The 576,716-nt window shown below is 40.7% G+C and overlaps 10 protein-coding genes, 1 long non-coding RNA gene and 1 other non-coding gene across 21 annotated transcripts; 11 read left to right on the top strand and 1 right to left on the bottom strand.

Annotated features, from left to right (window-relative positions):
• The first annotated feature begins 38,016 nt into the window (after nt 1-38,016).
• Nucleotides 38,017-92,369, top strand: BICD2 (BICD cargo adaptor 2). 2 transcript variants are annotated; one of them, XM_012747161.2, is made up of 8 exons: nt 38,018-38,400; nt 75,744-75,956; nt 81,360-81,512; nt 83,249-83,704; nt 84,392-85,435; nt 85,912-86,063; nt 88,241-88,451; nt 90,269-92,369. In XM_012747161.2, exons 1-8 carry the CDS (start codon nt 38,161-38,163, stop codon nt 90,272-90,274), a joined length of 2,475 nt encoding a protein of 824 aa, XP_012602615.1. In that variant the 5' UTR covers nt 38,018-38,160; the 3' UTR covers nt 90,275-92,369. The 2 variants fall into 2 exon arrangements, with proteins under 2 accessions (XP_012602614.1, XP_012602615.1); XM_012747160.3 differs by having other exon boundaries at nt 38,017-38,400; nt 88,241-92,369.
• A 60,252-nt stretch (nt 92,370-152,621) lies between these two features.
• IPPK (inositol-pentakisphosphate 2-kinase) lies at nt 152,622-217,848 on the top strand. Its single transcript, XM_012747131.2, has 13 exons — nt 152,622-152,848; nt 163,230-163,277; nt 165,283-165,378; nt 168,550-168,616; nt 170,308-170,429; nt 171,730-171,819; nt 179,659-179,717; nt 180,251-180,323; nt 183,704-183,983; nt 186,046-186,196; nt 186,870-186,972; nt 210,179-210,258; nt 215,074-217,848. The coding sequence occupies exons 1-13, from the start codon at nt 152,768-152,770 to the stop codon at nt 215,297-215,299; spliced, it is 1,476 nt and encodes a 491-aa protein (XP_012602585.2). The 5' UTR covers nt 152,622-152,767; the 3' UTR covers nt 215,300-217,848.
• A 38-nt stretch (nt 217,849-217,886) lies between these two features.
• On the bottom strand, nt 217,887-450,175 carry CENPP (centromere protein P). Of its 2 annotated transcripts, none has more exons than XM_012747144.3 (8): nt 449,990-450,175; nt 445,462-445,643; nt 439,839-439,927; nt 433,988-434,076; nt 405,438-405,534; nt 219,656-219,735; nt 218,414-218,505; nt 217,887-218,008 (listed from the first exon to the last, which is right to left on the bottom strand). In XM_012747144.3, the coding sequence occupies exons 1-8, from the start codon at nt 450,004-450,006 to the stop codon at nt 217,887-217,889; spliced, it is 768 nt and encodes a 255-aa protein (XP_012602598.1). In that variant the 5' UTR covers nt 450,007-450,175. The 2 variants fall into 2 exon arrangements, with proteins under 2 accessions (XP_012602598.1, XP_012602596.1); XM_012747142.3 differs by having other exon boundaries at nt 449,904-450,168.
• On the top strand, nt 258,956-263,939 carry LOC142874260 (uncharacterized). Its single transcript, XR_012922065.1, has 2 exons — nt 258,956-259,380; nt 262,560-263,939. It is a non-coding gene; the product is annotated as an uncharacterized LOC142874260 (long non-coding RNA).
• On the top strand, nt 268,028-300,714 carry ECM2 (extracellular matrix protein 2). 2 transcript variants are annotated; one of them, XM_012747130.3, is made up of 10 exons: nt 268,028-268,159; nt 278,633-278,945; nt 283,054-283,242; nt 285,715-286,227; nt 288,688-288,803; nt 290,265-290,400; nt 293,715-293,872; nt 296,181-296,320; nt 297,705-298,031; nt 299,257-300,714. In XM_012747130.3, exons 2-10 carry the CDS (start codon nt 278,657-278,659, stop codon nt 299,423-299,425), a joined length of 2,037 nt encoding a protein of 678 aa, XP_012602584.1. In that variant the 5' UTR covers nt 268,028-268,159; nt 278,633-278,656; the 3' UTR covers nt 299,426-300,714. The 2 variants fall into 2 exon arrangements, with proteins under 2 accessions (XP_012602584.1, XP_012602583.1); XM_012747129.3 differs by having other exon boundaries at nt 285,649-286,227.
• ASPN (asporin) lies at nt 320,850-343,066 on the top strand. The gene is made up of 8 exons (XM_012747136.3): nt 320,850-321,132; nt 328,277-328,553; nt 332,161-332,273; nt 333,326-333,539; nt 334,336-334,446; nt 338,503-338,596; nt 339,372-339,510; nt 341,508-343,066. Exons 2-8 carry the CDS (start codon nt 328,301-328,303, stop codon nt 341,703-341,705), a joined length of 1,122 nt encoding a protein of 373 aa, XP_012602590.2. The 5' UTR covers nt 320,850-321,132; nt 328,277-328,300; the 3' UTR covers nt 341,706-343,066.
• On the top strand, nt 366,092-382,354 carry OMD (osteomodulin). 3 transcript variants are annotated; one of them, XM_076008497.1, is made up of 4 exons: nt 366,092-366,378; nt 371,334-371,755; nt 372,203-372,292; nt 373,156-374,708. In XM_076008497.1, the coding sequence occupies exons 2-4, from the start codon at nt 371,353-371,355 to the stop codon at nt 373,467-373,469; spliced, it is 807 nt and encodes a 268-aa protein (XP_075864612.1). In that variant the 5' UTR covers nt 366,092-366,378; nt 371,334-371,352; the 3' UTR covers nt 373,470-374,708. The 3 variants fall into 3 exon arrangements, with proteins under 3 accessions (XP_075864612.1, XP_012602588.1, XP_012602586.1); XM_012747134.3 differs by adding an exon at nt 381,029-382,354 and having other exon boundaries at nt 366,093-366,378; nt 371,334-372,292; nt 373,156-373,496; XM_012747132.3 differs by having other exon boundaries at nt 366,093-366,378; nt 371,334-372,292.
• Nucleotides 383,720-401,143, top strand: OGN (osteoglycin). Of its 2 annotated transcripts, none has more exons than XM_076008501.1 (7): nt 383,720-383,952; nt 385,058-385,225; nt 387,271-387,364; nt 393,686-393,844; nt 395,860-396,062; nt 398,739-398,834; nt 399,644-401,143. In XM_076008501.1, exons 1-7 carry the CDS (start codon nt 383,773-383,775, stop codon nt 399,812-399,814), a joined length of 1,071 nt encoding a protein of 356 aa, XP_075864616.1. In that variant the 5' UTR covers nt 383,720-383,772; the 3' UTR covers nt 399,815-401,143. The 2 variants fall into 2 exon arrangements, with proteins under 2 accessions (XP_075864616.1, XP_012602595.1); XM_012747141.3 differs by having other exon boundaries at nt 383,821-383,952; nt 384,977-385,225.
• On the top strand, nt 428,592-429,037 carry MRPL20 (mitochondrial ribosomal protein L20). Its single transcript, XM_076009209.1, is given in 2 exon segments — nt 428,592-428,859; nt 428,862-429,037. Coding segments are annotated over 2 exon segments (444 nt in total).
• A 188-nt stretch (nt 450,176-450,363) lies between the features above and the next one.
• On the top strand, nt 450,364-481,195 carry NOL8 (nucleolar protein 8). Of its 3 annotated transcripts, none has more exons than XM_076008499.1 (17): nt 450,364-450,692; nt 452,151-452,322; nt 453,139-453,201; nt 454,782-454,860; nt 457,222-457,357; nt 457,899-457,969; nt 460,503-462,381; nt 463,683-463,799; nt 464,446-464,568; nt 464,784-464,874; nt 468,070-468,208; nt 468,902-468,979; nt 474,482-474,753; nt 477,333-477,459; nt 478,030-478,100; nt 479,524-479,603; nt 480,095-481,195. In XM_076008499.1, exons 2-17 carry the CDS (start codon nt 452,184-452,186, stop codon nt 480,143-480,145), a joined length of 3,516 nt encoding a protein of 1,171 aa, XP_075864614.1. In that variant the 5' UTR covers nt 450,364-450,692; nt 452,151-452,183; the 3' UTR covers nt 480,146-481,195. The 3 variants fall into 3 exon arrangements, with proteins under 3 accessions (XP_075864614.1, XP_075864613.1, XP_075864615.1); XM_076008498.1 differs by having other exon boundaries at nt 479,521-479,603; XM_076008500.1 differs by lacking the exons at nt 450,364-450,692; nt 454,782-454,860 and having other exon boundaries at nt 452,256-452,322; nt 479,521-479,603.
• A 3,071-nt stretch (nt 481,196-484,266) lies between these two features.
• IARS1 (isoleucyl-tRNA synthetase 1) lies at nt 484,267-559,330 on the top strand. Of its 2 annotated transcripts, none has more exons than XM_012747148.2 (34): nt 484,267-484,397; nt 490,661-490,786; nt 491,850-492,006; nt 492,304-492,423; nt 494,757-494,839; nt 498,203-498,320; nt 502,977-503,124; nt 505,723-505,810; nt 506,048-506,108; nt 509,235-509,330; nt 512,390-512,512; nt 513,161-513,252; nt 513,909-514,007; nt 515,679-515,805; nt 518,287-518,360; nt 518,724-518,918; nt 520,900-520,986; nt 522,077-522,160; nt 523,168-523,312; nt 525,430-525,550; nt 528,376-528,467; nt 529,642-529,719; nt 530,657-530,778; nt 531,224-531,326; nt 531,916-531,999; nt 533,061-533,235; nt 536,612-536,724; nt 537,756-537,851; nt 538,765-538,941; nt 540,138-540,243; nt 548,545-548,670; nt 554,041-554,184; nt 554,854-555,006; nt 558,634-559,330. In XM_012747148.2, the coding sequence occupies exons 2-34, from the start codon at nt 490,668-490,670 to the stop codon at nt 558,714-558,716; spliced, it is 3,789 nt and encodes a 1,262-aa protein (XP_012602602.2). In that variant the 5' UTR covers nt 484,267-484,397; nt 490,661-490,667; the 3' UTR covers nt 558,717-559,330. The 2 variants fall into 2 exon arrangements, with proteins under 2 accessions (XP_012602602.2, XP_012602600.2); XM_012747146.2 differs by having other exon boundaries at nt 484,284-484,379.
• LOC142874762 (small nucleolar RNA SNORA84) lies at nt 486,610-486,741 on the top strand. The gene has a single exon (XR_012922392.1). It is a non-coding gene; the product is annotated as a small nucleolar RNA SNORA84 (small nucleolar RNA).
• Nucleotides 559,331-576,716: the final 17,386 nt, after the last annotated feature.

The following is a 576,716-nucleotide window of genomic DNA, read 5'->3' as shown; positions in this document are numbered from 1 at the left end:
TGGAGAATGCCTCAAGCCAGACAGAAGAGGCAGATGCAAGCTGGATTCAGCAAGGTTGGAAGGAGAAGAGGTTCCCCCAGTTTTTCTGGGCATGAGGTGCTCACAGTGAGCGTAGACCTTCATGGGCACCCAGCCACCCTGTGCCCTGGGCTCCACGGCTGCTGGACACCCTCCTGCCAGCATGGTGGGCTCTGAGGAAGTTGAGCCAGAGTCTCCTCTTCCCATAGCTGTCACTCTGACCTGTGGCACACAGGTGACCCCCAAGCCTCAGAGTCTGCCTGTCACCTGCTGCCAGATGCCCCAGGTGTGCACATCTGACCTGACCCTCTGGTGCCCACACCTGGCCTCCCTTGGCCCAACTGGACCTGGTTGCTGTACCAGGCAGAGGGGGCAAGGGTTGCAGTCTGGGAAGGGCGGCTGGGCAGTGCCTGGACTCCAGGGATAATGGATAAGAGCCACCAAGAAATCATCCTAGGAAGGCAGGAAGATGGCTGGTGTCAGGACCAATGGGCACCCCTTGCACATGCTCATCGCCCCATCACACCTCACTTATAAAACACAAGTTCAAAGATAAAAGTATTAAGAATCACAAGATGGTGTCAGTAGAACATTAAGCCAAGTGCAGGGCCCTGCTAAGCCTGAGGCCCTGAGACTGCACATGTCACACACCCAGGGAGCCACCCTGACTAGGGAATGGGGAGAGAGAAGGGACCCCTCCCGCCAATACCTCCGTCTAACAGAGTAGGTAATAATGCAACCTGACCATTGTAAAACAGTGGGAAAACAGGTGCAGTGGAAGTGAGTGTGGGCACTATGTGAGCCCAACAAGTGTCAGATTTGGATGGGGCAGTGAAGGCCTCCTAGATAGAGGCTCCTGAGTCTTGAAGGATGAGTAGGAATCAGCTAGAGAGAGGCTGGAACAAGCATTCTAGGAGTGGGAACAGAATGTCCAAAGACAGGAAGTTCAGGTGAACATAGTCGTGAGCCATATTGCAGGTGGGGATCATTTTGAAGACAAGCTTGACCAGTACTGGCTGCTCTGATGGCTGCTTCAGGGACTCTGCAGCCTGTGCAAGTATCAGCTAGCAATGTCTGCCACAGGAACAGGAGCAGGAAGTAGTGGTGAGAGCACTTCCTGAACATGACTCTGGCGCCAGAGCAGGGGGCTCGGGGATTAGTGGTGTGAGAATGCTGGTGAGCCAGTTCTGGATCATGATGGAGTGTGGGTACCAGCCGTTCCACTCAGTTCCAATGTTGATGTTCTGTCCAGCCCTTCCAAATCCACCTGGTTGGGTCCTGGGCATCTACTTTATGTTTTCCAGCCCATTGGCTGGGACTGAACTGTGCCCCATGAACCCAACTGATGCTGGAAGCTGGTGTTTATCCTGTACTTCTAAACACAGACCCTTGGCCAAATTGCTCATTTTCCTCCTGCCTTAGTTTCCTCATCTATATCATACCTACCCGACTTGAGCCTAAATAGGGATCCTCTGCCCCCAACATTGCTTCTAGCCTGCCGGCCCGATGTTCATGCTGAGGCAAGGCAACCTGCCCAAGGCAATGCCCTGCGGGACCCAAGCTGATGTCCTGTCGATTTCTCAGCCTAGGGTCTCCTGCTCTTCTCTTTTCCCCCAGGCTACCACAAGTTCCCACATACCTTGGTATTTGGCCCCTGAAAGATGCAGGCCCATGCAAAACCCAGCAAAAGTGCCTAGAGGGCACATACTTCCTCCCAATATCACTTTCAAAGACCAGGAAGATGTCAGGCTAGACAAGGGACCTCCTTCCCCAGCACCCTAGTGAATCAACAATACTCGATGCTTAGTGCTCTCTCCAACAGGTGAGAGCAGATCATAACCCAGATAATGCCAAATGACCAAACCTAGATAGCACTTAGGCTGCACCTGCCCTGGACTTTGGGCTTTAATACAGGAACTTAGCCACCTTCCCCAGAGCCAGATTGGTTCTATTCTTAGACAGGGAAGTGGGGCTCAGAGAAGCAAAGCAGAGTGCCCAGGGTCACACAGCATGGAAGAGGTAGACCAAGATAGTTGGCCTTCCCTCTTTGTGCCTCAGCCACTAAGCTATAATGCCTCTTGGAAGCCTTTCTTCCCTTACTAGGGGAGAAAACAAACATCCTCTTTTCAAAGTGGGGAAGTCTCATCTCTTACAGAAAGTCGCGCTGTCATTGGACAAGAGTGATCACAGCTAATGGGTACTGAGCACCAACTCTGAGCACATACTCCATATCTGCACCATCTCATTGGAACCTCATGACAAATCTGTGAGATGGGTTCCATTATCAACCAATTTTGCAGATGGGGAAACTGCTTAAAGAGCTTAAATAACTGCCCTTGTCCACCTAGCTAGGAAATACTGCTTGTGACTTGTAGGACCTTTCAGCATTAACCACAAGATGAGCTCCTGGGATGGGTTCTTAAGAAGACATTAATTAGCTAGACATCAGAATCTGCCCCCAGTAGAAGTGCTGATTATACTTGAATGACAAAGTCACCCTTAGACATAAGCCTGAGGCCCTGGCTTAATATTTAATATCTTAATCCTCCCTCCCTGGAGAGTTCCCCAGCATTTGACACTTGTGGCACTTCGAATACAATAAACAGAATTTTCCAAACACCAAACAGTTACAGAAGCATAAGAGGCCTGAGTTATGTAGGATTAATACATTAATGTCTCCAGGAGGAAAAAGCACCAGGAAACTGTTTGCAAATTTTTATGACCCCCATCCCTTTTCCCTAAAAGCATCTCAGGGAATTAACACTACACGGAACAAGATCATTTCCAGTGATGAAAGAAAAGAACTTTTGTCCGAGAATTCTATAACCAGTAGAAAATATCCTTCAGGAATTATGATAAATAAAGATATTCTCTCATGAAGAAAAACTTGGAAAATTTATAGCCAGTGCAATTGCTTTAAAAAATTGCTAAAAAAAAGATCTTCAGACAAGGGATATGATACCCAAAAGAACCTTGGAGTATCAGGATGAGAGGAAGAGCATCAGAGATGGCAAATACATGGATGACTAAAACAAGCTATTCTTATCCTATTGAATTCATTAAAACATGTTTGGTAAATGGGAGAAAAAGGGGGTTTGAATGTATGTAGATGTAATATATAAGACAACTATAACATAAAGAGTGGTGAGTAAAGGTATCAATATGGTGATAAAATTTCTATATTCTACTTGAAGTGGTAAAATACTGAGTCTAAATAGATTGAAAAGTTAGGTATGCATATTATTATCCCTATATCAACTGCTTAAAAAACTATAAAAATAAATAAAATCACAACAGATAAGTTAGGATGTAAAGCTAAAGAATGCTAAAATTACCCACAAGAAAGCAGGAAAGAAGAAATAGAGAAATAAAAATAGATATAATAAATAGAAAACAAATAATATAATGGTAGACCTAAATACAAACATATCAATAATTATATTAAATGTGAATAGTATAAACACATCACTTAAATCACAGAGGTTTTCAGAATGGACTTTTTAAAACAGCCCAACTATATGCTGTCCCCAAGAAACTCTCTTTAAGTACATGACATACAAAGCTTAAGAGTAAGATATGGCAAAAGACATACCATATAAAGAGAAATGGAGTGGCCATATTGATATAAGACAAAGTAGACTTCAGAGTGACAAAATTACCAGGATAAAGAAAGATATTACATAATGGTAAAAGGGTCAATTCATCAATACATAACAATCGTAAATGTGTGTACAATTAATAACAGAACTTCAAAATATAGAAGCAAGATTTAATAAAACTGAAAGGAGAAATTGAAAAATCCAGGATTATAGTTTGAGAATTCAGCATTCCTTACTTTGTAATACATAGATCTAATAGACAGAAAATCAGCAAGCATATAGAGGAACTGAACAGTATCCACAAATTGGCACAAATTGACATTTACTGAACAATCCTCCTGACAACAGTAAAATGCACATTCTTTTAAGTGAGCATAGAACATTCATCAAGATAAACTTTATCCCGTCATAAAACACATCTCTAAAAATTTAAAAGATTTGAAATAACACAAACTATGTTTTCAGATCATGATGAAATTAAACTAGAAATCAATAACGGAAAAATAAAAGGAAAATCTCCAAACAGTTGAAAATGAAACAATACACATCTAAATAATTTTGGGGTGAATGAAGAAATCTCAATGGAAATTGGAAAACACTTTCAAATGAAAGGAAATAAAAATATGCCTCAAAATTTATTGGCTGTAGGTTAAGCAGTGCTTATGTGAAAATTTGGAGCACTGAGTGCTTGTATCTGGAAAGAAGAAACGTCTGAAGCAACAGTCTAAGATCCTGCCTTGAAAAACTAAAGAAAAACAAAATAATTCTAACACAAATAGAAGGAAGGAAATAATAGCTAACAGCAGAATTCAGTGAAATTGAAAACAAAAAAAAAATGAGAGAAAACCAATAAAACCAATAGCTGATGCTTTGAACAGATTAATAAAATTGGTAAACCTATATCAAGATTAACAGGGGGGTGGGAGATACCAATCACCCATATTGGTAATAAAAGAGGGAACATCACTATAGACCCCACAGACCTTAAAAGGAGAGTTGGACAAATATTATCTTGCAGACCGACAGCAATAGAGAACCTGAAAAGACTGGCCCAGGGGAATCCTGTCCACCCTGCAAAGTCAGGGCAAATGCTTCCTCCCCTCTGAAGCTTGACTTCTAGCCAACACACAGCAATTCCTTCCCCTGAATTCCCATAAACGTATATTGTCTGTCCTGCTTCTCTCCTGCTGGCACTGCTGTTAGCAGGCCAGTCTTCTGCTCCCAACTTGGCTGTAAATTCTGTGAAGTGAGGGACTGGACTTCTCGGCTCTTGAATCTCTGTCAGAACTTTAATCCCTTCATCCCCCATTGTCTAAAGCAAGGTTTCTCAGAGTTTGGACAACAGGAGTGATTTTAGGCGAGTAGAAGTAGGTGGCAAGTAATAACATCAAATCATGTTTCATTTATCCTTCTAATTAAATTAAAGATGAAAACCTCAGGTTAGTGAGAGTTTTTAGCACCTAATTCTTGTCAATCACCCCTTTTTTGTTTCATCAGTGAGCCTGAGACTCAGCCTTTACAGACAATATAACTAGCAGGAATCAGATCATTATTTTCCTCATTTATATTTTTTTCTCACTTCTGTTTGCGAAAGTGATACAAATTATTTTTTTTTAATTTTTTTTTATTTTGGCATATTATGGGGGTACAGATTTTAAGGTTTCAATAAATGCCCATTTCCCTCCCTCCCCCCAAAAGTCTGAGTCTCCATCATGACCATCCCCCAGATGGTGCACATCTCACTCATTATGTATGTATATACCCACCCCCCTCCTCCCTCCCACCTGCCCAATACCCTATTACTGTAGCACCTATGTGTCCACTTAGGTGCTACTCAGTTAATACCAGTTTGCTGGAGAATATATCTGGTGCTTGTTTTTCCATTCTTGGGATACTTATTTCATTGGCAGTATACTGTTTCTTTTCTTTTCTTTTTTTCTTTTTTATTTTATTTTTTTTTGAAACAGAGTCTCGCTTTGTTGCCCAGGCTAGAGTGAGTGCCATGGCATCAGCCTAGCTCACAGCAACCTCAAACTCCTTGGCTCAAGCAATCCTTCTGCCTCAGCCTCCCGAGTAGCTGGGACTACAGGCATGCACCACCATGTCCGGCTAATTTTTTCTATATATATTAGTTGGCCAATTAATTTCTTTCTATTTATAGTAGAGTCGCGGGTCTCGCTCTTGCTCAGACTGGTTTCAAACTCCTGACCTCAAGCAATCCGCCCGCCTCAGCCTCCCAGAGTGCTAGGATTACAGGTGTGAGCCACCGTGCTGGGTCTGTTTCTTTTAAAGTAAAGTAAAAAACAGAGAACCATTTAAAGAAAACCATCAAATTTCAGTACAAATAGTATTTGGGTATGGCAAAAATTATGAAGGTTGAAGAAAAGGTGGCATAAGAAAATGATAGAAGTTTGGGGGAAATTTAATTAAAGAATGCTATCAATACATCAGTTTTACTATTACAGGTATGTCAGGTCAATTAAAAATAATATCTAATTTTAGTAGGGCTTTTTTTTTTTCTTTCTTCTCCTATTAAGTTGAATTAGAAATCAAACTTACTCACAAAGTATTTAGGGTTTTGCCAAAAGACACTGGAGCCATAGTGCATATAATAAGTGTTTTTGAATGTTCTTCCAAGGAATTGTGGAAAATTCTGGGAAATCTATATTCATTTTCTATCTCAATAACTTATGAAGCCACTTGGCAAGAAATGGGCTTGGGAAGAGAAATGTTAAGAAGTCTTATAAGTTATCATATAAAACTTCAATTTGTACAAAATAAATTCTATAACAACGGTGGTTAAGGCCTATCTCTTTTAAATTAGCTGTTTCATAGCTTTGTGGTATATTTTTGAGTCAAGTAGTGTGATGCCTCCAGCTTTACTCTTTTTGCTCAGGATTGCTTTGGCTATTCGCTGTCTTTTGTGGTCCCATATAAATTTTAGGACTGTTTTTTTCTATTTGTGTGAAGAATGTCTTTGGTATTTTGATGGGGATTGCATTGAATCTGTAAGTTGCTTTGAGTAGTAATCCATGAGCATAGAGTATCTTTCAAGTTTTTTGTGTACTCTTGAATTTCTTTCATTAATGTTTTATAGTTTGCCTTGTATAGATTCTTAACTTCTTTGATTAAATTGATTCCTAAATATTTTATATTTCTTGTAGCCATTGTAAACAGGATTGCTTTCTTGATTTCTTTTTCAGATTGTTCACTGTTGGTGTATATAGATGTCACTGATTTTTGTATGTTGATCCGTATCCTGCAACTACTGAATGCGTTTATCAATTCTAATAGTTTTTGATGGAGTCTTTAGGTTTTTCTAAGTATAAGATTATGTTGTCTGTGAGCAAGTCTAATTTGACTTCTTCCTTTCCAACTTCGATGCCCTTTCTTTCTTTCTCTTGCATAATTGCTCTGGCCAGCACATCCAGTATTATGTTGAATGAAAGTGGTAAAAGTGGGCACCCTTGTCTTGTTCCAGATCTTAGAGGCTTTCGATTCTTCCGTGTTCAGTATGATGTTAGCTGTGTGTTTCTCATCTATGGCTTTTATTATTTCAAAGTATATATGTTCCTTCTATAGCCAGTTTGTTGAGGATTTTTGTCATAAAGAATTTTAAAGAATGCTTTAAAGAATTTTATCAAATGCTTTTTCAGCATCTACTGAAATAATCCTCCAGCTTTTGCTTTTGATTCTATTAATGTGATGTATCATGTTTATTATTTATTGATTTATGTATGTTGAATCATCCTTGCAACCCTGGGATGAATCCCACTTGATCATGGTGAATGATCTTTTTAATGTGTCCTTAAATTCAATTTGCTAGTATTTTGTTCAAGATTTTTACATCTATGTTCATCAGTGATATTGGCCTGTTTTTGTTGTGTCCTTATCTGGTTTTGGTATCAGGGTAATGCTGGCCTCATAGAATGAGTTTGGAAATATTCCCTCTGCTTCAGTTTTTTAAAAGAGTTTGAGTAGAATTAGTATTAGTTTTTTAAATGCTCAGTAGAATTCAGCAGTGAAGTCATCAGGTCCTGGGCTTTTGTTTGATGAGACTTTCTATTATGGCTTCAATCTCATTATTTTTTATTTGTTTGTTGAAGTTTTCTATTTCTTCATGGCTTCATCTTGGCAGGCTGTATGTGTCCAGGAATTAATCCAACTCTTCTAGGTTTTCCAATTTGCTGGTATATAGTTATTCATAATAATCTCTAATGATTCTTTGTTTTCTGTGGCCTCAGTTGTTATGTCTTCTTTTTCATTTTTTATTTTATTTATTTGGGTTTCCTCTCTTTTTTCCTTAGTCTAGCTAAAGGTTTGTCATTGTGTTTATTTTTTTAAAACCAACTTTTGATTTTGTTGATCTTTATATTGTTTTTAGTCTCAATTTCATTTATTTCTGCTCTGATCTTTATTATTTTTTTCCTTCTACTAATTTTGGGCTTAATTTATTCTTGCTTTTCTAGTTCCTTGAAGTGCATCATTAGGTGGCTTATTTGAAGTCTCTCTACTTTTTTGAAAGAGGTTTTTATTGCTATAAACTACCCTCTTAGTACTGCTTTTGCTGTGTCCCATATATATTGGTGTGTTGTATTTTCATTTTCGTTTGTTTCAAGAAATTTTTAAATTTCCTTCTTAATTTCTTCATTGACCCAGTGGTCATTCAGGAGCATGCTGTTTAATATCCATGTGTTTGTGTAGTTTCTGAGATCCCCTTTGTTATTGATTTCTAGTTTTATAGTATGTGGTCAAAAAAGATACATTTTAATTAGTTGAGACTTGTTTTGTGGCCTAAGAAATGGTCTATTCTGGAGAATGTTCCATGTGCTGATGAAAAGAATGTGCATTCTGCAGCAGTTGGGTAAAATGTTCTGTAAGTGTTAATTGGGCCTATTTGGTTTAGTGTGGAGTTTAACTCTGATGTTTCGTTGTCAATTTTCTGTCTGCATGATGTGTCCATTACTGAGAGTAAGGTGCTGAAGTTTCCTCCTATTACTGTATTGGCAGTCTATCTCTCTCTTTAGATTATTAATATTTGCTTTATATACTTGAGTATAGCAGCATTGGGTGCATAGATATTTATAACTGTTATATCCTCTTGGTGAAATGACCCCTTTATCATCATATAGTGACCTTCTTTGTCTCTTTTTTACAGTCTTTGACTTGTAATCTGTTTTATCAGATATAAGTATAGCTACTCCTGTTCTTTTTTTGTTTCCACTTGCATGAAATATCTTTTCCATCCTTTCACTTTCAGTGTATGTGTCTTTGTAGGTGAAGTGGATTTCTTGTGGGCAGCATATATTTGGGTCTTGTTTCTTTATCCATTCAGCCAGTCTGTGTCTTTTAATTGGAAAATTGAGTCTATTTACATTCAATGTTATTAATGATAAGTAAGAACTTACTGCTGTCATTTTTTGCTGACTTTCTGGTTGTTTTGTAAATCCTCTCTTCTCTTCTTCCTTTCTTACTATCTTCCTTTGTGGTTAAATGAATTTCTCTGATAGTATGTTTTAATTCATTGCTTTTCATTTTTAGTGTATCTAGTATAGGTTTTTGCATTGTGGTTACCATGAGGCTTACAAAAAACATCTTATTTTAAAGAGATGACAACTTATCCTAGATCACATGAAAAAGAATAGAAACAAAGAAAAAATGTTTTAAACTCTACACTTTAACTCCAACCCCACTATTTTGATTTTTTGTTGTCTCAATTTACATATTTTTATATTACCTGTGTCTTAACAGGTTGGTGTAGCTATTATTGTTTCTAATAGATTTGTCTTTTAGACTTGATACTAGAGTTATAAATGGATTGCACACAGTTATAGTATTAGAGTATTCTGGGGTTGTCTGTCTACTTAATTTTACAGTAGGTTTTATACCTTCAGATGTTTTATGTTGGCACATTAGTGTTATCTTCTTTCAGATTGAAGAACTATCTTTAGCGTTTCTTGTAAGATAGGTCTGGTGGTGGTGAATTCTCTCAGGAAAGAATTTATCTTTCCTTCATATTTGAAGGATAGCTTTGTTGGATGCAGTATTCTAGAATGGTAGCTTTTTTCCCCAGCACTTTGAAAATGTCATCTCACTCTCTTTTGGCCTATATGGTTTCCACTGAGAAGTCTGTTGCCAGATAAATTGGAGCACCTTTTTATGTTATTTGCTTCTTTTCTTTTGCTAATTTTAGGATCTTCTTATTGTCCTTGATTATTATATGCCTTGAGGTAGTCTTATTTCCGGTCAAATCTGCTTAGTGTTCTCCACCCTTCCTGTACCTGGATATTCATATCTTCCTCAAGTTTTGGAAAGTTTTCTGTTACTATTTCTTTGAATAAGCTTTCTACTTCTTATTCTTGCTCAACTCCCTCTTGAACAACAATAACTCTTAGGGTTGGTTTTCTGAGGTAATTTTCTATATCTTTGTTCCTTTTCATTCTTATTTTCTCCTCTGATTTTCAAATAACTTATCATCAAATATCTTATCTCACTGATTCTTTCCTCTGCTTTATTCATTCTGCTTTTGAAAGCCACTAGTGAATTTTTCAAGCAAATGTGTTTCTCAGTTCCAAGATGTCTGTTTGTTTTCATGGTTATTTTAATCTCTGATAAATTTCTCTGATAAATTTCTGAATTGCTTTCCTGTGTTAAACTGGAAATCACTGAGTTTCCTTAAAACTATTATTTTGAATTCTTGATCAGAAATCTCACATATTGCCATCTTGTCAGAGTCAGTTACTGGTTCCTTGCTTTTTCCATTTGAGGATGTCATGGTTCCTTATTTGCTAATGTTTCTTGTGGATGTACATCTCTATGTCCTTGCATTAAAGGATTAGTTATTTATTCCAGTATTGTCTTTCTGGCTTGTTTGGGTTTTTATGAGATATGTTTACTTAGCGATTCTTTGAAATTTTTATATTTCTTTCTCCTCCCCGCCCCCTCAAAGTGGCTGGCTCCTTTTTGGCACTAGATGGCACCTTAAGGTCCAGGTTTGCCTCAGTTCAAGTAATGGATCCGAATGTTGCCTGTCCTAAATGGGGGAGGTCCCAAAGGGGATATCCCAGCAGTGTGGAAAGGCTGGCTAGGTGTTCCTGCCCAGGGCGCCTGTGGAATGTACCTCCTACAGCATGGTGCTGCTGAATAGCCACTTAGATTTGTCATATTTTTTGGTCAAGTTACAGAGCACAGTTTCCAGGGCTGGAGAAGCTAGGACTTTGTCTCCTTTCAGGCACTCCCAATGCTCCCCATGCATTGAGCCAGGGACAGGTCTCCTACTAGGGAACCCAAGATAGCGGGAAAGGTGGTTGTCCACCTTGATGTCACTTTTTCCGGTGCAGAAACTGTGACCTGGGGGAAATTTTTCCAAGCTCTTGGCACAGAGCAGATTGGGGGGAGGGGCATCTTGGATATGGAAGTCTGATTGTCTTACTGTCTGCTTGGAATTTTTTCTCTTCTCTGTGGCCCCAGGGACTATCTCATCCTCATATTTGGGTTCTGGAATATTGCTGGTGATAATCTCTGTGCTGTCTATTTATTTTTGGTTTTCTGAGGTGGAGAGTGAGGCCAGCTTGCTTCTATGTTGCTATTTTTTAAATGGAAGTCATCTAAATTAGCCAGTTTTAAAAATCAATTCTCTGTAGTATCTCTCTCACATCAAAAACCTAACAAAAAAATTTAAAAATGTCAAGTAAAGGCATTAGTAGGTCAGATACGTGTATAAGAAGCTGCGCATGCTGAAAATTCATATAGGCTTTCCACAATAAATGGAAGAAATTAGGACTTTTATTGAGCCTCCCTGAAAATTACAATTTGCAATCCAATGAAAAATTTAAATCTTAAAAGGTTAAGTGGAAATGAAACACTAAGTTTGTTTTCACTAAGTTTCTTGATCAGTTCTCTCAAATCAACACAGCTTGATTCATGTTACAAGATCCCAACAAGTTGCACACCAGAATCTGTTGAACAGACACTCATTAAAACTAGAGTTATTTGTAGGTGGAGTTTGCAAAATTAATCTGCTAGTTGATAAACTCATTTATCAGTAAATTATGAGATAAACTAAAAGGCCAGATGCTAACCCCTATGCCAGGCCTCCTGCCCGAGCCCACCTTCCATATCATTGGTAGAAGCAACCCCCCTTCCTCCCACATAGTAAGTACAGCAAAAAGGTGATCAGCTGAGAGAAAAAAAACAGTGTAAAAAAGAAAAATATGACTAGAAGAGAGTGATAACAGGAAAGAAAAGTTTGTTTCCTAAAAGGGCTTCCCTAACTCCTCAGCTCAAATCCCTCTGTCTTGAAACCCCTAAATATAGGGGACTGTGAACCTTTAGCTAAATAAGATCCTAACTTCTGACTCTTAGTGGTAGATCACAGAAAACAAAAACAAAAAATACTTCTTACTTTAAAAAATTACATATTAACTTTTACTGTTTTACACCATTAGTACAATCACACCCTTCGAATGTCATTTTTTAATTTTAAAATTAATTAAATTCCACTCTGGGTGTTTACCCAAGAAAATCAAAGGCAAAGTCTTGAAATGATATTTGCACAGCCACATTCTTCATAGCATTGCTCACCGTAGCCAAAAGGCAGAAGCAAAGCAAGCGCCCACTAACGGATGAATGGATAAGCAAAATGTGGTCTATACAGTACAATGGAATATTTATTCAACCTTAAAAAAGAAGGAAATTCTGACACATGCTACTACATGGGTAAACTTTGAAAACATTATGCTAAGTGAAATAAGCTAGTCACAAAAGAACAAATACTGTATGATTCCACTTATATGAGGTACCTAAAGTAGTCAAATTCAGAGAGAAGAAAGAATAGTGATTGCCAGGGGCTTGGAGGAAGGGGAATGAGAACTTGTTGTTTGATGGGGACAGAGTTTCAGTTTTGCAAGATGAAAAGTGTTCTGGAGATGGATGGTTGCACGACTATGTAAATGTACTTAAAGCTATTGTACTATACAGTTAGTTATTAAAATAGTAAATTTTTTCAAGTTTTTGAAATAACCTTTTTTAAAAAGTTAACATATGCAGTATAGGAAACTGAAAACACAAGAGACAAAGAACAAAGTCATTCACAATCACCAGCAGTTTACAGTCTGACGTGTCCTTCTAGATCCTGACACATACACAGCGTCCAGTTTTATGGGACTGAGAGTGCACAGTATGCATCGTGCTTTTTCACACGTCATGAATATTTATCAATCCAAAATCCCAAAGCTATGTGCATATTTTGATAACCAAGAATACACTACACCAACTCAATCTGTTAGGAAAAAATGTAATCCTGCCTTTCTTTTTTTTTTTTTTTTTTTTTTTTTGAGACAGAGTCTCGCTTTGTTGCCCAGGCTAGAGTGAGTGCCATGGCGTCAGCCTAGCTCACAGCAACCTCAAACTCCTGGGCTCGAGTGATCCTTCTGCCTCAGCCTCCCGAGTAGCTGGGACTACAGGCATGCGCCACCATGCCCGGCTAATTTTTTTATATATATATCAGTTGGCCAATTAATTTCTTTCTATTTATAGTAGAGACGGGGTCTCGCTCTTGCTCAGGCTGGTTTTGAACTCCTGACCTTGAGCAATCCGCCCGCCTCGGCCTCCCAAGAGCTAGGATTACAGGCGTGAGCCACAGCGCCCGGCCCCTGCCTTTCTTGAGATGAAAATTTCAGAGAAGACAAAAACGGCAACAAGCCTCTAGATAAAAGTCCTGGCAGAGTTCTGATTAAAATACTGCATTCTCACATATACCAATAACATTCGTCGGGTGTCAGGCAGATGGGAGGGAGAGGGGGAGATGGGTATATACATACATAATGGGTGCAGTGTGCACCATCTGGGGGATGGACACGCTTGAAGTTCTGACTCGGGTGGGGCAAGGGCAATATATGCAACCCAAACATTTGTACCCCCATAATATGCTGAAATAAAAAAGAAAAAAAAGGAAATGAAAAAAAAGATGATGAAATATGGGCTGAATGTTATTTTTTAGGATATTCATAGCAGATTAATTCATTAAACATTTTGTATACCTATAAAAATAAAAATAATAAAATACTGCATTCTCTTAATGCTCAATTTAAAATCAGACATAAAGCAAGAGTATATTAAGTGTAATATTTCTAAGAGAATTAATAATCAGATCTAGACTAAAATGCTAAATTTTATGTTATGATATTTTACCACAATAAAATACTTTTGTAAAAAGCATATTTCTTTTCCCTGGCTCTTTTCTTTTCTTTTCTTTTCTTTTCTTTTCTTTTCTTTTCTTTTCTTTTCTTTTCTTTTCTTTTCTTTTCTTTTCTTTTCTTTTCTTTTCTTTTCTTTTCTTTTCTTTTCTTTCTTTCTTTCTTTCTTTCTTTCTTTCTTTCTTTCTTTCTTTCTTTCTTTCTTTTCTTTCGTGTTTTTAGAGACAAGGTCTTGCTCTGTCACCCAAGCTGGGATGCAGTGGCCTGATCATAGATCACTATAACTTTGAACTCCTGGGCTCAAACAATCCTCCTACCTCAGCCTTGCAAGTAGCTGGGACTACAGGTGCACAACACCACCGCTGGCTAACTTCTTTAAATTTTTTTGTAGAGACAAGGTCTTGCTATGTTGCCCAGGCTGGTCTCAAACTCCTGGCCTCGGCAATCCTCCAACCCCAGCCTCTCAATGTGCTGGAATTACAAGCATGAGCCACTACACCCATCCCCCTTTCATTTTTATTTTTTCTCCTAACTTGCTGGTAAGCAAATTCATCAGTTAGCAGATTACTTTTCTAAACTTTACTTTCAAATTTCTCTAGTTTTAATATCCTCCCATATCCCCCCTTCACCCAGCTCCTTCCTATCCCTCCATCACAGAAAAGTTATTATTTTCTTTTTTCAGAGACCTTTTTTTTAGGCCAATATAGACTTTTAGACCTTATTTTTAAAGTCAACATAATTATTTTGTTTCCCTCCTTCCTTTTTTACACAAATAGTAGCATCCTGTAGACCCTGCTTTCCTTTTTCTACTTGGCAAATACCTTGGAGAACTTTCCATATCAGTAAACACAAAGCTTCTTTATTCCTTTTCCTTGCATAGAAATCCATTCTGTGGATAGGTCATAATTTGTTTACCTATCACTTCTTGGTGTACTTTAGGTTTTCTATCTTTTGCTTTTACAAAAATAATTCTGCAGTGAATACTCTTGTAATCTGTTACTTCACAGGTTTAGTAATCAGATATTTTTGTGGTGTTCCTGATTACCATGCCATTTTTCACTCACAGGTCTGAGAGTCAACTGTGGTTTAGTGGACATAGTTTATCCTCAGCTGAGTAGCTCTCATTTGAGCTGTAAGACACAGTTTGAGCTGTAAGATTGAGTCCCAGTTCTATAATAGGTTCACGTTTATTTCACAAATCTTTCATTCTCCTTAGACAAGGGGCCGCCTGAAAAAGATTATGGCAAATGGCAGGAGTGCAATCAGAGCCAAGCCACTCAAGCATCAAAAATATATTCTTTGCACAGTTCAGTATTGGGTATTACTCTTTATTGATTTATAGAAACTCTTTATATATTAAGGATATAGCCCCTTAATTTTAAAATAAGTTGCACATTTTCCAATTGATCATTTGTCTTTTGACTTGGCTTATGAGACCTTTACCAACTAGAAGTTTTTCTTTTTAATGTATCCAAATATATCAAGCTTTTCTTTTCAGGGTTTCTGGGCTTTGTATCATAGTTAGAAAAGTCTTACCCATACCAAGTCATATTCCCAAACTCATAATTTTTATGAGTTTCCTTTTACATTTAAATCTTTGACTCTCTGTACATAGTGTGGAGTATAGATTCACTTATTTTTCTTTCTTCTTTTTTTTTTCACAAAAGAGATATTTAATTTTCCCAGCAACACATATATTTGAAATACCACCTTAATCAAACTACAAATTCTGTACGTATTGCGGACTTCTTTGGGGCCTTCTATTTTGTTCCATTTGGCTATGAATTCATATATAAATTCCACATTGTTTTAAGTACTAAGTATTGTACTATATTTTAATATGTTAGGTCCCAATTTGCTGTTCCTTTTCAAAATTTTCTTGGCTATCTTGCTTTCCCTTTCCCAATACCTCATATAAATTTTACAATCACCTTAACTAGTTAAAAATATCCTAATGGCATTTTTATTAAGGTTGATTTTAGTCTAGGAAATAACTCAGAGAGGTTTGGAATGTTATTATTTTGAATTATTCCCATCCTTTTTCCATTTGTTTAATTATTTGTTCATTTTTCTGTTTAAGAGGTTTTTTAAAAAAAATAGATCTTTGTATTTGGAGTCCCCATGAGCACACTCAAGTTCAATTATTCACTAGAATGACTCAGAGGATCCAGAAAAGCTATTGTGTGCCTGGTTAATGTTTATTAGAGCAAAGGAATACAGATAAAGTCAACGAAGTAGCACAAAATAAATCTTAATATATTTTTAACGGTTTGAAATCAAAGTATCATTTCTATTCAAAATGGAATGAAACAAAAATCAATAACATGAGGAAAACTTGAAGTCTCACTACTAGGCAGAAATTTAAATAATCAGTGGATCAAAGAAGAAATCACAAAGGAAGTCAGAAAATACCTTGAGACAAATGAAACCAAAAACACAGCAATCCATAAGTATGGGATGCAACAAAAGCAGTACTAAGAAGGAAATATATAGTTGTAAATGCATAATACATTAACAAAGAAAGAGAGTCTCAAAAAATTAATAAACTAACTGTATACCTTATGGAACTAGAAAAAGAAGAGCAAATTAAACTCATAGCTAACAAAGAAATAAAATACTCAACATTACAATGGAAATAAAGTAGAGAATAGGAAAACAATAGAGAAAATTAATGAAATCAAAAGTTTGTTCCTTAGAAGATCAAGAAAAGTGATGAAACTTTAGCTGGACGAACAAAGAGAAAAAGAGAAGACTCAAATAACTAAAATAAGAACTGAAAAGTGGCGACATTACTACTGATCTAACAGAAATAAAAAGGATTATAAGGGAATACTATGAACAATTTTACACCAAGAAAGTAGACAGCCTAGATGAAATGGATAGATTCCTAGAAAGGCACCAACTACAAAAACTGACTCAAGAAGAAATAGAAAATATGAATAGATCTACAACTAGTAAGGAGATTGAATTGATCATTTAAAACCTCCCAACAAAGAAAAGCACAGCACCAGATGACTTCACTGGTGAATTCTACCAAACATTTAAAGAAGAATTGCAGCAAGAGAGCCTAGGCTAAGTGTCAGTGCCAATCCTTCTCAAATTCTTCAAAAAATAGAAGAAAGGGGAGCACTTCTTAACTTGTTCTATGAAGCCAGCTTTACCCTGACGCTAAAACCAGACAAAAACATTACAAAACAAGAAAATTACAGGCCAGTGAATACAGCTGCAAAAATCTTTTTAAAAAATACCAACAAACCAAATTTAGCAGCATATTAAAAGGATTATACACCATGACTGAGTGGGATTTATCCCAGGAATGCAAGGATGGCTCAACACATGAACATCAATGTGATACTCCCTATGAATACGATGAAGGGGGAAACCCGCATATCACCTCAAAAGACACAGAAAAATCACTTAACAAAAATCCACCACTTTCTCATGATAAAAACGCTCTATAAATTAGGAAAAGAGAGGAACTTCCTCCACCTGATAAAGACCATATATAAAATTTCACAGCAAACCTCATACACACTGGTGAAAGATTAAAAGCTTTTCCCTTAGGATCAGAAATAAGACAAGGATGCCCACTTTTGCCACTTCCATTCAACATAGTACTGGAAGTTCTAACCAGAGCAATTAGGCAGGAAAAAGAAATAAAATGCATCCAAAATGGAAAGGAAGAAGTAAAATTATCTCTGTTGGCAGGTAACATGATCTTATGTGCGCAAATCCTAAAGATCCCACAAAGAAACTGTTAGAACTAATGAACAAATCCAACGAAGGTGCAAGATACAAAATTAGGAACCAGTCAGGGCCACTCCTTTCTTTGGAATGTGCAGTTTGAGTCCCCCAAGCCTGCCGAGTTAACCCTCGTCTACACAGGACACTCCCGGACACTTCGCCTAGGCTCTCTTACTGCAAAGCAACCACATTTGTTTGAGCATCTACATTTAGCAGAGAATTGATATAGAGACGTATTAGTGTCCACAGGAATATGCCTACCATTTGGCTGACCCAGTGTGAGGTAGGGATAAATTGAAAGAAACAACTTATCTGTCCTATAAGGCCATTACATACATTTTCAAATTTCTGTACTAATTGGATTACTCAGTTCCCCCTTGCTCTATGGCTATTTGTACCTTATGAAATCTTGTACAAGCTATTTAGCACAGAAATTAGCTGATGATTAACCAAATCCAGGTCTGCCTGAGGCCAGTCACTCTCCAGTGTTACTACATCCTGAGGACGCTTTAACTGGACCTCTCAGGACATGTGGTCATCAAAGTCAGTATTCTCATATGTCTTATTTACACAGGACAGTTGAATCTTACCAGCAATGCCAGTGTTATACCACACTGTACATGTCATGTACATGTCATGGTACAATCCAGTTTCATTACAAAACAAATCAGTAAAATGAAGGGATATTTGCTATGCCTTCCCAACAGAATGAGCCCATGTTCATATACCAGCTATTATTATTGACAGACATTATTACAGTTGGCCATGACTTGGTTATTTCTGGGTTCTACATCAGTTTGGGACAAAGGCGGTCAACCTGTCTCAGTTCACAGTCCCGCGCTGACACTGGCTTCCATTGCGTGCCATGTAGTGGGGCCTACATACCCCTTACAGGGATGTGGGTGGTATTCAGACTAGTTCCCTTCCCTGCTAATTAGACTGCAGGACATGTCTTTTTCTGATCTCTTCTGGGGGCAAGGGCTACCTGGGTGTGTTGGTATAAATTGCAAGTGGCTCCAGAGAAGTTCCATAGGTTTAGAGGCCATGAGGTTCCCATAGATATGCCCCTTGAGCCTCAGTAGCCAGGAGGAAAGGCCATTGCCATGGCCACTTTGGCCCCCATCTGTAGTAAAACAGTCCAGGGCTCCTGCTGGGTCTGGGGACAAGCCCTTTCTCAGCTCTGGGGCCCAGCTTCATCTCACATGATTTGTTGATCTGCCTGACCCCCTTCTCCAAAGTCTCACCATCTTTCCAGGCTTACTGCCCTCTGCTGCCTTCCTCCTGGAGGAGAATTCCCTCTAACCTGCTAAATCTTTAAAAAAAATCTGCCCCCCTCAGTGCTGTTCTTCATTTTCAGTTTGCCCCATGAGGCCCAGACTGCACCTGTCTCCCTTAAGGCACTTTCTGTCTGGCGCACCAGTGTTCAATCTGCCATCATGTTGCTGCCACTGTGCACTCATGGCTGAGTGCAGTTAGGGTACGTGTTTTGTTACCCGAAAGTGTTGGGCCCCCCATACTTGCATTATATAACGGTGGTCACACCTAGGTGTAATTTAATCTGAAGATGCCATAGGGGGTCCCATAGTCTTCCTTGTTCTCTGCTCCCCAGAGAAATATGGACCCACCATGTGATGCCTATTGCTTTCATCCCATCAGAATCCCTTTGGTTTTTCCCAGTCTGCGTAATGGCTTTCTGTCCAGAGGAAAGGGTGATGTGTTCATGCACAGCATGCTGTGGCAGGTTAGGCCTGCCATGGCTCTATTTTGTCCATGATAACCAGGACCTCCTAAGCAGTAGGTCATCAGGGTTTAGAGTTACACAGTGATCAGCCTGCCAGAAGCATATGCCATACAGTCTGATGCCCCTGTATGAGTAGTTCCTAAAAGCCCTTCCCAAATTATATCCTTTGTCATAGATACAACCTGACAAGTGAGAGCCGAAAGATACTAGAGTTCCACTTGGTCATCATCATATCGCACGACCAGAGTATCCCTCAGAGTGATGTCACTAGGTTTACAGATGGTCGTTGGACCTTGTCAGGCTCCTGAAACAGGGATGGTTTTGGCAAACATGTAAGTCTACCTACCCTTTTGGGCATCTGGTATACTTGTGCCAAGACAGTATCATTCCCTTGCTCTGGGCTTACCTCAAGGCACCAATGTAACTTGGGTTTCCCTCAATGCATGACCCATTTATTCAGTTACTATTTCTCCTCCTCTCCATTTGTCATTAATTTTAACCCAAAATTTTCCACCACTAGAAGGGACGTTAGGTTTGGCCACAGGTCCAGATTGCCAGCAACAATACTAGTCTGGCAAGTGCCTCTCCTCAGGCCACTCCCAGTCACATAAGGTAGGGCGACACAGATACTGAACTGGAGGGCTCTGCTGCCCACGAGGGGGCACAGCTGCATTCCCTGTCCACCTCTGTTTTGCCAGACAGGGTGGAGGCCCAGCCAACACAGGCCCTCAGGATTCTGACGCAAATGTTAAAAGTTCTAGCAAAGTTTCTTGCTTAAGGGCCATCCCTGCTTCCAACACCTGCAGTTGTGAGCCTGGTCTTAGGACCTCTCATCAGGTAGGAAAAAAAGAAGCTGAGGTGATATGGGGAAGAGCTGCATAGTCATACCACCCCTTTTCCCATGACCCCCCAAAGAATGGAGGAATATATCTAGTGGGAACACTCCTTGGCCACTGTATGTTGAGTGTGAGCACACACTCATGAAGGTGTGTAAGCCTTCATGCTTTTATCTCTCGCCATTTAAGATAACAAATATTTCCATTGCCCATTTTAATTCTCTAACAAACTACTCTGAGGATGATGTGCAACATGATATCCATTTAATGTGATATTTCCTTGCTCCATGTGGGCTGCAAAGTGTGTTCCTTCGTCTGAAGAAATGAAACTTGGCAGTACAGACTGGCACGGTATCTTCTGTTCAGTAGTCTTACAGTATTTTTAGTGTTTGCATCTCAAACTAGGTTTGTAAAGCCCAGTTCAGAGAAAGTGCCTATGCTTGCCAGATCCCATTTATAGGCCCCCCTTGGGCTACCAGCAGGGGTCCCATGTAGTCCAGTAACCAGCTGCATGTGGGGTCTTCCCTCCCGGGGAATCTGCCCCACAGCCCCCTGCAGCTTCTGTCTTTCTGCTCTCAGACAGGACAGTTCTTGTTGGCCTTTTGTGCCTTGGAGGGTGCAAGAGGGATACGTCGATGAGCAGCCCATCCTGCATGGCTGCAGCTCCTCTGTGTCTGCTCATTTGTTGGGCCCAGGTGGCCACCTCGAGTGAGTGCACCAGGATATCCACCTACCGGATCCAATCACTGGTTTTAGAAGGGGCTCTTCAGATCGGCATTGACATGTCCTACTATAATGTGGCCCGTATGGGAATCCCTTTAATATCCCACTTTGCCACCAAGCCTCTGCCAGATCACATGGCCAGGCCATTGGCCACCACCCACAAGTCAGCAGGAACTGAAACACAAGGGCTCCTGTCATCATTCAATTCTTCCATGACAGCAAGGAACACAATGTGCAACTCATCTCACTGAGCTGACTTGTTCTTACCTTTCCAATCGGTTTTCCCATTCATTGGTTAGAGTGTGGTGGCCTTCGGATCTGGATTTCATCCATCCACCTGAGAGTTACTATTCATAAGCTAAGCAGCTCTTTGTGGGTCAGTCAAGAACTGTTCATAGGACACCGTCCATGTGGCCATAGATCTTGCAGATCCCCAGGTGGTTCCAAAGTCAGCCCTAGCGGAGGAGAGACTACCTGCAAGCAAACACAAACAGCACCTTGCATTCTCCTAGTCTCACGCTCCTGTGGAAACCGTTTCCATGTCATTATGGAACTCTTCTGGGTGCTGCCTTCCTTATTGGAGTGTGTTTCTGCCATCGTCCAAGACATCACGGGTGTTTCAGGCTTCAGGATCATTGTATGTCCTTCAGTCTTAGCAGCAGTTTCAATTAACGCCCAATAGCAAGCTAGTGGTTGTGCCTTGAACGATGTGCATCTTACCACCACATGAGGGAAGTTCCTGGTCCCAAATCCCAGCAGTCACCACTGGGTGGCACTAATGGGCTTTTGCCATAAGCCTCATTTGCATAAGCACTCCTTGAGCCTTCTTTCTTTTTCATGGGCTACCCAGTGCTGTTGTACAGAGAACTTCTTGGTACCAGGATTCCAGCTTCTAGCATGTCAGTAATTAAAGTGAAACTCTCTTTGCCCACCAGGTATTTTATACTGTTTCAAATTAACCTGTATGGACTCAGGCCCGCGGGTTCCCATTTAGTGTGTTCAATTAATAATGGCTAAAGAGCAACCGTACATACCCTCTGTTTCTCAATACTACATAGGGAAGCATTCCCCAGTCAGACATAGTATCCATCCTATTAGTACATTTGGGGAAAGAATTCTTCTCCACATTTTTACCTCGATAGCATCAATCTGTCAGCCATTGCTTCACTCTATCTTCCCAATCTAACTGCAGCCCCCATCAGACCTCCACAACAGGTATGGGGATCATAGTGCACTGGGGTCCCATGCCCGGAGTCCCAGAAAAGTTTCTTCTCCAACCCTGGCCATTCCATCCATTCATGTGATGGTGCCTGGAGATGAGGCGTTAGGGTCAGATGAGGTCATGAAGGTGGGGCCCTGGTGATGAGATTAGACCCTTATAAGAAGAGAAAAAGACACCTGAGAGCTGCACGTATGTGCTGTCTCTCCATGTGAGGGCACAGCCAGAAAGCTGCCACTACAAGCCAGGCAAAGAGCCCTCCCAGAACCCAACCTTGCTGGCAGCGTGATCTCGAACTTCCAGCCTCCAGAACTGTGAGGTAATAAATTTCTGTTGTTTATCCCAGGATGTGGTGTTTTGCTATGGCACCCCAAATTGAAAAGACACATGTTTACAACTGGGTTGTGTGTCTGTTTTTTGAGACAGGGTCTCGCTCCGTAGCCCAGGCTAGAGTGCAGTGGCATCACCATAACTCCTGGGCTCAAGCAATCCTCCTGCCTCAGCCTCCCAAGTAATGGGGACTACAGGCACTTGCCACCATGCCAAACTAATTTTTCTGTTTTTTGTACAGACAAGGGTCTCACTCTTGCTCAGGCTAGTCTTGAACTCCTGGCCTCAAGCAATCCTTCCTCCTTAGCTTCCCAAATTGCTAGGATTACAGGTGTGAGCCACCTGGCCTGGCCCATACGTAGGTTTCTGTTGACTCCATAAGACAAAATTCTACTGTTTGGGACTCAGGTGGGGGTGGGATGACTAAGATGACTAACTCTTAACAGTGTATCTTAAAAAATCCTACTTCATTACTTGTTAGGAAAACCCTGAACTCCTGAAGTGCTTACAAGTGAACATTGGGAGATGGCATGACAGGTAGCAGGGAGTAAGGGACCAGGTCCTCCAGGTTCTACTCAAAACAGTTTGGCCATTCAGATGGTACTGACAAGACTGGGTAAGTGACCAATTTAAAGACTGTTTTTCTGGTAAGTTGTGTTAACAGTTCTTATTAAACAATCTACTTAGCATCTGAGTTAAATTTCGTTTTAGCCATTGGTGCATTGTCATTGTTATCAGTATTCAGCAAGGGGGACACTTGGACAGCTCTTTTCCAACTAGATACGTCTCTCTATTTTTCAAAACCTAGGCAGAAAAGATTACTCATAAACTCTAAAAACTAAGTGGAATCCTTGTAAGAGAGAGAGAGCTACCTACCATCCTAAAATGGTATGACAATTGCTCATTTTATTTTTTCTTTTAAAATGTTTTCAAAGCTAGATCATGTTTCAGCTGCACATATTAAAATACACAGAAAATTACATTTTGTATTAGCTTAAAAATAAACATATTTTATGGAGTTTTAAAAGTAATAAAACACGAAGTTACTTTCTCCCCTCATGACCCACTTCAAAGCCATTTGTAACGTGTCAGCCACTTCTGCAGGGTCAGCCATATATGCATTACCTGAAACATGTCTAACTGTGGGAATATTGAAAAACAGAAGTCAGTTAAAAGTGTGCATCTCAGGCCAGGCATGGTGGCTCACACCTAGTAATCCTAGCACTCTGGGAGGCTAAGGTGGAAGTATTGATTGAGGTCAGGAGTTCAAGACCAGCGTGAGCAAGAGCAAGACCCTGTCTACTAAAAATAGGAAACAATTAGCCAGGTGTGGCGGTGCATGCCTGTAGTCCCAGCTACTCAGGAGGCTGAGGCAGGAGGATCACTTAAGCCCAGGAGTTTGAGGTTGCAGTGAGTTGTGCTCATGCCACTGCATTCCAGCCTGGGTGACAGAATGAAAGTCTGTCTCAAAAAGAAGTGTGCATCTCAGAAAGAAAGCACACACTATTACAGAATGCATTTATAATTATCTTATGAGCTTTAGATGGTGAAGATGAGATATATAAATCTGTAGAAAGATCATCCAACCTGTGAATACATACAATTTATTTCCTATGCCAACATACATCAAATCCTAATTAGATACTCCCTTCTGGCTGTTTTTAAACATTTAAACAAAAATACTAAAGCTGTCAGATTTTTAAAACATAATTTTAAAACTGTGCTTAGATGTTAGATCTCTATAAACACTTTTAAATATAGAAACAGGAAATGCTTTTTAAAAGTGATATAGAAATATAAAGTTAATGTTAAAATTAAGCATTTAGAGAACGATTTCTGCTTCCAGGATGGAATAACAGGGGCCAGATTTGCCTTCCTGTCTGAAACAAACAAGAAAACAAAAACTGATGAAGTTTATGAAACAATTGTTTTCCAACATTGACCTTCACGGGGTGAAGGTTGGTGACCCCTCAGAGAGGAGAGATCTACAATTTCCTGCAGCCCAGGGCCTGGAAACAGCCTCCAGGGGCAGCTCCAGGAAGAGTCTGGGGGAGCTGGTGGTCTACCTGCGTGGAGAAAAGGGAGCTGGGAGTCCGGGGAGGCCGAGTAGCCGGAGTTCCCAGGGCAGAGCACCTGAGAGGAGAAGGCTGTGCAAATGGAGAGAACGTTCTGAACAATCCCAGAGGTTCCTCTTTGAGTCCTCAGCTGAGTCCTGAGCAGTGCATTAGGGTGAGAAAACCACCTGACACTGGGGAAAGAACCACCAGAAAGAAGCCAAGAGAACAATCACTAGAGATCCACAGGGCCAGGAATGGTTCCTGCAGGGAGAAAACAGTGTAACTCATGGACATCAGATAGGGCAACCAGAAGGGCATGCCCTCAGTAACATGGTGGAATTAGAGCCCTTATAAAGCCCCAAGAGGGCTATTATAGCTTCCTTAGGCAAAGTAGGATTAATATCCTCAGATAAGGGTAGAATAGCTGCTTCTAGTGACAAAGAAAACTCATCAGGATTTAGGAATTTAATGTCCCCAGCACCATCAGGATCTTCCCATATGTCTCCCTCTGTCCTAGTCCATTTGGTGTTGTTCTAAAGGCATACCTGAGGCTGGATAATTTATAAAGGAGAAAGGTTTATTTGACTAACAATTCTGATGGTTGGAAAGTTCAAGATTTGGCATCAGCATCTGGTGAGGGCTCAGGCTGCTTCCACTCACGGCAGAAGGCAAAGGGAAGCTGGTGTATGCAGAGATCGCATGGCTAGTGAGGAGAAAAGAGACAAGGAGGAGGTGCCAGGCACTTTTTAATAAATGGCTCTCACAGGAACGAATAAAATGAGAACTCATTCAGTCTCCCCACCCCCAACAAGGGCATTAATCTGTTCATGAGGGACCCATCCCGTGACCTAAGAACTTCTCATTAAGCCACACTTCCAACATTGGGATCAAATTTCAACATGGGGTTTGGAAGGGACAAACATCCAAGCCATAGTGCCATCTTAATTTTCAGAATCCTACTCCTTCCTAATCAATGCTCTCACTTTAGCATCAGATACCCTGCAGGGTTGGGAATTCAGTTTGCTTTGTAACTCAGCCACTTGTAGGATGAGAGTCTGGCTTTGAGTTTTATCAATCTCATCTCTGTGGCTACTGGAGACAAAGGGTTTTTTCAGGGCAGACATAGAAGCTTTAGGGTCATTTATATAGAGCATGAGCTGGGAATTCAAATCCCTGAGCTCATTCTTGTCTTTCTGCACTTTTTCCTATGCAGTTAGGAGCAATCAGCCAATCTCATTATATTTGTGTCTTAGTTTGTTTTGTGCTGTTATAATAGAATACCTGAGGCTAGGTAATTTATAATGAACAGAAACTTACTGGATCATGATTTTTGGTGCTAGGAAATCCAAGATCAAGGGACCAGCATATAACAAGGGCCTTCTTGCTGCATTGTCTCATGGCAGAAGGCAGAAAGGCAAGAGAGGGAGACAGCAAGAGAGGAAAAGGGGGGTGAACTCCCTGTCTTATAATAAACCTACTCCTATGAAAACAATATTCATCCATTCACTCTGCTCTCATAGCCCAATCACCTCTCATTAGATGCCACCTCCCAGCTCTGCCAGATTGGGGATCAAGTTTCCAACACATGAACTTTGGGAGATACATTCAAATCATAGCAGTTAGTTTGACTGAAATGTCCTAAGATATCAAATACAAGATCACTCAGAACCTTGCCTCTTATAAGTATTTGATTAGGAGTATCCAAGGGTGATATTTTGTGTATCTCTATTGCCAGATCATGCCATAGACTATCAGAGCCCTCATGATAGGAGTGTTACCCTATAACAAGAGACCTCAAAGGGCTTGCATGCATGCAGTCTGTCTCTTGCACTCTCTCCCTCTCACTCTCTCCCCTGTGAGAATACGGCAAGAAGGCAACCATCTGTTAACTGAGAATCCAACCATACTGGCACCCTGATCTTGGACTTCCAGGCTTCAGAACTGTTAGAAGTAGACATTTGTTGTTTAAGCCACCCAATTTATGGTATTCTGTTATAGCTTCCCAAACTGAGGCAATATCATTTTCTTCTTGCTTTCACGATTTTCATTTTATATTTGGCTTTAAATAGTTTGGCTATAAAGTGTCTAGGTGAGAATCTCTGTGTTTACACTTGGATATGTAGATTAATATTTTTTCACTCAAATTTCTGAAGTTTGGCCCATTATATCTTCAAATGCTGTTTTGTCCTTCTTTCTTTCTTTCTTTCTCCTTTCCTCTGGGACTTCCATTATACTTACGTTGTTACACTTGATGTTGTCTCATAGGGGCCTGATACTGCTTCATTTTCCTTCAATCTTTTTTTCTCTTTGTTTTCAGACTGAACAATTTTTATTGATCTATCTTTATGTCTGCTGTTTGTTTAATCTGCCATCTGAATTCTGCCTTAATCAGTGTAGTGTTGCTATAACAGAATCTGAGGCTGGGTAATTTACAAAGAAAAGAGGTTTATTTGGCTCATGGTTCTGGTGTCTGGAAAGTCTTAGACTGAGCAGCCAATCTGATGATGGTCTCATGCTGCTTCAACTCATGGCAGAAAACGGAAGGGGAAGCAGGCGTGTGCAAAGAGACCAACACAAGAAGGAACAGCTCACTCTCACGGTAACAAATCCAGTCCTGCAACAGGAACAACTCACTCCCGGGAGACAACATTAATCTATTCATGAGGATCCGCCCCCTTGACCCAGGCATCTCCTACTAGCACCCCCCCCACCAACACTGCCACACTGGGAATCAAATTTCAGCATGAGTTTTGGTGGAGATGAACCACATCCAACCCAGAGTGGATACATTTAGTAAATGCTTCATTTCTGCTATAGTACTTTTCCATTCCAGAATTGGAATTTCCATTTAATTATTTTGTGTAACTTCTGTCCTTAATTGAAGTTCTCTATTTGTTGAGCCATTACTGTAATGCATTATTTTAGTTTTAAATATGGCTTCCTTTAGTTCTTTGAACTTATTTATATAATAGCTGCTTTGAACGTTTTGTCTGATACATCCAATATCTGGGGACAATCAAACACAATTTCTATTGAATTCCTTTTTTCCTGAGTATCAGTCTTTGCATGTCCTGTAATGTTTTCTTGAATACTTGACATTTGAGATAACGATTTGTAGCAACTCTGGATTCTCTTGTGTATTACTGTTGTTTTTGGTTTGTTTGTTTATTTGTGAACTCTGTCTCTCCAGTAATGTGTGACTGCTTTGTTTTTATTTTTTGTCCTGCTTCCCAGGTTTTGTCCCTATGACTTTGTAGTTTAGCATTTGGCGAAAGACTAGTCAGATTATGCTGAGAACCAATTAGGTTTCTGCCCTCTGCTAATGATCAGCGTTTGTACAGAGGAACGCATTCTAACCACAAGCCACTTGCAGGTATACTCTGGATTTTACATTCTGCTGAGATCTCTTGCACTCTCTGCATATACAATCATACTGTTGGCCAGAGGTGTGTGAATGGCTTCAGCCCACTCTAGTCTTTGTACATCTATGCACTTCCTCTGGCCAACCTGGGATATGTGAGAATTTATCAAGCCCCTTGTTGCTGTCTCACCTCCTGGGCCTCCCTAGTAAATCCCCATCTAGCCTTCTGGTCTATTTCTTGTTCAAAACAAGGTCTGACTCAGGTTAGCAGAGCTGCTGGCCTTCTTTGACCATTGCCAGTGATAATATTTCAAATTGAAGATGACAGTTTTCTTGACCTGCCACCACATTCATCGAACTACTCAGTGTTGGGAGGTTCTGGCAGTTTCACCAGGCAAGAACATCACAGGCTTTTGCTGTTTGTACCTTAATTTCAGTAATTTTCATGAATAAGCACATCTCAGTTTGATGTACACATTTGGTGAATTTTCAGGGCACTGAAACAGTTTTTCCTTTTTTAATTGCATTGACGGTTTTCTACAGATTTGTAGGTGTTTTGGGGGGAGATGATTTGCGGACCTGCTCACTTCATCATGTCAAAACTCCACTGGGCAGGGTTTATATGTATTTTATGTAGGTATGGACATTATTTAAAGCATGTATATTGGAAAGGGGTTCTGAGAAGAGGCTCTTTGTTGTTGAAAACTCAAACATTTTAGCTCAGTTGCCCATACCCCACCTGTGAAGGTACTGGGAGCTGATCCTTTCCTTGGGCTGCAATACTGAGAGGTCAGCTTGTCTTCCAGCAAGATTCATAGGATGTGAATCATAGGACTCATAGGATGTGAAACCTTTCCAACACTAGGAAAGGTTTTAGATGCTGGAGCCAAGGTATACCACAAATCTGCACCGCTCTCATTTAGGTAAGAGTCTGGAAAAGCTGCAGCATCCACATGGACCGAGCTCTGTTTAATGCAGACCCAGGAAGTCAGAGTGGAAGTGCCATGTGCACTGGAGACCCAGAAGGATCAGGTTCGGGGGCCGACATGAAGAACAAGGTTGGGTGAAAGTGGGAGGTGATGAGGAGTTGAAGTGTGGACTCCTCTTCCCACCTGCCACAGCTCATGGATTCAAATCCTTGGCTGTATCATTCTAACTCTACCTGTTTCCTCTTCTGTAAAGTGGGAATAATACCTTGTTTCCCCCAAAATAAGACCTACCCATAAAATAAACCCTAGCAGGATTTCTAAGCATTTGCGCAATAGAAGCCCAACCCCGAAAATAAGCCCTAGTGACGGGCGTGGCTACACAGCGCATCTGCACAACCCATGCATTTCTTCGTGGAGCAGTAAAGAAGATGAGCAGCCCTTCCCATCTGCTCCATCATGACAGCTACTATCCCAGAGGTGACTGGAAAGGTGCGGGCAGCCCCACCAACAAGGTCGGCTCCCTCTGTCAGGTCCCAGCCATCCTGTGCGTGCTGCAAGCTGAGGCTTTGAGGGGAAAATAACACATCCCCTGAAAATAAGCCCTAGGGTGTTTTCTTGAGGAAAAAGAAATATAAGACCCTGTCTTATTTTCAGGGAAACACGGTAGCTAACTCATAAGGTCTTTGTAATAATTAACTAAGATAAATGCTTATGGTTTTAAAATAACCTAGAACAAAATAGGTACCCAACAAACAGTAGCAACTTATTATAAAAATAATAATAGTAATAAAGCATCTGGTGTGTGTGCCCCAAACCACAGATTCAGTGTGTGCTGGAGCTGGACCACACTGGCTGTGAGAGAGAACCCACCATTGAATTTGCAAGAATTTGGAGCCTGCTGCTAAACTCAGTTAAAGGATAGACATTCACTGGGTGCTCGTGGTGGGTGGAAGAAGAATTTCATACACAGTGACTACGCGATACAGAAGTAAAGGGTATTAATTGCTCTGAGAAAGAAAGAGAAAGCATGAAAGAGACAGGGAGAGAGAGTGGCCATGGCACATGAATGAAGGCGTGGAAAGGCCGGCCCCGGGGGAGAAGCAGCTCCGTGGTTTTAGAGGGTAAAAATGGCTTTTCCCTCTGCTTCAGCAGACTGATAACAGAAGCAGCAGTGAAGCTGTTGCAGGTGTTCCGTATTTTTCTTTTCTCTGTGAGGCCGGCTCATCAGAGTCCTTGGAATCTGTCCTAGGAACTGAGGCAGAGCGTTCGCACCCCTGTTGTCCACTCAGGGCTCTTCAAGGCTGAGAAAACAAAACTCTTGGAGATAATGAGTTAGGCCACAGATGTCTTAATTAAAACAAAGGCAATTTAGTTCTCTTGCTTTGTGTTTGATAGTTTATTTTCCTCTGTCATGTGGGTTATCAGTAAGGCCACCTCTCACTCAGCCTCCATGAAATGTTCCATTGTATACACTTATAATTACATTATATTAAAAGCACAATAAATGCACAAAAGACATTACTTCCTAATTACCGTGTTACATTTTACTGTAATCTGTGCTCTCGTGGTGGTTCATGTCTATGTGTCGGCACGGAGAGTCCTGTACAATACTTGCTACTGCGCGTCTCCTCCCAACACACGCAGTATAGTTCACACTGGTCACCCGGAATTGGCTGTGAGGGGAGTATTTAGAGCATGGTAGTCACAAAACCCTATAAATCAAGGCTCTAATTTTTAATAGGAGAGCAAGTTGTTAAATACCTACCAGCACATCACCTGATATCTGTTACTCCAGTCCTACGGACTTAACTGTTTGCCCCCGAATCTCAGCTGTGGAAGCCTCAACACCTAATGTGACTGTCTTTGGAGGCGGGGCCTGTGAGGAGGTGATAAAGGTTAAGTGAAGTCAAAAGGGTGGGCCCTGATCTAATAGGCCCGGTGCCCTTGTAAGAAGGGGAGAGACACCAGAAAGCTCTCTCCACTATGTGAGCACACAGTGAGAGTGTGGCCATCTGCAAGCCGGGAAGAGGGCCCTCGCCAGGAACCAGGCCATGCCGGCACCTTGCTCTTGGACTCTAGCCTCCAGGACTGTGAGAAAATAAGTTTGGGTGGTTTCAAGCCTCCCAGTCTATGGTATTTTGTTATGGCAGCCCAAGAAAATTAGTTCACTTGCTATTGGTGGTGTCATTATTAGAGCACAGTGTTAGGACCCTCCCGCCCCCATCATCTCATGCCTCCTCATTCCAGGTGAAAGCCCTTCACTCCCAGCCCTGCTTCACTCCCAGGTGGAGTCCTTGAGCTGCACGTGGCCAGATGAGGAGCTGGGATACTCTTTGCAGGGCCCTGGGGTCGAAGCTCTGGGTCCGTGCCCCTGTGTTCAGGGAGTGCTGGTTGCTAGACCCTCATCAGATATATGATCTGAAAGATTTTGTCCTATTCTGTTTTAAAATTGTTCCTTTTTTCTTCTTTTTCTGCTTGTGGTTTTGGTGTCATATCTAAGAAATCATTGCTTAATCCAGAGTCATAAAGATTTATACATATATTTTCTTCTAAGAGTTTTAGCTCTTACAATTAGGTCTTTGATCCATGTTAAGTTAATTTTGCATCTTGTGTGAAGTGGGGCTCCAACTTCATCCTTCTGTATGTGGATAGCCCATTGTCCCTGGAGCATTTGTTGAAAATCAATTCACCACAAAGATATGGGTTAATTTCTGAATGCTCAATTTTGTTACATCGATCTGTTTCTGCAAAGAAAAATAAAAAGCCAGCTGGGATTTTGACAGGGTCTGTGTTGAATCTAGATCAATTGAGGGAGTATGTCAGAGCTTTATAGGACAAAAGGAGCCCCATGGAGGACAGCAGACTCTGGTAGACAATCTGACTGTTGGATGATAATCCCAATTGGACACCCCCTCCTGAGCTGTCCTGGCCCAAGCAAGGACCCTCAGTCACCAGGCACCTGAGGACAGCTGTGGGGGTCCTGGCAGTAATGGCCAAGGGAGATAGGTGTCCACTCCTAAGTCAGGGGCTATACAGGGAATGGCACCCATGCCAGTTCCCATCCAGCAGTTCTGCATGGAATGGCCATCATTATATTAAATCAATCACTTTACCAACTGAAAATGTCCCCCTCCCAGGAGAAAGAGAATTGCTCAGGGCTCAAAGATGATGAACAAGGACATTTATTGCTGCACTGTTGTGTTTTCAAAAGGACTAAACACCACCTAAATGTTCATCAGTGGGGTTAAAGTATGACACACCTACACCACAGAGGATTGTGTAGCCATAAAAATATATGCTGGGAGGGAACTGTCTCAGATATGATCATGTTTTGAAAATGAGAAGAAAGGTATGCATATATATACCTTTTTGAGGGGATTACTCTTCTTTGTATATTTTTTCATGTACAAACATATGTAATTTTAATATTAGTTTGTTTTGTCATTGATAAAAATGAGCCCTGTTGGGTTAGGACCCTGCCCATCAAGTTAAAAGTCTTATTTTCTTAGTTTATTAAGCTAAATAAAATAGGTATGCACTGGAAAACGTAAAACTCTAAATCATATTAATTTTCGTTGACACATAGCCAATTAAGTAATCCACTAAGATATGTACTTTTCACTTTATTATTATCATTTTTTTTATTCTGAGATTATCATAGATTCACATGTGGTTGTAAGAAATAAAACAAAGAGGTCTGGTGTACCCTTCATCTCGTTTCCCCATGTTTTCTTCAAAGAAGATAAACAAGTGGCCAGTAAGCACATGAAAAGATGCTCAACGCCAGTAGCCATTAGGGAAATGTGACCATTCACCACCACATAAATCGAAACCACAATGAAATACCACTTCACACCTATTAGGATGGTTAATATTTTGAAATATTTTGAAAACTGACAGTGTTGACAAGAATGTGGAGAAATCTGAACACGTGTGCATTGTTGATGGAAATGTAAGATGATGCAGCTGCTGTGGAAAACATGGAGATTCCCCAAAAAGTCAACATAGGATTACCACATGTCCCAGCAATTTCTCTTCTAGGTATATCTCCAAAAGATTTGAAAGCAGAGACTCAGACAGATACTCGTACAGCCATGTTCATAGCAGCATCATTCACATTAGCTGAAAGAGTGGAAACAACCTGTGTACACCAACAGATAAAGAAAATGTGCTTTATTCATACAGTGGAATAGCATTCAACCATAAAACACAGTGCAGTTCTCACACATGCTACAATGTGATTGTATCTTGAAAACACTAAACCTGCTCGTGCTAAGCTGACTGCAGCCCCAAGGCATGGGGCTCTCTGCAGGGCCACAAGGCTCCACCAAGCCTGCAGCCAGTTCAGCTTCTTCCATTCCCCATTGTGCTGTTTCCTCTTGCTTCCACAGGACTTGATCCCTAATAAACATCTTTTACCCCAAACTGTCCTGGAGAACTCAACCAGTAACAAACCCCAAGTGACTCTGGTCAACACCAGCATGGAAATTGGTGATGCAAATTATTTTTCTGAAACAGAATGCCAGCTGCCTTCTCTTCTCACCTCTCCACATGCGCACACCTGTGTGTGCACATGCACACTCACACACACACTCCATCATGCCTGGCGGCTCTGAATTCTCCCCTCCCCTGGACCACCTTCATACATGATTCCACATCTTTGAGTCTCTAAGGTCTTCTCTCTGGGTTGCATTTTCTGTGACTGGCAAACACCTGCTCACCCTTGGAGTCCCAGCCCACTCACACCCATTCTGTTGTCTTCTAGTCCTCCAGATTCAGCACTGCCCCCCTCAGGCTCCCAAGTACCCTACATTCACCCTGGCAGTGGAGTTAGCCATTGAAGTGTGTCCCTTCTGCAACATGAGCCCAAGAGCAGGGCTGTGTCCTGCTCATCCCAGGGAAGGACTAGGGGGCGGGAAGCTGGGATCTGAAGTCACAGAGACCTAGGTTCAGATCCTGGGCTTTTCCAGTTATGTGGTATGTGACCTCGGGCAAGTCATTTACCTCATTGTGCCTGAGTTTCCTGATCTATAAAATGAGAACAGTGGTACTTGCCTTGTAACATGTGTGTGAGGCTTAAGAGAGATAGTGAACATTCATAAAGTGCTTAGCATAGGGCTTGGAGCAGCTTAAATTCTCAAGAAGAATTTTGGGGTCTTTACTACTATCATCATTACCGTGTCTGAACTCCCAAGACCTAGCACAGAGGAGAGGTTTATAGAATGAATGACATTTGGGCCAAAGATCCTTCGATGTCATACAGCATGGACTCGTGGGGAATGCCACGTGATTTACCGCGCATGCAGCTGATGGGGAGATAGTTGTGCCCTTCAGCCAGTCAGGGGCAGAGAGGAAACAGGATTCCAGGAGGAGCAGGGAATCATGTGGGCAGGCAGAGCTCTCCAGGGAACAGCAAGGAAGGAGAGGCTGAGCTGCCAAAGCGACCACATGAAGGTCAGATTTGAGCCTGGGCATTGTGTGCACCAGGACCCTGCCAGCCTTCACCTGGGATCTGGGGAGCCTTTGCTTACAAAAACAGAGCATGTTGCCTGGGAGGACGTCACTTGCCTTTGTCCCGGGTCCCTAGTTAAATCCATTTCTTCTAGATGGGGCCACTGTGCTCATTCACTGACATCCCCAAGGCCTTGTTCCTGCCACCTCTGCCAAGACTGCCTCCATTCTCCTGTGCATTCCCTCCTCCTCGTGTGCGGGGGCACACATCCAGAGAGTGGTGCATGGTGGGGCCAGCCTGGTCTGCAGCACCTGAGCCCTGACCCCTGTGGGACCTTGGCTGGAGTCCCTGATGTAGGCCAGGAGACTCTCTAGGCCTTGTCAAAGTGCCTGTCATCCTGGAGCTGACATTCTAGGGGGAGACAAACAGCATGAAGAGGACAGGGAGGGGCCACTCTTAAGAGTGTGGGGCCTTGGAGGTGGCTGGATGATTTAGCTTTGACTCTGGGAGGGTTTTGAGCAGAGGGGGAATGTGACCTGACTTGGGCCTAAGGGACCCCTTGGCTGCCCTGCCATGAGAAAACAGACTGGGGGGACAGGGAGGCAGGGAGAGTAGTGAGGAGGTGACTACAACAGTCCAGGCAGAGTTGACAGGGCTCTGGCCAGGGAGGGGATGTGGGGAAGGCTGGAGGCTCTCATGCCAGCTGTGTGTGGAAGCAAGGCAGACAGCCTTTGCCGACAGATCAGATGGGTGACAGGGCGGGAAGTCAAGAGTGATGCCAAGGGTTTGGCCCTGACCCTGTTTCCTCATCTGTAAAACACAATTACAGATAGCACAATTTCTACCCCTCAGGGTTTTGTGAGGGTACCTGGCAATGTTGGGAACCCAGACAGAGCTCAACAAGGGGTGACCCATCATCTGCTGCCAGGAAGGATCAACCTGCTTCTCTTATCCTTGCAAGTCCTCTATTCCCTTGCCTTGGCCTAGCCAATTCCTGTGCATTCTCTGAGTCTCCTTCAGGTGTGACCTCCTCAGCAAAACCCTTCTTGATCCTCCCACCCCCCACCTGTCAGATATCATGGCTCCCATACTCCTCCTTCATGCCTCTAACCTTGATGGCCAGAGCTGTCCCTCCTGCCAGAAGGAAGCCCCAATGGTAGTGACAGACTGTCTGTTGCCAGCACTTAGGAGAGTACCTATCTGTCACTGAGTATGCCTAAGCCTTCCCTGTACCCTCCTACCTTCTCTCTGTCTCCAAGTTCAAAGCTCTGTGGTCAGTCTCTGCACCAGATTCCCGTGGCCTTTCCTCGTATGCCACAGGAAGGTGCAGGTGGGGCTGGGAGGTAAGTCAGGCCAGCCTAGGGCAGGTATGCGTGTTGCCCCTCAGGTTGTGTAATCTTGGGTAAGTCACCATGCAGCATCAGTCCCTCCCATGCCAAGTACTCACTCAAACCGGGCTTGCTCCTTTTTCTCCTTTTCCCTAGGACCTCTCCCATTGAGTGTGAACAATTTGCCCAGGGCTGATATGTTTTCTGAGAATGTGACTTTCAGTGCTAAAAGCAAGGACAGTCCCAGGCAAACCAGGACAGTTGATCATCCTACTCCTCCTACAGCTGAACTTATTAAAAATGAGTTTTTAATTTCACAAGCCAAAATATGACAGATTCTCCTCATACAAATAAAACATCAAACCACTGAAAGAATCAGGGCTCCCTGGGGCACTGGCCAATCCCAGGTCTGGGACATGGAGAGTACAAGATGATTTTGGAACAACTTGAGCCAGAAATCAAGGAAGTTCTAAAAAATTATGATGTTTTGAAAGGACATGGAGCCACTCTGGAGGAGCTCCCACTGGCCAAATCTGGTACCACGTGGGCATCAAAGCAAGTAAAGAGAGTAATGGATTGTAACCCACTGAGTAAAATAAGAATCCATGTATCCATAATGCTAATGAATGAATGAGAAGGGATAGCTTCCTTACAGCACAAAGACAACTCACAAATGAAGAACTAATGGAAACAGAAAAGCAACTAGTGTAGTAATAATTCATTCAGGCCACTAGTATCAATTGACGCTAAAACTAGTGGGTCAAAATTTGAGGATTAACAGGATATTTGCATGGTCGTAGTGTCTCCACCTACAACACTAGTTACAAAGAAAAACCCCAGCATTGATGAGAGGGATGCAAATCGACATCATGTGCTGCCCAAAGGGGTGCTTTGAGAACACAGTAACACCTCAATGACAGTACTGCCAAAAACACATGACCTAATCTACCCATGAGCATTCATCAGTGTGCATATCACTAGCCTGCACTCCTCAGAAAGGTCCAACCGAAGGAGACTAAGAATATCTACAACTTAATGTAACTAAATCCTGGATCCTGTAGCTCTCTCTACAGGACAGTGTTGGGTCCTAATGCAACTGGAATGTGGACTGTGCATTGGATAATAGTATCAGCACTCCGAGTGTTGTGATTTCTGTTGTTACAGTTTCTTCTAATTTGGTGTTGAGGTCTCTTTCTTCACAGTGGCCATAAGCCAAGATAGCCACTCTCTAAGAGAACCCTGACTGGGTGTGGGGGTAGTTACATTCTGACGTGTTTGTCAGATGAGATACAACCAGCATGTAAACTCAAAATATGTGAAATAAATTTATTATTCATAGGTCCCAGAGAGGTTAGGGGTGCCTAAGGGAGAGGAGACCAGCAGGTAGAGAGGGACAGGAGGGAGCAGGGGAAGAAGGGAAGGGAAGCAGCTGAGGAACGTGGGACTATGCCTGTATTAAGGTCTATGAATGTCATCTCTTTGTGGATTGGCTAGTTTAAAGAAAACAAGAGAGAAAGATGAATTTATTTACATGACAATTAGATGTCATCATGGTGGTCAGCAGCTGTGGGGTGTGTTGGATTTTGGGTCAACGAGATAAGGAACAATTGGGTTATATTGCAAACAACCACATAAGGAGGGGAAGTTTTTGTTTTGTTTTATCTAGGACAAAGGCGAAGGTACGCCTGGATTTCAAACACCTTAAGTCTGGACTAAAAATGGATGCCAAAGCAGCAACTGTATTAAACACATCCATGACACTGTACTTACAGAAATGCCTTTATTCTTAGGACATACACGCCGAAGCACTGAAGGGTCCCAAGAGAAACTGGGCTAAAGTTCCCTTTGAACCCTGGGCGCCCTTCGCTGGCCTGTTACTCTTTCGGTGTCTCCTGCAGCCCGTCTCATTTCCACCCACAGACGTTCACACAGTCCACGCATGACATCGTCTAGGTGTTTTTATCAGAAGTCATACACCGACACTTTAGGATGCGCTTCTCGCTCGCGGCGTCCTGGGTTCTCTTCGCCTCGCTCGTCTCACAGGCAGGAACTCAGTCCCGCCGCCGCCGCCTGGGGTGGGGGATGTTATCCCGGCAGTCGCGGGCCCACCTAGCTGCCCGGCTGCGGTACACACAGGAAGTGCGGGGCGCGGCGGCCGAGCAGTCCCCGGACTCGGTGCACGCAAGGTACCCGGACCGCGGTCACTCCACTGTCGCCCGGAGCACTGGAAGGCGCCAGTGCATCCGGCTGTAACGCTGGCGGCGCGGACCAATCACGGCCGGCAAGGGTGGGCGCGGGGCTCGACGGGCCTCGTAGTCAGCGCTACTCCCACAACTCCCCGGGCGGTGTCGGCGACGGCGAAGGCAAAGGCGGCTGAAGGCCCGCCCCCCGCGAAGCGCGGACCAATCGCGACCGGAGGCTGGGCGGGCGCGGGGCACGACGGGCTGTGTAGTCGGTGCGCGGGCTGGGACTCCAGCCCCCAGCGTGCCTCGCGCGCCCAGCGGGGAGGAGCAGTGCGGCGGCGCGGGCGGCCGTCGGGGCTGGGTAGCGGCGGTGGAGGCGGCGGTGGCTGAGGAGGGCCAGGCCTGCGGGAGCCTCGGTGGGAGCCGGCCCGGCGCTCGGCCACCATGTCGGCGCCGTCGGAGGAGGAGGAGTACGCGCGGCTGGTGATGGAGGCACAGCCCGAGTGGCTGCGCGCTGAGGTGAAGCGGCTCTCGCATGAGCTGGCGGAGACCACGCGCGAGAAGATCCAGGCGGCCGAGTACGGGCTGGCGGTGCTCGAGGAGAAGCACCAGCTCAAGCTGCAGTTCGAGGAGCTCGAAGTGGACTATGAAGCTATCCGCAGCGAGATGGAGCAGCTCAAGGAGGTGAGCCGTCGCGGCCCCGCGACCCCCGCCCGGCGCCGGGCCTGTGGGCGGTGTCCCTGGCACGGGGGGCGGCTAAGGTCAGCCCGCCCAGCTGGGGATGCCAGAGGTTGGGCCGCAGGGGCGGCGGGGGCGCGGACCGAGAGCTGGGGGCCCCGGGCAGGATGTGGGGGTGGGTCCTACCTCGGCTGACGGGCTGGTGCTTGGCCGCTGCTGTGGCTGCCCGCTTGCTTCTCTGTGGGCCTCAGCGGCCCGGGCAGGGCTGGGCTTCGTGAGAGCTGATGCTCTGCGGTGGTCGCTGCCCAGTGTGGGGCTAGAGTTGAGGCCTTGGATGCGGGTGACCCGCTGGGACAGACCGAGCATGGGCTTGGGTGCCCGCTGCTCTGTCATCTTCAGGCAAATCACTTCCCCTCTCTGGGCGCAGCTGCTTTCGACTTGTTTCTGCTTCCGTGAGTGCCTCTGAGGTGGGAAAAGGGCAGGGACAGAGGGCCTGAGGGAGTTGGAGCTCAGGGTTGCCGCTGGCTGAGGTCTCCCAGTATCCCCTCTCCAGGCCCAGTGCTCTGCCCTGATCGCCGTATTGCTCTCCCACCGGCTGGGATGAGTGGCTTTCTTGCCCACTTCCTGTTCTGCCCTCCCTTCCGGGCCTTTCTCCTAGCTGTGGTGGTCTGTGTTCCTCTTGGATGGCGACCTCAGTGGCCTGTGTCATTCCCATTGTGGGGAGAAGAGGTTAGACCAGGCTGGCGGAGAGCCTCTGGGAGGTGGGACGGCAGACAGTGGGAGACCTGGGTTGTCCTTCTTCTGGGATCATTTAAATACTAGTTTGTTTCTAGTTTGTTTGTCCCTAACTCCCCAGCCCTGTTGTGGAGGTTACACCCAGGTTTGGACCCTGGCCCTGCTGCTTGGTAGTGATGTAACTCTAGGTAGAAAAGGCCCTCCCTGAACCTTAATTCCCCCCTCTGCAAAATGGGGGTGCAGTATAGCCTGCCCAGAAAGGGTTGTTGTGGGGGTCATATATTTGGAAAGGCCTGGCATGGAGTCAACCATGTAGCTTGTCAGTTTCTGACAGGGTGCCTTCTTCCCCACCTTACTCTGTCCGACTATGTGGTCATTTGCCTCCCTGGGGAGAGCAGTAGGACCCCACTCCGTGATAGTGAAGAGGAAAGAATGAATCAACCCAAGCAGGTGCTTAAATCAATGCCTAGGCAGAGCAGGTGCTCAGTCAGCACCAGTAAATGGCTGACCATGCAAGCGGTAGCTAGGTCCTCCCATATCGCCTTCAGGACCTTGAGTCAGTTGTCTGTCAGCAGATGTTGGCACCTTCTCCAAGCCGAGTTCCACTGGTACTGCACAAGGGAGCTACAGTAGGGGTGAGATGTGGACCCTCCTGCAAAAGCTCCCCAAATTGGGTTTGGAGGGATGTGACAGAGAGGCTGGGGGCTGTGAGAATATGGAGCAGGAGTGCTGTCAGCCCTGTTTCTGACCACCCATGGTGGGCCTCACTCACTCCCTGCAGGCAGGCAGCACTATCTGTTAGAGTGCTGTTCCCTCTGTGCACAGAGAGGCAGCTCTCCTCCTCCCACGGAGTGCATCTTGAGCCCCGCCTGCACAGCCCCCACGGTCCCCTTCAGTGTTCACATTTTGGGTTTGGCAGTGTCTACTGTGAGAAGAGACTGTTGCTGACCTAAGTTTTCCCTACTCTGGGGCCTTTTGGTTGTCAGCTCTTTGCTATTGCAACACAAACGTTTTGGCACAATGAAGAGTCTTGGCTCAATTTTGTGGTGTGTATCTAGAGGGCAAGTCCCTAGCAGAATCGGGAAGAGGGTGTATCTGTAGGTGCTCTTTAGGCATCTGCTTGCTTGTTTATTGTCACCTTCTGGCTTCCCCATGTACTGGCCACATGGCCTTGGACAAATGGGTGCTCTGTTGCTGTTGAAACTAAAGTTTCCCCTTTATAAGATGGAATGAGAACATTTCTGCTCAAAGTTCCTAGCAAAGTCTAGAGCAGGGGTCTTCAAACTTTTTAAACAGGGGGCCAGTTCACTGTCCCTCAGACTGTTGGAGAGTGCGCACTGTGGGCCCGGGACGAGTTGGCTGCTAAGCAGGACTGGCAGTGGCTTCAAAAACACCCTGAGGGCCGGATAAATGTGCTAGGTGGCCCGCATGTGACCCATGGGCCGTAGTTTGAGGACGCCTAGTCTAAGAGGAACATGCATCAGAGTTTAAGTAGATGTTGCCAAAAATGTTGTACCAATTCACCCCCCCCAACAATATGCCTGTTCCTCACACCCATGCCAGCACAGGTGTTGTTAACCTATTTAATTTTGGCCAGTATTATAGTTGAAAATATTAACATTTAATTTAAAAAACCAAGACTTAAGAAGACAATAATTGTGGAGTTTTTTTCCTTATGTAGAAAGGTGAACCACCTTAACTGTTTTTAAAGTTTTCTTGAATTAAAGTGGGTTAAGTTACTAACAAATCATGCCGCAAATGGAGTTGCTTGTATTCTTACCCAGCGTTTATAGAATAGAGTTGTTGAGGGGAGGAAGCTGGCTGGCTGACCAAAGCTGAGAAAGGTCCCATGGTGGATTAGTGAGAGTCAGTGCTGGCCCTGCTGCCTTTCTCACTAGAGTAGGAGAGTCAGGAGGTCTTATCTGTGTCCTGCTGAGCTGTGGTGTCAGCTAAGGTCAGGACTTGGGAGGGTGCTCACTGGTCCATTTTGCCTAATCACTCTGCTGGTGATTTCGTGAGCCACATCTGTCCGAAGGCTCACTGTGCCATCTCCCTTTGCTCCCTGGCATGGTGGAAAAGAGAATTAGATGTATTCTGGTCAGCTGCGTGGTGTTCCTGGTCCTGAGTCGCTGTAGGACATCTTACTCTGTGCCTCAGCTGCAGTTACAAGGAGACAGGTATGCTGGGGTATGCACAGGCAGGGACTGTGAATGAGTGGGCTGAGCCTGCCACCCATGTGGTCCTTGTGGTCACGGGATGGTGAGGAGGGAGGTCTGGGAACAGTCTCTGCTCCACCTAAGCTCAGGCTCAGAGAACAGACCTGGTTGTCCTCACTGCCTTGCTGTGCCACCTTGGTGCCAAACTCTGGAGCGGCAATCATCCTTGTCTGTGAGGTGCACATGGGTGGAACTGGGTGTCAGGCTGGGCACAGCATCTGGCACATGGCAGGTGCTTCATGAGTGTTCTACGGACTGAGCCTTGGCAGCTCTCTCCCACCTCACTCAGACCTCTGTCTCCTCACTGCTGCACCTGCAGCCCCTCCCTGTCCCCATCCTTGTCCTTGTTCTCTCTCAAATGGCTCCTGTTGTTGCCTCCTGAGAGCTGCCCTGAGCATCATGCCCAGGCCCCCACAGCCTGACTGGGACTGCCCTTCCTTCTGGAGGTCCCACCCGCCCTTCATGCTTGAATGCTCCTCTCCAGGGAATTCCCCTGCCCCAACACCTTCTGGACTTGCCTGAGCCCCTGCGCACAGCACTTAGCAGCGGAGGAGGTAGAGGAGCTAGGAGGATTGGTAGAGGACCCTCCTCAAGGTCCATTGCTCAGACTCCTCTCTACAGAGTTACAGGGAGTAAGACCCATCCTCCTAGAGTGTTTGCTTCCAGAGCAGGAAAAGCTCTTGTCTCCATTAAAGTGTGTAGTAGATTCTCCTGCTCCTCTGATAACTCCTGAGAACATCCTTGTGTCCGTTTCGTGAGCAGAGAGCTGTTGGGGGCTGGGAGGCTCTGAGAAACCCAAGGGCCTTTTGAGGGGCTGAGGGTGGTGATATTCTGCTGTTGGCATGAAGAAGCCTGGCTAGGGTTGGAAGCGGGGGTCGTGTGAATCTATGGAGCACTGAAGGTGTTCCTAACCCCAGGGTCTGACAGTCAGGTGGGAGACTGAGGCAGCTATAGTCAGAGGCAGCTATAGTCAGAGGCAGCTATAGGCATCCAAAGATGATGAAATTGCACTCTTATTGTTTGGCAACTCCCTCTTCTCCTGGGCCTCCCTTTCCCACCTACAGAATGTAGAGCAGAAAGACATGAAGGAATTTGAGGGACTCTTCCACTTTTAAAAATGTCCAAAACTTCCACCCAATGCCTGGTGCTGTTTCCTCCAGCGGGGCCTGGATACTGGGCACCTGTATATCTCAATGATCCTGGAATTCAGCCAGGGAATCTGCCTGGCCTCAGGCATGCGGCTGGTATGCTCCAGGCCAGCCCTGCCAGCATGTGGAGGCGTGGCCCTAGCCACCTTCCACTGGATTGGAGGCAGGCACAGCTGTGATGGAGCAGCTTGTCTTTGGGGACACCAAGCGTGCTTAGAGGCTTAGCAGGTGGGGCCAGAAGAAGGCCATTCCCAGTGCACAGAGCCTCTGGGCCCTGGAAGAGCCTGGTGCCACCTGAGTGGGAGAGGAAGCTGACTGCATGTGGTGTCTGGCCCCATAGTTTCCATACTCTGACTCCACAGGGGGAGTGTGGACCCTGCCTGGGCCCTTAGAAGCAGTATGGCCCTGAACAAGCCATTCTGCCTGTTTGAGTCACAGTGGGTTAATAATGGTACCTGTCACCTCCTCCCAGTGCTGAGCACTCTGTGGGGTCTGGGAGAGTCATTGTCTTTCCCTTGGATCTGAGCATCTGGCCTTGGTAAGAGCCCTGGCCCAGATCCATGTGGGATTCCTGCTGGGCCTCCTCTGTCACTCAGAGACCCCTGCCCCTTTGATGGAGGAGATTGATTTCCTCCTTGTCTGTTGGGGGCAGCCCCCCTCAGCCAGACCTGCCTTTCCATGTATGTGGGCCAGATAAAGGGTATCATACACATCGGGGGAAAATAAAGATTTGGTTTCTTCTTAGACAATGCACGGCGTGTTTGAGGTGGTGGCGGCTGGTGGGCAGGGCTGGTCAGGACTGTGTAGGCTGGCTCTTATGGGCGAAGTGTCGGCCATAGTCCCCGTGTTGTCTAGTGTTCAGAGTGTGGTCCCCTAAGCCGACCCCTTAGAGCAAGAGAGGTCCCAGTTGGTGGTCTACCTGCCACCTAGGGATTAAACCCTGCCATCTCAGGCCAGGTTTGGCTCTGCTGTGGGAGGTAGACGGAGAGGTGGAGGCTGAGAGGCAGGCAGGTACCCCTTTGCACCCTAGAGCTTTGTGGGCTATCCAGGCTCAGGCAGATGATGGGATCTTCGGGGAGGACTGGAGAAATTATTATGTTTTAAAAATCATCAGATTCCTGCCAGAAGAAAAAAAAAAGAGAAAATTTAAAATATTAAAAAAAAAAATCATACATTCATTTCAGGCGGGAATATCAGAAAGTAGAGAGTACACTGTTGGCAGGACATAATGCATGGGGAGCCCTGGGTATTTCTGCCTGCCGGATGTTCTTCCTATGTGACTGTGTGAGATACCCAAGACAGGGTAAAGGGAAAAGACAGGGAAAAGGCATTGTTCATCTGTAACTTTTTTTAAAAGATAGTTTGTTACTACTCTTTGGGTTACAGAAAAGTAGGTTAGTGAATAAAGACACAAAGTTTTCTGTAGATCCAAAGGTTCTGTGGCACTTCCAACTCTTTTACTATCGTGTTAGCATATGAAGTAATTGTCACTGTTTGCTTTTTATAGTTTGCCTTTTTTAAAGGCAGGTTTTTGCATGGTTCCTCTAAAGGGCTTTACTAATTTTTAAAAGCTACCTTCTTTGTTGTAAGTTTTGGACATAACAAAAATTAGGAAGAGTGACAGGGTGAGCCTACATGGATGCATCCACAGTTTGTGGCTGTGGCCAGTCTTGTTTCTGTTCCTCAGTTCATCTTGTGCAAGTTATTTCTGTAAGTACAGCATTTGTTTTGCTGAGAAAATAAGGACTCTTAATCACAGTTGAATTTTCATGCCTAAAAAACTAACAGTAATTCTTTAATGTCATCTGTTGTCCAGTCAGTGTTTGGATTGCCCCAATTTGGCTCATAAATTTCATTTTACATTTGCTTTGTTCACATCAGGAGCTAAGCAGGGTCTGCATGTTGCATTTGGTTGAAGGCTGTGTCGTTTTAAAGATAGGGCCACAGGTGGCCTGTCCTGTAACCTCTTTCCCACCATGCTGGGATTAGCCCCTCCTGTCCCCCCATTCCCATGCTGTGGAGGGTGCTGGTTGGCAGAGATTCCCACTTTATCTTCCCCTGGTAGGCACCCAACTCTTTCCTTTTCTTTTTAAAAAACCTAACCAGGATGCCTCCTTCAGCTGATACATGCTTGGCTCTTGGATTGCAGCCGCATTGACACCTATTCCAGTTCATCCATTACGCCAGCCTTCACTGTATAACTCAGCACTCAGGTGCTACCTGAGGTAATGTTGTCATCTAGTGAATGTGTTCTGACTGACTTGTGTTCACACTCTCTAAACCAGAAGGGAGGAGCTATTACTGTCCCCATCCCACAGTGAGGTGTGCCAAGGTCAAAGTGAGGACTGCCCATACTATTACTAGCTGGGCAGCTGGCTCCACCATTCTTGGCTTGATTTCTGTGACCTAGAACTGGTCCCTCCCCTCTCTGGGCCTCAGTTTCCTTGTTAGGCCAGTGCATCACTGACACCCTGGTGGGTGGACCAGCTTCTCCCTCTAGCGACAACATCATGGTGGGCTTAGGACGCAGCTACTTGGGGGACATGTGTTGCTTTTTTCCAGGTCTCCCCTGGCCACTTTGCACTGTCCTTTCTCACAGCCCTGTGCCTCTCAGTACCACCCTCACACCTGCAACTGCAGGGTCCTGAGGCTGGTTAATGACCAGCTTGTCCATGAGCCTGAGGGATTCCCCAGGCGTCCTACAAATGTGACCTTGTAACATAATGGCATCTTATCATGGTTTAATTTGCATTTCCTTGTTCACCATCAAGACCAGGCCAGTTTTACTTCTCTTATAGTTCTGCTATCATAATTCTTTTTAAAATGTGAATCTGTTCCAGAATGATTGATATACGAGAGAACAATTTGAGCATAATGAGAATTTTGGATTTGCCTCTGTGCAATTTCATCCTCAAAAAACACTAGTAAACACAGAGCCCTGCCCCTAGCTGACCTGAGCCATGTGAGGAATACACAGGACACACACACCCACATCTGGTGGTACAGCTTCCCATCCTGTTTCAGAAAACCCACCTTCTGCCATCTCACTACAGTTTGCCAGCGGCCAGCCTTTGACTGCACACCCACTAGCAAACCTCAGCGCTTTGTTAAGATAAAGTGTCATGTGTATTGTAGTATTTATATGTTTTTAAACCATTTAACATGTAAAACTGTGCTGCCTTTTTGCCATTAATTTTTTTTTTTTTTTTTTGAGACAGAATCTCACTCTGTTGCCCTGGCTAGAGTGCAGTGGCACCATCACAGCTTACTGTAGCCTCAAACTCCTGGGGTCAAGGGATCCATCTACCTCAGCTGTTCAAATAGCAGGGACTACAGGCGCATGCCACCACATCCAACTAATTTATCATTATATTTTGAAAATAAACTACTTTAGAACAGTTTTAGAGTTACAGAAAATTTTCAAAGATAGCACACAGAGTTCCTAAATATCCCACACCTAGTTGCCCCTATTTTTTTTTTTGAGACACAGTCTTGCTTTGTTGCCCAGGCTAGAATGAGTGCTATGGCATCAGCCTAGCTCACAGCAACCTCAAACTCCTGGGCTCAAGCAATCCTACTGCCTCAGCCTCCTGAGTAGCTGGGACTACAGGCATGCACCACCATGCCCGGCTAATTTTTTCTATATATATTAGTTGGCCAATTAATTTCTTTCTATTTATAGTAGAGACAGGGTCTCACTCTTGCTCAGGCTGGTTTCAAACTCCTGACCTTGAGCAGTCCACCTGCCTTGGCCTCCCAGAGTGCTAGGATTACAGGTGTGAGCCACTGCGCCCGGCCTGCCCATATTATTAATATCATACATTAGTGTGGTACATTTGTTACAACTGATGAACCAATATCAAGGTATTATTATTAATATTTTACTCAGATTGCCTTAGTTTTTACCTAATGTCCTTTTTCATCCCAAGATCTCATCCAGAATATCATGTTACATTTAGTTGTCAATGTGTTCTTAGGCTCCTCCTGGCTGTGACGATTTCTCAAACTTCCCTTATTTTTGGTAACCTTAACAGTTTAAGAAAGATTGATCAGGTGTATTTTAGAATGTCCTTAATTGGACTTTGCTTGATGTTTTTCTCATGATTAGATTGGGGTTATCGGTTTTAGGGAGGAAGATCATAGAAATAAGATGCCGTTCTCATTGCATATTGGGGTACATACTGTCAACATGACATCGCTGTTACTGTTGACCTTAATCACCTGACTGAGGTAGTGTTTGTTATCAGGTTTCTCCACCTCAAGTTACTCTTTTCCCTCCTGTGCAAACTGTATCTTGGGAAGCAAGTCACTATGTGCAGCCCACACTTGAGTGGGGAGTTTGTTCCTTGAGGGCAGGGTATCTGTATAAATTATTTAGATTTTTTCTGCATGGGAGACTTATCCCTCCCCCCTTCCTTTAGTATATTGATTGATATAGATTCGTGAAAATTTATTTTATACATAGGGTTATAGTCCAAAACCTTATTTTCTTGTTTAAATTGTTCCAGCTTCAGCTCTTGAGAGGTCTTTCAGATGGCTTTCATGCCCCTTTGACATATCTTACCATTGTGACTTTTCATTTTCCTTTTTTTTTTCAAGCAATTTCCTACTTTCTGGCACTATAAGATGTTCCAGGATCATCTTGTATATTTTCTGCCCCAGCCCTAAAAATCAGCCATCCTGCCCAAGAAGCCCTGGTTCTTTTAATTGAGAAAGGTGTTAGAAAGCAAAATCTGGTTGCTAGGTGTGCTAGTTGCTTTTGAGGTATCTTGGATTCTAGGCTCTTTCATCTACAGAGCAAGGAGATATATGTGTTACTAACCCATGTACATACACACCTATAACTAAACCTGTATGTATATTCAGCCAAACATGAATTCATACTTGTGTCCAACTTTAACCCATTACCATGTGGATCATTCTTACCAGTCCCCTTATCTGTAACTCCCACACCAACAGTGCAGCACTTGGCTCCCACCATTTGCCATACAGTAACTTAATTGTCTTATTCCAGTCCACATGTACAGCAGTAACAGAATTGTTACCCTGGATCCCCATGGGAAACAACTTTATCAGCTAGAGGACAGTCCTTTTGTGTAGTTCCTTTTGCCTCTAGCCTTATAGACTTATTTCCAAAGTTATTTAAGTTAGTGCCTTATTACCCCATCCCCTTTAGTAAGGCTGTTTCATAAATTTGTAATACAGTTATATTTTGTCTGCATTCCATCCTGGATCTCCTGATTTCCTGAGTGATTCCTTAAAAATTCATATACATTAAGGTTGACTTTTTGCTCTGTGAGGTTATCTGAGTTTTGATAAGTGCGGTGTCATTTATCAACCATTACAATTACAGAATTGTTACAAATACAGAATTGTTTCATTGCCTTAAAAAAAAATCTCCTGTGCTTTACCTATTCAAACCCCATTCCCCATGAACCTCTGGCAAGCACTGATCTTCTAACCATCTCTATAGTTTTGCCTTTTCCAGAATGCTACGTAATTGGAATCATACAGTGTGTAGCCTTTTCAGACTGGCTTCTTTCACTTAGCATTATGCATTTGGGATTCACCCGTGGCTTAATAGCTCTTTTCTTTTTTTTTTTTTCAATCACAATAATACTGTATGGATATACCACAGTTTGTTTATCTATTCACCTATTAAAAGACATCTTGCTAACTCAGTTTTTGGCAATTATGAATAAAGCTGCAATAAACATTCATCAAGTTTTTGTGTAGACCTAAGTTTTCAAATCATTTGAGTAAATACCTAATAGTTTAATTGCCCAGTCATATGGTAAGACTGTTTAGCTTTGTAAGAAATTGCCAACTCTTCCAAAGTAGCTGTGTCATTTTGTATTCCTGCCAGCAACTAACAAGTATTCCTTTTGCTCCATATTCTTGCTAGTATTTGATTGTGTGGGTGTTCTAGATTTTGGCCATTTTAATAGGTGTTTAGTGTAATCTTATTTTGTTTAATTTGCAATGCCCAGATAATATATGATGTTGACCATCTTTTCATATTGCCATTTGTATGTCTTCTTTAATGAGATATCTGTTCTGATCTTTTGCTCATTTTTAAATTGGGTTGTTTATTTTCTTATTGTTGAGTTTTAAGAATCTTTGTATATTTTGGTTACAAGTCCTATTTTGCAAGAATTTCTCGTAGTCTGTGGCTTGTTTTTTTTTTGTTTTTTTTTGAGACAGAGTCTCACTTTGTTGCCCAGGCTAGAGTGAGTGCCGTGGCATCAGCCTGGCTCACAGCAACCTCAATCTCCGGGGCTCAACGATCCTACTGCCTCAGCCTCCCGAGTAGCTGGGACTACAGGCATGAGCCACCATGCCCGGCTAATTTTTTGTATATATATTTTTAGTTGGTCAATTAATTTATTTCTATTTTTGGTAGAGACGGGGTCTCGCTCAGGCTAGTTTCGAACTTCTGACCTTGAGCAATCCGCCCGCCTCAGCCTCCCAAAGTGCTAGGATTACAGGCGTGAGCCACCGCCGCGCCCGGCCTTGTGGCTTGTTTTTTCATTCTCTCAGCAGTGTCTTTGACAGAGCAGAAGTTTTTTATTTTGATGCCATTTTTGCTTTCATGGGTCATGCTTTTTGGTATTTATAACCTCTGTCACCAAACCCAAGGTCACATAGATTTTTTTTTTCTCCTATTTTTTTTCTAGTTTTCCAATTTTGATTTTTCCATTGAGTCTAAGGTCTATATCTAGATTCATTATTTTGCTTATGTCCAGTTGTTCTATCTCCATTTGTTGAAAAGACTATCTTGCTTAAATTGCCTTTGCTCCTTTATCAAAGATCAGTTGACTATATTTGTATAAATCTCTCTGGTCTCCCTATTCTGTTCCATTGAGCTTTGTGGTTATTCTTTTGCCAATACCCTGCTGTCTTGATTATGTGTTACAGTTTTTTATTAGGTTTCTATCTCTTTTTATGTATTACTGATGAATTTGTGTCTCTAAGTCATCTTTCCCTTAAGGTTTTGTTGTATGATTTTGCACTGCACATTGATTTTTAGAAATGCACATGTCATAGGAACCAGGGACTAAGTCTCCCTCTGCCTTCCCGACTAGGATTTGCTGGAGGCTCAGGTCATTAGCCCTGGACTGGCAGGCATGGTCTTGGTCACTGCTGACCAGTGATAGTCCTTCTTTTCTGTTTTTAATTTTAAGAAGAAGTAATAGAATATACATGGTTTTTGGAAAAAAACAAAACAAAACTCATCCAGTACAGTTGGTTAGATTCTTGATAAAGGATGACTATGATATTTCTCTTCTTCCAGTGTGTCTTTTTGTCGTTGTTTTTTAAGTCAGTCTACAGGACAAAGACTTCATGTAATTAACCGTCTATTTGAACTCAGCTCAGGGTTGACTCACTCCTGTAAACCAGCTGGGTGAGCTGCTTAACTTAACCATGTGTATTTTGACTGAGGCAGCAATTAAGGGAAGGGTCTTGAGGCAGCTACTGGTCAGATCTGGGTTTGAGTCCAACCCAGGCATTCACACAGGCAGGAGCTGGTGCTGGATCACTCCTGAAGTGTGACATACGGTCCTCCTTTGGGGTTTCAGATGCCTCCTCTCTGTCAGTGCCATTTCTACCCTTGCCAGGCTTCTGGGTAGCTGCTGCTACCACGACATCTGAAGCCCTTCCCTAGCCTGCTGGACCCCTTGGTCTAGCTCCTCATCCTCCAGCCCTTCCACTGGTCCTGAGGCTCCACTATACTCTGAGATAACCACCCTGACCTCTCTCCCCACACTTGCTTCTCTTCTTTGCTGGCTTTGGGACAGTTTTGCAGGAACGCACACATGGAGGCCATGCTGCATTAGGGTCTTCCGAGGCATGGTATCCCGTCCCACGTCTGAGCCTCCCTGATCAGGGTTACGGCTGTCATCTACCCAAACTCTCCTCTCCCTGTCCTCTGGCTGTGCCTCAGTTTCTAGTGTGGGCTGCTGTGTCTCCACCTGCACTGGCTAGAATGTAAAATGCCATCCTATTCTCAGGACTCACGAGGAAGTGAGGCTCAGAAAGGACATGCGTGGGCCCCCTCCTCACTCTCCTCAGGGCTGCTGCCCTCTGAGAAGTTACCTTTGTTTATAGTGACCTCAGCTTGTTTGCCACCTTCCTCACATGCTCCTTTTGGGACCCCATACAGCCCCACACTGTAGGATTTTGGGGGGGATTTGTGATGAAAATTTTTCCTTCTCCCTCCACCCTGAGGCACAGTCATTGCCTGTGGTTTGCATGGTGGCTGCTGCCACTGGAATCAGTGTTGCTACTGTTGTGGTTAGACTGGGATGTGGCCCAGGCATTCTCTACAAGAGGGTGTCGTGTATGAGTGTCACGTGACAGCATAGGAGGGAACTGCAGTCCCCCCTTTAGGCAGCCTGTCTGGGCCATGCATGCCAGGACCGGACACCGGGCTTGGACTGCCTCTTGGGACACAGTAAGTCCCAATATCCTTCAATCTGAGCACTAGGCTCTCACCTTGGAGTGTTGCAAGCCCTTTGCAGCAGGTGACTTGCAGGAGACTTTAGGCTAGACGTGTACCCAGGATGCCTATCACTCATCAGGCTTTCAGATGAGTGTCAAGACATTCTGAAGGGCACTGGCTCCTGCTCTTTCTTGCATCCTGGCTGCAGCACTGCCAACAAGCCTGTCCATCTTTTAGAACTTCTCTGGACAGATTGAGCATTTGTGTTGTCACAACCTGTGACTATCTTTCTCCTCCAGCTCCACTGTCTTAGTGCGTCCTGCAGCGGGAAGAACCCTGGGGATTGTAGAGAGACAGGCTAAGCTTGAGCTTCTCCTGCCACTTATCGACTGCAAGCCTTTCTGGCCCTTCCAAAACAGCTCTAATAAGGTGAAGAAATGTGTTGAGGGTTAGAGATGAAGTGAAAAGAAAACCTGGGCTGCTGCTGGCTCTCATAGTTTCCAGCCCAGCCTGGCCCAGGCTACTCTGCCTGCCGAGCTATCCTCCTATGGCCTGGAACAGATGTGAGCTGGACAGCTTCCCATCAGGGTCTCCAGGCTGCCTCCTCATGCCCTGGTGACAAGTGACAAGCTGTTAAATGGAGGTTTGTGTTGGGTCAGCTACTGTGAAACACAAGGCCTGGTCCCCATGCCCCAGGACTGGCTTCTGAGTGCTTGGGTTGGGGAGCCAGGGTCTGTGGGGACCTCTGCCAGCCCTGGACGCAGCTGGCCAGAAGCCTGTCTGCTGACACTAGGGCAATTAGGGTGTAATCTTCTCTAAATGGTACCCAATTCTGACTAAATCCCTCCTGGCCAGGGATGAATTCCTAGTTTTCTAAAAGCAGCTTAGCATTTGGACACTGCCCAGGGCAGCTGGGGTTCATGGTTGGTGGTGGGACAGCCACTGCAGATTGACGTGGACCTCACAGAGGAGGGGCCATGGGTGACCAGGGGCTGGTAACAACCAGCGCAGCCCCACACTGTTCCCTGTGCGGGCACCTCTGGGGCCCTCGGTCCTAGTGATCCCCATATCTACAAGTGTAGGTGCTCCTAGGGAAACAAGCCCAAAGCCACATGGTGGGAAGGGTGAGCTGGCTCCCCTCAACCTCCTGCCATGTGAGGGACAGATGGGCCTGCAGAGGAGCAGGGGCCGAGCATGTCTGATGACAAGTGACATCTGCTGGGCAGGGTGTGGGCATAGGTGGGGGGCGCACACTGGTCCTTGCCTGGCCCCTGATTCCTGGGAGGCCCCACCCTCTCTTGCAGGGACTTGTGCAGCCTTTCCTGGCTCCTGCTTAACTAGTCCTGAGCCTCCTCACTGCTCACCTGCCAAGTGAGGCTATCTTGGCTCCTTGGGCCTCAGCTCCACCTCCTGCCCTCTTCCCAGTACCCCTCTGCCCTTCCCTGGTCATCCCCTCCTCTGGGAACCACTCTGCTGCAAAGAAGAAAAATGAATTTTGGAGTGAGAAGCCCTATGGTGCCACTCAGGTAAATCATCTGACTTTGCCGAGCCTCAGTTTACTCACCTATGAAATAGGCTGATAAAAATTTCTGCTTTGCAGGACTGCTGTTAAGATCACATGAAATCTTTCTACCTCTCTTCCTTCCTGGGGGTCCTGGAGCCCACATTCTGTGCTCCCCATGTCTACTCAGGAAATGCCCTTTGAACAAAGGGAGAAGGGAATTGGTTTGGGGAAGCTCCTTCTTGGAGCCTCCCCATCCAGCTGGGGGTGGATGGGAAGAGCTGGCTGAGGAGGTGGTGAGGTGAGGTCTCCTGTGAAATGCCCGTGGGGTCCCTTTGGGTGGCTCATTGGGTCTTTGAGAAGGCCCAGGTAGAAACAGGTCTATTTCTGGCTTCTTAGCTGACTTGGATTCAAGTAGAATTGTGCGTGTGGAGCTGGCCAGTTTGCCTGCACGCCAGGATCACTGGAGGGTTTTCAAAAATTCTAAAGCCCAGGCCACACCCAGACCTATTAAATCAGCAGTGTTTATGCTTCCAGAATGATCCCTGTCGGAAAACAAGTGTGGGAAAACAAGTGTCGGAATGCTATCCTGTCATTGCAGTTTACACTTGGGAGTCTGAACCCTCCTTACTCTGCTTGTTGTGATTTGGCCCATGAGTGGGTCCAGTCTCCTAAGCTGAGAACCCAGGGTGCTTGCATGCCCCTCTGGAGTATGTGTGAGCTGAAGGAAGGCCCAGGAGAGGGGCATACCTGGGAGCATTCCTGCCGCTGAGTCACTAGGGGTGTGTTCCCTCCACTGGCTGGTGAGAGAAGGATAAAAGAGGAGATGCCTCAAAGGAACCTACAAAGCCAGCCCACACTATACACTCTGTAGCCCCTGAGCTCCCTGCAACCCCAGCCACACTCAGCCTCACTTAGCCCCACCCTGCAGCCCTAGCACCTGTCCACCCCCAGGAACTGCCTTGCCATCTACCCACTTCTGGCGTGAGACCCATCACCTCCCAGCTATGTCAACATGCCCTCTGTCTGTCCTCCATTCATTCCACAGATACTTCCCGAACACTGCCACTTGCACACTCAATGCTGGGCATAGGGGGTACGCTAGGACAAGCCTTAGCCCTTCCCATGCGAGTCAGTACCACCCTGCCCACATTGTGTGTGTATCTGGGTTGTTGACACTGCCTTCTGCCCAACCCTTCTCTCAGTACCTGTGATCTGAAGTGCTGGCCAAGGGTGGCATGATGTTGGATTAGAGGGAATTCTGTCCTAAACTGGTTGTTGGACTTTTCCTTCCTGTCCAGTGGGTCTAGCCCTCCCTGCTGACCCAGGGACTGACCCCAGGCTCCTGGGCTGTGTCCCTGGAGCTCTGCCCACACAGTGCTGGCCATGAGGGAGATGGAGGTTAGGACCTGGTATAGGAGCCTGGCAGGGGGTGTGAAGGGGCACACCAGCATGCAGATCCACTTCCCCAGCATAGTCAGGGACCTGGCGCAAAGTGCTTTTCCACAGAGCTGCCCAGCTCCTGCCCTGGGCCATGATGCTCTGAGATCAGCACATAGGAGGTAGTCTTGGCAGGGTGGGTAGAGGGCAATTTCCATTTCATCCTCTGGATCCCTGGTGACGTCCTGGCTCTGAGATGTAGTCTGATAGAGACAGTGGGGAAGTCACAGGGCTCTGTCCAGCCCTCCAGAAGGTTTTGTCTTTGTATAAGAGCTTGGCAAGCCACCATCTTGGTGGCCTATCCCTAGAGCTGCCGGAGACCCCCTCCACCGTCTTCCATATTGGTGTGAGGCCCCATTTTCAGTCTAGGCTGCATTTTTCAGTGCGGCCTCTGACATGTTTGGAGCAACTCTGGCTGCTGACCAGGTGATTGTTTTATACAACTCTCATTTTTAAAATTGAAGTACAATTTGCCTATAAGATGCACAATTGTGTACACTCATGTGGCTACCTGCGGTGAAGGTTGCCCTGAAGTGCTCATGCCCTTTCAGTCCACCCACCAGTGCACTGTCTGCCTTCGGCTTGGTGATTAGGTTTCTTCGTCCTTGGTGTGCAGCCTTTGGAGGAACTCACAGACATGCGGGTCAGGAGTTTTCTTGCTTCTGAGCAGTGTCCACTGTGTTATCATACCAGAGTTAGTGGACTCTGGGCATTGGCTTTATTAGCTCTCAGAGTGCAGCCACTGTACACCGTGCACCAGGCTTGGTGTAGACATCTGGCATGTCCTTCTACCTATCTCAAGTGATGTGTGCAGCAAGGCCCTCGTCCCCTCGTGTCCACACGGATGTGGCCCCAGCAGGGAGGCCAGCCAGCCCCTTCATCCAAGCTTTGTTCCCTCAGTAACCTGTGTCTGGGGAGGGAGGGGGACCATGTGTCAGAAGGTAAATGATCCCCACAAATTGTGATAAATGGGGCTCGGGGACCACCATGACTGGCTTCAGCCAGATCTGAATTAATAGGCATTCCACTGTAAGCCCAAGCATTCTAGATTCCAGGTTAAGACCCTGAGACTCACAAGGGTTGAGTCACAGATGTTTACGCCCCTGGGAATGGAAGTTTACAGTTCTCTAGGTGCTTCTGAGGAGCAGGGTGGGTTAGGGCACTGGTCAGATAATCAAGCGCCATGAGTCCAAGTCCAGTCACTACTGGCTTGTCCAACCTCCTCTTTCTTGCTTTTTCTGTTAGCCCACTTGGGGAAGTCTTTATGGAGATGCATGTTCTTAGAGTTCAGTTTCTCGCCTGTGAAAAGAGCTAATGCTTTCCATGAGAGAAGCTGATGAACTTATTTGGGGCAAACTGTGATTTGCAGTGACCGACACCTTGGGATTATTGCCCTCCCTCCCCTAAGCACCCCAAGTTCTCTGGCTTTTCTTTTAATAGCTATGTCACCCTCCATCTTCTGCCCCCTGGGCCTTCATCAGAGCTAGAGAGGTGATCATGGCAGCTCAAGGCTGGAGGGACCTGCAAGGGTAGGGAGGGGACATCTAGACAGAGCAGGCCCAGCAAAGATGGAGACCACGCCCCTCCATTAGGTGGGTCCCAACCCTTGCCACACTGCCTTTGCCTGTCCTTCTCACACACCTTGAGGGCTTTCTGTCTTGGATCCGGGCCCTTACTGGGCTAAGCAATAGGCAGCGATTCCAGCTCACCTTCCACTCATCCCCTGAATCTATCCCTCCCTCCTGGCCCCCCGAGTCCTCCTATCCCTCCCTCCCAGGTTTGGGTTCACTTTCTGCTGATGCTTTGTAGCTACTCTAACTTGTTTTTTCTTGAATTGCTAGCAATGTTGTATGTCTGATTGTGGGATGACTGGAAGTATTTGGCCCTGTGTTAAGCCTTTTTCTTTCCATTTCTTTTCACCATTTCCTGACCAGGCTGTGTTCTTATATCAGGTTTTTCTGACATGCATTTATGGAAGTTTGATCTTTTATCTTACCTCTGATACCATCCATTTCATCAATACCATGTAATTAAATTCCCTGTGGTACATTTGGTTTGGGATTTTATTAATCTTTTCAACTATAATTACATATAGTAAAGTGCACAGACTTTAAGTGTATGTGTGTATGTTGGCAATTGCACGTATCATCCTGGAGTACATCGGTAGGTAGTTAGCACTCATTGCTGCATGGGGTTCGTTTGTATGGATATGCCACACCTCTCTCACTCATTGTCAGATATACAAGCAGCATTAGGGTCATTTTTCACCTTGGGGCTGTTAGACTGTTCCTGTGGATGGATGGTGCCCATTTCTGTTAAATGGAATGGCTAGGGCAGTGTAGGGTGGGCTGTCTTCCAAAGTAGCACAGGGGTGTGTGACAGCTCCTATCCTCACCATCCTCACCCCTGGCCCTTGGTGTCGTCGTTGGTGTAAATACTAGCCATTCTGGGCAGTGTGTAGCAGTAGCTCATTCCCATAGTAATTTGTATTTCCCATAGACCATTTCTTGTGTTTACTGGCCAGAGAGCCTATTTTGTGAAGAGCCTGTTAAAGACCTTTGCCCAGTGCTCCTGTTGGGTGTCTGCCTTTTTCTTATTGAAGTATAGGAGCTCTTTATATATTCAGGATACAGATCCCTTTGCCATCAGGCAGAAGTTCTGACACAGTGGTACAGCAAAAAGAACTGGTGTGAAGAGGGCAAGGGACAGCTCTGTTCCAGCTATGCTTCTGCCCTGTTATGGCCTTGGCCTCCTGAGCCTTAGGTTCTTCCTCCATAAAATGGGAATGTGAATTCTCTTGAGAACTTTGGGATAGGCATCAAGTGAAATAATATGCTCAAAGAGCCATGTAGGTAGTAGCTGTTATTGGTACTATTTAATAAAATTTTTTTTTATAAACCAGGGAGAGACTTCATACCCACTAAAATGGTTCTAATCAAAAGATAGACAATAACAAGTCCTGGCAAGGATGTGCCAGAATTAGAACCCTCCTACATTGCTGGTGGGAATGTAAAATGAGGTGGTCATTATGGAAACAGTTTGGCAGTTCCTCAAAAAAAGGTTAAAGAGATACTACATGACATAATGTTTCTGTTCCTAGGCATATACTTGATAATTGAAAGGATACATCCAGGTGAAATTTTGTAGATGTTTATAGTATCATTATTCATGATAACCCCAAAGTGGAAATAAATCCAAATGCCCATCAAATGATGGATAAACATGCGATCTGTTCATACAATGGAATATTATAATATTTGGTCATAAAAAAGAATTAAATTCTGATACATACTACAACATGGATGAACCTGGAAAACATTATGCTAAATGAAAGAAGCCCGTTACAAAAGGTGACATATTTATTGTATGATTCCATTTATATGAAATGTCCAGAACAGATAAATTTATAGAGACCTAAAATAGATTGGTTGTTTTCAGAATCTTGGAAAGGGAACTGGGGAGTGACTGCTAATAGGGCTGGGGTTTCTTTGGGCAGTGATGGAAATGCAGAATTAATGGTGATGATCATTCTGTGAATGTGCTAAAACCACTGAATGGTATACTTTAAAGGGTGAATATTATGCTATATGGATTATATCTTTAAACTTTTTTTAATGGAGGTAAGGGGGAGAATCTTTTTGCTTAGATAAAAAAGATTTATCTAAATCTTTTAGATAAATTTCACTATTATTCTGAAGTAATCCCCAAAAGATTTGAGGCAGCTTCCCTCTAGGTCTATAGCTGTGGTGCCCACATTGCATGAACTCCACATGACAACTTGAGGAATAATCTTACATTCAACTTATGTTTAGCCCTTCTCATTAGTGTATTTATTAATAAATTAATAAATCTCATGCTTCTAGTTAAATTAATATCTGGGGGTTAATTATTTCTTTTTAGGTCAAGATTATAAATGTAACTTCTCTTTTTTATTATGTATTCCTAACCTGATAATTTAATTTAGAGGATTTTATGGGTGTCTTGGTGTATTTGAGATCACTAAATGACCTTTTGGGCCTATTTCTTAGCACATTTCTAGACAAAATCATCATCTGCAAAAAATTATGGAATTAATTTATCCTTTCTTATGTTTCTTTTTTTTCCTGCTCTTTTTTAAATGTGATGAGAGGGTACTCTGGCCTCATCCTTTTAAGGGGGATAACCCAAATGCATCTTCATTTACTAATGTTTCTCCATTATTTATTAATGCAGTCTATTATTTGTTATCTTTGCTCTTATTTTAAATCTAGGTAGATTTACTATAGCTATAGATGCTCTTTTTATGACATTAAGAAAGAGGATTACCACATCCATTTTTCCAGAGCTTCAGCTGAGAAGAGCTTTAGGACAAATTATAGGGAAAGTATCTTAGCATAGATGGCATTTTCACTTCCTTTTTTTTTTTTTTTTTTTTTTTGAGACAGAGTCTCACTCTGTTGCCTGGGCTAGAGTGCGGTGGCTCAGCCTAGCTCACAGCAACCTCAAACTTCTGGGCTCAAGCGATTCTTCTGCCTCAGCCTCCCAAATAGCTAGCTGGGGCTACAGGCATGTGCCACCATGCCTGGCTAATTTTTTTCTATTTTTGATAGAGACAGGATCTTGCTCTTGCTCAGGCTGGTCTCGAACTCCTGAGCTCAAACAGTCCGCCCACCTTGGTCTGCCAGAGTGCTAGGGCAGGCGTGAGTCACCGTGCCCGGCCTTTACTTCCTTTTTAAACATTAGTTTGTCTGTGACAGAAATGGTAGTTCACCTTCTGACATACTAAATGATTTACTTGTTATGCTTGTAGGCCTACCTGTTTCATAGCAGATGCTGGATATAGATTTTTACAATTGAATTGGTTTACTGCAGTCTTGTGTTCCTGGGTAAGGTCTTATGATCACAGTGAATAATTTTTAAGGTGAATCGTTGCCCTCGTTGGCTGAGTTTTTGCATTCACATTAAGCATGAGATTGATTCATGAGTCCCTCCCCTTTAGAAGGGGAAGATCTGTTGAGATCAGTGAAGGAGTTCATGACATATCTGTTGAACATTCCCATTGAGTTTGCAATGCCCTCCCTTCTCCCTTCTCATTCTTTTTTTGAGTGGATATGGTAGTGGACAGAGATCATTTAGTCCTGGGCCTGGGTTCAAGTCCTGTTCTGCCACACAGCACCTGAACTACCTCTTAGACATGCACTTCTGCCTTGGCTCTGCAGTGAGATGGGCTTGCTGATGCCAATGTCCGTCTTGCCAAGGGCTGCGGAATGTAACCAGCGATGTGGTAGCTCAGTCCTCACATTGCCCACAGGAACTGGAGGGGTCAGTAAGTGCTTAGTTCCCTGGTTTAGGGGTATGTGTTCTGCACAAACCTACAAGCCTAAGTACAATCGTTAGTTAGCAGGTTAAAAAAAATACACTAACATAGTTGCTTTGCTTTTTTTCTTCTGCTTCTGGATTTTTATTGTGTCACTTTCCCTTTGTGAGACTTTTGCCTTGTTACTTTGTTCAGTTTCTAAAATCCTGAGTAGAGAAGCTGTTCGTTTTTATCATTAATGTTTATTTTTAGTGCAGACATCCCGGACCCTTCCCGAGCACAACACTGCTTTGGCAGTGATCCTGAAATTTTGATATGATACTTCTATTTTTTGTTTATTCAGTTTCCTGTTGTTTTGTTCTGTGTGTGCTCTCTGATACAGACATTATTTAAGATCATTTTTTAATTTTCACATGTTTGGGTGCATGCTAACATTTTCTCATAGCTTATTTTTTAGAAGAATTTTAGGTTTACAGAGAATTTTGTAAAATACTGTTTTTATTTTTCTCCCATGGTACACAGACACATAAATGGAATTTATTCCTTTTTTAAGATTGCTTTGATATCATTCCTCATCCCCTTGTAATATCATTTCCTTACAAAAAAGATCTATCTTTAAGAGGTTATGCCTTAGGTCCTGCTGTTGAGTTTTCTGTTCGTGCCAATCCTGATTTGCTTGCTATTGCTGAGCCCTCGATCTCTTGCTCTTTGCCTAGTTGACACTTTCATGTATTTCACACTAGGCTGTTTGGGTCACAATCAGTTTAATCAGCCTTTGATAGTAAGTTTAATCTCTTAATGCTATAAATTCTTTATCTCATATTGTCAAGCTTGTATTTATATCAGCTTAATAGGCCTGAGTCCACTCTTTAATTTAATAAGGCTTGATGCCATTTGGTCTCTTGTGGAGTCCTGGTTACTCAGGACTCTGAACAGCACATAGGGACATCCAGAGTGGAGCAAGTCCCAGTGTGTGTGTGGCCTCCAGTATCTCCCATGTCCTGCAGACCACCTCAGCTCATTTCCAGGTGTTGGAAACACCAGATTCCTGTTTGACTCCATCAAGTGTTCAAGCCCTGTGGCTTTTATGTGGCAGATTTTTAGGGGGCAAATCCATCATTCAGTCAGTATTTACTGAGCATATGACTGGGAAGGCAATGAACATTGGACCTGAGCTGCTGTTTCCTGGCTATGCTGATTTCTCTTCCTCCTTACAAGGAGTAAAATTGCAGGAGAAGAGGAGGGCCTTGCCCCCAAAGGTCACGCCCCTCCCTCAGGGACAGAAGCTAGCAACTACCCTTTATGGACACCCTTGTCCTCCAAATGTGAGGTTTTGGCAGGGATACCACTTCCAAACGGAAGAGGGGATGGACACTTCAGGGGCTTCTCATTGTGGTTGGGGGGAATAGAGAGGCTGGGATGCCGACCATCAGTGAGCAAGTGAGTCTGGTCATTCCGTGATTCCCCAGGATGTGAGGCTTTGGGGTCTTGGCTGACTGACCAGGCTGCAGGCCTGCAGACTTTGGTTCTGGGAGCCCTGATAGTGTCTGCTGTCCCTGTATCACTGACACCCACCAGCGGGCAGTCATACAGTGAGTGCTAATAAGTGCTGTTGGTAAAGGTTTAGGATATGCTGAAGCCAGCCCCTGGTGTTTTCCGACAAGATGAATGCTGAGCAAGGGACATCCCGAGGACACTGCCTTCCTCCCCTCCAGTTCCAGGAGTGGATGAGGATCAGACCTTTCCCCTCCTCAGCTGTGACAAGGAGCCAGCAGCGTTTTTACCTTAGCAGGCAGTGGGAGCGCCTGGCGAGAGTGGGTAGGCCAGGGCAGATGGGCAACTGATGGGATTCCTGGGATGCCTGGCTTGGTTGTTCCCAGGAGGCTGGGCCCACCCTTGTACGCCATGGTAACTGATGAGGGATGAATGTGGGACCAGTGTGAGACCAGCTGGCTGCGGTGGGTGGTGCTGGATCAGCTTAGACAAAGGAGTGGAGGATCTCAGCTTTGTTGTGGAAACTGCGTCCTGGAACTAGTCTGCCTCATTGGAATGCTGAAGCTGGCTCTCCTGGCTTAGCAAGTGTTGTGCCTGCTGTGTCAGATGGCCAAACTGGTTTAGGAAGAAAGAGAATTCCCGGGGACTGCCCTGCCTGGAGGCCTGGTGCCCCGCCCTGCTAGTGTAGGCCTTCTCCATGGAGCCAGGCCCAGTGGAATGTCTGGGGTGAGGGGGTTCTCAGTTCTCAGTTCTTCAATGCAGACCTGTTTCCAGGCCCTACATCAGTTTGTCCAGAAACTGAAGGGTCAGCTTCCAAGAGCTGACTCATGGCCAGCCACATGGCTCTCTTGAGAGGGGAGAGGTGGGTGGGGCAACTTTCCTTTGTAGGTGAATAAACTTATTTCATTAGGCAGTTGTAACAGAGCTAGGTAGCCCCACTGGCTGACTCCAGAGCAGGGATATCTCCTATGTGTGTCCTATGTGTGAATGGAGAGTGAGCTGCCCCTTGGGCATGGGGGCGATGGGGTGGAGGTGGCAGTGGCAGCAGGGACTGACCAACTGATTAGCAGGTGGAGGGGGCAGGCACTGGCCTGGGGCCACTCTTCAAACCCTGTCAGTCCTCATAAATGGGCTGGCAGTAGGTGACTTTGACCTGGTGCCCACGCTGCCTTAGCACATGTAGGGCATAGGAAGGCCTCGCCTGGAGTCATAGCTGGCCAGTGGCAGAGCCAGGATTTGGGCCCAGGTGGCTCCAGATGTGCACATACCTGTTGGCTTTTCTGTTTTGACACTGTGAAGTGCTCAGGGCAGCAGGTGCCTCCTGCACAGTGGGTATCTCTAGGAAGGCTGGGGGGGGTGTCTGTGTGACTGAGGGAGGGCGGAGAAGGGATTCTTGTCTAGGAGTTTGGAGGTCCTGATATGAGAAACTAAGTCTTCTTCTCACCTCACCTTGTCTTGCCTATGTGCTTTGCTCACACTGTTCCTTCTAACTGGAGCACCTCACCCTCCTCCCAGGCTCTGATTAGCTGCTACCATTTCCTCCTCTGCACCAGGCATAGGTCAGGAAGGCAGCCATTCCAGCATATACTTATAGATTTTCTATAATGAACCATAGAAAGTAGCACTTGAAGAGTTGTTCCAGGGTAGTGGGGGTACCCAGGTGATAACAGGAAGCTTTGCTGGTGCCTGTGTCATGAGAGGATAAGAACTGCTGCCACATGGACTACATCTGGCCCACAACCTGGTTTGGCAAATAAACTTATTTTGGGACACAACCGTCAGATAGTCAGTCAGTAGTGTCCTGAAATCAAACTGCAGGAGGCATCTTGGCATTAGAGTCTCAAAGCCAGAAAGACCCTGCTTTTAAACCCAGGAAGACCATTGTTGGTTGTAATCTTTTCCTCTACTTCATTGGCCCGCTTGTTTCTGTATCTCACCCTCTCTTCGGGGTGATAGGGTCCTGAATGTCCAGTGTGGGATCGTTCTAGAGCTACCCAGCTTCCTGTGCACCATGTCTACCCTGGGGTCCATCATGTTGATGCTGGACCAGTGACAATTGTGGATATGCTGACTCTGGAGGAGGTGCTCTCTGTTGGGGATCCAGAAGGCAGTGGGTGCCCTAGAGAGGATAGCAGGGAGTGACTCTCTGAATTTATAATTTAAGGCTCCTGTTGTTGGGGGCTGGGTGGGTGGCCACACAGGTTCTGGAAAGTGAATTCTGTTAACTCACTAAATCCTTACAGCAATGACCTCAGGTTGGTGGTGTTATTAACCCAGGTTATGAGGAAATAGAGATACATCATGATTTGTGCCCGCCACAGTCACCCAGCTGTGCTGTCACAGCTTATTTCAGAGGTGGACCAACTGAGGCAGCAGGGCTTGTTGGCTGCACTTCCCTGAGACGTGGTGGTGGGAATGGGCTCATGCTCGCAGGTGTGCCCAAGGCCTGGCCTGCCCTAACTGTCCATATCCTGGGGGTGAAGTCACTGAGCTCATCTCTTAGATGGGACCCTTGCCATCCTATCTTTCATCCCAAGGCCTTGTCCTGGGCACTACATCATTCCACACTGTGGCCAGACTGTGCTGCCTTGCAAGGCACTGAACTCTTTTTGTGCCTCAGTTTCTCTGTGTGCAAAGTGATAGCTTGTGCAGAGTCCTCCTTATGGAGTGGCTAGAACAGTCTAGCATACAGGGTGTCCTTGATTGAAGGCAGCTGCAGTCACATGATTGGTCCCACAGGTCATGGGTGCTGCTGTCATTTAGGGATGAAGTCACTTGGCTGATACATGGGTGATTCAACCAACTCTTTAGGGCAAGTGAGGAGGGGCTGCCCAAAGGCTGGACCACCCTAACAAGGACTTACTGCCTCCCATCCCTTCTGGGCTCCTGTCCCATGGGGTCTTAAAGTGAGACTCAGGGCCTGAGTAATCAAGGATTGCAGTGAGTCCAGATTCAGTTTGCTGTGTGCTAATGACTAGCAGGCCATCACTGTTTCTGCCCTGCTCCACGAGTGTGGACGGCGAGGTCACAGAATTGAGGTGCTTGCAGAGGTCAGTTGCTGCTTCATTCATAGCCCATCAGGCCTCCCCACCTCTGCCCCCACCCTCCTCCGACTCCTCCTTTCATGCTCTGTTTGATGTGGGGTGGGGTCTGATTGTAGCAACCCTTCCTGCCCAAATCCTCTTCGTTCTCTTCAAATTCCCCATTGCTCACACTGTTCCCTCAGCTGAGGCCACGCTTCCCACCAGGTTTGATTTTGAAATCCTGCCCCTGAGCCATTTCTCCCTCCTGGCCTGGAGCCCCTGCTCCCCTACATTTGACAGACGCAGCCTCCTGTTCAGCCTGTCCTGAGGCCATGCCACTGAGGGAGAACCTAGCCTTCCCAGCCACATCTGGCTCCCCATAGGCACAGATGATTGTGCCATGTCCATATTAGTGTGGCTGAACTTGAAGCCAGTATTCCTGGGGACAGAATAACTTAGGCCAGCAAACAGGCCAGCATCCTTCCCCTAGGCACCTGGCTGGTTGTGACCTCATCCTTGGGCTCACCCAGCCATGTTGGATCTTGCCTGGCCGAGGCAGCTTCAGAGCAGTGGGCAGGGTGTGGGCCTGGAGCCTATATCAAGCACAGAATCCACCATAGCCAGGACGGCCCTTGGGGGACATCACCAAGCCACTGCCTCCCCCCCCCCCCCAAGCCCAGGTGAGCATAGTCCTGTGGTCCAGGAGCATGGGAGCTCAGGCCTTCCTCCTCCCTGTCCCTTTTCTTCCCTAGAGCAGCCAGGGAAGTTTATGGGCAGGTATGGGATAGAGATCACATCTGGGGTCCCTTTCCCAGGCTGGATCTTGATGGCAAGGTGGGCAGAGAGCCCTCCTGTGGGCAGGCAGGGCTCGCACTCCTTAGGGCACTGGCCTGGAGGTGCATAGTGAGGCAGGGGAAGCTGCAAGGACAACAAGCCCACAGCTGGTGACCCCCATGTCAGATGATAAACACCACTTCTTTGAGTGCTTTCTCAGGAGGGGACTAGAGGAGACAAATGGCCTGTGGGAGTGATTCCAGGTATCCTAGTGGTAGGCAAGTTTTGGAATGGACTTGAAAAGCTGCATAGGATTGTGTGAGGTGGCGTTGAGGGCGTTTTGGTCAGAAGTTCAGGCAGATGGTCTGAGTGACCAGGGCACTGTCTCACCTCTCTGACCCTCCGCCTCCTGGCCTATAACATGGAGACAGCAGCCACAGGAATTGACTCTCTGTCTGGTAGGTTTATACTTTCCAGGTTTAGGGGTATGATGCTTCAGAAACATTTGCGTTATTTTTTTAAACAGCTTTATAGTAAACTATATATATTTATTCAGTGTAAGTTTTCATATAAGTATATGCTCACAAGACCCTCAGTGTAACCAAGATAAGGGACATGTCCCTCACCTCACATGTGTCCTCATTTTTTTTTTTTTGAGACAGAGTCTCTCTCTGTTGCCCCAGCTAGAGTGCTGTGGCATCAGCCTAGCTCACAGCAACCTCAAACTCCTGGGCTCAAGCGATCCTCCTTCCTCAGCCTCCCGAGTAGCTGGAACTACAGGCATGTGACACCATGCCCAGCTAATATATATATATATACACACACACACACACATATATATATATATATATATTTTTTTTTAGTTGTCCAGTTAATTTCTTTCTATTTTTTTTTAGTAGAGACAGGGTCTCACTCTTGCTCAGGTTGGTCTCGAACTCCTGAGCTCAAATGATCTTCCTGCCTCAGCCTCCCAGAGTGCTAGGATTACAGGTGTGAGCCACCACGCTTGGCCCTCGTTTCTATTTTTAATCCCTCCCCATTCCTCCACCCTCAGGGGAACACAGTATAGATTTAGTTTCATTGTATAGTTTTACATAAATGGACTTATACAGTATGTATTGCTTTTTGGTCTGGCTTTCTATTAGATGATTTTGAGATGTATCTGTTAACATTGTGTATCAATAGTTGATTCCTTTGCTTACTGAGAAGTATTCCATCATAGGGATGCAGCACACTTTTTAAAAAATCCTTTTTCCTGATGGTTATTCAGTTTCCAGTTGGGTTTGTTTTCCCTATTACAAATATACACATTCCTGTGCAGGTCTTTGTATGGACACATGGTTTTATTTCTCTTGGATAAGTACCTAGGAGTGGTTGACTATGCTGTGCATTAGGTATATACTTAACGTTTTAATTTAAGAATCTGCCAAATTCTTTTCTAAAGTTATTGTACTGTTTCACCTTCCCCATCAGCATCATATAAGAGTTTCGGTTGCTCCACACCTGTGCCAACACTTGGTAGGATCAATCATTTTGATTTTAAACACTCTAACAAATATGTACTAGTATCTCATTGTAATTGTAATTTGCATTTTCCTAGTGACTAATGATTTTAAGCATCTTTTAATGTGATTCTTTCCCTTACATATATCTTCTCAGTGACGTATCCGTTCAGTTCTTTTGCCCATTTTTTACTGGGTTGTTTTCTTATTATTGTGTTTTGAGAGTTCTTTAGATATTCTGGAAACAAGTAGTTTATCAGATATATGATTTGCTAAGTTTCTGTCTCATTTTATGACTTGTCTTTTCATTCTCTTTTAACATATATTTCAAATAGCATATGTCCTTAATTTCAAAGGCCAATTTTCTGATTTACAGATCTTGTCCAAGTTCACAAACTTTTTCTCCTATGTTTTCTTCTGGAAATTTTATACTTTTAATATTTCAGCCTGTGGTCCATTTTGAATTAATTTTCATATATGGCATGAAGTATAGCTTGAAATTCATTTTTCTAATATGAACATTCATTTTATTCAATTATCATTTGCTAAAAGATTATCCTTTTGCCACCAAATTGCTTTGTCAAATCAGTTGACCATTCTCGTGAATTTATTTCTGGATTCTCTATTCTTTCAGTAGATCTGTTTCTCTACCTTTATGCCAATACCTATATCTCTTGATTACTGTAGGTGTATAATAAGTATTGAAATCAGGTAGGGTCAGTCCTCCTAACTTTTTCTTTTTCAAAACTTTGGTTATTCTAGATTTTTTGAATTTCTATATGAATTTTAGAAACAGCTGGTCAGTTTCTACAGAAAATCTGAGATTTTGATTTGACATTGTGATGAATTGATAGAATAATCTGTGGAGAACTGATGTTTTAACAGTATTTAGGCCCATGAACAAAGTGTAGCTCTCCCTTTGTTTTGTTGGTTAATTTCTCTCAGCAATATTTTGTGAGTTTTAGTGTGTAGGTCTTGTGCCTATTCTGTCAAATTTAAGCATTAAAGCATTTAATATTTTTGATGCTATTATAAATAGCATTTGTTTAAAATTACACTTTCTGAAATAAATTTGACTTTTATATATTGATCTTGTATCTTGTGACCTAACTAAATTCACTCATTAGTTCTAGTAGCTTTTTTGTAAATTCCTTCAGATTTTCTGCGTAGGCTGTCATGTAGTTTATGAAAAGAAATTTTTACTTCTTCCTTTCAAATTGGATGCCTTTGTTTTGTTTTTGTTTTGCTTCATTGCACTGCAGGCTGGAAATTCAAGTACAATGCAGAAGTGACGTGATTAGATTCCATTCTTCACCGTTAAGTAATGTTAGCTGTGAGGTTTTTGGAAAATGCCCTTTATCAAGTTGAGGAAGTTCCTTTGTGTTTTGCTAAGAATATGTATCAGGGGTGGATGTTGAATTTTGTAAGATCATTTTCCTGAATCTTTTAACATGATAATATGGTTTCTCTTGTTTGTTAATATACTGAATTACATTGATTTTTTTCTAATGTTAGTTAACCCTATATTCTTTGAGTAAGTTCCATGTTACCACGATGCCTGATTGTTTTTATAAATTGGTAGATTCTGTTTGACAAAATTTTACAAAGATATTTTTTGCATCCATGTTCATGAGGGGTATTGGTTTATAGTTTATTTTTTTTTTTTGTACTGCCTTTGATTTTGGTTACAGGGTAATGCAGGGCTCATAAAATTAGTGGAAAGTATTTCTTCCTTTTCAGCTTTCTGGAAGAGTTTGTGTAGAATTGGACTTATTTCTTTTTTTAAATGTTTCATCTATTCATCAGTTTAAACTACCTGGACCCATAATTGCTTCAATAGATATAGGACTTTTCAAGATATCTGTTTGTTTTTGTTTTTGTTTTTGAGACAGAGTCTCACTCTGTTGCCTGGGCTAGAGTACCATGGCGTCAGCCTAGCTCACAGCAACCTCAAACTTCTGGGCTCAAGCGATTCTCCTGTCTCAGTTTTGTGGGTAGCTGGGACTACAGGCATGCGCCACCACCAAGCCTGGCTGATTTATTTACATATATATAGAAATATATGTAATTATTATTTATATATTATTATAATATTATTTATATATTATTATATATAAATATATATATATATTTTTTAAGATGTCCAGCTAATTTCTTTCTATTTTTTTTTTTAGTAGAGACAGGGTCTTGCTCTTCCTCAGGCTGGTCTCAAACTCCTGAGCTCAAATGATCTGCCCACCTTGGCCTGCCAGAGTGCTAGGATTACAGGGGTGAGCCACCACGCCCGGCCTATTTCTTTTTGAGTGGGCTTTGATAGTTTGTGTCTTTCAAGGTATTTATCCATTTCATCTAAGTTGTCAAATTTATTGGCATAAAGCTATTCATGACATTCCCTTATTATTCTTTTAGTATCTGTATAGTGTTAATATCTATATTTATAGTGTTCTCACCTGTTATTCCTGATAATGGTAATTTGTGTCTTCTGGTTTTTTACCCCCTGATTAATGTGGTTAGAGGTTTATCAATTTGATCTTTTCAAAGAGCTTGCATTTGGTTTCATAAGGTCTTGTCTATACTTTTTCTTATTTCATTGATTCCCACTATGCTCATTATTTCCTTTTTTCTTACTTTGGGTTTCATTTACTCTTTTTCTAGGTTTTTGTTTCTTAACTTTTTATTGAGGAAAAGCATATAGAGCATAAATCATAAATGTGAATTTTTACAGGCTAACCACCCCTATAACAACCACCCAGATAAAAAATCAGGATATCACAGCCCCAAAATCCATCCTCAAGTGCCTTTCCAGGTACTAGCTCTCCCTCATTCCAAGGGTCACCACTATCCTGACTTCTAACAGCATAGATTAGCTTCAGTTACCCTTGGAACTTTATTTGTATGTGGAATCACACAATGTATATTCTCTTTTTGTGTCTGGCTTCTTTCACTCAGCATTATGTGCGATTCATCTCTGTTGTCTATATGATAAAAGTTTATGCATGTTTCATTTCTGTATAGTATTCTATTGTGTGAATATATCACAATTTATTTATCCTTTTCCTGATGATAGATACTTGGGGACTCTGGTTTGGTTTTTGTAAATAATGCTTCTATAAATGTGTCTTTTCATGCATTCATGTAAGTGTCCTGCTCAGTATATGCCTAGGAGTGAAAGTGCCAAGACCTAGAACAGGAAGGTGCGTGTTTAGCTTTAGTAGATACTATTTTCCTGAGTGGTGGTACCAGTTACACTCCTGCACCAGAGTATGAAAGGTCATGGGGTTTTAGGCAAGGAGTGGCAGGCTATCTCCTAGTTCACTATTGATACTATGAAATGTTTATTGAGCAACTAAATGAATGAATATATAAGCACGTGTGAAAAGGGAGACAATTCTAACTGAGCTAGCTGAACTCTTCTGAGCAACACTCTGTTGTCAAACACCATCCTGGGCCTATCTATAGTACCTGGTCTGTTTTTTAAGATGGAAACTGAGGTTATTGGTTAGACTGCTCTTTTTAACTAAAATAGGCATTTGGTGCAATAAATATCCTCCTAAGTACTTGCTTATTGACGTGCCATAAATTCTTACATACATTTCATTTTCATTCAGTCAAAAATACTTTCTAGTTTCCCTTTTGACTTCTTCTTTGACATATAGGCTACTTAAAAGTGTTATTTAGTTGCCAAATACTTGTGGATTTTCCAGAGATCTTTTTGTTAATTCTTATTTAATTCCATTGTAGTCAGAGAACATACTTTGTATGACCTAAATCCTTTTAAATTTGAGACCTGTGTAATGACCCAGAACCTGATCTATCTGGGTGATTGTTCCATGTATACCTGGAAAGAATATTGTATGCCATTGTTGTTGGGCTGGAGGGTTCTATAAATGCCAATTAGGTCAAGTTAGTTAATAGTATTACTCGTATCTTTTATATCCTTACTGATTTTCTGTCTACTTAGTCTGTCAATTATTGAAAGATGGTTTATCAAATTCCCTAACTATAATTTTGGATTTGTCTGTTTCTCCTTGCAGTTCTATCAGATTTTGTTTCATGTATTTTAAAGCTTTGTTATTTGGTACATAAACATTTAGGATTATATTCTCTTTGTGAATTGATCCCTCATTATACTGAAAAGACCTTCTTTATCCCTGATAATATTCTTTGCTGTGAAATCTACTTTATCTGATATTAATAGAGCCAGCCTAGCTTTCTCTTGATTAGCATTAGCATGATTTATCATTTTCCATCCTTTTAACTATTGTAACAACTTTTAACAGCTTTATTTATTTATATAATATACTTAGCATGTAATTTACCAATTTAAAATACACAATTCAGTAGCATTTAGTTTTTTCACAGAGTTGTACATCTATCACCACAACAATTTTAGAACATTTTTATTAGCCTATAAAGATACCCCACACCCCTAGTTGTTACCCCCTCCCAACTCTACCCCCAGCCCCTGGCAACCACCAATTTATTTTCTGTCTCCATAGATTTGCCTGTTCTGGACACCTCATGTAAATGGAATCATACGGTATGTGGTCCTTTGCGACTGCCTTTTTTCATTTAGCATAATGTTTTCAAGGTTACTCTGTGTTTTGCTATGTATCAGTAATTCATTTCTTTTTATTGCCAAGTAATACTCCTTTGAGTGGATGACCTTTTATTTACCCATTCATCAGTTGGTGAACATTTGGGTTTTTATACTTTGGGGCTATTATGAGGAATGCTGCTGTGAACATTTGTGTACAAGTTTTTGTGTGGATGTATGTTTTCATTTCTCTTGCATTTATACCTAGGAGTGGGATTGCAGGGTCATATTAATATAATTCTATGTTTCACCATTTGAGGATCTGCCATACTATTTTTTTTAACAATAACTGTGTTATTTTACACTCCCAGCAGCAGTATATGAGGATTCTTGGTTTTCCATATCCTTGCCAACACTTATTTTCCATTTTTTAAATTATAGCTATCCTAGTGGATGTGAAGTGCCATCTCATTGTGATTTTAATTGCATTTTCCTAATGGCTAATGATGTTGAGCATCTTTTTTTTGTGCTTGTTGACCATTTGTATGTCTTCTTTGGAGAGATGTCTATTCAAGTCCTTTGTTCATTTTTAAATTGGGTTGTTTATCTTTTTATTATTGAGTTGTAAGAGTTATTTATATGTTCTGGATACTATACTCTTATTAGATGTATGGTCTGAAAAATTCTCCTATTGTATAGGTTGTATTTTCACTTGATAATGTCCTTTGATATATGAAGTTTTAAATTTTGATGAAGTCTAATTTATCTATTTTTTTGTTGGTTGGTGGTCATGCTCTTGCTGTCTTATCTAAGAATCCATTGCCAAATTCAAGGTCATGAAGATTAATCCCTATGTTTTCTTCTGAGAGTTCTATAGCCTTAACTCTTATATTTAGGTCTCTGATCCATTATGAGTTAATTTTTGTATATGGTGTAAGATAGGAGTTCAATTTCATTATTTTGCATGTGGATATCTACTTGTCCCAGTATCATTTGGTGAAAAACTATTCTTTTATAATAGAATTATTTTTGTACCTTCATCAAAAATCAATTGAAAAAAAATATATATATATATATATAAATGGGTTTATTTTTGGTCTCTATTCTGTTCCATCAGTCTCTATGTCTATCCTTATATCAGTACCACATTGTTGGTCACTGTAGCTTTGTGTTAAGTTTTGAAATTAGAAATTGTGAGTCCTCTCACTTTGTTATTCTTTCTCAATATTATTTTAGCTATTCTCAGCCCTTTGCAATTCCATATGACTTTGCAAATTGGCTTTTGCATTTCTGCAAAAAAGGCGTTTGGAATTTTGATAGGGGTTGCATTGACTCTCAAGTTAATTATCTTTTAAAGAGACTTAAATAAATAAGAAAAGTCTTTTATATTTGCCCATATAGTTGCCATTTCTTCCTTGTAGATCTAGATTTACATGTGGTATCATTTTTCTTCTACCTGAAAGATTTTAATTAAAATATCTTTATTTAAAACACAGATCTGCTGTTAATAAATTCTTTCATCTTTTATATGTCTGAAGTCTTTATTTCACCCTTATTTGAGAACAGTTTTCACCGGGTAGAGCATTCTAGTTAACAGGTTTTATTTTGTTTTTGTTAACAGTTGTTTTTAAGATGTTGCCCCACTCTGTCTTGGCTTATCAGAGAAATCTGCTGTCATTCTTATCTTTTCTCTTTTTCTACAAGTCATGTATCCTTTTTTCTCTGGCTGATTTTAATTTTTCTCCATATCATTGGTTTTAAACAATTTTATGGGGGGGAGGGGGGCATGGGCAATATATGTAACTTTAATACTTATACCCCCATAATACGTAAAAATAAAAAAAATTAAAAAAAAAACAATTTTATGTTAGGCCTTAGAGTAATTTTCTTCATATTTCTTATGGTTGGGGTTGATAAGCTGGTAGTATTTGTGGGTTTATAGTTTTCATCAAATTTGGAAGATTTATAACCATTATTTCCTCAGATATTGTTTCTATTCCCCTCTCTTTCTCTCCTTTGGGGATTCTAGTTACCCATGTACTAGGCTCCTTGAAATTGTTCACACTTAACTGATGCTCCATTCAGTTTTTTTGTTTGTTCATTTGTTTGTAGACTTTTTTGTTTTCATTTTGGGTAATTTACTGTGTTTTTACGTTGACTAATCTTTTCTTCTGCATTGTGTATCTGTTGTTAATCCCATTGAGGGTACTTTTCATCTTTAGAAGTTCGATTTGGATCTTTTTGTATTTCCTTTTCCCTGCTTAGTGTATTCAGTCTAACCTCTGGTCCCAAACTTGTGAGATTCAGTTCTGCTACCTGCTTTCACGGCCCTGTCTACTGCCCTGTGCCCGGGTCAGGTCTGAGTGCTGTTGATTGATGTTTTACGCCTCATCTTGGATCTCCCCTCCTCCAGCCCCCCCTTTTCCTTTGCCTGCTCAGTGATTGGTAATTGGATGCCGGACTATGGATCTCACCTGTTGAGAGATGGATGTTTTTGTATGCCTGCATGAGCTTTGTCTTGGAATGTAATTAAGTGACTTGGAAACAGATTGATCTTTTCAGGTTTTGTGTTTAAGCTTTGCTCTGTGGATCAGAGCAGCATTTAATCCAGTCTAATTTTGTCAGACCCTGGGAGTGTTCCACCTGCTGCCTGTGAACCAGGAGGGCTCTCCTCTGGCTGTGAGGAACAGGTACTGATTTTAGCTTGCGTGAATAGTGGGGATTGTTCCCTCCATCTCTCTGGGTGGGTCTTTCCCCACCTTGGTGGTTTCCTCACCCCATACTGACTGGTCCTTAGTGAAGACTCTGTCCCTCTGTCTGCAGTTCTGCCCGTCTTTGCTGCCTTGCTGCCATCTTTCGGTCCCTTTTCCTTGACGGGTTCTGCCAGGCCCTGCCTCAGTCTCCCTTTCTGTGCTGTGTCCAGGAAGTTCTTTCAGGGGGTGAGAGCGTTCATGTAGCTCCCTCATCCTGTCTCTCACCACCTGGCACCCATAACTTGAAAACTGCTTATTACTTATTCATAGTCTTTAATTTTCAAAGGTGGGTTTTTTTTTTTTTTTTTTTTCATTTTTCATGCTGGAGGTAGAAATCTCAATTTCATGTTTTTGAAAAGCCACCCAAGCTGTTTGTGGGCTGTAAGCTGGGAGTGTTGGTGGATAAAAAGATTCAGGGCCCAGGCTGGGAGGCCTGGACTTGAATGATGTGTCATAGCATTTAGCTGTCGCACCATACGAAAGACACTGAGACAATGTCTGTGTCCCCAACTCCAGGTTCATGGACTTATTCTGAGCAGCCACATGCATCAGAAGGCCTAGCTGGTCTGGCACTGCATTGGCCTGCAGCCTACAGCCTCCATTACCCAATGAGGGACTTGGGGCCTGGCTGCCACTCAGGCAGGGAGCCCTGGATTGGGGCCAGCTCTGTGTCTGGCCTCCCTTGTGGTCTCGGGTGGTTGGCCAGGATGGGATAGGTACTGTGTAGATGTAGCAACGTGTGATTTGGTCTTTCTCTGCGACCAGAATGGAGAACAGAACAGAAATCACAGAGCTGAGTTGATTTCTCTTGAAAAGAAACTGGTGTCAGAGTTTCTTTGGAGTACCCAACAGAGTGGGCTCTGTGTCAGTGGATGTGGGACAGATGAGGAAGACCTGGCCTCCTAGGGAGGGAGCGTGGGTGATGCAGGCCTTGGCATGGGTCCCAAGTCCCTGCATGTGGTCCCAGTGTCAGTATTGGTCTTCCTGCTGGGCCGTGTCATCCTGTTGGCCTTATTTAGGGGACTTCCCCACAACACCATAAAGCATGCACGTTATAGCACTTGTCGCCACGTGCCACAGAATGCATGTCACTGAACAGGTACCACAACACATGTGTCACTGCACATGTTACCACACATGCTATTGCACATGTGTCAGCACACATGTCTCTTCCAGGCAAATCTGTGTGTGGTCGTCGCAGTGCTGTAAGGTCAGACTGTCTTCCCCTTGGTTCCCCTCTTGGCCCGGATCCCTTTACTCGACCAGATCCTGGTTTCTCTTTCAGTCCTGTTAGGAGGGAAATGAGTTACTTGCTATGTTTTGATTTATTAATATTAGAAACTGTCCTCAGTAACATATGTGGCTTTGCACATTTCCCCAATGTTTTCTTGTACTGAATTCCCAGATTTAATATTAAGTAGTGAAATGAGTGAAAATGTTCCTTTTTCTGTCTTAAGAAAAAAAAAAAAAACATCCTTTTTCTTGCTCTTCAGTAGCCCCTCTCTTGATCTTGTTTCCTGCCATGAGCCAGGAGTCCTCTAAAGAGATAGGTCCCCCCTGAGAGTTCTGCTGTGGGGTAGCCAGTGGGAAGGGGGCCATTGGAGGTGACACACACTGCAGGCCCCTAAGAGCCCCATCCTGCCGTATTGGCTACGTGGGGTGGTGGGCTATGGGATGGGAGGGGAGGGGACGGCATCTGCTGAGGGACTGGCTTCTTGCCAGGAGCATACGATGGGAAGCCAGGCTGGCCTGGGTCCAGAGAAAGAATGTGGCATAGCTGCTGACCCTCGGGTGTGGGGGCAGGCAGGCATCCTGGACTAGGCCAGCACCCCCCTTTTTTTAATGTTGCTTTCACCCGTAAGATGTCCCTGAGCCCCAGGGTCTTGTATCCCATTGCCACATGCAGCCCAAGGCCCTTGCTTCTCATCTGTCTATCTGGAACATGCTCGTGTGTTCCCTCTGGGCCCAGGCACCGGCTGGACAGAGGGTGGCACACCTTGCTGGCCTCTCTGGCTGACTCTTACCATCGCTGCCTTCGTCAGGCCTGGGCTCTGACCACCCAGCCCAGATTTCTCCCAGAACAGTGAAGGATGGGCTGGCATCAAGCAGCAGGATGGCAGACTCCCTCTGCCACTTACATGTGGTAGCTTGTACACCTACCTGAGCCTTCATTTCACCACCTGGAGTGGGGAGGAGGTGGGAGTTATGCCCCCTCTGCTAGCCTCCAGCTGCTGTCACACGTGCCCACTGCAGCACCTTGACCCCACACTCATTGCTGCCATCACACACAGTAAAGTGCGCTAGCCTCAGGTGCTCTTTGATGTGTGTTTGCATAAGTACATGCCACAGACCCACTTCCCACATTGAGGGAGCTCCCTCCCAACCTGCTCTTACCACGTTTGTCACTGTGCTTGCTGTTAGCTTGGGTCTCCATTGCTTGGTGGCCCTGGTAAGCCCATCTCATGAGTGTCTTAACTCCTGATGCAGGCCTTCGGACAGGCACACACAAACCACAAGAAGGTAGCTGCGGACGGGGAGAGCCGGGAGGAGACCCTGATCCAGGAGTCGGCCTCCAAGGAGCAGTACTACGTGCGGAAAGTGTTGGAGCTGCAGACGGAGCTGAAGCAGTTGCGCAATGTCCTCACCAACACGCAGTCAGAGAATGAGCGCCTCGCCTCGGTGGCCCAGGAGCTGAAGGAGGTGAGGGGGTGAGGAGGGACCTCGTCTGTCACTGCAGTGGTGCTGCATAGCACATGTGGAGGCTGCAGCCGGGCGGTCTGTCTTGTTCTTGCTCCCCTGGTCTCATCCTCCACAGCCCATGTGGTGGAAGGGGCAGAGACAGACACGTGAGCTCCACCATAACTGGGTTGCTTCTGTCTTGTTGGTGAAGCAAGTCCCATGAGTAAGCCTAGAGCAAGGAGGTGGTCAGCTGGGGAGAGGTGTGGTCATCCCCTTGTGCAGGCACAGGACTGGTATCCACAGGGACGATCCTTGACATTGGAGTCCTCCCTGCCTAGGAAATGTTCTGTGTCACTCAGGACCTGCACTGTGCCAGCTGTGGATAAGGAAGCAAACCCAAATGTTCTATGGGGACTTGAGGTAGGATGTGTATGTCTGAGGATTAGGGGTGGGGGCCACCACCAGTCATCCCAGTGGCTTCACCCTTGCCTCATGTATACAGCAGGATGCTTTAAGGGAGGGGCTAGGCAAGTAGTCCCCAACTCTACACTAGAGCTGGTGTGAGCCACAGGTCCCCATGGGCAGCTGTGACTATGCACAGGCCCTGCATGTAGAAATGGACTGTGGTGTAGGATCATGAGCTTGTGAGTGCAAAGTCAAAGGGACCAGCTCAGTTCTTGGACCCTGACAGGGACAAAGGGCAAAGGATCAGCTGCTCATAGCCTCAGAAGCCCAGGGCCTAGAGTCATGGAAGGTTGGGCAATCCAGGGAAACAGTGTGGCCAGAGCAGGATTTGGAGAGGTGGTGGTGGGGCAGGGAGTCTGTGCAGGGCAAGTCTAGCAGGAGGAAAACTTGGAGTGCCATCCTTCAGGTGGACAGGTTGAGCATCATTGGCTCCAAGCTAGAGGCCAAGGGAAGGTCGAGCGGGTACCTAAGTGTCCTTCCTCATTGACTCTCATGTGCTTACTTGGGCCCCACAGGGGAACTGATATGTACAGGTCCTGAAGACATGGCATGAGCAGGCCTTATTGCACAGGGGTGGGGGTATGTCCACAGTGACTAAGGGCAGAGATGGGTGTCAAGGTAGAGTTCTGCAGGTCTCAGTCAGGGCCCTGAAGGAACATGGTCCAGTTTGGGTTTGGTGGCTATATAGAGAGTAGGCGGTGGGAACAAAGGTGAGGCCAGGAGCCAGTGAGAGGCCTGGCAGTGAGGGAGAGGCCAGTGTCCTCTGAGGAAGGATGGGGCCCCATCACTAAGCCAGGGGTGGTACAGCCCTGAGGGGCAGCAGCCAGAGCCAGAAGTAGAAGTCTACACATGAGGTACAGTCCTCGCTGGGGTTGTTTTGGCCATGGCCTTGAGGGTCAGCCCTTAGGTTCTCATGGCTTTGCCCCTCACTGAGTCTTGAGGCCTGATTGTCTTCATTCCTGGTTTCAGTTTCCCCATCTGTAAACCATTAGTCTCCAAAGTCCCTGGCTACTCCTTTACCCTACATCCTCAAGCATCTATGGGACCTTAATTCTAGCCATGGGAGCCCCACTGTCTGCCGTAGATGTTCTTACAGGGAGGTCAGCAGGGCATAGGCCATGAGAATATGGGGCTGTCAGGGCCCTGCAGGGCTGGCAGCTGTTGGCCCAGCATGCCAGGACTGACGGATGCTACTCCAGGGGCTGGCAGCAGTGAAGAGCAGTCACATTCCCTGGTTTGGGGGCAGTCAGGGGTCACTGAGGCTCTGGGGACCTGGGAGGAGCTTGGCTTGGACTAAAGGTGGGCAGCTTCAGATCCTAGAGTGGCAGTGTGTGATCTTTCCTCCCACAAGGATCGCTCTGGCCAAGGTGGGAGGAGGAGTAGTCACCAAGGGAGAGATGTAGCCTCTGCTGCCCTGACTGCCATCTGTCTGGCCCTTCTTTTCCTGAAAAGCCAGTGCAGTGCTCTCCCATCAGCCTGGCACATTCCACCCCTTCTCTCTTCCAAAGAGCCGTCTCTGGCAGCAGAGGCTAGAAGAGGGCTGGGTGACTCTAGTGGCCGGAAATGAGCACAGCAAACTCAAGATGCCACAGATCTAGGCGGGAAGAGAGGGAGTATTCCTACTGTTCCTGTTTGTGCTTCAGGAGGAAATCCTGACGCTCCCTACACACCCCTCAGCCCTCTTCTTTCTCCTGAGGGTCACCATGCTCCCCTTGCCTGTGTGCCTTTCCCGGGTTGCTGTGGAGCCATAGGAACCATTGGCTCTTGGCCTCGTGTACCTGGTTGGTATTAGGACTCCACCACCCACGTCTCTAGAACTAACCTTTGTTACCTGCTGCCCATCTCAGCCTCACACGGCTCCTGTCTCTGCTGCCTACTGTTCTGCCCAGCTGTTGCTTCCTGGTCTGAGCCACTGTGCCCAGCTCCTCCCTGGCCCCCGGCTGTTCCCCCTTACCTCATGAGGCTTTTGCCCCATGGGTAGAAGAGGGCATTTGGTCATGCAGTGTGCCTTTTGACCCACCACCCCTTTGTCCCTGACAGCCCCTTCCTGTTTTTCCTCCACTGTGATGACTAATGAAGGTGTCTGTCACCTTCCACACCTCAGTGCATTATGAGGTCTCCTAAAGCTTTATGGTAATAAATGTGCTTGGCATGTATTGGGCAGTTTTGACTGCCTGAGACCTGGTCTTCTTGGTGACCCTGCTGGTATCTTGTCACACATGAGGAAGCAGAGGTTTGGGAAGTTCTATTATGTGCCTGAGGTCACCCAGCTTGCAGGCAGTAGAGTGGCTCCAAGGTTCTGATCTCTGTGCTATGTATGGGACCCACATGTAGACGGGCTCTGCCAGCTTCTGTCCTGCTGATATTCTTCTGGGGGCTCCAAGGTCCCTAGCTGGGTGACCTTCCGAGTACTGGCCTAGACAGAGCCTTGGTGGGGATGTTTCCCAGATGGAGAATCAGAGGCCCAGAGAACCATAGGCATTCTGGGGCACAGATGAGAGTGTCCTGGGTGGGTGGGGTTGGGGACTGCAAGGGGGAAGGAAAGAAGGCTGTCAATCCCCCTGCATGCTGGCCCCTTGAGTCAGGCAGTTGTCACACCCTTCTTGCTGATGGGTAATTTGAGGCTTCGGGAAGAGGAGCTGGGATGGCACCTTAGGTGGTTGGCTCTGAGCCTGTGTGCCCACCTCTTCCATGTGGGCTGCCTGTCCACACATAGCAGAGCTTGTCCCCTGCACACTTTTAAGCTGACGTCAAGCTCACTGGGAGAAGGTGCTTACTTGAAGGAAAACTAAACCCATGGTGACCAGTCAGGGCCTGTTTGAGCCCTCGGCAACTGGGTGTGTGCTGGATGGAGGTGCCGGGCGGCAGACCAGCAATCCTGGCTGCCCACGCCTGGTGGTGCAGGGGTGCAGGCACAGTCACATGGGAATGAAAGTGCAGGTGTTTGGGTTCTACAGCATCAGCAGAGATGGTGCCCTCACTTGTGGTGTGGGTGGCTGGGCCAGCATTTGACCTGGGTGTGCTTCTCTGTGTTCTGGGCCTGGCAATGGTACAAGGACAAAACTCCTAGTGCCCCTTGCCGGGGCCAGGCTGGTGAAGAGCCCGCAGGACTCACACAGACGGCACAGGAACTGTCGAGGGAACAGAAGTCTGTGTGCCTCTGGGGGGACCCTAGTGCTGTCAGGCATCCAGCCTGGTCTTCATTAGGGCCTTCTCCACGTGGTGTGTCTGCCTCTTCTGGAGTCAGCTCTCTGTCACCTTCTTGGGTCACTTAATGAGAGAGGGCTGTGTCTGTGTCCATTTGCTGTAGATTTTAAATACAATCTTCATTTTAAATAGCATTTGTCAGTAGTGCTTGCTATATATTTTGACTCTCTTCCCCTTTCTGTTGCTTTCCTTTTTTCCTTTTTTATTTATGTCCTTTTTCATTTTACCCATCCAATATGACTGTTTTCTGTGTGCTTGCATGGAATCTTGTCTATAAAGTGTGTTCCATTTAGATGAACACATGAATGTGACTATGAAACACGCCCCCCCCCCAGCATAAGCTGAAAGGACAGTGCAAGAGGATGGAGCTGTGGGGCCCAGAGAGTGGACAGAGCTTCTAGCCAAGGGTCTGAGGGGGCTTTGGAGTAGGGATGGTGTTAGCCTAGGAGCCACACCTTTGCAGGTATTCAGGGAGGCTGCTCAGGCAGTGGGAATGAGACCAGAAGGGAACAGAGTGCTGAGAGAGAATTGAGAGTTTATCTAGGGAATGATTTTGCCCTCAGGAGGACATTTTCAGTTGTCACAGTAGGGGTCAGGGCTGCATTTGCTGGGCAGAGGTCATGGAGCTGCTAAGCAAAATGATATACAGGGTGGCACCCACCACAAAGAATGATCTGACCCCAAATGTCTGTCGCTAGGGCTGCGGCTGAGGGGCGCGAGTCCCTGGCACACTGGGGCGGCAGCAGGTTGGGAATTCCCAGCAGTCTTGATTGCTTCATGTTTGTCCCAGCCCTGCACTAGCCTCTCCCGTGGTAACATCTCTGATCCTTACAGATGACTTAGATGCAGAAACTAACTTGTAACAGGTTTATTGAGATTATTAACATCTTATACAACTCACCCACTTAAAGTGTACAATTCAGTGGTTTTTTAGTATATTCACATAAGTGGGTACCATCTCACAACCAGTGTTTTTAGAATATTTCATTACTTCAAAAAGAAACCTCATTAGCAGTCACTCCTCATCCCCCCTTTTCCAGCCCTTGGCAACCACTAACCTACTTTCGTCTCTATGAATTTTCCTATTCTGGGCATTTCATATAAATGGAATCATACATTGCATGGCTACTTGTGACTGGCTTCTTTCACTCAGCAGGAATGCTTGCAAGGCTTGTTCATGTCATAGCAAGTGTCAGTATGTCATTCATTATTATGGCTGAATAATATTCCATTGTATGAATAGACTGCATTTTGTTTATCCATTCATTCGACAATGGACACTTAGGCTGCTTCTACTTTTTGGCCATTGTGAACACTACTGCTGTGAACTTTCATGTACAGGTTTCTTTGTGGACTTGTGGTCATTTCCCCAGGGTAGATGCTCTATGTTTAACTGTTTGAGTATCTGCAGGCTGTTTGCCATAGCACTGTACCATTTATGTGCCCCCAGCAGGGTGGGAAGGAGGAACTACTTTTAACCCTGTTTTACAGGTGAAGAAACGAGGGTCAGAGCAGGCCGAGTCATTTGATAGGGGTTCCAAAGCTGAGAAGGGCTGAGGGGATCTGATTCCAGACCCCTCTGGTGTGCCCCACATGCCATGCTGCTCTGGACTCACATCTCCCCTCTAGGCAGCTACACTGGCACCTGCAGGCCTGGGCTCCTGAGTCCTGGCTGTGTGGCCTGCCACAGCATGCCTGGGTCACACTGAGAAGGAGGCTCCTCACAGTCACCTTTTTCTTTTCCCTTGGCAGATCAACCAGAACGTGGAGATCCAACGTGGCCGCCTGCGCGATGACATCAAGGAATACAAATTCCGGGAGGCCCGCCTGCTGCAAGACTACTCAGAACTGGAGGAGGAGAACATCAGCCTGCAGAAGCAAGTATCTGTGCTCAGGCAGAACCAGGTGAGTCTTGGGCCTGTGTGCTTACAGCCCTCTCAACAGTCTTGTCTTCTGTCTCCCTGTAAGAAGGCTCATTCCACACACCCAAGGCGCAGGACCAGCTCCACCACTTTTAGTATGGCCTGTGGCTGGTAGGGTCAAGGACCTCCAAGACCATGAAACACGTTCTCTGGCTGCAGTGTTTGCCGTTGGCCAGGCTGAGGTGTCCTAGTCAAAAAAGGTGAAAAAAAATCCAAGAGCTGATGAGATTACACCAAAAAACCCCAGGACTGGATATCCAGACTCTGTCCCACCTCAGGTGCCGACCACAAGCTCTGAAACCTCTCAATGACTCTGCTTGTGATGGGATGAGCAGGGTCCCCTCTGTCACAGGGACTAGGTGATCCTAGGCTTTTGGGGCGACTCAAGGCGTAAATTTACTTCCTCTTCTCCAAGAGCTACAGCGCTGCAGGGTATGGGAATGGGAACCTTTTCTCTCTGGAAATCTCAAACCTTCCCCCAAAATGCCATTGACATTGTCCTTGCTTTCCTCAGAAATCCTCTACCACCAAAATCCTATCAGAGCAGAAAAGTTAGGGAACTTGGTATTTATATCCCACACCAAAGCAAGCATGGAGCAGGGCTCCCCAGAAAACCACAAGATCAGAGCTCCTAGCTCTGGTCCTGCTATGACGGCTCATGCTTATTAACAGTCACAGCAATTGTCTACATTATAAATACTCTTTGATGATTGGCATTACTAACAGAGCCTGTTCCACAGCATCCTGAGGAAAGGGGACACCAAGGCTCAGGGGAGACCTTGGCCTCCCTCCCTCTCTGGCATTCCTCCCTCCCCATGTGTGGTCTGAGACTGGGGCTCCACATTCACCTCGCATGAGCACACCTTGGATGCAGTACTGGGTGTCCTTCCCTCCCAAGACCCACAGAGATCTCCTCGGCCCTTTGTGTTAGTGATTTGTTTCTTATTTTTTGCACAAGTATTACAGAATGAAAGGAATGTTTTTACGAATTGTCCACAAACCCTGACCCCTCTTCCTCACCTCAAGCGCCAGTTGCCATCTGCTCTTTCCTTGTCCACCTGCAAATACAATTTCACGTAGATAAGACTTTGATTTTGCTTTTCCCAGGTCTGGGTGTTATATGTGTGCTAAGGGTTTAATGGCTGGCACGTTCTGCCTCAGGGTGAATTTTTCTTCCTTTGTTTTGAAATACAGTTAGAAGTAATGATCATAGCATAATCAGAGTTATACATTTTATGTACTTTAAGATATTTAGTTAATCGTTAGTGTTAGTTAAGTAATTTTATAGAATTTTAAATCAGTATGCACTGGGTAATATGTTTAAGTGACTTAATAGAAATTTGGCAGCATAGATGTGTGTTGTTCTCGGTGGACCTCCACACAGAGAGTCTCAGCTCAGGGCCATGGCATCACTGGGTCCACATACCTCAAACGTTGCATTGCTCTCCCCTCACATGCACACTTGTCCCAGTGGTGGGTGGGCTGGCCGAGTACCTCCATGCATTTGCACCTCATGCCCCGGGACCCTCCTAGTGCCCTCTGCCCTCAGCGAGGGAAGCAGCCTTGGCCTGATTAGGCTGCTGCCCTTTTGCAGGATGGCACTTTGCCTTGCACTTCATGGCCAGGGGAGTGGCATGTGGGTGCATTTTCCTCATTTATCAGGCCTGAAAGAAGCCTCCGCATTGCCTTGACATGGGAGTGTTTGACTTCTCTTCCTAGGTGGAATTTGAGGGCCTTAAGCATGAGATCAAGCGTCTAGAGGAGGAGACTGAGTACCTCAACAGCCAGCTGGAGGATGCCATCCGGCTCAAGGAGATTTCGGAGCGGCAGCTGGAGGAGGCTCTAGAGACACTGAAGACAGAGCGGGAGCAGAAGAACAGCCTGCGGAAGGAGCTGTCCCACTACATGAGCATCAACGACTCCTTCTACACCAGCCACCTGCACGTCTCACTGGACGGCCTCAAGTTCAGTGATGATACTGCGGAGCCCAACAATGATGCCGAAGCCCTGGTCAATGGCTTTGAGCATGGCAGCCTGGCCAAGCTACCGCTGGACAACAAGAGCTCCACACCCAAGAAGGATGGCCTCACGCCGCCCTCTCCCAGCCTTGTCTCTGACCTACTCAGCGAGCTCAACATCTCTGAGATCCAGAAGTTGAAGCAGCAGCTGATGCAGGTGAGCGGGCAACAGGGCCCTTGGGGTGCCGTCCCTACCCCAGATCTGCATGCAGCCCCAGCAGTGCTTACCTGACAGTTTGTTGATGTTAATTTACTGTCTCTTACATATGTTGATTTTAAATCCTATATCGTTAAGGTAAATTAAACTCCAGTACACAGACAAAAGAGTCTCAGAGGAGTGGGCTCCTGGCACCACGGTACCCACATTGCTCCCCTGTTAACCACATAGTGCCAAGGTGAATTGATGAGACACTGGCCCCACATGTGACCCCTGCACCCAGAGTCATGCATGGGCTCATCTTCTGGAGATGGATTGCTATCAATCCAGCAAATGGTTGGTTTAGTGCCCTCCGAGGTGTGGGGAAGGAAGGTGGCAGATCCACATCCTCCAGAGCAGAGGGCTGGGGCACTGAGAGTTCTTGCCAGCTCCCTCTAGCAGGGGTGGGTAGAGGGCCTGCCTCAGTAACTACCATTACTGGTGAATAGGCAGTGTTCTGTTCTGAGAGTCCAGTGTGAATTCTCCTCTCTTCACACCCTGCATGTCACTGTCCTGCCTCACTGGCGGCATGGCCAAGTAACTCTCAGGGCTTACTGCCCACCCTGACATGGGGTAGGAAGTTACTGAGCTATCCAGGGTCGTTTATGCCCGAAGGGCCCACAGCCGCTGACATGCTGTCCTTTGCAGATGGAGCGGGAGAAGACCGGCCTGCTGGCGACGCTTCAGGACACACAGAAGCAGCTGGAACATGCACGGGCCTCCCTATCAGAGCAGCATGAGAAGGTGAGCCGCCTCACAGAGAACGTAAGTGCCCTGCGGCGCCTGCAGGCCGGCAAGGAGCGGCAAACGGCCCTGGACAATGAGAAGGACCGTGACAGCCATGAGGATGGTGACTACTATGAGGTGGACATCAATGGGCCTGAGATCCTAGCCTGCAAGTATCATGTGGCTGTGGCTGAAGCTGGTGAGCTCCGGGAGCAGCTCAAGGCGCTACGCAGCACTCACGAGGCCCACGAGGCCCTGCATGCAGAGGAGAAGGGCCGCTATGAGGCTGAGGGCCAGGCGCTCACTGAAAAGGTCTCCCTGCTGGAGAAGGCCAGCCGCCAAGACCGGGAGCTGCTGGCCCGGCTGGAGAAAGAGCTGAAGAAGGTGAGCGACGTCGCCGGTGAGACACAGGGCAGCCTGAGCGTGGCCCAGGATGAGCTGGTGACCTTCAGCGAGGAGCTGGCCAACCTCTACCACCACGTGTGCATGTGCAACAACGAGACACCCAACCGCGTCATGCTGGACTACTACCGTGAGGGCCAGGGTGGGGCTGGCCGCACTAGTCCTGGGGGCCTCACCAGCCCTGAAGGCCGTGGGCGCCGTTCGCCTGTCCTCTTGCCCAAGGGGCTGCTGGCTGCAGAGACTGGCCGAGCAGATGGCGGGGCCGGGGACAGCAGCCCCTTGCCTAGCTCTTCATTGCCATCACCCATGAGTGATCCACGTCGGGAGCCCATGAACATCTACAACCTGATCGCTATCATCCGGGACCAGATCAAGCACCTGCAGGCAGCTGTCGACCGCACAACAGAGCTGTCTCGGCAGCGCATCACCTCACAGGAGCTGGGCCCCGCGGTGGACAAGGACAAGGAGGCGCTCATGGAGGAGATCCTTAAGCTGAAATCACTGCTCAGCACCAAGCGGGAACAGATCACCACCCTGCGCACTGTGCTCAAGGCCAACAAACAGGTGAGGCAGGCAACTGGGAGTGGGGAGCTACCAGCTGGCCACAGCTGGCCAACAGGGTGTTTCCCACTCTTGGCTCCATCTTCCACCCACCGCAGGGCTCCCCAGGCCTGTGTCATCACGAGGCAGAGCTGGTCCTATGTCAGGCTGGGCGTCTGCCCTTCTCCTGCCCAGGACCCTCAGCCAGGAGGGCAGAGCGAGGAGAGTGATGTGTAGAGAGAGTCGCAGACAGGTTTGGGGCACGCAATCCTTCTCTGCCAATTGGGATCAGAGAGTGGGACTCACTGAGGCAGGCTGACCCCCACAGCACAGCTGCCAGAGTCTGTCCTCAGGCTGTGTCGGAGGGAGGGTTCTCTTAGGGAGTTTTCTTTGTGGGTAGCGGCACCTCATCAGACCTAAGGTCCTCACCATCCATCAGAGGGTCTCTAGGCTAATTCCACCCCTTTCACCTGTCCGTTATGCACATGTCTATCCCCCAGACAGCTGAGGTGGCCCTCGCCAACCTAAAGAGCAAGTATGAGAATGAGAAGGCCATGGTGACCGAGACCATGATGAAGCTGCGCAATGAGCTCAAGGCCCTCAAGGAGGACGCAGCCACCTTTTCCTCGCTGCGTGCCATGTTCGCCACAAGGTAACCATGCTGCCCTCAGCCCTTCCCCTCCCGCATGGCCCCAGCACCTGCAGCCCCTCGCAGCCTCGCTCTGAGGCCTACAGACCTGCCAGGTCCGCGCCTGTGTCCAGCATTACTGGGAGCTGTACCCCTGCTTCCCCACAGTCAGGTGAGCAGGTGCCTGAGCATGGAGCATGCCTGACAGGCGCCCGCATGTGACCAGGGTAGAAAGAGGGCATAGGCCCCCAGGAGCTAGTCCTATGGGGCCATTTCCATTTCGCTGTTAATGAAGCTCCAGCAGGCCCAGTTTTGTCCACTTTATGTATAAGGAGGCTGAGAGGCAGAAGGGCTGAGGAGAGAGGCTTCTGGAGCGGAGAGGCCGGAAGTGTAAAGCTGTAGAGGGTAAGTGGGGGTGCCTAACCTCCCTTCCCCTAGGATCCTATAGTTGTAGGGGCTGACTTGGGGCTGACAGGTGACAAACAAGCTCTGGCCTATTCTCTGAGTTTGCTCTCCAAGAACTTGACCATAAAACAAGAGTGTGCAGTTAGGTTTGTAGATTCAGAAGAAACGTTCCCTTCTTGATGTGAACAGGTCACAGCCAGGGTCCCCTCTTGAGGTCCCACCTCCTTGTGCTGCTCTGTACCTCTGTGTCATCGTGACCACCTGGCACTTGACTCTCATCCTCCACCCTGCCAGTCAGGGGAGGACGAGAAGGAGGCCTCAGGGCTAGGAAAGAACCAGCTTGCTTTCTTGGAGGGGCTCTTAGTGATAGGCTTTGGGTTGGGCTGGGGGTGGCCTCTGTGTGTACACACCCCTCCCGGGGTGGGGAAGTCAGACCCCGAGGCTGGGAAGTGAGGCTTCCTCCATGTTCAGAGGCCTCCATGGGATAGGTCCTGGTTCCAGTGTCTCCCCAGATATCCCCAATAGGTGCCCCTGCCTTTTACCCTCCAAGGATGGGCAGTGCCACCTGCTGGCCAGTGTTGGGATGGCACTGAAGGGCCCTCCCCCATGTGCAGAGGGGATGGGGTAAGATCAAGCCCCACCATGAGCCCAGCAGATGTACTTTTAATGGGTGAGAAAGCTGAGGCTCCAAGGTGGACAAGATGGGAACTAACTACAGGGCCTGGTTCTCTCAAGCCTGGTCCCGGGCACTCCCAGTTTCTCTATTCCCTGGTGGGAGGCCCTCCCAGGGCAGGGCACACAGACAAGGAAGAGTTCCAGAATTTCTCTGGAAGCTATCTCTCTTCCTAGAGCTTGGGAAAAGATTCCACATTTTCTCAACATCTGGCATGTAAACCCTAGCTTTGTAAAGTTGCTTTAATTCAGATGGAACCAAGATTTCAAACCTGCGAGGATCATAGCTCAGTGTTCATCCCTGTGCGTCCATGTTGGCAGCACAGTCCCTGGAAGGGTGCTGTTGAAGGGCCAACTGCTGGCAGGTGGGCGCAGCAGGCCAGGGCACAGTATGGGCAGCTGGAGCTGTGCTCAGCACCTACATGGCCCCTACCACCTCCGGAGCCCCAAGGTTTAACCCACTCAGTGTCTCAGCATCTCTGCCAGGCCCTACTCAGCCCCTGGATGGGACAGGTGGGAGAGGCATGCCCAAGGACAGACCAAACCCTCCCCCAGAAGACGTGTCCAAGTTAAGCAGAGGCCTAGGTTTCAGGATGGGGCTGTTTTGGGCCTCCACATGCACCATTCCCTGGGTCTGGTTGGTTGCTCGGCACAGACTGACTAATCACTGACCTTGGGAACAAGCCTGGTCCTGCTCGGATTTATGTCTATACCCTAGAAGCCAGTGATGTTTTGGTATCTCTGCCCTCAGCCACCTCAAGGCCTTGAAGTGGAAAGACCACTCCCCTTGAGAAAGCTGAATCATTTAGGGACATAACCTCTTTATAGGAACCACATCCAGCCAAACGAGCAAAGCAGCCCCCTCCCCGATAACACAAAACTCAAACCAGCCTCATAGGGCTTCCCTGCCTTGGCCTGAGCTGCCTCTGACCCTTGTCAGGGGCTTATCTGAACAAAGCCTTTGCTCTAAAAACCAGCACAGGTCTCCCTCAGCCTGCCCCTTCAGCCCAGGGGCCACACTGAGGAGTGGCTCTCGTGTGGGGCTATCAGAGGGCTGCCCAGCCCAGGCTTGCCTTCCCCGCCTAGCTCTGCCTGCCCTTCAGCTGCGCTTTCGATCCTCACAGGTGTGACGAGTACATCACACAGTTGGACGAGATGCAGCGGCAGCTGGCAGCCGCTGAGGATGAGAAGAAGACACTGAACTCGCTGCTGCGCATGGCCATCCAGCAGAAGCTAGCACTGACCCAGCGGCTGGAGCTGCTCGAGCTGGACCACGAGCAGACCCGGCGTGGCCGTGCCAAAGCTGCCCCCAAGGCCAAGCCGGCCACCCCGAGCGTAAGTCACACATGCGCCTGCGCCAGTGACAGAGCTGAGGGCTCTGTCAACCAGGTGTTCTGCAGCGAGAAGCACAGCATTTACTGTGACTAGGGGCTGCGGGGCACCACATGCTGCAGCTAACGCCCGCTTCACCTCAACTAACCCAGCAGCAGCGGGCGGCGGCGCTAGGTCGGTCTTAACGTGACTAATGCACAGAGGGCAGGATTCTAGTCGAGGCGGCGTGGGGCGCGTGAATCACCAGGACACTCCTGTGAGTTTTGTGTCGCTTCTCACTCCTCAAAGCCTCCTAAGGAGCACCCCATCTTCAGCTACTCTCTTGGGGGCGGTGGTCTGAGGTAGGGATGGAGCTGCACGTGCTTGTCCTGCTTGTAGAAGACAGACATGTGAAAGTGTCTTCCAGGGGCCCTAGGCACCCTTGGGAAAACCCAAGGGAAACTGATCCTGTTCCCTTGGCACCCGAAAGGGGCAGAACCTGAGTTCAAACTTGCATGTTTCTTGAATGTGTCTAATGTCAGCACCAGGAAGCAGTTTTAGGAGGTTCCAGCCTATATCAAAGGTTTGGCCTCAGAGGACGGCTCTGCATTTGGCATAGTTTTATGGAAAGAATTACATCGTAGTTTGTGCACATCTCACTGCAAATCACATTCAGGACAAAGGTGCAGAATTTATTTCCCCAAACCCAGAGAGAAGCAGCCCTGAGCCCCTGTATTCTGCTGGCCAGACATGCTTGTCATAGACACAGCTGACTGTGACCTAGGAGCCCAGAGCTGAGTTTCTCATTTCTGAGATCTGCATGCTTGTCTAGAGGCCTTTGAGGTGACAAATTGCCAGGGCCCAAGGCCTAGGTTTTCTTTTTTAACGAGAAAAGCTTTCCAAGTGCCTGGTCAGACCTTGATCCTCAGCACACAGCCCGTCCTTTTGTACTTGGGGTGATCTCGGTAACCCATAATCAGGCCTTCGTCCAGGGCGCTTCAGACCTGAAGAAGCAGGGCTTTGGAAACCCCAGCCTGGAGTCTGAGCTGCAGCAGGCTCAGCTGAATTGAGGGACACTCAGAGTCATAACCAGAGCCCAGCCTGGTGCTGGGAAAGCTTTGCATGTACCCAGGGCCAGTTCCCAGGATTCACAGGTAGGAGGTGTTTGGTTCTCTTTATTTAGTGCAATTTTGGGGGGTGGTGACAGAGAAAGGGGAAGGGCAGCTGTAAGGCTCTCCCATTGGCAGAGGCTCCATCCACACCAGAGCTTTGGCATTAGGCCATCTGTGTTCCCACATTCTGAAGCAGAACTTTTCTCAGTATTTCTTTCCAGTCACCCTATGGGGAGATCCGGACCTGAAACTGCAATCTCTTCTCATACCAGCTGCTTGCCTCGTCTCTTGTATGGAAAGCGGATTCCCGTTATCTGGCAAGAGACCATGTTGCCCTCTGCCACAGCTGTCTGCCCTCGCCCACTCTTCCCCTTGGTGCTCAGTGTGTCTTGGTCCCCTCCAGACTCCAGGACGGGCCTGCGTGTCTCTCCTGCGCGTCTGTCCTGAGCTTGGATTCCCCGGCCTCTGCAGGTCTTGTGGTGGGTTGGCCGCCTGCATGCCTGCCCTGCACTCCGCTTCACCTTCTCCTTGAGAGCCTGGCACGCAGCTTCTCTCCATACTCCTAAGGGGCTTTGTGGGCACTAAGAGCCCCCTAACACACACAGGTCTTCTCTTCTGCCAACTAACGTGCTCATGCCCTCCCAGCACGTGGAGAGCTTTAGTTGTAAGACGAACAGGAAGGGACGGGTGACCTGTTTCTAATGCTGTCTTGTTTTCTCCCATTTTCAGCTGTAGAGTAGCTGCCGGGAGGACTCGGCCCCCCGGCCCTGTCACACCGCAGCTCCCTCACCTTCCCTCCCATGGCCCATGTGGAGGAAGGAAGGGCAACTTAAAAGTCCACTTAGAAACATTTTTGGATATACCACTGCAATTCTTTTCAAAATAGTATTCCCCACGTTTTTAATGGGAGGAGAAAAGCTTTTATATAGAGCATGCCGCGCGCTGCTGCATGGAAAGGCCTCTGTATGGGCCGAAGACCCTGCCAGGTTCTCCAGGAGCCCACTGGATACGCCCACCACAGGGGCTCCTCATTACACGTGTTCCTTTTTTATCCGATCGACCTGTGCACTTTTGATATTTTGATATTATATTTGCTTCTTTAATTCCTCGCGTAGAGACCGTCTCAGATGCCGTGGTCTGTCCTTATGGTCCTGTAGCTGTCTGCCTCAGCTCCCCTGTGGTGGTCTGGCGTCAGCACCAGGCAGAGCTGTGTGCTCCGTAGGCTGCAGCTCTAGACTGTGGAGATGAGGGCTTCGCCCGGCGAGGAGCTTGGCTAAGTGTATCCACGCTGTGGTTCAGCAGCTTTTTAGATTATACGGCATTATGGTTCATGTTTGAAATTACAGATTTTAAATGCCATGTTCATTAAGAAATCCAGGGTATTCCAATTCTGGGGTTTTTCATATTGTATTATTATTATTCTTAGGAATAGTTCAATGTAACAAGAAGAAAACTTGACCTTTGCTCTGGTTAAAACAGTAATAGGCACTTGAAAAAAAAGATAAATTATTGAATGAGTAGTATTACCTACAAATTCCAGAATTTTCTGGGTTTTAGGACATTGTGAAGCATGACTGATTAACAGAATTTTATACAACTGTACCAGTAAAATTCCAAATTGGAATTGTTTTGTTATTCTGGTTGTTGTGCCAAATTGTGGTACACTTAGGAAATTCTACAGTTGTCGATTTTTAGGGTGTTCTCTTTCAACGCCTTTTGTTAGTAATCATTGCCAGTAGTGCCTTCATCAGTTAAGGGAGGTGTCCCAGTGTAGCTCATTCTCCAAAGCAGGCAGGGAAGAGCTGTTGGGCATGCTGAAGGCCAGTGTGGACCAGCAGGTGGGGGCAGGTGCATGCTCACACCTGAACCTGGGCATCTTCATTGTGGGAAAGAAAACAGTCATTGTGCAAAATTCTGTTAGTCAGTGATTCTTTACTAGCAAATTCAGGGGCTTAGAAAATGAAAGCAAACACAAAACCATGAGTGTGCTCTGGGAACCAAATGGACTTTCTGGGACAAGCTGAGCAAGCTGTATGAACGCCACGTTTGTGAAGAGCCGAAGGTGTCAGGAGGGCCGGCGCTCTGTCGGCATGCGCAGTGGGGCATGAGGGTTAGCCATAGTATTCTTTGCAAATGTGAAAGCGAGACATTATATCCTCTCTTGCTTGGTGTAACTAATCACTGTTAATTTCAGGAAACAGAATTCATTAAAGCTCCTTAGCAAACCAGGTCTACATCCTGTTCTGTTTGCTGAGTGAGATTTATATATATGAGTGGTCAAATTGGTACTCCTGGAGGAAGAAAAACTGTCCCCCTCCTTCAATAAAAAAAGGACAAATTATAATAATATACATAACAAGAATAAAAAATTCTGTTTCCTGGAATAAGCATTTCTTATTCCTAGTTGTAGGGATTCCTATTTTTACCTTCTGTTACAGTGTTGATTCATAAGAAATATTGTTACATTTGAGATAACTGCACCTGTATGGGGTATTTATTTGCAATGATGTCTGAGTACTGTATTTTTTCTGTGCATTACCTTAGTGTCCAAATGTTGGTCTTTATTTTAAAGTCATATGCATGTTTTCTTGCCAGGGAACCTTTACACAGACCCAAACAAACAAATAATAATAAGCAAATGCCTTCAATTTCTGAGAAAATGAGGCAGAGCATGGAAAAGAAATAGGAAGGAAAAATTAATCGAGACTCTTGGGGAGCAGACATGATGTGAATGTCTACAAAGCCAGTGCGCATAGGAACAGTGGGCCTGGGTAAAGGGTCCCATTGGTAGGACCAATAAATAAAGAATAATAAAAAGACAAAGCACACACTTGTTCCGTGTACTTGCTTGACTCCCTGTTCCAGATGACTGCGGTTCCAGCAATGCATAGTAATTCTGGTGACTCAAACAACAGAGCCAGCCTATCAGGTAACTGTGGTGTGTGAGCTGGAAGCAGCTGAGGTCTGTCCTCAGGAGCACAGAGAGGGGTTGTGTGGGATGCACCCTCAGGGTCCCCCACAGCATCACATGTGAATACCCAGCAGCGTGGTGGTAAGAACACATTATGTTTATGTAGGCCAAAACTAGGAATAGCCCACACTATCCTGGCTAGGAAGCAGGGATTTAGATAATGTAGAATCCTTTGCTGTCCAAACTCTTGCTCTCTGAACCCAGGAATGAATAGATTCAGACAACAGGGGTTATCTGTTTTTCAACACAAAACTGTATTTATCTGTAGGATATGTGCAAAGATATACTGGGCACATTTGAATGATTGGGGACAGGAAGTGCTGGGGCATGCTCCTGCCACCTCCTCATCTGACAGCCTCAGTCAGGCCTGTGTGGCTTCACTTGTCTAGCATTTCCCTCTGGAAGACCATCTCAGGCCAAGGTCTCACTGCCCTGCCACTTACCCAGGATCCCCACTCTTGCCAGTAATGTCATTGCCACACCCCCGTCCTGGCCTCACCGTTGCCACGATGCTTCCTCCCTTCTATGATCCCTTCCATCTAGTAGTGGCTGCCATGACCCGTTTTCAGTCTGAACCTTTCTTTCCAGTGGAGTAAAAGAGGCTGTTGTCCCAACAGACCCCTAGGAAAGGTTGAAAAAGAGCCCTCAACTGATCTGAATGATGACCCCTGAGGAGGAGGGAGGCATAAGGTGGCAGGACCCTGCAAGGCAGGCCCCTTTCCAGGACACTGCCTGTGCCTTCTGCTCCCACGCATGTGTGTAAACTGGTCACTTCTGCCCGTTGGTGTGTTTGATTCATACAAACATCCAGACCCTGAGTCTGCCCTCCCACAGTACCCCTCCTAGGTCCTTGAATATGTTTTTTAATTTTAAATTTTTTTTTTTTTTTTTTTTGAGACAAGAGTCTCACTTTGTTGCCCAGGCTAGAGTGAGTGCCGTGGCATCAGCCTAGCTCACAGCAACCTCAAACTCCTGGGCTCAAGCGATCCTCCTGCCTTAGCCTCCCAAGTAGCTGGGACTACAGGCATGCGCCACTGTGCCTAGCTAATTTTTTCTATATATATTAGTTGGCCAATTAATTTCTTTCTATTTATAGTAGAGACAGGGTCTCGCTCTTGCTCAGGCTGGTTTCAAACTCCTGACCTCGAGCAATCCGCCCACCTTGGCCTCCCAGAGTGCTAGGATTACAGGCGTGAGCCACCGCACCCAGCCTGTTTTTTTAGTTTCAGGAGTGGAGTGACAGCTTCCCAAGTGGGTAGGGTCCCAGCAGCCTGCAGGAGGGGACAATCCATGCTGAAAAGCCCCTTGCTCAGCCTTCCCTTTGTGGAGGGGATGGTCTCCATTCCCTCCTCATCTTCTATCTCCCTGCAGTGGATTCACCCCCACCCCCTTACAGGTTACTAGAGCTTGAAGCAACAGCACAGGCTTGGGAGCTGGATCCATGGTCAAATCACCATCATTTGGTAGTTGGCTGCCTTAGCCTCTCTGAGCCTCAACTTCCCCATCTGTCAATTGAGATTAATAGTTCCTCTCTCAGAGGTGGCTGTGAAGCTTCGTCAAGCACTTGATACTCAGCACACAGAAGGTACTCAATGAGTGATTGTAGCTAATATGGTTCTTACTGTCATCATCATCATCACAAATGCCTGTGGACACCAGGCCATAGAGCTGGGCCTTTGACATGGGGAATATAATTTTAAGTCAACTTTTTATCAAAGTATGATCTTCATCCAGGAAAATGTGCACATCCTACTATACAGGCCATATTTGTACCCCGTGAGCACAGCTGTGTAGCTATTAATAGTAACTGTGAAGCTCCCTAAGGGCCCCCCATCCCCCAGAGTGCTTTTTAGGGAGTTTTTTATCCTTTATCAGCAAACGTTAACAGGGTGTCTGTCTGCCAGCCCTGGTGAGTCACTGGGCCACCTTCTGCCCACACAGAGGCCCTTCCCACGAACAGATGTCCCATATCAGGTTTGCCTCTACATGTGCTCACCTTTCAGCTGTGTCCACATAGTGGAGCTGGGAAAGGCTGTGTGTTATTAGTGGAAATTTCTCGTGGGCAGGCTTACTGGCTCTTGTGAGTTCACCTCATTCATCCAAGAACCTACCTTCTTGAACCCAGTCCCTGGGGTGAAGGGGTCTCCCCAACATGGAGTTTCTCTTCCTAAAAGAGGCAATGCCAAGTGTCACTGTGCCTCACCCACAGAAAAGACCTCCCTTCATCCAGGACATGGACTTTCTGGGATGAGAGAACAATAAGAATCAATAATTCCATCCCCACTTCCCCCAGGATCCCTTGTGTTCATCTCATTAGCAAGTAAGGAATCTCAAGATTTATTTTCTTTGAAGTTTTTGTGAAGTGTAGCACACATACGTAAGAGTGCAAAAAAAGTGTCCACTAACTAACTGGGTTTTTGCAAACTGAACCCACTCTTCCCAGGGATAACATCCTAACTTTCAGTGTAGGTCATTTTTGCCTATTTTTATGCTTAAATAATGATGAAATAGTCAAGTCACCAAGAAGTTATAACAGCCATAAACAAGCATGTATCAAACAAAAGAGCTCCAAGATACATGAAGCAAAAACTGCCAGAATTGAAGGGAAAAATAGGCAGTTCAACAATCGTAGATGGGATTTTCAATACCTCACTTCAGTAATGGATAGCAAACAAGACAGAAGATCAGAAAGGAAATGGAATACTTGAACAGTACTATAAGCCAGCTAGACCTAACATATGTCTATGGAACACTCCAGCCAATAACAGAGTACACATCCTTTAGTGCATATGTAACATTCCCCAGGATAGAATATATGTTTAACCATGATACAAGTCTCAAATATAAAAAGATTGGCATCATACAAATTATATTCTGCAATGACAGTGAAATAAAATTAGAAATAATGAAATGTAGAAAATTCATAAATATGAGGAAACGAAACAACATACTTCCTAATAATGTGTCAAAGAAGGTATCACATAAAAGGAAAAGAGACCTGAAATCAATAATGTATATCTTGTTAAATCAATACTTAAAAAACCATCAGAACATAAAGCAGCAGTCTCAGATGGGTTTACCGGTGAATTATACCAAACATTTAAGGAAGAAATTATAGCAAGCTTCTATAATCTCTTCCAGAACATAGAAATGGAGGGAAGCTATCCTAACTCATTCTATGAATTCAGCATTATCCTGATGTTAAAACCAAAGAAAGACATTATGAGAAAAGAATGACAAACCAGTGTCTCTCATGAACAAAGAGGCAAAAATCCTCAACAAAATATTAACAAATCCAAAAATGTTTTAAAAAGAATTGTATAGTATGACTAAGGGGAATTTATCTCAATTATGCAAGACTAGTTCACTATTGGAAAATCAGTTCATGTAATCCAGTGCATAAACAGGCTAAAGAAGAAAAATCACCTGATCATATCAATAGATACAGGAAAAGCACTTGACAAAATCCAACACCCATTCATGATTAAAAAGTAAAACTCTCAGCAAACTATAATAGAAATAGAGGGGGAGCTTCCTCCGTTTCATAGAGAACATCTACAAAAAACAAGTCATCATAACTAGCAATGAGGGGCCTGAAGTTTTCCTGCTAAGATCAGGAACAAAGCAAGGATGTCCCCTCTCGCCACTCCTTTTCAATATTGTCCTGGAAGTTGTAGCTAGTGCAGTAAGGAAAAAAGAGAAGGGGGGGGGAAGGGAGGGAGGGAGGGCAGGAAGGAAAGAAAGAAAGGGAAAGGGAAGGAAAGGAAGAAATGACAGGTATACACATTGGGAAGGAAGAAATAAAACTGTCCTTGCAGATGACATAATTGTCTATGTAGAAAATCTGAAAGAATCAATAAGGAAACTCCTGGAACTAGTAAGCAATTATAGCAAGATTGTAAAATATAAGATTAATATATAAAAGTTAATTGTTTTTTTATATAGTGGCAATGAATAAGTGGAGTTTGAAATTAAAAACAGTACAGTTTACATTAGAATCCTCAAAAATGAAATACTCAGTATAAATCTAACAAAATATATACAAGATCTATATGAGGAAAACTACTAAAATTGATGCAAGAAATCAAAGAACTAAATAAATGCAGATATACTCCATGTTCGTGGATAAGAAAACTCAATGTTGTCAAATGTCAGTTCTGTTGACTTGATTTATAGATTCAGTGTAATTCCAATCAAAATCACAGCAAGTTATTTTATAGATACTGACAAACTGATTCTAAAATTTATATGGAGAAAATAACCAACTCAATATTGAAGGAGATGAACAAGGCCAGAGGCCTAACTGCATGACTTCAAGATTTACGATAAAGCTGCAGTAATCAAGACAATGTGATATTGGCAGAAGAATAGACAGATAGAATAGAGAGACCAGAAATAGATACACATGATTATAGTTAATTGATCTTTGACAAGGAGCAAAAGCAATACCATGGAGAAAAGACCATTTTTTTCCAATGAATGGTACTGGAACGACTGGACTTTCACTTGCAGAAATGTGAATTTAGACAAGATCTTAAACTCTTCAGAGAAATTTACTCAAAATGGATTACAGACCTAAATGTAAAACTCAAAACTGTACAACTCATAGAAGATAATAGAGGAGAAAATCTAGATAACCTAGGGAATGGCAATGACTTTTTAAATAAAACACCAAAGGCACAGTCCTTGAAAGAAATAATTGATAAGCTGCACTTCATTAAAATTGAAAACTTCTTCTCTGCAGAAGACCTCAAGAAAACAAGAAGACAGACACAGACTGGGAGAAAATATTTGCTAAAGCCATGTCTGATAAAGGATTATTATTCAAAATATACAAAGAACTCTTAACTAAAATAGGAAAACTAATAACCTGATTTTAAAAATGGCAAAGGACCTGAAAAGACACCTCACCGAAGAAAATATACAGATGGCAAATAATTATTTGGAAGATGCTCAACATCATGTCATCAGGGATTTGTAAATTAAATCAGTGAGATGCCATTACTCACCTACACACCTATGAAATTGGCAAAACTTCAGAACACTAACACTACCAATTTCTTTCAAGGATGTGGAACAACAGGAATTCTCAGTCATGGTTGGTGGTTTAAAATGGTGAATTTTTACATGAGTCAGAACGTCATTAAAAAAATAAATAAATAAATAAATAAAATAAAAAAAATAAAATGGTGAATTTTATTAATATGTTGTCTGTTTTATCTCAATAAAAAGGAATGAAGTACAGAAATATGATGCAGCATGGATGAACCTTGCAAACATGCTCAGTGAAAAAAAAGCCAGTCATAAAAGGCCACATTATATGATTTCATTTTATGAAATATCCAAAATAGATTCACAAGGACAACATAGATTATTAGTTTCCAGAGGCTGGAGGAAGGGATGTGAAGAGTGTTGGGTAATGGTCACAGGTTTCTTTTGGGGTGATGAAAATATTTTAGAATTGACAGTGGTAATGGTTGCACAACCTTGTGAATATACTATTAATAAAACCCACTAAATTGTTTAAAGGAGTATGTGAATTAATCTCAATAAAAATAAGTTTTGGTGTACTTTAGAGACAAACATCATTCTCTGATATCCCTTTCCAGCTGACCTCTTCAAGGGCTTGCCAAACACCCAAAAAAAGAGCAAGAAAGGTAAGAGCCCGTGAAGCCAAAGAAGTGAGAGTCAGGTGTGCAGAACTCTAGTGCCCTAATGCCAACATCATTACCTGGCATCCAGATCCTATTCTATGTCCTTGTCCTGGGGCCTCATTATGTCATTTGCAACCTGAGGCACTTTTGCCTTCGTAGACCCCTTTCTACATACAAAAAAATAAATTTTAAGACTATGCTGATGTAAAGATGAACATAATGTGGGCTGATTCATTATTATGTATTTAGTATTACATTTATTTTTTTCCTATGTTTAAAAGAAATTAGTCCAGGCATGGTGGCTCACGCCTGTAATCCTAGCACTCTGGGAAGCCAAGGCGGGTAGATCGCTCAAGGTCAGTAGTTTGAAACCAGCCTGAGCAAGAGCGAGACCCCCGTCTCTACTAAAAATAGAAATTAATTGGCCAACCAAAAATATATAGAAAATATTAGCCGGGCATGGTGGTGCATGCCTGTAGTCCCAGCTATTCGGGAGGCTGAGGCAGGAGGATCGCTTGAACCCATTTTGAGGTTGCTGTGAGCTAGACTGACACCATGGCATTCTAGCCTGGGCAACAGAGTGAGACTCTGTCTCAAAAAAAAAAAGAAAAAAATTAAAGCATTTTCAGAGGCTGCTAGGCATGGTCCACCAGTACTTTCTGGAGACCTGCTTTATGTATTTCTAGGCTCCTTCCTGATATTGCCCAGGGTTGTCCAGGGTACAGGTGCCAGTTCTTCCCATATGCTGCGAGTGGGGGTCCATGCTTCCAGAAGAAACATCAGCAATGCTCAAGGGGACTCCGAGGGCCCTGAAGTGCTGCTGGAGACATTAAGGAAGTAGTCATCTGTGTGCAAAATTCATGTGTTGAAGCTCTAACCTTCAGTACTTCAAAATATGACTGTATTTGGAGGTGGGGCCTTTAAAAGGTAATTAAATCGGGCCAGGCGAGGTGGCTCACGCCTGTAATCCTAGCACTCTGGGAGGCCGAGGCGGGTGGATCACTCAAGGTTAGGAGTTCGAAACCAGCCTGAGCATGAGCGAGACCCCGTCTCTACTAAAAATAGAAAGAAATTAATTGGACAACTAAAATATATAGAAAAAATTAGCCGGGCATAGTGGTGCATGCCTGTAGTCCCAACTACTTGGGAGGCTGAGGCAGGAGGATCGCTTGAGCCCAGGAGATTGAGGTTGCTGTGAGCTAGGCTGACGCCATGGCACTCACTCTAGCCTGGACAGCAAAGTGAGACTCTGTCTCAAAAAAAAAAAGAAAAAAAAAAAAAAAAAAAAAGGTAATTAAATCAAAATGAGGTCATAGGAGGTGGGCCCTAATCCAATCTGACTGGTGTTCTACAAGAAGGGTATATTTAGACATAGACACATACAGAGAAAACCAGTGAAGACACAGGGAGAAGATGGCCAAGGAAAGAGGCCTCAAAAGAAACCAACCCTGCTAACAACTTGATCTCACACTTCCAGCCCCCAGGACTGTGAGAAAATAAATTTCTATTGTTTAACACTTTAACTGCCATGTGAGTTGTATTTAAGTCACGCTAGTTTTGAGCCCGGGGCCTCATGAAGCATATGTAACTCATATGTCTCTTTCCCTTGGGACTCTCATGAACTATTTTTCAGGTTGCATATAACTCATGCACAGAAAACAATAAAAACTAACAAATTTTTCATTAAATTAGAAGGAATCATTTTGTTTTTTAAGTTTTTATTTTATTTTCATAATAAAGCACTGTGACGCCAAAGAAAAAAATATTTTTTTTCTTGTGTGGTGAGAAAAAAATTTTTTTCCACTGTGTTAAGTTACCCATACTGTAGTGCTTTATGTCAGTCCTAGAAAGCTAATCTAGGTTTTGGTACTAAGAAGTGAGGTGCTGCTGTAACAAATACCTGAAAATGTGGAAGTGGCTTTTGAACTAAGTAATGGACAGAGAATGGAAGAGCTTTGAGGTGTGTGATAGAAAAAACCTAGGTTGCCTTGAATTGACTGTTGATAAAAATGAGGGACATGTTATTGGAAACTGGAGGGAAGGTAGTCATTGTTATAGTGGCAAAGAACATGGTCAAGCTGTGTTCTAATGTTTTATGGAAAGTAGAGCATTTTAAGTGATAAGCTTGGATATTTAGCTGATGAGATTTCTAAGTAACACGTCAAAGCCAAGGCCTAATTTTTCTCTGCTGCTTATAGTATAGTGTGAGAGGAGAAAGATAAATTGAAGAAGGAATTTTTAAGCAAAAAGAAACCAGAACTGAAAGATTTGGAAAATTCTTAGCCTGTGCATATTGCAAAACATGAGAAAGCATGTTCCGGAGAGAACACCAAGGGTGTGGCTGGACAGTCACTCTGTACATAGATTACCCATGATTTTAGTTAGCCATCTCAGCAGAAACCAGGTATAGAGAGGGAGTTAAACCAGCAGAGAAACTGCCAGCTGAAAGAGACAGATGATGTAGGACAAAATTAAGGAAGGCTGTCAGACTTCTGAGATTCTACAGAATGGGAGAGTAGAGCTGCCCAACTATGAACATACATTATCCTTCAAGAAAAGGAAAAAATGTACCTTAAGGCAATTCAGAGATCAGCAGAGCTTCAGCTTCTACCAAAAGTTCCGAAGGCCCAGGCCCAAGGGGTGAGTTACCTTTCTTCTGAATTGTTGCCCCAAAATTCAGATGATGAGTCCCAGAATCCCCTGAACCAGATAAATTGAACTCCATAAGAATTTTAAACTTTTGTACATCAAAGGAGATTATCAAGAAAGTAAAAACACAGCCTACAGGATGGGAGAAAATGTGTGCAAGTCATATGTCTGGTAAAGCTCTAGTTTATCCAGAATATATTAAGAACTTGTACAGCTCAATAACAAAAATTCAAATAACCCATTTTAAAAAATAAAATTATATTAGATATGTCACCGAAGAATATATGCAAATGGCCAATAAGCACATGAAAAGATGCTGAACATCATTCTTCATTAGAGAAATGCAAATTCAAAGCATTGTGAGGTTCTACTTCACACATACAAGGATTGCTATAATAATAATAAAAAAAAAAATTTAAGCCAGGCACAGTGGCTTATGCCTGTAATCCTAGCACTCCGGGAGGCCGAGGCGGGCGGGTTGCTCAAGGTCAGGCATTCGAAACCATCCTGAGCAAAAGCAAGACCTCGTCTCTACTAAAAATAGAAAGAAATTAATTGGCAAACTAAAAATATATGTAGAAAAAATTAGCTGGTCATGGTGGGACATGCCTATAGTCCCAGCTACTTGAGAGGCTAAGGCAGGAGGACTGCTTGAGCCCAGGAGTTTTAGGTTGCCATGAGCTAGGCTGACACTACAGCACTCTAGCCCAGGCAACAGAGTGAGACTCTATCTCCAAAAAAAAAAATTTTAAACCAGGAAAATTACAAATGTTGATGATATGGAGAAATTAACCCTCACACGTTGCTGGTGGGAATATAATATTGTTCACCTGCTGTGGAAAACAGTTTGATAGTTCCTGAAAAAGTTTAACATAGAGTTACCATATGATCCAACAGTTCCTATCATAGGTATATACACAAAAGTATTGAAAACAGGTACTTAAATCCATATACACACTTGTGCATATAGACTTTCTTTATAATAGTCAAAAGTTTGGAAACAACCCAAATACCATTAACAGGTGAATGGAAACACAAAATGTAGTATGAATACAATGGGATATTATTCACCCATAAACAGGAATGACATGTTGATACATGCTATCAAGTGGATGAACTTTGAAAACATTATGCTCAGTGAAAGAAGCTAGACATAAAAAGTCAAATATTATATGATTCCATAGAGAAAGAAAGAAAAAAGATTGGTGGCTGCCAAAGGCTAGGGGAGGGAGAAATGGGGAGAAAATGCTTAAGGGATATGGGGTTTTCTTTTGGGATTATGAAAACATTTTAGGAGCAGATAGAGGTGGTGGTTGCACAATACTGTGAATGTGTTAAATGCCAATGAATTATTTACTTTAAAATGGTTAATTTTATTTTGTACAACTTTCACCTTAAAAAAACTAACACAAAGTGGAATGTAATGTGTAAAATTCTAAAACTTTTGGAATAAAACATAAGAGAAAGTTCAGGACCTAGGAATTGGTAAAGAGTTCTTAGACATGACACCAAAAGCATGACCCTTAAGAGAAAAAATAATAATAGATTGGAATTCAAAATATAAAACTTTTGCTCTGCATAAGACTGCTAAGAGGCTAAAAAACGGTAAAGGCTGGAAGAAAATATTTGCAAAATACAAATCTGACAATTCATATCTAGAATATATAAAGAGGTCTCAAAACAAAAAAGCAAACCAGTTTGACAGTGGGCAAAAGACATGAAGAGATATTTCACTGATGTAAATACACAGGTGGCAGATAATCACATGACAAGATGTTCTACATCAGTGGCCTTTGGGAAAATGCAAATTAAGACTAGAAACAATATCAGTACACACGTATTAGACCAGCTTAAGAAAAAACTGTTTAAAAAACTGACAAGTATAGGATGTGATTTTTTTTTTTTATTTCAGCATACTGTGGGGGAACAAATATTGTTAAGGTTAAATATATTGCCCTTGCCACCCCTCCCCCCTCTGCCGAGTCAGAGCTTCAAGTGCATCCATCCCCCAGGTGGTGCGCATTGCACTCATTATGTAAGTATACGCCCATCCCCTCCCCCTCCCACCTGCCCGACACCCAATAAATGTTTGTGGGTTTTTTTGACATATTGGTTACATTTTATATCTTTGCCTCTCCCTAGCAAGGGTTAGAGGTATGCCCTTCCCCTCCACAATGCTCACCACATCCCTCAGATGTGGGTCTACCCCCCTCCCAATCCCCGGTGAACACTGCCACCATTTGAGCACCATAGCTTTAATCAGTCAGTACCAATTTGATGGCGAGTACATGTGGAGCCCATTTTCCTGATCTTGTGTAGCCTCACTTTGGATAATTGGTTTAAGCTTAATCTAGGATAGTATAAGCAATGCTAGCTCGCTGTCCTTTCTTAGAATTGAGTAATATAGAATGTGAATCTTTCACCCATTGTTGGTGGGAATGTAAAATGGAATAGCCACTCGGGTTTGACACTTTCTTTTTAAAAACTAAGTATACACTTACCATAGGACCCAGCAATTGCACTCCTGGGCATTTATCCCAGAGAAATGAAAATTTATCTCCACATAAAAACCTGTATAGTAGTGCCCCCTTATCCAAAGGGGACAGGTTCCAGGATGCCCGAAACTGTTTATAGTACTGAACCCTATACATACAATGTTTTTTCCTATATGTACATAGCTATGATGAAGTTTAACTTATAAAGTAGGCACAGTAAGAAATCAACAATAACTGCTGATTTTAGCAACCTCAGCATATAATTCTTTTTCTTTTCCTATGAAGTCAAGAATGTTCACCTTTTCGCTTAAAGGAAGCACTTTATGGCTTCTTTTTTTTTTTTTTTTTTTTTTTTTTTTGAGACAGAGTCTCGCTTTATTGCCCTGGCTAGAGTGAGTGCCGTGGCATCAGCCTAGCTCACAGCAACCTCAATCTGCTGGGCTCAAGCAATCCTCCTGGCTCAGCCTCTCAAGTAGCTATGGCTTCTTTTTGACAAATCAAAATTGTCAACATCACTACTCTTGCACTTTGGGGCCATTATTAAGTTAAATACATGTTACTTGAATGCAAACACTGCAATACCATGGTAAACAGTTGATCTGATAACCAGTGCAGCTACTAAGTGACTATCAGGCAGATAGCATATACAGCATGGATATAGTGGACAAAGGGATGATTCACTTCCTGGCTGGGACAAAAACAGCATGAGATTTCAACACACTACTCAGAATGGCCACAGTTTAAAACTTATGAATTGCTTATAGGCATACCTTATTTTATTGTCCTTTGCTTTATTGTTACTTGCAAATACTGCATTTTTTTACAAATTGAAGGTTTGTGGCAACCCTGCATTGAGCGAATCTATCCACACAGTATTTCCAACAGCATGTACTCACTTTGTGTCTCTGTGTTAGCATTTTTTAGCAATAAAGTTTGGGGGTTTTTTTAGGGGTAAGGCCTGGCTATGTTGCCCAGGCTGGAGTGCAGTGCCTCTTAGCAGGTACGATCACAGCACTGAAGAGCCATTGCACTCCAGCCTCGAATCCCTGGGCTCAAGCACACTCCTGTTTCAACCTCCCAAGTAGGTTGAGCCTCCAGGTAACATGCCACCACACCAGGCTGCAATGAAGTATTTTTAATTAAGATATGTACATCGTTTTAGATACAATGCTATTGTACACTTAATAGACTACAGCATAGTGTAAGCATAACTTTTTATGCACTGGGAAACAAAAAATTTGTGTGTGTCATTTTATTGTACTATTTGCTTTATAGTGGTGGGCTGGAACCAAACCCACAATATCTCCAAAGTATGCCTGCATTTCTGTTTAATATTTTCAGACTGCAGTTGATTCTGGATAACTGAAACTGCAGAAAGTGAAACCATGGACAAGGTGGGACTACTGTACACACCTGTTTATTGCAGCTTTATTTTTAATAACCCTAAACTAGAAACAACCTAAATAGATGAATGGTTAAACAAATTATGGTATATTTATACCGTGGAACATGATTCAGTAATAAAAAAGAAATGAATTGGTGATATATGCAACACCTCAGATGGATCTCAAGAACATTATGCTGAGGGAGGGAAAAGCCATTTTCTAAAGGTTAAATACAATTTGATTAAATTTTTATAATCTCAAAATGACAAAATTATAAAGATGAAGACTTAGTATATTTGCAGGCTTTGAGATAGAAGTCAGGGTTGGGAGAAGAATGGGTATTAATACAAAGGAGCACCACAATGGTCAGGTGATGAAATAATTTTATCTTGAGTAAGGTGGTAGTTTCACTAATCTATACATATGATAAAATGACATAGGATTATTGACATATAACCAATATCAATTTTCTGCTTTTGACATTGTACCATAGTTAAATAAGATGTAACTACCGGAGGAAATGAGTTAAGGATACAGAGAACTTCTCTGCAGTGTCTTTGCAACTTCCCATAAAATCTATAATTGTTTCAAAATCAATTAAATTAAAAATCAATTTTATTTCTGTATACTAACAGCCAACAATACAAGAGTGAGATTGAGAAAACAATTCCATTTATGACTGCATGAAAAAGAATAAAATCCATAGGAATAAATTTAACAAAGGAAGTGTGAGATTTGTGCACTACAAACAAGAAAACATTTCTGAGAGAAAGAAAGTAAAGATCTAAATAAATGGAGAGAAATTTGTATTCACGAATCTGAAGACAATATTATTAAGATGACAGTACTTTTCAAAGTGGTGGATAGATTGAACATAATCCCTATAAAAATCCCAGCAGGTATTTTTACAGAAATTGCTTATCTGATCTTGAAATTTTATGTAATCTAAGAGACCTAGAATAGCCAAAATAATTATGAAAAAGAACAAAGTTGGAGATTTTTTAAATTTACTATAAAGCTGTGACAGTCATCAAGATACTATGGTGTTGGCATGAAAATAGGCATAGAGATCAACAGAACTAAGAGTCCAGAAATAAACTTTTACATTTATTGCCTGTTGGTTTTTTACCAAAATGCCAAGAAAAATTGACGGACAAGAGATAGTCTTTTCAGCAAATGATGCTGGGACAATTTGAGATCCATATTTTTGAAATATCCATACCTTGTACCATACACAAAAATTAACTCATAGATGTTAATTTTTACATAGATGTAAATGTTAGAGCTATAACTTCCAGTCTCTAGTCAGACATTCTCACAAGAAAAAAAGCTGGACAAACTGAAAATCAACAACTCTTTTTAGATACATCAGAGAATTGAAGCCACCACTCCAAAATCAGAGAGAAATGTGAATACATGGAATCACAGCTTACCAGGAGCAAAGCTCACTCCTGGAGGAATTATTGGTAGGAATACTTAGGCTTTAACTGACAAACTGGTGGGGGCTCAGTGTGGACAAGCTTAAGAATGAAAATCTCCCGGCCAAGCACACTGGCTCATGCCTGTAATCCCAGCACTTTAAGAAACCGAGGCAGAAGGATCACTTGAGGCCAGAAATTCAAGACCAGCCTGGACAATATAGTGAGACTCCATCTCCACAAAAAATTGTAAATACTAGCCAAGTGTGGTGGCACACACCTGTAGTCCCAACTACTTGGGAAACTTTCCTCAAGAGGGAGGATCCCTTAAGCCTGGGAGTTCAAGGTTACAGTGAGCTATTACCATGCCATGGCACTCCAGCTTGGGCACCAGAGCAAGATCCTGTCTCTAAAAAAAAACCTCCAAGAGACCCAGTCTTTAATGGGGTCCCCATAGTTTCTCGTGAGCTTTATCTCCAGGAGCCCCTCCAAGTTCTCAGAATTAAGATCAAAGAAAAGAGTCCTGGCAAGGCAAGGGGAAAGTAGCCATTTTGAGATGTGCCAGAGCGCTTTGTTCTTCCTAACAAAGGCCTGTCCTCAGGGAAACTGTTTTACCAGAGCCTCACTAACTTGAAGAAAGGGAAATTCCCAACATTAGCCCTATCTAGCCTTCCTGTCCCATCTCAGAAAGGAAAAATGCCAAGCACTTGTGAAGGTAACAGGCCAGTGTTCCCAGGCCCACTAAAAGACTGACATAATCATGCAGTTATATATCGCTCACCATCCCCTGACACCTTACCACCACCTCAACTGGCTCCTGTATAATAACAAAGGATTATAATGGAAAGAACTGTGAGGATCAGACCCTATCTAAGAAGTCTCTAGAAAAATTCAAAAAACAACAGAGGAGACAAAAAAAAGAACATGAGAGGAAATTCAGCCTCCAACACCTATTGCTACTCCAAATAGTAAACACAGCTAAGTCCTAACCAGATAAATATTAAACCTTACACCTAAAGGCCTATTCACCTCAGTTTCTTTGACTTAATATATCATGTCTGGCTTTCAAAAAAAAAAAAAATTCCAAGGCATGCTAAAAGGCAAAAAACACAGTCTGAACAGACAAAGCAAGCAGCAGAACCAGACTCAGATATGGCAGAGACTTTGGAATTATTATACTGGGAATTTAAAACAACTATAATTGATATGTTAAAGGATCTCATGGAAAAAGTGGACAACATGCGAAAACAGTTGGGTAATGTAAGCAGAGAGGTGGAGACTCTAAGAATCAAAAGGAAATGGTGGAAATCAAAAACACTATAACAGAATAAGGCATGCTTTTGATGGGCTTGTTAGTAGACTGGATACGGTGAAGGAAAGAGGCAGTGAGCATCAAGATGTGTCAATAGAAACTTCCCAAACTGAAAAGCAAAGAAAGGAATAAACAAAATGAAACAGAATGAGAACTTTGGTGCAATTGCAAAAGGTGTGGCTTACTTTAATGGGAATACCAGAAGGAGAAGAAAGAGTAAAGATAACAGAAGAAATACTTCATGTAATAACTGAGCATTTTCAAAAATTAATGACAGACTCCTAACCACAGTTCTAGAAAGCTTAGACAACACCAAGAAGAATAAATGCCAAAAAATTTACACCTAGGCATATCGTATTCAAACTGCAGAAAACCAAAGACAAAGAGAAAATTTTGAAAAAAGCCAGAGGAAGAAAACATCTTGCCTATAGAGGAGCAGAGATAAGAATCACACCAGACTTCTCTTCAGAAGCCATGCAAACAGGAAGAGAGTGGAGCAGAGTGAAATATTTGAAGTTTCCAAAGGAAAACAAACCACTAGCTAGAATTTTGTATCCAGTGAAACTCTCCTTCAAAAGTGAAAAATAAGGCTGGGTGCAGTGGCTCATGCTTGTAATCCTAGCACTCTGGGAGGCCAAGGCAGGAGAATTGCTTGAGGTCAGGAGTTCGAGACCAGCCTGAGCAAGAGCAAGACCCCGTCTCTACAAAAAATAGGAATATTAGCCAAGAGTGGTGGCACGTACCTGTAGTTCCAGGTACTTGGGAAGCTGAGGCAGGAGGGTTGCTTGAGCCCAGGAGTTTGAGGTTGCAGGGAGCTAGGATGATACCACTGCCCTCTAGCCTGGGCAACAGAGCAAGACCCTGTCTCAAAAAAAAAAAAAAAAAAAAAAAGAAAGAAAGAAAAAGAAAAAGAAAGAAAGAAAGAAAAAAGAAAATTGGCAAAGAATCTGAATAGACATTTCTCAAAAGAAGACATACTAATGGCCAATAGGTATATGAAAAAATGCTCAACATCATTAGTCATCAGAGAAGTGCAAATCAAAACTACAATGAGATATCATCTCACCCCAGTTAAAATGGCTTTTATCAAAAAGGCAATAACAAATGCTGGTGAGGATGTGGAGAAAGGGGAACACTGTGCACTGTTTGTGTGAGTGTAAATAAGTGCAACTACTATGAAGAACAGTATGGAGGCTCATCAAAAAACTGAAACTAGAACTATCATCTGACCCAGCAATACTACTGGTGGGTATATATCCAAAGAAGAGGAAATCAGTATATTGGAAAGATATCTGCACTCCCATGTTTACTGAAGCACTATTCACAATAGCCAAGATTTGGAATCAACCTCAGTGTCCACCAGTGGATGAATGGATAAAGAAATTCTGGTACATATACACAATGGAATATTTTATAGCCACAAAAAAAGGATGAAATGTTACCATTGGCAACAACATGGATGGAACTGAAGAACATTATGTTTAGTGAAATAAGCCAAGCACAAAAAGACACATCTCACATGTTCTCACTCATATGTGGGAGCTAAATGTTAAAAACAATTGATCTCCTAGAGACAGAGAATAGAATGACGGTTACCAGAGGCTGGGAAAGGTAGTGGGGAGGGAGGGATAAAATGGGATGATTAATAGGTGCAAAAATGTAGTTAGATAGATAGAATGAACAATATTCAATAGCACAACAAAGTGACTATAATCAACAATAACTTAGGGTATACTTTAAAATAGCTAAAAGAATAGAATTGGAATGTTCCTAACACGAAGAAATGATAAATACCTGAGGTGATGGATACCATTATTACCCTGTTTTGATTAATTCACATTGTATGCCTGTATCAAAACATCACATATACCTATGTATTTTTTCTTTTTTTTTATGACATTGTTAATACTGCAGAAAAAACATCACATATACCTATAAAGATACACAACTATTATGTACTCATAATTTTTTTTTTAAAAAAAGTTGAATAGAGGTTACCAGAGGCTGGGAGGAGAGAGGAAATGGGGAGTTAGTGTTTAATGGGTATAGAGTTTCTGTTTGGGATGATGAAAAGTTCTGGATATTGATGGTGGTGATGGTTGCACAACATTGTGAATTACTTAGGGTCACTGAATTGTACACCTAAAATGGTTCAAATGGTAAATTTTATGTTATATATATTTTACCATATATAAAAAAGTGGAAAGGAAGAAGAATAAAGGGATAGAGAAAAGATGCACCATGCTAACACTAATCAAAAGAAAGCAGGAGTGGCTATATTACTTTCAGACAGCCAACTTCAGAGCAAGGAAAGTTATCAGGAATAAAGAGGGGCATCACATAATTCTCCAAGAAGACATAACAGTCCTTAGTGTGTATGCATTTAACAGCAGAGCACCAAAATATGTGAGCAAAAGATTGACAGGACTGCAAGGAGAAATAGATGAATCAACTATTATGGTGGAAGATTTCAACACCCCTCTAATTGTGATTGAAAGCAGTTGACAGATTGGGCAGGCTAAAATCCATAAGGACATTGTATTAGGGTTCTCCAGAGAAGCAGAACCAATAGGATGTCATGTACCTAGGGAGAGAGATTTATTCTAAGGAGTTGGCCATGGGGTTGTAGAGCTGACAAGTCCAATATCTGCACAGACGACCAACAGGCTGGAGTCCTGTGGGTGATGCAGTGTCACTCTTCGGGTCTAAGGGCTGTCTGCTGCAGAATTCACTCCTGCTCTGGGGAGGTCAGCCTTTTTGTTCTACTCATGCCTTCAACTGATTGCTCTCCATATAGTGGGTGGTCCTTGTCCAATCTACTCACAGTAAACCAATTTAAATGTCAGTCTCATCCAAAACACCCTCACAAAAACAGCCAGAATAATGTTTGACCACATATCTGGGCACCGTGACTCAGCCAATTTGACACATAAAATTAACCATAACAGACATAGTTGTAGTAAACAACACCATCAGTCAACTGGATCTCATTAACAAAAAGAGAACACTTCATCTAACAATAGCAGAATACATATTCTTCTCATGCTTATTATATAGAACATTCATCACATTCTGGTATCAACTTCACAAATTTAAAAGAACCAAAATCACATGTAATGTGCTTTCACATCACAATGGAATTAAATTAAATGCAAGAGCTAAAGTTATTAAAGTTCTAGAAGAAAACCTAGGAGAAAATCTTTACAACCTTGGGTTAGGCAAAGACTTTTTAGATATGGTACCAAAAAGATAAGCCATGAAGGAAGACTAATAAATACTTCATAAAAATTAAAACCTTTGTGATTCAAAAGAAGTCACTGAGACGATGAAGACAAACCACGTCGTGGGAAAAAATATTTGCAAATTATACATCTAATAAATGACCTACATCCAAAATGTATGCAGAACTCTCATCTCTCAATAAGAAGACAAATGCTGAAATAAATGAAGCCCAACCCAATGAGAAAAGCAAAGCTATTTATTCAGAACTTGCTATAGCAAAGGACTCAGGCACTGTCACTTGTGTCCAGCAGAGACCCAAAGGCAGATGGAGGAGTGGGGAAGCTGTGTAGCAGGAGCAAAGGAAGAGTCGAGTGAGCCCTGGTGGTGGCGACTGACCAGTTCCGGGACTTCCTATGGGATTGGGTACAAGAGTGCGGCTGGCTTTCTTTGGTTGGTTCTAAGTTGGAAGCGGTGACAAAAATTAGGGAAGCTGTCAGTTATGAATCAGGTCTTTGCCATTTGGGGCCAATTGTTACAAAGATAAAGCTTCGTTTCCTGGATTGTCACTAGAGACAGTCACCTGGCTGCCTTCAAGTCTGACTTGTAGCAAGCTGGCTTCCAGGGCTGGGGACTGCAGATAAGGGGGTTGGTTTCATGGGCTGGCTGCTGCGGGTGGTGAGTCAGAGTTCTCTTTTTATAGATGGCCTAGCCATCGTCCATTTGCATATTAGTCTCCCACAGGCAACCCAATTTAAAACTGGGAAAAGACTTGGACAGATGATTCAGCAAAGAAAACATGAATGGCTAATAAACACCTGACATCATTAGTTATTAGGAAAAGCAAATTCAAGTCACAACACAATACCACTACACACACATCACAACATCATAATAGCTAAAATTAAAGACTGAATACCATGATCTTGCAAAGATACCAGCAACTGAAACCCTCATAAATGACTGGCCAGACTGTAAAATTGTAGTTTGGCAGTTTCTGAAAGGGAGAAACATAAATTATCATAAGACCCAGAAATTCCACTTATAGGATTCTACCCAAGAGAAATGAAAATATACATCCGGCCAGGCACAGTGGATCATGCCTGTAATCCTAGCACTTCGGGAGGCTGAGGTGGGAGGATCACTTTTGGCCAAGTGTTTGAGTCCAGCCTGGGCAACACAGCAAGACAGTCTCTACAAAAATTTTATAAATTAGCCAGCCTTGGTGGCTCATGCCTATAGTCCCAGCTACGTGGGAGAGTGAGGTGAGAGGATTGCTCGAGCCCAGGAGTTTGAGGCTGCAGTGAGCTATGATGAGCTATGCAGTCTAGCTCAGGCAACAGAGTGAGACTCTGTCTTGGTGCGTGTATCTGCACATTCAGAAGGCAACAGGCTCCAAGTGCAGCTTGTTCGGAGTTCTGGCCCTATCTACTGCAGTTCTCTGCCCTCCTCCACGCGTGGCTTCATCCTGAGGAGGGGCCAGTTGCAGGCCACTTCGGTAGTCTTTCCAGGCGGCCCGTCGGCACATCACACCATCCAGGAAGACAACGCTTCTTTCTCTCCACCCATAAAACAAAATTCTAGCCTCGCTCAGGGACCTTCTTGGGTCGCTGTCTGCCAGGATCAGGGAATGCCATGTCCAGAGTAGCCCATGGGGAGGGGAAGGAGGACCCTGATTTTTCTGAGACTAACGAGGGCCTCCCCAGCAGCTGGGGTGGCACCATTGCCCCCAACTTCTTTGGCCGCCCTCTCGTGGCTTCAGGGGGAAGAGATGCTGGGGACATGAGCACCATGCCCCCTCCCTCGATCCTGCAAACCTCCAGATTATGGGATCCCCCACCACCTGGGATTGCAGGCCACAGGCAGAAAGGGCCTCCCCTCCCCGCTGCCTTTAGACAGGCGAGCTTCGGTGTGCGGGCGTCGCTTTCCTCGGGCCTTTCCGCAGCCCATGTGGAAGGCGCTCACACTCTCTAAGGTTTCCTCTAAGTGGCCTAATCTTGCAGTTGGCAGGCATGGGGACTGCGTCCCGGTGTACCATAGGCAACGGTTCAATAAGAATCACAATTTCCCAGCCCAACATAGAGGGGTCCTCGTGGAAAATGCCCACTGCTGCTTGAGATCATATGTTTTCTCAGTTCTTGATAGTTCAAAGGAGAGTCCCAGAATTGAGTCAGTGGAAATACCCCCTGGTCCTCAGTTCCTCGAGCAATAGGGAATGGTGCCATCTCCCTCACTGGGATGTCAGGGAAACCAAGAGCACAGATTCCAAAAGCTGGAAAAATCCAGGTTCTAATTCCAGCTGGTCACTCTGAGCCTCAGTTTCCTCCTCTGGAGAATGGGGAGTCTTGCCACATGAGTCTGCAGTATGAGAGCACACCCCCTGCAGAGCCAGGCTTCTGGGCTTGGAACCTTTGCTCTGTCACTCACCTGTCTGTGGGAATGTGGGCAAATGACTCCATCTCTCTCTGCCTTGCTTTCCTTGCCTGTAAAATGGGCGTGAATCATGGTACCTACTCACAGGGTTGCTGTAAGAACTAAACAATTAGTATAGATGACTTGCTTCAAAGAGCAGCTGCCTCAGACGTGCACGGTGCAAGTCACATTGCTGCTGTTACTGTGAGAGTGAGGGAACACCTCACAGTGTGTTCCCTGTAGCAAAACCTACTGCACTTAATGCCGCCCACATAGGTGGTCACTGGATGGTAGTGACATATGAAAGGCAATGGTTCTCAAAGTCGGGTTCCCAGCAGCACCACCTTGGAACTTGTTATTGCACAAATGCACATTCGCAGGCCTGCCAGACCTACGGAGTCCAGAACTCTGGGGTGGAGCCAAGGAGTCGGGTTTTAACCAGCCCCCCAAAGGATTCTGCTGCTTGCTCTCAGGTTTGAGAACCACTCTTATTGCTGCTAGTGTGTGACACTGGATAAGTGTGAGGATTTTAAAATATCTCCATGAATTATTTGAGACTCCTCCCTCCAAAAGATGGAGCCTAATTCACCTCCCACTGGGTGTGGGCTGGGCCCACCGACTCCCTGGGAGTGAACAGAATGCAGCAGAAGTGCCTTGCAGGAGGACACGCATGTGCACAGCGCTTCCTCTGCGCCCTGTCTGGCCCACACAGGGAGGCAGCTGCCACGCTGTGGGGGTGCTTGGGCAGCCTGGCAGGAGCTGCCTGCCCGGGCATTGCAGCTCCTCTGGGGGCAGATTCCCTGGCCCCAGCTGGGCGTCCAGGTAACCGCAGCCTGGGCGACACTCCATGCCAGGCTCATGGGCTGAGCTGCCCTGAACTCCTGCCACAGAAACTGTGAGATGGCAAGTGTTGTTGCTTTGAGATACTAAGTGTTGGAGTAATTTGTTACACGGCCATAAAAATAAATAAGCAACACCCCAAGTTACTTAGCCTCTCAGTGCCTCAGTTTTCTTAAATAAAAATAGGATAGGTTTCCTTATAAGGTTGTGAGGATCATGTCCAGTCATTCATTTATTTAGTAACTACTATCTGCAGCCAGTCCATCGGCTACTGCAGCTGTTAATTGTGTTGTGGTGACTGTTCTCCCAAAGGCAAGGCCCCCATCCCCACCTCCCGTCTCTACCCAGCTCTGCCAGTCCCCATGGAAGGTGGCCCCATCTAGGCCAGGCAGGAGGGGGCATCTTGCCTGCATCTCAGACCACCCCTCACACACTGCAGACCACCACCCACACCACAGACCACCCACACCCCAGACCACCACCCACACCCGAGACCACCACCCACGCCCGAGACCACCACCCACACCTGAGACCACCACCCACACCCCAGACCACCACCCACACCCCAGACCACCCACACCCCAGACCACCACCCACACCCCAGACCACCACCCACACCCCAGACCACCACCCACACCCCAGACCACCACCCACACCCGAGACCACCACCCACGCCCGAGACCACCACCCACACCTGAGACCACCACCCACACCCCAGACCACCACCCACACCCCAGACCACCCACACCCCAGACCACCACCCACACCCCAGACCACCACCCACACCCGAGACCACCACCCACACCCCAGACCACCACCCACACCCCAGACCACCCACACCCCAGACCACCACCCACACCCCAGACCACCACCCACACCCCAGACCACCACCCACACCCCAGACCACCACCCACACCCCAGACCACCACCCACACCCGAGACCACCACCCACACCCCAGACCACCACCCACACCCCAGACCACCACCCACACCCCAGACCACCACCCACACCCCAGGCCACCACCCACACCCCAGGCCACCACCCACACCCCAGACCACCACCCACACCCCAGACCACCACCCACACCCCAGGCCACCACCCACACCCCAGGCCACCACCCACACCCCAGACCACCACCCACACCCCAGACCACCACCCACACCACAGACCACCACCCACACCGAGACTACCACCTGTGCTGCTGGGGCCTCGAGCTCAGAGCCACCTTCTCCTGGGTCAGCAAGGCTGCTGAACTCTGGCAGGGTCCATGCCAGGACAGCCAGTGCATTTGCAGGGCGAGCTATGAGAGGGGAGCTATGAGAGGGGGAGCTATGAGAGGGGGAGTTATGAGAGGGGGAGCTATGAGAGGGGGAGCTATGAGAGTGGGGGCTATGAGAGGGGAGCTATGAGAGGGGGAGCTATGAGAGGGGGAGCTATGAGAGGGGCAGCTATGAGAGGGGAGCTATGAGAGGGGGAGCTATGAGAGGGGGAGCTATGAGAGGGGGAGCTGTGAGAGGGGAGCTGTGAGAGGGGGAGCTGTGAGAGGGGCAGCTGTGAGAGGGGCAGCTGTGAGAGGGGCAGCTGTGAGAGGGGGAGCTGTGAGAGGGGCAGCTGTGAGAGGGGCAGCTGTGAGAGGGGGAGCTGTGAGAGGGGCAGCTGTGAGAGGGGCAGCTGTGAGAGGGGGAGCTGTGAGAGGGGCAGCTGTGAGAGGGGGAGCTGTGAGAGGGGGAGCTGTGAGAGGGGCAGCTATGAGAGGGGGAGCTGTGAGAGGGGAGCTGTGAGAGGGGAGCTGTGAGAGGGGAGCTGTGAGAGGGGAGCTGTGAGAGGGGGAGCTGTGAGAGGGGGAGCTGTGAGAGGGGAGCTGTGAGAGGGGGAGCTGTGAGAGGGGGAGCTGTGAGAGGGGCAGCTGTGAGAGGGGCAGCTGTGAGAGGGGAGCTGTGAGAGGGGAGCTGTGAGAGGGGGAGCTGTGAGAGGGGGAGCTGTGAGAGGGGCAGCTATGAGAGGGGGAGCTATGAGAGGGGAGCTATGAGAGGGGGAGCTGTGAGAGGGGAGCTGTGAGAGGGGAGCTGTGAGAGGGGGAGCTGTGAGAGGGGGAGCTGTGAGAGGGGAGCTGTGAGAGGGGCAGCTATGAGAGTGGGGGCTATGAGAGGGGGAGCTGTGAGAGGGGAGCTGTGAGAGGGGAGCTGTGAGAGGGGGAGCTGTGAGAGGGGGAGCTGTGAGAGGGGAGCTGTGAGAGGGGGAGCTGTGAGAGGGGCAGCTGTGAGAGGGGGAGCTGTGAGAGGGGCAGCTGTGAGAGGGGAGCTGTGAGAGGGGGAGCTGTGAGAGGGGCAGCTGTGAGAGGGGGAGCTGTGAGAGGGGGAGCTGTGAGAGGGGCAGCTATGAGAGGGGGAGCTGTGAGAGGGGAGCTGTGAGAGGGGGAGCTGTGAGAGGGGGAGCTGTGAGAGGGGAGCTGTGAGAGGGGGAGCTGTGAGAGGGGGAGCTGTGAGAGGGGAGCTGTGAGAGGGGGAGCTGTGAGAGGGGGAGCTGTGAGAGGGGGAGCTGTGAGAGGGGGAGCTGTGAGAGGGGCAGCTGTGAGAGGGGAGCTGTGAGAGGGGAGCTGTGAGAGGGGGAGCTGTGAGAGGGGGAGCTGTGAGAGGGGCAGCTGTGAGAGGGGCAGCTGTGAGAGGGGAGCTGTGAGAGGGGAGCTGTGAGAGGGGGAGCTGTGAGAGGGGGAGCTGTGAGAGGGGGACCTGTGAGAGGGGGAGCTGTGAGAGGGGCAGCTATGAGAGGGGGAGCTATGAGAGGGGAGCTATGAGAGGGGCAGCTATGAGAGTGGGGGCTATGAGAGGGGGAGCTATGAGAGGGGAGCTATGAGAGGGGCAGCTGTGAGAGTGGGGGCTATGAGAGGGGCAGCTGTGATAGGAGGAGCTATGAGAGGGGCAGCTGTGAGAGGCAGAGCCTGCACCAGAGCACAGGAAAGCACCCTGGGCCCTGACTCGGCCTTGTCCAAAGTCAGATGCTCCAGAGAGAAATCAGCTGGGGGCCTGGTCGGTGTGGCAGCTCCTCCGAGGCCCTGTTGGCTATTTAGAATATGTATGATTAGACAATAAATCAAACGTTTATTGAAGCAGAAATTGTGGCACAGAAATACATTTCAACTGGCTGAAGTCCAGCAGCGTGACAGGAGACGCCATTCACCCTCACTGCCCCTCGCCCACCGGGCTTGCAGCACCGTGCATTATCGCTTCATCCAAGGGTGTCTGGCTTTCGGAGCCCTCCCCGGCCCTGGCTGTGGGCCCTGGTAGCCGGAGCACAGGTGATGGTGTGAATTCTGGCTCTCCCATGGCTGCAGCTAGAGTTCCGGGGGCTGTTTGGGTCGCCCCCAGGTTAGTTGGTCTGTTAGCTGGAGCTTGCAGCTTGTATGAACAGCGGACTCCCACTTTTCCCTCCTTTCAGGGGCGTCTGCACGTGTGTTTGTTGGGAGGGCGTTGGCGGCTTGGTTTAAGGACAGCCTCCTGCAACAGCGCTGAGGTGAAGTGCCTTAAGGTGGATTTTGCTATGGGACATCTGAGCTCATTCCAAGGCGTCCTGAAGGTAATAGGAGACAGCTGGGGTCCAAACACAAACCAGACCCCCGAGGGGTGTCCCTGGGGCGCAGGGAGGTCTGTGAGCTCCTGCTGCTGCCCATGTGTGCCATGGCTCAGGGCACTGCCAGCGTCATGGGTTTAAGGGGCCATCTGAGACCTCTACTTTCTTTTAGCCCCTCTTTATTGATAACACACATATACCATATGCACAATAGCATGGATGAGGACTACAGAGTAGTGAAACAAACAGCCAATGCTCAGCTTAGGAAACAGCACCCCCAGCCTCCAGTTCCACCTGCTGCTTCCCCTTCTGTGTGGACTGTGGTCGCTTGTTTCCTCACTTTATGTTGGTTACTACCCATGTGTGATGCCCGAACAGTCTTGTTTAGTTTTACAGGTTTTGAACTTTGTGTAAATGCTATCACCCCGAGAGCACTCTATTCCAATTTGATTTTTTATTCAGCATTATATCTGCGAGTTTGATTCACGTGGGCATCTGCAGCTGTCGCCTGTTTTCACAGCTGTATAGTATTGTGTTGTTAGTGTCTCTGTTAACGATCATCTGAGTCATTTCCGTGCTTTGCTGTCACAAATGAGGCTGCCACGAGCACCGTGCTCCAGCCACGGGCCCCCACCTGCAGCAGGCAGCCCTCCTTGTGGAGGATGTGTCCTCTCAGAGTGGCTATGTGGGTTCCCACTGCCACCAGAGGGGGAGTCCCCTTTGTTCCGTATCCCCACTGACAGCTGGTCTTTTCAGATTGTTAAATGCTTGCCAACTTGGATTTTTTAAAGTTAGCTTTCTCAAGATATAACATACATACAAGAAAATACATCCATGTAAGTGCAGTTTGATGTCTTTTGATAAGTGTAACCACCACCTCAATAAAGATGCAGAACATTTCCGTTACCCAAAAGCCCAACAGTACCTTTTGTGCTCGATCTCCAGCCCGGGCCCAGGTAACCACAGATCTACCTTTGCAGGGCGATGAATTTTGCTTTGGGGAATGTTTGTGAGATTCATGGGTGTTGTCTGTGCCAGTGGTCTGTGCCTCTCTATTGCAGAGCAGCGTTTCAAGGGCGGATATAGTGCACTTTATCGACTCAGAGGGACAGTTGGATGGTTCCCAGTTTGAGACTATCAAACGTAAAGCTGTTGTGAACATTCAGGGACAGATATTTGTCGGGACGCAGGTTTCATTTCCCTTGGGGAAACACCTAGGAGTGGAATTGCAGGGTTGTGACATAAGTGTGTGTCGAGCTTTGTCAGAAACTGCCTAGTGACCCTCTGCCTGGCTGGGCAGCTTCCGTTGTCCCACCACTACGCGAGGGCTCCGCGGTGGCTCAGGATCTCCCCTGCCCTGGCATTGTCAGCCTCTTTATTGTGAGCTCCTCCAGTGGGTGTGCTTCTGCTGGTTTTGATTTGCATTTCTCTGCTAACTCACACTTTAAGTGTGATTTGACGTGCGTAATTTCTAGTCGTGGAGTGGCAGACCCTTGACTTCGATGGGCATATTGTGTGTGTGTGTTTCTGTGTGTGTACTTTTTTCTTGTTATTGTGAGAGTTTATTGGTTACTCTGGATTCAAGTGCTTGTTGTGATATATTAATATGTAGAGTATTTTCTCCCAGTCTATGGCAGGCCTTTTCATTTTTTAGTTGTATTGAACATTTTTAATTTTGATGAAGTCCAGCGTATCCAGTTCTTCTTTTATGAGCCGTGTCTTTTATTTTCTAAGCTATCTTTGCCTGCCCTCAGATCATGCATAAGTTCTCCTGGGCACTCTCCTAGAAGATTTGTGGTTTCAGCGTTTACATTCCAGTCTGTGATCCGTCCCAAATGCGTGCATGGTGTGAGGTGGGGGATGAGATACCCGGTTGTTCTAGCGGCGCTTATTGAAATGACTTTCCTTTCTGCCATTCAGTCATCTTAATGCCTTTATCAAAATCCTTTGGTCCTGTATGTGTGAGTCTGTGTCTCGACTCTGTCCCGCTGATCTATCTGCCTGTATACTAAACCCACATTATCTTGATCACCAAAGTTTTGTGGTACGTTCTATTCACTCCTGTAAACCGATTAATGAGCCCCACCCACCTGAGGGAGGACCGTTGGCTTTATTCATTGCTATGGTCTGAATGTTTGTGTCCCCTCAAAATTCATGTTAAAAGCTAATCCCCAGGTGATGACATTGGGACGTGGGGGCTTGGGGATACGACTAGGTCCTGGGGCAGGAGCCCGTGAGTGGGATCCGTGCCCTCACACAGAGAGCGAGCCCTGGCCACCGCGTGAGGACCCGGAGAGAAGGCACGGTCCGCGTGGAGCGGGCCCTCAGCAGAGGCCGCGTCTGCTGGCTCCTGGATCTCGGAGGACCGTGAGAAATACGTTCCTGTTGTTTGCGAGCCGCCCAGCCTGTGGTGTTTTGTTACGGCAGCCGAATGGACTAAGACAACCAGTCTGCCAACTCAAATGTTAATCTCAGCCAGAAACACCCCAGACACACCCGGCCAGGCCGATGCGTGGAATTCCCCGCCACACCACCCTGCGACGCCCAGAGCAGCTCTGCACAACCTGGAATTCTCCAGCTCAAACGTCAGCCGTGCTGAGGTTAAGAAGCCCTAGCATAGACGAAGGAACTAATTTATCTCGAGACAAAGGTGTCTCTAGGATAAATTCCTATGAAAGGGCTTTTGCATACTTTATGGGAAAAAATAGATATTGCCAAATTGTCCCCCAGAAGGATTGCACCAGCTGAGATGACACTTTACGACACAGGAGAAGAATGTGTGTTTTCTCACAGCCTCACCAGCGGTCATTATTCCACGTGTTTATGCTTCGAACATTTTTTCCCATCAGAGAGCCATAGAACTGAGTCTTTGATCAGCGAATCCAGGGACTCTGCAGCTGCTAGGTGTAGCTGTTTTCTAGTAACAATTATCTTGATAACACAGTTCGCCCACTGCAGATGTGGTGAAGCAGGTTAATATCCCCAAGAGGAGTGAATCATGCGGGCATGTTGGGGCTGATCAGAATCAGTTTGGCTGGGTCTGCACGTCGCTGACCTGTGTTGGGTCCTCTTGGAGAGGCTGAGGACAGAACTCACCTGGGCTGTCCACAGGGTGGGAGAGGACATCTTCCCCTGGAGTAGGGGCCTGTCAGAGGGAGGGGGAGCAAGGGTGGGGAGGGGCCAGGTTCCAGGCATCCCACAGAGGGTGCCCTGGGCAGGGAGGCCTCCCTGGGAGCAGCCTTAAGCCAGGCGCCACCTTCCTTCCCTATTGCTCAGGGACTCTGCGTCCCTCTCTTGGTCATGCAAATTAGGAGCATCTTCCTGGAGCCAGGTGGGGCCAGGGAAGGTCTGGTCAGTCCTGGTTCCCCGGCAGCGCTGCCTGCTAACTGGCCCCACAGTTCCTTCCATGGAAGTATCCCGCAGGCTCAGGGCACCTGGGCGTAGGCTGCCCTGCCCCTTCCTCCACCCTTGGGCTCCCAGCCCTTTCCTGGCAAGTCCTCCCCAACCCAGTGCCTGGAAACCACACCCAGGTGCCCAGAGGCTTTGGGGCTCAGCATTGGCTTTGTACGCAGGGATGGTGACACATTCCTGCACTGTCTCTCTCAGCACGGACAGGGCCATGTGTCCTGCTTGCTGAGCCTGCCATGCCATCACCAGGCTCCCTGTCGCTGCTGCCTACAGCACTTACATAACCCAATGAAGGACTCAGGGAGTTTCCTTCTGCCTGGGGCCTGTCATCACCGGTCCCACCAGTCCTCCCAGGGGTTCTTGGGGGCTCCTCCCTGCCCCACCACAGCAGGCGGCTGGCCTGCGCCTGCTTCTCTGATGGGGTTCCCAGCCAGGCTCTGCGTGGCCTCTCCGGGCCTCCTGCCGTCCTCCCACCCATCCCCTCGGAGCTTCACTCGGTACCTGCCCTTCCTGCACCACTAGGCTGTGCCCAAAGTCTGGGAGCTGGGTTCTACAAAGCTTCAGCGGTGCATATGCCCTGAAACCTGGGTGGGGTGGGATAGCGATGCATCCTCACTGCTTTGCTGGCGGGTCTAGCCCCGGCCTTGCCAGCAAGGCAAGTGTGGCCACAGCAAGGCTGTGTGGCCAGCGCCAAGCCTGTCGAACTCCAGGCTTGCTGTGATGGTTCCTAATCTTTCTGTCAGCTGCAGAGTTGCCCACCTGCAGCGGCACCGCCCAGGGAAGGGCGCCCTGCCAGGCACACGTGAGGGGTGGCTGTGTCCTTGGTCTCCTCCACTCCAGCCAAGCCAAGGGAATAAGCCATGAAAGCCAAGGGCTACAAATTCTCCCTCCTCATCACTTCTTCGTCACGTACTGTGCTTTGAAGCTGAGCACAAGGATTTCTTTAAAAGTTCTGCTGGCAACTCCCTAGGCAGGGCTAGAATACCCAGTGCGAACACCTGCACATACTCCGGGCATCAGCAAAGCCAGGGCACAGACTCACGGGCCCCAAAGAGTTTAGTTTCATTCGTTTATTCATTCATTCAGCAAACATTTGCTGGGCTCTTACTGGGCAGGGCACTGTCTGGGTTGCAGCAAGAACCTGGGACCCAGGCTGTGCTGTTGCTCCAGTTTACGTTCCAGCTGGGGAGTGAGGGAGGCACGGAAAACATGCAAACAAAAAAGATGGATTTGAATGGCTGTAGAACATAAAGTCTTCTACAAAGACATGAGGAAGAGGATGCTGAAGTGAAAGGGCAGAGAGAGGAGCCTGTAGGCTGGGAGGTCAAGGCCCTGAAAGCCTAAAACCCCGTTTGGAGTTCTGCAGCCAGACAATCGCGAGAAGACAGGGCCAACTACACCTTTTAATCGCAATTTGTGACATCTGAACAGTCACATTTGCTGTTGAAATGCATATCTGGGACCATAGCCTCCAAATTCCAGGGGCAGCCTGTTGTCACCTTAGCAAGGGAGGAGGAGTGGAATGGAGTACCCGAGTACTCTTTTAAAGGGAGCAAAAGGGACTTCATTTTCGTTAGCAGGTGGTGGTGCAAACCACATGCTGGTTTGGGGCTGGTACCTGAGAAGTAGGGTCAGCATAAAGCAAACCCATGCTTCCAGCCCTCTGGCCTCAGGCGTGAGCAAGGCTGCAAGCAGCGAACCCCACACCCTGCTTCTGAAGGCCACCGAGGCAAGACCCCACTCTTGTCCAAGCAGACTTGCATGGCGGCCCCAGCCTGCCCGTGGGTGCCACACCAGAGACCCCGTCCACCCAGGACAGCAGCTGCTGCCTGTCCTGCACAGGTGCTGCTTCCACACCTTGGAGTGGGGTGCCAGGGGCTGGCAGCTGGTGTCACTGCTCCCCTCTTGCACTGCACCCTGACACAGGCCTTGGTGGAGCGTGCTCGGCTCCTGGGCATGAATGGGGGAGGACCAGCACCCGCTATTTTACTGAAATGGAAGCTGATAGGAGGTGGGCAGCGCAACGGTTTCTGCACTTCCTGGCACTTGCCTATAGTCTTTTTTTGTCTTCTATTTTTCATCATCTGTCCAGTTTTATCAGGTGTTATGACTTGGCCATACTTGCTTCACATCTTTTTGACACTGGAGAAGTAAAACACTACAAATGCCACTGAGTTCCTTGTGCACCCCGAGCCCAGCCTCCGCACTACTTCTGTCCTGAATTCAAGGTTCACCAATGCTTCACAGATTGTTGTTCCCTGGCTACGTGTCCTTAGACATGATTTGGGGTTCATTCACAGGGTTCGACCTTTTATATGAATGGGGTCATGCCACATGTACCCTTGTGCAACTCTTTTTTCTTAGCCTTCTTGTGATTCATCCACATTGATAAATAAGGACCAAATGCATTTATGTGAACTGTTGGATGAGTAACATTTCTGTGAATTCATTGTAACTTATTCATCCATTTCTACTGCTGATGGGCATTTAGATTGTTTGTAACCTTTGTTATTATTAAGAAGGTGCTGCTATACTGGTTCCCTTTCACACATGTGGGAAAGGCTCCTTAGGAGGAGGTCACAGGCAGCCTCGGGTTGCTACATACTGGGTTGCTACATACTGCCCGTTGCTCTGAGTGTCATTGTACCAATTTATAGCCCCACCCAGGAGAGATCTTGTAGCTCAGGCTGGAGAGTAAAACCCCAGCAAAATTAAAAGAGATACTGTCTCATGTATCAGAGAAATACTATTCCATGCCTACCAGATTGGCAATCCTTGTAGGATTTCTTTTATTTATTTATTTATTTTGAAATATTATGGGGGTATAAATGTTTTGTTTACATGGATTGCTTTTGCACTGCTTGACTCAAAGTGTACCCATCACCCAGATAATGTACATTGTATCCATTAGGTATGATTTCAGCCATCCTCCTCCTCCCCCCACCCACCCACATGATTTCCATTGAATTTTACTTCCATATGTACACAGGAGTGCCAATTGGTTAGTTCCCATTTAATACTGAGTACATCTGGTGTTTGTTTTTTCATTCTTTCGATACTTCACTTAGGAGGATGGTCTCCATTTCCTTCCATATTGTTGCAAAAGGTATTAATTCATTTTTTATAGCTGAGTAGTACTCCATAGTGTACATATATACCACATATTATACCACTGATGAGCTGATAGGCACTTGGGTTGATTCCACATCTTTGTGACTTTAGGAGTTCTTTATATACTTTGTCTACTTACAAAATTATTTTATTTACCTATTCATAGACTTTATTTTTAGAGCAGTTTTAGGTTCACAGCAAGTAGCAGTGGAGAGCACAGAAAGTTCCCAACTATTCTCTGCCCCCCATACACAGCCTCCCCAACTACCAACGTCAACATCCACACGGACACTGTCAGCCAGAGTGCTGTGTCTGTTACAGTCGATGAACCTACATTGACCTGTCATTACCACCCAGAGTCCATAGTTTATATTAGCGCTCACTCTTGGTGTTGTACATTCCATGGGTTTAGACAAATGTATAATGACATGTATCCACCTTATAGTAGCATTCGGAGTAGTTTCACTGCCCTCAAAGTCCTCTGTGCTCTATCTGTTCATCCTTCCCTCCCACCAACCCCTGGCAACCATTGATATTTTTACTGAGGCCATAATTTTGCCTTTTCCAGAATGTTCTATAGTTGGAATAATACAGTACATAGCATTTCCAGATTGTCTTCTTTCACTTAGTAATATGCATTTAAGGTTCTTCCATGTCTTTCCATGGCTCAATAGGTCATTTCTTTTTAGTGCTGAATAATATTCCATTGTCTGGATGTACCACAGTTTATTCACCTACCAAAGAACATCTAGGTTTCTTCCAAGTTTTGGCAATCACAAATAAAGCTTCTATCAACATCTCTGTGCAGGTTTTGGTATGGACATAGGTTTTCAACTCATTTGAGTAAATACCGCTATAGTGGCCCGATTGCAGAATGGGGGATGACACAGAAAGAAACAGACAAAAACACACAGACACAAAAGAGTGTACAAGACTGCAGTGCTTAAAGCGCCAGTCGTTTTATTTTTATACTGGTCAATTTGGCAAGCGCCCCACAGCTACTTTCCCAGCTACTTTCTGGTACATGACTTCCCACAGGTCAACAGCACCTGTTCCTCTAGACATAGCACAAGAGATGCCCTTCAACGTCTGATACTGTTTGTGGATAACAAGACGCCTGGCTTGGTTGCATAGCACAAGAGAGGAAGGTGTTTGCATTCTATCCTTGACCGTCTGGTACTGTGTGCAGATAACAGACAACCTTGGCTCGCGTGTGAAACCACAGGTCCTTGGCTGTCTGCGACATCTGGTCCCGTGTGTAGGACAACAGACAACCTTGGCTGGCATGCAAAACCACAGGTCCTTGGCCATTTGCCCTGAGGAACAGTTCTCTCTGCTGGTCAACAAGTCACGTCCTGCTAATTGTGGGAACAAGCAATGTGTTCCCGTTCTGCTAACTTTGAGTCTTGGCTAATCTGACCCAGGGACGTCTCCTTCACCACGGAGCATGTTTTCTGGATCATATGGTAAGAATATATTCACTTTGTAAGGAACTGCCAGACTGTCTTCAAAAGTGGCTATACCATTTTGCATTCCCATCAGCCTGAGTTTCTATTGTTCCACATCCTCAACAGCATTTGATGTTGTTAGTGTTTTGGATTTTTGCCATTTTCATAGATGTGTAGTGGTATCTCATTGTCTTAATTTGCAGTTCCTTAATGACATTATGTGAACATCTTTTCTTATGCTTATTTGCCATTTGTACATTTTCTTTGGTGCAGTGTTTTGTCAAATCCTCTGTCCATTTATTTAACTTGTGTTGTTAGTTTTCTTATTGTTGAGTTATAAAAATTCTTTGTGTACATTGAATGACAGTATTTTATCAGATATGTCATTGGATAATTTCTCCTAGTCTGTGGCTTGTCTTCTCCTTCTCTTGACTGTATCTTTTGGAGAGCAAAAGTTTTTTTATTTTAATGAAGTCCAGCTTATCAATTATTATTATTTTTTTTTCGAGACAGAGTCTCGCTTTGTTGCCCAGGCTAGAGTGAGTGCCATAGCATCAGCCTAGCTCACAGCAACCTCAAACTCCTGCCTCAAACTCCTGGGCTCAAGCAATCCTACTGCCTCAGCCTCCCGAGTAGCTGGGACTACAGGCATGTGCCACCATGCCCGGCTAAATTTTTTCTGTACATATTAGTTGGCCAATTAATTTCTTTCTATTTATAGTAGAGACGGGGTCTCACTCTTGCTCAGATTGGTTTCGAACTCCTGAACTCAAACGATCCGCCCGGCTCGGCCTCCCAGAGAGCTAGGATTACAGGCGTGAGCCACCGCGCCTGGCCAATTATTTTTGATGGATTGTGCCTTTCGTGTTGTATCTAAAATGTCATCATACCTTAGGTCATCTAGATGTTCTCCTATATCTTCTTGGAGTTTTATGGTTTTTGTGTTTTACACATTTAGGTCTATGATACATTCTGGGCTATTATTTGTGAAGGGTGTAGGGTCTGTATCTAGATTATTTTTTTCTTCTCTTTCTTTTATTTTTTTTACATGTAGATGTATAATTGTTCCTGCACCATTTTTTGAAAATTTGGGTATTCCTTCTGCTTCTATCTTCTGGAAGAGATTGTAGATTTCTTCCTTAAATGTTTGGTACAATTCACCAGTGAACCCATCTGGGCCTGGAGTTTTCTGGTTTTGAAAGGTTTTAATTACTGATTCAATTTATTTAACAGATATAGACCTATTCAGATAGTCTATTTCTTCCTGTTTGAGTTTTGGCAGGAATTTTCAAGGAATTGGTCTATTTCACTTAGGTTATCAAATTTGTAGGTATAGAGTTGTTCATAATATTCCTTTATTAACCTTTTAATGTCTATGGGATCTGTAGCCATGTCTCTTCTTCTGATATTAGTAATTTATGTCTTCTCTCCTTTTCTTCTTAGCCTACCTAGAGGGTTGTCAATTTTATTGATCATTTCAAAGAATAAGCTTTTGGTTTAATTGATTTCTCTACTGATTTGTTTCCAAATTCATTAATTTCTGCTCTAATTTGTATTATTTCCTTTCTTCTGCTTACATTGGATTTAATGTGCTTTTCTTTTTTTAGTTTCCTAAATTGGAAGTGTAGATTATTGATTATAGATTTTTCTTCCTTTCTAATATATGCATTCAATGCTATAAGTGTCTAAACATTGCTTTTGCTGTATCACACAAATTTTCATAAGTTGTATTTTAATTTTTATTTAGTCCTAAATATTTTTAAATTTCTCTTGAGATTTCTTTCTTAACCCATGTATTATTTAGAAGTTTGTTGTTTAATCGCCATGTTTTTAAAGATTCTCCAGCTCTCCTTCTGTTATTGATTTCTAGTTTAATATCATTGTTACCTGAGAGAAGATACTGCATGATTTCTGTTCTTTTAAATTTGTTAATGTGTGTTTTATGGCTCAGAATGTGGTATATCTTGATGAATGTTTAATGTGAACTTGATAAGAATGTGTATTTTGTATTGTTCTTGGATGAAGTGGTCTGTAGATGTCTGTTATATTGAGTTGATTGATATTGTTGTTGAGTTCAACTATGTCCCTACTGATTTTCTGCCTGCTGTTATCTGTCTGTTGCTGATACAGAGTGTTCAAATCTGTAACAATGATAGTAGATTCTTCTATTTTTCCTTGCAGTTCTATCAGTTATTGTCTTGCACATTTTGACTCTCTGTTGTTAGGCATGTAGACAACAAATAGTTGAGTCTTGATTTTTGATCTATTCTGACAATCTCTGTCTTTTAATTGATATATTTAGACCACGTACATTTTTTTTTTTTTTTTTTTTGAGACAGAGTCTCGCTTGTTGCCTAGGCTAGAGTGAGTGCCGTGACGTCAGCCTAGCTCACAGCAACTTCAAACTCCTGGGCTCAAGCAATCCTTCTGCCTCAGCCTCCCAAGAAGCTGGGACTACAGGCATGCACCACCATGCCCGGCTAATTTTATATATATATATATGCCAATTAATTTCTTTCTATTTATAGTAGAGACGGGGTCTCGCTCTTGCTCAGGCTGGTTTCGAACTCCTGACCTTGAGCAATCCGCCCGCCTCGGCCTCCCAGAGAGCTAGGATTACAGGCGTGAGCCACCGCGCCCGGCCTAGACCATGTACATTAAAGTGATTATGAATATAGTTGGATTGATATCTACCATATTTAGTACTGTTTTCTATTTGTTGCCCTTATTCTTTTTTCATCTTTTTGTCTTCCACTCTTTTTATGACTTTTGTGGTTTCAGTTGAGCATTGTATATGATTCTATTTTTTGTTCCCTTCTGAGCATATCAATTACATATTTTAAAAAGCTGTTTTAGTGATTGCCCTTGAGTTTGCAATATACATTTGCAACTAATTCAAGTCCACTTTCAAATAACACTATCCCAGTTCACAGGTAGTGCAAGTACCTTATAATAACTAAATATTCCTAATTCCCCCCTCCTGTTCCTTCCATGGTTGCTGTCATTCATTTTATTTTTGCATTAGGTGTAATCATTGAATACATTGTTGCTATTTTTATTATTGAACAGTCATCTATTAGATCAATTAGGAATAAGAAAAATAAAAATTTTTATTTTGCTTTCACTTATTCCTTCTCTGACACTCTGCCTTTCTTTATGTAGATCCAAGTTTCCGACCTGTACCATTTTCCTTCTCTGTGAGGAATTTTTAAAAACATTTCTGGTAAGACAGGTATACTGACAATGAATCCCTTCAATTTTTGTTACTCTGAGAAGGTTGTATTTGTCTTTCACTTTTTTCAAATTGTTTTATTGTGATAAAATGCACATTACATAAAACTTAGTATTTTGAATATTTAAATGAACAGTTCAGTGATATTCATATTGTTGTTCAATCATTACCACTCCAGAATTCTTTTTATCTTGCAAAAGTAAACTCTATACTCATTAAACAATAAGTCATCATTCCCCCTCCCCCACTGTCAGCCTCTGGCAACCACTATTCTACTTTGTCTCTGTCATTTTGACTACCCAATACAGGTGGCTTTTGTATTTAGTTATTTTTTCATAGCAAAATATTTTAATTCCCTTCTCATTTATTTTTCTGTATATTTTATCATCGCTATTTTCTTGGTTGTCACAGGGATTACATTAAATATTCTAAAGTTATACCACTCTAATTTGAATTTTTGCCAGCTAAACTCCAATAACATACAAAATTTCTGCTCCAGCAGGCACAGTGGCTCATGCCTATAATCTTAGAATTTTGGGAGGCCAAGGTAGGAGAATTGCTTGAGGCCAGGAGTTCAAGACCAGCCTGGGCAATAGCAAAACCCCATCTCTACAAAAAATTTAAAAATTAGCCAGGTGTAGTGGTGTGCACCTGTAGTCCCAGCTACTCAGGAGGCTGAAGTGGGAGGATTTCTTGAGCCCAGGAGTTTGAGGTTGCAGTGAGCTATGATGACACCACTGTACTCTAGCCAGGGTGACAGAGTGAGACCCTGTCTCAAAAAATAAACACACACAAAACCCTCTGCTCCTTTACAGCCACCTTTTTCAGTTATTTATGTACAAAAATTATATCTCTGTACATTATGTACAAAAACATAAGCCAATAATTGTTTTTTAATGCATTATTCTCTTAAATTATGTAGAAAACAAAATGTGGAGTTATAAACCAAAGTTAAAATAACACTAGCTTTGAACTAATAACTTTTTAAAAATGTATTCATCCTTTAAGTGCTGTAGAAAATAGAAAGTGGAATTACACACTGTTTCAGTCCATTTAGTATTGCTATAAAAGAATACCTGAGACTGGGTAATTAATAAAGAAAAAAGGTTTATTTGGCCCACAATTGTGGTGGCTGAAAAGTTCAAGACTGGGTAGGTGCATCTGGTGATGGCCTCAGGCTGCTTCAACTCAGGGCAGAAAACAGTAGGGAAGAAGCACACAAAAGAGATTCCATGGCAGGGGAGGGCAAGAGAGGGAAACCTGGGAAGCCAGACTTGTTAAAACTGGCTCTTGTGGGAACTATTCCATTCCTGAGAGAACAAGAATTCACATTGGCAGGAGAGCATTCATTAATCTATTCATGATGGATCCCCCGCCCCCAGACTCCAACACCTGGAAGTACTAGGCCTGACCTCCCAACACTGCCACGTTGGGGACCAAATTTCAACATGAGTTTTGGTGGGGACAAACCACATTCACCATAGCACACACCAATGCTGCAGTAATACTAGCTTTTATAATTGCCCATATATTTACCTTTACTGAATTCATTCTTTCTTTTTTTGTTGTTGTTTTGTTTTTTATATACTTTTTATTTCAAAATCTAATACAGGTGTTACATGGATGAATTATATAATGCTAAAGTCATGGCTTTTAGGGTGGCTTTCACCAGACTAGTATATATTGTACCCAATAGGTAAGTTTTTATCCCTCACCACTTTCCACACTCCCCTCTTCTTAGTTTCTAATGTCCTTTACACCACTTTATGACTATATGTACCTATACTTTAGCTCTTGCTTATTAGTAAGAACATGTGGTATTTGTTTTTCCATTTCTGAGATAATTCACTTAGGATAATGGTCTCCAGTTCCACCTGAGTTGCTGCAAATGACATTATTTCATTCCTTATTGTGGCTGAATAGTACTCCATGGTATATATTAGTATATGTACCAAATTTCTTTATACATTCATCAGTTGATGGGCATTTAGATTGGTTCCACATCTTTGCAATTGTGAATCATGCTGAGATAAACATCCCAATCCATCGGGTACAGGTGTCTTTTTGATAGAATGATTTCTTTTCCTTTGGGTAAGATACCCAGTAGTGCGATTGCTGGATCAAATGGTAGGTCTACTTTTAGTTCCTTGAGGAACTTCCATACTGTTTTCCATAAAGGTTGTACTAGTTTACAGCCTCACCAACAGTGTTTAAGCATTTGTTTTTCACTACATCCATGTCAATATCTATTGTTTTATGATTTTTTAAATAATGGCCATTCTAATAGGGGTAAAGTGGTATCTCATTGTGGTTTTAATTAGCATTTCCCTGATAATTAGTGATATTGAGCATTTTTTCATATGTATGCTGGCCATTTGTATATCTTCTTTTGAAAAAACTCTACTCATGCCTTTTACCCACTTTTAATGGTGGTGTTAGTTTTTTTCTTGCTGACTTGTTAGAGTTTTTGGTAGATTAGCCCTTTGCTGGATGTATAGTTGAAAAATATTTTCTCCTATTCTGCAGGTTGTCTATTGACTGTTGATTATTTCTTTTGCTGTGCAGAAACTTTAATTAAGCCCCATTTATTTATTTTTGTTTTTGCTGTATTTGCCTTTGGGGTCTTAGTCATAAATTCTTTGCCTAGGCTGATGTCTAGAAGGGTTTTTCCTATGGTTTCTTCCAGAATTTTTATGGTTTCAGGTCTTAGATGTAGGTCTTTAATCCATCTTGAGTTAATTTTTGTATACGGCAAGGGATAGGAATCCTGTTTCATTCTTCTGCATGTGGTTATCTAATTTTCCCTGCACCATTTGTTGAATAGGGCATCCTATCCCCAGTGTATGTTTTTGTCTGCTTTGTCAAAAATCAGTTGGTCATAGCTATATGGCTTTGTTTCAGGGTTTTCTATTCTGTGCCATTGGTGTATGTGTCTAAAGTCATACCAATGACATGCTGTTTTAGTTACTATAGCCTTGTAGTATAATTTGAAGTCAAGTAATGTGATACCTCCAGATTTGTTCTTTTTGCTTAAGATTACTTTGGTTATTTGGGCTATTTTTTGGTTCAATGTGAAGTTTAAGATTATATTTCTGTATCTGTGAAAAATGACATTGATGTTTCGCTGGGAATTGCATTGAATCTATAAATCACTTTGGGCAGTATAGACATTTTAACAAAGTTGATTCTTCCAATCCATGAATATGGTATGTTTTTCCATTTGTTTGTGTCATCTATGATTTCTTTCATCAGTGTTTTGTAATTCTCTTTGTAGAGATCTTTCACCTCCTTGGTTAAGTATATTCCTAGGTATTTTATTTACTTTGCAGCTATTGTAAATGATATTGCATTCTTCATTTTACTCTCAGCTTGACTGTTATTAGTATATAGAAATGCTACTGATGTGTGTATATTGATTTTGTAACCTGAGACTTTGCTGAATTTATTTATCAATTCTAGGAGTCTTTTGGTGGAGCAACTAGGGTTTTGTAGATAGAAGGTCATATTGTAAGCAAACAAGGATAATTGGATATCCTTTTTCCTTATTTGGATACCTTTATTCCTTTCTCTTGCTTGATTGCTCTAACTAGGACTTCCAATATTATGTTGAATAGATGTGGTGACAGTGGGCATCCTTGTCTTGTTCTAGTTCTTAGGGGGGATGCTTTCAACTCTTCCCCATTCAGTATGGTGTTGGCTATGGGTTTGTTATATATAGCTTTTATTATTTTTAGGTGTTTCTTCTATGTCTAGTTTGTTGAGGGTTTTCATCATGATGTGGGGCTGGATTTTATTGAATGCTCTTTCTGCATCTATTAAGATGATCATATGGTCTTTGTTTTTATTTCTGTTTATGTGGTGAAAAACATTTATTGATTTGCATATGTCGAATAATCCTTGCATCCCTGGGATGAAACCCATTTGATCATAGTGCATTATCTTTTTGATGTGCTATTGAATTTGGTTTGATTGTTAAGGATTTTTGCATCTGTGTTTATCAGGGATATTGGTCTGTAGTTTTCATATTTTCTTATGTCCTTTCTGGCTTTGGTATCAAGGTGATACTAGCTTTACAGAATGAGTTAGGGAGGGTTCCCTTCTTCTCCATGTTCTGCAACAGTTTCAGTAGAATGGGTGTCAGGTTTTCTTTGTAAGTCTTAGAATTTGTCTGTGAATCCATCTGGGCCAGGGCTTTGTTGTTGTTGTTGGGAGATTTTTTTTTTTTATTACTGTTTCAATCTTGCTACTTTTTATTGGTTTGTTTAGGATTTCTGTTTTTTCCTGATTAAAGCCTGGGAGTCTGTGGGTTTTTAAGAATTTGTCCGTTTCCTCTAGTTTTCTAGTTTGTGTGCATAGAGGTTTTCATAGTAGTCACAGGTGATATTTTGTATTACTGTGGTATCAGTTGTAATATCTCCTTTTTAAATTTATTTATTTATTTATTTATGTATGTATGTATGTGTGTGTTTGAGACAGAGTCTCACTCTGTTGCCCAAGCTAGATTGCCATGGCATCAGCCTAGCTCACAGCAAACTCAAACTGCTGGGCTCGAGCAATCCTTCTGCCTCAGCCTCCCAAGTAGCTGGGACTACAGGCATGTACCACCAGGCCTGGATAATTTTTTCTAGATATTTTTAGTTGGCCAATTAATTTCTTTCTATTTTTAGTAGAGACAGGGTCTAGCTCTTGCTCAGGCTAGTTTCAAACTCCTGCCCTTGAGCAATCCTCCCGCCTTGGCCTCCCAGAGTGCTAGGATTACAGGCGGCGAGCCACCGCGCCTGGCCTCATTTTTAAGTTTTTGATTGAGCTTGAATCCTTTCTCTTCTGTTTCTGCTTACCCTAGCTAGTGCTCTACCAATTTTATTTCAGTGATCCTTTATATCTTTTCTTCTTTTTCCTTTTCTGTCTTTTTTCTTCAGTTCTATTTCATTTAGTTCTACTTTAAGCTTTGTTATTTTTTTCCTTCTGTTAGCTTTGGATTTGGTTTGATCTTCTTTTCCCAGTTCCTTGAGGACATTAGGTTGTTAATTTGTGATCTTTCTGTATTTTTGATGTAAGCACCTAAGACTATGAATTTTCCCCTTAGCATTGCTTTCCCTGTATCCCATAGATTTTGAAGCTTGTGTTGCCTTTGTTAATCAATTTGAAAATTTTTTTGATTTATCTTGATTTTGTTAATAACCCAAGGATCATTCAGCAGCAGGTTGTTTAATTTCCATATATTTGTGTAGTTTTGAGAATTCTTCTTGGAATTGATTTGTAGTTTTATTCCACTGTGGTGTGAGAAGATACATGGTATGATTTCAGTTTTTCTCAATGTGCTGAGATTTGTTTTGTGGCCTAACATATGATATATCTTGGGAAATGTCCCATGTGATAGTAAAAAGAATTAATATGCTGCAGTTTTGGGGTAGAATGTTCAGTAAATGTCTGTTAGGTCCATTTGTTATAGAGTCTCATTTAAGTCCAGTGTTTCTTTTTAATCTTTTTGCCTCGATGATCTGTCTAGCTGTATCAGTGGAGTTTTGAAGTCCCTGGCTATTATGATGTTACTGTTTATTTCTTTCCTTAGATCTAGTAGAATTTGCTTTATAAATCTTGGAGATTCTGTGTTTGGTGCGTATATGTTTAGGATTATTATATCTTCTTGTTGAATTGATTCATTTATCATTAGATAATGATCATCTTTGTCTTTTTCTTTTTTAAAACATTATTGATTTAAAGTCTTTTTTATCTGATATAAGAATAGCTATTCCTGCTCACTATTGGTTTCCATTTGAATGGAAAATTTTTCCTACCTCTTTACCTTGAGTCTGTGACAATCTTTGAGAATTAAATGGGTTTCTTGGAGACAACATATTTAGGTTGCATTTTTCACTCCATTCAGCCAATCTACATCTTTTTTTCTTAAAATTTTTTTTTTTTTTTACTTTACATTCTGGGAGGCATCTATATCTTTTAAGGGGGAATTAAGACTGTTCACATTTTATTTTATTGATACATATACAATTAATTTAATTTAATTTATTTATTATTATTATTTTTTATTTCAGTGTATTATGGGGGTACAAATGTTAAGGTTATGTATATTGCCATGCCACCCTGCCCGACACCCGATAGATGTTATTCCTATATATCCACTTAAGTGTGGATCCGTTAATACCAATTTGCTCATGAGTACAAGTGGTGCTTGTTTTTCCATTCTTGAGATACATCACTTAGTAGAATAGGTTCCAGCTCTATCCAGGAAAATACAAGAGATGCTATATCACCATTGTTTCTTAAAGCTAGTATACATATACCTCATTTTATTAATCCGCTCATGTATTGATGGGCACCTGGGTTGTTTCCGCACCTTTGCGATTGTGAACTGTGCTGCTATAAACATTCCAGTGGAGGTGTCCCATTTGTAGAGTGTCATTTGATCTTTTGGGTAGATGCCCAGTAGTGGAATTGCTAGATCAAATGGTAGATCTACTTGTATCACTTAAGGTATCTCCATATTGCTTTCCACAGAGGCTGAACCAGTTTGCAGTCCCACCAGCAGTATAGGAGTGTTCCTATCTCTCTGATCCATGCCAACATTTCTTGTTTGGGGAATGTTTGATACAGGCCATTCTTACTGGAGATAAGTGATATCTCATTGCAGTTTTGATTTGCATTTCCCTGATGATTAGAGATGTTGAGCATTTTTTCATATACTTGTTGCCCTTTATTCTGTCTTCTTTTGAAAAATTTCTGTTCATGTCCTTTGCCCATTTTTTGATGGGGTAGTTTGATTTTTTCTTGCTGGTTTTCCTGAGTTCTAAATAAATTCTAGTTATCAGCCTGTTATTGGATGTGTAGCTTGCGAAAATTTTCTCCCATTCTGTGAGTTGTCTATTTGCTCTCTTGACAGTTTTTTTGGCTGTGTAGAAGCTTTTTAATTTGATCAGGTCCCATTTATTTATTTTTGTTGCTGCTGTGATTGCCTTGGGGTCTTCTTCATACATTCTTTGCCTAGGCCAATGTCTAGAAGAGTATTCCCAACGTTTTTCTCTAGAATTCTAATAGTTTCACACCTAATGTTCAAGTCTGTTACTCAGTGTGAGTTTATTTTTGTGAGAGGTGAAAGGTGTGGGTCCCGTTTCAGTCTTCTACATGTGGCTATCCAGTTTTCCCAGCACTATTTATTAAAAAATATTCTTTTCTCCAGTGTATGTTTTTGTCTGCTTTGTTGAAGATTAGTTGGCTATATGAGGATGGTTTTATATCTGGGTTCTTTGTTCTGTCCCACTGGTCAATGTCCCTGTTCTTGTGCCAGTCAGAAGCTGTTTTAATTACTATAGCCTTATAGTATAGTTTAAAATCTGGTAAATTGATACCTCCTATTTTGTTTTTATTGCCTAGGATTGATTTTGCTATGCGGGGTCTTCTCTGATTCTATACAAAGTGTAAAATTATTTTTTCTATATCTGTGAAAAATCATGATGGTATTTTAATAGGGATTGCGTTGACTCTGTAGGTCACTTTGGGTAGTATAGACATTTTAACAATGTTGATTCTGCTGACCCATGAGCATGGTATTTTCTTCCACCTGTTTACATCCTCTGCTATTTCTTTCTTCAGTGTTTCATAGTTCTCCCTGTAGAGATCTTTTACATCCTTAGTTAAATATATTCCTAGGTACTTTATTTTCTTTGTTGCTATTTTGAAGGGAATTGAGTCTTTGATTTGGTTCTCACTTGTACTGTTGTTGGCGTATATGAATGCCTCTGATTTCTGTGTATTGATTTTGTGTCCTGAGACTTTACCAAATTCATTTATTAGTTCAAGGAGTCTCTTGGTTGAATCCTTGGGGTTTTCTAGGTATAGTATCATGTCATCTGCAAAGAATGAGAGTTTGATCTCTTCTGCTCCCATTTGGATGCCCTTAATTCTGTTCTCTTGTCTGATTGCTGTAGCAAGGACTTCCAGCACTATGTTGAACAGAAGTGGAGATAGTGGGCAACCTTGTCTAGTTCCAGTTCTAAGTGGGAATGCTTTCAATTTATCCTCATTCAGTATGATATTGGCTGTGGGTTTGTCATATATGGCTTGTATCATTTTTAGATAAGCCCCATCTGTGCCGATTTTGTTGAGGGTTCTTACCATAAAAGGGTGTTGAATTTTGTCAAATGCTTTTTCTGCATCTATTGAGAGGATCATATGGTATTTATTTTTGCTTCTGTTTATATGGTGAATTACATTTATAGATTTGCATATGTTGAACCATTCCTGCATCCCTGGGATGAAGCCCACTCAGTTGTGATGGATTATTTTCTTGACAAGCACCTGGATTCCATTGTCTAGGATTTTGTTGAGAATGTTTGCATCTCTATTTATAAGGGATATTGGTCTGTAGTTTTCTTTTTTTCTTGCATCCTTTCCTGGTTTTGGTTTCAGTGTTATGTTCACTTCATAAAATGTGTTGGGGAGGATTCCATCCTTCTCAATGTTGTGGATAATTTCTGCAGGATAGGCACCAGTTCTTCTTTGTAGGTGTGGTAAAATTCGGGTATGAAACCACCTGTTCCAGGACTTTTCTTTTTAGGAAGGTTTTTTATTGCTGTTTCAATTTCAGTACTTGATATTGGTCTGTTCAGGAATTCTATTTCTTCCTGGTTGAGCCTAGGGAGGCTGTGTGTTTCTAAGAAATTGTCCATTTCCTCTACATTTTCCAGTTTGTGTGCATAGAGGTTTTTGTAGTATTCATAAATTATATCTTGTATCTCCATGGCATCAGTTATAATTTCTCCTTTATTGTTCTTGATGGAGCTTATTAGAGATTTTTCTTTTCTGCTTTTCATTAGTCTAGCCAATGGTGTGTCAATTTTGTTTGTTTTTTCAAAGAACCAACTTTTTGTTTTATTAATCTTTGGTATAGTTTCCCTGTTGTCAATTTCGTTTAGTTCTGATTTGATCTTAATAATTTCACTTCTTCTGCTGGTTTTGGGGTCCGTCTGTTCTTCTTTTTCCAGCTCTTTGAGACAATTCATTGGGTTGTTTATTTGTGATCTTTTCGACTTTTAGATATAGGCATTTATGGAAATAAACTTTCCTCTTAGGAATGTTTTAGCTTTGTACCACAGGTTTTGGTAATTTCTGTCTCCTTTGTCATTTAGTTCAAAGAATCTTTTGATTTCCATCTTGATTTCCTCGTTTATGAAGTGATCATTCAGCAGAAGGTTGTTTAGTTTCCATGACTCTGTGTAGAAATAAGAACTCCTGTTAGAATTGATTTCTACATTTATTCCATTGTGCTCTGAAAAGATACATGGTATAATTTCTATTTTTTTAAATTGTTTGAGACTTTCTTTGTGTCCTAAGATATGGTCAATCTTAGAGAATGACCCATGAGTTGATTAGAAGAACGTATTTTCAGTGGTTTTGGGGTAGAATGTCCTGTAAAAGTCAGTCAGGCCCATTTGTTTTAGAGTTCTGTTTAAGTCCATTATATCTTTGTTGATTTTGTGTTTGGAGGATTTGTCCTGTGCTGTCAGTGGGATGTTAAAGTCTCCAACTATTATGGTGTTGTTGTTTATCCATTTGTTTAGATCAAGTAGAGTTTGCTTTATGAATCTGGGTGCACCAAGGTTGGGTGCATATATATTTAGAATTGTTATGTCTTCTTGTTGAACTGTACCCTTCACTATTATATAGTGACCTTCTTTGTCTTTTATTACTTTTGTTGATTTAAAAACTAAGTTATCTGTAATCAGCACCGCCATGCCAGCTTTCTTTTGGCTTCCATTTGCTTGAAATATTGTTCTCTACCCCTTTTCCTTTAGCCTAACTGCATTCTTGCAGATTACATGTTTTTCCTGAAGGCAGCAGATACTTGGCTTGTGCTTTTTTTTATCCATTCGTCCAGCCTATGTCTCTTGAGTGGGGAGTTCAAGCCATTCATATTTATTGAGATAACTGATAGGTGGGGCAGATTTCTGTTCATTATGTTGGGTTGAACTTTGTTGCTTTGTTTTCTCTCTTGAGCCATTGTGGTATCTGGGCTTTGATCTTTAGCTTTCAGTAGATTTACATTTGTGAGTGTTTATTGTGCTGATCCATGGGTAACACTCTTTTGAGTACTTCTTGGAGGGCTGGTCTTGTCTTGGTGCATTCCATCAGTCTTTGCTTATCTGAGAATGTCTTGGTTTCTACTTCATATACCAAACTTAGTTTTGCAGGGAATAAGATTCTAGGCTGGGCATTGTTCTGTTTCAGAAGAGTGAGAATGAGGCCCCGCTCTCTCCTTGCTTATAAAGTCTCAGTAGACAAGTCTGGTGTTATTTGAATTGGCTTTCCTTTGTATGTTACTTGCTTCTTTTGCCTTAGAATTCATAGAAGGGCCTCTTTAGTTGATATTTTTGTCAGTCTGATGACTGCATGTTGTGATGTCTTCCTGTTTTCATTGAATCTCCCAGGGGCCCTTTGAGCTTCTTGAACTTGTATATCAAGATTTTTATCAAAGCCTGGGAAATTTTCCTCTATTATATCTTCAAATAGCTTGTCCAACCCTTGAGTGTTTTCTTCTTCCTCTTCTGGTAACCCTATGACCCTCACATTAGGTTTATTCACATAATCCCACATCTTTTATAGGCTTTGCTCTTTTCTCTTGTTTCTCTGATCTTTCTCTCTGACTGATTTATTTAATTGGAAGGTGTTATCTTCAATCTCTGAGATTCTTTCTTCTTTTTGATCTACCTTGTTCTTGAGGCTTTCCACTGAGTTTTGTAGTTCCCTGAATTGATCCTTCATTTCCAGGAGTTCGGTTAGACTTTTCTTCATTGTTTCAATTTCTTTAGTGAATTTTTGTTCCAGGTCCTGGAGTCATTTGTGTTTTCTTTGTGTTTGTTATCCAGTTGTTCTTGCAAGTCATTGAATTTTCTTATGATCCACATTCAAAATTCCTCTTCTGTCATTTTAGTGGCCTGATTTTGGTTGGTGTCCATTTCTAAGAGGCTGGTGCTCCTCTTTGGGGTGTGCTTTTCATTTGGTTCTTCATATTTCCAGAGTTCCTTTGCTGATTTCTTCCCATCTGGATCAGTTGTTGCTTATTGCCTTTAGGTTTTCGTTTGGGTATTGACATGTCCTGTTTAGTTTCTGAGCCAGTAGGTGGTGTTTGTGGGTGAGAGTCGACCACACTCTGTATGATGAGTCAGTATGTGCTCTGAAAAGGGTATGCTGAATGTCCTCCCTGTCAGTAGGTGGCACTTGCTCAGAGGAGCAGGCTACAGTGTTGCTTTTGGGTCTTGTATCCAGCTCTTGTTCCTCTGGAGATACACTCTAGTGCCTCAGGTGGTCGGTGGGGCCCTTAGACTTCCAGGGTTGTCCTTTTCTCCCCCTCAGTGAGGGCTGCTCTGGGAGTGAGTCTGGGTGGAGCTGAATTGGGTAGGCCTGCCCTCAGGCACCACCAATGCTGTTAACATGGTGTCAAATTTCTATTCTCTGCTTCAGGGAAAAGCTGTCTGGGAGGGGCTGGAATGGCCCCCGCTCAGTCAGAAAGTCTGCGTGTTGGGGTGGGGCTGTCTGAGACCCGCAGTCTGGAGTGGACCTTGCTCCTTTCCACCCTCCCCAACTCGGTGGCTATTCCTAGGCCTCTGACAGCAGGCTAGACCTCACGCCACCAGGCCTCCCCTGGTTGTGATGGTGGCCGGGAGGTTCCCTGTGCAGGAACGCCACCTTGGCTGGGTACATGGCCCCCCCTTTGGGAGGAGGGTTGCCCTCAAGCACGCTAATCTGCCCCTGAAGGCACACACACCTCAGTAGGCTGTTCACGTATATCCATTCTGTGCCCCGGGCAACGCGAGACCTGGGTGCACGGGATCTGGGCTGTAGGCCTGACCTCTGGGCCCTGGAGTTCAATCCCTAACCCCAGCAGGGAGAGGAGTGCCAGTCCTATTTCACCCATGGGGAGCCCAAGCTGGATCAATGTCTCTCAGCCTCAGGGTCTGCTCCATTCTCCTGGGGTCACCAGGCCAGCAGCACCTGGGAGGGCTGGCGGGTAGGGAGCTCACCGTCTGCATTTCCCTCAGTCAGCTGTAGGGCCCCAAAAGTGAAGGTCCCGTTCCCTGGAGGTGCCTCCAGCTGGTGGCTATATTGTCTCTCTTGGCAGCCGTGGATAGGGATGGGGGAGGGGAGAATGAGGCAATATGGCACTTGCTGTGGGGCTCAGGTCTGTGCACAGGGAGGTGCCCTGAGGGAGTTGGGAGCCTGGTGCCATGTCCGCTACTGGCTTACTGTTCACTGGCAGTGGCCGTCTCTCGGCTAGTGTCTGCAGGTCTTTCCAACTGCTGGGGAGCCCACCAGCAGTCTGAGATGCAAGGGAGGGAAAGTTAGCCGCTTCACCTACCCTTGCCGCTGGTCTCCAGGCTACTTGGGAGGTCTCGGCTTCTGGTTCTCCTCTGCAACCTCCTCCCGGGGAGTCTCCCATGGTCTCAGGTACCCCTCCTTCTGACCCTCCTCTGATGTATGTTCCTCTGCTTGCCTCTTTCTTCTAATTTCTCCTAGAATCTGTCTTTTCTGCAGAGATACTCTGTCTGGCACTGTTTCTCGTCCGCCATCTTGCTCCACCCCTCTGTTCACATTTAACATTGGTATTGATATGTGAGGTACAGTTCTGGTAATCATTTTGATTGTTACCTAGTTGCTTTGTTCTCTCCCTTGTGTTACTGTTTCATAAGAGCTGTGAGTTTTAACTTTGGAGTGTTTTTACACTGGTGGGTATTTGTTCTGTTCCGTGTATAGAACACTTTTAAGCATTACTTGTAAGGAAGTCTAGTGGTGACAAATTCCCTTAGTGTTTGCCTGTCTGTTTCTCCTTCATGTATAAAACTTAGTTTTTCAGGATACAAATTATTTGGCTGGCAGTTATTCTGTTTTTGGAAACTAAAGCTAGAAACCTATTCCTTTTTGGCTTATAAGGTTTCTGTTGAGAAGTCTGCTGTAAGTTTGATGGCTTTTCCTATGTAAGGTACCTGATAGTTTCACCTCACAGCTCATAGGAGTTCTTCCTTCTCATTGGCTTTGGCTACTCTGATGACTATATGCCTTGGTGATACCCTTTTTGTAATGAATCTGCCAGGTGTTCTTTGAGCTTCTTGTATCTGGATGTCTAAATCTCTAGCAAGACCAGGGAATTTTTCCTTAATTATTCCCTCAGCTAGTTTTTCTAGGCCTTTTGCTTTATATTTTTCACCCACAAGGACCTCTATAATTCTTATATTTGGCTGTTTTATATAATCCCATAGTTCTTGTAGACTTTGTTTCTCTTGATTCTTTTGTTCTTTATTTTTGACTGACTTGGTTAACTCAAAAGTGTTGTCTTCAAGCTCTGAAATTCTTTCTTCTGCTTGGTCTAGTCTGTTCTTAAAACTTTTCGCGTGTTTTGTATTTCCCTAAATAAAATTTTCATTTCCAGACATTTTATTTGTATGGGTTTTTTTTTTTTTTAGTATATCTGTTTTTTTAGTAAATTTTTCATTCATTTCTTGAATTTTGTTTGTTTGTTTCTTTGAGTTGGTTTTCTATTTTCTCTTAGCTCTCATTGAGCTTCCTTATAATCCATATTTGGAATTCTCTATCTGTCATTTCAGTATTTTCATTTTGGTTGGGATCCATTGCTACAGAGCTGGTGTTTTCCTTGGGGGAGTCCTTTCACTCTGATTTTTCATGCTTCTGGAGTTCTTCTGTTTCCTTCTCATCTGGAGCAGGTGTCACTTCTTGTTTTGGGATTTTTTTTTTAATGGAATTTTTCTTCCCCCTTACTCTTAAGGGTATGTCTGTAGCATATGTTGGGTAAGGACCTTTGGCTTTGCTTATGAGTACTTTAATGGGGGTCTAGGTTCTGGATGGATACTTTGGTTATAGATATTCTTAGTGTGGTGGTTTTCTCTATTGCTAGTTATTTGTAGGCTGTAGCAGTGGTGTACTATGTGCAAGAGCAAATTCCCTGCCTTTTGTTGACAAGGGGAGATGGAAGTCTTTGAAGTTCTTTCTCTTTCCCCAGTCTTATGTGAAACAGTATGAATTATATTGGGACACCCAGTTTAATCTCAAAGTCAGTAGGTGGTGACTGTGGGTAAGAATCAGCCATGCCCTATTTGAATGAATCAGTAAATGCCATACAAGTTGTCCTCTATGCCAGTAGGCGACACTTGCAGGAGACAGCCAGCTGCAGTGATGTTTTCTTGGGACCTGTGACCAGCTCTAGTAAATTAGGAGAAGCACTTGGATTTCCCGGATGGTGGGTGGGGCCATGGAGCTCCTAGGTCACTCCTTATGCTCCACTACAGCTAAGGCAGGTGGAGGAATGAGGCTAGGGACGGCTGTGGTGGGTGAGCCTGCATTCTGGTGCCACAAAGGTGAGCACAAAAGCTATCTCAGCAGGGTTGAGGGGCAGCTCCCAGGCTGCTGGAGAAAGCCACCAGGGAGGGGCTGAAGTGGCCCCACCAAGCCAAAAAGTCTGCTTGCAGGGGAGGGGCAATCTGAAATTCACAGTCTGGCAGACAGGAGTGGGTTTTACTCTTTTCCCTTTTCCCTTGCCTCATTGATCACCTTCCAGCATTTGTCTGAAAGCACAGCCCAAAGTGGCTGAGCTCACCAGCAAAGGCGCCCAGGCTGGGAGCTTCCCTGCCCAGGATTGTCTTGCACAGAAAGTGTGGCTTTCCTGTGGGAGACGGGGTGCTCTGCAAGTGCACTCTGGCTCACACTCTCCTTTTAGTTCTGCTTGCATGGGCTCCTTTGTCTCCCAAGATTAGTTCACAAATCTCCACTCCATGCCTCTAAGCAATATGATTGAGTCCTGGGGGTATAGGATCCAGCATGCAGGCATGTCCTCTGATTCCCAAGTTCAATCCCTGAACATGCTAGGGAGAAGCATGCTGGTCCCTAGCTGCCTGTGGTGTGCTCAAGTAGGGTTAATTTCTCTCCACGATGAGGTGTGCCCTACTCTGTTGGAGCAGCCAGACAGGTAGCACTGAGGAGGGCTGGCAGGCAGGGAGCTCACAGTCTGAGTACCCCTTGGTCTTCTGCAGGTCTTTAAGGGGAAAGGGGCGATTCCCACTGTCTGTGCTCAGAGTGGTGGGCGTGCCAACAGAGAGGAAGCAGCTACTCCTCAGAGCTCCAGCTCTGTCATTCTTTGGGGCATCCATGCCAACTCAAGTGGGAACTGCCATGGCTGCCTTGACAGCTTTGGGTGGGGGAAGGGAGAAGGAGAAGATTCTGAATGGAGGAGAGCTGGCACTCCGTTCTCCTTTTCTGAGGGGCTCTCCTGGCTTGCTGCACTCTCTTCTCCCCCGAAGGCAGCCCTTCAGGGATTGAGTGTTCCAAGTCTGGGATCACACAGTTCCCCCAGGACCCACCAGCCTCCTGTGGCCACCACAGTCTGGGCAGGGGTTGGGAAATGTTTGTGTGGGGACCAGTGACAAGAAAACGGAAGGGCTGAAGCTCCCTGGGGAGGACAATGGGTGGAAAAGCAATGTGGCACCCGCTGCCTCGGCTCAGGTCTGTTGTGAGGGGAGCAACCCCGAGGGAGCTGGCAGCCCAGTGCTTTTATCTCAAGAAGCTCCCAGTTCACTGGCAGCAGCAGCCTCTGGGCTCGTGAAGGTAGAGAAGCTCTCCAGCAGTTAAGGAGTTTGCAGTCTGCCAGAGGTGTGAGGGGAGGAAAAACAAATACTTCCGCCTACCCTTTCCATGGGGCTCCAAATTCCTTGGGGGTTGATCTCAGCCAAACTCTTGCTCCTTCTTGTTCTGCTCTGCAACTTCTTCTCATGGAATCTCCAGTAGGTTCTAGCACTTTTCCCTCTGACTTATACCTGGCCTGTATTCTTTTCATCTAAAACTTTTCCTTCTTTCTGAGACAATCTGGTGACTGATGTCTGTAGTCAGCCATATTACCTCCTCCTCCTCTCTTTATTTCCTCATATGGCTTCAAGTTCCTGGTTACTGTCTAGTTCCATTTCATTTCACCCTGCTGGACTCCCTTGAGTGTTTCTTGTAGGGAAGGTCCAGTAGTAATGAACTACTTCACCTTTTTCTTTTTTTAATGTGATAATGTTTTAATTTCCTCCTTGTTTTTGAAGGACAGTTTTGCTGCATATTGGGTTCTTGGGTTTCTTTTAGCACTTTGAAAGCATCAGCCTCTGCCTTCTGGCCTCCAAAGTTTCTTTTTTTTTTTTTTTTCTTTCAACATTTTTGGCACCAGGGACAAAGTTTCTGATGAGGAATCTGCTGACAATTTTATTGTGTGTCCCTTGTATGTAGTGAGTTATTTCTCCTTTGCTGCTTTCAAGATTTTCTTTGTCATTGGCTTTTGATAGTTTGATAATAATGTCTCTGTAGGTCTCTGATTTCACCCTACTTGGAGCTTCTTGGATGTTTATATTCATGTCTTTCATCAAATTTTTGAAGTTTTCAGCTAAACAAGCTATTCTTGGAATAAATTCTTGGCTCCCTGCCATGAGGTTGCAGGGTGGGAAATGAGTAGCTGCTGTTGTGCTAAGAGCTGAAATTGACCAAAATTAACTGCAATTTACCATCTAAGCCTTCCCCTAGATGTTTCAAGCCTTCAATAGAGTCTAGAGTTCCAAAATAGTTACATCAGACAGACTCTGACAGAGCAATTGTTGTCTATGTGGAGAGACAGATTCCTGGTACTTCATACTCTACCATCTTTCCAGAATCCTCTAGGTCTCCTTCACTGGTGAAGGATAATTTCACAGGATACAGAATTCTTTGTTGGTGTTTTTTTTCTCTCAACACATTATGTATTTCACTACACTCTCTACTTGGTTGCATGGTTTGTGAGGAGTGGTTAGATGTAATTCTTTTTTTTACTCATCTCTAGGCAAAGGGTTTTTTTTGTTTGTTTTTACAGTCTTTTTTCAAGGTTCTTTCTTTATCTTATCTTTTATTTTTGGCAGTTTGAATATGATATGCCTAGATGTATTTTTGTTGTTGTTAGTTTGGAGATATATATACATATTGCATTTATCCTGCTTGGTGTTCTCTCAAGTTCCTGGATCTCTGGTTGGGTGTGTGACATTAATTTGGAGAAATTCAGGCATTATTGCTTCCAATATTTCTCCTGTCTTGTCTTTCTGCTCCTTCTACTATTTTCATTATGCATATGTTACACTTTTTGTAGTTGTCCCATAGTCTGGGGCATTCTGTTCTTTTTTGTCCAGTCTTTATTCTCTTTGCTCTTCAGTTTTGGAAGTTTCTATTCTCAAGTCAGAGATTCTTTGTTCAGCCCTGTCCAGCCTACTAATGAGCCCATTAAAGGTATTCTTTATGTCTGTTACAGTATTTTTGATTTCTAGCATTTAAAAATTAATTTTTAGATTTTCCATCTCTCTGCTTACATTGCCCATATAGTCTTACATGTTGTCTACTTTTTCCTTTATAGACATTAGCATAATAATTATAGTTATTTTTAATTCCCAGTCTGACGATTGCAACATTCCTGACATATCTGAGTCTTGTTCTCATGTTTGCTCTGCCTCTTCAAACTGGGTTTTTGCCTTTTAGCATGCTTTGTGATTTTTTGTTGAAATCCAGACATCATGTACTGGATAAAAAGAACTCCAGTAAGTAGGATTTTAGCAGTGTGGTGGTAAGGGGGAGGGGACCTATAGCTAGGTCTCAGTCCTAGTGAGCCTGTGCTCCTGGACTGTGAACTTCACAAATGCATCTCAGTTTTTTCCCCACCTTAGGTGGGACAGGATGGCTATAGTGGGCTGGAGTTGGGTATTTCCCTTCCCCCAGGTCAGTTAGGCTCTGATAAAACCCCAGCAAGTTAGGCTTTTGTGAAAATAACTTATCCTGAGGGCAGGCCTTGTTAAGAACAGAGTACTCTGGTGTATTTCAAAATGGCTACTTTCCCCCTCCTCCTCCTCGTCTCTAATAGTCAATATGAGAACCTGGTTGAGCTCTTGGAAATGAAACTCAGAAAAGTGTCAGACACTTCTCTTATGACTAGGTAAACATGATTAGAGTGCTTAACTCTTGGACTTGTCCACACTGAGCTTCTTGCAATTTGTTAGTTACAGTTCAGGTTTTCCTACCCTGACACTGCTTCTCATGGAAGTTTCTGCTCATGGGTTTCTGGTAAGTAATGATTCTCTGTATATGCCTCTCTGTATCTGTCTATTCAATTTTGGGGGCAGAAGTTTGCCCTGTGACCTCACTTCTCTGAAGGATCTAAGAAGACTCATTGATTTGCAGTTTGTTTAGCTGTTTACTTATTATTAGGACAGAGTGGCCACTTCTAAGCTTTTTACACACTGGACTGGAAACCAGATGTCCTCTTATATTGATAATTAATAGGTAAAATATGTACATGTGTACGTATAAAATTCAAAAAGGAAAAAAGGTATAGAGGCCGGGCGCTGTGGCTCACGCCTGTAATCCTAGCTCTTGGGAGGCCGAGGCGGGCGGATTGCTCAAGGTCAGGAGTTCGAAACCAGCCTGAGCAAGAGCGAGACCCCGTCTCTACTATAAATAGAAAGAAATTAATTGGCCAACTGATATATATATATAAAATTAGCCGGGCATGGTGGCACATGCCTGTAGTCCCAGCTACCCGGGAGGCTGAGGCAGAAGGATCACTCGAGCCCAGGAGTTTGAGGTTGCTGTGAGCTAGGCTGACGCCACGGCACTCACTCTAGCCTGGGCAACAAAGCGAGACTCTGTCTCAAAAAAAAAAAAAAAAAAAAAAAAAAAAAAAAAAAAAAGTATAGAGAACAGCAAAAAAAATTTTTCTTTTTGCACTGCCTCATTCTACTCGTGGTGTGTAACTGTTACCAATTTCTTGTGTATCCTTCCAAAGATATTCTATGCAAATAGAAACATTTGTCTGCTTATGTATGTATGTTGTATATTTTTATACATATGGTAACATAATAGTCATAGTGTCCTACACTTTACCTTGTTCACTTAATAATGTATCTTGAAGATCATTCTGTTCTTTGTAGTGGCTGCACACTATACCTTTGATGGATAATTTAGGTATCAACTTGTTATCTTTTTCTGTCAATTATGTGCATTGTGGTTATGTGGATTTGTTGTGCAGAGATTTAAATTTTTTATTGTGATAAAATATTCATAATATAAAATTTATCATTTTAACCAGTTTTAAGTGTACTATTTGGTACCACTGTGTACATTCACAGTATTGTGCAACCATCACCACCATCCATCTCCAGAACTTTTGTTTCCTTGCAAGACAGAAACTCTGAATCCATTAAACACTAACTCTCCATTCCTCCCTCCCCCAAGTCTCTGGCAACCATTATTCTGCTATGAATTTGACTATTCTGGCTACCTCAAGATTTTAATTTTAATGTAAACAAAGGTATCAATCTTTCCTCTGATATATTATACATTTTTTGTTTTATCTTAGTCAAAGATGATGATGATGCTCTGGGACCCCCTTATTTGGAGGGGAGTTGGGTATCCTCAGTCATGCTGTGGCCCTGTCACCCTTTAGCCCTGGATTTCCCTGGAGTGTAAAAGACAGAGAAGAGAGCTGGGTGGAGGGTGGGTGCTATGGTTTGAATGTTTGTCCCCTCCCAAACCTATGGTGAAATTTAGTTGCCACGGTAACAGAATTAAAGAGGTGGGACATTTAAAAGGTAATTAGGCCTTAAGGGCTGTGCCCTTATGGGTGGGATTACTGCAGTTGTAAAAGGGCAAGTTTGGCCTCTCTTTGCCCTTTTGCCACATGATGCCTTAAGTGTGATGACACAGCAAGAAGGCCCTAACAAGATGCCAGTACCTTAATATTGGACTTCTCAACCTCCAGAACTGTGAACCAATACATTTCTGTTCATTATAAAGTACCCGGTCTGTGGTATTCTGTTACAGCAGCATAAAATGGACTAAGACAGTGGGCGGGGCATAGATACTCTGGACAGCAGACCCTAGGAAAGTGACCGCTAATCTAGGTAACAGCCATCATTATATTCCTGTGTGGGAAGGGGCTGTGTGATCTCTGAGACCCCCTGACTCACCATGCCAGGAGGACTCCTCAGAGTTGGTGGATTGCCTCAGTACAGCAGGGTCTTACCCTATGGTAGGTTCAGGTGACCTTAATATCCTAGATTCCACCCTCAGGGAAAGCTGCCCCAGTTCCATCTAGCTGGGCACACCAAGGCTGTTGCATCAGGGCTTCTTTGTTGTTGTTTTTTCTAATTACAAAGGTAAATTCGGTCTTTTATGCAAAATTCAAATGTTACAAAAACACTGATAATGATGTGCACATTACAGGTGATGTGCATTATCAGTGCACATCACCTGTAGTCCCACCTCTGAAGAAAATTTCAGTTAACTGTAAGGCACATATTCCTTGACTGTTTTTCTTTTCTATTCAAACACAAACATTTGTTCCTGTATTTAACAACACATCATGGCCATCTTTCCATATCAAAACATACAGGTAGATCTACCTCATTTATGAAATAAGTGTGAGAATTTATTCATTTAGTGAAATTTTATTACAGAATTGGTACATGGATATATTCTCTGAGTCAACAATATATAAACGTAAGAGAACAGTGAATTTTTTTTTTTAGTACCAATAAGTCTTTATTTATTCATTGTATTTTCCCAGGGAAGGAAGAAAGGAAGGGGAAAGAGTCAGCAAAGCCCAAGGGGGCTCAGTCTCCTGCAGTTCAGGAATGAGGGACAGTGAATTTTGTTCTGTAGTTTTTCCCACTCTCTCTCTCCTCTTCTCAGATGGAATAATTTCTATTCCTTTTTCTTTGCATTTACACACACACATACTCTCTCCCCTCACATTTGTTTTACTTAACCATAGTCCTTGAACATCTTTCAGGTCAGTATAGACCTGGTCTAGTTTACATATTTCTGTTGACTATACTTTTTCTGAATATGTGATAATTCAGTGATTCTGAGATTCATCTGGAAACTTGTTAGAACATGAGCTGCTGAGTCCCCTTCCAGGTCTCATCTCACACCGTGGTGGGTTGATGTAGCCTGCAGCTGTCCTGAGGTGTCACAAGTTAAGAACCAAGTCCTGTCCTCACTCCTCCTGTGTTTGTATGAACCCCTGCACATATCTCTGAGCACTTAAGGAGAGTTTTTAGGATAAACTTCTAGGTGTGGAAATGATGAGTTAAGTGAGATTAGCTGTATTAATTTTAATGGTATAGCCAAAATGAACTCCAACATTGCAGTACTCTTGCACCCCCACCAACAGTGTATAAGTGTGCTGCCTGTCCCCTCCATACCACCCATGGCAAACGCTGCATAAGATTGTTTTTTATTTTGCCACTTTGATGTATAAGAGATACTTCATTATTGTAATTTTAATTATTTAATTATGAAAGGAGTTGAACAATGAATGCCTTCTTTTTCTGTAAATGAACTTTTCATTTTGGGATTACTTTAGATTTACAGTACTGTTGTAAAGATAGCACAGAGAGTTCTCATATAAATTTTACCAGCTTCCCTAAAGCACAGACACATAACTATGGTATTAATACATGTGCCCACACTAAAAAACTTATATTAGAACATTACTATTAACTAAACTTTAGATTTTATTTTTATTTTACCAGTTTTCCCATCAATGCCCCTTTTGGTTCCAGGATCCAATCCAGGATCCAACATTGCATTGGGCCATTATGTTTCCTTAGGGTCCTCAGTCTGTCCTTGTCTTCCATGACCTTGATAGTTTGAAGTCCTAGGTAGATATCTGTAATGTCCCTTGATTTGGGTTTGTCTCATGTCTTTTCTAATAATTAGATAGGGCTTATGGGTTTGAAGGGAAACATCACAGAGGTGAAATGCCCTTCTCACCATGCCATGTCATATGAGGTAATACACAGTATCACATGCTTCCTTAGTAAAGAAAATTCCTAACATACATAAAATAGCAAGAATAGAATAAATACTTATTACTTGGCTTCCACAATTATTAATATTTTGCCACCTTGTTTCTGGATGGCTTTTCAATATGGTTGGGAGAAATTTGCATTATTCTTTTCTTCTTTTACTCTTCTCTATCCTTCCTTTTTTCTTCCCTCCTTTCCTTCTAAATCAAAAGGAGAAAACACTGATTAACAGTGTTGGAAATCCAGATGGGGCCTAGATGGAAGAACCTAACACATCTAGTCAAATTGCTCCTTTAGTTAGCTCTGACTGCCATGACAAAATATCATAAGCTGGCTGGTAGTTCTTTTCCAACCTTTCCTTCTCTTCTTCTAACATCTTCTGATGGGATCACACTCTCCCTCTGTGCCCTACGGTTAGCCCTCCATATTTCTTTTGAAGCACCTGAGTGCCTTCCCCTATATCCAGTGGTGTACCAAGTTGGGGGTAGGTGTGGTTGGCTGGTCTGCACCAGATGTGTTGTGTGGAGAATTTAAAAACAATCATGAAACCAAAATTTGATCTGCTTCTTATCATCATCATACATTGGCAATTCTAAAATGATAAAATACTCCTCCTTGGAAAAGAAAATTAAGATATAGAATGTTTACAGCACCACAGAGGCTTCCTCAAGGAAATATTTTAATACTTATTATTTAATCTGACCCCAATTCTCCTTTTACAGGGTGCTGAGAAACTCAACTGCAGTCATGTTTAGGGTCCTCTGGCCTTGTGGGAGTGTGGGAAGATCTGGACTTTATGAACCCTAATATCTCCTCCTTTCTCTTGGGGCACTACTTACTCTTGAGTAGCTGTTTCTAACTCCCATTTCTCAACCATCCCTGTGGGGGGTACTAAGCAATCTCCCACCTAACCTCCCTTTTGGGTTTCAGAATGCAGAAAAAGATGCTCAAATCTGTCAGCTAATTTTCCTGAGTCACTGGCCTCATTTCACTACTATTCTCAAGGCCTGGCCAGGTGTCCAGTGGTGCTTTAAGTCAGCCATTCTCAAAGTTGGGTATGCAGGTCCTTCCTTCGTGAACGTTATGTAACTGCATGAGGCCAGATATTGTTCACAGTATATGTGTCAATCAGGCAACAGACTGCAGCAGAGGAATGCAGAATGAGATCTAAGAATCCAGCTATCTTCTGTCAAGCCAGGCTTTAGAGTTACAAAAGCGTAAAACAACATCACTCTTCTTTATTTGGGGGTGGGGAAGACATAGCTATTTTAAAAAAATATGCAATGTGTTCATTTTTAAGTGAAAAAATACTTTTAAACATTTTAATTTATAATGTGGTAACATCTGTAGCTACAACTCACATTAGCAAAGCACGAGGCCCTCAACCATATTTAAGAGTATAAAGTGATCCTTAGGCTAAGAGTCTGGGAACCACGGACTCAATTTAATCTTCACAGCAGCTCTTACGAAGTGGAGCCATCTCTCCCCTCATACGTGAATAAACTAAGGCCTGGAAAAGGCAGGCCGTCAGCCCTCCGCCTCACCGCCAAGCAGAAGCCTCGCGTTCCAGTTGCGTCCCTCGAGGTCCTCGGGCAAAAGCGGCACTGGGGAGTCGCTCGCCTAGTCCACTCGCCTAGCCGAGCCACATTTTCTCGTGTGGGAAGTGTGGACAATGCTTTCTACCTCTCGGGACTCTGAGTCAGGAAACCCTGTGAGTATACGATGAGTCACATCCCCTTCCATAGAAGCGAAAGCCCAGGCTCAGAGACGTCAAACGCTTTGCTCGGGTCCTACGACTTAGCGTCCAGAGTACAGGGCACCCCGGAGGCCCAGACGCCCAGGGTCACTACTGGGCGCCAAACCGCCTCCTGCTCCTCCCGCCAGCTTCATATCCGGCACCCATGCCGGAAGCCTCTTTTCCTGTTCCCAAAACCGCGCTCCGGAAATGACTCATCCGCCAGCATCTAAGATGGCCGCCGACCCATCCGCCAACGCATGAAGTGGATGGAAAGTAGGCGCGAACCCGGAAGTTGCCCGGGTCGGCCATGGCAGCGCCGGGGGCGTGGCTTCCGGCGGTCCGCGCCTGCGAGTCGCAGCGGCCGGGTCTAGCGGGGGCAGCAGCTGACAGGCGCTCCTCCCACGACCGGCACGGTTGGTGCCCAGCAAGACGGGCGGCCCCCAGCTCTCCTCCCCACGTCCCGGCCCGCGAGGCTCCAGGGCCGCGCTGGGGCATGGACGAGGGGAAGATGGACGAGAATGAATGGGGGTACCACGGCGAAGGCAACAAGAGCCTGGTGGTGGCCCACGCGCAGGTGAGCGGCGGACGGGCAGCACGGGTCCCGGACCTCACCCCGACGACGGGGGCTCCCAGTTCTTCCCAGTATTCCCCCCGGGGTCGGTTCCGCGTCTTTCCCAGTACCTACCTCCTCGCTGGTCGGTCTCTTTCCGGCACCCTCCAGCAGCCCCCGAGTCGGTTCCCTATTCCCCCAGTATTCCCCTTCTCTCTCGGGTCGGTTCCCCGTTTCCCCAGTACTCCCTTTCCCCTCGGTGGGTCCCTTGGCCCTCCAGTGCCTCCTTCCCCGCCCCGTCGGTGCCACGCGCAGCCTCACGCGGTGCCGGCCCGACAGCCAGGCCGCAGTGGGGCGGAGATTTAGCTGGGACGAAGGGCTTGGGCAGGCACTGGAGGAAGAAGCAAAGCGCCCAGAGTGCAGTTGCTCCCAGCACGGAGGGAATTCAGCCTCGTGAGACCAGGGAATTGCTGTTCTTCATGCTGCTGCTGTTCATAATGGGGCATTGCCTACAGGTTCTCCCCCTAAGTTTGTTAGAATTTGAAGGATTTTCCTTTCTCAATTCAGTGAAGGTGAGAGTTTCAGGAACTGCACTAAGGACTCCCAAGGTGAATCCAGGAAGAGAAGTGTGTGGATTTGTGTGAGGGCCCAGATCTTTGACATTTTGCAACCACGCAGGAATGTGGTGTGCTCGAGGAGGGAATGAGGGAGGCAGGGATAGGTGTCATGTAGGGAGGGCTTTAGAGCATGCTTAAGATCTTTAGATGAATTAGTAATGGACAGGCTAACCTGAAGCTATCCTTCTCTTTTCTTTTTTTGAGACAGAGTCTCATTTTGTTGATCTGACTAGCTCAGAGCAACCTCAAACTCTTGGGCTCAAGTGATCCTTTTGCCTCAGCCTCTTGAGTAGCTGGGACTACACTACAGGCATGGGCCACCATGCCCGGCTAATTTCTTTTTCTACATATATTTTTAGTTGGTCAATTAATTTCTTTCTATTTTTAGTAGAGATGAGGTCTTGCTCTTGCTCAGGCTGGTTTTGGACTCCTGACCTTGAGCAATCCACCCCCCTCGGCCTCACTGAGTGCTAGGATTATAGGCGTGAGCCACTGCACCCTGCCTGTCCTTCTCTTGTGTAGGCTGAGGTTGGGCAAAGTGAGGGATAGTCCAGCATGAGCCTCCTTTGTTTTCAGGTTACTATGCTGTTCCCCTGAATGCTGTTCTAAAACAAGTACTCATCTTCCAATTCCTTAGTAAGATTGGATGTTGTATCTCTGCATTTTAGGCTTCTTTTCATGGGGGCTGACATATTAATTTCAAAAGTAGTTGCAGATGTAGGAGCATTTTCCAGACTGGAAGCAAAAGGACACGGTTTGAAGAGCAGAGACTTTGGTGCAGTCACCTCTGGCACTTGGATCCCTTCTCTGCTTTCCCGGACATACCTATGTCCATTGCCTTCCCTGAGCAGGCATCTCCAGGGCAGCCTGGCCCTGCCCTGTTGCAAAGATCCCATTGTGAGGACTGCATCACAGTCATTAGACTTTCGTGGGCCTATGCTATTTGTTTTCTATTTTAAATCTAAATTTGCTTTACTATGCTTATTTCTACTTGGTGGTTGTTTTTAGCTCATCATTTGAAATTGAAGATTATCACTGTAAATAGTCTCATAAAAAAACATTTCCCACCAAGTTAAGGTTGGACAGCACCTGTGCCTGATGTAGATAAACTGAACCGTGCTAGGTATTGAGCAGCGGAGAGAAGTCCTTGTGCTTGGCCTGGGCCTTGGACTTGAGCTTGGCCTGCCTGCTGTGTCCTGTGGTGTGTTAGCTCTGTCTGTGGACCAAGGAGGAGAGAGTGAGCCCTGGAAGGCAGGTTTTCAGGGCCTGCTCTGCCTGAGGAGAGGGTGTGTGTCAGTGGGGTGGAGAGAAGGCAAATTAGGGAGAACAGGAGGGAGTCCCTGCTCCCGTGGATGCTGAGCATATGCATAGCCTCCCTCCCCTCTGGAGCCAGTTGCGGGAGCAGGTCCACCCTGCTTCTCTGCTCAGTTCCTTAGATCCTCTTCATTCAGTTCAAGAGAGAGGGAGGTCTTTGCCAAGTTTTTCCAGATAGGGAAGGGTCACTTTCCATGAGAAGGAATCAGCTGCCCCTTGAATTGAATGGTCCTGTGTCTGTCCTTTCTCCTCTCCAGTGTGAGAACACAGTGCATGTTCAGACAGCTGCCCCGAAACCCATCTTGCAGGTGCTGGGGGTCTAGATGAGGAGAGCTGAAGGATCTTTGGATATCAGCAGTAGAAGAAACATGGTGATGCTCCTTTTGCGGTGTGCAAACATGGAATGAGAGTTTCATGCCTTCTGTAGAGTGCAGGACTCATAGAATATGGGGCCTTGGGGTGGAGGAGCTAGGTGTGGGCTGCAAGGGGATGGGAGTGTGTGTTCAGTGTAGGCAGAAAGGTTAATGGCAGGCCATCCCATAGAGAGGCATTTTAACTATGTTCCTGATAAATCATGGTCAGCCCCTTCACTCAAAGGCTGCCCCATGTGGCCCTGGACGATTCAGATTTTGCCCGTCAGGCCCCATTCTGTTATTGTTTGGGACAGCTGTGCACTTGACCATTTCCCAGGCGCCAGTGCCCACTGTGTTCTCTGCCCTGCATGGTGCAGACCCTCTGCCTGGCACATCTCCCACTGGGCGTTGAGCCCCAGATGTCGGATTTTCTCCCGTGTGGCATCTGCACTTGCCTTCTTCACCTTTGGCTTGTTGGTTTTGGCTCAGCGTCCTGTCCCGTGAAGGTCACTTTAAGTCTTGTTTGTCGTTCCATGTCTTAGGTGTATTCAGATCTGAGTCGTGCCCTTGCCCAGGTCACTGAGTCCCCTAAGGATCACCTCGGCCTTTGGGTGTAGGGACAGTGGCTCACTCCTGTCATGACCCTAAGCTGTTGTGACATTTTCCTTCCTATTGACAGAAGTAACATGAAAGACTTTGCCATTTAACTTATCTGCCAACAAAATACATTTTATCTAAAGTATGAAGAAAGCTGCTCATTTCTAGTCATTCTGGTTTTGTAACCTTTCTGAGAGTCTGAGAGCTTCAGATCATTTCTGTAAATTGTTTTGGTGCCTGTTTGGTGTCTGGGGTATTTTGGTGTCTGTCTGGTATCTGTTTGGTGCCTAGGGTATTTGTCTGGGCCTTGGAGGTGTGAAGGTTAAGCATTCAGGAGTCACCATGCCAGGCCATCTCACTGTTTCTCTTCTCATCTTGTATTTTAGGATTTCTGGTTTGTAGATCATCTTTTTTTTTCTTTTTTTAAAATACAGCATTACTTTATATATCAACATTTTAATAATTTGCTGATTATTTCATAGTGGATGGATTAAGTAAATCCCATTAATAAGTAAATCCCATTAATTAATCCAACTGATTAAATTATATCCCATTTAATATGGAGAAATATTTGCAATGTTAAATGGAAAAAACAGCTTATAAAAGAAGATGGGTAGTATGAGTGTAATTACAAATTGATTGGGAGAAAATACATCAAAATGTTATAAGTGGTTATGACTGTGATAGTATCATGAATTATTTTTACCTTTTTTTGTTTTTAGTATTTTCTAAACTTCCTTCAATGAATTACAGTGTTATAATCAGGAAAAAGCATTACTTTTTTAAAAGTTCATACTCTTTGATCTAATTTCTGTTCTAGTATTCTATTCTAAGAAGTTAATTAGAAATGTAAATGAAGGTCTTACAGACACAAATATCCATTGTAGAATTACTTACAGTAGTTCAAGTGGAAAGCAACTGTCCTGTCCTGTAGGACTGTCAGCGTCAGTTACACTTCCAACTGCAGGTGCTGGCCACACGTGAGAATTTCTGTTCTCTGCTTTTTTCTAACCGTATGGCATATGCCTAAGCCCTGGGCCACGCCCTTCTTTAATTTTTACCTGGACCTAGTTGAAATAGTCTTAACTTTCTGTTGCTGCTAGCGTTTTTAAAAGACCAGTGACCTATTCTGCATGTGAGATGTTTAATGGTATTTTTACAGGCTGCGATAGCTGATGTGGCTTCTTTCTTGGTGAGTTTCTTTCTGGTCACACTTGAGCTCATTGGAGAGCCCTGCATGTTGATCCCACTTTATTGATTTCTTTATATCTGCAGTTGCATGGCTAGGATTTGTTTATTTCCAAACTGTATGCCCTTTGGTGATTGCAGCCTTGTGATGGTGCCTGCCTAACATGTGCGGGTGTTTGCTGGTTTGGGTCTAGCTCACCTCCCTCTGCTTCAGTGTCTTCTGAGGTGACATGGCCACTTTCCCCCTGCCCGATGCTTCCTCCTCCTTGGTCACAATTCAGGCAGAACAACACCTTCCCACTGACTTCCTCTGTCTCCTGAGAGCTATGATCCAGGAGGGTGAGGAAAGTGTTTCTGTGTTAGCAGAGAGCAAGGCTGCACTTGGGGCCTGGCCACTAGTGCCTTGAGGGTGTCATGCAGCCAGGACAACCTGAAGGCCCCAGGTTTGCACGTGCTTCCCTGTGGCTCTCACTGTGGATTTCCATGTAGGCCTGCTTCCTCTTTACACGTGGTCAGGCTTTTCATGCCTGTAGGGATCACAGAGCTATCCCAGCCGTGCTGCAGTGTGCCTGGCCCCCCAGACCTTCCCCCAACTTCAGTCCTGTGACAGATGCTGTGAGATTGAGATAGAGCCACAGAAGCTTGGGAAAGATGTGACTTGTTCAGGTTGGACAAGGACTGGTGCCTGCTGTGCCCCTGTCTGGCCTCCTTGTTTTGTTTTTGCCTGTAGTGTACTGGACTCCCTTCTTCCATAGGCATCTTCCAATGTAACATCTTCATCCTCCATTGAGTCGGCTTTGGAGTCTGTCTGAGGCTGTAAGTTCCCCTTGAAGCCAGGCTACACCATTTGGAATGCCTCCTGCCAGAGCCCAGCAGGACAGCCCTGCTTGTCCTGTCTTCAGTCCTGCAGGTCCTGGAGATGCATTTCTGTTTGTGCCACCAGAGGTCAGCGACTTGGTTACCTCATGCCCCTGGTGACTGACAGAGCCCAGATGGCCTCCTTGTCTGGTTAGGGCAGAGCAGGGTGATGATGAGGAGGGTCTGTAGCGAGGGTGACCTAATGAGACAGGACATTTGGGATTCCCTACAGCTCCTGCCTGGGAGTCCTCTTCACCATTCCCGAGAAGCCAGAGTTGAGTGCAGCTTCTAGAAGGCTGGGCAGCATCCTGAGGGGTGATACCTGCTGCTGTTCTGTTTTTCTGTCTTCCCTTCCCATGAAAGTTGCCTGATCTCACTTTTTAGGGGTCTTTAGGGAGCCCCTTTCCTGGTTAGTCTCCTTACCCTGATGGAAAAATTGACCTCGGTCCCTGTCCTTTGACAGGGGTCTCTGGGACAACTGATTTAGTGGGTGACATCCCCTCCTCCCCAACATGAGTGCCCTGTGCGTGGCAGGAAAGTCCTCCTCATCTTTCCTGATAGGTTCTCTACTTGGTAGCCTTAATTGCACCCATAAGGTCCCTCCCTCAGGCTTCACATTGGCAGGTGTCCTTTTAAGGTCTTGTATTTTTGTGGCTTTTTATTTAATATCAATTATTGCTTCCTCCCTCTGTCCAGAAAATATACAGTATTAGAAGGAAGGAAGTTAAAAACACCAAATGTTTCCCATTAAGAAAATAAGTTTTGTTAACACTTTGGTGCACTTTCTTCTAGTATTTTTCTAATTATAGTCAAGTATCACTTAACAAGGGGGACGCATTTTGAGAAGTGTGTCTTTAGGTGATTTCATGTTGTGCAAACATCAAATCTAGATGGTAGAGCCTACTACATACTTAGGCTGTATTGTGTAGCCTATTGCTCCTAGGCTACAAACCTGTATCGCATGTTATTGTACTGAATACTGTAGGCAATTGCAACACAATGGGAAGTATTTGTGTATCTAAACATAGAAAAGGTACAGTAAAAATGCATGTATGACTACTGTCATATATGCAGCCCATCTTTGAGTGAAACATCGTTATGTGGCACATGATTATATGTGCTTTCATTGGGTAGTTAAGAATACTATGTGTTTCTGTTTTGGGCTTTTTTCACTTAACCTTACAGCACAAACATGTAGAAAATCCTTCACACACATGTAGGTAGGGTGGTCAGGGTCTTTCCAGTCTTGTATTGTTGGGTGTCCATGTGGTTGGGCTTTGCTGAATGTTTTTGTACCTGAGTCTTTGCACTTCTGGCTGGGTTCTTGGGCGGATCGGGCCCCTTGGCACATATCACAAACTGCTTTCCACATGGCCATGCCATCTACTCTCCTGCTGCAGCCCAGGACCCTCTCAAGCCCTGAGCAATTTTTACTGAAATGTTTTTTGCCACTTTTATAAGTGACGAGTTGTGTCTCTTCACTTTTTACATTTTGAAGTTATTTAGTGCGTGTGTGTGTCATGCCTCTTGTTCTTCCTGTTGGTTGGCTTTTTCACCTTTTTAAAATCCTTGATTCTCAACTAGTTTTCCAAGGTGTGAGCTTCCCTGTTACGGAGACAGAAAGGTGTGTCTTGGGCCTTGCTTAAGTGAGTGTCTGCTCTCATTAACAAACGCCCCAGCCCTCAGACTACAGAAATGTCAAGTTCCTCCCTTCTTTTTATTTTTAATTTAATTAAAAAAAAAGAAAACAGATTTTAATCTTAGCCACTAGATTACCAAGGAAGATTCTTCTCTTCTAAACTTATCCCTTTTTCTTCACTTTTAGCATTTTATCCTAGACATTAAGAAGAAGGTAAATTTTAAACATCTGGTTTGTGATACTTGGTTTAAAAGGAAGAATCATTTCCTCCAGAACTGGTTAAGACCTGATGTGATGGCAGGAGCTTGGAACCTATGGGGTGGGCTCTTTTGTTGAATTCCCCTGGGTGGCTGTGTCCATCCTGCTCCTCCAACCTGGGTGCCTCTCGGACTCATTGTGTCTTTCCGCTAATGAGAACTGGTACACTGTTGATTTTTTTAGCTGTTCTCTACCATCCACCTGCATGGGTCTTGTGGGGCCCTGTGGCCTGCGTGTCTCTGAAGCCCTCTGGCTGGCACTCCTGGGGACTACCCACCTCAGCCAGCCCAGCCTGGTCGGGCCCCTCACATGGAGCAGTTGGCACTGGTTGTACAGGGTAGGTGAGCTGTCTGAGCATTGGTATTGATTAAAATTGGCCTTTAAAGCTGAGACTTCAGTTCCCTGGGGGTAGGTTGGTGGGTTTCTGGTGATAGTTTTTGGATGGCAAATGAGTGGGTGGAGAAAGCACAGTTTACCTTGAAATGGACATATCACAACATTCAGACTTTCTCAGTTGGTCGAGGTTCTAGGTCTCTAATGGGAAGGGAAAGCAGATTTGCTGTGGGTGACAGTAGGGAGACCGAGCCACAGTGCATGGAGGTGGTGGCTAAGCCACTGTGATGGACATGAGAGGGTAGGGCTGGGAGGGCAGAGCGGCTCAGGCCTAGCAAGGTTGTGCCCACACCCTCTGGGGGCAGCTCTCCAGCCAGCGCCCCCAGCCCCTGATGGGCGACTCAGCAACAGCAAGGAGACTAACACTTGGAAAGATGTGGAACCTCCCTAGGACCCACAGCAGCTCTGACCTTTAGGGTCAAAGCCTTGATCTCAGGCTTGTCTCCAGGCCGAGGCTTGGCTGGCCAGCAAGGCAGGACCTGGTTCTCTGAGACTTGATCTGTCCTCATACAATCTCATTTTCTTCATTCTATAAACTGGGACTTGAGTTGCCCACCTTGGAGGGAGAGGTGAGTGGAGATGATGAAACTTAGGAGTGTAGCCTGGGTCCTGACATGCCGGTGCTCAGCACCTGCTGGTTATTGTTATTACCTGCAATAATTATTATTATTATTATTGATCTTAATAAGTGCTAATGGGAACAGTTATGTTATTTATTATTGGCAAGAAGGAGTGAGGACTAAGCCCTGCAGTTATTTTGGCTCTGATGTTTTTTTCTCCTGGGACCTGCATACAATTTTTCTTTGTATAGTGCCCTGTACAATTTGGTTTTGAAAAATTTTCTTTTAGATAGACCAGACAATAGCTTTCTGAATTAACTAATACTTGATGTTAATGGGTTTTTTATGTGTAATAATCGAAGGAAATCTGTAATTTCCATTTGTAAATAAAAAGAAAAGTCCAGTTTTTCCTGCCTTTACTAGGAACGCAGGGGCGTGGAACTTTGGAAATCTGAGAATGTATCAGTAGGGAACACTGCCAGGTGAGAGGGTTCCTATGTTCCTATGGTTGGTATTTCTTTTCACGGGCCCACAGAACTCCTTCCTCTGAGGCTACAGTGGGGAATTCTTGCTACGGGAAAGCTCGTGAGTATTGTCCTGACATCACCCTGTTAGGCCTGCGTAACCACAAAGGTCTGTTGTGCAGCTTATTAGTTAGTTCCTTGGAAAATCAAGAGAGACCTTGCTTTCCTCTGTATGCCGTAGGAGCCCGTACGAGAAGCTGGTGGTGAGTTAGCACGGCTCCTGTGGAGGGGGATTTCCCTGCATGGGGGACGGAGCGAGAGCTTGTTCCATGGCAGCACGGGTCGGTCTGTGCTGATCGGGGATTTAGTATGTTTTCTCGTTGCGCTTATTTCATTTTTTTTCAAACATCATGACAGAAATCATTGTGCTTATTTCTAACATGACCAGACTTACCCTGGTAAACTAATTAATTTCCCTCAGTCACACACATTGTCAGTAGCAAGTTGCTGACAGCCCGCCAGCTGTCAGAGGAGAGGTGCACCGCATTTGGTGCCTCACTGTTGGTGGAACCGGTGGGCACGCTCTTGAGCAGAATAGCACCATCAGGTCCAGGTGAGGAGTGGATGTACTTTTAGGAGGGTAAGTTTCTGGGAAATTGTTTAGAATTAGGATTTCTGCAGATCAGCTTCTGTCTTTCCTTGAATGTTGATGGAATTATAATTCTGTTATAATGGACCTTACCCAGTTGATTCCCATGAGCGATTGTCAATGCCCACCTTGGACTTGGGGAGGGGACGGCAGCAGCATGCTTGGCAATGACCATGGCTTCTGCAAGTCTAGGCTTGGGGTTGAAGGAGGGGACAGCTATCCAGCAGATGAGCAGTGAACCAGGTGCATCACACCAACTGGAAACTAGAACTCAGAAAGAGGGTGCCAGGGACCTGGCGGCCCATACTGGAACAACTGGGTTTTAAGAGGAGTAGTATGCATTGTCTGAGGGTGGGGCGGGGGCGTGTGGATTTGGCAGAGGAGACTGATTTGGTTTCTGTAGGGCCTTTGTTGCTCCTTAGGCATCTTTTGGTCTAGCACATTCTAAGCCCTCGCCAATGTGTCCTGCTTCCTCCCACCCCTGCTGAGATTTTGTCCTGTGGCCCCGTGGCTCCTGACAGCATCTGACCTCCCACCCTTGTAAGGGATAGAGCCCCTCCCAGGCACATTCTCCTTCCCACGTATAATATGTGTTATTACAATGTATTTTTTTGACCATTAAAAAATTGGAATACTCAAAATAAGCAGAAATTTAAAAATTATTATAATTGTTGCTACCTGGAGATGTTGATAAACTTGTGCCGAATGTCTTTTCAGACTTTTTTATATAAACAGATCATACACTTTAAAATTTTTATTTCAAAACTTGAAGTGTAACATACCTACAGAAAAGTGTTCAGATAATATGAGTATAGCTTAATTCTCACAATGTAAGTGGATCCATAATCCCAAGATCAGTGTCTTTTAGAACCTTCCTCAGGACTGTACCTGCATGTCCTGGGATGGGCACAAGGGCTCAGTCTTACCTGTTTGGGACTTTATGTAAATGGAAGTATACATATATGTACATATATGTGTGTGTATTTTGTCTTTTTATGAAAATGGGCTCATTCTATAAGCCCTATTCAGTAATCTTTATCATTCAGCAATATATGGTGACTGTACATCTGTGTCTATAAATACTGATCTTCCTTATTTTCTTGTAAATGACTGCATGGTTGGTATTCCATGGTTTGAAATGTGTCCTGCTGTATTTAGCCATCTCACTATTATTGGACATTTGGGTTTCCATTTTGTTTGAAATTTAAACTGTGCTTTTATACAAAGTAGCTACAGTGTTTTATGCTTCCTTAATTATTTCCTTAAGATAAATTCCTGGGAGTGGCCCTCCCAGTGTGTCAAAGGCTGCAGATTTTCCTTGTGCACAGCCTCCCAGCATACCGCGATGTGGGCCAGCCTTGGCCTCATCTCCCCAGAGGCTTCCGAGCCTCCTTGCTGTGGGCTTTGTCTGCTGAGGGCGGGACTCCTCAAGCTGTCCCAGCTCCTCCATGGCCACAGACCCCCGTGCCCAAGCTTGGACCAGTACTAATCAGACGTTGTTTTGTCTTCCAATAGCGCCGTGTTGTGCTGCGTTTTCTGAAGTTTCCTCCAAATAGGAAGAAGGTAAGATTGGTGGGTTTGCCACCTGGTCATCACAACATTTATTTAAGAAAACTTAGATTTTTTTTCTGATGCAGAAGTATTAATGCTAATTGTAGAAATTTAAATATGACACAAGCATTTAGTGCAGAAAGTTGTGTGTCCATCATTCCTGACATAAAACCTGCTGGGCCTCAGTAGTTTGGCCCAAGGTGTCACTGTGTATCATTGTGTCAGGTCCATTTAGTGCTGAGCCAGAAGCCACCCTGGCCCAGCGTGCAGGTCCTGTTCTGAGGGCCCCACTTGTTCAGAGGACCCCAGGACCAGGTCTCAGCTTTGCCTTGCCAAGGCACCTGCTGCCTCAGTTTCCCCATCTGTGCAGTTGAATCTGTGAAAATAGCATCTGCAATGTGATAGACAATCTGTGTTAAAAGTTGCAGCGGGAGAGGTGAGATGGCTCAGTAGGCTTCTATTCACTGTCATCCCAGCAAGTACTGTGGACTGACTACCTGCAGGAAACCGTTGCAGCCATGTCTCGTCTCCCAGGTTATGGCTTTCTGTAGAAGTCTCCCTTGGTCACAGAGGCAAATGGCTAGTCGTGGAGGCTTCCTGTGTCCACAGCCCTTCTTTTATCACCATTTCATGTGTGCAGATCCTGTGAGGAGGCACACGTGGCCAAGTTGGGGGTTCCTCTGGGAGGGTGGCTGCCTCACAGTGGGGGGCAGACAGATCAAGTTTGAGGTGGCTGTGACGAGGGACAACAGGAGCTGGGCTTAGGACGAGGGTATGGGATTGATAAGTCACCGTCTTGTGAGGTGTGTGAGGGCAGAGGTGAGAGAAAGGAAAGGGGACATTTGCTGGGGGACAGTGGCAGGTGGTGATGGCAGGCCACCCTGATGGTGCATGTGGGCACAGCACAGGGTTTGTTTCAGAGAGGGGAGGGGGCCTGGGACAGAGCTGGGGTGCTGCTGTTGGGTGGGGATGGAGCAGGCAGGCAAAAGAAGACAGAGGGCCCAGCATCCTGCAGTTCCTGCCTCAGCTGTGGACGAGACATGGGCGTGGGTGGCTGTTTCTGGGGAGCGCGACCCGTGGAAACAGTGTCCCTGTGGCTGCCACCAGCCTCTTCTGTCCCCTTCTTTTCCCCATTCAGTGACCACAGAACCCAGCCCACACCGGGCTCAGATCCCCAGAGGCCTGGCATCTGTGGAATTCCTGCTAGATCCTCCTGTGTGGACTGAAGGGGCTGTCCACCCAGGCAGCAGCTTGCTCTATTTCTCCTGTATGTCGCAGAATGTGACACACTACATTATCAGTGGAGACATATGTGGTCATTCTTTTGTTGCATGTGGGGTGTTTTTGTCAGAAGCTGTGACCACAGTTGTCCTGGTCTACTGGGTATGTTCTGGAGTTTTCTGTCGGGCTTAGTTCTGACCGGATCCTGTTGCACAAGCCATAGGACATTTGCACATGCTGCAGCTGTGCAGGGCAAGGCTGGATGTGGGTGGTGAGTTCTCCAGGGGCTATGAGCTTGGGATGGCTCCTCAGTCTTAGGACCTTCCTGAGTGTGAGTCAGGTGCTGGGCATCTCCAGGCCTGCCCTGGATGAGACCCCACGAACGAGGCAGACCCACAGGGCACAGCGACACCCCACCAGTCCAGCCTTTTTGGACATCTCTTCTCACCCTTGGGACAGTTTTAGGGACATGGGCGTGATTTCCTGTCTCACCCAGTTTCACCAGCTTTTTGACTGTTCAGGAACTGCTGACTGGGAAGAGAATATTTTATGCTGCATTTAGAGACTAAAGAGTAAAATCTAAGCACCCGATAACTTTTGGATGTGAGATTCTTCAGAAGGTGCATGTGGGGCTGTGGGAGGAGGAGGGCAGGGAGGAGCGTGGGCCTCAGACTGTGACCTGCCAAAGTCACGTGGCATCTGGGAGTGCAGCAGAAGAAAGACCTTCTTCTGAGTCCCAGGGGGACTCTGCTGGGAGATCTTGCAACTCTGGCTGTCCTGTTCTTGTCTCTTACAGACCTCAGAAGAGATATTTCAGCACCTGCAGAACATAGTGGATTTTGGCCAAAATGTCATGAAAGAATTTTTGGGGGAGAACTATGTTCATTGTGGGGTAAGTGCTTTTTATTCATGTTATCTGAATTCATGGCCCCGTTTTGTATTAATAATACCAACTTCCTGGTGATTTCTTGGACTTTGTGCTTAACAATAACCCTGGTACACTTAGAGTCTCCAAGTGCTTTTCTCCTTCACTGCAACAGAGCAGATACTGCAATTTCCCTTTCCTAGCTGAGAAGCATGAGGTTCAGAGAGTCCACGTGTGCTGCTGCCCCTCCCCCACCCCCACTGGATCCCATCTCCCCCCATCCCTCCTGGAGGCCCCTGCTTGGGGAGGGCTCTCTGGTAGCATCCAGCAGCACTGAGCCTGAGGGATGGCTTTGCTCTTTGCCCTCAGGGGCACGTTTGGATGAGTAGGGGGGTGCTGCTTACCACACTAAGGGGGGGGGGTCCTAGCTGCTCAGCGGGATTTTAAAAGCTGGGGTTTAGAAGAAAAGCTGTGCAAGCCCTTGGCATTGCTGTCTGTGCCGGGCTCTGCTGCTTCTTAGTCCAGGTCTGTGGGAGGACCGGGGTGCCAGCCCAGGCCCACCTGTTGCCTGGATTGTTCTTTGAGCAGATCTGCAGTCCTAAAGCCTGGACAGGCCCCTCGGTCCTGCTTGGCTGCTGAGGGTGCAAGATTTGCTTCTGGCTGGTTTTTGGCACTGTTGTGGTATTTGTGGAGGTGACGTTTTCCCTTTTAGGAGGATTCATGCAGTTCTTATACAGGACATGTCCCTTGGACGGTGTCTGTGCCGATGTCCAGTTTCCCCCTCAAGGAAAGACTGTTCTTTGTGGTGTGATCTGCTGGAATGCTGCCACCCTAGCAGCCTGGGCTCGTCTTGTCCAAGTGGGAGTGTCTCTGGTCTTGTAGATTTTAGACCTCTCTCTGGAAGGGAGGGCTCAGTGGCCATGGCACTTTTTGGCCATGGTAGATGCGGGAATCCTAGTGGTGGTGTCCCAGTGGAAAGGGCATTGCTTTGCGCGTGGGGACAGGATCAGGAGCATCTTGAGCAGAGAGCACTCTGGCTCTGGCTTAGGCTCTGTTTTATCCTCAGCTCGAAGGGTCACAGTAAATGAACCCACAGTGAACAGTGCTCAACCCACAGGGTCACCTATTAGCCTATCTTCTCTGCATCAAGACACCTGCCAGAGTGAAACAGAGCTTCCTTTTGCTCCAGGTGACCATGCCCTGACAGGACAGTCGCTGGACTCTGGTGCAGTGGGAAAATGGGCACAGAGCACATTGCAGGCAGATCTGTGCCCCTCAGGTGGCCACATTGGCAGGGCTGTGCAAGACCATGTGAGAGAGAAGAACGGATGTGTCAGCGAGTTAGGCAAAGCAGAGTGTTTCCATCCTGTTTGTCCTGGGACAAGACTCAACCAGCCCTCTTGATGAGATCTCAAGACAGAGACAGCACAGACACACCCCGGCTCCTGGCCTTGCCTAGTGGGTGTGAGGTCGGTCTAGACCCATCTGCACAGGAGCTGGAGCATTTAGGAGACAGGGAGTAAGGTAGAGGCTGCTCTCCTCGTTCCTCCAGATATTGCTCCTTAAGTACTGGAAAGTTTAGAAGGTCCACCTTGCTTCTGTGGACCAAATCCTCCTGTTACCGGCCACCACCAGGGGCCAGCCTCTACTCCCTGTTTGAACTTCACATGCTGACATGTTGGCTGGGCTGGGCCCTTGAGGGGTGAGGGGACAGCCAGATTGGTGGCTCTTTGTCCTTCTGAGCACCATCCCTCCATCCCTTTGAGGGCAGTGCCACGCCTGCCTCCCTCAGCTCCGCGCTCAGGTTGCAACGCCAGGAGGGGAATTCTGTGGGCTTTACCTCTGGTTCTTTTTAAGTGAATGCTTCGTGCAGGAGCTGGTTGTCACTGTCCTTGCCTGGTTGGACAGATGGTATCGTCCACTCTCAGCAACATCAAACTTTTAAGAGGATGGCTACTGTAAGCAGTTTATTTTGACTTAAAACACAGATATACTCATAAAATCAGTAATGTAAAGTTGTCTGGAAGAAACTTAGGTCTTTCCCCCTGGTTCCTGTGCACTCAGGCTGGGGCTGTGGGCAGACAGCAATGCAGAGGTCTGTCGCTGCGTGTGGACCCGAGATCTGTGTGGCTCTGTGTCTCCAGCCATGTGTGCCCTGGGGTGGGGGCAAAGGCATTTCTAGAATGAGGAGCTCAATGTAGTTCCTGGTGACCCTTCTCATATGGTGTCTGTGCCTTTCGTATTTTTGCTTTCTTTGAAACGAAGCAAGAACTTGGACTTTTGTGAGATGATCTATGTTTTGCACTTTTGAATTTTTACATTTCCTACTCTTTTGTTTCACTTCACCTAATTCAGTACTAAGTTTTTTTAGTAAGTCACCTTTCGGTACTTTATAGCATGTTTAGGTAAATGACAAAATCACAAGTGACACTGGCGCCACAGGCTGGGAGCAGACCATTGACTGGAGCGGGGTGGGTGACGGAAGGGCGTGGGTCTGGCGAGGAAGGCATGGTTTCTCCACGGGCAGGATCCCAGCATTCTTGTTCTAGCTGGTCTCCTCTGCTCTGTCCCTTTGGGATTTTTTCAGAAGTCACAATTCTGCCACCTTGGAAATATAAGAAGACAGGGAAGATGATGAGCAACAGGGCTTAAATAAAAACCCTTTCATTTGGGAAGTTGCAAAGAAAAACCAAGTGGGGGGACATGCTGGGTATTGGCCACACTGAGGCAGAGGCTGTCTCACTGAGATCAGTGGCTTGATCGGATGCTGAGCTGCATCCTTTGGTGGGAACTTGAGGCCTTCAAGGTCTGTCTGAGGAGTCAGTGAGGATCTTCCATGTGGTCTGAGAACTGCCTCAGGCGCCTGCTCTGTGTCTGTAGGTGCTGTAAGGCCCAGAAGGGATGCTCTGTGGTGGGAGACATTGGCTGTGAGGCTGGTCACCATGACTGGACCCGGCTGCTGTGAGGAGAGCCATCTGCACTAAGCGCATTGAAATGTTGGCATCTTTGTTTAGCCTGGACATGTTGTGAAAATGATACAGTAGCTTTTATTCCCAAAACCCACACATGGAATTTTTTTTAGCTGTAAACTTTTTGTTTATTGTGATAAAATACATGTAAAATACAGTTCTGTGGCAGTAAGGGTGTCTGCATCACATATTGCAATCCACATTGAGTATTTCATGTTTTTCCTTACAGGAAGTTGTTCAGCTGCCTTTAGAGTTTGTGAAACAGCTTTGTTTAAAGATACAGGCCGAAAGACCAGGTAAGGGTGCTTTAATTTAGGAATATTGTTTGTGATTTAAAATATTCCATTTGAGAAGTATTTGAAATGATCACCTGTGTTAGGCACACGCAGTATTCAACAATTCTGTTGCCAGAAATTTCATTATCATGTAGAAATCCTGGGAGCACGTAGGTATAATTCTGTGCATCAGAAAACTAGAGCACTGCACAGAATATGCGACACTAAGAGCTAATTAATACAAGACCATAAGACAGCAGGTGGGAGAAGAGGGAGGTGAAGGAGCTGGGGGAGTCCCAGGGCAGGAGAGGGTCTAGGGGGCTGGAAGAAAGTCAAAAGGAAACCGAGGTGACCTGAGCCTCAGGAGGGAGGGCCAGACCCAGGAGGGGCTGCAGGCTGGGAGCTGCCCCAGCCAGAGTCTAGGCCAGGTGCTTGTCCTCCTGGGGAAGAGGGAAACAAGGGGAGTTCCGTAGTCATTACCCCCACTCCCACCTTTCCCACACTTGCTGGTGGCCTTGTGGGCAGGAACCATGTCAAAGCTTTTTTCCACAGTTACTGATCAAAGAGGTAAAGTTCAGTCAGTATTGAGGGTGGAGATGCCTCTTCTTAGAGCACATTGAGGCAATGAGGGTGTGGAATTGGCTACTATAGTTTTTTCCTGATTTGATTTGGAAATGATTTATTCCTGATTCGAAAGCAAACGATTCTCTGTGTCTGAAGTCTCTGGCTGGGGCAGGGGGAACAGGCTGCATGCTGGGAAAGGTCAGGGAGGTGGGAAACCGCAGGACAGCATCTCGGCTCGGTTCCTCATCTCCTGGAGGGCAGACTGAGGCTGGCCAGGGTGCTGCCTTCAGCTGCTTGGCCGCTCAGCTTCCCCCTTGTATTTTTTAACAGTCAAAGGTTTACCATTTCACAGTAATAAGAACCATGCTGCCCTTCCTTATAGTGATCAGGAATAAGGCTCATATGTAAAAGGAGGGAAGCCCATCTCGGGTGCCTGGAGCCTAGGCTCTGTCCGCACAAGTTTCCAGTGTAGTGGATGCTGCGGTCATATTGATGCCCCGGGGATTGGGAAGGGCCAGCTCTGATAAGAGCATAGAGGCTGCAGTCTCCTTCCTTTCCCAGTTCCTGGGCTAAAGGAGTCATGGAATTAGGGGACCATCCCTCAGACCACCCTCACTTTTGACAACTGCACATTTGAGGATTCCTAAGACCACTGTCAGGGTTGGTAATTTGCTAGAAAGACCCACGTAACTCACTGTTTTACTCATGGATATGGTTTATTACGGCAAAAGGATAAAGGTAGAACCAGCCGAGGGGAGAGGCACAGGGGAGGGGTCCGAGAGAGCCCTGGCACAAGCTCCTGGGTGTCCTCTCCCTGGGGGCTGTGCGGGCAGCACTTAATCTCCCAGCGATGATGTGTGATAGCACACGTGGGATGTTGCCAATCAGGAAACTCACCTAGCCTCAGTGTCCAGTGTTTTTAGTGGGGCTCAGACACATAGACACAGCTAACTGCCCATGTGGTCCAAAGGACTCCCCCATGAACCGCTCTGCTACTGTGTGTCCTCAAGTTCCCAGGTAAACACAAAGCTCTCATCAGCCTCAGAGATGACTCCCAAAAGCCAGGGATAAGGTGGGATCTGTCTTGGGCAGGGCTCTTCTCATCTCTTGTACTGATGCTCGAATGTGACTCTTGCTGTGTTTTCCAGAGTCTCGCTGTGACAAGGACCTGGATACTCTCAGTGGTTATGCTATGTGCCTTCCCAATTTAACCAGACTTCAGACCTACCACTTTGCAGAGCACTGGCCGATTCTGTGTGTAGAGATAAAGGTGATCTTTTGTTGAGGGGGAAATGATGTGGGTAAAAGGGGAAAGGTCAGTCCTGGGTTGTAAGTCTGAGAGTCATCTGCCCGCTATATGTGTTCCCACAGAAACATGTTCTTTGGGGCCTGTGGCCCCTTCTGAGGTCCTGGCACCCTTGGGTCCTGGAGCCCTGCTTGCTTCCCTTTCCTTCCAGAACTGTCACTGCATCCCAATGCTCCGGTTCCTCCCACAGACTCCCAGACCCCAGGTTTAGGCTCATTCCTGGGAGCTGATGACAGGAGAGCCTGTCCTGCATGCGGGAACTAGGACAATCCCTGGTTCAGGATTGCCAGAGGGAAGTGCATTGGGCCCGAGCCCCAGCCCCGTCGTCCTCAGAGAGTGCAGCTGGCCAGGGTCTTGGCCTGCCTTTGTGCCTCTCTGGTTGCGCCCCTTGGTGCTTGGCTGCTGCTCACTGTGTTGCAGGAGCCCCGTGTGTGGGCTGCCCTATAGACTGCGGTACTCTCCTTGTCCTTCTCGGAAAGGATTTTCCTGGAGGCACAAAGGCCAGTGTGACCCTCAGAGGTGCCAAAGTCCTGAATTTCTTGCCTGGTGCAGGGCAGAGGGGCTGGATAAGGCCAGGGGACCCCTTGCTTCAGCTCTCCGCTGCCCACGTTGGGAGTGGTCACTGGGGCGCCTCAGGAAGCTGCCCCACATGTCCTCGCCATTATCTGTCTCCTTCCTCCAAACCTCTCGGGCAGTGATTCTGGGTCATGCCTTTGGCCTGAACACTTGTGCCTCGTGGTCCTTGTGGGTGGCTGTTCTGCTTCTCCAGCGCATTCTCAGCACCCGAGGCTGAGCGCTGGTCTTATTGTGTGTGCCGAGAGGCAGTAGCTGGGGTTCCCTGCCATTCTGGGAGCCTAGCAACTATCAGATGGGCCCCTGCCACACCACACGCTAGTATCAGCGGGAACAATGGTTGTGTTTCTTGGAGCTGTGAGCCCTGGGCCCATCTCCAGTCCTGAGAATCTTCTAGTTACATTCTTTAATGGAAGCACAAAGCTGCTCTGTGTCGTGCTTGTGTCAAGCCAGCACAGAGGCACCCCCTATCTCCCCCAGTGAGAGTTCTGGCCGTGGGTGCTGTAGAGGCAGAAATGTTTGTATGATGTGATGAGGGAAGTGGTGTTCCAACCGGGAGCTAAAAATGAAAACAGCTTTTGGGGACCTGTACACCTGACACTGGCTGTACTTTTCTTGAAGTTAGTGATATGTCTATTTAAAGGTACGTGATTTCTTCCTAAGCATTTTTTCCTCTTTGTTTATTTTACAGCCAAAATGTGGGTTTATTCCTTTCTCGAGTGATGTCACACATGAGATGAAGCATAAAGTCTGTCGTTACTGCATGCACCAGCACCTCAAGGTGAGAAGACTGACGTGTGGGCTCTGCTGCTCTGGGTAGGGTACAGGGGTGTCATTGCAGCTCACTGCAACCTCAAATTCCTGGGCTCATGCGATCCTCCTGTCTCAGCCTCCTTAGCAGCTGGGACTACAGCCGTGTCCACCATACCTGGCTAACTTTTTAATTTTTTTGTAGAGACCTACAGGATCTCTCTGTTGCCCTGGCTGGTCTCGAACTCCTGGCCTTGAGCAATCCTCCCATCTTGGCCTCCCAGAGTGCTAGGATTACAGGAATGGGCCACTGTGCCTGGCCCTCCAGAAATTTTTATTACCTTAAAAAAGAAACTCTGTCCCTATTAGCAGTCACTTTCCACTTTTCCTTCCTGCTAGCTCCTGGCAACCAACAATCTATTTTCTCTCTGTGCATTTCCCTATTCTGAGGATTTCATATAAATTGAATCGTATAATCTGTAGCCTTTGTGATTCTTTCACTTTGCATAATGTTTTGAGGTTCATCCATGTTGTGGCTTGTGTCAGCACTTCATTCCTTTTATGGCTGAATAATATTCCATTGTGTGAAGGTAGCATATTATTTATCCATTCATCTATTGATTGGAATTCCAACATGTCCGCTTTTTGGCTATTGTGAATAGCACTGCTGTGAACATTGATATACCTATACTTGTTTGAGTCATCAATTTCATTTCTCTTGGATAGATTCCTGGGAGTAGAATTGCTGAGTCTTAAGGTAATCTTATGTTTAGCTTTTGGAGGAACCACCAGACTGTTTTGGGCAGCAGCTGGACCATTTTACATTCCTATCTGCAGTGTGCAAAGGTTCCAATTTCTCAGTATCCTTGCCAATGTTTAGTATTGTCCATTTTTGTAGTTCCAGGCATCCTAATGGTTGTGGGGTAGTATCTCATTATGGCTCTTTTGCTCATTTTATTTATTTTTAATTTAATTTTATGTTTTTTGAGATGGAGTCTCACTCTATTGCCAGGCTAGAGTGCCGTGGCATCAGCCTAGCTCACAGCAACCTCAAACTCATGGGATCAAGCAAACCTTCTGCCTCAGCCTCCCAAGTAGCTGAGAATGCAGGCATACTCCACCATGCCCAGCTAATTTTTCTATATATTTTTAGTTGGCCAATTAATTTCTTTTTATTTTTAGTAGAGACAGGGTCTTGCTCTTGCTCAGGCTGGTTTCAAATTCCTGACCTTGATTGATCCTCCCGTCTCGGCCTTCCAGAGTGCTAGGATTATAGGCATGAGCCACTGAGCCCAGCCTCTTTTGCTCATTTTAAAATTGAGTTTTTGTTGTTGTTGAGTTGTAGGTGTTCTTTATATATTCCAAAGTATTTTGTAATCAGGAAATGTCATGCTTCCAGCTTTTCTTCTTTTTTAATATTATTTTGGCTGTTTGGGGCCCCTTACAATTACATATGAATTTGAAGATCAGTTTTTCATTTCTGCAAAAAAAAGGCTGTTGGAATTTTGACAGATTATGTGACTCTAGATCACTTGGGTAGTATTGCTATCTTAATAATATTCATGAACATAGGATATTTTTCCATTTATTTAGTCTTCTTCAATTTCTTCAGCCATGCAGTTTTCAGTGTACAAGTCTTTGAGTACTTTTGTTAAGTTTATTTCTAGGTATTTTATTCTTTTGGAATATTATAAATGTCATTGTAAATGGAATTGCTTCCTTAATTTCCTTTCAGATTGTTCATTGCTGGTGTATAGAAATGACTGATTTTTGTGTGTTGATCTTATACCTTGCAACTTTGCTTGGTTTTTTAAATTCTAGTAGCATTTTTGTGGATTATTTGGATTTTTCTCTATATAGGATCAAGCCATTTATGAATAAAGAGTTTCACTTTTTCCTTTATAATTTGGATGCCTTTAGTTTGTCAATTTCTACAAAGAAATCAGTTAAGATTTTGATAGGGATTCCATTGAATCTATACATCAATTTGGAAAGTATTGCCACCTTAACAGTATGAATACTTTAGTTGTGAACACAGGATGTCTTTTCATTTATTTAAGTCTTTAATTTTTTTCAATGATGTTTTATAGTTTTCTGTATTTAAGTCTTATACTTCTTTTGTTAAATTTATTCCTAAGTATTTTATTTTTTTGGATGCTATTGTCAGTGGAAATTTTTTTATTTCACTTTCAGATTGCACATTGGTAATATATAAAATACAATTGATTTTTAAAGTATGTATATTTTTAATTGTGCTGAAATACACATGACATAAAATTTGCCATCTTAACTAAGTATACAGTTCATTGGCATTAAGTACATTCACATTTTTGTGCAACCATCACCACCATCCATCTTCAGGACTCTTTTCATCTTTCAAAACTGAAACCTTTTCCCTATTAAACCATAACTGCCCATTTCCTCCTAAAACCTGCCCCCTGGCAACCACCATTCTACTTTCTGCCTCTATGAATGTGACTATTCTAGTTACCTCACATAAGTGGAATCATATAGTACTTGCCTTTTTGTGACTGGCTTATTTCACTTAGTATAATATCCTCCTAGTTCAACCATGTTATAGCATGTGTCAGAATTTCCTTTTTAAGGCTGAATAATATTTCACTATATATACAACACATTTTGTTTATCCATTCATCAGTCAGCGGAAACTTGGTTTGTTTCCACTTTTTGATTGTTGTGAATAGTGCTGCTCTCCCTGCTCTCAATTTTTTTTGTGTATATACTCGGAAGTGGAATTCCTGATTATGTGGTAATTCTGGGTTTAATTATGAGGAGCCATCATACTGTTTTCCATTTTATAGCTGTATCATTTTATATTCCCATCAGCAATGTATGAGGGTTCCAGTTTCCCTACAACTTTGCCAGCACTTGTTATTTATGGTTTTTTGATAGTAGTCATTTTAATGGGTGAAGGTGAGAAATACAATTGATCGACGGTGGTTGATCTTGTATACTGTCACCTTGCTGAACTTGTTCATTTGCTATAATTTTTTTTTTAATGTGTGGATTCTTAGAATTGTCTGTATACATGATTAGATCATTTGCAAATAGAAATAGTTTTACTTCTTTCTTTCCTAACTGTATGCCCATTATATGTTTATCTTCCCTAATTGCCCTGGCCATAACTTGCTTAGTATGATGTTATACGAAATACTGAGACATTGTCATTTTGTTCTTGATCTTAGGGAGAAAGCTTTCAGGCTTTCACCATCGAGTTTGTAATGTTTGTTGTTTGTTTTTCATAGATGTTCTTTTGAGTGTTTTTGTTTTTGTTTAATACTGCAAGGATGCTGGATTTTCTGAAATGCTTGTCGTATATCTATTGAGATGATTCTGAGATCATGAGGTGCGTTCCTCTATTAATTTGGCATATTACATTGGTTGATTTTTATATGTTTGACCGCTCTTGCATTTGTGGGTTAAATCCCACTTCATCATGATCTCTAATCCATTTAATATGCTGCTGAATTTGGTTTACTAGGGTTTTTTTTTTGAGGATTTTTGAATCATAAGGGATATTGGTCTGTAGTTTTCTAGTGGTATCTTTGGCTTTGTTAACTAGTGTAATAACAGGCTTCACAGAATGAGTTAGCAAGTGTTTCCTTCTCTTCGCTCTTCAATTTTTTGGAAGAGTTTGAGTATTGGTGTTGATTCTTTTTTAAATGTTTGGTAGAATTCACTAGTGAAGCCATCTGGTCCTGGGCTTTTCTTCTATGGTAGATTTTTGCTTATGGATTTAGTCTGTTATTATCAGTCTGTTGTGATTTTCTATCTTTTGAGTCAGTTATTGGTAGTTGTGTGTTACTAGTAATTTGTCCATTTCATCTAATTTGTTGGCATGCAGTTGTTCATTACATTCCTTTATAATCTTTTTACTTCTGCAATGTCGGTGGTAGTGTCCCTTCTTTTGTTCCTGATTTTAGTAATTTGAGTTCTCTCTTTTTTCTGTCTAGACAAAGGATTGTGTCATATTTGTTGATCTTTCAAAGAAACAACTTTTGCTTTTGTTCATTTTCTGTTTTCTCTCCTACTTAGTATTTCATTTAACTCTACTCTAACTTTACTGTTTCCTTTCCTCTGCTTGCTTTAGGTTTAGTTTGTTACCTTTTTCTGGTTTCTTAAGGTCGAAAGTTAGGTTATTGATTTGAGAATGTTCCTCTTTTTAATATAGATGTTTACAACTATGAATTTTCCTCTAACTGCTTTCTCTTCATCCCATAAGCTTTGATAGGTTGTGTTTTCAATTTATTTACCTTAATTTATTTTTTGATAAATACATTTTTATTTACCTTTATTTTTATTTATTTTATTTTTTCTCCTTTGATTTCTTCTTTGACCCATTGATGATTTGGAGTGTTTAATTTTCACATATTTTTGAGTTTCTCAAATTTTCCTTCGATACAGATTTCTAATTTCATTCCACTGTGTTTAGAGAAAATTGATTGCATGATTTCACTCTTTTTACATTTATTGAGACTTGTTTTGTGACTTAACATAAGGTTTGTCTTTAAGAATGTTCCATGTTCACTTGAGAAGAATGTGTAATCTGCTGTTTTTGGCTGGAGTGTTCTATAGATATGTTAGGACTAGTTGGTTTTAAATAGTGTTCAAGTCTTCTTCCTTGTTGACTTTTTGTGTAGTTCTATGTATTAATTTAACATCTTAACCTAAGTGGTCTAGTTCAGATAATACCAACTTAACTTCAGTAAAATACAAAAATTTTACTGCCTTCCCCCTCCTTTGTGTTGGTATTGTGATACAAATGACATCTTTCCACATCGTGTGCGTGTCAGTACAGATTTGTAATTGTTGGCCTTTGCAGTGTCCTTTAAATTAGATAAGAGGGAAAAAAACCCCAAAATATATTTGTATCTTCTTTTATGCTTACCTATGTATTAATAGTTACTTTTATTGGTGCTGTTAATTTCTTCTTGTGGATTTGAGTTTCTGTCTAGTAGCTTTCAGCCTACAGGACTCCTTTCAGTAAGTATTTCTTATAGGGCAGGTTTGCTAACAACAGATTCTTTATAGTCTTTGTTTATCTGGCAGTGTCTTATTTTTTCCTTCATTTTCTAAGGATAGTTTGGTTAGATCTAGAATTTTTGGATGACAGTCTTTTTCTTTTAGCACTGGGGAAATGTCATATTCCTGCCTTCTGGCTTTATGGTTTCTGATGAGAAATCAGCTGTTAATCTTAGGAGGGTTCTTTGTGCCTGACACGAGTCACTTCTCCCTTGCTGCTTTTTAAGATGTCTTTGTCCTTTGATAATTTGATTATGCTGTGTCTAGGTGTGGATCTCTTGGGCTTTATTCTGAAATTCACTGATTATCTCTTTTGCCTGCTCAATCTGCTGTTGGGCCGCTCTAGTTACTTTTTCATTTGGGTTATTGTATGTTTCAACTACAGAATTTCTATTTGGTTTCTTTTTATGGTTTCTATCTCTTTATTGATGGACTCTATTTGTTGAGATATTACTCTCTTTGTTCCTTTCAGTTCTTTGTCCCTGATTTCCTATAACTCTAAGCGTATTTACCATAGTTGACTTAAGTCTGAATAAGTCCAGCGCTCAGGGACAGTCTGTTGATTGCTTTTGTCCTTGTATATGGGTCATACTTTTTTGTTTCTTTTCATGTTTTGTGAAACAGATTTCTTGCTTCTTTGCATTATATTGTTGAAAATGGACATTTTCAACAATATAATGTAGCCACCCTGGAAAGTAAGTTCTACCAGCTCCTGAGGATTTGTTATTGCTGCTTGTGATAGTTGTTATTGCTTCTTTAGAGACTTTTCTCTGCTAATTTTGTGAAATCTGTATTCTTGGTCATGTATGGCCACTGAAGTCTCTGCTCATTTGGTTTAGTGGGTAGCTAATACTTTGATAGATATTTTCTTAAATACTTGGAACCAGTAAGTCTCCTAGGCTTTGCTAAGGTGCTCTGTGTGCCCTTGTGGCCCACTCAACACTCAGCAGTATGACTGATGCTCTGCCTTGGCTTCCACTTCCACAGAGCCTCAGATCCGTTCAGAGCTAAGGGCCTTCTAGGTCTTTCCTGAGCCTGTGCATGGCTTTCTAGATTCCCAGTAATAAGTTGGAGCTTTTCAAAGCCTCTGTGTACATCTCGTTACTCAGCTTTTTGCTTTTAGCTTTAGTTTAGCCTGTTGCTTCCACTGTTTCAGGAAGCCATGAAGTTAAACTCTACATATTTTTGACAAATGCTCCTGGGAAAAAGGCCTTCTGCATTGGGTGAGCTGAGTCAGGTCACTGAAGGGTACCTGGCAGACGGGGATCTTCCTGGGAACGAAGAGATAGGTTGAATGATGGCAGTCCCCTGAGAATGAGGCTTAGGAGATGCTCGTGCCCTGCTCTGCGTGCTCTGTGCCAGCCAGGCTGCCGGTTTCCACTCTGACTGCAGCTGCTGGTTTTGAGAGTTCCCTTGGAGCTAGAGACGGGGTGGGAATAGGGCATTTATAGTGCCAAAAAGCTTACTCTTACTACAGTAAGTGCTTCCTGGATTGTTGCAAGTCTTTGGCCAATTTTCTCAGAAAACTGGCAAAAATGGTCAGAATCAAAAATTTTGGTGAACTTTGGAAATTGACCAACATTACCTTCTTTTCTTTGTAGAGTTATAACTTTCTAGGCTCTTGGGAAAAGAAAGCATGTGAGCCATTCCCTTTTGCTGTCAACATATATGATAGATTTTTAAGAAATATTTTTTGCTGTGAAGCAATAGCTGCTCATATAACTGGTAAAATATGACATTATCTGAATTAGGTCACCTGCCTTCCCACTTAACTCATAGTTTCAGTTTGTATATCTTTCTAAACTTCTTCCTGTGCCAACAAAAATATGCATATGATATGGGTAGAAATGATATGGAGATGCCTTTCTCTCCAGTGTTCTAATGTTTGCATGCCTGTGTGTGCATGAACATACTCTTATAAGACAAAAAATGGGATCATGCTGTATGTACTTTGTCTGCTAATTGCTTTTTTTCACTTAAATAATCCTTGAGGATTGTTTGTTGTAAATCCTTTAAGACCTTTTCAGTGCATATTTGGATGTATGCATGTACATTTGCACATATACTTTTTTTGTTAAGCAAAAATGACATCATACTACATGCATTGTTTTGCCATTTGTTTTTTTCCTTGACTAAATCTTGGTGGTTCTTAGTTCTGCCCCTTTCTGGTAGTGGCTCTATATCATGTATTCACTCCTTCACTCAACAGGCTGCTAGTGGTGCTGGCCCCACTGAGTGGATGGGCTGTGATTGAGTCATCCTTGGTGGTGACTGTCTCCCTTGGCTCCAGGGTGTTGCTGTTATCATCATGACTGCAGTGGACATCTTATCTCTGTACTTTTTGACGTTATGCTAGTTTTTTTAGATTCCTTGTAGATTTGCCACGTTGGGGGCATGCGCATTTTAAATTTTGATGTGTACCAGCAAGTTGCCTTTCAAAAGATTATGCCAGTTTATCTTCCCACTGGCAACGTGAAATCATTTGTTAACCACATCCTCCCTGTTACTGGATATTATAACTTTAAAGATTTGTTAATCTCATTATCAAAATCTAGCTATGTAATTTTAAGGTGACTGCTGCTTTCTTCCTTGCTTGTGTGAAGGGCTGGGTCTCAGAGCCGGGCCGAGGTTTCCTGGGGTGCTGGGCTTGGTGGCCCCCTCCCCTCCTTAGTGACATGCATCTGCAAAGGTGGTGGCGCCTTTTCAGGGCAGGGCTGCAGTCCGTCTTAATCGTCTTCCATCATTTACGCTGTTCTGTGTATTCTTGTTGGCACAGTGCAGTCACAACAGCCAGGCATCTGATACCCTCCTGTTGGTGTTTTCACAGGTAGCAACTGGGAAGTGGAAGCAGATCAGTAAATACTGTCCCCTCGATCTCTACTCAGGGTAAGGGAACACTTGCCCCATCCCGCATTCCCTGGCGGTGGGGTGGTGTCCTGCGGGAGGTGTCCTGTGAGGTGGGGGGATCGTTTATTAGGTAGGGCCGGGCTGGGGTGGGGAGTTCCTCCCCTTTGCCATGAGCACCTGAATTCCCCAGGGCTTCGTGCTCACGGCTTGATGTGGTTGCTGACTTACTGGTTTTTCCGTCATCCAAATTGTGACCAGATTTGAAAAACCCTTGACTCCCACCCATGTGGACCCTCACAATTTATAGTTTAAGTCTTCGCCCTCTTGCTACTCTGCAGATAGTGAAAAGTGTGTGACTCTGGTGGCTGCTTCTGCGAGGGTGAGGCCGCCTGCAGCCGTTGGTTGGACTCTTGGGTCTCTGCTGGCCACCTGGGCCTGCCCCTCACTCTTTGGCCTGGCAGCTTTGCTGTGCGCCCCGTGCACTGCTTACCTGTGAGCCACAAGCAGGTGTGTGTGTGGAGATAGGTCAATTCCAACTGCGTTTAAACCTTGTCAACCCTTTCCCCTTCTAGAAACAAACAGAGAATGCACTTTGCCTTGAAGAGTTTGCTGCAGGAGGCACAGAACAACTTGAAGATATTTAAGGTAAGCTGCTTCCATTTTATGGTGGTTTTGGGGTGGAGTTGCAGGTGAACCCATGCGCTCTGTCTCTAGTGACGGGATTTGGGTGACCACACAGATGAAGGCGAGAGGCTGGGCTGCCTCAGGCACAATCCTGCATGTCTGACATCCCCTTTGGGGGTCCTCACGCCCCATTGTCCACACAGTTGTCCACACGCACCTTTCGGCTTACACCTTCCAGCCGCAGACCTTTGCCCGTCTTTTTTCTGAGACCGTCCATAAGCACAACATCTGTGTGATACCAGGTTGTCTGTAGCCCTGGGGTACACGATGTCAAAGCCTTGGCCACTGCTAGGTTGGCCTCAGTCTCCCCTGATGTGTAGATAGGTGAACCTTGGACGAGGGTGGCTCTGGCATTGTCCAACTGTTGTCCTGACCTGGGGGTTACTGAAGCCCCGAAGCTGCCTGGCCTGCTGCTGGGAGTGGGGCCTAAGGGGACAGGAGGAGAAGGTAGAGCCAGGTAGGGTTGGGGCATCAGCAGAGGAGAGGCTGTGGGAGGAAGGGGACAAGGTGGGGGGCAGGGCTGGCCTGGGTGGCAGTTGGGGGATGTGCCTTTTGCCTGTGTTGGAGACATGTTCTCTGTGGCCCCCTTGTCATCGCCCCAGTCCTTGTCCTAGCCTCATGAACCGTAACACGTGACAGCTGGGGACAAAATCCTGGGCTTCCTACAGGAGCTGGGCCTCTGGCAGCCCTCATAGGCGTCGGATCTGAGTACAGAGGCAGGGTCACTGGGTGCCGTGGTCTGGAGGAGGGAACTTACGGACTGAAGCCCTGTCCTCTCTTGCTGCTCTGTGTGGCCTGTGCCCTGATGCCCACTGGACACCCCTCAGCAGTGAGCCAGATGGGCCTATTCTTGACCAGCCTGGCTGGATCTGGCTCAAAAATCCTGTCGTCTTGGCCACTGGCCAGAGTGAGTGACTTTATTCTTTGTCCGCCTCTACCTTCCCAAATCTAAGAAAAGAAGACATATTTTAAAGGCAGTTTTAAATTTTTAACTCTTTTTTTAAGGACTTAAGGAATAGATTCCCATTCATTGATTCATTGGGGGATTTGTTGGAAGCCTGTGGCGAGGCTGACATTTTGTCCTAAGTGGACCCTTTTATGACCTTGTCAGACCCTCACCTAAGATCCCCAGGGCCCAGGAGCCTGCTGCCTGCCACTTCTGTTAAAGTCAGCATGGAAAAATCCTGAGATTAATGAATACTTTCAAAAGAAATGGATTAAGAGAAGTGACGTGGAATGGGTTGTTAAGATAACAGGACAGCACCGTGACATGTTATCCATCCTGCATTCCCGTCAGCTTTCCTGAGCAGCCCAGGCTGCCAACCTTGTTCAGCTTAGTGCTCAAACCCAGCAAGGCAGAAAACTCCTAAAGCTCTGCAGTTCCGGGTATTGAGAAGCTGCCTGGGTCATGGTTAGTGACCCCACACTGGACACTTGTAATGAGAGGCATTGGGGGCTTGTGGGGTGTTGGACATGGAGCTGCTGCTCTGCTGCCCAAGTTCATGGAGACCACACGAGGTCCTCGAGTGCCTGTATTTGTACATATTAGATGCCACCCACCTGCCCCAGACAGCCTGTGCCCCCAGCCCATCTCCTGCTTGCCTCCTGTGCTGGCATGCCTCCTAGCCCCCGCCAGCTTGGCCAGCAGTGGTCTCAGTTGTGTCCCCATCACAGTGAGGGCTCCGATAGTGCCCAGAACAGGAGACTCCCAGGGAAGGTGCCACAGGACCCAGTGAGGGAGGAGAGCCCATCCACGCCTCTTGAGAGCTGGGATTATCCCCATCTATGGCAGTTAATTATTGCAAAACTTAGCTTGGAACAACCATTTGTCCCCTCACAGTTTCTGGGGCTGGGAGGTGAGAAGCAGCTCAGCTGGTTCTGGCCTGATGTCCTTGGAGGCTTGGCTCACCTGAAGACTTGACTGGGGCCAGCAGTCTCAGTGCCCAGCCTGTGGGACTCCCCAGGGCTGCCCAGTGTGGCCTCTGTGATCCTGGGAGAGCCACCAAGATGGAGGCCATGGGATCTTTTGTAAATTAATCTTGCAGGTGGTGTGCCCTTGTTTCTACCCGTGTTCTGTTGGTCACACTGATCAAACCCAGCATGGAGAAGACTCTAGAGTGTGGGAGGAAGAGGCAGGGGCTATGCGGGCCTGTCTTGCAGGTGCCGATCACACCGTCTTAGGGATAAAGGAATGAGGTTCAGACAGGTTCTCTCTGAACCTGTCTCTCCTGGGAGAGACAGACTCTCCTGGGGTCAGCTGCTACTCCAGGGCCTTTTCCCCGGATAGCACACAGACCCTCATAGAAGTTGGCGTCGGGCCCCCTGGGTACGGCAGCAAACGTCCCTGCCTACACCCTGGGAACATCTGAATCTGAACGTTAGTGCCGTAAAGAGTTTCTTTGCTAGGCTTGGTTTAAGAAGGCAGGATGTTCTCAAACATGAAGTTTCCACACTGGTGATAACAGCAGCTTCTCTCACTGTAGGCCCTCACTTAGGCTGTACCACCCAGCACCGGGGCTACCCTGGGGCCTGTCCCCGAGCCCAGGTCATACTCTTCCGTGGTGCTGGCGCTGACTACAGATCGCTGCCCTCACAGTTGCCTGCTCCTGGCCAGAGCTGAGTCCCTTAACTTTGAAGTAGCTGGGCTGGTGTCTTTGGGAGTTTGTTGTTTTGTGCTGAAAGCATTTACTCATGGCTTCCAAATGTGCTGTGGCTCACCGAGGGTGCTTGTCAGGCCAGAGCACTGGCCTTCAGAGATTTTTGTTTTGTTTTGTTTCCTTTTTTTTTTTTTTTTCCTTTTTTTGAGACAAGGTCTCACTCTGTCACTTGGGCTAGCATGCAGTAGTGTCATCATCATAGCTCACTGGAGCCTCAACCTTCTGGTTTCACGCGATCCTCCTGCCTCAGCCTCTGGGTAGCTGGGACTACAGGCAAGCATGCCACCATGCCTGGCTAAGTTTTGTATTTTTTGTAGAGATGGGTCTCGCTGTTGCCCAGCCAGGCTGGTCTTGGACTCTTGGCTTTAAGCGATCTTTCCACCTAGGCCTCCCAAAGTGCTAGGATTATAGGTGTGAGCCAGTGTACCCAGCCTGGTCTTCAGTTTTTGAAAACTTTTTCTCCTTTTCATTCTCAATAGGCTTTGCCTTTCGATTGATGGCACAGCATGTGCAGATGGGTTTCCCTTTAGGAGCTAGTGCATGTGCCGACCCCAGATGGCGCAGTCTACACAGTGGGGCTCTTTGCTCGGACCTGCACACGCACCCTGTGTGTGGCGGGCACTAAGGTATTGTCCCATACATTTGTTGGATTGATGTTTCCCTCTGTTACTTCTCCACCTAAAGAACGGTGAGCTGATTTACGGCTGCAAAGACGCCCGGAGCCCTGTGGCTGACTGGAGTGAGCTTGCGCGCCACCTGAAGCCATTCTTCTTCCCTTCCAATGGCCTGGCCAGTGGGCCCCACTGCACAAGTGCGGTGATCCGGGAGCTGGTGCACGTCATCACACGGGTACTGCTTAGCAGCTCGGACAAAGGCCGGGTGGGCGCCCTGAGACTGGGGCCGGGGCCCCGGGGCCCACGTGTCTGTGAAGCCAGCCGTTTCAGCAGGAGCCTGCACTGCCAAGGTAGGGCCCGGCCTTCCGTGGGGCCTCAGGACTGTCCAGTCCCCATGGGTGGCCAGGTAGAGTTGGCAAAGTGACCTGGCCTCATGGTGTGTTCATGGGTGCCACCTGCGCTTCCCAGCGTGGGGCTTTGCTGCCTCTCACACCTGGGTGGAGACTCCCTCTCCCGCCTTTTATCTGGGTTCATAAATTACAGGACACCCTTGGGCTGTAGGATATTCCCAACAGTATTGTTTGTTTGTCTGTGCATTCTCTCAGCCGTTTGCATAATGTTTTTAGCTGTGTTTGGTTCTTATTGCAACCCTGGGGGCAGGTTTCCTTCAGCCTGTTACTTCAACAAGGAGAACTGAGGCATAAGTCTTTTGCAGGAAGGCCTGACTGCCATGGGGTGTCTTCACTAGCTTAGGGTGAAGACATAGGCTCTTGGGGCCACAGACAAGCAAGAGCTGAGCGAGACCTGGCTGCTGCTGCGTGTCCCAATGGCTCATGAGCTGAGGCCACTCGAGACTTTGGGTGGGAACCTAAGGACAGTTTGAAGACAGCAGCTCTGCTTACGGGCAACCAGAAGCTCACCTGTGCCCCAGGCCCCACCTTTCTCTCTTCCCCCTATGCCAATATTTTCTTTCTTTCTTTTTTTTTTTCTTATTTTTATAAATTCTTTCTTTATTCTTTTTTTTTTTCTTCTTCTTTTTCTGGTTGTTTCTGGTTGGAATCATCACTAAAAACATGCCGATGTTTTCTTACGACAGGTAAATTCTGTGGGATTTTTTTTTCCCTGTTACAAAAGTGATTCCTGATAATTTCAGAAAATTTTGGTAAAATTATGACCATAACCTGGGCGATATAACTGCTTTATGGCGCCGGTTGCTGAGGTGCTCTGGGGCACTAAGAGGAGGCACCACAGCAGCTGCACGGCCCTAGGTTTTCCCAGATGCATACCCAGGAATGAGCACAACCCATGGGAATTTTAACTTTTAAAACAATAAGCTCATACTCCACATTATTCATAACCTAATTTTTTAACTTAATTAACTATAAATCTATATCAATATCAGCAAATGTATGCATTCAGCTGTTCAACTTTTATTGGCCATGTGTCCGTATCCTACCACGTGGATATCCTGTAACTATAACACATCCTTTCCAGTTGGGCCTATAAACTTTTATTCCTGTTTTCCTCTGTGCCCAGTGTGGCTGGGACTGTCCCACTGGCAGTGGAGCCCAGCGAGTGCATGCTGGTGTCTGAGTGTAGGGCCCTGGCGGACGTGCAGGGGGCCATGGTGGTTCTCCTGCATAGACTTGCTCCTCACTGCCTTTGCCTGTAGTTTGGTCTTCATGGGAGATGGTCTCTCCCGTTAGAGGTAGGAGATGGTTTGGAGTTTGGTGTCTCCCAAGCTCACTTGGCACCTTGTCTACAGCAGGTGTCAGAGAACCATGAGTTTTGAACGGAGTTTTCTTTCTGCATCTGTCCATATAGAACAGGTCTTTGTTGGTGGCTTTGACTACTGCCTGCTGTTCGCATGGCCAGCCCAGGCCTCACCTGTGTCTCAGCGCGGGCTCGTGGCTCTACATACAGGGTCCCAGGGTTGTCCTCTCTTAGTGATCTTATAGATTTGGGGATGTCAACACGATCTTTTGAAGTTGTGTGCCTTGCCTTATTTAGAATAAAGATTTTCTTTCTAAACTTAAACCATAAAGTGACTTCTGTGACTGTGGTGGAATTTAAGGATGTTCTGAGAAGGGGAGTAGTTTGGAGAGGCAAGGCACAAAGGGAGATGCTTGCCCTTCCTTTGTACGTGGCCCTTCCTTTGTTTCTTGCCCTTCCTTTGTACGTGGCCTGGTGTGTCCAGCGTGGTCCAAGCTCGTGCCAGCCCTGGCAGCTCTGTGAGGCTGGCACGTTATCTTCCCTTAGTGCCAGGCCAGGGTCTAGTCCTTGCCTGTGGTGACGCCCGTGTGGCTGAGCCCAGGGTGAGCCCTGTGGTCTGCGCTGGCCTATGTCTCCCCCCCACATTCTTTGATCTTTGATAATCAACCTGCTCTCGTTTTCCCCTGATGTTCTTGGTAGGAAAAAACACCCCAGAGCGCTCGGGGTTACCGAAGGGCTGTCTTCTGTACAAAACCCTCCAGGTGCAGATGTTGGACCTGCTGGACATCGAAGGCCTCTACCCTCTGTACAGCCGGGTTGAGCGGTACCTGGAAGAGTTTCCCGAGGAGAGGTGAGGCCGGCAGTCCCCTTCCTGGGCAGCCCTGAGGAGAGACCATGGGGCTGGACAGAGTCAGAACAAAACTCCCAGGGCCTGGCTTCCCAGAGGACAACACAGGCCAGCCACACCCTGCCCCGGGGCCATGGCTCGGGAATTCAGTGCTTTGTAAGGCAGGACGTCTGTGTGAGATTAGTGCTCACTTTCTGGTTTCTAGAAAAGAAAGCACATCTGTGCACCTGACAATTCCAAAATCCCGAGTCAGGGCTGAGCCTGTAGAGGGCAGTGTTGCTCCACCAGCTGGGCGGCTGCTCCAGCTGCTGCATCAGCTGAGCTGTGACCCTGGGCTTGCACTGGAGGTCACTAGGGTCCACGCCTGCAGTGTCTGGTGGGGCCTGGATCCTGTCCCTTCTCACGAGCCTTCACTTGCATCTCTGACCCAGGACGCCACTTGTCAGGAATAGAAGAGGTCTCAGCTTCAGAGCTCCCTAGTTCTGGTCTTGCAAGGTTCTATTTAAACCTTGGTGCTTCAGAACCAAGTTTAACATGAGGAAGCGATGGATCCATTAGGTGCCTTTCAATGTGTGATTGTTAAATGGTGCTACAGGATGGTAGACTGTGTAAACACTTTAAGAAACAATCTCCAGGTGACTTTGCCATCTTGTTTTTATTGTGTTTTCTTCTTCAGAAAAACGTTGCAAATAGATGGGCCTTATGATGAAGCATTTTACCAGAAGCTGCTTGATCTTTCCACTGAGGATGACGGGACCGTGGCCTTTGCGTTAACGAAGGTGGGCAGACCCATCTGGAAACATGCGGTGTGCTCCTTAGGCTCTTTCCACTAACTTCCACTACCTGCCCCTGAGGGTTAAAGCAGAAAAACGAGGATCTAAAACAAAAAGTAGCCGATGTTTCCCCTAGATTGACCAGGGTAGGGAATGGTACGTTTAGCTTTTAAGGAGGGTTTCCCTCCATTCAGTTCTTTCCCAGCCCGTCCTGTCCTGAAGGGGCTGTATTCCCAGGTGGGGCCAGGCCCCAGGGCGGCCCATCTTCATTTCTTCTCAACAGCCTGGAACAGGCTCTGTACCAATCTTGCTAGAGTCTCCTAGGGAAGACGCCGGGTCCCGTACTTTCTGGTGCTGTGAAATTCAGGGCTCTGTGAATGTGGATAGGAAAAAAATTGCATCTTTGTTTTCATTAACTTTTACCTGAAATTTAGCATTTGCTTCCACTGTGAATGTGGCAGGACCCAGGACTCTGCCCCTAAGAGAAGTCACCTTTCAGCTCTCACACTGTAGTAGCAGACCCCTCCAGATGTCGTTATACTTGTCACTGCCTGAGATGTGATGTATTACTATGGAATACATTTGTTTTAAAAAATATTTTGGTAGTTTACATTGTCACCCTCTATATTTTGTGCACTTAAAAATGTTACTCTGAAAGGGGTCCATAGGCTTTACTAGGCTACCAAAGGTTTACGAGACACCAAAACAGGGAAGAAACTCCGTTCCTGAGGGAGCCAGGTGGCGCTCCTCGTGCGTGTGTGCTCAGGTGCGCGGGAGCCCTGGGTCTCATCTGTCCTGTCCTGTCCACATATCTGTGGTTCCCACTTGAGAAAGACCCTTCAGTATTTCTCTGGCCGAGGCTGTAGCTGTTGGTGTTTTGAGGAGGACTGAGGGTGTCCTGTAGAGCCTAAAGTGAGCCCCTGAAGCCGGGGCCGGGGCGGAGTTAGCGGAGGCTAAGGGCAGTGCTGTCCTCGGTGGAGAAGGTTCCAGGTGGAGCCTCTGGGTCAGGATAAAGCAATGGAGTCTGCTATGTGCTGTCACAACCTGAGTACACTGATTTAGAAATAAACACGGGCACTGCTTTTTTTTTTATTTTCAAGAGAAAAAATAGGACTTTATGTTCTTTTTTTTATACATTTCTATATTTTCAGTTTCTTGCAAAATAAGAATGGATTACTCTTTAATTTTATTTCAGTCTTCAAATGGCATATGTAAATGCAATGTTGTTGTAAATGGCTAGAGTAGGCATACACACCTATCAGATGGCTAAGATAAAGACAATAGGACAACTGTCTGCAGTGCTGGTGCAGAGAAATGGGATGTGTCTGCCATTGCTGATGGGGATGGAGATGGCACAGCCACCCTGGGGAACACCTTGGCATGTTCTTATAAACTAAATGTCAGCTACCATGCCACGCAGTACTTGCGCTCCCGGGTATTTATCTGAGAGACACGAAGACTTAACACTCACCCCATAACCTGTATGGGAATGTTCACAGCAGCTTTGTGTAATAGCTAAAACTGGAAATGACCCACGCCTTTTCACAGATGACCTGTAAGAGGTCAGACAGATTGTGGTGCATCTACATCACAGAATCTGCTCAGCAACAAAGAGGAATGGACTCCGACACACACAGCATCCCGAATGGGTTGCCAGGGGACTCTGCTGAGGGACAAAGGCCAATCCCCAAAGGTTACACATTGTTATGATTTCTGTTTACATAAAATTCTTGAAATGACGAAGATTAGTGGTTGCCGTGTGTTGGGGGGAGGAGAGAGGCAGGTAAGTGTGGTTATAAAGGGCCAAGCTGAGGGATCCTTGTGGTGTTTGAACAGTGCCACACACATACACTAGCGTGTGTAAAACCTGGGCGATCGGAATTAAGGGCATGGATTGTATCAATGTCACCCACCTTGCTGTGATATTGTAGTGTAGTTTTGCAAGGTGTTACCATTGGGGATAACTAGGTGGCTAACATGGTTTGAGGTCTTTCCGTGTTGGAATAGAAGGATCTGCCCTTTCTTTTAAGAACTCAGGTTCTGCTAATTGCATCTGAAGAGGGTGGTTATGAAGCTGAAGCTGGGAAGTGGGTTGAGAACATACCTGCACAAAAGTTCATTCACGCATGTTGTTTATCTGGTTGAACCGTATACCTGTGAAGAGAGGAGGGAATACTGTCTTCATTTTAGTGCTCAGGACACTGAGCCTGCAACAACGCTTGCATTCATCTGCTGTGTGGTGTTCCATAGCAGGGGTTAGCAGACTTTCTGTAAACAGCCAGAAAGTAAGGCCTTGTGGGCTGTCTGGTCCCTGTTGTAGCTACTCACTTCTGCCTTTGTAGCTCAAAAGCAGGCACAGACAAAACGAAACAAGCAAGGCTGTATCCCAGGAAAGCTTTGTGTACAAAAAGAAGTGGTGTGGGCTGGACTTGGCCCCTGGCCCGTAGTTTGCTAACTTCTGTGCACTTCTGCTTGTTATTTTGTTTATTCCATTCTTTGCTCTACTGGTTTGGAAGTTGTACCTTCTGTTTCTCCCCCTTCAGTAGTTTCTTGTCCAATTTGACCCTGCATATTTAAAGTCTAAAGTTAATCAGTTATTTAACACCCCCACACCCACACAATATAAGGACTTGGGACACTTAATCCCAGTTGTCCTTCCCAGCTTATGTGCAGTTATTGTCTGACATCCTATTGGTCTTATTATTTTTTCAAAGTCCCAATTTAGAGTACTATTTTATACAGATGTTTGTTTAGATTTATCCAGGAGTCCATTGCCTAAGGCTCTTGCACCTCAGATCTTTCTCCTTTTTCTTTTTTCTATAATAGCCTTATTGAGATATGATTTACACACCATACCATTTACCTATTTAAAATGTACAATGCAATGGTTTTTACTGTATTTACTGTATCTGCTGCACAGATATGTGAAACCATCACCATAGTTAATTTTAGAAGATTTCTATCACTTCAATAAAAACCCACACCCTTTGCTATATCATCCCATTCTCTCCCCATCCCCCAGCCCTAAGCAGCCACTTATCCACTTTCTATCTCTGTAGACTTGTCTATTCTGGATATTGCATATAAATGGAATCATTTAACGTGTAGTCCTTTGTGGTTGGCTTCCTTTGCTTAGCATAATGTTTTCAAGGTAGGTTCATCCATGTTATAGCATGTATCAGTACTTCATTCCTTTTCCTGGCTCAGTAATACTCTGTTGTGTGGACATACCCTTTCATCAGTGAATGGACATTTGGTTGGTTCCACTTTTTGGCTATTCTGATCAATGCTGCTACGAATATTTGTGTAAAAGTATTTGCATGTTTTCACTTTTCTGGGCTATATACCTATGAGTGGAATTGTTGGGTCCAATGGCAACTTTACGTTTAATTTTTGAGGACCTGTCAGACTGTTCTCCAAAACCACTGTACCTTTACTTTCCCACCAGCAGTGTATGAAGTTTCCTATTTGTCCATGTCCTCACCAACACTTCTTTATACCTGTCATTTTGATTTTTGCTGTCCTAGAGGGTGTGCAGTGGCATATTGTTGTGATTTTAATTTGCATATATCTGAAGACTAAGAACATCTTTTTGTATATTTGTTGTCCATTTATATATCTTCTTTGGAGAAATTTCAGATCCTTTGCCCACTTTTTAATTGTCTTCATGTTGAGCTAAGAATTCTTTGTATATTCTGGGTACTAGCAAATATATGATTAGCAAACATTTTCTTCCATTCTGTCAGTTGTCTTTTTTTTTTTTTTTTTTTGAGACAGAGTCTCACTTTTGTTGCCCTGGCTAGAGTGAGTGCCGTGGCGTCAGCCTAGCTCACAGCAACCTCAAACTCCTGGGCTCAAGCGATCCTCCTGCCTCAGCCTCCCGAGTAGCTGGGACTACAGGCATGCACCACCACGCCCGGCTAATTTTTTGTATATATATATTTTTAGTTGGTCAATTAATTTCTTTCTATTTTTTTAGTAGAGACGGGGTCTCGCTCAGGATGGTTTCGAACTCCCAACCTCGAGCAATCCGCCCGCTTCGGCCTCCCAGAGTGCTAGGATTACAGGCGTGAGCCACCACGCCCGGCCTGTCAGTTGTCTTTTTATATTCTTGATAACGTCTTTGCACATTGTTAATTTTGATGAAGTCTAGTTTATCTATTTTTTTTTAAAGTTGTTTATACTTTTGGTATCATTCCAAAGAATTCATTGCCAAAAAAATCTAAGGTCATGAAGATTTTCCCCTATGTTTCCTTCTAAGAGTTTTATAATGTTAGCTCTTACATTTAGGTCTCAGATCCAGTTTGAGTTAATTTTTATATATGATTTGAGGTAGGAGGCCCAATGTCATTTTTTTGTATATAGATATCCACTTGTTCCAGCACCATTTGTTGAAGAGACTATTCTTTTCCCATTGAATGGTTGTAATGTCCTTGAAAATCAATTGAGTATAGATATACAGGTTTATTTCTAGACACTCAATTATGTTTCTTTGATCTATATGTCTATACTTATGTCAGTACCCTGTGTTGATTACTGTAGCTTTTTAGTAGGTTTTGAAATGGGAAAGTGTGAGTCTACCAACTTTGTTGTTCTTTTTCAAGATTGTTTTGGCTATTTGAAGGTCTTTGTAATTCCCTATGAATTTTAGAATCAGCTTGCCAATTTCTACAGAGAAGCTAGCTAGCTTATAATAGGGATTATGGGGAATTGAGATCACTTTGGGTAGTAATTCTGATCTATGAACTGGGTATTTTTCCATTTATTTAGATCTTTGTTTACTTAGTTTTCAGACCATAAGCTAAGGTTTTATGCTTCTTTTGTTATATTTATTCCTTTTAATAATTTTTTCTTTTTTGAGACAGGGTCTTACTCTGTCACTCAGGCTAGGGTGCAGTGGCATCATCATAGTTCACTGCAACCTCAAACTCCTGGGCTTAAGCGATCCTCCTACCTTAGCCTCCCAAGTAGTTGGGACTACAAGTGCATATCACCATGCCCATCAAATTTTTCTATTTTTTGTAGAGATGAGCTCTTGCTCTTGGTCAGACTGGTGTCAAACTCCTGGCTTCAAGTGGTCCTCCCAAAGTGCTAGGATTATAGGCATGAGCCACTGTGTCCAGCCTAAATATTTTATCCTTTTTAATGCTATTATAAATGGGATTGTTTTCTTAATTCTGTTTTCAGATTGCTCATTGCAAATGTATAGAAATATAATTTGCTTTTGTATATTGATCTTATAACCTGCAGCCTTGCTGAATTTATTTATTAGTTCTAATAGTTTTTTAGTCAATTCCTTAGGATTCTCTCTATTTAAGATCATCTGTGAATAGAGATAGTTTTACTTCTTCCTTTCCAATTTAGATGTCTTTGATTTATTTTTCTTGTGTGATTGCCCTGATTAGAACCGCCAGTACAGGGTTGAATAGAAGCCGACATCCCTGATTTGTTCTTGGCCTTATGGGAACAGTATTTAGTCTTGCATCATCATGTGTGATGTCAGTGGTGGGCGTTTTGTAGATACCTTTTATCAGGTTGAAGAAGTTCTCTTCTCTTCCTGATTTGTTGAGTGTCTTTATTATGAAAAGGTGTTGGATTTTGTCAGATGCCTTTTTTCCATCACTTGCTTGAGATTATCATGTGGTTTTTGTCCTGTATTTTGTTAATGTGGTATATTATATACATTTATTTTAAGATGTTAAAACCAACCTTGCATACTTGGGATAAATCCCACTTACTTGATAGTGGTGTATGGTGCTTCTTATATATTGTGGAATTCACTTTGCAATTATTTTATTGAGGATTTTTGGGTAATACTTATAAATTAATGGTCTGTAGTTTTATTTTCTTATGATATCTTTGTTTTTGATATCAGGGGAACACTGGTCTCATACAATGAGTTGGGAAGTGTTCCAGCTTCTATTTTTGGGAAGAGTTTCACAGGAATTGGTGTTAATTCTTTAAATATTTGATAGAATTCACTTGTGAAGCCATGTGAGTCTGGGCTTTTCCTTGTGGGTAATTTTTTGACTTTTTATTCAGTCTCTTGTTACAGGTCTAATTATATTGTCTGTTTCTTTTCAGATTAGTTTTGGTAGTTTGTTTTAGGAAATCATTCATTTTATATAAGTTGTCTAATTTATTGGCTTACAATTATTTATAGTTTTTTTTCTCTTCTTCAAGAATATCCTGTAGAACACATATTAGAGAAGGATTTTTGGTAAATTTTTTTTTTTATTTCAGTGTATTATAGGGGTACAAATTTTAAGGTTTCAAATAATGCCCTTGCCCCGCCTCCCCCCCACAAGTCTGAGCTTCAAGCGTGAACATTCCTCAGATGGTGCATGTCTCACTCATTATGTGTGTATATACTTGCCCCTTCCCCCCCCACCCGCCCAATACCCAGTTAATGTAGTTCCTATGTGTCCAATTAGGTGCTGCTCAGTTAATACCAGTTTGCTGGTGAGTATATGTGGTGCTTGTTTTTCCATTCTTGGGATACTTCACTTAGTAATATGGGTTCCAGCTCTTTCCAGGAAAATATAAGATGTGCTATATCACTGTTGTTTCTTAGAGCTGCATAGTACTCCATGGTATACATATACCACATTTTATTGATCCACTCATGAATTCACAGGCACTTGGGTTGTTTCCACAGCTTTGCAATTGTGAATTGTGCTGCTATAAACATTCGAGTGCAGGTGTCTTTTTTGTAGAGTGTCATTTGATCTTTTGGGTAGATGCCCAGTAATGGGATTGCTGGATCGAATGGTAAATCCACTTGTATCGCTTTAAGGTATCTCCATATTGCTTTCCATAGAGAATGAACTAATTTGCAGGAGTGTTCCTGTCTCTCCGCATCCATGCCAATATCTATTGTTTTGGGACTTTTTGATAAAGGCCATTCTTACTGGAAATAAGTGATATCTCATTGTAGTTTTGATTTGCATTTCCCTGATGATTAGAGATGTTGAACAGTTTTTCATGTTTGTTAGCCATTATTCTGTCTTCTTGAGAAAAGTTTCTGTTCACGTCTTTTGCCCACTTTTTGATAGGATTGTTTGATTTTTTTCTTGCTGGTTTTCCTGAATTCTAAGAAGATTCAAGTTATCAGCCTCTTCTCAGATATATAGGTTGTGAAAATTTTCTCCCATTCTGTAGATTGTCTGTTTACTTTCATGACTATATCTTTGGCTGTGCAGAAGCTTTTTAGTTTGATCACGTCCCATTTATTTATTTTTGTTGCTGCTGTGATTGCCTTTGGGGTCTTCTTCATAAATTCTTTGCCTAGGCCTATGTCTAGGAGAGTGTTTCCAACATTTTCCTCTAGAATTCTAATAGTTTCATACCTTAGGTTTAAGTCTGTTATCCAGTGTGAGTTGATTTTTGTGAGAGGTGAAAGGTGTGGATCCTGCTTCAGCCTTCTACAAGTGGCTATCCAGTTTTCCCAGCACCATTTATTGAAAAGGGATTCTTTTCCCTAGTGTATGTTTTTGTCTGCTTTGTCAAAGATTAGATGGCTATAGGAGGATGGTTTTATATCATGATTCTCAGATCTGTTCCACTGGTCAATATTCCTATTTTTATGCCAATACCAAATTGATTTAATTACTATAGCTTTGTAGTATAGTTTGATATCTGGCAAATTAATACCTCCCATTTTGTTTTTATTGTCTAGAATTGCTTTTGATATGTGGGGTCTTCTCTGGTTCCAAACAAAGCATAAAATTATTTTTCCCATATCTGTGAAGAATGATGTTGGGATTTTAATAGGGATTATATTGAATCTGTAGATCAGTTTGGGTAGTATAGACATTTTAACAATGTTGAGTCTGCCGACCCACGAGCATGGTATGTGGATTTCTATCTGTTTACATTTTCTGCTATTTCCTTCCTCAGTGTTTCATAGTTCTCCCTGTAGAGGTCTTTTACCTCCTTGGTTAAGTATTTTCCTAGGTACTTTATTTTCTTTGTTCCTATTGTGAAAGGTATTGAGTCTTTGATTTGGTTGTCAATTTGATTGTTGTTGGCATATATGAATGCCTCTGATTTCTGTGTATTGATTTTATATCCTGAGACTTTACTAAATTCATTTATCAATTCCAGGAGTTTCTTGGTTGAGTCCTTGGAGTTTTTTAAATGTAATATCATATCATCAGCAAACAGTAAAAGTCTCTTCTGGCCCAAATTGAATATCTTTAATTCCACTTTCCTGTCTGATTGCTATAGCCAGGACTTCCAGCACTATGTTGAACAGAAGTGGAGATAGTAGGCAGCCTTGCCTGGTTCCAGTTCTAAGTGGAAATGCTTTCAAATTTTTCCGATTCAGTATGATGTTGACTGTGGGTCTGCTGTATATGGCTTGTATCATTTTTAGGTATGTCCCTTCTATGCCTATTTTATTAAGTGTTCTTATCATGAAAGGGTGTTGAATTTTGTCAGAAGCTTTTTCTGCATCTATTGAAAGAATCATATGGTCTTTGTTTTTGCTTCTGTTTATGTGGTGAATTACATTTATAGATTTACATATGTTGAACTATTCTTGAATCCCTGGGATGAAGCCTGCTTGGTTATGATGGATTATTTTCTTGATAAGCATCTGGATTCAGTTAGCTAGGATGTTGTTGTTAATTTTTGCATCTATATTCATAAGGGATATTGGTCTGTAGTTTTCTTTTTTTGTTGCATCCTTTCCTGGTTTTGGTATCAGGGTTATGTTCACTTCATAAAAGATGTTGGGGAGGTTCCCATTCTTCTTGATGTTGTGGAATAATTTCTACAAGATAGGCACCAGTTCTTCTTTGTAAGTGTGGTAAAATTCGGGTGTGAAACCATCTGGGCCGGGACTTTTCTTTTTAGGAAGATTTTTAATTGCTATTTCTAGTTTGGCTCTTGATATTGGTCTGTTCAGGAATTCTATTTCTTCCTGGTTGAGCCTAGGGAGGCTGTGTGTTTCTAGAAAATTGTCCATTTCCTCCACATTTTCCAGTTTGTGTGCATAAAGGTTTTTGTAGTATTCGTAAATTACATCTTGTATCTCCTTGGGATCAGTTGTAATATCTCCTTTTCTGTTCTTGATGGAGCTTATTAGAGATTTCTCTTTTCTGCTTTTCATTAGCCTAGCCAAAGGTGTGTCAGTTTTGTTTATTTTTTCTAAGAACCAACATTTTGTTTTATTAATCTTCTGTATTGCTTCCCTGTTGTCAATTTTGTTTAGTTCTGATTTTATCTTGTTAATTTCACTTCTTCTGCTTAGTTTGGGGTTGGTCTGTTCTTCTTTTTCCAGCTCTTTGAGTCAATTCATTAGATTGTCTATTTGTGATCTTTTTGACTTTTGGTTATAGGCATTTATGGAAATAAACTTTCCTCTCAGAATTGCTTTAGCTGTGTCCCAGAGGATTTGATAACTTGTCTCTCCATTGTCGTTTTGTTCAAAGAATTTTTTTATTTCCATCTTGATTTCTTCATTTATGAAGTAATCATTTAGTAGAAGGTTGTTTAATTTCCACATTTTTGTGTAGAAATTTGAGTTTCTGTTAGGGTTGATTTCTAGTTTTATTCTACTGTGATCTGAGAAGATACATGTTATGATTTCTGTTTTTTAAAATTTTTTGAGATACTTTGTGTCCTGGGATATGGTCAGTCTTAGAGAATGTCCCGTGAGCTGATGAGAAGAACGTATATTTAGTGGATTTTGGGTAGAATGTCCTGTAAATGTCAGTCAGACCCAATTGTTCTAGAGTTTTGTTTAAGTCCATTATTTTTTTATTAATTTTCTGTTTGGAGGATCTGTCTTGTGCCATCAGTGGGGTGATGAAATCTCCGGTGATTATGGAGTTGCTGTTAATCCATTTGCTTAGATCCAGTAAGGTTTGCTTTATGAATCTGGGTGTACCTAAGATGGGAGCATATATATTTAAAATTGTGATATCATCTTGTTCAACTGTACCCTTCACCATTATATAATGACCATCTGTGTCTTTCACTACTTTTGTTGATTTAAAAACTAAATTATGTGAGATCAGAACTGCCACACCAGCCTTCTTTTGGCTTCCACTTGCTTGAAATACTGATCTCCACCCCTTTACTTTTAGTCTATATGCATCCTTGTAGGTTAGATGTGTTTCCTGAACAGCAGATACTTGGCTTGTATTTTGTTATCCATTCAGCCAGCCTATGTCTCTTGAGTGGAGAGTTTAAGCCATTCACATTTATTGAAAGAACTGATAGGTGAGGCAGATTACTGTTCATTCTGTTGTTTTGGATGTTGTTACTTTGTTTTCTCTCTTGAGCCATTGTAACATCTGGCCTTTAATCTTTAGGTTTTGGGTGTTGTTTGTTCGTGAGTATTTATTATGCTGTTCCGTGTGTAACACTGTTTTGAGTACTTCTTGAAAGGCTGTTCTTGTCTTGGTGAATTCCCTCAGACTTTGCTTATATGAGAATGTCTTAATTTCTCCTTCATATATAAAACTTAGTTTTGCAGGGTACTAGATTCTAGACTGGGCATTATTTTGTTTCAAAAGAGTGAGAATGGAGGCCCAGTTTCTCCTTGCTTGTAATGTTTCAGTTGAGAAATCTGGCATTATTCAGATCAGTTTCTCTTTGTGTGTAACTTGTTTCTTTCGCCTTACAGCTTGTAGGAGGGTCTTTTTTATTGATATTTTGGTCAGTCTGATTACTACGTGTTGTGGTGTTTTCCTGTTTGCATTGTATTTCCCAGAAGTCCTTTGGGCCTCTTATATTTCTAAGTTATTGGCCAGACCTGGGAAATTCTCAATTATTTCTTCAAATAGCTTATCCAACCTTTGGGTTTTTTTCTTCCTCCTTCTCCGGATTCCAGTGGAGCTGCAGGTTATTTTTCTTTGTATAATCCCACAATTCTTGTAAGCCTTGCTCATGTCTCTTATTTTTCTGCTCTATCTCTGCGATTAACTTATTTGATTTGAAGGCGTTATCTTCAGTCTCTGAGATTCTTTCTTCTGTTTGGTCCACCCTATTTTTGAGGCTTTCCACTGTGTTTTGTATTTCCCTGAATAAATTCTTCATTTCCAGGAGGTCGGATTGATTTTTCTTTAAGATCTCGATTTCCTTAGTGAATTTTTGTTCGAAGTCCTGAATTTTCTTTGTGATTTCTTTGTGTTGGTTATCTATTTTTTCTTGCATATCATTGAGCTTTCTTACAATCCAATTTTGGAATTCTTCTTCTGTCATTTTAGTGTTTTGGGTTTGGTCAATCTCCATTTCTTGAGAACTGATGTATCTCTTTGGGGGAGTGTTTTTGGTTTGATATTTCAAAGTTCCAGAATTCTTTTGCTGAGCTCTCCCCATCTGGATCAGCTGATGTATTTTTGGTATGATGCCCAGGGGTCCTCTCTTTTGTGGTTTCTTGATCTGCCACTGGGGGGAGTTCTTCCACCACACTTGGAAGGTACCCCTGATGGGAGGGGTTACTTGTGGAACCTATTGTGGCCTCTTGTGGGGATTTGTACCTTGACCATGATCCTGACTGTTGGCCACTGACCTGGGGAGGAGATCCAGCCCCAGCGTTTTGATCAACTGGGTGACCTAAACTGTTCTGCGAAGCAAAGTCATTTATATTGCCCGATTTTGAACTGCACACAGGCCCAGCAGATTCTCAGTGGAACAGATTAGTGGAACAGATCGGGTTAGAGTGGCTTTTCTTGTTTCACCCCACCTCCAGGGGGGAGCCTATCACTTTCAGCATGAGAGATGCAGGCTAGGGGGAGGAGGTAGCTCCCCAGTCTGCCTTGCACCCCAGCGCCCCAGTGGCTGTAACTGAGTCTTCTCAGTAGCCAGGCCTGGCCAGCCCATCGCAGATTGTGTAAGGGCAGAATTTGTCAGGAGAGTCTCTAGGCTGGGGGAGGGGATCTGCCCGCCGCACCATATCGCACCACGGTGGCTGGGCGACCTCAGTGGCTACCACTTACCCGCAGGGTACCAGCACTGGGGGCGACTGGTTAGGAGGTGGCAGGTGCTGGGTTGGGGGTCTGGGTCATCAGGACACCCTGTTGCTTCCTCTGTGCCACCTTCCCGCAGATCACGCCTGTTCAGCCATAGTTCTCGCTCTTACTGACCCACCCTGTGCAGTCTTATTTGCCCGGGGCAGTTCCAGCTAGAGTCCCCGACTTAGTGAACAGCTCTGTAGGGCTGGCCCCGCTCACAAGATATCTAACTGCCTCCCCTATTAGCTCAGTTCAGTTTCCTCCCCTCTTGGAGCTGTCCTAGCTTGGGACTCCAGGGAGTTCACGGTGCTTTCCACTATTGACCACACTCTACAGCACTCTCTTCTCCTGCTGTGATTTCGCACCAACTTCAGACAGGTCTCTGGATGGGTGGGTGTGGAGGTCAATGAGGAAGCAAGGAGTTCTCCTGTGGGTCTGATCCCACTTCACCCCCTGGCCCAGCAGGTCGGCGCCCTTCCACGCTCTATGCCCTATTGTTTGTTTTGCACTCTCCAGAGAACTCAACTGTATCTCCCCATCACCTTGTTTTTTCCTTTTTTGAGAGTCCCGCGCTGAACCTGTGTGGATTCTTGATGCTGTCCTTGTAGGGGGAGATCCACTTACATGTAGGAGACCAAGAACTGTGTCTCCTTCTTTGGGAGCAGGAATCTGGGGGGTTACCTTACTCCACCAATTTTTTTTCCTTGGTAAATTCTTTATTATATATCTGGATATGTTTCTATTTCATCCACAGTCTTGAAAAGTAATTTTTTCCAGATACAAAGAAGAATGATTTTTTTTTCTTATAACATTTAAATATTTCATTCAATATCTTCTGACTGTGTTTTTTGACTGTGGTTATTCTGACTCTGGTTATTGCTGTTGAAGTATCTTCTGTTAGTCCATCCTTCCTCCAGAGGTGATCTGTCTTTGTTTTCTGGCTGTCTTCTGTCCCTTTCTCTTGTTATTTGACTTATTAATACAGTGTGATCAGCTGTATTCTTTTTATTTGTCATACTTGGTGTATGTTGTGTTTTCTCTATTTGTGGCTTTATGTCTTATTAGTTCTGGAAAATTCTCAATCGTTTTCTCCTCAAATATTTTCTCTTCTCTATTATATTCTCTTCTTCTGGGACTTTAATAAGACATATGTCAGACCTTATTGTATCTTCCGCATGTCTTAACTGTTCCATTATCTCTGTTTCTTTGTGCTACATTCTGAGAATTTTTCTTGGCTCTGTCTTCCAGTTCACCATTTCTTTCTTCAGCCACGTCTAATCTGCTATTTCATTTGTTCTTGAGTTTTCCATTTTAATAGTTAATATTTTAATTTCTAAAAGTTCTATTTGGTTCATTTTCATATCTGCTTGGTATTTTTTGCTAGAGCCTTGTGGTTTGCCTATTTTTAAATCCCATCTTATATTTCCTTAAGCAATTTATGAAGTTATTTTATATTCTGTATTTGATATATCAGATAACAATAAAACCTTGGTGGTAGTCTCTTGTTATTGTGTCTGTCCCATCCATGTTGCCTTGTTTGATTTTGTTTGCCTTGTTGATTTGTTTGATCTTAATCTGTAGGAATCCTGGAGACTCAAATAGAGAATGGGAATGCTTTCATCTAGATAGGGTGGGGATCCTTAGCTTAAGGGAGGAGTCTGTGGTTTAGATCCTCTACCCTGTGGCTTATCCTAGGAGCAGTGCTTACAGTGGCACTTGCCCATCAGGTAGTTTGGTCTTCCCAGTTGCTCAAAACTCTAATTTAAGCTCTTTTGGGGGTGGGTGGTGAAAAGATGGGGTTGGGTTGGGGATTTTCCTTACTTTTTGCAAGCCCAATAGTACATCAAAGGGAATGTTATCAGGGATCTAGTTGTTTTGTAGGAGGGCTCCTGGAAATCCTCCATAACCTGTCTCTTTAGTGTGTTCACACTATTGTTACTTATTTGGGTATTTTTTAATGTGTTACTATTAAATATAATGTTGGCTTTTACGTTTTTGTACTTTCACCCCTGTGTACATAGCCTAAACATTTCTGTAAGATAGATTCTTAGAAATAAAGTAGCAGGGCTTATTTTTGATACATTCTGTCACAGTGTCCTCCCCAAAAGATTTTACTAATGTTCCTTCTTTCAACAATTAAGGAAACAGTTTCCCATGCCCTCACAAACATTAGATATTACTAGCATTTAAAATGTTTGAATTAATTTTCTAAGCTTTTGTTTCAGTTAACCATTTGCATTGTCAAATAATAGCACATACAGAAAAGTACACAGAAAAAAATGTGTAACCCAGTGATTGTCATGAAGCAAACTCTTGTGGAATCACCACTGAGGTCCAGACATGGAACACTACTGGCAGTTTCCAGAATTCCTGTTGGTGTCTTGTCCATGCATTCTTCTTTTCTTTCTCCCCAAGTTAGCTATTGTACTGACTTGTACCTCTATAGAGTCTGTCCTATATGGAATTATGCTGTATATGTTTGTATCTTCTTTATTTTTAGCTCTATATAACATTTATGAGATTCACCTTTGTTATTGCATACATTTCCACATTTTCAATGCTTTACAGTTTTCTGTGAATGGATATACAGTGAAGTCCTAGCTTAATGTCATTGATAGGTTCTTGGAAACTACAACTTGAAGTGAAATCACCTATACAGCAGGTTCTCAAATAACATTGTTGTGTTCAAGGTTATTTTGTTATAACATTGATGAGAAAAATTAAAAATGTTTTGTTAGATGTCATTTCACTTAGAGTCCCAGTTTCCAGTAATCTGTCTATGATGTTAAGTGAGAAGTTACTGTACCACAGTTTATCTGTTCTGTTCATGGACATTTAGGTTGTTCCCAGTTTTGGACTGTTATGAATTAAGCTACTGTGAACATCCTTATACTTGTATATGTGCACACATTTCTGTTGGGTACATGCCTAGGAGTAGAATTTCTGGGCCAGAGGGATGAGCGTATTTAGCTTCAGTAGATATCGCAGAACAGTTTCACCTGTTTATATTCTTTACAACAGGTTTGGAGTAACTTTTGCTCCACACTCTCTCCAACTCTTATATTTATGAGTCTTTTTAATTGTAGCCACTTTAGTGAGTGTGTAGTGGCATCTTGTTGTGGTAGTGAAATTAAGCACCTTATTGTACATTCACTGGATTCTTTCTTTTGTGAAGTATTTCAGTTACAATTTAAGTCTCTTGCCTAGTTTTCTTGTAGAAATGTCTTTTTCTTATTGAAATTCTTTATATATTCCGATAGACGCCCTTTGTCAGTTATACATGCTGCAGATTTCTTCTTCTACTCTGCACCTTGTCTTTTCACTCTTAATTGAGAACTTATAAGTTCATAATTTTAAAGTAGCCTAATTTACCAGTCTTTTTTCTATTTAAGAAGTCTTTTTCTACCTTAAGGTCCTAACAATATTTTCCTGTTCTATCTTTAGAAACTTTATTGTTTTACCTTTCACATCTTGGTGGATAACCATCTGCAATTGATTTTGGAGATGGCATGAAGAAGGGTTTTATTTTCTCTTTTAATGCAATTGTCCCAGTATCATAGGAATTGTCCTGAGCAATATAGAGTCACAAGTCTTGATATCCAGTAGAGCAAATCCTTCTACTTTTCAAGAATGTCTTGGCTTTAAAAGATGCCGTGGCTAATCTTGACCTTTTGCATGTTTCCATAAATTTTAGAATCACCTTGTTCAGTTCTACAAAGAAAAGCACGAACAAAACTGCTGGGATTTTAATTGATGTGACATCAAAATGTTGACAAGTATTGACATCTATACAATATTCAGTCTGCCAATGTGGACACTTTTTATTTTTTTAAATGATATTTAATTTCTTATTAAAATATTTTATAATTTTCTTCAGAGAGGTCTCATATTTTATTAGAGTTATCTTAATATATTTGATGGTTTTAGATGTAAATGGTATCTTTATTTTTAAGGTGTTTATTCTGGTTATATAAGAATGCAATTGATTTTTCTATTTTGACCTTACATCCAGCAACTTTGGCAACTTTTTAAAAGACAGAGTCTCACTCTGTCGACACAGCTTGAGGGCATTGGTATCATCATAGCTCACTGCAACCTCAAACTTCTGGGCTCAAGTGATCCTCTTGCCTCAGACTCCTGAGTAGCTGGAACTACAGGCACATGCCACCATGCCTGGCTAATTTTTTTATTTCTTGTAGAGATGGGGTCTCACTGTTACTCAGGCTGGTCTTGAACTCCTGAGCTCAAGCAATTCTCCCGCCTCTACCTCCCAGAGTGTTAGGATTACAGGCGTGAGCCACCATGCCGGGTCCTTTGCTAACTTATTAATTCCAACTATTACAGCTTCTTTCGGATTTTCCTTGTATATAATCATATTGTCTGTGAATTTGATTTTTTTCCCTTTCCAATCCTTGTACCTTTTACTTACTTTGCTTTACTTTATAGAGTTAATTTGTGATAGTGGGAATTTAAGTCTTGTTCCAAATCTCAAAGAGAAAGCATTTTATCATTAAGTAAATTGTTTAGTGTAGGTCTTTTTAAATAAATAGATGACTGTTATTAGATTAAAGAAGTTTCTATTACTGATTTAAGAGTTTTTCAAAAAATCAGAGGCAATATTTAATTTTATCAATGCTTCTATTTCTATTGAGATAATCATATGAATTGTTTTCAATTTTATGTTAATGTGGTTAATTGCACAATTTGTTGTGATGTATTATTCTCTTTATATATTATGATACTGGATTTGCTATATTTTGGGTTCTTTTGCATATGTTTTGAATGATTAGAGGTATACTTTCCCTTTTTGTAATGTGTGTATTAGATCTTGGTATCAAGGCATGTGCCTGCCTTATAAAATACTTGAAATTTGTTTGCTTTTTTCTATTCTCTGGAATAGGTGGATTAGACTGGTGTTATTTCTTCCTTAAATATTTTATAGAATGCCAGATGAAAGCATCTGGGCCCATAGTTGTCTTTGTAGGAAAGTTTTAAATTATGAACTCAGTTTCAGATTTTCTATTTCTTTCACTAGTTTTGGTAAGTTGTATTTTTCTAGAAATTTGTCCATTTTATCTACATTTTCAAGATTTTGGCATATAAGCTGGGCATAGTAGCCCATGCCTATAAATAATCCTAGCTCTTTGGGAGGTTGAGGTGAGAGGACCGCTTAAGGCCAGGAGTTTAAGACCAGCCTGGACAACAGCGAGACCCTATCTCTACAAAAAAAGAAAAAGAAAAAATTAGCCAGGTGTGGTGGTGCACACCTATAGTCCCAGGAACTCGGGAGGCTAAGGCAGGAGGATCACTTGAGCCCAGCAGTTTGAGGTTATAGTGAGCTATGATAACACCGCTTTACTCTAGCCTAGGCAACAGAGTGAGACCCTGTCTCAATCAATCAATCAATAAGCAGAATAAGTTAATAGGGTTATAAAAAAAAACTTGCCATATGATTTTTTGGGGTGATATGCTGTTATCTTTCATGTTTTGTAGGATATGAAGAATGCTATCTTATTCTTGACATCTGGTATTTGTTTTCTGTCTCTGTCTCTGCTATGGTCTGAATGTTTACATTGCCCCAAATTCATATGTTGAAATCCTAACTCCCAAGGGGATAGTATTAGAAACTGGGGCCTTTGGGAGGTGATTAGGTCATGAGAGCAGAACCCTCATGGTTTGGATTAATGCCCTTATATAAGAGATCCCAGAGAGCTAGCTATTCTCTTCCACCATGTGAGGTTACAGTAAGAAGATGGCTATCTGGAACAGGCCCTCAGCAGATACCAAATCTGCCAGTTCCTTGATCTTGGACATTGCAAGAACTGAATAATAAAATTTGAACTGAACAATAAAATTTGAACTGAACAATAAAACACTCCAGAACTGAAAAATAAAATTTGGTTGTTTTTAAGCTACCAGTTTCTGTTATTTTGTTATAGCAGCCTGAATGAAGTAAGACACTTTCTTGATCATTCCTACCAAGAGTTTATCAATTTTGTTAGTTTCATAAAAATTAACTTTTGATCCATTTGTACTGTATGATTCTTTTCCATTTCATTAATTTCTTACCTTGACTATTTCCTTTTTTCTATTTACTTTGGATAATTTGTTCTTTCTGTAGCTTCTTCCTAATATGAATGCTTATCTAAATTTTGGCACTCCTTTTTTTTCTAAAATATATATTTAAAGTCATATATTTTCTTCTAAAATGAGTTTAGCTATATTCCCACAAACTATATTTTCAATATTATTCAATTTAAATATACTCTATTATTAGAATTTCTCCTTTGACCTATAGAAGTACTTACAAGGGAATTGATTACCAAACACATGGGGATTCTCATTATCTTTTTTGTATCAATTACTGGCAAACTGCATTGTGGTCAGAGAGTATACTCTATATGATCCTGTGAAATTTGTTGAGATTGACATTTAATCCTTTAAAAAGTTTCTTGTGTCTTGCTTTATAGATTAACTTTTAAAAATAATGCTTCTGTTTGTACTTAAGAAGGTGGTGTCTTCTGAAATTGTTGGGTGCATTGTTCTGTATTTGCCTATTAAATCAAATGAATTGGGGTGGTCATATCTTCTACAGTTGTTAATGATTTTACTATCTGTTCCATAAGAAAGATGGTTTGAAAATTTCCACAATTATGGATTTGTCTATTTCGTTTTGTTTATTTTGAGGCTATTTTGTTAGGTGCCTCCACTGTAGAATTGTTACATCTTTCTTGTGAATTGAATTTTTCATTTTGAAGTGTCATTTATCATTTTCAATTGTCTTTTATCTCAGGTCATATTTTTTACCTTCAGGTTTCCTTCATCTAATATTAGTGTAACTTCTCTAGTTCTTTTGCTTAATATTTGCACTGTATATCTCTTTCCATCATTTCATTTTTAACCTGGGTCTTTGTATTTAAAATGTGGCATATAATTGGGTTTGGTTTTTTTTATCCATTCTGATGTTTTCTCTTTGTCATTTAATTAGACTTAAACTTGGGCTTCAACTTTAAAATTTTTCTTAACTATTTTAGATTTCTTTTCCTCTCCTCTCATAATCTGTTGGATTATTATTTTTTATTATCATTCTCTGTCTCAACTCTGCCTGAAGGTTGTAGAGCCTTTTGCTTTTCATTTAGTGGTTATCCTAGCTAGTACAGCAAGCAGTTGACTTAGAGTCTAATATTATTTAGTACTTTTACCTTCTTGGACAAGGCAAGGTTCTTAGAATCCATTTTACTGCTGCTCTTCACTTACATTGTTACTGCTGCTGTGTATTCTATTATTTTAAACTCAAGAAGACATTATTATTATTGTTATATACAGTCATTATTCATTTACCCACATATTTATCTTTTGCATTGCCCTTCATTCCGCTCTGTGTCTCTGAGCTTATACACGGGATCATTTCGTTGTGTGAAGAACACTCTTTAATGTTTCCTTTAGTGTGGGTCTGCTGGTGATGAATTCTTAGTTTTTGTTTAATGATACACATAAGTGATTTTTTTTGGAGGCTTTCTTGAATCTGTGGCTTGATGTCTTTCTTCAGTTTAGGAAAATTTTGGCCTTAACTTTTTAAAGTTTTGTTTTTGTCCACTTCCTCTGTTTTTTTTGGACTCCACTTAACATGTATATTAGACACATTCTCTTTTATTTTCTATGTCTTGTACCCTTTCCTCTATATTTTCCAGCTGGTTTCCTTTCCATGCTTCATTCTAGATGTTTTCTTTTGATCTATCTTTGTTTAGCAATTCTCTTTAGCTTTTTCCTTTTCTTACCATTCTGCATTTGTTCACTGACCCCAGATTATTACCTTTCTTTGTCTAACCCATAACTTCATAGATAACTCAGTTTAAAAAACTAGTTTATGTGGCAGTGTTTATATTTCCTAAATAATATTTGCATTTTAACTCAAAAGAGTAAATGATGTGGAAATTATAGGAGCATTAGAAGAAACAGTGAAAGATACTTCAATATCTTCAAACCACAATAGTCAGCTGCCTCCTCAGCTTATGCCAAAGGCTTTGCATTTTCCCATAGGACTACACCCAAGACAACAATTCTTTCCCTGTAACCCTAGCTATGATACTGCAAGAAGAACCACAATTAGGAGAAAGGCTAGTTGGTCTTAATTGTTACATTTGTTGAAATTATCCCCATCTACCTAGATGTCACAGTCTTTCTTTAGTTTTTTTTTCTAGTTTGCTGTTTAAACTATCTATTGAATTATTTATTTATTTTTAAGAGACAGGGTCTTACTCTCTGTTGCCCAGGCTGGAGAGTGCAGTGATACAATTGTAGTTCGCTGCACATTTGAACTAGGCTCAAGTGATCTCCTGCTTGAGTCTCCTAAGTAGCTGGGGATACAGGTCCACACTACCATGTCTGGCTAATTGTTAAATTTTTATAGAGACAGGGCCTCACTGTGTTGCCCAGGCTGGTCTTGAACTCCTAGCCTCAATAATCTTCCAACCTCAGCCTCCCAAAGTGCTGGGATTATAAGTGTGAGCCCTGCACCCAGCCTTATTAAATTCTTAATATTTATTTTTGTGTTTTTTAGTTCTAGAATTTCTACATGATTCATTTTTATGGCTTCCAGTTCTCTCAAGTTCTGTTTTGTTCTTTTATTCTTTGAGCAGTGCAGCATATGTGTCTGGTACCTCCAATAACTGGAGTCCATATATGTGTGCAACTGTTTCTATTGTGGGTTTTTTCTTTTTTCAGTTGCAGCTTCTTTTTTAATAGACTTTATATTTTAGGACAATTTTAGGTTCTCAGCAAAACTGAGTGGAAGGTATAGAGATTCTCACATACCTCTTGCCCACTGTGAGGTTTTCTTGTTTGTTTCTTTGCTGGTTTTCGCTCATGTCATCTTGTCTTCTTGTGTCTGAATAATTTTGCTTGTGTGCCAGAAATAGTATTTGCAAAATTATTTTAGAAATAACTTGAGGCCTAGGATCATATCTTCTTCTAGGGAGAATTTTAGGTTGCTTCTGTCCGAGACCTTTGGAAAACACTAGCAGCTGGAGTCATTTTAATCCTGTTCTGACGATTGATGTCTTTGAAGTAAAGCTGCAGCTCCTGCTAGAGCCTGCCAACTTTGGCTCACTTTTAATCTTAAAAGTGCAGTGTTTTGAGCACTAACCCAACGAGGGGGTTCATCGTAGTTACTGTCTCTGCAGCCCTAGAGTTTTGTTAAAAGTGCCCCTTGGCCGATCCTCCAGAAGTGTCAACATCTCTCTTGGATAAGCAGACCTAATGCCTTTGTCCTCCTCTGTTCCAGCAGTTCTTCCCTGTCTTGTTATTTCTGCCTCCAAGCAGACATTTTTGATATTTTGTCCAGCTCTTTTAGTTGGCCTCAGCAGTTGGGTTGGCCCCAGTTACCTTTTCCTGCATTACTTAAAGTAAAAGTCCCGTTCATTTTGTGTCTGTTGTGCACACATGCACACAGCTGTCCAACAGTATCCTTGGGGAATTGGTTCCAGGATTCCCTGTGGATACCAAGATCTGTGGATGCTTGAGTCAACCTTGGCGCTCTGTGTCTGTGTTTTCTGCATCGGAATTTGTCAGTATGGAGGGCCAACTCTGAGTATGTGTCTATAGTTTTTCCCATCTGATGAGTGGAAAATATTTAATTTTTATAATTTGCATTTCCTTGATTTATAATTTTCATATAAATATATATTTTTTTCTTTTGTCAGTTTATTTGGTTCACTTTTTGGGGTACTGTTCTTTTTCTGTATTGATTTCTAGCACTTCATATATTTTTGATGTTGATAATCTGTTATATGTTGTAAATAATTTCTCCTAGTCTTTCATTTGTCTTTTATCATTGAATTATGACTGTATCATATAAAAGCTTTTATTTTTTAAGTTTATTTTCATTTTTTAGAGATTGAGTCGTGCTCTGTTGCCCAGGCTGGACTCCTGCCTCAGCCTCCTGAGTAGCTGGGACTATATAGTGCATGTGTGTGTGCCCTACACCCAGTTACAGCTGTTTAATTTTTAGGTTTTCAAATCTGTGAGTCTTTTACGGCTTCTAGGTTTTGTGTCTTGGTTAGAAAGGCTTGCAGTGCACTAAGGACATAATATTTTATATTTCTTTAATTCTTTTGAACTGGGTTTTGTGTGTGTGTGTGTGTGTGTGTGTATTATGTGAAATAACTGATTTTTTAGCTACATGAATAGAGTGTAAGGATAGGAGCTGTGTGTTTCCTCCCACTGGCCTGGGGTAAATCTGTGCTTTGAGGTTCTCCTTCTCACCCAGGCCTGCCTTTTGGAAGGCACAACTTGTATGTTTTCTAAAGGCAGATCCTTCTGGTTGTATGAAAGCAAGAGAAATGGGTAAAAGGAAGACAAGAGATTACGGTCTGTCATCAACATAAATGTTGAGGCCAGTGATAATGTAGAAGGCTAAATTCCTTTTTTTTGTAACTAGTTTATTTTTGTAAAAGGTATAGCTATTCAATCTTAAAAAATTCAAACAATATATCAAAGTCCAAAGAGGGAAAGGGAAAAAAATGCCTCAAATTCTGCTCTGCAGAGGTGTCACATTTTGGTGACTGTCCTTTTGGCTGTCATCCTGAGTGTCTGACACACACAGGAGCACAAGCACAGCTTTATGTGAGTCGGATCCTTCAAAGCATGCTGCGAGTTGAGTATGGGAACAAGTTATTCTCTGTGTCTGTCTCCTCATCTATAAAGCGGGACGGAGTCAGGCTGTTGTAAGAGTGAAGTAAGTTATCACACATACAGCCCATGGGATGGCAGCCGTCTGTAGAGTCATCCCTGGTGACTGTCACTTTATGGTGATGAGCAATGCCTTGCTGAACACCCTGGGTGCCCGTCTTCTCAAAGGTGTCCTGTGATGCTTGCGCAGTGTTGTCCCAGTGGCCAACGTACAGGAGCTGAGGCATCTTACTGCTTTTCCTTCCCAAGGCAGACTGTGGTGACTTTGCTAAAAACAAGTCTTAAGTTTCAGGGTTTGGAATTAGGGTCCCACATGCTGCTTGCAGTGAGAGGTTGGAGGGCAGGGGTGGCCTCCGAGCAGCCCTTTGGGGCTGGCGCTGGCTCAGGTACTCTCACAGCGGGGACCTCCTGATTGTCTTACTCAGCGTCACCCACACCCTCACCCTGCCCTCATGTGCTATGACAGGAGCCAGTTCCCGTGCCTGGTGGGTGGGAGGGTTGTGTTGGCGTGGCGAAGCTTGCTGTGTGACGTGGAGCTGGCCTCTCCCTCCCCGCAGGTGCAGCAGTACAGAGTGGCCATGACCGCCAAGGACTGCTCCATCATGATCGCGCTCTCCCCTTGTCTGCAGGATGCCAGGTGAGGCAGCGTGTCGCATGGTCTTGGTCTGACAGGGCTTTGTGGGTTAATAGGATAGTGGGGTTCTCCATATTTACAGACTCCCTGACAGGACCAAGACCTTCTTGGCCTACTTGTGATATCATTGGGCTTTTTAACTCTTGCTCTCTAGAAACTTATAATTCAGTCAAACATATTTATGGAGAATAACTAAAAAATATTGTTCTATTTTACTGTTAATTTTCTAAGAAAATACTCCAAGGGCTCGAAGGCAGCGTGGGTAGTGTGTTGCACGTCCCTTTCTCTCAAAGCCCAAGCACCTGCCAAGGCTCCAAGGTCTGAGATGTGGCGCAGGCTCCCCTGGGCCTCGTTCCCCCGGTCTGCTGCCATGTCAGCACATGTGCCAACTTTGCAACCCAGTCATTTCAAAGCCTTTAAAACAACACATTCCTTCTTCTCTTTCCTCTTCGAATATTCAGCATGTGTGTAGCCTTTCCCCGAACGCCATTATTTTTGTCCAGTCCATCTCTCACCTGTATTAGAAATTCAGGCTGAACTTGATAATCTTCTTACAGTAATATTAGCATCTTCAGCATTGATCTTCAGGGGTGCCAAAGCCTACATATAGTATTTGTAGAATGTTCCAATTCTTCTTACATGTGTTCCTGGGGCAAGATGACCTTGGGTGCTGGCTGCCAGCCACACATTTTTCTGATACTTTTGAACTAAACAGTTCCCAGGATTCCTATCCCCTGGCAGGCACAGAATTGCCCACTTTTCGATATGAAATACTGAGGAACATTATAGGGTGTAACTGAAGTACAAAAAAAAAGTTGTTCTTTTCTGCTGAAAATACTTTTATCCCCTTAGAAAATGTTGCCAGTGCCTAGTTATAAGGAATCCCTTAGCTGGGTTAAGCTGGTGGTATAAGATGAGAGTAAACCCAGAAAGATACTGTTATTCATCACCCTTTCTTACCGAGGGTGCAGCTGGGAAATGGAAATGTGCTTGAATGCAGGGTGCTTGAGTAAAGTTGCAAAAAAGCTTGGTTCATAGACTGACAGGTGGGATGTGAAAGCCACTGAAGAGCAGACATGTTTACCTCTTCAGCACAGGACACAATGGTGTCAAAATGGAAATGGAGCACAAGGGGAGGGCTGAGGGCCGGAGTCCTTACTACACCCCTGATCCACTGCTCAGCAGAGACCGACTCACTGGGAGGGGCAGGAGGGTGTGTCCAGAAGGTTCTAAGCCTCTGGCATCTCAGACTTGGGGTGCAGGTGCAGGGATCATCATGCGTGAGGTGCTACATCTGGACCTTTCTTGACAGAGAGGAGAGAATGTTTCAGGGGAGAATGTTTCAGGTTTCTTAAAAAAATTAAGGACAGACTGTTAGTGGCTTGAAAGTGACAAACAGTGAACACAGTACATGGCAGGATCTCAGGGATGTGAACAGCTAGGCAGAGTGGAAGGGTCAGTTCTCCTTTTGCCTTTGTCTAGTTAGCAAAGACTGGAGGGAAAAAGGGACACCCACTGGGCAGAGGATGAAGTAAAACAGACACTCCACTTGTGCAGTGTGCCTCTGTACAGAGCTGTTGTGTAAGATTTCACGTCAGGAACTCATCCGAGGAGCCCTCGGAGGTCCGGCACTGTTGGGCATGTGCCCTGTAGCATGATTTTGATTTGCAATTTGAAACAGTCTTAAAGTGTGAAGTATGGAAATGATTGAATTACGGTACAGCCACCTGCTTATTAAACTTGTAATTTGTGTCCTTTTTTTTGGTCTTTTAACATCCTGAGCACTTTCCCAGGTTCGGGAGCTTATTTCATGATACAGTAAGAAGTGCACGGATAGATGGGAACTGCAGGCTGCGGCAGGAGGGTCGCTTGAGCCCAGGAGTTCAGAGTTACAGTGAGCTATGATTGTGCCATTGCACTCCAGCCTGGGTGGCAAGGAGATCCTGTCTCTATAAATAATAAAAATGTGAATTACATTTAAAGATGGGAGGTAAAACAAATTAAGGACAAAGGAAAGATGGATAATGGAAAGCATTCCCAGTCTTAAGTGTTTCATCAACACTGATTTAAGCTTAATCTTAAAATGTGAAATGTTTAAAATGTGCATATGTAAGCTTAGTGTTTGAAAAACTTTGCCAGTTAGACATGAACCTTAGACTTTGGGGACATTCAACATAAAAAGGTTAAGCATTCTGTGATCAAGTTGAAGAGGAATGGAGACCTTAACCACTTCGGTACGAGCGTCGACTCTAGTCGACAGCCACAGATGAACGTGCACAGCGACTTTAGACGACAGCTGTGATATGACTTTTCTAATTTTTCATTTATCAAAATGAAATTGTGAACATTTAAAAATAACGTAATGAAAACATATATGTATGTGTTACCTATTCTGATTTACATTACAAGTAAAGCTGCCTGTGAAGTAAAATAAGCTTTCAGTGCTTTCAAGCTTTCCTCGTCACACAAGAGCAAAACGGAGTCGTCGTCAGCGCACGGCACAGACTACCGTGCAGACTGTGAGTGCCGGCTGCGGGCAAGGTTTCGTGGCCGGTGAGCGCCGTACCGTAGTGGTTAAAATTCTCAGTGCATTTGTGGAGAATTCTGAAGTGGAAGAAAAGTGGGCCCTGCCTGCGGAGGTTGGTTCTCAAGGTGGTGAGAGCAGGGGCCAAGGGGCCTGAGCAGCCCAGACCCCACCGGGCAGAGTGTAAGGAGACAGATGTGGCTTGAGGTGGCAGCAGGAAGAAAGTGGACAGATGCTTGCAGGCACAGCCACTGTGGCATTTGCCTTGGAGAAGGGTCCTCAGAGGACAGTGGACACCAGAGAGCGAGCTACTCCTTGGAGAACAGCCCCAGGGCGCAGGGGCCGTTGAGCACCCTGGTACATGCCCCGGTGGCTTGGACTGCTTTGAGGCATGTGTGAGTAGAGGCTGTACCTGTGACATTCCAGTGAGTGGGGGCCCTGGCCTGGGGTGTGGTGCTCTAGAATCCCAGAGACAAACTCAGACTGGGATATGCCACTAGTCATCTTTGCATCTTTGAGATGCACAGTACACCTGAGACTAAATTTAGGTCCATGAACTTTCATTTACAGCTCATAGAGAGGTCAGCTGCAGTAGAACTTCTCATGCCACCTGAAGCAGAGGCTTGTCCAGCTCTGCTCTGCTGTGTCTTCCCTGTCATAAGAGAAAAAGCCTTAAGTTGATTCCGCCTTCCTGTTGTTGCAAATGTTTGACCTCTTTGGGGATTTTGGAACTGCAGGGAAAGCTGCCCACAACCTCCCATCCCTAAACCCCGCTGCTCCTTTTGATTTCCTGTTCCAAATACAGCGCGGGCAGCGACTGCTGCCTTGGCTTCTCCATCTCGTTCCCCGGTGTCCATGGAGGCCACTGGTCCTCCTGGCCACCCTCCCAGCTGGTCGGCTGTCTGGGCGAGGGCAGCTCCTCTGCAGCCAGCAGGTCATCCTAGCCCCATTCTCCAAGACTGCCAGAGAGCACGCTAATGGCATTGAGGGACAATTGTGTCCCTGGGAGCCTCCCACCTGGTGTCAGCCTCAGGGCTGCTGAGCGTCTGAAAAGCATTTCAGTGTCAGGAGCTGGTACCACTGGCTGCTGCCCAGATAGTCAGACCTCCTCCAGGAGCTGCTTAAAAGACCCTCCTGTCTTTATACATGTCATTTTGACACAAGAAATTTGAGATGTCATGGGCCAGAGGTGTAGATTGTCCTAGCCTGGCTGCGCCGAGCTCAGGTTTCAGGCCTCAGCACTGAGTGGTGCCTTGGGCTTGAGTGGTTCTCCGTAAAATACGGCCAGTGAGGACAAGCTGGCCCTTCCAGCTTCCAGCGCGAGGCACAAGACCTTAATTTGTAACAAGTTACTTGGTGTTGTCTACCGTTCAGGAGAGAGTAGTTTATTACCCCAGAAACTGAGTCAGCATTCCTTTTTCCTATGAACAGGATTCTGGAGCAGGAAGTCAGTAAGTCTGGGCCTTGACAGCATCATTAGAACAGGAACATGTTTGTCGGCATTTCCTTTCCCATGCCGGCGGCTTCTGAAATTGGTGTTTTGTTTATTGATTTCTAAATCTAGAACAGTAGTAAGCATGGAGAAACCAGAGCCTCAGAATACTTCTCTTGGGCTAACCTGAGCTATACATGTAATTCGTGTAGCTAGTCATTTGCTATATGCTGAGTACTGCAAGAACAAAGTGGGGTACACAGCAATCTTAGTGCAAGATTCAGAGTTATTCTGAAAGTGTTCCTAAGTACAATTGTTCGTATTTTGTTGTAAGCACATGGACTACTCTGATGTTTATAAAAACCACAAAACTAAGCCCTGAGAAACAAAATACAAGGCACTGAAGATGCAATTTGGGAATGAAAACATGAAATTTGATCTCTCTCCAAATGTGAAGAGCATAAAGGAGCATGAGTTTCTCACCAGACACAGGAAAGACACATAAAGAGAAGTCTGTTCTCAACACTTCATCCATTTGGCTGTTGAATGGCCAGATTGACTTTTTACTTTTTCTTATGTTTTGTAATACTTGGCTCACGATAAAGTGACTTTTTCAGCGTCATTTGTACCACTGGGATAGGGAAGTATCACTCACATATTCTCCATAATCGCTTTTCCAGCTTTCAGTCCTTTAAACCTCTCTCGCGCCTGGTATGCTGTGCCCGGCCCGCGTCACAGCAGCCGCCTCCCGGCCGGGGTGGACGACGGGCTAACGCGCACAGATGCACGGACGGGCGCCCCCGCGAGCTGGGAGGAGGACGTGGGAGGTTTGTGTGTTCTGAAATTGCTCTTTTACTTGCAGTTCTGATCAAAGGCCTGTCGTCCTTTCATCGAGGTCCAGATTTGCCTTCTCCGTGTCCGTGCTGGACCTCGACCTCAAGCCCTACGAGAGCATTCCTCATCAGTACAAACTGGACAGCAAGATAGTCAACTATTATTCAAAGACTGTACACGCCAAAGACAGCGCTGTGATGTCGACTCGGTTCACGGAAAGTGAAGATTGCACATTAGTTCTCCACAAGGTCTAACTTTTTCCCTGCAGTGTCTTTGAAACTTGAACATAGAATGTGAAGGTTGAATGATAGAGCTATTTTCTGTTGTGTTGGGTGACTTTGGTTGTGAATGTTTTTGCTTTTAACCCCTGTTGAGGTGGGATTGCCTCTTGGAGACATGAATTGAAGAGCACTAGAAACATCTTCCAGGACAAGGGGAATGTAGGACGTGAATGCTGTGTCCCAGGAAGCTCCTCACGTTCTTAAAATGGAAGTGTCCGTTAAGCCCTGGGAAGACATTCTGGGGAGTTCTTCCTTCCCAGCCAGGGCTTGTGTCTAATTCTCTAAAACAAAAAGCCTTATTAAAAGACCCAAGGTTTGGATCTGCCACCACCAGACTCCTAACATAGAAAACTTGAATGTCACATACATTTTACAGTTTGGACTTTTAAGAAACCATGGATACTACTGGAACTTACCCAGCGGAGTTACTTGGTCACTTTTTCAGTGCAAGCCACACATCAACACAGGTTTTTAGATGGTTCCCTGCTGCAGAGCATGATCTCCTGCTTAGTGTGGATGTTGGTTCTGAGCGGTCTAGACTCAGGGTCCCCATGGAGGTGCCGAAACCCATGGCTTTGCGGAGGGTCAGCAGGGAGCGCGAGACTCAGGTCAGGATGGACACCACTCATGCAAGCATTGACATTATTTTTTGCTTTACAATTTTATCTTTAGGGGGAGAAAAGGTGTTCTTTCCCACTTGAAATTGCTGCTGTAGGAGCTGGAAGCAGAGCTGTCACGTGCTGAGCTGCTCTGGCCGGGCTAGGGCAGGTGTGTCCGACAGCTCAGTGCCTTCCTGGCACTCCCGTGTCTCAGGTGGCCAAGGAATGAGTTCTCCCTTCCTCCCAGACTGAACTCCCTCGGGTTTGCCTTGAGACCTGTTGGGTTTGAGGGCCCCCTGGCCTTGCCTGTCCCCCCGTTGGGCCCAAAGGCCCTGTTTCCGGAAGATGAACAACTCCTGGCTGGTGCTGAGAGGGTTCTTGTTGGGGTCACCAAAGTGTACCCGGCTGCTATGAAAACTGTTGGGAATTTTGGCTTCAGTTTTTTTATTCTATGGTAGGTTGTACAGACTGATTATTTATATCATCATTTTGAGGGACTAATGAAGGCTTACTGTAACATATATTAGCAAAACCATGGAATTGTATAAAAATACTACATGAAAAATAAGGAAAATATTTTGCTGATTGTAAATTTTTGTGGGAAATTTTGTGATAACTCGAGAATTACACTTGTTTGAATTAAGCCAACTCTTCTAGAATTTATTGTTCAATGCTGTCCTAATATTTACTTCTAATTTTATTCCCACTCAGAGGTGCAAAAAAAATAACTTACGCATTTGGACACTTTTACTGTTCTCTTCCGATTTCAAATGAGATCTCATGCATATGTGTTGTGTGTGCTGGGATGGTGGCTTTGGAGACTCCACCTGATGTGTGTGGAGTTCATGTGCTCGTGGACAAGTTGTAGGCTCTGGAAAGCGTGGAGGGAAGTGGCTGTGAGTATTGTTTTGACCAAGGTAGTGTGTTGTGGCTGGGCTGGGCAGCGTCACTCAGGAAGGCTTTGCTGGCAGTCACGGCCTGTGGAAGACTTCGGGTCCTGGGCTCATGGGTACACATGAGGGCGCGTCCCTGTGGGAGGTGCTCTGGAACCTGGCCCCTCAGGGAGGTGGGCTGGGTGCCGTGTCCTCCAGGGGTGCAAGAGTTACTGCCCAGCATGGGACCCAAACCTGGCTGGACTAGACGGGATGAAAACAGTCTCTATTTAGGGGAGAAAGCAGTTGGAGCACCCCATTCTAGATAGTCTTGAGGAGCCCTTGAACCCAGCAGGTGTGTGGATGCATCTCTAGCCCCTGCCTTGAACCTGCCACTGCTGCTTTGCTCAGCCTTCACGGTGGCCCTGACTGGTTTGAAACAATGTGCTTTCACTGAACATTATAGTGGGCGACTCCTGTGTTCACCAAGGTCACAGTTCTTCAGTGAAGGACCCCATTTCCTTTGTGCCGTGGCTCCATGCGAAGGGAACAATGCCGTCTTACGGCATTTCTTTTTTTAAGCTAATGGCTCCACGTTTTTGTGGAGGACCAAGAAAAGTGTGAGGACTTGCTGAGCGATGCTGTGATTGCCCCACAGTGCTACTTTGCAGACCAGGAGGAGGAATGAGGCTCCACAGGCAACTGCCTTGAGAGCCCCTCGGTGGCAGGAGCCAGGAGGGGTTCTCCCAGCGCGACTGAGCAGCAGCCATCTGCCGCAGCAGACTCCGTGTGGGGACACAGCTCCTCGCCGCACACCCAAGGATGGACGACCACGCTTAGTACATTTTCTCAAATGTTAAGTTTATTTTAAAAAAACACACTATACATATTACTTTTATTTGGCATTTTATACTTAAATTGCTGTATTTATTTTTCATGTCATGAGAGTATATATAATGTGCCATAACTGCATAGACAGCATGTTTTAAGGGTGTGGTTTCTAAGTGGAAAATAGCAAATGTTTATATTCAATAAAATTGTGTGCTTTTAAGTGCAGCATCTTATTCCTACATGTTCACTGTTTTGGAACTAGTTATTGCAAAACAATTTTATCAGGCTTTCTAGAGCAGCTTCTATGCCAAGCACTCCTAGCAGGGTTCGGAAGCTGAGAGGAGCAGTTTCTATGACTCTGTTCTTGTCCAGTTCTAGGGCTGCAAAGAAAACATAAAACTGGGTAAGAAACTTCAAGTTGGTGGTTTCTTGTTTACTCTTGGTGTTGTTCTCCCCAAGCCCCTTCCCTGCTCTCGACTGGCCACCTGGAACGGGACGTGCTGGAGACGGTGCGGGGAGGGATGCGTGGAGCCTTCACCCACAGCTGGGGCAGGGAGAGGATGTCCCTTGTGCGTTTAGTCTGGAAGGCCTTGGGGTGGGGGGAATCAGCTTTCATATGATTTTTTAGTGATTATTGATAAAAATATTTTCAAAACTGATGTACAAAATACACTACTAAGATTTTCAACTTTTGATTCTTGCCATGTGAAACCAGATGAAATAAGCAGGTTGCTGTGCCAGGCACGCTGGGAAGTCACTCAGAACACCCACACCCAGAGCCCTACCTCGCCGTGGGACTTTGGTGAGAAGATCTAGCTTTGGCGAAACCTTCCCTTCTTCATCTATTTTTATCTTCCAAATAATTAATAATTCAAACCTGAAAAAGAGGTAAAATACATCATTAAGTGTTTTTTTAAAATTTGATTGAAAAATTAAGAAACTAGGTGCTTGTAACAGTTTATCTGTCTATGCTGGGTTCCCTTGCTCCTAAAGACATCTACGCACAGAGGAAGAAAAAGTATAGTCAGTTACACAGGAAAAGGGAAATTAGAACCACAGTAAGATAATGCTTTGTTTCCACTACATTGGCAAAAATCAGTACGACGATCCAAGTGAAGTACAGCATGCAGAGCAACAGGAATTTATAAATTACCAGTGGAAATATAAATTGATAAACAACTTTGAAAATAATCTGGCATTGAGAGAAAGCTGAACACACACCTGCCCTAGAAATTTCATTTCTAGGTATATGAGCCCAAGAGAAGCCTGTGTGCTGTGCCAGGAGGCAGGGGCCAGTATGAAGAACCCAAATGCTCAAGACCTGAAGAACGAAGACAGACATTTTGGTGTATTCACTAGGAGATGAGCAGTGAAAATGAACTACTGCTACGTGTGACACCAGAGGGGGCTGATGTTGACGAAGGCTACTCCCCGAAGCCTGCTTAACAACCACACTATTTTAAGGCTTGAAAACTGAAGTTTTTAGGCATTCATACACGAGTCATAAAAGTACATTCTGATAGATGTATACACATGCACAAAAGCAAGTGGATGACAAATAGTACAAGTTGATAGTGGCTCTGGGACAGGGAGGTGCTGGGGCCAGCAGAGGAACTGACTGTGAAGCTGGAGCCCTGAACCTGGTCTCCCCAGTTCTTCCGATTGCTTGGCTTCTCGGGGGCTCTCCAGTCACCCCTGGCTTATCCCCTTCCATTTCTGAAATCACAGTGGATTCACCCACATCTCCACCCGTGAAACTGTCACCCGCTGACCCTGGGACAGATGAGCATTTTCCTCCTGCAGCCCAGCACTTTCTCCCACGCTCCGTGTAGATGTTTCCTCTCTGAGGTAACGTTTACGGAGCATGGTCCACCCCACTCTCTTCCAGTGGGGCACATATCTGGTGTGACTCCACTGATTCCTCCAACTGATGATCTTTAGTTCTTGGTTGGTGGTTTACATTTATCTTCTATTTATACTCTGTTTTATGAGGAAATGGGGGTCCCACGGCATCTATGCACACTCACCCCGGCCGGCTGGCACTCCGGATCCCCATGGAGTGGGAGGAGGCCCCTTCCGAGAGGTGCACGGTATCCGGGTACTTTTCCTGTGTAGGGAGAAGAAATGGTTAGGGACAGATCCGCGGGGAGGAGCAAGGGGCTACGGGATGGGTGCAGGGACACTGTTCCAGGTGATTGCCTGAAAGAGGCCGAGTATCACACGCACCACCTGACGGCGTGAACTGCCTCCTGCCCCTGCTGGGCCCGCCCCATTGTAGGGCTTTCCGCGGCCACACAGCCTTCAGGCTCCCGGTTACCACCTGCCCCAACATTGACATTTTACACAACCACCATACAACTTTATTTCAGTTTTGCCAGTTTGTCCATGTTCCTCCCACCTGGGACAGTTCCTTGGTCTGTGGATGACTGGTCAGGTGACTCCCCTAGCTAAAGGACTGTTTTACTCAGACAGTGTTAGCATCTGACCTTCACAGCCTTTTGAACTGAGGCTCTGAAGGCTGTGGCCGGCCCCTGTCACGGTGGACACTCCTAGTCTGTCCTCGGGACGCATGCGAATGGCCCCCAGCCCACACATCCTTCCTGGCATGGGCAGGACCCCGCCCAGGTACCCAGATTGTGCCAGGTGGAGGCACCTGGCTCCCACTGCAATAAGGGAAAGTGCATGTTTTGGTAAAAGCTTTATGATGAGATCATATACCATCTTAGAGTCAAAGACATTCTCTAAAACAGGGAAATAATGCAGAATTTCACTAATTTCTAGGCTTGCAACTCTAAAATAGGTTTGTTTCCCCCCACATAATGTGATAATTGTGGGCATATTTGCTTGTTTCTGTGGGAGCCTCTGGCATACCAGAACTGACACATTAATTTGGATCATTACAACAACAACGACGACAAACAAACAACAAAGCTTGCTTTACAGGAACCTGAACAGAAGGTACAGATTCACAACTGGTAAGGTAATAGTGGCCTCATCTTCTCAGTTTTTAAAAACTGTCTTTCTGTCTGCTCTTATGAGAACAGATTGCAGGGGTGATGTGACATACTTTTACCATAGGCTCCACTATGAGATGTCGGGTTCCCAGGGCCAGTCTTTGAAAGACACTGGGTCCTTTCTGCCCTCTCAGAGCACCTGACGTAGAAATGGAAGCCTGAGGATGATGCTGAGGCAGATGCAGCCCCACTGTGACCAAAACCACCGTGGCCTCCCCACGCCTCGTGGAAAGGGAGTGAGGTGAGTGAGGTTTCACCTGAGAAATGTCGGCCTGACACCCTGTCAGAACAAGAGACGAGGGAACACGGCTGAGTTTGTGAGTGGCAGAGCCTCTTAGGCTGCAGATACTTGCCAGACTGAACCAGAGTAGCTCTGTCAAATGAGGTTGTATGGGGATAAAGACATGTCACATGTTGATGTAAACATCAGCCAGCCCCCGTATCGTGAGCTGTCGCCAGCGTGGGAGGCCGCGCCTCGCGCACGCAGCCCCGGCAGTGGAGGACATGCCTAGACGCCAAGCCGAGCCGAGCCAGCCCGAGGCGGGGGTGGGGGGGCTGGTTTAAACTTACAGACAATTACTCATTTCAGCAAAACAGTTTTGATGAGAAAATATATACCTAAGTGGAAAGTGCTGGTTGATCTTTAAACCACAGGCTCTTCTAAATGAATCACAACCATATGAGGAACTTAAAGGGGAGCATGTGAACGTGGCAGTTTGGCTTCCAGGCCGTGCTCAGCACAGCACTCAGGACTCGCTGTGACGGCTGGGCCCAGGCCAGCTCCAGAGCGGGGCCCGAGGCTCAGCCTCTGAGCGCAAGGGAGCAGATGGAGCAGATCTCTGCCTCCAAGCCTCTCCTTGTGAACAACAGGAGAGTTTAAATTGGATGCCTTCACTAAAAAATTAAAGTGTACTTTACTCCCTTTAGTTTTTTACATAAAGTCAAAGGTAGAAATGCTGACATTAGGAAGAGGTCAGGCATTCAGTATGTGTTCATACTGAATGAACACAGAACTTCATACAAGTTAATAATGTTGCTCCATTTATCCAGCTTCATCCACTTGTGTGGTAACCCCGACCATTCAGAGCACAACTGAGAAGGTAGCAATTAAAGGCTGATGAACAGCCCAGACGGGCATCAGAAAGAAAGGCAGCCTGGTTAACGATCACTAGAAATACAAAGGGCGGGGCTCACTGACACAGGTATACAGGCGCTTTGAAGGAGAAGAATGAAAGGCTACGAGAAATGATACACCTAAATACAAAGTAGGCTTGAGGTCATTTGGCATGAAATCAGCACATTTCACAAAGATTCAACGATTCACATGTACTATAATTGACACTGATAAAAGAAAAGCAAGAAAGATTTAAGATGGCTATAACTCTGATAAGGCAGAGATACATACAATATATTTTCAAATACTTTACACACACAGAGTTAACTGGGAAAATATAACATGATCTGGAAAGCACCTTAGATACGTCATGTTTTGCCACAGTATAACTAAAGCCCAGAGAAGGAGCACCTGGCCGGGCTCCCATGGGATCAGTCTTGGGCCCGGGCTCTTCCTAGCGCCTGAGTGGTCTGCACAGCCCTGAGAGTGCTAGTATGCAAAGGACGACGCAGGGAAGCCTGTGCTTCCAGGATGTTATCAGGAAGGCTGGGGCGGGCAGAGGCCGGGAGGGGCTCGCAGGGCACACTGACTGCTGGCCAGCACCGCGCTTCCCTTCTGGAGGCCCCAGCCTGCCGCAGCAAAGCCCCCCAGCGGCTGAGGAATGCTGAGGCAGGGATTCAAATGTGTTTGTTCAGCTGCTCGCCACATGCAGGGAGTCTGCATTCAAGAAGCCCCTGGAGTTCACGATGAAGACGGGTGGCTGTGAGATGCTGGCAATTTGCTATCCGCCCGACTTTTACACCTGAGGCCCGCTGTGCTGCTGCGATGGCTGCTGGGAGCCAGTCCAAGAGGAGTGCAGTTTTTAACCAAGCTTTACAGAAAGCCACCCTCGTGTTCCGTTCCAGTGCAATGCCACAGAGAAACGACTAGGTCACTTTCCCACTTAAACACACGAGAAGCCTTGCTTCCTCCCTGCCCTCTCCCACCGCTCCCGACACTCCCAACTGCATCCTTGCGTCCTCCCGACAACGGCCACCTGCTGCTTTGTGGCAGTTCCAGCAGGGGCGAAGGGACTTGATGTTCAGTACATCTTGAAAGAATCATCACTGTTCCCAGTTTGGGGGCTTCTATTAATGAACATTTACAAGTAATTTTTGTGTCGACATATGAGAGGTGGGTAGGGCCAGGACACACAGGCTCGTCCCCAGAGCCTAGTCTGATGTCTATTTGGAAAGGATCACACCAACCGGGCTGAGGTGGGCCAGGTTAGGGAGAAAGGAGGGAGACCCTGTGGCCAGAGTGACGGTGGGGTGGCCTCAGTGTGCTCTGGGGCAGGGGCAGCAGTGCTTGCTGGATGTGGGGGATGGAGCGCTCCTGACCCTGGGGCAGTATGGATGAGGTATATACAATATATTGGATATATATTGGATGAGGTGCTCTTTGCCCAGTGAGCAAGGCGGGACAGGTGGGTTGGGATGATCAGGGCTGGGGGTGCAGCCAAGAGGGGTTGGCACAGCTGTGGGGAAGTGTGCAGAAACGACTGTGGAAGGGGCAGACAGCAAGGGCGGGCTCGGGAGCGGGTTGGCCAGGGCATCTGCTATTGTATGCTGAAATCAGCAGAGACATGTCTGTTGGGACTGTTAGACTTGGCAACGTAGGGTCTTGGTGGGTGGCTTCACACACAACACTTCTGAGACAAGTGCACCAAACTTTAGAAAGGTCTAGAAATGCCTACAGCATGAGCACTTGGAAAAACAATGACTTGCCTCGCTTCAAACAGAAAACTAACAGATGTGTTTTCTGTGCAGACACTGGTCCAGGTTCTTCACACACATTATTATGCGTATGTTGTCACACGTTAGATAATCATATTATCACAAGTGAGCAGGTACTGCTGGGGCTCTGGGGCCAGCGCAGCAGCTCAGCCGCAGACCACACAGTCTGGGTCTAAGGCCATGTGTCCAGGCCAAGGTGAGGCCGGGTCAGGAGCTCCATGGAAATGATACCACGTGCGACTCAGTGAGACGCAACCCCACCACCGTGCTCTGAGGGGACACCACCCACCCCCCTCGCCTGAGCCCCCATGACGGTTTGAGGCTGCACCAACCATAGTGAGGGTCGCCAAAGGGGGTTCTCTGTTTCCAGCATTCCTTCTGCATCTGTGGTTGGCTTTCTAGTAGCAGAAAGAGCTCTTCATTTCTTATTTGTCTGTATCATTACTGACTCACAGTTAGTCATGTGTCCCACAGGCTGTAACCTGTGAAGATCACTGTTGATTGCGATGCACAACATGCAACACGTGCAACCCCGTGCCCCCAGGTACAAGCCCCTGCAGGCTGCTTCTGACACATTCCCATCATTCTTTGAGGCCTTTACATGCTTTGGCAGCACGAGCTGTTCTGGGCTCATTTTGTATTTGCCCGGCTCTGGATTCAAAGAAGCCAACAATATTTACAAACCACGGCCTGGGCTGGTAGCTCCTGGTGTTTCATTACTTCTAGAACCTCTTTGCAGAAAGAGCCAGGAAAGACGCACTGGAGTGCGCACACACACACACAAGCACACCTATAGCCATTCCACACCCACATTAAAAACAAACAAGCACGAGCTTCCCCTGACACCTAGGTCCACCTCCTTTCCATGTCTGTGAACTGCTTTGCCATCCGTGAAAGACCTGCCTCCTTCTGTCCTCAGTGTATTTACTTGTTTGATCAGTCAGTTTACAATCTCCGGAGCGCACCTGCCAGCCGCGTCGCGGCCTTCCTCTGCGGGCACACAGGCGCCTCTGCAGAGGGAGGAAAGGAAGAGGGCAGGGAAGAGCATTCTCTTAAAAATCTAAAAATACGTACGACACAGAGCTGACACAATGCAGCCATCCATTTGACACTAAGAGATTTTTCTGGGCCGAATACTGGGCTAGGTACCTTGGTCCTTTTGGTCAGAGTGTGTGTGGCGGGTACATGAGGACTCGCAGCCCTGTGGGGGAGGTGAGACAGGGTTTTCAGACTGTTGCCAGCTATAACAAGGGAAGGAGTAGCTATTCTAGGGCAATTCTGGAGAAGAAACACTCTGTATCATCACAATCATTAAGTAACAGAACCAACCACTGGCAGCACCAGAAGCCCCTTTAGAAATTTCCTGACTAGCATGACCACCAGAAGAGACAGTACACTCGCTAACACTCCATCCAATTGAAAGTTTAACAAAACCCACAGACCACAAAGCTGGACGAAAGGTGCCTGACTTGTAATAATCTTTTGATTACACAAAGGATGGAAAGACTGCAATTCCAAGTCTAATTATGTGGACATTTAACCAGTTATTCTAGACTATTTATGTTTTTGAAGGGAACATTTCCATGAAGTGATACAAACAGAACTGAATGAAGTCGCTATGTTGCTGAATTACCTCCCATAAACCGCATTACCCTAATTTTCCTGGACGTGGTCCTGAGGATCAGAGACACGCACACGGACCTGGCTACGTTCGTGTCTGCACCAAGGTCATTCGCTTGATTAAAAAACAAGGGAGCGCAGCAGTTCTCTGGTCTTACCCTGTGTGGGGCGCAGAAATCAGAGATCAGTTGCCACTAGTGGATGAATGTGAGTGTCCAGGAAAGACTCCTCAGGGGACCAGCACTGTAGGAACATCTCAAAAATAACTGGGAATAGCTAAAATATTGCTTGTCCGGAGGGAGTTAAAAAATGTGTCCTAAATGTTGCTTAGTAAAACCAACAACCAGAAAAACTTCTATTCCAAGCCCACGGTGGGTCATAAACCTGGGAAAGTTGGAATGTCATCACAGCACATTGCTACAGGAGCAAAAACACAAACCTCCCCAGAGGGAGGGTGGCCTGGCCCAGTCCGGGTGTGACTTGTGGTCATCCTTCTGGTACTGACATCCCAGAGCCCTCTCAGGGCCTTGTGCCAAGTGTTCTCCATGTACCCCAGCCCCTGTGGGGCAGCCCTGCCCTCAGCACTTAGCTCATCTCCGGATCTTTGCAGAACAGACCCAGCTGGGAGCTCTGCTTGGCTTGTCTTCCCTTCACCCAGCCTTCCTTGTTTGTACAGACTTGGGAAGAATCAGGGAACCTCAAGAGCTGAAAGAGACCTACCTTATTGGAAGTATATTCCAACAGCATTCTTAAACAAAGACTTGGGGAATTTTAATAAACAAACAGCAACGCAAGCATGAATAATTGGCTTGCATCACCAGAAAGAGAGAACCAGAGCAGGAGACAGCAAATGACAGGCTGCAGGCCAAATCCCACACCCCCTTCTTTTTATATGGAAGCTCAAACTAAAAATGGTTGGAAAAATTCAGAAGATTTCATGACATCAAAATTATATGAAATTCAAACTTCAGTGTCCATGATAAAGTACACTCACGCATTAGGCACATACAGTCCATGGCTGCGTTTGTGCTAGGACACAGAGCTTAGCGGCTGCACAGAGATCACACAGCTGCAAAGCTTAACACAGTTACTCTCTGGCCCTTTGCTGAAGTCACGGACCCTGGCAGACTAGGGGAGGTGGGTCCCACTAGTCCCTGGGGGGAGACTGTGGAGCTCCAGGTGGTTGGGATGTTCACGAGACACAGACAAACCAAGAGAGAGGCTGGAGGCAGGTTTGGGGGGAAATCAGCCCATGTTTTATGTGTGAAGAAAAGTCTGGTGGGAACGAACACATCATATTTTCAATAGTGTTTTTTCTTGGGAAGTGACCCTGGGAAACAGAAGTAGAGCAAATTAATAAACAACCACAGAGACCACACAGTCAGTCCCGATGGCAAAGTGATAGTTTAGCCATGGGCTGTCTTTTGAGGGGGTGGTCTGTCCTATGTGGCCTTAGCTCCCAAGCCTGAGATGGACTTTTTTTCTCCTCTTTTCACCCTTCTTGTTTCCAGGACTTTCCTTTAGGGCCCAGTTCAGGTGCCATTTCTGCACGTCTGGATAGTTATAAAATGGCTCTCAAACCTCTGGGGTTAAAATTCCAACAGAAATTCCCTTATTCCTGTAACCATATTTCTTTCTACTTCCTTTTGGTTTTTATTTTGTTTTTTCATAGTTCATTTAAATTCCATTAACTTAGATAAATTCCTCAAAAAAGCCCTCAGTTATTTTATAATTGAATATTTAAATTTCATTTAACTGTTGTTTGTAATCTTCGATCATCAGAAGATTTCTGTCTTGGGAGACAGGAAACATGTTCCGAGCTGGCCGTGGGGGCAGGAGGATGGGATGTCATGTCTCCTGATCTTGTTCCAACTGACCCTTGTGCACATGGTGTGGGGTGACACCCAGTACTGCCTTTTCCCACGTCATACATCACATCACACCCTCAAAGAAAACCAAGACAAGTTATTTCTGCAGTTAATTCCTCCCTCATGGCACATCTGCATTCCCAACCTACTCCCAGACACTCAACAGAAATTGCTCTCCCTTTGCTTGGGTGATTATAGAAAGAGGCTCCAAGGAGCAGGGACACTGTGCTGGGTGTGGGGATGAGGCCGACTCACCCTTGCATGCCCACATCTCCCCTTCTCAATCAGAGGGACCTATGGGGTTGGGGTTTGGTGGTGTAAGAGTTGGCCCCTGCCCTCAGCCAGACAGAAGCCCTGGGACTCCACAAAACCCACACACCCAAAGAGCTCCATCTCAAACCAGTGTGAAAACAATCCTTAGCACTTTTTAGGAAATCAAGGATGGAGAGATTATAATGTGAAAATATGACTATAAACACCTTGTCTAGAAAATGGAACTAAAAGAAGGAACAAAGGGATGCAGAAATCCTAAAAATGAATAATAAAAGTTATAAATGTAATTCTTCTTCACATTCCAATTTTAGAATGGAAAAAGGAGAATTATGCAAGCAAAATTAGTAATATATATAGCCTAGAAACATGTACCCTGGAATCAAATCTAAATGCAAATGTACACTTAAAAAACCAACTTCCCCTTAAGATTACTAGAGAAAACAAATATCACTTCAGATGGGAATATAAGTGTAGCAGTTTTTTTTTTTAAGATTGTCATTTGAAGCTAATCATGTAGCAACTGTATGATTTGAAAAGTAATTGAGTTTCTTCCTAGACCACTACTGTGAAAAGGTGAGCCAAGCTGGTTTATTTTTAAATAATCAGAAATGATAATCAAGAAGCTAAATATATACACACATACAAATGTAATGATAAATACTAGAAACTCTTTAGAGATAATTCCACAATTTTCTTTATGTAATTATTAATATTTACTTATAACTGATAGTGAAAGTAATATTTCACATATACACTGGAAATTTTGTCATTACTAAGGTTTAAACTCTCTCATTATTTCATAAATCTTGAAGTAATGCTGTCCAAAAACATTGAAACTGGTTATAATTTAAAGTTATGGTCTGATTTAATTTTTTTTCATGGAATAACAGATATTTTAAGATTGGTAAAGTCTTCAGGTTCTTTTTCACAAGACAAGTCACTTCTACTCCCATCCCACCCCCTTTACCTTTGCAGGCCCCACACACCTGACAAGAACCAGCTCAGTCAACCCCCACAGCAGTCCTATGACATCGTTGATTATAATGCTCATTTTAATGAAACTAAGGCTCAGAAAAATTAAGATACTTGCTCAAGATTACACAACTAGTAAATTGATTCACATCTAAGGCCAACAGATTCCAAATCTTGAGTCATAAACATTCTACTACATAACATCTCTAAGTTCAGATATAGTTGTAATGTTAAGGTCAAGTTTTATTACAATCAATCTGTAATAACATATTTCAGTACTGGTGACTGACTATGGAAGTAGCAGCAAAAACATTTTTGTTGGGTAACAAGTGCCACTGAAAAGTTTGCTCATCCATTCCCAATCTAGTGCCAGGTATGAATAAGCCAAGTCTCAACTTTAAAGAGCCCTGATCTAGTAGAGGAAACTTCCTGAGACTTATTTTTTTTTAACTAAAACTCCTTAGTTTTCTTTCTAGACGAAGGTTATTAAAAAGCTATGGTGGGGCTCAGAGTCCAGAACCTCTCTGGCTCTTTCTTTTTTCAGATAGGCCTGCTATCACAGAGAACAGAAGTGGGGGTGGAGGAGAGCCTTTCTGCCTCTTGTATAGATTTCCAACAAAATTTCCAAGAATGGAAAAATAAGCACCACATGTACTCACCATCAAATTGGTATTAACTGATAAACACTTAAGTACATATATAGTAATAACATTCATCGGGTGTCCGGGCAGATGGGGACGGGGAGGGGGATGGGTATATACACACCTAATGGGTGCGATGCACACCGTCTAGGGGATGGACACACTTGAAGCTCTGACTCGGGTGGGGCAAGGACAATATATGTAACCTAAACATTTGTACCCCTGTAATATGCTGAAATATAAAAAATTAAGGTCCAAATAATATTTAAATTATATTTTATAAATAAAGCCAATGATGTATGTCCAAACTTGTACTTTAGAGTTCTATGTGAAATGCTTTCAGTTTTTAAAAATGGGAGAAAAGAAACGAACCATAAAGTCAACACATCCTTAGGAAAAGAGCAACCTTGCCCCACTTCTAGGACAAAGAAAAACAGGGCATAAATAATTTACACAAATGAAAGTTTAAATGGTTGAAACTGTGTATTATAGCAAGAGCTGATGGTTAAAGAAAAATAAAATGAATACTGGGCAAGAGAATTAAAACCTGAGGGCGGATGAAAAGCCACAGAGAAATAGTCCAAAGGACAATAATAATTTATTCTATTTTCACAGTTCTAGTTTTGAAAGAACTTTAAAATATTGAATCATAGAATACCTTTATGAGGCAGGAATAAAAAATTATGCCTGTTTTAAAAACTAAGAAAAACATGGCTCCAACGTCCCAGAGCCAGTAGTAGAAGGAATTGAGCTGGGCCACCTGCTCACAATGTCTTTCTCGAGGCAGATTTTTGGTTACCTGTGATCCAGGTAAGTGCTGATTAGAATGGAAAGAGATCAGAGGTGAATTTACCCTGAAACTAATAAAGTTGAAGCTTCAGGGACCCTCCTTGCATGGGCTTCCTCCAAGGCATTTACCTCTTTTTTTCTTAAATAAACTTTATTTTTTAAAACAGTTTCAGATTGACAGAAAAATTGCAAAGGCAGAATCCCTACATATCCCACACCTAGTCTCCCCTATTATTAAAGTATTAGTTTGGTACATTTGTTACAATTAATGAACCAATGTTTCTGCATCATCATTATAACTGAAGGCTATACTTTATTCAGATTTCCTTAGTTTTTACTTAATGTTCTTTTTCTCTCCAGGATACCACATTATATTTGAGATTAGTGAGAAAGTTAGCCAAGTTTACCTGGATTCTTGCTTCTCCACATTTTCCCTTTAGTATTATGCTTGGTTATTTTAATAAGTGGCTCCCATTTAAAGAATCTTAAGAAAAAATATGTAGTTTTATTTGGGTCCCAAAATAACACTCGCCTTATAGTCTGGCCACAGACCACATAATCCAGCTCTACCAAGCACTAATCACTGCTCATCTTTATTATTGGCCCAGGCAACAATAAAGAGGAAGGAACCAGCTTATTATGGGCTTGACTTAAAACTCAAAACAGATAACAGGAGAGCAGTAAATACTGCTCTTTCATTTATTCATTTCTCTACAGATCATCCATGAATGAGCAAAACAGATCTTATAACTATATATCAACACAGAATAGTTCTTTTTTTTTTTTTTTTTTTTTTTTGAGACAGAGTCTCGCTTTGTTGCCCAGGCTAGAGTGAGTGCCATGGTGTCAGTCTAGCTCACAGCAACCTCAAACTCCTGGGCTCAAGCAATCCTCCTGCCTCAGCCTCCCAAGTAGCTGGGACTACAGGCATGAGCCACCATGCCCGGCTAATTTTTTCTATATATATTAGTTGGCTAATTAATTTCTTTCTATTTATAGTAGAGACAGGGTCTCGCTCTTGCTCAGACTGGTTTCGAACTCCTGACCTTGAGCAATCCTCCCGCCTCGGCCTCCCAGAGTGCTAGGCAGAATAGTTCTTAAATGGGGAGAAATAAGGGCAGAAGAAAATCCTTTGCTGTCCTAAAAGGGCTTTATTTTCCTAGATTGAGTAACCCTTAGAAAGAGTATTTCAGGTTCACCCTATCCATGGCTTGCACAACATGGTAAGTTTGGATTGACTCATTCATTCATTCAAAACGATTTTATGAAAGTTCTCCTGTATGTGAAGCCATGGTAGACCATCAGAGGCCTGTTTTCCTTTGCCCAGTAAGCACAGGTGATACCTCCCCTCTTCTGATGAAAAATCCTGCTCACCTTTCCCCAGGACCCAGCTCAGCACAACACAGCACTACCACACCTTCCACATGTGCGTGGCCCCCTTGGCCAGCCCTCGTGCTGCCTGGGATTGAGAAGTGGACACTGGGAGGTGATGCAGGCGCTGCTGAGAGGTTCACAGCAGGAGAGAGAAGCCTCCATCCCAAGGGCCAGCAACTTTTGATTGTTTGAACTACTCCAGCCCTCCTACTGTCTACAGGAGCCACTGAAATTCCTTTTTTTGTTTAAGCCAATTTAAGTTGGGTTTCTGTCCCATTCTTTATCACTTGTATTGAAAGAGCCCTAATAGAAAACACAGGCACAACATTAAACACTGGCATATACTGATGAACAAAATAAACATTGTGTATTAGGGAAATGCAAACTGAAACCACAATGGAATGTCACGACATTTAGATTCAAATGGCTAAAAGCAATTGACAAACCCAGTGTTGAAACAGGAGTGAGCAAGTGGAACTGCTGGTGAGAATGTAAACTGGCATAGTTATTTTGGAAAACTGTTGGCAACATATACCAAAGCTGAACGTTGGCAAACCCTGTGTTTCAGCAATTCCACCCAACAAAGCTGTACATGTGTTGACGTGCTAATAGTGTTACTGTTTATAATGCCAGAACCAAGAAATGCACAGGAACAAGGGTGAATACTTTGTGGTATCCACACAATGGAATACTATTCACTAATGAGATGAATGATATAAAGTTGCACACAGCATGGATGAACCTCACAAACACAATGTGGAGCAAAAAAACAGCGACACAGAATGCCACATACGGCCCAATTCCATCCACGTCAGGTTACTGGAGCTGGCTGGCAGACCCTTGCTGTTAGAAGCCAGCAGAGTGCTTGCCCTTGGTAGGGAATGAGTGGAAGGGAGCAAAGGGGCTTCCAGGGGCTGCTCATGCTGTTTCTTGATCCAGGTGGTAGTTTTATAAGTAGTATTTTTTGTGAAAAATCATCAAACTGTATATTTATGATATATGCCCTTTTCTGTATGTCTATATTTCAACAAAAGGCTAAACAATAAAGACTGTATCCCTGGCCCATGAAAAGACAGATAATAAATTAGTAAATAAACCAAATAAACTAAATTTTTCGTAAAAAAGTTGTGATAAATGTCAACATGCCTCTTCTTTGCTGTTACTGTTCCAGGTTGGAGAATGCTTTTTCTTTTTCTCATCAGGAAGCTCTGTAGCCATCTTGGTGACTTTACTTCTTGTCTCTGGATCTTTTCTAGCTTCATCTTATGTATCCTTAAGGACAGTCGCCATAAATGCATGAAATATTATGCGCAGATTCTCCAGGATTTGGTAAAAAGAACATGCCATCTATTTCATTTCCCATGGTGTTCTTGGATTAAGACTAGCAATCTGCAAGCCTTTCTTAATGTGTGGCACCTGGAATGCTGTCCTGGGAAGCACTCAGTATGTCTTTTCTTGGATCAGGATTGACATGCAAGGGCATATCTTTCAATAAGTATGCTTTGTATTTTTTTCCCCAAAGGTCTTATCTATGCACAATGATTTTTTATTACTTTTCAGTGTGCTCCGAATAATGCTTTCCATGTGTTCCCATTCTCTTGATATTTCAGTGTGTGGAAATGCTTAGTTATCTGAAAATATGGAGATTCTGACTCCCTTTTGGCTAAATTCTTCAAAACTTCAATTGCTTAATACTTCTCTATCCTGAAACTGTGGTCCACATCATGATTTTGTTCAACGAGAATTAGTTGTATCACATTGAAAAATAAGGGCCAAAAGCTGCAGCTTAGAAATCTTTGTTACATGAAGATATTAGTTGTAGATGTTTATTTTAATGTTTGTGAGCTTTTTACTTATCTTTCAAAATCTGCTTCTATTAATAATTCAACTGACTTGTAAGTTTAATAACACTTGAAGAAACATATTAATTTCCAGAAGCCATGGCTGACCAAAGAAAGAGAAAAGGATTGTACAGTTCTTAGATTTAGTTGGAAATAGAGAGATGTTGTGTTTAAGGGATGGCCAGGGACGAGGGCCCCCCCAGCCCTGGGCTTGCATAACAACTGTCTAACTGTGATCATGCAGCCCTGGCCAACAGCAGGAAATGGAAACAGAGTGTGTGGGCCAAAATAGTCAAGCTGCTCGTTTTTTTTTCTTAAAGACAAAACAGCCAAAGGACAGATTCCAATTTCCTAAAAGTTATATTTTAGCCTCAGACAAATATAAATTCTATGCTACTTTTCCAATCAAATATCTTTAAGCTTAGCATTTATTTACACATTTGTAACAGAAAGAGGATTCTTTATTTACAAGTGCCATAAGCACTGAATACTAACCAGATGTGTTTTATGGTGTCTTATAAAGTAAGAAAATGCACAGAAAAGAAACTAGAGTTTGAAAAAAATCTTAGAACAAGTAGTTAATTTATGTCAACAGAACTAAAGGAGCTGAAAGCCCTTTGTTGAAATGTGCCTCACCACTGACACAGCTTTAGAGAATTTGTTCAATAAGTGCCTGCCCTTGCCTTCCAACAGCATTTGCAAATATCTTTGGGTCTTTTATGTTCTACATATTTTGTCTCTGAATGGGATAATCATGTTCTCATAAAATACTCCTAAATGACTGGCTTATGCTAACATGTTATGGGCCTGTGAAATCATTTAACTAATTATAGCTTACAGGGAAGAAGGTGCTTAACTGAAAAATGCTCCTCCTGAACAGCAGCCCTCACATTCTTAGCAAGAAGAAATAATCAGACCTTTTTTGGGGAGGTGGGGAGGAGCAGGGATGATACCGTGTGTGTAGTTTGTGTTTATCAGATAAATACATTATTTTCAACATATTAAAAATATCATAGTTAAAGGTTGGATAAAAACTGATAAAGAGTCAGGAAATGTGAATGAATGTATGTTTATATTCAATTTAAATTACTAGACCTTGTGAGATAAGGTAGTTTAGAAAGGCACTTGACAACAATTTGAACTATCATAAAAAGCTCAAAATAAAACAGTTCTAAATAAAAAATAGATCTATTGGATGTTTAGTTTGAAATCTTCCTTAAAAGCATAAAGAATCACTTCACGTCCATTTGAATAACTATAATAAAAAGGACAGACAACAATAAGTGCTGGTGAGAATGTGGAGAAAGCACAAAAGCACTACTGGCAGAGCCAACATGTATGAGAATGTCAAAGTAATTTTAAGAATGTGAAATGGTACAGTCATTTTGTAAAACACTTTGGTAGTTTCCTTTTTTTTTTTTTTTAAATGTCCTTTATAAATTCTGAAATGGTACATTCACATATGAAGCAGAGTTATAATTGTTCCTTTAAATTTCTTACTAATGCAGGTATTTTATTTGTTCATAACCGACATATATTCACTTCTCATGAGAGCCTCAAACCAGGGGTTTACTATCGATCTCTCCTCTTCCTATATTCCTAATGCTGGGGACCAATATGGGAATTTCTTCCAGGAAAGCATGGCTGGAGAGACACAACCTCTCCTGAGGTTATCTGATCCTTTTTTCAACCTAACCTAGTCCCCCTTTTCACACAGAATCCTGTCATTTGAATCTTTCTAGACTGGGACAAAGCAACTGAGAGCATGAGACAAGGTAACATTCTTCTTTCCTTAAGAAAATGGTTCCCTGAGCCCATATCCTGGGGGTTGGGGGATGGAGAGGGAGAAGGTACAATATAGAGTGACTTTTTAAAACTCACAGCTGCTCTCTCTCTCTTTTAATTTTTATTTTTATACTTAGGTGAAATTCAAATAAACATAAAATTAATCATTTTTAAGTGATCAATTTGGTGACATTTAGTACATTTTCAGTGTTGTGCAACCACCACCAATATCTACTTCCAAAACACTTTTGTCATGCCAAAATAAAAGTGGTACCCATTAAGCAGTTAATTCCAATTCCTGCTTCCTCTGGCCCTGGAAAGCACCACCCATCGATTTGATTTCTGCTTCTATGAATTTATTTATTGTGGATATTTCATATAAATGAAATCACATAATATGTGACCTTTTGTGTCTGGCTCCTTTAATTTAACAAAGTTTTCAAAGTTCATCATTCCATTTTCAAGGTGCTTCATTTCTTTTTATGCCTGAATAATATTCCATTGTATGCAAATACCACAATTTGTTTGGCTCCTTTTATAATTTCTGTTTCCTTACTGATATTCTCATTTTGTTCATATATTGTCTTCCGGGTTTCCTTTAGCTCTTTAAGCATATTTAAGACAGTTCATTTAAAGTCTCTGTGTAATAAGTCCAATGTCTGGGTTTCCTCCAAGATGGTTTCTGAATATTTATTTATTTTCCCTGTGAATGGGCCATTCTTTTCTGTTTCTTTCTATGTCCTGTATTTTTGATGCTGAAAACTGGGCATTTTTTTCTTTTGAGACAGAGTTTCACTTTGTTGCCCAGGCTAGAGTGAGTGCCATGGCATCAGCCTAGCTCACAGCAACCTCAATTTCCTGGGCTCAAGTGATCCTACTGCCTCAGCCTCCCGAGTAGCTGGGACTACAGGCATGCACCACCATGCCTGGATAATTTTTTGTATATATATTTTCAGTTGGTCAATTAATTTCTTTCTATTGTTAGTAGAGACGGAGTCTCACTCAGGCTGGTTTTGAACTCCTGACCTGGAGCGATCCGGCCACCTGGCCTCCCAGAGTCCTAGGATTATAGGCATGAGCCACCGCGCCCGGCCAGAAAACTGGGCATTTTGAGTATTAGAATGTGGTGAGTCTGGGAATCAATATCTCTTCTATTCTCAGGGTTTGCTGTTGTTGATTACTGAGGACTGCAGTTTTTGCAAAGACTGTATTCCTGCTTGTGTGTGGTCACTGAAGTCTCTGTTCTGTTATCTCATCCATCAGCCAGTGGCCTGACAGAGATTTCCTTAAATGCCTGGAGCCCAAAGGGAAAGAAAAAAATTCTACTCTCCTGGCCTTTGAAGTTTGGCTCTGAGGTGGACACTCCTTCAATGCTAAGGCATTTTGCCTACAACTTGGCCTTAACTTTCACTCCCTACTTGCTCCATCAGAGGTGGAAGCCTAGCTTCCTCTCAGGTCTTTCCTGAGCATGCATCCAGTTCTGGGCATGCATGTTGCACTCTCTGTTTTCCCTGGTATATGTGGTGGCCTCTCTAAGCCCTTTATTCCCCCCAAGAAACTTCCCCTACAGCCTCTTCTTTCCAGAGTTTTTGGATCTGTTGGCTGCTTGCTCTGTCCTCCATCCCTTGCTGCTGGCAGGCATGCATAGTATATAACTTTAAATCTTTCTAGAAATGCTGCCAATTCCTAGGAATCTACTCCAGCCCAAGGGGTGGTAATGACACAGGTCAGCTTCAGTACTGGTCCCTTCAGAACCACCAGACAGGTCAGAATACACAACCATAATATTTTTAAAAGGTTTGTATTCACTCTCTGGCAATAGCCGCAAGAAGAACATGGGCTACCATTGACATAGCTGCCACTGCCTCTCTGGGGAATGACAGATGATAGGCAAGTGAAGACATCACAATACTTTTCACTGGAAATCAGCTGCATCTTCTTCGCCAAGTACTCCCTCAGTTGTTTCAAGTGTCTGATTAGATTCCAGAGTTCCAATAATGTTTATTCTGTCAATTTTTGACAGTTTATGGTGGTTTCAGTGGTGGTACTGATTTCTTTGAGTGCCCTACTCTGCCATTTTCTGTGACATCACCTTGGTTTGGCAGTTTCTTAAACTGTAAACACAACCTTGCCATACAACTGGCAATCCCAGTCCTAGGAATCTAACCAAAAGAAACGAAAACATGTCCATACAAAGACTTGCACATGAATGCTCACAGAAGCTTCATTTGTTATAGACAAGTTCATACAACCCAAACTCCCACCAACTGCTGAATGGATAGTCAACTATCAAAAATAGAGTCAGACTCTTGACTTTCTATCATTCACGAATCTCCAAAATTATCTTCCTAAAAATGAGTGATTTCATGTTACTATCCCCCTCAAAAATATAAAGTGATTTTGTTAGAGCCTAGAATAAATACTAAATTTCTAAAATGTGGAACTCGAGGTTCTCTGTGAAATTTCCCTACACTTACTTTCTAGCCTGTGCTTCTAACTTTATCCCAGTCCCAGTGAACAGTCTTCCTTCTAGCACCTGTAAAAATTTTTGTCATTCTACTCAAATGCCCTTCGTCAGGAAATCTCCCCGCTTCTTCTTATATGTCCTCGTATAATTTGTGTATTATAGCAATCACTTGTGATTACAGCAGGTATATACATTTGTTGCTTCAACTAAATACTTATGCAACTATGTAACATCTAATTTGGTAAGAGTATCTTACTCACTTTGAACTGCTAGCATAGCCTAGGTGTATGATAGGTACTTGATAAACATTTGTTGACTTCATGAATGTGCACAACCTACAAATAAAAAAGCTAAAGAATATTAGAAGAGATTTAGTAAAACTAGGAAGTATGGGAGAATCATCCAGAAATAAATTTAAACAAATTAAAAATAGGGAAATTTTATATAGATGTTTTGTAATAGGATAAAAGCTCTGGAGCTTTCGGACAGACACTTGGCCCAAAGCAGAAGCAACTACCGCAGTTCCTCACACATAAGTGCCTGCTGAATGAACAATATGACTAATTCGTAGAAACAAACAATGAAAAAAAGAAAACACTGAGCTCCTACACTGTGCTGACAATGCATGAAACTCGTACTTTGGTGAAACCCTCATGGACTTTGGGAAGCAAAGAGTAAATGGAACAATGCCAACACATGCCGGGAGTCACTGCCAGGGGCTTGTGTGGAAAGAATTTGTATTGCTGCAGATGGGAATCATTTGAATGGTGCCTCATGAAATGGGCCAGGCTGGGCCTAGGGGAAGGTAGTGGTGAAGCGAGGCTGGGTTCCTGAGAAAATATAAGGAAGTGGAACTAATCACAGCGGTTTGACTCAGTCTTTGATTCATATTTGACACAGAGCACAATGCCTGCATAGGGCTTGAGAAGGTTTAAGAAACTGAACTGAGGAGAGTCATCAAATCATAGACAGAAAGCTTGGTTACCGCTATGTACAAAGCCATTGCTAACCCTCCCCTCCAAAGGCATAAGTAAGCCATTTTCAGCATGTAAACATTCAGACTTGACTTTTGCTGTTCTGAGTTACAGACATGGAATGGCATACCACTATAAACAGATGATGGCCCAGCTCCTCCAGTTAGCATGCTGGTGATTTCATAGTGAAAATATTGTTTGTTTCACTAAAATCTGATTGAAATTACTCAATTTAAAAGCAAAACAACTTTTAGCCACTGAGGACTGTAAGTATGTTAGGACTAATAGTTTTAAACTACCCTCCAAATAAAGAAGGAAAAAACCCACAACTCTGTAATTTGAGTATATATTCAGAAGAAATGCTAAGAATGAAATAAGGCACTACGGTCTTTGAATCCTGTATATAATTAAAGAACAATTCTCATGAGACAGAAATATTTTGTAAATGAATCAAACTAAAAGAAAATAATAAATACTGATAGATTAATAGGTACAAGGCTTGCACTAGGTTATACAGCAAAGCAATATAAAGATGTTTTCTTCAGGGAATAAAGATAAATACATGTTGATTGATGGAAGTTATATTAAACATTAATAACTTTTTGATGCAATGGCATCACATGGGATAGTCTACACACTTTTTTTTTTTTTGCTGAACTACCCTATATGGTCACCACCCAGCCATGTTTGTACAAGCCGCACTTGATGAACCCATGGATCATAACTGATAGGATCAAGGATGGACACATGACTCAAGCTGATCCAGTATGTCTGTCTTAGAGAAACCTGAAATTGAGAGCCAGACCATCAGTCTGAGAAATTTCTTGAACTGAGGATATACAGGTGGGTTGTTTGGCCATGTGACTGTCAAGACAGTGAAAACTGTTCTGCAGAAGACAACATCTTGTGAGAGGGGAGAATGAAGCAGACTTAGAGAAAGTAAATGGGATAAGGCAACACAAGATCCCAGAAAAAGAAAACACAACAGAGAGCCTGAGACTGTGTGGACCAGCATCCTCAAACTATAGCCCATGGGCCACATGTGGGTGTTTTTGCCCCTTTGTTTTTTTACTTCAAAATAAGATATGTGCAGTGTGCACAGGAATTTGTTCATAGGTTTTTTTAAACTATAGTCCAGCCCTCCAATGGTCTGAGGGACAGTGAACTGGCCCCTGAGGACCCCTGGCGTGGACCATGAGGGCATCCCCATTCCTGGTCCTAGATCCTAAAGAGTTTTTCTACCTTTCCTGCCCTTTGAGACGAGGATATTCTTCAGGTCCTTCCAATACATCCTGTTGTATAACTGGGTTTATTTGAAGTGGGTTTCTGTTACTTGCCACCAAAAAGCCTTAACAACCACAATGATCATTCGATTCCATTATGCAGTGACAATGAGGAAGATGGAATGGGGATGGGAGATTTTTTTTTTCCAGAAAGACAGATAGGATATCATGATTGAATATAGATAATAAAAGAGAGGGCAGAATCAGGTTCTAAATTATTTGTTGTTTGCTTTTGGTCAATCTCCAGAGTGCTAAGCAGTTATTTTTTAAAAATAATTTTTCCAGTTTCATACTTGTTATCTCAGAAAGAGGATCACCAGACTCTTTATTCTGCCACAGATGGAAGTCCCATCACAACTGACTTTTGTAATTGTCTTTAAACTTTTTTCTTCTTTGCCTTTATTAATTTTTTAAAAATTTGTTTTTCTCTATATTAGTGGAAAAGTTACATATACTATTTCTCTTAAGTGGGTACCTAAGATATTTTATCATGCATACTCATCAAAGTCCATATCTCAGTCCTCCTCATGAACACAGGAATTTAGAACATTTTAATTTCAATCAACCTTGTATTATGTACTTCAAAATTCTAACTTTAAAAAAACCCTCATGTGACATTATTATGCTTTTATTATATAGTCACTGTTTGATATATTTACCATATTCTTTGTTTGCTCTTTATTCCTTGCATCTCAAAACTTCCTTCTTGGATCATTTTCCTTCTACCTGAAGATTATACTTTCATTCTACAATGTGTATCTATTGGAAGTAAACTCCTTCTATTTATCTGACATTGAGACAAAGATTATTTGCTGGGCATAGGAAGTTTGATATTATTTTCTCTGAGCATATTGAGGCTATCAGTTGATTGCTTTCTGGTTTCCATTGCTGCTGTTGAACAGTCAGAGTTTGCCAGTATATCCAATCCATTCCCTCTGGCTGCTTTAAAAATCTTCTCATCCTTGGTAACTGCAGTTCCATTATAATGTGTTCAGGTATGAATTTCTTTATATTTTTATTTGGATTTTATTGGGTTTCTTGAAACTAGATTTTAAAAAATGCATAAAATACATCTTACAGAATGCAAAAAAAAGCACAAAACGTAATATGGCTTAACCGAATTTTGCCAGCACCCCAGGAGCCCCCTGGCATTCCTCCTCCCCATTATGCACCTTTCATGTTCCTTTTTTCCTCAAAAAGTAACAACTATCTTGATTTTTATACAAATTCCTTCTTTTTCTTTTCTTTACATTTTTTCCACTTAATCATGCAACCCTAAACATGATAGTTTAGTTTTTGCCTGTTTGTAAGCTTCACAGATTCATAAAACATAATTTTGTTTGGCTTCTATTATTTAGTATCTTGTTTGGGAGATTTATCCATGATGTTGTATGTAGCTCTATATTGTTTGTGCCCTTCAATTCTAAATGGTATTTCATAATAAGAATATATCACAATTTGGTATTTTTCTATTCTGGTAACAAACACTTGGGTTATTTCAAGTTTGGGGCTATTACAGATAATGCTGTGGTGACATTCTTGTGCATGTTTCATGTTAGACATGTGTACATGTTTCTTTGGGACATAAACCTAGGGATGTGTGTATCTTCAAATTTTATAGATAATATCAAAGTGTTTGTATCAATTACTGTCCCACCAGCAATATATGAGAATACCTATTGTTCCATATCCTAATAATTGATACAGTTAGTCTTTTTAATATTTGCCATTCTGGTGGGTATGCTGTAGAATCTCATAATGATTTAAAATTGCTTTTCCTTTATTTTACTAATGGACTTGACTTGTTTACTGGCCATTTAAGTTTTGGGTTTTTTTTGGTGAATGGTCTGATCAAATTGCTTGCCTACTTTCCTAATGGATTTTCTGTCTTTACCTGCCAGACATACTATTTATGATTGCTTTTGCCATTTAATGTATCTAAGATATATTCTGTATCAATAAATAAAAATTGAATTTGTTTTTCAAGGCAATAAGGTAAGCCATTGCATAGACATACAATGCATTGTAGTTTAAAAATGTTATTGTGGTTAAATACAGATAATATAAAATTAATCATCTTAACTACCTTTAAATGTACAGTTCAGTGGTACTAAATACATTTATAATGCTATGGAACCATTCTCACCACCCATCTCTGTAACTCTTTTCATCTTGTAAAATTGAAACGTTATACCTATTAAACACTAACTCCCTACTTCTCCCTCCTGCCACCCCTGGTAACCATCCTTCTTTCCAGTTTAGACTACTCTTAATATCTCATATAAGTGCTTTATGTGACTCACTTATTTCACTTAGTATAATGTCCACAAGGTCCATCCATTTTGTAGCATATGTCAGAATTCTCTCCTTTTTAAGACTAAGTAATATTTCATTGTATGGAATATCACATTTTGCTTATCCATTCATCCTTTGATGAATACTTGGATTGCTTAGAATACTAGCTATTGTCAATAATGCTATTCTTTTTTTTTTTTTTTTTTTTTTTTTTTTGAGACATAGTCTCACTTTGTTGCCCAGGCTAGAGTGAGTGCCATGGCGTCAGCCTAGCTCACAGCAACCTCAAACTCCTGGGCTCAGGCGATCCTCCTGTCTCAGCCTCCCAAGTAGCTGGGACTACAGGCATGTGCCACCATGCCCGGCTAATTTTTTGTATATATATTTTTAGTTGTCCAATTAATTTCTTTCTATTTTTAGTAGAGACGGGGTCTTGCTCAGGCTGGTTTTGAACTCCTGACCTTGAGCAATCCGCCCGCCTCGGCCTCCCAGAGTGCTAGGATTACAGGCGTGAGCCACCGCGCCCGGCCAATAATGCTATTCTTAACATCGATGTACTATCTCTTCAAGACCCTGCTTTCAGTTTTTCTGGGCATGTAGCCAGGAGTGAAATCACTGATAATATGGTAATTTTATTTTTAATTTTTTGAAGAACCACCATACTCTTTTGTGGCTGTACCAGTTTACATTCCTACCTACAGTGCCCAAGGGTTCTAATTTTTCCACTTCCTCACCAATGCTTGTTATTTCTGTTTTTTGGATAGTAGCCATTCTAATGGGTCTGAGGTGGTATCTCATTGGTTTTTGTTTTTTGGTTTTTTTTTGAGACAAGGTCTTACTCTGTCTCTCAGGCTGCAGTGGCATGATCATATCACTGCAACCTTCAACGCTGGGGCTCAAATGATCCTCCTGCCTCAGCCTCCCATTTAGCGGGGGCGACAGGTGCACGCCACTATGTCTAGCTAATTTTTCTATTTTTAGTAGAGATGGGGGACTTACTCTTGCTCAGGCTGGTCTCAAACTCCTGACCTCAAGCAATCCTCCTATCTCAGCCTCCTAGAATGCTAGGATTATAGGTGTGAGCCACCGTACCCAGCCTGTAGTAAGTTTTGAAATCAAGAACTGTGAGTCCTCCAGCTTTGTTCTTTTTGCAAGATTATTTTGGCTATTCAGGGTCCTGTAAGATTTCATATGAATTTTATTTATTTATTTATTTTTGAGACAGGGTCTCATTTTGCTGCCCTGGCTAGAGAGCAGTGATGTCATCATAGAGTACTGCAACCTCAATCTCCTGGGCTCAAGAGATTCCTCCTGCCTTAGCCTCCCGAGTAGCTGGGACTACAGGCGCACGCCACCATGCCCAGCTAGTTTTTCTATTTTTAGTAGAGACAGGGTCTTGCTCTTACTCAGGCTGGTCTCGAATTCCTGACTTTAAGCAATCCTACTACCTTGGCCTCCCAGAGTGCTAGGATTACAGGCATGAGCCACCACCCTAGCCTAGGATCTTTATTTCTTCACGTGGCTTTGAGTTGTTGTTTAGGGTCCTTTCATTTCATCCTGTAGGACTCTCATAAACATTTCTTGCAGGCAGATAGAGTGGTAACAAACTCCCTCAGCTTTTATTTCTCTGAGAATGTCTTAATTTCTCCCTCACTTTTGAAAGACAGTTTTATCAGATATTGCATTCTTTTTTTTTTCTTTTAGCGCTTTGAAAATGTCATCCCACTGCCTTCTGCCCTCCAAAGTTTCTAATGAGAGATCTTATTAACGATGCCTTATATGTGACAAGTTGCTTCTCTGTTGGTGCTTTCAAGTTTTTCTCTTTGTTTATGGCTTTTGAAAGTTTGATTATAAAGTGTTTCAGTGTGGGTCTCTGAATTCTTCTCATTTGAAGTTCACTGAACTTCTTGGATGCTTATATTCATGCTTTTCATCAAATTTGGGAAGTTTTTAGCCATTAATTGCTCAGATATTCTTTTGCCCCTTTCTTCTGAGACTCCCTCAATGTATAAGTTTGTCTTTTTTATAGTGTCACACAGTTCTTTTATGCTCTGTTCACTTTTCTTCAGTTTTTTTCTTTCTATTCCTAAGACTTGATCATTTCCATTGCCCTACCTTCAAGTTTGCTGATTATTTCTTCTCCTGCTCAAATCTATATTTGAATCTCTCTAGTGAATATTTCATTTCAATTATTGTAGCTTTCAGCTCCAAAATTTCTTTTTGGTTTCCTTTTAGCTTTCCTATCCCTTTATTGATATTTCCATTTTGTGTATACATAGTTTACTTGACTTTCTCTACATCTTACTTTAGTTATCTTAGCATCTTTAATACAGTTTGTAAAAATCTTTGTCTAGTAGATCTGCCATCAGGTTGTTTTCATGGACAGTTTCTGGTGACTTTTTTTTCCTTTGAATAGGCCATACTTTCCTATTTCTTGGTATGCTTTATGATTTTATTGTTGAAAACTGGATATTTGAATCCAATAACGTGGTAACATTGGAAATTTGGTTCTCTTCCTTCCCTAGGGTTTGCTGTTTTTATTTTTTAAAATTATTTTTGTTTTACTAATTATTGTAGACTGTCTCTGTGCCAAGGATAAGCCTAAGGTATACCAGGTCTGTCTGGAAAATATCCAGCCATTGTTAATATAACGAGAATGGTTTGCGCAACATTGATGTAACCTGGCAGCCAAGTAGAGTCGACTGTAATGGGTATGTGTGAACAATGACAACTTTACCATACTAGTCAGGGGGTGCTAGACACCACTGAATGAGCATGTGTACTGTGTGGCTGTCACATTCAAAACAACAAATCTTCATCAAATTTTGCATTAAGCTTGAACAATCCTCCACAGAAACTATTTGGATGATTCAGAAGGCTTTCAGGGACAATGCAATGAGTGCAGCGCAAATAAAAGTGTGGCACAAATGCTTCAAAGATGGTGGAGAATCTGTTGAAAGTGATCCATATTCTGGAAGGCCTTCAATGAGCAGAACGCCTGAGAATATTGAATGTGTATGAGTAAGGTTAAGAGACACTGGGAGAACTGTGTGAGGTCCCAAGGTCCCCACTTTGAAGGGGACTGAGGCGTCATTGTCCTAAGTACAATGTTTCTTGTACCTTGCATCTTCTTCAATAAATGTCTTTATTATTCCTATTACATAGCTGGACACTTTCCAGACAGACCTTGTAAACTTAAAGTACTCTCAGATCTATTCAAAATCAGCATCTTTCCCTTGGCATATTGGTCACTTGCTAATTTTCTATGTGTATGTAATTGCTTTTTTTTTTTTTTTTTGAGACAGACTCTTGCTCTGTTGTCTGGGCTACAGTGCAGTGGCATCACCATAGCTTACTACAACCTCAAACTCGTATGCTTAAGTGATTCTCCTGCCTTAGCCTCTGAGTGGCTGGGACTAAAGGCATGCATGCCAGCACACCAACTAATTTTTCTATTTTTTTGTAGAGATGCTAGGATTATAGGTGTGAGCCACCATGCCTGGCCTACAATTGCTTTTGAATGCCTAATCCTTAATGTTTGGCTCCCAAAAGGGGAAACAGAAAAAAATTAAGAGGGGGTCTGTGGCCCTTTAAATTCCCTGAAAGTTGCTTCAGTTGGAGGTGCAACAATGGTCACCTGCCTCTTCACACCTCTGTGATCAGAAGCAACAATCTGAGCACCAATCCCTGATATTTGGCCAAGGGTACCAGCCCCCACAAACTGTGCAGGTTACTCAGGAACATGTGCACAGCTGCCTACCATGGGGCTGGGGCTAGGGGGTGGGTAGCTGCTACTCTACTAAGAGCTAAAATTAGCCATAATTTACTGTTCTAGTCTTCCCCTGGAAGTTGCAAGCCTTTAATAGACTCCAGAGTTCCAAAATATTAATAGTTACATCAGACAGATTCTGCCAATGCATTGTTATCAAGGTGGGGAGACACACTCCTGGTTCTTTCTACTCGGTCATCTCCCCAGTATCGATACCTCTACTATAGTACAATTTAACCAATCTTCTATTGATAATCATTTGGGTTATTTGTAATTTTTTGCTATTTTATATGCTACAATGAATATCCACATAAGAGATTTTTGTACATTTGTACAAAAATTTTTGTAGGACAGATTCCAAGAAGCACAATGCTCAACATTTAGTAAAGCCTGATAAAATGACCTCTATAAGAGTCTATCAATTCATATTTCTATCAACAATGTGTCAAAGTGCTTATTTTGGAGAGAGTTTTAAAATTCTTTTAGTTCCTATAATTTTTGTAAACCTTGCTAGATGGTCTGGGTATATACCAGGGTCTATGATCTCATTCAATTTTGTGGCCTCAGTCCTATCCCTACACATACTGAAGTATCTTATATATCTAGCTTCTCTTTTTACCTACAGAGCTGATTATATTATCTTTCCCATAAATCTGTGTTTACCCCAGGAAATGGCTATTGCCAAATACCTGGGCTTCATGTCTTTGATTCCATTTCCTCCTCTTTCCTTACACCCAACTAAATAAATCTTAACTCCTGTTGATTTTACCTCCTAATTATACCTTGAATTCCCACTATTCTGGTAAAGAAATCTTCTCTTCCTCTTGGATTACTGTAAGAGCCTTTAAATGGAGCCCTGCCTCTAGACTTGATCCATCTATGCACTTCGTAAGTCACACTACAATCAGAGCGATCTTTCCAAAATGCAGACCTGGTTATGTTCCTCCCATGTAGCCTTTGCAGAAAGTACCACATCTTCACTGTCATTTCCAAAGCCTGTTGTGATCTGGCTGCCTCCTTCCTGCACTTGACCCTCCAGCCTCACAATCATATTCACTCCCTTTGAGGTGGAAGAGGAGGAAGAACCAGCAAAGGATATTAAGAAGTAGACACAAGAGAGTGGGGCCGTAAAAACCAGAAGAATTGAGTGTTTGAAGGAGGATCACCTATGCTGAATGTTGCTAAATCCTTCTCTCACTCTTTAATAACACCAGATATGTACTATCCTGTATGTTTCCAAAATAACCTACATATCCCATAGAAGTGATCACATTGTTTAATACAGAGGCAGTAATTTGTGTGATTCCTTAGTATAGACTATTGACTCTAATAGACTGTAAGAATAAACTATGCTTTACTGTTACAAATTTCAGCAATGAGCTTAAGATGTACTCAATAAAAATGTGTTGAATGACTTAATCACTGAGACCCATATATGTAAGTCTTCAAAGAATTTATGTACTGTTTAGGAAAAATAAAATAGATGGAAACTGCCATTCATAACATCAAGCAGAGTGAAATGATTACTGGTGAAGTAGTCTAACCAGTGTGCTATGAGAGCAGTATGGAGTTGGAGAATGCTTTGTGGAAGAGATGATATTTAAGTTAGGGCCTGAAGAAAAGAGCAGGCTATCAAAAAGTGGAGGCTTGAGGTTTTAAAAGAATAATCCCAGCCTGGGCAACATAGTCACACCCTGTCTTGAGAAAAATTAGCCAGGCACGGCAGCACACGCCTCTAGTCCTAGCTTCTTGGTAAGCTGAGGCAGGAGATTCACTTGAGCCCAGGAGTTTGGGAGTTCAAGGCTGAAGGAAGCTATGATTGTGCCCCTGCACTCCAGCCTAGGTGACAGAGTAGGATACCATCTCTAAAAAAAAAAAAAGAAGATGAAGAATCCTTGTACATGTGCAAAAACATCACTAATTTCTTATAAAAATGTTATGAATAAATCCATGGGGGACACTTTGAAAACCCCACTCAAATATCTGGCAGAATTAAAACAAAAATTCTCTTCAAAAATAAAAATACAGCATGATAAACACAGTTAACATTAATTTTTCCTTTTCTTGGACACTAAAAAATTCTAATGGAAATGAAAATGATGATATCATCTACCAGTAATGGGGAAAAAATGAGGCTGTGGACAAACACATTATGTTTTGATTTATTAAACCTCAAGTGAATGTCTCTTTATCCCCCCCATGAGTGATGGGTTATGTTAGTAGCCAAAGTCTTCTTTTTCATTAAATACTTCTGTAAATATTGTGGTCACCCTGGTTTACAGCCATCTTCTTCAGACAGCATATCAGTGGAAAAGAATCCCCATTCCCAGCAAATGTTAAAACTACCATATGTATAATCTTTTCAGAAACCTCACACTAAGCACAGGTTTTAGGGTTTGCAGAAGGAAAATTATAGGGAAAAGAGCAGTTCTGGAGGCTGTGGCTATGGCTGCCTGCTTCCCAAAGCCAAGACACCACACCCTAAATTGTGAGAGATAAACAACCTAAGAAATCTCTAATGTTCTCACTGTAAAGATAAGAAAACAGAGTTCCAGAAAGGGAATGTGACTCAGTGCAATCCTTGCTGTGAAGCAAGCAGCCTAGCCAAGATCTGAACTCTGGTTTTGACCCTTTTGCAGTGATCTGTCACCAACTCTGCTCTCTAGGCACTCAAGTAATCTGGTTTTCATCTCAAAGGCATCTGAATCCTATGGCTTTATGGAAGTGTGGACCCATGATGGTGATGAGAGTGGTTTCTATTGATGTGGGCTGCGGGATATAGTTCTATGTGTCCTTCAGTGTCTGTTGGGGGAAAGAAGTGATGACTAGTGATTACAGCTTGATTGCTGTAGGAAAAGGAAACCATAACAACTTGGATTTCTTCTCAGTTCTCCCATTTATCAGCATGTTAGGCAAATTCTTTAACTCCATAGCGTTCGTTTCTTCATGTACCTCTGTGACACCTCAGTTTTCCTCCTTTGAAAATTGGAGGATAATAATACACACCCTTGGGTTGCGCATAGCAAAGAATCAGATATCTGGCACCAGGAGGTACTCATTCATGCTGGCTCTCTTTATTTCCCTCCATCTGGCTCCTCTTGTCATCTGTCTTGTATAGTGTGTGCAGGAATAGGTAAGTACCTGATTCTACCAATGAGCATACCCAAACTGTCTATTTCTAGGTTGCTTTAAAATTCTATAAAACTATTTAAATGCTGAATAACAAATAACGTTTTTAACTTTGAATGCACACTCCTATGATAATAAATGACAATGTAGTTTTTAAGGAAGGAAATTAAACTATAAATGCCAAATGTGGTTTTCTTTGTACAGAATTTCTCCTGTAACTTAAACTCTTCCTGAACTCCTATCAGATTATTCACAAGTGGTTAGTTCTGACATGTGTGATGTAAGAAAGAAAAAAAGAAAAGAATATTGTAAGTGTTAAAATAGGTTGGTTTAGATAAGCAAAACAATTTCCTATATTCTGTAGGGACAGAATATAAACTTACTATATCCATCCAAGCCTAAACTTAAATAATAGCTATAAAAAGCAACATGAAGCTAAATTTTAACATCCTTCCAATCAATAAAACCAGTGGTTAGGTTAAATCCTGCATTTTTGCAGTTCCATGAATTATCTACAATAAGGAATATAGGAGTAATAACAAGTTCTGGCAGGGTGAGGGAGGAACAGGTAAGATAGTATGTCCTACTTTTCTGGATGTGCTGGTACAGTGTCTGGGAGAAATGAAAGTCAAGGTGACCAAATAAAATCTGGCAATTTGAGTATGAAGCTTAGGAATATTTAGAGCTTAAAATAGATATTAACTCATTAGCATATGTTAAAGCAATGTGATTAATGGAGGTGCTCTTTTATGTTTATTTAATGAATGAAGCAGACCATGAGGGAGAGCCAGAATGGGAAGAGAAGAGGACCAAGAGGGATCTGGGGAGCATCAACATTTAAGATATGGACAGGGTGGGGGGGCAGTACAAGATACTGAGGAAAAAAGTCAGAAAAATAGTGAGCAGAATGACTTCCAAGAATAGGTTAAACAATAAGAAAAGGACAAGAAAAGAGCTGGGCATGGTGGCTTATGCCTGTAATCTCAGTACTTTGGAAGGCTGAGGCAAGAGGATCACTTGAGGCCAGGAGCTTGAGATCAGCCTAGACAACATAATGGGAAACAGGCTCGAAAATAAATGAAAGCGAAAAGGAAAGGGGATGGGAAAGGAAAGAGGGAAGGGGAGGGAAGGGAAGAGAAGAGAGGGAGAATGGGGGAGAGGGAGAGGGAGAATGGGGGAGAGGGAGAGAGAGAGAGAGAGAAAGAGAGAGAGAGAGAGAGAGAGAGAGAGAGAGAAAGAAAGAAAGAAAGAAAGAAAGAAAGAAAGAAAGAAAGAAAGAAAGAAAGAAAGAAAGAAAGAAAGAAAGAAAGAAAGAAAGTTGGCAAAAAGAAGGCTGATTAGATAGGTTTGGAGCCACTGGGAATTTTGAGATGACAGTTTTACTAGAGCCATAAATGCAGAAGCAGAATTGCAGAATAAGCATAAATGGGAGGTGAACATTTTCCATAGATTACTTTTTAAAAGAAATTGAGTGGAGAATGTAATGAAGGAATAGATGGCAGTTTGAGGACAAACAGGATGTAGGAAGATTCTTTTTAGCTGGCAGAAGCTTAAGCATATTAGTAGAATAAGAACAAATTAAGATTAAGCATAATGCCTTGTTCCTGATTCAAGTATGCTATCAGATAGGCTCCATTGTGACCCCACCTGGCCACAGTCACTGCTCATTGCTGTCCATCTGAGCTCTAATGTCATGCTCTCTAGATAGTTTAGTCTACTTAAGAATTTGCATTCAGGTTTATGTCATGAGTCCAAAAGGATGGACACGGGGGAGGTATGAATTCACATCCAAAACTAGACCAGCCAACTTCCTGACCCAACACCAAGGGATTTATGACCAAGTTACTCACCTTTTAACATTCATATGTTATCTTTTGCTGTCATGGACAAGTTCATGATGATGCTCTTTCAGTTATGATATATAAACCTACTGGCTGCTCACATGTTTATCTGTTTTATTATTTGTCTCTTCCAAACTAGACTATGTCAAACTGGTATCTTTGATTTGTGTTACATTTATGGTAGAACTTCCCTTATCTCACAAACAAAGTACATTTAAAAACATAGGACATCATTTTTGGAAACTACGCTATATAATAGTAAGACCATTACACCTAACTCTTTACCATATAACAGTATTATATATATCTCATTCCAAATATTTTCTTGCCTGAAAACTATGGCTTCTATTCATGACGATTCTGATTCAGATGCATCAACTCTAAGATCATCTTAAGGAGAAATAATATCTTTGCAACACTGAATGTTCCCCAAGTGTGGTCTCTGCCCCTCCTTATATTTAAGTCTTCTTTAATTTTATAATTTTCTCTGATGATATCTTACTCATTTTTTGTTCTATTCTTAAGCACTTGATATATTTTTTTAAATATACTTGATATTTAAATCACTTCTCTTCCTTAATTTCATTATCTCACTGTATAAAATTATATTTTATTTATTTTATTTTTTGGCAGTCTAACTTATTTTTATTAAAATATATTTCCAATCTGATACCTGAGTTGTGGAAAATCTTTGCCCAACATCAATGATCACATGCAGCAATAAAAGGTTTTATATCCTGGCAAGTAGGGGGTGGGCAGGCCCCTAATTAGGACTCTCACATTTCAGATATCCTTTTGTTCCCTTTGCCAAGTTGGAATAAAAGATTTATCTTAATCCTAATGGATTTGACAGGCCTCAATTTTCACATTAGTTTACTGTCTGATGTTTTGTGAGGTGGAACATCTTTTAATTTTCAGCAGAGAGAGCACCTTTTTAGCAAGAGAGCTTTTGTGATGTCAAAGCAGTTAAAGATCCTCTAAAAGTAGAACCATCAGCATGGTGGATCACATGAGAGCACAGCAGAACCATGAGCCTTCCCAGCGACACATATGCAGCATTCTGGGCCTCTTTGGGAGGGCTAAATGCAATTCATTTTTATATTTTCACTATGTATCTGGAAAACTCTAAGGATAATTTTAATAATTTATCTGAAAATTCTTTCAGATTTTCTATATATGCAATCATATGATAAGGGGATAATAACAATTTTTCCTTCATTTACTTTTTTCCTAATTTAATGAAAAATTTATTTTTATTTTCTGTGCATGAGTTATATACAATTAAATTGTCAATATTAATTATAACAATGAAAACATCAATAAGATTTTCATGAACCAACTGCAGTTACATATGCTTCATGAAGCCCCAAGCTCAAAACTAGCATGAGTTAAATACAACTCACACGGCAGTTTTTTAATTTCCTTATACTTCTTCTTTGTCTTGTTTTACTGCTCTGGCCAGGACCTTCTGTAGGCCTCATTGTCTTGTTCCCAGGAAGGGAAAACTTTTAATATTTCATCATTGAGTATTTTTAATAACAGCTTTAGTAAAATATAATTTATGTACCATAAAAGGCACACTTTATATAGTTCAGTGGTTTTTAATATATGCATATTTGGGAGCCATCACTATTACCTATTTTAAGAACATTTTGTTCATCCTATAAAGATAAAGATAAAGATATCCTATAGTCATTAACAGTCATTCCTCACCCTCTCATTCCCTCACTTTAGGCAATCACTAATGTGCATGTGCACATTAACCCTATGGATTTGCCTATTACAGACATTTTATATAAACGGAATTATTCAATATTTGGTCTTTTGTGTCTGGCTTCTTTCACTGAGCATAATATTTTTTTGAGGTTCATCCATGTTGTAGCATGTATCAGTATGTCATTCCTATTTATTGCCAACTAATATTCCATTGTATGGATATGCAACATTTTATTTATCCATTCATCAATTAACAAACATTTACATTGTTTCTACATTATGGCTGTCATGAATAGAGTAGCTATGAATATTTGTGTGCAAGTTTTCATGTCAACATACATTTTTAAAAATTTTTTTGGATATAGAGCTAGGAGTGGAAGTATGTTGCTTTCTGTAGATATTCTGTCAGACTAAAGAAGTTCCCTTCCATTCCTACTATGGTAAACATTTCCTCCCTCCCTCCCTCCCTCCCTCCCTCCCTCCCTCCCTCCCTCCCTCCCTCCCTCTTCCTTCCTTCCTTCCTTCCTTCCTTCCCTCCCTCCCTCCCTCCCTCCCTCCCTCCCTCCCTCCCTCCTTCCTTCCTTCCTTCCTTCCTTCCTTCCTTCCTTCCTTCCTTCCTTCCTTCCTTCCTTCCTTCCTTCCTTTCTTCTTTAAACATTAATGCATGGTGAATTTTATCAAAACCTTTTTCTGCATCTATTAAGATGATCACACAATGTTTGGATTTTTATCCTTAAATTAACCTATGATTTCTTCAATAAACCCAGCATAGTCATGATATATTATCCTATTTATATTACTGTTGGATTTGGTTTGCTAATATACATACACATATATATTTTAATCTATGTTCATTACTGAGATTGACCTATAAAATTTTCCCTTCTTGTAATGATCTTGGCAGTTTGTAATATAGTTATGCTGATCTTAAAAAAAATTGTTTGGTAGATTTCACTGATGAACAACATAGGCCTGTGGTATTCTTTGTGGGAATGTTTGAAATAATGGGTTCAATGTCCTTAATAGTTGCAGACAATTCAGATTTTCTGTTTTTTCTTGTAAGAATTTTGTTAAGTTGTATTTTTCTAGGAATTATTCATATCATCTAAATATACCAATTTACTGGCATAAAATTGTTCATTATATGTTCTTGTTTTCTTTTAAATGCTTTAAGAATCTGTGGTGATTGCAAATTTTTCTAGTCATCTGTACTTTTTCTCTTTTATCATGCATCAGTCTTGTTACAGCTTTTATTAGACTTGCTTTTAAGAACACAATTTTTGAGATGAAGAAAAAGTATTTGACAAAATTTCACATCCTTTAAAGATAAAAATCCTTGAAGGCCATGCCTGTAATCCTAGCACTCTGAGAGGCCAAGGCAGGAGGATCGCTTGAGGTCAGGAGTTAGAGACCAACCTGAGCAACAGCAAGACCCCATCTCTACTAAAAATAGAAAAAATTAGCTGGGTATGGTGGTGTGTGCCTATAGTTCCAGCTGCTCAGGAGGCTGAGTCAGGAGGATCTCTTGAGCCCAGGAGTTTGAGGTTACTGTGAGCTAGGCTCACTCTAGCCTAGGTGACAGAACAAGACTCTGTCTCAAAAAAAAAGAAAAAAGAAAGAAAAGAAAAGAAAGACGATAAATATCCTCAAAAAATTAGCTATAGAAAGAATGTACCTCAACATAATAAAGATCATTTTTGACAAGCCCATAGTTAACATCATACTCAATGGTGAAAAGCTGAAAGCTTTTCCTCTAAGACTGGGAGTAAGACAAAGCTGCCCACTCCCACTACTTCTATTCATTCAACAGAGTACCAGAATTCCTAGCCAGAGCAATTAGGCAAGAGAAAGAAATACAAGGCATCCAAATTGGAAAGGATAAAGTTAAATCTTTGCAGATAACATAATTTTACATATAGAAAATTCTAAAGATGCCACCAGAAACTGTTAGAACTAATAAACAAATTCAGCAAAGTTGCAGGATATAAAATCAACTTACAAAAATCAGTAGTGTTTCTATATACTAACAGCAAACTATCTGAAAAAGATATCAAGAAAGCAAGCCCATTTATAATAGCTACAAAAAAAAAAAAAACTTAGCAGTATACAAGGAAGTGAAAGAACTTTACACTGAAACCTTTTGATGAAAGAAACTGAAAAAGGCACCAAAAAATGGAGAAAGGTAACCCTTGTTAATGGATTAGAAGAATTATTATGATTAAAATACCCATACTACCCAAAGTGACCTACAGATTTAATGTAATCCCTATCAAAATTCCAATGACATTTTTTTTTTTTGAGACAGAGTCTCGCTCTGTCACCCCAGCTAGAGCACAGTAGCATCATTCTAGCTCACTGCAACCTCAAACTGCTAGGCTCAAATGATCCTCCCACCTCCGCCTCCCAGACTGTTAGGATTACAGGCATGAGCCACCACCCTGGCCCCAATGACATTCTTAACAGAAATAGAAACAAACAATCCTAAAATTTGTATGGAACCAGGAAAGACCCTTAATAGCTAATGCAATCTTGATCAAAAAAAGCAAAGCTGAAAGCATCACACTACCTGATGTCAAAATATATTACAAAGCTTTAGTAACCAAAATAACAACATGGTATTGGCATAAAAATGGACTCAGAAACCAATGAAACAAAATAGAGAGCCCAGAAATAAATCCATGCATTTATAGCCAACTGTTTATAGCCAGCTCATTATAGTCGCTCACACTTCACCTACAAGCAGGCTGTCCTGACTGCCATAGCAGTGGGAACACAAGGTTGCAAATCACACATGTGCTCTAAAAGTGTCTAATTATATTGGCCAAAGGAAATTGTATGGTCCCATCTAACTTTGGAAGGGTCCAGGCAGTGCAGTTCCATCATGTGCCCAGAGAGCTAAAACAGCACTAATGACCAGCACACAGCCCACCCTTGTTGATGTGCAGATGGGGAAAGGTAAGGCCAGACAATGTGCTTCTATAGCACGTCTCAACAAGACATTAAATGAGCTGTTAAGCTACTGAAATATAATTCACATACCATCATATTCACTCTTTTCAAGTGCACAGTGCAGTGGTTTTTAACATTTCTCTACATATAGGGTTGTAGATTTTTAAGTAAGTATATCAGCTGAGCAGGCAATTAGAAAGCCAAGGAGTTGGGACTTGAGTATGTATGGGGGGGGGGGTTGGGGGAAGAAAGCCAAAGAGAATATTAGAAGGGATGTTTTCCCTCCAACCCTGGTGTTATTCCAGATACTTCTGCTCCATCTGAGCCACCGTCCTCAAATTCCATCCCCAAATGAGCCTTTCACATTGGTCCTCTCCTTTCTCCCACCACTAACTCAGCTCAATTCAGGCCCTACACATCTCTCATTTGGATAGTTGCAATAGACTAATTCCACCCACCAATTCTTCCTCTGGAAAAAAAGAAGTTTTTTCCTGGTTATAAAAACACTATACTCTATCAAAATGTCAATGGCCTTTTTTGCAGAAATGGGAAAGTTGATCTTCAAATTCATATGGAAATACAAGGAACCTCAAATAGCCAAAACAATCCTCAGGGGAAAAAACAAAGATGGAGGTCTCACACTTCCAGATTTCAAAAACCTACAAAAACCTTCTTGCAAAGCTACAATAATCAGCTTATGTCTGTGTGATGCTGTAATAAGGATAGACATATAGACCAATGGAATACTGAAAGTCAGTGATACATCTACAGCCAACTGATTTTCAAGAAGGGTGGCAAGACCAATCAATGGGAGAAAGAACAGTCTCTTCAAATGATGCTAGGACAACTGGATATCCATATGCAAAACAATGAGGTTGAACCAACTCCCACCAACTCAGCTCAATTCAGGCCCTACACATCTCTCATTTTGACTCAGAAACCAATGAAACAAAATAGAGAGCCCAGAAATAAATCCATGCATTTATAGCCAACTGTTTTTTGACAAAGCTGCCAAGAGCAGGTAATGGGGAAAGGATAGTTTCTTCAATAAATGGTGCTGGGAAAACTAGATATCTACATGCAAAATTAAATTAGACCCTTATGTCACACCATAAACAAAAATTGACTCAAAATGGATCAAAGAATTAAACGTAAGACCCCAAACTATGAAACCACTAGAAGAAAACATAGGGGGAAAGCTCCAGGGCATTTGTCTGAGCAATGATTTTTTTGGTTATGACCCGAAAAGCACAGGTAACAAAAGCAAAAATAGACAAATGCGACGTCAAACTAAAAAGGTTATGCACAGCAAAGGAAACAAACAAGTGAAAAGACAACCTACAGAATGGGAGAAAATATTTGCAAACTATACATCTGCTAAGTGGTTAATATCTAAAATATATAAATAACTCAACAGTAAGAAAAGAAATAACCCAATTAAAAAATGGGCAATGTACTTGAAAAGACATTTCTCAAAAGAAGATATATAAATGGCCAATAGGTATATGAAAAATGTTCAATCATCAGGAAAATACAAATTAAAACCACAATGAATTATCTATCACCTCACACCTCTTAGAATGGGTATTATCAAAAACACAAAAGATAACAAGTGTTGGTCAGGATAAAAGTATTGATGAGGAGAAAAGGGAATGCTTGTACACTGTTGGTGGGAAAGTAAATTAATATAGCCATTATGGAAAACTGTGTGGAGATTTCTAAAAAATCACATACAACTAACATATAATCTAGCAATCCCACTACTGGGTATTAACAAAGGAAAAGAAACCAGTAAATCAAAGGGATAACTGCACCCCCATGTTTATTGCAGCACTAATCACAATAGCAAAGATATGAAAACAACCTAAGTATCTATCAGTGAATGCACAGATAAAGAAAATGTGGTATTTACATACAATAAAATACTATACAGCCATAAAAAGAAGTAAATACTTGCAGGATAAACCTGGAAGATATGCTAACTGAAATAAGCCAGTAGAGAAAGATAAATACTGTATGATCTCACTTGTATGTGGAATCTTAAAAAAAAAAAAAATATCTAACTCCTAGAATCAGAGAGTAGAATAGTGATTACTAGAGGCTGGGGTGGGGGGAATGGAGAGATGTTGTGGTCAAAGGGTACAATGTTTCAGTTAGACAATAGGAATGAATAGGAATGAATGATAGGTATTTGATGGGATGGATTAAAAGAAAAAAGGAAAAAAGCCTCAACTTTTGGCATTGTTGACCTTCTATATATATATTTTTTCATTTCGCTGATATTTTTACTCTCTAATATTTCTGGCAAACAATCCCAGGGCAAAAAGCTATTCATAGTAATTTCCCAGATCTGGGTGGGCCCAGTGGTTCCACGCTATCTTCTCACCTCATTAATGATTTTCAGATGTTTCTATATGTAATCTAGCTTTTTTAGTTACTTCAATGGGAAGGTTGGTAGAATAATCCAATGTATCGGTATTAAATAGTGAAATTTTTAACTGTGAAAATAAAGCAACTGCCACACTTCAGTGTGAATTAGTTTAAAAGACATTTAAACTATGGCCTGAGGAAGGAAAGTTTAGTTCTAGAACAGGCCTAAAGCAAGATAAGACTCCTGTTTCTGAGTAATGGCCCTACTTAAAATTTCCAAAATTTAGCTTTATTTGGGTATGAATATCTATAAAGTCGTCATATGGTAAGCAATTGAACCCTTAAAAGAAAAACTCGCTGGTACTCTAGACCACAAGGGGAAAATACCGAAAAGGTGACATTACTTAAGACAAATGGCATCTGAAGGAAATGTTCTGGAGTCTAAATCCTCACAGGCAAATAATCTTGTGGCATGGGTAATGCTTGCTCTACTTATGTCCTTTTGGTGACCAATACCACACTCCCACAGAGTGTTGTCAGAGCCAAGTTTCAGGACATAACCATGTCTGCAATAATAAAAGGGGCAGAAGAAAACATAATACCAGCATTTTCCATGTGCTAGTGCGGTTAAAATAGTTTCTGCAAAAGGACTCATGTAACAGTCCATTAAACCATAAAATTCTAGAGCAGGGACCTCAGAAATGATAAAATTTGGTTTTTGGCAACCATGTCCATTTTAGCATGGCAGTTATTGGTACTCCTCAATGCTGTTACTTTAAGAGTTACTTCTTTTTATGATTGCTTATATTGTTTTTAAAAACTATTCTTTTCTGACCTGGTTATAAAAAGCTCAAAACATGATAAAAATATAGAATTACATAGTAAAAGTCTCCCCATAATTCCATCACCCAGAGACAACTACTGTTAACAGTTTGTTGTTTATTCCTTCCAATTTGCTTTCTAGTAATATACTAAATTACATACATCAAAAGAAGATAAGACCATAATACATGTATGGTTTGAAAATCTCTTTTTTCCTCTTGGTATACTCTGGCCAACTCTGCATGCCGGTATTAGTGGAGTTACTTCAGTCTCTCCAAATTGCTTTATGGTAAGTCCATTGTTCTCTACCAATACACAACTTTTTTTTTTTTTTTTTTTAAATCCATGATTACAGTGCTTCAAAGTACTTCCCTGGAGACACACTTCTGCACAGAAAGATGTGTTTCTATAATGGATTCCTAAAATGAAATGCTGGAACAGACAGTATAGCTGCCGTTAAACTGTTCTCAAAGAACATGAGCATTTCTGTTTGTCCTACACACTGGCCAACACAGCATGTCAACATTTTTTTTCCCCCAAACCCAATGTATGTGTTTCAAACCAGGCCATGATTTTTGATTAATAGTGATCTTCAAGCCTCAGTGAATGTTGGAATTATTTGGATAATTTTCAAAAATATTGATATATAACCTCTATCCCCAAATTTTTGTCATCAACTGTGGGGCGCGGTGTCAACGCCATTTACAAGTTGGCGCCTGTTTCCGGCTTTGCCTAGAGCAGCAAACAAGTTCAGCGCACGCGCAATTGTCGGTTGCCCTGTGGCGCAAGCATGCAAACGAAGGGTCCTGCTATGGACTAATGCTTTGGTGGCTCGACAGCTGAGCGGCCTATCCCAGCTTAGGGGTTGTGCTTCTGGGGTATATAGCAGCCTGCGCGCTGCCGGGCTGGGTCTTCCGCATCATGTAAGTCTAAAGGGAACCCCATTAAAGCACTGTCAGAAGAACTCCGGTTGCCGCGTCTTCCTTGCTGGCGAGGCGGGCGCGACAAGTGGTGCCGAAACCCGGGAACCGAAACAACTTTGAAGCACCAGCGGAGACGACCTCGACAGAGGTGAGTTCAGAACTGACGTGTGGGACGGCCAAAACTCCCCTGCTTCCAAAAAATGGGTAATATTCCGCTGCGGCGCTTTTTGTGGCCTATTAAGAACCTCTTAGCATCACAAGGAGTGCACTGTGAGGAAAGGACCCTCATAAAATTTTTGAAGGAGGTGGACCGTGTAGCTCCTTGGTTCCTCCACTCGGGTTCTTTGACTATTCCCTCTTGGGGGAAGTTAGGACGGGACCTTCGTGGCGCAGGACTTTTAAAGCCAGGCACTCTCCTTGTTCACAACCTAATTATGGAGTGCCTGCATGATGAAAGCTCAGGCCCGCGCGTAGCAGCTAGCCAAAGAGCACTGAGTGACTTGCAAGAAGCAAGCTCAGAGAGAAGCAGTCAGGGAGGGACCGCGGTAAAAGGTGGAAAAAAGGAATATAGAGCTCAAAAAAGGAAAATGCAGGGAGGGAAAGCGCAGCCCGATCTGCCTAATTGTGACCCCTTATCAGATTTTGACAATCTACATTTATCTGACACTGCTGACTCTGAGTCAGACTGCGAAAATAGCCCAGAGTCAGATGAGGAACTAGAAAAGAAAGAGGAACCAGTTTTTCAGGAAGCTGCCGGTTGTGAGCGGTACCGCCCACCTCCGCATGCCCCGCCTTGGGAAGGGCTGGGTTTTTCTTAGGGGCCGCTGGCCGCTGGGGATCCTCTGCCCATACCCTGGAATACAGAGGAGCCAGTGTGGGTGCCTCAGTGGCCCTTACCCTCTGAAAAGTTACTCGCTGCCCATAATCTAGTGCAAGAGCAGCTTACTCTTGGGCATCTTGAACCCTCTCAATCTCCTTGGAATACCCCTATTTTTGTGATTAAGAAAAGGTCTGGTAAATGGAGACTGTTGCATGACCTTAGAGCAATTAATGCCCAGATGCAGCTTATGGGGCCTGTTCAAAGAGGACTGCCCCTTCTCTCAGCTTTGCCTAAACATTGGAGTCTAATTATCTTGGACATCAAGGACTGTTTTTTCTCTATTCCCCTGCACCCACAAGATAAAAGCAGATTTGCATTCACGCTTCCTTCCATAAACCATGAGCAGCCTGATGCAAGATATCAATGGCAGGTTTTGCCTCAGGGCATGGCTAACAGTTCCACTATGTGCCAACTTTATGTGGCCTCGGCTATCCAGCCGGTTAGGCAGAAGTTTTCAAAGGTAAAAATTATACACTATATGGATGATATTCTCTTGTGTCATTGTGATGATGGCGTACTTCGCCAAGCTTATGCGTCCCTTCAGGCTCACTTAAAGGAAAAAGGCTTGCTGGTCGCTCCAGAAAAGGTGCAAGAGGGAGAAGTAGGCGCGTTTCTTGGTAGTAGCATTCTCCCTGACAAAATTGTGCCTCAAAGACTGTCCATCCGAAGAGATGCTTTGAGGACCTTAAACGATTTTCAAAAACTGCTAGGGGATATCAATTGGTTTCGACCTTTTTTATGTCTTACCACAGCAGAACTGAAGCCATTATTTCAGATTCTAGAGGGAGACTCACACATCACGTCTCCTAGAACTTTGACTCCTGAGGCCCTAAAGGCTCTTCATAAGGTAGAAGAAGCCATTCAAAAGGCGCAACTAGTGCGCATTCAACACCATGATCCTTTCTCCCTCTGTGTACTCCCTTCTCCCACGCTCCCTACGGTAGTGCTTTGGCAGGATGGTCCCCTTTTATGGGTGCATCCTCAAGCCTCTCCAGGAAAGGTGATTGGCCATTATCCTACCTGTGTGGCCGAGATAGCTTTAAAGGGTATTAGTTTGGCTGTGTCCCATTTTGGGCGTCACCCTGATAGCCTGATTTGTCCATATACTGCCAATCAGGTGAACACCTTATGTGCCACTCTTGATGCATGGGCCATATTGAGATGCACCTTCCCAGGGAGCATTGACAACCATTATCCCAGACATGCCTTATTGCAGTTTGCAATGAGGAACGAGCTTATTTTCCCAAGAGTAACTTCGCTGCAACCTTTGGTTGATGCCTTGGATGTGTATACCGATGGCTCTAAGACGGGTATTGGGAGCTATGTCATTCAGGACAAGGTGTATACAAAACAGTTTAACTATTCTTCTCCTCAGCTAGTAGAGTGTGCCGTAGTCGGTCTGGTTCTCAGTACCATCACTGAACCTATCAACATCATCTCAGACTCCTTTTATGTGGTCAACGCAGTTAAACAGTTAGAGAACTCCTTTCACATTCTTGCCAAGAGTACTGTCTTTTCTGTATTTACAGAAATTAGGAATACTATTCAAAATAGGAAAAACCCATTTTCCATTCAGCATATCAGAGCTCATTCCTTGTTACCTGGACCTATGGCTGCGGGAAATGCTATGGCAGATCGCGCCACTCGCGCCCTCTGGGTGTCTGATGGCCACGCCGCCGCCATAGACTTTCATAAACTTTATCATGTGCCAGCTGAAACCTTACGACTTAAGTTCAGCATCACACGTGCAGATGCTCGTGAGATTGTACTGCAATGTCCAAGTTGTGCTCCTTATCGCACCGTTGTTCATAAGGGCGTCTCCTTATCGCACCGTTGTTCATACGGGCGTGAATCCTAGGGGTTTGCGTCCTCTACAACTGTGGCAAATGGATGTAACTCATGTCCCATCCTTTGGGAAGCTTCAGTATGTTCACGTGTCTGTTGACACGTGCTCAGGCGTCCTTCATGCCACGCCTCTGGCTGGAGAAAAGGCAAGTTACGTTATCATTCACTGCCTAGAAGCTTGGGCAGCCTGGGGCAAGCCCCGGGTTATTAAGACAGATAATGGCCCGGCTTATACCTCAAAATCTTTTCAGCAGTTTTGCACTCGCTTGGGTGTGGAGCACCGTACCGGTCTTCCCTACAACCCTCAAGCGCAAGGCATCGTGGAACGTGCTCACGGCACGCTCAAAATGTACTTACAAAAACAAAAAGGGGGAGATGCCCTACAGCTAGGGCTATCACCCAAAGGACGCCTCTCCTTTGCTCTCTTTACTTTAAATTTTTTAAATTTAGATGTCAAGGGACGTTCGGCAGCAGACAGGCATGTCACGCCTGCTCCGCCACAGAAAGAATTAGTGAAGTGGAAAGATGTGTTGTCTAATCTATGGAAAGGCCCGGATCCAGTAATAATGAGATCCAGGGGAGCTATTTGTATTTTTCCACAGGACCAGGACAATCCCATCTGGGTGCCCACGCGGCTGACTAGAACGGTGCAGCAGCCTCTGGAGCAGCATGAAGATGTGCTGGCTACTCCTCCTGACGACAGCATGGATGATCGCGAGGATGGCAGCGGAGCCACGCTGGGGGATCCTGTCAGTACTTCCCCTGCCGATGCCTGTGACACATAACTCACCAATTTCCCCCCGCCTCTTTTCTACTAATGTTTCCCTGGGCACTGCGTACCTGCCGTTGGACACGCAGAGTAGTAAACTGGAGGGAAATAGATCCTTCTCCTTGAAGGGGACTTTGTGTTTTGTGTGGGGTTAACGGAAGCTGCACAGACTTGGCTCCCCTGTCCATAGTGGCTGGGGGTATGGCAGGGAATGCTAGTTTCGCATGGAATCTTAGCGACTCTTTTGAGGGTTCTGTGAGGGTGATTGCGGGAGGGCGAAACGCGACCTTTGCCCCTACACCTGTCTGTGTTTGGCCCCCGTTTATCTGGGTGGTATCCACGGAAAACCCTCTGGTACACATGTGAACTGTTCCTCTAATACGTGCAATTATACATTGTGTTGGAATGCCACGTCTCACCCCTCTGCCATTGTTACCTGCTTGCCTAGATACATTCCTGTTCCTGTTGAAGCTCCTAGCTCTATGACTCTGTTTCGGTCTTGCAGCCACGGCCGTCTTGCTGCTTGCTGCGGCTGGCAGCGGGCTGTGGGCCATCTGTAGGCTGCAGGCCCAGAGACGGAGGGACCATGTGGTATTGGCACAGGCATTTGCTGCGCTTGAACTGGGACAGCCTACACAGGTGTGGTTGACCATGCTAAAAGGTTAGCCTAGTTTTGGGTTGCACCCGCTCCTACCCCCAGGTATTTTAGTAGACATGGCCTTTGCACTCTGAGGGGTCTCTCCCATTGCACCAAATAAGGCATGTCTCCTATCCCACAGCCAGCCTTTGCACACCTCCGAGTTGTGCTCATTGCACGAGGTTAGGTGGTTGCTGGTGAAAGTGAGGCTCTGCAACCTTGATCGCACGGTCGAAGGACAGTGCTGAACGGTTGCTCAGCTCTCATTAAATTAATAAAACAGGGGGAGATGTGGGGCGCGGTGTCAATGCCATTTACAAGTTGGCGCCTGTTTCCGGCTTTGCCTAGAGCAGCAAACAAGTTCAGCGCACGCGCAATTGTCGGTTGCCCTGTGGCGCAAGCATGCAAACGAAGGGTCCTGCTATGGACTAATGCTTTGGTGGCTCGACAGCTGAGCGGCCTATCCCAGCTTAGGGGTTGTGCTTCTGGGGTATATAGCAGCCTGCGCGCTGCCGGGCTGGGTCTTCCGCATCATGTAAGTCTAAAGGGAACCCCATTAAAGCACTGTCAGAAGAACTCCGGTTGCCGCGTCTTCCTTGCTGGCAAGGCGGGCGCGACAATCAACATTTCACTGATAGTGAAAAAATAATTTTACTGTTTTAATGTACATTTCTTGGCTATTACTGAGGGTGAGAAATTATTTTCTTCTGTTTATTGACCACTGACATTTTCTATTCTGTGAACTGCCCATTTAATGGCTTTTGCCCATTTATGTACTCATCTTTTTCTTTTTGTCTTGTCATGACTTTTTTTTTTTTGAGACTGAGTCTTGCTCTGTCTTGCTGGCTAGAGTTCTGTGGCATCATCTCAGCTCACTGCAACCTCAAACTCCTGAGCTCAAGTGATCCTCTTGCCTCTGCCTCCTGAGTAGCTGGGATTACAGGCACATGCCACCTCACCTGGCTAATTTTTCTATTTTAGTAGAGATGGGGTCTTGTTCTTGCTCAGGCTGGTGTTAAACTCCTGACCTCGATTCTCCCCCTCAGCCTCCCCGAGTGCTAGGACTACAGGCGTGAACTACTGCACCCAGCTGTCTTGTAATGACTTTTTAATTGAGAAAAATAAATTTCTTTCAGAGTTTTAAAGGTATTTATCCATTATCTTCTTGTTTCTAGAGTGGCTGTTCAGCAGTCTGAAGTCATTCTAATCCAGATCCTCTGATTTACTTTTGTCTCTGCAAGTATGCAGGATCTTTTCTTTGTCTCACTATACTTAAGTTGCATAATTATGTGCCTTGGATATCCAACTCATTTCACCTATAATACTGAACACTCAGTGGGCCCTTTCATATTGGAAATCTGTGTCCTGTAATTCTGGGACATTTTCTTAAATTGTTTCTTCATTGATTTACATAATTTTCTCTGTTTTCTTTTTCTGGAACTCTTAACTAGACATTAAACTTCCTTGTCTGGTCCTTAATTGTATCCTTTCTCTTCGGTTTTCTAGCTACTTCTTTGCCTTTCAAGTCTTATTTTTTAGGAGGCTTCCTTAGCTTTATCTCCTAACATGACTATTAAGTTTCTTATGTGTGTTATCAAGCTTTCAATCTCCAAAGTTTTCTTTTCTGATGTGCATATGTATGGTGGGGGTAGGTTCTCAACACTAATGTTAGAATCTTCCCAAATGTTTAGTAATCCTGAGCTATTTGCTCAGGATTAAGAATACAGGATTAATTCTTCTGCATATAGCTATCCAGTTTTCCAAGCACCATTTATTGAAGAGAGATTCTTTTCACCAATGTATATTTTTATCTGTTTTATCAAAGATTAGGTTACCATATGCAGATGGTTTCATCTCTGGAATCTCAGTCCTATTCCAAAGATCGATGCTACTGTTCTTGTGCCAGTCCAAAGCTGATTTAATTATTATTGCTTTATAGTACAGCTTAAAGTCAGAAAGACTGATGCCTCCCAGTTTGTTCTTTTTACTTAAGATTGCTTTGGCTACACGAAGTTTTTTCTGGTTCCATACAAAGTGAAGAATTGTTTTTTCTAGATCTGTAAAGAATGAATCAGGATCCCTACCTCTCACATCTCACAAAAGTCCACTCAAGATGGATAACACACTTAAACTTAAGGCATGAAACCTTAAGAATCCTTGAAGAAGATGTTAGGAAAACCCTTTCAGACATTGGCCTAGGCAAAGAATTCTTGAAGAAGACCCCCAAAGCAATCACCGCAGCAACAAAAATAAACAAATGGGAACTGATCAAATTAAAAAGCTTCTGCACAGCCAAGGAAACTATCATTAGAGCTAATAGACAACCTACAGATGGGAGAAAATATTTGCTCTCTACACTTCTGATAAAGGTCTGATTACAAGAATCTATCTAGAAATCAAAAGAATAAACAAGAAAAAAATCAAACAACCCCATCAAGAAATGGGCAACGGAAATGAACAGAAACTTTTCCAAAGAAGACAGACTAATGGCCTGCAAACATATAAAAAAAGTACACCATCTCTAATCATTAGAGAAATGCAAATCAAAACCACAATGAGATATCACCTAACCCCAGTGAGATTGGCCTGTATCAAGAAATCCCAAAACAATAAATGTTGGTGAGGATAAGGAGAGACAGGAACACTCTTAAACTGCTGGTGGGACTGCAAATTAGTGCAACCTTTGTGGAAAAGAATTTGGAGATACCTCAAAGAGCTAAAAATAGAAATACCTTTTGACCCAGCAATAGCATTATTAGGCATCTACTCAAAAGGGCATAAAACATTATAAAGACATCTGCACCCGAATGTTTATGGCAGCACAATTCACTATTGCAAGGATATGGAAACAACCCAAGTGCCCGTCAATTCATGAGTGGATTATTAAAATTTGGTATATGTTTACAATGGAATATTACTCAGTTCTAAGAAACTAGCGAGCTAGCACTGCTTATATTATCCTAAGCCCATTATCCAAAGTGAGGTGACACAAGATCAGAAAAATAGGCTCCACATGTACTCGCCATCAAATTGGTAGTGACTAACACTATGGTGCTCAAATGGTGGTGGTGTTCACCAGGGATTCGGGGGTTGGGAGGGTAGACCCATATCTGAGGGATGTGGTAAGCACTGTGGAGGGGAAGGGCATATCTCTAACCCTTGCTAGGGATATAAAGATATAAAATGTAATCAAAATGTTTGTACTTTCATATTTTCTTGAAATAATAATAAAAAAAAGAATACAGGATTAAAACACCGACTGAAAGCTCTGAACATATGGGTGGAACTTATCAAGTTTGTGCTTGCAGCTGGGTTGTATTAATAGCTAGTTTGGTTTCTGAATATGGGGGCTCTCTGCTCCACCAGCCACCCACTTCACTGTCTAGATGCTCTAGGCCAAGTAGATGAGCACAAGGGTTCTAATATGGGGGCGAATGTCTAATATTTAGAACAAATCATGGAGACACCAAAGGATTGGGGTCATCTTCCCTGCTACTTTGAGTGCAGTTTTTGAACCTACCTTACTGTTCCCAGGATCTCTAACTTCCAAACTTGGAAGACCCCCAGAGCTGTCCTCTCCCATATGTTTTGGCCTATGGTATCTCCTTTCAGAGGGACCCTGTCTGCCTTTAATCTTTAAGGAATTTCTCCACATTACTTGTCTTCTATTATCTTTGCAGTATGTCTTACATTTTTAAAACAAATATAGTTTTCATTATTTTAGGCATTTGGGTGGCCCAAATCTTGATTCAGTCCCAGGTCTTGATTCAGTCTATCCAGGTCATTTTACAAAACCTTGATTTGGTCTATCCAGGTAATTTAAACAAAGATTTAGCTCCTCTGTCAAATAGTTTGGACCTCTGAAATACGGACATAAAAATTTTTGAAATAATTCGTTAGGCCTTTTATATATATGTTATTACTTTTCTTTTCAGAAAAATTTGAAAGGTACATATTATCCCAGTTTTACAGAAGAATGAACTTTAGCCAGAAAAAGTAAGTAACTTGACTCAAGTTTCCCCATAAGCAGCAGGGTTGCGCTTAGAATCCTGACTTGTCTCTTACTTGCTCATTTGCAGATGAAGAAAATAAGGCTAAAGTAGATAACTAATTGCCAGAGTAACAGATTATAATTAGGAGCCTCACAGCTATTTTGCACATTGCTTTTTATTATTTCATACTTAGAAGTTACATAATTTTCAATGACATTAATATGTAATTGCTTTTTGTTTTAACGATATTGTGGGGGAAACTGGGGTGGGCAAGTAGAGAGATGATAAAGTTAAATTAACATTAACCCGATTAAAAAGAAACTCTAGATACATACAGCCTTTAGTTGAACAAGAGTATCATTCCTATAGTATGATAAGGCTCAAAGAATATCATACTGGCTAGCATGAACAATGAACATTAAGATTTTTTTAAAGCAAATAGTCTGTGAAAACCACAGATTGCTTAATCAAGCTTATTTTTGTGCTTCCAACTGTGCCTTTCAAGGCTACAAAATGCTACTTCCCTTCCCCGCCCCTGTTTTCCACTTTTTCCTATGATTAAAAAAAAAATTTCCCTTGGTAACCATTTTCCCTGGTTATTTTCTTGGCTGATTTTCTGCACAAAGCACTGGAAGGCATTTATCCCCAAGGGAGGCAGTTATTTTAGATTTTACTAAGAAGTCAGCTAGCATTTTTCAACTTTCCCTTCTGTTCTTTGTTTTTAACGAAAGCTCTGATTTTGTTTCATTTTCAGCTGGAGACTTAAATGACACGAAGCAAAGCCTACTTAGTTTAGATTTCAAGGTAAAAAAGTTTTAAACTTTAAGTTTCTACTAAAGCATGTGGAATGGTTTTAATATTTGGGTATTTTATGTTGCAAATATGTTTAAGCCTTCAGTAAATTAGCTCTTTACTAATAGATTTTAAAAGTTCAAAGTATCTATTATTTTGTTTACTTGTGTTTTTCAGGATGTACTTCCCAAATATTTAAAACTTTACAGCATTGATTAAATTATTTTTATATGTTTAGATAGAATTATGTACTTAATAGAAGTATAAATTGGTATTAAAATTTCATTTTTTTTCTCAATTTTTAAGTCCTGAAAGAACATAAATGATAAATTAAAAATGTTTTCCACTTGAAACATGTTAAATGAAGTGAAAAGAGATAACAGACATCTTGGGATTTGTGTAGAAGTTTAAAATTCTAAATTAATATTTTTAAAGTTTACTTAAGACAACTGATGAAAAACTTTAAATGAAGAAAATAAGTTAATCAGCATTTTCAGATGATACTTAATGTTGGGATAAACACAATAAGTACCAGAAGGAAAAGATATACTTGATAAAAATGATACTGTGACTAGAGTGCCAGAAAATTTACCTCTAGAAACGTATGCACTCAATTATGAAGTTGTTTATTAAAGCAAATATTAAACGTAAAACAAAATTACATAAATGACTGAAAATAACAAAGATCTAAGCATCAGTTATAAAATTAGTATGGAGGGGCCATTTCATAAAATTTATTTAAACATTTCAAGTAAACAATTTAGATACTGATGTTTGTCAAAATTAAGATAGCTCTGTAAATTTATTTCTGTACATATTTATTCAGATTTCTGGATAAATAAAAGTGGGTCCGTTTGTCAGGGAAAAAGACAGGCTAAGAGAGGTGGTTTCCAGGATGAGGATACTGGGAGGGATGGGTGTGCTTGGCCTGGCCACAGTTGGCACGTTCTTTCCTAAGCACTCACTCAGGCAATGCCTGCTGCCCATAAGTGAGTGCTTATAGGGGGCTCAGAGACAGCAGGATGCCTGACACCCTCATGAAACTTTAACTCCAGAGCCCTCAGATCCAGAGCCTTACTCCTCACAACAGAATGGAGGGTCTGCACATATGATCGTCAAAGCAAGAAAATTTCAATGTACACACTTGATGCAATACAGAGCATTTATGATGTCCGTCAGAAGCCACCTGCCCTGTCACTCAGGAAATTCTAGTTCTATCCTGTCTTCCAGTTCATTTTTCATATTGCTTTCCCCTACTGCTGTTGCTATTCCTTTCCAACATACTGTACATTGCTCTCTGAATTGATTTTCAGGATTTCAGGTGCCAATCAGCTAATGTATTTGCTCCTTCTTTATATTCTGTATGTTAGTTTTTCTAAAATTAAAATAGATTACAAAACGCTCTTCAGATATAGTTACATTTCAATGACCTACAGTAACAGTTTTGAAATGACTACAGTAATTAATGTACATATATACTGAAAAAACATCTGTATGCTGAGGTCAGCTGACATGAAGATATCTTAGAGGCTGCCATTTGTTCAGCTAAGGTGACGAGGTGGCAAGTTGGAACATGAAACAAGTGAAACCTAACTAGAGGAGGATTATTCTGGCAGATGAAGTTATAAAAAGGACTACTAAGATTCAAGAGGGCAAACTGGGCACACACTGTGCCTTCTTCTCTTACTGAATCCCTAAAAATAACAGAAGATATATCACAAACAAATAAATACATGAATATATAGCTGCACTAGGAAATAAAAAGGGGAGCTCCTGGTGGACAGAAACTATGAGAAGTCCTTCGCAGATGAAGAGAAGATGGGAATGAATTTAAAGAGGGAAATGTGGCCTTGAATAGGCATGGGAAAAACTGAGTAAAGAGAGTTTGTATGGGAAAGAAAGAAGTTTTTAGCTTAGAAGATCCAAAGAAAGATAAATAAACAACTACCATCACCTATACTGAGGCACACTGTAGTAAAACTTCTGAATAGAAAAGATACGTTGAAAATTTGAAAAAACTTCTATAGAAAAAAAAAAAGTTTCTTATAAAGGGATGAGAATCAGATTCAAGTCAAACTTCATAACAGCAACACTAAATATAAGAAAATATCTGTAAAATATTAAAGGAAAATGATTGAAATGATTTTGAAACCATAATTGTATTTTCAACTAAACAGAATGATATTTTAAGATATATAAGAACCACGAAATTTTACAACCTACAAGATTCCCAGAGAGAAAGATATATTTCTGAAAGAAATAAGATGCATCTGAGGGGGCTTTTACTTCTGATAATGGCAGACAAGGAAGTCAAACCATTAAACCTGCTGAGAATAACTAGAAAAGTTGAGGAAAACAACAAGGCCAATATTTGGGATAGGACTGAAACCCAGAGAGGTCTGGAAGAGCTTTTCTTCTGGAAGTATCTGTGGATTCCAGCAGAGGTGGTTGAGGAGATTAGCAGAGCTTTAAAACAGCCTCATGAGGCTAGAGAGAAACAAACAAATAGGACCAAGCAAGCAGGGGGTGGGTGGTTGATGGTATGAAAAAGTAGTGCTAGTGAAGTCAGCAGGCTTTGGGTTGGACACAAAATGCAATTATTAATTGGATATGGTGAAGCCTAGCTTCAAATCATTCAATATATGACTGGTAGTGTCCTTAATCTCATCCCCAAAGCAGATGTATCTTCTTTGGATAGAGAATAACATCATTTTAGTCCTCAAAGTATTTCCATAATTTTTCATATACAATGGCTGGTACCCAATCAAAGCTCATCAGGCACATGAAGAGACAGAATAAGATGGCTAAAAAAACTAAAGAAACAACAGATAATAAAAATACTGTGTTTCCCCAAAAATAAGACCTACCCATAAAATAAGCCCTAGCAGGATTTCTAAGCATTTGTGCAACATAAGCCCTACCCCGAAAATAAGACCTAGTGATGGGTGTGGCTACGTAGCGTATCTGCACAACACATGCATTTTGTCGTGGAGCGGTAAAGAAGACGAGCAGCCCTTTTTATCTGCCCCATGAGAGCTCTATTGCTCCACATGAGAGATTGGGGCCATTGGTTCTAAAGGAAATAGAGTCGCAGGAAATTCAGGATGGAATTCGGGGTTTGGAGAGTTAAGATGATGTTCCAGAAGAAGACAACTTAACTAGAATAAATGTAGATTGTTGTACTGTACTTAAAAAAAAAAAATAACACATCCCTTGAAAATAAGCCCTAGGGTGTCTTCTTGAGGAAAAATAAATATAAGACCCTGTCTTATTATCGGGGAAACACAGTAGACACAAAGAAGATCCAGAAAACCTGGTCCTTGGACACAGACTTTAAAACAAATGTGATCAATATGTTCACAAAAGTGAAAGAGGAGAGATGAGCATAATAACTGCAATAGAGATTGTAAATAATAAAAAGAAAACTGAAAACTTGAAAACTAAAATAATACAATAAAAAAAAAACAAGGAAGTCAATGGATAGATTTAATAGCTGATAAACCATAGCTGAAGAGAGTGTTAATGAACTGGAAGATAAGTACAGAGAATAACCAGGATGAATCATGGAGTGACAGAAGGACAAAGGAGGGGAAAGTGACATTAAAGACACAATGAGAAGGCTACTATGCATGTAACTATAGTTCTAGAAAGAAAGAGGAGAGGGAAAGGTGAAGTACTATTTGAAGAGACTATTAGGGATGAGAAGTTTCTAAATTTTATGAACAATATCAGGCCTATAAATTCAAGAAGTGCTATAAATCCCAAACAGAATGAAAACAAGAAAATCATACTTTTATACACCAGAGCTAAATAGCCAAAACCCAAGGCAATGAGAACATCTTAAAGGCAGCCGGAAAAAAAGTTAATTTTAAAAGAGAAATAATTAGATTGAGAGATCACTTCTCAATAGAATCTATGTAAAAAAGAAGACACAGAAATTGTATCTTCAAGCTGGGCATGGTGGCTCATACCTGTAGTCCCAGCTACTCAGGAGATTGAGGCAGAAGGATTGCCCAAGGCCAGGAGTTCAAGATCAGCCTGGTCAACACAGTGAGATCCCATCTCTATAAAGTAATTAAAAAAAAAAGGAAAAACTCAGCTGGGTGTGGTACAATATGCCTGTAGTCCCAGCTACTGGTGAGGCTGAAGTGGGAGGACTGCTTGAGGCCAGGAGTTTGAGACCAGCCTGGGAAACTTAGCAAGACCTTGTCTCTAAGAAAATAAAAAAAAGAAAAAGAAAAGAGAAAAGAAATCATATTTTTAAAATGCTGAAAGAAAACATTTGTCAACCTAGAATTCTATATCCAGCAAATATATCCTTTCAGAATGAAAATCTTATATAAACATTTTCAGATAAACAAAAAAGAATTAATCATCAACAGACCTGCATAAAAGGAATTACTAAAAAGTGTTCTTCAATCAGAAAGAAAATAATCCTGATAGAAGATTAGAGATACAGGAAGGAATGAGAAAAACAAAAAGGATCAATGTTTAGGTAAATCTAAATAAGCGGTTCTCAACTGAGGGGCACGTTACATTTGGTAACATTTAGAAACATTTTTGGTTGTCACAATTAGGGGGGAAGGTGCTACTGGCATCTAGTTGTTAGAAGGTAGGGATGCTGTTAAATATCCTCTAATACACAGGCCAGCTATCTACAAAAAAGAATTATCTAGCTCAAAATGTTAACAGTGCCGAGGTTAAAAAAGCCTGGTCTACATGAACTTTGACAAAATGATGATATCAATCCTTTGAGGGTTTAAAATATATAGAGGTTTAAAATAAATGAGAAGGACAGAATATATGCTGCGATGGGATAACTGGAAAATTCATCCTGGTTCTTGTGTTATTCAGGAAGAGGTAAAGATACTAATTTATATTAGACTTTGGTAAGTCAAGGATGTATGTAGTAATCTCTACAAAGAACAGAATGGTAAATAATTACTAAGGAAATAATAAAAGCTAAGCAATCAATTAAAAAAAGAAAACAGGAAAAAGCGGAGGAAAATCTTATTTGATTTTCTATTTATTTTTGTGTCAGTATTACTAATCTGTATCTTTCCAGAAATATGTTCTTTTCATCTAAATTGATAAATTAAATTGCATAACATTGTTCATAATTTTAAAAGAAAACAGAAAAAGAAACAGAACAAATAAAAAAGGTAGGACAGATAAAAAGCAAATAGAAAGTAGACTTAATCATATCAAGTATTACATTAAATATGAATAGACTAAATGTACCAATTAAAGGACAAAGATTGTCGGACTGCATTAAAAAAAACCCATGATATGCTACCAATAGAAAGTATATTGAAAATATTAAAAGAAAGAAAGATTGATAGTAAAGTGATGCAAAAAACATATCAAGCAGATATTAACCAAAAGAAAGCACCTATGTTAATATTAAAGTAGATCTTATGGCAAAAGCACTACTAGAGGCACTGAAATTATCTACCTAATGATGAAAGCACCAGAAAGATATAACAATTCTAAATTTGTACATACTTATAATTATCAGGACAAATTATTAGGACAATTACAACAAATAGGGTGATAGTGTTAAAATCTTCTAAATTCTTATTGATATTCTGCCTATAATTTTTAAATTAGACTTCATTTTTTAGAGCAGTTTTAGGTTATTTAGCAGTTTTAGGTTATTTTAGGTTAACAGCAAAACTGAGTGGAAAGTATAGAACTCCCATATACCCTTTCCCCACAATCAACACCTCACACCACTGATGAACGTATACTGACATATCATTATCACCCAAAGTCCACAGTTTACATGAGGTTTCACTCTTGGTATGGTATATTATATGAGATTTGACAAATGTTTAATGACATGTATCCACCTTTATAGTACAATAATCCCTTGGTATCTATGGGGGATTGGTTCCAGGACCCCTCCTCAAGGATACCAAAATCTGAGAATGCTCAAGTCTCTTATGTAAAATGATGTCTGCATATAACCTACGCATGTGCTCCTGTTTAAATCATCTCTAGATTACTTATACCAAATACAATGTAAAGCCTATGCAAATAGTTGTTATACTGTACTGGCTAGTGAATAATGACAAGGAAACAAACGTCTATATATGTTTAGTACAGATGCAACCACAGTAGGCCTAAGTACATTTTCAACTCATGGTTGGTAGAATTCGCAGGTGGAACTCATGATACAAAGGGTTGGCTGTAGGGTATCAGAATAATTTCATTGCCCTAAAAATCCTCTGTGCGCCACCTATTCAACCCTCCCCATTCCAAGTCCTAGCAACCCCTGATCTTTTACTGCCTGAATAGTTTTGCACTTTCCATAATGTTTCATAGAGTTGGAATCGTACAATATGTAGTTGTTTCAGATTTCAGATTTCTTTCACTTAGTATCATGCATTTGAGGCTTCTCTATGTCTTTTTGTGGCTTGATTCCTCATCTCTTTTTAGAGGTGAATAATATTCCATTATCTGGATGTACCATAATTTATTTATCCATTCACATATTGAAGAACATCTTGGTTGCTTCCAAGTTTTGGTAATTATGAATAAAGCACCTATAAACATCTGTGTGCAGATTTTTGTGCAAACATAGATTTTCAACTCATCTGGGTAAATATCAAGGCACATGACTGCTGGATTGTATGGCAAGAGTAAGTTTAGTTTTGTAAGCAACTGCCAAACTGTCTTCCAAAGTGACTGTACTATTTTGCACTCCCACAAGCAAATGAGAGTTCCTACTGCTCCACATGCTGACCAGCACTGGGTATTGTGTTTTAGATTTTAGACATTCTAATAGATATGTAGTAGCATCTTATTTTAATTTGCAATCTGTCTACTATTTTTAAAATTAATATTTGAGACAAGAGTGTTGAAATTTTGGATGGTAATTGTGGATTTGTCTATTTCTTCTTATAGCTCTTGAAAACAAATTCACTGATTTTTTTTTTTGCAGTGTCTAATGTGCTATTCATTTCTTGTAGTATATATTTTTCCTCTCTCACATTCTAGTTTTCATCTTTAAAAGTTGGAGGGTGGGCTTTTGGGGCTCACACCTGTAATCCTAGCACCCTGGGAGGCTGAGATGGGAGGATTGCTTGAGGCCAGGAGTTTGAGACCAGCCTGAGTAAGAGCAAGACTCCATCTCTACAAAACATAGAAAAAATTAGCTGGGCATAGTAGTGCTTGCTTGTAGATCCAGCTTCTTGGGAAGCTGAGGCAGGAGAATTTCTTGGGCCTAGAAGTTTGAGGTTGCAGTGAGCTGTGATGATGCCACTGTACTCTAGCTGGGGCAACAGACTGAGAGTCTGTCTCAAAAAAAAAAAAGTTTGGTTTGGATTTTTAAAAATATCTTCCATGTTTCCATTTAGCATGATGGTTAATCTTTCCTCTACCTCTTGAACATATGGAATATAGGTATAGTAACTTTTAAAGACTTACTTAATAATTATATCAGCAATGTCATTTCTGGATTGGTTTCAATCAATTGATTTTTCTCATCATTATGGGTCAACTTTTCCTGTTTATTTGTGTGCCTGGTAAATTTACAATGGATTCCAAAACACTTGTTGGGTGCTTTGGGACATGGTTAAGTTATTGTTTGATTCTTTTAGAAAGGCTTGCTTTTAAGGTTTGTTAAATGGGATCGGAGCAGACTTTAGCCTATGGCTAATTATTTTCCTCTACTGAGGTAATGCCTTTCTGAGGTCTCTACCAGATGCCTGTGAATTACAAGGTTTTCCACTATGACTAGTGGAACACAAACTCTTCCTGGTTTTTTAAGCTCCAGGGATTTTTTCCTTTGTTCTTTAGGGTAGTTCTTTCCCTGGTTTTGAGTAGTTTATTCATACATATCTGCTATTCAGTACTCAACTGAAGACTTGAGATCCCTGAAAGGCTTTCTCTGTGCTAGCTCTCACCTCTCCAGACTCTGCCCTGAGAACACTAGTCTCTTTGGTGTCCTCAGATTCCCAGTTCTTTCTTTTCAACTCAGGGAGTCTACTGGGCTCTGTCTGGGTTACCTTCCTGTGCCTGGAAATTCCCTGTAGGCAGTTAGGAGGTCAATCATAGGGCTGTCAGCGATTTTGACGTGCCTTCCTCTCAGGGATCACTGTCCTGATCTGCTCTATGTTTAATGTTTGGAAAACGTTTCATATATTTTGTCCTATTTTTAAGTTCTTTCAAGTAGGAGGGTATATCTGATCCTTGTTACTCCATGTTGGCTAGAAGTGAAGTTAGATTTGTTAAGTTTTGTCACAATACTGGTGCAATGGCTGACAAGTTCTCTAGGAAGTGACCATGATGTAACTTCATAGCTCCAAGAATTGCCTTTATGGAGCTGCTCTGGTTATTAGTTGTCCAACCATCAGGAATGCTGTTATGGTAATGCAGGGATGGCAACCTCGACAAAACAGTGCCCATATTCTTGACCTTCAGGTGATATATCATATGCCAGAATATTTTTTTTTCTCCTTTGCCACAGGCCACAAGTGTTGGAAAATACAGCAGAATATTAAAAATAGGTCAGTTACTGACATCTGTATCTAGGCCAAGGACCCAGGGTAGCAACCTTGTGTTTGCTACAATCATTATAGTTTTCTACTGAGAGAAAAATCACAATATATGGCCAGACTTAAAATTGATCAGCCTGCATTTCCTAAACATTTGGATGGTAGACACTGTTGCTTGAGGAATGCACACATTAGTCCCAGCACATGGTTTTCCATTTAGATGCCCTTGAAATTTCCCACGGCTTCCTTTAGGTTATGAAGCAGACTTCTAAGATAGTAGCACCTGGACATCAACTGATTATAGCCATGTGTCTCTTAAGGATGGGGATACATTTTGAGAAATGCATTATTAGACAGTTTTGTCATGTGAACATCATAGAGTGTACTTACACAAACCTAGATGGTATAGTCTACTACCTAGCCTAGCCTACTACACCTAAGCTTTCTGGTATAACCTGTTGCTCCTAGGCTACAAACTCACACAGCATGTTATTGTACTGAATACTAGGCAATTATAACATATTGATAAGTATTTGTATATTTAAACATATCTAAATATAGAAAAAGTACAGTAAGAATATCGTATAGAAGATAAAAAATGGTACATTTCTATAGGTTCCTTACCATGAATGGAGCTTGCAGAACTAGAAGTTGCTCTGCGTGAGTCAGTGCTGAGTGAATGGGAAGGCCTAGGACATTACTGTATACTACTGTACATTCTATAAACACTATACACTTAGGTTATACTAAATTTATAAATTTTTTTTTCTTTCTTCCATAATAAATTAACTTAGCTTACTTTTTCACTTCACAAACTTCTAAATTTTTTTTAACTTTTTGACTCTTGTAATAAAGCTTTTCTTAAAACACAAACACATTGTTCAGCTGTACAAAAATAGTTTCTTTCTTCATATCTTAATTCTATAAGATTTTTTTCTATTAATTTTTTTTTATTTTTACTTCTCAAACTTTTTGGCTAAAGACTATGACACAACACACACATCAGCCTAAGTCTACATAGAGTCAGGACCATCAATATCACTGTCTTCCATCACTATATCTTGTCCTAATGGAATTTCTTCAGGAGCAATAACACATATGGAGCTATCATCTCCTATGACAACAATGCCTTCTTCTGGGAAGGGCTAGGAAAATGGGTTGTGGATGATGTTAGTCACAGAATGCCTTGGCAGACAGGTGGAAAGAAATCTCCTAAGAATTGTTGAAAACCTATAGAACAGTGGTGCCCATAGAGGGGTTAGCTAACTATGGCCCAGGGGCCAAGTCCAACCCACTGCCTTTTTTTGTAGTGAGTTTTAATGGAACATGACCACACTCATTTGTTTACATATGGTCTATGGTCATTTTTGTTCTGCAATGGTAGAACTAAATAATTATGACGAAGAATGCATAACCTATAAAGCCTCAAATATTTACTATCTGGCCCAATATATAAAAAGTTTGGCTGGAAGTGGTGGCTCACACCTATAATCCCAGCGCTTTGGGAGGCTGAGATGGGAGGATCGTTTGAGGCCAGGAGTTCAAGATCAGTCTGGGCAACATAGTGAGGCCTGGTCTCTACAAAAAAGAAAAAAAAATAGCCAGGTGTGGGGCCTCACGACTATAGTCCTAGTTACTCAGGAGGTTGAGGTGGGAGGATTCTTTGAGCCCAGGAGTTCAAGGCTGCAATGAGCTATGATGGAGCTACTGTACTCAGCCTGGGTAACAGAGCAAGACCCAGTCTCTAAAAAGAGAAAAAGTTTGCTCATGCCTGGTCTAGAGATGAAGATAATATATGAAAAGTTCTTTGATTCTGACACAAGAATTTCAAATTCTGATTTGGCAATGATACTGTAGCATATAGCCCATATATCATATAAGTGTTATTTCTCAAAGACTTGCCCACTGAGACATACAATTATAAGCCAATTTTCAGAAGTAAACATTTAGTCATCACTAACTTTGAAATTTTGTTTCGTTCTAGAAATTGGCTTGTGAAAAGTCAAACATGAAGTTTGAAGCTTTGTTTTGTTTTGTTCTGCTTGTCATTTTTCAAATTGACTTTGGGCAAAATGAAGAAGCTTCTAGGAAGCAAAGGAGGAAGATATATCACAGAAGATTGAGGAAAAGTTCAACTTCATCCAAGCATAGATCAAACAGACAGCTTGGAATTCCCCAAACAATTGTGACACCAGTAGCAAGAGTTCCCATTGTTAACTTTGATTATGGCATGGAGGAAAAGTTTGAATCTTTTTTAAATTTTCCTGAAGAAGAATCAAGCTACAATGTGTTACCAGGTAAGAGAACAATATGAGGGAGGGAGTGGGGGGGGAGAAGGGGTAGGTGAGACAGAGATAGAGAGAGGGGAAGATATGAGAGGGAAGAGAAAGAGATAGGGGGAGGGGAGAGGGAGAAAGAGAACCTCCCTGAAGATAATTTTGAAAGAAAAATCAAAACTATATTATTTTTTGTTTTCATCTACAAAGATAAACTTTTAAATAATTTTAAAAATAATTTAAGGAACATACTTATAATACAAAACTATTGGAAAAAAGAAAAATTACTTATCCTATCACTATACTTTTTTTTTTTTTTTTTGAGACAGTCTTGTTCTGTTGCCCTGGCTGGAGTACAGTGGTGTCATCATGGTTCACTGCAACCTCAAACTCCTGTGCTCAGGCCATCCTCTTGCCTCAGCCTCCAGAGCAGCTGGGACCACATGTGCAATCCATGACACTCTGCTAATTTTTCTAATTTTTATAGAGATGGGGTCTCACTCTTGCTCAGGCTGGTCTTGAACGCCTAACCTCAAGTGATCCTCCTGCCTCAGCCTCTCAGCGTGCTAGGATTACAGGTGTGAGCCATCATGCTCGGCCCCTATCACTATACTTATAAAATCATAGTTATCATTTTGGTTTATTTCTTTCCAATATGTTTATTACACACATATATTAATTATAATCATAATGTAGATAATATGCTTATAAATTTATAAGCTGTCTTTTCATTTCTAATAGATCACCTAGAATATAGAAATAAATTATTCAGATGAATCTATGAACACACACATAGCTATTAAATATTTTCAACCAAAATTTTTCAAACACAAATGTAGTTATTAAAGCCTCTGAATTTATTTTACATAGACTAAACCACTGACTTTTTAAAGGTTTAGAAGACTGAAAATTCTGCCAAAGATTTCAACTAGGCATTTTTTAAAACAGTATTTAATGGTCTACATTTTCCCAAGTTTGGGAGAAAAAAGTAATTATATTATAGATATGTTACCATTAAATAAAACTTAAAAGAAAATATCACTATATAATTTTCTGTGGTCAATATTCATATATTGTCTCAATAAAGCTATATGTTTCCACATTATTAATTCCATGAAGTTAATAGAAATAACATACAACTATCATGAAAATAGGCAATTCAGGCCAAATTTACAACATGAGTCAGAAAAGAGAGGCTGAGAAATCAAATTAAAAAATACTGTAATAATAGTGTACTCATAACTACTAAAGAAAGATAAGATCAATATCCTTTGTTAAGTGGAAAGATATCTAAGGTATACTAATAGAAATACAGGGCTAAAAAGTAGGAAGCTTAATATGATCTCAAACCTATTTTTAAAAAGTTTTAAATATGTACTATAGGGTGGTATGTATAAAAAATTATAGAAGATACATATTAAATATTTCTAAATTATCCAAAAATGTTTTTCTGAGGTCCTAAGGTACTTCTTTTTAATTGTATTACCACACTTACCATAAAAATGTATCCTTTTAACCATTTTAAAGTATATAATTCAGTGGCGTTTAGTACATTCACAATACTATATAAACATCACCACTATCTAGTTTCTGAACATTATCATCATCCCAAAAGGAAGCCCTGTACATAAACTCCTAATTCCTCCCTACCATCAGCCCCTGGCAACCATTCATCTGCTCTGTCTCTATGAATTTACCTATTCTGGAAATTTCATATAAATGGAATCAAATAAGATGTGGTCTTGTGTATCTGACTTCTTCACTTAGCATAGTGTTTTCAAGGTTCATGCATGCTTAGCTTGTATCAAAACTTCATTCTTTTCTATGGCTGAATAATATTCCACTGTATGGATATACCACATTTGTTTATCCATATATCAGTTCATGGACATTTGGGTTGTTTCTACCTTTTGGGTATTGTAAGTAGCACAGCTGTGGACATTCACGTACAAGTTTTATTTTAACACCTGTTTTCAATTCTTTAGGGTATATATCTAGAAGTGGAATTGCTAGGCCAAATGGTAATTATATATTTAATTAATTGATGAAAAGACAAATGTTTTCAAAGCAGCTACATTATTTTATATACCCACCACTAATGTATGCAGATCCCAGTTTCTCCACATTCTTGCCAACATCTGTTATTTAATTATTTTTTATTATAGCCATTCTTATGACTCTGAAGTGGTATCTCATTGTGCTTTTGATTTGCACTACCCTAATAACTGATGATGTTGAGCATCTTTTTATGTGTTGTTGTCCATTTGTGTATCTTCTTTGGAGAAATGTCTATTCAAGTCCTGGCCTATTTTTAATTGGGTTGTCTTTCTATTGTTGAGTTGTAAGAGGTGTTTACTCACATTCTGGATATAATACCCTCATCAGATATATGACTTACAAATATTTTCTCCCACTATATATGCTATCCTTTCACTTTCTTTGATGCACCAAATTTTTACGTTTAATGAAGTCCAATTTATCTTTTTGTTTGTTTGTTTGTGCTTTTGATGTCATATCTAAGACTCTATTGCCAAATACAAGGTCATGAACATTTGCCCCTTTTTCTGAAATTTTTGGTCTTAGCTCTTATATTTAGGTCATTGGTCCACTGTGAGTTAATTTTAGCATTTGGTGTAAGGTAGAGGTTCAACCTCATTGTTTTGCATATGGATATCCAGTTGTCCTAGCATCATTTGAAGAGACTGTTCTTTCTCCCATTGATTGGTCTTGCCACCCTTCTTGAAAATCAGTTGGCTGTAGATGTATCACTGACTTTCAGTATTCCATTGGTCTATATGTCTATCCTTATTACAGCATCACACAGACATAAGCTGATTATTGTAGCTTTGCAAGAAGGTTTTTGTAGGTTTTTGAAATCTGGAAGTGTGAGACCTCCATCTTTGTTTTTTTCCCCTGAGGATTGTTTTGGCTATTTGGGATCCCTTGTATTTCCATATGAATTTGAAGATCAACTTTCCCATTTCTGCAAAAAAGGCCATTGAAATTTTGATAGAGTATAGTGTTTTTATAACCAGGAAAAAACTTCTTTTTTTCCAGAGGAAGAATTGGTGGGTGGAATTAGTCTATTGCAACTATCCAACTGAGAGATGTGTAGGGCCTGAATTGAGCTGAGTTAGTGGTGGGAGAAAGGAGAGGACCAATGTGAAAGGCTCATTTGGGGATGGAATTTGAGGACGGTGGCTCAGATGGAGCAGAAGTATCTGGAATAACACCAGGGTTGGAGGGAAAACATCCCTTCTAATATTCTCTTTGGCTTTCTTCCCCCAACCCCCCCCCCATACATACTCAAGTCCCAACTCCTTGGCTTTCTAATTGCCTGCTCAGCTGATATACTTACTTAAAAATCTACAACCCTATATGTAGAGAAATGTTAAAAACCACTGCACTGTGCACTTGAAAAGAGTGAATATGATGGTATGTGAATTATATTTCAGTAGCTTAACAGCTCATTTAATGTCTTGTTGAGACGTGCTATAGAAGCACATTGTCTGGCCTTACCTTTCCCCATCTGCACATCAACAAGGGTGGGCTGTGTGCTGGTCATTAGTGCTGTTTTAGCTCTCTGGGCACATGATGGAACTGCACTGCCTGGACCCTTCCAAAGTTAGATGGGACCATACAATTTCCTTTGGCCAATATAATTAGACACTTTTAGAGCACATGTGTGATTTGCAACCTTGTGTTCCCACTGCCAGGGCAGTCAGGACAGCCTGCTTGTAGGTGAAGTGTGAGTGACTATAATGAGCTGAGCCGCCGTGTACCTACATTAGACACATAACATAAATGAAAAATAACTAACATTTGGGAGTTGTTTGTTGCTGTTGTATAACTTAGCCTATCTTGAGAGATACAGAATGAAAGTGCACTTCAGGGTCAAGTTACCATGAAGAGGTCTCTCACAGAGCCTAAGTGAGGGGACTGAGAGGAAAGCCAGTGAAGAGCATTTCAGAGGGTTACATCTATAAGGCATTTTAATCCTCTATATGAATGTACTTAGAATTCTATTCTGGTGTACTTATATCAGTTTGACATCATGTGTATTCACTACTATTCATAGTTACTGGTAACCACATGAGAAATTTAAATGTGTGTTATTGTTTTCTTCTAGGAAAGAAGGGACACTGCTTGGTAAAGGGCATAACCATGTACAACAAAGCCGTATGGTCTCCTGAGCCCTGTACTACCTGCCTCTGCTCAGATGGAAGAGTGCTTTGTGATGAAACCATGTGCCACCCCCAGACATGCCCGCAAACAGTCATACCAGAAGGAGAATGCTGCCCAGTCTGCTCTGACACTGGTATAGAGATTTAGCTAAAACAAAATATCACGTGTGATATAATCTTTAACTTCCATTTGTTTTTATTTTGTCACTAATTTAAGCTTAAAATTATGATAAGCTTAGTCATCCAGGTATTTAAAACATTGGTACAATGCTAATAAACATAGAAAACATCTGGGAAAGTATATGGTAGGGGATAGAAATAACAGATGGTGGCTTTATAGTTCTAGGTCTATCAGACTGAGTAAACTTGGACCACATTACATTCCATGTTTGACTCTCAGCTTTAGAGATATGGTAATATAATTTCTACAAGTAACAGATTTTGAGTTCTTATAAGTTAAGGGCTCTACTTTGGTCTCTCTATATATTATCTCACTTAATCCAACTCAACATGGGTATAGTTATCATCTCAAAGTCAGGGTAAACAAAGGAGCAGTGATTTGCTTCTAGAGAAAACAAAACCCCAACCCTCCTGGCTATTCCCAACCACTCAAAGGCAGCACAGGAACCTACATCCTTGCTTGAGTAATCTCAGGGAAATACAGGAGCCTGGCCTAGAGCATGATTTTCTCCTGTGGCCTTTCTGTGCACAGGAGGTCACAGCATGGGTTTTGTTGGCTGCTCACTGACCCCTTTTCCAATGAGGCTCATATCTGACTGAGTGGAGGACCCTTGGGAAGGGGGCCTGGGTCTCTTCCAAGAAAAGCCTAACCATTGCCTTATGAAAATAAACAAATGAATACTTGTTAAAATAATTTGGTAGGAAGGGAAAGGGACATTTTCTCTTGTGTATAACCAAGGTAGAATGCTCCCATGCACACAGAAGATCACAGGGTAGGTGTCTACAAGTCTCCTGCCAGGAAAAAATTTAAAATATTTAGAAATTGTATTTTGCTTTAAACTGCCAATTATTTCACTAAAGTATTATGCTTATTTTTAAAATGTTAGAAAATAAAAGTGTTTAATGAAACTGACTTCTTGTAGTGAAATATAAGGTTTATAAGGCAAGATTTAGAAATTCTCATTTTTCAAATGACTTGGAATATTCTTGAGATGTTGTAGTTATTTTAGAACAATAAACTGGGAAATACAGGAAGGATTTTAAATGTTTCAATATGATAGCTTTAGTTTTCTTCTACTAATATTTTCCTATTCTCCTTCTGCATACTTTGCTGGAGATGTGAAAAAATACCCACAGACTTTATACTATATACTGAACTGATACCTCAAGGAATTTCTTCAAATAATTATATTTTCTGAGTTCCTTTGGGGGGATAGTTATATATAGTATTAAATGAAAGTAGAGGTATGATTAAATAAATTTATACATTTTGATGGCAGAAAACCTATGCATGTGAACTCACTTCTCCCTAGAACTGTTTACTCAGAGGGTGAATCTGAATCTAATGTTTGTCATGTCTTCCCCACGTTCTGCCAGAGATGGAACAGCTAAATATAAATGTAGATTAACATTTTACTATCATCTATTCTACTCCCACCATCATGGAAGGATAAACAGCACTCTTGTGCATATGTCTAACTAAGTTAAAGCAGTATCACTTAAGTCCAGAACATCATCTGTAAATCTTAGGCAGTACAAATGATTTAAGAGAGTCTGGAGGAAAAAGGAAAAGAAATTTGTCTCTAAAATTCTGAATTTCAGAGAATAATGTTAGGCTCACGGAGCTGAAAGAAAACCAGACAATAATAATAATAAATTTATAAACAAAAGGCGGTTTCACTATAATTAGCAAGTAAAATATACATCTGTTATACTTTTTCTTAAGTCTGATGACAGTTTATAAACTCTTACATTATCAATAGCTCCAATTAGCAGTATCTATTATAAGATAGAACAGTATCTATTATAAAAGTATCACATCTGATTACATCACAATCTCACAACAGGATTGCTTACCATTTTGCATCATATGGCAATATTATTCCCTCTTTAGTCACCAGGTAGCATGATATTTTAGCAAAAATAAGTATACAGTTACTTAATGCAAAAATTAGTATTAAGACCCATAGGCAAAAAGAAATTGTCTAAAACAGATCTTACAAAATAGAAATAAAGTTACTATCAAAACTTTTTGAGGACAGGCAAGGTGGCTCATGCCTGTAATCCCAACTACTCAGGAGGCTGAGGTGGGAGGACAGTTGAGCACTGGAATTCAAGGTTACCATGAGTTATGAATGAGCCACTGTCCTGCAGCCTGGACAATAGAGTGAAACCCTGTCTCTAAAAACAAACAAATAAACAAACCAAATCTTTACAAGCAAAAATGTAAAGATGCAATTCATCTTTAAATTGCACTCAAATATTTGGAGGGAATAATATTTACTAACCTCATTTTCATTGATTTTTCCTTTTATTAATATCAACTTGCCTCTGCTACCTTCTGCTTGTGTGGTCATTAGTCTCCTATTCTCTACTCAGTGGTATAACATTAAATGACAGAATTGAATTTTCTGGTGATTCTTCAGAACAAAGAGAACCTACCAATTTACTTCACAAGCAGCTGCCACCTCCTCAGGTGGAAATGGACCAAGTATTAAGAAAAGAAGCACTTCGATCTGAGGAGGATGAAGAAGAAATTAAAGAAGATACAGAGCATAAGAAAGATCCCCCTGGACCTAGAGATCGGGGGAGACTTCACAATGAAGGGCATAGCCAAGAAGGAAAGAGAAGGCAGAGGCCTGGAGAGGAGGAGAGGCTGGCGTATCAACAACGACACAAAGGAAGGGAGGAGGAAGAGGAGGATGAGAAGGAAGAAGAAGAGGAGGAGGAGGAAGGAGAGGAGGATGAGGAGATGGACCCTATAAGAGGAGATGTGTTTCGAGCGCCCTCTCCATTCCCAGTTCCTGCTCCTCCCAGGTGCACACTTCGCCTGCCAAGTGGCTGCTCTATGTCCTATAGGACCATCAGCTGCATCAACGTCATCCTCACCCAGATACCACCGCTGACAGCTCCAGAGATAACAAGTCTGGAGCTCATTGGTAAGAAATGTTGATTTCTGCTTTATTTTGTGCTTTAAAAGTAAATGACTCTTGGCTAAGGCAGGAGGATTGCTTGAACTCAGGAATTTGAGACCAGCCTGAACAAGAGTGAGACTCTGTCTCTACTAAAAACAGAAAAAATTAGCCAGGCGTGGTAGTGCACACCTGTAGTCTCAGCTACTTGGGAGGCTGAGACAGGAGGATCACTTGAGCTCAGGAGTTTGAGGTTGCTGTGAGCTATGATGATGCCACTGCACTCTAGCTAGGGAGACAGAGCAAGACTCTGTCTCTAAAGAGAAAAAAAAAAGTAAATGACTCTCATTGCTCTAGGAACATTGTATTTTAATTTCATAATAAAAATTGACCCTGAATAGACTAATTTCATTTAAGTCTGATGACAGTTTATAAACTCTTACATTATCAATAGCTCCAATTAGCAGTATCTATTATAAGATAGAACAGTATCTATTATAAAGGTATCACATCTGATTACATCACAATCTCACAACAGGATTGCTTACCATTTTGCATCATATGGCAATATTATTCCCTCTTTAGTCACCAAGTGTATCTTCAAACATATAAACTTTGCAGAAGAGATAGGTGTTTACTGCAGAAGCATAGTTAAGTATAAAGCAAACTCCTCCACATCAAATGATTTCCCACTGACTTCTTTTAAAGTCAACTTTAATGAGGTACAACATATATAGTAAAACTTGTCTTTAGTGTATAGTTCTATGAGTTTTGACAAATGCTTTCAGTCACGTAACCACCACCAGAATCAAGATGTAGAACATTTCCATTACCCCTCAAAATTCCTTCTCTCTCTCCCTCCACCAAGCCCTGGCCCACCACATAAAACTGATTCGTTTTCTGTTCCCATAGCTTGGCCCTTTCCAGAATGTCACATAAATGGAATCATACAGATTGTGACTTTTTCAAACAGGTTTCTAATGCTTTTGGCAGCCATTCATTTTGTTTTGCAGTTCATTCCTTGCTGAGTAGTGTTCCGTTGTGTGGATGGGCCACAGTTTCCAACTGAAGGTCATCTGTAGTTAAGTTTCTGTAACAACCACATACAGATGTTTGCATAAACCTAAGTCTTTGTTTCTCTAGGGTAATGCCCAGGAGTGGGGACTGCTAAGTGATATAATAAACACGTGGTTAATTAACTTTATAAGAAACTGTCCAACAGTTCTCTAAGGTGGCTGCACCTTTCCCACTAGCAGAGAGAGATTTCCTGCCACTCTACAGCCTGCCAGTGCTTGGTACTGTCAGTTGTTTTCCCCCCTCATTTTAGGCACTCTAGTAGGAACGTGGTAGTCCAGACCTTTTGCCCATGTTTCTATAGGGCCACTTGAGAGTGTTCTGAGTGGAGGAATAGTAGGAGCAGGTGTGAGTGAGGCTGGCTGGTGGGGACATACCTCAGTGCTGGGAGCAGGAGGGGCATTCATATGAGTGATGAGGCCCATGTCAGAGGTGGCCCTGGAGATGCAAGAGTGAGGGGACCTAAAAGGGTCAGCGCATTTATGCAGGGATGGCCATCTGTGACAGAACATAGCAAGTGTCAAATATACTAGAAGCTTCCATGGCCTCCCTAACAAAGGATTTTATCCCACTTTCACATGATCATCTAAGGAATTCCCCTCATTCCCAGCAAGGGCCCCTCCTCCTGTGGCCTGCATGCAGTTATGCTCTGCCCTAAGAAAAACCAATTTGTTAAAGTCTAAAGCCTTAGAAAGGATGAACAACCTGTGCTGAGCTACAGTGACTTGGTATTATAAGAGGGTCACCATGTGGCTTTTATAGTACATACAACTTCTGGTAAGCTTGCTTCCTGGGTTTAAAATTATCAACTACTGTACTTAATTAAATGTCAAAATAAAAACTCATAAAATTAAAGCATGTAGGAACCTTTGTAAATTGAAGTAGAGATATAACATTAGATTTTGGGGAGTCTAAAAGACAATCTCCCCAAGCTTCTTATATAGAGATGGAAACATACTCAGAGGAAGTGTGAGATTTGCTTGAGATTTCATGGATAAAAATAGCATCATGTTTAGTCCAGGGAAATGGCTATGGGAAAATATGAAGAATAAAAATCAGTTTCTGTATAACCTTCCAAACCTTTGTTACAAATGCATAATGCTACTAGTATTGTCCAACAGACCACATTCTGGTTGTTTTAAGCAGTTTCATCTAAAACATGATATACTAGAGCATGATGAATCCTTAGAACATTTTGACTATTTAAACTGCCTAGTCCCAGTCTTGTTATTTTTCTGAACATGCATTTGTTACATAATATATATCCTGTCCTTGTTTTGAATATTGCTTTTTCCTCCAGCTAAAGCTCTCTTGATATCTGTGCACACATATACATGCACACAAATGCCTGTACACGTGTGTATGTGTATGTATATGCACATGTGCCTAAAACACAACTGCTGCGTGTCCTAGGAAATTCCATCGCCTCCATCCCGGATGAAGCATTTAATGGATTTCCGAATTTGGAAAGGCTTGATCTGAGCAAAAATAATATCACTTCTTCAGGCATAGGTCCAAAAGCATTCAAGGTAAATACATGGTCTGATTTGTACGTAACAATCCATTTGGACAGCTTGACTATGACTTACACTGGTAGTGGTTGGAGGTGGGGAAGAGAGGAAAAGCAAAAGGTTTTTAACTGGCAGTTTTCTTCTAAGAAAGTTTCTTTTCTGATGTCTGTATTCAAGTTGTCTCTTGAATATCATTTGTTCTTTTACGTATTTTTTAGCTTTGTCCTAAGGGCATCAACAACAGTGTAAGTGAAAAAACCGATGTTTTGATTTATGGAGTAATTTCTCCCCAAGTAACTGAAAACATTTTGAAATCTGGTCTCTTCACACATGAAGTATTTTCTGGAAATAAAGTACAGCTTATCTGGAACCTCTATTAACATTTTCAGGCCAGCAAGACACTACCTTCTTATTTTTGTGCAATGTGCAAAATCTGATGGAGGATACTTTGGTAGAAGGGGATTCTGGAAAGACAAATAAGCTCAGATGAAAATTATGGATAGGCTGGGAAATAAGAAGGAAAGAGAGAGAGAACAGGAAACAGCATAGAATGAATGTTTGAAAGATACAGATTTGACTAAAATGTTTTTGAAAAAGGAGAAGAGAAGGGAGGATTCAAGGAATTTCAGAGAAACAAAGAGGCAAGAGAGGACTGGTGTGTGTGTGTTCCTATGTTTGATCAAGAGAAAAATTCTGTAGGAGATTACTTCTTTTTCTTGCTTTAGAATTCTCTGTCCCATTACAAAATCACTGAAATTTGAATATGATCACTGGAGAATTGAATCATTCTGTGTGCCTTCACAAAAACCTGCCCAACCCCAGGTCTGCACTTTTGGTGGTATAGGCATGGTTTGGCCAACAAACACGTAGCTACAAATGTGAAAATTCACTTTTCCAGACAGTTAACTATTTGAGTATCATATAGGAATAGCTTGTGATATTTGCAGCACTTTGTTTTGAAAACACAATAATTACACAATAATTAGTGCTATTTTATGACCCTCTTTCTGGTGTAGATATCAGTGTATTTAAGAAACAGAGGCATACAAATATGTTGAAAGGATTAAAACAGCTGTCTTAGTTGTTAGCATCATGACAGATTTGCATTACTGCATGATGTCATGGAATTCCTGTCTATTTCTGTGAAGGTGAAAACCTAAGATCTAGTAAAATATGACTGACCCATTGGTAGGTTTCTCTCACTTTCTAAAGTTGCAATATAAATATGGCTGAATGGGATACAAAATCATGAAATGTAGTTCACTGAAAATGCCTGAGAATTAATGCTACTATGAGGATCAATATCTACCTGGCAGGAGGAATGTGGAGATTGTTATGTGACATGGACATTACTGCCTAAGCCTAAGGAAATGTAGGTTGGTGAGGCTTTTAGTCACTACTTCAAACTGACCATTATGTGAAATATGTGACTGCACAGCTGTGACTGGATAAAAGTAATTTTAAGACTTGCTTTTTAAGCTTCTGAAGAAGTTAATGCGTCTGAATATGGATGGAAATAATTTGACACAGATTCCATCAGGATTACCATCTACATTAGAAGAACTTAAAATCAATGATAACAATCTTCGGGCTATGGATGAAGAAAGTTTATCAGGTATTAAACATTTGTGGGTTTTTTATGATATGTGTCCTTATAATTTTTCTTCTGTAGTCATGTGGAAATTTTATTTATAGTTTCACCAAATGAATAGCAAAAAATTTTTAGGTCACTTTACCACTTAAGTTGATAAAACTTATTTTAATTATTGACTAGTAAAACTTGAAATGAATTTTACACTGCCTGCTATCTTATAAAAGTGCTTTAACCATAAATAAAACTTTCTCTCAATGATTCCAGGTTCTCATCATTCACAACACAATAACACTACTATAAATCCATAATACCCGCAGACTTACACTAAATATTCCCCACACTGCTGTGTGTTTGGTGTTTTATAATGATATTTTTGTTGGTTCTTAGTGATAACTAACCAGTACAATGGTTTGTTGATTGGATCTCCTTTATCACTCTGATAGTCAATATCCCTCAACCACAACTCTTGCTGCCTCTGCACATTTTTCTGTTTTAATTTGCCATATGTTGGAACCTAAAACTAAAACCTCACATGTGAGAATTATGTATAAAATGTGAATAAATGGGCACTGTTTATAAGGCTGAAATGCTGTCTTACAATGAAAGGACATGAAGTTCACAGTTAACTTTGGCTTTGGCAGTTTTGTTCCTGAGAAGGCTTGGGCTGGGAACGTCTATTACTTATGTGTTACCAAGCTCCTGCTACATCCACACCCTATGGCATGTGGATGTGAGGCTGCCACTGTGACCTGGCTTTCTAACAGATAGACTTTAGTGATGGTGCTCCATGTCCTATGCATTTGATATTGCTGGGACTGGTTCCTCTTATGCTTGTTTCTGAGCCATGCTAGATAGCTGGGGTGGTCATGTTGTGACACTGTATAGAAGAGGCTTTATCATATTTCACTTTCCAGAAATTCTAGCTAATGCCTTTGATTAGATTGTATGCTTCTTTAAGATAAAGACTACCTAATTTTTCTTTTTACCTTCCTAATAGTCTAGCATAGCTGTTGAGGTATAGTGCTCAATACTTTCTGTTTACTTGATTTGAAACATATTTATCTTATAAATGTTGATAAATCCAGCCTTTAAAGGAATAAAACAATCTAATGATTTCTTTTAGCTCCCAAAAAACTTCATAGGAATGAAACATTTTTGGTGATGAGAAAAGAAAAATAGTGAGAATTGCCAAATCTGAGGATTACATAGTTTTGGGAATATTTTCCAGATGGATTTGAAAATACACAGAAAAAGATTAATAAACACAAATTTTGATGGGGTTTGCCATATGGAAAAGACATTAGAAAATTCAATTTCTAACTGCTGGGTTAAACAGACCAAAGGGAACACTTAATTTAGAACAAGTTATTAACAGGCTATGTATGAACTATAAGTCAGTCACATTTCTAGCTGTGTTATCAAAATGATACATTATAAAACATAAACTCCTAATTGTGAAGGTTCTCTCACATAACCCTGGAACTGCTTCTTGGCACACTCTTCTCCCTTGTGCACAAATGCTTTTATATTCCCAGAGTGTTGACTTGTAGTCTAGGGTGAACTGGCTGCCTGCCCTCCAGTCTGCATAGTCTGAGTGTTGGCCCAGGCAGGTGGCCAGAGAAGAGGCTTTCTGTTCTCCAGAAAGCTCCCTGCATTCCCTCAGGTGCTGAGTTCTTAGTGCTGCTGCAGTGCTGGCCCCTGTGGTGCTGGGTTCCTCCCTGGCTGGGGCAGCTCCGGAGAGCCCTGGTGCCATGGGTGGTCAGGTTGGCAGTGAGCAGTGAGCAGTGCCATGAGGCCATCTTCCTTCAGTGTAGAAGCCCCTGGCTTGACCATGAGTGGCCTGCTGCTCTCTTGTCATCTCTCTGGGGCTGCTTCTCACTCATGACCTTTCAGATTATAGTTCCAAAGAAGGAGGGCACTCCAGGAAGAGAAAACAGCACAAAAATGTAAAGAAATGAGGAAATTTAACCACTTATCACAGTTTACTGGCTGACCTTGTTACTTTCTGTTGCCCAGGCCTTCCATTGACCCTAAACACCACCACCAGATTAATCTGTCTAAAATGTAGCTCTTGTCCTGCCATCGCCTGCCCTGCTCCTCCCCCCTAAAGAATGAGAGGTAGACCTTGTTGTCCAAGGCACAAACACCTTCCTGGTACACTTCTACTGGATAACAAACTTTCACTCCAGGGCTAGTCTTCTCACCTGCTGAGCACACCCATATGGGTCCTTTACCTATGTGTGCTTACCTGGCTGTTTCAGCCTGGAAGTAACTCCTATTTCATCTAAACCTTTCTATTCTTAGGAGCCTAGCACTTTTATACAACTCAAGTCTACACTGCTTTTTCTTCTTTTAATCTTCTAGCATTTATTGTCTCTACTCCTGATGCAAACTGTCTTTGCTATTGCCTAAGAGCAGGACTGAGTCCCACATGGCATTTGGTGCAATGCCCATGAAGGGGGATGAATAGAAAAACATCCCCTAATCTGGGAATCTTGGCCACACCCTGAACCTCTGACTCAAGGCGCCTCTGGGTATTGTCATTGCTGAGCCGTCCGTTTTCCAGCACTGAGCTTCCATTTGACCTGGATCATATCACTTCTGAGGCCAGTAGAAACAAAGCAGAAAAATTGTTTTGTACAAAGGCCTTTCTTGGTAGCTCAATTTGAACACATGGAGAATTTTTGATCATCTTTCTTTCAAAGCTTCTATTTGGCTGCATTCTGTGCCAGTAAGTGAATAACTATGATGAGAATTTACTGCTCTGCTTTATTTCTGACTCCCTTGTTCAGAGATTGAAGGTCTGCCAGGGAAAGAGTGTTCCTTTCTCTGTCCTGGAAAAAGAAATCACTCGTTGTATTAAACTTCTACCCAACCCATTGCATATTGTGTTGCCACTTCATAGATACATGTCCTCATAGTGCTTCCAATGACCTTCCACAACTTTCTACTTCTTGTCCACCTAAATTCCAAATGCCTGCACATCCACTGTGGCCTCTGGAGACTTCCCTGACTCTGTTCCCTATCTTCTTCCTCCTCCTCCTCCTCCTCTCCCTTGCTTTTGTTCCTTACACGTATTTTTGCCATGTAGCATTTCAATGATTTCTTCTTGGGTCTGCCTCTTCACTGTTCCAGGCAAGTCCTGGATAAACTGAGCATCTGAGATGTGCAAAGTATGTGAGAAAAGGCTCTACAGGGAGATACAAAGATAAAGAAACTATAACATCTAGATGCCTTCCAAATAAATCAGACATTTCACATGACACTTTGAAAGGCTACAGAAATTGCATGGTTTTTCAATTATCTTAATATTCTGATAATTTTATTTTTTATAGACTTAGATCAGTTGGTCACCTTAGAATTGGAAGGAAACAATCTCAGTGAAGTCAACGTCAATCCTTTAGCTTTCAAACCTTTGAAGAGCCTATCCTACTTGCGTCTGGGAAAAAATAAATTTAGAATTATACCACAGGGTCTTCCTGCTTCTATTGAGGTAACAGTATCTTTCTTCAAATGTTTTAACTGTATTATATTTTAAATACAGTATACTACAACAAAACAAACAATATATCTTAAAAGACTATTGTGATGTATATTAAACTCAGCAAAATTTTTGTGGGGTATACAGAATTTACATAATCTATAAAATTATGAATCAAAATTATAATTACTAGTAGAGATCCCTGATAAAGTAAAAAATGGTACTGCTGACAGCTCTTGTGAGGAATGGGGGAGAGGAACTGGGAATTTAAATAGAAACCATAACTTCTACAAGGTAGTCTGACTCATAAGACAATTTGAACTGTCCCAAACCAGAACTATAAAGCTCATCACAGACTAAGCTCAAACTCTATGAATACCAGTGTGTCCACACTCACAAATTCCTGATAAAACCACAGACACTCTGACCTAAAAGTAACTCTGCATGGACGCAAGTGTTGTACAGAGAAGGCCTCGGACTGTTTGAGCAACTGTAGCTTACAAATTTTGACCAATCCTACAAAAATTGTTCTGTGACAAATTCCATGCTCAAAGCCCCACCCTTACTTCATTTTCCTCTAGAAATAACCCAGGGTCCCCAGGTGTGTGGTGTCCTTGTTGCAAGGTATGCTCCTGGGGGTCTTTATCAACACCCCTCAATTCCTGCATTAAGAATACTAAGGTCCAGAGAGCCTATAATTACTGGCAGACCCAGCTGTTTTCCTAATCTGAGCTCTGTTTATCGTATACCACATGATCGGCTAGCTAGAAGTCAGGATGGAGCTTCCCCTTGCTGTGGCCCCGGTGAGCCAGAAAAGAGGGCTATCTATCGTGATCTTACGCTGCTGTCATGGCAACCACCCTCCCTCTTTTTTCCAGATTAAGACACAGCTACATAACATTTGCATTTATCAGTACCTGGTTTTACATCATAATCACCTGGGTTCTTAGGAAATACAGACTCCTGGACCTATCCCAGACATGCTAAGTCAGATTCCTTAGAGGGCATGGCCAGAAATTTATAATTTTTTTTAAAAATCAAAAATTTTATAGATAATGAACATACATGGTAAAACACATACAAACATAACTTGGATAATACAGAAGAGCTCCAGCCCATGCCTAAACTTCCCATCCTGGCTTCTCTCCCTCCAAAAGAACCTGCTCCCACCACTGTGGGAAGCACTGGGCACACAGTGCACAGCACATGCTGTAAATCCTTCTGAAGTCCCTGCTGAATGCCTCACTTAACCACACCTCCTCAAGACTGTTTCATGTCATTCTTCCCTATAGCAGCAGAGTTTTCAATGTATGGACAGGTGTGCCAGGATTTATTTAACTAGTCTCTTACTGGGGTACATTTAGGTTGGAATTTATACTTTAAAAAAAGCTTTGAGGTGATTCTAATATACAACCTAGTTTGGGATCACTGATGTAGCTCACTTCCTAAATATATATGACTGTAAAAGCAAAAAACTGAAAATTGCTTTACCCATTTCTAACAAAATTAAGTGACAGAGAGGAGGAAATTACCATAAATGGAATAGACAGTTGCACTAAAGATACATGCAAATTCTACTTCTGAATTCCAATAAGAGAACAAGGAGAGTTTTTATCATTTCAGATGCTTCAGTGAAAAACTCCTTCTAATGGCAAGTAAATTTAACTCAGAGGAGGCTAGCTGTTAAAAGCTTATGAACAGTTCCAGCAAACTTTGCCCTGGTCTTAAATTAAGGCTATTAATTTTAACTAAATTAATTATAATACAAGCAAGTCTAAAAACGTGAGCCTACAAAATCTTAGACCACATAGAATAGTGGGAAGTAGGCTGCTCTGGAGCTGGAGGCTTGGCTAGGACGCACCCCTCTCAGCATCAGCCATGCACCCTCGGGTGAGCCTCCCCATCTCTCCAGGAGGAACCAGTGGGTTCTTCCACTGGTAAGTGGGGATAATAATTTCTACCTACTTGCCAGAATTTTAAAGCCCAAATGAGACAATCTATGTGAATAAGTTTTGTAAATTAGAAGGCTTTCTAAAAGTATGGCATGCTATATCTTGCAACATATTAAGGCTAAAAAAATTAAGTAAAATTCATTTAATTCCATAACCATGACAGATATTACCGTTTATTTTATTAATTGGTTATAAAATTGATAACCTAAAAGTATGAACTCACTTGAAAGAACATTAAAAGACTTTAGATAGTACTAATGAGAATAGTCTATATTGTTACACCAGTTGTCTCTATGAAACTGAATATATTAGTATTTATCAACTAACACAAAAGAAAGAAAAATAATAGTCTTTTCTCTTAATTATAGGAATTATACCTAGAAAATAACCAAATTGAAGAAATAACTGAAATTTGTTTTAATCATACCAGAAAGATCAATGTCATTGTACTACGTTATAATAAAATTGAAGAAAATAGGATTGCTCCTTTAGCCTGGATAAATCAAGAGTAAGTATATGCTGCAATTTAACTTTATTGGACTATTCTTCCTTTTGCTATTATTAAACAGAATGTGGAAAATGGGGTGGGACAAGTCAGGGAGGTGATGACACCAAAAGGCTAGGTGATAGCATCTTTTCTCAGTGAACCCTCACCCCACCCCCAAACTCAGCTACTCCATGCAGTTACCAAACTGTTCATTACATGACTGGTGTTAGAGTTACTTCAGTTACTACAGCAGCTATGACCATACTGCCTAGTGGATACTCCACTATGTGCCAAGTGCTAAGCTAGCTAGAACTGAGGCCCAGCCATCTGACCCTGAGATCTGACCACAATAGTCAAGTGCCATTCTAGCTCTGTCTATCTCACAGGCTGTCAGAAGGTTTAAACGAGATAATGTCCTACACACAATGAGAAAGAAATTGGCCATACTCCTCCTCCTCATCATCATCATTTGGTGGAAGCACGAGGCTCCAAAGCCCAGGCCTGTCCTCCTACCCCACACTACTGTCTTTCCTCTAAACTATTGCACTTCAAGTCTTACAAAGTAGACTAAAGAATGCTTGGGCTGATAGGGAAGGCAGAAAGTAGACTCCATCTTCCTGGACAGGCAACAGCAGCCTCTGGTTGCAGCCCAAGGTGAAGGGGGAGGTCAGAGGCAAGTCCTAGTGGCAAGTCCAGCAGCCAACCTGGATCTGGGGTTGTGTGTCCTGGGAACTATGTTCCTTAGAAGAAGGGCAGAGAGGACAACTGAGCTAAGCAACATGTGGGACTGAAAGTGGGACTGAGTCCCTTGTGGGTAGAGGAGAGTCTTCATCAATCTAAAGGAGGGGGTGGGGCAGAAACCCTAGAAGATTCAAGTGAGGCTGCTGAAACAAGCCAGGGAGTTTATCACGTTTGCCAGATCTTCTGGCCAATTAACAATATTTTCTAGATCCTTCAGGCTCACCCCAGGTCTCAGGGGTGATAGAATCAAATGTGGAATGAAAATGTGGGGTTGGGGAAACCAAAACAAGTGCAAAAAAGAGAAAAGCCAAACTTCCTTGATGGAACCAGAGACAGCTTTAGGGACAGGCAGTTTGATGTAGGTTGGGACTCCTAGATTTCATTTCTGATTCAACACCTCTATCTTAGAGATATATTAGTCTTTGGTGCACCCCTCTAATGGACTCACGTAGCTGGGAGGCAGTATGGTACACTGGTAAGAACCTGAGTGTAGGAGCCAGACTCAGGCCGGCTACACCTGAAAAAGCTCGGATTTAGAATCATCACTACAAACGAGGTACTTTCAGGACAATGAACCAGCATCAAAACTGGCCTTGTCAAAATTTAGAGCTGACAGTCACTATCCTGATGTTCCCTACTCTGCTTATTTTTTCCTTCACTGCAGAAATCTAGAATCCATCGACCTCTCCTACAATAAGCTGTATCATGTCCCCTCCTATCTACCCAAGTCCTTACTGCATCTCGTGCTCATCGGAAACCAGATTGATCGGATCCCTGGCTATGTGTTTGGCCATATGAAGCCAGGCCTGGAATACCTGTACCTTTCATCTAACAAACTCAGTGATGATGGTGTTAACTGTGTCTCATTCTATGGGGCATATCATTCTCTGAGAGAATTATTTCTGGATCACAATGACTTAAAATCTATACCACCTGGAATACAAGAAATGAAAGCACTACATTTTCTGAGGCTGAACAACAACAAGATACGGTAAATTTTGGCTTTTTCAAGCATCAATTTAAATTGTGGTTGGCAAAATACATGAATAAACAACTATGATATGATCTCTAGGATTTACTTTAAGGGAAAAAAGTGCTATTAAATAAGATTGGCCCATGTTAATAATTATTGAAGTTGGGTGATAGGAACATGAGGACTCATTATAATTTTTTTTCCTACTTATATAAATGTTTATAAATGTTCCATGATAAAAAAAATTAGAGTATTATTACATAATACTTAGAACTTTAGAGACAGGTTCAAATAAGCCTTTGAAGCAATAAAAAGATTATGCTACTACTCCTACTTCCATATGTAATTAAAAACAACCTATAGGCCAGGCGCGGTGGCTCATGCCTATAATTCCAGCACTCTGGGAGGCCAAGGCGGGTGGATCGTTTGAGCTCAGGAGTTCGAGACCAGCCTGTGCAAGAGCGAGACCTCGTCTCTACCAAAAATAGAAAAAATTAGCCGGACATGGTGGCACATGCCTGTAGTCCCAGCTACTTGGGAGGCTGAGGCAGAAGGATGGCTTGAGCTCAGGAGTTTGAGGTTGCTGTGAGTGAGGCTGACACCACGGCACTCTAGCCCGGGCAACAAAGTGAGACTCTTGGGTTTTTTTGGCAAATCTAATAAGTGAGAAGTGGCTTGTCAGTAAAGTTTCAATTTGCATTTTTCTTATTATGAATGCAATTGAAAATCTTTTCATGCTTACATATCATTTTCATTTATTCTTACATGATCTAGTTTTTATCTTTTTTTGCTCTTTTCCATTTTCTTCTTAGATTTTTGGTAGAACTTTGTATGTTAGCCTTTTATCTGTTAAGGTTTTGTATGTTAGCCTTTTATCTTTTATCTGTTATCTGATATAAGTTGCAAATACTTTCTCCTTGTTTGTCATTTGTCTTCTAACTTTACATTTCCTTGAAGCCTATAGACAATTTATAAATCTTTATTGCTTCTGCTTTTCAAATCACAAAGAGGAAGACATTTGCCATTTGCAGGGTATGACCACACTCCATTCTAGTGGTGTCATTTTTCACATTTATATCTTTGATGTAGTTGTAATTTATTCTGGTGTAGAATATGATAAAAGGATCCAACTTTATTTTAAAAACAAAAGAATTTTTTCTTTAACAACTGTAGAAGTTAACTCCTAAGTGAAGGCACATTATTATTTGGACCATGTATGACCTGCATGTCTATTTTTCCCTAGGAATATTCTTCCAGAACAAATTTGTAACACTGAAGAGGATGGTGAGTCAACTTTGGAGCATCTTCATCTTGAAAACAATTATATTAAAACTAGAGAAATACCATCCTACGCATTTTCATGCATAAGATCATATTCAAGTATTGTTCTTAAACCACAAAACATCAAGTAATTCCAGGTTTTTCTTTGTCATTTATAAATTTTAGTCATGTATTTGTAGTAGTTACATTTGTCATTAATAAGAGAAACATAATCCTCACGTCATACCCAGTATCATTACACTAGTCAACCTGATTAGCCAATTCACAGAACAACCAAAAATATACCTGCAAGGGGTAGTGTTCTAGGAGTTTAAGTAAAGGTAAAAAACACCCAGCTTCCCACCTGTAGAAAGAAGCCATCTCATTAGAATAGGATGTTATGCATGCTGAGCTAGACCAGCAGAATCTGGAGCAAAATAAACACATCTTTTACAGTCAACCTGAGTACTGCTATTAGCTCAGAACTCCCTAAAAACCTTTAAAAATTATGTATGTATGGTTCAAGACCAAGAAACATATGGCATAAAAAAGGTAAACTTTATGAATTAGTGTGGTTTAATTATGTTAAAATAATAATTTATTAATTTTCTGTAAGACTCTATGCTATAATTACTAGTATAAATATACCTAAGTATTGAGTTAGCTTTAGTTCCATCTAATAATTACATGTGTGAAAGTAAAACACTATTGTAATGGTAATTTCCTGGTTTTGATAACTGTATTATGATTATGTACATTGTTAACATTAAGGGAAGATGGCAGAAGGGTATACATGAATTCTATACTATTTTTGAAACTTTTCTGGAATTCTAACATTTTTTTAACATAAAAAACCAGTATGTTAAAATCACCTTCACTATTGTTAAGATCAAATATTTTTACAGAAATCAGTAGAGTTTGCTTAAAATATAAATTCAAGGCAAGCACAGTGGTTCATGCCTGTAATTCTGACACTTTGAGAGGCCAAGGCGGGAGGATTGTTTGAAGCCAGGAGGTTAAGACCAGCCTCAGCAATACTGAGCAACATAGTGAGACCCCATTTGCACAAAAAATTAAAAAAATTAGCAGGGTGTGGTGGCATACACCTGTATTCCCAGCTACTCAGGAAGCTGAGGTAGGAGGATCACTTGAACGCAGGAGTTCGAGGCTGCAGGGGTAACAGAGCAAAGCTTCGTTTCTTAAAACAAACAAACAAACAACCCCAAATTGATTAGTCTTGACTATAACGTTATAAAGGTAAATCTAATGCATGGATTTTTGAAAAATTTTGCTCCGTTGGTGATAGTTAGCATCTATCTCCTTTCTCCTAATTTGCTGAAATGTATCTTTTTATTCAGTTCAATTGAACAAAAGCTATTAGTGTTTACTTTGTACTAGGCCCTATCAAAACTATATATTAAAATTTTTTATAACATGATAATCTTTTATCTTTGTATTGCTAAAATAATTTATAAGATATATATAAACTATGTTGACTTCTTTGGTTATTCTCAGTTTTGGTGTCTTGAAAAAATACTAGCGTAGGAAATTGGACCCCTTGGGCAGGTTACTTGCCTTTTTGAGCTTTAGTTATTTAATCTTTTAATAGTTCTCTCACCACCCTAGGAACTTTCCAGCCCCATTTCACAGGGCTGTTAAGAAAACCAGACAAGAATGTAGAAGCATTTTGGAAAGTGTATATGATGAGTGTAGTTATTACTACGAACATTTCATATAGAGAGGAACAAGCATATTTAACCACAACTGAAAATTTCATGGATGACTTACAATTTCATGGTTGTGAAAGTTTGGTTTACTCCATTGGAGCTAATGTTATTTCTAAGCCCTTGTTTCTAAGCCCCCTTTCTTAATATCCAGGATTCTGAGATTACAACATGAATAAGAATAATAATATGAAGATAACTGTTAGACTCAAGGGTTAAAGCCTTACAGCTGGTTGTTAAGAACAGAAATAGAATTTCATGTAATGAAAAGTTGAGATTCATAATCAGTTCAGGAAAGTAGGAGCATTACTAATTCAATTTGGCCAAAGTGAATTTAAGAGACAGGTTTAAAACAAGAAGATGAGGTTATACATCCATTTAACAAGAACTCTGTGCTATACATATTGCTGTATGGATATAAATGCATTGACATAAATGGTTTAAGGCAATCTGAGCTGTAAACAAATTGTCAATGGGGACTCAAATTGAACATGGTTGAGTCAACAGGCTTAGCATCTTGGGGTGAAACACAGATGAATATTGAACCATTCCTTCATTCATTTCTAATTCTGACTTTATTTAGTTGCATTTCAGATGCTATTCTAGAGAGAGACAGACAGACAGACAGACAGACAGACAGACAGACAGACAGACAAATCAGACAAGCCCTCCCCCCTCTAGTAGGGGCAATAAGCAGAAAATCAAGCAGACAATCAAGTAAGTAGGCAAGTGCTGTGCAGTCAGGAAAACAGGTAGCACCACCATGAGCACACTGGGGCTCAAGGGCCACCAGGGAAAATGTGGCCACCCTCAACAGAATGGAGTGATAGCAGACCCTGGCCTGTGTGTGTGGAACTGGCACACTGTGGGCCTGCTGTGCCCTTCCCAACTGTCATTGGTAGCAGAATCCCTAAGAAGGCTGAAAATCAGAATGACTGATTGAAGCTTTGGTCTTTAGTTAGAAGATGCATTTATTTCAATGGATTTTATAATTTAAAAAATATGTCTATCGTGGTCTTTGTTCAGCCTTGAAATTTCATCATGTTCTGGATGGGAAGTTTTAATTCCATTAAAAAAAGTGATAAATGTCCTTACAGCAAACATTCTTCTCTATATAATGTACAAAGAGATGCTCTGTTTGGCTTCATAAATGCGCTATAATTACTAACACACAGGTACAATAAGGCTTAGCCATGGTCTGAAAATATTAACGATGTATCTGATCTTTGTAAATACATACACACACACACAAAAGGAATGCTAACTATATTTTTAATTTTGAGATTTGTATTATTATAGATAAGAATATTTTTATAAGTACCAAAGAAGTGATTTAGTGAAAGACATATATCACCTGGTATTCTAAGGAAATAATTAAACCAACAACCAAGATATCTGGGATCCCATCTTGCTCTTCAATGATTAATTATGTAGTCATTTTACTTCTCTGGGATTCATTTGATTCAATTATAAAATAACAAGTTTGGGACAGATCAGAGGTTTTCAAACATAGCTCATTAGGAGTTTTGTGTCACTGAAGATGAAGTGAATAGACCTCTCCCTTCAAACAAAGCAGCTTTGCTCTCATCAGAAAGAACTGGCTGCCCCTCCCTTCTTACAACCACTGGTGTAGGCAATATCTAACTTACATACCAGGTTTTAAAATCCATAAAGAACATGCAGCTTTCCATCGCTGTTCCCAGCTCCACCTCCACTCCAGAGCACCGAGGCTGGAGAGGCTTGGCCTTAGGAAGAGGCTGCCGGTTGTTCCTTCTGAACTCTAGTACAACAGGGCAGGATGAGCCCCGAGCAGACAGCTCATGCCCTGACTGGATCCGGCCTTAAATGGCCAGTCAGTGAGCTTGTGTAGGAAGGGGCTCACCAACGTCCCTACAGAGCAGGTGATGACGCTGGGGCTTAGTGAGGGCAGGTGGTACGAGAGAAAAACAAGGAATACATGGCTAAGTCTAGACTCACCCTCCATCTTCTAACTCTGAAGTTGGTGCTCCTCCTGTTGGACAAAGCTGCCTCCCTTAGAGTTTGGATGGAAAGCCTGGGGAACCCAAGAGTAGTCTGCTGCCCAATAAGAGGTCCAAACCTGGGCATAGGCATATGGTATGACATGTGTTGCCAACAGGAGGAAAGAGATACTCAAAAACCACTTCTCCTTGAGCTGGCATTGTCAAATAGTTCCATGTACATCTCCTTAGGGATATTTTCATTAAGTCAAAGTTAATGACTCCTTAAGATGATTGCTTTCATGACAACAAAACAAAACAAAACAACCCATCCACATTGTTGTATAGTTGAAAATCTGCAAGTGCAATGTCCTCTGGTTGGCATGGACACCTCTAGGGGTCATCAGGACAGGATGATTTATTCCCATTCACACATAATTATTCCAATAACTGTTTAATAATATGTACTATAAACCTTTAAATTGACTTGGAAGTGTTAACAAATTATGATAATGCTTGTTTTAAGATTACTTTAGATTTATCACAAATTATAGGTAAATAGCTAAAAGAAAAAAGCCCTTTGTAGCTGGTAGCACACTTTTTTAAGCATAGTACTGTAGGCAAAAAATGGTTTCTCTGAATTGCCAAATTTAGATAAGGAATAACAAAGGATGCCTGTGATATAATTATAATATAAAATTAACACTACATCATACAACATATAAATATAGTTGAGGAGAAAAGATTGGCAGGTCTGAGCTGGGCCTTGAAAGAGGATGCGAATCAGTTGAGGGAAGGGAATGAAGCGGGACTGAAGTAAGCAGAGCTTAGGTGTGGACTCACCTGTCAGAAGGAGTATGGTCTGATTACGGCAGGAAACAAGAGGCAAGGGGAGGGCCCCTAAAGCCAGGAAGAAGAGACCAGATTTAAAGCGATGAGAAATACAGTATACCACTGAAAAACTCTGAAAGGGGTGGAGTGTACCCCATGAAAGCAATGGTTTAAGGATGGAAAAAGAACCACCCATTGCAAAACTCTAGAAACAAGGTGGGAACTTACACAACACAGATACAAGAAACTCCAACAAGAATTCAGTGAATAGTTGTCTGGCCAGACAAGGAATGTGCAGAAGAGAAGTGACCAAAGAAAGAATCTTGTGATGCTGTTGAGAAGTTGAGAGAAAGGGCCCATCTGCAAGAGAACCTGGGGCATCACTGTGGGGTTCAGGCAAGAGGACGGGAGGATAGTAAAGATGGGAAAGTTCAGGGGTCAGAGCTAAATGCAAAGACAAGGACATACACCTGAGGGGTCCAAGAAGAGAAGGGCATTTGAGCCAATCCCTAATGGGTACTGACCCCCAATTTCCATGGAGGGGTGAAGAAGCCAAGTTCACTGTAATCTACATTGCACTTGAGCCTCTAACCTCTCAAGTCAGCTTCCAAGCACAGGATGAGCTGCACCTAACAGCCCAGCTACTCAGAAAGCCTCCCTCCCAGCACTTGGTGTCTGTGCCATTGTCCTGGGACATATCTGGTATTATTAATTAGGTCTGCATTGATTATCTATCTGGTATTATTAGCTAGGTCCATAATGACTATCTGAAATTATTAGGTATTGATTATGTCTTTGGGTATGTGGGTGTTACACAGTAGCTGGGAAGAGGGTTGTATCTTGTTTCTCCAAAAAGACTGTAAAACGTAGGAAAATAGAGACAACTAATTTCTTGAGCTCTGTACAAAGTAGGTATTAAAATAGCTCTTGAGTAAAGAAAGAGTTATATCTAATAGATTCTCCAGTCTACACTAGATCAGCTCATGAGTTATCCAAAGTTGATATTAACACTACTTCTAGAAAAATAGAAAGGTATTTGCAAAATTTAAGGATTTTCAAAGGAAAAATGAGAAATTGAATGGAAAAAGATTTATATAGGGTCATAAAATTAATAAGGAATCATTTCAGTCATTAATAGTTCCTGACAGGGACATAAGAAAACACAGAATATATTTTTTAAACAATTAAGTCATGCTTTGACAACTGGTAATACTTAGTAATCAATCTGATTGTTCTGCATAATAGCAACATTGACTATGCCTTCCAAGGCCATCATTTAAACATACCATAAATTACTATGTTCCTAAGATGCTGACTTAAAAGAATAAAATACTCAAATTTTGCTGTTTAAGTGAAACCTCAAAGGGAGGGATAAAACCCTTTATGACATTGATTCCACCTCTTTCCCTTTTTTAGAAAAAGGACAGAAAGTTTCCTCATAGCAGAAGTATTAACAGACTGACAGATGACTGAACTATTTATCTGTCCATAGTTGAATGTGAATTCAGGTCCTTTACCAACTTAAAATTCAAAAATATTAAAAGTACCCATGAAAAGAAGTTTCTGGCTAGCCCTATCCTAAAATCAGATGACCATTAGGGGCCTTAAGCCCTAAAAGTCTATGAAACGTGGAGATTCCTCTCTTATAGTTAAAAAAAAAAAAAAAAAATCATGGCTCTGAACGTGAACCAGTACTAGCTATGGACCCGGCCAAGTTACTTAGACTGTGATTTCTGGTTTCCTTGTCCACAAAATCAGGAAACAACATTTGCCTCCTAGGGCAGATGGGAAGATTAAATGAGGTGATGTCCTGTGGAAACGCTGGGCATAGGGTAGACATTCCATAAAGGTGAGTGTCTATAGACTTCAGGAACTGGCATATAGGAACTTGCTCAAGGCTGCCAGGCCTCCTAGTATGGAGGTCTGCTATCTTAAAGCTAGTATGGTGGATATTAATTATTTAAAACTGATTCCATAGATTTGTACAAAATCTAGTGGAAAAAAGAATAGGCCTAGTACACTAGGGTACACATGCTCTGTAAAGTACCAAATAGTAAACATTTTGGACTCAGCAGCCAGGAGGGCTCCAGTGGGGACACTGCAGCCATGTCAGCAGCTTGGCAAACCAAGGCTCTCCTGAGGAAAGGTGGAGGATTAACAACAAAACCCAAATTGGGGGCAGGGGAGTCCAAGATGGTGGACGACAAACACCACCAGAAAGAGTGTCTCTGCAGAAAAGACAGATTCTAGGAGAAATTAGAAGAAAGAAGCAAGCAGATGAGCATACATCAGACAAAGGTTGGAAGGAGGAGTTCCTGAGACCACAGGAGACTCCATGGGAGGAGGTTGCAGAGGGAGAACTGGAAGCAGAGACCTCCAGAATAGCCTGGAGACCAGCGACAAGGGTAGTTGGAGTGGTTAACTTTCCCCTCCCTTGTATCTGGACTGCTGGTGGGCTCCCCAGCGGTTGGAGAGACCTGCAGACACCAGCCCAGAGACAGCCAATGCTAGTGAATGATAAGCCTATAGCGGATGAGGCACCAGGCTCACAACTCCCTCGGGGCACCTCCGTGTGCACAGACCCAAGCAGCGCTGCAGGCGCCATATTGCTTCATTTTCCCCTCCCTCATCCCTATCCCCAGCTGCCAAGAGAGACAACATAACCACCAGTGGAGGCATCTCCAGGGAACAGGACCTTCCCTTTTGGGGCCGTACAGCTGACTGAGGGGTACTCAGACAATGAGCTCCCTACCCGCCAGCCCTCCCAGGTGCTGCTGACCTGGTGATTCCAGGAGAACAGGGCAGACCCTGAGGCTAAGAGACATCAACCCAGCTTGGGCTTCCCATGGATGAATTAGGACTGGCACTCCTCATCCTGGTAGGGCTAGGGATTGAACTCCAGGTCCCAAAGGTAAGACCTGCAGAACAGATCCCATGCACCCAGGTCTCGCATTGCCCGGGGCACAGAGGGATATTCATGAACAGCCTACTGAGGTGAGTGTGCCTTCAGGAGCAGCACCCTTGAGGGCAACCCTCCTCCTAAAGGGGGGCCGTGTGCCCAGCCCAGGCGGCGATCCTACGCAGGGAACCTCCCGGCCACCATCACAGCCAGGGGAGGCCCGGTGGCATGAAGTCTGGCCTGCTGGCAAAGGCCCAGAAGTAGCCATGGAGTTGGTAGGGTAGAAAGGACCAGGGTCACTCCAGACTGCAGGTCTCAGACAGCCCCACCCCCACATGCAGACTTTCTGCCTGAGCAGGGCCATTCCAGCCCCTCCCGGACAGCTTTTCCCGGAAGCAGAGAACAGAAATTTGACTCCTGCTAATGGCATTTGTGGTGTCTGAGAGCAGGCTTACCCAACACAGCTCTACCCAGACTCACTCCCAGACCAGCCCTCACTGAGGTGGAGAATAAGGACACACTTGGAAATCTCAGGGCCCCTCCCACCACCTGAGGCACCAGAGTGCCTCCCTAGAGGAACAAGAACTGGATACAAGACACAAAAGCAACAGTGTAGCCTGTTCCTCCGAGCAAGCGCCACCTACTGACAGGGAGGACATTCTGCACACCCTTTTCACAGCACCTACTGACTCATCATACAGGGTGTGGTCAAATCTCACCCACAAGCACCACCTAGTGGCTCAGAGACTAAACAGGGCATGTCATTATCCAAACAAAAACCTGAAGGCAAGAAGCAACAACTGATCCAGATGGGAAGAAATCAGCAAAGGAACTCTGGAAATATGAAGAACCAAATGGAAAGCACACCCCCAAAGAGGAGCACCAGCCCCTTAGAAATGGACATGAACCAAAAGTAGACCAATAAAATGACAGAAGAGGAATTTCGAACCTGGATCCTAAGAAAATTCAAAGACTTGCAAGAGCAACTGGATAACCAACACAAAGAAAATGCAAAAAGATTCCAGAACCTGGAACAAAAACTCACTAAAGAAATTGAAACAATGAAGAAAAATCTAACAGAACTCCTGGCAGAATGGATAAAAAAACCACAGCCAAGTATCTGCTGCCTTCAAGAAACACATCTAACCTGCAAGGATGTAGTTAGATTAAAGGTAAAGGGGTGGAGAACAATATTTCCAGCAAATGGAAGCCAAAAGAAAGCTGGCGTGGCGGTGCTGATTACAGATAACTTAGTTTTTAAATCAACAAAAGTAATAAAAGACAAAGAAGGTCACTGTATAATGGTGAAGGGTACAGTTCAACAAGAAGACATAACAATTCTAAATATATATGCACCCAACCTTGGTGCACTCAGATTCATAAAGCAAACTCTACTGGCTCTAAACAAATGGACAAACAACAACACCATAATAGTCAGAGACCTTAACACTCCACTGACAGCACAGGACAGACCCTCCAAACAGAAAATCAACTAAGAAATAATGGACTTAAACAGAACTCTAGAACAAATGGGCCTGACTGACATTTACAGGACATTCTACCGAAAAACCACTGAATATACGTTCTTCTCATCAGCCCATGGGTCATTCTATAAGATTGACCATATCCTAGGACACAAAGCAAGTCTCAAACAATTTAAAAAAATAGAAATTATGCCATGTATCTTTTCAGATCACAATGGAATAAACGTAGAAATCAATCCTAACAGGAGTTCTCATTTCTACACAGAGTCATGGAAACTAAACAACCTCTGCTGAATGATCACTTCATAAATGAGGAAATAAAGATGGAAATCAAAAGATTCTTTCAACTAAATGACAAAGGAGACACAAGTAACCAAAACCTGTGTGACACAGTTAAAGTAGTCCTGAGAGGAAAGTCTATTTCCATAAATGCCTATATCCAAAAGTTGAAAAGATTACAAATAGATAACCTAATGAATCGTCTCAAAGAGCTGGAAAAAGAAGAACAGACCTACCCCAAAGCAAGCAGAAGAAGTAAAATCATTAAGATCAAATCAGAACTAAATGAAATTGACAACAGGGAAACCATACAGAAGATTAATAAAACATAAAGTTGATTCTTTGAAAAAATAAACAAAATTGACACACCTTTGGCTAGACTAACAAAAAGGAGAAAAGAAAATTCTCTAATAAGCTCCACCAGGAAAATAAAGGAAAAATTACAACTGATGCCCCGGAGATACAAGATATAATTTATGAATACTACAAAAACTTCTATGCACACAAACTGGAAAATGTGGAAGAAATGGACAATTTCTTAGAGACACACAGCCTCCCTAGGCTCAACCAGGAAGAAACAGAATTCCTGAACAGACCAATATCAAGTACTGAAATTGAAACAGCAATAAAAAACCTTCCTAAAAAGAAAAGTCCTGGACCAGATGGTTTCACACCCAAATTTTACCACACCTACAAGGAAGAACTTATGCTTATCCTGCAGAAATTATTTCACAACATCGAGAAGGATGGAAGCCTCCCCAACACCTTTTATGAAGCGAACATAACCCTGATAGCAAAACCAGGAAAGGATGCAACAAAAAAGAAAACTACAGATCAATATCCCTTATGAATATAGATGCAAAAATTCTCAACAAAATCCTAGCCAATTGAATCCAGGTGCTTGTCAAGAAAATAGTCCATCACAACTGAGTGGGCTTCATCCCAGGGATGCAGGGATGGTTCAACATACGCAAATCTATAAATGTAATTCACCATATAAACAGAAGCAAAAACAAAGACCATATGATCCTCTCAATAGATGCAGAAAAAGCATTTGACAAAATTCACACCCTTTTATGATAAGAATGCTCAACAAAATAGGCATAGACCAGGCTTACCTAAAAGTGATAAAAGCCATATATGACAAACCCACAGCCAATATCATACTGAATGTGGAAAAATTGAAAGCATTCTCACTTAGAACTGGAACAAGACAAGGCTGCCCACTATCTCTACTTCTATTCAACATAGTGCTGGAAGTCCTTGCTACAGCAATCAGACAAGAGAGCAGAATTAAGGGCGTCCCAATGGGAGCAGAAGAGATCAAACTCTCACTCTTCACCGATGACGTGATATAATACCTAGAAAACCCCCAGGATTCAACCAAGAGACTCCTTGAACTGATAAATGAATTTGGTAAAGTCTCAGGATACAAAATCAATACACAGAAATCAGAGGCATTCATATACGCCAACAGTACAAGTGAGAACCAAATCAAACACTCAGTTCCCTTCAAAATAGCAACAAAGAAAATAAAGTACCTAGGAATATATTTAACTAAGGAGGTAAAAGACTGCTACAGGGAGAACTATGAAACACTGAAGAAAGAAATAGCAGAGGATGTAAACAGGTGGAAGAATATACCATGCCCGTGGATCGGCAGAATCAACGTTGCTAAAATGTCTATACTACCCAAAGTGACCTACAGAGTAATGCAATCCCTATTAAAATACCATCATCATTTTTCACAGATATAGAAAAAATAGTTTTACACTTCGTATGGAACCAGAGAAGATCCCGTATAGCAAAATCAATCCTAGGCAATAGAAACAAGACAGGAGATATCAAATTACCAGATTTCAAACTATACTACAAGGCTATAGTAATTAAAATAGCTTGTGACTGGCACAAGAACAGGGACATTGACCATTGGGACAGAACAGACAACCCAGATATAAAACCATCCTTATATAGCCAACTAATCTTCGACAAAGCAGACAAAAACATACACTCGGGAAAGGAATCCTTATTCAATAAATGGTGCTCGGAAAACTGGATAGCCACATGTAGAAGACTGAAACAGGACCCACACCTTTCATCTCTCACAAAAATCAACTCACGCTGGGTAACAGACTTGAACCTTAGGTGTGAAACTATTAGAATTCTAGAGGAAAACGTTGGAAATACTCTTCTAGACATTGGCCTAGGCAAAGAATGTATGAAGAAGGCCCCAAAGGCCATCACAGCAGCAACAAATAAACAAATGAGACCTGATCAAATTAAAAAGCTTCTGCACAGCCAAAGAAACTGTCAAGAGAGCAAACAGACAACCCACAGAATGGGAGAAAAATTTTGCAAGCTACATATCTGATAAAGGGCTGATAACTAGAATCTATTTAGAACTCAGCAAAATCAGCCAGAAAAAATCAAACAACTTCATCAAAAAATGGGCAAAGGACATGAACAGGAACTTTTGAAAAGAAGACAGAATAATGGCCAACAAACATATGAAAAAATGTTCAACATCTCTAATCATCAGGGAAATGCAAATCAAAACCACAATGAGATATCACTTAACTCCAGTGAGAATGGCCTTTATGAAAAAGTCCCCAAACAATAAATGCTGGCGTGGATGTGGAGAGATAGGAATGCTCCTATACTGCTGGTGGGATTGCAAACTAGTTTTACCTGTGTGGAAAGCAATATGGAGATTCCTCAAAGCGATACAAGTAGATCTACCATTTGATCCAGCAACTCTACTACTGAGCATCTACCCAAAAGATCAAATGACACTCTATAAAAAAGACATCTGCACTTGAATGTTTATAGCAGCACAATTCACAATTGCAAAGCTGTGTTAACAATCCAAGTGCCCATCAATTCATGAGTGAATTAATAAAATGTGGTATATATATATATATAAATATATACCATGGACTACTATTCAGCTTTAAGAAACAATGGTGATATAGCACCTCTTGTATATTCCTGGATAGAGCTGGAACCCATTCTTCTAAGTGAAGTATCTTAAGAGTGGAAAAACAAGCACCACATGTACTCACCAGCAAATTGGTATTAACAGATCAACATGTAAGTGGACATATAGGAAAAACATTTATCAGGTGTCAGGCAAGTGGGACGGGGCAGGAGTGGATGGGTATATACAAACATAATGAGTGAGATGTGCAATGTTTGGGGGATGGTCACACTTGAAGCTCTGACTCGAGGGGGGCTCTGGGCAATATGCATAACCTTAACATTTGTACTCCTATAATATGCTGAAATAAAAAAAAAATCACTATTGAAACATTTTCTCTTCTACTTACAATTCGATTGCTAAATTATTTTGGAATTAAAGAATCCTTAAACAAAACAAAACAAAACAAAAAACCCAAATTTGACTGCCTATGTTGTCATTTTATGCTCATATCCATGGCACAAAACAGAGCAAACCACAGCATAGATCTTCCTTGAGCAGGATCTCCAGGCTGAGGGGGCCTAAGAGGGCAAGGAAACTCAGGAACTCAAAAGAGTCTAAACTACTTCTCATCATAGTGTTAAAAAAAAAGTCCTGACCATAGGAGTGAAAAGTAATTTTGATCTGTGTGATTCACAGTGATTACTTGTAACACCTAAAAAGGGGGGAACTGTATTTAAAACAGCAAGCCAAGCTAGAAAAGTATTTAATCAATAAGCTTGTCCTGTAAATGGATTCCTACTTCAGAAATAACCCCTAAATGAGTCTCCAATGGTAAAGCAAGACATTCTACACTGGCAAATGCAGGCCTTTCCATTCGTAGCCCAGACAGCAAACTTTAGGCAGAGGGTTCCCCTGGCAAGTTTGTTCCTTTCCTATAATATTTCATTTCTGGCCCTATCACCATCAGCTCAATTGAAGCTAATCCAACAGACCCAGAGTCATCTGCAAAAGATGTTCGGAGAAACAAAAATCGGCAAACTGTGTAGTCCCATATTAGTACATGTTTGATTCTACATGTCTTAAGGCTGCAGTCCCCACCCCCCAGGCCACAAACCAGTACCAGTGCATGGCTTGTTAGGAACTGGGCTGCACAGCAGGAAGTGAGTGGCAGGTGAGCAAGTAAAACTTCATCTGTATTTACAGATATTCCCCATTGTTCACATCACTGCCTGAGCTTCGCCTCCTGTCATATCCGCAGCAGCATTAGACTCTTACACAAGTGCGAACCCTACTGTAAACTGCACATGGGAAAGATCCAGGTTGCACAGTCCTTAAGAGAATCTAATGCCTGATGATCTGAGGTAGAGCTGAGGTGGTGATGCTAGCACTGGGGAGTGGCTGCAAATACAGATTATCATTAGCAGATCGTTTTGGCTGCACAATAAATGTGCTTGGATCTTCGAGAAACCACCCCCGCCCTAGGGAAAAATTGTCTTCCATGAAACTGGTCCCTCGTGCCAAAAAGGTTGAAGAATGCTATCTGAAGGCTTCAGCATATTACTCACATGTCTTTGCTTTGACATGCTGAACAGGAACACTCGAGACTAAGCTCTGCTCGAATTCAGTCTGTCATATACTGTAATTTGCAAAGGAGTGAATGTTTCTAACTCAGTAAGTAGACTTTTATGATTATACAACTAAAAAATAAATGCATGACTATTTCTTCTGTGAAGTTATGTTTCCTTTTCTACATGAAAACAGATTAAAATCAAAACTTACAGCCTAGCTTATTTTTTTCTTTGTATAAAATGTGAAGAATGTGAATCCACACAAGGGAAAGCAGGACTGTATTAAAAATAACATGTGATTACACTAAATACGTATGAATTTGGAAAAGAAAAGGAATACATCATGGTATTAAAATGTCCTGATGTGTTTCTAAGTAACAAAATCTCTGTGGTCAAATAAACTTACACTAAACTATCAGCTGATTTAGGCAAATCTTTTTATAAGTTGGACTCTGCTGAAAGTTCATTTGTTTTTCCTAAGTTGGGAATTACCAAATTTATACATGAACCATTTGAAAAACTAATTTAACTAGTATTATGACATTCAGAATAAAGCATACATATAAGTTGTAAAACTATTCTAGGACAGTAGTTCTGCCCTAGAACTCTCAAAGGATGGACCTCTGTGAGAATATGATGAAATTTATAATAGACCCTGTCTGCAGAAAAATAGACCTATAAAAACATTTTGCATGTATCAATATTCATAAAATCTTTCCACAAATCCTCTAGATAGTCATGTATCCAAGATAACAATTCCTGTCTAGGTTAACACCTTAATTAACTTAAACCATAAATATTTCACTAGAATGAAGGATAAATAAAAGGGTTAAAATTAATGTAAGGCAAATTGTAGGCAAAGAATTTATGACTAAGATCCCAAAGGCAATTACAGCAACAACAAAAAAATAAATAGATGGGGCTTGATTGAATTAAAGAACTTTTGCACAGCAAAGGAAATAATCAACAGAGTAAATAGACAACTTACAGAATGGGAGAAAATATTCATGAACTATATATCTAACAAAGGCCTTAATAACCAGAATCTACACAGGACTCAAACAAATCAGCAAGACAAAAACCAAACAACTCCATTAACAAGTGGGCAAAGGACACAAACAAGTTTTCAAAGGAAGATAGACAAATGGCCAACAAACATAGGAAAAAAATGCTTACTGTCATGAATCATCAGGGAAACACAAATTGAAACCACAATGAGCTATCATCTCACCCCTGTTAGAATGGGTTTTATTAAAAAGTCCCAATACAATAGATGGTGGCATGGATGCAGAGTCAAACACGTATACACTGTTCCTGGAACTGCAAATTAGTATAACCTCTATGGAAAACAGTATTGAGATTTCTTAAAGAACTAAAAGTAGACCTACCACTCAATCCAGCAATCCCACTACTGGGTATCTACCCAAAGGAAAATAAGTCATTTATCAAAAAGATACCTGTACTCAAATGTTTATTGCAGTACAATTCACAATTGTGAAGATGTGGCATAAACCCAAGTGCCCATTAATTCATGAATAGATTAATAAAATGTGGTATATACATACTATGGGGTACTACTCAGAAAAAAGGAAATGAATTAATGTCTTTTGCAACAATTTGGATGGAACTGGAAAACATTATGCTAAGCTAAGTATCTAGAGAATGAAAAGACAAACATATGCATTCTCTAATAACTTGGAACTACTTGATGGCCACATAGGGGCATGGAAAGAGTAAAAATTGTTGGAAATCAAGAAGGGGGAGGAGTATGAGGGGAGAGGTGAAAACTGGTCTAACAGGTATAATGAACACTCTTTGGGTGATGGGCACACTTATAGTCCTGACTAATGCATTATAAAAGCTATCCATGTACCAGAAACATTCATACGCTCTTAATATATTGAAACAAAAAAAGAAAAAAATTAATTTAAGGCAAATTACCTTATTTGTCACAACTATTTAGCATTTGTTCCCCCATTATTAGGTAATATTTTCAAGATCCAGAAAAGTTGAAAGAATAACACAATGAGCATCTACATACCCTTCACCTACATTCACCAATTAATAATACAGATGCTCCTCAATTTATGATGGGTTACAGCCAATAAATCCATTGTAAGTTGAAAATATCTTAAGCCAAAATGCATTTAATACACCTAAACTACCAAACATCATAGCTTAGCCTAGACTACCATATATGTGTTCATAATATTTATATTAGCCCACAGTTAGCAAAATCAGCTAACACAAAGCATTGAATATCTCATGTAACTTATTTAATACTATACCAAAAGTGGAAAACAGAATAATTGTATGGGAACTCAAAGTATAGTTTCTAATGAATGCGTATGACTCGCACCATTGTAAAGTCAAAAAATCGTTAAGTCGAACCACTGTAAATATCTGTACTTGATCAATTCATTCATCTCTATCTCTCCTTCTATATCCATATCTGTCTATCTCTTCATCCATCCATCCATCCATCCATCCATCCATCCATCCATCCATCCATCCATCCATCCATCCATCCATCCCATCCATATGTATATCCATCCTTCCATCTATACATGTGTATACTTCCATTTCTATGTGTCTACCCATTGACCCATCCATCTATCCATTCATTTATCCATCTGTTGGCAGGCTATAGAATCTGGACTATTCAAATGTACATTGCAGACATCCCAACACTTCACCCCAATACTTCAGTATGAAACTCCTAAGCATAAAGAAATTTTCTTAATAACCATAGACAATAATCACATTCTCTCCCATTACCAAACCCAAGAAATTTAACATTGATTCAGTATCACCTAATATATAAGATCTCCTCAATTGTCCTAATAATGTCCTATGTGGCTATGTGAAGGTCAAGACCTAATCAAGATTCAAGTACTGACCCCTTTATTCTCCCTTAATCTAGAGTAGTGATTCTCTGCCTAAGTCTGCCTCTCACACCTTCACTTGTTTAAAGGGTCCAAACCAGCTATCTTGTAGAATGTCTCATAATTTGCATTTGTTTGTTTCCCTCATGATTCAATTTAGATAGAATATTTTTCACAAAAATCCTACATAGATGATGTCATATACTTCTTTTTGTATAATATCAAGAGGCACAAAATGTCAGTTTGTCCCATTACTGGTCATGCTGAATTATTTGTTAAGGTGGTATCTTCTTCCCCTTGTGAATATCCCGCCACCCAGTAAACTTTCACTTAATAGTTTTAGCTTCAATTCATTATCTTTGCCTAATTAATTATTACATTGGAAGTTTCACAGTGGTGGTTTTCTATTATTTCTTCTGCATTCATCAGCTGGCATTCTTCTATAAGAGGAGGCTCTGACCTTTTTTTTCTATTTACTTTCATCAAGATGGGGTCTCATTCTGTCACCTTAGCTGGAGTGCAGTGGCACAATTATAGCTCATCACAACCTCTAATTCTTTGATTCAAACAATCCTCCTGCCTAAGTCTCCTGAGTAGCAGGGATTACTGGCTCTGAACTTTTAAACTCTCTTTTCTGTTATAAAAAGAATTTTGTACTTGACATGTACATCCACTGCCATCTTATTCTTTTTGAGATGCTCAAACTGCCCCTTCACAGTGGCTTCTATGTTCCTTTACTGAGTCCTTGGTCAACTCTGCTCACCTTCATACTTCTTGGTACAATAAGCTGTTGCAGGCACACCTTATACTTATACAAACCTGTTATTGGTAATTTCTACAAGGAGCCCTGGTTCCTTCCAGTGAGAACAGTATTTGGAAACACAGATCTGAAAGCCAGATGTGCTCACTACTCTCAGTTCATCTCCATGGAAAGAGGTGGGAAATCATTACCTGTATATATTCCTCAAAGCAAAGTAACTTTTGAGACATTCCTTAAAAATATTTGACAACCTCACAATATAATAAACAAAATTGTATAAGCCCTTCATTTTTCATAAATTCAATTGAATTCACTTTAAATAACAATTTGTGACATTAATTCATTTTTCAGAACCAGAAACCTCAAGTAGAATGACAAGAGCAAGCTCAGCCCTGTGACACTGCAAAAGACAGTCCCTGCAAGGACAGGGCTTGTGTGGAAGATGCTGCAAGGTCAGAGCAGCAGAGAACCAGGGATTCACCCCCTATGAGCTCAGTGAATCATAGCCATGCAGGGCGTCAGAGTCAGATCATATTTTTCAGGATACACTGTAAATTTAGACTTTGATATAAAATTTCCTGGTCTTTAAAAATACAATATCCTCCAATCTGTAGGCTGAATACTGCTGATAGGTCACAATCTATATACAGTATTAAGCAAATTCATTATAAATCAAAGCACCTAGTCTACCATGAGGGACACCCAAATATTAAAGTAGTCTATGAAATCTTTTTTTTTTTTTTTTTTTTTTGAGACAGAGTCTCGCTTTGTTGCCCAGGCTAGAGTGAGTGCCGTGGCGTCAGCCTAGCTCACAGCAACCTCAAACTCCTGGGCTCGAGTGATCCTTCTGCCTCAGCCTCCCGGGTAGCTGGGACTACAGGCATGCGCCACCATGCCCGGCTAATTTTTTATATATATATCAGTTGGCCAATTAATTTCTTTCTATTTATAGTAGAGACGGGGTCTCGCTCTTGCTCAGGCTGGTTTTGAACTCCTGACCTTGAGCAATCCGCCCGCCTCGGCCTCCCAAGAGCTAGGATTACAGGTGTGAGCCACAGCGCCCGGCCTAGTCTATGAAATCTTAATCATCCATTCCTTCACAAAAGTTTTTGTGAGCATCTACTATACGCAAAACTCTATATTATATATATTTACATCCTAGGATCCAATGGTCTAGCACATTCCTAACTGGGTATTTGTATGGTATACTCCCTTACAGCCTTGAGGTCTTTGTGACTCTGTCATCAGACAGTAAGGGCACCCCTGATGCCCATACCCCCATCTGTTTCTCTCGTTAGCACTTACACCATTTGTTGAATGAAAAGATGGATAGATGGCCTTCCTTATAGATACTACTATAAGAGAACATTATACAATCCATTCCAATTCACTTAGAAGGTGAGAGGACACAAGATATTTGCTAATGAACATCAGAAAATTCAAAACACTTGTGCTCTGGCAGGCATTGTGTATACTCAACAGAGCACCTCTGACACATACGGCTCCTAACACTCCTGCCTCACCCATCAAACTTTTATTTGTATGAGATGATTTTCTAAGGTCTTTCCCTATTCTTATTTATGGTTGAATTTTGACCATTGCTGTCCATGTCTAGACCGGAAGAAGTTCTGGAAACAATCTGAGAAATCACATGAGAGGTTGGCTTAAGCAAGTATTTTTATTTTCACAAAGGTTAGAATATATAGAGCCAAAGAAAAAGAAATCTGCATTAAAGTTTCTTTTATAGCAATCAATATTTCTGTTCATAAACTGTCAGTAGAGAGAATATTACTTTCTCATTTTGTAATTTATCTTATTTACAACATAATATGCAGATAACTCATGATTCCTAAAGATATTGTTATAACACAGCTAGATCAATATTTAGACCAAAGCCCAATGAGGCAAAAAATCAACTAACAATCATGTAGAAAAGAACGAGGTCCCCTCCATAAGAAACCCGTAGGAACCAAAAATAGAAGATTTTCTCCTCACAATGCGTTAGGGAAGAGTAGGAACACTGTTGTGTTTGGAATGACAACCTGGAAAGGGGTGGGGAAAACTCTAGTTTCTTCCCAGATGGCATGTTCACGCCTGCTGCACCATCTCTGGCAGATGTGAAGTGAAGCTTTCCATGCCACAGCCCAAGACTGTGGAGAACTGGGCCTGGGGCTCATACTTCTACCACATTATCTGCAGAATAGAGTGAATAAGCCGAATATACTATCTCCCACCTCAGCATTATACTCCAGGGCTTATTTCTTTCCCCAAGCACTCTGACCAAAGATCAAAGCAAGATGTCAGAAGACTAGCTTAAGGCTCACGGAGCAGATAACAGAAAGTGGCTGTAACATAAGTTTAGAAACCCAATCTTACAGGAACTGCCTCCTATCTCCTGAGATATGGGTGGCAAAACTGCACCCAGAAGGGCCATACAGACAACTCAACTTAGGAGGTGGCTTGGGTGGATGATGTAGACATTTTCTGTGAGCAGAGAAGTGAAAAACATACATCCCACAGAACACCGATGCCATGTAAAAATAGGAATCATGCATTGGCAAAACTTGATTTTTTAAAGAGAAGTTGAAATCTTGTAATTTTTAAATATAGCAATTCCACCTATATGATCTCCAAATGATGGATTAGAGAATATTCATAGCAGCTCTCCAAAAAGGTGAATATATAAATAATCTGTGGCTTATTCATATAATAGAATACTATATAGTAATGAGAATGAACTACCACTAACCTTAATGACATGGGTGGATCTCAAAAGAATAACATTGAATGAAAAAACCCAAACACAAAAGAGAATGCACAATATGATTTCATTTATATGAAGTTCTGGAAATAACCTATGGAGCTGAAGTCCAGCAGTGACTTCTTTGAGAAGCATGGGGATGGATTCATGAATGCTGGGATTTCTTGATCAGGGATCACTTTGTAAAAATTAATTGAACTGTACCATTACGATGTGCTTATTTTTTGGTAATATACACTTCAATAAAAAGTTGGAAACAAAACAAAACATTGTGCAGGACAAACTGAATTTTACCCAAGGGCTTCCTGTTTATGACTCTGCTCTGATGGAATGTAAGCAAACATTAGCTGCTCTGGATACAAAGATTAATAAAATCCAGTTCATACTTTCATGATGCTCCTGATGCATCCAGTTAACAGACACCTTTGTAACTGCAATGTATTTGAATAAATGCGAATATGAGCATTCTAAACCAAAAGGAGAGTTGTCATCCCCTCAGGTGCTGCAGGGCTGGAACAGACTCTGAGCTACACTGAAGGTTACGTATAGGACTGTTGAGCTAACTGTGACTGTCAGATCCGAGGTCCAAGGTGAATATTTTAAGTGAGGGGAGGATGAACATTGCACATCCGAGGCACAGTACTCTCTCTGTGGCTGTAGCTGCCTTGCTTTAACAATTTGGGTAATTTCTCTGGAGAGAGGTAAGAAATGTTGGTCAGAATCTTTATGACAGGAGAGAACAGATTCTGCTAACCCATTGGAAACAGGCTGGTCCCTAAACCTGCACAACAATCAGGAAGATCCATTGGGGTCAACTACACCAGTGAGTGTGTCACTAGAGTTAGAAAACTGTCCTCTTTTGAAGGATTATGTCTTAGTTGATGTGGGAACTGGGCAATCTCTTGGGGTGAGTGGAAAAAGGGGTACAAATAATGATTTTCTTCTCAGAGAATAGCACACTCCCTGCTCTTAAATGACAGTGAGATAACAGCCAATATTCTCTTGGAAAGGAAAAGCTGTATGGATCTCAAGAAGGTGTCACCTGGACATACATGTCTGTCTACTATGTATGCTGGGGCCCAGAAGCAGCTCATGGAGCCTGATCTGCAGTTCCCCTAACATGTCTGCGTTAGGACTAATGGCTTTTTAAAGCTAAAAGCTTTTTTAAACAGTCTTGAGAAATATGGTTAATGTAATAGCTTCAGTCATTAGAAGAAAACAAAAGCATGGCTTCTTTCTCTAGGTACATCTGGAGTCAGCATTTATACCTCAATAATGTTAGTATTCTTTACTCAGATGGATAAATATTTTATTAGTCTATACGGGATGAGTGATTTTTGCAATTTAAAATTATAAATAATCCTTCACTTGAGAATTTCATATTTTTTCAAATCAGGTATTTCTTGAATGACTCTGACTGCACTTTCAATGGCCAGCTGCCATGCATTATTAAACTCCCCCCCTTTTTTTCTTCAGAATCTTCCAGTAGACGTCTAGAGTTTAGCTAGAAGTCTTGGCTACGATACAAACAGTGATGGAAAACACATGAGCAGTAACAAGTTTTAATCTTGCTCCTCAGTACTAACATGGACTAATCTGTGGAAGCAGTTTATTCCAGTATCACCCAGGGTACAGCTACACCAGGGGCTGTACTGAAGGGTGTTTTTTCTTTTAAATATAATACCTCCTCATCTTTTCTTCTTAAACAGTGCCTGAGAACATTTACATTATAGATAAGTAGTACGTGGTGGATAAATTCTACTTTCAAGAGGACTACTCTCTTCTGACAGGTATGTTTCATGTGCTACTGTACAAATTACTTTATAGTCAATACTAAGGGAGACATTAATATTACTAATAAATGCTTGTAAATAATATGATTAAGTTCAAAGCCTAATTCTATAATTTCTTAAAAATCAGCATTAAAATATAAACCTAATTATGTACCTAAAATTATTGTAGTTTTATGTCTATGTATAATGAATTTATTTTAATATAATTATGTGACTTTTTTTAACAGCTAAGTGAAAATCTGTCATTATGCTTTACCATAAATGTTAACTGATTGATTTTAAAAATTATTTAAGTAAACATCTTATATGTTCTTTTAGAAAAATGACATTACTGTAATAATTAATAAAGTTTGGGGATGTTACAGATATATTACATGGAACATTTATGTGGAACATTTACATGGAACATAAATATTTCTTTCAATATGTAAAACTATGATATTTTCTAAAAATTAAACAATGTATTTGATACTGTACTCCCTAGTAATCTAAATAGAGTATAGCATTCTTTCATGTTAATCTATTCAGAGGCGTGGCAGCCAAGAAACAGTGGCCACATGGTATAGGGACTGAGTCTTAAAGAACCTGAGGGGTTTATATTTCTGTAAAAATAAAGTGGTTCTTTTCATCCTACCGAGCTTCATTGAGTTGTTTTAAAAAAAAAAAAAAAGAAAACAAACAAAGAAAGAAAGATAGATCACAAGCCCACACATGTAAAAGTATCCTGATGTTTTTAGTTTGTTTTTGGCCTTAAGCAATATAGCGTAGTAGTGGAAAGGAGAGGATGTACAGTCTCATGTTACAACTAATTAATATATAAAAAATGAATATTCTGATACTTGATCTGAGGTTTGAAACAAAATACATTAACTTTACAAGCACAAGTCTTGAAGCACTGTAGGAAACATCAGAAAAAAATTGAGCAAGAAGAGTTTTTTTTGTTTTTTTTTTAAAGACAATAGCTAGGTTGCTAGACATATGGAAAAACTGATGAAAGATAAAATTACTACAAAAAGAGCAGCCAGAAGTTCTTTAATCAGAATGCTATTTATACTTCTAAGGTAAAAGTAATTAATTTTTTAAGGAAAGTGTTGCCTTTAAAAGTATCCATGAACAAATGGTACTGTAAGTTTCCAAATGCACGACTGAACTTTTTTGTTGACTTACGAAGCTGTGTGCCTTGATTATACCTTAGTTTGGATTCCTTCTGTGAGATATATGCAGCATGTCATACCATATTTATATATTTAAATCTACTACAAGGATCAGTGAACTGATAGGCATATTTAAGCCAAAGGGAAAATTAGCCAACCAGACCTTTAAATGTGAAATTTAAAAGTACAGTGACTTATTTACCTAATAATAGTGTCTGAAAGGAAATACCATTTCACTTAGACAAACTTTCCATTCTAAGTTTGTGGACGAGTTAAGTGGAAAAAATGAAGCTTATATACTGCTTAGCTATATTTCCAGTCCTGCTATGAACTCTTTTGAGAACCCAGCCAAACCTTTTCACCTAGTCTTTTACAGGGGAAATTCTGTTTATTGTCTAGAAGTAACTATGAGATTGAAGTCCATTTAGAGGAGGACGTGCAGTTTGGCGGAAAGTACAATCAACAGGAATGAGGAGGCCCTCAGCTCTACCACCTCCAGTGAGCTTTGGATGCCTCCTGTCTCTGCTACTCCTTCTGTAAAAAGAAGGCCCTGGGGGGGAAGTTCCCAAGGTCTCTCTTAGTTCTAAACTGCTATGATTTATTAGTAACAGCAGTAGCACTGGAATAACACTCCAAATATTATTAAGAGAAATTTGAAACCAAAATCCAAAGCTTCCCATGTAGAAAACACTGACAAAACTGGTCTAAATCAGGGAAATATTGAGTCTTCCTGAGAACAAGAAAGATATAAATATTTTTAAAGGTTTTAAAAATAGCACAATCTAAATGCTGCCAAAACTAATAAAATGGAGCTTGAACCATACTAATAAACTCAAACAACTAAAAGTCATATCATTTTAAATGAGAAATAATAATCTCTATATTTCTTCTGAATAATAAGAAAAAATACTCTTTACAGTGTTTCTTCCTAGGCATTCCAATAATTTTCTATTGGTGAACAGCTGCACAGCTGGAATAGGGAGAGGTTTAGGACCTATAATCACTCGCACTTATCAAGGTTATGGAAGAGAACCAGCAAAATCAGATGAAGAGCATAAATGAATTCCTCATGGAATCAAGGTTGGCCTGACTCTTATCTTTGTAAGCAACTAGGATAAGAGAATATAAAAAGATTAAATTAATTTTATGTGGCTAACAGAAGACAGAACTAGCACAGAGAAATGAACTTGCCAGAAGGCCTTTTTGGTCTCAATATAAAGACTTTTCTAACAGTCATAAATGAACAACAATGGAAGATGATCCCTCGAAGTGGTACGCTCCCTATGAGTCCTTTCACTGGAGCTATTCAAGCAGAGTGGATATGCTCCCTGGTCCCAAATATTCTTGAATCTCCACCACCAGGAGTAACTTTCAACTAGATGACATTCTTGCTTCCACAGGTCTCCATCCTTCGCCAGGAAAGAGCCCAACTACTTTATACAGGTGGCTGCCTCTATGCTCAACAACTAGAATGCTTCTATTACTGATAATGCTATTGCCTAAAACTAGCAGGTGGAAGTCTCAATTTCATATTTTCATTTTACCTCAGTTTTGATTAAATGCAGGGTCTAAGAGACAGTCTAAGAAAGAAGAGAGAAAAAAGGAGGGGCCCTGGTTGACACTTCTCCTGATACCACAGGTGGGCAGGTCAGCACTCCTGAGGTGAGGATGTGGAAAAGAAGCAAGCCCACCACCCTTCTGCTTACCCCCTTCTCTGCCCTGTGTGCCCTCTCCTTATCCTCTCAGCTCACCATTTCTTCTCCTTACACCTGATCCTGTTCCATCTCTCAAACCTTGACCTAGCATGTCAAGTGGTGGAGGGGTTAGGGGTGGGGGTGGGGTTCTGATTGTGACATTAGACTGAAGGAATCTGGTTAACCACCATGTGGTGTGCAAAGGAGCCGAAGCCAGTCCTCAATCTTGTTGCCAGGCCACAAAGAACACCAAGATGTGTTCTTGGCATCCTACTTTGGATGTCTAACACATTCCTGATGTTTTACATATTTTTTTAAGTTCCATAGTTTTCTTAGTTCTGTATTTCAGGTATATTAAGTGTTAATTTTCTGTCTAGACTGGGAACCTAAAGCCCATATTAACTCAAAGTTTCTATGAGAAAAGACAAACTAAAACAACCAACTTTAAAACTAAAACTCATCAAAATCTTCATTTCCTATAGACCAGAGTAAATGGGGTTAAGCCTCAAGAAATTGTGAACTCTAAAACAATTTCTCAAGTAGGTGTTTTGTTTAACTTTTGGATAGAGATAGATTGGAACAGTGTGAAATCTTTAATTCTACCCATTGTGATATAGCTTTAATACTACAGAAGTGGTAGGAAAAGAAAAGTATACATAGGATCAAAGCAAAGAAAATTCTATTGGTGTGCTGATATTTAAAATATTTTTAAAGCAACCTAATTAAAAAAAAACATGCATGACAAGAAAAAAATGCTTCACTCATAATCCCACTATCCCTCTTACTAGGTTTGTAGATTCAATTTTAATCTTTTTTTCATATGCATGTTATGTTTTTATAGATGTTTGTAGTTCTACTAGTCGCAAACAGTAAACTGAGGGTTATGAGTAGATAAACATATGGTAAAGAATTTTATTTTCAAAGCCCTTGGGACCACACATCTAGTGTTAAAGCCCCACACTCTCATCCCTATTTCATAAGTCACAGTGTATACAATTAATGTCTATTTATTAATCTTGACATTTTATTTTTTAGTTTTCTGTTAATGCACTTGATATTGAAGTGTTAACTTTAATAATAATCCCATATTTACCTGATAGTAGTTGATTAAGAGTTGTGGGGAGTTTTTTGTTTGCTTTTTGTGTTTTTTTTTTGAGTAGGGAAGAGTGGGAGAAAAGAGGATGGGGAGGGATATGTGCCTGACTCCAACTGATTCAGCATCTTGACACCTGACACCATGCCTAGGGTACAGTGGGTGCTTGGTAAATGTCTACTGAATAGTTCCAGTAACCTCAAAGAAAGCCAGAGACAGGCCCTCAGAGGACAGTGTAATTCTACAGCTTTTCATTGCCAAGGTCAGACATGATCAAGAGCAGTAGTGCACCTAGAAGACAGAGCTGTAATGTAAGAACATTAAAGAATAAACTGGAATCAGGGACCAGCTTTGACTTAGCTAAGAACCAAGAGCTGAATTTCCTAGGGAATGAGTATTTTGGAGGTGGAGGCAAAGCTAGTAACTAAGCATCAAGAAGCCAGGAACCACACAGAAGGCTGAAGTAAAAAAACATAATGGGTCAAAGTTAGTCAGGCAGCTAAGAAACAGAAACATTGTGCCAGGGACAACATGATGTTGAAAACGAAGCCCTGGCGATCTTCACCAGGACCCCATGCCAGGATTCCTGGGATGACCAGAATATGAAATATCAACCTGCCTGCCAGCGGGGATGCCCTGTTGCTGCTATGGCACAGAAGTCAGCCTCAGCTGTGATTTTCACCAGGGCAGTCCAACAGAAGTCACTGGGCCTTTTGTTGCCAGCACAATCTCTCACTCTACACCGCACAAATTTGACTATATAATCATTCTATTCTCTGCCTTCTGAATCTGAGCTGTATGGGTGCCCCTTTTTGTACAGACAGCAGTTTGTAGACTGGTTGGATAGGAAGCGATGACAGAGTGCCTGTGAAGACACTGGATTTCTGGATAAAAGTTCCCCCTCCATGGGTTGTAGCAAAGGTGGCAAAGAACAGGGAACTGGGACTGATGAGTCCCAGTGGCTCCATTTATATTTGATAGGGGATGTTGGAGAAGTTACTTAAGCTCTTTGCAACTCATTTCCTCTTATGTAATATGAGGGATGAGTCTAGAATAAGCTTGAGTTGACATTTCTATAAAGTAGTGTAGAGATGGGGGGCCAGGGCTGGTTTTGAAATTCAGACTAGGATTCAGAATAGGATTATTAAAATGTAATAATAATCTCAGATTATTCTTATAATTATTCTCAGATCTGTTCTGTAATCTCCTTCCTAGCATAACTGAGTGTGGATCATTACAGGAATCCCACACATTACCTGACTGGTCCTATTCAGCTACCTTGTGGGCAAATGTTCATGTCACCATTTAGATTTTTGGAGCATATAAAGAATTAAATAATGTAATTATCAGATTAATAATACATGGCAGTAGGACATTCTAACCCTCTTTGTGATTAAAAAGGACATAACATATATAAATTATATTTTAATTAAGTTAATGAATTTATTTCTGATTCCTAACTAGAGGAAAAAGCAAGCCCATGGAGAGATGTTAAAGCTGATTTCTGGATTCTGGGAAACTGTAACCAGCTGGGATTTGGGGTGGGAGGGGTAAGATCTTATTGTGGCTAGACCAACCCTGACTGACTCTGGAAGTCTTTTGCAGCTCAGTGGCTGTCTGGCAGTCAGGCAATGGCAGGCGTGGCAGGCTATTAGGTGACTGTGGCTGAGGTATGTTTTGTGCAGCCCTCTGTTGTGGTGGGGAGTGGATGTCCTCCTCCCAGGACTTGGGCTCACCAATGGGCATCTCTAATGATACATCTGTTTTGGATGATTTCATAATGTTTTTAATTTTTGAAATTTTCTAAGAATGTACAAATTTTTCAGAGGTAATAGTTATGAAACTATGATATATAAATACTACTAAAGGAATATCAGTCATCAGGTGCAACACATCTATGCCCTGGAGGTTCTCATTTGTACATTCTAGCTTTGTATGAGTTTTAAAAAATACAACTGAACACAACCTGGCCTCACCAAAAACAAACAAACAAATAGAACGCAATGGAAAGATGAATAAGAAAGAATAATCTAGATATCAGATGGTTTGTATCAGGTATTAGACATTGGAACAGATTAGAAGAAAAAAGATCACAATGACATTGTGGAAAAAGTGACCAACTATGAGAGTTAGGTTGGGGAGGGTAAAGAGAAATCAGGGAAAACGTCCAGATGTTATCTAAAGGGACTCTGAGGACATTCCTTTGAAAAGAACAATGATATTAAGGCAATGGAAAGATTTTGGGAATAGAAAGCCAGATTTCATGATCTGTTTTTGTTTGTTTTTGAGACAGAGTCTCACCTTGTCACCCTGGGCAGAGTGCAGTGGCATCATCATAGCTCACAGCAACCTCAAAATCCTGAGCTCAAGCGATCCTCTTGCCTCAGTCTCCCAAGCAGCTAGGATTAGAGGTGCATGCCTCCACGCCCATCTAATTTTTCTATTTTTAGTAGAGACCAGGTCTTGTTCTTGCTCAGGCTGGTCTTCAACTCCTGAGCTCAAGCAATCCTCCTGCCTCGGCCCCCCAGAGTGCTAGGAATACAGGCATGAGCCACTGCACCTGATCGATAATCTGTTTTTCTTTTAAAAACATTAGTTTTCTAATTATAATAGTAATACTTATTGCTCATTATAAAAACTACAGAAGAAAAAAGAAAACAAAAAAAGACACAGTCATCTATGATAATACCACCCAGAGTTTATCATCAGTCAGGTATATTCCTGCCATATTTTGATGGTTTGTGAGAGTAAGTATACTATGTATGGATATTTTATATTTGTGTTTTTTATTTCACAAATTATATAATTTTAAATGATTTTGGAAACATTTTGTGGATTCTAAAATATTCCATGAAATAAATATACTCTATTTTACTGCTCTCCTTTAACCATTAGAATTATCTTGCATATTTTTGCTATTATAAATAATTCCGTGAGGAGCATCTTTCTGCAATTTAGAAGTATTTCCTAAGACCAGATTCCAAAAAGTAGTATTATGGGATGAAAAAGAGATTTTTTTAAAGTTCCTAATGCATATTGCTGAACTGGTTTCCAAAGAGTTTTTATAAATATATTCTCAATTAGCTAGCAATGGTTAAGAATGCCATTCCACTTTATGTTTTCCAGCACTGAGAAATATATAGTTATAGGAATTATATTTGTTTAAATTAACTTACTAGTCAATGTCTATTTAATTCTAGATTGATCCTGTACACTAAGATAATATGAAGGAATATATGCTCCTACTGTTCCTGGCTTTGTGCTCTGCCAAACCCTTCTTTAGCCCTTCACATATAACATTGAAAAATATGATGCTGAAGGATATGGAAGACACAGATGACAATGATGACGACGATGATGACAACTCTCTTTTTCCAACAAAAGAGCCAAGGAGCCCATTTTTCCCATTTGATCTGTTTCCAACCTGTCCGTTTGGATGTCAGTGCTACTCACGAGTTGTACATTGTTCTGATCTGGGTAAGAACATAAATCAACTTTGTTTTGAAGAATACTGCTATTCTGGCCGGGCACGGTGGCTCACGCCTGTAATCCTAGCACTCTGGGAGGCCGAGGCGGGCGGATTGCTCGAGGTTGGGAGTTCGAAACCATCCTGAGCGAGACCCCGTCTCTACTAAAAATAGAAAGAAATTAATTGACCAACTAAAAATATATATACAAAAAATTAGCCGGGCATGGTGGCGCATGCCTGTAGTCCCAGCTACTTGGGAGGCTGAGGCAGCAGGATTGCTTGAGCCCAGGAGTTTGAAGTTGCTGTGAGCTACGCTGACGCCACGGCACTCACTCTAGCCAGGGCAACAAAAGTGAGACTCTGTCTCAAAAAAAAAAAAAAAAAAAAAAAAGAATACTGCTATTCTAACAAAATTAAAAGGATGGGGAAAGTCCTTACCCACATTTCAAAAATCATCTCATTGATCATAAAAGATTTTTTCATTTAAATTTTTAGGGCTTAAGTATAGCAAACCCCAAAGTAATATCCAAACTTATTTTAAAAGTTCAGGAAGTCAGAATCATAGTGGAAATTCTATACATAGAACACTTTCTTCTCTTCCCCAATTAAATAAAAGCACTTCATTTTAATTACCTTCAGAGAGAATGGACATCACTGCAGTTTCATCTCAGGGTATTAGCAGGTGGGGACTGTACTTTTCAGTAAAATTCTATGATAACAAAATAAGTTGCATGTCCAGAACAAAGAAGTGGGTTATAGAGAGTTTGTGAAAACTCTAATCTAGACACATCAAAGATAATGCTCTATTTGTTTAGAATGAATTGGGTTTAGAACTGCCTAGAACAGAAGTGGCTTAACGAAGTATCTTTAAATTTTATAATTCTCTGCTGAGTATCTTATTTCTTTAGTACTTCTAATGAAGGAGTACTCAAGAGCACACTCGTGCCCTGTTCAGGGAGGGAATGTGATAGGAATATATAAAGAGTTGTTGTCCTCAGCTATTTCCAAAAGAAGGGACAGTTGAGACCTGCCCCACTATGGAGGCCAGGGTCTGGCGTACAACTCCCATTCTGGGCCCATGAGGGCCACTTCATGATTCCATATGAGGACAAGGTGTCTCTAAAAGCTTTAGACTTGTTTCCTCTTGCCACAGCATTCAGAGCAAGAGTCAAAGCTTATTAAAATTCACTCTAAAGACTTTGACAAAGTTGTCATTACATGACAAAAAGAGAGGCAACAAAAAGCATTCAGAAAAGGGAGGACTAATATGAGCTAGAGTTACTGGGAAGGTCTAATGGAATATATAAATAGGCTAGGGGAAAAAATGGGTCTTAAGCTTTACCTTTACCTTTGGCAAAGCTTTGCCTTAGCTTTGAGAATATGAGAAAAAGATAACAAGCTGCAAGTTATCATTTGAGAAAACTAGTTTGGAAGCACATGTAGAATGTGGCAAAAGCAGCAAAAATGAGAAATGCAGAAGCACAGACAGATCCTAAGTATGAAAAGAGATTACCTCCTTAGTAATGTACTATCATCACTAAGCTGTAAGCCAGACAAGTAAAAACACTACCTACCCTCAGTTTGCAGAGTGGGTTCATAGCAAAGCACTTTGTTAATCAAAAATCAGAATAAAAATATATGTATCTGCTTTGACCCCACTGGACGTAAACTGGATTAATTCTGGGTAAGATGGTGAATAGGAGATGTTTATCTTTAATGTAGATCATCCTCACATGCTGGCCTCCACATTTGCTGCTCCAGAGAAGATATCTGCTTCCAAAATGAAGACCTTAGATGAAACATTGCAAAAATCTGCTCCAGCATACACTTGTCCCCAAAGACCTGAGAAACTCAAGCTACCTCATGGAGACAGCTATTGTTCGCATCACAGTCTTCTGAATATTTAGCTTTGAAAAAGCTCTAGTAAACAAAATCTACCTAAGGATATCTTTGACAGTTAGACATGCTATCAGCAGTTGCACCCCCCCCACCCCCCCACAACATTACTATAAAAAGATCCTGTCACTCTTTCTCCCTTAGGAGATGAAACTCTTTTCAGAGTTTCAATTTCATCAGTGGCCAGGTGGGAGTAGATTTGTCAAAATCTTTGTTACCAAGAGGATCCTTTCTGCAGAACCTCCAGAACCTCCTTCCTGCAAGACTTCCAGATCATTTTCTAAAACCAAAATAATCTCTTATGTTTATAAAGATGGCAAAATTAATCTAATCTAATAAACAAAACTGTCCCTCTAACTTGCTAACTCATCAAGTAACCCCTCCTTTTCCTCTCACAATAAATGGCTAAATTTCTTAAAAGAGTTATCAATTTTAAAGTATGGAGGGGAAAAGTACATAAAACTGTAAAGTAGAATGTTGATATTCAAATATTTAGAAAGTCCGTCTCTCAATTTGTAGCCATTAGATATACTATTACTCTTCAGGGGTTAAGAACGGTTCTATCAAAAGTGTACTAATACCTGCAACTCACTTTAAAATGCATTAAAAAATGAATTGATGGATGGACAGTAAGTAGAGTATAGGAAAATTCTGATGGTAGAAAGCAGATAGTGAGAATATAGGTTTTTACTGTAAAATTCTTTCAACTTTTTGAACACTTTCATAATAAAATGTTAGGAAAAAACAAGGAGGCCCCATGTTCATCAAGCAGAACCGTTGCATGATATGTCCAACAATGAGCATATTGCACCTAAAGACTCAGGTTGGCCATCTAGGGAAAGCAAAAAAGTAAGAAAGAAATACATCACATATAGCTCCTGATAATTTTCTGCTCATTTTTTCAACCCAAGAGGGGGGAAAAATGTTTGTCATTTAATTAGTATTACTAAATATCTACAAAAAGAGGAAGTATGCAGCTGAGACAACTTAAAAGAAAAGTACTATTGTACCTGCAAAGAGGAATTGTGACTAAAAATATAACTTCAAAGTATGGCACATGGCTGGAAAAGAGCCATTAGCCAAATCCCTTTGCACTTGAACTAGTGCTGTGGGTGATGAATTAAGTGATGGTATATGTCATATTCAGATGCTAATGGAGAGTTAAATATGAATAAGTACTTGTATATCAAAGAATTTACAATTAATTAGAGGAATTAATTAAAGAAATGGGTAGCAAAGTTTTGATAATGTACCTGAAAATAATGTAATTTATCTATTTTCTAAGTACAACTCTCTCCATCTTAAGGCTTCTTAAAATAGTCAAAACCCATATGCTCCAATTTAGTACTACTACAGCCTGAAAATTTGCAAAGAAGTTAATATCCCTCAGGCAAAAGTACATCACCAGAAGCTGTGCATCAGCTGTTGGTCGTCCTCACAGTTGTAAGAGCAGCCCTAACTTACCTCCATTTATTTCACCTTGAAGTAGACTAGTGGTGACAGCTAGACACTGCTACATACCTTGAAAAAAAAATCAAGTTATCTGAAAAGGTCCTGAGGCCTTCCCAAATAGCAATGTTTTTATCATCCATTACAACTGTTAAGTCATCTGTTACTAAATGATAATCATGGATTTTTAAAAGTGTATATTTCCACCAAATTAGTAATCTCATCTTCAGCATGATTCTCTACTATATAACATGTTTGTTTCTTTCTCAGGTTTGACCTCAGTCCCAAGCAACATTCCATTTGATACTCGAATGGTTGACCTTCAAAACAATAAAATTAAGGAAATCAAAGAAAATGATTTTAAAGGACTCACTTCACTTTATGTAAGAATAAATGCTCATATTTTCAAATATTTAAGTGAAAATCTGTATCACTGCTAAAATGATCAATTATACTATGTTAGTATAAATAAGTCTTACTTTTCTCTGTGTGAAGAATAACAAAAATCCCTGTATTCAGCATGGCTCTAGTCAATTAAAAATTATAGCTTTAACTCAATCAATGATTTAATTCAACTGACATTTATTAAATAATAGGCAGGTAAAGGGCAGTGGGCTAAGAGTTTAATGGTCATCTCCAGGTAAGGTATACTAAGAAGAGAAGGTAGAAAATACTACTTTTAGTGCTATAAATACCATAGCCATACTATCCCTTAACTGCGATGCAGGCCTGGCTCTAAACATAATTTTGTACAGCAAACGATTTTAAGATAAGATAAAGATAATATTGTTGGTAAAGGACAACAGGAGGCTGGGTAGAGGTTGAAGCCTCAACCATGTTGAATGTATTACCTATTCAAAGATATAATAAAAAAAGATAAGCTTGTATCTAAATCAAAGGCATAACATCAAACATTAAAGCTGTTCACTGGCTGGGCTTGGTGGCTTAGGCTTGTAATCCTAGCACCCCGGGAAGCTGAGGCATGAGGATTGCTTGAACCCAGCAGTTCAAGACCAGCCTGAACAAGAGCAAGACCTGGTCTCTACAAAAATTAGTCGGGCATGGTGGCGTGTGCCTGTAGTCCCAGCTACTTGGGAGGCTGAGGCAGGAGGGTTGCTTGAGCCCAGGAGTTTGAGTGCAGTGAGCTGTGATGATACCACTACTGCACTCTAGCCCAGGCAACATAGTGAGATTCTGTCTCAAACCCCCACCACCACCACCAACAGCAACGATGACAAAAACAACAGCTTTTCACTCTTCTAACTCAGTAGTAATTATTTAAAAGCTTCGAATGGACTGGGAAATTTTTTATGTGGTTGATCTAATACACCAATGACATAAATTACATTGATTTTCATGACTGAGTACTTATTGTAGAATATCAGTAAATCAAATACACTTCCTAATATTGTATAATTTTCTATGTTTTATCCAGGCTCTGATTCTGAACAACAACAAGCTAACAAAGATTCACCCAAAAACCTTTCTAACCACAAAAAAGTTGCGCAGGCTATATCTGTCCCACAATCAATTAAGTGAAATACCACTTAATCTCCCCAAATCATTAGCAGAACTCAGAATTCATGATAATAAAGTCAAGAAAATACAAAAGGACACATTCAAAGGAATGAATGCTTTACATGTTTTAGGTAAGTTTTTCAAATGAATTGGACATCTTAAAATTATAATTGACAAGCAGATATAGAACACGTTATCATCATTATTAACTTTTAAGAATTGATAATTTCCAAAATTCATTTTTAATCTATTTAATAATAATCCTTACCTACACAAGCCATTTATAAACCATTTAAAATGCCAAACAAAATTTATAGTACCTAAAGAAAATATGGCATTTGTAATACTCTCTCTCTCTCAAGATTCTCCTTTGAAACACTTAATATGGCTTCTGTTCTCTGATTAGACCCTAATTAATAAAATCTATGTTATTCTTACTTAATTTAAATGTAGTATTTTTAATATATTATATAAACTACTCAGATATAATGTATAAAATTAATTCAGATATTATTTGGAATGGACAACTTACTTTTCTAAATCACATAATAAAGTTTAGGAAACAAAATGTACATGGGAAAATACAAACATTTTGAATTATATGAAGGATAATCTTTTTTTCTGATGCAGTATTACTACAACAAAACTTTTATTATGCTTATAGTTAGAGGAGTATGATAATGTCACTGATTTAGTAATTTAAAGCAAAATAGTGAATTCATTATATATTCTAGTTTACATAATACAAAGCAGTATTTTTCTGAGGCTGACAGAAGGGAAAATAGATAGAAACAGATATATTGAGTAAACAGGAATCTGAAAGACGAAGTTTACACCTCTTGAATATTCTTTGGATGTGTTTCTCTGCTTGGTGAATTTCCACCATATACAACCTATGTGTACTAAATCATGTCATTTTCCCCACAGAAATGAGTGCAAACCCTCTTGATAATGATGGGATAGAGCCAGGGGCATTTGAAGGGGTGACAGTGTTCCATATCAGAATTGCAGAAGCAAAACTGACCTCAGTTCCTAAAGGTTTGTATTTACTTTATTAAAGACAGAGTATTTTTTAAATTGTCATCTTACAATGACCATTAAATGTAATATTATAAACTGTACAGTATACAATGTGCAGTATACATTGCAACTAAAAGTCCCTGTTCCAGTATATTTGGTCAGTATAGTATGAAAGTTAGCATTTACTTACACACACACACATAAAGTACCATGTGTAGTGCATTTTTTTCTGACAGAATTAAACCATTCCAGCCTGTGCAAGAGCAAGACCCTGTCTCTACTAAAAATAGAAAGAAATTAACTGGACAACTAAAAATATATAGAAAAAAAATTAGTCGGGCATGGTGGCGCATGCCTGTAGTCCCAGCTATTCGGGAGGCTGAGGCAGAGGGATCGCTTGAACCCAGGTTTGAGGTTGCTGTGAGCTAGGCTGACGCCATGGCACTCTAGCCTGGGCAAGAAAGTGAGACTCTGTCTCAAAAAAAAAAAAAAAAAAAAAAAAAAAAAAGAATTAAACCATAATCTTTCTTCCCCCAGAAAGAATAAACACTTTTTTTATTTTTCTTCTCTTTCCTGACATTAACTGATCTATACCTGTCATTCTGTGAAGTACCTGTTAGAAATAGAAAATTCTGTAGAGAAAGAAAGCAGAAAAAGATGGATAGGGCCAGAGACTCTGTCCCCAGCCATACAGCCATAGTTGGAAGCGGAGCCTGTGAGGCCAGACTGGGCAGCCCCTGCCTCTAGCAGGAACCGAAGTTCCACTCTGGGCAAGGCACTCTAAACCCATCTTCCTTCCAGGGATGCTATGAAAATCAATGCGCCAATACACAGAAAGGTCTGAAGACAGTGTCTGGCACATACGAAGTGCACTCTCATGACATAATCATTACCAGGATAAGCACTGAGCTTTTTATCATGGCTTCATGTAATCTGAGGCTGGGACCTCAAAGTAAAATGTTCTTTGAATTTGCTACAGGACCCGTTCTCTAACCAGTTACTTCTAAGCTCCCTGTCTGATGATTAGCTAGGTAGGACTGCCTTTCTTGGAATTCATGCTCAAAGTCTTGCTTTCCTTGTCCCTGACAAGGAGGCATGAAGTCTCTCTCTGCTTTGATGGCTAACTGGATCAGAAATAACCCCTATGATTAACAACATATTTTCACTTTCAAACAGCTTTTTCAGTATCCACCAGTAAAAGCAACAACTTTATCATAACCCTCCTCTCTACTACTCATGTGATACAGAAGGTTAACAAAACAAACATAAACCGATAATTTAAAAGACACATCAAATCTATTATTATTAATCAAGTGGTGACTTTTCACTTAGGTGAAAGATCATCTAAGGTAAAACTGGGCAGACAATTTTACCATCCAGGAAAAAAAATTAGTTTAATTCAGAACTACACAAATAAAAAACCACCTTAATTTAGCTTTGAAGGAGGTGGCTGTTTTTCTACAAGAAACCTATTTACCTTACCATTTTCAAAAAATACAGACTTTACTCAATAAATTAAACACATAAAATCCCTTTCATATTGTAGAAGATGACATCCGGCAAAGGAGAGTCAGGACAAGGAAAGGAATGAAGGCAGAGGGAGGAGGAGAGAAGGTGAGACCTAAAGGATAGGAGGAGGGAACGGCATGCCGGTCCAGGCTGCCTCTCCCACAGCATGGCCATTCTTCATAGTCACACTAGCAGTGTGACTCTTTCCTATGCTGCAAATCATCCTCATTGCAATTCTCTTCAAATTTCAAAGTATGTCTTAAAAATGAAGGCTTAACTCCTCATGAAGTTCTTGAGATTCTTCCAAAGCCTGAAGGAACATTATGTCTTTTGTAATATAAATTGGAATCAAATCTCTCAACTTGCATGACTACTCCTTCAAGATCTCTTTGACATTCAGAAGCCAGTTAAGTTTTTGTTTTTATAATTTATTCACTGAAATATAAAGATTGACTGCCTACATGTCATAATTCAGTTTTGCCCCTTGTGGCAGGATGAAATGATGCAGATGTCCTGAGGGTCCTTATCAGACCCAATAGGTTGAGAGGAAGAGAGTAAGAAAATGTCTTCCTTCCTGTTCATCTGGGAAATTCCACTGCATAATGGTATTGTGTAAAGGAGAGGGGAGACTTGTTTGAAAATGGTGGGAACAGAAGTACCTGTACAAAAGTGTGCTAACATTTGTTGGCGGTTACTGAGCTTCTGCCAAATTCATGCCTCTGCTTATTTATCCTAGAGGCTGTACTTTACTCTTCTCTCTGATTACCCACCTTCCTCATGTCCTAAGGGACACAACACTCCCCTCAAGTTCTGCAAACCCTTTTCCAGAGATTTCTCTCTTCTCTGACTTTCTATATCCTACTCTTGAATAGGCTGGCACACTGCCCATCTATTTTTCTAGTGATTTTTGTATGTACAATGGATCTGCTCAATTAGAATGTAAGGCCTTAGAAGACAGACTTTTGTCTTACATACTGAAAGGACCCTATCATTCCATAAATACTATTACACTCACTTAATCAGAATTCAAGAAATTAGAACTCTCTCAGTTTAGAAGAATTATTTACTAGCTCTCTAGTTTACTTATATTTAAAATGCAAAGCAGATTCTGTTATCAAAATAAATTCAGCAATGAAGACTATTGCTATTCATAAGGATGTTTCAATTACATTCATCAGTCTTTACCACTAATATAGGAAGGAAATGTTTCAGCAAGAGTTGAAAAAAAGAAAGCTTTTTCCCAGCTAGCTAACCAGAACCTCTTGGTTGACATATAATACTCCATATATGAGTAACAAAATGAAGTTTGACCGAATCTTCTGGTCAATTCCTTTCATTCCAGCTTGAGATTATCTAAGGAGAGCTGGAGTCAGGATATGCCTATGTGAGAAGAGAAAGAATGAACATTCACTCTCTGGGAGCCCACCATGTGCCAGGGCACTTCAGAAAGGCTTCATAATTTATTAAAAAACTACTACTAATTGAAAGAATAAATATTGCAATTGATTGAACATATCGAATCAAGTAAAAGTCTACTTGTTTATAATGATGTTAAAAAAAAACAAACCCTGAACTGGTTACCTCTGGGCATTGTACCAATTCATTACTTGACAGAACCAAGTTTTGCTGTCTTTTCTATAAAAACCATCTTACAAAGTAACTAAATAATTGATAAGGGAAAATTCTGAAGAATTATAGCTAATAAATCCACAAAGAATGACAAAATCGGAAAATCACCATTTTCCAATTCCTAATGAGATAATGGCTCTAGGTAGCAATCGTGGATGAATGGCAAGACCACCAGGTGAAAGGCTGATCTGTCTATATCTGATTGTATATATAGATCTGACTACCAGGCCATAAGAAATAAGGAGTTAGAGGATCTTGATAAAGGATAGCATGTGGAAGCGGTCAGCCAAATGCACAAAATCAATATCTCAAACAAATCAATATAGAGACAAATCAATCAATAGAAGCAGGAGAAAAAAGGAGGAAGTATATTATACAAGAGAGATTTCAAGAGACATAAGAACCAAATATATTCTGTAACTTTATTTGAATCCTGACATGAAAAAGCTATAAAATGATATACTTGAGACACTGGGTGAACTGAATATTAGATGAGAGCCAAAAATAAATCACTGTTAATTTTGTTAGATGTTATCTTAACTGTGTGGTTATATTATAAAAAAGATTATCTTATCAGAGAAATCTAATGAAGAATTTATAGGTGAAACAACATTTTATATGGGATTTGATTTCAAATACTCCAGCAAAAAAAAAGTGGCAAAGCAAACAAAAACAAATAGATAAATACGCCAATAAATAACTAGTAGAGTAGATGAAACAAGATTGAAAAAATGGAGATAATTGTTGAAGCTGGGCAATAGTATTGTGGTTCACAATAATACTTTCTATACTTTTGTGTATGGTTGAAAAATTTCCATAGTAAACAATTAATAAAAAAGTAGCTACCAAAAAATTAACTAAATCTAAAACTTGAAAAGTAAATAGTCAGTGAGGCTTGGTTTTATTTGATTTAACATATCTTTCTTTTCTTATTAGGTTTGCCATCAACTTTACTGGAGCTTCATTTAGATTTTAATAAAATTTCGACCGTGGAACAAGAGGATTTTAAACGATACAAAGAACTGCAAAGGTAAAAGTTCCCAAAATCTTAATTTAGAAGTGGTAGTCCATATGATTAAGATATTAATGAAACTTCTTTAAGAATAAATATAGGTACCCTAGTTGAGATCATCACTATTGCAACCAAAGAGTTTGAAGGGAAAACTAGAGAACCGCCATTATTACTGCCTATGCTAATAGGCGAGGCAAATAAAATAGAAAAAAGAAAATGACACTTTTCAAATTTCCCGTTTGTTGAATTTAGGTTAAAGAATTTTCTGACAAGGCCGGGCGTGGTGGCTGGCGCATGTAATCCTAGCACTCTGGGAGTCGGAGGCGGGTGGATTGTTTGAGCTCAGGGGTTTGAGACCAACCTGAGCAAGAGCGAGACCCCATCTCTACTAAAAATAGGGAAAAAAATTAATTGGACAGCTAAAACCATATATATAAAAAAAATTAGCCGGGCATGGTGGTGCATGCCTGTAGTTCCAGCTACTCGGGAGGCTGAGGCAGGAGGATTGCTTGAGCCCAGGAGTTTGAGGTTGCTGTGAGCTAGGCTGATACCACGGCACTCTAGCCTGGGTAACAGAGTTGAGACTCTGTCTCAAAAAAAATTTTTTTTTCTGACACCAGGGAGGAGAGGTTTGTTACATATGGAAATAGGTTATTAAATAAAGCCATGAAATACCTTTGAACATAAATAAAAATAGGACAGGCTTAATTTCTAACTAGGTTGTGACATTTTCAGCTAACTCTATTACACCTACCATCTACATAAGAGTTGATGTATTTTATATCATTTTTAGGCTGGGCCTAGGAAACAACAGAATCACAGATATCGAAAATGGAAGTCTTGCTAACATCCCACGTGTGAGAGAAATACATTTGGAAAACAATAAACTCAAAAAAATCCCTTCAGGATTACCAGAGTTGAAATACCTCCAGGTAAAACATCCTGCTTGTGTTTGGTAGATATTAGCCCTTTTCTATAATTTTTATAAAACACTTTAATATGTCTCAAGCAAGAGCAAGCAAGTACAAGGGGTAATTCAAATATAATGACTCTCCAGGTTTCATGAGGTGTTTTATGAAGTAGAGCTTTAAGAGATTGGTTTCTACATAGATGTCACCTAAAAGCTCAGGATCCATTTCCATTTTCTGTTTTCTCTTTTTGAAATGGCTGAGGCCACTATGGCAAAACTGCTGACACAGTTAATTTCAGATGTCTGCGGGGGTGAGTAGCCACATGGAGGCAAGAATAGTCGGGACACTGAGCAGGATCATATGTCCTTTTACTCTGGAAACATTTCACAAGGCAGAGCAAGAGGATTAGGCTCCAAGTATTTTCACAATTAGTGTGTCACTAGAAGTGTATATGATTTGTAAAATATTCCATCCAAAATACAGTATATAACTAACCAAAGTCACTATTATAGAACATCGTGAGTTCACATTTTGTTGTTCTTCAATTATTAGCAGCATTTTCCTTCTAATCTGGCAACTCTTAGGCTGGGAGGGATCACAGATTCCTTGGACAATCTGATAAAGCTTTAAACCCTCCCAAGAACAAAAGACCTCTTCTCCCAAAAAGCAAAGGACACTGAGAACAAAACTGGGCATTGAGCCACTGTGCTGCTTCTAGATTTCTTTCTGATCTATCTTTAAACAAGTTTTGTTCACTGCACAAGCCTTTGAGACACAAGCCTTCACAGTGAATGTACTATATTAGAAGGAGCCAATCTCAAGGTAACAACTTTTGCTTTGACTTTTCCAAATGCTGCATTTGGATGTCTGTTTAGCCAGTGAGCATGACCTGAATCTGTCCTCTCTAAAGCTGTACATCTCTCATCTCATTCTGCTTACTTTGCTCCACAACTCTGATTCCAACTTCTAGTCTCTCTTAAATCTACCTATAGTCTTGCTAGCATTTTTTTAATGAACAGAATTGTAGCACATACAGAGAAGAACACAAGTCATAAGCGTACAATTCAACACAGTGATGTCCAGCATATGTTTTGATTTCCAGTGAGGTCAGTACGATGGTAAACCATGGCACTGATATTGAGCAGCTGGGGAATTGAACACCAAATTTAAATATTTTAGCAATGCCTAGAGTTTTTGTGATTGGGCTCATATAAATCTTAGTAAGTTGTAAAGGCAGATCTAGAGGTAACCATAGCCAGAGAGGATATTTCAACTTTACCAGCAAAAGGTTCCTACTTTTCAATATGCCAAAACACTGTCAGTTAAGTAGATTTCCCGGAAATTTCACTGTTGCCCAAAAAGGAGAAAGACGGAATTAGGATTGTTAAAGGGAATGAAGGAAACTTCCTGCATTCACCATTCTTTCTAAATGATAATTTAATTAAAAAGACATGTTTACAGCCTTTAAAATTGTAACTTGCCTAATAGCATAAACGAAATTAAGTGATTTCAACTATTGATGCTGTATTACAAATATGCATTTAAGATGCTGATAGATCTTTTGACAAAACAACTTACAGCCAGGCGCGGTGGCTCACGCTTGTAATCCTAGCACTCTGGGAGGCTGAGGCGGGAGGATCACTTTAGCTCAGGAGTTCGAAACCAGCCTGAGCAAGAGCAATACCCCATCTCTACTAAAAATAGAAAGAAATTAATTGGCCAACTAAAAATATATATAGAAAAAATTAGCCAGGCATGGTAGCACATGCCTGTAGTCCCAGCTAACTCAGGAGGCTGAGGCAGAAGGATTACTTGAGCCCAGGAGTTTGAGGTTGCTGTGAGCTAGGCTGATGCCATGGCACTCTAGCCGGGGCAACAGAGTAAGACTCTGTCTCAAAAAAAAAAAAAAAAAAAAAAGAAAAGAAAAAACTCACAAACAAATGCTGACTACAAACAGAATATTTTCCTTTTACATTTACTGGGTATTTTTAATCTGTTCTTTTTTTCTACCACAACAGATAATCTTCCTTCATTCTAACTCAATTACAAAAGTGGGAGTGAATGACTTCTGTCCAACAGTGCCAAAGATGAAGAAATCTTTATATAGTGCAATAAGTTTATTCAACAACCCAGTGAAGTACTGGGAAATGCAACCTGCTGCATTTCGCTGTGTTTTGAGCAGAATGAGTGTTCAGCTTGCGAACTTCAGAAAGTAATTAACTAATGTCCACTTAATATAAAATTCAAAAATTCTTACATTTGGAATACTTGAACTCTATTAATAACAGTGGTATTATTGATACGAGCAAAAATCTATTTCAACATGGCAAGTCCACTGGCTTATTTTATGACAAAAAATTTCCACAGAATTTTGCCATTGATACCTAATGATTAAGAGAAACAAGCATCTATTGTTTCTTTTTGTATAAAAATTATTTTGCATAAATCTCATGCTTGAATATTCCTTTCTCAGTAACAAAAAAAATAAGATATTCAGTATTTAACACTTTATCAAGCACATTTTAAAAAGAACTGTACTGTAAATGGAATGCTTGACTTAGCAAAATTTGTGCTTTTTCATTTGCTGTTAGAAAACAAAATTGACAAGGACGGTTATATAAAGAGTACATTATACTATGCTTATTCTTTAATAACTTGGGTAGTACTGTAATATTTCTAATCATGTTGAAGCATGGATTGACATAATCATATTGTCTTTTATGTTTAAAACTAACTTCTGGCTGGGTGTGGTAGCTTATACCTGTAATCCCAGCACTTTGGGAGGCCTAGGTGGGAGGATCACTTAAGGCCAGGAGTTTGAGACCAGCCTGGGCAACACAGTGAGACCCCATCCATGCAAAAAACTTAAAAAAATAGCCGGGTATGGTGGTACACACCGGTAGTCCCAGGTACTCAGGAGGCTAAGGCAGGAGGATCATTTGAGCCTAGGAGTTCAAGGGTGCTGTGAGCTATGATCATGCCACTGCACTCCACCTTGGGCAACAGAATGAGACCCTGTCTCAAAATAAAATAAAATTAAAATAAAATAAAATAAAATGACTTCTTAAAATAAAGCCTTCAGTAAATCTTCATTACCAACTCAATGTGCTATTCAGAAGAGCTGGTTTGGGGGCTATAGCATATACTTTTCTTTTTTAATTATTATTCTCTGATTATAAAACCTCTATAAAAACATGTAGTGTTTATATAAAATCTGTAACTCACATTTTTTTATTATCAGTTATTATAAGCTTTTAATAGCATGGCAATTGTTAGGTTATTAACACGGTCACCTCAACCCTAAGGAACGTTTTTGAGATATCCCTTTGGAAGACCTTGCTTGGAAGAGCCTGGATACTATGAGTTCTACACCAAATTGCCTCCTCAAATATGTACAAACTGGATAACTCTGAGATATACGCCTATAGTATAACGGGATAGATCATGAAACTAAACAGACAAAAACTGAAAGCTCTGTATAAAAGAGTACTGTATGTATTTTATTGGCATTCAACGTAAGTTAAGTAAAATTAGAAAATAAGAAAAATATCATTAAAAATATTGGCTTGAAATAAAATATTTGTGCTTTGATGTAATTTTTCTTCTCCCACCCAGGAACATAAACTATTCTTCAGAAAACTCTCTATGTAACATTTTTAGAGCAGTATTAATGTAAATTCTTAACAATACTAAAATACATCATATGGTTCATGTGCTATGAAAGAGAATCATCTTTATGATAAACTACTTCAAAAACTAGATTTTAAATAATTTTGGAAAGGGAGAAGAACAATATTACAGATATATAAGAAGAGAGGGAGGGTTTGTATATTAAGTTTAAGAATGGGTAAATAAGGTCTTATTCATCACAGCAGGCTTAGTCAACTTTGGCACTATTGACATTTTGGGCCAGATCATTCTTTGTGGTGGTGGCTGTGCTATACACTGTTTAACAGCTCCCTGGTCTCTACATACTAGATGCCAGTAACACTTTCCTGCCCCCCCTCCAAGTTTTGATGATCAACAATTTCTCCTGGCATTGCCAAATGCCCCTATGGGGAGGAATGGAAGGTGGGGCAAAATTTCAGCTGGTTGAGAACAATTGCTTTATAGGAAATTTACTTAATTTCTAAAATGACATAAGTTTGGAAATCTAGAACAAAACTGCTACTTTTCTGAAAATTGTAGAGGGAAGATCAAAGTAAAGGTTAACCACCAGCAGTAACAGAATACAAAGAGCCCCAAGAGGCTCGGCTTTGAGATGGAAATCCAGTTCCATTTATAGCCTTAGGTAAGTCACCACCACTCTAAGCCGGCTACCTCACCTACAAAGGGTAGGGGTGATAATACTGATCACTAAGGTTGCTATGAGGATTAAATAATAAAAATATATGTGAAATGCTTTGTAAACCACAGAGGTTCATAAAACATGAGTAACTATTTTACTGGACAATTACTGACAAGAAAAATTAAAGATTATGAAGTCCTTAGAGGTAAAAGAAAACAACACTACAATGATAAACATTCTAAAATTAAAATATCCTAAAGTTCCAACTGTCGTAACAAAATAAATTTTTCTATGATATAACAAAAATAAAATAATGACATCATGGCACCTAAATAACATATAAAAAAGTCAAAAATGTCCATCAACTTTGGAAAAATCCAATGTCATAAAATTAATAATAAAAATTATAAGGTCAGAATCATCTAAACAAACAGATTAGTCTATGATCTGAATAGCAAAGCTTAAAGTAGTCAAGTTAATCTTTTTCTAAATAGAGAAGACAATTTTCCCAGCATCATTTATTGAATAAAGATTCTTTTCCCCAGTGTATGTTTTGGTATGCTTTGTCAAAGATTAGATGGCTATATGAGGATGGTGTTATATCTGGATTCTCAGTTCTGTTCCATTGGTCTATGTCTCTGTTCTTGTGCCAGTTGCCATGCTGTTTTGGTTACTACAGCCTTGTAGTATAGTTTTAAGTCTGGCAAATTGATGCCTCTCAATTTGTTCTTTTTCCTTAAGTTTGCTTTTGTTATACAGGGTCTTCTCTGATTCCATATGAAGTGTAGAATTATTTTTTCTAGATCTGCAAAAAATGATTTTGGTATTTGAATAGGGATTGCATTGAATCTGTAGATCACTTTGGGTAGTTTAGACATTTTAACAATGTTGATTCTGCCAACCCATGAGCATGGTATAGTTTTCTACCTGTTTACGTCCTCTGCTATTTCCTTCCTCGGTGTTTCATAGTTCTCCCTATAGAGGTCTTTTACCTCCTTATTTAAATATATTCCCAGGTATTTTGTTTGCTTTGTTGCTATCATGAAGGGTATTGAGTCTTTGATTTGATTCTCAGTTTAACTGCTGTTGGCCTATAGGGATGCTACTGATTTCTGCACATTGATTTTATAATCTGAGACTTTGCTAAATTTGTTTATCAATTCCAATAGTCTCATGGCAGAATCTTTGGGGTTTTCTAGATATAAGATCATACCATCAGCCAGGAGCGACAGTTTGATCTCTTCTGCCCCTGAACAGGATCCACATCTTTTACCTCTCACAAAAATCAACTCTTAGTAGATAATAGACTTAAACCTAAGGCTAAAACTATAAGAATTCTAGAAGAAAATGTTGGTGAAGCTCTTGTAGACATAAGCCGAGGCAAAGAATTTATGAAGAAGGTCCCAAAGGCAATCATAGCAACAACAAAAATAAATAAATGGGACCTGATCAAATTAAAAAGCTTCTGCAAGCCAAGGAAACTATCATGAAAGCAAACAGACAACCTACAGAGTGGGAGAAAATATTCGTATGCTACGCATCTGATAAAGGGATAACTAGAATCTATATAGAATTCAGGAAAATCAGAAAGAAAAAAATCAAACAACCCTATCAAAAAGTGGGCAAAGGCTATGAACAGAAACTTTTCTAAAGAAGATAACTAATGGCCAAGAAATATGAAAAAATTGCTCAACATCTCTAATCATCAGGGAAATGCAAATCAAAATCACAACGAGCTATCACTTAACTCCATTGAGAATGGCCTTTAGCAAAAAGTCCCCAAACAATAAACGTTGGCATGGATGTGGAGAGATAGGAATGCTCATACACTGCTGGTGGGACTGCAAACTAGTACAACCTTTGTGAATAGTAATATGGAGATATCTCAAAGAGCTATTTGATCCAGCAATCCCATTACTGGGCATCTACTCAAAGGAACAAAAGACATTCTATAAAAAAGACATCTGCACTAGAATGTTTATAGCAGGACAATTTATAATTGCAAAGATGTGGAAACAACCCTAGTGCCCAACAATACATTAGTGGATTAATAAAATGTGGTATATGTATACTATGGAGTTCTTTTTCAGCCACAAAAAACAATGGTGATCTAGGACCTCTTGTATTATCCTGGATAGAGCTGGAGCCCATGCTACTAAGTGAAGTAACACAAGAATGGAGAAATAAGCACTACATGTACTCACCATCAAATTGGTATTAACTGATCAACACTTAAGTGCACATATAGTAATAACATTCATTGGGTGTCAGGTAGATGGGGGGAGGTATATACACACCTAATGGGTGAGGTGCACACCGTCTGAGGAATGGACACACTTGAAGCTCTGACCCAGGTGGAGCAAAGGCAATATATGTAACCTAAACATTTTTAACCCCGTAATATGCTGAAGTAAAAAATAATAATAATTTAAAAAATAAAGATTGGAAGAAGAAGAAGAAGAAAAAAAAAAGACAAAAATTTTTAAATCCTGGAAATGATTCATGAAATCCCTGAACAATTAATTCAGGGTTAATATTTGTTAATATTTATGTTTTCCATCCCACAACTGTTAGTCATTTTTGGTTCTTAGTTTGCAAAAAACAAATCACTAATAAAAATCATAACCAAACCATATTAATGTTTACTGCCACAAACACATTTTATGGTAAATACAAAATATTACCCACTTGAAAAGTCCATTAACGACTGAAAACAAATGAGTTACAGTAACCCACTGCATTTATTAAGGACTTTAAGGCAGCAAAGATTCTCAATGACTGTCTATCTTTTTTCCTTCCAATTACTGTAACAAAAATGATCATCAGAATTCATGAAACAAACATAATACTTTAAGAAAATCACTTACTGAAGTCACTAAAACTAAAGCTTTTTTTTTCTTTTAAAATTTTTTTGTAGAGACCAGGTCTCACTATGTTGCTCAGGCTGGTCTCAAACTCCGGGTCCCAAGCTATTCTAAATCTATTGCAGCTGAACTACCAATTATGAATCTATTTTCCCAAAATCATCTTATATGAATAACATTAAACAGTAATAGCTGATGTTTAAAGAACATTTTCAGACATTCTTCCAAATGTCTTACTTGTATTTATAAATTTAATCCTCACAATAACCCTGTAAGTTATCTTTATTTATACCAGTATATTCAGGTGTGGGAACTGAGGAACAAAGAATTAAATCACTTGTGGTAGATTTGGAATTTGAACCCAGCAGTCTGGCTGCATGCTTTTAACTGTGATGGCATTTTTTTCTTAGTGTTTATCCTCATAAAATCTGTATACCATGTATCCTTCTTGAAATTCTTGGCTCACTAGGCTAATATATACACCATGCCTTTCTAGTTGCCTTTTAGTGGCTAGTGTTCCCCAATATTCTTCTTTTGGCCTCTTCTCTCCATCCCCTAATAATTTCATCCATTTCTATTCATTCAGTCACTACCTCTACGATGAGGCCTCCAAAATTCACATCTCAAATGCTGACCTCACTCATAACAAACTTTCAAAAGCAAACTCAAGAGTTTAGTGCCATATAACTCAATCAAAATCAACATCATAAACAAATTCCTTCAAACCCACACAATCCCTCTTGCCTCTGTCTTTCCTCCCAGCTGTTCAGGTTCTAAATGTCTAAGAGCCCCTCATTTCTGACCTTCCTGAAGCTCTATAGCCAACCTGGTACCAAGTCCTGCCCTACGTTTCCATGCTTTTTTGCATCCACTCCTTTTTATTGTCAGTCACTATATCACAATCACATTATTTCCTAGTTAGAATATCAAAATAGGTTCCTGGCCTTATCTTGCCTATCTAATTCCAACATGACCAATCAAATTGATTTGTATGCCATCAAAATTGATCATGTCACTCCCTTCATCAAAAGCCTATAATAGTTTCCCATTGACTACTGAATTAAAAAACTTCTTAACCTACCTTTTAGATTATGATCTACATTCAAAAAGTAATTTTTCAGCTTTTCATTTCATGTCCCAGCTCAAGATTATTGGCTGTTTCTCAAACACACTTTGCATTTTCTGTATTCTGTGTCTTTGTTCATGCCATCCTTTCTACCAAAACCTTATTCAACCTCAAATGTCATACATTTCAGCTCATCTTCCTGATTCTCCCATAAACAGATGTAGACTCTTTCCCCCAGAATCTTCCCAGTATTTTGACTGTGCTGCTCTTTTGCACTCATCATGATCTAAATTATTCTAGCTATTTGTATATTGGTCTTTTTTTCCACATTCTTCAGGGGATTTGGGACATCTTGGTTGCAAGGACTATGTTTTAGTCACCTTTGCATTCTTTCTCCCTGCTACCAAACTAGCATGCTGCCTTGGCTCAATATGTTTCTGAATGAAATCACTGAAAGATGCTTATTAGTGAAGGGAAAGAAAAAATTCTTACCCTCATCCTAAGAACACAATGTGTTTTATCCTACATCTCTTCTTTCACTCTAGTACCTCACCTTACCCTATAGTTCTACCACAAACTACACCTACTGTATGAAGATGCACTGCTATATTCCACATTAAATAGAGGTTAAGGGCAAACAATTTTTTACCAATGCAGTGAGTATTCCTGAAGACTATTCCTTAGTGAGAGTATTCCTGAACACACTTAACTATAGTTTCTATCATAGGCTCTGAGGAGCTCTGAAACAGATTCTCTCACCCAATCACCTCTTATCGGTGCTATAATAAGGAAAGCCTTTCCAGCAATAATCTCTCTCTTGGAGAAATAAGAAAATGGAAGTTAAAAGAATGCATTCCTTTAGAGGTAGGGTTTCGTTCTGTCACCCAGGCTGGAGTGCAGTGAGACAATCATAACTCACTGCAGCCTCGAACTCCTGAGTTCAAGCGATCCTACTGCCTCAACCTCCCAAGTAGCTAGGACTACAGGCATGAACCACCACATCCGGCTAATTTTTATTGGTCACAACCTCCAGAACTCAACTGATCTTCCTGCCTCAGACTCCCACAGTACTGGGGTTATAGGTGGCCCAAGAGTTGCTGGCTCAAGAGTTGCTTTAAAATGAACCTATATATAGACAGAGAAGAGACTACAGATGGCCAGAAACATGGGGACAATTCAGGCCAAGGCACAAAAGCATGCTTCTTAGGCAGGGCACAATCAGTTGTATAAAGTCCTGATATTAAGACTTGCAGTAATGGAAACTTTTTTTTCTTTACCTGTAGAATGCTGGAGACTTCTTTTTTTTTTAATCTTTTTACCAAGGAGAATTTAGAACAGAAGCAAAGGTAGACAAAAAAATATAATGAACTTTCTTTCATACTTCCCACTCAATTTCAAAAATTATTAATTTATAATCCATTATTTTATTTATACTCTCATCTTATTATTTTCAATAATAGCTTTATTGAGATATAATTTATATACCGTATAATTCAACCATTTAAAATACACAATTCAATGTTTTTTAGTATACTCAGTGTTATGTAACCATCACTACAATCAATTTTAAAACATTTTCATCACCCCAAAAGAAGTTGTATAACCATCAAAATCACTTCCCATTTACTTCCTGCAAAGCTACTTTCTCTCTCTCTGGATTTGCCTATTCTGAACATTTCTCGTAAATGGAATCATACAATACATGGTCTTTTCTGACCAGCTTCTATTTAGCATAATGTTTTCAAGGTTCATCCATTTGTAGCATGTATAAGAACTTCATTTCTTTTTACAGCCAAATAATATTCAAGTGAGAGAATATACCGCATTATTTCTCCATTCATCCATTGATGGACATTTGGGTTGTCTCCACTTTTAGACTATTATGAATAAATAATGCTGCTATGAATATTTGTGTACAAATTTCTGAGTGGACTTACGTTTTCATTTCTCTTGGGTATATATATCTAGTAGTAGAATTGCTGGGTCATATGGTATTATATGTCCTTTTGAGAAACTGCCAGATTACTTTCCAAAGTGGCTATACCATTTTACATTCCTACCAGCAACATATGCAGGTTCCAATTTCTCCACATTCTTGCCAACACCTGTTATTGTCCATTTTTTCTATCATAGCAATCCTAGAGAGCATGAAATGAAGAACCACATTGTGGGTTTGATTTCCATTTCCCTGATGATTAGTGATGCTATCTTTTCATGTTTATTTGGCCATTTCTTTGGAGAAATGTCAATTTAGATATTTGACTCACTTTTAAATTGGGGTTTCCAAAAATTATTAAGTTGTAGGAATTCTAATCTAGAAACAAGTTCCTTATCAGGAATCTTCTCTCATTCTGTGGGTTGAGTTTTTACTTTCTCAATAGTATCCTTTGACACATAAAAGGTTTTATTTTGGTGATGTCCAATTTATCTATTTCTTTTTTTGCTTGTTCTTTCATGTCATATATAAGAAGTTGTTGCCTAATCCAAGCTCATGACTATTTTTGTCTATATTTTCTATTAAGAATTTAATAGCTTTAACTCTCACACTTAGGTCTTTGTTCCATTTTGAGTTAAGTTTTGCATATGGTGTGATGTGGATATCTAGTTGTCCCAGCACTATTTGTCCAAAGCAGACCACGATTGAGATATAAAACCAGTTGAAGATAGAAAACATTTCTATCACCCCAAAAAGGTTCTTCCACGCCCATGCCCAGTCCATACTCTACTTATCTCAGCCCTAAGGCAACTAATTTTTATAGCTTCTATTGCTATCAACTAATTTCGCCTGTTCTTAAATTTCAAATACATTTTTTTTTTATGTGAAGTGGATAAGAGGAATGTTCAATTTCCCTTTTTTTTTTGAACAGTCTCTCTGTCACCTGGGGTACAGTGCCTCAGCCTAGCTCACAGCAACCTCAAACTTCTGGGTTCAAGTGATCCTTCTGCCTCAGCCTCCCGAGTAGCTGGAACTACAGGTGTGCCCATGACACTCAGCTAATTTTTCTATTTTTAGTAGAGATGGGGTCTTGCTCTTGCTCAGGCTGGTCTTGAACTCCTGAGCCCAAGCAATCCGCCCACCTTGGCCTCCCAGAGTGCTAGGATTACAGGCATGAGCCACCATGCCCGACCAAACTTCAAATAAATAAACTATACAAATGAGTCTTCCATTATTAGCTTGTTTTGATCAACATATTGCCTGTGAGATTCTTCCATATTACTGCATATATCAATAGCTGATTTCCTTTTTATTGCTGAGGAATATTTCATTGCACATATCACAATGTATTAATCCATTCCAATTAATCCATTGGGGATCATTTGAATTGTTTCTAGTTTTTGGTTATTATGAATAAGCTTCTACAAACATGTTTGTGCAAGTGTTTTTAACCACTTGGGTACAGTGCTCACTGGCAGAGAAACCTTGCCGACAGCCGGCACTCACACAGTCGGCAGGATAGTCTGTGCTGTGCATTGACGACGAATCCATTTTGCTCTTGTGTGATAAGGAAAGCTTTAAAGCACTGAAAGCTTGTTTTACTTTACTGTCAGCTTTACTTGTATTGTAAATCAGAACAGGTAACATATACATATGTTTTTATTATGTTATTTTTAAATGTTCACAATTTTATTTTGATAAATGAAAAATTAGAAAAGCCATATTATGGCTGTCGGCTAAAGTCGATGCTCGGGCCGGGCGTGGTGGCTCACGCTTGTAATCCTAGCACTCTGGGAGGCCGAGGCGGGCGGATTGCTCAAGGTCAGGAGTTCAAAACCAGCCTGAGCGAGACCCTGTCTCTACTATAAAAATAGAAAGAAATTAATCGGCCAACCAATATATATATATATATATATATAAAATTAGCTGGGCATGGTGGCGCGTGCCTGTAGTCCCAGCTACTCGGGAGGCTGAGGCAGAAGGATCACTTGAGCCCAGGAGTTTGAGGTTGCTGTGAGCTAGGCTGACGCCACGGCACTCACTATAGCCTGGGCAACAAGCGAGACTCTGTCTCAAAAAAAAAAAATAAATAAATAAAGTCGATGCTCGGTTCATCTGTGGCTACCGACTACAGTCCCGTTCATCCGTGGCTATCGACTATAGTCAACACTTGTACCGAAGTGGTTAAGGGCATATGTATTCATTTCCATAGGGTACATGCCTAAGAATAGAAGAGTTGGATCATAGAATAGGTCTATGTTTAGCTGTAGGAGACACTGCCAATAGTTTTCCACAATTGTACCAATTTACATTCTCACCAACAATGTACAAGAGCTCCTTTTGTCCACAATCTTAGCCACAATTGGTACTGTTAGTCCTTTTAATTGCTGTAGAACTTCACTGTGGTTTTTTGTTTTGTTTTGAAGACAGAGTCTCACTCTGTTACCCAGGCTAGTGTGCCATGGCGTCAGCCTAGCTCGCAGCAACCTCAAACTCCTGGGCTCAAGTGATCCTCCTGTCTCAGCCTCCCAAGTAGCTGGGACTACTACAGGCATGCACCACCACACCCAGCTAATTTTTTCTATTTTTAGTAGCGATGGGGTCTTGCTCTTGCTGGTATCCAACTCCTGAGCTCCAGACATTCTCCTGCTTCTAGTCTCCCAGAGCGCTAGGATTATGGGTGTGAGCCACCCTGGCCTGAACTTTTGTATTTAATTTGCATTTCTCTAAAGACTAAGAACATTAAGCATATTTTCATACACATACTGGCCACAGCTTCTTTTGTAAAGGCCTGTTCAAGTCTTTTGCCCACTTTAGTGTCACTGTTTTCTTAAAAATCGATTTGTAGGAGTTAATTATACATTCCTAATATGAGTTTTTGTTGGATATATGTATTGTGAGTATCAATCCCCAGGTTGTAGTTTGTCTTGGTACTATTTGAATAGCGTTTTTTGATAAAGAAGTTCTCAATTTTGATGATGTCCAATTTATCAAGTTTTAATTTCGTAATTGGTATTTTTTTATGCCTTACTTGAAAAATCTTTGCCTACCTCAAGTGCAAGTAGCAAGATATATTGTTTTACCTTTCATAATTAAGGTCAATATCCATCCTGAATTAATTTTTGTATTTGGTATAAGATAAGCATTAAGATTCCTTTTTGCTCCCTTATATACACCCAATTCCTCTATCTAATTTATTGAAAAGATCATCTGACTTGCAGTGGTGTCATAAATCACTTTATCATAAATCAAGTGATCATATATGTCTCATTTATTTCTGAGTTCTGCATCTGTTTCTAGCTCCGACTTTTTGTTCCATGCATCTATGGCTTAAAATTTAGTAATATAATAAGTCCTCCAAAACTTTGTTGTTCTTTCTCAGGATTGTCTTGGTTATTCTAGGTCCTTTGCATTTCCATATTCAGGAGAATGGAAACAACTACTCAGCACAACTCAAATGTTCCACCTTCTCTTGATGTAGATCACATATATACCTGTTGCTGCATAGCAAACCATCCCAATAACAATCATTTATTTTACTCACAAATACGGTATTTGATCAGGACTCACTAGGGACTGCTCATCTCTGCTCCATGTGGTGCCATTGGGGTAGTTCAGTGGGAGCTGGAGAATCTACTTCTAAGATGGCCCATTCAGTCCCTGTCCATCAGCTTCCTTACAGCATGGCACCTAGGCTCTAGGAGTATATGTCTAATGAGAGCAAGTTCCCACTATCCAACCCAGGGGGAATTTTAAGCATTGACTATACTTTCTGAGAATCACTTAAAATACTGATAAGAATCTAATAACAGAATCTAATAACTGAGCAGAATCTAATAACTCTTAGTTTATTTGTACTAGGAAAGAAAAAATAAAGATGATATTCTTGTCTTCTATAGGAGGTCAAAGGCAACCCTATATAGCTATCAGTGCTCGAATTCTACCTTAGTGAACTGTACAACTACAAAAGCTCTTTAGTTTTTAAAACATTTCTTGAAGTACTAGGAGTTGTGTTGGTTTACTTAACCAGGATTGAAAACTAAATTAAAAATTATTCAAAAATAAACACAGATTAATTTTTCTTCCTTATGGCTTAAGAGGATTAGTATCCTATAATTCAAACTCTGAGCTCAACCTTGTTGAAGAAATTATATCTGAAAATTCACCTTCCTATCTCAGTATCTAATGCCCCCTACTCCTTCCCATTTTCCCTTGCCCACCCGACCCCAGCAATTCTCACAAATATTCGCTTACTCACTCACTCCACCAATCAGACATATTCACCCTAGAACTTTGTCATCAGCAGTATAACCCTCTCTTCAAAATTTCTTTTTAATAAACTTTTCTAAACAGAGCAAGTCCTCAAATAACATCATTTCATACATCATTTTGTTATGATGTCGATGGGGGGGAAAATGATTCCAGGAAGAGGCAGTATGGAGTTTGCACATTCTCCCCATGTCTGTGTGAATTTTTTCTGGGGACTAGGAATTTTTGTGATGATTTTGTGACCAGAAATATGCCATAAGAACTGAACATTTGTTTATATCAATATGGGAAAATTGGTTTTGTTATACATCATTTCGCTTAAAAGTTATAGTTTCTAAGAACCTACCGATGATGTTAAGTGGAGACTTATTGCACAGTAGTTCACTCTTAACCAGGAAGATACATTCCAAGACCCCTGTGGAGGCCTGATTATACTACAGAATCCAATTGCTGTCAATCAGAACACATTTCTATTCATGACTTCCACCCACCAATTTAATGCACTGTGGCCATAACTTTTGCAGTCTGAGATATGACAGAAAACGAGCACAAATGTCTTTTTCCTTCTTCACAATTTCATAGATTGAAGATTTGTTCTTACCACAGGTTTTAGCAATCTCAGCATGCCATTTTTTCCCTTTGCTTATGTCAAGAGCTTTCACCTTTTCACTTAAGGGAAGCACTTTATAGTTTCTCTTTGGCATAAGGATTACTAGAACATAAGCACTGAGATACTGCGATAGTTACTCTGATAACCCAGATGGCTACTAAGTGACTAATAGGCGGGTAGCATATACAACATGGGTATGCTGAACAAAGGGATGATTCATGTCCTGGGTGAGATGGAGTGGCACAGTGCAAGACTTTGCCACACTACTCAGGATGGTGCACAATTTAAAATTTATAAATTGTTTATTTTGGTAATTTTCCATTTAATACTTTCAGACCATGGTTGATCATGGGTAACTGAAATGGGGGAAGGCAAAATCACAGATAAGGGGGAACTAGTGTAACTATTAACTTGAATAAACATAAGTAATAGAAATTCTGGTTCCTGGGTCCCCAATCCATTTCAGTATTTTGAAGAAACCAGAGAGTTCCTTTCACCTAAACAATACTTGCAGTAATATTATGTAATTCCACAGAAAATATGGAGGATATTGGACCAAAATGTGTCAAAGGTGACTCCAAGAATTTTAACATGGAATTGAGGAAGAGGACTAGATATAAAGTGCTATCTCCTGAAATAATAGGAAGGCAAAGGAGCCATACAACTTTAGATCTGGAGAAGCCTCACTTAAACCTCTTTTAGATGAGAAACTTGACTCCTCAGAGGGACAGATGACTCAGACCACCGACTTATGAAAAGCTGTGGAGGTGGGCCCTCTCATGCTGGCTGGCCTCTGTGACCCTATCAACTAGGGGGGTTCTACCATCTCTGCCTATTTTGAAACCACAAAATAGCTTATCTTTATCCCCTTCATATATTTTTAAAAAGATATACACTTCAAAGCATTTATTCTAAAAATGAACCCATTAAATTTACTGGATAAATTACCTAATTTTCACCATGGGAGGGCAGTCTTATTCTAGTATGCTGTAGAAGTCTGAAAATAAAGACAACAAAGCCAGATATACTTTAAAATAATCTTCACATATTATTATGCTTTTAAAATTAAGACAATGACATCTAATTATAAGCAAAAATTGTAACACATAGTCTAACTAATAAAAACTACTTAGGAAAATAGGGATGAAATGTTTGATAACTGGGACTAGAATTATTCTTCTTATACTTATAAAGTATCTAAATTACTTCACAATACTAGTAAATCTTAATGAGAAAAAAAGAAGAGCACTAGAATTTACTAAGCCCATATCATGTGCCAATAACAAAGTAAGCAATTTAAACGCAATGTTTACATACCAAGCATTCAATCATCAAATGCTGGCAAGAACATAGAGAAAAAACCAAATCACTCATAAACTGTTGGTGGGAATGTAAAAATGGTACAGCTGTTCTGGAAAACAGTTTGGCAGGTTTTTAAAATCTAAACATGCATTTACCATAAGACCCGGCCATTATACTCCTGGGCACTTATCCCAGAGAAATGAAGACTTAAGTTTACACAAAAACGTGTATATGAATATTTACAACTTTATTAGAATTAGCCCCAAACTGGAAGCAACTCAGATGTTTCTCATTAGATGAACAGTTAAACCAACTGTGGTACATCCAGTCCATGGGATATATCTCAGTAATGTAAAGGAACAAACACTGATGCACTCAACAACCTAGATAAATCTCCAGAGAGTTACACTGAATGACAAGACTTTTCTAAAGGTTGCATACTATATGATTCCATTTCTATAACATTCTTGAAATGAAACACTTATAGAAACTGACAAGAGATTAGTGGTTGCCAAAGGCCAGGGAGGGGGAAAGGCAAGGGATTTGTATGGTTGAAACCCTTGTAGGGATGCAAATGTATTTTAACTGTATCAACCTTGATATTCTGGTTATGATATTGTACTATAGTTTTGTAAGATGTTATCATTAGGGGAAACTGGGTAAAGGATACACAGGATCTTATTTATTTCTTTAAACTGCATGTGACTCTATAATGATCTCAAAATAATTTTTTTTAATTTAAAAATCAATTGAAAAGCAAATGATTGCAGCAGAATCTAAGGTATAGGAAAAATCAACACCAGGGGCCATTTGAGAATGGTTTTATATAATGATCAGACAGCATTTTTAACTACTCTGAACCCTGGGGATTCATAAATATAACAAAATGAAAAAAAAGGATCATAAAGACAAACATTTGAATTCTGAAAAAGATGACTACAGATTGCCCAATAAGGGTTTTATCCCTGGATTATGCCTATCAAAGACTACCAAAACATACACTAAGAGTGTATACAGTGTACAGTATATTTTTTTAAAAATTAGGGTTTGACTCCACTTGTATTCCTTGATTGTTTTCCTACAAATATAACACTTTCTTTTTCCTTTTTTTAAAAGTTTGACTTTTCTGAATGAGATTTTATCCCAACACCATTTGTTAAAAAGAGTACCCCTTCTCCACTGACTTACCTTTGGCAAAAATCAATTGGTCAAAAATTGGGGGTCTGTATCTGAACTTTCTCTTCTGTTTCATTGCTCATGTATCCATCCTTTTGCCAATATCCCTATTTATTTAGGTCTTCCTCAATGCTTTATGGTTCTCAGCATATAATTTTTATACAAACCTTATTAAATTTTAAAAGAATATTTCAATCTCCAATTGTTCATTGCTGGTCTATAGAAATAAAATTGATTTTTATATACTGACCTCCATTCTGGCTGGGCTAGAAGCAATGTGCCTTTGGGAACGATATTTAAAGGAAGGTAAGCATAAGCCACATGTTTTTAAACAGCTGATGTGTATATATATTTGTAATTACATTTTTATTGTTTCCATAGTAACCATTTATAGAATATTCCAGATGTTTTATAAATGATGTTTTGTAAATGTATCTCAAAATGTATGTAATCCCTTGTTAACTTCTGGACAGTAATTTTTCTGCAAAACATACCTATTCCTCACCATAGAGAAGAAAAAGAGGTATCAATCTGCCTTACAAAAAGCCAAATATAGTCTAGGGAGACTCATTGCTCTGTACCAAGTACCAGTCAACCAGAAAATTAATTCCAGGAAGAATGTGCTCCTTCCTCTCTGCTATGGTTTTAATGTTTGTTCCTTTCAAAAATCATGTTGAGATTTAATTGCTGTTATAACATAGTTAAGAGGTAGGAACTTTAAGAATTATTTGAGCCATTTGATGTCATCATAGGAGTGAGTTCACCCCTCTTGCTCTCTTTCTTTCTCTCTTTGCCCTTCTGCCATGTGATGCTTTCTACCACATAATAATGTAGCAAGAAGGCCCTTGCCAGATGCTGGTCCCTTGATCTTAACTTCCCAGACTCTAGAACTGTGAGAAAATAAATTTCTGTTCCTTATAAATTACTCAGTCTGTGGTATTCTGTTATAGCAGCAAAAGTAAATTAAGACACCCTCCAAATGCCATTCTACTTTTTGGTATCTCAGAGTATGTTTTTAAGTTTATTGACTTATTTTTAAAATCAAATAAGAACAAATAAATTAATATCATGAAACCTCTGAGTCCAAAATATTTTGTATCTTTTTCCTGTCCATTTAACTCACACAATGGATTATGCACTCCACATACTGTAGGGTCTACTTCTATATGCACACCCCAGACAATAAAAAATAATATTTTCTCAATTATCTTGCCAAATGAAATGCACCTTATTGCCCTTTCCTAATCCTAGAAATGCTAATTCTAAAAATGCTATCACTTTGTACTTACTATCAGTCAGTGAAGAATTTTTGAATCAATTATGTAGACAACTATTTTTAAATTATACATATTATTTTGAAACTTTCCTTCTGTGGGGATGGAGAGCAATGCTTGCTTCACCTGCCTGAGTCCTCTCTTGCTTCTTCTACAGTCTGTGACTGGTAGTGTGCTGGCTTTTAAAAATTCTTCTCTCTGTACCCAACCCTCTTTATTTGGTGAGGTTTCTATGATGTTTGCTAGTTTTGTTGTCATGTGCTTTGTTAATTTGAAATGTACTCTTATCTCATGGTTTATTGGAGCTAACTGGGAAAAAGAACAACCAATAGTCCAACTATCCAGATACTAAAGATTTGCAAAATGTCTTTTAAATAAAGAGCTATTTCCGTAAAAGCAATTAAAGAGAAGAAGGTAAAATTATCATTTGCATACAATCCACATGTACCTAGAAAATCCATTAGAATCAACTGAAAAACTATAATATAACACACAGTCACACGTATAACTAACAAGTGATTGGTATTTATAATTGTTTGGAAAAAACTCAAATTGTTTTTCCTCTGCTCTTACACTACAATAATCATTAACATAGAAGACAACTTCTATGACCAAACATGAGGGAGGGGTTTTCCCTACCACCAAGCAGGAAAGCAGTTTTGTAGCAGACACCAACCAGGTGTCTTCCAATTCAATTCCAACACTGGAGATAGTGTTAGATCCCACAAGTTGAGGTCTCAGTCCCCAAAACTGCACCCTTCATACACCAGTCACAAGTTTAGGCAAGTTGGAGTTTCCATGACTCCCTCTGAGTTCAACTAATTTGCTAGGGTAGCTCACAAAACTTAGGGAAACACTTAGATGCACCTGTTTATTATAAAGGATAGTATAAAGGATACAGATGAAGAAATGTACAGGGATTTATGGGGGAAGGGATATGGAGCTTCCATATCCTCCCTCTGGGTGCATCACCCTCCAGGAACCTTCACATGTCTAGCTATCTGTAAGCTCTCTGAACCTTGTCCTTTTGGGGTTTTGTGGGGGCCTCATTCCATAGGCAACCATGTAGAAATGTGATTGGTAAAAAGGGTATAATCTCATACTAATACACTGAATGGGGAAACCCAGCAAGGCCTGTCTGTTCAGATTCTTCTTGGCCTCTATGTGCAGCCTTCCTTTCTCTAGGGTATGGAGTAGGACCCTCACTGGAATAAGGGTCGTAGGACCACAATCAGATTAGAATCCTGCCTCAGACAGGTAAAAGAAGGGCAGAAGAAGGTCAGAGAGAGAGACTCTGTTTCCTGAGGCCTAAAGTGCCCCAACATTATAACAAGGGCTATGGGAGTTATGAGCCAGGAACTGTGGATGAAAACCTATCTATCTATTCATAATATCACAATAATATATAAATAAATAACTCATAAAAATTAAAAAGAAAATAAATTACACAACAGAAAAATGACTAAAAAACATCAACAAGCATATCTTAGAGGAGAAAATTCAAATGGCTAAAAAGCATTTGAAAACATGTTCAACCTCTTTAGTAACCAGGCCAACAGAAATTAAAATTACAATGTAATGCCATTAAATACCTATAAAATTATGAAAAGTTTAGAGAATATCAAATATTAATGGAATCTAAACAAGTGTACCCTTATCTGCTCTTAGTGAGAATGTAAACTGGTATAACTACTTCAGAACAAATTTGTCATCTAGGGAAGTTGAAGAAAGTGATGCCCTTTGACCAGTAATTCTATCCATAGGTATCCAGTATATGCTCTAATGAAACCCATGCAAGCGTTCCGCAAGAGATATGTTAAAGAATGTCATGTTCATGGCATTATTTGTCATAATAGCAAAAACTGGTAACAATTTAAATGTCTTTTAATAGCAAAAAATATAGCTAAATGCCAATAATTTCACACAATGGAATACTATACAACATTGAAATGAATGAACCGTAAAGTTGAGAAAAGCAAATTATAGAAGAATACCTACAGTAGTACATCATTTATATAAAATTCAAAAGCACAAAATTAAGTAATCTATGGCTTAGGGATCCATACACATGTAGTACAAATGAGAAGGGAATATTAAAGATAAACAATTCAAAATGGTGGCTCCCTTTGGCTATAAGGGAGAGGAACAAGTGGGAGGGTCATCAGAGGCATTAATAATGTACTACTTCTTAAGCTGGATGGTGGGTAAACAGGTATTTGTATCATTAATCTTAGTATCTTATAGCTGATCATTATATTTATTTTTTATCTATATGAAGTATATCATTAATAAGTCTATCACATAAAAATAAAGAATTAGTAAACTGAAGAAACTACCCACAACATGAAACTGATGGACAGCTTTAATATTGGAAAATATTTAAGAAAAGGAACTATGCAGATCAGTAAAATCAAACAAGGTGGCAGCACTAGCAGCAGCAATATCAAGTGAGAAAAGTTAAGCAAATTCTGAAAAAGAAGAGTGATAAGAGCAGCACTGCCCATCAGATATTCAAAACGCTACAAGAATTAAAGTCACAAGAGCTGGTGTGTGAACTGGCACACTAGGTCACTAGGTCAAAGGGAAAGAGTACAATGCTGAGAAATACCCTCAATTGCTACAGAAACTAGTATATGGACATTTTAAATTCCATAGCGGAAATGCTGACTATTCAATTTATGCTGTTGGGACACTTGAAGAGCCAAGCAGCAAAATGTTCCATGGGATCATACCTTACACCTTACAACAGGTACTGTAAATTCTAAACATACCAGATTTTCAAATGCAAAAATTTTAAAAAGACAAAGAAATCATAATGGCACTAAAATGAACTGTGGAAGCCATGGGAGAATTTTTCTGAGAACCTAGAAGTAACTATAACACAAGAGCCAGGAGAATGTTAAGAAGAGATGGATAATTTCAACGTTACAAAAAGTCAGTCTTCATGGCAAAACCATCAAGAGCAAAATCAAAGGACAAATGACTAACTGGAAAATAATACACATAGCATGTAGTTTCCCTAATACATAAAGAACTCCTAAAAGCCAATAAGCAAAAGACCTATAACACAGCAGGAAAAAAGATAATAAACATAGTTCTAGAAAAAGAAGTATACATGGCTGTAAAACAGATATTCAACTAGACTCACAATAAGAAAAATAAGAACTCAAACTACAAGATACCATTTTAACCTACCAGATCAGCAAAAGATGAAAACCTGATAAATGGTATCAGAAGGATTTAACAGGTGGGAGTGCAGCATGGAAGGGCCTCTGAGGAGAGCGATTATACCTGTACCCGATGATTGATACCCACCCCCAACACTACCACACATGTGCACTTGTAAAAGGTTATTAGCTGCATCATTACCTATTTTAGGAAGAGTAGAAACATCCCAAATTTCATGCAAGAATTCTTCGTGAGAAATAATATTTTCAAATATACATATTTGCTTTGCTTCTGTATGCATAAAATATCTCTAGAAGGGTTCATAAAAAATGACAAGAGTATATTCAGGTGATTTAGATGCTGAGTTAAGGGTAAGAACTAGTTATTTCTTCCTTCCCTACTCTCTTTTGTAGACTTTAGCCAACCACTCGCAGACTATCTTCTTTTTTCAGCGTTTCTGTATTCATATTTTTATGTTAAGTTTGTTATGCATACAGAGCATAGAGGCCCACCAATGAGCTGACCAGGTATGGTCAGGGAGCTGACAGCAAGAGGATTAACCCCTGGATTTGTACAGAAGTAGTTCTCTAGAGACATCTTTCCTTCAACAGGCAGAAAATTAGAAAAATATTCAAAAAATGGAGAAGAGGATGAGCATTGAAGGGTACTATACATTCATTCATCAATTCATTCAAATAATATTTACTGAGCACCCACTATGAGCAGACAATTTGAGGCATGGCAGCTCATAGAGAGTGTCTAGGAGATATCAGACAAGTAATTACATTCATGATTGATTACAACTGAGATAAGCTATGTCTGAAAAATCGGAGTTAGATAGCAACAAGATTGAGAAATAGAGAGACCTAGCATCCTTATCACAGGGAGAAGCTTGTGCACAGTAAAGCAGGAACATGGCAATGTGAGGCTCAAAAAGAAACCAGTGTGGGTACAGACCAAAAAACAGCAGTGATACAAATTGAACACTCCAAGAATGGGCAAGAGGTAGGCCAAGGTCAGATCCTCCTCAACCTGGAAGGTCACTATTTGGAATTTATTTTTTAAAAATGAAGCACCACTGGAGGATCTTAAGCAGAAACACTGTACGGATAGACTAATTTTTATGTAGAACAAGAAGAAAAATAGGTTGGAGAAGGATATATGAACACAGGGTGACTAGTCAAGACCTTACTGAGAACATCTGGGTGACAGATGATGGTAGCCATGGAGCCGAGACATGGACAGACCAGAAAGATATTAATGTTTAGGTGCAGAAAACAAGGATTTGGCAACAGACCAATTTGAAAGTCAGGAGAAGGAAGTATTTAGACCAGTAGTAGTTCTTCAGTTTTGGTGGCACCTGGGATGTTTGTTAAAAATTTAAGTTCCTAGGTCTGTGCTCATAGGTTCTAATTAGGTAGATCTAGGTTACAGAGATGCTGGAACCTGAATTTTTAACATGCAGCCTTAGTAATTTTGATGTCAACAGACCTCCTACTATACTTGGGAAATCACTGATTTAGAGGACTCTTGAAGTTCTGGTTTATTCAAGAGTGGTTGGGCTGGGATGGGGGCACAATTTATGAAACAAGTGAACAATGAGGGAAAAGAAAACTTATGAGGGTAGGCCAGGAGTTTTGCAGTGTCTGCTCCTCATAGTCCTGTAGTAGTAGATACACAAAGAGATGGACTGCATTTAGTGTTTGGACTGTTTCTATAGGTCTACCCAAATGGCCTTTCTGATAGAAGTAACTCATCAGCTAAGTGTTACACCTGCCTCACAAACATAATTCCACTTAGAATGCTAAGTGGCAGATACTTCCAAGCACATGTCTGCCTTGACGCTGGCACTGGTTGCCTGTGAGGACACTTCCTATCCACTCTTCTTCCTAGATCACTAGGCCCCAGCCAAGTTGGCCTTTTGCCCCTCTGAAAAACTTGGGTTGCTCCCTCACTATATTCAGTTCTAAATAGTGTCTGCTTCTCACTTAAAAAAAAATAATAGACTTTATTTTTTAGAGCAGGTTTAGGCTTACAGCAAAATTGAGTGGTGGGTACAGAGACTTTCCAGATCCCTTTCTTTGGTGCTACACAATGCTCCAGGCCCATCTTGTACTTTCTCTGCCCCAGCCCTCCTGGAATCAGCCAATTCTCCAAGGTGAAGCCCTGGTTCCTTTTACTGAAAATGATATCAGAAACCAAGATCTGGGTGCTGGCTATGCCCTTTGCTGCTGGAGTGTCCCTACTTCTAGGCCCTGTCAGTCAACAGAGTAAGGACAGTGTGTATACTAATCATATATACACATGACTATATTTCTATTTTAACCATCTGTAACTATATGAAGCTAAATACGAGTTCATACTGACATCTTCAACCCATCCATTACCACATGGATCATTTGCACCACCTTACCTCACTTATTTATCTGTAACTACCACTCTAATAATGAGACACTTGGCTCTCACCATATGCCATACAATAACTTAATTGTTCTATTCCAGTCCCACATGTACAGCAATGCTTGAACTGTTGATCTGCACCCCCGTGCTTCATTCATTTTTATCCCTCTACCTTACTTTATTCTCTTTCATTGTACTCTACACTGTTTATATTGTTTTTTATGCTTATTTATACTTATTTTCTGTTTTCTTTCTCTATAAACACAGACTTTCACTGAGTCCCCAGCACCTTAAAACTGCCTTACACAAAGTGCTCAATAAATATGAGTGGAATAAATGAATTAAAAATCATTATGCTTATTATATTAATTAAGCAGATCTCAGGAGGGCCTTTCCTAGCCAGCACATTCAGCTTTGAGATACTGTATCTATTCCAATCAAATTATAATCATAGCATATAATTTAGACTTTTCATTAATTCAACTGACTTATCTCCCCAATTGCTACAATTTTTTTTTTTTTTTTTTTTTTTGGAGACAGTCTCACTCTGTTGCCTGGGCTATAGTGCCATGGCATCTGCCTAGCTCAGAGCAATCTCAAACTCCTGGGCACAAGCAATTCCCCTGCCTCAGCCTCCCAGGTAGCTGGGACTACAGGCATATACCACCACACCTGGCTAATTTTTTCTATTTTTAGTAGAGACGGGGTCTCACTCTTGCTCAGGCTAATCTCAAACTCCTGACCTCAAGTGATGTTCCCACCTTGGCCTCCTGGAGTGCTAGGATTACAGGTGTGAGCCACTGAACCCAGGCAACTGCTACAATTATGACCACCTAACTAAAACAGTGAACTCTGACAAACTATAACTCATAGCTCCTACTTTTTCTTTTAAGGCCTGACTCTAACCATGACCTCCCCCATTCCCATCCTCTGCCAACTTAAACCTACCGGGCACTGCTCCATCTATTTTAAATTTTTAGATATTTTCAATTCTGTGTGTTTTAGTTATCTATTGATAAACTTTTTTTGTCATATTTGTGGGAAAATGAACATAATTACTATCATAAGTTCAAATCACAGAGTCAATGAGAAATTACATAAAAATCAAGCTGTTGATTTTAATCTTCCAAAAGAACCATGAAAGCATGTAAAATAATTTTTGGAAAAAGTACACAAATTTGCTCTCTTTTCCTGAGTATGGAAGCCTGAGGTCTAGGAACAAAGACTAACAGAAAACATATGGAAAAGATCAGTAACATAATGGAATCTTGGCTCAAATGTGGTCTGCCACGTTTTACATACCAATGTCTCAAATAACAGACTAGATTTTTATAATACTGCCAAAGCATCACTTGAAACACTATATACTTTTCTTAAATGTGAAGTATAACAAAATAAATCCTATGAATTCTTTGTAAAAACTTAATGGAAAACACTGTTTTAAGGAAACAAACACAAATCCAGGATTTACTTTACCTTATTTGTTTGCACAAGCTTAAAAGAATCCCCGCAAAATGAACTCAAAGTCCCCTGCCAAGAGACACAAGTCAACTGCTTAAAATATGAAAACATTAGAATAAAAATTTTACCATTTAAAGCAGTTAACTGTTATTCTTCAGGAGAGAGAGCTCAGTGAAATGAAGGAATTTTCTAAGTCTGCAAAATGAAGGCGATAGTTACTCAGCAACAGAAGGTTTTCATTGTCGGTGTTATAAAATTAATACTAAATACATTCTTGTGTAACACTAAAAACAGACAAATTGTAGATATACCTTCTGAGTGCAAGGCACTGACTTCCAGAACCAAGAGATTAATTTTTATTTCTAAGGTTATTAGAAGTGCGTATATGTGGGAGCAAGGTGAGAAAGGAGATAGCTGATGGAAAAGAAGGTACAAGTCTTCGTATGGAAAAACCATATATTTAATGTGTAACCCATGACAATCTACTGCATTTAAAAAATAAACTAAATGTGAAATGCTATATGTTTCTAATCTTGATTCTTTGTTAACAGAGGGAAGCACTGATGTGAACATAAGTGTTGAACAGCTGAGAGACTCAAGAAATTTTGAGTTCCACCTTAAATTGCTGAGACACTAGGCTCCCTCTCACAGTGTACTTTAATTTGAAGAATTCTTTGGCATGAAAATGAAAATAAAAACAGTAATCAGTACATTCTGTTTCATTTAGTTCTGTTTGTCTTTCATATTAGAGGAAATTCTTGCCACACCCCAAACCAAAATTAAGGGGAAAAGAAAGAAGTAAACCACATAAAGCTGACGAAGAACACATGCATCTTAATTTGAATCCACAAAGTTTTGTATAATGAGAAGAAATACATAATTTTAATCCAACCCAAGTGTTTTCCAAGCAGATTGTATTTGCTTAAATTGCTACAGTAATTCAAGGGACAGCTCTGTCTGGACACAGAGGTACTGTGGATTTTTAAGAGACTCAGTTAAAGAATTTAGGAATTTCTGATTCATTTAGAAGATTTGCACATTCATCACCCCCTGAAAACTAAAGCAAATTCAACAGGTATGATAAAATAATTTTCAATTTTTTAAGAATGTATTCCTACTGTTAAAATAAAAAAGTATACTAGATTTGTTTAATATTAAAATAGACTGCACTTATCATAAAAGCACAATTTTTGGAAGCAAAATCTGGTAAAAGTTACATTAAAATTTTGATTAGGCAAAATGTTCAGGGAAAGAAGTAGTATAGTAAGTTTAATTTTCTAATTTAAGATTTACCCAATAAATAGTTTTTGCTTAGATTTTTAAAATTGTGAGTGAAAGGAAAGCTTCTCAGGTTAAATGAATCACTTTCTTTCTTGGGTCTCTTTTTCTCTCTCAATATTAAATTAAAACAAAAAACAGTTAATGCTTTTGAATCATACATGTGAACAGTGCTAGTGATTCTGATTTTAGGGAAAATGGGCATTTGCTCTACCCAGTCTACTGAAGGATCTAGTTAATTGGGTTTCAGTCAATTAAGTTTAAATATACTATAGCTAAAATTAATTGAGACAGTCATATATTTAATAGTAAAATAATTTACAAAGTTAAATTTAAATCTGTCTTGGAAAAAACCTGAATCATATACTAATACTTGGTTTCTTATATCCTAGTTTCTATGACATACCAGGAAAACAATTATGTCCTTAAATAATAAAATGTTATGAGGCTTTTACTTTAAACTCTCTGGAACAAAGTAAATATGCTTCACTTTTAATAATAATTTCGATTAGAACTTGTCTTGATGAAAGCATGAGTGCCTTCTTCCAAGTAAGAGAAATGTTATGACACAGATACTTTTATTGCTATAATATGAAGAATTCAAATTAATGGACAACTAAAAAGCTTGTAATATATATTTTACTTTGCTTTAAATTTTTTTTTCACATTTGTTATTTTTCCACTAGACAATGTACTAGGAAAGTGATGAAGTATATTGTGATGGAGAAATAAATATTCAATAGGAAAGAGAACAGCTAAGCTCTCTATTACTATGTTCATTTAAAGAAATCATCATGGTAAAATAAATGCATAGAATAATCAACATTAGTAGAGATAAGCATTGCTAACAAGATGTAATCTGTAACTTATTAATACAGTCATCTACTTAAAAAATCTTAGAGTACTTCTAATACTGTGCATTGTACTAGGTTCTTTTAAACATTAGAAGTCAGGAAAATGAGATGACTGACAATGAATTATACTATATTGCTGTGAGTTATCCTATAGGGAACGAGGCACACAGCAAGAGGAATAGAAAATAATAGGCCGGGCGCGGTGGCTCATGCCTGTAATCCTAGCACTCTGGGAGGCCGAGGCGGGCGGATTGCTCAAGGTCAGGAGTTCAAAACCAGCCTGAGCGAGACCCCGTCTCTACCATAAAAATAGAAAGAAATTAATTGGCCAACTAATATATATGATATAAAAATCAGCCGGGCATGGTGGCTCGTGCCTGTAGTCCCAGCTACTCGGGAGGCTGAGGCAGGAGGATCGCTTGAGCCCAGGAGTTTGAGGTTGCTGTGAGCTAGGCTGATGCCACGGCACTCACTCTAGCCTAGGCAAGAAAGCGAGACTCTGTCTCAAAAAAAAAAAAAAAAAAAAAGAAAATAATAGACATATGGATGGAAATGGGATGGATTTCAGACCAGAAAATGGTACTTACTCAAACGGGAGTGGGACAAAATTGCTCTATAGGGCTGGGAATGTGGAGGGAGGAGGACAAGTATGTTTAAGATAAATTCAGGTTTAGAAGAGAAATTGCTCTTCATGAAAGCCTTTCTTCTTAGGTGCCCACGAAGAACAAAAATAGACAACTTTAAGAATCTATTTTCAGAGAGGCCCCAATCATGATGTATTGATTGTAAGTCAAAGATGTGCAATTAAGTGTAGTTTCAAAGGTATCATCCAGGCCTCCTTTTTTCTCAACAATTTCTCTTGTTGAACAGACTCTAATTCTCAAATGTAAGGCTGCTGACGATTGCCAGGGTTCTTAACACAAGTATAAAATTCAAGCTGAGTTTTCATGAACAATGCTGTTTGCAAAATTCAATTGTGCAATAGTAACCTTCAGATTCTTGTGTGGCCTGGTCCAGCATATCTGCACATCTCTGCCTCTGCTTCCACAACTCTGCCTCTGCGTCCACTTGTATCTTTTGGGAAAATAGCAACTTTAGAACCCAACTTCAATGGCTATAGTGAGACTGAAATGAAGTATGACAAATGCTTTAAAAAGTTAATATGCTATACTATAATGAGTACAATAAAATAGTATAAAACAATAAAGGATGTTCTATACCCATTCTTGTTAATCTCCCAAAGTCTAGGTCAAATGATGTCTACAAAAGACTTCCTTGTCTCTCCCAAGCCAAGTTTAGGCACTGGGCCCACAGCACTACTTGTCTCTGCTATAAACCATGTTACCCTCTGTCTGAGGTTAGGGTTCGCTTTGTTATGACACTCTCCTCCACTAAATCATTTGCTCTTTACAGAGGAGGCCATGTCTTCATGTTCTCTTCATTTCTGTATTTCCCACCAACTTAGCACAGTGCCTTAACCCTAGAAATAAGGGGTAAGACAATAGTAAACTGAAGTAGCAAAATCAAGCTAAGTACTAATATTTGTAAAGTGCTTTAATGAGCACATTCACATACAGTAGAGTAGTGTAGTACAATAGGTGAATGAGCAACGCCAGGTATACCCATTGGGAGCTTCCAGGCCAGCAAGGAGAGCTGACTTGCTCTGAACACTGCCTTGTAAGATGAGACCATAACTCCTTTGCTCCACCTCCTTCCAAGACTCTCCCCTACTTCACCCTTGAACCCAGTGTGATGATCACAGCTTAAAAAGTTAATTTGTTAAATTTGGCATTCATTCCCAGAGTGCCAATTCCTTGGGTCAAAATTTAGACCCTTCAGATTGTGGATTTAACAGCCTCATTTTGTTCTTTTAACAGTTAACCACCATTTCCTAAACACTTTGCCCTCTGTTGCTTCAATGTTTTTGCTCATCTCTTCTATCTGGAAATCTTTCCTATTTCTCTATGAGAACTCTAACAAATTCCTTCAAAGTCTAGGTAAAATGCTATGGACTCCATGAATTCCATGAAAAACAAACGGATGTAATATATTTAGACTTGCAAGAAGATTGTCATGATATAATCCTAGCACTTTGGGAGGCAGATGCATGAGGATTGCTTGAGCCCAGGAGTTCGAGATCAGCCTGAGCAAGAGCGAGATCCTGCCTCTACTAAAAATAGAAAAATGAGCCAATTGTAGTGTTACACACCTGTGGTACCAGCTACTCAGGAGGCTGGGGCAGGAGGATAGCTTGAGTCCAGGAGTTTGAGGTTGCTGTGAGCTATGATCACACCACTGTACTCTAGCCAGGGTAACAGAGTAAGACTCTGTCTCAAAAGAAATAAAGAAAAAAAATCATGAGTTGCAAAATCATATATTGTTTTAAAAAAGCAGGACCAAGCCATTGCTATTATGGCATTTTCTTATAGGTAGGGTTAAATATAAGAACATATATTGGAATAAATGATCACTTGATCCTATTTTCTTAATTTTTAAAAAAGGAAGCAAAACAATAATGGGTAATGAAGGGGAACCTAAAAACAATAATGGGGAATGAAGTCTTAGAGGCTGGAGAGAGGAAAAGAGGATGGTGTAAGGAAATGCAGCTATGTAGCACTTGAGGTTAGTAGCCATGAACTGAGAGCAAGACCGGTCATCATGGTCCCATTTTTCTCTAGTTATATTCAGCTGTGTGTTAGGCTGTGAGTAGATGGAGAATGGGAGTAAGCAGGGTTACAGTTTGCTAGAGGAGCCACAAAGTTTAAGGCATATGCAAAGGAGTAATGATAGTGATGAACTACGGGGTCTAAGCTGGTAAGGGAACTGATCATGTTGGTAGCTATGGATGAGGGGCAATGAAAAACAGTAGAATCAATATATTTTAGGTTCCATTGAAATTAAAGAATTATTGCAGTTGGAGTTACCATGGAGATAGTGGTCAAAGTATGGGATGCTCAGAAAGGAGAGTATGAGGTGTTGCAGTAGTGGTAATGACAAGGCCCAGGATGCGGGTGCATGGAAGCAAATGGTGAGAAAGAATGGAGGACAATATCAGTGAAGGAAAAGAGATCAAGGGTCTCTGACTCTACTTGAATAAACACACTTCAAATCCCCAATATATACAACATTTACATTCTTTATATTGTTAATTTTTGACAAGAAAAGATACAAGAAACTGAGATGTATCTCGACCTTTCTCAAATGGCGTTCTCTCAGAAAAAATGATTTAAGTAACTATTTTCTCAATTATACCAATGATGAAAAATAGCTAGTACCACTCTAGGTGAATAGGAGATAAGTCATTTCATTACATACTATGATGTGTTAGGACAATCATTTTCTCACCAAACCCTGGATGAGAAATGTCGAGAGAAAAGGTCTCAGAATAAAAGTATGATTTTAACTTTTACCTAAATAATATACTCATTCCATCAGATAACAGGTTTAGATTTGCAAAGTACTTTTATATGCATATCTCATATGATCCTAATAATTACCAGATGAGCTAAGCAGGCAAGATATAAACCTCCTGAGTAGTTAGAGCCATAGGCACGTGCCACCAAGCTTGGCTAATTCTTTAAATTGTTTTTGTAGAGACGAGGTCTCACTCTGTTGGTCAGAGTACTGTTGAACTAGTTGCCTCAAGTGATCCTACTGGCTTGGCATTACTAAACACTGGGATTGTAAGTGTTAGGCATAGTATATGACTTCAAAAAAAAAAAATTCCACCTCATTGGTACTTAAATAACATTAATTTTGGTTATCTGCCCATCTTTCTGGATATTCTTTTATATATAGACAAAGTATAATACATTTTATATAATTGTCAATTTATACAAGAAGTATTCTGAGTTTACTCACTTTTTTTACAATATATTTCCTTTTCTCCTTGCAATAGGACAAGACAGAAAAAGAAAATGGGTTTTTTAAGTCCAATATGTATCATTTTCTTCTTTTTTGAAGTCAAAGTATATTGCCAATATGAAACTTATCAATGGGATGAAGACTATGACCAAGACCTGGACAATGATTACCAAACAGAAATCCAGTTTCATCAAAGTGTAGAATATGGAGTTCCTTTTCATCGGTATTCTTTAGGCTGTGCCAGTGAATGCTTCTGTCCAACTAACTTTCCATCATCAATGTACTGTGACAATCGCAAACTCAAGACTATCCCAAATATTCCAATGCATATTCAGCAACTCTACCTTCAGTTCAATGAAATCGAGGCTGTGACCACAAATTCATTCATCAATGCAACTTATCTTAAAGAAATTAACCTCAGCCACAACAAAATTAAATCTCAAAAGATTGATTATGGTGTGTTTGCTAAGTTTTCAAATCTACTACAACTTCATCTAGAACATAACAATTTAGAAGAATTTCCATTTCCTCTTCCTAAATCTCTCGAAAGACTCCTTCTTGGTTACAATGAAATCTCTACACTACAGACAAATGCCATGGACGAGCTAGTAAACTTGACCATGCTTGACCTGTGTTATAATCATCTTCATGATTCTGTGTTAAAAGACAAAATCCTTGCCAAAATGGAAAAATTAATGCAGCTGAACCTATGTAATAACAGATTAGAATCAATGCCTCCTGGTTTGCCTTCTTCACTTATGTATCTATCTTTAGAAAATAATTCAATTTCTTCTATACCAGAAAAATACTTTGACAAACTTCCAAAACTTCATGCCCTAAGAATGTCACACAACAAACTGCAAGACATCCCATACAATATTTTTAATCTTTCCAACCTTATAGAGCTCAACGTTGGACACAACAAATTGAAGCAAGCATTCTACATTCCAAGAAATTTGGAACACCTATACCTACAAAATAATGAAATAGAAAGTATGTACAATTTTGTTTTCTAAAGAGAGAAAAAATGATATTTTGACTTTTTAAAGAAACAACCTTTTTTTTTTTTTTTTGAGACAGAGTCTCACTCTGTTTCCCGGGCTAGAGTGCCATGGTGTCAGCCTAGCTCACAGCAACCTAAAACTCCTGGGCTCAAGTGATCCTCCTGCTTCAGCCTCCCAGGTAGCTGGGACTACAAACAAGTGCCACTATGCCAGGCTAATTTTTTCAATTTTTAGTTGTCCAGCTAATTTCTTTCTATTTTTAGTAGAGACGGGATCTCGCTCTTGCTCAGGCTGGTCTCAAACTCCTAAGCTCAAGCAATCCTTCTGCCTCGGCCTTGCAGAGTGCTAGGATTACAGGAGTGAGCCACCGTGCCCAGCCTAAAGAAATAATCTTTAACAATTTATGCTTTAGACATTGCTGAAAATGGTTGTATTGAAGTTGGCTAATGAAATGAAACAAATTGGCCCCAGAAAAAGATGTTCTATTCAGTTTATAGTCTTTTTTATTAAATGTTATCACCTTGAATATTGAGAAATAATACTATACACTGTATGAAGAAATATTACTATTCCCAAGTAGTGGGACTGTAGTTGATTTTTACTTTTTTTCTTGAGATTGTGATACTAAGAATTTATTACTTAAATCAGAAAAGCCAATGAAGGCATATTTATTCTGGTACTATAAAATACATTTACAATTTATTTTCTTCATTTTATTATTTGATTAATGTAAAAAAATTAAACCTAATTACATCTATATTTTAATTAATAAAATTATATCCCATATAACACAAAAGCCAACATAGAATTAAGGATATAATGCAAGATTAATTTTTAATTTGTATTTTTCAGAGATCAATGTTACAACAATGTGTCCATCTATTGATCTGCTACATCTCCACCATTTAACATATCTTCGTGTGGACCAAAATAAGCTACAAGAACCAATAAGCTCATACATTTTCTTTTGCTTCCCTCACTTACATACTATTTACTATGGTGAACAAAGAAGCACTCATGGTCAAACAATACAACTGAAAACACAGGTTTTCAGGAGATTTGAAGATGATGATGATGATAGTGATGATCACGATAATTCTGATGGAGATCACGAGGGCCAAGAAGCAGCAGCAGCAGAAGGGCACTTTGACCCTCATTATTATTAAATTCAAGAATGGCAAGAAACTAAACAGGTATACATTTATGACTTCATAAAACTTTACTACTCAATATGGTAAATCTAACTAAACATGTATTGCTCAAAGTAATATATTTAGAATTATGTATAAGATCAGAATTGAATTTAAGTTGTTGATGACATCTTTATCACTACATAGTATTAGAATTTATTCAAAATAATACAAATCGGGCCGGGCGCTGTGGCTCATGCCTGTAATCCTAGCTCTTGGGAGGCCAAGGCGGGCGGATTGCTCAAGGTCAGGAGTTCAAAACCAGCCTGAGCAAGAGCGAGACCCCGTCTCTACTATAAATAGAAAGAAATTAATTGGCCAACTGATATATATATAAAAAATTAGCCGGGCATGGTGGCACATGCCTGTAGTCCCAGCTACTCGGGAGGCTGAGGCAGAAGGATCACTCGAGCCCAGGAGTTTGAGGTTGCTGTGAGCTAGGCTGACGCTACGGCACTCACTCTAGCCTGGACAACAAAGCGAGACTCTGTCTCAAAAAAAAAAAAAAATAATAATAATAATAATACAAATCTTTAGAAATATAAAGAAACTATTAAGGTTTCTTATACTGTTTTTAAACATGGAAATACCATGAAATTGGAAAAAAGTGAGTATGCCATTTCTGTTAACAGTAATTTTTCTAAGAATGATGAAGGAAGTAGCATTTGCAGTAGAGACCTGGAAGTCATGACCTTTTGATCTTTCTGAGGACAACATGTATTTGAATGACAGGTCACATTAATGTAACAAGAATTCATTGAAGGAAGAGATATTTTTTTTCACTTCATCTCCAGAAAAGCTTTCACACTTGTACTTTTTTGATCTCATCACTATGACATCCATCCCCCTAGCTCAACACTTAGAGTATAGCATATTTTTGATTTTTAAGAGGCGACCCTACCAACCATCCAAGGCATACAGATTTATTAAATCGACTAATCTTGTTTTCTCTCAGAGCACCCAAGTAACAAAATTATAAAGCCTATATTTAGATAACTAAAAAATAACAAATTATCTCATTGTAATGTGTATTTTACCAACTGTTCAAAACAATCTTTACTGTGTTCCATTTTAACTGGGATAAATGTTTTTATATTATAGTAAATTCAACCAGGGAAAGGTCTCTTTTAGTTACATAAAAATGTGCTAATAACCGCTTTGTTTACAAGGTTAAATTAATGTTGGTATTAATAAAATAAAGTTCTATCAATATCATTACACACCTCTGTTTTCCTAGCACAATACATTAGAAACATATATTCTTATCATCCAATGTTTATTTACATTTGGAGTATCTACATAATGCTAAAGTTAAATATAAGTCCCTTAAAATGTGAATAGGTTTTAACATCTTTAAAACCTTAAAAGTCATTTTTTCTTTAATCTATCATTTTGAAGTATTTTAAGTAAGCCTTACAATGAAGATTAACTGTTGTGATGAACTCTCTTGATTTACCAGGCTAATATTTCATAGAATCCCTTAGATAAGGGACAAATACAAATCTGGAGCCACTTAAACAGAGAACCTAAAAACAAATAACAATTCAGACAATATGTGACAGATGAGCAAAACTGTATTTTAGAAGTAGTTTTTCAGCTTTTGAGTCTTTATTTTTCTGGAGATATCAGTTTTAACTAAAGCCTTTAATGCTCTTTACATCTTTGAGTAGGTTATTAGCATTATTAGAACCAGAAGGCCACCTGCCCCTAGAGACAACCTCAATGATCAAGAATGAATATAAAAAAAAAACTCCATTCATTCATTTAATCAACATTCACGAAGTCACTGGGTATATAGGGCTTAGCAATGAGGGATAAAGAAATGGAGCACAATGTGCAACTGTGACACCCTAAGATGTAAATGTGAAAGTAAAGGTAAGAGTAAAATGTTAGTAATATGGGCAAAGCACACTTTCAACAGAGGTTAAAAAAAAAAAAAATTTAAGGACCACCTCCCTTTTTCTTGAAATTTTTAAAAACAAGGTTATAAATTCAAACATTTATTAAGAACTAATATGTGGAAAATACCATGGATGTTTCAGGAGACAAACATATGACTACTCCTAACCTAGAGCAATTTAAAATTTAATGAGGAGCCATCATATCAGATACCACTTCACTCACCAGGATAGCTGAAATCAAAAGACAAATAACAAGTGTTGGTGAGGAGGTAAAGAAATTAGAACCCTCATACACTGCTGAACGGGGTATAAAATGGTGCAGTTACTTTGGAAAGCAGTCTAGCAATTCTTTAAAAAGTTAGTTACATATAACACAGCAATTCCACTCCTAGGTATATACTCAAGAGAACTGAATAAATGTTCACACAAAAATTTGTATATGAATGTCCGTATCAGCATTATCCCTAAGAGACAAAAAAGTGGAAACCACCCAAATGTCCATCAATTGATCAATGGGTATATCTATACAATAGAATATTATTCAGCAATAACAAGTAATGAAGAACTGACACACCCTACAATTTGGATGAACCTTGAAACCATGCTCAGTGAAAGAAGCTAGTCATAAAAGAACACATACTGTCTAATTCCATTTATAGGAAATGTCGAGAATAGGGAAAGCTATAGAGACAAAAAGCCTTAGCCATGGACTGCCTAAGGCCAGGGGATGGGAATGGGGGAAAGCGAGGAGTGACTACTAATGTGTATAGGGTTTCTTTTTTAGAGTGATGAAAATGTTCTAAAATTGATTGTGGTGACAGTTGTACAAGTCCACAAATACTAACTAGTATTGAATTATATGCTTTAAAAGGATAAATTTTATTGGACGTGAATTATCTCAATAAGTAGACTTGTGGGGGGAGAGGGGGAAAGGGCATTTATTGAAACCTTAAAATTTGTACCCCCATAATATGCCGAAAGAAAAAAAAATAAAAATAAATTCAATAAAGATAGCTGGGCATAGTGGTATGTGCCTATAGTCCCAGCTACTCTGGAGGCTGAGGAGGGAAGGATCATTTGAGACTAGGAGTTCAAGGCTACAGTAAATTATGATGGTACCACTGTACTCCAGCCTGGGAGACAAAGAAAGAATCTATCTCTAAATAAATAAAAGAATAAAATTATTTTTAAAATTTAATATAGAAAAGATCAAACAACTAACATAAGAAAGAAATAAAATGCTAAAGTGGCAGCAACTATAAAAAATAGTGTGAGCATGGATACCATAACTTTCACATCTGGAGAAGACCCTGTAAAGTTGTTGAAGTCTCCCAGGAAGAACTGATTGATGTATGATAGGAGCTGATTGGCAGAAGTGGAGAGAAGAAGCTCCTGACTGGGACTAATATAAAGACATGGTAATTTTGTGTTTTACCTCTTGCATAGCTTAAAAAATTAAAAACTCTCCAATTTTTGGAATTCTGAAGCTTTGATTTTTATCTCCCCTCGTAAATTAATAAAATACATTTTAATTCTCAAATAACAGCCCTAACAAAGAATAAAAATGCACAATTCAGTAATGCAAAACAAGGAATTAGATATTAGATGTATGTTGGTATAAAGCCTGACTATACTTCTAAGCTAGGTAACTTTGGTTATTTAGCTTCTCTAAGCTTCCCTTTCCTCATTTTTAAAGGAAGATGGTTCTCATATGGTTGTCATTAAAGATAAAGAGAAATCATGGATATAACAAAGCACTTAAAGTACACACCCATTGGAGATAGCCCATAAACTGTAACCCTCATTCCAGCATGTCTCGCCCAAGAGCTCACACACAGATCCAGGTGCTGCACACTCCCAGGTGCTCACGCTGCCTTTCCTGCACACAGAATGGAGTCAGCATCTCTTTGGGTTCCTTCCAACATTCTACTTACACAAAATATTAGCAGACAAGACAGATTTTAGTAAGGGTTTCATTAGGGTGCTTAAATCACACACTCCATAACAAATAAATTAAAAGTCACTACTGCATAGTTCAACTTTCCAAAGCACCCTTCTGCATGGCCCCCCAGGGTTTCTTCCATTCCCCTGGCAAAGCACTGGGCTGTTGGCTTCTCTGCCCCAGAGTGTGGCCAAACTCCTCCTGTATATTAGGAATAACAGTTCAATTCTGCTCTGGCTCCTCCCTCCAAAGGTGTGTGTAAGTAAACGCATCCCAAAATGTCCACCAGCTCAGGGCCCAATAAGGAGGCAGCTTAACCATTTTTTGTTACTTGAAAATGTCCTAGGTTGGGCGTGGTGGCTCACGCCTGTAATCCTAGCACTCTGGGAGGCTGAGGCAGGAGGATCGCTCAAGGTCAGGAGTTTGAAACCAGCCTGAAGAGTGAGATCCCGTCTCTACTAAAAATAGCAAGAAATTAATCGACCAACTAAAATTATATATACAAAAAATTAGCTGGGCATGGTGGCACATGCCTGTAGTCCCAGCTACTCGGGAGGCTGAGGCAGAAGGATTGCCTGAGCCCAGGAGTTTGAGGATGCTGTGAGCTAGGTTAACATCACAGCACTCTAGTCCGGGCAACAGACTGAGACTCTGACTCAAAAAAAAAAAAAAAAAATGTTCTAACTCAAACCCACCATTATAAAAGAATAATTTTATTCTTTTATTTATTTAGTTCTTATTAAAAACAAAACTAGGCCGGGCGCGGTGGCTCATGCCTGTAATCCTAGCTCTTGGGAGGCCGAGGCGGGCGGATTGCTCAAGGTCAGGAGTTCAAAACCAGCCTGAGCAAGAGCGAGACCCCATCTCTACTATAAATAGAAAGAAATTAATTGGCCAACTGATATATATATAAAATTAGCCGGGCATGGTGGCTCATGCCTGTAGTCCCAGCTACTCGGGAGGCTGAGGCAGAAGGATCGCTCGAGCCCAGGAGTTTGAGGTTGCTGTGAGCTAGCGCACTCACTCTAGCCTGGACAACAAAGCGAGACTCTGTTTCAAAAAAAAAAAAACTAAAACCCAATGCTTTCCCTTAGAGAAAATGAAGAATAAAGTATTCTCTTCAACTAGTACATCAAGATTGCATAGTTACATATCAGAGCTACAGATTAAACTAGTTGATTTGATATTTATACCAGCAAAAACATGAAAATTCATTTATTACTTTTCTCCTTATACCACAAAGTCCTCAGTTATATTAGCTAATGGGCTGAACTATTTGTAACCATTAACAAATCCAAATTATACCATAAATCCAAGCTTAATTAATATACAAATACATAATGAATATACATTTAGCTTTTAGAAAGGATATTTCATAAATAATATTGGTCGAGAATGTTTAAACTATGTTTAAATGTTATTTAATACCTAAAAAACTATACATTTTCATTTTATTACTCAAGGTTGGGGCCACTAAACTAAAATACAGATGTATGCATATCACATAACACACTTAACTAGCTCCATGGGGGGAAAAACTAAGTAGAAGAAATAAACCTTGTCTTTTCTATATACTTTTTCTGTTTTAAGAATTCATATGTCCCAAAGGATGGCTAGAACTAAAACCCTGGTTTCCTGATTCCAAATCCATTTTTTCTAAATCTTGGGAATAAAGAATAAGAGCAGCTGGAAATGAAGTTAACAACAGCGAAAAATCCAAAGTTTCTTATAGGTTCCAATTTCCTAAATAGATATAACTATACCAAGTTATAGCTATGTCTAGTTATAAATATCACAAGATCACGGACACATCTAGCATCACTTTATGTGTTTAGGCTGTGAATTCTCTATAGAGAATTATGTACTACTAAGAAAAACTAAATTGCAAATAAGATACATTTTCACTATGAACTATTCCTTACATTGAGTAATAATTCCCCACCCTTTTAAATTTCACCTTTTAGTCTGGGAAGTACTTGGGTTCTCATCTCTTTCATTTGAACAAATGACTAGGCTTCAAGCGTAAGTATGAGATCTGAGATAGCGGTCCAAATCATAGACTTTCCATAAGAATGTTGCATTAAAAAGGGTCTATAAGTATCTAGCAACTCAGCAGTTTTCAACAGGAGCGATTTTGCCCCCCAAGGGACAGCTGACATATCTGGAGACATTTTTGGTTGTCACAATGGAAGGGAGGGGTGCTGCTAAACAGCCTACAGTGCATAGGACAGTTCCACAACAAAGAATTTTAGGTCCAAAATGTCTATAGGGTGGAGGCTGAGAAACTCTGTAGTAACTAGGCTCTAGTCCAATAGATAAAGAAACTGAGGCCTAAAGAAGTTGCCCAAGATCAGGGGGAGGTTAATGACAGAATCAAAACTAGAACTTACATGTTCTGATTCCTAAACTAAATTATTTCCTACAAAGTTAAAGGACTAAGATGGAGAAAAGATTCTTCTGGCTTGTAGCCATTGTTGAAAGCTAATCAACTTTGTAGTTATATAGTCTCTATCAGTAGGATTAAACCACTTCCTAAAAGATATTCTTTTTCCAGAAAACTCTTTTTTCCAAAACTCAATTCCATCTCAAGTCCACTCAACACATTTTTTGGTTGTCTACTACTGAGAAACAATTAGGAGAAAGAAGACCAATGGTACACCCTCAAAAAATAAAACACCTGTAACACACCAAGGATAATATAATAGAGTCACCTAAAAGAACTCCACAGAGAAAACTCATTTGTGGACACAATGCTTGCTCTTGGGCATTAAGTAGTTTTGATCTTTTATCACTGTATAATAAAAAGCAAAATAGCTTTGTATTGGGATATAACATTTCTTTCTGTAATAGAAAATAATCTACAGTTTCAAACATTTTACATTAGGAACTGTGTAATCAAGATTTTTGCTTTGCCTACAGAGAAGTCTGGGCTTTGCCTTGGCTTCTGGAAGGTGATCTATGTCATTTCTGATAGGAGTGTCTTTGTTTAGGGTGGGATCAGCTACACCCAATAGTCTAAGGATGTGATGGCCATGCCAGAAAGACCAACCATGTGATTTTGGATAGGTTATGCAGTATCAGTGGACCTGGAGGTTGAGTTCAACCATGTGGACAATCATTCAACTATTCAATCAATCAAGCCCCATCAAAAGCTCTGAACACCATGGTTTGGATGAGCTTCCCTGGTTGGCAATACTCCATGTACACTGTCATACACCAATGCCCGAAGGATAACGCATCCTGAGAACAATGAAAGGTTCATGTTTGGATCTGCCCAGATTCTGCCTTATGCATCCTTTGGTTAATTTTTGTGTATCTTTTTCCTATATAAACCATAATGATGAGTATAAATAGTCTTTAGAAGTTCTGAGAGTCCTTCTAGGGAATTATCAAATGTAAGGGTGGTTTTGGGAATCCCCTGCACTTGCTGTTGGTATCAAAGTGAGCCTGGTTTTGGGAAATGTGCCTGCAAACTTTACAGTTTGGCTAACTATGGGCAGGAGTTTAGGTTTGTTTATTTTCCAGTGTAATTCTGGATATTTCCAGACTCTTGCCTTGCATAATCACCCCCCCTTCAGTGTGGGTGTGACCTATGACTTCCTTCTAACCAATAGAATATGGCAAAGATGATGGTATATATATGATTATGTATATGTAATTGCTACAAAAGACTGTGATGCCTGTCTTGCCAGAAGATTATCTCCCTCTCTGGCTGTGAAGAAGCAAGCTGCCATGTTGTGAGCTGCACTGCAGAGAAAGTCACATCACAAGGAACTGAGGGAAGTCTTTAGTCAACCACCACCAGGAAACTAGGCCCTTAGTCCTACATCGTGCAAGGAACCAAATGCTGCGAACAACCACATGGATTTATAAGTGGATCCTTCCCTATTCAACCCCTGAAGTGAGGCTGCAGTCTCAGCTGCACTTTGACAACAGATCCTAAAGCAGACAATCAAGAAAAATCACGCCAAACTCCTGACCCACAGAAAATGTGAGATAATGTTATTTAATTAAGTGACCAATTTGTGGTAATTTCTTACACAGTAATAGATAACCACCACAATAGGCAAACAGTGGTAATGTTAAGACATGTAACAGAAGAGGTATATTTCTAAAATGCAAATAGGATCACATCACTCACTGGCTTAAGAATTTCTCAGTGATCTCTCACTAAAGTCCAAACACCTCAGCAGGATATAAAAGATCCTCCTTCACCTAACCTCTATGCCCCTGTGTAGTCTCATTTCTTAATATGGTCCACCCCCCTCACTTCTTCTCTCTCTCCCTCCAAGCTCCAGTCATATGCAAAAAGATTTCCTAAGTGATCTATCCCCATCCTTCCCTCCCATATGATTCTCCCCTTGCCAAGAACGTCTCACCATCTGACTCTACCCTCTTCTCCTATACTCTCTGCAGAAGTCAGCTTGAGTGCAGCCTCCTTGATGTCAGCCAGTCAAGGTTTGTGGCCTCTCCCAGTTTATCACAGAACCCTTTGCACATTTTTGTGTAGCAAGCCCCACTGTGTGTTCTAGTTGCTTGTTTGCTGCCTTTCCTGCTGACTTGGAGACTATAAAAGTTCCTGGGGGGAAGAAACAATTTTGCTTACCTGAGTTTACTTGTCTGTAAGTCTAACATAGTAATGGTGCTCAATATTAAATGAATACTATTAAATGAATGAATGCTAATAAAATTGTGTTCATTGGTCATAACTTTTCAAGGAAAGATGTTATAATCCACAAAATAATTTTCTGTAGTACAAAATAAAAAACTGTACCATTAACACATCGACTGCCAAGTAAGTTGTATTTAACTCAGGTTAGTTTTCAGCCCAGGGCCTCATGAAGCAAAACCCTACAGTTGGTTGGTGAAAATCTTACTTATGAATGTTCTTATTGTTACAATTAATATTGACAATTTAATTCTAAAAATGTGGATTGTGTTGTATATAACACATGCACAGAAAACAATAAAAAAATAATAAATTAGAAAGGATTGTTTTGTTTTACTAAAACATCATGGTCCCAGGGAAAATTTTTTTTTCTAGTGTGGCAGTTAATGTGTTCATGAAACCATGAGTCTCTAAGATTCTCTAAATTTGAAATATGATATCTATCCATCTTCTCAACATCTTGTTAACTTGCTATACAATACAAAACAAATCAATGTCTACTGTTTCATTATTACATATTTCAAAGACTTAAAAAAGTTTTATATTATTTTTAAAGCTATAAAACCAACAATTTATATCAACCAAAACCAGAGAAGATCACAACTAAATTTAAAATAATTCACATTCAAATAAAAACTAAATTATTAAAGTTTTAGTTTATTTAAGCTTTGATTTGAAAGACTCTAAAACAAATTTTGACTAGAAAAGAGAACTGGTATTTATCCATACTTGTTAATGTTTAGCATAGAGGAGACAGAAATGTTATTTTGATTGCTATCAAAGAGTAATAAAAATAAATGTGAAGGCCAGGCACCGTGGCTCACGCCTGTAATCCTAGCACTCTGGGAGGCTGAGGTGGGCGGATTGCTTGAGGTCAGGAGTTGGAAACCAGCCTGAGCAAGAGTGAGACCCCATCTCTACTATAAATAGAAAGAAATTAATTGGCCAACTAACATATATAGAAAAAATTAGCAGGGCATGGCACATTACAGGCACATGCCTGTAGTCCCAGCTACTCAGGAGGCTGAGGCAGTAGGATTGCTTGAGCCCAGGAGTTTAAGGTTGCTGTGAGCTAGGCTGACGCCATGGCACTCACTCTACCCTGGGCAACAAAGTGAGACTCTGTCTCAAAATAAATAAATAAAATAAATGTGAATCCTTTTTGTAAACTCAATCTTTAAAGATGCGTATATGGTATCTACAATACCACTTTAACTTTTAAAATCAAATTTAATATTAAAATAATTGTACAAAGTTTTCTTCATGCCACAAATAAAAATATTTAACTATCAACCCCCAAAATTATAAATCAAATTTAGTTTTAAAAAGCCAATTCTCATGCTTGGGTTTTTGTTACATGTACTTAAAATAAAGGAGAAAAAAACCCTTAATGAGAAAACTATAAACTAATTAGTGCTAGAACTAATTTTTCCATTGGAAATTTCTTGGCTTTATATTAATTATAGTACTAGAACAATATTTGAGTCTTCATAAAATTAAGAGCTTAGACTATGCTTTTTTTGGTGTTCTATTTCATTCAAATTGCAGATGTTTTATCTCCTGGGAAATTACCAAAATGAGAAGCATGATTTTATAACCATATCATTTTCATAAACTAATCTTTGTGAACGCATTAGTGTTTATTACACAATAATAAAATGACAAAAGTTTACAGTCAATTAGTGAAAGCAGACTGAGTGCAACAGTTACAAATATCTTAGGCACAGTTCTCTAGTACAACACACTGCATTTCACCCTAGAGAAAGAATGTTGGCAGAAATCTCTACCACATGGAAACTGCTCTTAAAGCTGTTGGGCCCTGAAATTTTATTCAGCAGTTTGAAATCAATCCACAGCTTTCCTCATTCACCCTCCCACTTGGGGCTAATGCACAGGCATGAACATCTATTGAGGAAAACCACAAAAAACTTCAAAACTGCTACAACGGTAGGCTTGTTTTTCACATATTATTTTAAATATTGTTTGCTAAAGTATAACTCATGTTATAGTCTTAATAAATGTAAAGGGCATCTCTAATTTGCTTAAGTTTCAGTTACCTTAAACATCTTTTAACAAATACTTATGTGTATCATTGTATAATTTTAATATCCATGCAGGCAAGAATGGGGTGCTGCAAAAGTCACAGATGCATTTTATTTTTCATTTTCAACCACTGGAGTTTTGACAAATTGGCATCTATAATGCAGCATCAGCAACTATGAGTGATTCTGTTTGAAGTTATTTAAGAAAAAGTCTGAAATGTGCATTTACTAGATAAAATCCACTGATAAGCCTAAAAGACTCCTTTCCATTACATTCCCCAAAGTTCCTTGATTAAAATTCTGTATTTCCTCTAGGCTGCAATATTATTTTTTCAGTTTTCATAGTTTAAATTTTAAAAATACCATTAACTAAGAAGAATGAAAAAATTTGTAATTAAAATTACAAAACCAAGAAAATTAAAGACATATGACTTTTCCTATATTCTGTACCACCTAAAGATAAGCGTTAATGACTATTTTTCACAATGTTAAATTTAAGGTTTAAGCTTTAAAACTTTCTTGGAACTTGTTTCTATTCATACCAATACAAATCAAGAGGTCTTACAAAGTAGCAAAGTTGAAATATGATATTTTTAACTTACATGAGACAGGATCTTGGGTCTTCATTTTAACTATTTATACTACACATATCCTAAGCAGATTTCAATTGCATATCTGTACCTCTTTTTGAGGCACATAATTATTAAGAAAAATTATCAACATTTCTTGGATTTTTGATAGAGAAGATACAAAACTATTTTCTGAAACTATTTTTCAGAATGTTCACTGATATATAAAAACTGTTAGCATCTAATTAAAGATCACTAAGGGTTAAATACTTGTTCTCTGGCCCCTACTGCGTACACCCCTGCCAAAACGTCCTCTAAGCTTTTAAATATTGTTTCGATGGTCTGCATTTTTATTTCCAGGGAAAAAGAGAGTTTTGTCCCACAGTCAGCAGGCCACTAGTTTATTAACTTCCAGTCACCTTGATTTTTGCTAAAATGAAGACTCTGCAGTCTACACTTCTCCTGTTACTATTTGTGCCTCTGATAAAGCCAGCACCATCAACTCAGCAGGACCCACGCATTATCTATGACTATGGAACAGATAATTCTGAAGAAAGTATATTTAGCCAAGATTATGAGGATAAATACCTGGATGGAAAAAATATGAAGGTACTTTATTTTTACTCTAAATTTAGCTTCAAAATAGTGACCATTTAAATGCATGTTTTTGTTTTTACTGAATGTGTCTGATAAGGGGAAAGGAAAAGCAGTTTAAATGATTCAGAGTAATTCATAATAATTGTCCCTGAGATTATATTTTCAGAGTATGCATACCTCCCAAATTAATAAACAGTACCTGCAGTAACCAAACAGTGTCTTCAGTAACCAAAAAATAAAATTTAAGGAAAACTAGGTTTTAAGATGATGCCTGACCAGTTGCAATTTATACGTTAAGTAATATTACACAATGTCCTATATATGTATATTATGTTGCCTCAAAAATAAATTAGGAGAAATGTGTATTAAGAGAAATAAAGATGAATTATCAGGTTAAAATTTATTGTTTTAGAGAAAAATGGTTTAAGGAAATAAATAGAAGAGGTATTTTGCTATCTGTATCATTTCACAATAATTTATATATGCCAATTACAAATAATACCAAAAAATGAAAAATTACTTAATATAGAGCTTTCTTTTTTAATCAATTTTAAGAGTTTACACCTTCTATCAATTTGTACTAAGTAACTGTAACTGTGATTGCATTAATACTCTGCAGGGATGACTTTTATACCACATCATTCATACCCTACTTTTATGGGCAAAGTAATTACTTACGGTTTTCTTGGCACACAGAAATGAATTCTGGGTAAGTGAAAAGTTAATACAACACATAAGGATCTGTTACCCACTGTGTGTGTCACACACAAACACACATATACAAATAATGGAAAACGAGAAATGCAGACAAATATATACAACAATACTGATTGTGTTAGAAGTTGTTCTTCACTATAAATTAAATGGTAAAGATTTTAAGATTGACCAGTTATAAATGCTACTTTTTCCTCTTTTTTAGGGGGTATACAATAAATAAATGTTGATACCACTGTTTCTTTCAATGGAGTTAGTTAATATGGTAACATTATTTTTGTCCATTATTAAGACAAAAGAGATAGACTAGTCATAGCTTCAAGTTATAAAATAAAAAAGCAGCTTATCATAACATAAACTCACTTGGATTATTAGAGTCTATCAAAAACACTTTAAAAGTTTCCTGTTCCTTAAAAATTAATAACTTTAGAGAATATGTTCTCTCTGCTTCTTCTCTTTACAGGGCTTTAGAAGTTTCTCTATCTCAATACAAATGCAGGCACTAATATATTTGTGGAATGGAGTAGAATTCAATAAGACTTGATGTGTAACTGCAGAGTGGAGGGAGGATGTTAACCAGCACACAGATGAGAGAATGAAGGTGAAGGACAGAGTCAGGAGTCAAAACTGAGACTAACATGGAACATGCTTACAAAGGGTAGAAAGAATAGGATACCACCTAACACTCTGTAATCTAATGGGAGAAAATGTATTCTACAAGAACAGAAAAGAGAGAGAGAGTTAATGATATCGACCTCAATTCCCTCAGAATTAATGGCCTATACCAGTGGTCTGAACAGGGTGGGTAGGCTGAAATAAGTGTTCCAAGAGTCAGGGCTTAATGTAGGCATACCCTGGAAGAGACCAAAAGACCTTAATCAGTATTTCACACAGCTGAAGCTCTTGTCACATGGCTGGACCTCTAGTCCGGCTCAAAATGGCAGAATCTGAACAAGGAACTCAGTTTAGACAGGAACCAAGAGGAATAGTTTCACCTCAGAAACTTTTACTCCAATTCCGGGAATTCTCCTCTAGCTCTCATTTGGAATTTCAATATGTTCAACACTTACTTAGCACTGAGTTCAGCCATTGGAGATATAAAAATTAAAAAAGACCTAGTTCTTTTACTGAAAGAGCTTACGGTCTCTAGAATGAAAACAAACTTAACAAATATTTACATTATAATTTAATGAATGATGAAATGGGATTATGTATAAAATCCTAATGGAGCACAAATAAATGCCATTAATTGTAACTATGAGAAGGTAAGTGTCATCTGTGATTCCTACGTTGTATAGTCACTTAGACTTCATCACACCAGATAACTTTTATTTTTCTAACAGGAAAAAGAAACTGTGATAATACCTGATGAGAAAAATCTTCAATTACAAAAAGATGAGAGTACAACATCATTACCCCCCAAAAAAGAAAATGATGGTAAGTATGAAGACTCTATCATTTAATTATTTTTCAAAAAGTCTCTTTTAAAAATAGCTACAATGCAACTTTATTCTTTGTAATAATCAAAAATTGCCTCCAGATATAGTAAATACAAACAGTAGAATTTATTTCCAACAAGAAAGTCAAACAGGCATATTGGGAGTACACATCATTTGCCATCCCACATCATGAGTAAGAAATGTGGAACAAAAACATTCAAGAACTACCAAAGCTTAGTCCACAGTTAGCCTCCACAAAGTATGAGTTTCTTTCCATATATAATCAATGCAAGAAATACTGAAACACTCATTATTTGTCAAATATAATGTACAGTATCAAGATAAATAAAATATAATTCTTGCCTTCAAGAAATTCACAGAAGAGAAATGGCTACATACATAAATAACTATAATGTACACTTCAATTAAAACAATAGAAAACTTATCATAAAAGAACAAACTATAAGTCCTACTTAATAGTTCCTATGTATTTGGTTTATTCTTGCTTTATCATAAAACATTATTTCATATGAAAATGACAAATTTCTATATTGCTACACAAAATTAAAATTACCTTCAAAAATGTGATAAGCATTACAGTAAAAATAGACTTGAACAAATGGAAAGATATCTCTTGTTCTTGGATGGGATAACTAGCATCAAGATGCCATGCACTCTAAATTTATGAATTTTAGATAATCTCACTAAAATTATCAATAAATTTTTTATAAAGTTAAAAAAATTAACTCCAAAATTCATATGGACAAACATATACAAATAGGGGAAACACTGAACAATGCAGGAACTAGACATACTACACATTAAAACATACTCTAAAGCCTCTATACTTAAAAAGTGGGATACTGGTATATGAATAGACAAAAAGACCAGTGGAATAAAATAGAAAGTTCAGAAACAAAAATACACATGGAAATTTAGTATACAATAAAGGTACCACTCAAATCACTGAAGGAAAAATGGTGTTTTTAAAAAACAGTGCTGGGAGAACTGTGTAGCTATGTGAAAAGGGATACAACTAGATCCATACTTTACACAGGAAAATAAATTCCAAATAGATCAGGAATCTAAATGTATAAGATAAAACTATACAAGTACTAGAAAATAATCTGGATATAGGGTGCCTCAAAATCGAGAGACAATAATAGAAAGAATAATAAACTTGACCTCATGAGTGCATATTTAAAAGACAACTGAAAACTGGGGAAAATATTTATAACATATATTACAGATAAATAATATAACTAGATAAAGAACAAATTGATAAAATAACTAAAGGGCTAATAGTTCTTATTTATAAAACATTCTTAAAAATCAAGGAAAATAAATTGACCAAAATTCCACTGGAAAAATGGGCAAAAGATATGAACAGACAATTCACAAAGTGATTTAAATGATTTGACCCCAAAATATGTTCAAATCTCACACACAGAGTAATGTAAATTAAAATTATATTGAGATGCCATTTTTAACCTGATTGACAAAATGAAAGTATAACTATATGTTAATATATTCCATTAGCAAGGCTGTGGGATAAGATGCTTTCATACACTGCTAGGAGGAATGCAAATCAGTACAATACTTTTATATAGGAATTTGGCAATATCTAACAAAACCAAACATCCATTTACTTTTTGACATAGCCATCAACTTCAAGAAATTTATCCTGACAATACACCTCCAAAATAAGAAAATACAAACGTGAAATCATTGAAGCATTGTTTGTAATTGCAAAATATCATAAATAAGCTATTGTCCAAACACTGAAGAGTGACTGAATAAACAATGGTACATCCACACAAGAGAATGTACTTTACAATGCAGATGTAAAAATGAATGAGGACAATCTCTAAAAACTAATATAGACTGATTTCCAGAACACACTGTGTGATAAAAGCAAAGTGCAAAGTGAAACGAGTATCTATAATATGTTGCCTTTCATATAAGAAAGAAAGGGATATAAGAAAATGCACATTTCTATGGAAAAAAACATGGGCCAAAATGAATTGCAGGGCAGGGAGTGTCATGTCTCTGAGTATAAATTTTTTGTGTAGATTTGGTTTCTAGAACAATGCTATATTTTATATAGGCAATATAAATAAATATAAACTTATTGATATATAAATAAACCCAACAAGGACAAGGTAAAAAGAACCAAAGTTGGAATGTAAACAGAAAAACAAAAACTTAATTGTATTTCAAATAAATAACATAACACAATAAAGGAGAAAAACATCCAATTCAAGTAAGCCTTAAGCACAGTTTTTTTTGTTTTATTTTGTTTTGAGACACAGTCTCACTTGGTTGCCTGGGCTAGAGTGCTGTGGCATCAGCCTAGCTCACTGCAACCTCAAACTCCTGGGCTCAAGAGATCCTCCTGCCTCAGCCTCCCGAGTAGCTGGGACTATAGGTGTGCGCCACCATGCCCGACTACTTTTTTCTATTTTTCATATGCATGGGGGTCTCGATCTTGTTCAGGACTCAGGTTGGTTTTGAACTCCCGAACTCAAGAGATCCTCTTCCCTAGGCCTCCCAGAGTGCTAGGATTATAGGCATGAGCCACCGTGCCGGGCCTAAATATGACTATATACCTTCAGGCTAAAGATAAAAAGAACTATAAACAAATACTAAATTCCAGTGATTGGATTTGTTTTCCACAGTGTTATGAGTTAGCAATATTGAAACTACTTAATGTGTGTTCTAGAACTGAGTAAAGTAAATATACTGTAAATAATGAGAACTAGGATTCTCACTGTCAGAAAAGAGCAAGCATTACAAATATGAAAGGTAGAAGGTTAGAAAGAACACTGTAGGGCCAGTGTTTCATGCAGGGGTCAAACCATAGGCTTACCAGCCAGGTAAAGGAATTAAGACATTGCAGTATTAGCATAAAAATAAAAAAAAAAATAGGTGAATACAATAACATTCCAGAAATAGGCTTACCATGGAATTCATGCCTGAATTCTCAGCACTTTGGGAGGCTAAGGTGTAAGGATCTCTTGAGGCCAGGAGTACAAGACCAGCCTAAGCAACATAGAGAGACCCCATCTCTACAAAAAATAGAAAAATAAGCTGGATGTGGTGGCTTGTGCCCACAGTCCTAGCTACTTAGGAGGTTGAGGCAGGAGGATTGCTTGAGCTCAGGAGTTTGAGGTTACAGTGAGCTCTGAACTCTGCTCTAGACAACAGCACAAGATCCTGTCTCAAAAAAACAAAACAACAACAAAAAAACAAATACCACTGTGGAATTGGACTGGAATAGATGATATTAGTATTAACTCATAGTTTGTATATATAAAGAGATATCAAAATATAGATATTTATCACTGAGTGTATGTATGCATATGGTATTTTATGTAGACATATGAGCAAGTGGTATATGTATATATGTTTATATACATATATATGTTGTTTATTATATATGGAGAAAGAGACAAATATACACACACTTATATTTCCTAGCTCTCTCTGCTGTAAGAGCCTAGAAACATTGAGATCCCAGTAACACTGAGGACCCACATCTTGGTTTCTAACACCATTCTCCACTAAAAGAAACCAGTGCTTCTTGAAGAGATTGCTGATTTCAGAGTTGGGGCAGGGAAAATACAAAATTGGTTTGGGATATCTTGTAATGCCATAATATAAAGCAGTTCTTGAAAAATAATAAGGACATTTAAACTTTTTAAAATACTCCACTAAAATATATGAAATAAAAAGGTATAAATGTATAAAAGATATATAAAACCTATACACTGAAATCTAGACAATACTGGTAAGAAATATTGAAAAAGACCTAAACCTAAGGAGAACTATATTGATAGCATCCAGCTGTAAACCTCAATACCATTAAGATGTCAATGTTCCCCAAATTTATTTATAGATTCAACACAAACGCAATCAAAATCCAAACAGGCTTTTTTTAAAAATTAACTAGCTGGCCGGGCGCGGTGGCTCACGCCTGTAATCCTACCACTCTGGGAGGCCGAGGCGGGTGGATTGTTCGAGGTCAGGAGTTTGAAACAAGCCTGAGTATGAGCGAGAACCCATCTCTTCTAAACATAGAAAGAAATTAATTGGCCAACTAATATATATAGAAAAAATTAGCCGGGCATGGTAGCGCATGCCTATAGTCCTAGCTACTCGGGAGGCTGAGGCAGTAGGATTGCTTGAGCCCAGGAGTCTGAGGTTGCTGTGAGCTAGGCTGATGCCACGGCACTCACTCTAGCCTGGGCAACAAAGTGAGACCCTGTCTCAAAAAAAAAAAAAAAAAAAAATTAACAAGCTGATTCTAAAATTTATGAGAAAATGGAAAGGACCTAGTATAATCAAAACACCATTGAAGAAGAACAAAGTTGGAGGATTTATACTACCAAGATTTTCTATAAAGGTACAGGAATTAAGACATTGCAGTATTAGCATAAAAATAAAAAAAAATAGGTGAATAGAATAACGTTCCAGAAATAGGCTTACACAATATGGTCAATTGGTTTTTGACAATGTGACAATACAATTCAATGGGGAAAGAATAATCTTTTCCAAAAATGGTGCTGAAAGAATTACACAACAATAGGAAAATTTTAAAAAGAATCTTGACCCCTCCCGACATATGTAAAAATTATCTGAAAATGTACCCCATACCTACTAGTAAAGAGCTTAAACCAGGGGTCCTCAAACTTTTTAAACAGGGGGCCAGTTCACTATCCCTCAGACTGTTGGAGGGCCATTGGAGAGTACGGCGCACATTCCACACATGCGCACTGTGGGCCTGGGATGAGTCGGCTGCTAAGCAGGACAGGCAGTGGCAGCAAAAACACCCAGCAGGCTAGATAAATGTCCTAGGCGGGCCACATGTGGCCCGAGGGCCCTAGTTTGAGGACCCCTGCATGGTTTGGCGCTAACATGTGCAGTGCACCAATCATAGTTTAGAAGCTGCGCTGGTGTATTCACAGCCAGCCTCTCGGATCCTCAGGGCAGCCCCGGAGGAAGGGGAATGTCGGGTTTCCCTGCAACTTTCTGCCATGGGGCCCGGATGGGCAAGAACTGAACTTGGCATTTCCAGCACCAGCTGCAGCCCTGGCCCATGGAGGCTTGATATATAAAATAATTCAATAATAATAGAAAGCCCCAATTAAAAATAGGCAAGAGATGTGAATAGACACTTCATCAAAGAACATATGTGGCAAAGATGGCAAATAAGTACATAAAAAGATGCTAACATTATTAGTCATTAGAGAAATGCAAATTAAAACACAATGAGATACCACAACATACCCTACTTGAATGGCTAATTAAAAAGACTGACCATACCAAATGTTGGCAAGGATGTAGAGTAACTGGACACATTAATTACAAGGTGTAAAACAGTAACTTTACAGAGTGACACCACTTGAAACAAGTGACCACAGATATTGTCATGAATAGGACAAGCAGATATCATGTGCCTCCTGACACAGGGCACTGAGGATGCAACATCATTTCCATGGTACTCCTGACAAAAATGAGGGATCCCTTAGCCAACTGAAAGACATTCTGTAAAATAAATGCCCTGAAAAATAAAATTAAGTCAGGAGGGATGGCTCATGCCTGTAATCCCAGCTACTCAGGAGGCTAAGATGGCAGGATCACTTAAGGCCAGGAGTTTATGACCAGCCTGGGCAACAAAGCAAGACCCTGTCTCTAAAAAAAAAAGTAAATGAAAGAAAATTTAAAAAAGAAAAAGAGAAAAAAAAGCCCTGTACTTAAAAAAAAAAAGTGAAAGATATGAAAAACAAAGACTAGGTTAAAGAAAGAAATTTGACAAGTAAATGTAATGAATGACTTGTGGGTGTTACGGGATCCTAACAGTGCCTATGATAACTCTAATTTTCAAGTTAATGGCTTGCTCATTTAATTAGTGGTTTCTAAAGACATTAGCTACTGTCACCAATCTGAAATATGTTTCTCACACATCAAACTTGATAAATCATGCTTTTGTTTACCTTAATTCCTGCTTTATGAATTTTTTTGGTATTCAAAATGAGGAAATATAACTGTCAATCAATTCAGCAGTCAAGTGACCATCAATAAAACAGAATACAGAGAGTGTGGATTACAGACTCTTAGATAATATTCTGGTGAATTATCAAGCACAATGTAGGTCACAAGTTACCAAGACTGAATATCTTTCCTGTTATCACCTATGATTCTGTAAAATATCTCTTCAAATTAGTAATAGCATTCATGATAGCAGTAATTTTACCACTAGGGGTCAAATATTTTCAAACTACTGTTTATACTTTTGTGACATTGTTTCCCAATTTAGAAATGCCCACGTGCCTGTTGTGTGTTTGTTTAAGTGGCTCTGTATACTGTGAAGAAGTTGACATTGATGCTGTACCACCCTTGCCAAAGGAATCGGCCTATCTTTATGCACGATTCAACAAAATTAAAAAGCTGACTGCCAAAGATTTTGCAGACATACGTAAGTTAAACAAGATATTAGTATGAACTCATGCTAGTATTTAACTCATATAAACACAAGTTTCCACATCGTTTTTGCCTTCCACATAGAGGGTTGTCACTGTTGGAGCACATTAAGTATCTACCATACTTAGCAAAAATACATCAGTTTGTTGGTGAATTTCCTTTCCATTCAGACATATACAGGATCTTTATTAGTGGCTTCAGTGTCTATGTTGACAACCTGTCTAATATATAGCCAACTACATCTCAACCCCAATACTTCAAGATCCTTTTCTTCAAACAGTGAGCAGCACCAATATTACTGGGATACTCGTCCAACAACGTTTTATTTTTTACCTTCACTATTAAAGAACAGAAACTGCTTTTTCATACTTTAACTTATGGCTCTTTAGCCTGGCTGCATATTAAAAATATCTAGGGAAGTATTTTTAAAATACTGATACCAGGTCCTACTTCCCAGAGGTCCTAATTCAGGTCTTGGTTAAGGCCCAGCCATTATCATTAAAAACAAACAAACTCCTTAGATGAATCTAATATGGAAATAGTGTTGAGAACAGTGGCATTTAACTCCTTCCCAAGTCATTAGCAATCTTGGATTTCTATCAAACCTTAACCCAACTGGGGTATTGCCATGGGCATACCAGAATCCCCCATTTCTATAGTACCAAACCCTGGTCCTGGATCACTAATTTCTCATCAGTTTTCTAGACTCCTGTGTTCTCAAGTGTTTCTGAAGAAAATTACACAAAGAAATACACACTGGCCCACTACACATTTATGAGATTAGCCATAACTGGATTCATTCTGCTACTGGTAGCTCCCAACTGTAGACTGAAATATAGTTGAGCCTCATTATTTGTGGATTCCATATTTGTGAATTAACCTACTTGCTGAAATTTATTTGTAACCCAAAAATCAATACATGTAATGCTTTCACAGTCATTCACAGACATGAGCAGGGTGGCAAAAATTTTGCATCAATTGACATACATGTTCCCAGTTAAGGTGAAACAAGGTGACACTCTGTCTTCTGGTTTCAGCTCTCATACTGTAAACAAGTGCCCTGTTCACAGTCTATTTAATGCCATGTTTTTCACATTTTTGTGCTTTTTGTTTATGATTTCACTGTTTAAAATGACCCCAAACATAGTATTGAAGTGCTGTCTAATGTTCCTAAGGGCAAGAAGGGTGTTAACATGCCTTACAGAGAAAACAAGTTAGATAAGCTTTGTTCAGGCATGAGTTACAGTGCAATGTAATGAATCAACAATATATATATTAAATAAAGTATCTTTAAACAAAAACACATAAAACAAGGTTATATACTAATTGGTTGATGAAAATGGGTCATCAGAGGCTCGCAGGAACCTAACCTGTATTTCCCCTAGGAATAATGGTTCAGTATTCACTAATTTAGTGTTCGTGGTAATTTTATAGAATATGACTACTGTGAATAAGAAGCAACTGTATTTCCTAATCATCCCAGACAAAAGTTATATACACACACACACTGAATTTTTCAATTTCTCAGTATGTATCACTCTAACAAATCAGGGAACTTTTTTATCTTTGTTGTTAAGCATTAAGGCATAGAGAGATTAAGATTAAGACAACAAACCCACAATTACAATGCAACATGCCAGCAAAAAATCCAAAAATAATATGTGATTCCATTCAACCAAATGTCATGACTATTTTCTATGATTTGCAACAAGAATTTCTTTCAAAATGCCTGAGGATCCTGAGGAACTCAGAGAAGGTTGGAAAGACTTCAGTAACTTTAAGATCCCTTCCAAACCTGAGATTCTAGGACTTCAGTTGGAAAGGACACCAGTGTCAGGCATAAAGAGATGCTTAGTGTTCAATCAACAAAATTTCACTGAGCTACTAATTGTAGACACTCTACTAGGCAATAAAATTAAAAGATGTTTCAGTGCTCTGTTAAATAAATGCTTTTCTTCAGTCACACAATGAGAATTTAACTTCATATTTTTTGTATATTTTTCCCTCAAGCTAACTTAAGAAGACTTGATTTTACGGGAAATCTGATAGAAGACATAGAAGATGGTACTTTTTCAAAACTTACTCTGTTAGAAGAACTTTCACTTGCTGAAAATCAACTACTAAAACTTCCAGTTCTTCCTCCCAAACTCACCTTATTTAATGCAAAACATAACAAAATCAAGAGCAGAGGAATCAAAGCAAATGCATTCAAAGTAAGTATTTTATAGTAAAACTAAACATAGTATTGGTGATAATATGATAGATAAAAGAAAAACTGTGGTCTAGAACTCTGTTTTGATTACATTTTAAACTATTTTGATTTAATAAATGAAGATATTATTTACATAATAAATAGCCACCCTATTAGGCTCATTCAGCCTATTTTATCCCTATGTCTCACTCAAAATACATAACCTTTATCTTATTTCATGGGATTATAAGTTTCCCATTTTTTTCACCTGTTCACGCAGCAAATATTTAGACAGACACGGTTAGCCCCCTCATGGCATTTACAGTCTACAAAAATTCAATATGAGACTTTCTCCGTGATTTTTTTTTTTTTTTTTTTTTTTTTTTTGAGACAGAGTCTCGCTTTGTTGCCCAGGCTAGAGTGAGTGCCGTGGCGTCAGCCTAGCTCACAGCAACCTCAAACTCCTGGGCTCGAGTGATCCTTCTGCCTCAGCCTCCCGGGTAGCTGGGACTACAGGCATGAGCCACCATGCCCGGCTAATTTTTTTTTATGTATATATCAGTTGGCCAATTAATTTCTTTCTATTTACAGTAGAGACGGGGTCTCGCTCTTGCTCAGGCTGGTTTTGAACTCCTGACCTCGAGCAATCCGCCCGCCTCGGCCTCCCAAGAGCTAGGATTACAGGCGTGAGCCACAGCGCCCGGCCTCTCCGTGATTTTTTTTCCTTTACATTAACAGTAATTTATAAAGGTCAGAAAAAGTTCCAAAAGTAAATACTGAATTTGACTTCTAATATTTAAAAATATTGGACTGTAATATTCTATAGAGAGACTTTCCTTTGAATTCCATGATGGTACCTAACACAAAATTCTATACATGAGAATTAAATATATTTTTAATTTAGAAATTCAAGAAAATATTGCACAGGAAAACAGGAAAGTGTTTTACTTTGATTTATGTAGCCAGGTTATCTAAAAATGCATGGTCTAAGTAACCACCTCATCCCAGAATTTCCATAGCTTTGAGATATCATTCCCAGTCCTGGAAGGTAACCCTGGATAAAACGATGAGATGATCATGCCACTGCTGGCAATAGACATAACCTTACTCAAAAGGCAAAATTTGTTACTTCTAAAGATAACTCCTAATAGAGGGTCCTAAAACTACCAAAATTTCATTATCATAAAATTTGTGACAATCCCACAAATGTATAATCTGTCCACAAATGTATAGTCTGTTAGAAAATATAAAAATATTCCATTTTTCTTTCCTTTTCTTTTTGTTTACATTTAAGGTATCTTTTTTTCAGCTTGAAGGGATGTTTTAAAGTTACATCAGAGTTCCTCTGATGTTTCTGCTAAGAGATTCAGAAATTAAGTGACTTTTAGGGTACTTTCTAAAAGCACACTCACTTCTTTGAAAATACTCATTTGAGTTGGTCTTTTAATAACTGACATGTTAAAGACTTGTAAGAGATGATCAACATTTCACAAAAAGAATGTTTGAATATTTTGGGTTTTACATATGTATTACATAAGGGATTCATGACAAGTTGGTATAAAAATGATAAACTTGGCTACTTTGTAGTTTTGCTTAACAGTACTGGTAAAATTAGGTTACTCTAACCTAGGGGTCCTCAAACTTTTTAAACAGAGGGCCAGTTCACTGTCCCTCAGACCGTTGGAGGACCGTTGGAGAATGCGGCCGCATATTCCACACATGCGCACTGTGGACCTGGGACCAGTCGGCTGCTAAGCAGGACAGACAGCAGCAGCAAAAACACCTGGCAGGCCAGATAAATGTCCTCAGCGAGTCACATGTGGCCCATGGGCCGCAGTTTGAGGACCCCTGCAACCCATGTAAAATATAAATTAGGCCCACTGGGAAGATATGAGCTGGGTGTCCATGTGGTGTAAGGGATTAGGACAGGCATGGTGACTCATGCCTGTAATCCCAGGGCTTTGGGAGGCTGAGGCAGGAGGATCATTTGAGGCCAGAAGTTCAAGACCAGCCTAGGCAACATAGCCTGATCCCATCTCTACAAAAAATTTAAAACATTGGTCAGGTATGGTGGCATATACCTGTAGTTCTAGCTACTTAGTAAGCTATGATTATGCCACTATATTCTAGTGTGGGTGAGAGAGCAAAACTCTGTCTCTAAAAAAAATAAAAAATAAAATGAAACTTAAGAGGGAAAAAAAAACAGAGTACTGTAAAGGGAAACTATGTCCTAAAGTCATAGTATACAATCATATGCAATAATAGGTTACTGATCATTAAGAGTAATCCAACACAAAGCCCTTAGGAAAAAAACTGTATCAAGCTAAGGGTTTAATTGGTTCAGGAAGCATCTTGCTAGGCACACACACCTCTTAGGAGTAACCAGTTTGCACCACCTTCCTAGAAATTGGTGGAGCTGAGATGGGAAGCTTCAGAGGTACAGGAGAGATTAGGGTATCACCAAGGTCCAAATTCAATCCCACGGAGGGAGTGACTGCATTAGCTGCTCCCAAGACTAATTCAAAGGGCCCCAGATGTTGGTATCAGGGCTGGGTATTCAGAGATGAGATGAATGTAAAGGACCACACACTAAACACACACACACACACACACACACACACACACACACACAGACTGCTTGAATCCTGTGAAGGAATGCATACACCTCAATAACAATCAAACAAAATTTTTGTTACAGAAATTGAACAACCTCTCCTTCCTCTACTTGGACCACAATGATCTGGAATCTGTGCCTCTTAATTTACCAGAAAGTCTACGTGTAATTCATCTTCAGGTATGATGGCTCCTTTCACAGTTATCTGACTTTAATTTCCTATGAGTCAAAATTTTATAACTCATTGGAAACCTCACTTATTCACATGCAAATTTTGGTTAGATCACTATAATAGTGTGATAGATAAATGCTTATTAAAAGCATTAATATTTAGCCAAATGAACTCTCCTGCCCAGAAGCCCAGGTTCTGTCCAAAGCAGCATGAGTGAACCAGAACTGTAGATGTGAAGTCTGCTCTTGAGTCAGATTTAACTCCAGGTGTACACTTGGCATCTCCTAGTTAATCTAACACATGCATTAGAAGTGAGGGGACACTAAGACCCCCGATTTCTGTTTCTTTCTCCATAGAGTGGTAAACATTAGCTTTTGGAGACTTTCAACTGGCTTTATAGTACATCAACTTGAAGTAATGCAAAGGTGAAGAGGAAATGAAAATAAACTAAAATTGGTCTCTTGGCATCACAAGAATCCTATTTGTTTGTTTTACTTCTTGGACTATTTAAGGACACAGTGCCCCATTCTGAGTTAACAGTCTAGAATAGGATACTTTCTTCAGCTAGTGTAATCCTATTTATATTCATAACTTTGTGTTATTACTAATTATGGATATTACTCTAAGTAACAGCAAGTAGTCTGTTCTTCCAAAATAACACTATAGATTTATAAAAGGCTCAGATTGCACGAGGATATGCAGTATATATGATATTAAAAATCACTTTTTAGATAAAATATTCTGTGGGATCCAATCACAAAGCATATGAAAGGTTGATTTCAGATTCCTGAACAATTTTTTTCCTTTTATTTTTCAGTTTAACAGCATAACTTCAATTACAGATGATACATTCTGCAAGGCTAATGATACCAGTTACATTCGGGACCGCATTGAAGAGATACGCTTGGAGGGCAATCCGATCAGCCTGGGAAAGCATCCAAACAGTTTTATTTGCTTAAAAAGATTGCCAATAGGGTCATACATTTAACCTCTATCAATACAACATATAAACTAAAATGTACACACACTTATAATCTCTCAACAATGTCTAAACGAATATAAGTGTTGGTATAATATTAATTTTGTATCTCATTATGAGGGAATTTGATGTTTTAAGGATGTTCAAAATCTTACATATAATAAGTAAAAAGACTAAATCTCTGTGTTCAAAGTAATTGAAAATATGTAAACAGCATTACAAAATCCTTCTAGTTTATATTTGACTACCATTTAAAAGACATGTTTTTATGTAAGTATACAAATTTGAGAGGCATTATTCCCATTACTAATGATGTAAGAGAATAAGTCCAAGAAACTTTCAACTGTTTGTTTTTCCTGGCCTTTACTGTATTCCAAAAGCATTTAAGGCAGATGTTCCAAAAACGATGAAAAGCTAAATATTTCCAGTGATCTTCCATTTTTCTTCTATGATTCATACATTATTTCTTTTGAAGTAGAAACTTTGTTTTCTTCCTATCAAGCCAGCTATTTTATCGTATTTTCACTTAGCCTGAGAAATAGGGCAATAGTCTCATACCTAAGTAAAATTTTCCCAATAAAGTAGAATTTTACTCTCTGATAAAGAGCTAATATAAAGATGTTCAAAGTTATTTTGCTTTGTGGTCACACAGCTAATGTCTTCAGTAAAATTGTAAAACATATTCTCTTGTCTAAATATTAACATTCTAAGTCTACCATAAAACATCCTTAAAAAGTCAAGCAGGCCCAAACCAGTATGCTTATAAGAAAAAATAAAAAGTACATCTATTTCTCAGAGGATAGCCACAAAGTTCTCCACTGTACAGATTTTCAAATCTGAGATAACTATAAATATTTTCTTTTACACTACAGGAATAAGAATCACATTAATAAATTTGTTCAAACATAAGAAGTGAAAACAGTATTCTGTGGTGTTACTGCATACCACCTTTCCAGCCATACACACCCATGTTCATCCTAACAAATTAAATATTCACAATAAAGTTTCTGTGCTTTCAAAATATCCACTTTCTTTCTAAATATCCAGTTTTAACTGATATGGTTAATGGTGACAATCTAATTTTCAATCTAATAGTGATAATTTATGATGACTCAGTGCTGCCAGATTAAAGTTCTAAAATAACTTTCCTCTGCCTATACCCCACTCAAAAGTCTTAGTCTAAACATTGCTTTGAAGTTAAATACAAAATTATCAGTGTTTTAGAAACATGAGCCTGAACTGTGTATATAAAAAAGTACTAACATTATTTCCAATATAAATTATATATTGGAATCAAGTTGTCTGTGTATACCATTCCCAGAATATATACTTTTCCCATTTATAAGCATTTGCTTCTGGTTTTTTTCCTACCTAGCATGACATCATATATGTTTTTTAATTATCTCTCCATTCATCAAGGTTGACCCCCAAGATGAAAATTTCATTAAAGTATTTGTGATCTCTTACGACCACAATTATTACTCTAACAATAATTATAACTCAGTCACTTATTTTGGTAACTAATGATCATAACTATTATACTGCTTTATCATTATTTTTTGTGCATGCCTCATTTCCCTATGGTTGAAAGCTTACTGACAGTGCTAAACACAGCTTTATACTTTCAAAGTACCTAGCACAATAGTGAGCACATTTGAACTAAAATACAATGAATATTGCAAAATAAAATCCATCTAAATGGAGGGCTCCTGTTTTATTCATAAAAATGGAATATTTAGGCCGGGCGCGGTGGCTCACGCTTGTAATCCTAGCACTCTGGGAGGCCGAGGCGGGCGGATTGCTCAAGGTCAGGAGTTCAAAACCAGCCTGAGCGAGACCCCGTCTCTACTATAAAAATAGAAAGAAATTAATTGGCCAACTAATATATATATATATATAAAAAATTAGCCGGGCATGGTGGCTCGTGCCTGTAGTCCCAGCAACTCGGGAGGCTGAGGCAGTAGGATTGCTTGAGCCCAGGAGTTTGAGGTTGCTGTGAGCTAGGCTGACGCCACGGCACTCACACTAGCCTGGGCAAGAAAGAGAGACTCTGTCTCAAAAAAAAAAAAAAAAAAAAAAAAAATGGAATATTTAGACAATCAGAATTTTGAATAAATTGATCGAAATAAATTATAACTTTATCTGAAAATATAGACCTAATAAAGTAGGGCTCAGTAACAAGACAAAGACTAGGGAAAGTGGTCAGAGGAGATATCTGTCACGTTTCCGGTATAGTTTTCAGAAGAATAATGTATTCTTATTACTCTAATGTATTCTTATGTACTCTTTTTATGATAAAACTTACCAAGAAAAACACTATAAAATAACTCTCAAATTTAAAAATATTTAAAAGCCAGTAGTTTTAAATAAAATAATAATCGGGAAGAAAAAGCATTGGTAAAAAGTCTTTAATTTCTTTAATTATAGAAATTAAAGAAATAATTTGGGACTTCTAATAAGACTGTATGAACATCGGTAACCTTACACCTTCATATACACAACCTTAAATCGCAAGAATAAGATAAAATAAGCAAGAAAAATTATATTACCAAAATCCAGAAGATATCGGGAAAAAATTAGGGAAAGTAAAAATATGCCAATTCCATTATATTAATATCAAATAATCTTTCATTCTTGCCACTAATAATTAAAGAAATAGAGGATTAAAATTAAAAATAATTTACTCCTTACAAACATTGCTGAAAGAAACTAAAGAAGACATACATGAAAGGAAAGACACCTTGTGTTCATGGATTAAAAAATTTAATATTGTTAAGATGACAATAGTACCCAAAACCATATGCAGACTGAACACAATCACCAAAATCTCAATGATGCTTTTTGCAGAAATAAAAAAGACCACCCCAAAATTCATATGGAATTTTAAGAGATCCCAAATAAAAAAAAAAAAGAATCCTAAAAAGAAGAACAAAGATAGAAGACTCACATTCCCTAATTTCAAAACTTACTATAAAGATACAGTAATCAAAATAGCATGGCACTGCATAAGTTTAGACATATTGTCCAATGGAATACACTAAACAGCCTAGAAGTAAATCCTTGCATATATGGTTATATATGATTTTCAACCAAGACCATTCAGCGGGAAAAGGACACTGAGCTGATCAAAAAACATTATATGTATCAAAACATCACTATGACTACCCCATGACTATTTACAATTATAATCAATAAAAATAAATAAATTTTAAAATTTATGTGAAAAAATTCACTTTTGTGTATAAAAGTACACTATCAAGATAGGAAAATTTAACCTGGAAAAAGTATTTGCAAATCATATATTTGATAAGAAATCAATTATCTACACTATACAAAGAACTCATGTAATTCAACAACAAAAAACAACCCAATTAAAAAACTAGGCAAAGGACTTACATAGACATTTCTCCAAAGATATACAAATGGCCAATCAGCACATGAAAATATGCCCAATGTTGCTAATCGTTAGGAAAATGCAAATCAAAACCATAATAGGCTGGGCATGGTGGCTCACACCTGTAATACTAGCACTTTGGGAGGCCAAGGTGAGTGGATCGTTTGAGCTCATGAGTTTGAGACCAGCCTGAGCAATAGTGAGACCCCGTCTCTACTAAAAAAAAAATAGAAAGAAATTACCTGGACAACTTAAAAATACATAGAAAAAATTTAGCCGGACATGGCGGCGCATGCCTGTAGTCCCACCAACTTGGGAGGCTGAGGCAGGAGGATCACCTGAGCCCAGGAGTCTGAGGTTGCTGTGAGCTAGACTGACACCACGGCACTCTAGCCCTGGTAACAAAGTGAGACTTTGTCTCAAAAAAAAAAACAAAAAACACACACAATAAAATACCACTTCATACCCATTAGGTTGGCTATTATCAAAAAAACAGAAAATAACAAGTATTAAAGAGGTTGTGGAGAAGTTTAAATCCCTGCACTTTGCTGGCGGGAATGTAAAATGGTACAACTGCTGTGGAAAAGAGTATATGGTTCTTCTAAAAATTAAACATAGCATTACCATATGGTCCAGCAATTCCACTTCTCGGTATACGATTATACTTAAAAGATTGAAAACAAGTACATGAACAAGCATCTATACACCAACATTCACAGCAGCATTATTCACAACAGACAAAAAGTGGCAACAACCCAAGAGTCCATCAACAGATGAATGTATAAACAATATGTATGTACATACAATGGAGTATTATTCAGCCTTAAAAAGAAAAGGAAATCTGATGCATGCTACAACATGGATAAACCTTGAGGACATTATGCAAAGTGAAATAAGACAGATATAAAGGACATTCCACTTACATATGGTACCTATGAGAGTCAAATTCACAGAAACAGAAAATAGAATAGTGGTACCAGGAGCCAGGAGGAGGAATGAATGGGGAGTGATTACTAGGTATGTTTCAATTTGGGATGATGAAAAAGTTCTGGAGGATAGTAGTGATGGTTGCAGAAAAATGTGACTTTTTTTTTCTATCCTAGTAATGTTATCACTAGCAAAGATCAGCTTACAGAAGTGTTCCATCCTCCATAGAAAAATAAACCAATAATACTTCTACACCAGCCTGAAATGCACTTCGACTCAAAGCAGCCTTGGAAATCAGGGCTAGAGCTCACATTTTCTACTATCTAATCAAATGCATAAGGAATCAGCAATATTAGGTGATTCATTCATTACCACAAGTACTAGCACACTCCCCAATCATTACTGTATTTTGCCAGTTGTTAAGTGGAAATATTTAACTGTTTACTTGTGATAAAATATAACAAAATCATGAGAACTCAAAGGACTGCAGTACAGGAACTGCCCATGTTTCTTTGTGCAGAAAATCCTAGGTTTGACACATTTTATTACTGCAACCAAACAGAACAAATACAATAGTAAAAAAGAACTCCAAATAAAGGAGAGTTAGTATCAGTCCTAAAAATAAGAGTCATGACCTATTTAAGTTTTTGATGAAACCTGAACCCTGAAATATTATTTTATGTTGATTCTTTCAGAATTAGTGGTTTTTGGGTGAACCACTGCTGTCAATAATTTAATGCCAACCAACTGAATAGGTCTTGAGAGATTACAACTGAATAGATTTTGAGAGATTGCAATGAAACCAAACATAATTCTAGTTATGCTTGAAATCAAATAAAGGGAATAAAAAGAAGTACTTTATAGTACTCACATCACACTTAAGAAGCATTACTTCAGTGGAATCAGGCTTCAACATTTAAACTCAAAATGTAAAACAATTATGAAGTTGAATATACAGAGTCTGGCTCAGGAAATTAAGATTATACTGCTACATGATAAATCTATGATTATATTCCTTATTAACATTTATTGTTTTACTTCAAGTACCCTTGAAAAACTTATTTTTCAAATGAGCATTTTAAAGTAAATTAGAAAATAACTATCTTCTTTTAAGATATTCCACAACATAAATTATTCACTGATTTGCACAAAAGCACACTCCTCCTCCCCTTATTCCAAATAATTGCAAATTTCAGAAGCCAATGAAAATATTTTCTATTATTGGAAAAATTTAAGAATTTTATGGTTGAATCAAATTAATACCAGCTTCATTTTCCATATTTGTTTAAAGTCAATGACTTTAGACCTTACCTTGAAATGTTTAAATGTGCGTTTACGATATTCAAACGATTCCACAAAAAAATGTAGGCTTCGGAAAAACATGAACAGATCTCTTCTTCCTTCTGCTCTGTGGGAACAAAAGATTCTATGAGTAACAAATATTATTACATAATAGACCCAATCTAGCTTTATTTTTTATTTTTCATCTATCTTACACTAAAACTAAAAAAGTACTTGCTAGAGTTCTACATACCGGAACCCTGCACTTACGTCCCTCCTGTATGATTGCTTATACTGATTACAAATGGTATTTTTCTCAGCCTGAAATGCCCCTTTCCTCTTTTTTTTACATTTTTAAAGACAAGTGGTTTTTTGTTTTAATTTCAAAAAATTTATGGAGTACAAGTGTTTTTGTTACACAGATGAATTTTATCATGCTGAACTCAGGTCTTTCAGTGTACCCACCACCAAAATAGTGTACGTTGTACCTGACAGGTAGATTTTTATCCCTCAATACCCTCCCACCCTTGCCCTTTCTTAGTTTTCAATATCCATTATACTATTTTACAACCATATATACCCCTCATTTAGCTTCCACTTATAAGTGAGAACATGTGGTATTTGTTTTTCCATTCCTGAGATACTTCAGTTAGGACAATGGTTTCCAGTTCCATCAAAGTTCCTGCAAAAGACATTATTTCATTCCTTTTTATGGCTGAGTAGTATCCCATGGTGTGTGTGTGTGTGTGTATATATATATATGTATATATATATATATATCACATTTTCTCTAACCATTCATCAGTTGATATGCACTTAGGGTTGGTTCCATATCTTTGCAATTGTGAATTGTGCTGTGATAAACATTTGGATGCAAGTGTATTCTTTGGGTAGATACCCAATAGTGGGATTGCTGAATTAAATGTTAGGTCTACTTTTAATTCTTTGAGGAATCACCATACTGCTTTGCATAGTTGTACTAGTTTATATTCCCACCAACGGTGTATAAATGTTCCCTTTTCACCACATCTGTACCAACACTTATTGTTTTTTGACTTTTTAATAATGGGGATTCTGACAGGGGTAATGTGGTACCTCACTGTTTTAATTTTCATTTCCCTCATAATTAGTGAAATTGAGCATTTTTTCATAGGTTTTTTTGGCCATTTGTCTATTTTCATTTGAAAAATTTCTGTTCATGTCTTTTGCTCACCTTTTGATAGGCTTGTGTTTTGTTTTTCTTGCTGATTTGAGTTCTTTATAGATTCTGGATATTAGCCCTTTGTCCGATGTATACTTTATGAATATTTTCTCCCATTCTGTAGATTGTCTATTTGCTCTGTTGATTATTTCCTTTGCTGTGCAAAAGGTAAGTCCCATTTATCTATTTTTGTTGTTATACTTGCCCTTGGGATCTTAGTCATAAATTCTTTGCCAAGGCCGATGTCTAGAAGAGTTTTTCCTATGTTGTCTTCTAGAAGATTTATTGTTTCATATGTTACGAGTTTATATATATACTTTGAAATGGTGCATTCTGATAAAGTTTAACTGAGGTAAGCCATAATTTTGTGACTTTTTTCTCTTTGAGACAGGGTCTTTCTCTGTTACCTATACTAGAGTTCAGTAGCATCATCATAGTTCACTGCAACCTCAAACTTCTGAGCTCCAGTGATCCTCCTGCCTCAGCTTCCCTAGTAGCTGGGACTATAGGCGTGCGCCACCATGCCTAGCTAATTTTTCCATTTTTTGTAGGGACAGAGTCTCGCTCTTGCTCAGAGCTGGTCTCGAATTCCTGCCCTCAAGCGATCTTCCTGCCTTGACCTCCCAAAGTGCTAGGATTACAGTGTGAGCCACCACATCAGGCTGTGACCTTTTAATCGATTGTCTTAAGTGGAACACTTTTAAGACTGAAAAGTGGAGCTCTTTATCATATGCCAGACACAACCAAGCATCAAAGAGGGTAACTGGGACATTTGCCCTTCATGCCCCAGAACCAGGGAGATGGGGCCAGGACACGGTTTGCTACACATCACACACATGCCAGGTGCTGGCCTTATGCTTTACAAACTCAGGACCTGGGTTAAAGGTCCAATCTGGCTGCTTCATGGAGATGAATGAGGGGGCAGGAATGAAAGGGGTCCCATAAAAGGGATTGGTTCAGGATAAACTGCTCCAAGAACTACCAGGATGTTGGTGCAAAAGACACAGAGACAGAAGTTAGGATCTATAGGGCATGAGATGGACTGGATGGCAACTGGGAGGAACTATTAATAGCACTTGTCAGGAGAGCATCCCAGGGGTCTGGGCTGAGCAATGGAGGGGATCTGGGCCATCTCAGAGAATAATTGGCAACAGCGCCCCTGCACAGATGTACATGGGCTCTGCACCTCAGAGATGAGGTCACCTGGTCATGGGTCACTGAGGGGAAGTTACAGATGAACATGTCTTATCCACACTATCCCACAGAAGACCTGCTTCATGGGGCTGACACAGCCTGCCTTGCTGCCTCATTCCCAGTTTCTTCAAAAGTTTCAGGAGGGGTGATTTAAGGCAGTCCAAATCCCACACAGGGTCAGTGGGAAAGCTCAGAGTGCCATCCTTCACATCTCTTCCCTGCCCCACATGCCCTCAAACCTCACTTCTCCATACTGGTGACCTCCCCAGGGGAGCCCCCTGTGTTCTTACAAGGCCCTATCAGGACCCTCCCCAAATGCTGTGCCCACCCATAGCCATGCCTGCACAGCCAGAGAGATCTCTGGAGCCACATCACAGTGCCCCCTCCCCTTCCTAAGACTCTTATCTTTCTCCAAGCTGAGCTCTTGGGCCTTGATCCCACCTATTCTGCTGCCTGGAATGTTCCCCTGACATTCCCTGCCACCTCCTGGCCTTCAAATCTCAGCTGCCATGTCCCCTCCCAGTGGTCTGCAGCCCCCCTGGCTGCTCTAGCCCTGTCCTAAGAGTCTGGAGAGCACGTGTTACCCTTGTGTATCCCTGGGATCTGAGTGTCCACCTGCCCCTCTCCAGGATATGAGCTCTGTGATCCTTGGGCCTCCTAGGGCTGTTCTGCCATCACTGCCTCCCAAGCACCTGCCACCACACTAAAGACATGGCAAAAACTCAAAGATACTCATGGACACTAGAGATGAGCAGGGATATAGCAACATCCACACTTTCACTCCATAGTCACAGGTGCCATCCAAGCTCTACAGTGGCCTGTCCCTTTTCTGACCCACTCTGGCCTGCTCTGCTGAGTTGACTCCTCTCCATGGCCCAGGCCCTCTGGGTGCTGGTGACTGGTGACCCAGCAGTGAAGGGGGGAACAGCAGGAGTGAGGGCAGGGGCAGGGTTGCAGGGCCCTGAACAGCTATGTCCCAGGCTCAGACCATACCAGCCCCTTCCTGCTCCCTTCAGGCCTAGGGTAAGGGAAGCTGTCCCATGGGTAGGTCTGGGCCCCTCACCACCCCTTGTTCTTGCTGTGGCCTTGTCCCAAGGCAGGATCTGGAATGTCACCACAGTCTTTGTATCTACATGGGTGGAGTACAGAGTGTCCTGTTGAGTTCCTGTCCTGTCCCTGAAGTAACCAACCTTTAGTGTACAGATAATGTAGGAGTCTTTGGGATATGTACAAATTGAGTGTGCAGGACTTTTTCTTTCTCATTTATTTTAAAACCTTATTTCAATATTCCCAGCTATCTTTATGTTTACATTTTCCTCAGGTTTAACATAACAACTAAGACTGCCTGTGTCTGCATTGTGGTAGGGGATGGTGGTGTGCGTATGAGAGAGAGAGAGTGTGTGTGTGTGTGTATGCTTGCCATCAACAGAAAACTGATTTTTGATTATATATATATTTAAAATGTTTAAATAACAAATATTAAACATCCTTTTAAAAAAACCAAGGTTTGTTTTTTTTAAAGTACAAAGCAGGAATAGTTGCAAAATATTAACCTCCCTCAATTATTCTACAAACGGTGAGACTAAACTAATAAAAATATGATGGACTTTAAATGGTGTAGCAGTAATGTTTATGACTCTATTTTTGCATTGTTATTTACAACTAAACTTTATTCAGGTAAATTATACTGTTTTCTTATAACCATTCACAGCGCACAGAAATGGACAGTGCTTTAAACAACTCTATCCATGTCAAACTTCACTGATGTTTACATAAGCAGGGCCCTTTATCTAAATCAAAACACAAAACTTACGCAGGGCGTGGTGGCTCATACCCGTAATCCTAGCATTCTGGGAGGCTGAGGTGGGCGGATCATTTGAGCTCAGGAGTTTGAGACCAGCCTGAGCAAGAGTGAGACCCCGTCTCTACCAAAAATAGAAAGAAATTAGCTGGACAGCTAAAAATATATAGAAAAAATTAGCCAGGCATGATGACGCATGCATGTAGTCCCAGCTACTCGGGAGGCTGAGGCAGAAGGATTGCTTGAACCAGGAGTCTAAAGAGGCTGTGAGCTAGGCTGACACTATGGAACTCTACTCAGGGCAACAGAGTGAGACTTTGTCTCAAAAAAAAAAACCCACAATACTTATAGCATGTACTTCTACAGGGTTCAGACATGTGGAAATGCAGTATGCATAAGAATTATATTAAACAATCTATATCTGAAAAATACTACCTTACAATTATGATGTAATTTCAATGTGAATTAAAGAACAACAGTTTAATTAAAAAGAGCTCAATCAAAAATCTCCCTCAGAGGGAGAAGCAGCAGCTGACGTTCTGCCTAAGCTGTTGTCTTCAGGACCTGGCTGCAGGGGAAGCACAATCAAACCAGAAGGTCGCCCTGGACCCTGAGCCCTCACAGGGGGTCACCCTCCTTGCTCCTGGGGTAGCTTACAGCCCATGGTCCCCCCTTGCACCTCCGGGCCCCTGTGGGCTGTGGGTGGGGCCCCAGCAGCAGAAGGGCCACTCGGGAAAGGCTGGAGCATGGCCTTGCCAGCAGCCAGCTTCTGCCTGTTGCAGTTGATTTCTCTCCTGAGCAACCTGACATCATGCTGAGTAGACATGGCGGCCACCCAGCTGTCCTGCATTCTACACTCATGGAAGAGGATGTCCCTCAAATAAAAGGAAGTGGCTGTCTCCAATTCCTGGGCCAGGTCTTCAGCCATCTTCTTGTAGATGTGTTTTGTCTGCCGAGGGAGGTTTGTCATTACGGGGACAGTGACAAGTCTCTTCTCCATCTCCGAGCAGTGGGCTTCCTCCTCCACCAAATTCCTCTCAGGTCCCATCACATGTTCTTGCTCCAAAGCAGCTAGTGTTTGCAGCCTCAGCTTGAGCTCCTGGAGCTCCCTGTCCAGCTGCTCATTGTCTTCCTGCAGAGAGGCCTCCTGGGCTTGCAGGGTTTCAATTTGTTTTTCCAGCTCTTCCCTACTGGTTTCTTTGTGGTTGTCCGGCTACTTCTCCAATCTCCTCTTCAGGACTTTCCAAGCATGCAGTTAAGTCACCATCACTGAAAATGTTCAGAGGGACTTCTGGTGGAGACTGGGTGATCGGACTGTCCTGCTTCCTTGTTTCTCTCCACCTCCACATCCCCGTCCTCCGGATGGTCACTCACAGGGCTGGGCAGCTGCAGAGGGCTGAGCAGGGTGTGGGCCAGGGATGACTGTCATCTGACTTGACCATTCCCTGCCTGGATCATTACTGCCTTTGTACTCTCCAGCCTTCCCTTCTTCCCCTTGTCCTGGACAAGTTCTTCACACTGCTGCTGAAGGTCCCCATCGTCATCCAAACCCGCCACAGTCCTCTTCTGGAGATCTCCATTGTGCTGTGAAGTGACTGAGACATGTTGTTTTTCCAGCACCTAGGAAAGTTCAGGAAGCTGGCTTTTCTCTCCTTCATTAAGCAGGTCATTAATAGCCGTGTTCTGTAAGGAATATGCACTCATTCCATTTAGAGCTGCCAAGCTGAAGATTTGGAGCCATAGAGGACTGTCCTCCACCATGGTTGATGGGAGACCAGTGTCAGCCTTTGGTGTTGGCTCAGTCTTGGCTCGGGCTTTTGGGTCCACCTTACCGCAGACTGAACCCTTCTGGCTGGCTCTTCCCTTCGTCTTCCTGAGACGCCTCTCCTCACTAGAAAGGCCACCAGAGCAGTGCACACCAGGACCTGCCAGGAGAACCGCAGGGCTCCTGCACTTGCTCTACGCTTTTGAACATCATCATTAGAACAGCCCACAGCTGGTCCAAGAGTAGCTGTGGAGACATTTCGAATGCGGACAGCAGGCCGTTCATAGCTCCAAAGGGCTCTGCAGCTCTGCCTCCGCTTGCCAGTGGCCTGTGAGCCACAGCTGACCTCAGAAGGTCCTATGGATTGTTCCGTCACTAACACAAATGAGTGCCAGCCAGCCAGGGTATGCATCCATTGGGGTCAGGGAAGAGAAGACTCTCACCCATGTTCTAGAAAACTGTGTTCCTCACTTTGCTCCACAAATAAAAGTGACATTACTTACGTAGTGTCATGAGGGAGGTGGAAAGAGCTCATAGCAGCCCAGCCCCCACCCAGTCCTATAGCACAGCTAGAGGGTCAGAGCTGGGCTATACCACAGCCGCATGTCTGCACACGATCCTGTTAGGGCAGAATGGTGGCCCCATCCCTGGGGGAAGCCCACTACCCTGATTTCCAGGTTTCTTTTGCTGCAGGGAAGCCTGGTCCTGCCTCCCAAGGGCCCAGGAACTGGCCTCCTCTGAGGATCCCTCTCTCCTTATGTTTGGTCAGTGCCCACACGCAGAGCCACAGGAATGAAGGGTCTCAACAGAGGTGTTAACCAAGACCCCAGGATTTCAAATGTAAGAACTCGGGCTAAATCAATTCAAAGGAGCAGGGTCTTCAAGAATTTTCTGTGGGTCCATTGTCCCCTCTCTATCAATCCAAGTATCCTGGATGTGGTGACTCAGCTCTGAGTGGACACAGTGACCCAGACCCCTTCCCTTGGATGGCCCTGCCATCCATAGCTCATGCCTCCCTAGGTGGACCTGGGAACAGTCTGCAAACTGATCCTCAGAAATCTGCCTCTATAGAGGACGGGTCTGTTGGACACCTCAATTCACCATCTTAGACTATGTTAAACTGTATTTCACTCTCATAACTCTCTGTGTCCCACAGGCTCAGGGGAGAGAGTGAGACCCTGCCTCTGCCAACGCAATGCTCAAAGGAAATGCTCATTGAAATATTTCCAATTTTCAAATTTGGGATGCTCAACTAGTAAGTATAATGCAAATATTCCAAAATCTGAAAAATCCAAAATCCAAAACACTTCTGATCTCAAGCATTTCAGATAATGGCTACTCTACTTGTACTTGGACAGAGATTTGCTTAAATATCTAGATTAGAACCAGTATGTTCTAATCTTTGCCATGGGGCTCTGTATGTATTGAGGCATGTCTTCAATAATAAGCAAGGCAACTGACAATTCTGCCTTAGTTTCACTTCCTGCTTTTACACAGCATCATGGTCAGGCAGGAGTGAGAACTTAGGGCCACCTCAGGTCTTTTCTGAGCATCCACACAACCCTGGGCATGTGCACAACCCTATACATGGGCAAGAATGTCAGATCCTTTCATGACCATCTCATTGTCCAGTTTTTCCTTTGAAGACTTTTGGTAAACCTTTTATACCTCAAGCAGACAAGAAATTTAAAAATTGCTTCCACATGTTTTCAACAAATGTTCCCAGGTAAAAGGCTTTTCACCCTAGGTCAGTTCCAATAAGGACACACGTCCAAAATGACAATTCATTGGAATGAGGCTTTGAAGGAGTTCAAACCCATTCTTCCCCCTCCAGTGGCTGCCAGACTGCTGGTTATCACCATGATGGTGGGATTTAGATTTTTCAAGGCTACTGCAGGGCTGGAAAGGAAGAGATGGCAATAGGCTTTTAAAACACCACAAAGCTCACTCTTCTTACAAAGATTCTGCCATCTTTCCTGGATAAATGCTCCCTGGATTGCTGTAAGCCTTTGGTTAATTTTCAAAAGTTTTGAAAAAGTTGACTGACAGTTTTTCCAGTTTTCTCCTTGCTTTTATGGAAGAATGAATTTTTGAAGGCTTTCACTGACTTGGATTTTTAAAAGGCCTCAGGGAGGACTCCCTATTAACCATGGCTTTTGTATTCTGATGCTTTGACATTTGGGTTCTTGCTGATCATGAAGTGACTGCCCCCCCCCCCAATTTTAACCAATCCCTAGAGACAGTAAACCACCTTTCCTTCCAATGTGCTTTTCAAATGCAAAACTAAACCCAAATCCACACCTCAACCACCTCATTTACAATGTCCTTTCTTCACAGGTTTTCCCCACTGTAATCTGCTGTAATAACGGTAGGGCCAGGTACAAAACAACTAAGAACAGGCCCTCTGACCCAGAGCCCACTGAAATTATTCAAAAAGCCAAGCCTCAGGCTGCTTACCCAGCCTGCCTCAACCATTCCTCCCATGGGAACTACAATAAAAGCTCTCAAGGCTGGAAACAGTGAAGCCGTGGCTCACGCCTATAATCCTAGCATCCTGGGAGGCTGAGGTGGGAGGAGAGCTTGAGGTCAGGAGTTTGAGACCAGCCTAACCAAGAGGAGACCCTGTCTCTACCAAAACTAGAAACAATTGGCTGGGTGCTGTGGCATGTGCCTGCAGCCCCAGCTACTTGGGAGACTGAGGAGCAGGAAGATGGCTTCAGTCCAGGAGTTTGAGATTGCAGTGAGCTATGATGATGCCACTGCATTCTAAACCAGGCAACAGAGTGAGACTCTGTCTCAAAAAAATAGTGACACTCTCTACCATAGGTCAAGAAAAAAAACAAGCAGAGAAAAAAAAAAAAGGCTATCACTACAATTTCCCCTCTCTTATTTGTCTACTGGCTGACCCTAATGCTCCCCATATAGCCACCTGTGGTTTGCCCCTCCCTCTTGCAAACTGTAAGAAACTGTTCTGAATGGCAATTGTCCCCTAATCTGTTAGTTTTACCGTATTATTATTAATAATAATAAACTCTATTAAAACAGGATCTCATTCATTTATTTTTACCTATTAGCCATATAGTACATGTGAACATAGGTCATATATATCAAATGTAAGCCATTCGTTCTTATAAATAGCAAAAGGACTATCCATGAGTATATAAACAGCAGAGGCAAGGTTTATTTTCTCCATATTTGGTCACTCAATGAATTCATTGAGATTGCCTCTCAAAGAGACCTCACAAACTTGATCTTCACATCAGCTAAGTTACAGTTCTATGGAGGTGATTAATTTGGTGCAGCTCCTGATCATTGAGTAAATAGTCCCATAAAGGTCAATTAAAACCAAACTTGGGAAACTTGTGAGAGTCTGGAATACAAGTAGAGTACCCCTTATCCAAAATGCTTGGGATCAGAAGTGTTTCAGATTTCAAAATTTTTCGGATTTTGTAATATATGCATATGCATGACATACATTGGGGACAGGACCCAAGTCTAAATACAAAATTCACAAAATTTTGTGAATTTATGTTTCACATATACTTTATACACATAGCTTGAAGGTAATTTTATGCAATATTTTTAATAATATTATGCATGAAACAAAGTTTGTATCCAATGAACCATCAGAAAGCAAAGGTGTCACTATCTTAGCTACCCACAGGAACAATCTGTGGTTGTTTGGCATCACCATCATTCCTGACACTGAATTTACATGATACCAATGAACAATCATTTTCTCACCCTTATTGACACATAAGTACTTAACAGTACTTAACATGACATACCATGTTAAGTACTTAACATGACATACCATTAGTACAGTGAATAGTGTGTCCAGGCCAGTAAGCAGCACAGTAGCATCACCAGAATACCTCTATCAGCTATTAAACAGCAGCAGCAACAAACAACGGTAGACTTGCAGTCACCATCTATGCTGCTGTGTTTTGATTAAAAGGCTACTGTACACTGTATTTTCTCTTTTCCGGTGAGAAGAAACATTAGAAGCAGTTGAGGGACCAGGAAGGATCCTCTAGGGATGAGGAGGCATCCTGTTGCATGGCTTTTTAAAATGTTTCTTCCAGAGTAATCTGCCTCATTAACAATGGTTTTTTTGTCTTATAAGTCTGACTTTATAAACTGACATAACTTCTTGTTCTGTTATGAATGCACAATGCTATTGCAGCTGAAGAGAGCTGGGAAGGTCTTTCTTCTCTTGGGGATGTTGAATGAACTGTGTGTCATGTGCCTGCGTTTTGACTGTGACCTGTCACATGAAGTCAGGTGTGGAATTCTTCAATTGTGGTGTCATGTCAGTGCTCAAAAATTTTGATTTTAGAGCATTTTGGATTTATTAGAGATGCTCAACGTAAAGAAACTCCATGAGAACTCCATGAGAAGTCAGTACAGGATTAACTGACTTGTGGTTCTCTCGGACACTGTCCTCAAAACAGCCTCGGAGGTTTCAAAAAAATGAGTATGTGTAATAATCTTTCAGCTTACTTGTACAATGATTAAGGAACAGTTTCTTCTCAAATCCCTTTCAGTAACAGCGTTCTATGCTTTTATGTGTTTTCTTTTTTAAAAAGAATGCATTAAAAAAAATTAATACTGAAGAAAGCATCTGGCATATAGAATTCATTCTTGAGGAATCTGGGTAACTAGATGAGTATTTTGTAAATACAGGAGGACATATATATTTACTGAAGGAGTTTAGGAATTTGTGTCACAAAAATTACCAAACAATAAGCAACCTGTAAGATGAAGTAATTCCACAACTAGTGGGCAGCCCATAGAAAGAGTGTTTTGCTGAGAAGCATTGCCCAAATTTTGGCAATCACTCATGTTATAATGGAGAGACCTAAGTCATGGATGTTCTTTTGACAGCTTTATTATTCCAATTCCAATAAGTTCCATTATTTCTCAGATATATTTTATTCTTTGATTCATAAATATATAAATTTTTAGAATGGGACAGAACCTTGGAAATAATTTTATTCAGTGGCTTCATTTTGCAGATAACTCCACAGAGATTAAATATCTTTCCTAATTCAATGCTGTTAGTCATTAATTTAAGAAAAAAATAAATGAAATATGCTATTAGGGTACATCATCCTTATTATTACAACTTTGTAATTTACACTAGAATAAGATATACATACTGAGTGATTATAATTCAAGGCAGAATTTAATACATTCTTAGAGAGTACCTAAAGTTGATAACCAACTGGGTACAATTAGGCCAGGCAATCTCCTTAATATACTCACATGTCAGGTTCTCAATGAGGCCTTCCCGGACCATGCTATTTAAAAATGAATACCTTCCTTCCTTCTATGCATCACAATCTCCCATCCTATTTTATTTTCTCCACACCACTTAGGGATATCTAATGTATTATTTATTTTACATATTTGTTTTGTTTAGTGTCTGTCTCCCCTACTAGAAAATAAGCCTTTTGAGTTTATAAAGAAATGGATTTTTCTTTTGTTCAGTGCTACATATTAAGCACATACGACAATGCTTGCCGCAGAACAGGTAGTAACTGTTGAATCAAGGAATTCGACTGCCCTGTCTATCTGGTCTCTGCTCAACTTCAGTCTTATACTTTCAACTGTTTGCTGGATGATTCATTCAATGATTATTTGAATACCAAATAGGTACAAGGCATTCTGCTAGGTGACTTAGAGCTAGTACCATCCCTCAGCATCACCTAGAATAGATACTGTATGCACTTCTTTACCCACAGCTCTTATTCTATCATCAATTACCACATTTTATTGGTTTTGCTCACATACTAGTTTATAAGCTTCATAAAATCAGAACCTATCTTGTTCATCATTGTATCCTTAGAGACTAATGCAATACAAAGTACATAATATACTTTAAACACACATATTTATTTATTTATAAATTTAGATACAGTAAAATTCATTCTTTTTGGTATTTAGTTTTATGATTTCTGCCAAATGAACAGAGTTGTATAACCACCACAACAAAGTTATAACCAAGTTCCATCCATATTAGGCAACAAAGAGAAGAATCACATCAAATTTACTGTTAAGCCATAAGACAAATAGAGAAATATCTTCAAAGTGCTCAGGAGAAAAAAACTGAAAACCATCAAAAAATTCTATATCCGGAAATCCGAATCAAGATGGGGGACGAGAAACACCACCAGACAGAGTGTCTCTGCAGAGAAAACAGATTCTAGCAGAAATTAGAAGAAAGAAGCAAGAAGACGAGCCTGCATCGGATAAGGGTTGGAAGAAGGGGTACCTGAGACCACGGGAGACTCCACGGGAGGAGGTTGCAGAGGAGAACTGGAAGCAGAGACCTCCGGAGCATCCTGGAGACTAGCAGCAAGGGTAGGTAGAGCGATTAACACTCTCCTCCCTTGCATCTCGGACTGCTGGTAGGCACCCCAGCAGGTGGAGAGACCTGCGGACACCAGCCCAGAGACGGCCGCCGCCAGTGAGCGGTAAGCCTGTAGCGGACGCGGCACCAGGCTCCCAACTCCCGCAGGGCACTTCCCTGTGCACAGACCCGAACCGGGCGGCAGGCGCCATATTGCCTCACTCTCCCCTCCCCCAACCCTATCCATGGCTGCTGAGAGAGACAGTATAGCGGCCAGCAGGAGGTACCACCAAGGAACGGGACCTTCCCTTTTGGGGCCCTACAGCTGACTGAGGGGAACTCAGATAGTGAGCTCCACACCCGCCAGCCCTCCCAGGTGCTGCTGGCCCAGAGATCACAGGAGAATGGGGCAGACCCTGAGGCTGAGAGACATACACCCATATTGGGCTCCCCGTGGGTGAATTGGGACTGGCACTCCTCTCCCTGGCAGGGATATAGTTTAAAGTCTGGGACCCAGAGGTCAGACCTGCAGACCAGATCCTGTGCACCCAGGCCTTACATTACCCGGGACACAGAAGGGATATATGCGAACAGCCTACTGAGGTGTGTGTGCCTTCAGAGACAGATCAGCGTCCTACAGGGCAACCTTCCTCCCAAAGGGAGGCCGTGCACCAAGCCCAGGTGGCGTACCTGTGCAGGGAACCTCCCGGCCCACATCACAGCCAGGAGAGGCCCAGTGGCGTGAGGTCTGGCCTGCTGGCAGAGGCCCAGGAGTAGCCGCCGAGTTGGGGAGAGGGTCTCAGACAGCCCCACCCCCACACGCAGACTCTCTGACTGAGGGAGCCATTCTAGCCCCTCTCTGGCATCTTTTCCTGGAAACAGAAAACAGAACTTTGACACCTAATAACAGCATTGGTGGTGCCTGAGGGCAGGCTTACTCAACCCAGCTCTGCCCAGACTCACTCCCAGACTAGCCCTCACTGAGAGGGAGAAAAGGACACACCTGGAAGTCCCAGGGCCCCACCGACCACCTGAGGCACTAGAGTGCCTCTCCAGGGGAACAAGAGCTGATCACAGGTCACAAAAACAACAGTCATAGCCTGTTCCTCCAAGCAAGCACCACCAACTGACCAGGAGGACATTCTGCACACCCTTTTCATGGCACTTACTGACTCATCATCCAGGGAGTGATCGAACCTAACCTACAGACACCACCTACTGGATGAGAAATTAAACAAGGCATGTGAATACCCAAACGAAAACCTAAAGGAAAGAAACAACTGATCAACATGGGAAGAAACCAGCGAAGGAACTCTGGAAATATGAAGAACCAAACGGAAACCACATCCCCAAACAGGAGCACTAGCCCCCTAGAAACGGACACCAACCAAAATCAGGCAACCAAAATGACAGAAGAGGAATTCCGAATGTGGATTATAAGAAAATTCAACGACCGGCAAGAACAACTCGATAACCAACACAAAGAAACAAAAAAAAACCTCCAGGACCTAGAACAAAAGTTCACTAAAGAAATCGATACAATGAAGAAAAGTTTAACCGAACTCTTGGAAATGAAGAATCAATTCAGGGAACTACAAAATTCAGTGGAAAGCCTCAAGAACAGGGTAGATCAAACAGAAGAAAGAATCTCAGAGATTGAAGATAACATCCTCCAACTAAATATAACCGCCACAGAGATAGAGCAGAGAAACAAGAGAAAAGAGCAAAGCCTACAAGAGATATAGGATTATGTGAAAAAACCTAATGTGAGGGTCATAGGGTTGCCAGAAGGGGAAGAAGATAACACTCAAGGGTTGGACAAGCTATCTGAAGATATAATAGAGGAAAATTTCCCAGGCCTTGCTCAAAATCTCGATATATAAGTTCAAGAAGCTCAGAGGACCCCTGGGAGATTCAATGCAAACAGGAAGACGTCATGACATGCAGTCATCAGACTGACCGAAATATCAACTAAAGAGGCCCTTCTAAGAGCTGTAAGACGAAAGAAGCAAGTGACATACAAGGGAAAGCCAATTCGAATAACACCAGACTTCTCTAATGAGACTTTACAAGCAAGGAGAGACTGGGGCTCCATTCTCACTCTTCTGAAACAAAACAATGCCCAGCCTAGAATCTTATACCCTGCAAAACTAAGCTTCATATATGAAGGAGAAATTAAGTCATTCTCAGACAAGCAAAGTCTCAGAGAATTCACCAAGACAAGACCAGCCCTACAAGAAGTACTCAAAACAGTGTTACGCACGGAACACCATAATAAAAACTCACAAATATAAAAACAACCAAAACTCAAAGATTAAAGGCCAGATAATACAATGGCTCATGAGAGAAAACAAAGCAACAAAGGTCAACCCAACATAATGAACAGAAATCTTCCCCACCTATCAGTTATCTCAATAAATGTGAATGGCTTGAACTCCCCACTCAAGAGCAAAGGCTGGCTGAATGGATAAAAAAACACAAGCCAAGTATCTCTTGCCTTCAGGAAACACATCTAACCTGCAAGGACATTGGCCTAGGCAAAGAATTTATGAAGAAGACCCCAAAGGCAATCACAATAGCAACAAAAATAAACAAATGGGACCTAATGAAATTAAAAAGCGTCTGCACAGCCAAAGAAACTGTCAAGGGAACAGACAACCCACAGAATGGGAGAAAATTTTTGCAAGCTACACATCTGATAAAGGGCTGATAACTAGAATCTATTTAGAACTCAGCAAAATCAGCCAGAAAAAATCAAACAACCCCCATCAAAAAATGGGCAAAGGACATAAATAGAAACTTCTCAAAAGAAGACAGAATAATGGCGAACAAACATATGAAAAAATGTTCAACATCTCTAATCATCAGGGAAATGCAAATCAAAACCACAATGAGATATCATTTAACTCCAGTGAGAATGGCCTTTATGAAAAAGTCCCCAAACAACAAATGCTGGCGTGGATGCGGAGAGAGAGGAATACTCCTACACTGCTGGTGGGACTGCAAACTAGTTCAACCTCTGTGGAAAGCAATATGGAGATACCTCAAAGCAATACAAGTACATCTACCATTTGATCCAGCAATTCCACTACTGAGCATCTACCCAAAAGATCAAAAGTCACTTTATGAAAAAGACACCTGCACTCAAATGTTTATAGCAGCACAATTCACAATTGCAAAGCTATGGAAACAACCCAAGTACCCATCAATTCATGAGTGGACTGATAAAATGTGGTATATGTATACCATGGAGTACTACTCAGCTTTAAGAAACAATGGTGGCCGGGCGCGGTGGCTCACACCTGTAATCCTAGCTCTCTGGGAGGCTGAGGCGGGTGGATTGCTCGAGGTCGGGAGTTCGATACCAGCCTGAGCAAGAGCGAGACCCCGTCTCTATTATAAATAGAAAGAAACTAATAGGCCAACTAATATATATAAAAAAAACAAATTAGCCGGGCATGGTGGCGCATGCCTGTAGTCCCAGCTACTTGGGAGGCTGAGACAGAAGGATCGCTTGAGCCCAGGAGTTTGAGGTTGCTGTGAGCTAGGCTGACGCCATGGCACTCACTCTAGCCTAGGCAACAAAGCGAGACTCTGTCTAAAAAAAAAAAAAAAAAAAAAAACAATGGTGATAGAGCACTTCTTGTATATTCCTGGATACAGCTGGAACCCATTCTACTAAGTGAAGTATCCCAACAATGGAAAAACCAGCACCACATGTACTCACCAGCAAATTGGTATTAACATATCAACACCTAAGTGGACATATAGGAGTAACATTTATTGGGTGTTGGGAGGGTGGGAGGCGGGAGGAAGGGACGGTTATATACAACCACAACGAGTAAGGTGTGCAACATTTGGGGGATGGACATGCTTGAAGCTCTTACTCGAGGGGGGAGGGGGGGTATGGGCAATATAAGTAACCTTAACACTTGTACCCCCATAATACGCTAAAATAAAATAAAAATTAAAATTAAAAAAAAATTCTATATCCAGAGGAGTATCCTTCAAAAACAAAGATGAGATAAAGACTTTTAATATCAGAAACATAGAAAAGGCTAAAACAATCCATTACAAGCCGACTTTCACTACAAAAAACAATAACAACAATAACAACAGGACCAAGCAAATAAATAAAATGTGTTGGTATTGTTAGCAATAAAGTTTTGCATTGTGGAAGAAGAAACACACGAATGTGAAATGGTAGTAGGTATAACAAACACCATCGAGATGGATTAGAATAGGAGGTATTGGTATTAACCCATGATTTTATGTGTGTGTGTGTGTGTGTATTTGTGACAGCCATACGTCACTTAAAGACAGGAATATATTCTGAGAAACACACCATCAGGTGACATCTTTGTTGTGGGAACATCATAGAGTATACTTATACAAACCTAGATGATATCCCACTACTTACCTAGGCTATGTGGTATAGCCTATTGTTCCTAGACTACAAAGCTCTGCAGTTTGTTACTGTACTAAATACTATAGGGAACTGTAACACAATGGTAAGCATTTGTGCATCTACACATAGAAAAGGCACATAGCAAAAATATGGTAGAATTTTATGAGACTACCTTTGTATATGCAGTCCAAAATTGACTAAAACATTATTATGCAACACATGACTGTATATCCACACACATATATAAAAATGATTTCTTATTTATAGGCTTGTGTATATGTATGTATAAGCATATATTTCCTAGTTCTGTCTTCTGAAAGATCCTAGAAGCAAAGACATTCCAATAGCAATGAGCACATCTAGTGCCAGATCATAGTCTCTAATATCATTCCCTACTAAAAGAAACTATGATTTCTCAGAGAAATGGCTGAATCCAGGCTGGTGCAGAAGTTTGTTACGAGCCTGGAAAATCTTTTAACACCAGAATATAAGGAAATGCCCAAAAATATGATGAGGGATTATCATGTAGATTCAAGAGCCAGCTTAAAGAGATTTCCACTAGCCAAATCTGGGATACTTTGAGCACCAAAATAAACAAGAAGAGTAAGAAATTATAAATCATTGAAAAAAACATTAATGAATGAATCTATAATAAATAGATACATACACACACATGTACATAGCAGAGTATGAAGATCACTTCTTAAGCAAAATGCCAAGTGCCTACTAAGAAACGTGAAGAAAGTGCTAGAGTTGAAAAGTCATCACAGTAAAGAGTGGATCAGAGGCTGGGCACCGTGGCTCATGCCTGTAATCCTAGCACTCTGGGAGGCCAAGGCGGGAGGATTGCTCGAAGTCAGGAGTTCAAAACCAACCTAAGCAAGAGCGAGACCCCGTCTCTACTATAAATAGAAAGAAATTAATTGGCCAACTAATATATATAGAAAAACTTAGCCAGGCATGTTGGTACATGCCTGTAGTCCCAGCCACTCGGGAGGCTGAGGCAGTAGGATTGCTTGAGCCCAGGAGTTTGAGGTTGCTGTGAGCTAGGCTGACGCCACGGCACTCACTCTAGCCTGGGCAACAAAGTGAGACTCTGTCTCAAAAAAAAGAGAATGGATCAGGTAAGAATCATCAGTAGATGCTAAATTGAAGAAGAAATTTTAACAGAATAATAACCACATAATGTATGTCCCCACAGACTGCATATTAGTTTCAAGGGAGAAAAAAATAGTAATCATACAGTGGAGAAAAAGTAACAGTTTCACTGAATGATTGAAATTAATATACCTATGAAGGCTAGATATGCTGAGGAGGACAAAACATCACCTATATAGAATTTGCCCAAGAACGCATAACATCAGTGGATCACAAGAAAAGATCAGAAAAAGACAAAATAAGGAATATTTTATTGGGAATGAAAGGTAGGAAGAACTTTATTTTTTAAAGATGACAAAGTCAAAAAAGGCAAAGAAATGCTATGGAATCATTTCAGAGTAAAAGAAGCTAAAGAGACATGGCAACTAAATGCAGCATGTGACCTTAGATTAGATCATGTACTGTAGGGGGAAAGAATATGCAATAAAGAATATTATGAGATCGAATTATGAAATTGGAATATGGATAGCATATTAGATAAAAGTATTATATCAGTGTCAATCTATAAAGTCCATCACTGCACTGTGATTATATAAGGGACTATCTCTACACTTAAAAATACACACTTAAGTATTTAGGGAAACAGAGCCAGGATATATGCAATGTATCCTAAAAAGTTTCCATCAGGAACAGCAACAGAAACAGTAAAAATCTGAGTAAATATAACAAACTATTAGCCTTCTCTTAAGTCATTTAATTATGTGTGACAGATGAAAGTAAAAAATTATAATATTATTTAATGAGGTTTTCAATGCATAAATATGAATATATTATAATTCATATGAAAACTATAACATGAAGCAAGGAAAAAAATGATCAGTATACTTGAAGAACTACAAGACTATATTTGTAGTAGTAAAGTATTAAATCTAAGTAGATGTTAAAAGTTAGGTTACATATGTTATAATCTCTAAAGAAGCCAATAAAAAATAACACAGGTATAGCCAAAAAGTGAATAAATTTAAATGGAATATTAAAATATATTTAAAGAAGAGAATTTTAAAAAGATGAATATAATTAGAAGCACCAGAATTCCATCTCTCCAACCTAGAAAACAATTCTACTGGCAGAATCTCTCTGCTGTAATCATTTTGGAACTCTAGAGTCTATCTAAGGCTTTCAACATTCAGGGGATGGCTTGGATAGTAACTTGTGGCTAATTTCAGTAAATTTCAGTTCTTACCACTATAGTAGCTATCCATTCCTGGACCCCCAAACCCCCTAGCAGACAGTTATGTGTGTGTTCCTGAAGCAGCTTGCACATAGCTTATAGGGGAGCCACAGTGAGAAAAAAAATTTTTTTTTAATTATAAAAAGGACTGTCCTCCAAATATAAGGGATCAGTGTGCTGATTGTTGATTGCTGCTTCTGATCATGGAGCACAAAGGTCAGGAAGCCACTGTGGCTACACATTCCCACACTGTGGCAAGCCCTGCCTCCTCCAGCTGAAGTGACTTCTAGGGGATTTAAAGGATCAGAGCAGCTTTTCTCCCACCTTTGTTTTTCTTTTTCTCGCTTTTTAAGAGCTAATCAAGACTAGGACATTGACAAACAACTGCATATAAGGGGAAATTCAGAAAGTGATGGTGCATATCCACGGAAAGTTTCAGACTCATAAAAGAACTGAGAGACCCTAAGTTTATACCTCAAGCTGATCCTTGGCCCAGAGACAGTCTATAAAAATATAAATAAATAGATAGCTAAATAAACAAAAACAATGACCAAAAAACAAAAACAAAAAACAAAACAGAAAATCCTGGGGAAGAGAGAACCTGATTTTCAGAGTTACCACATTATTTGTTCAAATGAGTATCTTTCAACAAAAGAAATAAGGCATACAAAGGAACACAAAAGTATGGCCCTAGTCAAGTGAAAAAAAAAAAAATCAATCAATCAACATTATCTCTGAAAAAAATCCTGATGGCAGATCTCCTACAAAAAGACTTTATAACAACTATCTTAAAAATGCTTTAAAGTACTAAAGAAAGATGTGGAAAATGCTAAGAAGATGCTGTATGAACAAAACAGAAATATCGATGAGACAGAAACCTAAAAAGAAACCAAAAAGAAATTCTGGAGCTGAAAAGTATAATAACTAAAACAAAAAATTCACTGAGGGATTCAAAGGCAGATTTGAATAAGCAGAAGAAAGCATTAGCAATCTTGGAGACAGGACAAGGGAAATTATCAAGCCTCAGAAACAAAAAGAAAAAGATAAAAGAAAAGTGAACAAAGTGTAAAGAAACTATGGGACACCATCAAGAAGACCAACTTATGCATTGTGGGGGTACCAAGCAAAAAAACCAGAAAGAAGTAAAGAGAATATTTGATGGAATAATGACTGAGATTGTCCAAAATTTGACGAAAGATATGAATATAAACATCCAAACAGCTCAAAGAACTCTAAGTAGGGTGAACTCAAAGAGATCTACATTGAGAAACATTATAATCAAACTGTCAAAAGACAAGGAGAGAATTTTTAAAGCAGCAAGAGAAAAATGACCCACTACATACAAGGGATCCTCAAGAAAATGATTAGCAGATTTTTCATCAGAAACTTTAGACGCCAGAAGGCAGTGGATTAATATATTCAAAGTGCTAAAAGGAAAAAAAACAAAAACTGTCAACCAAGAATCTTATATCATACAAAACTGTCCTTCAAAAGTGAGGAAGAGGCCGGCGCGGTGGCTCACGCCTGTAATCCTAGCTCTCTGGGAGGCCGAGGCGGGCGGATTGCTCAAGGTCAGGAGTTCAAAACCAGCCTGAGCAAGAGCGAGACCCCGTCTCTACTATAAATAGAAAGAAACTAATTGGCCAACTGATATATATATTAAAAATTAGCCGGGCATGGTGGCGCATGCCTGTAGTCCCAGCTACTCGGGAGGCTGAGACAGAAGGATCGCTCGAGCCCAGGAGTTTGAGGTTGCTGTGAGCTAGGCTGACGCCACGGCACTCACACTAGCCTGGGCAACAAAGCGAGACTCTGTCTCAAAAAAAAAAAAAAAAGTGAGGAAGAAATTAAGACAATCTCACATTAAAAGCTGAGGGAATTTGTTATTAGACATTTCCTGCAAGAAATGGTCAAGGGAGTCCTACAGAGTGAAATCAAACGATATTAGAAACTTGAAGCCATATGAAGAAATAAAGATTCAATAAAGGTACATGGCAGTTATAAAAGCTAGTATTTTTGTAAAAACAGTTTCTAACTCTACTTTTTGTTTTCTACATGATTTTAGAGACTAATCCATTTTTTAAAAAACAATTATTAGTCCAAACACTAATATTACTGTAATTTTCATTTGTGACTTCACATATAGTTTTCTACATAATTTAAGACACTAATGCAATTCAAAGAATTATTAGCTTGCATTTCAGGGCATACAACATATAAATAATTTTGTGACATCAATAACTGAAAAAGTTGGGGACACAGCTATAAAGGAACATAGTTCTTCTATGTTATTGAAGTTAAGCTGGTATAAAATCAAATTAGCATTATAATTTTAGAATGTTAAATGTAATCCTTATGGGTAAACAAAAATAGCTATAGAATATACACAAATGGAAATAAGAATTTAAACAATTCAGTACAAAAAAATCAACTAAATACACAAGAAGACAATAATAAAGAAAATGAAGGACAAAAAAAGCTGTAAAGCACAGAAAACAAATAGTAAAATGACAGAAGTCCGTCCCAACTTATTAGTAATTACATTAAATGTAAATGGATTAAATTCTCTAACCAAAAGGCAAAGATTGGATATAAAACATGATCCAACTTTTGCTATCTAGAAGAATTTCACTTTAGATGCAAAGACACAAATCGATTGAAAAGTAAAGAATGGAAAAAGATGCAAATAGTAACCAAAAGACAGCAGGAGTAGCTATACTAAGATCAGACAAAACGGACTTTAAATCAAAAAAGGTTACAAGAAACAAAGAAGAACATTATATAAAGGCATACCCCATTTTACTGCACTTTACTTGTGCCTCACAGATATTGCATTTTTTTCAAATTGTAGGTTTATGACAACCCTGTGTCAAGTAAGTCTATTGGTGCCATTTTTCCAACAGCATGTTCTCAATTCAGATCTGTGTCACATTTTGGCAATTCTTGCAAGATTTCAAACATTTTCATTATTCTTATATCTGTTATGATGATCTGTGATCAGTAATCTCTGCTGTTACTACTGTAATTGTTTTGGGGTGCTATGAACTACCCCAATATAAAATATAGCATTTTTTTTAGACATAATGCTATTACATACTTAATAGAGTATAGATAGTACAGTATAAACATAACTTTTATACACACTGGGAAACCAAAATGTTTCTGTGACTCAGTGTATTGCAATATTCACTATATTGTGGTGGTCTGGAACTGAACCTGTAATATCTCTGAGATATGCTTATACTCCTAAAAGCGTCCATAGATCAAAAAGATATAACACTTTCAAGCATTTACACATGTAATAATAGACCATATCAAAATATATGAAGCAAAATTGAACAAATTGGAGGGAGAAATAGATAGTTCAACAATAACAGAGAGTTCAATATTCAACTCTCAATAATGAATAGAACAGGACGGGTGTGGTGGCTCATGCCTGTAATCCTAGTGCTCTGGGAGTTCGAGGCAGGAGGATCATTCAAGGTCAGGAGTTTGAGACCAGCTGAACAAGAGTAAGACCCCATCTCTACTAAAAATAGAAAGAAATTAGCTGGACAACTAAAAATACACAGAAAAAATTAGCCAGGCATGGTGGTGCATGCCTGTAGTCCCAGCTTGGGAGGCTGTGGCAGAAAGATTGCTTGAGCCAAGGAATTTGAGCTTGCTGTGAGCTAGGCTGATACCACATGGCTCTAGCCTGGGCAACAGAGCAAGACTCTGTCCCTAAATAAATAAATAAAATAATGAATAGAACAATCAGAAGAAAATAGAAGACTTAACACAATAAACCAACTAGATCTAACAGACATCTATAGAACAGTCCACCCAACAACTACAGATTAGCTGCTGTGGAAAACAATGTGGTGATTCCTTAAAAAATTAAATATAGAATTATCATATGATCCAACAATTCCACTTTTGGGTATAAACCCAAAATACTTGAAAGCAGGGTCTCAAAGAGATAGTATACACTCATGTTCAAAGCAGCATTATTCATAATAGGTAGACCATGAAAACCACTCAAGACAGATAAAGAGATAAGCAAAATGTGGTATATATTATACAATGGAATATTATTCAGCCTTAAAAAGGAAGGAGGAGGAGTGAACCGATAAGCTGGCTGAAGGAACGATGGTCTTCCCCATGGTGTAGCTCTGTCTGAGGAACCACCTTACCTACCACTACTGGTGCATCTAGAAGGTACTGAAGTACGCCCAGCACTTCAGTGGAAGGAAGAATTGCTGTCACAGGTTGGCCATAAGAGTTGTGACTAGAGCCTTTGTGAAATGCACCAAAGTCCAAAGACTGAAGAAGAGGAACATGAGGTCACTCTAAATTAATCAAATGACAACTGACTCCTAGGAACTTGGCCTTAAGTACCCAGTGTTCAGTGTCAATTTAATTGTCAGATGGAGCTCAACAGGAAAGTACTTGCAGATCTAGCCATCTTTGAACCAAAGACTTTTAAATCTTTGGCTGCTTCGACCAAGAGGATAGGGCAAGAAGGATTTCCTGCTGCCTTGGGGAACGGGAAGAAGCCTGAAGGCATATATTCCAGAGCGCTGCAGTACCAGTAAAGGGGCTGCAGCTGTGTGGATAAGGAAAAGCCTTTCTTTTCTGATGATCATAACTAACATAGGAGTAAAGGAATTATTTAATCAACAAGTTTGTAAGTTTAAGTTGTAATTATGTTTATTTACAGGTCAGTAACAGGCATAAAAGGCCCTCTCTTTCTCTCAGTGTGACAGATTCACAGAACTATTTTACATAGATGGTGCAAATAAAGCTTGTGTGATGTAAAAAAAAAAAAAAGGAAGGAAATTCTGACATGATACATGGATGAAGCTTGAGAAAATGATGCTCAGTGAAATAAGCTACTGTAAAAAATAAATACTGTATTATTTCACTTATATGAGGTACTTAGAATAGTCAAAATCATACAGACAAAAAGTAGAATAGTAGTTGCTAGGGGGTGGGAGGAGAAACGAAAGAAGAGTTGTTATTTAATAGGTAAAGAGTATCAGTTTCATAAATTGAAAAGAGGTATAAAGATGGATAGTTGTGATGGCTGCATAATATTATTAATGAATGTAATACCACTGAACTGACATTTTAAAATGGTTGAGTTGGTAAATTTTATGTCATGAGTATTTTGCCACAATAAAAAATAGAAAAAAAATTTTAAATAATCCAAAAGAAGGCAAGAAAAAGTAAAAAAGAAATAAAAAAACAAAGTGAATACGCAGAAAACAAAAGAACAGCTAAATTAACACACAGCTGCTTAAGGTTACAAGAACACTGGAGAGTTAAGTGTTAAAACTTGGTCTGATAACTATAATAAATATCTGTTTTAACACCTGAAAAAACAAATGACTCTCCAAAGAATACAGGCCTACAAATATCAACAGTTACTTCATTAGAGCTTACAGGCGAAAGTGGTATGATATTTCATTCTCCATCAAACAAGTGAGCAAAAAATAAACTCTTAATCATGTGATGGGGGGAATAAGCCAAGAAAATAATCTTAAAAGCTACAATGACCAAAGTTTAAGCGCATATATGTGCACATGTGCGTACACACACACACACACACACACTCACACACACAAACTTACACTTGGAGAGGGGAAGAGATTGTTCTTTTAAAAAGAACTTTAAAAGATTCATAATTCTTTCATTTCCCTGTTTGCATCCTCATAAAGGGAACTGTATTAAAGCACATAGAGTTTTCCATTATAGAAAGAAATTTTGTGTGCGGGTGTGAGTGTTGGCTCTTAACAATTTTAAGAGTGATTGTAATTTATCTATTTTTCCTAAGCAAAGTCCAAACTTCACTAAATGTAAAACAGATGTCATGGATTTCTTTCACAAAATGTTGGCAGTAACACATTTCAATTTCAACTAAAGTAGTCATAAAATGAAAATAACTTCAAATGTCTCCTTCTTAAGTATAAAGCAAAACATAAAGAGAAATTTAGGATAAAAATTCTAAAATTTTATTCTCAAAATAAATTCCTAGGAATGTTAGGCCTAAAATTAGGTGAATATCATAAGTTAATTCACTAAAATATTATCAGTCACTCTAATACATTACTGGTAGGAATGTAAAATAGTATGGTTGGTTGTTCTGGAAAAGTTTGGCAGTTTATTATAAATTTAAACATACCCTTATATAACTCAGCAACTTCACTTCTGGTTAATTATCCTAGAGAAAAGAAAACTTATAGTCACACAAAAACCTGTAGTGAATGTTTATAGCAGCATGAATATATGGGTGCACACACACATACATATATGTACAGGGATAATATGCTACATTATACACTGTAATATACAATAACGTATTCACCAAAAACTGATAATAAGCCAAATGTCCTTTAATAGGTGAATGGAAAAACAAACTCTGGTACATCCACATAGTAAAATATGGAAATGCTAGAAATAAAAAACATTACAAGAGAGATGAAGAATTCCTTCAGTGGGCTCACTTGCAGACTGTACTTCTGTGAACTTGCAGATAAGTTAATAGAAATTATCCAAACTGAAACACATATGAAAAAAAAGTGAAAGAAATAGAACAGAACATCCAAATACTGGGACAATACATCAAACGGTCTAACATGCATGTAATCAGAGTGGCATAGGGCAAAATAAATATTTGAAAATATACGCTTGAGAATTTTTACACAAATATATCCTAGACTTAGCACATTCAAACTGTGAAGAGCAAAATTAGGAGAATGATTTAAGGCAGCCCTCAAACATAAACACAAGACACATTAAGAATCACAGCAGACTTCTTGTTACAACCTACGCAAACATCTGAAAGAAAAAAAAAAAAACTGTCATCCCAGAATTCTACAGCCGGCAAAAATATCTTTCAAAAAATGAAGGCAAAATTAAGACTTTTCCAGAGAAACAAAAGCTGATAGAATCGATGATCAATAGACCAGAACAATAAGAAATGTTAAAGGAAGTTTTTAAGGAAGGAATATATCAGTTAATAACCTGAATCATCATGAAGAAATGAAGAATGTTGAAAATGTAAAAATGAAGATATATATAAGTATACAAAAATATGGTTTTTCTTATTTTAATTGCTTTAAAAAATTGATAGTCTAAAACAAAAATAGTAACAATACACTGAGGCATTCATAACGTGTAAAAGTGTATAATAATAACAGCACAATGGTTGAGAAAGAAGAAAGGGGAAGTATACTATTGTTTTTACACTACATATGAAATGTTTGTTATTTAAGTGACGTGGTAAGGGAAGATCAGGGTAGAGACAAGAGTCAATGAAATAATGACAAAGAATTTTTCAAAAACTAAAGATATCACAATCCTGAGTCTGAAAAACTACAGATCTATAATAAGAAATTAAAAATAAATTCACATTTAGGCATATAATATTTAAATTACATAACAGCAGAGATAAAGAAGAAAGAAACTTGTAAAAGAAAAGTGACTTATACACGTTCAAGGAGTCTAAACTAAAATCCAGGTCTTCGGACCTATGTTCAGCACCTTTTCTAAAATACCAGTCCATCTCCACAAAATGGGAACCTGGCCTAAGAGAATCACCCAAAAAGCTGAGATCAAATATTTATTTGAGTAACTATAACATGCCCATTACTAAAGAGGGACAGATATCACACCACTATTCTTCCTTTTGTAATTTCCAAATAGCAGATGCTACTTCCAAAGTATGGTCTGAACAAAAGGAAATATCTGATCTCTGCCAACACAACACATTTCTGGTTTTCCTCCTACTTCTCAAACAGTTCCTTTGAGGGTCCTTCCCTTCTTTCAGACAGTACATTTTAGAATTCCTCAAGGCTCAGTTCTAGGCCCTCTCCTACTTTGACTCTATATTCCCTCCACAGGCAATCTCATTTCTGTCAAAGGCTTTAATTTCTACTCACTAGAATAAAATTCCAGTGTTCTCCTATCCATACCTCTTCTACGCTGAGGCCTCCTTCACATTTTAATTTCAGTGTTTCACAGGCACTCAAGTCTCACATGTCCAAAACGAAGTCCCATCTCACCTGACACGGTTCTCTTCCAACCTTCCTTTCTCAGCAACCAGAACTACCATCATCAAGGAATTATCCCTTTTGAAGGACCCCAGATCCTTTTTGTTCAACCAATCCCATGTCACTCAATTTTGCTTCCTAAGTATCCCCCAAATCCATCCAGCTAACTACCATCATTCTAGGCCAAACTATAAACTTCTCTTGCTTGAACTGTTTTAATAGGCTAGTCATTGACTTACCTGTATCCACTATTGCACCTCTTCAATCCATTCTCCCTATAGCATCCAGAATAATTTCTAGGATGGCAAACTTCTGCCTTCCTCAGGCCCTGCTCAAAACCTTTTAATAGTCTTAGGACTATGATCAAACTCCTTATACCAAATTCCCCATAGTATGGACCTTACCTACTTTCCTAGCCTCATCTTATATCATACTCCTGGTCTCTTGCCTTCTTCTGTCAGGCTGGCCCCCTGTCAGTTGCTCACAGATGCCATGCTCCCTTGTGGCACAGTGCCAGGGCAAAGCTATTCCCTCTGTTTAGAACCTCTTTGTTAGTTCACACCTACTCATTTTTCAGATGTCAGTCCAACCTTTGGAAAATCATTTCAGGTTCTCCCTGGTATTCAAATTCCTGATATATGCTTCAACATCATGTAACTCTCCTTTGTAGCATTTAACATAGCCATAATTTTAGATTTCTGAAATTATTTAATTAATATCTGACTTCTCCACTAGGCTATCAATTCCAGGAAGACTGAAGATTATACCTTTTTTTGCTCACATTTTAATTTTAATGTCTAGCACATAGAGAATTTGTAATAAATTATTAGGGCATTAAGTATGAAATGTCCGATTTCCTTAAGTACTAAGTTTGACAGTTGGTATCTCTGACATTTCACGTTGACACTTCTTGTTTCATTTTGATTGGGAAGGTACATACTCCTTCTTTCAAATGCATAGTTTGGCTTGTAATTATCTTTCAAAATTTTTTTGAGCAATTTTGTGAAAACACGGATAACTCAAAGATTCGTGTTATTTTTTAACATGAGTTCTGTCGTGGAAAAAATGCAGCACAGACAGCTCAAAATATCAACCCAGTGTTTGGGAAGGATGTGACTAATGAACACTCAGTATGTCCATGGTTTGAGAAGTTCCAGTTCTGGTGATTTTAATCTTGAAAATGAGCCATGTGGGCAACCTGAGACCAAGGTGGTTAATGATGAGCTGAAAGCTGTAACGGAAGGGAATCCATCTCAACTTATGCATGAATTAGCAGCAAACTTTGACATTACTATTCCAACAGTATTGGACCATTTGAAACAAACTAGTAATATATACCAAATGACAAATGTGGCAAATACAGGCTTAAATATAAGCCATAAAAACGGTATTATGCTTTCAGAGAAGATTTATTTACTTACCAAGGAAAGGTAAACTTAAAATCGTAGAGTGAAAATAGTCCCTAAAAAACAAATTTCTAATATAGCTTACCTAGACACAAATTCACTTAATTCTGAACATTCTGTGGGCTCCATTATTATGTTCAGGTCAGTAGTAACAGAAGATAATTTCTCTTTATTCTAAAATAAAGATAAAAAGTTTATGTATCAAAGCATAGTAAACTTTAAAATAAAATAAGACAAAAATACTTTAAAACTATATAAGAAATGATACTGGAAATAGTGGTTATTTGTTAAAAAAATGAAATTAGATCCTTACTTCATACCAAAAACCCAAATGAACTCCAAATGAATTAAACATGGAAATCATAAAATACTAGGATGAAATATAAACTTTTTATTATTAAATGAGTGAAAACTTTCTTTTTTTTTTTTTTTTTGAGACAGAGTCTCACTTTGTTGCTCAGGCTAGAGTGAGTGCCGTGGCGTCAGCCTAGCTCATAGCAACCTCAATCTCCTGGGCTCAAGCAATCCTACTGCCTCAGCCTCCCGAGTAGCTGGGACTAGGCATGCACCACCATGCCCAGCTGATTTTGTGTGTGTGTGTGTGTATATATATATATTTTTTAGTTGGTCAATTAGTTTCTTTCTATTTTTAGTAGAGACAGGGTCTCGCTCAGGCTGGTTTAGAACTCCTGACCTTGAGCAATCTACCCTCCGCCTCCCAGAGTGCTAGGATTATAGACAGGCGTGGGCCACCACGCCAAGTGAAAACTTTCTAAGCAAACAACGAAAAAATAGCTAATAATTACCTAAAAACTGTAACAAAAAACAATTTACATGTAAAAAAATTTCGATCTCACTAGGAATAATTGTAAATTAAAACAATGAGATGACATTTATACCTATAAAATTAGCAATAACCACAAAAATGTTGAGGCTGGTAAATACACTAAAACCTGGCATAACCCGTTTAAAAATCATTCTGACAGTGCATAACTTAAGATATTCATATGCTCTGTCACAGCAATTTGACTTTAAGAATTTATCATTAATAAGAAATGAAGATAAAGACTTATGAATAAAGATATCCATAACAATGTTGATTATCACAAAAAGCCAGAAAACAACTATATACTTAATAATAGGGACTGTTAAATAAACTATTTTTATCTGCAAATTCAAGGTTTTTTCTTACTCTAGTAAAATATCTTCTATTATATATTTGCCTATAATTTCTCTTTACTCTTTTTGCTATTCTTGTTTTTAGAAAAATCATATATTGACTCTCTACTGTCTGTCTTCCAGATCTATTACCTTCTTTTCAATTGCTTTTACAAGTGATTTTTCTGAAGCTTATCCTCCACATTCCACTCCTTTATACTATACTGTAGTTTTCAGTACTATTAATATAATCATTTTATTCTTCCTTTTTCTTATATCTTTCTTTTCCTCTTATTCAATTTTCTTCATGTTTTGAGAGTCATAGCAGCTTTTATGTAGCATGTTCTTACATTTCCTGGATTAATTCTTCCAAAGTGAATTTATCTGCATTTTCTTAACTTTCTTTCTTTTTATGGTAGTATTTTTGCCATGATTTTAGGTCACTTTGTCTAATATTGTGATGGAAGAACTCTGTATCATCCTTGTGCTTTGAACTCTGTGGCTCCTATTTGTTATCAACAGAAGTAAATCTAGCAATTTTTGCTATTTCCGAAGACTAGAGTGAATGGACACTCCTTAAATTTCTTCCGTATTTGCCTGGACACATCTCACTTGCCTCTTTATACCCTGAGCTGTTGAAGAAATGGATTATTGACAGTTTATAATCCTTGTTTAGTTTTTCATCTGCTTGAAGGAATAGTGGGAATTGTTAGGAGTAGTTGCAGTTTAAGTAGGCAGTCTGCGCACATTTACCATCCTATCTAATCAAAACATGAATTCCAGAGACATTCTTACAATTAAATTTAAAAAAGAAACAACCTCGGCATGCAAAATCCTGTCGAAAATAAAAAAAAAAAAAAAAAAAAAAAAGAAACAACCCAGCCAGGTGCGGTGGCTCACGCTTATAATCCCAGCACTCTGGGAGGCCCAGGTGGGTGGATCGCTCATGATCAGGAATTTGAAACCATTCTGGCAAGAGCAAGACCCCGTCTCTACTAAAAATAGAAAGAAATTAATTGGACAACTAAAAAAAATATATAGAAAAAATTAGCCAGGCATGGTGGCACATGCCTGTAGTCCCAGCTACTCAGGAGGCAGAGACAGAAGGATTGTTTGAGCTCAGGAGTTTGAGGTTGCTGTGAGCTAGGCTAATGCCATGGCACTCTAACCTAGACAACAGAGTGAGACTCTTGTCTCAAAAAAAAAAAAAAGACAAAAATAAAGAGACAACCCAATTTAAAACTTGGCAAAGGATCTGAATAAACATGTCTCCAAGATAATAAACAAATGGTCAGCAAGCACATGAAAAGATGTTCGACATCATTAGTTCGACATCATCCAGTAGTTCCAACTGACTCAGTAATTCTACTCCTATACCCCCCCAAAATGAAACATATGTCCACTTAAAAACTTAAACATTTATATTGACATTATTCATAGCAGTGAAAAAGAGAAAACAACTTGTTTCCATAAACTGCTGAAAAGAATAAAAATGTGGCATAGCCACACAATGAAATATTATTCAGCCAAAAAAATATGACGGTGATACATGCTACAACATGTATGAACCTTGAAAACAATAAGCTAAATAAAAGAAGCTGAACACACAAGACCATATATGGGCCGGGCGCGGTGGCTCATGCCTGTAATCCTAGCACTCTGGGAAGCCGAGGCGGGCGGATCGCTCAAGGTCAGAAGTTTGAAACCAGCCTGAGCGAGACCCGCCTCTACTAAAAATAGAAAGAAATTAATTGACCAACTAAAAATATATATACAAAAAATTAGCCGAGCATGGTGGTGCATGCCTGTAGTCCCAGCTACTCAGGAGGCTGAAGCAGGAGGATCGCTTGAACCCAGTATATTGAGGTTGCTGTGAGCTAGGCTGACGGCACTCACTCTAGCCTGGGCAACAAAGTGAGACTCTGTCTCCAAAAAAAAAAGACCATATACGATAAGCAAATACATAGAGAATAGGTTAGTAATTGCTTGAGGCCAAGAGAAAGGAAGGGGGGAATTGAAGAGTGACAGTTAAAGAATATGGGGTTTCTTTCTAAGGTGATGAAAATATCCTAAAACAGACTGTGGTGTTGGTGGTTGGACAACTCTGAATATTACTAAACTATACACTTTAAATGGACACATTATATGGTATGTGAATTATATCTCAATAGAGCTGTTACCAAAAAAGGGGGTGAGGGAAGAAAAAGGAAAAATATCTGCAGGGAACATCTTGTCTCTTGTTTGAGTATGTGTGGGCACATGTTAGATTTCAGCCTTTCACTCATTAGGATAGGCACCCTTCAATGCAAAAATGTATTGCCCTCTTCCCCTTTTGGTTGGGTTATAGATTCTGTTCAACCACTGTAAAGCTAACTTCAAGACACTGTTTTGTCATCTCTCTCCTGCCTGTGCTAGTGCTAACCAGGTCATTCCTCCCCAGTTGGTAAAATAAAGGAAGGAACCTTATAAACAACCTGACCTCAAAGCCTCTACATAAGTCTCAGCAGCATATTCCTTCCTACATTGATCCATTTAATTTATGCCCATAGTTCTCATTCTCTACACAATGATTCTCTATAATATTCTGTAAATTGAGAGTTTTAGTACTTCGATTATTTTTTAATTTTCTGATAGAGATCTTCAAGAAAAGGAATTAACTTTGCAAAATTTATATACCTCTCATGAAGCACCCTGTATCAGATTTTAGTGTTTGAGTTCAAATGTCATTAACATCAGGCAGATTTTCTTTGGAGCCAGTGATAATGGGATTGCATTCTCTTTCATTAAAAACGTTGCCTATTTTTTAAATCATTTTCTTCATTTCATTGGGTTCCAGAAAGAAAAGTCATACAAACATACTTAATCTGCTGCTTTCCCCCAAAACTCCCCACCATCCCTCATTTATTATGCTGCTTGGACTACAGAAAGTTGATACATGTTAATTCTGATTGTCTTGCAACTCCTCACAAACATAGCACTAATGACACCAGATGGTAAATCTGGGGAATCCAGTTCTATATCCCAACCACCCTGAACAATAGCTGCACCAACATGTGTAATCATTCAAACTCTCTGAGTAGATTTCCCTACAAAATAATAGGGTTGACCTAGATAATATATAAGGGCATTTTTTTGGTTCTAACATTTTATTAATATGATTTCAGATCACTTTTAGGTCAAATATTATATTAATATGATATTATTATAATATTCCATAAATTGAGAAAAGTTTTAGTACTTAGATTATTTTTTAATTTTCTGATAGCTAAACATCTCCATCTAGTGGAAATTTTGTTTCTTTTTTTTTTTTTCTTTTGGGGGTGGGAAAGAGTCTTGCTCTGTTGCCCAGGGTAGAGCACAATGGCATCACTGTAACTCATTGCAACCTCTAACTCCTGGGTAGGGTCCTGATTCCATGACTGACTCCTGTCTCATACAAAATGGGAAACTTGGGGCTGTTTTTGTGGTTGAAAACACTGACAAGGATACGGATGAGAAATTCCAGCACATGACCCTGAGCATAAGCAGGCAGCTTGTCCATAGGATTTGGTTGTGACAACTACTCTACACTCACTTTAGTTATCTGATGAGCTGAGGCCAAGACAACCTCCTTGTCTTTCCCCATTCCATTGCGCTTTACACACATTCCCTATAGGCCCAGCTGGTAAAATCAACTGGTTGAAACTGCTTTCTGCCATCATAGTACTTGCCTAGCCTCAGTCATTTCTCAAAATTATGCCTGGATCCTATTCTTCTCTGACCCAGCCTTTGAAGGTATCTGAGCCCTGTTCTGCTCCACTCTGGCCAATGGGACAGCACATTTTCATTTTGTCTGCTTTGTTTTTTCTGCTTCCTGATATTATATTAGCCAAAAGTATCTTCCTTCCTCTGTCATGTCTCTGCAGTCCAGTACAACTTGCAAGATCATCCAGCCCCAAGCAGCATTCTGGCTGTGGTTCCAGATGATTAGAATCTCACGAGGTACTGAGCAAGGACACCCAATTGAATTGCTCCCAAATTCCTGACCCACAGAAAATGGGAGAGATAATTAATAAATACAGTTAGCACTTTGTATCCATGGGTTCCACATCTGGGTTCAACCAACCTCAGATTAAAAATATTTTTAAAAAAAGTAGATGGTTGCATCTATACTGGATGTATACAGACTTTTTTTTCTTGTCATCATTCCCTGAACAATACAGTATAACAATAATTTTATAGCATTTACACTGTATTAGGTATTATAAGTAACCTAGAGATGATTTAAAATGCATGGAAGCACATAGATTATGTACAAATACTATACCACTTTGAGCATCCGTGGGTTTTGATATAGTGGGCAATCTTGAAATCCATCTCCCATGGATACCAAGGGATGAATGTATTTTTGGTTGTTTTAAGATGCTAAATTATGGGGAAATTTGTTAAGCAGCAATAGATAACTAATAGTTAATAGATGGCTGGCATATCAGCTAACTACTGATGACATCCAAAACTGCTCCCACAACCTCAGGGTTGCACTAGGAGTCAAGGAGCATCGTGCTACCTGCTCTACAATAAGCACCTATGGCTTCAGCAACAACCCTACCATATGCAGTTGCTGGAGTATTTATACTGGATTATTTTTAAAATGGTACCACTCTGCATAAATGTTCTATAAGGAGGACCTGACTCATGAACTCCTCTTTAGCTCAGCCACTGGTCAAGGCTAGGGTGTGGGATTTGTTTTATCTCATAGCATAAATATCTCTGTTATCACAACATGCTCCTTAATTTACCTGAATTTCCAGAATCTGAAATTCAAGTTGAAATGCAACCATGTGGCAATTTCCTGATAATCTGTGTCTCTGTAGAACTTTCTTTATACCTGTAAACCAGAAAAATAAATATTTTGTTTGCAAATAACTATTTTCTTCTTAATTTTGTATGTATATCTATAATACATGTATGAAAGTGTACATTGGTAATTGCATTGAAAAAATCTGGAAGAATGTATACCAAATCAATTATCTTGGCAAAATAGGATTAACAACTTGTACTTCTAGTTCTCAGTTATACCAAAGATTAGGTTAAGAAATAGAAATGTACTATTAAAACCCTATACAAGCCGGGCGCGGTGGCTCACGCCTGTAATCCTAGCACTCTGGGAGGCTGAGGCGGGCGGATTGCTCGAGGTCAGGAGTTCGAAACCAGCCTGAGCAAGAGCGAGACCCCGTCTCTACTATAAATAGAAAGAAATTAATTGGCCAACTAATATATAGAGAAAAAATTAGCCAGGCATGGTGGCATATGCCTGTAGTCCCAGCTACTCGGGAGGCTGAGGCAGAAGGATTGCTGGAGCCCAGGAGTTTGAGGTTGCTGTGAGCTAGGCTGACGCCACGGCACTCACTCTAGCCTGGTCAACAAGCAAGAATCTGTCTCAAAAAAAAAAAAAAAAAAAAAAAAAAAAAACGCTATACAAGTTTGAATCAAGTTAACTGTTAAATGTTTTTCATTTTTTCAACATTATCCAGTTCTTGTTAAAGACAGTAAATTAAATTCATGTGTTTTTCTCTGCTCTCTCAAAACTTCACTAAAATGACAGTGATAAATGATATTTTTGAGGTATAACATGCATAAAATGTCCTGTTCTTAAGTACACAGCTCAATAATTTTTCTACACATATGGTTACCCATGTAACTACCACCCAGATCATGATATAGAAATGATAATAGTACCCATAAATTTCTCTCATGTCCTTTCTCAGGCTATACCCTACCCCAAAGAGGTAAGCACTATTCTGACTTTATTTAGTCATCTAGTTTTGCTAATGAAGTTATTTTTAGAAGGGTACAATTAAGAGAAACCTAATATTGGAAGCTGGAAATCAGATGGATGAAGTAGATAGCACACAGACAAGTAGAAGTGACCTGGAAGCTCCAGGAAAATTAAAACCTAAAACAGCAATGGGAAAATTCCAGAAGTTCATTTACACAGCAGAATACCAGAAGGGCATTCTGAATCAGCAAAACTAAGTAAGCATGAATGGGAATGAACTTCGGGCTCAAAATAGGAAGACTGGTAAAAGATCTGTTCAATAAGTAGTCAAAACATCATTTTCATAGTTTTCCTACCAAAAATACATATCCTGAATCTCATTAAGAGAAAACCATCAGAAAAAAAGAAATTGAAGGACAATCTATAATACAAGTGGCCTTCAAAGATGTCAATGTCATAAAGGACAGAAAGGTTGGCTAAATTAAAGGAGACTAAAGAGACATGACAGCTACATGCAATGCCTGATCATGGATTGGATCTGGGATTTAAAAAATAAACAGCTAAGGAAGACGCAATATTGTTACGATGTAAGTTCATCCCAACTTGATCTACAGATTCAATGCAATTCAATCTACATCCCAGCAAGTCACTTTGCGGATACTGACAAACAGATTCTCAAGTTTATATGGAAAGGCGAAAGATCCAGAAAAGCCAGCACCATATGAATAAAGTTGAAGAATTTCAACTACCCAATTTTGAGACTTACTATAAAGCTACAGTAACCAAGAATGTGGAATTTGACATAGCACATCTTATATTTTCCTGGTTAGAGCTGGAACCCATACTATTAAGTGAAGTTTCCCGAGAATGGAAAAACAATCACCACATATACTCACCAGCAAATTGGTATTAACTGAACAGCACCTAAGTGGTCACATAGGTACTACAGTAATAGGGTATTGGGCAGGTGGGATGGGGGCGGGGAAAAAAAATGTATCATGTCAAACATCAAAAAAAAAGAATGTGGAATTAGTGAAAGAGTAGACAAATGGTTCAACAGAACAGAATACACAGCCCAGAAATAAACCTTACACAAATATATCCAACTGATCTTTGACAAAGGAACAAATGCAATTCAATGGAGAAAGGACAGTCTTTTCAACAAAAGGTGCTAGAACAAATGACATTCACATACTAAAATAATAATAATAATCTCGACCCTGACTTTATACCTTTAACAAAAGTTATCTCAAAATAGATCACAGATCTAAATATAAAACCCCAACCTGTAAACTCCTAGAAGCTAACACAGCAGAAAATCTTAATGACCTTGGGCTTTGTCCATAAAAATTAATGTGCCAAAAATGTGGTAAAGAAAAAATGGAGGCTGATGTGCTGGCTCACACCTATAACCCTAGCACTTTGGGATGCAGGAGGATCACTTGAGCCCAGGAATTTGACAGCAGCCTCAGCAACATAGTGAGACCCCATCTCTATAAAGAATCTTTTTAAAAAAATTATCCAGGCATGGTGGTTCATGCCCATAGTCCTAGCTACTCAGGAGGCTGAGCCAGGAGGATCACTTGAACCCAGGAGTTTGAGGCTTCAGTGAGCTATGATCATGCCACTGCATTGTAGCCTAGGTGACCGAGCAAGACTCTATCTCAAAAAAAAAAAAAAGAAAAAAAGAAGAGAAAGAGAAAAAGACAAAATGCAGATGGAATTTTGGAAATAACCTAGTTCAACCCCTTTTTTTGTAGACAAGAAACTCAAGGCCCAAAGAGACATCCTGATTTGTCTGAGGTCCAGGCTTTATTTTTCTTTATGGAAGAATGCCATGCATAAATATATATAGCATGACAAGTTTTCAGCTCAGTACTCTTTAATTTGAACATACTATTTTTTTTTTAAATAATAAGGGTATATTTTTAACAAAGTTCAGACACCAGAAGAGAACTAGCCCTTCAAAACAATCAATTATCAAGCCCATCCATGTATTTTTAACAACATACTTTTACAGCTAGTCAAAAGACAAGAAAAAAATTTAAAAACTACTGTCATTACCTTGCAGTACCACTTAATTTTGGACTCCAAACTCCATTACTTAGTTTGTAAACCTACTTTTAAGCAATCAAATTGAGAGTATTCAAAAGCATCATCATAGGCACTAAAGGAAATTCCAAAAGAAGAGTTATAAAAATGTTTGGAGAAATGAAAGCATAACTACAATAAAGTACACATTCTTCAAACATGACTATTTTGAAGGGAACGAGATCACCTAATTATCTAGCTTCTGCTATGTTCATTAACACAGCACAGGAACTGTGTCTGCTCCATTAGTATCTTTTGAAAGAAATAGATTTCAAATAGCTCTTTGTTTTTCCAACAGTACCTGGCCAAGTGACTGGACTAGACATGGTAATTATTTGTTGATTAACTAAATATTTGATGGCATTTTTAGGTTACCAAACACATCAGCTAAATCAAACTATTTTGCTTTCAATTTGCTCAATAGATTAAAAAGCTGTCAAAATACAGTATTATTGCAAACACCATTTTAAACACTGTTGTATCACTTAACTTTGTTAGGAACAATCATTTATTTTTACCTGATTATCTTTTTTCTGTGTTTCAAAATGTGGCAAAACAGAAATGTGGCATATGAAAATAAAATCTTCAATGACAGGGCTTTCAATTATCTTTAAGCTGTGAAGGTTATCAGCTGTTTCACCTCTTTAAGATATTATGCAGGGTGGGCATGGTGGCTCACGCCTGTTATCCTAGCACTCTGGGAGGCCAAGGCAGGTGGATTGGTCAAGGTCAGGAGTTAGGGTTGGGGTTGGGATCAGCCTGATCAAGAGTGAGATCCCGTCTCTACTACAAATAGAAAGAAATTATCTGGACAACTAAAAAAATATATATAGAAAAAATTAGCCAGGCATGGTGGCACATGCCTGTAGTCCCAGCTACTCAGGAGGCTGAGGCAGTAGGATCCCTTGAGCCCAGGAGTGTGAGGTTGCTGTGAGATTGGCTGACGCCACGGCACTCTATCCCAGGCAATAGAGACAGACTATGTCTCAAAGAAAGAAAAAAAAAAGATATTATGCAATTCTATTCTCAGGTAGAGGCTCCTTCTTGTGAAAAACAGAAAAAGAAGTATCTGAAAACCACTGGCACAAGGCACTACCTTGTCAGATGTCTTGTTCTGACTAGAATATTTCATATGTAGATTGCATTTGGCTATTGGCCTCGGTCTTTATTCTTTTCTTATTCAAAATCTTCCTCTTCCAGTACAAATACAATTGCTAAATTGCTTCACAATTCAAGAAATTCCCACAACTACTTAGATTTCTGGGTTTAAAATGGTATTTCTTCTTTATAATTTTTATATTTTTTCCAGTTTTCTAAAATGACCACATACTGCTCAAAGACAGAAGAAAAGCATTTCACATCTTGTGATATACCTGTCTGAAATCTTCCATTTGGGCCACATTAGCGATTTCTTAGGACTCTATGCCTAATCTTTATGTTGAGACTTTTACATAAGTAAAAGTCTTCTACTGGACTTATTCTCACTGCTGGACTTACTCTCTCTCTGTATTCCATCTCTTCAAATAATTTAGGTCTCTAAATATATCACTCTGTTTTCTATATGTAATTCAATCCCCCTGCAATAAGCTGCCTCAGACGCTCTGAGGTCACTCTCCCTCTCCCGTATCATAAGGGTTATATTTGGTGGAAAAATCAGGAAGCAGTACTAAAAAATGATTTCTGCTTTAAGGAATGCTATACTTGTCCAACCAAAGTTCTTGACATCTAGTTTTACAGCTAAAGTAGCTTCCCCTTACATGTTAGTGCATCACAGATCTTTGGCAATAAAATTTAGTCACTGGGATCAGAAACTTTCCATCTGGCAAAAGGTCCAGTTGTTGAAACACTTATCTTAGCCAAAGACCATAATTGTTAGGAATAAAATACTAGATAAGGCAGCTTTCACATCAGCGATGAATTGCTCCTAAAATTTACAAATTAATGGTACTGTTGTTCTTAAAATCACTAATCATTTATCACTATTACTTGACTATTATGGTCCTTAATGACAGAAACTGTGTCCTTTAAGATTTACCTCAGGTAGCTTTTAAGAGTATTATGCACACTGTGATGTTCGAAAGACACCTGACTGGCCAGGCATGGTGACTCACGCCTGTAATCCTAGCACTCTGGGAGGCAAGGCGGGTGGATCGCTCAAGGTCAGAAGTGCAAAACCAGCCTGAGCGAGACCCCATCTCTACTAAAAATAGAAAGAAATTAATTGACCAACTAAAAAAATATATATACAAAAAATTAGCCGGGCATGGTGGTGCATGCCTGTAATCTCAGCTACTCGGGAGGCTGAGGCAGTAGGATCGCTTGAGCCCAGGAGATTGAGGTTGCTATGAGCTAGGTTGACACCATGGCACTCACTCTAGCCTGGGCAACAAAGTGAGACTCTGTCTCAAAAAAAAATACAAAAGACACCTGACTAAACAAGTTTACCACAACCATACTTTCTAGTAGTTACCTTATAGAATTTTAATTCAACCAATTGCCTATGCATAATAAAGTAAGCTACAATACACTTCTGGATTAAAAATAAGGCTTACTCTTTTCTGTCATCTCAGTGCTTGTTAGGTCTTCTGTCTTCATAGAGTAATTTCTTATATTGATGCCAGTAAGCGTACTTAAAAATGAAAGTTCTGATTCTAAATGTCCAAGCTGACCTCTCAGATCTTGTGAAGATTTCCATCCTTCAGAATCTGATTGACATATTTCTTGAAATGATTTTCTAAAAAGCAAACATCAGAAATAATTACTCCAAGTACTAAAAAATGTTTCATCTAATTCCCCTCAAACCATTCCCAAATTTGTCCATTATTCTCTTCTTATTAAATCACCTCCCCTCTCCAATGAAAAACTTTGTAAGAATTTTTTCAAAACCAACATGACTACTATCACCACCCTCTTTAACAAAAAACAAACATAACCAAATTATACTACCATATTTCTACATATGAGAAACACCTTTAAAATAAGCTATAACAGGTGTACCTCGCAAAATTAAAATGTCAGCTCTAATCCAGGAAATTCTAACCTAAATGTTTGATACACCAAGACCTCTCAAATTATTTAAAAAGATGCTTTATAGTTTTAAAAAAACAAAATTGATTAGCTAACTTTAGTTCATAACACAAGTAAATATCACAGAACATTTCTTACTAAGAAAGTGATTTCTCTAGAACTCTTACAGGGAGTAAAAATTCCTAAGGAAAGAAAAATAGAGTAATTTCTTTCAATACCACTATAAGCAGACATTCTGCGCTAAGAACATATAAATCTATTTTCCTTTTAAAAAAGAATTAAATTTTAGATAATAATTGCATTGGATGCTATTTTACTTTTTCTCATTATTTCCTTTACACTCTCTATATTGCTATATGCTATATTGTTGACTTCTGCCATCTTAAAACATCCCTTCCTTGGATTCTGGGGCATGATTATCCTGATTCTCACTTTATACCTTGGGTCCTCTCCTATCTCTGCTTCTTGTCTCCAACATTAGAGGAAAACCCTAACACTCAACCTCTGCTGTCCTAAATATGTACTCTTTCCTTCCAGATGAATACTCAATGACTAGCCTCAGCTCCTCTACATCAGTAACTCCTAAAATATACCTTTAACCATATATCTTCTTCCTGCAAAGTAAATCTAGCTTGATTGACCAAATGTTTTTTCCTTGAATCAGCTTTTCCTCTAAATTCCCCTACTTTTGTTAATGATAAAGTCTTCGTCTAGATATTTCGGACTCCATATCTAGGAAGCTGTCTTTGCCTCCTTCAGTTGCCTCAAATCTGGACCAAGTGTCATCCTTTCTGCTCCCTCATAGAACTAGCCCTCCTTTACAATTTCTAATTCCACTATATTAGCCAATGTTTCCATGACGTTGTATCATGTATACAGGGAATAATCTAACTCCATATTCTTAACATTGGGGATTCAAGACTTGCATAAAGTCTGTAAACTTCTTAAATTTTGTTTTCAATGCTAATTTAAAATATTTACTACATTCTGTATTTAGTACATTCTGTATCATGCCCTTTTGCATTACCATCATAGATTGATGACCCCCCAAACTGCTTTAAATATAGAAAGTCAATGAAAAAAGAACAGAGGCAATCTGCATACTCGAGGGATGAGCTCCTGACAAGTTAACACCAAATGTCACCTATGAATGAAAATTTCAAGGTATTTCCAATAAAGCAAAGTGGCAAGTCATCACATTAAAGGAAAAATATACAGGACTTAAGAACCTGTGGTTATTGGAGGGAAAATGAGGAGTTATTATTTAATGGGTATAGAGTTTCAGTTTGGGGTGATGAAAAATTTCTGGAGATGGATAGTGGTGATGGTCATCCAACAATGTGAACGTGTGTAATGCCACTGAACAATACTCTTAAAAATCATTAAAATAGTAAATTTTATGTTATGTGCAATTTACCACAAAAAAGGAGAACCTGCATATTTTCATTCATAACAGCTATTTACTTTGACCAAAATATCATTGATCTATTTCAACTAATAATGTTTGTTTGAACTATTTTGGATTAGTTTGAATTTTTATTGGTTTTAGTTTTATTTGTAAATTTGTCTTAATTAGCATAAAAATTTGTCAAAATTAGGTGTTCACAAGAAATTTTTTTCCTATAAAACAAATTTATATATAACTTGAGTTTAAAAATCAATGGTCTACTGGCTGGGCACAGTGGCTCACACCTGTAATCCTAGCACTCTGGGAGGCTGAAGTGGGTGGACCATTTGAGCACAGGAGTTCCAGACTAGCCTGAGCAAGAGCAAGACCCCATCTCTACCAAATATAGAAGGAAATTAGTTGGAAAACTAAAAATATATAGGAAAAAATTAGCTGGGCATGGTGGTGCATGCCTATAGCTCCAGCTACTTGAGAGGCTGAGGCAGAAGTATTCCTTAAGCCCAGGAGTTTGAGGTTGCTGTGAGCTAGGTTGATACCACAGCACTCTAGCCCAGGCAAAAGAGACTCTGTCTCAAAAAAAAAAAAAAAAATCAATGGTCTACTAATTAGTGTTAGTTACTATAATGATACAAGTACTGTTTTAAATGAATCAAGTATATTAACTCAATTAGTCCTCATAACAAACCAGTAAATTGGCTACGATTTTACCAAGGAGGAAACTGAAGCACAGAAAGGGGAGATCACTTCACTAAGATCATTCAGCCAATAACAGAGCCAGGATTTGTAGGCAGCCAATTTGGCTCCACAGCTGGACACATGGATATAACTGAATACTGTAACTCCAATTTTCCCACCTCCAATCCATACAACAATTTCAAAAGCTTGGTATACAGGTTCCAATTTTCCTCCTCATAGTGAAAAGAAACTTCAAATTAAATCCAAGTATTTTGGACTGAGATTTTATGTCTGTCACAGTCTGGTCTCTTCTGATTTCCCAACTCAATTATTGAAGAGTCCCAGATTACATGAGTAATCTACTATGCTATTCTGGGCTAATAACAACTTGTGACCAGTAAAGAAACCACTTTTCCCCATAGTATGTATGATACATTGCTTCTCAAACTTTAAAGTGTGCACAGATGTTGTCTGTTAGAGCAAGGTGTCCTTTTAAAATGCAGATTCTGGTTCAGTAGATCCAGGATGCAACTGAAGTCTGTACTTCTAACAAATTCCCAGGTCATGCTAAAACTTCCAATCTGTGGGACACATCTTAAGTAACGAGGGTCATTAATGCAATTACTGTCACTTGTGAAGGAGTATATATGTGCCCTGTTCACCTGTTTTTACCAATCAGAGAATCCTCTACTTTCATGACCACATAGAACATGCATGCAAACATTTTCTTTAGACCTCTTTCTCCTCCTTCCATTTTCTACAAACTCTTGTCCAGTAAGCTGAGGAAAATCTCATTCTCTCTACAACTATGTCAAATTAGCCTTGACTTAAAAAATGAAGATAGTTTATATTTTCAAGCAGCTTGCATGTTTAAGATACATGATTAACTGTAGGCCGGGCGTGGTGGCTCACGCCTGTAATCCTAGCACTCTGGGAGGCCAAGGCGAGAGGATTGCTCAAGGTCAGGAGTTCGAAACCAGCCTGAGTGAGATCCCGTCTCTACTAAAACTAGAAAGAAATTAATTGGCCAACTAATATATATAGAAAAAATTAGCCAGGCATGGTGGCTCATGCCTGTAGTCCCAGCTACTCGAGAGGCTGAGGCAGCAGGATCCCTTGAGCCCAGGAGATTGAGGTTGCTGTGAGTTAGGCTGATGCCATGGCACTCACTCTAATCTGGGCAAGAGAGTGAGACTCTGTCTTAAAAAAAGAAAAAAAAACATGATTAACTGTTACAGACCTTTTTCTCTCCTTCAGTAAACGAAAAGCAAGTGCCTAGACTTTGGAGTTAGATTTTTGGGTCCCAATCCAGCTCTGACACTTCCTTTCTCTGGAACACGGGGCAAGCTACTTAACTTCTCTGAGCCTCAGTTTCCTTAACTATAAAACGGGGTTAACAACAGCACCTACCTCAGAGAATTGCCAAATTCTCCAACACAGGCTATGTTAACTGTTTTTCCTTACATCAACTTTTTCACCTTATTTTTCAAACGAAATTTTACATTATCATAAACAAAAGTCACTATCACTTGCCATGGTTAGCTGACCCATTAAAAAAAATGCCTTGAAACCAAATGGAGTTATTAAATCCCAACTAGATACCTCTGACTACCCAAAGGGAGACTTTCTTCTTGATGGTCATCGACGCATACCACTGCGATTAAACGAGTTAATGCACTGCACTGCGTTTACAACCGGGCTCCATACGCGGTGCCCACAACTCTGGGCCACCGTCTTACAGGACCGACACTAGTTCATGCCCACATTTCGGGCGTTCCACGCTACAGTTTTCAGCAAAGGCCAGGCTAGCAGTAGGAGCCCGGGAATGTCTGTGGCTGGGGACACGGGCCGGCTAGCCTGACGGGATGGGCAGGGGCCACGTACTGGACTCGGGACGTCTCCTCCCAGGGCGCCAGCGGCTCCTCACACGCCCGCCGAAGAGCCGCTATCTCAGCTTGCAAGGCGCGCACCTCAGCCAGCTCGGCATCCATGACGCGGCACTGAAGCGAGCAGGTGCTGAAGCGCCGCTGTCACCTCCCGACTGCCGCAGCTAGCCGGGCGCTTCAAGTCTCGCGCGCTCGCTCCAGTGCGGACCATCCCGGGGCTCACGCGGGGGGAGACCGGAAAGCAACGCGTGAACTCCACTGCCCAGCGCGTCCAACCCCGCACTCGCACGATATCCGGGTCCCTGACGTTCTATAGCTGTGTGTCTTGAAGCAGGCCCTACACTTTCGAGAGAGCTGGTACGTTCCAACCCGAAGCCCAAGTTCTCAGCTGCCCACCCCCGCCAGCAACCTTGGAACCACCCGGCCGTGTCACTGAAGAGGCGGTTCCGAGTGACGTAAGGGGAGCGCCTAGTTATTTTTCTTCTGATCCGTCACTTCCGCCAACCTAGGCCAGGAATCGGTGAACACATGGCGATAAGCCTCTTGAGTAGGAACTAGGGGATTTGGGTTTGGGCCCTTCGACGGTATTGAGGGGAAGGTGTCGGAGGCATCACTGTAGGCCGGAGAACAGAAAACGAAATAAAGAACTCTCAGGAACTGAGTGTGGTAACGGAACCTTAGGAGGCTGGGTTGGAAATCAAGTAGGAAGGAAGAGACGAATACTCCTGTTGGGACATGTGACATCAAGAAAGGGGCTGCTGCACTGCTGGCTGCAGGAGACGACGTGGTGAGGAGTGGGCTTGGAGCTTGTGAAGTGGCGAGGCCTCACCTGACTTCCCTTCTTCGGGTCTTCCCGGAGGAAGAAGGGTGGGGTGGAGAGGTTGGGGGCGGAGGCTACCAGGAAGAGGTAGACCTAGCTCTGCCCAGAATACATGCCATGCGTTGGGCTTCTGGGCGCTGTTTTTAGGTTTCACTTGGAAGGAGTCTCTCAGCTCTTGCTGATGGGCAGGGTGGGAGCTGAGCGCCTGTGGGGTGTTAAACGAGATGAAAGATGGTATGACAGTCCTCAGTATCTCTGGAAAAGTTTTTCTGAATCTGTTGTAATCCAACAATTTGTGTAATATAGTGTTAAGTATTCCAAGTTCTGAATTTAGACCTGGATTATAATCCTGGCTTCACCACTAATTTTAGGTATGGCCTTACGATGGTGACTTAACCTCATCTGCTCATCTGAGATATAGGATACATGCAAACTACTTTGTATAGTGTGGGCATATAATAAAAATACAAGTCTGTATTCACTGTAATTTCAGTTTGCTCTTTTTGTGCCTGAATAGCATTTTGCAAGTACTTTTATTGCGACATAATATTGTAATTGCAGCATTTATTTACTTGTGAAGAGCTCCAGGATGGAGACCTGTCTTTTTATCCTTTAGTGCAGTGGTCCCAAAACTTTTTGGCACCAGGGTCAGGTTTCATGGAAGACAGTTTTCCACAGGGCGAGGGGTGGGGATGCTTCAAGCACATTGCACTTATTGTGCAGTCAAACCTCTCTGCTAGCGATAATCTGTATTTGCAGCCACTCCCCAGCGCTAGCATCACCACCTCAGCTCCACCTCAGATCATCAGGCATTAGATTGTCATAAAGAGCACGGAACCAAGATCTCTCAGATGTATAGTTTACAGTGGGTTTCATGCTCTTCTGAGAATCTAATGCTACCTCTGATCTGACAGGAAGTGGAGCTTATGCAGTGATGCAAGCAATAGGAAATGGCTGTAAATACATAGAAGCTTCCCTCACTGGCGGCTCACCTTGTGCCAGGGGGTCGGGGACTGCAGCTTTAGTGTATTACCTGCCACATCCTATTTCTGCAAATGTTTGCTGAAGTCAATAAGTGAACATATGAATGAATGAAGGAAAAACACCTAACAACATGAATAAGTAAATGAGAAGGTGTAGAGTGTAATATTGTGGCCATTTTTAGAGGGAAAGCATCTGCCTGTACGTGTGTCTTTATGAGTGTGAGGATGTGGTTCGGAAGTGCTTCGTAGAGAATGTGGTTGTAGGGCTTGAGCAGAAAATCTATAGGGATAAAACTTGGAAGCAATACAATAGCAAGTGAAACACAAGTCCAAGTGACCAATTTAGCACAGAAAGTTAAGAGCAAAGAGTTGTTTGTTAGATTTGAGAAGAACGAAGGGAAAGAACTCTTGTCTGAATATAAGAAATTGCTTTTCCCACTAGAATACACTGAGTATATATATATGCCCAGCCTTCATGAAAGCCAGCAGAGAAACAAAGCGCCTTTTTGTGGGTGGCCTTGGCAAGGCCATTTCTGAAACAGACCTACGTAATCAGTTCAGCAGATTTGGAGAAGTTTCTAACGTGGAGATCATCACACGGAAAGATGACCAAGGTAAGTTTATAGTCCTTCACTGGGTAAAAGCAGATGTATCTCAGGTAGTGTTATAAAATAAAGCAACCTCAGAGATGTATATTAGTTGTGAACACCAAGTGTAATGTGATGTCCTGGAGGTGTTACATATGATTCAGAACTTGACCAGAATTCGTTTCTGAAATCAGAAAAATTCTAGATTGCAAAACATCTGATTTCAGAAACATATAACTAAGTTTTCACAGCTGACATTCTGACATTGATTAAGTGTCCTGATGAAGTAGAATGTCACTAGCATACAATCAAGATATTTCCTTAACTACTTGACATTTTTTCTTATTGACTTTTTTGGAATATTTTGATAATCATACTTTAAAAATGCAATTTTTGTATCCAGTCAAAACTAGATAAAGTTTTTCTTTCAAGGCTGGGTGTATTGGTTCACACCTATAATCCTAGCACTCTGGGAGGTGGAGGCAGGAAGATTGCTTGAGCTCAGGAGTTCAAAACCAGCCCGAGCAAGAGCAAGACCCCTTCTCTACTAAAAATAGAAAAATTAACTGGCCATTGTGGCTCATTCCTGTAGTCCCAGCTACTTGGGAGGCTGAGGCAGGAGGATCGCTTGAGCCCAGGAGTTTCAGGTTGCAGTGAGCTAATATGACGCCATTGTACTACCTAAGGCGACAGAGCTGAGACTCTGTCTCAAAAATATAATAATGTTTTTCTTTCAAAGAGTAAATTTTCAAAAATTAATTTTTTTAATGTAAAAACTTAATCATTTTTACATTGTTCCTAGATGAAAGTTTAAATAAATTTATTTTTATTTTTATTTTTTAGGAAACCCAGAGAAAATCTTTGCATATATCAACATCAAAGTAGCAGAAGCAGACCTGAAAAAATGTAAGATAGCCATATACTTTCTGAAGTACTTGCCAGTTTGTGTCACTTGGAATAACTTTGATTCTAAATCTAAACCTCAACAGCACTTTTAAGTCATCTGGAGGGACAACCACAATCAAGAGAATTCTGGTATCCTACAACTCTGCAGATTTAGGTCCATCTCATTAGGCATCAGAAGACAAATGGCAGCACATTGCTATTGGGTTTTTTTAAAAACTACTATTCTCAAATATTTTGAAAGAGGAACCAAGCTTTCACAGAAACTGCTGGATACACATATCCCACCGCATATTATGCTACACTCTTCCTCCTCCATCTGTTCATTTCTTGGTCAGCTAATCCTTATCCTTAAATACTGTAAGAAGAGGGCTTTAGAATATGCCCTTGTAAGACCATGTCCTTGAAATTATAAAATCGCTTGTCTATAAATTTAGTAAAGCCAAGTGCAAACGGTGGCCTTCTGTGAAGGAGGAAGGGGAGATAATCCATAATGCCACTGATGCAGCAATGTATTCTAGTTACTTGGAGGCTGAAAAGTCAAAAGACATTGAAAGATAAGTAAAAGGAACATGAAAATAGACAAAGAAGGCCATTACTCTTTTATAATTTCATTTGCAAGAAAATTGCTTTATTGTTCAGTGAGGAAATATATGTGACAAATATAAAGTTGTGGTTAAGAACACATCAGCTAGGCTATGTGACTGTGGGAAGTTATTTAAACTTCAAAGCCCCAATTTGCTTATATGATGAATGACAAAATATAATGCTCACCTCATAATATTACTGTAAGAATTAAATGATACATTTGTACTTAGTATAGTACCTAGCACCTGGAAAATTCTGTTAGTGGTTATTATTCAGGAAAAGGATATGCAGAAAAATCAACTTCTGGGCATAGCAATTCAAAGAAAGTTCATTCATTTGCAGTTAATTCATTTGCAAGTTATACAGTAATAATTAGTATGAGGTGATAAATAAAAATGGCTCCTGCAATTAATCCTACCACTTTGGGGGTCTGAGGCAGGAGGATCACTTGAGTCCAGGAGTTCAAACTACCCTGGGCAACATAGCAAGACCCTGTCTCTACAAAAAAATTGTAAAAAAGAAAAAAACAAGTGGACATTGAGTTCCCATTCTAGCAAGCAACTATAGTGTAAAAAAAAAATGCACAGGATTCCAAAGTGTTCTCTGATTTAACCTGAAAAGATTACATTAATGTTTCCTTGTTATAGTATGGGAAAAAAGAATGAAATATCAAACAAATGTCAGTTATTTAGGGGTTTATGGTGGTTTATAAACAAATTGCAAGTTTTGCTTTATAGTTTACGAGTTTTGCCTCATTCCAATCTACTAGCACTGTGAGATAGGAAGTATAAGAACCTTTTTAGTAAGTGGTCAAGATGAGACAGATCCTAGGTCCCCCCTCTCTCTCCAGGTCTCATTTTCTTTCTTCCACTTCCTCTGTGTCTCTTTGTGATAAATAAGTCTAGTTTTCTTGGTACTAAATAATTAGAAAAAGCACATGGTGAAATATATTTTTGCTTTGCCATGTACTTGGGTAATAATTCTTTACCTTATAGGTATGACTATTTTAAACAAAACAAGATGGAAAGGTGGAACATTACAAATTCAGCTAGCAAAAGAAAGCTTTTTGCACAGGTAAGTTTTGCTCCATGTGAATTTAAACCCTATTTTTATCTTGAAAATGGTTTTATGTATTCACTTAATTTATTTGAAATTATCAGGTAATATATTATTACATTCTTGGCAAATTCAAGCATAACAAGTAGAGCTAAGTACCTCTCAACTCTGAATCCCCTACTGAAAAAGGTAATTCAGGCCATTTATATATGTATATATTAACCTAGAAAAGTATATCTATGTTTTTATTTTGTCTTTTAGCACAATCTTTTGTGGCAATGTAGATTTTCCCCCCTTCTTTATAACAGCTGTTAGTACTGTTTCAGAAAATGGCTATACCACAGTATAGCTTGTCTCTCCCCTCTGGTGGACATTTATTGTGTTTCCATTTTTTCATCTTAGATGATTGTTGAGCATGTCTCCTGAATTTGTGCAAGTGTTTTTCTAGGGTTTTTATGTCAAAAAAGGAGTCAGGCTGGGCACAGTGGCTCACACCTAAAATCCTAGCATTCTGAGAGACTGAGGCAGCAGTATTGCTTTGAGCTCAGGAGTTTGAGACCAGCCTGAGCAAAAGCAAGACCCCATCTCTACTAAAAATAGAAAAATTAGCTGGGTATCATGGTGCACACCTATAGTCCTAGCTACTCAGGAGGCTGAGTTAGGAGGATCACTTGAGGCAAGGAATTTGAGGTTGCAGTGAGCTGTGATGACACCACTGCACTTTAGCAAGTGCAACAGAGGAAGACTCTGTCTCGGAAAATAAAAATAAATAAAAAAAAGAGTTGCTGAATCTTAGATTTATCCACATTTAAATTTTAATAGATACTACTAAATTGTTTATGTTGATATTATCTCTATTAATGGTAATATCGTACAAAGTTATAAAGATAATAGGAGATCCCTGTGTGAGAGGTACAAGTGATTTAAAAACAAGACTGTGTAACAACCATTAGAGCTTTTAAAATCCTAAAGGTATTATCAGGGAGAAAAAATATTAGTTTGGCAGCTTTCAAATTAGAGAGAATCTAAAAATATACAGATGGAGCAACGAAGAGAGTTGATGATATTGTTCTAAACCAGTGAAATGTTCCAAGAGCAGATACAGATTAAAACAAGTGGCAGGCAGCCTACTGGAGGCATGTATTAGGGGACTTGTCTTATGAAAAAGGTGATAATTTGATTTTGTTCCTCAGCTGGAGGCCTCTGACTGAATAGGGTGGTCATGTGCCATTCATTCAGTATACTTGAGTGCTTACTGTGTGCAGGCACTAGGGCCCCATGCTGAGCAGTGTGCACCCACAATGCAGTTGCCTTGGAGTGCCTGTGTCGATGTGCATGAGGAGCATGAATATCATGGCCATTCTGGGAAGTGGAACATAAAGGAGACAGATCAGAGGCAGTGAGGCCAGTGAGGACTGGTCAGTGTAGTTGTCCAGTTCTGAGTAAGGTGGGGGTAATTTGTATTGGACGTTAAGATGGCATCTTCATTAGGAAGGTAGAAATAATCAAGAGCTAGCAAATTGGGCTCTGAAAGCCACCTCTTCCTCATGGAGGAGAGGGAAGGGAGAAAGGACACATAAAACTCCAAAAGTACAAAAGTTGAAAGGGGAAAAATGAGAGAGCTTCTGACCCATGGTCTCTGTCTTCCAGGAAGGAGAGCTGGGGCATCTGCTGGAGCAGAGCACAGATGTTGGAGTGGATGTTAGGGCTTAGGGAACCTGACTGGAGTGGGCAGACCAGGAGGAGAGAAATTTTGTGCTCTAGTTTAACATCCCTGATGAAAAATCCCCTTGATCCTGTCCAGCCCTATACTGCTCTGTTGCTGTCAGTAGGCGCCTGGTCAATAAATTATGATAATTTTGTCTAATGGTGTGTTTTGCAGCAATTATGGTGATATTTTCAAAGAATATGTGATGATAAGTTGATACATAAAGGGTACCCAGCTGTATTTAGAGTATTATCTGGATTACATTTTAAAATGTACATATTTACATATGGAATGGAGGTGAAATAAGTAGACAATGTTAACAATAGGATATGGGATAGGGAATACATTTTGTTTTCTTCGTGTTCCCATATTTTTCAATATTCTACAATGAAAACATATTACTTGTATGTTCTGGAAATTATATAAGCTATTAACAAAGAGTTTTGTTTTATTTTGGTTTTTAAAACTATAAAGTTATTTACCTTATAAATAACTATATAGTATATTTATATACTATATAATTATATAAATAACTATATAAGTATATTTACTTTATAAATAACTATATATATACTTTATAAATAACTCATTTAGGGTCACCTGAAGGGAAATAACCATTTTACATGATTGATTACCTTAACTCTTTTATTTATATTTTCTCTTTAATGCAGATTGGCCCAAGAGAGAGAAGAAGCAAAAACAAAAAGAGAAAAATCAACAGCAGGCCACAGCAACTTGTTAGAAAAGATGGAAGGGATGAATTTCCATATGAAAGCTGTGCCAGGGACAGAAGTGCCAGGGCACAAGGTGAGTCTCTGTAGCCAGAGCCAACCCAAGAGCTGATGTCTGAGACTATGTAATCACACCTCTCACATCTAAAGCCAGGTGCCTTTTTTCCCTTGCTTTGAAGCAGATAACATAGATAGTGCTTTATGATTTTCAAGGTGTGTTTACAACTTCTGAGCGAGCATAGTTCTCCACCGTTTTATAGAAAGAGAAATCAAAACCCAGGCCAAGGTGAACGTATAAGGAACATAGGTGGTGAGGAGTACAGGCAAGTCCCAATTTGCCTTTTTAATGGCTAATGTTTTTTGTGTAGCATCCTACACAGCTTACTTGGGCTGATAGCTGTTCCAAATTTCCTATTTTTTTATTTTCTCTCACAGTTTTTCTCTTTGAGAACTCTTGTTTCATTGTCAGAAAACTAAACCTAACAGGAATCATAGTCCACCATGAGTTCATAGCCCACTGTTTGAGTTCAGTTTTTAAAAATTATATTTCTATAATGTTGTTATCATCTTTTTCCTTTGTGACATATAATAAATGAATTCTTTTTTTTTTCTTTTAGAATTGGGTTGTGAGTAAATTTGGAAGAGTCTTACCCGTTCTTCACCTCAAGAATCGACATAAACATAAAATATCCTTATGATTGGCCTCTTAGAGTAATTATTATTTGCTAGTGATGGATATTGGCAAAATACCTTTAGCATTTCACAGCCTCTATCAGTAAATCTTGAGTTGTTTGTTGAGCAGTGCATTATCTTCCTAATTTCTAAGCAAGGTATTTACCTACATATGTGAAACAGAGAATAATGAGAGAGTGGAGTGAGGTTTTATACAAGTAAGAAATTCAGGGTATGGGTGAAATCATACATAGCAGGCACAATATACACCATCTGGGTGATGAGCACACTTATACTTTGAGTCAACCTATACAAAAGCAATCCATGTAACCAAAACATTTATACTCCCATAACATTCTGAAATTAAAAAAATTTATTTTAATGGGGGGAAAGGGGAAATTCAAATGCTGAGTGCCAAAGAAGCAGTTTTGCGGCTGGGCGCGGTGGCTCATGCCTGTAATCCTACCACTCTGGGAGGCTGAGGCGGGCGGATTGCTTGAGGTTAGGAGTTCGAAACCAGCCTGAGCAAGAGCGAGACCCCGTCTCTATTATAAATAGAAAGAAATTAATTGGCCAATTAATACATATAGAAAAAATTAGCCGGGCATGGTGGCAATTAGCCAGGCATGGTGGCACATGCCTGTAGTCCCAGATATTTGGGAGGCTGAGGCAGCAGGATTGCTTGAGTCCAGGAGTTTGCGATTGCTGTGAGCTAGGCTGACACCACAGCACTCACTCTAGCCTGGGCAACAAAGCGAGACTCTGTCTCGAGTAAAAAAAAAAAAAAGAAGCAGTTTTGCTTATTAATTTATTCATCTTCTTGATGCACTTGGATTCAAACCTATTGCTAAAGGAGCTAAAGTGGGGTGAAAGAACAAGGGGCCATCCTTAAAGACACTTCTAGAAGAACTAAGTTATGTTTTAACATAATAGAAAGAAATAGGAAGTAGTCCTGGAAGGAGGAAAATAGTAGATAAAAATATGGAGACAGGCAAGAGAACAATGGGTAAAAAAAGAGTATGGAGCCCAGGGAGAGCAAATAATGATGTCCATTCAGTAAGGTCAGATTGTCCAAGATCTTCAAAACCTGGTGTCATAGATGTCTAGGCAGAGGCCTCTCTTGGTATACCCTTCAGCTTTTAACCCTGTGTTTCAGTCAGGGAAGCAGAAACAGTTTAGTTATGTCAGAGGGCATGTAATACGTAAAATTGGTTTATAAAAGTGCTGGCGGAGCCAAAAGCTGATAGTCAGATTGCCTAGTGATTAACAGCTGCAGTAAACCACTCCCACCCACCCTTGCGGATAGAGAACCAAAAAGATGCATCTTCAGAAACCATGGCTACTGTGCCACTGAGGCCACTGCCTGAATTGAGGTCCCAGTAGCCCTGGCCATAGCTACTAATTCTACCCTCTGTGATAGAGCCACAAAGCCAGGAAGTATTGATTTTTTTCCTCCCCATTTTCTGGCTTCCCACCAGTGGCAGCCACTGACAGCAAGGGTTAGATGTTAAAGGGTAGTAGAGATAATAGACACTTTTGGCACACCTCACGTATAATTGGCATGTATTAAGTAGCTAATAAATGAACAGAGGATCTTTAAAAGAGCAATAGCTTAAACAATACTTGCCTATTCATATGTTTTAGAGATTCAGCAAATGGCAGGTATCATTACAGCACATTCACATTAAATAGAATCTTTCTGGATAATGTCAACAACAAAACAGCCCTGGTAAAGAATTATTAGCTTTCTAATAAAGACCTAAAAAATGTATTGTGGGCCAGGTGTGGTGGCTCATACCTGTAATTCTAGCACTTTGGGAGGCTGAGGTGGGAGAATCACTTAAGCCCAGGAATTTGAGACCAGCCTGTGCAACATAGCGAGACCCCATCTCTATAAAATTTTTTTTAAAAAATAGCCAGGCATGTTGGTTTGCGCCTATAGTCCCAGCTACTCAGGGGGCTGAGGCAGAAGGATTGTTTGAGCACAAGAGCTTAGGGTTGCAGTGCGCTGTGACATCACTGCACTCTAGTTCAGGTAACAGAGCAAGATCTTGTCTCAAAAAAAAAAATGTGTTGCAGAGAGTGAATTCATGTGAAATGCATGTGATTGATCTAGGAAAATCAGAACTAGAATGAGTAAGTACTGAGAAGAGAGGAATAGCCAAAAGAGTTTGAGAATAAAGGACATGTGTCATCTAACCATGCCCTTTTGAGTTCCCCTGAATCCAGAACTCTGTCTGCTAGGTATACAGTCCTGGGGCTGTATACCTAGAATATAATCTGAACAGGTTCGCTATAATATCTATATATGGTCCAAGTATTTTCTGCCAGCTAATAGTGGTTGTACTTGGTTTTAAGTTGGGAAATATATTTAAAAGCACAATTTCTTAGACCCTGAAAGGTCACCTGGTGAAGTTCTCATTTTGTTTGATAGGAAACTGAAGGTAAGTGAAGATAAATGACTCGCTCAAGATTAAACAGTATTCTTTGTTTCACCAGATTGATAGGTTTTCCTAAAACTAGTTTTGTTCCTTGACTTTGGGTAACATCATAAAATATGATCCATCAAAATACTGCCACAACCTAAAGAAAATAGGGGAGGATTTCCCAAATACCATTCCTATATCTAACCTCACCTGGGAAATAGAAGGAGGCAACGACCCCATGAGTAAAAAACGGCGAGGAGAGTTCTCTGACTTTCATGGCCCATCTAAGAAGATGATAAAAGTGCCAAAGGACAAAGTTTCCACTGGGTCTCTAACCATGAATCCAAGGTCCAGTTGGATGATAGAGAGTCCATACTTAACACAGCAACAAGCTAGACGAAAAAGACCTTGTGATTCCATTACTCCTGATAAATCACCCCCTGAACTTGGCCCTGATACTCAAAAGTTTAATAATGCACTTTTTCAGACATCTGGCTTGGAAACTGCTAGGAAGAGAAATAGCATGTCTGATGATGATATTGATTCTGAAGATGAATTAAAAGCGATGATTGCAAAAGAGGAAAATTTACAGAGAACTACGTGGTCCTCGATAAATGAATCTGAAGATGATCACTTTGAAGTTGTAAGGGATGACTTCAAATCAGATGTTCACAAACTTCATTTAACAGGTTTAGATATCAAAAATAATGTCTCTTGCCTTGTTAGTGATAATGATATTATGGGAAATGACTGTGAATATGATTCAGGAGATACAGATGAAATCATTGCAATGAAAAAAAATATCGGTAAGGTCAAAAACAGTACAGAATTTTCACAAATGGAAAAATCTATCTACAAGGAAACTTCTTTCAAAAATAGAGAAAACTCTGAGCTTTCTGGTCATTGTATTAAAGTACAAAAAAGAAAAAACAATGTAAAGTCATCCCTCAGTCCTGGGGTGAAACCTCTTAATTGTAAATCTCCATCTGACTCCAGTAGCAGTGAAGATGCTGGTTCTACATCAGAATTAGCTGAATCTGAAGAAGACAAGGAGTATAATGCCATCATGAAAAACTGTCTCCATGTGAATCTCACTTTAGCTGATTTGGAGCAGTTGGCTGGCAGTGATCTGAAGATTCAAAATGAAGATACTGAGAGTGATAGCCTAGAATCCACCACCCACTGCAAGTTTGACAGAGTTTCCAAGAGCCCCAAGACTCCTGATAGCTTCCTCAGAGGACGAGAGTGTATTCATCCTGAGGAAATTTTGGCTTCCCTTTTAGAAGGAGAGAACACCTGTGGTAAACAGAAACCAAAGGAAAACAACTTAAAACCAAAATTTCAGGCTTTCAAGGGAATAAGCAGTCTCTATGGAAAGGAGTCAATGAAAAAATCCTTGAAAGGGAGTGTTGCACCTAACAATATAAATGAAGATCAGAATTCCTTGAAACATGAGGATACCAGTAGCATTTCCATGGAAAATGGTTCTCCACATGCTAATGGCTCGAATGAACTGACTCCATGCCAACATGCAGAGAGGGCAAATGACCCAAACCATATTCAGCTTCAAAAAAGACAGTCCACTTTTGAGAGTCCAGATTGCAAGGTGGAGTCCTCCAGCAGTTCAGAAAAGGGAAGTAGGAATCCTATTTCTAGTCTGTTGCCATTAAAAGGTAAGAAATCCTTAAGTTTAAGTGCAAAGACTCACAAGGTAGGCTCTGACAAAGATAGTTGCCATAGTACCACAAAGACAAAAGTTTCAGAGGAAGAAAGGTCTGATTTAAACAGCCTCACATCTTTTAATAAATCGCCAAAGGTCTCTTCCAGGAAGGACACTCAGAAAAGCAAAACTGACTTCTCACTTTCTATTAGTAACTCCTCAGATGTGAGTGCTAAGGATAAGCATGCTGAAGACAACCAGAAGCGTTTGGCAGCCTTGAAGGCAAGGCAAAAAGCAAAAGAAGTGCAGAAGAAGCTGGTGCATAATGCTCTGGCAAATCTGGTGAGTGCATTTTCAATCTGTACATTTAACAAGAACTTTCTCAAAGTGCAACTTTTCCTTCCCCTGAAGGTAGATCTATAAGAGCTGATTGTCTTAGTGTTTACCAGTTTCATGTTTTGTGTCCTTGACTGTTTTCACCCTCTGTAGTATATCTCAAAGGAAGTGAGATTAAACTCTGTTTACTGAAAACATGTTTAATTAATTTTTTTATCTAAAATTTTCTCTATAATTCTGTTTAGAAGCTGTAACTGATATAGTTAAGTAATATATCTAATGTTTCTCAATTTACATATAAATCACTTACTAAATGATAAGTACATCTGTACAGTAAATGCCAGATTTACAGAATGAGGATGGTGGTCCTGCCTCTAAAGTAGTTATTGGCTCATGGTATGGCAGACAGTCACAGTTCAGTTCCATGGGGCAGAAAGAGGGGTATGTCCCTGTGCCCTGGCAGGATGCAGGAGAAGTATCAGGCCTGTCGGGAGCTTCCTCAGCTTGAGCCGAGTAGTGTGAAAAGATAAATAGGAGTTGGTCAGGCACAGGTGAGAGTAGGTAGGGAGAAGAAAGCCATGCCAGGAAAAAGAAACAGTCTGTACAATAGTGAATATTTTCAATTAGTGTGACTGAAAGTTATAGAGTGTCAGGTGGCAAGAAATGAGGCAAAAGCAATAAGTAGGAGTGACTTGTGAAAAAGCTACAGAGGTTAAACTTTATTCTTAAGGCTCTGAAAAGACAGTGAAAAATTTTAAGCAAAGGAATGAAGATTAGTTGTGTCTATTTTGGAACAGGAGTTGGTGAACTACAGTTTGCTGGCCATATAGCCCATGGCCTATTTATGTGTGATCTTCAAGTTAAAAATGGTTTTTGAGTACAGGACAGAGACCATATGTGGCCTGCAAGCCTGAATACTTATCCATTGGCCCCTTACAGAAAAAGTTTGGCGACTTCTGTTTGGGAGAAATCCTTTAGGCCACAATGAAAATAAATTCAATGGATCAAATCAGGAACCAGGGAGAGCCTTTGGGAAGTTGAGACCCAAAACCAAGGCAATGACAAAAGGAATAGATTTAAGAGATACCAAGAAGGCTGAATTGATAGGACTTGGTGATCACTTGATAGGAAGAGAAACAGGAGTCTTAAGTTTCTGTCTGGCAAATAAACAGATGAGGATGGCATTCGCTAGATAAGGAAAAAAGACAGGAAGTAGACCTGGCGGGGGAAGCAGATGATAGCTTTGGACATTGTTCAGTTTGAAGTTTAGTTATCGTAAGATGTAATGCTTTTGATGACTTTCCTAGGATGGTCATCCAGAGGACAAGCCAACACACATCATCTTCGGTTCCGATAGTGAAAGTGAAACAGAGGAGATATTATCCACTCAGGAGCAGAGCCATCCAGGAGAAGAACTGGTGAAAGTAAGAAGTTCAGCTGTCCCTGTGGGCCTTCATCTACTTTTGCAGATCTACTTCCGTCTATTACATACAAAGACCTCCACACAACTGCCAATCTCAACATAAAATCTTCCTGAGAGCCTAGATGAGACCCAGGGCTCCTCAAACTACCACACACTGAGACTACAGGGTCTTGGAGATTTTCTCCCATATGAACCTATACTCTCTACATCATCTGGAAAATGACATCAATATTAGTGAAACACTGCAGAAAGTGTTCTTGGATGTAATAATAACTACCTCCCAAATCCAGGCTATATTGGGAGGCCCTTGGATTAATGATCCTTGAGGCCAGTTAGATATAACTGAAACAGGAGTTAACATCTGACATGCCATCTACTCATCCCTGGTAGATGCATCTGGGTTGTTGGATTTTATTTTATTTTTTAATTTTTTTGAGAGACAGGGTCTTGCTATGTTGCTCAGGCTAGTCTCCAACTCCTGGGTTCAAGCAATTTTCCTGCCTCAGCCTCCCAAAGTGCTAAGATTATAGGTGTGAGCCACTGTGCCCCGCCAGGGTTGTTGGCTTTTAAATGTGAGGGAGAAGATTACCTTATGAAGGACATGTTGATTGGCTCATTTATTAATAAGTGTTTCTGTTTTCTCATAGGAGTCTGTGGATAAAGCATCTGGGAAGCTGTTTGACAGCAGTGATAATGAGGAACCTGATTCTGAAGATGATAGTAATAGATTCAAAATTAAACCTCAGTTTGAGGGCAGAGCTGGACAGAAGGTTAGTGAAGACTGAAAATAATAAACCTTGCAAGATGTCCTTATGTTTTGACTTAGTCCTTAAATATAGGTAAATGCAAGCAGACCTTGATCCACATTTCAATGTTGGGATGTTTATTTGGGGAGCAAGTGCTCTGGGAAGTTGTACTTGGAGAGTCATCTTTAAAAGCAATTTCTTGAGAATATGGCTATCAGTTGTGTATGTTCTTTGTGCAGCTCATGGATTTACAGTCACACTTTGGCACCGATGAGAGATTTCGCATGGACTCCCGATTTCTAGAAAGTGACAGTGAAGAGGAACAGGAAGGTAAATGCTTCATTGTCCAAACAGTCCTGATGTCAGAGCTAGGGGAGCATAAGAAATCATCTAGTGTACCTCCTTTGTTTAACACATGAAGAAATTCTGCACCCCAAGGCATTGAATTGAAGAGTATATAATCAAATATGTAGTTAACTTAATATTTCTTATTTGTTTATACATATTAATTTATTTAGGAAAAGATAATTACTTGAAGCTGCCAGAAAGGTCAGGAATAGATAGCATCCACCAAAATGCCATGAGTGGCATTTTCCTCCACTCATGCATGGTGTGAGAAAAAGGCGAGGTTCCTACCTATAGCCCATGTCAGTCGATCGGCAGATTCTGGTTAAGTCCATGAAAGAGTTACATCACCTGTGGCTTTCTAAAGGGAAAAGTGTTCACCTTCCTCTAGTGTGCCTAATGGGTGCAAAATTTTCTTTTTTAAGTAGTGTATCATTGAATGCTGTTCTACTTGAATTCATCCTTATTTGGGTGTACCTAAGAGTAATGATGCTCTCATAAGCATCCTAATTCTGCTCTTTTTTACTGCCTGTAGCATTTTTCATGGCAGTTCTAAACTTTATCTACAAGACCTTCTACTCTTATCCTTTTCAAAAGCTCTTACCTCCTATGTGTAAGCCTTGAATGACCTCCTTGATTTCCTTGCCCAGCCTCAGAACTTCCGTGTCCTTTTGCCTCTTTTTTCTCTACTTCCTAAGTTATTATAATATAATATAATCTACATCTTGATCCTTACCATTCATGCTTCCTCTTATGCTGTTTATCACTTGCATTTTTATCCTTTCCTTTCCTTCTAGCTCCTTCCTCTTTCTACAGATGTAGTTATGTCTCATGGATCTCAAAAAAGTTATTCCTCTAACCATGCCAGTTTTCAAGTTTCCATTCCTTCTCTTTTTCAGTTCTAAATTTGAAATGAATAATTACATCTAACTCAGTAGCAGTTGGCTTTTTATTGAATATAATCTCTGATTTGATCTCCCAATTCTTTGAGATAAATATTATCAATATTGTACATTTCAGAAAACCAAGGTTCAGAGAGGCTTATATTAAATTCCCTGGGACCTATACCAACTATGTTTCAGAGCTGACACTTGACTTTCTCACTCAAAATTCCATGCTGAAAACAGGAATGAACAGAATCTTGGGAATAGCCTACATTTAGAAACTACATATAGAGGTCATTAACTTCTATCACTTTTGTCTGTCTCCTTACAACTCTTTGGGTATGTGGCCTCAAAGCTATAAACAACTTGTTTTCTATGTGCAGTGGCATTGTCTCCAACAACACCCTCTTCAGCTGACCTATAGCATTTGTCCCTGTTGATCATTCTTTCTTGAAATAATCTCTTCACTTTATTTCTCTTACGTTATAACTTTCTGGTTTTCTTCCTAATTCTTTTTTCTTTTTTTTTTTTTTTTTTTGAGACCTTGTCTCACTCTGTTGCCCTGGCTAGAGTACTGTGTGGCATCAGCCTAGCTCACAGCAACCTCAAACTCCTGAGCTCAAGCAATACTTCTGCCTCAGCCTCCTGAGTAGCTGGGACTACAGGCATGCACCACCATGCCCGGCTAATTTTTTCTATATATTTTTTTTTTAGTTGTCCAGCTAATTTATTTATATTTTTAGTAGAGATGGGTCTCACTCTTGCTCAGGCTGGTCTCGAACTCCTGAGCTCAAATGATCCACCTGCCTTGGCCTCCCAGAGTGCTAGGATTACAGGCATGAGCCACCACGCCTAGCCATCTTCCTAATTCTTGACTCCTAATTCCCCTTTTGCCTCCAAATGTAGCTTCTTCCCAAGGTTCTATGTAAGCGCCTTTGCCTTTAGCTTTCACTTATACTTGAATATTTCCCAAATTTGGGTCTTCTTTGCTCCTGACTGTTCTGCTGAGCTCCTAACTGGTCTTTTTTTCAATGCCTACTAGATTTTCCCCACAGGCTTTCCTGAATTTGTGTTAAAACTCTCCAAAATTGAATATCTCTCTTCTCTCGATAAAGCTCTTCCAGACCCTTTTCTCTGTGTTAGTGGTGCTTCCATTCCTAAGGCAATCAGGCATAGAACCTCTGTCTTTTTTTTTTTCTCTTCTCTTCCCATCTTTTGAGGCACAATTTTTTGTTTATCCAACAAGTAAGTAGCACAGCCAGCCTACATCACCTTGAGCCCTTTCCAGCATTGTTTTCTACTTCTTACTAGGTTAAAATTGAAATTTTTGTTTTTGGAAGTCAAGAATTTTTGAATATTAGCATTTCATATGTTTCAACCTAATGCAACATAAACTTTTGTGTACTCTCTTACTTTAATATATGTATTTGTTTTGTTTTCGACACCTAGCATGCTTTCCTTCCAACTCTGGGAATATGACTTTGTCTTTCCTACTTCATACTTTACCTGATTTATAAAGCATTTTTTAATCCAGTTAAACATAATCTCGACCTCCTTTGAACCCTTAGAAACTTGTCAGGTATCTCTGTAGAAAAGTTAAGTAAGAATTTTAATCTAGTTTCTATTTGTTGGGTATTTATATTCAGTAATAAATTGAAAGAGTCATAAAGGCTTAATGTTCTTTTGTATTTCTATAATCCAACTTAGATGTTTAACTTTGTTCTCTGATATTTGTCTATTTCTAGTAATTGAGCATAGCAGCTTATAGAATTCCATGATGCTATGTGTGTGCAGGGCATATGGCTTTTTTCTGCACTGCTTGTTACTGAATCAAAGACTGGAAGCAACTCTCTACTACTGTTATATTAAGTCAGTAAAATTACCACTTTTCACTTTATTGTTTTTAGATTTAAGTGTAATTTAGATTTTTACATTTTTGAATGTTAAAAAACCTGTCTGTGACCACTTTAGTTTTATAATTATTAGTGTCTTGTATTACATTTGCCAATATTTATTTTAAAAATCTTAGACTTGCCTCTGAAAGCCATTAATTGCAGACTCATTTTTATCATTAGAAATAGAAGTTAGACTTTTTTGCTTCCTGGTCATGCAAACTTTCTGGGTTTGCTGTGGCATGAGGGTCTTGGTATCTAGAGAGGTTAGTGAGATAAGGTTAAACTTTCTTTTTCCTGTCCTAATGAACTTCGTACATGTTTAGGTGCTTGGTAAGTATTTGATGATTGAGATTTCTTAAGCTGTGTTTGTCAAGAGATTACTAATTATCCTTTTCTCTTAGAGGTAAATGAAAAGAAATCTGTTGAAGAAGAAGAGCTTACTGAAGAAAAAAAAAAAGCCTTGAATATTGTGCAAAGTGTTTTGCACATCAACTTAAGAAATTCTATAAGCAAAGGATCAGTACCTGCTAAAAAATTTAAGTATGGTTTATGTTCCTTCCCATTCTACTGTATTTTCCTTTGCCATAAATGCATTCTTAACCTCAGCCTAAAAATTGGCTGTTTTTAACTTCCCAGGGAGAGCAGTTAGCAATATGTATCAATCATATCTTTAAAAATATACTTAACTTTGACCTAGTGATTCACTTCAATAAACTAATCTTAAATCATTTCTGTATTTATATACTTAGATCTCAGTGGCATTTCTTCCATTAGTGAAACAGTTGGAAAACATTTTAAATATTAACTGTAATACCATTAAGCTATATAAATGTAACTATTAAGGAAAATTTCAAACATAACGTAATTTAGAGAGACTAGTATAATGAAACCCTATACACCATTACCCAGCTTCTACAGTCACCAACACGTCACCAGTTTTCTCTATCTTATTTGACACCTGCTTTACCTACTGAAAATATTTTATGCAAATCCCAGATAGTATATCATTTTATCTGTATGTATTTTAATATGTTTAATTTTTAAGGTTAAAAATATTCAGGCAATCTCAAAAGCACGCAATTTAAAATATTATTTCTAATAAGATCTGTTCTTTGATGTTGTTTAGCTTTATCTTGCCAAAAATTAGAATCTTTCCAGTATCAAATTATAATTTGCTATTTATTTTTTGCATTAGTATTCTTTCAACCAACTTGCACTCCTTTTTTTACACAGGGACATCATACGTTATGATCCAACAAGGCATGATCATGCCACTTACGAAAGAAAAAAAAATGATCAGCCAAAAGAAAGGTAATTAAAGCTACTTTTTTAGCAGTAGGATCATATGAATTAATCTCATTTCAGACAATAAGAAAAACTAGGTAGCAACCAATATCCTAACCATTGGTCCCACTGTATATATTTTAAGATTATCAGGGATAGGGGAGGGTAGGAGTTAATTAAGAGGAATTATTGACATGGTGAAGGAAGTCTTACTTTTTTGTTTTGGTATTTTTTTTTTTAGTTGTAATTTGAAACGGGGTCTCCCTATGTTGCCCAGGCTGGTCTTGAACTTGTGGCCTCAAGCTGTCCTCCCACCTCAGCCTCTCAAAGTGCTGACATGAGCCACCACTCCCGGCCAGTTTTACCTTTTGACAAAAGAATCTCATGCACATATATGATATGTGCCCCTACTCTAGTATGATACTATCTGTATTAGTATCTTGTGACTGCCATAACAAATCACCTTAAATTTGATGACTTAAAACCACAAAAATTTATTTCCTTACAGTTCTGGAGACTAGAAATCCAAAGTGAGGGTTATTGGAAGGGCTGTATTCGCTTTGGAGGTTCAGAGAAACAAATCCATTTTGTGCCTCTCTCCCAGCTTCTAGTGACTGCCACCAGTCCTTGGTTTTCCTTCACTTGAGATCATGTCACTCCCAGTTCTGCCTCTGTCTTCACATAACTTCCGCTTTTCTGTTTGTCTTTGTGTCTCTTATAAGGACATTTGTAATAGCATTTAGAGCCCACTTGGATAATCCTGGATGATCTTCCTATCCCAGGGCCCTTAAGTTAATTACTGTGGAAGACCCTTTATCCAAATAAGATAGCCTTCACAGTTTCAGGAATTAGGACATTTACATGGCTTTGGGGGGGGGCAACCATTCAACCCACACACCTAGTCTGGTAGGAGCTTCTATCTCTTATAGAGGTGGAGTCAGTTTGATAAATATAGCAAATATATGGAGAAACCAGTAACTGCTTGGTTTAAATCCTTTATTTTCATACTGTTAATAGCAATTAAAATCACTAAAGGCAATGTGGTATCCTGAATTGGATCCTGAAACAAAAAAAGACATAGTGGAGTAACTGGTGAAATCAGAATAAAGTCTGAGTTTAGTTAGTGATAATATACCAATGTTAATCTTTTAGTTGTGACATTTGTATCATAGTTACATAGGATATTTACATTGGGAAACTCGGTGAAGGTTATTTATGAACTCTACTATTTTTGCAACTTTCTGTAAATCTAAAATTACTCAAAAATTAAAGATTTCTTTTAAAAAGAATCACAGTTTAGACCAAAATAAAAGTAATATTAATAGTCCCCTCGATGTAGAATTTTTGTACATTATTTCAGATAATCCATGTTGAACATGATAAATAGGGAGTATTTCATAAAATACAAATTTTAAAAATTTATAATTAGAGTATTATCTATTGCTGCATAACAAATTACCCAAACTTAGTATCTTAAAACCACAAACATTTATCTCAAAGTTTCTATGGGTTAAGAATTTGGAAGACACTTCACTGGGTGGCTCTGGCGAGGGTCTCTTGTGAGGTTGTAGTCAAATTGTTGCCTGGGATTTCAGTCTCCAAAGGCCGGACTGGGGCTGTATGATCTGCTTTCAGTATGGCTCACTCACATTTCTGTTGATGGGAGGCCACAGTTTTGCACCTCATGGGCCTCTCCATTAGGCTACTTAAGTGCTGTAATACTTGGCAGCTGACTTCCCTTAGAATAAGTGACCCAAAAGAAAGAGAAGAAGGAAGCCACAGTATCTAGTCTTAGAAGTCATGCTCTGACACATCCATCTTATTCAATTTTCTTTTTTGAGACGGAATCTCACTCTGTTGCCCAGGCTAGAGTGCCATGGCATCAGCCTAGCTCACAGCAACCTCAAACTCCTAGACTCAGGCGATCCTTCTGCCTCAGCCTCCCTAGTAGCTGGGACTACAGGCATGCACCACCATGCCCGGCTAATTTTTTCTATATATTTTCAGTTGGCCAATTAATTTCTTTCTATTTTTTTTTAGTAGAGATGGGGTCTCGCTCTTGCTCAGTCTGGTCTTGAACTCCTAACCTTGAGCAATCCGCCCACGTCGGCCTCCCAGAGGATTACAGGCATGAGCCACCACGCCCGCCTTCAATTTTCTTGAAACAAGTCACTTTTAGTGCAATGCACACTTTGATAGGGGTAGTTAAGCTCCACGTCTTGAAGGAAGAAGTATCAAAGTATTTGTGGACATATTTTTAAACCACCATCTGCCTTCTGGCTACAAAAAGGTGTGCTTTCTACCACATGCAGGGTATGCTTACCCACTCTCTGGAATCCTTAGAAGTCTCATCCCATTTCAACATCAACTTGAAATCTAGGATGTTATCTTCCAAATCAGATCTAGGTACAGATGAGGCTTATCTGTTATTCCTTGAGTGCAGTTCTGTTTGATAAGACCTGTGAACTAAAAAGGTAAATTATCTGCCCTTCTGCTAATATACAGTGGTGGAACAGGCATAGATTAACCACTATAGTCACTATTTAATGAGGGAAACAGAGGCACAAAAGGGTCATTTGTCCATAGTAGGTCTGAAATCTAGACAGGCAAATGTTAGAAATTCTTTGATTAGAACTGAAGGCCTAGGAATAATTCTCCCTGACTGTTGACTCTGCCCTCTGGGTCATCCTTTTCTTGATTGGTAGGATGTTTACAGCTGAGTAATTTTCTCAGCCTTTTTGCTTTTTGTTTGTATTAATTTGATAGTCTAAAAGCTTCTTCATTTTAGAATCTTTCTGTACCTATCTGTCCAGCCTGATGGTATTTCTGCTAATATAATTCTCCTAAAATTTTTGTGTGTCATCTTTGAATCTACTCAGAGTTCACTGCATTAGAGAAAAGTCACATAAATCATTTTGAGATAAGTTTTTTTTTTTTTTTTTTTTTTTTTTTTTTTTTTTGAGACGGAGTCTCACTTTGTTGCCTAGGCTAGAGTGAGTGCCGTGGCGTCAGCCTAGCTCACAGCAACCTCAAACTCCTGGGCTCAAGCGATCCTTCTGTCTCAGCCTCCCAAGTAGCTGGGACTACAGGCATGAGCCACCATGCCCGGCTAATTTTTTCTATATATATTAGTTGGCCAATTAGTTTCTTTCTATTTATAGTAGAGACGGGGTCTCGCTCTTGCTCAGGCTGGTTTCGAACTCCCGACCTCGAGCAATCCACCCGCCTCGGCCTCCCAGAGAGCTAGGATTACAGGCGTGAGCCACCGCGCCCGGCCTGAGATAAGTTTTTGGGGTTTTTTTTTTAACCTTAGGCTTCTGCCGAAACTGCTAAGAAGTTTAACTTCTATAGAAGCCCTATTGTTTGAACAATTGAAGATTCCTTAACAAAGAATTTTGTTTTATTTTTAGACCCAGGTCTATAGATTTTTCTGTGAAGGTCCAGATAGCAAATATGTTATACTTTGCAGGCCAGACAGTCTCTGCTGTGATGACTCCACTCTACCTTTATAGCAGAAAAGCAGCCATAGACAATATAGCAATTGAGCAAGGCTGTGTTCTGATAAAACTGTTCATGAACACTGATACTTGTGTTTCATGTAATTTTAGCATGTCATGAACTCATTTTTATTTTCCCCCCGATTATTTCAAAATATATAAAAAAAAGTCTTAACTTGCAGTTCAGACATAAATAGACAGCAGCCTAGACTTGGCCCATGGGCTATAGTTTTCCAACTCCTGCTTTAGACCAAGTTTTTCTAAGAGTGTCATACATTTGATTTTTGCTTAGAAGCCATGTCTTGAATTTCATGTCATGTGCCTTCTGGTGATTAGGAATCTTCAAAACCATGAAGTCTTACCACCTTTTTTAAAATAAAAAATACCTTCGTTTAGTTCATTCTCTTCTCACATTTTACTGTAAGCAGTAAAAAGAAACCAGACATTACATTCAACACTTTCCTGAACATCTTAGCTAGATCATCAAGTTAATTGAGTACATTTTCTATTTTCCATGTGAATATGGATGACAGTGTTGCTAGACTTTTTGCCACTGCATAGCAAGGATCGCCTTTCCTCCAGTTTCCAATAGCAGTTTACCTTACTTTTTCTATAATTCCTTACCTGCAACATCCTCAAAGTCCATGTGCTTTCTACTAACAGTTTTTTCAAGGCCCTTCTGGCTTTTGCTATGATCCTAGTCTCTAAAGTCACATACCACTACTTCTGCCTTATTCTGTTCATTAAAAGAGGTCATAAAGTCCAGTCCATTCTCAAGGGATGGGGCAATTAACTTCTACCTCTTGAAAGAAGAAGTATCAAAGAGGTTTTAGACAAATTTTAAAACCACCACTTGGCAATTCAATGACAATCATTTGGGACTGTCTACCATCGTTTATAGAGCTTTGTTTCATCAGGAACATATCTACCAGAAAACCTGGCTATGTTGGTTTATTTAATGAAGTATTCAAAGTTTCTCTCTTTGAGATGGTCTCTACCATTAAGATGGTTATTTAGGATATCCTGTTCTCTTTTTATTTTACATAATACATTACAGACTGTAGCCTGATCTTAGTGGGATTTTAAGCTGGATTTGGTGGCTGGAGTCTATAATCCCAACTACTCAGGAGGCTGAGGTGAGAGATTGAGGCCAGGGGTTCAAGCCCGGTTTGGGCAACATAGCAAGACCCCATCTCTGAAAACAATTTTAAGAATTAGCTGAGTGTAGTGACATGCCCTTGTAGTCTCAGCTACTCTGGAGACTGAGGTGGGAGGATCACTTGAGCCCAGGAGTTCAAAGCTGCAGTGAACTATGATCACACCAGTACACTCCAGCAGCCTGGGCAACAGAGCAGCTATTTGCAGAGAGTGAGACCCTTCCTATAAAAACCAAAAAACAGGAAAAGGATTTTAATCTTTTATTAGTTAAAAGCTAAAAACTCAGTATCGGAAACTGCCATGTAACCTTTTGTCTAAGAACAGATTTATGATAACATAAAAATTTCGTTTCAAAAGAGACTATACTTAGCACATTTATAATTCATTTCTAAAACTGAATTATAATTGAGTTTATAAAAGGAATAATAATTTCAGTTTATAAGAGGAATGATAATTCCTCTTATACATCAGTTTGGTAAAATTCGCAGAACTTTAGAACTTAAAATGATCTTAAGAGTGATCTGGTTTAACATGTTCATTTTGGATATGAGGAAACTGAGGCCCACTGATACTAAGTGATTACTTATAGCTAATAGTTTAGGTATAATTTTTGAAATGTAGTTCAGAGTATAAGAGATAGGAGGAGAATATGATTCCTGTTTAATGTTTGTAGCTGACTGATTGAGATTTGTGTTTAAAAAAAGCTTATTGGTCAAGATTTTGCTTTTATTAGTAGAGTTTTATATGTGGGACTTCTTGGTTGTTAAAAGAATAGAATTAAAATCATCTAAGGTTTTTTTTTCCTTTCCTGATTTCTGGAAATTTTCCCTAACTTGTTTCTTTGTGATGTACATGTCTGTACATGTCATGGCAGTAAAGCAAAACGAAAGAAGAAAAGGGAGGAAGCTGAGAAAGTACCTGAGGTGTCTAAAGAAATATATTATAAAATTGCTACGGACTTGAAAGAAATATTCCAGACAGCAAAAGATCCCAGTGAAAAGGAAGAAGACACACCGTGGAATGAGGACTGTGGTGGAGAGAAACCTGAAGAAATCCAGGACCCTGCAACTCTGATGAGTGAGGCTGAGCAGCCCACCGGGTTCACGTTCTCCTTTTTTGGTTCAGATTCTAAAGACATAAAGGAAGGTACTTTTCTTTTTCCTCTACTTTTTCATTTTAGGCAGTTTCAATTTAATTGAGTCTGCATTAAGTGTAACAGATTTAACATTAGCTGAATAAAGTATTCTTTCTTCTCCATAGAAAAACAATTTGAGATTCGGTGTTACATGACCATAGACGTGATGTGCCTGAAGCTGTGAAAGAAACTAATTTTGCATTTAAGGGAGCAAACTTCTAGCTAGCTGCCAAATGAAGGGAAGACAGGGAATAATGTACAACATCCCTTTTTCTAAGTAAAAACAGTCATGAAAAAGTATAGTAAGTCATATGTTTAAATAGTTTCATATCTTAAACGCAGTTAGAGATGCCATGACTTATGGAATACTAGTGCTACATATGATACGAGAAAAGAAGAAATAAGTAATCTTCTTGGCTTTATACAAATATGCCATGTCATCGTATATGCGAGTTATTTCAAAGTTTATCCCTGGAAGTTTGCCAGAACCTAGGGAAAAGTATAAATACCAGTACCTATTAATACAATTTTGCATTCTATTTCAGGGGGTTTACCTCTGAAGGCCAACACTTGTTCCCTAGGAAGCTGTTCTTCATGCAGCTTTCTGGGAGTTCACTATAAAAAGCAGGATATAGGGCCGGGCGCGGTGGCTCACGCCTGTAATTCTAGCTCTCTGGGAGGCCGAGGCGGGCGGATTGCTTGAAGTCAGGAGTTCGAAACCAGCCTGAGCAAGAGCGAGACCCCGTCTCTACTATAAATAGAAAGAAATTAATTGGCCAACTAATGTATATACAAAAAATTAGCCGGGCATGGTGGCGCATGCCTGTAGTCCCAGCTACTTGGGAGGCTGAGGCAGGAGGATTGCTTGAGCCAGGAGTTTGAGGTTGCTGTGAGCTAGGCTGACGCCATGGCACTCACTCTAGCCTGGGCAACAAAGTGAGACTCTGTCTAAAAAAAAAAAAAAAAAAAAAGCAGGATATACACCGGGCTCGGTGGCTCACACCTGTAATCCTAGCACTCTGGGAGGCCGAGGCGGGAGGATCACTCGAGGTCAGGAGTTCGAAACCAGCCTGAGCAACAGTGAGACCTCGTCTCTACTATAAATAGAAAGAAATTAAGTGGGCAACTAATATATATAGAAAAAATCAGCTGGGCATGGTGGCACATGCCTGTAGTCCCAGCTACTCAGGATGTTGAGGCAGAAGGATTGCTTGAGCCCTGGAGTTTGACGTTGCTGTGAGCTAGGCTGACCCCAGGCACTCACTCTAGCCTGGGCAACAAAGCGAAATTCTGTCTCAAAAAAAAAAAAAAAAAAAGCAGGATGTACCCATACACACCTAACTACAGTGATTCTACTTTAAAGATGAGCAGTTAAAATAACACATGTATGTAGCAGATAAATATTAAATACCTGTTCTGTGATACTCTAAAAGGAAGTATAACAATCTAGTGGTTTTTCAAAAATTGTTGCAAATGAGACACAATGTATCATGTGCACTGCTTACTTCATTTTCTTGTCTATGTAATAAAACTATTCAGTAGAGTTGGCATGATGTGGATAGTAACTATAATTCTTCTGATTTTTTGGGCCAAGTGTGAGAAGCTGACCTTGAAATGAGTCCTAAAGACAGCAGCAACCTGAAAGATGTTTTATGAGTACTTAGGAAATTTTGGAGACTTGTGAGGTGATTGTCTAGATCCTATAGCAGTAGCTTTTTCAGCAATTCTAGAAAGAGGTTTTGGGAATTGAAATGTAAACGTATGTTCCGTTTCTCTCGTTTATAAATAAGCAAATAAGACACAATATATCATGTGCTTTGCTTACTTCATTTTCTTGTCTGTGTAAACTGTTCAGTAGAGAGGGAAATCTCCTTACACTGTATTGTGTTATATTTTAGGCTTCTTAAGTAAGCACACAGATGCCATGCTTATTTTATCTGTTCTTTTTAAAAATCATATTGTTCATTTATAAATTTAAAAACATTTAGTTTTTATACCTTTTTATTTGTTTGTTTGTTTGTTTTTTGGTTTTTTTTTTTTTTTTTTTTTTTTGAGACAGAGTTTCACTCTGTTGCCCGGGCTAGAGTGCCATGGTGTCAGCCTAGCTCACAGCAACCTCAAACTCCTGTGTTCAAGTGATCCTCCCGCCTCAGCCTCCTGGGTAGCTGGGACTACAAGCATGTGCCACTATGCCCAGCTAATGTTTTCAAGTTTTAGTTGTCCAGCTAATTTCTTTCCATTTTTAGTAGAGACGGGGTCTCGTTCTTGCTCAGACTGGTTTCGAACTCCTGACCTTGAGCAATCCGGCCGCCTCGGCCTCCCAGAGTGCTAGGATTATAGGCATGAGCCACCGCGCCCAGCCTATACCTTTTTATATTACTATAGCCCTTATCAGATCATTGTAGCAATGCCAAAATTACGGTAGTAGCTTCTCTCAATTATTTCAAAATAGATACTACCTATTTTAAACTAATGGTTAATTATATTAGAAATTTAGAAATATGTATGCATGGTAATCAAATGAGTATGTTCAGAAATAATTTATTGTTCAATTATAATCCCATCATCTTGTGTCATTATAATGATATAGAGATCTATAGAGTTGAGACAGTGAAACCTGGGAAGATTACCTGGCAAGAAGACCCTCGTTTCCAAGATAGCAGTTCAGAAGAGGAAGACATTACTGAAGAAACAGATCACAGAAAGCCTATGCCGGAGTAAGCAATTTGTTTCTTTGCAGGTTCATATTTGTAAAATCTGAGTTAGACATGCTTTAGAAGTATTTTAGAAGTGTCTAAGCTTCACTTCACATAACAATTTTCTTAGCTCCTTTAGAAAATTCTCTAGCCTTTTTATCATAGGGAGCTTGTTTCCTTTTCCTTGAGATTTGGGTAGCACTGGGTGGAAGATAGGATGTGCATAGGGAAGGAAGCTTGACAGTGAAGTCGCTAGACTGGAAACCGGATGCTGCAGATGGTGGGGTGCCTTCCCATGGGGAACAGTGGCAAATGGGGTAGCAGTTGTGGGAGAGTATTAACAACCAGTGTAGGGAAGATAGTTTGTACTTAAACAAGTCTTCACTGTCAAAGCTTCAGATAGAAAAATGTTGAATGGAGAGAAGATAGGGTCATTTTTAACTCAGGGCAAGATAAGCAAAACATAAGGCAATATATTTCAAGAATAGTTTATTTTTAATGTAAATATTTCTTCTTAAATATTGAAATTAAACTACCCAATATCTGTCTATTTCTCTCTCCCCCTTCTACCCCTTTTACCTCTTGTTTTAGAGAAGTATCAGTACCTGAGAAAGAGACCACTAGATTTTTCTTTTTCTCTAAGAACGATGAAAGACTTCATGGTAAGTCCATTTTTTCATAAAATGATAATAGAACAGGTAATAGTACAGCTCTTATCATTGTACATTCTGATATAGTAACTCACATTCAGAACTTCTGACTCTTTGTAGTATCATGTGGTTTAGTCCCCTCTGTTGAGACTAATACATGTTAACTTAAAAAGCTCTCAAGGGTTGAAAGCTCCCTACTCACCATGGTCCTTGCTTACTCCTTATCACCAACAAGGGCTTGTTTTATTCCAGGGACTTTCTTAGATGTTAGACATACAAAACCCCTAAGTTTTTAATATTGTAAAAGTCCACATGAAAACTCTGAGGCTGTTGCTGAACTCATTTCTTTTTCCTTTTTTTTTTTTTTTTTTTTTTCTTATTTTGAGACAGGGTGTTGCTTTATTTCCTGGGTGAGAGTGCAGTGGTGTCATTCTAGCTCACACTCCTGGCCTTGAGTGAGCCTCCTGCCTTAGCGTCCCAAGTAACTGGGACTACAAGCTCGTACCACCACATCCAGCTAATTTTTTCTGTTTTTTATAGAGATAGAGTCTTGCTCTTGTTCAGCCCAGTCTCAAACTCTGCCTCAAGTAATCCTCCCACTTAGGCCTCCAAAAGGTTATCAAACTGTTAAGATTACAGGAGTGAGCCACTGTGCCCACCCCACCCCCTCCTTTTTTTTTTTTTTTTTATCATAGCTCACTATAGGATGGAACTCCTGGACTCAAATCATCCTCCTGCCCCAGCCTCCCAAGTTGCTGGGACTATAGCCTCGCACCACCACACCCAGCAATTTTTTTTTTTTTTTTTAGAGATGGGGTTATGCTATGTTGCCCAGGTCTAGAACACCTGGCCTCAAACAATCCTCCTACCTTGACCTCCCAAAGTGCTAGAATTACAGGCTTGAGCCACCACACCCAGCTAAACTCTTCATTTTTTTTTTTATTTTAGCATATTATGGGGGTACAAGTGTTAAAGTTACGTATATTGGTCATGCCCCCCTCCCCCCTCGAGTAAGAGCTTCAAGCATGTCCATCCCCCGAACGTTGCACATCTTACTCATTGTGTTTGTATATACCCATCCCCTCCTCCCCCTGTCCCCACCTGCCTGACACCCGATAAATGTTATTCCTATATGTCCACTTAGGTGTTGATCTGTTAATATCAATTTGCTGGTGAGTACCTGTGGTGCTTTAAACTCTTCATTTCTTAAAGCCTAGCGTGAACAGTAACAAAGTTACGTAATAATAAACGATAGATAAACAATAAAATCCTAGCAATACTACATGTTTCATTTTGCAAAATAACACTTATTTTTGAAAATTGATAGAAATTGAACACAAAATGATCTTATCTAGAATTGGATAATGCCAATGCTAGAATATAGCCCATTTTAATAGTAGTTTGCTGCCTCATCTTTCTTGTTTTGCCCTAGTAGGTTCTGACTTATTCTGGAGAGGAGTGGGAGATAATATTAGCAAGAATTCTTGGGAGGCCAGAACAAACAGCCTACGTACGGTAAGTAACTGTTTCTTCATATTGATTCTTTCCTAAAATAGATATAGTATCATCTTTGTGTTGATATTTCCCTGGTGTAAGAATAAAAGAAATAAGCTATGAAAATTTAGACAGAAAGGATGACAACTGAGAACATGATTTAAATTCTCAGAATTACAGTGCTGGAAGGGAACTTAGAGGTTGTTTGATTCAACCCATGAGTGGTGCAGGTGAGGAAACTGCAGACTAGCTGGAATGAGTGCCTGGTCCTAGAGTCAGACTCATTAAGTAACAGGAAATCATGAGATTTTTAAAGACTGAATTGTTGTTCCCAGTATAAGCAATGCCAAAAGTTTGAATATTCACTGTTCATTTCAAATAAGCATTTCCAAAATGAGTTTCCACTTTACTGACAATGAGAACAGCCTACATTTTACTTTATACTTACTGAACAACTTGAAAACTATTTGTATTTATTGTTAACAAAGGCTTTCAATTATATGATTTTCTAGGATTGTCGGAAGAAACACAAAGATGCCAAAAGAAAAATGAAACCAAAGTAATAAATGTCACCATTGGTGCTGATCCTGAATGTGAACAAGGCTCATGTAAGGAAAGTGACCCAGAAAATAGTTTTAGCTGACAAAGAAGAAATTTGAGTAAAGGAATAGTCAAAATCTGGCTGATGGAATATATTCTGGTTGCCATCTTTTTCTGTGGAATGCCTCTGTATTTCTTCCTAAGTAATTACTTCAAAAAATTAAACTGAACTTTTTAAAAATGAAGCACCAAGAGTCCCCCAGAATACTTCTTATATATAATCTCTTTGCCCTCCATCCTCAATAACTAATGAACAACTTCTGATACAAGGATAGCATGAAGCCTTTTTTAATAAATTGGTCAAAGCACTTATGTTTTCCAAGTTAGGCTTCATGTAAATTATAGGCTAGTTGGAATAGTTCTGATTGTGTCAAATATACCTTACCTCCACTCTGTAATTGTATAAAAGGATGAATTACAAGTCAATATTGAGTTCTTCTACACTTCGTCCTGATGAATAGCTAACTGAAATGCAGGACATTTCAGACCAATATCATATGAGAGTTCTGTGAGGACCAGGAAAAGAAGTCAAATACAGAGTTGTCCTGTCCTTGGCCTCTAGGAATTAAGGAGCAACATAATGGACACAGGTCCAGGAATCCCAAAATTCTAGTTAGACTGGAGGTTTTTGGAAAATACCTAGTATCTAAAAGATAGGTAGTTATAATTAGGAGTCAGGACACTGAGTCCAGATAGAAAACAGATTTAATATTTCATTAAATAAATCAACCTTGCTGGGATGCAACACAGGTGTATCTTCTATCAAAATGGACTCTATATGAAGTAGTGTTACATTGACAGTTCCAGGGACTATCATTGAACCATGATGTATCTAAAATTACCTTAGTATTTACTGATTTACATCTTGCTTGAATATAAACTCTGAGCGTTAGGATCGCATCTGGTTTGTTAACCATCATGTCCCCACTGCCTAGAACTGTGCCTAGCACATAATGAGTGCTCTATATGTTGTTATTTTTTTTTTAATAAATAGAGTCCAAGGAACTAAGTAACTTAAAGAGTTATTCTAATTCCTGTGTTTCTAAGACTTTAGACTTCAATGAGAATGGGAACAACTACTCAGCAGGATAAATAATTCAAATATTCCACCTTCTCTTGATGTAGATCACATTTATACCTTTTTAACTATTGCTGCATGGTAAGCCATCCCTGTAACAATCATTTATTTTGCCATTTTGTCAGGACTCTCTCGGGACTGCTCAACTCTGCACCAGGTAGTGTCATTGGGATAGTTAGTTCTTGGAGAGCTAAAGAATCTACTTCTAAGGTGGCGTGCTCACTCAGTGCTTGTCCATCAGCTTCCTTAAAGCATGGCAGCTTGGTTCTAGGGACACCTGTTCCCACAGGCAGAAAGTAAATGCTGCCAGTCTTTTAAGGCCTGGACCAGAAACAGTCTCAGAATCACTTCCACTGTATTCTACAGATCAAAACAGACACAGAACCCTCTCTAACTCAAAGGAAGGGGACACAGAACCTCACTTCTCAGTGAGAGGAGTGTCAGAAAATTTGTAGCCATAATTTAAGTCCAGTCTGGCATACACTCCATCTCCAAAGTAGACAAATAAGTGACATCAGGTGGCCTTGCCCACCCCAATTCCTGCTACCTAGATAAAGAAAGCCATGTTCGACAATTGTATGTTTCCTCTGATATTTATCTCCATATTTATACCTAAGATACTTATGCTCTGATTTCTTGGTTTCTCAGTTTCAGATATGACCTGTTCTCTTCCTTCTGTGAAAAATGGTGATTTACTTCTTTAATCCAACTAATATATTTTACCACAGTTAACTTTTTGCTGAAATTTTAAATGATCAGACTTGTCAGTCTACCTATCTCACCTGTACCTTTTTTCCCTAGACACATTTGTCCAGGAACCCTCTGTCCTGCTCTAATCTGGGCTCTCTGGACAGATGATAGCAATGAACTGAACAACCACATGTGTTAACTCACACCTGTAGTCCTAGTTACTCAGGAAGCTGAGGCAGGAAGATTGCTTGAGCCCAAAAGTTCAAGGCTGAGGCCGGGCGCTGTGGCTCACGCCTGTAATCCTAGCTCTTGGGAGGCCGAGGCGGGCGGATTGCTCAAGGTCAGGAGTTCAAAACCAGCCTGAGCAAGAGCGAGACCCCCGTCTCTACTATAAACAGAAAGAAATTAATTGGCCAACTGATATATATATATAAAAAAATTAGCCGGGCATAGTGGCACATGCCTGTAGTCCCAGCTACTCGGGAGGCTGAGGCAGAAGGATCACTCGAGCCCAGGAGTTTGAGGTTGCTGTGAGCTAGGCTGACCGCCACGGCACTCACTCTAGCCTGGACAACAAAGTGAGACTCTGTCTCAAAAAAAAAAAAAAAAAAAAAAAAAAGTTCAAGGCTGCAGTGAACCATGATGATGCCACTGCAGTCCAGCCTGAGCAACAAAGCAAGACCATGTCTCTAAAGGATACCAAAAAAAAAAAAAGGAAGAAAGAAACTGAACAAAGTGGCAACTTGAGAAATAGTAAAGTTATAGAAGCATTAAGAGTTACCACTTTGATGGAGGACATTTAGGGCCTAGACCATAAATAATGTTGAATACATGCTAAACAGACTATCAACACATTCTTTTTTTTTCTTTTTGCGACAGAGTCTCACTCTGCTGCCCAGGCTAGAGTGCCATGGTGTCAGCCTAGCTCACAGCAACCTCAAACTCCTGGGCTCAAGGGATCCTCTTGCCTCAGCCTCCCCCCAAGTAGCTGGGACTATAGACACTGTGCCCAGCTGATTTTTTCTCTTTTTAGTTTTTTGGCTAATTTCTTTCTATTTATAGTAGAGACGGGTCTTGCTCTTATCCAGGCTGGTCTCCAACTGCTGAGCTCAAATGATCCTGGCCCGCCTTGGCCTCCCAGAGTGCTAGGATTACAGGTGCGAGTCACCACACCCGGCCTATAAACACATTCTTAAACTTAGGAAATGCTTTCTATCTGTTCTAGGCCAGATCAATTGTTTTCTGTCCTTCTAAAGGATAAAATAGGCAGTTACAGAACTATTCTCAATTTGTCAAGGCCTAAAATTTCCTTCAGAGGCTCTGGTGCCAACGCCTGAGGTCTACTGCCCTTTGCATGGCTCCAGACTTCCTTTTTATTATTCACCAGATCTGGAAAGTACCAGGCAGACATATAGCAATGATAGTAAGTAAATACGCAGGCTGGGTGCTATGGCTTACACCTGTAATCCCACCACTGTGAGAGGCCAAGGCAGGAAGATCACTTGAGGCCAAGAGTTCCATACCAGCCTGCGCAACATAGCCAAGACCCCATCTCTAAAATAAATTATTTAAAAATTAACTGGGTGTGTTGGCCTGTGCCTATAGTCCTAGCCACTTGGGAGGCTGAGTAAAGAGGATTGCATGAGCCCAGGAGTTCAAGGTTAAGGTGGAGCCATGATTGCATCACTGCATTCCATCCTGGGCAACAGAGTGAGACCTTGTCTCTAAAAAAATAAAATAAAATTTTAAAAATGTTGTTTTTCATTACAGGAAACAAAATACAATAAAAAATTTAAAACTTGGTTGACAGGTCTACCCTTCCCTTTTGTTGTATCACTCCATATGGCCATTTACTACAGGAGCAGCCTTGGGATTAGCTGCCCACGGCCCCACAGTATAATTCAGTAAGCTGCTGCTCAGAAAGTTTCTGTTTGGTGATACCAATTTTAGGTATCATTGACACGTGGTGAAATGAACAGATCCTAAGTGTCCAGTTAGATAAACACTGACAAACATAAGATGAAGAATGTAGGCTGCGCCGCTCCCCAGGCCCCCAGGGCGCCGCTTTCCAGTCCGCCCCCACCCACCCAGACGTCCCCCATGGCGATTTAAGATCTCAGTCTGCCAGAGGGTATCAGATCCCAGCAGCAGAGAAACCCAGCCCCACCTCCTGGTCCGTGCTGTGGGTTATTGGTTTCCAGCACGCATGCGGCTCACCCTCGGGGCTGGTGGGCGTGGCCGGGAACCCGTGAAGCCAATCAGCGCTCGGCTTGTTTGCGTGTGTTAGGTGGCGCTCTCTGATTGGTTGGTGCAGAGCGGGTGCTTCCCTTTTGCCCCGCACTGTCAGGTGGTTGCATCACCTTGGCACGCCGGCCTGCAGCTTACACGCCGGTTTTCCCCGATGCTTGCAGATTCGCGGGACTTCCCAGGTACTTCGGGCCTCTTAGGTACGCCTTTCCTACCTCTGGGTTCTGCCCGCGGGGTCCTTGAGGTGCGCCGCATCCTGCCTGCAGAGGCGAGAGTTGGCGCACGCGTTACAACCCTGAGACAGTAGCGCACGATTTAAAATATTGAAAAAAATTTTTAAACATGTTTCTTCAGGGCTTGCCATGCATTAGTTGCGTGTATATTTCCAAGGGGGACGATTGGGAGGCGGTCTAAGGTGGCGCTACAGAACTCAGAACTGGGTATGAATTTTGGCCAGACTCCTGGGGCCGATGACTACAATCCTCGGAAGTTCTTCTGGCACACACTGGGAACAGGGTAGTTCTTGAACCATTGTATGGTTATGAGAATTCAGGGTGATAGAGCACACTGGAGAAGTTCAGAAGGTGGGCGAGATTACTGCGAAGCCTAGGTATTCATAAGAACAAATCAAGGCATGGTTCCCAGTGTCTAAGCCCGGTTCTCCTGAACTGGCATTAATTGCTGGGGACGTCGGGTCAGAAGGGTGTAAGCGCGGCGTTCCGGTCCTGAGCTCACTTGGAAACTGATAATGCAGGAACCAAGCGCAGGGCTTGCTAGCAGCACAGGAGGGAGACAGCTTTTCGTGGGATTTGGAGGTGAGACAAGGAGGCGGCTTGTCAGAAGCTGCCATTGGGCTTTGGGCCTTGAAGATGAGTAGGAATTGGGGGTAAGAGGAAGAGAGGCCTACAGGATTTGAAAGTACTATTGGTTCAGGAGATGAGAAGTCGCTGTCACTGCAGCTTAGGATATATGTGAAGGGTAAATGCGAGATGGCTGTTAGTTTCCAGCCTTATGAGTTTATGGTTGCCTTTTTGAATGAGGTTGTGTTTGAAATGAATAAAAACCTTTTGAAAATGATATATTGCACATAATATGAATCAGTATAACTGACTTTTTTCTTTTTCAGTAGATACAGGTAATTTTTTGGTTATTTGCCTGTAGAAACAATGCTTCAGTGAATATCTTAGTACACATATTTTGCACATTTGCATGAGTATGTCTGTGGAGTATATGTTAATAGGATGTAACTAAATTGAGGAAAGGCTTGAGATGGACCCACCCTGAGGTTAAATTTGATTTCATATAACAGTCTATGAAGGCCGGGCGCGGTGGCTCACGCCTGTAATCCTAGCTCTCTGGGAGGCCGAGGCGGGCGGATTGCTTGAGGTCAGGAGTTCGAAACCAGCCTGAGCAAGAGCGAAACCCCGTCTCTACTATAAAATAGAAAGAAATTAATTGGCCAACTAATATATATACAAAAAATTAGCCGGGCATGGTGGCGAATGCCTGTAGTCCCAGCTACTCGGGAGGCTGAGGCAGGAGGATCGCTTGAGCCAGGAGTTTGAGGTTGCTGTGAGCTAGGCTGACGCCATGGCACTCACTCTAGCCTGGGCAACAAAGCGAGACTCTGTCTCAAAAAAAAAAAAAAAAAACAGTCTATGAAGACCTGGGAATGAAAAGGGGAGAACAGAGAAATAGACTTAGAGGTAGGATCCACGTGTCTTGATGGTTAATTGGATATATATATATTATCTGGGTAATATCAAGGATGACTCAGAAACATCATGCTTAGGTAATAGGAAGAATATTGGAACCACTAATACATTAGAGTTAAAAGGGGAAGCAGGCCGGATGTGGTGGCTCACGCCTGTAATCCTAGCACTCTGGGAGGCCAAGGTGGGAGGATCGCTGAAGATCAGGAGTCTAAGACCAGCCTGAGCAAGAGTGAGACCCCGTCTCTACTAAAAATAGAAAGAAATTAGCTGCACAACTAAACATACATAGAAAAAATTAGCCGGGCATGGTGGTGCATGCCTGTAGTCCCAGCTACTCAGGAGGCTGAGGCAGTAGGATCTCTTGAGCTCAGGAGATTGAGGTTTCTGAGGTTTCAGCTAGCCTGATGCAAGGACACTCTAGCCCAGGCAACAGAGCAACACTCTGTCTCAAAAGGAGGGGGGGACAATTATGGTCAGAATTATAATGAAATTTTAAACAAGATGTGGTTTCAGTGTGCTTTTCTAAAATATATTGCGAGAAACACAAGTGAAGGTTAAGGAAAGTCATCTGGAAATTGCTAAACGGGAAGTTGAGCGTAAGGGAGACTGAAGGAGTTGTGGAATAGGGAAGAGTGGAGGGCCTGGAAGAGGGAAGCAGAAGAGGTAACATCTCTGTGCACAGCCTGGCACACTCCCTGCCCTGTGGTTGCTGGATGCTGTTGTGCAGGTACAGCTATCCAGTGGATACAATGGGCTATAGTATTCCTGTGATTTATGCATGGGGCTGTTTATTCTCAGCAGCTGCCATAGCCCGGTCACTGGTACATGGTTCTTCCTGAAGTAGTCAATGCGGTTGTACTGGGTTTTTGTGCTTGGCATAATACTTAAGTGATTCTTAATCTGTAGTGGAGTAGATACTTCCTAGAAAATTCAGTGAATGTTATGAGCCCTCTTCTTAGGAAGCTTAAATCTTATTTTCTCAAAAAAGAAAAAAGGTTCAGATAGATATCCCTGAATAATTGTCAGAACAGTGCAAAAGTGGTGATGCTCGAACTTTCTTGTGAAAGCTAATCTCCTAAGGATATTGTTAACATCCAGTTTCTGACTCCTAGATCTGAGGTAGGGTTGGTTGGTGAGTCTGCATCTCTTATAAACTCCCATAGATAGACATGGGCCATCCCATCGTAGGCCTTGGAGAAGAGATTAGACGTGACAAATGAATGTGTTGGTATCTGAAGGTCTATTAATCTTCTGATACAATCTCCTAAATTTCAGTTGACCTCTAATTACATAGCCAATGAACTTTAATAAATCCAAAAAATGTACAGATGCACACTTATTTCTGTTGTTGAAAGGCTGGAGGTTGTAATGAGAATTGAAGATCTAAAACACCTTACAAATCCTGTTTAATACCATTTAACAGTACATTCTGATCAGAAATAGGTGTTCCAGTTATTTAAGCAGCCCAACTGTTCTTTTTCTTTTTTTTTTTTGAGACAGAGTCTCACTTTGTTGCCCAGGCTAGAGTGAGTGCCATGGAGGCAGCTTAGCTCACAGCAACTTCAAACTCCTGGGCTCAAGCAATCCTGCTGCCTCAGTCTCCCAAGTAACTGGGACTACAGGCATGTGCCACCATGCCCAGCTAATTTTTTCTATATATATTAGTTGGCCAATTAATTTCTTTCTATTTATAGTAGAGATGGGGTCTCGCTTTTGCTCAGGCTGGTTTTGAACTCCCGATCTCGAGCAATCCGCCCGCCTCGGCCTCCCAGAGAGCTAGGATTACAGGCGTGAGCCACCGCGCCCAGCCCAGCCCAACTGTTCTTGCCCTTTTTATTTGTATACTCAAAGGGAGGCCAGCAAAGTGGCTCATGCCAATTATCCCAACAATTTTGGAGGCTGAGCTCAGGAGTTATGATTATGCCACAGCACTCCAGCCTGGGTGGTAGAGTGAGACCCCAACTCTAAACAAAATAAAACTCAGAGGCATTCTTGCATCTGAAAAGTTAATGAATAAAAGAAAGACAATGCTTGTTACAGACTTTTTTTCTTTGAAGACTTGAATGGATTGCTGTGCTTAGACTATAATGCTTTCAATACTTTCTGCATTGAATGAGGTATGTAGGTGTCTTCTACTCAGTTACCCCAGACTGTTAAGGTTCTTGAGTACTTAAGATTTTCTGCCTTCTGTTCTCTCATTATCAGCAATCCTGTCCCATTCTAATCTGCTATTGGCTTGGAAATCTGGTCACCAACCTTATTACAATTGTACATAAAAATAAATAGGCTTTGTGTAGGAAGGGGTTCAAGGATGCTTGCTAGATAGTAAAGTCACAGATTGATCAAGTGTCTCTGCTCAACATTATTAGCAAAACTTTTATTATTTTTTATTTTTATTTTATTTTTTTTTTTTTTGAGACAGAGTCTCACTTTGTTGCCCAGGTTAGAGTGAGTGCCGTGGCGCCAGCCTGGCTCACAGCAACCTCAATCTCCGGGGCTCAGCGATCCTACTGCCTCAGCCTCCCGAGTAGCTGGGACTACAGGCATGCACCACCATGCCCGGCTAATTTTTTGTATATATATTTTTAGTTGGTCAATTAATTTATTTCTATTTTTGGTAGAGACGGGGTCTCGCTCAGGCTGGTTTCGAACTCCTGACCTTGAGCAATCCGCCCGCCTCAGCCTCCCAAAGTGCTAGGATTACAGGCGTGAGCCACCACGCCCGGCTAAGCAAAACTTTTAAAATTTTTAAAAAGGCACTTTAAGACTTTTCTTACTAGGGACTAAACCGGAGAGGTATAAGGCTGTCCTTTACCCAAATCATGAATAAGCAATAAAAGGGGTAAAATGGAAACTAGGAATAAACTATATTCGAATGTGAGATTCTCATCTTTTTAGCCATAAGATTTTTTAAGTTTTATTTTCCTCAAGGGGAAAATCAGGTTATTTCAAGAGAAGTGCTTTATATCTTGTGAATATAGGTAAGAAATTCTTAGCTACTTTGAGATTTTTTTTGGATTATTAGTGAGTTTTTTGCACCATCAGATAGAATATCCAAGGTTTTCTTGTTTAATTTTAGAAATATTGTCTACCATCACTGAATATTATACTGTAATTGGAAAATAATAGTGAAAAATGTGACTTGGACACAATTTTGCATATCCAAAAATAGCTCATGATTGATGGCCTATATAGAAGCTAAAAGTCTACAACCTTGTATAGCTAATGGTTTATTATATATGACACCAAAAGCTCAAGCAGCAAAATAAAACATAGATAAATTGGGCATCACTAAAATTAAACATTTCTGTGCTTCAGAGAATGCTATCGAGGAAATAAAAAGACAACCCATGTATCAGAAGAAGCTTTTTACAAATCCCATATCCAATACGTGGTTCGTATCCAGAATATATAAATAACTCTTAAAACTCAACCATGAAAAGACAGCACAGTTGGAAAATGGGCAAAGGATAAGTAAACATTTGTCCAAAGAAGATACATAAATGACCAATACGCACACGTAAAGATACTCAACATCATCAATCATTAGGGAAATGCAAATTGAAACCACAATGAGATACTGCTTCCCCCCATTTAGGATGCCTATAATCCAAAGGAGAACAATAAGAAGTGTTGGGGAGGTTATGGAGAAGTTGGAATCCTCACTCATTGCGGGGGGAATGTAAAATGGTACAGTCACTTTGAAAAACATTTTGGCAGTTTCTCAAGAAGTTAAATACCATAGGATCCAGAAATTCTACTCCCAGCTGTATACCCAAGAGAAATGAAAATATAGATCTGCACAAAAACTTCCTCATGAATGTTCATAGCAGCATTATTCACAATGACCAAAAAGTAGAAACAATCCAAGTGTCCATGAACTGATGAATGGATAAACAAAATGTGGCATATTCCTTAATGGAATACTATTCAGCCATAAAAAGTAATGAAGTATGAATACATGTTACAACATGGATGAACCTTAAAAACATTATGCTATGAAAAGAAACCAGACAAAATAGGCCACATATATGTGATTTATACAAATTTTTTTCATTTATGAAATGTCCAGAATAGGCGAAATTTTAGGGGCAGAAAGAGTAATAATGGTTGCGAGGGCCTGAGAGAGTGAGGAGTTACTGCTAATAGTTAGGGGTTTCTGTATGGGAATCAAAAATTGGTGAAATTAGGGGTGATAGTAGCCCTACCTTGTAAATATACTAAAATCCACTGAATTGTACACTCGTCTTTTTTTTTTTTTTTTGAGACAGAGTCTCGCTTTGTTGCCCAGGCTAGAGTGAGTGCCGTGGCGTTAGCCTAGCTCACAGCAACCTCAAACTCCTGGGCTCAAGCAATCCTCCTGCCTCAGCCTCCCCAGTAGCTGGGACTACAGGCATGCGCCACCATGCCTGGCTAATTTTTTCTATATATATTAGTTGGCCAATTAATTTGTTTCTATTTATATTAGAGACGGGGTCTCTCTCGCTCTTGCTCAGGGTGGTTTCGAACTCCTGACCTTGAGCAATCCGCCTGCCTCGGCCTCCCAGAGTGCTAGGATTACAGGCGTGAGCCACCACACCCGTCCTTACACTTCGTCTTTAATGGTGCATGAATTTTACCTCAGTAAAGGTATAACTTTTTAAAAGTACCATGGATAGCGATATGTACACTCATTTTAATAATACAGTAAGTAGTCTGTCATTTCTAGATTTATCTTTTGACAATAATAAATTTAATTTCTTTTGCAGCAACAAAATGGTTCAACAAGTTCCAGAAAACATCAATTTTCCTGCTGAAGAAGAGAAAATCTTGCAGTTTTGGTCCAAATTTAATTGTTTTCAGGAATGCTTAAAGCAATCAAAACATAGGCCAAAGTATGTAAATTTCTTTTGGTAAGGGTAGAGTCCTTAAGAATAGTCATTCTTAGACTGAGTTCCGTTAAAGCAGAAACTCTTGATTCATCTTTATATTCCCAGAATCTCCTAGCTCTCTATATAGTGGGTAGTCAGTAGTATAAATATATACATTGAATGAATGCGTTCTTAATTATTGGGATAAATTCAGTTTCTTTAAGGGGTCATCTGGGTAATATGTATATATTACTCTGTTTCTTTCCACCTTTATCCTCATCACCATCCCCATTTAGGCACTTATACCTAAGTATAAGCCTATAGAAGGCTACTATGGTACTACCTTCCCCTATTCCCCATTCACCTAAAAGACCAGTCCTTTAATCACTGTTTTTATTTATTTATTTTTGTTGTTTTGAGACAGAGTCTCACTCTGTTGCCGGGCTAGAGTGTCATGGTGTCAGCCTAGCTCACAGCAACCTCAAACTCCTGGGTTCAGGCGATCCTCCTGCCTCAGCCTCCCGAGTAGCTGGGACTACAGGCATGCACCACCATGCCCAGCTAATTTTTTTTCTATATATTTTTAGTTGTGCAGCTAATTTCTTTCTATTTTTTTAAGTAGAAACGAGGTCTCGCTCTTCCTCAGGTTGGTCTCAAACTCCTGAGCTCAAACGATCCCAGAGTGCTAGGATTACAGGTGTGAGCCATCACGCCCGGCCTCTGATCCACTCTTTTTATTATATACTCTTCTCAAAAACTTTATGAGATTGGTGTTTATTACCCTATTTTATTGATGAGATAACTCAAGATCAGGATAAATAACTTTCCTTATCATGGAACTGATAAATGAAGAATGAATAGTTGAATGATGATCTCTCCAGCTCTACCATAACTGTAGTTTTTCTGAAGGCAGGAACACCAGTAAATATCTAATCAATTATGTCTAGCAATTTTCTCATCTTGCCACTTTCTGCTTTTCTTCTTCCTAAAGACTCCACTCTGACAGTAGCTATTAATAGAAAAGTGTTGTCCTGACTTTTTACTGTTTGTTTTAAAATGACTATTGTATTTTTATTACCTCTGTTAGATTTACTTTCTATGATGGGCCTCCTTTTGCAACTGGACTGCCTCATTATGGACATATACTTGCAGGGACAATTAAAGATATAGTTACAAGATATGCTCACCAGAGCGGCTTTCACGTTGACAGAAGATTTGGATGGGATTGTCATGGGTTACCTGTGGTATGTTTGAGTCTCTCTAGCCTTATAATGGTTTAATTTTTAATATGCATTAGATTTCATCATGTATTTATATATTACATAGATTTCATCATGTAATATGTTAAAGTATGATGAATTTTGACTATCAAAAGTCTTATGTCAGGCTTTTTCTTCATTTCTCTAATAATATTTATAGTTTATTTTCTGTATAGATTTTCTGAGAACTGGTCTTTTTAAAACTGTTTTATTTTCTGGAGTCATATAGTTGCAGTTGTTTCATAGGGCAAGAGTATTAACAATCTTATCACAAATTTTCAGGAATATGAAATTGATAAAACACTGGGAATCAGAGGACCAGAGGATGTGGCCAAAATGGGGATTGCAGAGTATAACAGTCAGTGCCGAGCAATTGTGATGAGGTATTCTACTGAGTGGAAGGTAGGTTGAGTTGTTTTCAGTAATATGAACACAAAGTTTAGTTTCTAAATTGGAGTTGAAATGGTTTATGGTTCCTTGTGCTTTTTATGAGATGGTCCCCAAAACATGGCTGTCCATGTGAAGTTGTGACACAAGAGCTGACTATCCTCTTTACACTGTGTATCCCTGAAAAGGGATCATTAACTTCCACCTCCAATCCTATTACTTAAACTGAACCCTCTCCTTTCTGATCTCCATATGCTTGATTGGTCTTCCATATTTAAACTCTTATCTATTCACAGTATATGACAGAAGTGATGGTGTTATAGCAAATAGCTTTATTTGAATATTTGAATAATTCAGATGTTAAAATTCAAGTTTGGACCCATTCTTATTACATTAATTTGACTCCCGTGTTGCCCACTCCTTCTCTTAGTAATAGAGCTCCTACAGCTGGCAAAACTCCTGTCCTCTCTTATTCTTATGGGCTTAGGAATAAAGTCCCCTCTTCCCTGCCTCTAAGATTAAATTAGTATATCTGTATGATCTTAAACCATGTCTGGCTTTCTTCCCTCCATGTTCTCCATCTTACCTTTGACCTTCAAACTTGCTGTTCTTCAGAATTCCCTATTCTGCCAGTGATATGATTCAGGCTTCAACAATTAATCCTCATGAGCAAATTAGGTACCACATCCTATCAAGTCTTTCTTCTTATTATCTAGTTGTTCACTTTTATACTCTTTCTCTAGCCTCTCACCCACCATCATCTTCATTTCTGTGACAGTTTCTAATCAGTCTCCTCCTCGTGTTCTTTCCACTCAGGCTTCCTTCCATGTTCTCTCTCCCACAAGACTGTATTCACTATGCTCTTCCTCTCAGATACCTTAAGTAGCTTCTCTTCATTGGTGAATCAAATCTAATTCCATCAACATGAAAATCAAAGCTCATCAGTTTCTCACAACCTAACTTTATTGCCTGGTCACCAGTAAGGAAAAATCCTAGTGAATATAACATGGATACAGGCCTCTTCTTTTTTTTTCTCAAGTATTTAAAAAAATTTTAACTTTTTATTTTGAAATAATTTCAGACTTACCAGAAAATTACAAGAAATAATGCAATGAGTTAACCTCTGCCCTTCATCTACCTTTATAAATTGCTAACATATTCAATAACTGTAGTATGATTTTATAAAGGAGGAAATTAACATTGATAAAATGCTACAGATCTTATTCATATTTTTACCCGTTGTCCCACTAATTTTTATTTCTTTTCTTGTTGTTTTGTTTTTATTTATTTATTTATTTTTGAGACAAAGTCTCACTTTGTTGCTCAGGCTAGAGTGCCATGGTGTTTGCCTGGCTCACAGCAACCTCAAACTCTTGGGCTCAAGCAATCCTTCTGCCTCAGCCTCCTGGGTCGCTGGGGCTACAAGCATGCATCACCATGCCCGGCTAATTTTTTCTATATATTTTTAGTTGGCCAATTAATTTCTTTCTATTTTTAGTGGAGACGGGGGTCTCACTCTTGCTCAGGCAGGTTTTGAGCTCCTGACCTTGAGCGATCTGCCGGCCTCAACCTCCCAGAGTGCTAGGATTACAGGTGTGAGCCACTGCGCTCGGCCTAATTTTTATTTCTGATCCAAGATTCAATCCAGACTCTTGCAATGCATTTAGTTTTGTTGTATCTTCTTACTCTCCTTCAATACAGAACATTCATTCAGTCTTTCTTTGTCTTTTGTGACCTTGTCACTTTTAAAGAGTGCAGACCAGTTATTTTATAGAGTGTCCCTCAATCTCTGATGCTTCCTTGTCATCCAGTTTTGATTATGCATTTTTGTGAGAATGCCATAGAAGTGCTCTCATGTCCTTCTCAGTATCTCTTATAAGTTGGCATATGTTGTTGCTATGTCTCATTAATGATGACAACTTTGTTCACTTGATCTGTCAGGTTTGTCCTTTGGAAAGCTTTTCCTTTTTAATAAGTATCTTGTGGGTAAATTCTTTGCAAATATTCCCTTACTTACCATGTTTTCGCTCATTAATTTTAGCATCCATTGATGATTTTTGCCCATAACAGTTATACCTGTGATGTTTGCAAAATGGTAGTAGTGTTGGTAGACTTTTATAAGCAAATGTTTATACTTGTAAATAACATTATCTGCGTATAGGGTAAATGCCAAGAAAACTTGTTGACCTTATATAGTGTGTTGTTTTGCAATATAGATTTACTTGAACCATTGATTGCACTGTTTTCCTAAGACTATCAAATGTGACAATAGAAATAAACATGCAGAGATATACAAGAACAAATATCATTGTCTAATACTATTCCAATATATATATATTTTTTTAAAGTCTACTGTTACCAGACTTGGCCGATGGATTGATTTTGACAATGACTACAAAACTCTGTATCCACAATTCATGGAATCTGTCTGGTAGGTTTCTTAAAAATTGTAAATATAATAGTATTCTGTTGTATTGGTCAATGGAGAAGTACAGTAGCATGAGTCAATTTGTTTTCAGGTCCATAATTATTTATCTGAAATCTTTGAGAACAGGTATGTTTTTGAATTCAGGAGATTTTGAGTTTGAGAAATATAATAAGGTATGCATATATTCTTTATTATATAATAGCCAGTTCAACAGTAACCTATAATCAAATACATTAGGATTTCTGCATCATAGAATAAATAAAGAATATCCAGTCTGGACAACATAGCAAGACCTTGTCTCTACAAAATATAAAAAATTAGCCAGGCATGGTGTTGTGTGACTATAGTCTTAACTACTCAGAAGGTTGAGGCAAGAGGATAAAAGAGCCCAGGAGTCTGAGATTGCAATGAACTGTGATCACACCTCTGCACTCCAGCCTGGGTGACAGAGTGAGACTCTGTCTCTAAAAAAAAAAAATAAAAAGTTTTTTAAACAAAAATATATAAATAAAAATTTTAAAAATAAAGAATGTGGCCTGATGTCAAAATATTTTTGCCAAATTAGTTTACAGAAGTGGGGTTTTTTGTTTATTTTGTTAGGGATTAAATCCAAGAGATTGTGTACTTGAATTTAATGCTGAAAATTGTATGGTGAAGTCACCATTACCTAATAGTTACAGAAGAAATTTTAATCCTTTTTATTATAATATAATGGTAGCAATGCCAATCTTGTTAAGTGGTTTAGCCTGGGCCTCCTACAATAGTTTGAGAATTATTACTTGGCAGACAGTCACCATCAGTATGGTTGCAAAATATCCTAGATATATAAACTCAGCCTTGAGGAATTCCTACTTTTATTAAATTACATATAAAAATGCAAGTGAATTGGAAAGCTATTTTTTAAGATACAATGTCTTGGCATTGCATTGTAGGTACCTGTGGCTCTTGTTGCCTTCTTGTCTACCTACTCAAATTGCTATTAATCAAGACCTGTTGTAGATGCTTGACATATATCCTTTGACTTTGAGGAGCTAGATACCTTTAGACAGTTCTTCAGACCCTCAGACTCTGACAGGACTCTGAGGATGCATCTCCAGGCCTCCATACCCAAAGGTGTGAAGCCAATCAGATTTTCTGACATGCCAGAGACTTTGGACAGGGGGCTTCCCATTCACTGAGCAGCTGGAGTTCCTATGACTAGAGCATGTAAAAACCAGATTTTGTTTTTTTTTTTTTGTTTGTTTGTTTTTTCACCACGACATGATTCAGGAAAAACCAGATTTTGTATTAAACATCTGGGAAAAAACCAACAGGACTAGTGAGCACTTTAGTGGCTAGTGTGTGTAAGAACCTGAATTTTTAATTTTAATAAATTAAATTAATTTATATTTTTAATTTTTAAAGATTTAAATTTAAAATCACACATGGTTAGCTACCATGTTAGTGAATACAGCTGTAAATTCTCCTTAATTTACATAAAACTAGCTTGGATAGGGAGGAAAACTTTTTTTTTTACTGTCGTCTGGGCTAGAGTCCAGTAGAGTTATTGTAGCTCGCTGGAACCTCAAACTCCTGGGCTCAAGTGATCCTCCTGCCTTAGCCTCTGGAGTAGTTGGGATTATAGGTGAGCACTACCTCACCCAATTAGGGATTTTTTTGTTTGGTTTTTTTTGGGGGGGGGGGGTTTCTAGAGACAGAGTCTTGCCTTTCCTCAGTCTAGTCTTAAATTCCTGGCCTGAAGCAGTCATCCCACCTCAGGCTCCAAAGGTGCTAGGATTACAGATGTGAGCCACAGTGCCTGGCCTGGAAAACTGTTTTATTTTTTTTTTTTTTTGAGACAGAGTCTCGCTTTGTTGCCCAGGCTAGAGTGAGTGCCATGGCGTCAGCCTAGCTCACAGCAACCTCAAACTCCTGGGCTCAAGTGATCCTCCTGCCTCAGCCTCCCAAGTAGCTGGGACTACAGGCATGCACCACCATGCCCGGCTAATTTTTTGTATATATATTAGTTGGCCAATTAATTTCTTTCTATTTATAGTAGAGACGGGGTCTCGCTCTTGCTCAGGCTAGTTTCGAACTCCTGACCTCGAGCAATCCGCCCGCCTCGGCCTCCCAGAGAGCTAGGATTACAGGCGTGAGCCACCGCGCCCGGCCTGGAAAACTGTTTTAAAAGCCTCTTGATATTAAAATGTTTGTTATTCCTGAGAAACATGTTGGCATATAAATATGGCACATGGACTGCAGGTTAATATAAAAATAGTAGGAAATATCTTTAATAATAATATTAATAATGGTGATAATTTAGATTGAGTTGGTATATAAAGTACTTCCACATAAATTTTCCCATATGACGCAGAGAGTCCTATGGATTGGCTTAGGACCCTGTTTGAGGTAAAGGCAAGTTGTTGTGACTTGCCTGAGAATAGCCAGCTAATATCATCGTTCTGAGACTTAACCTAGGTCTTATTATAACAAATCTATTGTACTCTTCCTCTAGTCTGCTTTGAATATCCTTGTATCAAAGGATGTAAATTAAGATTGAGTGTAAACTTGGGAATTTGCTTTAAAATATCTTTTTTTTAGCTTTATCTAAAGCCATGGGAATAACATTTAAAAAGTACATTTTTCATAAAAACATCATTTTAAAAAGTGGGAAAGAGTTTAATTCATTTATTATGCCAGGAACATAAGAATTAGAATATAAAGATGAATTAAATAAAGTTAGAATTAAGTAAGGGTTCCCACCAATACACTGTTATCTAGCTGAGACGGGTGAGTAGTCATTACAGGAGAACTTGTGACTGTTATGGTTGATGTTTACACGGTGTCTTTGTACACTTAATGCAACATTTAAGTGTTCAGCAAAAGTTTTTGACTAACTGTGGGAGAGATAACTGATCCTAATCCTCATAGTTTGTACTTTTTAAATTGCTTTTGTAAAACTGCACATTATAATGAAATTGAAACAATACACCAGAAAACTACTTCAAGAAAAAGCTCTGAAAACTCAAGCATAGTTAATATGTTGGTAAAAATCTGTTTTCGACATCTCTAAAAAATGTAAATGTGTATGCTAATACGTACATCTGTACATTATTGATACCTGACTATATTATGGTCTGTCAGTTCCTTTCCTTAGTCAACATGTTTTGATCATCTTTCCATGTCAATAGCTATTAACACTTGAAATGTCTGCATAATGTCTTATTATATTGATCTATTGTAATTTGTCAGCTGGCCCTCATGTGAGAGTTGTTGTTTTTTCACTTCTTTGGCGGATAGAAACTTTAAACAAAAAATGGCATAACTGTTTATACTTGGGAAAATAGAATTTTGGTTATGTAATTATAGAACTCCATCTCTTGCTAGGTGGGTCTTCAAACAACTCTATGATAAAGGCCTTGTTTATAGAGGTGTGAAAGTCATGCCCTTCTCCACCGCCTGCAACACTCCACTTTCCAACTTCGAATCACACCAGAATTATAAGGTATGTGAAATGCTGAGGCGTCATTTAGCTTTGAGTTATATACATGGAAGTTAAATGATTGGGATCACAGTAGATATTCCCAAGTAGTTCCAATGTAGAATGTTAACCTGTAGCATCAGTCTGACCACTGTTTACTGAGTGCTTATAAGAGCCTCAGTACAGAGATTGGTAATGTTAACAGATTTTAAATGAGGGATTTTTTTTTCATGTTTGATTTATGTTGTGTCTTAATGTGATAGGATTTGCTTACTTTGACCATATTTTTATGCCTCTCTCTATGGTTAAGTTCATCTCCAACATCTCTGCAGTCATCATTTCTTCAGGCTTACTGGTTTGGGTGAATTTATGCCTTATCTGGGACCTCATAACATTATTTTTTAAAGGAATTTGGAAGAAAATTTAAAGTGGGATGGTAAATGGTATTATGAGCTCTTCTCTAGTGAAATAAAATCACTTGCCATTGTTGCTATGATAGAAGTGTTTAGACATATCTGATCTTTACAAAGACACTGCTTTATATCTAGACACGTAATAAATAGTAGTGAGTCTTCTGAAGCATGAAGTGTATGTTCTCGTGTGTATATTCAGGAGATGTTTTCATTTTTAAGAGTTTATGTAACCCTCTGTTTTTAAAGGATGTTCACTTGTTTGGAATTCTTGTTTTATGGCACAGGTGTGGAATTTTGTTAGTAAAACTTGCATTTTCAAAAGCACTTTTTAATCTTTCACATAACCCATTTGACCTTTGCAAATCCTTGTGAGGTGGGTATGACAATTCCTGTTGTCTCCTAAATACTCCTCTGTAATTGTTCATGTTGTCTGTATGTTTTTAATAAAATATCTTAACATGAAAATATGGAAAATAATGATCACCTCCATACCAAGGCCTAGCTTTGTCAAATCTTAATATATTGGCCAGGTGCTGTGTTTCACGCCTGTAATCCTAGCACTCTGGGAGGCCAAGGCGGGAGGATTGCTCAAGGTCAGGAGTTTGAGACCAGCCTGAGCAAGAGCGAGACCCCGTCTCTACTAAAATAGAGAGAAATTAATTGGCCAACTAAAAATATGTAGAAAAACTTAGGCATGGTGGCACATGCCTGTAGCCCCAGCTACTCGGGAGGCTGAGGCAACAGGATTGCTTGAGCCCTGGAGTTTGAGGTTGCTGTGAGCTAGGCTGCCGCCATGGCACTCACTCTAGCCTGGGCAACAAAGCGAGACTCTGTCTCAAAAAAAAAAAAACAAACTTAATATATTGCAGTATTTGCTTACTTTTTAAAATCACTTTAGTAAGGAAAATTTCAAGCACAAGCAAAAGTAGACAGAAGTAATTAGCTCCAATAGACTTGTCAGCCATCCTGACCCATTCACACACCTCTGGTTCTCCAAATTTCAGGTATTGTATATTTTATCAAGAAAGAATCCAGTGTTGATCTTTGATAAGGAATCTGTCTTTTTTTTTAACCTTATTATATTAGTATTTATTACCCCTAAAAAAAGTGATTTTCAGTCACCTTTAATATCCTTAATATTCTGATTGTTTAATTCCTGAATATTATCATTATTCACATCTCAAATTGTTTCATCACTTCACCTAGGATAATTTTTCGTTTTTTCGATCAAGATCTACCAAAGGCTCACCAAAGACAGTTTTCTTTTAGGTCTTGCCTTACTTAGTCCATTTGTGCTGCTATAATAAAATCCCTTAGACTGAGTAATTTATAAACAATAGTAATTTATTTTCACAGTTCTAGAGGCTGAGAAGTCCAAGTTCAAGGCATTGGCAGATTCAGTGTTGATGAAGGCTGCTCTCTGCTTCCAAGATAGCACCCCTTGTCACTTTGTCCAAACATGGCAGAAGCAGAAGGGCAAGAAAAAAGTGCCTATCGAGTTCCCTTGAGCCATTTTATTAGGTCTTTAAATATGAAATGTATGATTTTGAATCAAAAGTGATGTTTATTTTATCTCAAACAAGAAGCAGTACGATTAATCAAAGTATGAGACTAAACTGTTAGCACAGTTTTACCATCTTAATGGTAGCTTGTTTATGCCAGTAGCGAAGAAGAAGCCTGGAGAGCAAGTGGTGAAGTCACAAAAGGCATTTTCCACAGCTTCTTGAGAATTGAATATTTTTCCTTGAAAGAAGTGATCCAAAACTTGAAAGAAATGGTAATCATTTGACACAAAGTCTGGTGAATACGGTAGATGACAGAAAATTTCCAAGTCCAGCTTCCGTTGTTTTAGCAGAGTTGTTTGTTTGACATGTGGTTAAGCATTGTGTTACAAGAGCATTGACCTGTCTCTGTTGACCAGTCTCAGCTGCTTGATTGCAAGCATCCTCATCATTTCCTCTGATTGCTTGCAGTAGACATCTACTGTAATCGATTTACCAGGTTTCATGAAGTTGTAGTGGATAATACCGGCACTGGACCACCAAACAGACACCGTTAGCTTTTTTGATGAATATTCAGTTTTAGACTGTGTTTCGACACTACATCTTTATCCATCCATTGTGCAGGACGCTTGCAGTTGTTAAAAAGAATCCATTTTCATCACATGTAACAAGATGGTGTAGAAGTGGTTCGCCTGTATTATGTTGTGAAAGCAAAGAAAAACTTCAAGACGATTTCTCTTCTGATGCTCATTTAATTCATGCGATACCCATCTATCCAGCTTCCTTACCTTGCTCATTTGTTTCCAGTGGTCCAACATTGTTGGAATAGTTATGTCAAACCTTGGCACTAATTCACATGTATGTAGGTTGAGATGGCTCATCTCCCACAATACCTTTCAGCTCATCATTATCCACCTTGGTGTTCATCCACATCGCTCATTCTGAAGATTAAAATCACCAGAATGGAACTTCTCAAACCATTGACTTACTGTATGTTCATTAGCCACATCCTTCCCAAACACTTGGTTGATATTCCATAGCATGAATTTTTTTACTTATCCATGGTTTCACAGAAGTTGCCTTTAAAAAAAAATAGTGAAAGATGGTCACAAGCCAAAATGTGAATTTGAGAGAATGTGATTTATCTTCACAAAAAAAAAAAAGAAAAGAAAAAGAAAAAATGAAATGTCAGCAATGTCAACTGTCAGACTTAGTACTTAGGGTAACCAGACATTCCATATTTACTAACCTAATAGTATTGGAGTTGGTAAACTTTTTCTGTAATGTAAATATTTTAGTTTTCTGGGGCTAGATCTGTGGTCTCTAACCCCTGGGGCTTAGAGGGGACTGGGCTGAGGAGTTCTGCCTCCATCCCCCAATAGTAGAAAAATTGTCTTCCATGAAATTGGTCCCTGATGCAAAAAACGTTGGGGACCACTGAGCTAGATGGTCTCTATTGCACACATTCAACTCTGTCAAAACCATTCTTAGCTTACCTGCTGTATGAAAACAAGCAATGAACCAGAATTGTCCAATGGGCTGTGGTTTGCTGACCCCTATTCTAAGAAGTACTAGCAAACAGTTTCCCAAAGCAATTCTACGTATTTATAACTGAACAGTTCTGATTTCTCTGCATTCTTGCTCATGTTGACATTTTCTTTTTTCATTTTACTAATTTTAATATGTTAATATTTTGTGTATTAATTGTAACTGAGGGTTTTTTAAAATTATTTAGAAATTTTAACTTTTAATTCTTACGTAATTTCAGACTTACAGAAAAGTGAAGATGATTCTGTATATCCTTCAACTAGTTTCCCTAAATGTTAACCTTTTACCATATTTGCTTTCCCCTTCTCTCTTTTTTATGGGGCTTATTACCCTTTGAAGGGTAAGTTACAGAAATTAATTACAGCTTTAAAAACTACTTGTTTCCTAAAAATCAATAACCTTGTTTTAAATAATTGAAATTAGAAAATTAACATTGATACCATATTAGCTAATCTATAAATCTTATTCAGGTTTTAGTTGTCCCAATATTATCTTTTATGAAGAAAATCCTAGATTTTGTGCTTCATTTAGTTGCTATTTCTCCAGCCTTCTTCAATCTTAAACAGTCTCTCTATATTTCATGATGCTGACGTATTAATATTTAAAGAGGCACAGGCCAGTACGTTTGTAGTGTCCCTCATTTCATCTTCGTTTCATGTTTTACATGTGAGTAAGAGCTTCTTTTTCTCATGAAATTTATTTAGAGTGCAGGTGGTTTGTTTGGGGGTTTGGTTTTTTGTACTTTAGAGCTATTTAAAATTCTTGATATTTTGATGTTGAAACATTGCCATAGAGTTGGAGCCAATCTTTTATTTAATGAGCTGAATTAATATTACTTTATTATAATTTCAATTATGGTGTTTCAATAGGATCCTTTTGATTTTTTTGTTGACCTTATTCTTCATAGATATATGATAAAGTGTATAATTGTAATAGTAAAACCACCATTACATATTTCTCTTTATACATTACTTTAAAAAGTTATCAGATGTCTTAAAATGTTTTATATTTGTAACTAAGATAATATTAAAACATTTCTTAAAAATTTTTACTTGGAATTTCTGCCTTTGTATTTTCTTTTTATAACTGTGGCAAATGTTCTTAAGAGCTCAGTTTATTCTAAAAATTTATTTATCTTATTCTTGGGATCAGTGGGGTTTTTTTGTTGTCTGCTATCATGGATTTGTAAAACAGTACTTTATCTCAATTTATTTCAGGATGTTCAAGATCCTTCAGTATTTGTAACTTTCCCTTTGGAAGAAGATGAAAGTATATCTTTAGTTGCTTGGACAACCACTCCCTGGACTCTACCTAGTAACCTTGCCCTCTGTGTTAATCCAGATATGCAGTATGTAAAGATTAAAGGTACTGGTTACTTATGGTTAATATGGATAAGATAATTTTATATTTGGGGAAACTATAAAAGCTTGCAAGAATTAAAAAGAATTCCTGGAAAAGAATCTGATTAATCAGAAAAATTATAGCTAAAAAGTTTTATCATTTCTGATTGAAAAGTAACACATAGACTGGGCGTGGTGGTTTGCTCCTGTAATCCTATCGCTCTGGGAGGCTGAGATGGAAGGATCACTTGAGGTCAGGATTTTGTGACCAGTCTGAGCAAGAAGGAGACCCCATCTATACCAAAAATAGAAAAAATTAGCCAGGTGTGGTAGCATGTGCCTGTAGTCCCAGCTACTCTGGAGGCTGTGACAGAAGGATCACTTGAGCCCAGGAATTTGATGTTGCAGTAAGCTATGATGACACCACTGCACTGTACCTGGGACAACAGAGCAGGACTCTGTCTCAAAAAAAAGGAAAGAAAGAAAAGTAACACAAAAAAATTTAAATAGTACAGAGATGTAAAACTCAGAAAGTAAAATTTTGTTATAATTCCCAATTTGTAATATTGGTTGTACACATCATCCTATTATAGATGAAGAATCTAAGATTTGGAGATGTGGCATCACATAGTTATTAGGAATTGGTACCAGAACTTTAAAAGTTTGAGTCTTTCAAATATTCCTTGCTAGAGGAATAGTTTAAACTAGGACTTTTCCTTAGATATTTATATGAAATAAGATTGATACCTTGTGAACTAATAAACAAACCTAAGTGAAATCAACCAGTAAGAGAAGGGCAGATACTATACGATTCCACCCAGAAGAGGTACCTGGAAGTCAAATTCAGAAAGAAAAACAGTAGTAAAATGGTGGTTGCCAGAGGCTGGGAGGGAAAGGGAATTTATTGTTTAAGGAGTACAGAGTTTCAGTTTGGAAAGATGAAAACATTTTTAAGTATTGATAGTGTTACTGATTACACAACATTGTGAAGGTGTTTAATGCCACTTAGGAATGGTTACAATGATTTTTTTTAAATAACTGTATCATAACAGTTAACTTGTTTCACAATAACTTACACTGGCAAGGGGAGAATATTGAAAAAGGAATGGGAGAATATTGGAAGTCAGAAAAAAAGAGAGAGATGGAGTACTTTATGTGTTTTTCCTTGGAAGCAGATAGGAACAAGAATTGGCCTGCCAGAAAGAGCTATCATCCACACACAGGTCTGGCTGCAGTGCTGCAACTGCTTCTCTGGGGCAAGTGCAATCCCGTGTGCACAGTTGCCTTGTGTCACAGTTGGGTCACTGGACATTCTGTAATGAGCCTGACAGCCTTGTGCTTGGCAGTCTTTGTAGCTGAGTTTTATCAGAAAATGAGGACTCCACTTTTAACAAAGTTCTTGTGAGGTTGGAGCTGGGGAATGGCAGCCTTATGTGTAACAGTTTTTCAATGAATTACAAAGGCTTTTGCAATGATTCATAGATTCTCATTTTACTTGTAGTGAACTGACTATATGACATAGGCTCTGGTAAATTCTTGAGTATATCATACCTTACTGGTGGAAGTTTTAAGTTGCCCTAGGTTTTGTCAGTATCGAATTTTATTGTATTTTACTTTTTAGGGGATGGTGTCTCGTCTGGGCTGGAGTGCAGTGGTGCAGCCATACCTTACTGCAGCCTCAAATTCCTAGGCACAAGGCAATCCTGCCTTAGCATCCAAGTTGCTGGGACTATAGACACACCCCATCAGACCTGGCTAATTTTTCTTCATTTTTGTAGAGACAGTGCCTCACTGTGTTGCTCGGACTCAAACAGTCCTCCCTCTTTGGCCTCCTAAAATGCTGGGATTACATGCAGGAGTCACCACACTCGGCAGTATAAAATTTTAAATGTTCATACATTTGCTCCAGCTTTTCTATTCCTAAGATAGTATCCTCCAGAAGCACTTCTAATAAGGGTGCACAGATATATAGAAAAACATTGATTATGCCAGTGTTCATAGTAGTGAAAATTTGAAAGCAATTTAAACATATAATAGTCGATTTGTTTCATATAACTAGTGGTGCCTGCATAAAATGGAGTCCTGTATAGCTCTTTAAAAGAATGAGAAGGATCTGTATGTGCAAATATATAGAAAGATACTCACAATATATTAAGTAAAAACAAGTTGCAAAACTATATAGACTATTCATAATTGTTTTTTTTTTAAATCTCACATTTACATATAAGTTTGTTAGTATGTGCATAGAATGATATCTGGATGAATAGACACCCAAATGAGAATGTGCGAAAGGGCGTAAGATTACAGGTGACTTTTACATTGTGAGCTACTTGGTTTGTTAATTTTATGATTTTTAAACAGTCACATATATTATCTTTAGAAGGAGAAAATAAAGATGAATTTACTTAAAAAGGATATAGGTGTGATAGATAATAAATAGCACTGCCTAACTGATGTTTTTGTCATTTTCGTATCTGGGAAGCAATATTCCTCTGTGAGTACTGGGCACACTAGATGCACGTGATACAGGTGCTCCCCAGGAAGAAGGTATGCCTGATATGTGTCTTTAGAGTCAGCAAAGTCTGAATATAACTGAAGTTCACTTTTTGTCTCGCTCTCATAGATCTTGCCAGAGAAAAATTACTCATTTTAATGGAAGCCAGATTATCAGCCCTCTATAAACTGGAGAGTGACTATGAGATCCTTGAAAGGTGAATATTCAAATAGTTGATGTATATGTGTCTTTATTTTTAAAAAGAGAGGAGCTTTATTATCCAAAATCTGTAGTATTCAAATTTAGTTGTAAGTACTCATACTGAGTATGTTCAAGTGAAACATTTCAATTTTAATGACTAAGGAACCAGCAAATTAGAGGGGGCTTATGGCTTAATGTGGCTGCAGCCTCAGTTCTTTAATTTTAATCTAATTATGACTTTCTCCTTTTCTAGATTTCCTGGTACCTGTCTTAAAGGCAAAAAATACAGACCCCTGTTTAACTACTTTGTGAAGGTAAGCTTATGACTGCCTACTGCAGGGGCTCACCACAGTCTGTTTATCTGATAGTTGGAGTGAAGTGATGACTGGAATTCCATTGTCTTACTGTTAAATTGTTCAAGTGAGTGTGCCCGCATCCAAAAGTCTGCTTTAGTATTAACAAAATTAAATCGTTTGTGTTACCTTCTTGTTTTAGTAATTAAAATCTTGGAATTTTTCTTTTTAGCACAGCTGTAGATTTTTCTTAATATTTTTCTCATTATGTGAGGAATCATGTTACATTTGATTGTGTATATTTTTGTGTGTGTTTTTTTATTGCATGCAGTCTACGTATCACCCAGAGTATTTGGGGTTTTATTTTTTTTTAACACATCACAGTCCAAGATAAGACATTTGCTGGCCCCTATATTCCTATTAAGTGCAGGGAGAGTTTGTTTGATATAGGTGAACTCTGAGGTTTAGCTTCTGTCCACTATATGTCTGTCTCTTCATTTTTGTGCACCCTGTTTTCCCACATTTTTTGTTACCTGCCTTAATGGCCTTCTTCCTCCTTCCAAGTTGCTGTGCAGTGGATTTCCATATGCTCTCCCCTCTTTCCATCTCTCCCTGGAAGGCTTTAGTTTGCCACTGTTCAGGATGTGCCGCAGCTGGTATGCAGCAAACCTGCTTCCCAACCACGTCCCTCTATGTTGCATTAAACATATCCTTCAGTCAGCCAAAACGGTTCTTTTCTTACATTCATTCCCTCCTTTTCCATTATATTTTCCGACCATTTTAAAAGTCCCCTCCCCATTTTTTCATGTTGTATCTCCTGAGTGCAACCCACCCTTCAAGTCTGAATTCACATGTCATATGAAAGAAGAGTTTTCTGAAATGCCTTTGTTTTCTCCCTTGGAAAAAATGTCATACTGCATTCTTCTCTTATATACCTTGACATATTTTATGTTTTATTTCTTTTTTTTATTGTCTAAAAACTCTTCCAATGGATCAGTGACTCTTTACCTTTCTGAATCATAGACTCTATTGAGAAGCTAAAGAAATCTAAGCCCTCTCAAACAATCCACATGGACACACTAGATGGGAATTTTTGATTAAGTCAGAAGTCTGTCTGGAATATACACCCAGTAAATACAGAATTAAGTTGAATAGCACCTATCTATTGAATAACCTTTCTGGAATATCTGAAACCTTCAGGGACTTTAGATAGGTACTATATATCCTTTGACCTAGGACAAAATCTTCTGACATTTATCTGAAATATCAAGGGAAGCTGTGACACTAGATGCCTGTAGGGCAAAATTGCAGATCTTGGTGGTGTCTGCTAACCCAGGTGGAGGCAACCCAGCCATGGTCTGGGTAGGCCCCAAGTGGCTCTTGAGAGACAAGATACAATGAGGGCTTTCCTCTTTTGCCCTTAGAACCAGTAAGATACTCTTGGGCTCACTGTGTGTTGTACATGTGATTCTGAGGACCCACATATTCCTTTTCTGTTGTTGTTTTTTTGAGATAGAGTCTCACTCTGTTGCCCAGGCTAGGGTGCCATGTCATCAGCCTAGCTCACAGCAACCTCAAACTCCTGGGCTCAAATGATCCTCCTACCCCAGACTTCTGAGTAGTGGGGACTACAGGTGTGTGCTACCACACCCGGCTAATTTTTTCTATTTTTGGTAGAGGTGGGGTCTAGTTCTTGCTCAGGCTCTTCTAGAACTCCTGAGCTCAAGGAACCCTCCTGCTTCAGCCTCCCAGAGTGCTAGGATTATAGGTGTGAGCTGCCGCGTCTGGGCAGGACCCACATTATTCTACCTCCATGTTTAAACTGTTGAAGACACATCTTTTAGCACCTAGCATACTACATCTGAAATGTTTTGAGTTGACTTGGGTTATAGCAATAAAAATTCATGATTATTTTTCAGATTTAAAGTTCCCAAGAAGCATAGTGCTTTGATATAGTTGGAAATAACATTGCATTTAGAACCAGAAAACCTTGTTTCAAGTCCTGGTTTCATCATTGTTAGTTATGTGATTCTGAGTTTGGTTATCTGTGAAATGCAAATAACAGCAATATTTTTTTTTAAGACAGGGTCTCTCTTTGTTGCCTAGGCTTGAGTGCAGTGGCATCATCATAGCTCACTGCAACCTCAAACTCCCAGACTCAAGCAATCCTCCTACCTTAGCCTCCCAAGTAGCTAGGACCACAGGTGCACACCAGTGTGCCTGGCTACTTTTTGTTTGTTTCTATGTTCTTTGTTTTGTTTTTGTGTTTTAGAGGCAAGGTCTTGCTGTGTTGCCCAGGCTGGTCTTGAACCCCTGACCTCAAGCAGTCTTCCCACCTTAGCCTTTCAAAGTACTAGGATTACAGGCATGAGCCACCATGCCTGGCCAGCCATAATATTTTTAAGACATAGGAATACTGATGCCTTTTTCACCAGATTATAGGAATTAAATGTGCAAGTCATTTTGGAAGTACTTTTTACCAACACTGAGAGGTAGGGCAACAAAGATCCAGTTTGGCAGAAGCAAGAGTATGTGAAAAAAATACGAAGAGATGAACATAGAGTAGATCTGTTAGCGTTGTATGTATTAACCGGATGCTATTGCTATTATAATGAAAATCAAATTGAACACATTTCCCCTAAGTTTTACTGTGATGGAATACCTATAAATAACCCATAATTCTTTGCTGCTCCACCTGTTCCTTTCAAGATTTGCCTTTTATGACAGAATAACTTGAACTGGGTTGAAAGAAAAAGAAGTAGCAAAGTATTGTGCAGTCTTTGAAAATGTACCAGGAAGTAAATTAATTTAGAGAGAACATTTTCTGAGACTGTATGCTAAACTACATGCTGGGGCAAAGGTGGGGGTTGGGAGAACTAATGAAAATACCCAGTTTTGTGACTGGAAATTAGAAATTTTTATCTGTAAGTCTTCAGATAATTATTTCATTTGTAAATGGTGAGTTTTATTATTCATAGAAAACATGTTTTGAATTAGCATGTTTCTTCCCAGCCTGAATTATTCTGTCTTTTCTGTTTCTGAAAGTATATTTTACATGTTAAAAGTTTTTTCAGGCTCTTACCAAAAAATTGTCATGGAGTTAACATTGTGTTTCATCCCTAAAGCCTGCTAACCTTTCTTTTCTAGTGTAAAGAGAATGGTGCTTTCACTGTGCTTGTTGACAACTATGTGAGGGAAGAGGAAGGCACAGGCGTTGTACACCAAGCCCCTTATTTTGGTGCTGTAAGTAGCATAAATCTTGCAGATGTATTTGAGAAGTAAATGTCAGCTGCCACTTTTCATGGGATGCTGAGTTGTGTGTCTCATCATGTTGTTTGCTCTCATTTGGACTATCGAGTCAGCCTCTTTTCTGCCTCACTGCCCCCTAGATGGCTTATAAAATTTGCACCTGCAATTGCCTTTCATCCTGAGCTGATTTCTGGAAATGATGGATCAAATCCAGGGCCACTCCTACGCATTTAATCTTTCTAAAAGGCCAAGGTGCCTGCTGTGTCTTCATTCATTCATTCATTCATGATTCACATACAGTAAACTTCTTTTTGGTGTGCATGTCTGTGAGTTTTGACAAGCACTTAGAGACATGCTGGCACCTCAGCCATCAAAATACAGTCTCTTCCCATCACCTCTGCTGTGTTCTTGACTAAGCACCACACAAGCAGAAGGGAGAATCTGACCTCTCCCCTCCAAACTGTAGTTTATGGTTAATTCTATATTTTTGCCAAGAATAATTTTTCTAAAAATACATTCATTTTAATGTTATCTATATGATTAAGAACAGAATAACATAGGGATTAAAGGCGTGTGCTTTAGAGTAAACCAGCTCTTGCCTTAAATCTTGGTCCTGCCACTAGCAAGCAATTCCTGTGCAAGTTGCTTAGCCTTTCTGGACTTCCTTTTCCTCCTCTGTAGCATGGTGTGGGAGTATCTCCCTGTCAGGGTAATTGTGAGGGTTAAATAAAATCATGTACATGGAGTATTTAGCACAGTGGCTGACAGTGATAGTCCCTTAAGATCATTGCTGCTAGGGTTGTGCCTACGGGTCACCTACAACCTCCTCTGATCTTGATAGTTTTGTGACTTTCTTCTAAGAGGTGGTGAAGCTAGTCTGTCTCCGTTTGTGATTTTGCTTTTATGCTTAATCTCTGGGATTTTTATTATGGACATCTTCAAACATACCCTAAAGAAAATGGTAAAACAAATTCTTATGTGTACGTCATCCAGCTGCATTCATTGTGGACATTTTGGCAATCCTGTTTTATTTCTCTATTTTTCTCATTCCTTTCCCACACCTTTTTTATTTTGGATGGAAGATTTTAAAGCAAATCTTGAACATTATGTCTTTCATCTCTAAGTAATTCCAGCTACATCACTGACTGATAATGAATTTTATTTTCTGTATAGTCGCCATGCCATTATTAATATTTATACCCAATAAAAGCAATAGTTCCTTAATATCACCTAATACGTGATCCATATTCAATTTTGATGGAAGCTTTTTTTTTTTTTTTTTTTTTTTTTTTTTTGAGACAGAGTCTCGCTTTGTTGCTCAGGCTAGAGTGAGTGCCATGGCGTCAGCCTAGCTCACAGCAACCTCAAACTCCTGGGCTCACGCCATCCTCCTGCCTCAGCCTCCCTAGTAGCTGGGACTACAGGCATGCGCCACCATGCCCGGCTGATTTTTTGTGTATATATTAGTTGGCCAATTAATTTCTTTCTATTTATAGTAGAGACGGGGTCTCACTCTTCCTCAGGCTGGTTTTCAAACTCCTGACTTCGAGCAATCCGCCCGCCTCAGCCTCCCGGAGTGCTAGGATTACAGGCGTGAGCCACCACGCCCAGCCTGGAAGCATTCTTGATAAAACTACTTATTAAGTTTTAGGAACTAGTCAAATATCAAAACTAGTTGTTCATAACAATTTTATGGTCAGCTGATATGGTTACTCTACTGATAGTAAATAATGAAAAGATAACTTTGGTTTTGAGTTATAGTTTAGATTTTCCTTTAAGTGTGGGTATTTGTCATTAATTCTATTTATACTTCATATATCTGTTCTGAATGCTGTGCAGATCAATGTTATTGAAGATCAGTTCTTTAAAGTATAGCCTTTAACCCCATTTTCAGAGAGGACTCTATTCTTGTCATACCCAGGTGATGTGGCATGTCATCTGATCAGAATCTGTGCAGTGGTGTGTGTCATCATGTTGAACATCAGTTGTTCTGGCTCCATTCAGGAAAGCTCTTAGCTTATGCAGTTGATAGCACTGTTTGCTTCACATTCAGCAGTTCAAGTTGCTGTGTTTGGGGGCTTTTCCTGTCTTTCCACGTCATACTACACAAAGCAGCCTCAGCACAGCAAGAGGTGAACACGGGTCCAGGTGGAAGCATGTCAGCTTTCCAATTTGTTTTGGAGTCAACACAAAGTGTGGTTTCATTACCTTAAGACAGTCTCTTTAATTTTATGTTTAGGCAACATAGCGAATCTTAGCATTACCACTTCACAGCTGGATTAGTTCTTTGTGCCTCAGTTTTTTCCTCTGTAAAATTAGGATGATTGCTAGTTTGTGTGAGGGGTGAAAACCTATACACCTGTCTGCTTTGCTTGCATATGACTGTTAAGCGATTTAAATGAGCTTGTGTAAAGTGCGCAGAGCACTGTCTGACAGAGAGCTTGTAAGTGTTTTTTCTAATTTTTAACCCTCTTCAAAATATATTCCCGAAGCATCTTGGTTGTAACCGAGATAAACTATGCCACCTGAAGCCCATCTTACTTATTAGAAAAGTGAATGCTTTGGATTTAGATCAGTGTTGCCATCCTTTGGGGTATTCCCTTTATAGGATGCAAATCCATGTGTGTGTCAAGCTTCATACAATACTAAATAGGTCGTGTCTTAAATGTTTGTGTGCTTTGGTTTTTCAAATGTGCTTCTATGCTGTTATAAATCAAATTTGATTTAATGCTGTTATAAATCAAATTCAAATGTCAAATTTGAATTTGACATTCATGTATGTCATCTATCTTCTTATTTAGTGGATACTGTGCTATATGTCGGGGTCTTGACATCATGTTTGGGAAGGCTGATATGATTTATGTCCATCTGTGAGGTTCTCATTCTGTGAATGGTCCTTGAATCATCTTTAATTAAGTAGATAAAGTTAATTGCATGTATATGTCAATATTGAAAAATTCTCAAATATACCAGCTCATGCTTTCCTCCTTCCCACAGCTATACTTAGATTGTTTTATTCTGTTCTTCTACCCTCCCCATTTGCCTTTTCCCAGGATGACTATCGGGTCTGTATGGACTTCAACATTATCCAGAAAGACTCACTTCCTGTTTGCCCTGTGGATGCTTCAGGCTGCTTCACAGCAGAAGTGACACATTTTGCAGGGCAGTATGTGAAGGTTTGTAACCCATATGATGCGGAAGGGTGTCGGTCTCATTGTACTTCTTTCATCAATCAGTTTTTCTTTTTATTCCAGTAAGGAAATTCATGCAACTTCTAGTTAATCTCCATCATTTATAATTATAGTGTAATTTTTCTAGAAGTTGTTTTTTATTTTGTTTCGGCATATAAAATCAGCAAAGATAGATATTATCAGCTACATTCAGAGGATCTAGTATATGGAGGAAGCATACTGTAGTTTCAGAGGTAGGAATCAGAAAACTGAGCTCCAATTTATGCCTCATTAAACATCTGCGTGACCTTAGGGTAATCATTTCTTTTTTTTTTTGAAACAAAGTCTCGTTTTGTTGCCCATAGTGTCAGCCTAGCTCACAGCAACCTCAAACTCCTGGGCTCAAGCAATCCTGCTGCCTCAGCCTCCCGAGTAGCTGGGACTACAGGCATGTGCCACCATGCCTGGCTAATTTTTTCTATATATGTTAGTTAGCCAATTAATTTCTTTCTATTTATAGTAGAGAGGGGTCTCGCTCTTGCTCAGGTTGGTTTCAAATAGGGTAATCATTTCTTATTAAAGCTTCACTGCCTTAAATGTTATGGATAAGTATTATAGCATGTAATAATTAGCTAAATTTTAATTTTTTACCAGGATGCTGACAAAAATATCATCCGGACCTTAAAGGAACAAGGGCGACTTCTTGTTGCCAGCACTTTCACTCACAGCTACCCTTTCTGCTGGAGGTAAGAAGAAACAAAGACTATTGTGGTAGAGCTTCCATTTTATGGATATATTTACTGTGTGTGCCCATTCCATTATATTTGTAGCGTTCATCTCATTTGTATCCTTCATAGTTAATGCTTGGAAATTGCCTCATTTCATTTTTTAGGAAAGTTTTATGAATGTGTAATGTCTCTTTCCTAAGGAGTTGGGTGAGCAAAATCGACATGCACAAATTTGTACCTATTTTTTTTTTTTTAGGATGAAAAACACCTCTAAAATCTTGTAATAGAATTTATTGAGAAATTTAATGTGATATCAAGTTTTAATACAAGATCATCCTGTAAAGATGTGGGTGAAAATGGAATGTTCCATGGCATCATATCCAGTTTCCCCATTTTCTCTTCTGTGTAGAAGTTGGCATCATCTCTTAGACAGTTATAACCAGCAGGACTATGTTTTTCTTTCTAGTCTTGTTCTTTTATTAGCTTTTGCCTTTCTTGGTACTGTGGAGGGAGATGACTGATTTTGAAGATTCAGACTTTTGTATCTATAATAAAAATGGATATTAGCAGAAGGCCAAGTAGGTGGTGGTGCTGTCAATAAGAGACTATAAGTCAGTCTTACTCTAGTTGCATGTCTCAGCCTGACAGAGACATCTGTGTTTCTGCTTCGTTAGGTCAGACACTCCCCTCATTTACAAAGCAGTACCCAGCTGGTTCGTGCGAGTGGAGCACATGGTGGACAAGCTGCTGAAGAACAATGACCTGTGCTACTGGTGAGCAGTAAGATGTGTCTCTTAATGTCTTTTGTCATGTAGTTAGTAAGTATGGTTTACATTTTCCCAAATAATAATTTTAATAGCCATGTTTTATTGTATATTATAACAGCTGTCTTTTATTTTTTGTGTTTAAGAACACAAAATAATTTAAATAATAATACATAATAGGCTAGGCTCTGAGGCTCAGGCCTGTCATCTCAGCTCTTTAGGAGGCCAGTGCAGGAGGATCACCTGAAGCCAGGAGTTTGAGACCAACCTAGGTAACATGTAACATAGCGAGACCGTATATCTACAAAAAATTTTAAAAATTAGCCAAATGTGGTGGTGCGTACCTGTAGTCCCAACTACTAGGGAGGTTGAGGCAGGAAGATCATTTGAGCCCAGGAGTTGGGAGTTGCAGTGAGCTCTGATGACACCACTGCACTCTAGCCTGGGCAACAGAGTGAGACACTGTCTCAATAAATACACAGATAGATAGATGATTGATTGATTGATAGATAGGTAGATGGATGGATGGCCCGGGCAACAGAGTGAGACTCTGTCTCATTAGATAGATAGATAGGTGGATCGATGGACGGACAGCCCAGGCAACAGAGTGAGACTCTTGTCTCAGATAGATAGATAGACAGACTGACTGACTGACTTCTGGGCACAAAATGAAACAAGGCTTGAATCTATATATTTCAGGAGAATGTTTTTGCACTGAGAGTTTTAGGGGGTCATCACCCCTCTTACTTCCCACAAGGGCCCAACTAAACTAAAAAACTGCACTTGGGTTTGGGAGAATGGGGAGAATGTCAGGGCAATAAAGAAAATGGTTGTAAATTATGGCTCTCTAATATTTCCTAGCAGAGTGACCTGATTTCTCAAAAGACAGTTTTTCCATTTTTATACCTAATAAGCTCATTAGTTCCCCTAATGAGCTTAATGAATAAGATACTAGGTATAGAATATTAGTAATACAGCCTTCAGGGTATGCAGACATGTAAACTGATACTTGTAATACAGGATGGTAACTGGAGTGCACGAGAGAAGAAGAGGATGTTTGGAAGCCTGGGGATGCCCAGACTCATCCTTGTGCTTAGAAAGGATTTCTGCAAAGCTGAACATCTCAAGGCATAAGGAACAGAAAAGGACACAGAAGGGAGGAGGGTTACACGGCAGAAGGAGGCACAGGCATAGGCAGTTAGGTGAGAATTCTAGAGAACTTGCCTCATTGCTGAAGCCTAAAGTGCAAGGCTAGGGAGACTAAAGAGAAGACTGGAGAGAGAGCTGCAGAGTAGCTACCAATCACCTGGCCTGATAGGGGCCTATGCTAATGAGTTTCAGTGAAACTGCTGTCATGTGGATGTCTTGAAGATCAGAATTGAGTGGGATGCGGCTAGCTAGAGCTGGTCACTAGGTAGAGGTCTGTGATGGTACTCCAGTTGGAGAGGAGGACATAGGAAGCCTATATATTGTGGGGTTTTCTATTACATATAGGTCATTAATGGTAGCTCAGACTGGCTTGTGCTGGTGCTATTTAGGACACCTTCTCCCAGCAGTGAACCGAATGTTTCCAGAGTGTTTGATCCCTAAAGCATTATAGAAGGGTATATATGGATATAATTTACCATTTTGACTCACTAATATTCTTAAATGACTGATTGTGTGATCTGTTTATTGCAGGGTCCCAGAGTTTGTACGAGAAAAGCGGTTTGGAAATTGGCTTAAAGATGCACGTGACTGGGCAATTTCTAGAAACAGATACTGGGGCACACCTATCCCACTGTGGGTCAGTGATGACTTTGAGGAGGTGAGGCAGGGCAGTATTTCCTTGTGTTGATTTTTGCTAAAGCACTGTTCATGCCATAAGAATATGGTTTATTTTTTTCTTTCCCTCTTTCTAATCGTGTCTATTTTTTTCTCATTATTCCTTTGTAGAATCATGACATAAAATAGGAATCTGTTGTTTGGGGTTTTTATTTCTTTTTACTTTAATTAAATACAATTTAAAATTTTTCCCTTTGGGCTGGGTGTGGTGGCTCACACCTATAATCCTAACACTCTGGGAGGCCGAGGTGGGCAGATTGCTCGAGGCCAGGAGTTCGAAACCAGCCTGATCAAGAGCAAGACCCCGTCTGTACTAAAAATACAAAGAAATTAAATGGCCAACGAACATATATATAGAAAAAATTAACAGGGCATGGTGGCACATGACTGTAGTCCCAGCTACTTGGGAGGCTGAGGCAGCAGGATCACTTGAGCCCAGGAGTTGGAGGCTGCTGTGAGCTAGGCTGACGCCACAGCACTCACTCTAGCCTGGGCAACAAAGTGAGACTCTGTCTCAAAAAAAAAAAATTTTCCCTTCGTGTAAAAGTGAAGAATACAGTTGGTATTTTTTTCAGGTAAATACACATGTTAAATTTTTTTTCTTGTGTTGCTCTGATCTCTTATTCCCCCTGAATTAAGTTATAGCATTAATTTAAGATTAAACTGCCCTTGTAGATAATAAAAATGAAGACTTAAAAAAACTTTTACCAAAGCACTGCAGACCTTTACCTTCTAAAATCAAGTGAGTGATAGTGTGTGTTGATATACAGATGTATAGGTATATAGTACGCCCTCTCTTAATGTCAAGAAGTTGGTTCTTAGAAAGTGCAACTTTATTAATCAGACTTGGCTTCTCTCTCGCCTGAGAGAGAGAGAGAGAAAGTGAAACTTTAAGCAAAACAATGTGTAATGAAACATTATTTGAGGACCTACTGTACATCAGTTTGCTTAAAGTCACATCATCCAGGAACCTCTTGACAATGTGAATTGCTATACAGATATATCTCCATGATGGGCCTTCTGTCTAATACTGACATCAGTGTAGCAATGAAGAGCAGCAGCACCCTGGGAACTTTGGTGACTCTTCTGTAAGGACCTGAAAGGTAAACAGTGAAGTAGCTACATCAGAAGGTGTTTTAGGACTGAACAGGAAGGGCAAAGAAAGAGGCTATAGGTGTTCACTAAGTAGCACAAGCCCCTGAGTGGGAACCCATAGCAGCTACTGCTGGTGTAGCTCTTATCAGATGATCCCACCATTCTGAGTGACCCTGTAATTTTTTTTTTTTTTTTTTGAGACAAGTCTCACTTTGTTGCCCAGGCTAGAGTGAGTGCCGTGGCGTCAGCCTAGCTCACAGCAACCTCAAACTCCTGGGCTCAAGCAATCCTGCTGCCTCAGCCTCCCGAGTAGCTGGGACTACAGGCATGTGCCACCATGCCTGGCTAATTTTTTCTATATATATTAGTTGGCCAATTAATTTCTTTTCTATTTATAGTAGAGACGGGGTCTCCTCTTCCTCAGGCTGGTTTGGAACTCCTGACCTTGAGTAATCCGCCCACCTCGGCCTCCCAGAGTGCCAGGATTACAGGCGTGAGCCACCGCGCCCAGCTGACCCTGTAATTTTAACATCTTATGGTTTAGTCTGATTATTTTGATCTGGTCCAAGCATGATACGGTGATGTGCCACATAATCTTTTAGTCAGTGACAGGCTGCTTATACAACAGTGGCCCATAAGATTAAAATACCTTATTTTTCCTGTCCATTTTTTATGTTTAAAGACAAATATTTATTATTATGTTACAGCTGCCTGTAGTATTCAGTACAGTAACATGTTGTACAGGTTTGTAGCCTTGGAGCAGTAGGCAATATCATGTAGCCTAGGTGTGTAGTAGGCTTTCCCATCAAGGGAAACCTCCCATCTAGGTTTGTGTAAGTACACTCTGATTTGCATGCCAAAATCGCCTAACAAGTAATTTCTCAGAAGTATCTCAGTCATTAAATGACACACATAACTATGATTCAGTTCTAGTTTCGTCTTGGGAAGATTCTAGATTAAAGACCCAGATTTAGTTGTCAGGAAGAAACCATAGAGCAGTAATCTAAGGCTTTTCGCGTATGTGTGTTATTTTGGCAGAGATTTGCATGTAGTGGACCCTCCAGAAACATCTGTTGATATGGTGGCTATAACTGTTCACATGTCTCCATGTAGGGATTCCCCTTAATATCAGGGTGGGTAATAAGGTAACAATCACTGTCAGTACTTGCCTTTTCAGAGATTGACCTGTGTCTTTCATGAGAGGTAAGCCACATTGGTGGTAATTGTCCTTCAACCCAGATTGGTGTGTACTGAGCTTTTAAAGAAAAATCAGAGGTTTCTAAAACTAAACATGAGTGCTGCATAAATTAACTCAGTGTGATCTCTTTGCCTCTAAGGCACTTCTGTTGTTTAACTTTGTTTTTAACAGGTAGTATGCATTGGGTCAGTGGCAGAACTTGAAGAACTGTCAGGAGCAAAGATAGCAGATCTCCACAGAGAAAGGTCAGTTTCTGAATGTTTAATTCACTTGAGTACTTTTATCCTCCTGTTAAGACGTGGTTTGTGCAGCAGATTACACAGCTACATGTAGAAATCACTAGTTTGCTGAATTACTTTGTTGATGGCTCATGTCATATTGAGGTAATGTGGCCGCTGTCCTTGAATGAAGTGTCAAGTGGCTTTGGTACATAAACCTTTGAGATCGAGTGCTCATGCTGCTCTCTGAAAGCCTTTGAGAACTGTTGATATTTCTGTTTGCAAATGTATATAATATCTTATGAAGGCTTTGTGATTCCTATTGATAGTTAAACTGCAAGCTCTTTGGTGCTTATGATTAATAGAAATGGCTACTTTTCTGTTTGTTAGCATTGACCACCTGACCATTCCTTCACGCTGTGGGAAGGGATCGTTGCGCCGTGTCTCTGAAGTATTCGACTGTTGGTTCGAGAGTGGCAGCATGCCTTATGCTCAAGTTCATTATCCATTTGAAAACAAGAAGGAGTTTGAGGATGCTTTTCCTGCAGACTTCATTGCCGAAGGGATTGACCAAACCAGAGGATGGTATGCCCCTGCATTCAAGTGTTTTATTGATTTCATTTTATATAATGAGTATTTGACTTAGTGCCGATCATTTATCTGCTGGGTGTTGGGGAGACTGTGGCAAATAATACAGACTCCTTTCCTGCCCTCTGCCCCTTACCACCAAGCATGGCTATTAAAGTGCCTTTTGTGTAGGCACCTCTTACTACAGTAGGGCTGTAGTCTTATAATTTGAAGTATTTCACTGATATTTTAGAGTATATCTATATGTTATATTGGAAATTTTAAGTGGCATGAAACAATACGTGTTCTTAGTAAATAATTTTAAGTAGACAAGCTCAAATGTTTAATGAGTATTTATTTACATACATGGTAATACATTGGGTCCTGGAAATTTGGGAAATAGTTAGAAATGTGCTCAGATGTTGAAGCTAGCCGTATAAGTTAATATTCTAAAAATATCTAGATTTTTAAAAACATGAATATATGTGGGGGGAGGATTTTGACATTGGTTTTATCTGGTGCCTTATTAAAAGAAGTATGCTTATTCTCTTAATTGAAAAAAGGTGAGGCCGGGCGGTGGCTCACTCCTATAATCCTAGCACTCTGGGAGGCCGAGGCGGGCGGATTGCTCGAGCTCAGGAGTTCAAAACCAGCCTGAGCAAGAGCGAGACCCCGTCTCTACTATAAATAGAAAGAAATTAATTGGCTAACTAATATATATAGAAAAAATGAGCCGGGCATGGTGGCGCATGCCTATAGTCCCAGTTACTCGGCAGGCTGAGGCAGCAGAATTGCTTGAGCCCAGGAGTTTGAGGTTGCTGTGAGCTAGGCTGATGCCATGGCACTCACTCTAGCCTGGGCAACAAAGTGAGACGCTGTCTCAAAAAAAAAAAAGGTGAGTTACCTTTTTCCCATGGATAGGTTTTGCTAGCTGTGTTTTAATTGTACATTCATTAGTAATGTTTCTGCAAGAGTGTGTTTAAGGAATTTCTGTCATTTTGTGGTTTTACAGCTTGTTTTAGTCCTTGAATCTAAGCCTTAATGATCTAGAATGTGCCAGATTTCAACCCATTTATCTATAGGAATAGCTACGAGGAATAACAAATTCCTGTGTTTAGGGAGGGCCAGATGATTTACCAGTATCGCTTGTTCCCCTGAGAAGTGGTGGCGTCTGGCAGCTGTTAACAGTTCTCACATAGGTCCCTTGTCTTCGCTACTCTCCTCTCCTTCCGTTAGGCCTGGGCTGCCCTCCTGGGCACCCGGAGTCTGTCCTCCCAGTTCTCCTTTGGAATTGGAAGAGATGTCTGGACAGGCATGGGGTCTGATCTCCTCACTTCATGTTTCTTGATCTTGGAGTATAGGATCAGGTCACAGAGGTAGAGGAGCATGACCCTAGGATAGCAGTAGGGTTGTGGTAGAGTTCTTTTAGGGAACAAGGTAGCTGGCACATAAATAAGATACATGGCTGACAGAATAAAAGCATTTTCTGTGTTCTTATTATCTACCTTTTGAGTTTTGGATGAGTGCTTTTGCATCTTTTGTCATCAGACTGTCCCATATGTTCTTGTGCTAAATGTGACATGTCCCTCATTTGTAGCCAGGTGATTCTGGGTGGTCCTGAGAGGCCATCCAGCACTGTCTTGTGGCTCTCCTCACTTTATCCCCAGAGGAAGGCAGTGGTCCTCAACTGCTGGGGGTCCTAATAGCAGAGGGAGGGTTAGTACATCACTCCAGGCATTTGTTTGCTTTAAAAAAATCAAATTTCGTTTTTTCATATCAGAGGCTCTAATTTGGTCTGTGGTGGGTGTTGTGCGTCAGTTATTTTTCAACACTCCCCAAATGATTCTTGTATTTTAACCAGGATTAAGAACCATTGCTTTAAGTTATTATCAAGAAGTACAGCTTATCAGAAATAGCAGTTCAGGCCAGTGAGTAAATATAATTTTTTGCTATACTTGGACTTTTCCTATTTTTATTGAACTGGGGTTTTTTATTTCAGGTTTTATACCCTGCTGGTGCTAGCCACAGCTCTCTTTGGACAACCACCTTTCAAGAACGTGATTGTGAATGGGCTCGTCCTGGCAAGGCAAGTACACTTCTTTGTGTAGTGACTACTTCCAATTCTGATACTCTTTGTTCTTACTCCTTGAACGGTTGCTTTTCAAAGCAGCCATGTTCTGGTTGGACCTAGCCATGTTTTCTTTCTGAATAGAGGAATTTAGGAACACTAAATCTCAACTCTAATCATACTCTTTTTCTCCCCTCTAGTCTTAAACTACTTACTGTTCTTCCTTTTCATTGAAACTCCTGTCCAGGCCACATCTCCATCCTAGGCTTTTGTATCTCCAAATATCTCTACTGTTTCTCAAGGAGGAGTGAAAAGAGATAAGGCAGATGGAGGAAGAGAAAGGGGAGGACTTTTAGACAAGGTTACTACTAGTAACATAATGCTACTAGTCATATTACTAGTAATAAAATAACATTTATTAAGCATTTCATGAAGTACTTTTTTTTTCAGACAGAGTCTCGCTCTGTTGCCCTGGCTATAGTGCCATGGCATCAGCCTAACTCATAGCAACCTCAAATTCCAGGCTTAAGCAATCCTTCTGCCTCAGCCTCCTGAGTAGCTGGTACTACAGGAATGCACCACCATGCCCGGCTAATTTTTTCTATATATTTTTTTAGTTGTCTAGATAATTTCTTTCTATTTTTAGTAGAGGCGGGGTCTCACTCTTGCTCAGGCTGGTCTCAAACTCCTGACCTTGAGCAATCTTCCCACCTCGGCCTCCCTAGCACGCCTGCTAGGATTATAGGCATGAGCCACTACGCCTGGCTGAAGTACTTTTCTTATAGATCTTATTTAATCTGTGCATCAGTCCTTTAATGTAGATTTTTATTGTCCTCTTCTTAACACATGAGGAAGCTATTAGTTAAGAGACCATAAGTGCCCAGGATCAGGGCTAATGAGAGCCATGTCAGGCTCAGCCCAGGTACTCCGTCATCAGATACCATTCTTCTCCTCACCTAAAACTCTTCCTCACACTGAGTATTATTTCCCACTTTTACTCCTTCCCATTACATTTATGTATTCCTATTTGCAAATAATTTATATCCATATATAAAAATCATCTGTGATGTTGATGTACATAATTGATATCTTTCTTTTGTTTCACAAGTGATGGTCAGAAAATGAGCAAACGAAAAAAGAATTATCCAGATCCAGTTTCAATCATCCATCAGTATGGTGCTGATTCCCTCAGGTACAAACCAGTGTTTGCCTTGCATGTATTTTTGGTTTTTTATGTAAGCATATTCCATCTTAATAATGACAGTTCTTAGATTTGGTTTATAGTGAGGCTTTTAAAAATGTATATCTGTTATGCGGAGTGTTAATTGGTATGGTTATTGATTTTAAACCTCCAAAATAGTTTTCTGAATAATAAAGACACTTTAAACCTAGAGGTCTTTGTGAGAAAGAGGACCTGTGTTGGGTTTAATTTTGTACTTAGAGCCATATGAGATATGTTTATGCTGGAGCAAATGAAAAATTAATGCTGAAAAGCTTTTAGAGAAATTTGAGCCTTTGCTTGATATAGTCACAATTGTGAAATCACAGTTTTCAAGTTGAGAGGGACCCGGAGATTTTGTTCAGCATACCCATGTCGCAGACATGAGACCCACCCCCAGGCCCATGACTGAGCACCTTCACACAGTACCTGTGTTGCCAAGGAGCAGTTATCAGGGCTGTCCCTCCGCTCTCTGTTATGTTTGGCTCACCCTCAGCACTGTTGACCATTTGGACTGGGTAATACTTTGTGGTAAGAGTTGTCTCACTACCACATATACAGTTTATCAGGATTCCTGGCCTTTGCCCACCAGTCTCTGTGAAGGTTGGTCCTCGTGACTCCCTGTGTCTGCACACAGTGGGGATGTGAGTGGTGTCCATGGGAAGGAGAAATCTGCTCTTGATGCGGACCAGGCCGCCTTTCCTCTTAGTGAAACTTGGCCCTACAGTGAGACTGGCATTTCTATACTGGTACAATGCCATATTTTGGTATGAGGTTATATATATGGCTTCATAATTTACTGGGTCTCACATAAAGTAAGAGCTTTGTGAGTTTTAAATTGACCTTTGAAGAGTATTCATAACTTCCTCCTTTTTTAGAAAAAAGTGCTGATTTTTATCTTGCCCTCTCAGTATGTTAAGTAGTAAGTAATATTTGGTTTACTATATATCTTTTCTGTGTAATTTTTCACCCTCTTCCAGATTATACCTGATTAACTCCCCTGTAGTGAGAGCAGAAAACCTCCGCTTTAAGGAGGAGGGTGTACGGGACGTCCTTAAAGATGTGTTGCTCCCATGGTACAACGCATATCGCTTCTTCATCCAGAATGTCCTGAGGCTCCAGAAGGTATGGACCCCAATGAGCTGCATGTATGCCGGCAGCATCTGCATGATACCTAAGCTGTGAGGTGGAACTCTGTGCAAGGCCCTACGGCTGTTGTTCCTTACTGTCCAATGCTGGGGGGGGCTGTACATGAAGGTGTAGTAGGTGTCTGGAGTCTGGGCTGTGCCAGGAGTATGGGACCCAGAGCTGGACCATCTGAGCAGGACTCACCTCTGCAGGACACAGGGCCTTATCTGTGAAAGAGTTATGTCATGTGGTCACTTAGTCAACCAGTTCTTGGTGCCAGGGACTCCATGTTCAGTGAGACGCCCTCCCCTAATGGAACCAGTGGGGTGGAGAACTGAGGGAGACAGTGAAGAGTCAGCTACTGTCAGAGAGTGAGCACCTGGGAAAGAGCGGAGTCACTTGAGATGGGTGGTCAGGGAAGGCCCCTTTATGGGGTGGCATTTGGGCTGAGACTTTGAGAGTGACAGCAGTTCTTGGTGGAGTTCTCAGTGGATTGATAGGATTACAAATAATGGTGGTGATGTATATGAAAGTGATATATATGAAAGGGCAGTTACCTGTTTGCCCAAGAGGCCCATCCCGAGAAGCCCTTGCTCTGGGGCCAACTCCTTAGCCCCTCAACTCTGTCAGTGTCCATCACCTTCATTGAACATGTTCCTATTTGTGCTTTTAAGACCCAGCACTCATCTTCCTATCTCCAGCCGTTTATAAGCAGAATTACAAGTATATTACTATTTTTTTTTTTTTTTTTTTTTGAGACAGAGTCTCGCTTTGTTGCCCAGGCTAGAGTGAGTGCCGTGGCGTCAGCCTAGCTCACAGCAACCTCAAACTCCTGGCTCAAGCAATCCTGCTGCCTCAGCCTCCCAAGTAGCTGGGACTACAGGCATTCGCCACCATGCCCGGCTAATTTTTTGTATATATATTAGTTGGCCAATTAATTTCTTTCTATTTATAGTAGAGACGGGGTCTCACTCTTGCTCAGGCTGGTTTTGAACTCCTGACCTCGAGCAATCCGCCCGCCTCAGCCTCCCAGAGAGCTAGGATTACAGGCGTGAGCCACCGCGCCCGGCTACAAGTATATTACTATTGAGTGAACGTGTGACATTATTACTGCTTGAGCAGTCCTGAAGCTGGCTGTAGAGCAGCTCTGGTCATTCTGCTCCAACAGGCAGATCACTCTGTTCTGCTGTATCTGGCCTTGACTTGTTCTGCTAACAAGGACAAGGACACAGTGTATTCACCTGAGACTCCCAGGGTGGATTTTTCCCTGGGAATTGAGAAAGGTAGGCATCTTCCCCAGCCTCCCGGTATTATTCATCTCTTTGTAGTCCTTGCACCTCTCCTGTACGTGGTTCTAAGCCAAGTAGGGCCAACAATCCTTAAGCAGGTGTGCTCTGAGAGCCTCCACTGGCGTGGGACACAGGAATACAGACTAAGTCAAACTTGCCCGCAACTAGGGTCTGTCTGGACATAGCAGCAAGACGCAGACGCCACCATCAGGTGCTTAAACCTAGGGAGAGAGTCACCTTACTGCCACCCCTAAGCCTGGTGGTGGTGTTGCCTGAGAACCAAAGTAGGCTGTGAGTTGTGTTTGTAGAGTGGGGACAGGTGCAATGGGCCTTTAGGCTCAAGGAGGATTTTGCAAAGCAAAAATAAGATAGGATAGAACATTCTAGGTAAAATGAACCACCTTAGCATAGAAATTAATTCCCAATATTCGTTTTCAATTTGTGAACAATCATTCCGTCCTAGACAATTTCACTATCCTTCCTACTTTAGGTTTAAAGTAAGTAAACCCTATGCTTATTGACAAAATTTTAGAATATTTCTCAATTCATAATATCTCTCTTTGATGCAGAGAAGTAATTTTTTCCTGAATTCTCTTCATTTCACTCAAAAACATAATTAATTAATGACTTAATGCCCCAAGTTAGTGCTTATTTGAAAATATTGCTGAGAATCAGAAATTTAGATTGGCACTGGTGCCTGGGGTTTTTTGTTTGTTCAGTTTTGGTTTTTGCTACTTCTTTCAATTTAAGTGATTAAAAGAATGTTTCTCCCATAGTAATTGTTCACCCAACCATGTGAAATTTCATTTAATTGCCCATTCCTAGGAGGAAGAAATAGAATTCCTTTATAATGAAAACACCGTTAGAGAAAGCCCCAACATTACAGACCGGTGGATCCTGTCCTTTATGCAGTCACTGGTTGGATTCTTTGAGACTGAAATGGCAGGTGAGTCTCTTTTGGGTTGTCTTTCCAGAAATAAGGACTTTTTATTCTTTTTGTAATTGCCCTTTTGATATTTAACTGTATAAACATATTTAACTATATTTAAATTTAACTATAGTTTAAACATATTAACTTAGCATATTAACATTTAACTATAGTTAAACATATTTAACTATAGTTAAATTTAACATATTTAACTATATAAACATAGAGGAAATTTCGAGAGGTGCAGAGCAGTAGATAAAAATTGTTTAATCTCTCAAATACAGTTTTGTGAAGGCTTATGAGTTGTAGAAATGTGTTTGTTTTGAGGCCCTAGGTGATTCTATCTCTGGAGTGTGTCCAGGCAGCCTCACCCCTCCATAGAAGAGTGTAGGCTGTGGAGCTGGATAGCTGCGGGTTCAAAACTGAACTCTTGTTGCTGATCTGGAAGGTTGCCTAAAGTCCATGACCCTTAATTTCTTCATCTGCAAAATGCCTGGCATAGTTACTATAAGGCTTCAGTAGAGATGATTTATGAAAAAATAATTGACAGATAATAGGTACTCAATAAGTAGTACTTATTGCTAATCCCGTTTTAATTTATTTTAGGCCTATTTTCATTATTAAATAAATAATCTCTTTCTTTTCCAGAAAAATTAGAAAATTGAGAAAAGCAATAATGAAATAGACGTTTTGTTGTATTTCTATTACCTAACAATGAGTTTGGTTATAGACAGAGATTGGGAAAGTACATTATGTTGCCTTCCTTGAGGTTTGAGATAGTCACAACCATATTTCTCATAGTCCAGGCAAGAAATTTAGAAGCTCTTATCTAACACACCTCAGACAAGTTTAGTAAAGTAGGCAGGCAGAGACGCCAGGTCATAGTGAGGCCAAAAGGGGGCAGAGTTAACCTGCTTTTTCTTCACCCTGCAGTGCCTGGTGCTATTGGGCAGGTGTGGTGGCCAGAGTAGACCTGGGATTCAGCATTAGCCTGGTCACCGGCTCATTGTTCTCCCTGGAGTAGGTAGTGCTGCCACTCTTGACACAAAAGGACTGTTAATCAGTTACCCTGAAGGACTTATCCACCTCCTTAAATACATATAAGGATGATGATAGTCAAACTATTGGTCAAATTGACACAAATGAAGATGGAAATGAATGTGTGAGGCTGACTTCTGGCCCAGGAAGGGCAGCACTGGAAGCCACTGCACTCTCCCCAGAGACTTTCACAGCTTTGTCCACTTCCCTCCTGAGTGTTGCGGGTGGGTGGGAAAGGTGGGGTTGCTCAAGGCCCCTGCCATCTTTAGGCACCAGCTACTGTGACCTCCTTTGAAGGCATGTTTGGAGAGCATGCATCCTGGTCTGCCTGGGAACTGGAGATCAGCAGCCACGTGATGTGGGTTGTGTGCAAGAGGTCAGGCAAACCCACAGTGCTCCAGACCCAGACTGCTTTGCTAGCCTGTTTCCTTCATGCCCTCAGCTGTCTTGTCAGCAATGTGGACGTGAGAATACCTACCTCACAGAGTTGTGGTGGCTTCAGCAGTAGCCTCCATATATTGTGTATTCATTGTATACGGGGTTCATTTACTCTCTGAGAGTTGAAACTAGAACATAGGAAACTCGAGCATTCTAGAAGGTATAATAAAAATTATAGTGAACCCTAGAAATAATTTAGACAGGCCTCTCTTTGCAGAATAGGCCTCAGTCACTGAAATCACCTGTCTAGGAATGTGCGACTAGCTAATGACTGTGGCCTAGGACTTGGCCCACCTCAGTTCTCATCTTTGTGAATAGCAGCAGAGAGCAGCTGTGCCTGTTGCAATTTCTCACCTTGTTAGCTTAGACCAGGAGCCTCATTAACATTCTCTGAACTCCTTTCACTAATATAAATTATGTTTGCTTATAATTTTTGGTCTTAATTATTTTTGTTTTTGGTGTGTGTTTATGTGCAACAGAGAGTGTCAGTTAAAGGGGAGGTGAATGAGAATCCTTGAAATAAGCCTTGCCTCAAATAAGATTGGCTAAACACCCTTACTTTCCTGCTCACCCTCTGAGTTACTCAGGAGACCCTTCAAATCGTTCTGATTCCTCAAGACTTTTTTCTTTTCCCACTACCTTCTGTAGCTTTCTTTCCTTGACTATTTTAACCCTTAGAAAGAAAAACCCTGTTCTATTTTATACATACCTTATACCAGAATTTCTCAATAGCAGTGCCACTGACGTTTGGATGGATCATTGTTCACTGGGGGGCTCTGTGCCGTGTCTTATAAGATGTTAAGCACCATCCTTGGGATCCACCTGTGAAAGTCCAGTAGCACCACTTTCCCCCAGGTTGTGACAACTAAAACATATCTTCGGGTATTGCCAGATGTTCCCTGCAGGAAAAAATTGCTCCTGTTTGTGAACCACTGGCCTATGCTGTGCCTCTTAGCATCTAAGCTTTTTGTTCATTTGTCTATTAATTAAGGTACAATATAGTATGATAGAAGTTGGGCTTTTGTTAGTGCTGTCATATTGTACACCATGTGAACAATGCTTCCTGGAGTTGTGTGGACAGCCTTGGACTTTGAGCCACACATACTAGGGTTTCGGTTTTTCTCACTGGCCAATGGGAATTCACATGTGGCTGATAGAGTGGTTTTGTGTGCATCCGTAAACAGCTTGACTGCCATGTAGTACATCCTCAATAAATGAGCCAATTATATAATAGCTTAATTTTGGTTCTTCTTGTCTAATAGGTGGAGATTCTTAGATGGAAGGGGCTGCTTGTTTTTTATTGTATCCCCCCACACACCCCCTAGATGACTGGTATAGACTGGCTGCCTGATTCACTTGTCTTTCAGCTTATAGGCTTTATACTGTGGTGCCTCGCCTGGTCAAGTTTGTAGATGTTCTGACTAATTGGTATGTTAGAATGAACCGCAGAAGATTAAAGGTAAGTACAGACTGCTGTTGGGAAGAGCAAAAAGTGTATGAAGTTTGTGAGTAGAAGAAAAATAACAACTGAAAGGAAAAGGAACGTTTCCAAATGCTTTCAGTTTTTGAAGCTTTTTCTTTTCCTTTTACATTTTGTATTAACTATATTTATTGTTATTTGATAAGGACCTATATAAGTTCTAAAAGTCATTTTGCATGTTTTCATAACACAGTTATGAACATGTCATATTGGAGGGAAAGAGTCAGGGCACTTACTGGACTAAACAGTAAAATCTCTTAAAATCCGAAATAAATTTATGTAAATATTGTCAAATATTGCTTTGCTCTTGAGAGGGGTACCTCCTTGCTTCTACAACTAGGGAGTCAGTTGCTTATTGAGTGTTTGCTGTGGACAAAACTTCTCTACATAACCTAAACATATTTACCCCTGTAATATGCTGAAATTTAAAAAAAAAAAAAAAAATTCTACAGCTGTTAGGCATTTAGAATGAGCAAAACTTGCCTAGTCTCAGGACCCACACCAGCTATGTAAGTAACAATAGTGCAAGACAAGTAGTGGTAGGTGTCCTTACTGCAGGCCAGGTGAAGGCTCCCACCACCCGTTAGTTCTGTCTTAAAATCTGTTAATAATAAACACCTGTAACACAAATATACTTTAAATTTTGTTAAAATGTATTACATACACACATATATACACATATATTTAGAAGGACATATACAAAAATGTTTATGGTAGTTATATCTAGATAACCCAATTATGGTTGAATTTGTTTTTATTATCTTTGTATTTCCTGCAATTAGTATAATTATTTTTTTTAAATACACAGTATATACTTTTTTTAAAATAACCAATCTTACCAACAGGTACTTTAAAGTTTTCTGTTAGCAACTGTTTCTGTCTATTGCATATGGATCCATTGTGCCCTCAGATTTAGGGTCTTACAGTCAGCACCACCTCCCCAGCCACTCATCTCAAGTGAGGATAGTCAGGGGACAGCAGGTGCACACCCAGCCAGGCAGCCTGTGGTTATGACCATTTTTCCTTGTTTCGTCTCATGTCTTCTCTGTATGCTACATGTTCTGTGTAGGTTGCTTCTTTTTAATAAACTTATTTTTTTTGTATGATAAACATTTTTAGTAGTTTAATGTTTGTTTCTTTTTTTATTCATTAGGGTGAAAATGGGGTGGAAGACTGCATTATGGCCCTGGAGACCTTGTTTAGTGTTCTGCTTTCTCTTTGCAGACTTATGGTAAGATGTGTGGCCCCTTTTTAAAACTCTTTGGCCCATGGGCTGTGTGTGATACCCTCTTGCTACAGCATCCTCCATTTATACTTACTGTGTATTCGTTCAACCAAAAATTGAAATAGAAGTTTTATAATACCTTAGAAATCTTACTAGCATAAGCGTATGTCAAGGACTTAGAAATACTAGATTATTTCTTACAATATAGGTTAGGGTCTTTGGACCAAGAATGAGCATCAGTTCAAGGTAAGACGTACTTCATCTTAATGTGGATTGTCATAATTGTCTTTGAGTAATGGGGAGTTTCCTGAACTAATGTCTAATAAATATATCACAACAATATTTTAACTGAGCAGAGAAAAATGTATAGGTAGTTATTTGAAACATTTTTCTACCAGTTAAAATATTAATTAAATGATATACAAGTGAAAAATCTCCAACTTTAAATTCCTTGTATCCTATTTTTACTACTACAGTATGTTATAAGCTTTCTATTTATTACTTAACCAAAGGAGAATCTGCTTTGTACAACGTTCTGTGCCTGGTGCCTTCCATGCCTGACCTCATTCACCTTCATCCTATGAAGCACGTAGTATTTTCCCCCGGTTTACAGATCAGATTTCTGAGGTTCGAGACATTCAGTCCTCTGTGCTTGTTGACTTGGCTGGTGCATGGTCAGGTCTCCTGTTTTTATTTTGGACAGACTCCAGAAGTCTAAAGATGCTTAGGGGTTTTTTTTTGTTTCTTTGTTTTTGCTACAGTCTTGCTGCTATTCTTCATACATATGAGGTCATTTCTCTTTCATGGGGCACTTTTAGTAACTTCATGCCCATTTCTATGCATATTACTGTATTCTCTAAAATGTTTAGTTGTTTTCAGTGTAAATGAAATCAATTAATGATGGCTGTATATGAATGACATGATGTTCTCTGACCTCACACAGGCCCCCTACACACCTTTTCTCACTGAATTGATGTATCAGAATCTAAAGGTGCTGATTGACCCTGTTTGTATTCAGGACAAGGACACACTTAGCATCCACTACCTCATGCTGCCCCATGTTCGGTAAGAATCAAATATAGATCCGACTCACTTGGGCCCTGGGAAGGAGGGGAGTTGAGCTTTTGGGGACCCTAGCTCCCTAGGAAAGCGTGGAGAGAGCCGACATTTCCCTGCTCTAGCACCTTAGTGCCCTGCCTCCCCGCAAGCTGACATGAGCTGTTCCTCAGGCTTCAGGATGAGGCCCACTCGACACATTGGTAGGAGGGATGCTCAGTGTAGAATCCCTCTATAGGGCTGTGACAGGTGGGGTATGGGCTTGCCCCCTGGGGAGCTGCGGGGTGCTTAGCAGCAGGCATGGATGTTGCCCTTCCCTAGATGCCTCACCAGGAGGCCCAGCTACAGCATCCCTTCTCTAGCCTCACTGTCTACCTCACTTAAGCATGCCTATTGTTCTGGATTTTCTTCTTTTAAATGTAATCTCTTTCATATTCCTATCTCTACCACTCAGAGAAGAATTGATTGACAAGAAAACTGAGAGTGCAGTATCTAGGATGCAGTCTGTGATTGAACTTGGGCGAGTGATCCGAGACCGTAAAACTATTCCAATAAAGGTTTGAAATTTTATTTGTATTTTACATGGCACAGACCTAAATAATTAAGTCTTTGGAATGTTTTTTGTTATTTTTTCTTTTTGAGACAGAGACTCACTCTGTTGCCCGGACTAGAGTGCCGTGGCATCAACCTAGCTCACAGCAACCTCAAACTCCTGGGCTCAAGCAATCCTTCTTCCCTCAGCCTCCTGAGTAGCTGGGTCTACAGGAATGCACCACCATGGCCGGCTAAATTTTTCTATATATTTTTTAGTTGTCCAGCTAATTTTCTTTCTACTTTTAGTAGAGATGGGGTCTTGCTCTTGCTCTGGCTGGTTTCAAACTCCAGAGCTCAAATGACCCACCTGTCTTGGCCTCCCAGAGTACTAGGATTACAGGCATGAGCCACTGTACCCAGCCTTGGAATGTTTCTTAATATAATAAGCTTCCAGCAGTGGCCTTTTTTTTCCTCTTTTTCTACAGTAATGGTGGGAATTAGGTCAGCCTGACTAGTTTGGAGCTTGGGATTCAGATAAACATTTAACATTCCATTTTTTGCAGTTTAGAGGACTGGCTGCTTAGTGAACTTTATCCTCCCTTTTCCTCCTAGTATCCTTTGAAAGAAATTGTGGTTATCCATCAAGATCCAGAAGCTCTTAAAGATATCAAGTCTTTGGAGAAGTATATCATTGAGGTAAGGTAGATGATTTGTTGTTTTGGTTCCAAACAGACTTTCCTTGAGAAGATTATTTTGCTGAATACTCCCCAATAAAGTACACTTTGAGTGTATAATTTATTCTTTTTCTTTTGTATGTCAGTATATACCTAACATACTTATCTATGATATATTGCACTTCCCTTAAAATCAACTCTGTTGCCCGGGCTAGAGTGCTATGGCATCAACCTAGCTCACAGCAACCTGAAACTCCTAGGCTCAAGCAATCCTTCTTGCTTCAGCCTCCCTAGTAGCTGGGACTACAGGCATGCACCACCATGCCCGGCTTAATTTTTCTATATATTTTTTAGTTGTCCAGCTAATTTTCTTTCTCATTTTAGTAGAGATGAGGTCTCACTCTTGCTCTGGCTGGTTTCACACTCCTGAGCTCAAGCAATCCTCCCACCTTGGCCTCCCAGAGTGCTGGGATTACAGGCGTGAGCCACCACACCTGGCCATAAATGAATTTCTTTACCTTTCATTTATTACCCTCATTCACTTCTCTTCCCCCGAAGTACTTTTTGATAATTAACAATAAAACTTTGTTCCTTCAAATTACATAAGTGATCACACATTGGTTGTAAACAGCTGAAACACTACCATAGTATGTGCCCAGTGAAAGGTGGGTCCCTATGTGCCCCTGGAGTCTCACTTTACCCTCTTAGGGAAGTTCCTAGGATTTTATACATGTGTGTACACACATATGTATGTATAATGGCAAACTAGATGTTCCGCTATTATTTGCTTCAGTCTGTAGTTATGACATTTCATTTTCCTACCTTCTGTACTTTTCATCATCCCTGCTGTGTTGGTAATCCTTAACTACCTGATGGAGGCTGAATGAGTTATGATTAACTGATTCTTCCTTTATATTGCTCAAAATTCCATTGTATGTATATACCACATTTTGTTTATTCACAATTGATGGACATTTGGTTGTTTTTCCTTTTTGGCTGTTATGAATAATGCTGTTATGGACATTCATATACATACTTTTTTTTCATTTCTCATTTTTATTTTCTCTTGTGCATTAACTATAGGAATTGAATGTTCGAAAAGTTACATTGTCTACAGATAAAAACAAATATGGCATTCGGCTAAGGGCAGAACCGGATCACATGGTCCTAGGGAAGCGTCTGAAGGGAGCTTTTAAAACGGTAATGACATCCATCAAGCAGTTGAACAATGAGGAGCTGGAGCAGTTCCAAAAATGTGGTAAGTGTCTGCTCAGACAAGAGCACCATTCATGTCCTCAGGCTGAGGAATTTTTTGTATTTAGGCTCCTATGTGACTTTAATATCACATCCATTTCTTAAATAAAACATTTTTCTGGTCATAAAAATGTTTACATTAATTTTGATAATTTAGAAAGAAAACACAAATGACCCCTAACCCTACCACCCATCCATGTAACACACATTGGGTACCTGCTGTCTGCTGTTTAATATGCAGCCCAGTAGGTGCTGGTATACTGTTAAAATTCTGGTTTATTTCCCTCCAGTTACATTTATAGTCATATAATTATAGCCTTATAAAATGGAGATCACACTATAAATTTAAATTTCTCCCCTTTTGCTTTTTTTATTTTTATATTTATGTTATATTTTTTATTTTGTATTTTCACTTTACATTATAAACATCTTATGTATTTATACTGTTTGAAATGCTGTTTTAATAGCCACATACTTTTTTCTTCATGTAGGTACTTAATAATATTTTAAACTAGTCTTTTATTGTTGGTGTTTAGGTTGTTTAGAGTCTTTTAATATTAGAAATAATATTGCAATGAGTATTTTTGCATTTAATTATTTTGTGGAATTGACTTCTTTAGGGTTAGTTAGATAGAAATTACTGAATCGGGGATGGATCTTATCTTTGAATTCTGCAAATGCTAATGTGAGCCTAGAAAACCCCCCTGTTGAGAGAGAGAGCAGAACTCCCAGGGCTTAGTGACCCAGCGGCTGTGTTCCCCAGGAGTGTCCAGATGTTGCTTCTGGAGAGAAAAAGAAAATGGCTTTTAGAGATGTCATAAAACTGGAAAATATTCTAAAGAAAAGATTATAGTACCGTGTTTCCTCGAAAATAAGACAGGGTTTTATATATATTTTTCAAGAAGACACCCTAGGGCTTATTTTCAGGGGATGTGTTATTTTCCCCTCATAGCCTCAGCTTGCAGCACACACAGGGTGGCCAGGACCTCACAGGGGGAGCCTACCTTGTTGGTGGGGCTGCTCGTACCTTTCCAGTCACCCCTGGAATAGTAGCTGTCACGATGGAGCAGATGAGAAGGGCTGCACAAAACGCATGGGTTGTGCAGATACACCGCGTAGCCACACCCATTACTAGGTCTTATTTTGGGGGTAGGGCTTATATTGCACAAATGCTTAGAAATCCTGCTAGGGCATATTTTATGGGTAGGTCTTATTTTCAGGGAAACACAGTATGTTTGGAGGAAAGGCAGTTAGCATTGTGGTTTAGAGCTTCCTGCTGAGGAAAAATGGGTTGGAACTTATCACGGTTTTTCTGAAATATCCAGAATCCATATCTTTGTCTCTTATTGGGCAAGACTAGATTCATTTATTCATCATATATTTGTAAAAGCCCAGTGTAGAGCTGAATAAGATAGACTTTGTTACTATTGTCATGGTGCTGATAGACAGTGAAGGTTTATAGAAATAAATATGCTTTGGATAATTGCTATGAAGGAAAAGGCTAAGATAATATGAGAACATGTATGGGGAGCCTGACCAAACAACGGGGTTAGGAAAGGGAACTCAGCCCCCTCTCTTCACCCCTCAGAGAGCATTTCAGGGTGCCCAGGGATTTTCAGCTTTGCAGCTTTGCCATATTACAATCAGGTTCATATTTAGGGGAAGAAAAAGAATCATACTTAGTCTGATTCTATGGCTGCTTGACTTCCTGCAGCTGCCCTGGAACAGGAAGATAAGGACTTGAGATAGGAGGTTTAAGGACTCAGGAATCAGATGACTGATTATAGAAATTGGGAAAAATGTCCCTAAGATTCTACAAATTCTTAGGTAGAATTAATAAAACATAAGAGGTTAGCAGCTAAAATTTGATACTTTATCAACTCAACTCAAAATGTTAAAGAAGCAAAATGTTGTTTGATCAACTTTCAAGTCACAAATCTAAGTTGTTTTACCAAATGCCCAAAACATCAAAAAGTCCTGAAATAAGTCTTATTTAAAGCCGAAAGCCTACAGTTTCTAAACTGTAGTTTCTGAATAGACTATTTCTGCACTGATGGAAAACAAAATAGTTTTTATTTTTGTTTTGTTTTGTTTCTTGAGACAGAGACTCACTCTGTTGCCCGGGCTGGAGTGCCGTGATGTCAGCCTAGCTCACAGCAACCTCAAACTCCTGGGCTCAAACGATCCTCCTACTTCAGCCTCCCGAGCACCTGGGACTACAGGCATGTGCCACCATGCCCAGCTAATTTTTTCTATATATATTTGAGTTGTCTGGCTAAATTCTTTCTATTTTTTTTAGTAGAGACGGGGTCTTGCTCTTGCTCTGGCTTGTTTCGAACTCCTGAGGTCAAATGATCCTACTGTCTGGGCCTTCCAGAGTGCTAGGATTACAGGTGTGAATCACCACTCCTGGCCCAAAATAGTTTTTAGAACACAGTGATATAAAGAAAACCAACAGGCCGGGCGCGGTGGCTCACGCCTGTAATCCTAGCAGTCTGGGAGGCCGAGGCGGGCGGATTGCTCGAGGTCAGGAGTTCGAAACCAGCCTGAGCAAGAGCGAGACCCCGTCTCTACTATAAATAGAAAGAAATAAATTGGCCAACTAATACGTATATAGAAAAAATTAGCAGGGCATGGTGGCACATGCCTGTAGTCCCAGCTACTTGGGAGGCTGAGGCAGGAGGATTGCTTGAGCCCAGGAGTTTGAGGTTGCTGTGAGCTAGGCTGACGCCATGGCACTCACTCTAGCCTGGGCAACAAAGTGAGACTCTGTCTCAAAAAAAAAAAAAAAAGAAAACCAACAGCCTAGTGCTCAAAGCCCAAGAAAGTAATTATCAGTGACCACTGTGGGCTTACCTTAAGATGTGGAATTGCAATCCGCAGCCGTCCATACACTGTCTTCTGGACAGCATACTGCTCAGTACTTCACACAGTCCATTTCATTTCGGCCTCACCACACCCTACTCAGCAGATAGTAGAATACCAGGTCATATAACCACTAGTGGTGGACCTAAGCCCGCGTTCATTCTGAAGGCTATATTTTCTTCATTACATCATGCTGCTCTGTGTTTATGGTGGGGATTTGTTTCCTCTTGGTACATTCCCTTAGCTTTGGTGTGTTTTTGTACCTGGGGGTTTATATAAAACAGTAGACATTGGTGGTGACTTACCTGTCTTCAAGGTAGCATAGTGTAGTATAAAGGAAGTTTGTCACATCCTTGGCTACAACAGTGACATGAGTCAGGAGGAAGTGATCTCTTGAAGCCTCTACAACTCTGTGCTATTGTAAAATTTTCATCAAAAAAGGGCACAGTACACTGGTAGCACAGCAACTCAGAGGAGAAGGGGCTGATTAACAGTGCAACTGCTTCTCCCAATAGGGACCATTGTTGTGGAAGGCCATGAATTACACGAAGAAGACATCCGTCTCATGTACACCTTTGATCAGGCCACAGGTGGGACTGCGCAGTTTGAAGCACACTCGGATGCTCAGGTATTTTTCTGTTCACCAGAACATATCTTTACCAAGATTAAGAGGAGAAAGTGTTTTATCTATGCCTTTCCTTAAAATGTTGACAGCTTGTCTCAGGGTAAAATAAACCATTTTAGATTGGCTTTATTAAACATTGCTGTGATATGCCTTTGACATAGGCATTTGTTTAATGAATATATAAATGGGCATTTTATAATTTCCACAGATGAGTAATTGTCCTAAGTGTTAGGTTGCACCAAAATGAACCATTCGAGGAATGAGTCAGTCATGGACACAGGAAAGTAGCAAATTCTTACTATTCTTCCTGACAAGTTGTCCTGGTGGAAATAAGTACAGAGAAAGTCCCCTTTTCAAAAATTGAGATAGAGGTGAGGCTGGTCAGGTCACGTGTCTTGAAGAGAATATACAATCTGTTTTGGATTCTGGGGTCAGTATTTTTCATCATGATGGAACAGAGTATCTCTTTCTAGTCTTAAACAGTCTTTTCCAAGCAGCGTGGTTTTAAGATCTGTTGTGGAAAATTGAGGGCATTGCTAGAGCCCCTCTGTGCTTGAATCATACAAACCATAGGATCAGAAGGGTCATGGTGTAAGAATATAACTTGGACTTGACTTCTTTGAGTCCTTTGATCCACTCACTCATGGTATGAAAAGTTGTGATGCTTAAGGGGCTTCGTGGTTGTTGATCTTATTTATTAGAAGAGTTAGTATTATTTATTAGATGGCCAAGAAGCAGAGTCATATGAGGGACTTTCGTGAGAGGCCAGTCTCAGGACATCTCATGTGACCAGTACCCCACAGACAAGGAAGAAAAAGCTGCACCTTTCTCCAGAGATGGAGAAATGGATGGTTATAAAAAAATACCCAAATGATAAAGAAACTAGATTAATTTTTTCCTTTGCTCAGTTTTGTGAATAAATAATGCTGCATTATAGACTTCTCAGAATTTAGTTTTAAATAGCATTTTGCTGAGTTTGAAAGAAGTGTTTCTTCTTATTTGATTGTCATAGTGTGCACTATTCATTCCTCCAGGCCCTGGTTCTTTTAGACGTCACCCCTGACCAGTCAATGGTGGATGAAGGAATGGCCCGAGAAGTCATCAATCGGATCCAGAAACTTCGCAAAAAGGTCAGTTTGTCAAATTAAGAATAAGCTACTATTTTGGATTTTTGTTTTGTTTGGGTTTGGTTGTTAGGGGAGGATAAGCGAGGCAGATAATATAAACCACAGTGATCAGTTAATGATAATGATTCCCTGATCATCCATCCATTCGTATGTATTCTGCAGGGAAGACAGGTCTTTTTTTTCCCCACTTACTCCCAAACTATAGCTTTCAGCCAACCTGTGCCCTTACCAATCCTTTTTCAGTTCTCTTGGGTTTCCACAAAACAACCCTCTTGACTGGTGCGCAAGGTAATCAGAGATGACAGTGAGTATCTCTGAGGAAGGGGAGAATTACAGTCAATATAGAAGGCACCTTAGCTCAAGGGAGAAATTTGTAGGTCTGGACAAATCTAGGGTAGTTTTTCTTAGGGAACTGGAGAAGGTACACAGAAGCCCATGCTTGGAGAGCAGAGGGACTACGAAGAAGCCCCCACCAGATGAGAGAATCAGGATGCCCTTATCACGGAGGGCAGTGACAGCTAGCTCCCTCCTGCACATCTTCCTTCTCAGGCCAGATGTCTGAGACCTGTGGTCCAGGGTCTGAGGAGGCCACTCCAGCAGATAACTGGGGGGATAGAGTGAGGAATTTCAGAGATCTGTAAATGGGTTCTCAGTTATTTGTTTGTTTCATCATTCATGGGGTGCTGGTTGTGCTAGGAAAAGACACATGCCATACCTCAAAGAGTGGGGAAAAGAACATAAAGCAAATCATATACTGCAGTGCAGTTAGTCTTATAGATCACCCAAGGAGGGATGGACAGGTGACTGCCCTTCTGTGATGATTCAGCATGGGATCATCAGCCCTTCTTCAGCAATGCCTTACATTTTGATTAACAAAATGTCTTTACCTTTTGAAATTTTCTGTATATGCTTTCAGTGCAATCTGGTTCCAACTGATGAAATAACAGTTTATTATAAAGCAACATCTGAAGGAAGGTATCTGAATAATGTTATAGAAAGCCACACCGAGTTCATATTTGCCACCATAAAGGCTCCCTTGAAACCATATCCAGTTTCTACATCAGATAATATACTTATTCAAGAAAAAACACAGGTGAGTTCTGAGTTACGTTGAACAACTGAAAGATTTCAGATTAGGTTTTACTTTAACTTTATGTAGTCACATGTTGATATTCTGTCTACCAGTAGAAATTGGCATATGACTCAATCCTGATGTATTGCTGTGGATGGTAGTGGGTTGCGTTAGAGAGTGGAAGTCCAGAACAGATGGAGGGGGAGAGAAGGCAGAACTGTTGACACAGCCAGGAGGGTACATGAGTAGATTTTCCAGGAAATAAACAGGCTATGTGAGCCCATTTTTCTAAACTAGAAAAGTCTATATTGTGGATTCTGGTAATTATTGTTAAAAGCAAACAGCGGGCCTGGTGTGGTGGTTCACAACTGTAATCCTAGCACTTTGGGAGGCCAAGGTGGGAGGATTGCTCGAGGCCAGGAGTTCAAGACCAGCCTGAGCAAGAGCGAGACCCTGTCTCTACAAAAAATAGAAAAATCAGCCATGCGTGGTGATACACACCTGTAGTCCCAGCTACTCGGGAGACTAAGACGAGAGGATCGCTTGAGGCCAGGAATTTAAGGTTGCAATGAGCTGTGATGATGCCACTGTACTCTAGCCTGGGCAACAGAGCAAGGCCGTATCTCAAAAAAAAAAAAAAGTGAAAAGTTTGCTTTCAAAGCATTTAATTTTTAGAGTAGTTAGTAGGTTATATATAAAATTAAAATAGAAAAAAATTACAGTAGTATTTTCTATTTTTACATCGAGGGATTTTAGATATAACTATGAAAGTCTGTTACCAAGACAAAGAAGATATTGGCTTATAATTCAGAAGTAGGTCATTTATAATATATCTCAGTCATTTATTTAATCACTTTCTCCTTGTCTCATTTCTTCTTTATGTGGGACAAACAGGACAAAGAAGGGCCAAAAACAGCTATTTGTCTTTTCATTGGGGCGAGTTGCAGTGTTGCTTGATTTTCTATTTTGCATATTGTGTAATTATTTGACTTTTTAAAAATGAACTTATATAATCAGAAAAAAAGATTTACATTTTTAAGAGAACAGGGTAAAAGAAAAAAATGGGCATATATAGCTCTTGACTCTTTCATGACGTTGAATATATTCTCAGAACTGTATAGAGCTCTTGTTGTTCTTACTGAGATGTTACTTAACATTATATAGCACATTGCAGTCAGATGCTGCAGTTACTCAGTCATATGTTCTCATGTGTTCAGTTAAAGGGGTCTGAACTCGAAATTACACTCACCAAAGGATCATCCCTGCCTAGTCCTGCTTGTGCATATGTCAATCTTAACATTTGTGCAAATGGCAGTGAACAAGGTAAGAGTAAATAAATTCCACGATTTATATATGGTTTTTTTTTAAAGTTAAACCAGTGAATGTTTTTAAGGCTATTCTAAGGGAATTGGTAGAAACTTTTTAAAATTATAATCAAAATGAGTCCACTAAAGTAAATGACTGGATTTGCAATTGTGGGAGTGGTGGAGTAGATGTACTTTTCCCCATTCTTCCCACTGAGTACCTCTAGACATCTGGACATCGTACATAAAAACAAATAATGAAAGCAGAGCAGCTAGGGACCTTCTAATCAAGTTAAATAACAGTAATGAGTTCCCTGGATTTTCTGGTTTGCCTCATATATCCCAAAGTTAGAGCTTAATAAGCTGGCAACCTAGAAATGCCAACAAGTATAGCAAAAGCCCCCCCCAAAATCCTGCTCTCTCTAGACCAAAGATCAAGGGTGAGGCAAGCTAGCAAGAAAGAAAATTTTTAGACAATTTAACTGCTCTACTTCTGCAAAACACCACAGAAAAAAACTGACCTCATCATTACCCATACCAGAAAAGGCCAAGAGGGGTGCCTAGACGTCCATCCTTGCCATGTTGAGAACCCTCAAGACCCCCCTGGCTACCATGGTGGTCTTCTCGAAGACCAAGCAGGGAGTTGGGACTTTCGTCCTTTCTAGGCATTGATGAGCCCTTCTGCCCTGTGGTGTCAGTGGATACCACATGGAAAGCTTGGCTTTCTGTCCCCACTGGGTAATAACAAAGCATCCTTCCCACTCATGAATTCATGGCAATAATGAAGCCACATACTACCACCACTTCCTGAGGTGTCAGTAAAGGCCACATCGGGCGCAGTAAAGAGGCACTACCTTTCTTGGCCTGGAAGTAATGGTAGAGGCCTAAAAGAGAGTGAGAACTCCCTCCCATGCCACCCCCAGCACTAACAAATTGTCCTGACCTTGGTGTCAGTGGAGGCTGATAGTGAACCTGGACTTCTACTCGCACCAGAAAGCAAACTGAGCAGTGCCCCTGTTTCCCCTGCCAGTGTGACTTCAGACAAAATCAGTGAAGATACAGAGTTTAAATAAGAACCAGAGTCTTATAATACCTAAAATAGCAAGGTATCAATGAAAATCACTTAGTCATATCAAGAACCAGGAAGATCTCAAACTGAATGAAAAAATAATTGATAGATAAAAATAGCAAGATGACAAATGATAAAATTATCTCACAGAATTTAAAGTGGCCATACTACAATTGCTTCAAGGAGCAATAACAAACACAACAGAAATAAATGAAAAATACAAAGCCTCAGCAAAGGAAGAAAAGATAAAAAGAAGAATCAAATGGAAATTTTAGAACTGAAAAATATAAACTGAAATAAAAGTCAGTGGATAGGCTCAAGAGTAGAACAGAAGGAAGAGGAAACAATCTGTGAGCTAGAAGGTGGAATAGTAGAAATTACCCATTCTTAACAACAGATAATTGAAAAACATTTCCTGAGCCTAAAGGACCTGTGGAACAAGTAACAAAAAATTAACATTCTTTTGTTATTGGAGTTAGAAGAAGAGAAAGAGGATAGGACTGAAGAGATATTCAAAGAAATAATGACTGAAAACCTAAATTTGGCAAAACATGTAAACCTACAGATTTAAGAAAGTGCTATGGACTGAATGTTTGTGTCCCTGTAAAATTTATGTTAAAATCCCAACCCCTAACTAAGGTGATGGTGTTAGGAGGTGGGGCCTCTGGATGTCCGGAAGGTCACGAGGGCAGAGCTTTCATGAATGGGATTTTTGCACTTATGAAAGAGACCATAGAGGGCTAGCCATCCCTTCCACCTGTGAGGACACAGCAAGAAAGTACCATCTGTGAACCAGGAAATGGGCTCTCACCAGACACCAAATCTGCTAGCACTTTGGTCTTGGCCAGTTCTTAGTCTCTGGAACTGTGAGAAATAAATTTCTATTGTTTATAAGCTACCCAGGCTATGGTGTTTTGTTACTGCAGCCTAAATGGACTAAGGCACTCAGTGAAACCCAAACAGGATAAAACCAAAAGAATCCACGTCGAGATATATTATGGTCAACTTCTGAAAACTGAAGACAAGAAAAATCTTGAAAGCAGGGAAAGAAATGCAACACCTAACTTACAGGGGAACAACAATTTGAATGATACAGTATTTCATTAACCACAGAGGCCAGAAAGTTAAAAGGATAGCATTATCCAAGTGTTGAAAGATAAATACTGTCTACCCAAAATTTTATTTTTTTATGTATTTTTTTTTTTTTTGCGACAGAGTCCCATTCTGTTCCCCCGGGTAGAGTACAGTGGCATCATCATAGCTCACTGCAACCTCCAGCTTCTGGGCTCAAGTGATCCTCCTGCCTCAGCTTCTCAAGTAGCTGGCACTACAGGTGTGCACCACACACCTGGCTAATTTTTCTATTTTTAATAGTGATGGAGTCTCACTCTTGTTCAGGCTTGTCTTGAACTCTTTAGCTCAAGCAATCCTTCCACCTCAGCCTCCCAGAGTGCTTAGGTTATTAAGTATGAAATGTCTGATTTCCTTAAGTACTAAATTTGACAGGTGACATCACTGGCATTTCACTTTGACATTTCCTGCTTTATTTTTATTGTGAAGGTACATTTTCAGTCTTTCAAACGCCTTTTGGCTTGTGATTATCTTTCAGTTTTTTTTTTTAAAGCAATTTTTATGGAACCATGAGTAAGTCAAAAATTCATGTTATTTTCAAATATGAGTTCCATCATGGAACCAATGCAGCACAGACAACTTGAAATATCAATGCAGTGTTTGGGAAGCATGTGGCCAATGAACACACAGTAGGTCAGTGGTTTGAGAAGCTCTATTCCGGAGATTTTAATCTTGAAAATGAGGCTAAATGGGTGACCTGACAGCAAGATAGATGACAATGAGCTGAAAGTTGTAGTGGAAGCGAATTCATCTCAACCTACATGTGAATTAGCACCAAGGTTTGATGTTATTATTCCAACAATATTGGACCATTTGAAACAAATAGGCAAGGTAAAGAAGTTAGATAGATGGGTTCTGCATGAATTAAACGAGCATCAGAAGAGAAATGGTTTTGAAGCTTGCTTTTCTTTGCTGTCACAACATAAAAGCAAACCATGTCTACGCTGTATTGTTACATGTGATGGAATGGATTCTTCTTGACAATCGCAAGCATTCTGCACAACAGTTGGATGAAGGTGAAGTATGGAAACAACCCGAAACCAAATATTTATCAAAAAAAGTTAATGGTGTCTGGTGGTCCAGTGCTGATATTATGTACTAAAGCTTTATGAAACCTGGTCAGTCAATTACAGCAGATCTACTGCAACCAGTTGGATAAAATGGTGAGGATGCTTGTGATTAAGCAGCCGAGATTGGTCACCAGAGACAGGCCAATCCTCTTGCAAGACAGCGCTTGACCACGTGTTGCACAAACTGCACTGCTCAAACTATAAAAGATGGACTTGGAAACATTCTGTCATTCACCATATTCACCACACCTTGTACCAACTGACTACCACTCCTTCCAGGCTTTGGACCACTTCTTGCAAGGAAAAATATTCAATTCTCAACAAGCTGTGTAAAACTCCTTTCATGCTCTCACCACCACTGGCTCTCCAGGCTGCTGGCATAAACAAGCTACCATTAAGATGGCAACACTGTGTTGCTAGTTCCGGTGCATACTGTGATTAATTGTGCTGCTTCTTGTTTGAGATATAATAAACTACACTTCTGATTCAAAATGGGACATTCCACATTTAATAGGATTTTAGGCGTGAGCCATTACACCTGGCCAATCTAGAATTTTATATTAATAAAAAAATATTTAAGGATGATGGAAAAATCAAGACATTCTCAAGTGAAGGAGAACTAAAAGAATTTGTTGCCAGCAGACCAACCACAAAAGAATGATTAAAGGATGTTCTTAACACAGAAAGGAAATGATAGCAGCGCATTCAGAAACATGAGGAAGGAAGAAAGAACACTGGAGCATCAAAATGAAGGTTAATTCAGTAGACTTGCCTTCCTCTTGAACTTAAGTCATGGTTGCAACAAGCACTATAACCTTGTTTGATGTAGTTTTCAATGTATATGCAGTAAGTCCTCGACATCATCAATAGGTTCTTAGAAACTGATTTTAAGTGAAACAAAGTACTGTGTGCTATAGGAACTTAAAAGTCACAGTTTCTAGGAACCTATCGACAACATTAAGTGAGGACTTACCTGTGTATGAAATAGTTAAGATGATTACACATAGGGCAGAGGAAAGAGGGGTAAGTTTTCCGTGTTTCTCACAAACTGGTAAAATGTTGACACCAGTAGACTTCAGTAATAAGCCTATGCCAAGGAATACATATAAAACATAGACAAAAACTGGGATTCTGAAATATGTTTAAGTAACCTATAGGAAGCTAGAAAAAAAAACAAGAAATTAAATGGAAGACCAATACCAATAATTATAGTAAATGTAAAATGATCTAAATATACTAATTAACAGAAATTGGCAGAGTTATTAAAATCACATTAGAGGCCAGGTGTGGTGAATCTCTGTACTTTGGCCGAGGTGGGAGAGTCACTTGAAGCCAAGAGTTCAAGACCAGCTTTGGCAACATAAAAAGACCCCATCTCTATTAAAAAAAAAAAAAAAAAGGCCGGGCGCGGTGGCTCACGCTTGTAATCCTAGCACTCTGGGAGGCCGAGGCGGGCGGATTGCTCAAGGTCAGGAGTTCAAAACCAGCCTGAGCGAGACCCCGTCTCTACTATAAAAAAATAGAAAGAAATTAATTGGCCAACTAATATATATATATAAATTAGCCGGGCATGGTGGCTCGTGCCTGTAGTCCCAGCAACTCGGGAGGCTGAGGCAGTAGGATTGCTTAAGCCCAGGAGTTTGAGGTTGCTGTGAGCTAGGCTGACGCCATGGCACTCACTCTAACCTAGGCAAGAAAGCGAGACTCTGTCTCAAAAAAAAAAAAAAAAAAGTTTAACTGGATATGGTGGTGTGTACCTATAGTCCCAGCTATAATATTAAGAAAGCTGAGGCAGAGGATCACTGAGGCAGAGTCCAGGATTTCAAGGCTACACTGACCTATGATTGTGCCATTGCACACCAACCTGAGCAACAGTGAGACCCTATGACCCTTCAAATATAATGATATAAGTAGGTTGAAAGAAAAAGGGTAGAAAATGATATACCATTCAAACAGTAGTCAAAAGATAGCAGAAATGGCCGTGTTTATATTAGATGAAATAGACTTAAGAGCAAGAAGATTATCAGGAACATTAAATAATGATACAAGTGTCAATTCACAGGGAAAACAGAATGATCCTAAATGCATATGCATATAACAACAGAGCTGCAAACAAGATTATAGACATTAAAGGAGAAACAGACAAATCCACATTTGTATTTGGAGACATCAGCATGCCTCTTCCAGCAGTTGATAGACCATTTAGACAGAAAATCAAGATCTAATTGACATTTATAGAACACCCTACTCAATAGCAATAAAATATAAATTCTTTTCAAGCTCCCACTGAATTTTGCTAAGATAGACTATAGCTTGGTCCCTGGGTCATAAATCAAACCTCGGCCAGTTGAAAGAGTTGAAATCATATAGCGTGTGCTCTCTGTTCTGTTCACAGTGTAGTCAAACTATGTATCAGTAACAGAATAAAATGAAAATCTCCATACCCTGAAAAGTAAACAACGTATTTCATGATAAGGGAAGAAGTCTCAAAAACAAAAAAAAACAGAAGTGTGTGAAACAAAAGGTGCAACGTCAAAATATGTAATGTAGCTAAAGCAGTGCTGAGAGGGAAAATTGTACTGTAGACTAAAAGGAGTGAGCATTTTTATGTCATAATCTAAGATCTAAACTCAAGAAACTAGGTGGAATGAAAAGAAAACAAACCCAAAGTAAGCAGAAGGAAGGAAATAAAGAAGAGAAATCAATGCAATTGAAAACAGGAAAACAATAGAGAAAATAAAACAAGAATCTAGTTCTTAAATCAGTAAAATTTATAAACCTCTACCAAGACCAATAAGGAAAAAAGAAGACACAATTGCCAATATCTGGAATGAAACAGGATATCATGCAGACTCTGCAAAAATAAAAAAGATAAGCAAATACTGTAAATAAATCTGCCCACAGGCCGGGCGCTGTGGCTCACGCCTGTAATCCTAGCTCTTGGGAGGCCGAGGCGGGCGGATTGCTCAAGGTCAGGAGTTCGAAACCAGCCTGAGCAAGAGCGAGACCCCGTCTCTACTATAAAAATAGAAAGAAATTAATTGGCCAACTGATATATATATAAAAAATTAGCCGGGCATGGTGGCGCATGCCTGTAGTCCCAGCTACCCGGGAGGCTGAGGCAGAAGGATCACTCGAGCCCAGGAGTTTGAGGTTGCTGTGAGCTAGGCTGACGCCACGGCACTCACTCTAGCCTGGGCAACAAAGCGAGACTCTGTCTCAAAAAAAAAAAATAAAAATAAAAATAAATAAAAAAATAAATCTGCCCACATAAATTTGAGAAAATGGATGAAATGAACCAATTTCTAAAAAACAACCACAACTCACCAAATATGAAATATTAATATATGATTAATTTGAATGGCTGTATAATTATTAAGAAGATTTTCAAAATTTAAAATCTCAAGAAATCTCCAGGCCCAAATCGTTTCACTGAAGAGTTTGACCAGATTTTTTAAAAAAATTAACACCAAAAAAAACAAAGATAGAAAAGGAAAACTGACTAATATCACTCATAAATATAAATGTAAAATTCTTACCAAAAAATTGTTGAATGGAATTCAGCTATATATATGTACAAAGAGTTATGCATCTTGGCCAATTGGGGTGTGATTCTATGGATGCAAAGCTGATTCAATATTTAAAAATCAATCAATAGTATCTTAACATATTATCAGACTAAAAGATTACGTGTCTGTAGTAGTTGATTTCGAGAGACCATTTGATGAATTAAACACCCATTTATGATAAAAGCCCTCAGAAAAATAGGAAGAGAGGGGACCTTCGTCAACTTGATAATGAGCATCTACAAAAATCCTGCAGCTACCTTTATGGGAAAAGCCTGAATGTTTTCTACCTAAGATCAGGAACAGGATGTTCGTTTTCACAGCTTTTATTCAACTTTGTACTGGAATTTCTAGCCAGTGAACTAAGGCAAGAAGGGGAAATAAAAGGCATACAGATCAGAAAGAGAGAAATAAAGCTGCCCCTGTGGAAAATAAAAAAGAATCTACTTAAGAACACCTAGAACCAATAAGAAGCTCACAGTGACTGTTTTCAGGATGTGGCCTGAGACCACTATGTTGGTCTGCTTACCAGCACCACTGCTAGCTGCTCCCATGATGGTTATATGTTTATTTAGACCTGTTTATAATGCCTCAGATAGTATGTGATCCTTGAACTGCTACACGAGTTCAGTGATGATGTGAGCTAGTGACATATGAGTTAGTCCACCACTACCAACATCCTGGCTATCTCAGATGACCCTGTAGAAGAAAGAAATCAGTTGACTGGTCAGTGGGTGTGCATTACTAATGTTAGCAAGGCCAGGGTTCTCGTATCTGCCAGCTCCAAGACTGCCCATTCTTGGGTCAACTGACCAACTGGGAAGAAAAGCTCCTAGCTCCAACAAGATTATTTTCCTGGGAATAGCTTCAAATGCAACCACAGACTGTCATCTACCTTAACATGATATGATATTTACGATTTATTGTCCTGCTGAAAACATTCATGTTATGAGGAAGAAACTGCAAATGATCTTTAAGTCTATTATTTTAAAATACTTTTGGCCATTTTTTGTACTTTTTGGATACATTAATAGGGTTTGTTTCCAAAGTAATTGAATAAAATCGTGTTTCTTATAAAAAAGAAAAAACTTGAGTCACAGGATATAAGACAGACATACAAAAGTCAATTTTATATGTGTAAACTAGCGAGCTATTAGTAAAAAAAATAGTATTTTGAGTAACTGCACCTTGAGGGTTTCTAAATGGTACAAAATGAAAAATGAGGATCATAAATACAAAGGTTTGAATCTATAAATTAAAGACAAGAACAGATGGCCTGGTAGAGTTCTATTCCTGGACCATATCTATCAAGGATTGCCAAAACATAGACTAAGGGTATATATAGTATATACTTGGGTAAAAAAAAGGAAAAAAATTAAAACAGTTTGACATCTCCTCCCCCCTCATATATTTTTTCCTCCAAATTTAACGTTTTCTTTTTAAGTTTTTTTCTGAATGAAGTCTTATTTTTGTGTTTTTTTTAGGTGGGGTATTGCTTCTGGAAAATCCAAAAGGTGATAATAGGTTGGACCTTTTAAAGCTGAAAAATGTTGTTACTAGCATTTTTGGTGTTAAAAATATGGAGGTGACTGTCTTCCATGATAAAACAGGTACGTGGAAAGTGAGGGGATATGTGTATCCTTTGACACAAGGTGGATTAGTGGAGGTCTTAATTTGGTGTCAGTTATACTGCATAACCTTTGCATTTTTCCTGATTCTCTGAGTTGGGGCTGGAAGTAAAGGTCTGGAAGAAGGTAAGCAAGTTGGATCTCTGAGAAAAATCTCTAACCAGAGTCCATCAGGGGGAGCTGGTGAGTAAGTTAGTGAAAGGCTTGAATCTCTGCCTGAAACCACTTGTAGGATAAAAAGTAGGGAAAAGCAATGACAGGCTGGATCTCACATCTATCTAACCACATCTGACACTGACAGTCAGGTGACCTGCAGAAGCAGTTGCTGGTGCAGTTTGCCTGAGAGTTGCACATGTGCCTGGCCAGAATTTGGAAGAACTGTGGCAGGAGCACCAGCCACTCACTGTCTCACTTAACACAGCAAGCTGATCCACAACAAAACAATGGTTTTGTTAGACCGAAAGTTGACACTTGGTCACTTTGAGCTGCTTTGTCCAGTGAACCAACCAGCAAATGGAGTGGGTGGCTACTGTCCTGACTGGGGTGATTAATTGATTATACAATGAAGGGTAAGAAATATGTCTAGAATACAGGAGATCCCCTGTGCCTTATCAGTGATAAAATGAATGAACAACTATGAAAATCCAGTATAAGCAGGTATTTTAATGGCTCTAGTCCTTCAGAAAAGATTTGGATTATCCCATCATGAAGGATACTTGCTAAAGCCAAAAGGCCTAAGGAATGGGTAACAGGAAGGAAATGATAGATTAAAGCATTAACCATATGATCAGTTACAAAACCCAGGACTGTAATAGTTACATCTTTCTTATTAGATAGGGATGTATTTGTGTACATACTAACAAATTCTTATTTTTCTACTCTCTTATTTCCCTACCATATAACAAAATATTTTAATAGGTTAACTTATATCTTGATAATGTTAAAGTATAAAGTACAGTAAAGGGGTGTGTGTGACTCAGCTAGAAGAGAAATTACTGTCACCCAAAGATGGATAAGGTGACTTTGTGTCTTGGTTTGGCTAATGCAGTTATTAGCATGTGTTAAGTTGTACAAGGAAGAGGTGAAAGCATGATTTAATTTATTAGGGTCTTTATTTGGAAGTTAAATATGGTTCACAGAACCATGTATAGATGCCAAGATCACGGGGGGTGGACAGTGGTGGTTTCATCCTATGTCGCTGTAGCTAAGCTAGAACTGTTTCCCAGATTCTCTGGCTGGCCTGGTTCTGAATAATAGCTTGACCACAGAGTAATCTGTACAGGATTTAGAAGGGAGAAGTTTACCATTATTGGTCAATGTAGGACCCACGCCCCCCTCAGCTTTCTCAAAACCATTGTTGCCTGGTGAGAGGCATTCTTCCCTTAGGAACTAAACCTCTAAACTAGCAGAGATCAAAGAAGTAGAGTGGATTATTAAGGCTGACAGATGAACCACTTTCATCTATCCTCCCTCTTGATGTCTGCACCCTGAATCTTAGCTGTGTGTGAGAGAAATGGTACCATATATGGGTCTATGAGTTAGGGTGTAGAGGTCAGTAAACTTTCTCAAAGGGCATATATTAAACATTTTAGAGTAGGAGCCATTAACTGTGCCATTGTAATACAAAAGCAGCCACGATAATTTGTAAACCAATGGGCAAGGCAATGTTTTATTAAAACTTTACTTATTTAGGTACATAGGCAGCCAGGCTGGGCCATAGTCTACCTTTCTCTCATTTAAAGCACAAACAGCATTTTGATGGATAATATTCTAGCCCTGTGAGGTGTTACTGCCCAGGTCGGCCTGAAACTGAGTCTTCAAAAGGCCATTCCACGATTTTATTAGATCAGCTGCTTCAGATGGTAGGGAACATGGTATGGCCAGCAAATTCCCTGAACTTGAGCACCTTGCCATAGTTCATTTGCTAAAAAATGAGTTCTGTCGTCAGAAGTGATGTGTGGAATGCCATGTTGGTGAATGAGACATTCTCCCTTTATATATTTCTATATATATATATATAGAGAGAGAGAGAGATAGATTCATTCATGGAGTACAAGTGCAATTTTGCTATATGAGCATATTGCATTGTGGTGAAGTTAGGGCCTCAGTGCATCCACCACTGGAGCAATGCATATTGTGCCCACCAAGCAACCTCCCATCAGCCACCCCCCTTCTTTCCCCACCCTCTGAGTCTCCAATGTTCATCATTCCATGCTCTGCTTCTATGTGTACACATTATTTAGCTCCTACTTATAAAGGAGAATGTATGTTATTTGTCTTTCTGTGTCTGAGTTGTTTCACTTAATGGCCTCAAATTCCATCCATGTTACTTCAAAAGACATAATTTCATTCTTTTTTATGGCCGAATAGTATTCCATTGTGTATATATACCACATTTTCTTTATCGAATACTGTTGATGGACACTTAGGTTGATTCCATGTCTTTGCTGTTGTGAAACAGGGCTGCGATAATCATACAAGTGCGGATATCTTTTATATATAGGTGATTACTTTTGCTTTGGGTAGGTATCCTGTAGTGGGACTGCTGGATCATATGGTAGTTCTATTTTTAGTTCTTTGAGAAATCTCCATAGTGTTTTCCACAGAAGTTGCACTAATTTACATTACTAGCAACAGTATATGAGTCCCTTTTCTCTGCATCCTTGTCAACATCTGTTATTTTTTGTGTCTTCGATAATAGCCATTCTGATTGATGTGAGGTGATCTCATTATGGTTTTGATTTGTATTTCTCTGATGATTAGTGATGTTGGACATTTTTTCATATGCTTGCTGGCCATTTGTCTTCTTTGGAAAACTGTCTATTCACCTCCTTAGCCCACTTTTTAATGGGGTTGTTTAGGGGTTTTTTGTTGTTGTGTTCCTTGTGGATTCTGGATATTAGTCCCCTGTCGGGTATATAGTTTGCAAATATTTTCTCCTTTTCTACAGATTGTTTGTTCATTATTGATTATTTCTTTTGCTGTGCAAAAGCTTTGTAGTCTAATTAAGTCCCATTTGTCTACTTTTGTTGTTGCCTTAGCTTTTGAGATCTTAGTCATAAATTTTGCCTAGACCAATGTCCAGTAGAGTTTTCCCTAGTTTTTCTTCTAGTATTTTTATAGTTTCAGGTCTCACATTCAAGTCTTTAATCCATCTTGAATTGATTTTTGGATATGATGAGAGATGGGGTTCAGTTTCATTCTTCTGCATATGGCAATCCAATTTTTACAGCCATTTATTGAAAAGGGTGTCCTTTCCCCAGTGTATGTTTTGATAAGGCATTTTCTAAGTCCATGGTTGGTGGGTTTGAACAGAAACATTACAGGCAACAGTGACAAATCCATGTTCAAGAGACATGTGTGTTCCAGTAAGGACAAAGCACTGCCTTTTCTACAATGGAAATGATCCAGTATAACCAGCCTGCCATCGGGGACCTGGCTCATCTCCCCTGGCAATAATGCAATATTAGAAACTTAGTAATGGTTACTGCTAATGGAAGGTGACATACATAGTAGCAAAATCAGCTTTGGGGAGTGGCAAGTGATGTTGCTGAGCCCATGAGTATCCTTCCTCCCCACCTGTATGGCCCCTTTATCAGTCCATTGGGCAAGGACACAGTGGCTACGGACAGAATGAATCATATTGTCCATCCGATTTTTATATCCTCATTCATACACTGTCTGCCCATTTGGAGAGATCTGTCCACATATATCTTGCCCTAACTTACTTGTCACCAGTCTATTCTTTCTGAGCCCTAACTGTTCCCATTCAGTCCAACCATTAGTCAATGCCTGTGAATCAGTGTAGATCCACTCCTGGTGATTCCTCCTCCTGAGCAAAATGAACAGCCAGCTGCACAGAACAAAGTCATGCCTGTTGTTAGGATTTCTGTCCACCACTGTTCTTTAGGGCCACCCAGAGTCAGAGTGGGGCTGTAAGACTGCAGTTGTCTACTTTCAATGGTACAGGATGTTATACGGAACCATCTATAACTGCAGACCCAAAATGTTTTCTTTCTCATTTGTCTGGTCACTTCCCATGAGGCCACAGTTGTGGTTGAGAAAGGAGACCATGTGGCTGTGGGCATGGGCATGGGCATCCAGCCACTTGGTGATGCAGGTTCCTTGTTCCTTGAGAAACGGCCCCTGCCCGGTCTCATATGTGCCACTTCCACTCAATATTTGCAGGGTGCCCAGTGCACTTATCTCTTATCATAACCAATACTAGTCATTTATGTATACAGCCCTAAGCAATGTTAATTTTATCTAAATGAAATTATGCTACATGTGTTGTGTCTTAGTTTTTTTTGAATCTTTTCAAGAGTCAATTTAACCTTCCAACTGTAATTATCATTTCTTATTGAAGCTTTTCATGGTGAAGCTTGGGATTCTGATATAGGCTCCTCCTAAAATTCTGGAAATCTTAGGAGGAGCCACAGTATACAGAGAAAATATTAAAAGGGGAGAAAACAATTTGCCTTATATTTTAAGTCATTAATATTATGCCATTTATTTTGCAACATTAAGATTTCCTACTGTTGTATGTCATTAAAAGCCTGGTTTATACAAAAGGCAATGTTTTTTGACACACAAAAAATTAAGCAGAAAGCATAGTATGAAAAGATACATGAGGCTGGGCATGGTGGCTCACGCCTGTAATCCTAGCACTCTGGGAGGCCAAGGCGGATGGATTGCTTGAGTTCAGGAGTGCGAAACCAGCCTGAGCAAGAGGAAGACCCCGTCTCTACTAAAAATAGAAAGAAATTAATTGGCCAACTAATATATATAGAAAAAATTAGGCTGGGCGTGGTGGCTCACGCTTGTAATCCTACCGCTCTGGGAGGCTGAGGCGGGCGGATAGCTTGAGGTCAGGAGTTCAAAGCCAGCCTGAGCAAGACCCCGTCTCTACCAAAAATAGAAAGAAATTAATTGACCAACTAAAAATATATATAGAAAAAATTAGCCAGGCATGGTGGCACATGCCTGTTGTCCCAGCTACTTGGAAGGCTGAGGCAGGAGGATCACTTGAGCCCAGGAGCTTGAGATTGCTGTGAGCTAGGCTGATGCCACAGCACTCACTCTAGCCTGGGCAACAAAGCGAGACTGTCTCAAAAAAAAAAAAAAAAAAAAAAAAAGATACATGATAGTTTCTTTAATATTTAAGTAAGAAAAGTGAATGTCTCATGTCTAACCTCTCTTCAGTGGATGGATGGATGGATGAGATGGATGGATGGATAGATAGATAAGATAAAGAAAGAGAGAGAGAGAGAGAGGAAGAAAGGGAGGGAGGGAGGGAGGAAGGGAATTCTTCAGCTCTGAGCTATCTAACCCTGAAAAAATTGTTGTTTTTAGAAATACAGAACCAAACTGACTTACTGAGTCTTAGTGGAAAAACACTCTGTGTGACTACAGGATCAGCTCCTTCTCTGATCAGCAGTCCTAGTACTCTTCTCTGTCAATACATCAACCTGCAGCTCCTGAACGCTGAGCCACAAGGTGCGTGCCTCCCCGCAGCAGTCAGGTTGTGGGGTGCTGGGCATGAAGATTTCCTTTATGGTCAAATCTCTTAACTTACGTGTATGTTTGAGTCAGCTTCAATGTAGTGATTTAAAGTGTAGGCTCTCGCCACTGCTTTTGGGAACATCCACAGGCTTATTTCTCGTGGTGTGTTTATGTAGAAAAACCCTCATCTTTATGGCATAGTCAGGCAATGAGATACATTGGTTAGGTAACAATTACAACTAAATGAAACGGAATTGTTTAAGCATCAAAACATGTTAATTTGTAGTTTTACTTTATTTTTTCTTGGACAATGTTCTGAAAACTTGTAACCATTCCTTAATCAAGAGACTAGATTAATATTTATTTTTTCCTAATTTTTTAGGATCCTCATTGTGCATATTTTTAATGAAGTCTTTAGGTTCTCCACTTGACTTTATACTGAATGTCTGTTATATAACTCAGTTTTTCTTTTCCCCTTTCCCTCTATGAAATGTTTAAGGCTGATCCGCATAGACTGCACCTCCGGCTGTCACACGCATGCTCTGTACTCACTGCTGGCCTCAGAAGCCTTCAGCACTGCCCATTAGAGCTGTCTGTAGTTGCCACCTCTGTTGGAGATAGTGGACTCTCAGGATTTAATCCAGTTTATTCTTTCTTCCACAGAGTGCTTAATGGGAACCGTGGGCACTCTCCTGCTTGAAAACCCACTTGGGCAGAATGGGCTCACCCACCAAGGTCTTCTGTATGAAGCAGCCAAGGTATTTGGCCTTCGGAGCAGGAGGCTAAAACTGTTTCTGAACGAGGCCCAAACACAAGGTAAGATTGGAACATGTGTGTAAGAGTACTGTTGTTACCTCTTTTTATCTCTTTTTTGTTGTTGTTCTTTCCCCAGAAATTTGCCATACTATGGGCTTGTGGGGGTTTTTTTGAGACAGAGTCTCACTCTGTTGCTCCAGCTAGAGTGCCATGGCATCAGCCTAGCTCACAGCAACCTCAAACTCTTGGGCTCAAGCAATCCTACTTACTACCTCAGCCTCCCAAGTAGCTAGGACTACAGGCATGCACCACCATGCCCAGCTAATTATTTTTTATATATATTTTTAGTTGTCCAATTAATTTCTTTCTATCTTTAGTAGAGATGGGACCTGCTCTTGCTCAGGCTGGTTTTGAACTCCTGACCTTGAGCGATCCGCCTGCCTCGGCCTCCCAGAGTACTAGGATTACAGGCATGAGCCACCACGCCTGGCCTGTTTAGTTTTTTGAGACAGGGTCTTTCTCTGTTGCCTGAGGCTGGAGTGCAGTGGCTTCATCATAGCTCCCTGCAACCTCAAGCTCCTGGGCTCGAGCGATCCTCTTTCCTCAGTCTCCTGAGTAGCTGGGACTATAGGCATGTGCCAGCATGCCTGGCTAATTTTTCTATTTTTAGTAGAGGCAGGGTCTCACTCTTGCTCAGGCTGTTCTCAAAATCCTGGCCTCAAGCAGTCATCCTACCTTGGCTTCCCAGAGTGCTAGGATTACAGGCATGAGCCACCACGCCCAATCTGAAGCCCAGTTTTAAGGATCATTTCTCCTTGGAGACATTGTCAACCCAGACCTACTTTGAACTCAGTCATGGGCCACAGAGAGTGTGTTAAGAAAGCCTGACCCCAGTCATACAGAAAGGCGAAGAATTTTCATGGACACACAGTCTGTCCATCCCTACCCCAAAACAAGGCTGAGTGAGGCAAATTCTTTGTGTTCATTGTCTGTGGCTGCTGCACCAAATTTCCACAAATGGATTGGCTTAAGGCAACAGAAGTTTATTCCATCATAGGCCAGAAGTCTGAAATCAAGGTGTCATCAAGGCCACACTCTCTGAAGGCTCTAGGGGAGAATTCGTTCGTTATCTTACTTCCAGCTTCTGGTGACTGGAGTCACCATGTTCCTTGACTTGTGGCCCCATCACTTCATTCTGTGATTCTGTGATCACTTTGCCGCCTCCTCTTCTATTTCCTCTTTTTCCAAAAAAGGTTACATTCACAGCTCATGAGAATTTAGAACCTGGCATATCTTTGGGGAGATATTAACCTCCACTACATTCTCTTCACTGTTTTTCTCAATGGTGAAGGAACTTATTCAAATGAACCCTTTTGCTTTGGGTCCCTTATTTGAGGTTCCAGTTTTTTGAGAAGGGTTTTGTTAGACTTCCCAGTTTGTGTAGACCATAGACTTTTTCTTGTTTTGTTGCTTTCACTTTAGTACCAAAAGCATTATGCCACTAGAAAATCTTAGTATTCACACACCCCAAAGGAATTGTCATTTTTTACCTCTGTGAATTTTCCCCATTTTCTTCCCTGATCAGCTATTTATTTTTTTAAAATTGATTGTTTTATATAATACTTTTAGATTTTCTGCCATAATGTTAAAAATTAAAGCTATGTTTCCACTTGTTTCCCCTCTCTCCTTCCCTATAATGAAACACAACCACTGTATGTCAGATTTATTTTCAATGACTCTCCCTTGTCATTTTCCTTCTTACCTAGTTTATGGCATCATCATCCATTGAAATCACTAGTCTTCCACCTTTATTCTTCTACCAGAGTTATTTTCATGAACATTCCTCCCTTGAGGTGGTTTTCCTGCTCAAAGCCCACAAGGCTCTTTATTATGTAATGCTTCAGAATTTTAGCTTCCTGCAAGATTCTTCCTGTTTTGGGCCTTACCTGTCTTTCTGGTTATATCCATGAATCTTTCCCTTATATCATAAGGCTCTTTAAATTCTCCAACACTCTTGGCTTTTTCATTGTGATATGATAGTAAAGGTCATCTATAAATGTAGCTTCCTGTTTTGATGAATTTATGTAAAACCTCAGATATTCTTAACTCCTTTACCTTATCCCTCAAATCTGTGGGGCACCAAGTGCTGTGTGCAGTGGAGCTGAAGAAATGTCATCCCTCACTTGTTCTGTGCAAATAAATGCAGGAATATCGTTGAAACTGTCGGGTAGAATCATGTCTGTGTGAATTAGATATTTATAATACCACTTATGTTTCACATAACCAGGTCGTTCCTGTACTGTCTTAATACATTCTTTTTACTCTATGAGGTTAAACAGGCAGAAGTGTAGTAGGTAAGATCTTAAAGGTTAAGTGATTTACCCAAGATTACCACAAAGCTGGAAATTTTTGCAATTCAATGTCATTTTCCAATCTCCTATCTATAGCCTTATTTTCATCATGTTTTTCCTCTCAGAATCATCTTTCATAAAGAATTAATAAACTAGGAGGATAAAAAATGCTTATAACTGTTTGATGTCTTCTTGCTTATTCCACTAGACTCTATATATTGTCTCCAGATCCCATCATTATCTATTAAGGAGGCAGCTTTGAGAGTATTTTTCACATCCAAGACTGCCTGCTAGATCAAGAGCTGTTTTTAGAGAAAGGATGTCCTTTCCCTTTAAATTCAGATCTGGCTAGAGCAAAATGCATCATAGTAGGCAAATAACTTTGTTAAAATGTTCATTTCCCTCTCTCTCTTTTTTTCTTTTTGAGTTACATATTCAGTGTGTTTTAAGCGGTTCCATTTGTGTTATACTTTTGGATGCTCAGTTTTGGTATAGGAAATATTTGGAGGGGGACATCTTGGGCAGTACCCAGAGTGAGCCAAGACTGTAAGGTGAGGGCACAGTCCTCCAGAAGACTTCAGTAGTCTGCCCAAAATTTCTAGCTGTAACTACAAGGAGCTGCGGTTCAACTACAAACTCAGAGGGAAGATCAGTTCTGGCACCAACTACACGGTTGAGGGTTTTCCTAACCACCTCAGGTTCAGTAATTTGCTAAAAGGACTCACAGACTTACTGAAAGTTATTGTGCTCACAGTTTTGTTTATTATAGGGAAAGAATACAAATTAGAACAGCCAAAGAAAGAGACGCATAGGGCAGAAAACTGGGAGGGGTCCAAACAAGGAGCTTCCGATCATCCTCTCCCCGTGCAGTCATGGACAGTGTTTTATCCTCCCGTCCCTAATATGTAACAACACACAGTGTTACCAACCAGGGAAGCTGACGTGAGCCTTGGTGTCCAGACTTTTATTGAGGTTTCATTACATAGGCCTGATTGATTCAAATTGCCCACGTGTTTGTTATCTTTGTCAGCTGAGCCAAAGTCTCCATCCTAAATCACATAATTGGTCTTTCTGGTGTGGCTGACTCTACCTGAGTCCCATTTCATTAGCATAAACTATCCGATGTGGTCAAAGTGCCCACCATGAGTAACAAAGACACTCCTCTTAGGAAATTCCAAGGATTTAGAGGTTCCTCTCAGGAGCCTAGGACAAAGGTCAGATCTCCCTTAGGATGAAGCTAAACTCTTTACTACATAGGAAGTTAACATTTTTTAAAATACCCACAGTAAATAAATTATTGATTTAAAAACAGAAAACCTTTTTCTTTTCATTCTAGAAATTACAGAAGACATCCCCATGAAGACTTTGAATATGAAGACTGTGTATGTTTCTGTATTACCAACAACGGCAGACTCCTAACATTCAGTTATCAATGTTGTTCAGTCAGCCTTTCCCTAACCTGCACCTATCCCCTGCATATACATACACATTTGTGGACACATTGAAGATATTCCTTCAGGTGCATTTATAATTTGCTGCTTTTGGTCTAAAATTCAAATGAGATTGATTAATCAAGTGACTTGAGACCTCATGGTAATCTTCACACTTAACCTTAAACACCTATGCAGTCATTTTGGGAGTAGGTTGTAATGTTACCTCAGCACCACAACAAAGTTTATTTCTGTAGTTCTTAAGTACAGAAGATAGAAGTGATTTTAATGGCATAATACATATATATATACATATATATATATAATTTTATGGCCTTTTAAATTTATTCCAGACCTCTTAAAAAATGGACATGTTATATATTTCTGTTACCTGGATTTTCCTGGGTAATTTGATGGAATATTTTAAGTTTCAGCAAATCAGAACAATAAACAAACTCTCAGATATAAATGTGTTGGAGGTAATTCATTCTCCCATAGTTTAATGAAATTCATTATGTGTAATCTTTGAAAAACATAAAAACTTTATAGTGATATCTGTATTAAGACAGTGGACTAAACATCTAATAAAACTTCTTTTCAAAATCCTAGGTGATGATTTGGGTCCTCAAGCCAGATGCCAAGGTAAAATTAGACATATAAGAATTTATTGGAGGAAACATAAAGGAAGGATAGGGGGGTTAAGTAGGTATGGGTAGAGAGAACCTTCAGACTGCCAATATAAGCCTGACACCTGAGAAAAGAGAAAAGAAAGTAAGACTGACTAGAAAATGCCTAGACTGCAATGCAGCTCTGACACAGTCTTGGTCAAGCCCATGTAGAGTCCCTAGGCAAGGATTACTTTTAGTGGAGTTTAAAATTAGGCAGAAATGACCTAGCTTTATGCCCCTGCCTTGCTCATTTAGTGTCTGAGAGCAGGCCAGTGGTTATGGCTTTGGCACAAATGCCTTGATGGATCAGAAAGTACCAACTACACTCCTCACATCAGATTCTTGTGAAGGGAGATCTGAATGATGTGTCTGTATGGCTGCTACAACAGATGCATTCAAACAAAAACCCACAAAGCTAGAGAAAATAGAAGAAACAAGAGCCAGAACTGGGGAATTGGAAAGCAGATGGATGGGTGTTACCTAATTTTCTAGACCCAAGAAAGCCCAATTCTAAACTAGCAATGGAGAAACTAATAAATTTATTTATAATTCAGAATTCTCAGTACCAGTTACCTCTGGGACAGGGTAAAAGAGGCACAGAAATAGAGAAGATTGGATGGAGAGTGGAAAGCCTTGGGCTTGTCCTCATTGCCACATTGCTGGGCAACTCTTTATCCCACCACAGTTGGCATTTGGAGGTTTATTCTTTAGAAAGGGTAATAGAGTGACTATTGGTTGATGGCAATCAGAGTGAATAGAAGACAAGGGTACTTGCAAGTCTGGAGGCTTCCCAAAACCAACCCTCAGGTTAGAAGATTTGCTAGGACTCACAGAACTCAACGAAAGCTATTGTATTCATGGTTATAATTGATCGCAGGGAAATATTACAGATCAAAATCAGCCAAAGAAAGATGCAGATAGCAGACTTCAACACAGGTCTGTTCTGTCCCCCTAGAATCACAGAACGTTACCAGCGTTAATGTGTGACAGTATGTACAAAGTACTGCCAACCGAAGACTCTCACTCAAGCGTTGGAATCCAGAGGTTTTTTTACTGGACTTCATGTAGTGTCTAGGGCAACTGATAGTGCATGACCACAAACGTCTACCCAAGTCACGTTCTTGGTCTTTCTGATGTGATCGCCCCCTACCCTAAGACTGTATGGGTTTGTCCAACCCCAGCCATAGACCACATTGTTAAGGCCATCCAGTATGACCCAGGGTCCCCAAGCAAAGACACACTTATCTAGTATAACATTCAAAGAGCAGAGCCGGCCGGGCGCTGTGGCTCACGCCTGTAATCCTAGCTCTTGGGAGGCCGAGGCGGGCGGATTGCTCAAGGTCAGGAGTTCGAAACCAGCCTGAGCAAGAGCGAGACCCCGTCTCTACTATAAATAGAAAGAAATTAATTGGCCAACTGATATATATATAAAAAAATTAGCCGGGCATGGTGGCGCATGCCTGTAGTCCCAGCTACCCGGGAGGCTGAGGCAGAAGGATCACTCGAGCCCAGGAGTTTGAGGTTGCTGTGAGCTAGGCTGACGCCACGGCACTCACTCTAGCCTGGGCAACAAAGCGAGACTCTGTCTCAAAAAAAAAAAAAAAAAAAAACAAAGAGCAGAGCCAAATTTCTTTCTACCCAGCATTATACTGGAAACAAAATTAAGTGGCTTTATATATACTATCCACCATACCAAATAAGAAAAATGTAAACATTGATACCAGAGATTACAAAAAATATGCCTCGCCATGAACAATTAAGTTCAAAGTTAACAAGTCTTGCCCATTATCTTTTGTCAGTTAGTGTTTTAGCCCCCAACTATTACTCATGAGACTTTATCTAGAAGAAAGCATCCAAAAGAGAAAAGCAACTTAGAGGAATCAAATGCAATGAGAACAAAACTTCCCCCGCCAACTCTGTTATGAATATCCTTGGCGATGTAAGGTAAGACTACATCTAGAAAATTAAGAGCAGAATGCTACAAGGCATAGAACTTTCAGAGAAGAAAAAAAATTTTCCTGTTAATTTAAAACATAATAACAGAAATGAAAAATAGTCCCTGGAAAAATAGAGTGAGGAAATTTTCCAAATGTTAAGCAGATTAAAGGTAAAGATATAAGATGGCAGAAAAGAGAGCCTATATGAAAATTAGAGTCCAAGAGGTCCAAAATCCAAATTGTAGGAGTTCCAGGAAGAGTAAAAGTAAGGTCAGGAAATAATAAACATTTAAATTTTGCAGAACTGGCTGGGCGCCGTGGCTCACGCCTGTAATCCTAGCACTCTGGGAGGCTGCGGCCGGCAGATTGCTCGAGGTCAGGAGTTCGAAACCAGTCTGAGCAAGAGTGAGACCCCCGTCTGTACTATAAATAGAAAGAAATTTATTGGCCAACTAATATATATAGAAAAAATTAGCCGGGCATGGTGGCGCATGTTTTTAGTCCCAGCTACTAGGGAGGCTGAGGCAGAAAGATTGTTTGAGCCCAGGAGTTTGAGGTTGCTGTGAGCTAGGTTGATGCCAGGGCACTCACTCTAGCCTAGGCAACAAAGTGAGACTCTGTCTCAAAAAAAGAAAAAATAAATTAAGTTTGCAGAACTAAAAGACACAACCAGGCACTATGCATGAAAATATACTTCATCCAAGGCACATAATTGAAATATAAAGACTAAGTTTCTAGAAAGAAAAAAGTAGGTCAGACAGATACAAAAGATTAATAATTGGTAATGATTTCTCAACAACACAGAAAGCAAAAACAATCTCCCCAATTCTTAGGAAAAGGTTTGCTAGCTAAAATTTTACCCAACCAAATTATCAAATAAGTATAAAGATGTAGAGTAAAGCTATTTTGAGACATGAATTAGGTCTCAAAAATAGTTATCTTCCATGTACTCTTTCTCAGGAAGCTATTGGAAATATGCTCTACCAAACTGCAGTCAGTACACTCAGATCTTGATTCCTAATACCATTCTCTAATGAAAGGAATGGTTCCCAGGGAGAATGGCTTATTCTAGAGCTGTAGCTGGGAATATACAAAATGAGCCTGGGGCATCTTGTAGTGCCAGATAGTAATTAAGTACTGAAAAAACAATGGTGTGTGGAGAATGGCATAATAGGAAGCCCCATAGAGACTTTATCTTAACAACAATATATGGACCAAGTGGCTTTTGTGAGAACTCCAGAAATCAGTTTAAAGGTTGCAGCACCCAGGTGAGTGCAAAAACCAAGAAAGGCAATTTGAATCAGGTAAGAAAGTCCATTGAATTTGCCCTCCATTGAAAACTCCTCCTAGTACTAAGCACAGGGCAGCACAATCTGGAGAAAACTGCCAACTTGCAGCTGCTTTTTCAAGAGGAAGAGAATAGAGTGGAGTGTGTATCCAATGTTTTAGCTTATCGTGGGGCTGTCTGTGGAGCTGATTTTTGTTCGACAGGAACAGTGTCACACTTTGGATACCTCAGGCCTGCTAAGAAGAAATGTGAGAGCAACAGTCTTGTTATAGTATCAGAGAGACTGTAGTATCACAGACAGATGCCAGGGAGAGCAAGAAATCATGAATCATGAGTTCCTTGAAAAGAAACGTGCAAACCTCTTTATGTGGGAAATCACACCCACATATCCAGAAAGGGGCATTCCCAGAAGAGATTCGAGAGGCTCCTAGAATCTCTGGCTGGGCTAATTGGTGAATGTATTGCTCTTTATGAAGACTGGCTATAAAAGGCCAGGAGAGGTGGTTGTTTTTTCAAATGTCCAAGTCTCAACAAAAATACAGTACAAAAGGGAAACATGGCCCAATCAAAGGAACAAAACATCTCCAGAAACTAACCCTAAAGAAATGGAGATGTATGTGTTATATTCGAGATTCTCAAGGCTGCAGGACAGAGACAGAGTCACCGAGGCTGTAATTATCAAAAGGAGTTTTATTGTCTAGCTCGAGCTAGGGTCCGAGCCCCCAGAGTGCCAGCGCAGTGGCCTCTTCTCCGGCCAGGGACCCTCCTTTGTGTGTTAGTCCCCTTTTTATAACTCAGTTGTTTACACGCTGGTCATGCATCCGCCCCCACAGTGATTCTTACTTCATCCTGCCCCTGATAGGCTCTAACCTGTTCTGGGTCCTAGCTGAGAGACTCCGGTTTCCGTGTTCTTTGTCTTTTTCCTCTGCATCCCATAATGTACTCATAATGCCTTGCAGTTAGCAAACAAGCAGTAAACAGAAGCTTGAAGATGTCCATTGTCTTTATAGCCCAGTATCTTACATATGAATTACCCAACAAAGAATTCAAAATACCCATCTTAAAGATGCCAAATGAGCTAAAGAACACAAATAGACAAAATCAGGAAAATGATGGCATATGCAAACAAAATTAGGATGTCAACAAAGATAAACTATTAAACAAATTCTAGAAATGAAGAATACAGTAACTGAATTTGAAAAAACAGTCACTAAAAGGATTCAACAATAGGTTTGAGAGGAAAGAATCAATGGACTTGAAGACATGTCATTGTTGAGGCAGAGGAATAAAAGGAAAAGAGAACAGGCCAAGGTACAGTGGCTCATGCCTGTAACCCCAGCACTATGGGAAGCTGAGGTAGGAAGATCACTTGAGGCTAGGAGTTCAAGACCAGCTTGAGCAAGATCCATCTCTACAAAAAATAGAAGAATTAGTTGGGCATGGTGGTGCATGCCTGTACTCCCAGCTGCTCCAGAGGCTGAGGCAACAGAATTGCTTGAACCCAGGAGTTTGAGGTTGCAATGAGTATGATGGTGCCACTGCACTCTACCCTGGGCAACAGAGCAAGACCCTGTCTCAAAAAAATAAATAGATAAAAAGGAACAGAGCTTAAAGGACTTTACCAAAGCCACTAAGATACTATAGAAAAAGAAAACTATACACCAATATAAATATTAGTCTGATAAATATTAATCCAAAAAATCTCAACAAAATATCAGGAAACCAAATGCAGCACATTAAAAGGATTATACACCATGACCGGGGGAATTTATTTCTGGAAAGCAAAGATGTTCCAAATCTTGTCATACACCACATTAACAGAATGAAGGGGAGAAAAGCACATAATCATATCAATACAGAAAAGCATTTGACAAAATTCAACAGCTTTTCATGATAAAAATGACTAGGAATATAAGAAAAATACCTCAAAATAAAAAAGGCCATATGTGGCTGGGAATGGTGGCTCGCTCTTGTAATCCTAGCCCTTTGAGAGGCCAAGGCAGACACTGGATTTGGCAATGGTTTTTTTAGATATGACACCAAAAGCACAGATAACAAGAACAAAAATAAACAAATGGTACCACATCAAAACGAAAAACTTCTGTGCGTCAAAGGAAATAAGAGTACAAAGGCTACCTACATAATGGGAGAAAATATTTACAAATAATATATCCAGAATATATTAAGAACTACAACTCCACAATAATAAAAAAACAAGTAATCCAATTTAAAAATTGACAAAGGACTTGAATAGATATTTCTCCAAAGAAATATACAAATTGTCAATTAATATATGAAAAGATGCTCAAAAGATGCTTAATCATTAGAGAAATGCAATTCAAAGGCACAGTGAGATAATACCTCACCCATTGGGATGGCTACTATTAAAAAAAAAATTTGAATGAAAAACCAAACAAAATATCAAGTGTTGGTGAAGATGTGAAGAAATTGGAAGCCTTATTCACTGTAGTTAAGAATGTAGTATGGTACAACTGCTGTGAAAAACAGTGTGGTTATTCCTTTAACAAAACTAAAAAAATTACCTTATGATCCAGCAATTCCAGTTCTGGATATATATCCAAAAGAATTGAAAGTGGGATCTTGAAGAGTATTTGGAAACCCATGTCCATTACTGTGTTATTCACAATAGCCAAGAGGTAGAAGCATCCAAAAGTCCATTTACAGATCAATAAATGAAGAAAATATGTATCCATACAATGGAATATTAGCCTTATAAAGGGAGGAAGCCTTGTAACATGCTACAACATGGATAAACCTTGAGAGCATTATGCTAAGTGAAATAAGCCAGTCTCAAAAAAACAAATGCTATATAATTCTATGCGAGATACCTATAGTAGTCAAACTCATAGAAACAAAGTAGAATGGTGGTTACCAGGGGCTACAGGGAAGGGAAAATGGATAGTTGTTCAATGACAATAGAGTTTAAGTTTTCTAACATGAAAAGTTCCAACGTTCTTTTGCACAACGATGTGAACATAGTTAACACTACTGAACTGTACACTTAAAAATGGTTGAGATGGGCCAGGCGCGGTGGCTCATGCCTATAATCCTAGCTCTCTGGGAGGCCGAGGCAGGTGGATCACTCATGGTCAGGAGTTCGAAACCAGCCTGAGCAAGAGTGAGACCCCGTCTCTACTAAAAATAGAAAGAAATTAATTAGCCAACTAAAAATATATAGAAAAAATTAGCCGGGCATGGTGGTGCATGCCTCTAGTCCCAGCTACTAGGGAGGCTGAGACAGGAGGATTGCTTGAGCCCAGGAGTTTGAGGTTACTGTGAACTAGGCTGATGCCATGGCACTCTAGCCTGGGGAACAGAGTGAGGCTCTGTCTCAAAAATAAATAAATAAATAAGTAAATAATGGTTAAGATGGTAAATTTTATAGTATGTGCTTAAAAGTTTTCAAAAATGATAGGAGTTTGTCAGAGGCATATAAGCTAATCTGAAAGAGCTCCCATTGGCCAAAGCTAGAACAATTTGAGCAACAAAGTAATTTAGTATTGGATTATAACCCAAAGTATAAAATAAATATCTGTGACTCCATATTGACATAAATAAATGAGAGATGACATTAATCTGTACTAAATTCCAGATAACTTATGTAGCTACTCCCCACTCAAAGTAGTGGACCTTCACTCCTTAACCATTGAGAGTGGGGTTGTACTTAGTGACTTGCTTCCCTAGAGTAGAGTATGGAAGAGGGGAAGTAGCTTTACAGGTCAGAAAGCTAGCAAACACTACCTTGGACAGGTGATAAAGATTAATATTCATAAGTCATGTTGATAGCATGTGCCCTTGATATGATATAATGAGAATGGTACTTCATCTTCCCAGTCTATCTATGAGAAAAACATCATATAAACACAAATTTGAGACACTGCAAAATACTTGACTTCTCAAAATTCTCAATGTCTTCAAAACAAGGAATGTGGCCAGATGTGGTGGCTTATGCCTGTAAACCTGGCACTTTAGAAGACCTAGGTGGGAGGATTGCTTGAGGCCAGGAGGTCAAGACCAGCCTGAGCAACATAGTGAGACCCCTGTCTCTACAAAATTTTTTAAAACATTAACTGTGTGTGGTGATGTGCACTTGTGGTCCTAGCTACTCAGAAGGCTAAAATGAGAGGATCACTTGAGCCCAGGAGTTTGAGTTGCAGTGAGTTATGATGACACCACTGAACTATAGCCTGGGTGACAGAGTGAGACCCTGTCCCAAAAAAACAAAACGAAACAAAAGAAAACAAAAAAGGAATGTCTCAGAGACTGTTACAGACCAAATAAAACCAAAGAGACATAAAGACTAAATATAATGTGTTATCCTGGATGTGATCCAGGAACAGAAAAAGGATATTACGGGAAAATTCATGTGATCCAAATAATATAGAGAGTTTAGTTAACAGTATTGTATCAATGTTGGTTCATTAGTTATGAAAAATGTACCATAGTAATGAAAGATGTTAGCAATAGAGTACACTGGATGTAGGGTATGTTGGGATTTTGTATTATCTTTGCATCTTTTCTATAAACTGAAACTATTACAAAATAAACAGTTTATTTTTAATAAGTGGCAGAAGTTGAAATTCAAAATCTTTTAGTAGGCCAGGAGCAGTGGCTCACAGCTGTAGTCCTAGCACTCTGGGAGGCCAAGGCGGGAGGATCACTCAAGGTTAGGAGTTTGAAACCAGCCTGAGTAAGAGCAAGACCACAACTCTACTAAAAATAGAAAGAAATTACTTGGACAGCTAAAAATATAGAAAAAATTAGCCAGGCATGGTGGCATATGCCTGTAGTCCCAGCTACTCGGGAGGCTGAGGCAAGAGGATTGCTTGAGCCCAGGAGTTTGAGGTTGCTGTGAGCTAGGCTGATGATGCCACAGCACTCTAGCCCGGGCAACAAAGTGAGACTCTGTCTCAAAAAAAAAATAAAGAAATTAGACTATCTGGACCAAAGCTCGTTTGTCATCTGTGTCACCCTGTTGAGGGCGAATGAAATCGTGGGGAGGCTTGTCCCACCTTCCCGCCCCACACGGGGAGCTTTCTGGGCGAGCCGGGTTATCTGATCAATACAGCATAGTTCTCAGAAACTCGAGAGGCCTCAGACAGGCAGCCGGTCTAAATGCGACGGACTCGGGAGGACCGTGGGAGCGGGCGGGGACGCCGTGAGCTGTCGGGGAGAGCAGCAGGCTGGCACTGGGGTGGGGGCTGAGAGAAACGCGCATCAGAGCAAAGGCACCGAGATCCCAGCAGCACTTTCCTTTTTCCTTGAGTATTCTAGAACGGTTTGTTTTCCTTCTTTCCCTTTGCTGTAATAATTCGTATAGTTGGGGATGCGTATGAAAATTATTGCATGTCATAATTTATTCAGTCCTCCTCATCAGAAAATTCCCAGAATAATTTGGTCAAAGGGTTACAAGGCTTTACACTATTAGCAAAGATGCTCCTTTAAGATTGTATTTTTAAAAGTACGAACACAGTTACATGCACACGGCAAAACATGTCATAAAGTACCGAAAGATTTGAGACTAAAAATAAACATCTTTCTCCTCCTTCCTTGCTGCTGCCAGCAACAGTGCTCAAAGATACCCGCTGTTGATGAGGTCTTATTTCTACTTCCATTTTATTAAAAGCTTATATGTGCATATGTATGGTACAAGTATTTTCCTTTCTTGCAAATGGAATTGTACTATATACATCGCTCTGCATTTTGCTTTTTTTAGTTAGGAAAATATTTCCTTACCAGCACACATTGTTTTTCATGGCTGTGTAGTAATCTGTTTATGGATATGCCATAATGTATCTAACATTTAAATTAATTCCTGTTTGGGTTTATCACAAAAATTCCAGAGTGAATCATATATTTCTTCACATATACAAGTGTATCTACAGCATAAACTCCTAGAAGAATGACTGCAGGTCACAGTTCACGTGCCAGGAAATGCTTACTGTGCGGTTCCAAATCGCCCTCTAGTTACGCGAGTGCTGGGATGTGTGTGGCCTTAGGAGACCCTCTTCTGTAGAGGTGCCGCCAGTCTGCTCTGGGACGGAAAAAGCCAGCTGCCCATGCATTTTCCTCTTAGTGAGAAGACACAAACATAGCTTAAGGTCTCGTACTCAGGAGAATGTACCTGAATGTGCCCCCCAGGACAGACCCTGGGAAGCAGCTGACATTCAGGAAACATCTGCTGAATTAATGAGTAAATGAATCAGGGCAGAGCCGACAGAGAAGCAGTCAGTGTGTGTCTCAATTGAATTTTGCTTTCAACATAGAAATAAATTATCATTATTTAAACAAATAAATATAAGCTTGAGCCAGTTTTACTGCATTCTTATGTTAATAGGAAAGATACATAGTTTGATGTAAGTAAAAAGAAATGTTCAAAGTTCTAACAGTACATTGGTATGTTAAATGGCCAATTATAATTTCTATTTCTCCTATTTTCTTGCTATTTTTCCAGTGCTACTTGGTTTACAGTTATATTACTATTAACTATATGTTATTATAATTATATTAATATTACTATATAATTGTTATTATAACCATATTATTATATCTTAAATACATGGTTAAATGCTTTTCATTTTATGGATTTTGTTCAGTTTGCTTAAAAAGTTTCATTTTTAGATTTTGGAGAACATACTCCCTCAGTCTCCTCATCTGTGAGTTAAAGTGTCTGGTCTACGGGCTCATCAAGGCCCCAGTGGCTCTAATAGTCGGGAAAACGATCAGCATCAAGTTTAAGGGATAGTCTGTACCTTCACCTTCAAAATGACAGGGGCTTTGTGTTTCAGGTTCTTCACTTCCAAATGAGGATCTGGTCGCCTTGCGCATATGTGAGGGGCAAATATCAATAATTAGATGATAGGCTTTTGGCAAAAGGGACTGTTCTTTGATAAATGAGAACTTCTATTTCTCTGCATCCCCCACAGCTAAAGTAGTTTTTGCTACAGGTTACATCGATTGAGAGAATTAGCTCTATTTGCAGCAAATCATCACCAATTTGGAAAAGTTGTAATTCCAACGGCAATTCTTAAATTTACTAATTAACACTTAGAACTAGGACTCATTTTTAAAACAAATTTTAAATGAAATATCAATTTAATCAAATAACATTTATTGAACCATGACTTTGTGTAGGGGTGATTACTTGTGTCTATCTAATGGGGGGCTAGAGAACAGCCAATTGTATAAACTAAAACAAAAGAAAATTCTACAGTTTAATTTCCCAAGTCCCACATTATTCAGGCAAGTAAAAACCCCAAATTAAAGATAATCCTACTGACCATCAGCTTCCTGAGAAGCTTCCATGGTCTGGCTCCTATAATGAATGTTTCCTGGGAACTAAGTTACCCATCAATCAACCTGAGATATAGTCTTTATTTTTAAACTTAACAGAGTCTTTCTCAGTGAGATTGACACTGATGTCTGGCTTTTCCCACACTCTTCAACTTGAAAGTCCTGCATCATTGACATTTAGGAAAAGATGGGGAAAGTCAGAGATTGAAGAAATCTATTGGCCTAAGTTATTCCCAACTGGTGCAGGGTCGGAGTTCAGGGTAAGGAGAAAATGAGTCCAAGTGGCCAACGAAGGACACATGTATAAGGGTGGTATCTGTTTCAGTTCCCAGCCCAGGATGTGAGATGTCCACACACTTGACAACACAAGCTCAACACACTGTACCTTGAAGGTGAATTTGCAGGTGAGCTGATATCCTGCTAGGGTGCAAAGAGGGGCAAGTGTCCCAGCCCCGCTCCTGCCTCCTCAGCTGCAGTTCGTGAGGACCACCGGCGCTGTCCTGAAATCTCCTCTTGGCAGCCCTTATATGTGGAGCGGAGCAGCTACAGAAATCCCTTAACCTTTCAAGGTAATTTGAAGCAACTTAGCAGCAGAATCAGACAGTATCTTTCCAGGGACATTGTAGCCTTCCCTCACGGTGAGAGATGGCTCTAAACAAATCCCATCTCTTGCTACCCCACCCGCCCCAGGGAAGGCAGCTTCTGTTTTGGCAGGTCCCAGGAGTACTATGACTTGGCCCCAACCAAGAGAGATGGTTTAGAACATGGACTGGATTATCCATGTGCCCTGTTCCTCTGTGACTCGTGAAAAGCCACCCTCTGCCCCTTGGTGTGTAAAGGGGACTGGAATGGTGGGACGAGTCACACTTGGGTGTAACATTACAGGAAGACTTAGAGAGGCATCTGGTTCTTTGGAGCCATTAATCCTTGGGTGGAATCTGGTGATGACATATCACGGTCTGCTCAGTGCTCTGCCAGCTGGAGCAGGAATTGACCCTGGTGCGTGTTTTCCAATAAAATGCATCCAAGTGAGATCGACTTCTCATTTTAGAGTGACTCTTAGCCTTTTACGGAGGAGCACATTTTGTCCTTAGGAAAAGCATTTAGAATACTCATCTGATAACAGAAATAGATCTGGTTTTCATCAGATCCTTGCATATGCTACTAATTGCATCCCCATTACTTGGTTCAGTGGATTACAAATTTATAACTTACATTACACAGGACAACCTCACCTAATATTGATGTTCAGATTTTATCTTGTCAATGTAGTGAAATTTGATGTTGAGTCTGTGGAAGTATTTTACTAAGCCCGTTCATATTAAACTGGGTGTCTAATTTAATAGCAGGACCAAATTCTACAGATTAATTTTTTTTCCATAAGGAAAGAGAGGAGTTTATTTTAAAACCATTTTGCAGGGTACCACATATACGAAAGCAACAATTTAATGAGAAAAATCTCAATAAATAATGTTTCCAAGGAGTATATTGAAATCACAGAAGTGAAGTTATATATGTACATTCACACACACACACACACACACGCACACACACACACATTCTGCTTAAGAAACTACAGTGAAACCGAATAATTAGTGGGTGACAGATCACTAAATAATAGTTTCTTTCTCTCCCTTCTTCCCCGCTTTCTCCCTTCCTCCACTCCTTCTTTGCTTCCTTTCCCTCCTTCTTCCTTCTCTCCCTCTTTTTCTCTTTCTTTCCCTTCTTCCTTCCTCTTTTTCTTTCTCCCTCTGCTTTTTTTTTTCACTGATGCTCCAAAAACTGTGACAGTTCCTTTGGCTACTTGAGATTTCTCAGTCTTTAAGTCATTAACAAGACTCCAGGAGAAAGGTTATCCAAATACTTCTTATGTGATGTTATTCCGCTTGGCTTATAACGATTCTGTAAACACTTATTTAATCTACTAACATAGAATTTTGCATAATTAACAATTTGCTCCACTTTAAAGAATGAATGTGTATGGTCTTCCTAGGTCAACTGACATTTTAATCTATGAGTATACAGATGTCCAAATTTTGATCTTGCTTTCATATTTTATTTGATTGGGAAGACGGTGGTGCAGAGAGATTAGGGCACATGGCTAGGAGGGGCAGAACTGGGATTTGAACCCGGCTGTCCAGCTCTCAAATTCCTGCTCCAATGAGATGTTCAGCATTTAAGGGAGAGCACATGTCTCTGTTCTAAGACCCGCGTATGTCCACCATTCATTCCCCTACCAAGAATAGGAAGTTTATCTGAAAGAAGAGGATGAAATAATACAACATGTGCCCAGGTCAGAGCCCCTGTCGGAGCCCTACGCCTGGACGGTGAACTGGGGTTGCCAGAGCTGTGTGTGGCCCAGGCAGGGTCCAAAGGGGACAGGAGCAAAGCAGGGACCCCCGGTTAAGAGGAGCCTCTTCAAATATCCACCAGGGAGTTTGTTTCAATAATCAATGATGAGATGCTCCCAGAGTAACTTTTGGTACAAAGGACATCTACTTAATGGAAGCTATTATTATTAAGACAATTATTAATACAATTACTATTGTCCTGAGCTTTTCTCCTTTCTCCTTATTTTGAAACAGGAGATATGGCACTTCACTTTTTGCATTTTATTTTTTCCCTCCCTGGCGTTGCCCCAAAAAAGAGCAGGACAGCCCGGGATCACCAGAGCCGCCTACGTTCAGCCGAGGTGTGCACGCCAGCTGGGCTCTGGAACCTCACAGATCGGGTGCAAAGGAGAGCAGAGGAGGCAGCGCAGTGGGAGCGACATCTTGTGGAAGAGAATCAGGTACGTATTTATTTTTAAAAAACTCTCCACCAAATGGGCCAAGGCAAGCCCTACCTGTGAGAGGGGACTACTGTAAACTAGAAACTTAACTCTCTTCTCCCAGGTGTACAACACTGGGAAGTTCTGGTTCCAACCTGGAAGATTCGCAGATGAGCCCTGAAACAGTCCTCCTGGGACCAGAGGGACTTGGGGCACGGGAGGTGGGGGTGACGATGAACCGAGTGCAGGGAGCAAGCGCGGGGCGGTGAGAGGAGAGAAGAATCTGCCAGTAACCAGTAAGTGGAGGATTAGGAGTGTTTCGCGTGGTGCTTGCTCTCACACCGCCTGTTTTAAAATCTTGCACTGCAGGATGCCAGTGGCGCTCACTGCCGCTGGCCTGGACTGTGTGCCACGGAGCCAGCATGGGGCCTTCTCCTGTCCTTCCCTCCCACCACGTGGGTCTGGTCCGAGTCCCGTTCCCTTTGTCTATGTGACAATCAAATCGAGCATAGCTGGCAGGTATGTGTGCTAAAATTGGTACCCAGGGTTTGCTTTACGCAGGTGAGGTAGGGCAAGCAGACACGGAAGTGACTCACGAGGGAAGAAGCTTATATTCACAGAATTCTAGAGACGAGAGGCCACATCACACCATGCAGGGCCACACGGGGTGAGTGGGGGCAGCGTGGCCCAGAGCCTTTGTTGGGGTTTTCTTGGGCAGGGTTGGTGTGTTCAGTTTAGGGTTGGATAGTTTGAAAAACTTCCACAGGCTCTGGGCTATAGAGAGGTCTCTACTTGCATGTTCCTGGCCCTGGGGGAATTTAGGGCAGCGTGTAGGGCAGAGGAATTTGTAGGGCAGAGGAAGGGCAGAGGAATTTTTCCAATTGTGGGGAATTTACTTGGGTGGGGCAATGAGCTAACTGCAAACCTTTGCTTCTGGTCATTGCTTGCTTGCTACGCGGCTGTATGGGGAATTATGGGATGAGGTCATTGAAGCACGGGCGACTGGCCCATCAGGCAATAGAGGGCAACCAACCCGCCAATTATTTCAAAAGGCAATAGTGGGCAACCAATCATTTTAAAGGTCAGCGCATGATCCACATGTGATCAGCTTGTGTGCAGCTTGTGCACCATGGGGATAAAAGGCATGTTGTAGTTCCGGTCGGGGTCCTTGCCTGTGAGAGTGGCCACTGCGTTGGTGCTCTGGGGCTTGTACCCTGGCTAGCCAGAAAATAAACCTCGTCTTGTGTGATTGCATCCTCGATGTCTCTGCTTTTCTGTCCAGTGGGGCTGTGGAAGGTCGGTCCCTAACAAGTGGAATATTGGCTTGGTGTGTCAGAGTTTGATGAAGATTGTTACAGAAAGTTCGGTACTTGTCCTGTTGCCGAATAGGTGAAAACGGACAAGGGTAAGTGGTTTGAGGAAAAGGAAAGAGCAAAACTAGCATCTGGAAAAACCTCCCCCCTGCCTTTAAGCAGAAATGCAGGGCTTTTTAAAGGCGGGCTGTCAGAGTTTGGGCTCCTGTCTAGTGACCAGTGTCAAGTGTTGTGGCTTTGGGCTGTTGTTGGTTAACTGTAGTTGGTGACTTGGTTGACCTTATCTCTGGTGAAGATGATCTTGTGACCTTGGACAATTCTATTGCCATCTCCTGCATTTAAGATGCTAGGAAACAAAGAACACTTTTCTGCCCCTTTGTTTACTGGCCTTGGGCAGGAATGCAGGTTTAAATTCCACAAAAGGGTGTGGAGGGGGCTAAAGTGACAACTCATAATACATTCATGACAAGATAGTGGGGTTTGGGCGCTGGACTGGCAGTTTGCAGAGCAAAGGTGAACTTGCAGGAGTCCTGTGCTGTCCCCTGGAATTAGCTCGCCCTAGAGGGACAGGACCTCCGGGATCAGAGCAGCAAGAATACAGAAAATAAGAAAACAGTGCAGTCTGGAGAAGGCTAGCAGACCCCCTGGGTGACAGCTCCTTGTTCCTGCTGCCTCCATTGTCATGCCGGCTGCCTCTGGCCAAGGCTCAGGTGCCAGCCCTGCGCCCCAACCTGCTGAGGCCTGGTGCAGCTGGTGACTGAATGGCCACAGGAATATCTAGGTAAACTGTTCCCCGGGCGGTCTGGCTCTGGGACCCTCCCGTGTCCTCGTGAGCCCCCTCCCCCAATTTCCTGCTCCTCCAGCCTCCGCTGAGGGCTCCACCTCCCCAGGCTGCCACTCCAGGGCCTCTTCCCATTCTCGGCCACCACACCGTGGCGTCAGCTGCGGTGACAGAGGACCCTGGGGGCTCTAGTTTAGCCCACGCCTCTGTCTGGGCTTGTGACCTTGTTATTGAAACCCCAGGGTGGTTTCCACAAAGATCCAATTGAGACGAGGATTGCCGAGGAGGAAAGGGACTTTTTAATACGACAGATGTGGTGTCGGGAGAATGGCAGAAGCTGCCTCACACCCTCCTCTCCAGCCACCAGAGACCAGGGGCCTTCAAAGGAGCGGCCACGTGCCTAACTCACGAGGGGCCACGCGCATTGGGGGCAGGTGTGGGGGAGGTGAATCTTGGCGCCAGGGAGTCTGCCCAGGGCCTCAGAACCTCAGCTCCTTTGTCCTGCAGAAAAGCCACCACTCCTGAGAAACAACTGAAAAGGTCAAGTAATTAGTTAAGGGGAAGAGTTATTAAAAACTCGTGTGGTGGCTCACGTCTGTAATCCTAGCTCTCTGGGAGGCCGAGGTGGGCGGATTGTTCAAGGTCAGGAGTTTGAAACCAGCCTGAGCAAGACCCATCTCTTCCAAAAATAGAAAGAAATTAATTGACCAACTAAAAATATATATACAAAAAATTAGCCAGGCATGGTGGCGCATGTCTATAGTCCCAGCTACTCGGGAGGCTGAGGCAGGAGGACTGCTGGAGCCCAGGAGATTGAGGTTGCTGTGAGCTAAGGCTGATACCACGGCACTCACTCTAGCCTGGGCAACAAAGTGAGACTTTGTCTGAAAAAAAAAAACAAAAAACAATGGGATCATTGGAATTTGTTCAAGGGACCTGCTAGAACCACCTTGGGGAACTTTCATAGTTTGCAGGTGCATTATTTTTTTCTGAAGAGAAAGTTCATAGCTTTCCTCAAATCCTCACAGGGCTCCTTGACTCTAAAAGGTTCACTAGCAATAACAACAGCAATAACAATAACGCCTAACATCTACTGAATGTGCATTGTGTTCCAGACATTACGCTCTTGGTTAGGATTTACTCCTCTACTCCTCACACACCTCTGGGGCACAGAGAGGCTAAAGAACGTGAGGTCACACAGACAGGCGGTGGCTGAGAGCAGGGATCAGCCACTGGGGCCCTCAGGCCAAATCTGGCAGACTGCCTTTGTAAAAAAAATTAATTTTATTGTGGTAAAGTACACATAAAATTCACCCTTTCATCTAATTTAGAGTGTACAATTCGGCAGCATTTGGTATATTCATGATGTTGTGCAAGCATCACCACTAAATAATTCCAGAACATTTCCGTCACTCCCAAAGGAGTCAGTCCCCATTTCCCGCCCCCAGCCCCTGGCAACCACCAGCCTGCTTTCTGTTCCTATCGTTTACCTATCCTGGATATTTCATATAAATGGAATCATAAAATACGTGACCTTTTGCTTCTGGCTTCTTTCACTTAGCAGAATATTTTCAAGGTTCATCCGTGTGGCAGCATGTATTAGAACGTTATTCCTTTTTATGGCTGAATGGCATTCCATGGCAGGAGAATGCTGTGGGGGCGCCTCGATGGCCCTTCGGCAGCGTCTCAGTGGCACAACAAGAAAAGAGTTTTCCGCCCCCCTTCGTGTGAAGCAGGGTGAGGCAATTAGCGAACAGCACACATCTGTTTATACTCATACCTCCGGTTATCTCTTGGGTTGTGAAGAAAGGCAAAAGGGAGGTGGGATGCACAGGGATCGCGCAGAATTCAAAGAAAATTAATCACTTCAAAGGTCAGCTCATGGCCAGCGCATAATTAGTTTGTGCCTTGCTAGGGC

The sequence above is a fragment of the Microcebus murinus genome, chromosome 12 (genome assembly GCF_040939455.1).
Source record: "Microcebus murinus isolate Inina chromosome 12, M.murinus_Inina_mat1.0, whole genome shotgun sequence".
In the NCBI taxonomy this organism is placed as follows: Eukaryota; Metazoa; Chordata; class Mammalia; order Primates; family Cheirogaleidae; genus Microcebus; species Microcebus murinus.
This window is presented reverse-complemented; position numbering and strand designations above follow the sequence as displayed.

Coding starts and splice junctions, on each gene's coding strand:
- BICD2 (XM_012747160.3), top strand. CDS start 38,161: ATGTCGGCGCCGTCGGAGGAGGAGGAGTACGCGCGGCTGGTGATGGAG. Junction 38,401..75,743: donor AGATGGAGCAGCTCAAGGAG/GTGAGCCGTCGC, acceptor CTCCTGATGCAG/GCCTTCGGACAGGCACACAC. Junction 81,513..83,248: donor CTGTGCTCAGGCAGAACCAG/GTGAGTCTTGGG, acceptor TTCTCTTCCTAG/GTGGAATTTGAGGGCCTTAA.
- IPPK (XM_012747131.2), top strand. CDS start 152,768: ATGGACGAGGGGAAGATGGACGAGAATGAATGGGGGTACCACGGCGAA. Junction 180,324..183,703: donor ACAACTTGAAGATATTTAAG/GTAAGCTGCTTC, acceptor CTCCACCTAAAG/AACGGTGAGCTGATTTACGG. Junction 186,197..186,869: donor GAAGAGTTTCCCGAGGAGAG/GTGAGGCCGGCA, acceptor TTTCTTCTTCAG/AAAAACGTTGCAAATAGATG.
- ECM2 (XM_012747129.3), top strand. CDS start 278,657: ATGAAGTTTGAAGCTTTGTTTTGTTTTGTTCTGCTTGTCATTTTTCAA. Junction 286,228..288,687: donor AACAAGTCTGGAGCTCATTG/GTAAGAAATGTT, acceptor TGCGTGTCCTAG/GAAATTCCATCGCCTCCATC. Junction 288,804..290,264: donor TAGGTCCAAAAGCATTCAAG/GTAAATACATGG, acceptor TTGCTTTTTAAG/CTTCTGAAGAAGTTAATGCG.
- ASPN (XM_012747136.3), top strand. CDS start 328,301: ATGAAGGAATATATGCTCCTACTGTTCCTGGCTTTGTGCTCTGCCAAA. Junction 334,447..338,502: donor ACTGACCTCAGTTCCTAAAG/GTTTGTATTTAC, acceptor TTTTCTTATTAG/GTTTGCCATCAACTTTACTG. Junction 338,597..339,371: donor CGATACAAAGAACTGCAAAG/GTAAAAGTTCCC, acceptor TATCATTTTTAG/GCTGGGCCTAGGAAACAACA.
- OMD (XM_012747134.3), top strand. CDS start 371,353: ATGGGTTTTTTAAGTCCAATATGTATCATTTTCTTCTTTTTTGAAGTC. Junction 372,293..373,155: donor ACAAAATAATGAAATAGAAA/GTATGTACAATT, acceptor TGTATTTTTCAG/AGATCAATGTTACAACAATG.
- OGN (XM_076008501.1), top strand. CDS start 383,773: ATGTTGGCAGAAATCTCTACCACATGGAAACTGCTCTTAAAGCTGTTG. Junction 383,953..385,057: donor ACTTCAAAACTGCTACAACG/GTAGGCTTGTTT, acceptor GCTAAAATGAAG/ACTCTGCAGTCTACACTTCT. Junction 385,226..387,270: donor TGGATGGAAAAAATATGAAG/GTACTTTATTTT, acceptor TTTTTCTAACAG/GAAAAAGAAACTGTGATAAT.
- CENPP (XM_012747142.3), bottom strand. CDS start 450,010: ATGGATGCCGAGCTGGCTGAGGTGCGCGCCTTGCAAGCTGAGATAGCG. Junction 445,644..449,903: donor GAGGAGACGTCCCGAGTCCA/GTACGTGGCCCC, acceptor TTTGCTTTTTAG/AAAATCATTTCAAGAAATAT. Junction 218,506..219,655: donor CGGAGTGCCAGCCGGCCGGG/GTGAGTGTGCAT, acceptor CCTCTTTTTCAG/GTTTGAATTATTAATTATTT.
- NOL8 (XM_076008498.1), top strand. CDS start 452,184: ATGAAAGCCAGCAGAGAAACAAAGCGCCTTTTTGTGGGTGGCCTTGGC. Junction 464,569..464,783: donor AGGGCAGAGCTGGACAGAAG/GTTAGTGAAGAC, acceptor TTCTTTGTGCAG/CTCATGGATTTACAGTCACA. Junction 468,209..468,901: donor GTACCTGCTAAAAAATTTAA/GTATGGTTTATG, acceptor TTTTTTACACAG/GGACATCATACGTTATGATC.
- IARS1 (XM_012747148.2), top strand. CDS start 490,668: ATGGTTCAACAAGTTCCAGAAAACATCAATTTTCCTGCTGAAGAAGAG. Junction 506,109..509,234: donor TGTTTAACTACTTTGTGAAG/GTAAGCTTATGA, acceptor TTTCTTTTCTAG/TGTAAAGAGAATGGTGCTTT. Junction 555,007..558,633: donor GAACGAGGCCCAAACACAAG/GTAAGATTGGAA, acceptor TTTTCATTCTAG/AAATTACAGAAGACATCCCC.